General features: G+C 31.2%; 27 protein-coding genes and 2 long non-coding RNA genes across 71 annotated transcripts; 12 read left to right on the top strand and 17 right to left on the bottom strand.

The window, feature by feature from the left end:
• Positions 1–99,622: 99,622 nt before the first annotated feature.
• LOC130676468 (calcium/calmodulin-dependent protein kinase type II alpha chain) lies at positions 99,623–152,505 on the bottom strand. Of its 25 annotated transcripts, none has more exons than XM_057482699.1 (19): positions 151,332–152,491; positions 139,493–139,587; positions 132,850–132,909; positions 126,113–126,167; positions 124,992–125,130; positions 124,760–124,862; positions 124,427–124,605; positions 124,210–124,332; positions 124,016–124,099; positions 122,472–122,532; positions 117,555–117,644; positions 110,026–110,082; positions 106,703–106,849; positions 104,366–104,515; positions 102,948–103,010; positions 101,929–102,004; positions 101,728–101,822; positions 101,221–101,341; positions 99,623–100,599 (listed from the first exon to the last, which is right to left on the bottom strand). In XM_057482699.1, the coding sequence occupies exons 1-19, from the start codon at positions 151,394–151,396 to the stop codon at positions 100,467–100,469; spliced, it is 1,896 nt and encodes a 631-aa protein (XP_057338682.1). In that variant the 5' UTR covers positions 151,397–152,491; the 3' UTR covers positions 99,623–100,466. The 25 variants fall into 25 exon arrangements, with proteins under 25 accessions (XP_057338682.1, XP_057338680.1, XP_057338683.1 ...); XM_057482697.1 differs by having other exon boundaries at positions 101,221–101,344; positions 151,332–152,478; XM_057482700.1 differs by having other exon boundaries at positions 101,221–101,344; positions 122,490–122,532; positions 151,332–152,468.
• An 824-nt stretch (positions 152,506–153,329) lies between these two features.
• Positions 153,330–160,700, bottom strand: LOC130676467 (glutamine--fructose-6-phosphate aminotransferase [isomerizing] 2). 3 transcript variants are annotated; one of them, XM_057482694.1, is made up of 14 exons: positions 160,346–160,700; positions 158,801–158,908; positions 158,293–158,382; positions 158,081–158,224; positions 157,758–157,924; positions 157,554–157,695; positions 156,675–156,698; positions 155,823–155,843; positions 155,194–155,351; positions 154,883–155,122; positions 154,357–154,800; positions 154,119–154,274; positions 153,915–154,043; positions 153,330–153,847 (listed from the first exon to the last, which is right to left on the bottom strand). In XM_057482694.1, the coding sequence occupies exons 1-14, from the start codon at positions 160,350–160,352 to the stop codon at positions 153,602–153,604; spliced, it is 2,076 nt and encodes a 691-aa protein (XP_057338677.1). In that variant the 5' UTR covers positions 160,353–160,700; the 3' UTR covers positions 153,330–153,601. The 3 variants fall into 3 exon arrangements, with proteins under 3 accessions (XP_057338677.1, XP_057338678.1, XP_057338679.1); XM_057482695.1 differs by lacking the exon at positions 156,675–156,698; XM_057482696.1 differs by lacking the exons at positions 155,823–155,843; positions 156,675–156,698 and having other exon boundaries at positions 160,346–160,699.
• Positions 160,701–161,880: 1,180 nt separating this feature from the next.
• LOC130675274 (NAD-dependent protein deacetylase sirtuin-1) lies at positions 161,881–167,323 on the bottom strand. Of its 2 annotated transcripts, XR_008991263.1 has the most exons (5): positions 167,125–167,323; positions 166,397–166,529; positions 164,248–166,315; positions 163,877–164,175; positions 161,881–163,741 (listed from the first exon to the last, which is right to left on the bottom strand). XR_008991263.1 is itself a non-coding variant. In XM_057480824.1 (4 exons), the coding sequence occupies exons 1-4, from the start codon at positions 167,270–167,272 to the stop codon at positions 164,131–164,133; spliced, it is 2,394 nt and encodes a 797-aa protein (XP_057336807.1). In that variant the 5' UTR covers positions 167,273–167,323; the 3' UTR covers positions 161,881–164,130. The 2 variants fall into 2 exon arrangements, 1 of the variants encoding a protein (XP_057336807.1); XM_057480824.1 differs by having other exon boundaries at positions 161,881–164,175.
• Positions 167,324–167,943: 620 nt separating this feature from the next.
• On the top strand, positions 167,944–169,746 carry LOC130675277 (40S ribosomal protein S24). Of its 2 annotated transcripts, none has more exons than XM_057480828.1 (4): positions 167,944–168,033; positions 168,299–168,367; positions 168,445–168,768; positions 169,613–169,746. In XM_057480828.1, the coding sequence occupies exons 1-4, from the start codon at positions 168,031–168,033 to the stop codon at positions 169,613–169,615; spliced, it is 399 nt and encodes a 132-aa protein (XP_057336811.1). In that variant the 5' UTR covers positions 167,944–168,030; the 3' UTR covers positions 169,616–169,746. The 2 variants fall into 2 exon arrangements, with proteins under 2 accessions (XP_057336811.1, XP_057336810.1); XM_057480827.1 differs by lacking the exon at positions 169,613–169,746 and adding an exon at positions 169,124–169,286.
• Positions 169,547–172,696, bottom strand: LOC130675275 (ATP-dependent RNA helicase abstrakt). The gene is made up of 3 exons (XM_057480825.1): positions 172,539–172,696; positions 170,202–172,475; positions 169,547–170,146 (listed from the first exon to the last, which is right to left on the bottom strand). The coding sequence occupies exons 1-2, from the start codon at positions 172,551–172,553 to the stop codon at positions 170,634–170,636; spliced, it is 1,857 nt and encodes a 618-aa protein (XP_057336808.1). The 5' UTR covers positions 172,554–172,696; the 3' UTR covers positions 169,547–170,146; positions 170,202–170,633.
• Positions 172,697–172,751: 55 nt separating this feature from the next.
• LOC130675276 (phosphatidylinositol-glycan biosynthesis class F protein) lies at positions 172,752–174,314 on the top strand. Its single transcript, XM_057480826.1, has 3 exons — positions 172,752–172,905; positions 172,972–173,022; positions 173,117–174,314. The coding sequence occupies exon 3, from the start codon at positions 173,139–173,141 to the stop codon at positions 173,826–173,828; it is 690 nt and encodes a 229-aa protein (XP_057336809.1). The 5' UTR covers positions 172,752–172,905; positions 172,972–173,022; positions 173,117–173,138; the 3' UTR covers positions 173,829–174,314.
• A 772-nt stretch (positions 174,315–175,086) lies between these two features.
• Positions 175,087–177,151, top strand: LOC130676054 (alcohol dehydrogenase class-3). Its single transcript, XM_057482024.1, has 7 exons — positions 175,087–175,325; positions 175,471–175,714; positions 175,807–176,027; positions 176,138–176,354; positions 176,437–176,567; positions 176,631–176,905; positions 176,990–177,151. The coding sequence occupies exons 1-7, from the start codon at positions 175,305–175,307 to the stop codon at positions 177,012–177,014; spliced, it is 1,134 nt and encodes a 377-aa protein (XP_057338007.1). The 5' UTR covers positions 175,087–175,304; the 3' UTR covers positions 177,015–177,151.
• A 1,315-nt stretch (positions 177,152–178,466) lies between these two features.
• LOC130676627 (proteoglycan Cow) lies at positions 178,467–213,871 on the bottom strand. Of its 2 annotated transcripts, none has more exons than XM_057482976.1 (10): positions 212,942–213,871; positions 191,857–191,914; positions 188,915–189,017; positions 188,325–188,456; positions 184,520–184,665; positions 183,735–183,898; positions 181,107–181,344; positions 180,790–180,949; positions 180,490–180,716; positions 178,467–180,398 (listed from the first exon to the last, which is right to left on the bottom strand). In XM_057482976.1, the coding sequence occupies exons 1-10, from the start codon at positions 213,047–213,049 to the stop codon at positions 180,250–180,252; spliced, it is 1,485 nt and encodes a 494-aa protein (XP_057338959.1). In that variant the 5' UTR covers positions 213,050–213,871; the 3' UTR covers positions 178,467–180,249. The 2 variants fall into 2 exon arrangements, with proteins under 2 accessions (XP_057338959.1, XP_057338958.1); XM_057482975.1 differs by having other exon boundaries at positions 180,484–180,716; positions 212,942–213,869.
• Positions 196,937–199,520, top strand: LOC130676631 (uncharacterized). The gene is made up of 3 exons (XR_008991458.1): positions 196,937–197,082; positions 198,978–199,127; positions 199,199–199,520. It is a non-coding gene; the product is annotated as an uncharacterized LOC130676631 (long non-coding RNA).
• A 1,120-nt stretch (positions 213,872–214,991) lies between the features above and the next one.
• LOC130676630 (inorganic pyrophosphatase) lies at positions 214,992–217,399 on the bottom strand. Its single transcript, XM_057482979.1, has 8 exons — positions 217,177–217,399; positions 216,525–216,757; positions 216,358–216,444; positions 216,220–216,283; positions 216,035–216,097; positions 215,732–215,945; positions 215,554–215,663; positions 214,992–215,319 (listed from the first exon to the last, which is right to left on the bottom strand). Exons 1-8 carry the CDS (start codon positions 217,382–217,384, stop codon positions 215,288–215,290), a joined length of 1,011 nt encoding a protein of 336 aa, XP_057338962.1. The 5' UTR covers positions 217,385–217,399; the 3' UTR covers positions 214,992–215,287.
• Positions 217,400–217,821: 422 nt separating this feature from the next.
• On the bottom strand, positions 217,822–223,260 carry LOC130676628 (venom protease-like). The gene is made up of 6 exons (XM_057482978.1): positions 223,119–223,260; positions 221,394–221,469; positions 220,163–220,489; positions 218,881–219,186; positions 218,535–218,788; positions 217,822–218,445 (listed from the first exon to the last, which is right to left on the bottom strand). The coding sequence occupies exons 2-6, from the start codon at positions 221,464–221,466 to the stop codon at positions 218,290–218,292; spliced, it is 1,116 nt and encodes a 371-aa protein (XP_057338961.1). The 5' UTR covers positions 221,467–221,469; positions 223,119–223,260; the 3' UTR covers positions 217,822–218,289.
• A 2,418-nt stretch (positions 223,261–225,678) lies between these two features.
• On the bottom strand, positions 225,679–230,937 carry LOC130676626 (E3 ubiquitin-protein ligase arkadia). 2 transcript variants are annotated; one of them, XM_057482974.1, is made up of 12 exons: positions 230,619–230,937; positions 229,727–229,908; positions 229,235–229,670; positions 228,714–228,862; positions 228,531–228,649; positions 228,180–228,319; positions 228,019–228,122; positions 227,788–227,917; positions 227,464–227,701; positions 227,214–227,378; positions 226,940–227,134; positions 225,679–226,586 (listed from the first exon to the last, which is right to left on the bottom strand). In XM_057482974.1, the coding sequence occupies exons 2-12, from the start codon at positions 229,905–229,907 to the stop codon at positions 226,374–226,376; spliced, it is 2,070 nt and encodes a 689-aa protein (XP_057338957.1). In that variant the 5' UTR covers position 229,908; positions 230,619–230,937; the 3' UTR covers positions 225,679–226,373. The 2 variants fall into 2 exon arrangements, with proteins under 2 accessions (XP_057338957.1, XP_057338956.1); XM_057482973.1 differs by lacking the exon at positions 230,619–230,937 and adding an exon at positions 230,107–230,180.
• Positions 230,938–232,015: 1,078 nt separating this feature from the next.
• On the top strand, positions 232,016–234,954 carry LOC130676644 (protein phosphatase 1 regulatory subunit 21). The gene is made up of 5 exons (XM_057483004.1): positions 232,016–232,648; positions 233,133–233,993; positions 234,065–234,211; positions 234,372–234,605; positions 234,679–234,954. Exons 1-5 carry the CDS (start codon positions 232,586–232,588, stop codon positions 234,703–234,705), a joined length of 1,332 nt encoding a protein of 443 aa, XP_057338987.1. The 5' UTR covers positions 232,016–232,585; the 3' UTR covers positions 234,706–234,954.
• Positions 234,931–236,538, bottom strand: LOC130676645 (iron-sulfur cluster assembly 2 homolog, mitochondrial). Its single transcript, XM_057483006.1, has 4 exons — positions 236,392–236,538; positions 236,075–236,310; positions 235,691–235,915; positions 234,931–235,233 (listed from the first exon to the last, which is right to left on the bottom strand). Exons 2-4 carry the CDS (start codon positions 236,152–236,154, stop codon positions 235,056–235,058), a joined length of 483 nt encoding a protein of 160 aa, XP_057338989.1. The 5' UTR covers positions 236,155–236,310; positions 236,392–236,538; the 3' UTR covers positions 234,931–235,055.
• Positions 236,539–236,839: 301 nt separating this feature from the next.
• LOC130676642 (protein kinase C) lies at positions 236,840–252,012 on the top strand. 4 transcript variants are annotated; one of them, XM_057483001.1, is made up of 11 exons: positions 236,841–237,016; positions 237,075–237,703; positions 237,786–238,135; positions 238,552–238,612; positions 238,688–238,922; positions 240,471–240,502; positions 240,840–240,910; positions 241,123–241,285; positions 241,366–241,926; positions 242,010–242,602; positions 242,676–252,012. In XM_057483001.1, exons 3-11 carry the CDS (start codon positions 237,803–237,805, stop codon positions 242,838–242,840), a joined length of 2,214 nt encoding a protein of 737 aa, XP_057338984.1. In that variant the 5' UTR covers positions 236,841–237,016; positions 237,075–237,703; positions 237,786–237,802; the 3' UTR covers positions 242,841–252,012. The 4 variants fall into 4 exon arrangements, with proteins under 4 accessions (XP_057338986.1, XP_057338984.1, XP_057338985.1 ...); XM_057483002.1 differs by having other exon boundaries at positions 237,069–237,703; XM_057483003.1 differs by having other exon boundaries at positions 236,840–237,703; positions 241,144–241,285.
• Positions 252,013–254,724: 2,712 nt separating this feature from the next.
• On the bottom strand, positions 254,725–258,801 carry LOC130676745 (prohormone-4). Its single transcript, XM_057483224.1, has 4 exons — positions 258,423–258,801; positions 257,278–257,409; positions 257,046–257,198; positions 254,725–256,706 (listed from the first exon to the last, which is right to left on the bottom strand). The coding sequence occupies exons 1-4, from the start codon at positions 258,544–258,546 to the stop codon at positions 256,513–256,515; spliced, it is 603 nt and encodes a 200-aa protein (XP_057339207.1). The 5' UTR covers positions 258,547–258,801; the 3' UTR covers positions 254,725–256,512.
• A 6,454-nt stretch (positions 258,802–265,255) lies between these two features.
• On the bottom strand, positions 265,256–306,647 carry LOC130676743 (uncharacterized). Its single transcript, XM_057483222.1, has 20 exons — positions 306,179–306,647; positions 305,194–305,458; positions 291,508–291,682; positions 290,799–291,069; positions 289,983–290,284; positions 288,014–289,725; positions 286,730–287,807; positions 275,210–275,318; positions 274,756–274,886; positions 274,119–274,541; positions 273,171–273,273; positions 272,895–273,080; positions 272,384–272,595; positions 270,927–271,027; positions 267,101–267,444; positions 266,664–267,035; positions 266,227–266,589; positions 265,954–266,167; positions 265,645–265,890; positions 265,256–265,569 (listed from the first exon to the last, which is right to left on the bottom strand). The coding sequence occupies exons 3-20, from the start codon at positions 291,642–291,644 to the stop codon at positions 265,436–265,438; spliced, it is 6,438 nt and encodes a 2,145-aa protein (XP_057339205.1). The 5' UTR covers positions 291,645–291,682; positions 305,194–305,458; positions 306,179–306,647; the 3' UTR covers positions 265,256–265,435.
• Positions 279,436–281,747, top strand: LOC130676746 (uncharacterized). Its single transcript, XR_008991473.1, has 3 exons — positions 279,436–279,781; positions 280,745–280,800; positions 280,890–281,747. It is a non-coding gene; the product is annotated as an uncharacterized LOC130676746 (long non-coding RNA).
• On the top strand, positions 292,806–299,653 carry LOC130676744 (serpin B3-like). The gene is made up of 8 exons (XM_057483223.1): positions 292,806–292,913; positions 292,982–293,060; positions 294,072–294,145; positions 294,233–294,415; positions 294,825–295,035; positions 297,248–297,465; positions 297,548–297,860; positions 297,953–299,653. The coding sequence occupies exons 1-8, from the start codon at positions 292,845–292,847 to the stop codon at positions 298,087–298,089; spliced, it is 1,284 nt and encodes a 427-aa protein (XP_057339206.1). The 5' UTR covers positions 292,806–292,844; the 3' UTR covers positions 298,090–299,653.
• An 8,764-nt stretch (positions 306,648–315,411) lies between the features above and the next one.
• On the top strand, positions 315,412–319,706 carry LOC130675404 (venom acid phosphatase Acph-1-like). Its single transcript, XM_057481068.1, has 7 exons — positions 315,412–315,721; positions 316,263–316,370; positions 317,078–317,343; positions 317,469–317,625; positions 317,719–317,842; positions 318,027–318,241; positions 318,321–319,706. The coding sequence occupies exons 1-7, from the start codon at positions 315,626–315,628 to the stop codon at positions 318,588–318,590; spliced, it is 1,236 nt and encodes a 411-aa protein (XP_057337051.1). The 5' UTR covers positions 315,412–315,625; the 3' UTR covers positions 318,591–319,706.
• Positions 319,707–324,190: 4,484 nt separating this feature from the next.
• On the top strand, positions 324,191–328,712 carry LOC130675403 (RNA-binding protein 34-like). The gene is made up of 4 exons (XM_057481067.1): positions 324,191–324,329; positions 324,582–325,967; positions 327,638–327,939; positions 328,021–328,712. Exons 2-4 carry the CDS (start codon positions 324,617–324,619, stop codon positions 328,225–328,227), a joined length of 1,860 nt encoding a protein of 619 aa, XP_057337050.1. The 5' UTR covers positions 324,191–324,329; positions 324,582–324,616; the 3' UTR covers positions 328,228–328,712.
• A 381-nt stretch (positions 328,713–329,093) lies between these two features.
• LOC130675405 (putative transferase CAF17 homolog, mitochondrial) lies at positions 329,094–330,819 on the bottom strand. Its single transcript, XM_057481069.1, has 2 exons — positions 330,482–330,819; positions 329,094–330,393 (listed from the first exon to the last, which is right to left on the bottom strand). The coding sequence occupies exon 2, from the start codon at positions 330,342–330,344 to the stop codon at positions 329,238–329,240; it is 1,107 nt and encodes a 368-aa protein (XP_057337052.1). The 5' UTR covers positions 330,345–330,393; positions 330,482–330,819; the 3' UTR covers positions 329,094–329,237.
• A 279-nt stretch (positions 330,820–331,098) lies between these two features.
• Positions 331,099–333,472, bottom strand: LOC130676398 (putative ankyrin repeat protein RF_0381). The gene is made up of 2 exons (XM_057482550.1): positions 331,699–333,472; positions 331,099–331,106 (listed from the first exon to the last, which is right to left on the bottom strand). Exons 1-2 carry the CDS (start codon positions 333,470–333,472, stop codon positions 331,099–331,101), a joined length of 1,782 nt encoding a protein of 593 aa, XP_057338533.1.
• Positions 333,473–334,269: 797 nt separating this feature from the next.
• LOC130675535 (ras-related protein Rab-28-like) lies at positions 334,270–354,038 on the bottom strand. Of its 2 annotated transcripts, XM_057481283.1 has the most exons (4): positions 353,781–354,038; positions 353,470–353,655; positions 334,698–334,934; positions 334,270–334,622 (listed from the first exon to the last, which is right to left on the bottom strand). In XM_057481283.1, the coding sequence occupies exons 1-4, from the start codon at positions 353,853–353,855 to the stop codon at positions 334,398–334,400; spliced, it is 723 nt and encodes a 240-aa protein (XP_057337266.1). In that variant the 5' UTR covers positions 353,856–354,038; the 3' UTR covers positions 334,270–334,397. The 2 variants fall into 2 exon arrangements, with proteins under 2 accessions (XP_057337266.1, XP_057337267.1); XM_057481284.1 differs by lacking the exons at positions 334,270–334,622; positions 334,698–334,934 and adding an exon at positions 337,210–337,653 and having other exon boundaries at positions 353,781–354,035.
• On the top strand, positions 339,550–350,691 carry LOC130675532 (uncharacterized). 2 transcript variants are annotated; one of them, XM_057481274.1, is made up of 2 exons: positions 339,550–340,000; positions 340,178–350,691. In XM_057481274.1, the coding sequence occupies exons 1-2, from the start codon at positions 339,808–339,810 to the stop codon at positions 344,158–344,160; spliced, it is 4,176 nt and encodes a 1,391-aa protein (XP_057337257.1). In that variant the 5' UTR covers positions 339,550–339,807; the 3' UTR covers positions 344,161–350,691. The 2 variants fall into 2 exon arrangements, 1 of the variants encoding a protein (XP_057337257.1); XR_008991306.1 differs by having other exon boundaries at positions 339,865–340,117; positions 340,178–340,315.
• Positions 354,039–354,221: 183 nt separating the features above from the next.
• Positions 354,222–363,581, bottom strand: LOC130675533 (F-box/LRR-repeat protein 7). 8 transcript variants are annotated; one of them, XM_057481279.1, is made up of 8 exons: positions 362,082–362,459; positions 360,838–361,041; positions 358,657–358,856; positions 356,926–357,206; positions 356,588–356,854; positions 356,133–356,502; positions 354,568–354,771; positions 354,223–354,493 (listed from the first exon to the last, which is right to left on the bottom strand). In XM_057481279.1, the coding sequence occupies exons 2-8, from the start codon at positions 360,931–360,933 to the stop codon at positions 354,358–354,360; spliced, it is 1,554 nt and encodes a 517-aa protein (XP_057337262.1). In that variant the 5' UTR covers positions 360,934–361,041; positions 362,082–362,459; the 3' UTR covers positions 354,223–354,357. The 8 variants fall into 8 exon arrangements, with proteins under 8 accessions (XP_057337258.1, XP_057337262.1, XP_057337263.1 ...); XM_057481280.1 differs by having other exon boundaries at positions 360,838–360,974; XM_057481281.1 differs by having other exon boundaries at positions 362,302–362,455.
• Positions 363,582–416,307: 52,726 nt separating this feature from the next.
• On the bottom strand, positions 416,308–423,164 carry LOC130675491 (uncharacterized). The gene is made up of 5 exons (XM_057481226.1): positions 421,918–423,164; positions 421,615–421,710; positions 420,897–421,013; positions 417,853–420,258; positions 416,308–417,762 (listed from the first exon to the last, which is right to left on the bottom strand). Exon 1 carries the CDS (start codon positions 423,154–423,156, stop codon positions 421,921–421,923), a length of 1,236 nt encoding a protein of 411 aa, XP_057337209.1. The 5' UTR covers positions 423,157–423,164; the 3' UTR covers positions 416,308–417,762; positions 417,853–420,258; positions 420,897–421,013; positions 421,615–421,710; positions 421,918–421,920.
• Positions 423,165–423,188: 24 nt separating this feature from the next.
• Positions 423,189–474,310, bottom strand: LOC130676397 (uncharacterized). The gene is made up of 5 exons (XM_057482549.1): positions 473,376–474,310; positions 469,492–469,824; positions 467,389–467,599; positions 423,241–423,333; positions 423,189–423,194 (listed from the first exon to the last, which is right to left on the bottom strand). The coding sequence occupies exons 2-5, from the start codon at positions 469,815–469,817 to the stop codon at positions 423,189–423,191; spliced, it is 636 nt and encodes a 211-aa protein (XP_057338532.1). The 5' UTR covers positions 469,818–469,824; positions 473,376–474,310.
• On the top strand, positions 471,357–481,060 carry LOC130675916 (transmembrane protein 245-like). Its single transcript, XM_057481817.1, is given in 12 exon segments — positions 471,357–471,627; positions 476,245–476,368; positions 476,441–476,559; positions 476,623–477,257; positions 478,036–478,691; positions 478,693–478,834; positions 479,118–479,349; positions 479,352–479,480; positions 479,538–479,722; positions 479,784–479,884; positions 479,985–480,287; positions 480,361–481,060. Coding segments are annotated over 9 exon segments (2,472 nt in total). The 5' UTR covers positions 471,357–471,627; positions 476,245–476,368; positions 476,441–476,559; positions 476,623–476,741; the 3' UTR covers positions 480,569–481,060.
• The last annotated feature ends 6,433 nt before the right edge of the window (positions 481,061–487,493 follow it).

Here is a 487,493-nt window from a genome sequence, read left to right as displayed (position 1 = left end):
TAATAACTTTAACATTCCAGTCGGTAAACATTTTACATGCAGTCGGCAAAACAGGGTAAGGTAATTACTGGCAGACGGTAAAGTAGGGTAGGGTAATTACTGGCAGTCGGTAAAGTAGGGGTACTACAGGAGCACTGCCTAAACTATAGCGCTGTTCGCCCCCTAGCATGGGGCCTTCGGCCCCATGCGTATTTTAAGACACTAAAAAAATTTTCGTGGAAACTTTGTAGTTCAGCCGGCCTATATAGGGGCGAGTACTAAAGAAGCACTGCCTCAACTAAGCGCTGTCCGCCCCCTAGCACGGGGCCTTCGGCCCCATGCGTATTTTAAGACACTAGGAAAATTATTAAGGAAACTTACCAACTGATGGTAAAACAGAGTCGGCGGGTTACTGGCAGTCGGTAAAACAGGGCAAGAGTTATGGGCTACTCTTCAAAAAAAATACATTTTGGCATCTCCACCCATCTCCACTCATGTCCACCCATCCTTATATGAGTCGAAACTCAAAAAATAAATTTTTTTCAGGACTTTTTGTGGTCTTTCCTACTAGAGGACATCATAAGGAACAGAATACGTTTGTATTGTGTTGGGTTATTCCCATCCATTCTAGTAAGAGCAGTTTTGACCTTTGTTACCGATAAAGATGAATTTATATTACGGCTAAAATGCAGATACTGGTGACAGTCGGCTTGACACAGGAATAACTCTTAACTCACTTAAAGTTTCAGAATAGGCGAGTTACCGGCAGTCAGTAAAACAGGGTAGGTAGTAATTTACTAGCAGTCGGTTAAACAAGACATGAGGTAAAAACGGATAAAGATGCCAAAATGTATTTTTTCGAAGAGTGGCCCGTAACTTTTGCCCTGTTGGAAATAACCCATCACAATAGTAACGTTTTTTGTTCCTTATGGTGTCCTGTAGTAGGAAAGACCACAAAAAGTCCTGAGAAAAATTTATTTTTAGAGTTTCGACCAGTAGAAGGATGGATCGACATGGGTGGAGATGCCACTATGTATTTTTTTGAAGAGTAGCCCGTAACTTTTGCCCTGTAGGAAATTATAACAGGGCTAAGCTGCTACTCTGGTCGTCCTTTTTAAGGGCGCCACTGGAAGTAATAACGGCCTCCCAGAGCGGATCTTAGATCATCAGGGTCGTTGTAAATTAATTAATTTGTAAGAGAAGGAAGAGGAAGGATAATTTATAATTATTAACACTTTATTTAAATAATAATTTTAACCTCTATTTATACGACTTCATCAACCTTCCGTCCTTGTAACACTTATAAACCTTATTAACCCTTATTAACTACCGTCAACTACCTTTGACGTTTTTAAAACTTATTCTCGTCAACTACCTTTGACGATTTCCTAAACCTTTATTAAGACAACTACCTTTGGCATCATACACACACTCACACTGAGTCCCCTGGACTTGTTATACACACACACGCGGCTAAACTAAACCTTATCACTTAATCCTCCACGCGGTCACCAAGACCCTCTACGTGGCTAAAACTTTATTTTTATTCCCGCGTGGTCCCCTGGACCCTCTACGCAACTTTTACCTTAACAATTAATTCATTCACGCGGTCCCCTGGACCCTTTACGTGATATAAAACCTTTACAACAATTTCAATATCACTAACACTATTTTCACTTTTAACTCACACATTCTTTTAACAATTTTCCTTTTACCAATATTAAAATCCTCCAATTCAATTCACCGTTTAAAATTATATACAACCAATTAACCGTCCTTCATTAACGATAAAATTAATTAATTAAAATTTAGTTTAAAGATATTATTAGTAATTAATTAATTTTCAATCAACTGTCTCACTATTACTTTTATTTCCATTTTAGTAATTATCTGTAACCACAATAAATTTACGTCAGAAATCCCAATACCACGTTCACCCGATTCTCACTCGATTCTTCAAAGTATGCGTCACTGACTACTTTCGACTATCCTTGATTATTTACTTTTCTGTTCAGACACTTAATTTTCTTTTATTGTTATAAACTTTAATTTATTATTTACTATTATTTAATAATTTTAATTATTGATTAATTAAATTTTATCGCAGACTTTTCGCCTCTGTTAACTGTCTTATTTAGTTATTTAACGGTCTCTTTATAAATTTCAATTTATTTATTCAATTAATTTTATTTATTTATTTAATTAATTACTTTTATTGAACGCGGACTCGACCATGAAATTTCTGGCTTGTGTTGTCACACAATAGGCCTAGAATTTTCTACGACGCAATAATTCCGGCAATGGCCTGGAATTATGAACGACGCGCTGGATCCGGCTGAAGGGACTGGATCTGGTTAGACAAACGTCTGGCTTAAATTAAATTTAACAAAATTTACACTAATTAATCTATTACGGGCCTAGACGCGGATTACCCCAACGAACGACTGAGTATTTACGTGAATTAGATTAATATCCTGGCTTGGGCCTAGAACAGTTTATTTAATTAATACTTGATGTAATTTCTGATGTTTTCCGGCGGCTTTGTCTCCGTCTGGTGGTTCGTCTCGTCAGGTTCCTTCGGTTCTCCGTCTCGTTCGTCAAAGTTCCAAATTTACTTGTACTCTACTGCGTTAATTCAGCGTCTCAATCCTCGGTGGTCTGTCCGGTTGTATGTGTAGGTCTTGATGGCTACCCGGCCCTGCCGGTTCTGTCCGTCCTCTGCTGCTGTCTTACATTTTTAATAATTTCGCTCGAGTGTCTTCGGTTGTTATCGGAAAACCACTCCTCTACTAATTTATGATTGGGCCTAACGTAAGAGTATTTTCAATCAGCGCGCCCGGCGACAAGTCGAAAAACTCATTAAATTGCTCGTTTGGGGTTGCGGGTAGGGTAAATGACCATCAGCGAAAAATCGCGATTTTTGTCGATAAAATAACTTATTTTTCCCTGTTACAAAATATCCCATCACTATACTAACGTTTTTTGTTCTTGATGGTGTCCTGTAGTAGGAAAGACCACAAACAGTCCTGAGAAAAATTTAATTTTTGAGTTTCGACCCATATAAGGATGGGTGGACATGGGTGGAGATGGGTGGAGATGCCACTATGTATTTTTTTGAAGAGTAGCCCGTAACTTTTGCCCTGTTGGAAATATGCCATCACAATATTAACGTTTTTTGTTCTTTATGGTGTCCTGTAGTAGGAAAGACCACAAAAAGTCCTGAGAAAAATTTATTTTCTGAGTTTCGACCCATATAAGGATGGGTGGACATGGGTGGAGATGGGTGGAGATGCCACTATGTAATTTTTTGGAGAGTAGCCCGTAACTTTTGCCCTGTTGGAAATATCCCATCACAATATTAACGTTTTTTGTTCCTTATGGTGTCCTGTAGTAGGAAAGACCACAAAAAGTCCTAAGACAAATTTATTTTTTGAGTTTCGACCCATATAAGGATGGGTGGACATGGGTAACGATGGGTGGAGATGCCACTATGTATTTTTTTGAAGAGTAACCCGTAACTATTGCCCTGTTGGAAATATCCCATCACAATATTAACGTTTTTTGTTCCTTATGGTGTCCTGTAGTAGGAAAGACCACAAAAAGTCCGGAGAAAAATTTAATTTTTGAGTTTCGACCCATATAAGGATGGGTGGACATGGGTAGAGATGGGTGGAGATGCTACTATGGATTCTGATGAAGAGTAGCCCGTAACTTTTGCCCTGTTGGAAATATCCCATCACAATACTAACGTTTTTTATTCCTTATGGTGTCCTGTAGTAGGAAAGACTACAAAAGTCCTGAGAAAAATTTAATTTTTGAGTTTCAACCCATATAAGGATGGGTGGGCATGGGTGGAGATGGGTGGAGATGCCACTATGTATTTTTTTGAAGAGTAGCCCGTAACTTTTGGCCTGTTGGAAATAACCCATCACAATATTAACGTTTTTTGTTCCTTATGGTGTCCTGTAGTAGGAAAGACCACAAAAAGTCCTGAGAAACATTTATTTTTTAAGTTTCGACCCATATAAGGATGGGTGGACATGGGTGGAGATGGGTGGAGATGCTACTATGTATTCTGATGAAGAGTAGCCCGTAACTTTTGCCCTGTTGGAAATAACCCATCACAATATTAACGTTTTTTGTTCCTTATGGTGTCCTGTAGTAGGGCAGACCACAAAAACTCCTGAGAAAAATTTAATTTTTAAGTTTCTACCCATATAAGGATGGGTGCAAATGGGTGGACATAAGTGGAGATGCTACTATGTATTCTGATGAAGAGTAGCCCGTAACTTTTGCCGTGTTGGAAATAACCCATCACAATATTAACGTTTTTTGTTCCTTATGGTGTCCTGTAGTAGGAAAGACCACAAAAACTCCTGAGAAAAATTTAATTTTTAAGTTTCGACCCATATAAGGATGGGTGGACATGGGTGGAGATGGGTGGAGATGCCACTATGTATTTTTTTGAAGAGTAGCCCGTAACTTTTGCCCTGTTGGAAATAACCCATCACAATATTAACGTTTTTTGTTCCTTATGGTGTCCTGTAGTAGGAAAGACCACAAAAAGTCCTGAGAAAAATTTATTTTTTGAGTTTCGACCCATATAAGGATGGGTGGACATGGGTGGAGATGGGTGGAGATGCCACTATGTATTTTTTTGAAGAGTAGCCCGTAACTTTTGCCCTGTTGGAAATAACCCATCACAATATTAACGTTTTTTGTTCCTTATGGTGTCCTATAGTAGTAAAGACCACAAAAAGTCCTGAGAAAAATTTAATTTTTGAGTTTCGACCCATATAAGGATGGGTGGACATGGGTGGAGATGGGTGGAGATGCCACTATGTATTTTTTTGAAAAGTAGCCCGTAACTTTTGGCCTGTTGGAAATATTCCATCACAATAATAACGTTTTTCGTTCCTTATGGTGTCCTGTAGTAGAAAAGACCACAAAAAGTCCTGAGAAAAATTTAAATTTTGAGTTTCGACCCATATAAGAATGGGTGGACATGGGTGGAGATGCCACTATGTATTTTTTTGAAGAGTAGCCCGTAACTTTTGCCCTGTTGGAAATAACCCATCACAATATTAACGTTTTTTGTTCCTTATGGTGTCCTATAGTAGGAAAGACCACGAAAAGTCCTGAGAAAAATTTAATTTTTGAGTTTCGACCCATATAAGGATGGGTGGACATGGGTGGAGATGGGTGGAGATGCCACTATGTATTCTTATGAAGAGTAGCCCGTAACTTTTGCCCTGTTGGAAATAACCCATCACAATATTAACGTTTTTTGTTCCTTATGGTGTCCTGTAGTAGGACAGACCACAAAAACTCCTGAGAAAAATTTAATTTTTAAGTTCGACCCATATAAGGATGGGTGGACATGGGTGGACATAAGTGGAGATGCTACTATGTATTCTGATGAAGAGTAGCCCGTAACTTTTGCCCTGTTGGAAATAACCCATCACAATATAAACGTTTTTTGTTCCTTATGGTGTCCTGTAGTAGGAAAGACCACGAAAACTCCTGAGAAAATTTAATTTTTAAGTTTCGACCCATATAAGGATGGGTGGACATGGGTGGACATGGGTGGAGATGCTACTATGTATTCTGATGAAGAGTAGCCCGTAACTTTTGGCCTGTTGGAAATATTCCATCACAATAATAACGTTTTTTGTTCCTTATGGTGTCCTGTAGTAGGACAGACCACAAAAACTCCTGAGAAAAATTTAATTTTTAAGTTTCGACCCATATAAGGATGGGTGGACATGGGTAGAGATGGGTGGAGATGCTACTATGGATTCTGATGAAGAGTAGCCCGTAACTTTTGCCCTGTTGGAAATATCCCATCACAATATTAACGTTTTTTGTTCCTTATGGTGTCCTGTAGTAGGAAAGACCACAAAATGTCCTGAGAAAAATTTATTTTTAGAGTTTCGACCAGTAGAAGGATGGGTCGACATGGGTGGAGATGGGTGGAGATGCCACTATGTATTTTTTTGAAGAGTAGCCCGTAATTTTTGCCCTGTTGGGAATAACTCATTACAATATAAACGTTTTTTGTTCCATACAGTGTCCTGTAGTAGGAAAGACCACAAAAAGTCCTGAGAAAAATTTATTTTCTGAGTTTCGACCCATATAAGGATGGGTGGACATGGGTGGAGATGGGTGGAGATGCCAAAATGGATTTTTTTGAAGAGTAGCCCGTAACTTTTGCCCTGTTGGAAATAACCCATCACAATAATAACGTTTTTTGTTCCATATAGTGTCCTGTAGTAGGAAAGACCACAAAAAGTCCTGAAAAAATTTATTTTTTGAGTTTCGACCCATATAAGGTTGGGTGGACATGGGTGGAGATAGGTGGAGATGCCAAAATGTATTTTTTTGAAGAGTAGCCCGTAACTTTTGCCCTGTTGGAAATAACCCATCACAATATAAACGTTTTTTGTTCCATACAGTGTCCTGTAGTAGGAAAGACCACAAAATGTCCTGAGAAAAATTTATTTTCTGAGCTTCGACCCATATAAGGTTGGGTGGACATGGGTGGAGATGGGTGGAGATGCCAGAATGTATTTTTTGAAGAGTAGCCCGTAACTTTTGCCCTGTTGGAAATAACCCATCACAATATAAACGTTTTTTGTTCCATACAGTGTCCTGTAGTAGGAAAGACCACAAAAAGTCCTGAGAAAAATTTATTTTCTGAGTTTCGAACCATATAAGGATGGGTGGACATGGGTGGAGATGGGTGGAGATGCTACTATGTATTCTGATGAAGAGTACCCCGTAACTTTTGCCCTGTTGGAAATAACCCATCAGAATATTAACGTTTTTTGTTCTTTATGGTGTCCTGTAGTAGGACAGACCACAAAAACTCCTGAGAAAAATTCAATTTTTAAGTTTCGACCCATATAAGGATGGGTGGACATGGGTGGAGATGGGTGGAGATGCCACTATGTATTTTTTTGAAGAGTAGCCCGTAACTTTTGCCCTGTTGGAAATATCCCATCACAATAATAACGTTTTTTGTTCCTTATGGTGTCCTGTAGTAGGACAGACCACAAAAACTCCTGAGAAAAATTTAATTTTTAAGTTTCGACCCATATAAGGATGGGTGGACATGGGTGGACATGGGTGGAGATGCTACTATGTATTCTGATGAAGAGTAGCCCGTAACTTTTGCCCTGTTGGAAATAACCCATCAGAATATTAACGTTTTTTGTTCCTTATGGTGTCCTGTAGTAGGGAAGACCACAAAAAGTCCTGAGAAAAATTTATTTTTTGAGTTTCGACCCATATAAGGATGGGTGGACATGGGTGGAGATGGGTGGAGATGCCACTATGTATTTTTTTGAAGAGTAGCCCGTAACTTTTGCCCTGTTGGAAATATCCCATCACAATAATAACGTTTTTTGTTCCTTATGGTGTCCTGTAGTAGGACAGACCACAAAAACTCCTGAGAAAAATTTAATTTTTAAGTTTCGACCCATATAAGGATGGGTGGACATGGGTAGACATGGGTGGAGATGCTACTATGTATTCTGATGAAGAGTAGCCCGTAACTTTTGCCCTGTTGGAAATAACCCATCAGAATATTAACGTTTTTTGTTCCTTATGGTGTCCTGTAGTAGGGAAGACCACAAAAAGTCCTGAGAAAAATTTATTTTTTGAGTTTCGACCCATATAAGGATGGGTGGACATGGGTGGAGATGGGTGGAGATGCCACTATGTATTTTTTTGAAGAGTAGCCCGTAACTTTTGCCCTGTTGGAAATAACCCATCAGAATATTAACGTTTTTTGTTCCTTATGGTGTCCTGTAGTAGGGAAGACCACAAAAAGTCCTGAGAAAAATTTATTTTTTGAGTTTCGACCCATATAAGGATGGGTGGACATGGGTGGAGATGGGTGGAGATGCCACTATGTATTTTTTTTAAGAGTAGCCCGTAACTTTTGGCCTGTTGAAAATAACCCATCACAATATTAACGTTTTTTGTTTCTTATGGTGTCCTGTAGTAGGAAAGACCACAAAAAGTCCTGAGAAAAATTTATTTTTTGAGTTTCGACCCATATAAGGATGGGTGGACATGGGTGGACATGGGTGGAGATGCTACTATGTATTCTGATGAAGAGTAGCCCGTAACTTTTGCCCTGTTGGAAATATCCCATCACAATATTAACGTTTTTTGTTCCATATAGTGTCCTGTAGTAGGATGGACCACAACAAGTCCTGAGAAAAATTTATTTTTAGAGTTTCGACCCATATAAGGATGGGTGGACATGGGTGGACATGGGTCGAGATGCCACTATGTATTTTTTTGAAGAGTAGCCCGTAATTTTTGCCCTGTTGGGAATAACTCATTACAATATAAACGTTTTTTGTTCCATATAGCGTCCTGTAGTAGGATAGACCACAACAAGTCCTGAGAAAAATTTATTTTTTGAGTTTCGACCCATATAAGGTTGGGTGGACATGGGTGGAGATGGGTGGAGATGCCAAAATGTATTTTTTTGAAGAGTAGCCCGTAACTTTTGCCCTGTTGGAAATAACCCATCACAATAATAACGTTTTTTGTTCCATATAGTGTCCTGTAGTAGGAAAGACCACAAAAAGTCCTGAAAAAAATTTATTTTTTGAGTTTCGACCAATATAAGGTTGGGTGGACATGGGTGGAGATGCCAAAATGTATTTTTTTGAAGAGTAGCCCGTAACTTTTGCCCTGTTGGAAATAACCCATCACAATAATAACGTTTTTTGTTCCATATAGTGTCCTGTAGTAGGAATGACCACAAAAAGTCCTGAGAAAAATTTATTTTTTGAATTTCGACCCATATAAGGATGGATGGACATTGGTGGAGATGGGTGGAGATGCCACTATGCATTTTTTTGAAGAGTAGCCCGTAACTTTTGCCCTGTTGGAAATAACTCATCACAATATAAACGTTTTTTGTTCCATATAGTGTCTTGTAGGAAGAAAGACCACAAAAAGTCCTGAGAAAAATTTATCTTTCGAGTTTCGACCCATATAAGGATGGGTGGACATGGGTGGAGATGGGTGGATATGCCACTATGTATTTTTTCGAAGAGTAGCCCGTAACTTTTGCCCTGTTGGAAATATCCCATCACGATAATAACGTTTTTTGTTCCTTATGGTGTCCTGTAGTAGGACCGACCACAAAAACTCCTGAGAAAAATTTAATTTTTAAGTTTCGACCCATATAAGGATGGGTGGACATGGGTGGACATGGGTGGAGATGCTACTATGTATTCTGATGAAGAGTAGCCCGTAACTTTTGCCCTGTTGTAAATAACGGATCACAATATAAACGTTTTACGTTCCTTATGGTGTCCTGTAGTAGGAAAGACCACAAAAAGTCCTGAGAATAATTTATTTTTTGAGTTTCGACCCATATAAGGATGGGTGGACATGAGTGGAGATGGGTGGAGATGCCACTATGTATTTTTTTGAAGAGTAGCCCGTAACTTTTGCCCTGTTGGAAATATCCTATCACAATAATAACGTTTTTTGTTCCTTATGGTGTCCTGTAGTAGGACAGACCACAAAAACTCCTGAGAAAAATTTAATTTTTGAGTTTCGACCCATATAAGGATGGGTGGACATGGGTGGACATGGGTGAAGATGCTACTATGTATTCTGATGAAGAGTAGCCCGTAACTTTTGCCCTGTTGGAAATAACCCATCACAATATTAACGTTTTTTGTTTCTTATGGTGTCCTGTAGTAGGAAAGACCACAAAAAGTCCTGAGAAAAATTTATTTTTTGAGTTTCGACCCATATAAGGATGGGTGGACATGGGTGGAGATGAGTGGAGATGCCACTATGTATTTTTTTGAAGAGTAGCCCGTAACTTTTGGCCTGTTGGAAATAACCCATCACAATGTTAACGTTTTTTGTTTCTTATGGTGTCCTGTTGTAGGAAAGACCACAAAAAGTCCTGAGAAAAATTTATTTTTTGAGTTTCGACCCATATAAGGATGGGTGGACATGGGTGGACATGGGTGGAGATGCTACTATGTATTCTGATGAAGAGTAGCCCGTAACTTTTGGCCTGTTGGAAATAACCCATCACAATGTTAACGTTTTTTGTTTCTTATGGTGTCCTGTTGTAGGAAAGACCACAAAAAGTCCTGAGAAAAATTTATCTTTCGAGTTTCGACCCATATAAGGATGGGTGGACATGGGTGGAGATGGGTGGATATGCCACTATGTATTTTTTCGAAGAGTAGCCCGTAACTTTTGCCCTGTTGGAAATATCCCATCACGATAATAACGTTTTTTGTTCCTTATGGTGTCCTGTAGTAGGACCGACCACAAAAACTCCTGAGAAAAATTTAATTTTTAAGTTTCGACCCATATAAGGATGGGTGGACATGGGTGGACATGGGTGGAGATGCTACTATGTATTCTGATGAAGAGTAGCCCGTAACTTTTGCCCTGTTGTAAATAACGGATCACAATATAAACGTTTTACGTTCCTTATGGTGTCCTGTAGTAGGAAAGACCACAAAAAGTCCTGAGAATAATTTATTTTTTGAGTTTCGACCCATATAAGGATGGGTGGACATGGGTGGAGATGGGTGGAGATGCCACTATGTATTTTTTTGAAGAGTAGCCCGTAACTTTTGCCCTGTTGGAAATATCCTATCACAATAATAACGTTTTTTGTTCCTTATGGTGTCCTGTAGTAGGACAGACCACAAAAACTCCTGAGAAAAATTTAATTTTTGAGTTTCGACCCATATAAGGATGGGTGGACATGGGTGGACATGGGTGAAGATGCTACTATGTATTCTGATGAAGAGTAGCCCGTAACTTTTGCCCTGTTGGAAATAACCCATCACAATATTAACGTTTTTTGTTTCTTATGGTGTCCTGTAGTAGGAAAGACCACAAAAAGTCCTGAGAAAAATTTATTTTTTGAGTTTCGACCCATATAAGGATGGGTGGACATGGGTGGAGATGAGTGGAGATGCCACTATGTATTTTTTTGAAGAGTAGCCCGTAACTTTTGGCCTGTTGGAAATAACCCATCACAATGTTAACGTTTTTTGTTTCTTATGGTGTCCTGTTGTAGGAAAGACCACAAAAAGTCCTGAGAAAAATTTATTTTTTGAGTTTCGACCCATATAAGGATGGGTGGACATGGGTGGACATGGGTGGAGATGCTACTATGTATTCTGATGAAGAGTAGCCCGTAACTTTTGCCCTGTTGGAAATAACCCATCACAATATTAACGTTTTTTGTTTCTTATGGTGTCCTGTAGTAGGAAAGACCACAAAAAGTCCTGAGAAAAATTTATTTTTTGAGTTTCGACCCATATAAGGATGGGTGGACATGGGTGGAGATGAGTGGAGATGCCACTATGTATTTTTTTGAAGAGTAGCCCGTAACTTTTGGCCTGTTGGAAATAACCCATCACAATATTAACGTTTTTTGTTTCTTATGGTGTCCTGTTGTAGGAAAGACCACAAAAAGTCCTGAGAAAAATTTATTTTTTGAGTTTCGACCCATATAAGGATGGGTGGACATGGGTGGAGATGGGTGGAGATGCCAAAATGGATTTTTTTGAAGAGTAGCCCGTAACTTTTGCCCTGTTGGAAATAACCCATCACAATAATAACGTTTTTTGTTCCATATAGTGTCCTGTAGTAGGAAAGACCACAAAAAGTCCTGAAAAAAATTTATTTTTTGAGTTTCGACCCATATAAGGTTGGGTGGACATGGGTGGAGATGCCAAAATGTATTTTTTTGAAGAGTAGCCCGTAACTTTTGCCCTGTTGGAAATAACCCATCACAATAATAACGTTTTTTGTTCCATATAGTGTCCTGTAGTAGGAAAGACCACAAAAAGTCCTGAAAAAAAATTATGTTTTGAGTTTCGACCCATATAAGGTTGGGTGGACATGGGTGGAGATGGGTGGAGATGGCAAAATGTATTTTTTTGAAGAGTAGCCCGTAACTTTTGCCCTGTTGGAAATAACCCATCACAATATAAACGCTTTTTGTTCCATACAGTGTCCTGTAGTAGGAAAGACCACAAAATGTCCTGAAAAAAATTTATTTTTTGAGTTTCGACCCATATAAGTTTGGGTGGACATGGGTGGAGATGGGTGGAGATGCCAAAATGTATTTTTTTGAAGAGTAGCCCGTAACTTTTGCCCTGTTGAAAATAACCCATCACAATATGAACGTTTTTTGTTCCATACAGTGTCCTGTAGTAGGAAAGACCACAAAATGTCCTGAAAAAAATTTATTTTTTGAGTGTCCACCCATATCAGTTTGGGTGGACATGGGTGGAGATGGGTGGAGATGCCAAAATGTATTTTTTTGAAGAGTAGCCCGTAACTTTTGCCCTGTTGGAAATAACCCATCACAATAATAACGTTTTTTGTTCCATATAGTGTCCTGTAGTAGGAAAGACCACAAAATGTCCTGAAAAAAATTTATTTTTTGCGTTTCGACCCATATAAGGTTGGGTGGACATGGGTGGAGATGGGTGGAGATGCCAGAATGTATTTTTTTGAAGAGTAGCCCGTAACTTTTGCCCTGTTGGAAATAACCCATCACAATATAAACGTTTTTTGTTCCATACAGTGTCCTGTAGTAGGAAAGAACACAAAAAGTCCTGAAAAAAATTTATTTTCTGAGTTTCGACCCATATAAGGATGGGTGGACATGGGTGGAGATGCCAAAATGTATTTTTTTGAAGAGTAGCCCGTAACTTTTGCCCTGTTGGAAATAACCCATCACAATATTAACGTTTTTTGTTCCATATAGTGTCCTGTAGTAGGAAAGACCACAAAAAGTCCTGAGAAAAATTTATTTTTTGAGTTTCGACCCATATAAGGTTGGGTGGACATGGGTGGAGATGGGTGGAGATGCCAGAATGTATTTTTTTGAAGAGTAGCCCGTATTTTTTGCCCTGTTGGAAATAACCCATCACAATATAAACGTTTTTTGTTCCATACAGTGTCCTGTAGTAGGAAAGACCACAAAAAGTCCTGAGAAAAATTTATTTTCTGAGTTTCGAACCATATAAGGATGGGTGGACATGGGTGGAGATGGGTGGAGATGCCAAAATGTATTTTTTTGAAGAGTAGCCCTTAACTTTTGCCCTGTTGGAAATAACCCATCACAATAATAACGTTTTTTGTTCCATATAGTGTCCTGTAGTAGGAAAGACCACAAAAAGTCCTGAGAATAATTTATTTTTTGAGTTTCGACCCATATAAGGATGGGTGGACATGGGTGGAGATGGGTGGAGATGCCAAAATGTATTTTTTTGAAGAGTAGCCCTTAACTTTTGCCCTGTTGGAAATCACCCATCACAATAATAACGTTTTTTGTTCCATATAGTGTCCTGTAGTAGGAAAGACCACAAAAAGTCCTGAGAAAAATTTATTTTCTGAGTTTCGACCCATATAAGGATAGGTGGACATGGGTGGAGATTGGTGGAGATGCCAAAATGTATTTTTTTGAAGAGTAGCCCTTAACTTTTGCCCTGTTGGAAATAACCCATCACAATAATAACGTTTTTTGTTCCATATAGTGTCCTGTAGTAGGAAGACCACAAAAAGTCCTGAGAAAAATTTATTTTTTGAGTTTCGACCCATATAAGGATGGGTGGACATGGGTGGAGATGGGTGGAGATGCCAAAATGTATTTTTGTGAAGAGTAGCCCTTAACTTTTGCCCTGTTGGAAATAACCCATTACAATAATAACGTTTTCTGTTCCATATAGTGTCCTGTAGTAGGAAAGACCACAAAAAGTCCTGAGAAAAATTTATTTTTTGAGTTTCGACCCATATAACGATGGGTGGACATGGGTGGAGATGGGTGGAGATGCCAAAATGTATTTTTTTGAAGAGTAGCCCGTAACTTTCGCCCTGTTGGAAATAACCCATCACAATATAAACGTTTTTAGTTCTATTCAGTGTCCTGTAGTAGGAAAGACCACAAAATGTCCTGAGAAAACTTTATTTTCTGAGTTTCGACCCATATAAGGTTGGGTGGACATGGGTGGAGATGGGTGGAGATGCCAAAATGTATTTTTTTGAAGAGTAGCCCGTAACTTTTGCCCTGTTGGAAATAACCCATCACAATAATAACGTTTTTTGTTCTATTCAGTGTCCTGTAGTAGGATAGACCACAAAATGTCCTGAGAAAACTTTATTTTCTGAGTTTCGACCCGTATAAGGATGGGTGGACATGGGTGGAGATGGGTGGAGATGCCAAAATGGAGTTTTTTGAAGAGTAGCCCGTAACTTTTGCCCTGTTGGAAATAACCCATCACAATATAAACGTTTTTTGTTCCATACAGTGTCCTGTAGTAGGAAAGACCACAAAAAGTCCTGAGAAAAATTTATTTTTTGAGTTTTGACCCATATAAGGTTGGGTGGACATGGGTGGAGATGGGTGGAGATGCCAAAATGTATTTTTTTGAAGAGTAGCCCGTAACTTTTGCCCTGTTGGAAATAACCCATCACAATAATAACGTTTTTTGTTCCATATAGTGTCCTGTAGTAGGAAAGACCACAAAATGTCCTGAAAAAAATTTATTTTTTGAGTTTCGACCCATATAAGTTTGGGTGGACATGGGTGGAGATGGGTGGAGATGCCAAAATGTATTTTTTTGAAGAGTAGCCCGTAACTTTTGCCCTGTTGGAAATAACCCATCACAATAATAACGTTTTTTGTTTCATATAGTGTCCTGTAGTAGGAAAGACCACAAAAAGTCCTGAGAAAAATTTATTTTCTGAGTTTCGACCCATATAAGGATGGGTGGACATGGGTGGAGATGGGTGGAGATGCCAAAATGTATGTTTTTGAAGAGTAGCCCGTAACTTTTGCCCTGTTGGAAATAACCCATCACAATAATAACGTTTTTTGTTCCATATAGTGTCCTGTAGTAGGAAAGACCACAAAAAGTCCTGAAAAAAATTTATTTTTTGAGTTTCGACCCATATAAGGTTGGGTGGACATGGGTGGAGATGCCAAAATGTATTTTTTTGAAGAGTAGCCCGTAACTTTTGCCCTGTTGGAAATAACCCATCACAATAATAACGTTTTTTGTTCCATATAGTGTCCTGTAGTAGGAAAGACCACAAAAAGTCCTGAGAAAAATTTATTTTCTGAGTTTCGACCCATATAAGGATAGGTGGACATGGGTGGAGATTGGTGGAGATGCCAAAATGTATTTTTTTGAAGAGTAGCCCTTAACTTTTGCCCTGTTGGAAATAACCCATCACAATAATAACGTTTTTTGTTCCATATAGTGTCCTGTAGTAGGAAGACCACAAAAAGTCCTGAGAAAAATTTATTTTTTGAGTTTCGACCCATATAAGGATGGGTGGACATGGGTGGAGATGGGTGGAGATGCCAAAATGTATTTTTGTGAAGAGTAGCCCTTAACTTTTGCCCTGTTGGAAATAACCCATCACAATAATAACGTTTTTTGTTCCATATAGTGTCCTGTAGTAGGAAAGACCACAAAAAGTCCTGAGAAAAATTTATTTTTTGAGTTTCGACCCATATAACGATGGGTGGACATGGGTGGAGATGGGTGGAGATGCCAAAATGTATTTTTTTGAAGAGTAGCCCGTAACTTTCGCCCTGTTGGAAATAACCCATCACAATATAAACGTTTTTAGTTCTATTCAGTGTCCTGTAGTAGGAAAGACCACAAAATGTCCTGAGAAAACTTTATTTTCTGAGTTTCGACCCATATAAGGTTGGGTGGACATGGGTGGAGATGGGTGGAGATGCCAAAATGTATTTTTTTGAAGAGTAGCCCGTAACTTTTGCCCTGTTGGAAATAACCCATCACAATAATAACGTTTTTTGTTCTATTCAGTGTCCTGTAGTAGGATAGACCACAAAATGTCCTGAGAAAACTTTATTTTCTGAGTTTCGACCCGTATAAGGATGGGTGGACATGGGTGGAGATGGGTGGAGATGCCAAAATGGAGTTTTTTGAAGAGTAGCCCGTAACTTTTGCCCTGTTGGAAATAACCCATCACAATATAAACGTTTTTTGTTCCATACAGTGTCCTGTAGTAGGAAAGACCACAAAAAGTCCTGAGAAAAATTTATTTTTTGAGTTTCGACCCATATAAGGTTGGGTGGACATGGGTGGAGATGGGTGGAGATGCCAAAATGTATTTTTTTGAAGAGTAGCCCGTAACTTTTGCCCTGTTGGAAATAACCCATCACAATAATAACGTTTTTTGTTTCATATAGTGTCCTGTAGTAGGAAAGACCACAAAAAGTCCTGAGAAAAATTTATTTTCTGAGTTTCGACCCATATAAGGATGGGTGGACATGGGTGGAGATGGGTGGAGATGCCAAAATGTATGTTTTTGAAGAGTAGCCCGTAACTTTTGCCCTGTTGGAAATAACCCAACACAATAATAACGTTTTTTGTTCCATATAGTGTCCTGTAGTAGGAAAGACCACAAAAAGTCCTGAAAAAAATTTATTTTTTGAGTTTCGACCCATATAAGGTTGGGTGGACATGGGTGGAGATGCCAAAATGTATTTTTTTGAAGAGTAGCCCGTAACTTTTGCCCTGTTGGAAATAACCCATCACAATAATAACGTTTTTTGTTCCATATAGTGTCCTGTAGTAGGAAAGACCACAAAAAGTCCTGAAAAAAAATTATGTTTTGAGTTTCGACCCATATAAGGTTGGGTGGACATGGGTGGAGATGGGTGGAGATGGCAAAATGTATTTTTTTGAAGAGTAGCCCGTAACTTTTGCCCTGTTGGAAATAACCCATCACAATATAAACGCTTTTTGTTCCATACAATGTCCTGTAGTAGGAAAGACCACAAAATGTCCTGAAAAAAATTTATTTTTTGAGTTTCGACCCATATAAGTTTGGGTGGACATGGGTGGAGATGCCAAAATGTATTTTTTTGAAGAGTAGCCCGTAACTTTTGCCCTGTTGAAAATAACCCATCACAATATAAACGTTTTTTGTTCCATACAGTGTCCTGTAGTAGGAAAGACCACAAAATGTCCTGAAAAAAATTTATTTTTTGAGTGTCCACCCATATCAGTTTGGGTGGACATGGGTGGAGATGGGTGGAGATGAGAAGATGTATTTTTTTGAAGAGTAGCCCGTAACTTTTGCCCTGTTGGAAATAACCCATCACAATAATAACGTTTTTTGTTCCATATAGTGTCCTGTAGTAGGAAAGACCACAAAATGTCCTGAAAAAAATTTATTTTTTGAGTTTCGACCCATATAAGGTTGGGTGGACATGGGTGGAGATGGGTGGAGATGCCAGAATGTATTTTTTTGAAGAGTAGCCCGTAACTTTTGCCCTGTTGGAAATAACCCATCACAATATAAACGTTTTTTGTTCCATACAGTGTCCTGTAGTAGGAAAGAACACAAAAAGTCCTGAAAAAAATTTATTTTCTGAGTTTCGACCCATATAAGGATGGGTGGACATGGGTGGAGATGCCAAAATGTATTTTTTTGAAGAGTAGCCCGTAACTTTTGCCCTGTTGGAAATAACCCATCACAATAATAACGTTTTTTGTTCCATATAGTGTCCTGTAGTAGGAAAGACCACAAAAAGTCCTGAGAAAAATTTATTTTTTGAGTTTCGACCCATATAAGGTTGGGTGGACATGGGTGGAGATGCCAAAATGTATTTTTTTGAAGAGTAGCCCGTAACTTTTGCCCTGTTGGAAATAACCCATCACAATAATAACGTTTTTTGTTCCATATAGTGTCCTGTAGTAGGAAAGACCACAAAAAGTCCTGAAAAAAAATTATGTTTTGAGTTTCGACCCATATAAGGTTGGGTGGACATGGGTGGAGATGGGTGGAGATGGCAAAATGTATTTTTTTGAAGAGTAGCCCGTAACTTTTGCCCTGTTGGAAATAACCCATCACAAAATAAACGCTTTTTGTTCCATACAATGTCCTGTAGTAGGAAAGACCACAAAATGTCCTGAAAAAAATTTATTTTTTGAGTTTCGACCCATATAAGTTTGGGTGGACATGGGTGGAGATGCCAAAATGTATTTTTCTGAAGAGTAGCCCGTAACTTTTGCCCTGTTGAAAATAACCCATCACAATATAAACGTTTTTTGTTCCATACAGTGTCCTGTAGTAGGAAAGACCACAAAATGTCCTGAAAAAAATTTATTTTTTGAGTGTCCACCCATATCAGTTTGGGTGGACATGGGTGGAGATGGGTGGAGATGCCAAAATGTATTTTTTTGAAGAGTAGCCCGTAACTTTTGCCCTGTTGGAAATAACCCATCACAATAATAACGTTTTTTGTTCCATATAGTGTCCTGTAGTAGGAAAGACCACAAAATGTCCTGAAAAAAATTTATTTTTTGAGTTTCGACCCATATAAGGTTGGGTGGACATGGGTGGAGATGGGTGGAGATGCCAGAATGTATTTTTTTGAAGAGTAGCCCGTAACTTTTGCCCTGTTGGAAATAACCCATCACAATATAAACGTTTTTTGTTCCATACAGTGTCCTGTAGTAGGAAAGAACACAAAAAGTCCTGAAAAAAATTTATTTTCTGAGTTTCGACCCATATAAGGATGGGTGGACATGGGTGGAGATGCCAAAATGTATTTTTTTGAAGAGTAGCCCGTAACTTTTGCCCTGTTGGAAATAACCCATCACAATAATAACGTTTTTTGTTCCATATAGTGTCCTGTAGTAGGAAAGACCACAAAAAGTCCTGAAAAAAAATTATGTTTTGAGTTTCGACCCATATAAGGTTGGGTGGACATGGGTGGAGATGGGTGGAGATGGCAAAATGTATTTTTTTGAAGAGTAGCCCGTAACTTTTGCCCTGTTGGAAATAACCCATCACAATATAAACGCTTTTTGTTCCATACAGTGTCCTGTAGTAGGAAAGACCACAAAATGTCCTGAAAAAAATTTATTTTTTGAGTTTCGACCCATATAAGTTTGGGTGGACATGGGTGGAGATGGGTGGAGATGCCAAAATGTATTTTTTTGAAGAGTAGCCCGTAACTTTTGCCCTGTTGGAAATAACCCATCACAATAATAACGTTTTTTGTTCCATATAGTGTCCTGTAGTAGGAAAGACCACAAAAAGTCCTGAGAAAAATTTATTTTTTGAGTTTCGACCCATATAAGGTTGGGTGGACATGGGTGGAGATGGGTGGAGATGCCAGAATGTATTTTTTTGAAGAGTAGCCCGTATTTTTTGCCCTGTTGGAAATAACCCATCACAATATAAACGTTTTTTGTTCCATACAGTGTCCTGTAGTAGGAAAGACCACAAAAAGTCCTGAGAAAAATTTATTTTCTGAGTTTCGAACCATATAAGGATGGGTGGACATGGGTGGAGATGGGTGGAGATGCCAAAAGGTATTTTTTTGAAGAGTAGCCCGTAACTTTTGCCCTGTTGGAAATAACCCATCACAATATAAACGTTTTTTGTTCCATACAGTGTCCTGTAGTAGGAAAGACCACAAAATGTCCTGAGAAAAATTTATTTTCTGAGCTTCGACCCATATAAGGATGGGTGGACATGGGTGGAGATGGGTGGAGATGCCAAAATGTATTTTTTTGAAGAGTAGCCCGTAATTTTTGCTCTGTTGGAAATATCCCATCACAATATTAACGTTTTTTGTTCCATACAGTGTCCTGTAGTAGGAAAGACCACAAAAAGTCCTAAGAAAAATTTATTTTCTGAGTTTCGAACCATATAAGGATGGGTGGACATGGGTGGAGATGGGTGGAGATGCCAGAATGTATTTTTTTGAAGAGTAGCCCGTAACTTTTGCCCTGTTGGAAATAACCCATCACAATATAAACGTTTTTTGTTCCATACAGTGTCCTGTAGTAGGAAAGAACACAAAAAGTCCTGAAAAAAATTTATTTTCTGAGTTTCGACCCATATAAGGATGGGTGGACATGGGTGGAGATGGGTGGAGATGCCAAAATGGATTTTTTTGAAGAGTAGCCCGTAACTTTTGCCCTGTTGGAAATAACCCATCACAATATAAACGTTTTTTGTTCCATACAGTGTCCTGTAGTAGGAAAGACCACAAAAAGTCCTGAGAAAAATTTATTTTCTGAGTTTCGAACCATATAAGGATGGGTGGACATGGGTGGAGATGGGTGGAGATGCCAGAATGTATTTTTTTGAAGAGTAGCCCGTAACTTTTGCCCTGTTGGAAATAACCCATCACAATATAAACGTTTTTTGTTCCATACAGTGTCCTGTAGTATGAAAGACCACAAAATGTCCTGAAAAAAATTGATTTTTTGAGTTTCGACCCATATAAGTTTGGGTGGACATGGGTGGAGATGGGTGGAGAAGCCAAAATGTATTTTTTCGAAGAGTAGCCCTTAACTTTTGCCCTGTTGGAAATAACCCATCACAATAATAACGTTTTTTGTTCCATATAGTGTCCTGTAGTAGGAAAGACCACAAAAAGTCCTGAGAATAATTTATTTATTGAGTTTCGACCCATATAAGGATGGGTGGACATGGGTGGAGATGGGTGGAGATGCCAAAATGTATTTTTTTGAAGAGTAGCCCTTAACTTTTGCCCTGTTGGAAATAACCCATCACAATAATAACGTTTTTTGTTCCATATAGTGTCCTGTAGTAGGAAAGACCACAAAAAGTCCTGAGAAAAATTTATTTTCTGAGTTTCGACCCATATAAGGATAGGTGGACATGGGTGGAGATTGGTGGAGATGCCAAAATGTATTTTTTTGAAGAGTAGCCCTTAACTTTTGCCCTGTTGGAAATAACCCATCACAATAATAACGTTTTTTGTTCCATATAGTGTCCTGTAGTAGGAAGACCACAAAAAGTCCTGAGAAAAATTTATTTTTTGAGTTTCGACCCATATAAGGATGGGTGGACATGGGTGGAGATGGGTGGAGATGCCAAAATGTATTTTTTTGAAGAGTAGCCCTTAACTTTTGCCCTGTTGGAAATAACCCATCACAATAACAACGTTTTTTGTTCCATATAGTGTCCTGTAGTAGGAAAGACCACAAAAAGTCCTGAGAAAAATTTATTTTTTGAGTTTCGACCCATATAACGATGGGTGGACATGGGTGGAGATGGGTGGAGATGCCAAAATGTATTTTTTTGAAGAGTAGCCCGTAACTTTCGCCCTGTTGGAAATAACCCATCACAATATAAACGTTTTTAGTTCTATTCAGTGTCCTGTAGTAGGAAAGACCACAAAATGTCCTGAGAAAACTTTATTTTCTGAGTTTCGACCCATATAAGGTTGGGTGGACATGGGTGGAGACGGGTGGAGATGCCAAAATGTATTTTTTTGAAGAGTAGCCCGTAACTTTTGCCCTGTTGGAAATAACCCATCACAATAATAACGTTTTTTGTTCTATTCAGTGTCCTGTAGTAGGATAGACCACAAAATGTCCTGAGAAAACTTTATTTTCTGAGTTTCGACCCGTATAAGGATGGGTGGACATGGGTGGAGATGGGTGGAGATGCCAAAATGGAGTTTTTTGAAGAGTAGCCCGTAACTTTTGCCCTGTTGGAAATAACCCATCACAATATAAACGTTTTTTGTTCCATACAGTGTCCTGTAGTAGGAAAGACCACAAAAAGTCCTGAGAAAAATTTATTTTTTGAGTTTCGACCCATATAAGGTTGGGTGGACATGGGTGGAGATGGGTGGAGATGCCAAAATGTATTTTTTTGAAGAGTAGCCCGTAACTTTTGCCCTGTTGGAAATAACCCATCACAATAATAACGTTTTTTGTTCCATATAGTGTCCTGTAGTAGGAAAGACCACAAAAAGTCCTGAGAAAAATTTATTTTTTGAGTTTCGACCCATATAACGATGGGTGGACATGGGTGGAGATGGGTGGAGATGCCAAAATGTATTTTTTTGAAGAGTAGCCCGTAACTTTCGCCCTGTTGGAAATAACCCATCACAATATAAACGTTTTTAGTTCTATTCAGTGTCCTGTAGTAGGAAAGACCACAAAATGTCCTGAGAAAACTTTATTTTCTGAGTTTCGACCCATATAAGGTTGGGTGGACATGGGTGGAGACGGGTGGAGATGCAAAAATGTATTTTTTTGAAGAGTAGCCCGTAACTTTTGCCCTGTTGGAAATAACCCATCACAATAATAACGTTTTTTGTTCTATTCAGTGTCCTGTAGTAGGATAGACCACAAAATGTCCTGAGAAAACTTTATTTTCTGAGTTTCGACCCGTATAAGGATGGGTGGACATGGGTGGAGATGGGTGGAGATGCCAAAATGGAGTTTTTTGAAGAGTAGCCCGTAACTTTTGCCCTGTTGGAAATAACCCATCACAATATAAACGTTTTTTGTTCCATACAGTGTCCTGTAGTAGGAAAGACCACAAAAAGTCCTGAGAAAAATTTATTTTTTGAGTTTCGACCCATATAAGGTTGGGTGGACATGGGTGGAGATGGGTGGAGATGCCAAAATGTATTTTTTTGAAGAGTAGCCCGTAACTTTTGCCCTGTTGGAAATAACCCATCACAATAATAACGTTTTTTGTTCCATATAGTGTCCTGTAGTAGGAAAGACCACAAAATGTCCTGAAAAAAATTTATTTTTTGAGTTTCGACCCATATAAGTTTGGGTGGACATGGGTGGAGATGGGTGGAGATGCCAAAATGTATTTTTTTGAAGAGTAGCCCGTAACTTTTGCCCTGTTGGAAATAACCCATCACAATAATAACGTTTTTTGTTCCATATAGTGTCCTGTAGTAGGAAAGACCACAAAAAGTCCTGAGAAAAATTTATTTTCTGAGTTTCGACCCATATAAGGATGGGTGGACATGGGTGGAGATGGGTGGAGATGCCAAAATGTATTTTTTTGAAGAGTAGCCCGTAACTTTTGCCCTGTTGGAAATAACCCATCACAATAATAACGTTTTTTGTTCCATATAGTGTCCTGTAGTAGGAAAGATCACAAAAAGTCCTGAAAAAAATTTATTTTTTGAGTTTCGACCCATATAAGGTTGGGTGGACATGGGTGGAGATGCCAAAATGTATTTTTTTGAAGAGTAGCCCGTAACTTTTGCCCTGTTGGAAATAACCCATCACAATAATAACGTTTTTTGTTCCATATAGTGTCCTGTAGTAGGAAAGACCACAAAAAGTCCTGAAAAAAAATTATGTTTTGAGTTTCGACCCATATAAGGTTGGGTGGACATGGGTGGAGATGGGTGGAGATGCCAAAATGTATTTTTTTGAAGAGTAGCCCGTAACTTTCGCCCTGTTGGAAATAACCCATCACAATAATAACGTTTTTTGTTCCATATAGTGTCCTGTAGTAGGAAAGACCACAAAATGTCCTGAAAAAAATTTATTTTTTGAGTTTCGACCCATATAAGGTTGGGTGGACATGGGTGGAGATGGGTGGAGATGCCAGAATGTATTTTTTTGAAGAGTAGCCCGTAACTTTTGCCCTGTTGGAAATAACCCATCACAATATAAACGTTTTTTGTTCCATACAGTGTCCTGTAGTAGGAAAGAACACAAAAAGTCCTGAAAAAAATTTATTTTCTGAGTTTCGACCCATATAAGGATGGGTGGACATGGGTGGAGATGCCAAAATGTATTTTTTTGAAGAGTAGCCCGTATTTTTTGCCCTGTTGGAAATAACCCATCACAATATAAACGTTTTTTGTTCCATACAGTGTCCTGTAGTAGAAAAGACCACAAAATGTCCTGAAAAAAATTTATTTTTTGAGTTTCGACCCATATAAGTTTGGGTGGACATGGGTGGAGATGGGTGGAGATGCCAAAATGGATTTTTTTGAAGAGTAGCCCGTAACTTTTGCCCTGTTGGAAATAACCCATCACAATATAAACGTTTTTTGTTCCATACAGTGTCCTGTAGTAGGAAAGACCACAAAAAGTCCTGAGAAAAATTTATTTTCTGAGTTTCGACCCATATAAGGATGGGTGGACATGGGTGGAGATGGGTGGAGATGCCAAAATGTATTTTTTTGAAGAGTAGCCCGTAACTTTTGCCCTGTTGGAAATAACCCATCACAATAATAACGTTTTTTGTTCCATACAGTGTCCTGTAGTAGGAAAGACCACAAAATGTCCTGAGAAAAATTTATTTTCTGAGCTTCGACCCATATAAGGATGGGTGGACATGGGTGGAGATGGGTGGAGATGCCAAAATGTATTTTTTTGAAGAGTAGCCCGTAATTTTTGCTCTGTTGGAAATATCCCATCACAATATTAACGTTTTTGTTCCATACAGTGTCCTGTAGTAGGAAAGACCACAAAAAGTCCTAAGAAAAATTTATTTTCTGAGTTTCGAACCATATAAGGATGGGTGGACATGGGTGGAGATGGGTGGAGATGCCAGAATGTATTTTTTTGAAGAGTAGCCCGTAACTTTTGCCCTGTTGGAAATAACCCATCACAATATAAACGTTTTTTGTTCCATACAGTGTCCTGTAGTAGGAAAGACCCCAAAATGTCCTGAGAAAAATTTATTTTCTGAGCTTCGACCCATATAAGGATGGGTGGACATGGGTGGAGATGGGTGGAGATGCCAAAATGTATTTTTTTGAAGAGTAGCCCGTAACTTTTGCCCTGTTGAAAATAACCCATCACAATATAAACGTTTTTTGTTCCATACAGTGTCCTGTAGTAGGAAAGACCACAAAAAGTCCTGAGAAAAATTTATATTTGAGTTTCGACCCATATAAGGTTGGGTGGACATGGGTGGAGATGGGTGGAGATGCCAGAATGTATTTTTTTGAAGAGTAGCCCGTAACTTTTGCCCTGTTGGAAATAACCCATCACAATATAAACGTTTTTTGTTCCATACAGTGTCCTGTAGTAGGAAAGAACACAAAAAGTCCTGAAAAAAATTTATTTTCTGAGTTTCGACCCATATAAGGATGGGTGGACATGGGTGGAGATGGGTGGAGATGCCAAAATGGATTTTTTTGAAGAGTAGCCCGTAACTTTTGCCCTGTTGGAAATAACCCATCACAATAATAACGTTTTTTGTTCCATATAGTGTCCTGTAGTAGGAAAGAACACAAAAAGTCCTGAGAAAAATTTATTTTTTGAGTTTCGACCCATATAAGGTTGGGTGGACATGGGTGGAGATGGGTGGAGATGCCGGAATGTATTTTTTTGAAGAGTAGCCCGTAACTTTTGCCCTGTTGGAAATAACCCATCACAATATATACGTTTTTTGTTCCATACAGTGTCCTGTAGTAGGAAAGAACACAAAAAGTCCTGAAAAAAATTTATTTTCTGAGTTTCGACCCATATAAGGATGGGTGGACATGGGTGGAGATGCCAAAATGTATTTTTTTGAAGAGTAGCCCGTAACTTTTGCCCTGTTGGAAATAACCCATCACAATAATAACGTTTTTTGTTCCATATAGTGTGCTGTAGTAGGAAAGAACACAAAAAGTCCTGAAAAAAATTTATTTTCTGAGTTTCGACCCATATAAGGATGGGTGGACATGGGTGGAGATGGGTGGAGATGCCAAAATGTATTTTTTTGAAGAGTAGCCCGTAACTTTTGCCCTGTTGGAAATAACCCATCACAATAATAACGTTTTTTGTTCCATATAGTGTCCTGTAGTAGGAAAGACCACAAAAAGTCCTGAGAAAAATTTAGTTTTTGAGTTTCGACCCATATAAGGATGGGTGGACATGGGTGGAGATGGGTGGAGATGCCAAAATGTATTTTTTTGAAGAGTAGCCCGTAACTTTTGCCCTGTTGGAAATAACCCATCACAATAATAACGTTTTTTGTTCCATATAGTGTCCTGTAGTAGGAAAGACCACAAAAAGTCCTGAGAAAAATTTATTTTTTGAGTTTCGACCCATATAAGGATGGGTGGACATGGGTGGAGATGGGTGGAGATGCCAAAATGTATTTTTTTGAAGAGTAGCCCTTAACTTTTGCCCTGTTGGAAATAACCCATCACAATAATAACGTTTTTTGTTCCATATAGTGTCCTGTAGTAGGAAAGACCACAAAAAGTCCTGAGAAAAATTTATTTTCTGAGTTTCGACCCATATAAGGATAGGTGGACATGGGTGGAGATTGGTGGAGATGCCAAAATGTATTTTTTTGAAGAGTAGCCCTTAACTTTTGCCCTGTTGGAAATAACCCATCACAATAATAACGTTTTTTGTTCCATATAGTGTCCTGTAGTAGGAAGACCACAAAAAGTCCTGAGAAAAATTTATTTTTTGAGTTTCGACCCATATAAGGATGGGTGGACATGGGTGGAGATGGGTGGAGATGCCAAAATGTATTTTTTTGAAGAGTAGCCCTTAACTTTTGCCCTGTTGGAAATAACCCATCACAATAATAACGTTTTTTGTTCCATATAGTGTCCTGTAGTAGGAAAGACCACAAAAAGTCCTGAGAAAAATTTATTTTTTGAGTTTCGACCCATATAACGATGGGTGGACATGGGTGGAGATGGGTGGAGATGCCAAAATGTATTTTTTTGAAGAGTAGCCCGTAACTTTCGCCCTGTTGGAAATAACCCATCACAATATTAACGTTTTTTGTTCCATACAGTGTCCTGTAGTAGGAAAGACCACAAAAAGTCCTAAGAAAAATTTATTTTCTGAGTTTCGAACCATATAAGGATGGGTGGACATGGGTGGAGATGGGTGGAGATGCCAGAATGTATTTTTTTGAAGAGTAGCCCGTAACTTTTGCCCTGTTGGAAATAACCCATCACAATATAAACGTTTTTTGTTCCATACAGTGTCCTGTAGTAGGAAAGACCACAAAAAGTCCTGAGAAAAATTTATTTTCTGAGTTTCGAACCATATAAGGATGGGTGGACATGGGTGGAGATGGGTGGAGATGCCAGAATGTATTTTTTTGAAGAGTAGCCCGTAACTTTTGCCCTGTTGGAAATAACCCATCACAATATAAACGTTTTTTGTTCCATACAGTGTCCTGTAGTATGAAAGACCACAAAATGTCCTGAAAAAAATTGATTTTTTGAGTTTCGACCCATATAAGTTTGGGTGGACATGGGTGGAGATGGGTGGAGAAGCCAAAATGTATTTTTTTGAAGAGTAGCCCTTAACTTTTGCCCTGTTGGAAATAACCCATCACAATACTAACGTTTTTTGTTCCATATAGTGTCCTGTAGTAGGAAAGACCACAAAAAGTCCTGAGAAAAATTTATTTTTTGAGTTTCGACCCATATAAGGATGGGTGGACATGGGTGGAGATGGGTGGAGATGCCAAAATGTATTTTTTTGAAGAGTAGCCCTTAACTTTTGCCCTGTTGGAAATAACCCATCACAATAATAACGTTTTTTGTTCCATATAGTGTCCTGTAGTAGGAAAGACCACAAAAAGTCCTGAGAAAAATTTATTTTCTGAGTTTCGACCCATATAAGGATAGGTGGACATGGGTGGAGATTGGTGGAGATGCCAAAATGTATTTTTTTGAAGAGTAGCCCTTAACTTTTGCCCTGTTGGAAATAACCCATCACAATAATAACGTTTTTTGTTCCATATAGTGCCCTGTAGTAGGAAGACCACAAAAAGTCCTGAGAAAAATTTATTTTTTGAGTTTCGACCCATATAAGGATGGGTGGACATGGGTGGAGATGGGTGGAGATGCCAAAATGTATTTTTTTGAAGAGTAGCCCTTAACTTTTGCCCTGTTGGAAATAACCCATCACAATAATAACGTTTTTCGTTCCATATAGTGTCCTGTAGTAGGAAAGACCACAAAAAGTCCTGAGAAAAATTTATTTTTTGAGTTTCGACCCATATAACGATGGGTGGACATGGGTGGAGAAGGGTGGAGATGCCAAAATGTATTTTTTTGAAGAGTAGCCCGTAACTTTCGCCCTGTTGGAAATAACCCATCACAATATAAACGTTTTTAGTTCTATTCAGTGTCCTGTAGTAGGAAAGACCACAAAATGTCCTGAGAAAACTTTATTTTCTGAGTTTCGACCCATATAAGGTTGGGTGGACATAGGTGGAGATGGGTGGAGATGCCAAAATGTATTTTTTTGAAGAGTAGCCCGTAACTTTTGCCCTGTTGGAAATAACCCATCACAATAATAACGTTTTTTGTTCTATTCAGTGTCCTGTAGTAGGAAAGACCACAAAATGTCCTGAGAAAACTTTATTTTCTGAGTTTCGACCCGTATAAGGATGGGTGGACATGGGTGGAGATGGGTGGAGATGCCAAAATGGAGTTTTTTGAAGAGTAGCCCGTAACTTTTGCCCTGTTGGAAATAACCCATCACAATATAAACGTTTTTTGTTCCATACAGTGTCCTGTAGTAGGAAAGACCACAAAAAGTCCTGAGAAAAATTTATTTTTTGAGTTTCGACCCATATAAGGTTGGGTGGACATGGGTGGAGATGGGTGGAGATGCCAAAATGTATTTTTTTGAAGAGTAGCCCGTAACTTTTGCCCTGTTGGAAATAACCCATCACAATAATAACGTTTTTTGTTCCATATAGTGTCCTGTAGTAGGAAAGACCACAAAATGTCCTGAAAAAAATTTATTTTTTGAGTTTCGACCCATATAAGTTTGGGTGGACATGGGTGGAGATGGGTGGAGATGCCAAAATGTATTTTTTTGAAGAGTAGCCCGTAACTTTTGCCCTGTTGGAAATAACCCATCACAATAATAACGTTTTTTGTTCCATATAGTGTCCTGTAGTAGGAAAGACCACAAAAAGTCCTGAGAAAAATTTATTTTCTGAGTTTCGACCCATATAAGGATGGGTGGACATGGGTGGAGATGGGTGGAGATGCCAAAATGTATTTTTTTGAAGAGTAGCCCGTAACTTTTGCCCTGTTGGAAATAACCCATCACAATAATAACGTTTTTTGTTCCATATAGTGTCCTGTAGTAGGAAAGACCACAAAAAGTCCTGAAAAAAATTTATTTTTTGAGTTTTGACCCATATAAGGTTGGGTGGACATGGGTGGAGATGCCAAAATGTATTTTTTTGAAGAGTAGCCCGTAACTTTTGCCCTGTTGAAAATAACCCATCACAATATAAACGTTTTTTGTTCCATACAGTGTCCTGTAGTAGGAAAGACCACAAAATGTCCTGAAAAAAATTTATTTTTTGAGTGTCCACCCATATCAGTTTGGGTGGACATGGGTGGAGATGGGTGGAGATGCCAAAATGTATTTTTTTGAAGAGTAGCCCGCAACTTTTGCCCTGTTGGAAATAACCCATCACAATAATAACGTTTTTTGTTCCATATAGTGTCCTGTAGTAGGAAAGACCACAAAATGTCCTGAAAAAAATTTATTTTTTGAGTTTCGACCCATATAAGGTTGGGTGGACATGGGTGGAGATGGGTGGAGATGCCAGAATGTATTTTTTTGAAGAGTAGCCCGTAACTTTTGCCCTGTTGGAAATAACCCATCACAATATGAACGTTTTTTGTTCCATACAGTGTCCTGTAGTAGGAAAGAACACAAAAAGTCCTGAAAAAAATTTATTTTCTGAGTTTCGACCCATATAAGGATGGGTGGACATGGGTGGAGATGCCAAAATGTATTTTTTTGAAGAGTAGCCCGTAACTTTTGCCCTGTTGGAAATAACCCATCACAATATAAACGTTTTTTGTTCCATACAGTGTCCTGTAGTAGGAAAGACCACAAAATGTCCTGAAAAAAATTTATTTTTTGAGTTTCGACCCATATAAGTTTGGGTGGACATGGGTGGAGATGGGTGGAGATGCCAAAATGTATTTTTTTGAAGAGTAGCCCGTAACTTTTGCCCTGTTGGAAATAACCCATCACAATATAAACGTTTTTTGTTCCATACAGTGTCCTGTAGTAGGAAAGACCACAAAAAGTCCTGAGAAAAATTTATTTTCTGAGTTTCGAACCATATAAGGATGGGTGGACATGGGTGGAGATGGGTGGAGATGCCAAAATTTATTTTTTTGAAGAGTAGCCCTTAACTTTTGCCCTGTTGGAAATAACCCATCACAATAATAACGTTTTTTGTTCCATATAGTGTCCTGTAGTAGGAAAGACCACAAAAAGTCCTGAGAAAAATTTATTTTTTGAGTTTCGACCCATATAAGGTTGGGTGGACATGGGTGGAGATGGGTGGAGATGCCAGAATGTATTTTTTTGAAGAGTAGCCCGTAACTTTTGCCCTGTTGGAAATAACCCATCACAATATAAACGTTTTTTGTTCCATACAGTGTCCTGTAGTATGAAAGACCACAAAATGTCCTGAAAAAAATTGATTTTTTGAGTTTCGACCCATATAAGTTTGGGTGGACATGGGTGGAGATGGGTGGAGATGCCAAAATGTATTTTTTTGAAGAGTAGCCCTTAACTTTTGCCCTGTTGGAAATAACCCATCACAGTTATAACGTTTTTTGTTCCATATAGTGTCCTGTAGTAGGAAAGACCACAAAAAGTCCTGAGAAAAATTTATTTTCTGAGTTTCGACCCATATAAGGATGGGTGGACATGGGTGGAGATTGGTGGAGATGCCAAAATGTATTTTTTTGAAGAGTAGCCCTTAACTTTTGCCCTGTTGGAAATAACCCATCACAATAATAACGTTTTTTGTTCCATATAGTGTCCTGTAGTAGGAAGACCACAAAAAGTCCTGAGAAAAATTTATTTTTTGAGTTTCGACCCATATAAGGTTGGGTGGACATGGGTGGAGATGGGTGGAGATGCCAGAATGTATTTTTTTGAAGAGTAGCCCGTAACTTTTGCCCTGTTGGAAATAACCCATCACAATATAAACGTTTTTTGTTCCATACAGTGTCCTGTAGTATGAAAGACCACAAAATGTCCTGAAAAAAATTGATTTTTTGAGTTTCGACCCATATAAGTTTGGGTGGACATGGGTGGAGATGGGTGGAGAAGCCAAAATGTATTTTTTTGAAGAGTAGCCCTTAACTTTTGCCCTGTTGGAAATAACCCATCACAATACTAACGTTTTTTGTTCCATATAGTGTCCTGTAGTAGGAAAGACCACAAAAAGTCCTGAGAAAAATTTATTTTTTGAGTTTCGACCCATATAAGGATGGGTGGACATGGGTGGAGATGGGTGGAGATGCCAAAATGTATTTTTTTGAAGAGTAGCCCTTAACTTTTGCCCTGTTGGAAATAACCCATCACAATAATAACGTTTTTTGTTCCATATAGTGTCCTGTAGTAGGAAAGACCACAAAAAGTCCTGAGAAAAATTTATTTTCTGAGTTTCGACCCATATAAGGATAGGTGGACATGGGTGGAGATTGGTGGAGATGCCAAAATGTATTTTTTTGAAGAGTAGCCCTTAACTTTTGCCCTGTTGGAAATAACCCATCACAATAATAACGTTTTTTGTTCCATATAGTGTCCTGTAGTAGGAAGACCACAAAAAGTCCTGAGAAAAATTTATTTTTTGAGTTTCGACCCATATAAGGATGGGTGGACATGGGTGGAGATGGGTGGAGATGCCAAAATGTATTTTTTTGAAGAGTAGCCCTTAACTTTTGCCCTGTTGGAAATAACCCATCACAATAATAACGTTTTTCGTTCCATATAGTGTCCTGTAGTAGGAAAGACCACAAAAAGTCCTGAGAAAAATTTATTTTTTGAGTTTCGACCCATATAACGATGGGTGGACATGGGTGGAGAAGGGTGGAGATGCCAAAATGTATTTTTTTGAAGAGTAGCCCGTAACTTTCGCCCTGTTGGAAATAACCCATCACAATATAAACGTTTTTAGTTCTATTCAGTGTCCTGTAGTAGGAAAGACCACAAAATGTCCTGAGAAAACTTTATTTTCTGAGTTTCGACCCATATAAGGTTGGGTGGACATAGGTGGAGATGGGTGGAGATGCCAAAATGTATTTTTTTGAAGAGTAGCCCGTAACTTTTGCCCTGTTGGAAATAACCCATCACAATAATAACGTTTTTTGTTCCATATAGTGTCCTGTAGTAGGAAAGACCACAAAAAGTCCTGAGAAAAATTTATTTTCTGAGTTTCGACCCGTATAAGGATGGGTGGACATGGGTGGAGATGGGTGGAGATGCCAAAATGGAGTTTTTTGAAGAGTAGCCCGTAACTTTTGCCCTGTTGGAAATAACCCATCACAATATAAACGTTTTTTGTTCCATACAGTGTCCTGTAGTAGGAAAGACCACAAAAAGTCCTGAGAAAAATTTATTTTTTGAGTTTCGACCCATATAAGGTTGGGTGGACATGGGTGGAGATGGGTGGAGATGCCAAAATGTATTTTTTTGAAGAGTAGCCCGTAACTTTTGCCCTGTTGGAAATAACCCATCACAATAATAACGTTTTTTGTTCCATATAGTGTCCTGTAGTAGGAAAGACCACAAAATGTCCTGAAAAAAATTTATTTTTTGAGTTTCGACCCATATAAGTTTGGGTGGACATGGGTGGAGATGGGTGGAGATGCCAAAATGTATTTTTTTGAAGAGTAGCCCGTAACTTTTGCCCTGTTGGAAATAACCCATCACAATAATAACGTTTTTTGTTCCATATAGTGTCCTGTAGTAGGAAAGACCACAAAAAGTCCTGAGAAAAATTTATTTTCTGAGTTTCGACCCATATAAGGATGGGTGGACATGGGTGGAGATGGGTGGAGATGCCAAAATGTATTTTTTTGAAGAGTAGCCCGTAACTTTTGCCCTGTTGGAAATAACCCATCACAATAATAACGTTTTTTGTTCCATATAGTGTCCTGTAGTAGGAAAGACCACAAAAAGTCCTGAAAAAAATTTATTTTTTGAGTTTCGACCCATATAAGGTTGGGTGGACATAGGTGGAGATGCCAAAATGTATTTTTTTGAAGAGTAGCCCGTAACTTTTGCCCTGTTGGAAATAACCCATCACAATAATAACGTTTTTTGTTCCATATAGTGTCCTGTAGTAGGAAAGACCACAAAAAGTCCTGAAAAAAAATTATGTTTTGAGTTTCGACCCATATAAGGTTGGGTGGACATGGGTGGAGATGGGTGGAGATGGCAAAATGTATTTTTTTGAAGAGTAGCCCGTAACTTTTGCCCTGTTGGAAATAACCCATCACAATATAAACGCTTTTTGTTCCATACAGTGTCCTGTAGTAGGAAAGACCACAAAATGTCCTGAAAAAAATTTATTTTTTGAGTTTCGACCCATATAAGTTTGGGTGGACATGGGTGGAGATGGGTGGAGATGCCAAAATGTATTTTTTTGAAGAGTAGCCCGTAACTTTTGCCCTGTTGAAAATAACCCATCACAATATAAACGTTTTTTGTTCCATACAGTGTCCTGTAGTAGGAAAGACCACAAAATGTCCTGAAAAAAATTTATTTTTTGAGTGTCCACCCATATCAGTTTGGGTGGACATGGGTGGAGATGGGTGGAGATGCCAAAATGTATTTTTTTGAAGAGTAGCCCGCAACTTTTGCCCTGTTGGAAATAACCCATCACAATAATAACGTTTTTTGTTCCATATAGTGTCCTGTAGTAGGAAAGACCACAAAATGTCCTGAAAAAAATTTATTTTTTGAGTTTCGACCCATATAAGGTTGGGTGGACATGGGTGGAGATGGGTGGAGATGCCAGAATGTATTTTTTTGAAGAGTAGCCCGTAACTTTTGCCCTGTTGGAAATAACCCATCACAATATAAACGTTTTTTGTTCCATACAGTGTCCTGTAGTAGGAAAGACCACAAAATGTCCTGAAAAAAATTTATTTTTTGAGTTTCGACCCATATAAGGATGGGTGGACATGGGTGGAGATGGGTGGAGATGCCAAAATGTATTTTTTTGAAGAGTAGCCCGTAACTTTTGCCCTGTTGGAAATAACCCATCACAATATAAACGTTTTTTGTTCCATACAGTGTCCTGTAGTAGGAAAGACCACAAAAAGTCCTGAGAAAAATTTATTTTCTGAGTTTCGAACCATATAAGGATGGGTGGACATGGGTGGAGATGGGTGGAGATGCCAAAAGGTATTTTTTTGAAGAGTAGCCCGTAACTTTTGCCCTGTTGGAAATAACCCATCACAATATAAACGTTTTTTGTTCCATACAGTGTCCTGTAGTAGGAAAGACCACAAAATGTCCTGAAAAAAATTTATTTTTTGAGTTTCGACCCATATAAGTTTGGGTGGACATGGGTGGAGATGGGTGGAGATGCCAAAATGTATTTTTTTGAAGAGTAGCCCGTAACTTTTGCCCTGTTGGAAATAACCCATCACAATATAAACGTTTTTTGTTCCATACAGTGTCCTGTAGTAGGAAAGACCACAAAAAGTCCTGAGAAAAATTTATTTTCTGAGTTTCGACCCATATAAGGATGGGTGGACATGGGTGGAGATGGGTGGAGATGCCAGAATGTATTTTTTTGAAGAGTAGCCCGTAACTTTTGCCCTGTTGGAAATAACCCATCACAATATAAACGTTTTTTGTTCCATACAGTGTCCTGTAGTATGAAAGACCACAAAATGTCCTGAAAAAAATTGATTTTTTGAGTTTCGACCCATATAAGTTTGGGTGGACATGGGTGGAGATGGGTGGAGAAGCCAAAATGTATTTTTTTGAAGAGTAGCCCTTAACTTTTGCCCTGTTGGAAATAACCCATCACAATAATAACGTTTTTTGTTCCATATAGTGTCCTGTAGTAGGAAAGACCACAAAAAGTCCTGAGAAAAATTTATTTTTTGAGTTTCGACCCATATAAGGATGGGTGGACATGGGTGGAGATGGGTGGAGATGCCAAAATGTATTTTTTTGAAGAGTAGCCCTTAACTTTTGCCCTGTTGAAAATAACCCATCACAATAATAACGTTTTTTGTTCCATATAGTGTCCTGTAGTATGAAAGACCACAAAAAGTCCTGAGAAAAATTTATTTTCTGAGTTTCGACCCATATAAGGATAGGTGGACATGGGTGGAGATTGGTGGAGATGCCAAAATGTATTTTTTTGAAGAGTAGCCCTTAACTTTTGCCCTGTTGGAAATAACCCATCACAATAATAACGTTTTTTGTTCCATATAGTGTCCTGTAGTAGGAAGACCACAAAAAGTCCTGAGAAAAATTTATTTTTTGAGTTTCGACCCATATAAGGATGGGTGGACATGGGTGGAGATGGGTGGAGATGCCAAAATGTATTTTTTTGAAGAGTAGCCCTTAACTTTTGCCCTGTTGGAAATAACCCATCACAATAATAACGTTTTTTGTTCCATATAGTGTCCTGTAGTAGGAAAGACCACAAAAAGTCCTGAGAAAAATTTATTTTTTGAGTTTCGACCCATATAACGATGGGTGGACATGGGTGGAGATGGGTGGAGATGCCAAAATGTATTTTTTTGAAGAGTCGCCCGTAACTTTCGCCCTGTTGGAAATAACCCATCACAATATAAACGTTTTTAGTTCTATTCAGTGTCCTGTAGTAGGAAAGACCACAAAATGTCCTGAGAAAACTTTATTTTCTGAGTTTCGACCCATATAAGGTTGGGTGGACATGGGTGGAGATGGGTGGAGATGCCAAAATGTATTTTTTTGAAGAGTAGCCCGTAACTTTTGCCCTGTTGGAAATAACCCATCACAATAATAACGTTTTTTGTTCTATTCAGTGTCCTGTAGTAGGAAAGACCACAAAATGTCCTGAGAAAACTTTATTTTCTGAGTTTCGACCCGTATAAGGATGGGTGGACATGGGTGGAGATGGGTGGAGATGCCAAAATGGAGTTTTTTGAAGAGTAGCCCGTAACTTTTGCCCTGTTGGAAATAACCCATCACAATAATAACGTTTTTTGTTCCATATAGTGTCCTGTAGTAGGAAAGACCACAAAAAGTCCTGAGAAAAATTTATTTTCTGAGTTTCGACCCATATAAGGATGGGTGGACATGGGTGGAGATGGGTGGAGATGCCAAAATGTATTTTTTTGAAGAGTAGCCCTTAACTTTTGCCCTGTTGGAAATAACCCATCACAATAATAACGTTTTTTGTTCCATACAGTGTCCTGTAGTAGGAAAGACCACAAAATGTCCTGAAAAAATTTTATTTTTTGAGTTTCGACCCATATAAGTTTGGGTGGACATGGGTGGAGATGGGTGGAGATGCCAAAATGTATTTTTTTGAAGAGTAGCCCGTAACTTTTGCCCTGTTGGAAATAACCCATCACAATAATAACGTTTTTTGTTCCATACAGTGTCCTGTAGTAGGAAAGACCACAAAAAGTCCTAAAAAAAATTTATTTTTTGAGTTTCGACCCATATAAGGTTGGGTGGACATGGGTGGAGATGGGTGGAGATGCCAGAATGTATTTTTTTGAAGAGTAGCCCGTAACTTTTGCCCTGTTGGAAATAACCCATCACAATATAAACGTTTTTTGTTCCATACAGTGTCCTGTAGTAGGAAAGAACACAAAAAGTCCTGAAAAAAATTTATTTTCTGAGTTTCGACCCATATAAGGATGGGTGGACATGGGTGGAGATGCCAAAATGTATTTTTTTGAAGAGTAGCCCGTAACTTTTGCCCTGTTGGAAATAACCCATCACAATAATAACGTTTTTTGTTCCATATAGTGTCCTGTAGTAGGAAAGACCACAAAAAGTCCTGAGAAAAATTTAATTTTTGAGTTTCGACCCATATAAGGTTGGGTGGACATGGGTGGAGATGGGTGGAGATGCCAGAATGTATTTTTTTGAAGAGTAGCCCGTATTTTTTGCCCTGTTGGAAATAACCCATCACAATATAAACGTTTTTTGTTCCATACAGTGTCCTGTAGTAGGAATGACCACAAAAAGTCCTGAGAAAAATTTATTTTCTGAGTTTCGAACCATATAAGGATGGGTGGACATGGGTGGAGATGGGTGGAGATGCCAAAAGGTATTTTTTTGAAGAGTAGCCCGTAACTTTTGCCCTGTTGGAAATAACCCATCACAATATAAACGTTTTTTGTTCCATACAGTGTCCTGTAGTAGGAAAGACCACAAAATGTCCTGAAAAAAATTTATTTTTTGAGTTTCGACCCATATAAGTTTTGGTGGACATGGGTGGAGATGGGTGGAGATGCCAAAATGTATTTTTTTGAAGAGTAGCCCGTAACTTTTGCCCTGTTGGAAATAACCCATCACAATATAAACGTTTTTTGTTCCATACAGTGTCCTGTAGTAGGAAAGACCACAAAAAGTCCTGAGAAAAATTTATTTTCTGAGTTTCGACCCATATAAGGATGGGTGGACATGGGTGGAGATGGGTGGAGATGCCAAAATGTATTTTTTTGAAGAGTAGCCCGTAACTTTTGCCCTGTTGGAAATAACCCATCACAATAATAACGTTTTTTGTTCCATACAGTGTCCTGTAGTAGGAAAGACCACAAAATGTCCTGAGAAAAATTTATTTTCTGAGCTTCGACCCATATAAGGATGGGTGGACATGGGTGGAGATGGGTGGAGATGCCAGAATGTATTTTTTTGAAGAGTAGCCCGTAACTTTTGCCCTGTTGGAAATAACCCATCACAATATAAACGTTTTTTGTTCCATACAGTGTCCTGTAGTAGGAAAGAACACAAAAAGTCCTGAAAAAAATTTATTTTCTGAGTTTCGACCCATATAAGGATGGGTGGACATGGGTGGAGATGGGTGGAGATGCCAAAATGGATTATTTTGAAGAGTAGCCCGTAACTTTTGCCCTGTTGGAAATAACCCATCACAACATAAACGTTTTTTGTTCCATACAGTGTCCTGTAGTAGGAAAGACCACAAAAAGTCCTGAGAAAAATTTATTTTCTGAGTTTCGAACCATATAAGGATGGGTGGACATGGGTGGAGATGGGTGGAGATGCCAGAATGTATTTTTTTGAAGAGTAGCCCGTAACTTTTGCCCTGTTGGAAATAACCCATCACAATATAAACGTTTTTTGTTCCATACAGTGTCCTGTAGTATGAAAGACCACAAAATGTCCTGAAAAAAATTGATTTTTTGAGTTTCGACCCATATAAGTTTGGGTGGACATGGGTGGAGATGGGTGGAGATGCCAAAATGTATTTTTTTGAAGAGTAGCCCTTAACTTTTGCCCTGTTGGAAATAACCCATCACAATAATAACGTTTTTTGTTCCATATAGTGTCCTGTAGTAGGAAAGACCACAAAAAGTCCTGAGAAAAATTTATTTTTTGAGTTTCGACCCATATAAGGTTGGGTGGACATGGGTGGAGATGGGTGGAGATGCCAGAATGTATTTTTTTGAAGAGTAGCCCGTAACTTTTGCCCTGTTGGAAATAACCCATCACAATATAAACGTTTTTTGTTCCATACAGTGTCCTGTAGTATGAAAGACCACAAAATGTCCTGAAAAAAATTGATTTTTTGAGTTTCGACCCATATAAGTTCGGGTGGACATGGGTGGAGATGGGTGGAGATGCCAAAATGTATTTTTTTGAAGAGTAGCCCTTAACTTTTGCCCTGTTGGAAATAACCCATCACAATAATAACGTTTTTTGTTCCATATAGTGTCCTGTAGTAGGAAAGACCACAAAAAGTCCTGAGAAAAATTTATTTTTTGAGTTTCGACCCATATAAGGTTGGGTGGACATGGGTGGAGATGGGTGGAGATGCCAGAATGTATTTTTTTGAAGAGTAGCCCGTAACTTTTGCCCTGTTGGAAATAACCCATCACAATATAAACGTTTTTTGTTCCATACAGTGTCCTGTAGTAGGAAAGAACACAAAAAGTCCTGAAAAAAATTTATTTTCTGAGTTTCGACCCATATAAGGATGGGTGGACATGGGTGGAGATGGGTGGAGATGCCAAAATGGATTTTTTTGAAGAGTAGCCCGTAACTTTTGCCCTGTTGGAAATAACCCATCACAATATAAACGTTTTTTGTTCCATACAGTGTCCTGTAGTAGGAAAGACCACAAAAAGTCCTGAGAAAAATTTATTTTCTGAGTTTCGAACCATATAAGGATGGGTGGACATGGGTGGAGATGGGTGGAGATGCCAGAATGTATTTTTTTGAAGAGTAGCCCGTAACTTTTGCCCTGTTGGAAATAACCCATCACAATATAAACGTTTTTTGTTCCATACAGTGTCCTGTAGTATGAAAGACCACAAAATGTCCTGAAAAAAATTGATTTTTTGAGTTTCGACCCATATAAGTTTGGGTGGACATGGGTGGAGATGGGTGGAGATGCCAAAATGTATTTTTTTGAAGAGTAGCCCTTAACTTTTGCCCTGTTGGAAATAACCCATCACAATAATAACGTTTTTTGTTCCATATAGTGTCCTGTAGTAGGAAAGACCACAAAAAGTCCTGAGAAAAATTTATTTTTTGAGTTTCGACCCATATAAGGTTGGGTGGACATGGGTGGAGATGGGTGGAGATGCCAGAATGTATTTTTTTGAAGAGTAGCCCGTAACTTTTGCCCTGTTGGAAATAACCCATCACAATATAAACGTTTTTTGTTCCATACAGTGTCCTGTAGTATGAAAGACCACAAAATGTCCTGAAAAAAATTGATTTTTTGAGTTTCGACCCATATAAGTTTGGGTGGACATGGGTGGAGATGGGTGGAGATGCCAAAATGTATTTTTTTGAAGAGTAGCCCTTAACTTTTGCCCTGTTGGAAATAACCCATCACAGTTATAACGTTTTTTGTTCCATATAGTGTCCTGTAGTAGGAAAGACCACAAAAAGTCCTGAGAAAAATTTATTTTTTGAGTTTCGACCCATATAAGGATGGGTGGACATGGGTGGAGATGGGTGGAGATGCCAAAATGTATTTTTTTGAAGAGTAGCCCTTAACTTTTGCCCTGTTGGAAATAACCCATCACAATAATAACGTTTTTTGTTCCATATAGTGTCCTGTAGTAGGAAAGACCACAAAAAGTCCTGAGAAAAATTTATTTTCTGAGTTTCGACCCATATAAGGATGGGTGGACATGGGTGGAGATTGGTGGAGATGCCAAAATGTATTTTTTTGAAGAGTAGCCCTTAACTTTTGCCCTGTTGGAAATAACCCATCACAATAATAACGTTTTTTGTTCCATATAGTGTCCTGTAGTAGGAAGACCACAAAAAGTCCTGAGAAAAATTTATTTTTTGAGTTTCGACCCATATAAGGATGGGTGGACATGGGTGGAGATGGGTGGAGATGCCAAAATGTATTTTTTTGAAGAGTAGCCCGTAACTTTCGCCCTGTTGGAAATAACCCATCACAATATAAACGTTTTTTGTTCTATTCAGTGTCCTGTAGTAGGAAAGACCACAAAATGTCCTGAGAAAACTTTATTTTCTGAGTTTCGACCCATATAAGGTTGGGTGGACATGGGTGGAGATGGGTGGAGATGCCAAAATGGATTTTTTTGAAGAGTAGCCCGTAACTTTTGCCCTGTTGGAAATAACCCATCACAATATAAACGTTTTTTGTTCCATACAGTGTCCTGTAGTAGGAAAGACCACAAAATGTCCTGAGAAAACTTTATTTTCTGAGTTTCGACCCGTATAAGGATGGGTGGACATGGGTGGAGATGGGTGGAGATGCCAAAATGGATTTTTTTGAAGAGTAGCCCGTAACTTTTGCCCTGTTGGAAATAACCCATCACAATATAAACGTTTTTTGTTCCATACAGTGTCCTGTAGTAGGAAAGACCACAAAAAGTCCTGAGAAAAATTTATTTTTTGAGTTTCGACCCATATAAGGTTGGGTGGACATGGGTGGAGATGGGTGGAGATGCCAAAATGTATTTTTTTGAAGAGTAGCCCTTAACTTTTGCCCTGTTGGAAATAACCCATCACAATAATAACGTTTTTTGTTTCATATAGTGTCCTGTAGTAGGAAAGACCACAAAAAGTCCTGAGAAAAATTTATTTTCTGAGTTTCGACCCATATAAGGATGGGTGGACATGGGTGGAGATGGGTGGAGATGCCAAAATGTATTTTTTTGAAGAGTAGCCCTTAACTTTTGCCCTGTTGGAAATAACCCATCACAATAATAACGTTTTTTGTTCCATATAGTGTCCTGTAGTAGGAAAGACCACAAAAAGTCCTGAGAAAAATTTATTTTCTGAGTTTCGACCCATATAAGGATGGGTGGACATGGGTGGAGATGGGTGGAGATGCCAAAATGTATTTTTTTGAAGAGTAGCCCTTAACTTTTGCCCTGTTGGAAATAACCCATCACAATAATAACGTTTGTTGTTCCATATAGTGTCCTGTAGTAGGAAAGACCACAAAAAGTCCTGAGAAAAATTTATTTTTTGAGTTTCGACCCATATAAGGATGGGTGGACATGGGTGGAGATGGGTGGAGATGCCAAAATGTATTTTTTTGAAGAGTAGCCCGTAACTTTTGCCCTGTTGGAAATAACCCATCACAATAATAACGTTTTTTGTTCCATATAGTGTCCTGTAGTAGGAAAGACCACAAAAAGTCCTAAGAAAAATTTATTTTCTGAGTTTCGACCCATATAAGGATGGGTGGACATGGGTGGAGATTGGTGGAGATGCCAAAATGTATTTTTTTGAAGAGTAGCCCTTAACTTTTGCCCTGTTGGAAATAACCCATCACAATAATAACGTTTTTTGTTCCATATAGTGTCCTGTAGTAGGAAAGACCACAAAAAGTCCTAAGAAAAATTTATTTTCTGAGTTTCGACCCATATAAGGATGGGTGGACATGGGTGGAGATGGGTGGAGATGCCAAAATGTATTTTTTTGAAGAGTAGCCCTTAACTTTTGCCCTGTTGGAAATAACCCATCACAATAATAACGTTTGTTGTTCCATATAGTGTCCTGTAGTAGGAAAGACCACAAAAAGTCCTGAGAAAAATTTATTTTCTGAGTTTCGACCCATATAAGGATGGGTGGACATGGGTGGAGATGGGTGGAGATGCCAAAATGTATTTTTTTGAAGAGTAGCCCTTAACTTTTGCCCTGTTGGAAATAACCCATCACAATAATAACGTTTTTTGTTCCATATAGTGTCCTGTCGTAGGAAAGACCACAAAAAGTCCTGAGAAAAATTTATTTTCTGAGTTTTGACCCATATAAGGATGGGTGGAGATGGGTGGAGATGCCAAAATGTATTTTTTTGAAGAGTAGCCCTTAACTTTTGCCCTGTTGGAAATAACCCATCACAATAATAACGTTTTTTGTTCCATATAGTGTCCTGTAGTAGGAAAGACCACAAAAAGTCCTGAGAAAAATTTATTTTCTGAGTATCGACCCATATAAGGATGGGTGGACATGGGTGGAGATGGGTGGAGATGCCAAAATGTATTTTTTTGAAGAGTAGCCCTTAACTTTTGCCCTGTTGGAAATAACCCATCACAATAATAACGTTTTTTGTTCCATATAGTGTCCTGTAGTAGGAAAGACCACAAAAAGTCCTGAAAAAAATTTATTTTTTGAGTTTCGACCCATATAAGGATGGGTGGACATGGGTGGAGATGGGTGGAGATGCCAAAATGTATTTTTTGGAAGAGTAGCCCTTAACTTTTGCCCTGTTGGAAATAACCCATCACAATAATAACGTTTTTTGTTCCATATAGTGTCCTGTAGTAGAAAAGACCACAAAAAGTCCTGAGAAAAATTCATTTTTTGAGTTTCGACCCATATAACGATGGGTGGACATGGGTGGAGATGGGTGGAGATGCCAAAATGTATTTTTTTGAAGAGTAGCCCTTAACTTTTGCCCTGTTGGAAATAACCTATCACAATAATAACGTTTTTTGTTCCATATAGTGTCCTGTAGTAGGAAAGACCACAAAAAGTCCTGAGAAAAATTTATTTTTTGAGTTTCGACCCATATAAGGATGGGTGGACATGGGTGGAGATGGGTGGAGATGCCAAAATGTATTTTTTTGAAGAGTAGCCCTTAACTTTTGCCCTGTTGGAAATAACCCATCACAATAATAACGTTTTTTGTTCCATATAGTGTCCTGTAGTAGGAAAGACCACAAAAAGTCCTGAGAAAAATTTATTTTTTGAGTTTCGACCCATATAAGTTTGGGTGGACATGGGTGGAGATGGGTGGAGATGCCAAAATGTATTTTTTTGAAGAGTAGCCCGTAACTTTTGCCCTGTTGAAAATAACCCATCACAATATAAACGTTTTTTGTTCCATACAGTGTCCTGTAGTAGGAAAGACCACAAAATGTCCTGAAAAAAATTTATTTTTTGAGTGTCCACCCATATCAGTTTGGGTGGACATGGGTGGAGATGGGTGGAGATGCCAAAATGTATTTTTTTGAAGAGTAGCCCGTAACTTTTGCCCTGTTGGAAATAACCCATCACAATAATAACGTTTTTTTTCCATATAGTTTCCTGTAGTAGGAAAGACCACAAAAAGTCCTGAGAAAAATTTATTTTCTGAGTTTCGAACCATATAAGGATGGGTGGACATGGGTGGAGATGGGTGGAGATGCCAGAATGTATTTTTTTGAAGAGTAGCCCGTAACTTTTGCCCTGTTGGAAATAACCCATCACAATATAAACGTTTTTTGTTCCATACAGTGTCCTGTAGTAGGAAAGAACACAAAAAGTCCTGAAAAAAATTTATTTTCTGAGTTTCGACCCATATAAGGATGGGTGGACATGGGTGGAGATGCCAAAATGTATTTTTTTGAAGAGTAGCCCGTAACTTTTGCCCTGTTGGAAATAACCCATCACAATAATAACGTTTTTTGTTCCATATAGTGTCCTGTAGTAGGAAAGACCACAAAAAGTCCTGAGAAAAATTTATTTTTTGAGTTTCGACCCATATAAGGTTGGGTGGACATGGGTGGAGATGGGTGGAGATGCCAGAATGTATTTTTTTGAAGAGTAGCCCGTAACTTTTGCCCTGTTGGAAATAACCCATCACAATAATAACGTTTTTTGTTCCATATAGTGTCCTGTAGTAGGAAAGACCACAAAAAGTCCTGAGAAAAATTTATTTTTTGAGTTTCGACCCATATAAGGATGGGTGGACATGGGTGGAGATTCGTGGAGATGCCAAAATGTATTTTTTTGAAGAGTAGCCCGTAACTTTTGCCCTGTTGGAAATAACCCATCACAATAATAACGTTTTTTGTTCTATTCAGTGTCCTGTAGTAGGAAAGACCACAAAAAGTCCTGAGAAAAATTTATTTTTTGAGTTTCGACCCATATAAGGTTGGGTGGACATGGGTGGAGATGGGTGGAGATGCCAAAATGTATTTTTTTGAAGAGTAGCCCTTAACTTTTGCCCTGTTGGAAATAACCCATCACAATAATAACGTTTGTTGTTCCATATAGTGTTCTGTAGTAGGAAAGACCACAAAAAGTCCTGAGAAAAATTTATTTTCTGAGTTTCGACCCATATAAGGATGGGTGGACATGGGTGGAGATGGGTGGAGATGCCAAAATGTATTTTTTTGAAGAGTAGCCCTTAACTTTTGCCCTGTTGGAAATAACCCATCACAATAATAACGTTTGTTGTTCCATATAGTGTTCTGTAGTAGGAAAGACCACAAAAAGTCCTGAGAAAAATTTATTTTCTGAGTTTCGACCCATATAAGGATGGGTGGACATGGGTGGAGATTGGTGGAGATGCCAAAATGTATTTTTTTGAAGAGTAGCCCTTAACTTTTGCCCTGTTGGAAATAACCCATCACAATAATAACGTTTTTTGTTCCATATAGTGTCCTGTAGTAGGAAAGACCACAAAAAGTCCTGAGAAAAATTTATTTTCTGAGTTTTGACCCATATAAGGATGGGTGGACATGGGTGGAAATTGGTGGAGACGCCAAAATGTATTTTTTTGAAGAGTAGCCCTTAACTTTTGCCCTGTTGGAAATAACCCATCACAATAATAACGTTTTTTGTTCCATATAGTGTCCTGTAGTAGGAAAGACCACAAAAAGTCCTGAGAAAAATTTATTTTCTGAGTTTCGACCCATATAAGGATGGGTGGACATGGGTGGAGATTGGTGGAGATGCAAAATGTATTTTTTTGAAGAGTAGCCCTTAACTTTTGCCCTGTTGGAAATAACCCATCACAATAATAACGTTTTTTGTTCCATATAGTGTCCTGTAGTAGGAAAGACCACAAAAAGTCCTGAGAAAAATTTATTTTCTGAGTATCGACCCATATAAGGATGGGTGGACATGGGTGGAAATGGGTGGAGATGCCAAAATGTATTTTTTTGAAGAGTAGCCCTTAACTTTTGCCCTGTTGGAAATAACCCATCACAATAATAACGTTTTTTGTTCCATATAGTGTCCTGTAGTAGGAAAGACCACAAAAAGTCCTGAGAAAAATTTATTTTTTGAGTTTCGACCCATATAAGGATGGGTGGACATGGGTGGAGATGGGTGGAGATGCCAAAATGTATTTTTTTGAAGAGTAGCCCTTAACTTTTGCCCTGTTGGAAATAACCCATCACAATAATAACGTTTTTTGTTCCATATAGTGTCCTGTAGTAGGAAAGACCACAAAAAGTCCTGAGAAAAATTCATTTTTTGAGTTTCGACCCATATAACGATGGGTGGACATGGGTGGAGATGGGTGGAGATGCCAAAATGTATTTTTTTGAAGAGTAGCCCTTAACTTTTGCCCTGTTGAAAATAACCTATCACAATAATAACGTTTTTTGTTCCATATAGTGTCCTGTAGTAGGAAAGACCACAAAAAGTCCTGAGAAAAATTTATTTTTTGAGTTTCGACCCATATAAGGATGGGTGGACATGCGTGGAGATGGGTGGAGATGCCAAAATGTATTTTTTTGAAGAGTAGCCCTTAACTTTTGCCCTGTTGGAAATAACCCATCACAATAATAACGTTTTTTGTTCCATATAGTGTCCTGTAGTAGGAAAGACCACAAAAAGTCCTGAGAAAAATTTATTTTCTGAGTATCGACCCATATAAGGATGGGTGGACATGGGTGGAGATGGGTGGAGATGCCAAAGTGTATTTTTTTGAAGAGTAGCCCTTAACTTTTGCCCTGTTGGAAATAACCCATCACAATAATAACGTTTTTTGTTCCATATAGTGTCCTGTAGTAGGAAAGACCACAAAAAGTCCTGAGAAAAATTTATTTTCTGAGTATCGACCCATATAAGGATGGGTGGACATGGGTGGAGATGGGTGGAGATGCCAAAATGTATTTTTATGAAGAGTAGCCCGTAACTTTTGCCCTGTTGGAAATAACCCATCACAATAATAACGTTTTTTGTTCCATACAGTGTCCTGTAGTAGGAAAGACCACAAAATGTCCTGAGGAAAATTTATTTTCTGAGCTTCGACCCATATAAGGATGGGTGGACATGGGTGGAGATGGGTGGAGATGCCAGAATGTATTTTTTTGAAGAGTAGCCCGTAACTTTTGCCCTGTTGGAAATAACCCATCACAATATAAACGTTTTTTGTTCCATACAGTGTCCTGTAGTAGGAAAGACCCCAAAATGTCCTGAGAAAAATTTATTTTCTGAGCTTCGACCCATATAAGGATGGGTGGACATGGGTGGAGATGGGTGGAGATGCCAAAATGTATTTTTTTGAAGAGTAGTTCGTAACTTTTGCCCTGTTGGAAATAACCCATCACAATATAAACGTTTTTTGTTCCATACAGTGTCCTGTAGTAGGAAAGACCACAAAGAGTCCTGAGAAAAATTTATTTTTTGAGTTTCGACCCATATAAGGTTGGGTGGACATGGGTGGAGATGGGTGGAGATGCCAGAATGTATTTTTTTGAAGAGTAGCCCGTAACTTTTGCCCTGTTGGAAATAACCCATCACAATATAAACGTTTTTTGTTCCATACAGTGTCCTGTAGTAGGAAAGAACACAAAAAGTCCTGAAAAAAATTTATTTTCTGAGTTTCGACCCATATAAGGATGGGTGGACATGGGTGGAGATGGGTGGAGATGCCAGAATGTATTTTTTTGAAGAGTAGCCCGTAACTTTTGCCCTGTTGGAAATAACCCATCACAATATAAACGTTTTTTGTTCCATACAGTGTCCTGTAGTAGGAAAGACCACAAAAAGTCCTGAGAAAAATTTATTTTCTGAGTTTCGAACCATATAAGGATGGGTGGACATGGGTGGAGATGGGTGGAGATGCCAGAATGTATTTTTTTGAAGAGTAGCCCGTATTTTTTGCCCTGTTGGAAATAACCCATCACAATATAAACGTTTTTTGTTCCATACAGTGTCCTGTAGTAGGAAAGACCACAAAAAGTCCTGAGAAAAATTTATTTTCTGAGTTTCGAACCATATAAGGATGGGTAGACATGGGTGGAGATGGGTGGAGATGCCAAAATGTATTTTTTTGAAGAGTAGCCCGTAACTTTTGCCCTGTTGGAAATAACCCATCACAATATAAACGTTTTTTGTTCCATACAGTGTCCTGTAGTAGGAAAGACCACAAAATGTCCTGAGAAAAATTTATTTTCTGAGTTTCGACCCATATAAGGATGGGTAGACATGGGTGGAGATGGGTGGAGATGCCAAAATGTATTTTTTTGAAGAGTAGCCCGTAACTTTTGCCCTGTTGGAAATAACCCATCACAATAATAACGTTTTTTGTTCCATACAGTGTCCTGTAGTAGGAAAGACCACAAAAACTCCTGAGAAAAATTTATTTTCTGAGTTTCGACCCATATAAGGATGGGTAGACATGGGTGGAGATGGGTGGAGATGCCAAAATGTATTTTTTTGAAGAGTAGCCCGTAACTTTTGCCCTGTTGGAAATAACCCATCACAATAATAACGTTTTTTGTTCCATACAGTGTCCTGTAGTAGGAAAGACCACAAAAACTCCTGAGAAAAATTTATTTTCTGAGTTTCGACCCATATAAGGATGGGTAGACATGGGTGGAGATGGGTGGAGATGCCAAAATGTATTTTTTTGAAGAGTAGCCCGTAACTTTTGCCCTGTTGGAAATAACCCATCACAATAATAACGTTTTTTGTTCCATACAGTGTCCTGTAGTAGGAAAGACCACAAAATGTCCTGAGAAAAATTTATTTTCTGAGCTTCGACCCATATAAGGATGGGTGGACATGGGTGGAGATGGGTGGAGATGCCAGAATGTATTTTTTTGAAGAGTAGCCCGTAACTTTTGCCCTGTTGGAAATAACCCATCACAATATAAACGTTTTTTGTTCCATACAGTGTCCTGTAGTAGGAAAGACCACAAAAAGTCCTGAGAAAAATTTATTTTTTGAGTTTCGACCCATATAAGGTTGGGTGGACATGGGTGGAGATGGGTGGAGATGCCAGAATGTATTTTTTTGAAGAGTAGCCCGTAACTTTTGCCCTGTTGGAAATAACCCATCACAATAATAACGTTTTTTGTTCCATACAGTGTCCTGTAGTAGGAAAGACCACAAAATGTCCTGAGAAAAATTTATTTTTTGAGTTTCGACCCATATAAGGATGGGTGGACATGGGTGGAGATGGGTGGAGGTGCCAAAATGTATTTTTTTGAAGAGTAGCCCTTAACTTTTGCCCTGTTGGAAATAACCCATCACAATAATAACGTTTGTTGTTCCATATAGTGTCCTGTAGTAGGAAAGACCACAAAAAGTCCTGAGAAAAATTTATTTCTTGAGTTTCGACCCATATAAGGATGGGTGGACATGGGTGGAGATGGGTGGAGATGCCAAAATGTATTTTTTTGAAGAGTAGCCCTTAACTTTTGCCCTGTTGGAAATAACCCATCACAATAATAACGTTTTTTGTTCCATACAGTGTCCTGTAGTATGAAAGACCACAAAATGTCCTGAAAAAAATTGATTTTTTGAGTTTCGACCCATATAAGTTTGGGTGGACATGGGTGGAGATGGGTGGAGATGCCAAAATGTATTTTTTTGAAGAGTAGCCCTTAACTTTTGCCCTGTTGGAAATAACCCATCACAATAATAACGTTTTTTGTTCCATATAGTGTCCTGTAGTAGGAAAGACCACAAAAAGTCCTGAGAAAAATTTATTTTCTGAGTTTCGACCCATATAAGGATGGGTGGACATGGGTGGAGATTGGTGGAGATGCCAAAATGTATTTTTTTGAAGAGTAGCCCTTAACTTTTGCCCTGTTGGAAATAACCCATCACAATAATAACGTTTTTTGTTCTATTCAGTGTCCTGTAGTAGGAAAGACCACAAAATGTCCTGAGAAAACTTTATTTTCTGAGTTTCGACCCATATAAGGTTGGGTGGACATGGGTGGAGATGGGTGGAGATGCCAAAATGTATTTTTTTGAAGAGTAGCCCGTAACTTTTGCCCTGTTGGAAATAACCCATCACAATAATAACGTTTTTTGTTCTATTCAGTGTCCTGTAGTAGGAAAGACCACAAAATGTCCTGAGAAAACTTTATTTTCTGAGTTTCGACCCGTATAAGGATGGGTGGACATGGGTGGAGATGGGTGGAGATGCCAAAATGGATTTTTTTGAAGAGTAGCCCGTAACTTTTGCCCTGTTGGAAATAACCCATCACAATAATAACGTTTTTTGTTCTATTCAGTGTCCTGTAGTAGGAAAGACCACAAAATGTCCTGAGAAAACTTTATTTTCTGAGTTTCGACCCGTATAAGGATGGGTGGACATGGGTGGAGATGGGTGGAGATGCCAAAATGGATTTTTTTGAAGAGTAGCCCGTAACTTTTGCCCTGTTGGAAATAACCCATCACAATATAAACGTTTTTTGTTCCATACAGTGTCCTGTAGTAGGAAAGACCACAAAAAGTCCTGAGAAAAATTTATTTTTTGAGTTTCGACCCATATAAGGTTGGGTGGACATGGGTGGAGATGGGTGGAGATGCCAAAATGTATTTTTTTGAAGAGTAGCCCTTAACTTTTGCCCTGTTGGAAATAACCCATCACAATAATAACGTTTGTTGTTCCATATAGTGTCCTGTAGTAGGAAAGACCACAAAAAGTCCTGAGAAAAATTTATTTCTTGAGTTTCGACCCATATAAGGATGGGTGGACATGGGTGGAGATGGGTGGAGATGCCAAAATGTATTTTTTTGAAGAGTAGCCCTTAACTTTTGCCCTGTTGGAAATAACCCATCACAATAAGAACGTTTTTTGTTCCATATAGTGTCCTGTCGTAGGAAAGACCACAAAAAGTCCTGAGAAAAATTCATTTTCTGAGTTTCGACCCATATAAGGATGGGTGGACATGGGTGGAGATTGGTGGAGACGCCAAAATGTATTTTTTTGAAGAGTAGCCCTTAACTTTTGCCCTGTTGGAAATAACCCATCACAATAATAACGTTTTTTGTTCCATATAGTGTCCTGTAGTAGGAAAGACCACAAAAAGTCCTGAGAAAAATTTATTTTCTGAGTTTCGACCCATATAAGGATGGGTGGACATGGGTGGAGATTGGTGGAGATGCCAAAATGTATTTTTTTGAAGAGTAGCCCTTAACTTTTGCCCTGTTGGAAATAACCCATCACAATAATAACGTTTTTTGTTCCATATAGTGTCCTGTAGTAGGAAAGACCACAAAAAGTCCTGAGAAAAATTTATTTTTTGAGTTTCGACCCATATAAGGATGGGTGGACATGGGTGGAGATGGGTGGAGATGCCAAAATGTATTTTTTTGAAGAGTAGCCCTTAACTTTTGCCCTGTTGGAAATAACCCATCACAATAATAACGTTTTTTGTTCCATATAGTGTCCTGTAGTAGGAAAGACCACAAAAAGTCCTGAGAAAAATTTATTTTCTGAGTTTCGACCCATATAAGGATGGGTGGACATGGGTGGAGATTGGTGGAGATGCCAAAATGTATTTTTTTGAAGAGTAGCCCTTAACTTTTGCCCTGTTGGAAATAACCCATCACAATAATAACGTTTTTTGTTCCATATAGTGTCCTGTAGTAGGAAAGACCACAAAAAGTCCTGAGAAAAATTTATTTTTTGAGTTTCGACCCATATAAGGAGGGGTGGACATGGGTGGAGATGGGTGGAGATGCCAAAATGTATTTTTTTGAAGAGTAGCCCTTAACTTTTGCCCTGTTGGAAATAACCCATCACAATAATAACGTTTTTTGTTCCATATAGTGTCCTGTAGTAGGAAAGACCACAAAAAGTCCTGAGAAAAATTTATTTTCTGAGTATCGACCCATATAAGGATGGGTGGACATGGGTGGAGATGGGTGGAGATGCCAAAATGTATTTTTTTGAAGAGTAGCCCTTAACTTTTGCCCTGTTGGAAATAACCCATCACAATAATAACGTTTTTTGTTCCATATAGTGTCCTGTAGTAGGAAAGACCACAAAAAGTCCTGAGAAAAATTTATTTTTTGAGTTTCGACCCATATAAGGATGGGTGGACATGGGTGGAGATGGGTGGAGATGCCAAAATGTATTTTTTTGAAGAGTAGCCCTTAACTTTTGCCCTGTTGGAAATAACCCATCACAATAATAACGTTTTTTGTTCCATATAGTGTCCTGTAGTAGGAAAGACCACAAAAAGTCCTGAGAAAAATTTATTTTCTGAGTTTCGACCCATATAAGGATGGGTGGACATGGGTGGAGATTGGTGGAGATGCCAAAATGTATTTTTTTGAAGAGTAGCCCTTAACTTTTGCCCTGTTGGAAATAACCCATCACAATAATAACGTTTTTTGTTCCATATAGTGTCCTGTAGTAGGAAAGACCACAAAAAGTCCTGAGAAAAATTTATTTTTTGAGTTTCGACCCATATAAGGATGGGTGGACATGGGTGGAGATGGGTGGAGATGCCAAAATGTATTTTTTTGAAGAGTAGCCCTTAACTTTTGCCCTGTTGGAAATAACCCATCACAATAATAACGTTTTTTGTTCCATATAGTGTCCTGTCGTAGGAAAGACCACAAAAAGTCCTGAGAAAAATTTATTTTCTGAGTTTCGACCCATATAAGGATGGGTGGACATGGGTGGAGATTGGTGGAGACGCCAAAATGTATTTTTTTGAAGAGTAGCCCTTAACTTTTGCCCTGTTGGAAATAACCCATCACAATAATAACGTTTTTTGTTCCATATAGTGTCCTGTAGTAGGAAAGACCACAAAAAGTCCTGAGAAAAATTTATTTTTTGAGTTTCGACCCATATAAGGATGGGTGGACATGGGTGGAGATGGGTGGAGATGCCAAAATGTATTTTTTTGAAGAGTAGCCCTTAACTTTTGCCCTGTTGGAAATAACCCATCACAATAATAACGTTTTTTGTTCCATATAGTGTCCTGTAGTAGGAAAGACCACAAAAAGTCCTGAGAAAAATTTATTTTCTGAGTTTCGACCATATAAGGATGGGTGGACATGGGTGGAGATTGGTGGAAATGCCAAAATGTATTTTTTTGAAGAGTAGCCCTTAACTTTTGCCCTGTTGGAAATAACCCATCACAATAATAACGTTTTTTGTTCCATATAGTGTCCTGTAGTAGGAAAGACCACAAAAAGTCCTGAGAAAAATTTATTTTTTGAGTTTCAACCCATATAAGGATGGGTGGACATGGGTGGAGATGGGTGGAGATGCCAAAATGTATTTTTTTGAAGAGTAGCCCTTAACTTTTGCCCTGTTGGAAATAACCCATCACAATAATAACGTTTTTTGTTCCATATAGTGTCCTGTAGTAGGAAAGACCACAAAAAGTCCTGAGAAAAATTTATTTTCTGAGTTTCGACCCATATAAGGATGGGTGGACATGGGTGGAGATTGGTGGAGATGCCAAAATGTATTTTTTTGAAGAGTAGCCCTTAACTTTTGCCCTGTTGGAAATAACCCATCACAATAATAACGTTTTTTGTTCCATATAGTGTCCTGTAGTAGGAAAGACCACAAAAAGTCCTGAGAAAAATTTATTTTCTGAGTATCGACCCATATAAGGATGGGTGGACATGGGTGGAGATGGGTGGAGATGCCAAAATGGATTTTTTTGAAGAGTAGCCCGTAACTTTTGCCCTGTTGGAAATAACCCATCACAATAATAACGTTTTTTGTTCTATTCAGTGTCCTGTAGTAGGAAAGACCACAAAATGTCCTGAGAAAACTTTATTTTCTGAGTTTCGACCCGTATAAGGATGGGTGGACATGGGTGGAGATGGGTGGAGATGCCAAAATGGATTTTTTTGAAGAGTAGCCCGTAACTTTTGCCCTGTTGGAAATAACCCATCACAATATAAACGTTTTTTGTTCCATACAGTGTCCTGTAGTAGGAAAGACCACAAAAAGTCCTGAGAAAAATTTATTTTTTGAGTTTCGACCCATATAAGGTTGGGTGGACATGGGTGGAGATGGGTGGAGATGCCAAAATGTATTTTTTTGAAGAGTAGCCCTTAACTTTTGCCCTGTTGGAAATAACCCATCACAATAATAACGTTTGTTGTTCCATATAGTGTCCTGTAGTAGGAAAGACCACAAAAAGTCCTGAGAAAAATTTATTTCTTGAGTTTCGACCCATATAAGGATGGGTGGACATGGGTGGAGATGGGTGGAGATGCCAAAATGTATTTTTTTGAAGAGTAGCCCTTAACTTTTGCCCTGTTGGAAATAACCCATCACAATAAGAACGTTTTTTGTTCCATATAGTGTCCTGTCGTAGGAAAGACCACAAAAAGTCCTGAGAAAAATTCATTTTCTGAGTTTCGACCCATATAAGGATGGGTGGACATGGGTGGAGATTGGTGGAGACGCCAAAATGTATTTTTTTGAAGAGTAGCCCTTAACTTTTGCCCTGTTGGAAATAACCCATCACAATAATAACGTTTTTTGTTCCATATAGTGTCCTGTAGTAGGAAAGACCACAAAAAGTCCTGAGAAAAATTTATTTTCTGAGTTTCGACCCATATAAGGATGGGTGGACATGGGTGGAGATTGGTGGAGATGCCAAAATGTATTTTTTTGAAGAGTAGCCCTTAACTTTTGCCCTGTTGGAAATAACCCATCACAATAATAACGTTTTTTGTTCCATATAGTGTCCTGTAGTAGGAAAGACCACAAAAAGTCCTGAGAAAAATTTATTTTTTGAGTTTCGACCCATATAAGGATGGGTGGACATGGGTGGAGATGGGTGGAGATGCCAAAATGTATTTTTTTGAAGAGTAGCCCTTAACTTTTGCCCTGTTGGAAATAACCCATCACAATAATAACGTTTTTTGTTCCATATAGTGTCCTGTAGTAGGAAAGACCACAAAAAGTCCTGAGAAAAATTTATTTTCTGAGTTTCGACCCATATAAGGATGGGTGGACATGGGTGGAGATTGGTGGAGATGCCAAAATGTATTTTTTTGAAGAGTAGCCCTTAACTTTTGCCCTGTTGGAAATAACCCATCACAATAATAACGTTTTTTGTTCCATATAGTGTCCTGTAGTAGGAAAGACCACAAAAAGTCCTGAGAAAAATTTATTTTTTGAGTTTCGACCCATATAAGGATGGGTGGACATGGGTGGAGATGGGTGGAGATGCCAAAATGTATTTTTTTGAAGAGTAGCCCTTAACTTTTGCCCTGTTGGAAATAACCCATCACAATAATAACGTTTTTTGTTCCATATAGTGTCCTGTAGTAGGAAAGACCACAAAAAGTCCTGAGAAAAATTTATTTTCTGAGTATCGACCCATATAAGGATGGGTGGACATGGGTGGAGATGGGTGGAGATGCCAAAATGTATTTTTTTGAAGAGTAGCCCTTAACTTTTGCCCTGTTGGAAATAACCCATCACAATAATAACGTTTTTTGTTCCATATAGTGTCCTGTAGTAGGAAAGACCACAAAAAGTCCTGAGAAAAATTTATTTTTTGAGTTTCGACCCATATAAGGATGGGTGGACATGGGTGGAGATGGGTGGAGATGCCAAAATGTATTTTTTTGAAGAGTAGCCCTTAACTTTTGCCCTGTTGGAAATAACCCATCACAATAATAACGTTTTTTGTTCCATATAGTGTCCTGTAGTAGGAAAGACCACAAAAAGTCCTGAGAAAAATTTATTTTCTGAGTTTCGACCCATATAAGGATGGGTGGACATGGGTGGAGATTGGTGGAGATGCCAAAATGTATTTTTTTGAAGAGTAGCCCTTAACTTTTGCCCTGTTGGAAATAACCCATCACAATAATAACGTTTTTTGTTCCATATAGTGTCCTGTAGTAGGAAAGACCACAAAAAGTCCTGAGAAAAATTTATTTTTTGAGTTTCGACCCATATAAGGATGGGTGGACATGGGTGGAGATGGGTGGAGATGCCAAAATGTATTTTTTTGAAGAGTAGCCCTTAACTTTTGCCCTGTTGGAAATAACCCATCACAATAATAACGTTTTTTGTTCCATATAGTGTCCTGTCGTAGGAAAGACCACAAAAAGTCCTGAGAAAAATTTATTTTCTGAGTTTCGACCCATATAAGGATGGGTGGACATGGGTGGAGATTGGTGGAGACGCCAAAATGTATTTTTTTGAAGAGTAGCCCTTAACTTTTGCCCTGTTGGAAATAACCCATCACAATAATAACGTTTTTTGTTCCATATAGTGTCCTGTAGTAGGAAAGACCACAAAAAGTCCTGAGAAAAATTTATTTTTTGAGTTTCGACCCATATAAGGATGGGTGGACATGGGTGGAGATGGGTGGAGATGCCAAAATGTATTTTTTTGAAGAGTAGCCCTTAACTTTTGCCCTGTTGGAAATAACCCATCACAATAATAACGTTTTTTGTTCCATATAGTGTCCTGTAGTAGGAAAGACCACAAAAAGTCCTGAGAAAAATTTATTTTCTGAGTTTCGACCATATAAGGATGGGTGGACATGGGTGGAGATTGGTGGAAATGCCAAAATGTATTTTTTTGAAGAGTAGCCCTTAACTTTTGCCCTGTTGGAAATAACCCATCACAATAATAACGTTTTTTGTTCCATATAGTGTCCTGTAGTAGGAAAGACCACAAAAAGTCCTGAGAAAAATTTATTTTTTGAGTTTCAACCCATATAAGGATGGGTGGACATGGGTGGAGATGGGTGGAGATGCCAAAATGTATTTTTTTGAAGAGTAGCCCTTAACTTTTGCCCTGTTGGAAATAACCCATCACAATAATAACGTTTTTTGTTCCATATAGTGTCCTGTAGTAGGAAAGACCACAAAAAGTCCTGAGAAAAATTTATTTTCTGAGTTTCGACCCATATAAGGATGGGTGGACATGGGTGGAGATTGGTGGAGATGCCAAAATGTATTTTTTTGAAGAGTAGCCCTTAACTTTTGCCCTGTTGGAAATAACCCATCACAATAATAACGTTTTTTGTTCCATATAGTGTCCTGTAGTAGGAAAGACCACAAAAAGTCCTGAGAAAAATTTATTTTCTGAGTATCGACCCATATAAGGATGGGTGGACATGGGTGGAGATGGGTGGAGATGCCAAAATGTATTTTTTTGAAGAGTAGCCCTTAACTTTTGCCCTGTTGGAAATAACCCATCACAATAATAACGTTTTTTGTTCCATATAGTGTCCTGTAGTAGGAAAGACCACAAAAAGTCCTGAGAAAAATTTATTTTTTGAGTTTCGACCCATATAAGGATGGGTGGACATGGGTGGAGATGGGTGGAGATGCCAAAATGTATTTTTTTGAAGAGTAGCCCTTAACTTTTGCCCTGTTGGAAATAACCCATCACAATAATAACGTTTTTTGTTCCATATAGTGTCCTGTAGTAGGAAAGACCACAAAAAGTCCTGAGAAAAATTTATTTTTTGAGTTTCGACCCATATAACGATGGGTGGACATGGGTGGAGATGGGTGGAGATGCCAAAATGTATTTTTTTGAAGAGTAGCCCTTAACTTTTGCCCTGTTGGAAATAACCTATCACAATAATAACGTTTTTTGTTCCATATAGTGTCCTGTAGTAGGAAAGACCACAAAAAGTCCTGAAAAAAATTTATTTTTTGAGTTTCGACCCATATAAGGATGGGTGGACATGGGTGGAGATGGGTGGAGATGCCAAAATGTATTTTTTTGAAGAGTAGCCCTTAACTTTTGCCCTGTTGGAAATAACCCATCACAATAATAACGTTTTTTGTTCCATATAGTGTCCTGTAGTAGGAAAGACCACAAAAAGTCCTGAGAAAAATTTATTTTTTGAGTTTCGACCCATATAAGGATGGGTGGACATGGGTGGAGATGGGTGGAGATGCCAAAATGTATTTTTTTGAAGAGTAGCCCTTAACTTTTGCCCTGTTGGAAATAACCCATCACAATAATAACGTTTTTTGTTCCATATAGTGTCCTGTAGTAGGAAAGACCACAAAAAGTCCTGAGAAAAATTTATTTTTTGAGTTTCGACCCATATAACGATGGGTGGACATGGGTGGAGATGGGTGGAGATGCCAAAATGTATTTTTTTGAAGAGTAGCCCTTAACTTTTGCCCTGTTGGAAATAACCCATCACAATAATAACGTTTTTTGTTCCATATAGTGTCCTGTAGTAGGAAAGACCACAAAAAGTCCTGAGAAAAATTTATTTTTTGAGTTTCGACCCATATAAGGATGGGTGGACATGGGTGGAGATGGGTGGAGATGCCAAAATGTATTTTTTTGAAGAGTAGCCCTTAACTTTTGCCCTGTTGGAAATAACCCATCACAATAATAACGTTTTTTGTTCCATATAGTGTCCTGTAGTAGGAAAGACCACAAAAAGTCCTGAGAAAAATTTATTTTTTGAGTTTCGACCCATATAACGATGGGTGGACATGGGTGGAGATGGGTGGAGATGCCAAAATGTATTTTTTTGAAGAGTAGCCCTTAACTTTTGCCCTGTTGGAAATAACCCATCACAATAATAACGTTTTTTGTTCCATATAGTGTCCTGTAGTAGGAAAGACCACAAAAAGTCCTGAGAAAAATTTATTTTCTGAGTTTCGACCCATATAAGGATGGGTGGACATGGGTGGAGATGGGTGGAGATGCCAAAATGTATTTTTTTGAAGAGTAGCCCTTAACTTTTGCCCTGTTGGAAATAACCCATCACAATAATAACGTTTTTTGTTCCATATAGTGTCCTGTCGTAGGAAAGACCACAAAAAGTCCTGAGAAAAATTTATTTTCTGAGTTTTGACCCATATAAGGATGGGTGGACATGGGTGGAGATTGGTGGAGACGCCAAAATGAATTTTTTTGAAGAGTAGCCCTTAACTTTTGCCCTGTTGGAAATAACCCATCACAATAATAACGTTTTTTGTTCCATATAGTGTCCTGTAGTAGGAAAGACCACAAAAAGTCCTGAGAAAAATTTATTTTTTGAGTTTCAACCCATATAAGGATGGGTGGACATGGGTGGAGATGGGTGGAGATGCCGAAATGTATTTTTTTGAAGAGTAGCCCTTAACTTTTGCCCTGTTGGAAATAACCCATCACAATAATAACGTTTTTTGTTCCATCTAGTGTCCTGTAGTAGGAAAGACCACAAAAAGTCCTGAGAAAAATTTATTTTCTGAGTTTCGACCCATATAAGGATGGGTGGACATGGGTGGAGATTGGTGGAGATGCCAAAATGTATTTTTTTGAAGAGTAGCCCTTAACTTTTGCCCTGTTGGAAATAACCCATCACAATAATAACGTTTTTTGTTCCATATAGTGTCCTGTAGTAGGAAAGACCACAAAAAGTCCTGAGAAAAATTTATTTTTTGAGTTTCGACCCATATAAGGATGGGTGGACATGGGTGGAGATGGGTGGAGATGCCAAAATGTATTTTTTAGAAGAGTAGCCCTTAACTTTTGCCCTGTTGGAAATAACCCATCACAATAATAACGTTTTTTGTTCCATATAGTGTCCTGTCGTAGGAAAGACCACAAAAAGTCCTGAGAAAAATTTATTTTCTGAGTTTCGACCCATATAAGGATGGGTGGACATGGGTGGAGATTGGTGGAGACGCCAAAATGTATTTTTTTGAAGAGTAGCCCTTAACTTTTTTCCTGTTGGAAATAACCCATCACAATAATAACGTTTTTTGTTCCATATAGTGTCCTGTAGTAGGAAAGACCACAAAAAGTCCTGAGAAAAATTCATTTTCTGAGTTTCGACCCATATAAGGATGGGTGGACATGGGTGGAGATTGGTGGAGATGCCAAAATGTATTTTTTTGAAGAGTAGCCCTTAACTTTTGCCCTGTTGGAAATAACCCATCACAATAATAACGTTTTTTGTTCCATATAGTGTCCTGTAGTAGGAAAGACCACAAAAAGTCCTGCGAAAAATTTATTTTTTGAGTTTCGACCCATATAAGGATGGGTGGACATGGGTGGAGATGGGTGGAGATGCCAAAATGTATTTTTTTGAAGAGTAGCCCTTAACTTTTGCCCTGTTGGAAATAACCCATCACAATAATAACGTTTTTTGTTCCATATAGTGTCCTGTAGTAGGAAAGACCACAAAAAGTCCTGAGAAAAATTTATTTTCTGAGTATCGACCCATATAAGGATGGGTGGACATGGGTGGAGATGGGTGGAGATGCCAAAATGTATTTTTTTGAAGAGTAGCCCTTAACTTTTGCCCTGTTGGAAATAACCCATCACAATAATAACGTTTTTTGTTCCATATAGTGTCCTGTAGTAGGAAAGACCACAAAAAGTCCTGAGAAAAATTTATTTTTTGAGTTTCGACCCATATAAGGATGGGTGGACATGGGTGGAGATGGGTGGAGATGCCAAAATGTATTTTTTTGAAGAGTAGCCCTTAACTTTTGCCCTGTTGGAAATAACCCATCACAATAATAACGTTTTTTGTTCCATATAGTGTCCTGTAGTAGGAAAGACCACAAAAAGTCCTGAGAAAAATTTATTTTTTGAGTTTCGACCCATATAACGATGGGTGGACATGGGTGGAGATGGGTGGAGATGCCAAAATGTATTTTTTTGAAGAGTAGCCCTTAACTTTTGCCCTGTTGGAAATAACCTATCACAATAATAACGTTTTTTGTTCCATATAGTGTCCTGTAGTAGGAAAGACCACAAAAAGTCCTGAAAAAAATTTATTTTTTGAGTTTCGACCCATATAAGGATGGGTGGACATGGGTGGAGATGGGTGGAGATGCCAAAATGTATTTTTTTGAAGAGTAGCCCTTAACTTTTGCCCTGTTGGAAATAACCCATCACAATAATAACGTTTTTTGTTCCATATAGTGTCCTGTAGTAGGAAAGACCACAAAAAGTCCTAAGAAAAATTTATTTTTTGAGTTTCGACCCATATAAGGATGGGTGGACATGGGTGGAGATGGGTGGAGATGCCAAAATGTATTTTTTTGAAGAGTAGCCCTTAACTTTTGCCCTGTTGGAAATAACCCATCACAATAATAACGTTTTTTGTTCCATGTAGTGTCCTGTAGTAGGAAAGACCACAAAAAGTCCTGAGAAAAATTTATTTTTTGAGTTTCGACCCATATAACGATGGGTGGACATGGGTGGAGATGGGTGGAGATGCCAAAATGTATTTTTTCGAAGAGTAGCCCTTAACTTTTGCCCTGTTGGAAATAACCTATCACAATAATAACGTTTTTTGTTCCATATAGTGTCCTGTAGTAGGAAAGACCACAAAAAGTCCTGAGAAAAATTTATTTTTTGAGTTTCGACCCATATAACGATGGGTGGACATGGGTGGAGATGGGTGGAGATGCCAAAATGTATTTTTTTGAAGAGTAGCCCTTAACTTTTGCCCTGTTGGAAATAACCCATCACAATAATAACGTTTTTTGTTCCATATAGTGTCCTGTAGTAGGAAAGACCACAAAAAGTCCTGAGAAAAATTTATTTTCTGAGTTTCGACCCATATAAGGATGGGTGGACATGGGTGGAGATGGGTGGAGATGCCAAAATGTATTTTTTTGAAGAGTAGCCCTTAACTTTTGCCCTGTTGGAAATAACCCATCACAATAATAACGTTTTTTGTTCCATATAGTGTCCTGTCGTAGGAAAGACCACAAAAAGTCCTGAGAAAAATTTATTTTCTGAGTTTTGACCCATATAAGGATGGGTGGACATGGGTGGAGATTGGTGGAGACGCCAAAATGAATTTTTTTGAAGAGTAGCCCTTAACTTTTGCCCTGTTGGAAATAACCCATCACAATAATAACGTTTTTTGTTCCATATAGTGTCCTGTAGTAGGAAAGACCACAAAAAGTCCTGAGAAAAATTTATTTTCTGAGTTTCGACCCATATAAGGATGGGTGGACATGGGTGGAGATGGGTGGAGATGCCAAAATGTATTTTTTTGAAGCGTAGCCCTTAACTTTTGCCCTGTTGGAAATAACCCATCACAATAATAACGTTTTTTGTTCCATATAGTGTCCTGTAGTAGGAAAGACCACAAAAAGTCCTGAGAAAAATTTATTTTCTGAGTATCGACCCATATAAGGATGGGTGGACATGGGTGGAGATGGGTGGAGATGCCAAAATGTATTTTTTTGAAGAGTAGCCCTTAACTTTTGCCCTGTTGGAAATAACCCATCACAATAATAACGTTTTTTGTTCCATATAGTGTCCTGTAGTAGGAAAGACCACAAAAAGTCCTGAGAAAAATTTATTTTTTGAGTTTCGACCCATATAAGGATGGGTGGACATGGGTGGAGATGGGTGGAGATGCCAAAATGTATTTTTTTGAAGAGTAGCCCTTAACTTTTGCCCTGTTGGAAATAACCCATCACAATAATAACGTTTTTTGTTCCATATAGTGTCCTGTAGTAGGAAAGACCACAAAAAGTCCTGAGAAAAATTTATTTTCTGAGTTTCGACCCATATAAGGATGGGTGGACATGGGTGGAGATTGGTGGAGATGCCAAAATGTATTTTTTTGAAGAGTAGCCCTTAACTTTTGCCCTGTTGGAAATAACCCATCACAATAATAACGTTTTTTGTTCCATATAGTGTCCTGTAGTAGGAAAGACCACAAAAAGTCCTGAGAAAAATTTATTTTTTGAGTTTCGACCCATATAAGGATGGGTGGACATGGGTGGAGATGGGTGGAGATGCCAAAATGTATTTTTTTGAAGAGTAGCCCTTAACTTTTGCCCTGTTGGAAATAACCCATCACAATAATAACGTTTTTTGTTCCATATAGTGTCCTGTCGTAGGAAAGACCACAAAAAGTCCTGAGAAAAATTTATTTTCTGAGTTTCGACCCATATAAGGATGGGTGGACATGGGTGGAGATTGGTGGAGATGCCAAAATGTATTTTTTTGAAGAGTAGCCCTTAACTTTTGCCCTGTTGGAAATAACCCATCACAATAATAACGTTTTTTGTTCCATATAGTGTCCTGTAGTAGGAAAGACCACAAAAAGTCCTGAGAAAAATTTATTTTTTGAGTTTCGACCCATATAAGGATGGGTGGACATGGGTGGAGATGCCAAAATGTATTTTTTTGAAGAGTAGCCCTTAACTTTTGCCCTGTTGGAAATAACCCATCACAATAATAACGTTTTTTGTTCCATATAGTGTCCTGTAGTAGGAAAGACCACAAAAAGTCCTGAGAAAAATTTATTTTCTGAGTTTCGACCCATATAAGGATGGGTGGACATGGGTGGAGATTGGTGGAGATGCTAAAATGTATTTTTTTGAAGAGTAGCCCTTAACTTTTGCCCTGTTGGAAATAACCCATCACAATAATAACGTTTTTTGTTCCATATAGTGTCCTGTAGTAGGAAAGACCACAAAAAGTCCTGAGAAAAATTTATTTTTTGAGTTTCGACCCATATAAGGATGGGTGGACATGGGTGGAGATGGGTGGAGATGCCAAAATGTATTTTTTTGAAGAGTAGCCCTTAACTTTTGCCCTGTTGGAAATAACCCATCACAATAATAACGTTTTTTGTTCCATATAGTGTCCTGTCGTAGGAAAGACCACAAAAAGTCCTGAGAAAAATTTATTTTCTGAGTTTCGACCCATATAAGGATGGGTGGACATGGGTGGAGATTGGTGGAGATGCCAAAATGTATTTTTTTGAAGAGTAGCCCTTAACTTTTGCCCTGTTGGAAATAACCCATCACAATAATAACGTTTTTTGTTCCATATAGTGTCCTGTAGTAGGAAAGACCACAAAAAGTCCTGAGAAAAATTTATTTTTTGAGTTTCGACCCATATAAGGATGGGTGGACATGGGTGGAGATGCCAAAATGTATTTTTTTGAAGAGTAGCCCTTAACTTTTGCCCTGTTGGAAATAACCCATCACAATAATAACGTTTTTTGTTCCATATAGTGTCCTGTAGTAGGAAAGACCACAAAAAGTCCTGAGAAAAATTTATTTTCTGAGTTTCGACCCATATAAGGATGGGTGGACATGGGTGGAGATTGGTGGAGATGCCAAAATGTATTTTTTTGAAGAGTAGCCCTTAACTTTTGCCCTGTTGGAAATAACCCATCACAATAATAACGTTTTTTGTTCCATATAGTGTCCTGTAGTAGGAAAGACCACAAAAAGTCCTGAGAAAAATTTATTTTCTGAGTTTCGACCCATATAAGGATGGGTGGACATGGGTGGAGATTGGTGGAGATGCTAAAATGTATTTTTTTGAAGAGTAGCCCTTAACTTTTGCCCTGTTGGAAATAACCCATCACAATAATAACGTTTTTTGTTCCATATAGTGTCCTGTAGTAGGAAAGACCACAAAAAGTCCTGAGAAAAATTTATTTTTTGAGTTTCGACCCATATAAGGATAAGTGGACATGGGTGGAGATGGGTGGAGATGCCAAAATGTATTTTTTTGAAGAGTAGCCCTTAAATTTTGCCCTGTTGGAAATAACCCATCACAATAATAACGTTTTTTGTTCCATATAGTGTCCTGTAGTAGGAAAGACCACAAAAAGTCCTGAGAAAAATTTATTTTTTGAGTTTCGACCCATATAAGGATGGGTGGACATGGGTGGAGATGCCAAAATGTATTTTTTTGAAGAGTAGCCCTTAACTTTTGCCCTGTTGGAAATAACCCATCACAATAATAACGTTTTTTGTTCCATATAGTGTCCTGTAGTAGGAAAGACCACAAAAAGTCCTGAGAAAAATTTATTTTTTGAGTTTCGACCCATATAAGGATGGGTGGACATGGGTGGAGATTGGTGGAGATGCCAAAATGTATTTTTTTGAAGAGTAGCCCTTAACTTTTGCCCTGTTGGAAATAACCCATCACAATAATAACGTTTTTTGTTCCATATAGTGTCCTGTAGTAGGAAAGACCACAAAAAGTCCTGAGAAAAATTTATTTTTTGAGTTTCGACCCATATAAGGATGGGTGGACATGGGTGGAGATGGGTGGAGATGCCAAAATGTATTTTTTTGAAGAGTAGCCCTTAACTTTTGCCCTGTTGGAAATAACCCATCACAATAATAACGTTTTTTGTTCCATATAGTGTCCTGTCGTAGGAAAGACCACAAAAAGTTCTGAGAAAAATTTATTTTCTGAGTTTCGACCCATATAAGGATGGGTGGACATGGGTGGAGATTGGTGGAGACGCCAAAATGTATTTTTTTGAAGAGTAGCCCTTAACTTTTGCCCTGTTGGAAATAACCCATCACAATAATAACGTTTTTTGTTCCATATAGTGTCCTGTAGTAGGAAAGACCACAAAAAGTCCTGAGAAAAATTTATTTTTTGAGTTTCGACCCATATAAGGATGGGTGGACATGGGTGGAGATGCCAAAATGTATTTTTTTGAAGAGTAGCCCTTAACTTTTGCCCTGTTGGAAATAACCCATCACAATAATAACGTTTTTTGTTCCATATAGTGTCCTGTAGTAGGAAAGACCACAAAAAGTCCTGAGAAAAATTTATTTTCTGAGTTTCGACCCATATAACGATGGGTGGACATGGGTGGAGATGGGTGGAGATGCCAAAATGTATTTTTTTGAAGAGTAGCCCTTAACTTTTGCCCTGTTGGAAATAACCCATCACAATAATAACGTTTTTTGTTCCATATAGTGTCCTGTAGTAGGAAAGACCACAAAAAGTCCTGAGAAAAATTTATTTTCTGAGTTTCGACCCATATAAGGATGGGTGGACATGGGTGGAGATTGGTGGAGATGCCAAAATGTATTTTTTTGAAGAGTAGCCCTTAACTTTTGCCCTGTTGGAAATAACCCATCACAATAATAACGTTTTTTGTTCCATATAGTGTCCTGTAGTAGGAAAGACCACAAAAAGTCCTGAGAAAAATTTATTTTCTGAGTTTCGACCCATATAAGGATGGGTGGACATGGGTGGAGATTGGTGGAGATGCCAAAATGTATTTTTTTGAAGAGTAGCCCTTAACTTTTGCCCTGTTGGAAATAACCCATCACAATAATAACGTTTTTTGTTCCATATAGTGTCCTGTAGTAGGAAAGACCACAAAAAGTCCTGAGAAAAATTTTTTTTTTGAGTTTCGACCCATATAACGATGGGTGGACATGGGTGGAGATGGGTGGAGATGCCAAAATGTATTTTTTTGAAGAGTAGCCCTTAACTTTTGCCCTGTTGGAAATAACCCATCACAATGATAACGTTTTTTGTTCCATATAGTGTCCTGTAGTAGGAAAGACCACAAAAAGTCCTGAGAAAAATTTATTTTTTGAGTTTCGACCCATATAAGGATGGGTGGACATGGGTGGAGATGGGTGGAGATGCCAAAATGTATTTTTTTGAAGAGTAGCCCTTAACTTTTGCCCTGTTGGCAATAACCCATCACAATAATAACGTTTTTTGTTCCATATAGTGTCCTGTAGTAGGAAAGACCACAAAAAGTCCTGAGAAAAATTTATTTTTTGAGTTTCGACCCATATAACGATGGGTGGACATGGGTGGAGATGGGTGGAGATGCCAAAATGTATTTTTTTGAAGAGTAGCCCTTAACTTTTGCCCTGTTGGAAATAACCCATCACAATAATAACGTTTTTTGTTCCATATAGTGTCCTGTAGTAGGAAAGACCACAAAAAGTCCTGTGAAAAATTTATTTTCTGAGTTTCGACCCATATAAGGATGGGTGGACATGGGTGGAGATTGGTGGAGATGCCAAAATGTATTTTTTTGAAGAGTAGCCCTTAACTTTTGCCCTGTTCGAAATAACCCATCACAATAATAACGTTTTTTGTTCCATATAGTGTCCTGTAGTAGGAAAGACCACAAAAAAGTCCTGAGAAAAATTTATTTTTTGAGTTTCGACCCATATAACGATGGGTGGACATGGGTGGAGATGGGTGGAGATGCCAAAATGTATTTTTTTGAAGAGTAGCCCTTAACTTTTGCCCTGTTGGAAATAACCCATCACAATAATAACGTTTTTTGTTCCATATAGTGTCCTGTAGTAGGAAAGACCACAAAAAGTCCTGAGAAAAATTTATTTTCTGAGTATCGACCCATATAAGGATGGGTGGACATGGGTGGAGATTGGTGGAGATGCCAAAATGTATTTTTTTGAAGAGTAGCCCTTAACTTTTGCCCTGTTGGAAATAACCCATCACAATAATAACGTTTTTTGTTCCATATAGTGTCCTGTAGTAGGAAAGACCACAAAAAGTCCTGAGAAAAATTTATTTTTTGAGTTTCGACCCATATAACGATGGGTGGACATGGGTGGAGATGCCAAAATGTATTTTTTTGAAGAGTAGCCCTTAACTTTTGCCCTGTTGGAAATAACCCATCACAATAATAACGTTTTTTGTTCCATATAGTGTCCTGTAGTAGGAAAGACCACAAAAAGTCCTGAGAAAAATTTATTTTCTGAGTATCGACCCATATAAGGATGGGTGGACATGGGTGGAGATGGGTGGAGATGCCAAAATGTATTTTTTTGAAGAGTAGCCCTTAACTTTTGCCCTGTTGGAAATAACCCATCACAATAATAACGTTTTTTGTTCCATATAGTGTCCTGTAGTAGGAAAGACCACAAAAAGTCCTGAGAAAAATTTATTTTCTGAGTTTCGACCCATATAAGGATGGGTGGACATGGGTGGAGATTGGTGGAGATGCCAAAATGTATTTTTTTGAAGAGTAGCCCTTAACTTTTGCCCTGTTGGAAATAACCCATCACAATAATAACGTTTTTTGTTCCATATAGTGTCCTGTAGTAGGAAAGACCACAAAAAGTCCTGAGAAAAATTTATTTTCTGAGTTTCGACCCATATAAGGATGGGTGGACATGGGTGGAGATTGGTGGAGATGCCAAAATGTATTTTTTTGAAGAGTAGCCCTTAACTTTTGCCCTGTTGGAAATAACCCATCACAATAATAACGTTTTTTGTTCCATATAGTGTCCTGTAGTAGGAAAGACCACAAAAAGTCCTGAGAAAAATTTATTTTCTGAGTATCGACCCATATAAGGATGGGTGGACATGGGTGGAGATGGGTGGAGATGCCAAAATGTATTTTTTTGAAGAGTAGCCCTTAACTTTTGCCCTGTTGGAAATAACCCATCACAATAATAACGTTTTTTGTTCCATATAGTGTCCTGTAGTAGGAAAGACCACAAAAAGTCCTGAGAAAAATTTATTTTCTGAGTTTCGACCCATATAAGGATGGGTGGACATGGGTGGAGATTGGTGGAGATGCCAAAATGTATTTTTTTGAAGAGTAGCCCTTAACTTTTGCCCTGTTGGAAATAACCCATCACAATAATAACGTTTTTTGTTCCATATAGTGTCCTGTAGTAGGAAAGACCACAAAAAGTCCTGAGAAAAATTTATTTTCTGAGTTTCGACCCATATAAGGATGGGTGGACATGGGTGGAGATTGGTGGAGATGCCAAAATGTATTTTTTTGAAGAGTAGCCCTTAACTTTTGCCCTGTTGGAAATAACCCATCACAATAATAACGTTTTTTGTTCCATATAGTGTCCTGTAGTAGGAAAGACCACAAAAAGTCCTGAGAAAAATTTATTTTCTGAGTTTCGACCCATATAAGGATGGGTGGACATGGGTGGAGATTGGTGGAGATGCCAAAATGTATTTTTTTGAAGAGTAGCCCTTAACTTTTGCCCTGTTGGAAATAACCCATCACAATAATAACGTTTTTTGTTCCATATAGTGTCCTGTAGTAGGAAAGACCACAAAAAGTCCTGAGAAAAATTTATTTTCTGAGTTTCGACCCATATAAGGATGGGTGGACATGGGTGGAGATTGGTGGAGATGCCAAAATGTATTTTTTTGAAGAGTAGCCCTTAACTTTTGCCCTGTTGGAAATAACCCATCACAATAATAACGTTTTTTGTTCCATATAGTGTCCTGTAGTAGGAAAGACCACAAAAAGTCCTGAGAAAAATTTATTTTTTGAGTTTCGACCCATATAAGGATGGGTGGACATGGGTGGAGATGGGTGGAGATGCCAAAATGTATTTTTTTGAAGAGTAGCCCTTAACTTTTGCCCTGTTGGAAATAACCCATCACAATAATAACGTTTTTTGTTCCATATAGTGTCCTGTAGTAGGAAAGACCACAAAAAGTCCTGAGAAAAATTTATTTTTGAGTTTCGACCCATATAACGATGGGTGGACATGGGTGGAGATGGGTGGAGATGCCAAAATGTATTTTTTTGAAGAGTAGCCCTTAACTTTTGCCCTGTTGGAAATAACCCATCACAATAATAACGTTTTTTGTTCCATATAGTGTCCTGTAGTAGGAAAGACCACAAAAAGTCCTGAGAAAAATTTATTTTTTGAGTTTCGACCCATATAAGGATGGGTGGACATGGGTGGAGATGGGTGGAGATGCCAAAATGTATTTTTTTGAAGAGTAGCCCTTAACTTTTGCCCTGTTGGAAATAACCCATCACAATAATAACGTTTTTTGTTCCATATAGTGTCCTGTAGTAGGAAAGACCACAAAAAGTCCTGAGAAAAATTTATTTTCTGAGTTTCGACCCATATAAGGATGGGTGGACATGGGTGGAGATTGGTGGAGATGCCAAAATGTATTTTTTTGAAGAGTAGCCCTTAACTTTTGCCCTGTTGGAAATAACCCATCACAATAATAACGTTTTTTGTTCCATATAGTGTCCTGTAGTAGGAAAGACCACAAAAAGTCCTGAGAAAAATTTATTTTCTGAGTTTCGACCCATATAAGGATGGGTGGACATGGGTGGAGATTGGTGGAGATGCCAAAATGTATTTTTTTGAAGAGTAGCCCTTAACTTTTGCCCTGTTGGAAATAACCCATCACAATAATAACGTTTTTTGTTCCATATAGTGTCCTGTAGTAGGAAAGACCACAAAAAGTCCTGAGAAAAATTTATTTTTTGAGTTTCGACCCATATAACGATGGGTGGACATGGGTGGAGATGGGTGGAGATGCCAAAATGTATTTTTTTGAAGAGTAGCCCTTAACTTTTGCCCTGTTGGAAATAACCCATCACAATAATAACGTTTTTTGTTCCATATAGTGTCCTGTAGTAGGAAAGACCACAAAAAGTCCTGAGAAAAATTTATTTTTTGAGTTTCGACCCATATAACGATGGGTGGACATGGGTGGAGATGGGTGGAGATGCCAAAATGTATTTTTTTGAAGAGTAGCCCTTAACTTTTGCCCTGTTGGAAATAACCCATCACAATAATAACGTTTTTTGTTCCATATAGTGTCCTGTAGTAGGAAAGACCACAAAAAGTCCTGAGAAAAATTTATTTTTTGAGTTTCGACCCATATAAGGATGGGTGGACATGGGTGGAGATGGGTGGAGATGCCAAAATGTATTTTTTTGAAGAGTAGCCCTTAACTTTTGCCCTGTTGGAAATAACCCATCACAATAATAACGTTTTTTGTTCCATATAGTGTCCTGTAGTAGGAAAGACCACAAAAAGTCCTGAGAAAAATTTATTTTCTGAGTTTCGACCCATATAAGGATGGGTGGACATGGGTGGAGATTGGTGGAGATGCCAAAATGTATTTTTTTGAAGAGTAGCCCTTAACTTTTGCCCTGTTGGAAATAACCCATCACAATAATAACGTTTTTTGTTCCATATAGTGTCCTGTAGTAGGAAAGACCACAAAAAGTCCTGAGAAAAATTTATTTTTTGAGTTTCGACCCATATAAGGATGGGTGGACATGGGTGGAGATTGGTGGAGATGCCAAAATGTATTTTTTTGAAGAGTAGCCCTTAACTTTTGCCCTGTTGGAAATAACCCATCACAATAATAACGTTTTTTGTTCCATATAGTGTCCTGTAGTAGGAAAGACCACAAAAAGTCCTGAGAAAAATTTATTTTCTGAGTTTCGACCCATATAAGGATGGGTGGACATGGGTGGAGATTGGTGGAGATGCCAAAATGTATTTTTTTGAAGAGTAGCCCTTAACTTTTGCCCTGTTGGAAATAACCCATCACAATAATAACGTTTTTTGTTCCATATAGTGTCCTGTAGTAGGAAAGACCACAAAAAGTCCTGAGAAAAATTTATTTTCTGAGTTTCGACCCATATAAGGATGGGTGGACATGGGTGGAGATTGGTGGAGATGCCAAAATGTATTTTTTTGAAGAGTAGCCCTTAACTTTTGCCCTGTTGGAAATAACCCATCACAATAATAACGTTTTTTGTTCCATATAGTGTCCTGTAGTAGGAAAGACCACAAAAAGTCCTGAGAAAAATTTATTTTTTGAGTTTCGACCCATATAACGATGGGTGGACATGGGTGGAGATGGGTGGAGATGCCAAAATGTATTTTTTTGAAGAGTAGCCCTTAACTTTTGCCCTGTTGGAAATAACCCATCACAATAATAACGTTTTTTGTTCCATATAGTGTCCTGTAGTAGGAAAGACCACAAAAAGTCCTGAGAAAAATTTATTTTTTGAGTTTCGACCCATATAACGATGGGTGGACATGGGTGGAGATGGGTGGAGATGCCAAAATGTATTTTTTTGAAGAGTAGCCCTTAACTTTTGCCCTGTTGGAAATAACCCATCACAATAATAACGTTTTTTGTTCCATATAGTGTCCTGTAGTAGGAAAGACCACAAAAAGTCCTGAGAAAAATTTATTTTTTGAGTTTCGACCCATATAAGGATGGGTGGACATGGGTGGAGATGGGTGGAGATGCCAAAATGTATTTTTTTGAAGAGTAGCCCTTAACTTTTGCCCTGTTGGAAATAACCCATCACAATAATAACGTTTTTTGTTCCATATAGTGTCCTGTAGTAGGAAAGACCACAAAAAGTCCTGAGAAAAATTTATTTTCTGAGTTTCGACCCATATAAGGATGGGTGGACATGGGTGGAGATTGGTGGAGATGCCAAAATGTATTTTTTTGAAGAGTAGCCCTTAACTTTTGCCCTGTTGGAAATAACCCATCACAATAATAACGTTTTTTGTTCCATATAGTGTCCTGTAGTAGGAAAGACCACAAAAAGTCCTGAGAAAAATTTATTTTCTGAGTTTCGACCCATATAAGGATGGGTGGACATGGGTGGAGATTGGTGGAGATGCCAAAATGTATTTTTTTGAAGAGTAGCCCTTAACTTTTGCCCTGTTGGAAATAACCCATCACAATAATAACGTTTTTTGTTCCATATAGTGTCCTGTAGTAGGAAAGACCACAAAAAGTCCTGAGAAAAATTTATTTTTTGAGTTTCGACCCATATAAGGATGGGTGGACATGGGTGGAGATTGGTGGAGATGCCAAAATGTATTTTTTTGAAGAGTAGCCCTTAACTTTTGCCCTGTTGGAAATAACCCATCACAATAATAACGTTTTTTGTTCCATATAGTGTCCTGTAGTAGGAAAGACCACAAAAAGTCCTGAGAAAAATTTATTTTCTGAGTTTCGACCCATATAAGGATGGGTGGACATGGGTGGAGATTGGTGGAGATGCCAAAATGTATTTTTTTGAAGAGTAGCCCTTAACTTTTGCCCTGTTGGAAATAACCCATCACAATAATAACGTTTTTTGTTCCATATAGTGTCCTGTAGTAGGAAAGACCACAAAAAGTCCTGAGAAAAATTTATTTTTTGAGTTTCGACCCATATAAGGATGGGTGGACATGGGTGGAGATGGGTGGAGATGCCAAAATGTATTTTTTTGAAGAGTAGCCCTTAACTTTTGCCCTGTTGGAAATAACCCATCACAATAATAACGTTTTTTGTTCCATATAGTGTCCTGTAGTAGGAAAGACCACAAAAAGTCCTGAGAAAAATTTATTTTCTGAGTTTCGACCCATATAAGGATGGGTGGACATGGGTGGAGATTGGTGGAGATGCCAAAATGTATTTTTTTGAAGAGTAGCCCTTAACTTTTGCCCTGTTGGAAATAACCCATCACAATAATAACGTTTTTTGTTCCATATAGTGTCCTGTAGTAGGAAAGACCACAAAAAGTCCTGAGAAAAATTTATTTTTTGAGTTTCGACCCATATAAGGATGGGTGGACATGGGTGGAGATGGGTGGAGATGCCAAAATGTATTTTTTTGAAGAGTAGCCCTTAACTTTTGCCCTGTTGGAAATAACCCATCACAATAATAACGTTTTTTGTTCCATATAGTGTCCTGTAGTAGGAAAGACCACAAAAAGTCCTGAGAAAAATTTATTTTCTGAGTATCGACCCATATAAGGATGGGTGGACATGGGTGGAGATGGGTGGAGATGCCAAAATGTATTTTTTTGAAGAGTAGCCCTTAACTTTTGCCCTGTTGGAAATAACCCATCACAATAATAACGTTTTTTGTTCCATATAGTGTCCTGTAGTAGGAAAGACCACAAAAAGTCCTGAGAAAAATTTATTTTTTGAGTTTCGACCCATATAAGGATGGGTGGACATGGGTGGAGATGGGTGGAGATGCCAAAATGTATTTTTTTGAAGAGTAGCCCTTAACTTTTGCCCTGTTGGAAATAACCCATCACAATAATAACGTTTTTTGTTCCATATAGTGTCCTGTAGTAGGAAAGACCACAAAAAGTCCTGAGAAAAATTTATTTTCTGAGTTTCGACCCATATAAGGATGGGTGGACATGGGTGGAGATTGGTGGAGATGCCAAAATGTATTTTTTTGAAGAGTAGCCCTTAACTTTTGCCCTGTTGGAAATAACCCATCACAATAATAACGTTTTTTGTTCCATATAGTGTCCTGTAGTAGGAAAGACCACAAAAAGTCCTGAGAAAAATTTATTTTTTGAGTTTCGACCCATATAAGGATGGGTGGACATGGGTGGAGATGGGTGGAGATGCCAAAATGTATTTTTTTGAAGAGTAGCCCTTAACTTTTGCCCTGTTGGAAATAACCCATCACAATAATAACGTTTTTTGTTCCATATAGTGTCCTGTCGTAGGAAAGACCACAAAAAGTCCTGAGAAAAATTTATTTTCTGAGTTTCGACCCATATAAGGATGGGTGGACATGGGTGGAGATTGGTGGAGACGCCAAAATGTATTTTTTTGAAGAGTAGCCCTTAACTTTTGCCCTGTTGGAAATAACCCATCACAATAATAACGTTTTTTGTTCCATATAGTGTCCTGTAGTAGGAAAGACCACAAAAAGTCCTGAGAAAAATTTATTTTTTGAGTTTCGACCCATATAAGGATGGGTGGACATGGGTGGAGATGGGTGGAGATGCCAAAATGTATTTTTTTGAAGAGTAGCCCTTAACTTTTGCCCTGTTGGAAATAACCCATCACAATAATAACGTTTTTTGTTCCATATAGTGTCCTGTAGTAGGAAAGACCACAAAAAGTCCTGAGAAAAATTTATTTTCTGAGTTTCGACCATATAAGGATGGGTGGACATGGGTGGAGATTGGTGGAAATGCCAAAATGTATTTTTTTGAAGAGTAGCCCTTAACTTTTGCCCTGTTGGAAATAACCCATCACAATAATAACGTTTTTTGTTCCATATAGTGTCCTGTAGTAGGAAAGACCACAAAAAGTCCTGAGAAAAATTTATTTTTTGAGTTTCAACCCATATAAGGATGGGTGGACATGGGTGGAGATGGGTGGAGATGCCAAAATGTATTTTTTTGAAGAGTAGCCCTTAACTTTTGCCCTGTTGGAAATAACCCATCACAATAATAACGTTTTTTGTTCCATATAGTGTCCTGTAGTAGGAAAGACCACAAAAAGTCCTGAGAAAAATTTATTTTCTGAGTTTCGACCCATATAAGGATGGGTGGACATGGGTGGAGATTGGTGGAGATGCCAAAATGTATTTTTTTGAAGAGTAGCCCTTAACTTTTGCCCTGTTGGAAATAACCCATCACAATAATAACGTTTTTTGTTCCATATAGTGTCCTGTAGTAGGAAAGACCACAAAAAGTCCTGAGAAAAATTTATTTTCTGAGTATCGACCCATATAAGGATGGGTGGACATGGGTGGAGATGGGTGGAGATGCCAAAATGTATTTTTTTGAAGAGTAGCCCTTAACTTTTGCCCTGTTGGAAATAACCCATCACAATAATAACGTTTTTTGTTCCATATAGTGTCCTGTAGTAGGAAAGACCACAAAAAGTCCTGAGAAAAATTTATTTTTTGAGTTTCGACCCATATAAGGATGGGTGGACATGGGTGGAGATGGGTGGAGATGCCAAAATGTATTTTTTTGAAGAGTAGCCCTTAACTTTTGCCCTGTTGGAAATAACCTATCACAATAATAACGTTTTTTGTTCCATATAGTGTCCTGTAGTAGGAAAGACCACAAAAAGTCCTGAAAAAAATTTATTTTTTGAGTTTCGACCCATATAAGGATGGGTGGACATGGGTGGAGATGGGTGGAGATGCCAAAATGTATTTTTTTGAAGAGTAGCCCTTAACTTTTGCCCTGTTGGAAATAACCCATCACAATAATAACGTTTTTTGATCCATATAGTGTCCTGTAGTAGGAAAGACCACAAAAAGTCCTGAGAAAAATTTATTTTTTGAGTTTCGACCCATATAAGGATGGGTGGACATGGGTGGAGATGGGTGGAGATGCCAAAATGTATTTTTTTGAAGAGTAGCCCTTAACTTTTGCCCTGTTGGAAATAACCCATCACAATAATAACGTTTTTTGTTCCATATAGTGTCCTGTAGTAGGAAAGACCACAAAAAGTCCTGAGAAAAATTTATTTTTTGAGTTTCGACCCATATAAGGATGGGTGGACATGGGTGGAGATGGGTGGAGATGCCAAAATGTATTTTTTTGAAGAGTAGCCCTTAACTTTTGCCCTGTTGGAAATAACCCATCACAATAATAACGTTTTTTGTTCCATATAGTGTCCTGTAGTAGGAAAGACCACAAAAAGTCCTGAGAAAAATTTATTTTTTGAGTTTCGACCCATATAACGATGGGTGGACATGGGTGGAGATGGGTGGAGATGCCAAAATGTATTTTTTTGAAGAGTAGCCCTTAACTTTTGCCCTGTTGGAAATAACCCATCACAATAATAACGTTTTTTGTTCCATATAGTGTCCTGTAGTAGGAAAGACCACAAAAAGTCCTGAGAAAAATTTATTTTCTGAGTTTCGACCCATATAAGGATGGGTGGACATGGGTGGAGATGGGTGGAGATGCCAAAATGTATTTTTTTGAAGAGTAGCCCTTAACTTTTGCCCTGTTGGAAATAACCCATCACAATAATAACGTTTTTTGTTCCATATAGTGTCCTGTCGTAGGAAAGACCACAAAAAGTCCTGAGAAAAATTTATTTTCTGAGTTTTGACCCATATAAGGATGGGTGGACATGGGTGGAGATTGGTGGAGACGCCAAAATGAATTTTTTTGAAGAGTAGCCCTTAACTTTTGCCCTGTTGGAAATAACCCATCACAATAATAACGTTTTTTGTTCCATATAGTGTCCTGTAGTAGGAAAGACCACAAAAAGTCCTGAGAAAAATTTATTTTTTGAGTTTCAACCCATATAAGGATGGGTGGACATGGGTGGAGATGGGTGGAGATGCCAAAATGTATTTTTTTGAAGAGTAGCCCTTAACTTTTGCCCTGTTGGAAATAACCCATCACAATAATAACGTTTTTTGTTCCATCTAGTGTCCTGTAGTAGGAAAGACCACAAAAAGTCCTGAGAAAAATTTATTTTCTGAGTTTCGACCCATATAAGGATGGGTGGACATGGGTGGAGATTGGTGGAGATGCCAAAATGTATTTTTTTGAAGAGTAGCCCTTAACTTTTGCCCTGTTGGAAATAACCCATCACAATAATAACGTTTTTTGTTCCATATAGTGTCCTGTAGTAGGAAAGACCACAAAAAGTCCTGAGAAAAATTTATTTTTTGAGTTTCGACCCATATAAGGATGGGTGGACATGGGTGGAGATGGGTGGAGATGCCAAAATGTATTTTTTAGAAGAGTAGCCCTTAACTTTTGCCCTGTTGGAAATAACCCATCACAATAATAACGTTTTTTGTTCCATATAGTGTCCTGTCGTAGGAAAGACCACAAAAAGTCCTGAGAAAAATTTATTTTCTGAGTTTCGACCCATATAAGGATGGGTGGACATGGGTGGAGATTGGTGGAGACGCCAAAATGTATTTTTTTGAAGAGTAGCCCTTAACTTTTTTCCTGTTGGAAATAACCCATCACAATAATAACGTTTTTTGTTCCATATAGTGTCCTGTAGTAGGAAAGACCACAAAAAGTCCTGAGAAAAATTCATTTTCTGAGTTTCGACCCATATAAGGATGGGTGGACATGGGTGGAGATTGGTGGAGATGCCAAAATGTATTTTTTTGAAGAGTAGCCCTTAACTTTTGCCCTGTTGGAAATAACCCATCACAATAATAACGTTTTTTGTTCCATATAGTGTCCTGTAGTAGGAAAGACCACAAAAAGTCCTGAGAAAAATTTATTTTTTGAGTTTCGACCCATATAAGGATGGGTGGACATGGGTGGAGATGGGTGGAGATGCCAAAATGTATTTTTTTGAAGAGTAGCCCTTAACTTTTGCCCTGTTGGAAATAACCCATCACAATAATAACGTTTTTTGTTCCATATAGTGTCCTGTAGTAGGAAAGACCACAAAAAGTCCTGAGAAAAATTTATTTTCTGAGTATCGACCCATATAAGGATGGGTGGACATGGGTGGAGATGGGTGGAGATGCCAAAATGTATTTTTTTGAAGAGTAGCCCTTAACTTTTGCCCTGTTGGAAATAACCCATCACAATAATAACGTTTTTTGTTCCATATAGTGTCCTGTAGTAGGAAAGACCACAAAAAGTCCTGAGAAAAATTTATTTTTTGAGTTTCGACCCATATAAGGATGGGTGGACATGGGTGGAGATGGGTGGAGATGCCAAAATGTATTTTTTTGAAGAGTAGCCCTTAACTTTTGCCCTGTTGGAAATAACCCATCACAATAATAACGTTTTTTGTTCCATATAGTGTCCTGTAGTAGGAAAGACCACAAAAAGTCCTGAGAAAAATTTATTTTTTGAGTTTCGACCCATATAACGATGGGTGGACATGGGTGGAGATGGGTGGAGATGCCAAAATGTATTTTTTTGAAGAGTAGCCCTTAACTTTTGCCCTGTTGGAAATAACCTATCACAATAATAACGTTTTTTGTTCCATATAGTGTCCTGTAGTAGGAAAGACCACAAAAAGTCCTGAAAAAAATTTATTTTTTGAGTTTCGACCCATATAAGGATGGGTGGACATGGGTGGAGATGGGTGGAGATGCCAAAATGTATTTTTTTGAAGAGTAGCCCTTAACTTTTGCCCTGTTGGAAATAACCCATCACAATAATAACGTTTTTTGTTCCATATAGTGTCCTGTAGTAGGAAAGACCACAAAAAGTCCTGAGAAAAATTTATTTTTTGAGTTTCGACCCATATAAGGATGGGTGGACATGGGTGGAGATGGGTGGAGATGCCAAAATGTATTTTTTTGAAGAGTAGCCCTTAACTTTTGCCCTGTTGGAAATAACCCATCACAATAATAACGTTTTTTGTTCCATGTAGTGTCCTGTAGTAGGAAAGACCACAAAAAGTCCTGAGAAAAATTTATTTTTTGAGTTTCGACCCATATAACGATGGGTGGACATGGGTGGAGATGGGTGGAGATGCCAAAATGTATTTTTTCGAAGAGTAGCCCTTAACTTTTGCCCTGTTGGAAATAACCTATCACAATAATAACGTTTTTTGTTCCATATAGTGTCCTGTAGTAGGAAAGACCACAAAAAGTCCTGAGAAAAATTTATTTTTTGAGTTTCGACCCATATAACGATGGGTGGACATGGGTGGAGATGGGTGGAGATGCCAAAATGTATTTTTTTGAAGAGTAGCCCTTAACTTTTGCCCTGTTGGAAATAACCCATCACAATAATAACGTTTTTTGTTCCATATAGTGTCCTGTAGTAGGAAAGACCACAAAAAGTCCTGAGAAAAATTTATTTTCTGAGTTTCGACCCATATAAGGATGGGTGGACATGGGTGGAGATGGGTGGAGATGCCAAAATGTATTTTTTTGAAGAGTAGCCCTTAACTTTTGCCCTGTTGGAAATAACCCATCACAATAATAACGTTTTTTGTTCCATATAGTGTCCTGTCGTAGGAAAGACCACAAAAAGTCCTGAGAAAAATTTATTTTCTGAGTTTTGACCCATATAAGGATGGGTGGACATGGGTGGAGATTGGTGGAGACGCCAAAATGAATTTTTTTGAAGAGTAGCCCTTAACTTTTGCCCTGTTGGAAATAACCCATCACAATAATAACGTTTTTTGTTCCATATAGTGTCCTGTAGTAGGGAAGACCACAAAAAGTCCTGAGAAAAATTTATTTTCTGAGTTTCGACCCATATAAGGATGGGTGGACATGGGTGGAGATTGGTGGAGATGCTAAAATGTATTTTTTTGAAGAGTAGCCCTTAACTTTTGCCCTGTTGGAAATAACCCATCACACTAATAACGTTTTTTGTTCCATATAGTGTCCTGTAGTAGGAAAGACCACAAAAAGTCCTGAGAAAAATTTATTTTTTGAGTTTCGACCCATATAAGGATGGGTGGACATGGGTGGAGATGGGTGGAGATGCCAAAATGTATTTTTTTGAAGAGTAGCCCTTAACGTTTGCCCTGTTGGAAATAACCCATCACAATAATAACGTTTTTTGTTCCATATAGTGTCCTGTAGTAGGAAAGACCACAAAAAGTCCTGAGAAAAATTTATTTTTTGAGTTTCGACCCATATAAGGATGGGTGGACATGGGTGGAGATGGGTGGAGATGCCAAAATGTATTTTTTTGAAGAGTAGCCCTTAACTTTTGCCCTGTTGGAAATAACCCATCACAATAATAACGTTTTTTGTTCCATATAGTGTCCTGTAGTAGGAAAGACCACAAAAAGTCCTGAGAAAAATTTATTTTCTGAGTTTCGACCCATATAAGGATGGGTGGACATGGGTGGAGATTGGTGGAGATGCCAAAATGTATTTTTTTGAAGAGTAGCCCTTAACTTTTGCCCTGTTGGAAATAACCCATCACAATAATAACGTTTTTTGTTCCATATAGTGTCCTGTAGTAGGAAAGACCACAAAAAGTCCTGAGAAAAATTTATTTTCTGAGTTTCAACCCATATAAGGATGGGTGGACATGGGTGGAGATTGGTGGAGATGCTAAAATGTATTTTTTTGAAGAGTAGCCCTTAACTTTTGCCCTGTTGGAAATAACCCATCACAATAATAACGTTTTTTGTTCCATATAGTGTCCTGTAGTAGGAAAGACCACAAAAAGTCCTGAGAAAAATTTATTTTCTGAGTTTCGACCCATATAAGGATGGGTGGACATGGGTGGAGATTGGTGGAGATGCCAAAATGTATTTTTTTGAAGAGTAGCCCTTAACTTTTGCCCTGTTGGAAATAACCCATCACAATAATAACGTTTTTTGTTCCATATAGTGTCCTGTAGTAGGAAAGACCACAAAAAGTCCTGAGAAAAATTTATTTTTTGAGTTTCGACCCATATAACGATGGGTGGACATGGGTGGAGATGGGTGGAGATGCCAAAATGTATTTTTTTGAAGAGTAGCCCTTAACTTTTGCCCTGTTGGAAATAACCCATCACAATAATAACGTTTTTTGTTCCATATAGTGTCCTGTAGTAGGAAAGACCACAAAAAGTCCTGAGAAAAATTTATTTTTTGAGTTTCGACCCATATAACGATGGGTGGACATGGGTGAAGATGGGTGGAGATGCCAAAATGTATTTTTTTGAAGAGTAGCCCTTAACTTTTGCCCTGTTGGAAATAACCCATCACAATAATAACGTTTTTTGTTCCATATAGTGTCCTGTAGTAGGAAAGACCACAAAAAGTCCTGAGAAAAATTTATTTTCTGAGTATCGACCCATATAAGGATGGGTGGACATGGGTGGAGATGGGTGGAGATGCCAAAATGTATTTTTTTGAAGAGTAGCCCTTAACTTTTGCCCTGTTGGAAATAACCCATCACAATAATAACGTTTTTTGTTCCATATAGTGTCCTGTAGTAGGAAAGACCACAAAAAGTCCTGAGAAAAATTTATTTTCTGAGTTTCGACCCATATAAGGATGGGTGGACATGGGTGGAGATTGGTGGAGATGCCAAAATGTATTTTTTTGAAGAGTAGCCCTTAACTTTTGCCCTGTTGGAAATAACCCATCACAATAATAACGTTTTTTGTTCCATATAGTGTCCTGTAGTAGGAAAGACCACAAAAAGTCCTGAGAAAAATTTATTTTTTGAGTTTCGACCCATATAACGATGGGTGGACATGGGTGGAGATGGGTGGAGATGCCAAAATGTATTTTTTTGAAGAGTAGCCCTTAACTTTTGCCCTGTTGGAAATAACCCATCACAATAATAACGTTTTTTGTTCCATATAGTGTCCTGTAGTAGGAAAGACCACAAAAAGTCCTGAGAAAAATTTACTTTCTGAGTTTCGACCCATATAAGGATGGGTGGACATGGGTGGAGATGGGTGGAGATGCCAAAATGTATTTTTTTTAAGAGTAGCCCTTAACTTTTGCCCTGTTGGAAATAACCCATCACAATAATAACGTTTTTTGTTCCATATAGTGTCCTGTAGTAGGAAAGACCACAAAAAGTCCTGAGAAAAATTTATTTTTTGAGTTTCGACCCATATAACGATGGGTGGACATGGGTGGAGATGGGTGGAGATGCCAAAATGTATTTTTTTGAAGAGTAGCCCTTAACTTTTGCCCTGTTGGAAATAACCCATCACAATAATAACGTTTTTTGTTCCATATAGTGTCCTGTAGTAGGAAAGACCACAAAAAGTCCTGAGAAAAATTTATTTTTTGAGTTTCGACCCATATAACGATGGGTGGACATGGGTGGAGATGGGTGGAGATGCCAAAATGTATTTTTTTGAAGAGTAGCCCTTAACTTTTGCCCTGTTGGAAATAACCCATCACAATAATAACGTTTTTTGTTCCATATAGTGTCCTGTAGTAGGAAAGACCACAAAAAGTCCTGAGAAAAATTTATTTTTTGAGTTTCGACCCATATAACGATGGGTGGACATGGGTGGAGATGGGTGGAGATGCCAAAATGTATTTTTTTGAAAAGTAGCCCTTAACTTTTGCCCTGTTGGAAATAACCCATCACAATAATAACGTTTTTTGTTCCATATAGTGTCCTGTAGTAGGAAAGACCACAAAAAGTCCTGAGACAAATTTATTTTCTGAGTTTCGACCCATATAAGGATGGGTGGACATGGGTGGAGATGGGTGGAGATGCCAAAATGTATTTTTTTTAAGAGTAGCCCTTAACTTTTGCCCTGTTGGAAATAACCCATCACAATAATAACGTTTTTTGTTCCATATAGTGTCCTGTAGTAGGAAAGACCACAAAAAGTCCTGAGAAAAATTTATTTTTTGAGTTTCGACCCATATAACGATGGGTGGACATGGGTGGAGATGGGTGGAGATGCCAAAATGTATTTTTTTGAAGCGTAGCCCTTAACTTTTGCCCTGTTGGAAATAACCCATCACAATAATAACGTTTTTTGTTCCATATAGTGTCCTGTAGTAGGAAAGACCACAAAAAGTCCTGAGAAAAATTTATTTTCTGAGTATCGACCCATATAAGGATGGGTGGACATGGGTGGAGATGGGTGGAGATGCCAAAATGTATTTTTTTGAAGAGTAGCCCTTAACTTTTGCCCTGTTGGAAATAACCCATCACAATAATAACGTTTTTTGTTCCATATAGTGTCCTGTAGTAGGAAAGACCACAAAAAGTCCTGAGAAAAATTTATTTTTTGAGTTTCGACCCATATAAGGATGGGTGGACATGGGTGGAGATTGGTGGAGATGCCAAAATGTATTTTTTTGAAGAGTAGCCCTTAACTTTTGCCCTGTTGGAAATAACCCATCACAATAATAACGTTTTTTGTTCCATATAGTGTCCTGTAGTAGGAAAGACCACAAAAAGTCCTGAGAAAAATTTATTTTTTGAGTTTCGACCCATATAAGGATGGGTGGACATGGGTGGAGATGCCAAAATGTATTTTTTTGAAGAGTAGCCCTTAACTTTTGCCCTGTTGGAAATAACCCATCACAATAATAACGTTTTTTGTTCCATATAGTGTCCTGTAGTAGGAAAGACCACAAAAAGTCCTGAGAAAAATTTATTTTCTGAGTTTCGACCCATATAAGGATGGGTGGACATGGGTGGAGATTGGTGGAGATGCTAAAATGTATTTTTTTGAAGAGTAGCCCTTAACTTTTGCCCTGTTGGAAATAACCCATCACAATAATAACGTTTTTTGTTCCATATAGTGTCCTGTAGTAGGAAAGACCACAAAAAGTCCTGAGAAAAATTTATTTTTTGAGTTTCGACCCATATAAGGATGGGTGGACATGGGTGGAGATGGGTGGAGATGCCAAAATGTATTTTTTTGAAGAGTAGCCCTTAACTTTTGCCCTGTTGGAAATAACCCATCACAATAATAACGTTTTTTGTTCCATATAGTGTCCTGTCGTAGGAAAGACCACAAAAAGTCCTGAGAAAAATTTATTTTCTGAGTTTCGACCCATATAAGGATGGGTGGACATGGGTGGAGATTGGTGGAGATGCCAAAATGTATTTTTTTGAAGAGTAGCCCTTAACTTTTGCCCTGTTGGAAATAACCCATCACAATAATAACGTTTTTTGTTCCATATAGTGTCCTGTAGTAGGAAAGACCACAAAAAGTCCTGAGAAAAATTTATTTTTTGAGTTTCGACCCATATAAGGATGGGTGGACATGGGTGGAGATGCCAAAATGTATTTTTTTGAAGAGTAGCCCTTAACTTTTGCCCTGTTGGAAATAACCCATCACAATAATAACGTTTTTTGTTCCATATAGTGTCCTGTAGTAGGAAAGACCACAAAAAGTCCTGAGAAAAATTTATTTTCTGAGTTTCGACCCATATAAGGATGGGTGGACATGGGTGGAGATTGGTGGAGATGCCAAAATGTATTTTTTTGAAGAGTAGCCCTTAACTTTTGCCCTGTTGGAAATAACCCATCACAATAATAACGTTTTTTGTTCCATATAGTGTCCTGTAGTAGGAAAGACCACAAAAAGTCCTGAGAAAAATTTATTTTCTGAGTTTCGACCCATATAAGGATGGGTGGACATGGGTGGAGATTGGTGGAGATGCTAAAATGTATTTTTTTGAAGAGTAGCCCTTAACTTTTGCCCTGTTGGAAATAACCCATCACAATAATAACGTTTTTTGTTCCATATAGTGTCCTGTAGTAGGAAAGACCACAAAAAGTCCTGAGAAAAATTTATTTTTTGAGTTTCGACCCATATAAGGATGGGTGGACATGGGTGGAGATGGGTGGAGATGCCAAAATGTATTTTTTTGAAGAGTAGCCCTTAAATTTTGCCCTGTTGGAAATAACCCATCACAATAATAACGTTTTTTGTTCCATATAGTGTCCTGTAGTAGGAAAGACCACAAAAAGTCCTGAGAAAAATTTATTTTTTGAGTTTCGACCCATATAAGGATGGGTGGACATGGGTGGAGATGCCAAAATGTATTTTTTTGAAGAGTAGCCCTTAACTTTTGCCCTGTTGGAAATAACCCATCACAATAATAACGTTTTTTGTTCCATATAGTGTCCTGTAGTAGGAAAGACCACAAAAAGTCCTGAGAAAAATTTATTTTTTGAGTTTCGACCCATATAAGGATGGGTGGACATGGGTGGAGATTGGTGGAGATGCCAAAATGTATTTTTTTGAAGAGTAGCCCTTAACTTTTGCCCTGTTGGAAATAACCCATCACAATAATAACGTTTTTTGTTCCATATAGTGTCCTGTAGTAGGAAAGACCACAAAAAGTCCTGAGAAAAATTTATTTTCTGAGTTTCGACCCATATAAGGATGGGTGGACATGGGTGGAGATGGGTGGAGATGCCAAAATGTATTTTTTTGAAGAGTAGCCCTTAACTTTTGCCCTGTTGGAAATAACCCATCACAATAATAACGTTTTTTGTTCCATATAGTGTCCTGTAGTAGGAAAGACCACAAAAAGTCCTGAGAAAAATTTATTTTCTGAGTTTCGACCCATATAAGGATGGGTGGACATGGGTGGAGATTGGTGGAGATGCCAAAATGTATTTTTTTGAAGAGTAGCCCTTAACTTTTGCCCTGTTGGAAATAACCCATCACAATAATAACGTTTTTTGTTCCATATAGTGTCCTGTAGTAGGAAAGACCACAAAAAGTCCTGAGAAAAATTTATTTTTTGAGTTTCGACCCATATAAGGATGGGTGGACATGGGTGGAGATTGGTGGAGATGCCAAAATGTATTTTTTTGAAGAGTAGCCCTTAACTTTTGCCCTGTTGGAAATAACCCATCACAATAATAACGTTTTTTGTTCCATATAGTGTCCTGTAGTAGGAAAGACCACAAAAAGTCCTGAGAAAAATTTATTTTCTGAGTTTCGACCCATATAAGGATGGGTGGACATGGGTGGAGATTGGTGGAGATGCCAAAATGTATTTTTTTGAAGAGTAGCCCTTAACTTTTGCCCTGTTGGAAATAACCCATCACAATAATAACGTTTTTTGTTCCATATAGTGTCCTGTAGTAGGAAAGACCACAAAAAGTCCTGAGAAAAATTTATTTTTTGAGTTTCGACCCATATAAGGATGGGTGGACATGGGTGGAGATTGGTGGAGATGCCAAAATGTATTTTTTTGAAGAGTAGCCCTTAACTTTTGCCCTGTTGGAAATAACCCATCACAATAATAACGTTTTTTGTTCCATATAGTGTCCTGTAGTAGGAAAGACCACAAAAAGTCCTGAGAAAAATTTATTTTCTGAGTTTCGACCCATATAAGGATGGGTGGACATGGGTGGAGATTGGTGGAGATGCCAAAATGTATTTTTTTGAAGAGTAGCCCTTAACTTTTGCCCTGTTGGAAATAACCCATCACAATAATAACGTTTTTTGTTCCATATAGTGTCCTGTAGTAGGAAAGACCACAAAAAGTCCTGAGAAAAATTTATTTTCTGAGTTTCGACCCATATAAGGATGGGTGGACATGGGTGGAGATTGGTGGAGATGCCAAAATGTATTTTTTTGAAGAGTAGCCCTTAACTTTTGCCCTGTTGGAAATAACCCATCACAATAATAACGTTTTTTGTTCCATATAGTGTCCTGTAGTAGGAAAGACCACAAAAAGTCCTGAGAAAAATTTATTTTTTGAGTTTCGACCCATATAACGATGGGTGGACATGGGTGGAGATGGGTGGAGATGCCAAAATGTATTTTTTTGAAGAGTAGCCCTTAACTTTTGCCCTGTTGGAAATAACCCATCACAATAATAACGTTTTTTGTTCCATATAGTGTCCTGTAGTAGGAAAGACCACAAAAAGTCCTGAGAAAAATTTATTTTTTGAGTTTCGACCCATATAACGATGGGTGGACATGGGTGGAGATGGGTGGAGATGCCAAAATGTATTTTTTTGAAGAGTAGCCCTTAACTTTTGCCCTGTTGGAAATAACCCATCACAATAATAACGTTTTTTGTTCCATATAGTGTCCTGTAGTAGGAAAGACCACAAAAAGTCCTGAGAAAAATTTATTTTTTGAGTTTCGACCCATATAAGGATGGGTGGACATGGGTGGAGATGGGTGGAGATGCCAAAATGTATTTTTTTGAAGAGTAGCCCTTAACTTTTGCCCTGTTGGAAATAACCCATCACAATAATAACGTTTTTTGTTCCATATAGTGTCCTGTAGTAGGAAAGACCACAAAAAGTCCTGAGAAAAATTTATTTTCTGAGTTTCGACCCATATAAGGATGGGTGGACATGGGTGGAGATTGGTGGAGATGCCAAAATGTATTTTTTTGAAGAGTAGCCCTTAACTTTTGCCCTGTTGGAAATAACCCATCACAATAATAACGTTTTTTGTTCCATATAGTGTCCTGTAGTAGGAAAGACCACAAAAAGTCCTGAGAAAAATTTATTTTCTGAGTTTCGACCCATATAAGGATGGGTGGACATGGGTGGAGATTGGTGGAGATGCCAAAATGTATTTTTTTGAAGAGTAGCCCTTAACTTTTGCCCTGTTGGAAATAACCCATCACAATAATAACGTTTTTTGTTCCATATAGTGTCCTGTAGTAGGAAAGACCACAAAAAGTCCTGAGAAAAATTTATTTTTTGAGTTTCGACCCATATAAGGATGGGTGGACATGGGTGGAGATGGGTGGAGATGCCAAAATGTATTTTTTTGAAGAGTAGCCCTTAACTTTTGCCCTGTTGGAAATAACCCATCACAATAATAACGTTTTTTGTTCCATATAGTGTCCTGTAGTAGGAAAGACCACAAAAAGTCCTGAGAAAAATTTATTTTTTGAGTTTCGACCCATATAACGATGGGTGGACATGGGTGGAGATGGGTGGAGTTGCCAAAATGTATTTTTTTGAAGAGTAGCCCTTAACTTTTGCCCTGTTGGAAATAACCCATCACAATAATAACGTTTTTTGTTCCATATAGTGTCCTGTAGTAGGAAAGACCACAAAAAGTCCTGAGAAAAATTTATTTTCTGAGTTTCGACCCATATAAGGATGGGTGGACATGGGTGGAGATTGGTGGAGATGCCAACATGTATTTTTTTGAAGAGTAGCCCTTAACTTTTGCCCTGTTGGAAATAACCCATCACAATAATAACGTTTTTTGTTCCATATAGTGTCCTGTAGTAGGAAAGACCACAAAAAGTCCTGAGAAAAATTTATTTTTTGAGTTTCGACCCATATAAGGATGGGTGGACATGGGTGGAGATGGGTGGAGATGCCAAAATGTATTTTTTTGAAGAGTAGCCCTTAACTTTTGCCCTGTTGGAAATAACCCATCACAATAATAACGTTTTTTGTTCCATATAGTGTCCTGTAGTAGGAAAGACCACAAAAAGTCCTGAGAAAAATTTATTTTCTGAGTTTCGACCCATATAAGGATGGGTGGACATGGGTGGAGATTGGTGGAGATGCCAACATGTATTTTTTTGAAGAGTAGCCCTTAACTTTTGCCCTGTTGGAAATAACCCATCACAATAATAACGTTTTTTGTTCCATATAGTGTCCTGTAGTAGGAAAGACCACAAAAAGTCCTGAGAAAAATTTATTTTCTGAGTTTCGACCCATATAAGGATGGGTGGACATGGGTGGAGATTGGTGGAGATGCCAAAATGTATTTTTTTGAAGAGTAGCCCTTAACTTTTGCCCTGTTGGAAATAACCCATCACAATAATAACGTTTTTTGTTCCATATAGTGTCCTGTAGTAGGAAAGACCACAAAAAGTCCTGAGAAAAATTTATTTTTTGAGTTTCGACCCATATAACGATGGGTGGACATGGGTGGAGATGGGTGGAGATGCCAAAATGTATTTTTTTGAAGAGTAGCCCTTAACTTTTGCCCTGTTGGAAATAACCCATCACAATAATAACGTTTTTTGTTCCATATAGTGTCCTGTAGTAGGAAAGACCACAAAAAGTCCTGAGAAAAATTTATTTTTTGAGTTTCGACCCATATAACGATGGGTGGACATGGGTGGAGATGGGTGGAGATGCCAAAATGTATTTTGTTGAAGAGTAGCCCTTAACTTTTGCCCTGTTGGAAATAACCCATCACAATAATAACGTTTTTTGTTCCATATAGTGTCCTGTAGTAGGAAAGACCACAAAAAGTCCTGAGAAAAATTTATTTTTTGAGTTTCGACCCATATAAGGATGGGTGGACATGGGTGGAGATGGGTGGAGATGCCAAAATGTATTTTTTTGAAGAGTAGCCCTTAACTTTTGCCCTGTTGGAAATAACCCATCACAATAATAACGTTTTTTGTTCCATATAGTGTCCTGTAGTAGGAAAGACCACAAAAAGTCCTGAGAAAAATTTATTTTCTGAGTTTCGACCCATATAAGGATGGGTGGACATGGGTGGAGATTGGTGGAGATGCCAAAATGTATTTTTTTGAAGAGTAGCCCTTAACTTTTGCCCTGTTGGAAATAACCCATCACAATAATAACGTTTTTTGTTCCATATAGTGTCCTGTAGTAGGAAAGACCACAAAAAGTCCTGAGAAAAATTTATTTTCTGAGTTTCGACCCATATAAGGATGGGTGGACATGGGTGGAGATTGGTGGAGATGCCAAAATGTATTTTTTTGAAGAGTAGCCCTTAACTTTTGCCCTGTTGGAAATAACCCATCACAATAATAACGTTTTTTGTTCCATATAGTGTCCTGTAGTAGGAAAGACCACAAAAAGTCCTGAGAAAAATTTATTTTTTGAGTTTCGACCCATATAAGGATGGGTGGACATGGGTGGAGATTGGTGGAGATGCCAAAATGTATTTTTTTGAAGAGTAGCCCTTAACTTTTGCCCTGTTGGAAATAACCCATCACAATAATAACGTTTTTTGTTCCATATAGTGTCCTGTAGTAGGAAAGACCACAAAAAGTCCTGAGAAAAATTTATTTTCTGAGTTTCGACCCATATAAGGATGGGTGGACATGGGTGGAGATTGGTGGAGATGCCAAAATGTATTTTTTTGAAGAGTAGCCCTTAACTTTTGCCCTGTTGGAAATAACCCATCACAATAATAACGTTTTTTGTTCCATATAGTGTCCTGTAGTAGGAAAGACCACAAAAAGTCCTGAGAAAAATTTATTTTCTGAGTTTCGACCCATATAAGGATGGGTGGACATGGGTGGAGATTGGTGGAGATGCCAAAATGTATTTTTTTGAAGAGTAGCCCTTAACTTTTGCCCTGTTGGAAATAACCCATCACAATAATAACGTTTTTTGTTCCATATAGTGTCCTGTAGTAGGAAAGACCACAAAAAGTCCTGAGAAAAATTTATTTTTTGAGTTTCGACCCATATAACGATGGGTGGACATGGGTGGAGATGGGTGGAGATGCCAAAATGTATTTTTTTGAAGAGTAGCCCTTAACTTTTGCCCTGTTGGAAATAACCCATCACAATAATAACGTTTTTTGTTCCATATAGTGTCCTGTAGTAGGAAAGACCACAAAAAGTCCTGAGAAAAATTTATTTTTTGAGTTTCGACCCATATAAGGATGGGTGGACATGGGTGGAGATGGGTGGAGATGCCAAAATGTATTTTTTTGAAGAGTAGCCCTTAACTTTTGCCCTGTTGGAAATAACCCATCACAATAATAACGTTTTTTGTTCCATATAGTGTCCTGTAGTAGGAAAGACCACAAAAAGTCCTGAGAAAAATTTATTTTCTGAGTTTCGACCCATATAAGGATGGGTGGACATGGGTGGAGATTGGTGGAGATGCCAAAATGTATTTTTTTGAAGAGTAGCCCTTAACTTTTGCCCTGTTGGAAATAACCCATCACAATAATAACGTTTTTTGTTCCATATAGTGTCCTGTAGTAGGAAAGACCACAAAAAGTCCTGAGAAAAATTTATTTTCTGAGTTTCGACCCATATAAGGATGGGTGGACATGGGTGGAGATTGGTGGAGATGCCAAAATGTATTTTTTTGAAGAGTAGCCCTTAACTTTTGCCCTGTTGGAAATAACCCATCACAATAATAACGTTTTTTGTTCCATATAGTGTCCTGTAGTAGGAAAGACCACAAAAAGTCCTGAGAAAAATTTATTTTTTGAGTTTCGACCCATATAAGGATGGGTGGACATGGGTGGAGATTGGTGGAGATGCCAAAATGTATTTTTTTGAAGAGTAGCCCTTAACTTTTGCCCTGTTGGAAATAACCCATCACAATAATAACGTTTTTTGTTCCATATAGTGTCCTGTAGTAGGAAAGACCACAAAAAGTCCTGAGAAAAATTTATTTTCTGAGTTTCGACCCATATAAGGATGGGTGGACATGGGTGGAGATTGGTGGAGATGCCAAAATGTATTTTTTTGAAGAGTAGCCCTTAACTTTTGCCCTGTTGGAAATAACCCATCACAATAATAACGTTTTTTGTTCCATATAGTGTCCTGTAGTAGGAAAGACCACAAAAAGTCCTGAGAAAAATTTATTTTCTGAGTTTCGACCCATATAAGGATGGGTGGACATGGGTGGAGATTGGTGGAGATGCCAAAATGTATTTTTTTGAAGAGTAGCCCTTAACTTTTGCCCTGTTGGAAATAACCCATCACAATAATAACGTTTTTTGTTCCATATAGTGTCCTGTAGTAGGAAAGACCACAAAAAGTCCTGAGAAAAATTTATTTTTTGAGTTTCGACCCATATAACGATGGGTGGACATGGGTGGAGATGGGTGGAGATGCCAAAATGTATTTTTTTGAAGAGTAGCCCTTAACTTTTGCCCTGTTGGAAATAACCCATCACAATAATAACGTTTTTTGTTCCATATAGTGTCCTGTAGTAGGAAAGACCACAAAAAGTCCTGAGAAAAATTTATTTTTTGAGTTTCGACCCATATAACGATGGGTGGACATGGGTGGAGATGGGTGGAGATGCCAAAATGTATTTTTTTGAAGAGTAGCCCTTAACTTTTGCCCTGTTGGAAATAACCCATCACAATAATAACGTTTTTTGTTCCATATAGTGTCCTGTAGTAGGAAAGACCACAAAAAGTCCTGAGAAAAATTTATTTTTTGAGTTTCGACCCATATAACGATGGGTGGACATGGGTGGAGATGGGTGGAGATGCCAAAATGTATTTTTTTGAAGAGTAGCCCTTAACTTTTGCCCTGTTGGAAATAACCCATCACAATAATAACGTTTTTTGTTCCATATAGTGTCCTGTAGTAGGAAAGACCACAAAAAGTCCTGAGAAAAATTTATTTTCTGAGTTTCGACCCATATAAGGATGGGTGGACATGGGTGGAGATGGGTGGAGATGCCAAAATGTATTTTTTTGAAGAGTAGCCCTTAACTTTTGCCCTGTTGGAAATAACCCATCACAATAATAACGTTTTTTGTTCCATATAGTGTCCTGTAGTAGGAAAGACCACAAAAAGTCCTGAGAAAAATTTATTTTCTGAGTTTCGACCCATATAAGGATGGGTGGACATGGGTGGAGATTGGTGGAGATGCCAAAATGTATTTTTTTGAAGAGTAGCCCTTAACTTTTGCCCTGTTGGAAATAACCCATCACAATAATAACGTTTTTTGTTCCATATAGTGTCCTGTAGTAGGAAAGACCACAAAAAGTCCTGAGAAAAATTTATTTTTTGAGTTTCGACCCATATAAGGATGGGTGGACATGGGTGGAGATTGGTGGAGATGCCAAAATGTATTTTTTTGAAGAGTAGCCCTTAACTTTTGCCCTGTTGGAAATAACCCATCACAATAATAACGTTTTTTGTTCCATATAGTGTCCTGTAGTAGGAAAGACCACAAAAAGTCCTGAGAAAAATTTATTTTCTGAGTTTCGACCCATATAAGGATGGGTGGACATGGGTGGAGATTGGTGGAGATGCCAAAATGTATTTTTTTGAAGAGTAGCCCTTAACTTTTGCCCTGTTGGAAATAACCCATCACAATAATAACGTTTTTTGTTCCATATAGTGTCCTGTAGTAGGAAAGACCACAAAAAGTCCTGAGAAAAATTTATTTTTTGAGTTTCGACCCATATAAGGATGGGTGGACATGGGTGGAGATTGGTGGAGATGCCAAAATGTATTTTTTTGAAGAGTAGCCCTTAACTTTTGCCCTGTTGGAAATAACCCATCACAATAATAACGTTTTTTGTTCCATATAGTGTCCTGTAGTAGGAAAGACCACAAAAAGTCCTGAGAAAAATTTATTTTCTGAGTTTCGACCCATATAAGGATGGGTGGACATGGGTGGAGATTGGTGGAGATGCCAAAATGTATTTTTTTGAAGAGTAGCCCTTAACTTTTGCCCTGTTGGAAATAACCCATCACAATAATAACGTTTTTTGTTCCATATAGTGTCCTGTAGTAGGAAAGACCACAAAAAGTCCTGAGAAAAATTTATTTTCTGAGTTTCGACCCATATAAGGATGGGTGGACATGGGTGGAGATTGGTGGAGATGCCAAAATGTATTTTTTTGAAGAGTAGCCCTTAACTTTTGCCCTGTTGGAAATAACCCATCACAATAATAACGTTTTTTGTTCCATATAGTGTCCTGTAGTAGGAAAGACCACAAAAAGTCCTGAGAAAAATTTATTTTTTGAGTTTCGACCCATATAACGATGGGTGGACATGGGTGGAGATGGGTGGAGATGCCAAAATGTATTTTTTTGAAGAGTAGCCCTTAACTTTTGCCCTGTTGGAAATAACCCATCACAATAATAACGTTTTTTGTTCCATATAGTGTCCTGTAGTAGGAAAGACCACAAAAAGTCCTGAGAAAAATTTATTTTTTGAGTTTCGACCCATATAACGATGGGTGGACATGGGTGGAGATGGGTGGAGATGCCAAAATGTATTTTTTTGAAGAGTAGCCCTTAACTTTTGCCCTGTTGGAAATAACCCATCACAATAATAACGTTTTTTGTTCCATATAGTGTCCTGTAGTAGGAAAGACCACAAAAAGTCCTGAGAAAAATTTATTTTTTGAGTTTCGACCCATATAAGGATGGGTGGACATGGGTGGAGATGGGTGGAGATGCCAAAATGTATTTTTTTGAAGAGTAGCCCTTAACTTTTGCCCTGTTGGAAATAACCCATCACAATAATAACGTTTTTTGTTCCATATAGTGTCCTGTAGTAGGAAAGACCACAAAAAGTCCTGAGAAAAATTTATTTTCTGAGTTTCGACCCATATAAGGATGGGTGGACATGGGTGGAGATTGGTGGAGATGCCAAAATGTATTTTTTTGAAGAGTAGCCCTTAACTTTTGCCCTGTTGGAAATAACCCATCACAATAATAACGTTTTTTGTTCCATATAGTGTCCTGTAGTAGGAAAGACCACAAAAAGTCCTGAGAAAAATTTATTTTCTGAGTTTCGACCCATATAAGGATGGGTGGACATGGGTGGAGATTGGTGGAGATGCCAAAATGTATTTTTTTGAAGAGTAGCCCTTAACTTTTGCCCTGTTGGAAATAACCCATCACAATAATAACGTTTTTTGTTCCATATAGTGTCCTGTAGTAGGAAAGACCACAAAAAGTCCTGAGAAAAATTTATTTTTTGAGTTTCGACCCATATAAGGATGGGTGGACATGGGTGGAGATTGGTGGAGATGCCAAAATGTATTTTTTTGAAGAGTAGCCCTTAACTTTTGCCCTGTTGGAAATAACCCATCACAATAATAACGTTTTTTGTTCCATATAGTGTCCTGTAGTAGGAAAGACCACAAAAAGTCCTGAGAAAAATTTATTTTCTGAGTTTCGACCCATATAAGGATGGGTGGACATGGGTGGAGATTGGTGGAGATGCCAAAATGTATTTTTTTGAAGAGTAGCCCTTAACTTTTGCCCTGTTGGAAATAACCCATCACAATAATAACGTTTTTTGTTCCATATAGAGTCCTGTAGTAGGAAAGACCACAAAAAGTCCTGAGAAAAATTTATTTTTTGAGTTTCGACCCATATAAGGATGGGTGGACATTGGTGGAGATGCCAAAACGTATTCTTATGCAGAGTAGCCCGAATCTCTTGCCCTGTTGGGAATAACCCATTACAATATATACGTTTTTTGTTCCTTATAGTGTCCTTAAATTGATTTTTCTATTTGTAATAAAAATGTCTTGTCAAATAATAACCTACCAAAATATAAACGGTTTTTGTCTATAATAATGTTCTCTAATAGGAGCAACCCTAAAAAGTCCTGAGTAAAATTTATTTTTAGAGTTCTGACCCTTATTAGGATAACTTATGATAAATGAAGATAAATGACGATGACACTTCATGGCTTCCTATGAAGAGTAGTCCGTGACTCGGCTCCTATTGGGAATAACTTATCACAATATCAATGTTTGTTTCATTTTGATTAATGTTTTTATATTTTTATCGCTTATATTTAATACAACTTGATCGGTCATGAATTGATAAATTATTTCGTTTAGGGAGAAGAGGCAGTTTAGAGGCTCGATCATAAATTGAAGACAGTACAATAGGTACTTTATAATTTATGTAAGGTACTTGATACTCTTGGAAGTATAACAATGTTAATGAATAGCCATTATCCTTTTTGAAATATTCAAGAGGATGTAATGCACCCATACAATCTTTGTATTGTTCTCGATCTAATTGGATTGCCTTTGAAAAAAAAAAATTTCATTTGTAAACTAAATTCTAATTTTTAAGTGAAAAATTTCGCATTGCAGTTATAAATGTATCATAAAATTTAAATATTAATGATTATTAAAATACTTGATAAAAGTTGTCAATTTGTCGTATACGTCCAGTGTCAAGAGTTGATATTTTTATTGGTGACGATATAGAGAATTTCGTATATTTCCAAATTCTGTTTCTTTGTGAACACATTTTATGATCATACGATGACATATTTTCACGGCTTGATTAATTATTTATTATTCTTTTTTAATTGAACCAATAATTTTTTTTTCTCAAATAAATACATAAATGGAAACAGTTGAAAACCGATAAATATGAAGTTGTCAAAATATTTACTTATCAAATTTTATTATAATTTACGGCTATTCTTCAAGGGTGCCCTCCACTTTTTTCAAAAAAATAGCTTTTCTAAAAAAAGTTCTAGAGCTGAAAAATATTAGAACTGAATTAAAATTATTCAAAATAAGCAGATTCAAAAAATATGAATTTTTGAATGAAGCAACAAATTAAGTTTATTTTTTAAAATCATTAGTTAGTTTAAGAGAAATCTAAAACCGGAAATTGGAAAATAATATTTTTGTTAACCTTGAACTGTCAACCATGTTTATTGTATATGGCAGGTATACGACTCAGCCATAAGCGACCCTACCAAAAATACATAAATCTCTACCCAATTGAAGTCAGCTGCATCATACCTACCGAGAGAATTCCTGATCCAATAAAATATCTACCATCTCAAAATCTCTACCAATGAAAAAATCTACCATGATATAATCACTATCAGAAAGAAAATACTACCTAGTTGCGTTTTTGAATAATATCAACTCTTATATTAACTGTAATTAATATTAACTCTTTCAAAAATAGGTAGGGATTTGAAAACGGTAGAGAGTTTATTCATAAACGCAACTTGGTAGTGTTTACTTTCTGTTAATGATTTCATCATGGTAGATTTTTTCATTAGCAATCCTTGGTTTTTAAAACAAGTAATTTTATTATTGGACCAAGTATGAAATATGTATTGGCTTAAGAATTTTTTTTCTTAATTGAAGATTTAAAATTCAAGAAATTATTTCACTTCGTTCAAGAAATTCCCGGTTTTCATTCCACTCGCTGAAAAATTTCTTGGTTGACGAAAAATTTTCTTGAGTCCAGATTTTTTTTTCTGTGTGCAATCTGTAGATACACTTGGTAAAAAATTATTAAACTATATAATATTATAAATAAGGAATGGAAATTGTTAAAATTGTACAGATTAAGTTAATAATTTTTTTATTATAATAGAGAATGATTTTTTTTGAACACATAGTAAATGTAACTTTTACAAAAGCTATTATTTTTTTCAAATTTAACAATATACAACTCAATTACTTAACAAAACAATTTAAAATATTACATAATGCTTAAAAGTAACGCTTGTATGTGGGATAAGAAACTTTGAGGGACAAAAATAATATATTTTGTTTATTTTTTATAATAGTTTAATGAAGAAACATTGAATTAGAAATTGATTTTAATACAATTAAAACAGTGCTCTGAAATGAATATTCGATATATCACTTGAGTAAATTCAAAATGATAATGTATATCTTTGAAAAATCAATTTGTTTGCTTAAACTAAAATACATAATCAACAAATTTATATAATTATTGATCAAGTTATAAGTATTAGTTATAATATTTGTAAAATACCATATTTTTTTATCTTTTTATTTTGACAATATTAACAACATGGTCTGATTTTATAAGATAATGTTATTATATAAGTTGTAGTAAGAAATAACTACGAGTAAAAAAAAGACAATGTTTAAATATGCCTCTTGTTGGCCATGAAATTTATTTAAAATTTATTAAATACTTCAATATTGGTACTAAATGTATTTTCATATTATTTTTCTAAACACTGTAATTCGTGCGGCCATAGTATATATATATATTATATATATATGTAATAGGAATAAAAAATAATGGAAGTAATTATTTATATAATTCCTATTATAAATATTTTTTATTTATTTATATAATTTTTCTTTATGTAGCATGTAGATAACATGTAAATGAATTATTTTTAAACAGTAAGAAAACAATAATTATAATAAATTTTATACAACAATCACACTTTAGAAGCAATATAATATAGAATTATTGTAGAAATAACTATATTTTTGTTTATTTATTAATTTATATTTCTTTTATTAATATATAGTATATCTGTAAGATGATAAATTATATGTTTATCTTTAGTAACTCTTCGAATTATATTTATATGTATATAGATGGCAAAAGTGATTAAATTTTTTTTAGATTGCGACTGAATTCGTGACAACTATGGAGAATGTACGAACGTGTAGAAATGCTTAGTGTTATTATAGTTAATATTATATCAATAACGAAGTAAATTCGATAAAAATTTAGTAATTATTAATTTTCGTTTTTTTTTTTTTATTTATTTAGTTTATTTTTTGTAGATTTAATTCTATATTCACTTTTATATTAATTGTAGATTCATTTTTTAATTTTAATAATTTTTTATTTTTACTTTTTAAATATAATATTTATATATGCATGTAGTATTAATCATATGAAAGAGAGATTTGACAGAGAGTGTAAATTAAATGCTCATTTTCAAATATATAAATATATATATGTATAGTTTTTTTCAGTAGTTTATATCAAAGCTGATGAATATGTATTGGATTGTATAAAATAAAATCGATAATGTTTTTACTGATTAGATACAACTGAAAAGTATTAATGTGATGTTAAAAAAAGACATATCGAAAAAGATAAGTACTAAATTTGAGGATTCAAGGGTATCTTATTTATTTATTATTTATTTTTTTTTATTTTTTCAAAAATTAATAATAAACTTTCGATCAATTATATTAGTATACAACAACTTTTTTCGTGAGAAATTTAATTCTCTAAAAAATTATGTTAGAATGATATCCTGAGATCGTCGGTTACGACAATACGGCAAAAAATATACTAAAAAATTTTTTTTATATCAACTCGAATATTTTTAGTAGTATTTAATAATAATAATAAAAAAAAATCAATTCATCGATTTTATATTTATATCAATATAGATAAAAAAAATCTGAGAAATAAATTAATTTAAGTAGCCATAATCATTTTCTTTTTTCTTAATTATTAATTTAAATTTAAAGACTTACTTACAACTCTCATCAGAATTCATCTAAAGATAATGTCAAGATACGCCATACTATTACAATAAAATTCCATCATTTATCGTTTGTTTTTATTTAAGACCAAGCACGGATTGAAGAGCATTTATTTTTTTATTTTGTTTAAATTTTAAATTACGATCGGACATGTATAGTTGATATATAACGCAATAAATATAATCACAATAATAATAATAATAATAATTATCATAACAACAATAATAATTAAAATAATTGAAAAAACTACAGCTCTTTAAATTACAATAATTGTAATGAAAAAGTCATATTTTCCTATTATAATCAACTATTTAATAAATTAAATAAGAAATATAATAATAATAATTAAGAAATAACAAATTATTTAAAAAAAAAAAAAAATTAAAAATAAATATATGGAAGAAAGTTCTGTACAACTATATGTTTTTAAATAACTTTGCCTCGCCTTACAATAATTAATAACTACAATATCATTAGCAATACTTATTATCATCGTTAACTAAAATAAAATTAATATATTTAGTTTATTAGTTGAATTAATTAAAAAATTCGTTATTTTAATTAATTGATTTGATAATAAATTGCATCACGGACCAGTGTATTATTAGCTCAGACGGGCAAAGGTGGACAGATCTAACAAGCCTGAACCTCTCTGGAAGGAACAGCGATATGAGAAAAAAAGGATAAGGTTAATTATATTAAATAATGAGCCAACCCAACCAGTGCAGCCAGATCGCGGACGAAAAGTTCCCCTTCTTTCGCACCATTTTAGCATCACTCACAGCTTAAACGGTGCTTGGGAAGGGGAACTTTTCGTCCGCGATCTGGCTGCACTGAACCCAACAGACAATAAAGACTTGGTAGTAAAAGATTAAGTCATGTCTATAACAATCAATCGTGCATTATATCATTTCTTTTCTTTTTTTTTTTTTTTTTTTTTTTTTTTTTATACTTCTTTTGCTTATATATAATTAATTAATTTCAATTTTAATTTTCTCTAGTAATAATATTCAATGTTAATGAGATTAATTTTAGTTACTTAACATTATGATAAAAGACTTGGGCGCCGTTTAATACTAATATTTATTTCATATAAATAACATGTATAATATTTAAAAAATGTTTTTTAATTGATTTAGAAAGACGTGCGCACATGAGTGATAATATATAATTATGAGTTTTAAACGATTAATAACAAGCTTAGAAGTATATATATATTATTTTATTTTTTTTTAAATGTACTCAAGTTTCATAAATGAAAAGAAAAAAAAAAAAAAAGAAAAAAAAATGCTGATATTTATTTGAGTAAGATTATTGGGAGTCGATCAGGCATTCGATTAGTTTAAAAGTCGATATGTTCGACTAATTTAAATACAAATAATAAATAATATTTTATCGCACATTTTACTTAGGTCCCGGTCCACGTGATTGTTTCGCTCTATATATTAATTTATCGAATTCAATTACGCCATCTTACTCTATACGCTATCAAAGTACCTACACAATCTTTAAAACTCAAGGCGTGTTATTGATGTATACAATAAATGTAAATTTAATTATCCCAAAATTACAATCACACCACAAAGATGTTGCTGTTAATATGCATCTATACATTTTACAATCACACTGCGATGTGTAAGTATTTTACTAGCGTATAATAAAGATCTATAAGGCTTCAATATTTCCATATTATATATTCGAGTAGTTTTTTATTTAGTTTTTTTTTTTTTTTTTTTTTTTTTTTTCTTTTATTCTTCCGTCATTTATTGTATTGATTACAGTCTTGGCGAGAGTTACTTATCAAGTATAAGACTCTGGGCAAAGTTTTTCAGGTTTTAATATCTCATTTTGTTTTATTTATGTATTTACTTTTTTTTTTATTTTTCGTTTTATATATTTATATAAGAGTCGTAACTACATGGCACGTTGGTCGATATCAAGGCTCGATCGGGCCAAAAGTTTTTCTATTGCGACTCCCTAATTAAATTTGTTACTCTAACTAATAAAAAATATTAAGCAGACTTCGTTAATACTCGAGTCTTATCGACGATAATGCATATTGTTATAATAAAAGTCAAAGATTAGTACAGATAAGGTATTGGTGCATTGTTATTATTGAGCTATTAAGATTTTTTTTTAGAGAGTATACTTTTTTCAATGTACAAAAAAAAATGTACTTTCGAAAAAATTTTAATTTTATACCGTTTCTGAACTAATCTATGTCTATAAATATGCTTCATATTTTTCTCTTTAGTATACTCACTCTACCTCTTTTTTTTCTTTTTATTTTTATTTCTTGCTCTCTGTTTTTTACATTCATTATTTATAGTTGGCTTTGGTAGTTATAGAGACTTGTTAAGAAGATTATCGTCATATTGAAAACATTCATAGAGTTGAGCTTCAATGTGCTCACGATTAAAAATAATACAGAAGAAAAATTGTGACACACTGTCGTTAAAATTTTTTTATTATTTTTATTAATTATTCATTCAAAAATTTCTTTTTTTCTCTCTTTCTCTCTTTATTTCTCTTTCATTCTCTCTTTCTCTCTCTTTCTTTCTTCATCCTTTTTTTTCTTTTTTTTTTTTTTTTTCTAGAAGTTTATAATATCATCGGCATAAATGACACAGCACACTAATTATTTTTAAGTACTCATCGAGATCTAATTTTAGTGAATGCTTTATCAATAAAAAGTATATATTATGCATATTATTAAGTTTAATAACTTATACCAGATTTTTTATTTATGATTGCAAGAGAAAGGCGATGGCCCAGTCACTGCACTTCGATGAAAGTGCACATTCTGCCATTTGTTATCCTTTTTCTGCCACACACGACTCTCTTCACTTTGCTGGGTATGCGCTACACCTTGTCTAAAATTCATAATTTTTTTATAATTTGTAACGATAAATTAAAAAATATGTGTAAATTTCTGTGATTATTTCTGTCTAATCAAAATTTAATTTTCGAATTAATTATTTTGAAATATTTATAATTTTGCTAATTATTTTAAAAATTAAAATTATTCGTAATAGTATTATATTACACACCAAGGGAAAAAATAAGGGCATTTTAATCCGCATGTGTAATTGCTTGCAAACACACGGATTGTAACGTCCAAGACCTTCCTTTGTAGTATGTATACAATTTTTCATCAGACCAAATGATAATAAAAATTAACGTATTATACATACAAACTACGGAGGTAATTAAGTAGGATATCCCAATCTCCGTGTTTGCTGCTTTTCTTCCTTCGTGTCTAATATACTATTATAATTTAACACAAGAAAATAAAAATGTTCATGTTTTAAGTTAAAACCGAATATTCGAATTACAATGGCATAATGTGAAAATTTAAAAACAATTCGAAAACTAACATATAATATTAATTTAAAAAATTATTAAATTTGAATTTTGAATGAAATAGCAATATTTAATTGAAACACTATTCGCACATACACATATAAAAAGATAAATATAAGTATACAACTTACTTGTCTACAAATTGAGTAAGTCTGACATAGGCAATACAAGCAGCATCTTCACCAAGTAAATGCACATGAGGATTGAGAATTGTCGTATTGACGGCCTTGCAACTAGAATTCTTCCCCAGGACTGCTTGAGTATTAAATTTTAATGTTACACGATAGTTACAGATATATATGAATACATAAGAGTTGAAAACCCCCTTATTTAAACTTTTATTAACATATAGCCAAAAATTATTATTTTTTTAATGTATTCAATAATTTACAATAATAACAACTGAATAATTTATAATGTTAATTTTTTAAAAAAAGAAGCAATAAAATGTTTAAAAAACCGAAAATTTATTTTTAAAAAATAAATAATAATGATTATAATAATATTTTATAAAGCTTGAGTTTAATAAAATATAATAAAAGGATTGAAAAAAATAAATAAGTAAATAATAAACAAAACAATATTAGTGCAGAATAAATTTTTTTAACTAAATAGTGACGCAAACTAGGCATAATTACCATTATCAAAGTAAAATTTGTGAAAGTCCATTCCTTCGACTAAATTACCTAAAGCCTCTGGTTCAAATGCAGTTAGATGTGGATCACAGATTTTCCTATACAAATTGTTGGCATAAAAATATTTTTTATTTATATAATTATTATTATAATTAAAAATATTTAATCAACGTTGTTACTGATGTTAAGTCTTGATGGACTTACGTGTAACCCTCGAAGTCACCGGTGTTAATACTTTCTATGAGCTGCTCAGTCATCTTGATAATCTCCTGCCGGCGAGCTGCAATCGTCAATATTTTACAGTCAATAACAACAACATGTGCTTTTCAAATTCTAAACTCTTTTCGGTAAATTGCACAGCACAACAGCCACATGCATGAATCTTTAATACCTACGTCCTATCCACGCCATTACGAGTTTTCGTCGATTTCGTTTTTATTTTTTTATTTTTATTAATCAATTATAGTGAGAATAATAATTATTTATTATTAATATTTTATTATTTTTATTTTTCTTTTAATAAAAGCAGGGCTTTGTATGATTATAGTGATTCTTAATTACCTCAAGTACTATGTTATTTAATAAAAATAATTAAAAAAAAAAAAAAACAACTATATTTATATAATAATTATTATCATTGTGCCAAATATATTCAATTGACGCGTGTGAGTTAAACCTATAGATAGTGTAAATATACGAAAGTGAAGTCGCGATGTGATTTAATTATAAGCTTATACTATACATCTAATACTATAGCTTATATATATCTAATTGAAATAAAAAAAATAATTATCTAGTTAAAAACGCGATTTTTTTTTTTTTTTTTTTATTAAATTTTTTTTAACTATACCTATAAAAAATAAAACTTATTGCTTGTAAGACGCGTAATAATACAAACCCCTCATCGATTTGTCGACCAAGTCAGAAATAAAATAAAAAATTTATAGCTCAATATATTCATTGGAAAATTTTCTACTTTTATTCAAGTGATTTGACGATAATTTTAATTTTCTAAATTTTTAAATCAGGGCCCGACTGATTAAAAAATGTCTCGACAGTTGCATCCAAACATACTTGCAATTAAATTTTTTTACGAAAGAATTATTTTTTTTTTCAATAAAATAACTCAATTTTTTTGTTTTTTATTTATTAAATTTCGGATTACGCCGACAATCAACAAACGGTTCGAATAAAAATTCTCATCTACGATTAGTGCGCGTTACCTGAGCACTGCGAGTTCGTTGAGAGCTGGCTGCAGGTCTTGACGGGACACATGATTCTTATTTCTACAAGCATATACCTTCCTCATTAAAAGACACATTTTTAAGTCTCATTACTTTTTTTTATTGCTTTGTTTTTAATTATCATGTTTTTTTTTTCTTTAATTGTGTACAAGCGATGGCACTTATCTAAATATACGTATGGTCGAATTTTATGAAACAATTTTGTTTTATTAAATGTAAATTTTTAATTGATAATTCACATATGTATTTAAAAATAACTTTTTTTTTTAATTGTTATTTTCGACCATGACGTTACTTAAAAAATTAATAATAAGCAGGAGTTTGTCATGATTGTCTCCCCACTTTTTTTGAGGCAATAAATATTTTATTTATTTATTTGTCTTTCTGCATTTATACTTAAGCTACTAAATAAATAATTTAATTTATTTAAATCATTATTTTACCAAGATTATTAAACGAAAGATTTTAATGGGTAATTAATCCATAACCTTTTTAATTTAATATCGATTTATAACGATTATTAATAATACATAATTATTCTTTTTCATAAATTGTCGGCACATTTATTTAATTTTCATTTATCTTTTAATCTAAAATTCACTATAATGTATAATACTTATAAATTTTCATAAATATTAATAATAACATTATCATTTTATACTAAAGTAAATACTTATTTTAAATAATTTTCCCTATATTAATAAAATAAATTTATTTCATCGATAATAATAATTCGGACGATGCTTCGAGTGAATAAATTTAAATTAAGCTACATTTTTTACGAGACAAATTATTTTGTTGTTGTTGTTGTTGTTGTTGTAGTTGTTGTTGTGGTTTGTTTGTATTTGGTAAGACACCACCCGATAAACCATCCTTCTTACCGTCTTCCACCTCATTAGAAACATTGCTTGCTCGACGATTGTTATCCATAGGATCTTCTATTCTTGATAAAGTATGTAGTGCCACATTACAATCATGACCCATGTGTTAGTCACGATAACAAGAAATTGTTAATAGTAGTAGTGTAGAAGAATTAGAAGCAGTAGAAGAAGCAGAAGAAGAATAAAATAGAAGAGATGTATAGCGTAGTCATGCGTGTTGGTTACATACAAAGAGATTAATAAAAATAGTGAAATGCATTATAGCAAATTTATGCAGAAATAAAATATGAGAAATAAATAAATAAATAAATTAATTAATTAATTAAATTATTAGTGCAACAAAATAGTAAACATAAGTTTTTAGTGGAATTTATCTTTGTTTAGTTAATAAGAAAAAGCAAATTTATAAATATTTGTAGAACGCAATTACAAAGTTATTTTTATGTAAGAACAGGGATACAATTATACAATGAAATTCTAAAAAAAAAAATGCATGGTGATATGAAAATTACAGACCCGTAGCTGATGAGTTGCGTTGTCGTGGGGGACTGTTGACGCTCATTATTGATGGAAGTGATGACATTATACCCGTTTGACTATTTTGACTGTTTGTACTAGTACTTCCTCCACTGCTACTGCCATTACTGTTGCCATTTCCATTGTCAGCTAATCATGCAAACAACCACATACCGAATATCATAGGAAAATCAGCTAACATTGCGAAAACTGATTTTAGAAAAAAAATGTCTTACATTATATTAATTTAAACATTTTGCTTTTGATTCTAATGGAGAATTAAATCAGTACATTATACACCAAGAGAAGAAAGTAGGAAATTCCAACCATCGTGTGTAATATACTGATTACACAAATCAAATACAAGGGTGACAACACACATATGGAATGCGACGTCTTAACTTTCTCCATGATGTCTATATTATTTTTCATCAGATTTGCACCTGACAGTTTAAAGTTTTGTACCTTTGTTTGCGGGGAAAATAGAGCATGCGCTAACTGTTATTATCTTTGTTCTCATATAAGAGAAAAAGATAAGTACATACGTCATTTATTTTCGCTAAACAGAGGCAACAATTTAAAACTTTCAGATGCAGATCTGATTAAAAATAGTATACACACTACGGAGACAAGTAAAACGTCCCATTCCATGTGTTTGCCACCCTTGTAATTGGCTTTTGTAGGCAATTACGCATACGGGTTAGAAAGTCGTATTTTCTTTCCTAATTGCGTAATGTATTTACTAAAAATTATTTATTGTAAGACATTTGTCATTAAATTGTTTCTTATGTCATGCTCAGAGTACACTTGGGATTATTGTGAATTAATCTTTAAAAATTTTACTTTCTTGTATTTTCATGATAACAAATTTACGTACACAGTTTGTATATTTATTGTTTGTCACTATACCTTACCGTCTATTCTCGATTAGTTTATCAGCTCTATTTCTAAATAAACATTAACAATCTACGTATTAAAGGATAATAAAAAAATAGTAAATAGCTTGTATACTAAGCGTGAAAAAAAAAAACATTTTTAACAAGATAAACAATCTTGATTGAAAAATTTACTTTATTGAAGCTGGTTATTAGTAAAAAATTGCATATTTATTATTCAAAAAACTGTCTTTAAACTAAAAATTATTAATTCTTTATTTATGTGAATTATTAAAAAATAGATGTTAACATTATTCTCTCGAGAAATTTAATTTCTAATTTAAAGTATATTTCAGAGATTATATACTACTCAATGGTTTTTTTTTATTCAATGTATGAGAAACTTAATTTCATTATTATATAATATGATGTTAAATGAGTGACTTTGTTTTTGCACTTGCATATACTTTATTACTCGAAATTTTTAAATAATAAATTTTTTTTTATTTTTTTTTATAATTATATAGCAATGAGTAACTCAAATAATTTATTGTAGACTTTAAGTGATTATTTTAACTTTTTACGACAATAATTTAATTACATAGTAATATTGATATTTGTTAAATTAATTCAACTTTATCAAGAAAAAATAGATAAACAACATGAAAGAAAAAAAAAACTAAAGTTTAATTGTATTATTATTTAGGTAAAAATTAAACAATATTAAGCAGTTAAAAATAATATAATAAATAAGTCGTGAAATAGAATTGTATGTGATTAATAATATTCATATACATATAATGAATAACATGCCTGGTGTGATTATTAAAAGTGAATGTCGAACAATGCTAAAACAATTTTATACTGACTTTCGATGAGAATATTGTTAAGAAAAATATTTCAGTAGCTTTTTTTTACCTTATTGATATCAGCTTAATTTCGAAGCATCGTCAGATTGATCGATGATCAATATAATGCCGGTTAAGTTTAGAATTTAGTTAAAAATAATATATATATAACATTTTCTACCTTATTTAAAATAAATATTTTACGTTCAATATAAAGCAAATGTTAATTTCCTATAAAACTTGTACATCTAGCTCCTAAAATACTCTTAACTCCTAACGAATTGTCGCACTTAATTATAACGCTCTAAAAAAATTTTTAATTAATCCTATAGCAAACAATCATTTTTATCAATTAATGGAAAAAATAAATAAATAAATAAATAAATAAATTATAAAATTGTAGAAATAAGTTTCCAAATTTGTTTGATTTATAATTTTTAATTATTATTATCTATAACAATAATATTTTAGCATTAAAAATAAAAAAAAATTTCAATTTTCAAGCATTAAAAATTTCGTATTGTTAATTTGCAAAACAATCAAAAGAACTCAATATTAGTAGTACCCAATAAATTAATATATTTTTTTTTTCGTTGAAATAACCGATAAATTACCTTGTGCTCCGTGAAGGAGTACTGCGGCAATTCCTAATGAGTTTCCTGGTCCCTGAATTTGTTTATTTCCTGCAGCGGCACCCATAACTTTTGAAAATATGGACACAGCTGCAGGACTGCTCGGCGGTGTGCCCTGAGACGCGTAGCCTGTTTCACGGTTTTAAGGAATATCAATAATTTAAATAAATAATAAATAATAACACTGAAGGCTCAATTTCAATCAGCTTAAAATAACATTTAATCAAATGACTTTGTATTGAATTGAAATTTCAAGTTTAGTTTCAATATTTATATTAAACATAGATTTAGAAAACAGTAAAATGAAAGTTTATTGTTTTTATAATATTAAATTGATTGAAATTATTTATTTTATTTATTATTTAATTGAAAATTAAATTTATCTAATCATTTGATTAGTAAAAATGCAATATTATATATTAATTAATTTATTAAATAAAAAAAAATGATTAGCTACAATTTTTTTTAGTAAATAAACGCATCAGGTATTAGAATAGATGTATTTTAAAGCCTTAATAAATATTTGTAAGTTATATAAGTTCTCAGGAGAGCAATTGCAAGTAGCTTTTTTCGTAATAATTGGTAATTTATTAATAAAGTAAAGACATTAAGGTTATTGCTAATAATAGAAGTATTGAAAATAAAAAGGATTGAAACGAAGAAAATCGATCGAAAATGTGCTACGATGGTCTCAGCGCATTATATAAAAACAGAAAATACATTTTACGTCGATTCTACATTAATATATATATATATATATATATATATACACGAGCAATAAAATGGTCTACAAAAATAGAAATTATGACCATGGCCTACCTTGTTGTAAAATTCAACAAATCGTAAAAACTATATTAACATGTTAAGTTTATTAACAGGCAAGTTATTGGTTTTTGGCTGATTTTCGAAAACCGAGTTTTGAAAAAAATTTCGACGTTTTAATTTCCTAAGAAGCTATCCTGATTATTCTCAAAATAATGCCCGAATGTATGTAAATATTCTATAACTTTTGAATGGATTAGCCGATTTGGATCTCTGATGCAGCATTCGAAGCAATTTATCAATTCCTAGATTTTCTGAGAAATTGAGCTTGATCGGTAAAGTACGTTTCAAGCTATTCCAAAAATAAAATTTATGAAAAAAGTTTTTTATTCGGATAACTTGTATCATATTGTAAATGGAATGATTCGATATCTAATCAGCTCTAAGACTAAAATTCGCATTGAATGCCGACTGAAACATTAAAATAGTATGATTTCTTCTAGAGATATCATTAACTAAACAAATTATTTAAAAATTTTTCTTGTTTTAATAACATCAAAACTGTTAAACTGATTGATTATAAATTTTTTTATCGTTCGAGACTGAAAAACTGGGTTGAATATCCCACATTGGACATGAACATCTGTTGATGAGTTGAAAAAATATCGGTAACGAAAAGAATTCAAAAAATAACAATTAACATAATTTTTTAAATTTTCGTAGCTGGAAATTTTGGGGCTGGCCAACAACAGCAGGGTCAACTGTTTTCTATATTTATTTTTTATAGGAACAATAACATGTTAACTCACTATTATCAGATTGTTTAGATGTTCCTGGAGTACTTGAAGTCATAATAGACATGATGAAAATTTTAAATTTACACTTATTAAAAAATATTAAGAAAATTATCAAATAAATAATTTACAATTAATTTAAAAAATAAAAAAAAAATACTAAGTATAGATTTATGATTGACAGATAATTTTATAACTACATTTTTAATGTAACATTATCGTAACGTTAATGAATATACACTGTGTTATTCGAGTAAATGAATGAACAAATTCTTAAAACCGTCACGTCCCGTTTCAGAATACTAAAAGGCCGGCCAGGTCAGGTAGGATATTTTTGCCAGTCTGTACAGTAGTACAGCTTGAAATTGTGATAGAGTGAAGACTAGTCAAAGATAAAACATAGTCTTCTTAAATTTATCTCTCTCTAGCTCTAGCTCTAGCTTTAGATCAATCTGTCTCTTTTTTTATCATCTTTATTCATCAACTCGTATGTATACCGTGTAATCATCGTCATTCTTTTTTTTTTTCTTTTTTTTTTTTGTAAAAATAGGTGCATACAAATATTTAGGATTGTATGCGTTAAATTTATTTTTGTTATGACGATAACTAAAAATAATATATTTGATGACGAGATTCAGTATATTTTTTATGGATTATGTAAGACCATCGATAAACATATTTTCTTACTTAACTTAATTTTTAGTTGAGATAACTTTTGTTGATAATATTATTAGTTTGAAATTTTTTGGTTTAATTAATAAACAAGGCACACCGCAGATTATTTTTTAGTTAGTAAATTTTTTTATACTCGTGCAGACAATTTATGATTTTTTTATTTTAAATTAATAATAAAACAATGGCTTTATTTTTTTAAAGGTTTCTATCATCACACGTTAATTTGAAAATTATATTCTCAATAATTAATTATTTTAAAAGGTTCAAAAAAAGTGGTAGACAGTCATTTTAAGATTGACTAAAATTTTAATAAGCTTACAAAAATGCTAATATTATAAAAGCTATTGGAATAAGAACGCTTTCATAAGAAGCTCTTATTAACTAATTAGCAAATGTGTAGTCTTTCATCACTTTTTTTTCTTCTTTATATAAATATGTGATAAAATGTGTATTTTATAACATTGTTTTATTTATTTTTTAATTACTTTATTTAAAAAGCTTTTTAAATCTAAGTCAATCAGGGCTTCGAGCGTTGTTACCATAAAAAGCAAAAGAATAATAAAATTAATCTAGTAGGAATAAATTAAATTAAAAAGTGAATAATTGAAGCTAAAAATTCATATATGAAGCGTTGAAAATATAAAAAAGCACAACGAAAATTTATGCTCTGTTATATTTAATTTATATTTATATAATTATAAACGTAAAATGGACTGTTTAGAGACTTTAGTTATTCCTTCAACGCTTTATATTAACTTTATTTTGTTATTTAAGTTTAACTGTCAATTATAATTCACTGAAAATAAAAAAACTCTTAATAAAATTTTGCAAAAAAATTAAACATCCATTAAAAAAGAAAAAAAAAAAAACATTAAGCAAGTAATTTTTAGGTTCTTTTTTCATTAGTATTTCAACTAAACATTTATGTATATATATATATATATATATATAAATGTGTTAGTATAAATGTGCGTAAGTAATGGAATTTATATTTTGTGTAAATGTATGTAGATATTGTTATTTTTTTTTTTCTAATTTTTGTTGATTTTGTGAATTGTTCAATATCTGGGTTACCTTCAGGTTCTTTGGCAATGACCGTGCTGCTCCGGTCGACACCTCCCTTCTTATCCTCTGTACAACATATACACATATACATCACGTACGCATATACATTTCACGTTTTAACACTAACTTCTATTTACAACTAATATGCGTTTCAATAATACTTAAACATATAAAATAAGTTTTTTTTTTTTTTCTTTATTTATTTAGATTTTTTCACCAAATTAAATAAATAATTATATTATTTATTTATTTATTGAAGAAAAAATTAGTTAAACATTTTTTCCAATTTTTTAAATTTATATTAATGAAAATTGTTATTTTCTAGACTACTTTTTATTATTATAATTATCAATTAATGTAATTAAACATTTTATGATTAATTTTTTGATTAATTATATTTTAAATGATCATTAAATTAAATAGTAGAAGGAAAAATAGAGGATTATAACGAACAAACATGCAAGGCACAGGGGACACATGCGCTAAGCGTTTGGATATGAATCAACTTTTTAATATATATATATATATGTGAATGATACTTTAGGGATTCCTAATTAGTAATTACTATCATTAGAACTAATAATTGTAATTTATTTAAACTTTCATCACTTAAATTGTTATTTTATTTTTTATTGAATAATTTTAAAATTAATTAATTGTATCAAAGGATATAGTTTGATTTGATAGCTTTATTGTTGTGATTTTAATGCAAATAAAAAGAATTTAACAATAACAACAATAAAAGTGGTATATTTTTTTTCATCCGGATATATATGAATAAAATAAATTACTTTTAATAATAGTATATTGTACAACTAGTGCGGTAATCGACAACACCGCACGAATTGAACATAGTTTTTTTTATCATTAATGCAATATAAGTACTATCTTAGTGCTCGCTATTTTATTCTCCAAGTAGTTTTTTGTTGATTCAACTGTTGCCGCGACATATTTGTGGGTTAAACGATAATCTGCATGCGACAAGTTTACTTAATCGTTTAACGCACACAAATGTCGTGGAAACAGTTGAATGGGCAAACAGCTATTTGGCGAACCAAAGAGCGTGCGCTAAGATAGCACTTATATTGCATTAATGATAAAAATAATATTGTCTATAGTATCCAATTTTATGATTATATATTTTTATTTGGACAGTACAATTGAACAATAATTATTTTTCATACAGATAATCATGTTTGTTAGAATATTTAAATATTTTAGGGCTGTGATTCAGTACATTTTACTTTCATTCATAAAATCCATTTTTAGTCATTTTTTATGTAATAAGTAGTTATCTATATTACATAACTCTTATTTTAATTACTGTGTTCTTAGGTAATTTCAAAGTTTAATTGAAAAATTTTTTGACTAAAATGATTTAGCGGTGCATTTTTCTACAGACAGTGCACTTTAAATATGAAATGTGAAAAGAATAATACATAGAGAAGAATTAGACAGATAAAAAATATGAGTTGTCAGAAAATAAAACCTGCTCACTATTTTAGTGATAAATTAAAATACCAGTTTAAAATAAATTTGAATAAAAATAAATAATAAAAATCGATTTTAAGCTGTATCTACTTTTACAGTTAGATAGATTTTTTTTTTTTTATGTTTTTTGCTGATGCATATTTTTATTTACATAACTAGTGATTGTTAATTTTTTTAAAACATTACATTAAGGTGTGCAAGAAGTAAAAAAAAATTTATTTTCTATTTTCTAATCATGTCATTTCATGTCGAATCGTTTAAAGGCTGATCTAGAGACCATTTTTAGTTTTAATGAAATTTGAAATAAATTTATTATTTTATTAAGAAATTAAATTTTATCACAGGACTTTCAAAAAGATAAATTTTCCCGTTCAACAAATTTTTATATATTTTTTAAAGTTACGTCCACTTGATATTTAAATATCTAAAAAATAAACATTACTCTCAGGTTAGTTTAAAAGTAAAATTATTACAAAAAAAAAGTCTAAAATCATAAAAACACCAAGTAACTGAGATTTTTAAAAATTTTAAAATTTAAAAAAAAACACTTGATCGTATTTGGTGTAAGCTGTTAAAATCAATTTAAGAGATTATTTAAACGTGAGACATTCAAGATCATCATAACATTCAATTTTACATTGACTTGACATGGAATGACAATACAATACCATTATTTTTCATGATACCACCATCGAAACTTGAAGTTTCAGTGTCTCTGAAGCCCGTCGAAACAAACTAATTTCAAGCCGATGCTACAAACAACTACTAGCGAATTCGTAATTCAAAAATACCTTCATACAGCCGGCAGAAACATGCATATTTCTTCCCTTGGGAAGAAACACAATTGTTTCTGCCCGGTGTCAGTTATATTTAATGTTTTTTTGCAGCCTTATGATTCTCATTTGTTTACTTGTCACTTAAGTTTACTCATTTCATTTTTTAAGTGACAGTTTCAATTAACCAAATAAAATTATTAAAAAATGAGTGAAAATAATATTTTTGTCTTATTTACTATTTAATAAATGACTGTATAAATCACATATTTGTCATTCTCTAACAGTTCTCCGCATCATCATCGGCTTGAAATTAACTTGTGTCTTACTGGTTGCTGACACTGAATCTCGAAGTTCCGATGCAGGTATTCATGAAAAATATATTGTGTGTGGCTCAGGATAAAAAACGATTTCAGACTGCGGGTGATGTCAGCCAACGTCACTCTGGTCTGAAATCGTCTCGTTTCATTCCTTGTCACACAATATACTATTAATCTTTACTGGTGTTAAATAATGTTGTTAAATTAAGTGCATTACATAAGTTTAAGTGGTTGTTTTATTAAATTAATCATATATAATTGTATAATAAGTATGTTATATTTTAATTAAGATTTTCAATTTTTATCTATTTTGATTTTGTATAATTAGTGTAGTTTTGTAATTAAAAAAAAAAACTTGTAATTTATTTGTAGTATATTTTTAATGAAAGCCTAATATAAAAAATATCACGAACTAACTCTAAATTATTAATTTTCAATAATTTAAAATTAATTCCTCCTTTTTATAAATAATGTTTAAAAAATCATTGAAAGTTGAAAAAAATAGTTAAAAGTAATTAATATTAAATAGAATGAAAAAATATCTAATCGATTAAACTTATGAAGCTAAATGATTTTAAATTAGCAATTATTGGGGTGTAATAAATTTTTCCACAAATTATATTAAACTAAGAAATGTAATAAAGTGATAAAAACTGATTCAATATTAAAGTAATATTATATAAAAAAATTACAGCATTTTATAATAAAGTTGTAATTATTTTAAATGAAAATATTTCTTGTTTTTTTTTTTTTTTTGTTTCATTTATTTATGAACAATTTTTAAATCTTCGTTGGATAACATTTGTAAAAAAAAGCAATAAAAAAATTATGTTTAAGCAATGAAGAAGTAAAATTCAACATGTTAAACAATGTTAATAAAATTATGAAATTAATGAAGAAGGTATGTGACATAATGAAATATTTTTGCTGCATTTAATTGATTATAGTGTCACGTGTGTTTACATGATAAACATGATATCAAACAATAAATATAATTGCTAAAACGACGTGAAAATAACGATGTGTCTTTTATGAGAATGGATTGTGACCTGGCTTAATCCTATAAAATCCTATAAAATCATGCACTCTAAAACCAAGTGTCTAGTCTAAATTAACACACTTGCAAAATAACATTAAAATGCCATAAGCAAACTGTAAATATTGAACACACCGTAAAATGTGTTTTAAGTGACTACAAAAAACTATGACTTTGCTTATGGTCTTAAACATGAAACACATTTAATGTGTTTTAAAATAATACACTTGTAACACACTTAGTTTTAGAGTGTAATTCATAATTACACAAGTGTAAAAATTTACAGCTTTTTTTTTTTTTTTTTTTCTGTAAATTAATCAAAATTTGATTATATTTTTTACGTTAAATAAGTATTTATTTGCATATCAAGCGAAAAAAGTAATTTTTTTTATGCCAAAAGATGGTCCTATAATATAATAAATACAGTCGATGTTGTAATTGAATTAGTATATAAATTTTGTAGTTCTTATTATATAATAAAAATAAAATAGAAAAAAATAAAATTTGAGTTGACAAGGTTAGAGATGAAAATTATTTTTGACAGAAATAGTTCAAGTTAAAAGGTGTAGAAAACTTTTTTTATTTTTATTATCTGTCTAAGCTTGTTCAATTCATGAAATTATTATTATTATTTTTTGTTATTATGAAAATCCATACAAAAAATATTGAATATTACGTTAGAATAGGTAAATATGCAGAAGTAAAGCTCCACCTATTTCAGCCTGTAAAATAACACCCAAGTTTTGATAATTTACAATTTTCTTGGCGGGAAGTTAAAAAATTTCATCTTGACTTTAAGGGGTTAATTATATTTTCAATATCTCGTTTCATTCGGTGAATTAAATTAATAAAATAAAAAAAAAATTAAAAGAAAAAAAACGTAGTAGTATAATGTGTAATAAAGAATGAAACAAGATAATTTCAGACAAGGGTGATGTTGACCACTTCAGTCAAACGTGAGAACTGGCAAACTGTGTTTTTCATAATTATCTAACATTGAAATTTTAAGTTTTAATATTATCTGAATCCGGGTCAAAAAAATAACTTGATTTTAACTTTTCTAACTTATTTGACTTGCTTTTGACTTAATTAACTTTATTTTGACTGCTATGATTCTTTTGACTTGAATATGACTTTTTTAACTTCAGAAATTTAAGTCAACTAAGTCAAATCCAAGACAACGAGACTTTAATTTGACTTAGTTGGCGTAAATAGATACTAAGTAATACAACTAAGTCAAAAGAAAGGCAAAACCGAATGAATTTTTGTATCTTAAAATATGAAAAGACATTTGGTTTTGACCTGCTTTTGACTAAGTTGTCTTACTTAGTATACTCATTTACGCCAACCAAGTCAAATTAAAGTCTCGTTGTCTTGGATTTGACTTAGTTGACTTAAATTTCTGAGTTAAAAAAGTCATATTCAAGTCAAAAGAATCATAGCAGTCAAAATAAATTTAATTAAATCAAAAGCAAGTCGAATAAGTCAAAAAAGTCAAAATCAAGTTATTTTTTGACCCGGGAAGAATGACTTGAAACAAAAATATTAAATACCAATAGCACATAGTGCAAATCAATCATCAAGTTGGTAAGTCAGAATGCCATCCGATAATTTTGAGGTTTACAATAAACAATTGTGATTCTGACAAGGCCGTAATGAAGACAGACACTAATTTAATAGGTAACTCACAATTTTAATAGAATTTGTATGAATAAATTAATATATTAATAATCCGTAAAAAAATGAAGCCTTGCCTCTGCTAATATATATATTTTTTATTTATATGGATTTATTCAGAAGAATTATTTTTCTAAAATTACGTGGTAATCATTGAATACTCAATGTAATAATTAATACTAAGTTTATAAATCTATATTTATTATTGATTTGCCCAACTCTACCTATTTTTTTTTTTCTTTCTTTCTCTTTTTTTTTTTTTCTTATTTATTTTTTAATTAAATTATCATCAACACTAATGAATAATATTAGTAATTTATGTATTTAATGCGGTACTGTATAAGATGCGAGTTGTTATATATACAACCGGTTGACATAGGAGCCAGAGATGTGAGCTTGTTGTCTACACAACGAACATCTTATATGGCATTGTAATAGATCTATACATTAATTGTATATTGTAAAAAATACTCGAATAGAAAGCCGATGAGTTTCTATAGATGGCAATTATGAATAGTATAGAACGCTTGTAAATATGATGAAAAGTTTTGTCATTAGATGACTGAATGAGTTGATTTGATATTTTTTTACGCAAACTATTGTACATACTGATAGAAGAATTTCTTAGTATTGAAGAAATTATTTCTTAACTATTAAGAAACCATTTCTTTAATAGTAAGAAACCATTTCTTTAATAGTAAGAAATATTTGTTAAATACAAAGAAATGATGTTTAAGAAATGATTTCTTCAATACTAAGAAATATTTTTAAATGCTAAGAAATCCTTCTATCAGTGCATACAACTAAAAAATAATACTTTTTAAACGGTTGATGATGTGACTTTAACGATTAAGTATCTTTATTATTCGCTATACACACTAAATGTTGTATATTTCGAGTATGTGTTAAAAATAAATATATTATCAAATATTAAATAAATTAGATTGCTAATGAAATTAAATATCATATGATGTGAGTAGGAAAATTACTATTTAATAGACATATTAGAATAAATTATGTGTTATTACTATTTAATTGATAAATAAATACAGACCAAGTAAAGTGTTGCAAAACACTTGGTTGCCATTAATTATCGGTAATAAATATATATATTTCATAGTATGATTGAAATAAATATCAAATACCATGATCAATATAATACGTCATTCACCATACCTAATACAAAAAAGACTGTTGCTCTAAAGTCTTTTTAAAAACATGAGAATTCGAAACTGCTAGATGCTAGTACAGCTTATTTCCACACTTATAAATAAATAAGTAATTAATGGTATTAGAAGCTATATTATGAAAGGGATTTTAGAAACATAAAAATATTTTTGTTGCTGCATTTTGCTTTTCAATAAAGTTATTTGTTTTTTTTTTCTTTGTTCAACAGAAAAATAATATCCAATCAGAAAATTAGATGAAAAAGTTTAAATAAAAAAAAATATATAAATTTTTAGCTAACATATATTTAAATTTCTAACAGCATTCTAAGTGGGTAATCGAATTGTTTCTACTAAAAAGAGTATAAAACACTTGTACAGTTTATTGATAGTATTAATTTCACTTTTTGTGATATTAGCATATACTTAAATTTTTATAAATTATTAACATTCGATACTACTTTACGATAACTCGTGGCGGATAGGCATAATATAAGTGAAAAAAAAAAAAGAAAAAATAAACAGAAAAAAAAAAAAAAATAGGTCATCTAAATTATATTTATAAAAATAAAAAAAATAAAAATCTGATGATTATTCATTAAAATATTATTAAGTATATGGAAATAAATTTATATGGAGACTACGTGGAAATACTATGACCTAAAATTTTACTACTAAATTTCTATAAGTTTATGGCGCATAAAGCATTAAAGAAATGGATATTTATAGATAATATGTTACGTAATTTTTTTTTCAATCATTAACATATTTTCAGGATACTCATAAATTTTAATGTCTACTCACATCTTCTAAAATATTATATATCTTTTTTTTATTATCCAACTTTTTTACTGTTATATGTTTCATACAACTAAAATCGATAAAAAAAAAGGACCTTTGTAATAAAATTATGAATAATAAATAAGTAAATACAATACTTGAAAGTGTTAAATATTTATAAATGAAACAAGGGTCCTTTTAGTTTTGTCAACAATTGTTTTGTATAATAGCAGGATCAAAAGGCCAATGCGGACGGGAAAAGGGGAATAAGAACAATTATAATTTAATCTCATACCTTTGACGTCGTCATCTTCAATAGTAGTGCTGCTGTCGGTTGATTCCTTCACTTGAGAGCCATCACCCTTCTTCGTAATGATGCTTCGAGCTGGAGTACACAAATATATTGGATCAATGATAAATCTAAGTGATGAATTTTATATAATATTAATGAGACAAAATGACATAAAAAAAAAGACTGATGATGATATTAAATTATCATTTTTTGTAAAAACTAAAGTATTAAAATTTTTTCAGTATATGTTTAACTCTAATTATTTTAATAATTTTTATTTCAGTAGATGCTATTGTTTGTTAAGTTTATGAAAAAAAAAAATAAAAAATTATATAAATTATATAAAAAGAAATTGTATATAAAGGTATCCCAAGTAAAAAGGATAGTTGATAGTTACTGAGATAAAAAAATCATTTGTAGACAGCTTTATGTCAAAATATTTTACTTGGGATGTATTATTTCATCGAATTATAATCGAAAGTTATTAAAAGCTAACAGTAAAGTTAGATTGTATAGTAAAAGAAAAATTAAATCATAGCTGTTATATTTTGTACGACTATTAGTATGAAGAAAAATTATCAGTATAATTTATCGAGTGTGAATGTCGAGATACTAAGTAGATTACATCAGTTACAGTCAGACGTAACGTAAATAAATTCGTATATTAGAAATAGTTTTTGGTTTATATCGACTAATAAATTTTACTTTAATTATAATAATATTTATATTTTTAACAGAACTGAGATAAAATTATAAATAATTTTCTCACTAAAAATTATTACTAATAAATTTTAAAAATCAGAAAAAAAAAAAAACATATTTTATTACTTAAAAAATAAAAAAAAAGTCGATGAAGAAATAAAATAAAATATGAATGAATAGCTTAAACGTAAATATAGCGTGCATAAAATAGAGCGTGGTTGCATGCTAAAAATCTTTATGATTCAACTATATTATAAATTAAGGACGCTATTTGTTCATTTAATTAATTTTCATTCGATTTAAATAGAGACGATATCAATTGAAGGGTTTTCTTACATGCACATTTAATAATAATGAATTGAAATAATCTTAAACTTTGATTACAATAAGAAATGAAATTTATCTCATTAAAAAATAATTAATAGCAATTATGAATAAATTATCATAAAAACAAGAGTTTAATAAATAAGTCTTTAAATATAATGGCATTCCACGAATGTATATACAACTATTTTAATGACACGTATTAATATCAAAGTTTAGCATGCATAATATTTTTTTAATCTTTAATAAACTTGATTTTTATTTGCAGCAACTATTAGATTGTTAAGTTTAAATAATTTTATGCCCAAAGAATACGTCGTTAATGTATAAAAATTTGATTGTCAAATATTATTATAAATTTAACACAATAAAAACTATTTGTTTGTTATAACAAAATAATAATTATATTTTGGTACTAAAAATAAATCATTAAAATAAAAACTCGAACAACTATAAAATTTCATAGAAAATATATTATGTTTTTAGGTCATCAGCATTTTAAATTCAATTTATGTTAAAAACAATTCTGGATGCATTGTTATTACAGTTTTTTAATTGATTTATCGAGCTAAAAACTTTTAAGTGGAAATGAATTTAATAAAAAAATATATAAATAAAATATGAAAAAAATAGTACATATATTGTTTATTATAAAAATGAATTATAAATAAATAGCCCAGCATTCACAACAGAAATTGTGTAACTAGGGCAATTTCAATTTAATTCTAGAACAAGTTGGATAACCCACTTTTTCTTTGCTCTACTAATTTAAGTCATTTTAGTATACGTAAATTACGCTATATTTCTTTACTACTATCATTCATTTTTTTATATCAAAAACAATTATTATTTTTTTTTATTATTAAATGTTTTAATTCTACACAAAGGATTATAAAAATTATCATGTATTAAAAAATAATAACAACGAAAATATAAAACTATAAAAGAATACGTAAATAAACGGCGTTTGTTGCCTATAAAAATATAAATAATATTAATATTGCAATAAAAGTTAGTTAAAGCGATTAACTATTAACTAAATAATAAAAATCTATATTAGTCTATTCAATATTATTCATATTATTTCTTTTCATAATATTGTTATTAAAAATAATTCGACATATTTGTTTTCAAACCATCTAGTGTCAAAAACTAAAACATTAAAAACTTAATAATGATTTTGTTTTTGTATGATTTTATCATGAAATAATAAAAATTATATAACTTAAAAAAGTACCTCCGACCCAATTTACGCTCAAAGCTTTAATTTTCATTTAAAATAATAAAAAATCAGGATCATGGTAATGGTGAATATTTAATTAAAAAAATTTTTAATGAAGATGATGATTATGACTTATCTATTTTTTTAACTTTTTAAGGTCACATAGATTATTAGTTTATAAATCTACAATACTCATAGATGATCTAGTCGTATATCAATAATAAATTACCCTATAAATTTGACTTTTTTTAAAATTACACTATTTTTAATGGATATTTAAATAAAAATTATTATACACTATAAGTCTGTAAAAAAAATTAATTCTAAAATTTGTATTGTCGTCATTATATAGTTTGTAATGTTGTCATTAAAATAATATTAGAGAGATTCATGTGATATTTGTAATTTATTGTCTCATAAAAACATCTGACAATAATCTCTGAAATATATATTAAAAACTCATTCATGAAATATTGCATATTTCCTATTCTGCTTGCTTAGAAACATTTTACCTGTACAAGTGTACTTACTCTAAATGGTATATGAAAATACGTTTTTTCTGTTATGTGCTCTGTGTAAAAATAAAATTTAATTTAATGAATATGATCGGAAAAAAACAGGGCGAATGTGGCGGGTAGTATATGGCAAAGATTTAAACTATCGGCAATATATACTAACATTTCGATATACCATAATTTTTTTCCAAATCAAAGCTACGTTCGTTATTATACTATAGAAATTACTAACCCCTGTACAGTTAGTTTTTTTTTTTTTTTTTTTTTTACCTTGGAATATCAACCAACTATACCTCTTTTTTCCCTATTGTTATATCAATCAAGCATGTAATACGATATAATGGTCACTGTCATTGACGATGTTATTTAAGTAAAGTAACTAGAATTTACTAAGCTAGTGATAAAAAAATGACCTCGATAATTCCCGGTTAATTGCAAATCAACTGCGACCTTATCTCATTAGAATACAAGGTTAATTATAACGTCATACTAATAAAATTAATACAGTCACACTATCTTTTTATCGAAATATTAAGTTATTTTTATCTAATTATACTACTTAAAATTTTGATTAATTTTTAAACATGTTACTTTGTTTAAATTTAAAGAATTAAAATTATTAGTAGATCTTACTATCGCCGATTGTGTTTAACTTTGTGTAAAAATTATAAATTCTGTATTTTTCATAAGAATTTACGAGACATTTTTAGTGAAATTTATTTAAATATTTCTCAGCAATAGACTGACATAAATACAATTTTATATATTTGTTATCGTTTGATTAAGTTAGAATGAAAAAACTTGGCACTTAATGCTGAATAACTTTTTTTTCTACTTTAAACTAAAGTGAGAACTTGTCTTTGATTTAAAAAATACTGTTTTTTTTTAGTGGAATTTATTTTTATACAATCGGAAATTTTGATAAATTTAAACAAGATCAACCTCGATAAGATCAAAAAATAATAATGTATGTACATACGGCATTACATATATTAAAAGTAATAACTTAGACTTATTGAACATACAACACATATGTAAACAAAAACAATACTGATTCAGAATTTAAATGGTAGTACCAACTTTATGGTTACTAACTAAAATATATCAGTTTCAAAATTAAAGATTGATAACGTATCATAAATATTGTCAAGTGTAACAACACACAATCTCTATGTAAAAAGTAAAATACCAGATACCAGGTACCGTGTTTAATATGTAATTGGTTAAAATTTATATATTTGGTAATTTAAAAAATTTTAAATTTGACTTTAGACACATCTTAACTATCCTAAACAAATTCAACATTTTTATTCCAGATAGATATAACTATCGCAAAATTTTACGACATAAAAATGATATATTTGTCATTCATCAAATAGAATAATAAAAGCATTGCTAAAACAAAAAGTTTGTTAAATATTCTGTTGATGTTTTAATAAATCAAATTTTTCTTCATTAAAAGCTTTACAAAAATTATTTTAACCGTTCCTGTTTCCTTAACTATTCTACAAGGATTTATATAAACTAATAATCATCAGACTATTTTGATAATAAAATAAAAAGAGAAATTATTTTATATCTTAAAAGTTAAAACCAATTTGGTAAATATTAATTTCTCTTGAGAACAAAAATATACACATAAAAAAAATTATGTGCTGCGAAATAAATTTAATTTACTCAAGCGAGCCGTCTTTCGTTTAAATCTTCGGCGTCTTGGATCCAACAGCGGTCAAGATGATGAGTAAAATAAATTTAGCTTACAGTAAATATTTTTTTTTCTATCTCATTGTAATAAATAAAAAGAAATGTATATACATATAGTGCGACAATAATGGTTTGGGACAAAGTGCAATCAACGATTTGCAGTAAGAAGACTGTGTTAAAGTAAACTTTGTCATATAGAGATTATATATCAATAAAATAATAACACATTACTATTGATGTGTAGATAAATAAACTAATATCACAAGTGACATGAAATTAAACCTACCAGTGTAATATGTACATGAATATGAATTTGTATTTTTTAAATAATACACAGTTATAAGGAGTGAAATTAATAACTAATGTGAAATTAATATACAACAAAAAAGGAATAAATTAAATACAGGGGTTAACGAGCTTGATGTAGCGCTGAAGAGGGCCGGAGATACTCACCCTGTGCATCATACTTACTGGAAAAATTCCTCGTCGCTATCATGGTTGTTAATATTGCGCCCTGTTAACATAATTAATAAAAATTATCATTAACTCTATATAGATAAAATAAAAAATAACAATAACAGAGTTTCAAATACTAACGCGGTGCTTCGAATAGAAAACTCAAAGCATTCAAAAAATTATAAAACAATTACACTTTCAAATAACAGCTTTAAAATTTTTTTTTAAATTTAGTTAAAAGGACATTTGAAACTATAAAAATTAACAATCAGAATTCGTTTTTTACTAATTTTGTACACGATTTTTACAAAATTTTGCATTCTTCAAGCGTGAAAGTACAGACGATGTTTTACGAACATTTCTACAATCTTTTAAATGAACCAAAATGGGTTTAATTGTATACTAGCATATTTAATATAGTAATTTAGTAAGGAACTATTAAAACCTCTTGCTAGGTAAACTGATTAAAAATAAATTAACAAAAACATTAATAAAAAACAAAAAAAAAAATAATATTAATCATTAGCGATTGAGGAGTGGAATTTTTGATTTACAAAAATTTTTCAAATGTTTCATATTCAAAGTACGCCGTTACTATGTGATGAAAAAAAAACTATAATGTTTATAAAAACATTTTTCAACCTCTGTTGGTGTGTGTTTAATATTAAATTTACATTTTTCTTCAACTGTCACAGTACAATCATTATTTTTACACTCACAGCAAGATTTAAATAAATAACAACAACAGTATTTACAAAATATATTCGTATTAAAAAAAAAACTAGAAGAATTTAAAGACATTCGTTAAAATAAATAATTAATATCAAGTCGAAAATAATTATGTGTTTTGTAAAAATTAAATTGAAATTTAAGACAAGTTTTTTTCGCTAGATTTTGTTATAATTAAATTATAATGAATTGAATTGTTAATAATCCGTTTTGTAATGACAATCACTATTTGTATTAAGTTGAATAATTTTAATCAATAAAGTTAATGAAAATTATAACATCACTATATTCACTAAATGTAACAACTTATTATTCTTCAATTAGTAGTTATAGATTATAAAATATATGTTATTACGTCCAGCAATTGGAAATAATAATAACATATGTTTCATGTTTCAAAGTTTCAAATACATATACTTAATAAGTGTTTATCATATGTGCGCAAAATGTCTAGATAATTTAGGTGAAGGCTTTATAATTACCAAAACGATAACGTTAACTTTTCAAAAGATTAATTATTATTCATTATAATTAGTAGAAATTTAAATAAATAGTAAAATGTTAATAATTATAATAATAAACAAATTTTATGTAACTTTTCAATCAAGAGCATTTAAAAATTTATTCATTTAAATTGGATTATTTGACCTATGCATTTATTACGTTATCGGTATTACATAATAAATGTAACGTAACAGGTTTAATATTTATATCAATTTATTCCTGTTTGATTCCAATTTATATATTAATTGTAGAATATTTTTTTTTAAGGATTACTGATATGATTAAGTAATAGTAAAAAATGAACTTACTTTTAATTTGCGCCTTGCATTGAATTTCTTCAAGCAATCCACAGTTTCTTGCCTGTGTACCACTGATGCAACACGTTCACGTTGCTAAAAAATAATAATTATAATTAATCTGTGATTAACTCAAGTCATTACTGATACAGCAGCAGATTTGTAAAGATCAATAGCTAAAGCAATGACTAAATTAAAATACGTACACAAATCCAAGGGTGTCTGAGCGCTTCGCTGGCAGTTATGCGCCTCGTTGGATTTACCGTTAACATCTGATTGATGAGGTTTCTCGCTTCGGGCGTTACAGTATCCCATTCAGGGCTTGGATACTACAAAATTCATTAGTCAATCATAAATATAAATACCAATGATAATTCCTTGACTATATGCAGTTAATTATTAAAATACTATGAAAAAACTTGCATCATATGCTCCAGCTTTAATTTGTCCATACAATCGATGTTGATCTTCATCCCAAAATGGAGGGTAGCCAACAAGAAGAATGTAAAGAATAACTCCACATGCCCAAATATCTACAGGTTTTCCATATGGTTCTTTTTTAAGTACTTCTGGACTCAAGTAACCAGGCGTACCAGCGAAACCTTTTTTATAAAATTAAATATTTAAGAAACAATTAAAAAATAATATATATAAAACTGTATTAAAATTATGGTGTTTATAAAATATAGTAAAGATTATTAACTTTTTTTTAAAGATTAAAATATTATTAATCGAATATGAATGTAGTTTACATACCATACCACGCCTGTGCATCACCCTGTAATTCAATGGCTAATCCAAAATCTGCTAATTTCACAGCTGCACCCTTCGCTTTGCTAGCGAGGAGAAGGTTCTCAGGCTATTGTTGTTGTTTTTGTTGTTGTTATTAGGTTGAATACAAGTTAGAGTATAATACAGTTAATAAAGTTTAAAACAAAACATATTTTTATGAAACTATATAATTATAATATTAAATAAAAAGATCTACCTTTAGATCTCTGTGCACAATTCCATTGTGGTGACAATGATGGACGCTTTCTAGAATTTGTTGTATACAGTGAGAAGCATCAGCCTCGCTGTAAAATTCACGAGCAACTATATCCTCAAAAAGTTCACCTCCAGTTACTCTGAAAATAGAAAATAATTTTTTACAAATAATTTTTGTAAGGCAACGAATTTTAAAAATTTTAAATTTACTTTAACATAAGTGTAATATATATCAAAAGTATAAGTGGATATTTTAACTCATTTATCAACACTGTGATAGATATATTAAAAAATTTATTTATTTATACTATTGATTTGGATAAATACTATTTATTTGCATGCCAATATTTATTTATCCAGTGAAAATAAGCCAATTTAAAACCAATACGAATAAGAAGATCTAAACAAAAATAAGTTTTTTCTATAGAGCGAAAATGTCTTGTTTTAATTAGTTAAGTTATTTCTCGTCTTGATTTCAGTCATACTAGAATAATATTTGTTTTCCATAAACATCAAAATAGCTACATCCTATTGTAACCAAAAACAGTTGGCAGTTGCATTTTTACATACATGCTATTGATTTTTATTATAATAAATTAGCTGATCATTTTTACTAGATTCAAATATTCAAACTCAACACTTTGATGATTATTATTATTATTACTAAAACAAAAAAATCTAAAAATTTAAACACATCTTTTTTGCCGCGTTAACTAAAAGATTTAGACTCTTTTTAACCAGTAAAGTCTGACCTCCACTATAGATACTAAAACTTGACAATTCAAATTGGTTATTTTTTTTTTTCTTTTCAAGCGATCTCTATTTTAAATTTAGTCTCTTAAACGTCTTATAATTCATCTTTTACCTTCAAGACAAAACCCCAATAAAGTAATTTATACTATTAACCCGTCACGTACGGGGTCGGTATATATCTACTGACCTCAAAAACCGTCCCACAGGCCGGGTTTAGTATACGTCTACTGACCCAAATAAAAGCATTGTATTTCTATTAAGTTACGTGGTATATATGGTAAGTCATCTGGCCTGTAGGATGACTTTTATTTAGCTAGCTGCTGTACTTGAGGGGTTAATTTCACTTATAGATTATTAAATTTTACTTACAAATCAAAGACAAGGTAGTGGCAATGTTCTTCTTGTATACTTTCATGTAATCTCACTGTAATTATAAAAAATAGGTACATTAAAAAATTTATTAATTTGTCAAAAACCATAAAAATTTTTAATATTATTTTTAATAAACTTATAAAACATAAATCATGATCAGAGTAATCCTGATACAATTAGCTCTATCTTTTTTTATATTAGCATTAATTCTGTAGTATTTAAAACTTTGATTCCTGAAGTGACTAAAATGAGTAACACACCAAAACTTACGGTAACGTACTTTATATGGTTCAATAATATCAGATCAGAATTGAGGTTAAAAGGAGAGCAAAAAAAAAAAAGTATAATAGAACAAAATCTAAATTTCATTTGGAACAATATAAAAGTTTAAAAGCTGACATTAAGCGTAGCTCAAAGAAAAACTCCGCTTGGTTATTTAAGATTAATTATCAAAACAATAGTGATCTTAAAATTGTTGCAGACAGACTCGCTGTAATTATTTTAGCTCTAATATGTTTATTCCAGTTTCATAAAATATACGACAGATAGACTATATTATGACGCTCTATGGAATTGCCGTTTTTTTGTGTTAAATTTAAGTATGGGTCCGTAGCCAAAAAAATATTTCTGTATTTGTTTACTAAAAAATTTACGTGATTGTTAAAATTCTAACAATGACTCGAATTATCATAATTTGTGTAGCAGGTTCCAAGTATCTCTGCATTATCAGTGATAATGCGCTTGCGCAATATGCTTTTAACGCAAATCATAAAAGGTCAAATTGATTGCCCGAGGCTGCTTGAAACTATTGCATTTAAAACTTGACTGTCTGATAGTAGAAATGGTGTTTCATTTCATATAATCTTCCAGTTGTGAGTTATAACTTTTCTATCACCACCGTCCCTATATGTACCTTTCGATTAATGTTATTCCGCTAACTCTCTTTATGATATCAACAACGATTAAAACTTTATTATTATTAATCTCATTGCTCATTCTAGTAAACTATCAATGATACTCATGAGCCTCGTTATCACATTATTTTTCTATCGATTATAACTTTTTATATTAACCATATGAATAACTAAAAAATATAACAATAAATCTCTCTAAAAATAAATTAGTGAAATTAACTGCATAAGTATACAACTGGTTGAATTAGTCGTATAATGGCTGGATAAATAGTGACTATCCACTGATTCACAGTGAATTTTACAAATTCATTATTAGAGAGCATGTAAGTTATCGTGTATAGATTTAGTATTGGCTAAAAATTACTTATGCTAGTCACTTGTATTATTGTTAGTACCAAAAATTTATAATTAAAAATTATATTTAATCATTCACTAACCTAGAATATTATTATTATTATTATTATTATAAGTTTTACTGAAATATATATTTTCACAAGAAAGTCACGTAGTGTGTTAATAAATGAGATCTGATTTATGTTACAAATTTATACATATATACAATGAATAATAAATTAGAGTGTAGATGAAATGTATCTCTGCGTAGAATATACATCACCACTGTATTCTATGTACAAAGAACAATAGTCGTATTAAATCTCAATTAGATTAGTGTAATAAACTAACCAGCTGTGAAATTAAATTTCAATTCGTTAGAAATTTGTGTACTGAATACTTGAGAAAAAATAATTTACACATACAGTGACCACTTTATAATTTCAATAAAAATAAAATTAGATTTACAGTCAAAATTTTATGGTATTAGATAAAAATAAAATAGAAAATAAAATTATTTTCTTAAAAGTTTAGAGATAAAAAAAAAACATTTTTAAACGAACTAAAAAAAAATTAATTCTATTCGTGTTAGTTAATTCGTCATATTTCATAATGAAAAAAATATATAAAATTGTTGAACTGATAGGCTAGCTTAAAAAAAATTAAAAAAATCAAAATTAATTGACGGAATGATGAATGCTGAAATTATTAATTTACGATTATTGTAGACCAAACGAATGGCTTTGACAGAAATCAATAAAGATTGTTTAGATTAAAAGTTAAATAAATTTTATGCTAAATTTGGCTATTAAATTATCAAATATCTGAGAAAAAGTTTTAAAAACGGTAATTTTTTAAATTTTTGTCAATGAACTAATTTTAATGCTCGTTGCGGAATTCGACGCAGATATAAGGACTTTGGAGTTGATGATTCTAAATAAAAACTCGATTTTTAAAAATTGGATAGAAAACAATAACTTGTTAATTTTTGAAAAATTTTCAAGATTATCTAAAATCATAACAATTAGTTAATGAGAGTTAAAAAATAAGACATGAAATAATTTTACACAGGTTGTAAAAAAAACCTAATCCTTCTAGATTTAAATAAAAACAATTTTTTAATCGTCACCTGCAAAGAGTAATTACTTCCCCTTTTGTATATGGAAATGAAAGTATAAGGTTATTATTTTTCTTTTTAACTCTTGCTGGTATGGTATGATATGGTATAGTATGGGTAAACTTTAAGAAAAGTCTGATGTCATTTAAAAGTTTTACAACGTTAGTTTTGTGAGCAGAAAATTGAACACAACCGTTGTAAAACGACATTACTGAGAGAAACGATGGCGTCCCGACTCTACTCCAAGAGAGTACACCTACACTACATTCACCTCAAGTTGGAGCATCGTATTTATCGATCCTCTCAGCCACACCTCGATGTCATAGAGAGTAAAGCCACACAACATAATAAATTGATCGCTTATCCCCCTCTGTACTTAAGTTTATGCTACGGTTTTATCAAAAATTTTAAAAAGAAAAGTTATTGATTCTAGTCGGATTTTTTAAACTAGGGTTTCTATCAGAACTAGGCAGTTCGAGATCAAAATCATCTTTAATGATTTTTAATTTGTCTGTTGTATAAGTAATCAATATCTCACAAAGAATTAACTGATTCTGAAATTATTATTGTGGCAATAAAAAAGTAAATATCGTTAAGTTTTAATTAATTTTTAAACTATTGCTAGATTTATTTCAGATAAAATAATTCATTGAAAAGAGAAATCGTGACCGAAAAATTAAAAAAAAAAAATTATAATATTTTGGTTTCTCTTAAGTAAAAATTATCTTAGCAGTTTTGTACTACAAGATTATTTAGTGAGCATTAAAATTTTTATCTTGGATGAGGTAAAGTATAATATTAAACAAAATGGGCATGTATATATAGATGAAATTTTTACTAAGTACACATTTACTACAGAAGATATTTACATGCTTGCTAGATAATACTATAATTTTTAGATGATGTTGAGATAATTTTTTTTTTTTTTTTAAATATTGTTAGCGCCGTGCATTTCTACCTCGAAGAACTCAAACTTGTGGCTAATAATCTCGTCTTGTCTCGAAGAGCTAGTTAACAAAAACAAAATTCCGGAAGTATAGCCAACATGGTTAATAAATTTTCTCTTTTTCTTTATTTAGATAACCATTTATAAGTGAATAAATCATTGTGTGCAATGAAAAAAGCGTATAGGTTTAAAATAAACTAATAATACGTATAACATATTTAAGTAATATCTTATTAATGAATGATTGTTTAATTATCCTATAATATATAAGGATACAGTGCATGTTAAGTATACAATGATAACTATATCATCAATTCAAGAATAATAAAAAAATTACAGCTTATAGTTTCCGATATTTAAATTACTTATGTAAAAATTTGAAACGAGAAGAATAAAATTTAGATGTGGGAAAAGTTATGGTAACAAAAGAAATATATACTGAGCAATTGAATGCGATTGTCAATAGAATAGAACTAGACACGTTTTCTAAAGACTGACGATTCAAGTAGAAAACACGATGTGCTATAAAGGCGAAACGATCCTACGATTATTATTATTATTATTGATGTGCAAGTGCTGGAGGTTCAATTGAACATCGGCATGCGATGAATAAAAAAATAAATAAAGATATATATATATATTTTAGTATGGCTATAGTCACATAAGTGCGCACATATATTATGTATATACCTATAATGTGTCTTTAGATATGTAACTTATGATAAGAACAAATGATTCTAGAAGCAACTATACTAGAATTGTTAATATATATTAACTTTGTTCTATCCATTGTGCCTATACTCTCTTAAATTTGAAATAGTGAAAATAGTGACTATTCGCTGTTTACTAGTGAAAAGTATACCACTATTTGAATTAGTGATATACTTTTTACTGACAATAAGTGACTATTCACTGCTAAATAGTGAATGTCACGTGATTTTCACTAATTCGTTTTTACAGAGTAGATTATTTATTTATAATTTTTTTAAATTAATAAAATAGAAATTTAAAAATAAAAAAAATTTTAATTACCCAAAGATAAATATTTTTTAAAATAAAAATGCATTATTTAATTTATACAGACGTTTAATGAAGTTAAGAATAATTTTTTAATTTATATTTGACTTTACGGTTATACTTGAATATATATTAACTTTTCAACAACTTAGGAAAGTGTCTTTTTTTTTTTTAGTCAATATTTAACAATTGACTAAATTTTATAATTAAAATGGAAAAAGTCTAGTGTGAACTCAGGTGATATAGATACTAGCTATTTGAGTTGATTGTCATTCTACTCATGACTAAACAGGCTCAAATCAGCCTCTATAGTAAAGTCTAAATATATATTCAAAAGTATCAACTATTGTATAGGTCTAATGACAATACATATATTTTTCATATTATAATTAACTCTCTAACTAATTAAAAAAATTATTACTTGATTTTTATATTAATAATTCATTTTTTAAATTAAATAATAAAATATATATACAAGATTCGCATTAACGCGGCTCTTGAAAATTCCTCCCACTTTTATTCAAAAGGCATTCCGCATTGCAGAAGTTGAAAGAGCTATTTCGTCACCTCCCAACTTTACCTATTTACGAGACATTTGTGTCCTCGTTTTGTTCTTCGTCAATCCAATGCTTTTACAATACATATAACAAGTACTTGTATTTTTTTCCGGGTTTTTTTTTTTTTTCATTGTTATCATTACATCCGCATATGGATTTACAAGCAGAAATTAATTTAAGTAACTAATTTCACGATTTACGAAAAAAAAAAAAATTTTTATTAAATAGTATATGATTAAATATCTGGTCTATTGACAAGACTAATTTAAAATCTGATTAGCACTGGTTATTTAAATGTAGTACACTAACTGTAGTGATACTCATTACATTGAATAGTTAAAACTACAAGTAACTACCACTATCACATGAAATAATAATTATAACACATGATTCATATATTGAAACTATACTGCAGCACACCATAACAAACATATACATAACTAATTCATAGAGATAAATATCAATAAATAATAAATACTGTCATTGAATTGGCTATATTAGTTATATATTACGTGAACATTATATAATTTAACCATGACTAGTATAGTGTGGTAACTGTAACTTGTTTTTATAGATGGGTTTCTAGTTATACTACACAGAAAAAAAGAATTTTTTGGCGCAAGAAATATTTTGTATTATGAATTGAAGACAAAAATTTTTCTTGGCTCAAGAATTTTTTTTTCGCCTAAAAAATTTTTTTCTTGTTCCAAGAAAATTTTATCTTACCCCAAGAAAAGTTTTGTTTTCACTTTATAATACAAAAAATTTCTTGGGTCAAGTAAAAATTTTCTTAGAACAAGAAAAAATTTTTTGCGCCAAGAAATCCTTTTTTTCTGTGTAGAATTCATATTTTACGCACTTGTCGCAATTTATATATTTATTTAAATGTATATTGTTGGTTTAATTGTGGATACATTTCATTTTTAACCATCACATAAATTTTAGTCTGATTATTTTATTAATATGTATTTTATTATAATATTAATTGATTTATTTGCCGGTTTAATATTCCATAATAAAATATTGTGATAAATATTAATCAGAATTAATTAATGTTGAATTTCAACGATGTCAATTGTATAAACGACTACTCTGGAAAATTAACAACCATCTATTGTCAGAACAACATGTGGTTATCGTATCCATACGTCGACGTCAAGTTTTAATTTGAATTTATCGACACTTTGACGAATCAGGATTGAGCTATTGTTTGTCTCATAGTCTCTTCTCAGTTGTCATACGATAATGTACACTGACGATGAAATGCTTACCAATATACATATGGAATTAGCTGTTAGCCTGTGATAACTCATTGATATTCTCCAGAGTTGTACATTTATATAATATAACATATATACATATATGCGTATTTATGATTTATCAAATGCATAATACTCCCCAGCTTTACTAATTCGTTATTATAACATTAATTAGTTCAATTAATAGTTAATTTCCCTTCGAAAATTTAACAAACAAAAATTAAGTGCAAGTTACATGATAACTTAAAATTTTTTTATAGTTTTTCAATAGCTCATTGAATCCATGCATCTAACAATTTTTAAATTCATAGTTTGTTAATTACTATCAATTTCAATAATTTCACATTCAAAATATTCATTATTATTGTAGAAAAGTACTTAAAATTAATAAGAAAAAAAAAAAAGCCCCTCTTGAAGATTTTTTTATTGCTATAACTTAACGTAACTCTTTTAAGTAACAATTCATTAATATTTGAGGAATCATTAAACTTTCCGAAATATTTACGAATAACCAATTTTAAAAAAGCATTATTCTGAAGTAAACTGCACAAAAACGTGACGATCTGTGTGAGTATAGTTAACAAAACTTACCAATATTTGGATGCTGTAATTTCCTACATATCCGGGCTTCACGTTCAAGTTTTTGAAAATCTGTAATAAAGACAAGTATTCGTTATTATTTTGATTATAAATAGTATCAGATAAAGTAATATATTGTTCTACAAGGAAAGACAGCTTTAGATGAGAATTTTCTGATTGGTAAATTATTTTACGCTATATTTAAACGCCTCAAACACTCATGTCAATTGAAACATTTTGATTAACCAATCTACTTTTATAAATTATCGGAGCTGTTAAAGAAAAATTTTATCAGTTTAATTAACACAAAATGTTTTTTGACGATACGATGTCGACGAGATTCTCAATTGAAAACATTAAAGAGGTACTTCATGAGGATTATATAGACAAATTTGCCATCGGTCATCGATTTCAATCAATTATAGATAAAAAAAAAGAACAATAAGAACTACACGAGTGAAAATCTAGAAGGTTCAGCCAGACGAAATTCTGAAAGGAATAAAAGAAAATAAAACCAATTCATTGAGCGATTCGCGAGATATATCGTGTTTATGTAATTATACCCCAACGTACAAATTCTAATAAAAGTTATTATTCGAGGAGTGCAAAAAAAAAAAAAAAAAAAAAACAATCATAAATAATTGAAGCGAATTTGAATACTCTTATTTAAGTTAAATTAGTATAACGCTCTTTTATAAGGTGACAATGATGGAATATCTATAGTGAGAAGTATATCTCTTAGAGAAATACATATCGCTCACTCAACCATATAATACAAAACATTGCTATATGTAATGATATCAAGTATAATTATAAACAGCAACCTGGGTAGTTATAATAGGTCTAATGTATACGTATAATTCTTGTGAGAACGATATTAAGCGATAACTATTCTTGAGATATAGCTAGATATGCAATATTTTTTTTTCTCTGCGTGTTTGCCAATATTGTCCAAAAAGTTGATAATGACATATTATATATTATCGTATTTGGTCAATAACATATTCAATTATTTTCTATTTAGATTTTAGGCATAATTATTAACTTATAATATTGGTAGCTTAAAACGGCTACTTTACCGTATTAGAATGCAGAACAACATTAATTAACTAAAAATCGTATATTCTGTTATTGATATTTTTAGTATTAATATTTAGCTCACAATATCGAATTTTCGGTGAAAAAATTTAGACTAGTATTTCTGATAGTTTTTATTTGTCAGTTAAAAATTTTAATATTTTCGTTTTACAATATTTTAAAAATAGTATATGTTAAAGCTTCTGTTATAACTTTTCCAAAATATAGATTTCACGAGTATGTATTACATCACCCAGCGAACATATTAAATACAAGTTAATAAAAATATCGACAAACAGTAAAGTATTTTTGGTGGAACGGTCTAATTTAATAAGTGCACCAATAATAAATAATATTTAATTATTAAGCGATTGTCGCAATTCAATTAAAATTATTTTTATTATTGCGCTTGGGATAAATTTTACTCCAGAGAGACACGTTTATTGTATACAATAATAAATATTATTTTTCAATTCTTGTTAAAAATTAAAAAATCTCAATTGTACTCCTAAATTTTAATATTTTTTAATTTTTCGATTCCAGATTAATTTATTATTTGGGATTTAATATTATATAATTCTCGTTATTATTACTTGAATGCTATAAAATAAACGCCAAGACATTACTGTTAAATATAATTACAATTTAATTGTAGTTTATACATCTAGTACAAACGAATATAAAACACAGAGTACAAAGATTGACTTATGAACTGTTGACAGGTGTGTTAACATTTAATCGTCTTATACCCATTTGTACTAAGTATTATACAAAGTAGTTTTTGTTAAAAAAAGAAAAAAAGATGCTTAAAAATAAACTATAATATATAAACTAATAAATTGTAGCGTTTTTTAATTAAAATTGATAGACTTTAGTGACCGAGTTTAGTAACAGTTTGATGAAAACTTTAATCCGATGGTGAGTCGCTAACAGACAGTTGATTTATTTTATCTATATCAGGTTGTACATTTTTACATATGTATATATGGCATTAATTACATTTTTTGTAACACATATTCGAAATATACGACATTTAATGCCTATAGTCGACATGATGATAAAGATACTGAATCTTTTGGGCTGTGACATCAGCGTGCGTAAAAATATACAAGTAAATCATTGAGCCAATGCATCTTATGACAAAATTCATCTTTTTTATCGGGGTCTGATGTGTATTAAATAGGATAATGGCACAATATCAGCATGACAATTATTACTATAAAATTAATTAAAACAGAAACACGTGTAGATTATAATAAAAATATATTAGACCACAATGATCAATCAGTATATTATCAATATATTTTGTCCTTTTGGATTGAATTGACAAAACTCGTCTAGACTATGTTAGATTCTCAACGAGAACTCATATTATATGTTCACTCGGTTCACTCGTACTTGCCTGCCGCTCGTTTATTTATTTATTTACATACAGCAGTATTATATCTCGCTACACCGAAAATACATCTATTGACCGAAAATATCTATTATGTGTATGCGGCGTCACTACATTCAGACGATTAGATATCTTTTTTACCATCTGTACAAACATATTTTCAGGTTTTTTAAAAGTATATGTGTTACAAAAAAGGTATTGAATTAGCTTTATAGTTACATAAAATTGTCAATTAATAAACTAAAAATTATTCAAAATTATTAACTTTTCAAGCAATTTGATGAAAAAAAAAAAAAAAAAACTTTAAGCCGTCACATACTTAATGTTAGTAATTTATTTTCGTATAATTGGTACTTGAATAAATATTTAATACTCAATAAATGCCAAACATCAATTGATATTTTTTCATCGTTTGCTATAAATATAAGATCTTTAGTTCGATATATCAAGTTTAATATAAAAAAAAAAAAAAAAAATGTCGTTAACTAATGATATTAGTGTAGGAGCAATCGTGGAACCCGAGATACCGTCCAAAAATATCACGAGCAAGCGTACAAGTAAAGCATAGCTCAGCCTCGGCACACGGCGACTACGTAGATGATACGTAGATAATCTTTTCGAGGATTGCAATGGCCATTGACGAACCGAAATAACGTGAGAACCAGCAGCTCGCGTGACCAATAGTACCTTATTCTTTGATATCGCTTTACATGTGAAGATGCTCAAGCATTGGTTCAATGAACGTTAATAGAAAATTATTTTATTTTTTACTATCAATACTTCTGTCCTATGATTATTTATAAATACAATATATTTTATATATCAACTATTCAAAATAATAAGAAAAAAAAAACAATGCAAAATTGATTCTTTGCGACATGCAAATAATATTAATTTTTTTGTTAAATATTTTATACCAAACAAATACATATTTGTATATGTTATCCCCACCAACTTTTAATTTTATTTATACATAGTAGAGTTTACTATACAGATAGTAAAAAAATATAATCGTGTTAGCAAAAAATACATTGCGTATAGTAATTTTTAATATTTTGTATAGTAACTATTACTAACTAGTAAATTTTACTAAAAGTTTAGTAATAATTACAATACAGAATGTATTTTTTAATATCTGTTAGTAAATTTTACTATACTATTGTAATTTTTACTATACTTTTTTCTCCGTTTACTATTTCAATTTATATTAGTTGAAAACTCATCAAGAAAATTCTCTCTCCGAAATTTCTAAAAAAAGAAAGATGTGTAAAAATAGTAAAAAAGTATCTTAAAACAATGAAACGTTTTTAAAACGAAATTTCGTGATACATACACAATTGAAAAAAATTAAATTATTCACCGCGACAATAATATTGTTAAACTTTTTTTATTTCGGATAAAATAATGAAATTTGACTTTTAATCCAACTATTAAAACTTTCAGAAATTATACTAAATATATATAAATATTATTATATTTATTAAAGTAATCATAAACTTGAGGAAATAATGTTTGTATCATCAATTTATAATTTATTTATGCTGGAATAAAAAGTATATCAGTTAAGTCAGCTAGATTAGAAAATTGAATCAAATAGATCATTTAGAAAAATTCGTAAGAGTATGAAAAGTGGTTTGAGAAAATAAAAATAAAACGCAACATAAAAAAGTGCTCTCACAATATTTTGTTTGTCTTCTCATGCTATAAATATTACACATACATATATTTATGACGAGATTGAGATAGAATAGAGTTAAAAAAGCGTACTTGTAATTAGATTTGGTACATATTTATAAATTTATCATCTATTGAAAAATTATCTCAAGATTCAGTTTTTATGAAAAAAAAAAAAAAAAAAAAAAAAAAAAAAAACGGTGTATGACAATGTTAAAATTATGAGGTTGATGTTGGATTATCTTAATTGAATACATACAAGTAAAAGCGTAAAGAGTAATGTGGGTGTAGTAGACATTTAAAAGCCTCAAATAGAATATTCATTCGTATGCGAGAAACCGATACAACACGTTGAGGAATTGAGAGGTGAGGGAACCGTGTCAGCGTCGGCCACACGGTATGACAGTACAGTCGCCTACAGTCGCCTAGCCGGTGAACGGGTCGAGCGGGCACTGGGGCAAGGTCGTAACGTCCCGAGAACTCAAGAGCCGCTGCACCCTGCACCCTGCACCTTTCAACTTGCACTCTGCACCCCTCTCTATCTCACTGTTCATTGTCTCGTTTTGCTACTCTTTTACAAACTAACAGTTTCTTCTTTCAAATATTTCATTTCCTCATATAATTTTCCTTCATACCAAATTTATAAAATTCAAAGTACTCAATTTCAAAACAACAAAATTTAACTAAATCAAAGTATAAATAAACTAAAAGACTGTTTAACACTTTATACACAAAATAATCATTTTTTAATGTAAATCAAGGCTTTTATGAATAAAATTAATAAATAACGGACTATATAGGGCATATGCCCTGTACTCTTTAGAATCTATTTTGTTATGAAATTTTTTCTTTTTCAAAGAATTTTTTTTTTTTTATGACTGTAAAACAATAAAAAATATAGTTTTGCAACGCCTGTTTTGCCAGTCTGAACAATCCAATTTCAGATCAATACGATTTAGGTTTTATTTTTATTAAATTCGAAAAAAAATAACGAATGGATTAAGTTATTAAATGTTTTGTTTCGAAATGCTATGGTGTCATAGTAAAGCCGAACCATGTTGGCCAACTGGCGGAAATTAAAATAAACATATTGAAAAAATTACTATGGCCATAGAAAAATTGACTATGATTATATCACAAATTACTGTAACCATCGTAAATTTTGCTATGGCCAGACGGACAGATGGAAAAAATTGGTAAAACTGAGATCAGTAGGTCATAAAATGAATATTTAACAAAAAATTTTAGAAATGTATCAAATGTACAGACAAAGCCTGCAGACTCATACATATAGTAATATAAATTTGTAAAATTTAATAATTCAAAAATGTTTTTGAATTTTATTAACTATTTATAGTCATAAATTAAATGAAATTCTATGAGTTAAAACATAAAACGAAGAAAATTGTTTAAAATTTTTTTCTTATGCTTTTGGTTTTCATATTTATATTACTAATTTATTTAGTTCTCAAAATATTTAATTTTCGTTTAACCAATAAAATATAATATTCTTGAAACTTTAAAGACTATTGTTTCTTACACATAGTTCATAATTAGATTAATATAATATTATAATACGGTATTTATCGGATAAACCATTTTGCCTCGTTGATTGATCTGATTACAACGCAAGTTTGGCTTCACAATTTTATATTATCTATACATTTTAAATCACATGGATCATCTCACTTTTAAAAATAGCTTTTCGATTAGATTCGACAGGTGTATACAAAAAAAAAAGAGCAAAATAATGACATTAGATAAAATATTATAATCTTAATCCAAAATTGATTGTTAAACATTTAATAGTATACCACAAAGTCATGAGACGGTTAATAGTGTTCCCTTTCCCGTTGCGTACAACTAATACTAAACGGAATTTTGGCAACGGCACAGCATTGCTTGTCGCTTTTAGACACCATACATTGCAAGTACCCGAAAAACCAATATCAATTTTCAATAATTATTCATGTTTTGCTATCAACAACTTTTATTTTTGTTTAAGAATATAAAAAATTTTTATTATTTATTTATTGTATATCCAACAACCAAATGATATGAATAGCCAATGATAGGGTAAAGATTATGAATTTTACAAAATAATGGTATAACATCACAAAGTAAACATAATAATACAACAAAATATTAAAAATTAACCATCTTTAATTAAACTAATGAGACCAACTAATAGTTTACAAAAATTATGTATATACATATACTTATATCACTACGGAATAACAAACTATTATGGATGCTAAGGCGCTAGTTGGAAATAACTATAATCATGATTAAAGAGATAAATAAGAGAGACTGTGATTTATCACAAATATTTAAGTAGATATTACATATGGTATTATCGAAAATGAATAAAAAAAAAAAAAAAAAAAGTAAGAATTAGTAATTAAAAATTCCGTAGTGATATAATATTATCATGTATTTACTAAAAAGAATCAGATTTTATTAAGCAACAATAAAAAATTATTAATATTTGTTTATTTAAAAACTTACCTCTTTGCGATAGCTTTTTTGTATTAATAACCTTTGCCGCAAATTCAAGTCCAGTGCTTTTTTGTACACATCGACGTACCACTGAGAATGCACCCCTAAAAAATAAAAAATAAACAAATAAAAATTAGCTAATTTCGAATAACATTATTCATATTTTAATATTTGTATATTCAGATATTTAAAAAAAAAAAGAGCCATCCGGCCTTACTCGGAATGGAAAGGTAGATTTCTTATGTATAAATACAATAACGCTACAATAGTGTAATTGATGTCTTAAACATGAATGTCAAGGAAATGAGTTATGCCTTATCATTTAGGAGTTATGAGAAGACTAAGCTGCAAAATAAGCTTTTTTTTTGCAATCGTCTAATAAATAAGTGTATAAAATTTCATTATGATCCGTTAAGAATTGCGGGCGATATCGTGATGACAAGGCGCGTTATATTCTATGTTTATACATATATAAACTTTTGAGTGGATGGTATTTTTTGACTCTACTAGGTAAAATAAGAAATATGGTGGCAAAATTATTTGATAATTTGATCATGGGACCCATTGCAATAGTCCGATTTCTAAAGAAATCTATCTAAAAAAAAAAAATATATAAAGAATATTATAACTGCAAGGCAATTTCCCTCAACAATAATGGATATCGTAAAAAATAGTCAATGGAACATTTCTATGTTATGTCAGTACCCAAAACTAACAAGATTTACTGCTGCTTATATTACGCTATAGCAGACTAACAAAAAAGTAAAACTTCCAGACTATTTCCTTAATACTCTTCTGAATGGTATATTGTGCTTTGAAATTTCAGTTGAGCTTTTTTAGAATGAAAAAGTTTTAAAAATACAAATGTGTACCACGACAAACCTACATATATATTATACGATAAAATATGGTATAAAAAACTATACCGCAACGCATGTATGTACACAAAAGAATGAGGATACAGCCCCACGTAAAAAAGGATGGGCATTTGAAAGTAACTAGTCTCCTATTTTCTCCGTTATATTAATTAATTAACAAAAGGTAACCATAAGCCTAAGATTTTTCAACACCTGATTATCTGAGCAAGTATTAATAAAACAAAAATTTTAAACCATTTAATTAATTATAAATGTCAATATGTATTACTATATAAAATATGAAACAAGTTAAGAATAATGTCACTAGGGAAATTTAGTGAACGAGTTAACAAGGAAGCTTGATAACTAGGCCACAGAAAGATGATATACTGAGAGACATAAAGAAATAAGAAGGGAGATACCTTCAAAGGCCATCAACTACACTACTTTACAACATTTAGATCTATCTAATAACAAACTACAATTACTATATATAAATAACCTTTTGAAACTTGTTTGTTTTACACGTGGATTCTATTCTCATATAATTCTGATCAATAATATCTGATGCATAAATAACATTTTTTTTATATTCTAATTATTATAAAACCTCAAGACTAACATATTATAAATGGTTAAACATCAATTCAGAGCACATATTGATCAAAGCATGTATTCTCCCTAAGCAAAAACGTCCTTCGACATCTCGACCTATTTTTCAGATTCTACATCACTGATGTGATAAAAATATATAAGAACATCAGGTCTCCCTTTTACTTTGTTTTTTCTCACATGTTTGCATTGTTCCCTTATTATAGGTCAGATATATATATATATATATATATTTACGTTATTGATATTATTCAAAATTTTTAAATACTAAATTTATTACACAAATTTTGTAAAAAGTTTAAGTATTTTCTTCAAGTATGATTTGTATAATAAAAATAAATATAATAATCCTATCCAAAAGTTCCTATTTGAGTAAATTCTAGGGGAACTTTTGGATAGGAAATACATTTCGTAGGAATAATAAATAAAATCAACAAAATTCTAATCAGTTCAACTATTCGGCACAATGTGTCACGGGTCAACGTCCTCGAGACTTGAGTCCCCTTGACCTACGGGGGGGGGGGGATTAAGTCCTTTATCCCGTCATGGGGATACGACTGACGTCATAGCCAAGCTATCCAGCAGCCTGGTTGCCTGAGGTTAAATGACCGTTGCTTTCGTGTATATTTAATGCATGCGCATACATGTAATAAGAAGCCCAAATTAAAGGACTGAAAAAACGTTGTTTAACAATATGTACAACTCTATATGAAAAAATTAGTTACAAAGAATCCGAGTAACTGCGCAAAATCGCATTTTCATGCTCTGTGAACCATGTTATATTTCTACCACTTTATTTATTTATTTATTATTATTTACGCCTTCGGCAGTTTTACAATATACACTAATGCAAAAAATTAAAGGAGCAGAAAAATTTTATAAATTTTTTAGTGATTTTTGGAAGGCTGTAACTTGGTGAAAAATGATCGTATCGAGATTTAAAAAAAAGCATTTTACAGCTTGAAATCTCTAGTTTTGGTGCATTTTTTTCAAAATTTTTTAAAAGCTCTGGTTATTGCGCAAACATGAGAAATACTGCGAGACAAAAAATTTCTAAATTTTTTTTTTTTTTCCGAAGAGCCTACGGACCGCGAAAAAATTCTTTCAACTAAACGAATGCATACATCGTTTAGCAAATTTATTCAGCTTCAATTTGGTTTTTTTTTTTAACCTCGTAGGACGATTTGTCGCAGAACTATCAGCCTTCAAACGGAAAACGATCCTTTTGGCTTTGGTCATCGATATTTCAGGTACCAATGATCGCACAGAAAGTTGAAGGGCGGCGGTGAAAACTTGAATAAATTCCCTACAAGACCCTGTCATCATTTTGTGGAAAAAAATTTTTTTTTTAATTTTAACATCCATTAGAAGTAAGTACTAAAAAATGACTTTTTTTGGTTTTTTAGTAAATCAACCGCTACTCTGCAAATATCGATAAAAAAAATAATGTTGCCAGGGACTTTTTTAGCTTAATGTACCCCCAAGACCCCTGTAAATTTTTAAATTGATTTATCGAACCGTTTTTTGGGAATCATCGGTCAAAGTTTTGCTAAACAATTAAAGGAGCAAGTTTTGTTCCTTTAATGGTGTAATCATAATCAAAATGAAAAAATTATTTTTTTTTTTACTTTTTTCAAATTTTTGCGTTGGTGACTCAGCAAATGCAAGGAAATGACAAAATAAATAAAAAATTTTCAAAAAATGTCAAAAAAAAAATTTAGAACACAAAAAAAAAGTTTCAATTTTTTTTTTTCTTCAATTCTAAAAATGTCAACGCAATAGATATCAGTACTTTTTTACAAGAGTTTATAATAATTTGTAAAAAACATCATTTATTATTTCAAAAGCTATAATGTCAAGTAAGTTTCATTGTTTAAGGAACGAATTCGTAAAAACAAACACTCAGTGCTTTTTTAATTTTTTTTAAGTCTGAATTGTTTAAAACTTATTATCACTTATATATATATATATATATATATATATATATATTTTTTTTCTGACTAAAGTACATTCTAGTTCAATGTAAATAAATTATCAATGCGCTAGACATTATAAAGAGTTTTTTTTCGACGACACTCTACTCTGGAAATTATTATAATAATAAAATTAAAGCAAGTTAATATGTATATATATTTAGTTATAAGCCTATAAATACTAACAAGTTCTATGAGTCTTTAAACCTAACCCTCCGTTGGTCGCGCTTTTTTTAGTATCTCACTTGCACTTTGATGACTTCCAATGAGTTGACTAGTGTTGTGTGAGAGAATCCCTCATAGCATATGACCAACAGAAGGTTAAATGTTAGCTATAATTACAAAATAAATTCAAAGACCAATAGGGAGCAATAAATTAATTAACTTACATTATAAATAAATTCTCAAATCTTAATGTATATATACATATATAAATAAACAAAAAAATATATGATCAATAAGAAGTTATAAATACACCAGAACAAAGAAAATTATTCACCGTTGGTACTTGTGCAAGACAATAACAACGAAAATTAATTTCCAGACTAGATTCCTCCCTATTACCCACTTCCCGCCAAAGCTAACTCGGAAAGTGGCTTCTTTTACGGTATGCATTATATATAACACACCACCCTTGAGAATTATAGTACGACATTAAGAAAAGTCAAGGACTGTAAGAGACCACCGAACTATCCTCTGTATAAAAAAAAAAACTAAAAAGCTACGCTTTCAAAAAATAAAATAAGAAAGTAGGACATTGAAATAATAATTTTATTTTGAAGAACAATAAGTAATATTAAGTAAGTTTAAATAGATTTATCAGATTGTTAGAGTTGTCACACGTATAGTAGTATAGTAGTATAGCGTTTAATAGAAAGAGAAAGCGGGGAAACGATGAGGAAGCCGCCGCGAGAGAATACGAGCGAATGACAGTCAGTGTATAAATTTCTCAAGGCAGTGGAAATTAAGCGTAGTTATGCAATCAGGCCAAAACGATAAACTTGACAAGTAAAGTTGTGAGAGAGTATACGGAAAAGGAGACAGGGGTCAGTTATACCATTGTCTTTGTTTATCTCCTGTTAATTTGTTTAATATATATATATAACTTCTTGCTTTACTTCTGTTTGTTTCTATTTCTTCGTTGACCCTGCTAGTCACCTTTTAACTGAGTGATGTATTTTTTGGTCGTTTTTGCAGGGATCGATGAGTCGCGCGCACGTCTAGTCGCTTTTATCCCAGGCATCGTAGGTACTACGCGCAAGTTAATGTAATATAAGTGGGAGCAACAGAAAAGTAGAAAGGATATGAGCACACTTACACACGATATATAAATATGTATGTATGTATAGATTTAAAAAGCTTGACACTCTAAATTCATCATCCAGTCAATCGATAAGGCTTTTCTTCCACTGGCTTTCCACTGGCTTTCCACTGGCTTTCCACGTGCGAATCTTCAACGTAGTAGTAGGAATGACCTTTACGCTGTTTGGCTTTATGCCGGTAAAATATAACAAAATCTATCAGTTCAGCTATAAGTACAAGTGAATATGACACACCCACAAATTATTTTAATATTTAGTCAATAATTTACAACCAAGTAAAAAAAGCTCAACAGGAACGAATGCACACGCGCTATAATGTTAATATATATATAAATATATATTGTACGAATCAAATTGCCTGCAGGTTTCTAAACTATACGCATTGTTACTTTAATTCATTTCTGTATAGAACCAATCTCCTACTCTATAAAAAATTCCCATCAAAATGAACACGGATTAAATTCAGAGTGAATGTGGATCAGCTAATTTTTTATTTATTTTAATAGTACCTAAATATTTTTTAAATATCATTAAGATAATTATCAGTGGATAATTCACTACTGTTCTTTTCTTAATATACTATAAGTAAAAACTTATAACACGTGTTTTTCATAGATTTTATGAAAATCTAGCTTTTGTATTCGTCCTTATGGTAAAATTAGCATATAATTTTATAATACAATATTATCTTATTATAGTCGAGTAAATTCCGAAAATAGAGTTGGAGGAAAAAGTTTATATATAATATTATACCTTGGTGGCATCGATAGCGTCCACAATTCTAATTGGAACTTAATGAAACTTGTCAAGCTTATTCTGTGAATAATTACGTTAACCGAGTTCGAAGATAAGTAAAATTGGTCAACTAGTTGTTAAAAGTTGATAAAAATTAAAAAATTTACATTCGTATTTTAAAATTCGAGACAATTAAAAATTTTTGAAATAACAAAAACTTATATTTTTATGGCTGTTTTTCTTTATAATCTAATTTTTAAATATAAAAACCTAGCTTACTTTGTTTTTTTACTTTTTTTTTCATTATTATTTTTACCGATTATATTAGAGTTTAAAGTTTTTTTCATGATACCACCATCGAAACTTGAAGTTTCAGTGTCTCTGAAGCCCGTCGAAACAAACTAATTTCAAGCCGATGCTGTAAACAACTGCTAGCGAATTCGTAATTCAAAAATACCTTCATACAGCCGGCAGAAACATGCATATTTCTTCCCTTGGGAAGAAACACAATTGTTTCTGCCCGGTGTCAGTTATATTTAATGTTCATTTGAAGCCTTATTACTCTCATTTGTTTACTTGTCACTTAAGTTTACTCATTTCATTTTTTAAGTGACAGTTTCAATTAACCAAATAAAATTATTAAAAAATGAGTGAAAATAATATTTTTTTCTTATTTACTATTGAATAAATGACTGTATAAATCACATATTTGTCATTCTCTAACAGTTCTCCGCATCATCATCGGCTTGAAATTAACTTGTTTCTTACTGGCTGCTGACACTGAATCTTGAAGTTCACTATAAAAATATAGTGTGTAACTCAGGATAAAACACGATTTCAGACTGCGGGTGATGTCAGTAAACGTCACTCTGGTCTGAAATCGTTTAGTTTCATCTCTGGTCACACAATATACTATTTTGTCTTTTGTTTTTAAATGAGTATATTTAAAATAATTTTTTAAGTAAAGCACATTCAATGATTTTGTATTATATTAATGTACCTGAAGATCGTAACGTTTTTTGCCCTACGAAAAAAAATTTGGAAAGTAAAAAATCTACTGGATGACTAGATTTCTAAAATGTTTCGCACGTAGATGCTAATATGTCAGTCGAAAATCTTAAGCCAACCTTTACCTCCGAAACTACGCCTTAAGCAGTCAAATTTCATCAATTTTTTTCATTTTCGTTGTTCGAAAAACGTTTCGATCTTTAGGTACATTTATATTAGTTATGCAAAAAATAAAACTAAAATATGAAATAAATGATAAAAAGTGAATTTAATTAAAAAGGAGTATTATAATATTATTATCTATGGTAAACTAAGAATGCACTCGAAAGTTTAAAAGATGATAAATTATTTATTTGAATTATCGGGCGGTGTGTAGCTGTAGATGATCAGTATCGGCAGTAAAACTAAATGCCAAAGAGCAGTACAAGGCAAGACACCACAACGTTTCCCTTGAGTAGAAGACTAAATAGGGTAGCAAAAAAGTAAATAGGGACGAAAGCAAAAGCTTTTCCTAGAAAGGGAGTATAATAGTGTAATAGTATAATAGTATAATAGCAGAAGAGCTAAAGAGCGAGACGGTGGAGAAATGAGCTTTCACTACGAATCCCGATCGATATTACTTTGCTAACTCGAACATGAAGCCTATGTCGAAATTCAGTGTAACCATCATGATGTACTCAATGATCTTAGCTATTATCGGAAAATACGACGCACAAAAAAAAAAGTCTGAACAAACAGTTGATCTTAAGAACCAGCCCCAAAACTTTCCACTGCAGCCTTAAGCGACTAGGGCTTATGTACAAATGTTTTTGAGCTTTTCGAGTTGAAAATACTCTGAAGAAGCTGTAAAATATATATATATATATATATATATATAGAAAGGCTCGGTGGTTAACGTGACTGAATTAATAAGAAAGATGGATAATTATGGTCATTAAATTCTTTGTATTAATGGAAAAAACTAAACTAACGTAAAATTAGCGTTATGTTATTAATAGATATCTTTAATATTATAAAAACCTTTGGGATATTTCGAAGTAATCATGATATCCGACCCTTCAGAGACTGATCTCTATGCTACTCTCGCTGATCATAACTACTATAGTTGCCACTCCCATGGGGATGAATATAACATCGATCCAATAGCTATAACGTAACCTTATGGTTGTTAATTTGATCGCGTGTAAAAAGATTATTGAAATAAAGAAAAAAAAACTATCATATATCACGAAAAATGTTATCTGTATTGATGATTAATAATCATGTAATTACTAACTTGATGCTTTTGATAAAATCGACTCACAAAATAGACGTATAGTTAATGTTAGATATGACGATGATAAATTTAAGGATATTTATATTTGTTTTTTTCAGTGTAATTAAAATTATGTAACCTTAAATGTAAAAAACTAGTTGGATTTATTAGCTTAATTTTAGTGAAATTTAGAAAAATTAAGAAAAATTTTGTCTCGACCTTTTTCTTATGATTTCTCAAAAATCGTGGCTCAAAAAAATATTTTGCTGGATGATCTTTAAACTAGAGATTTCAAGCTTCAATTTGCTTTTTTTGTTATTTCGATCCGATCATTTTTCACGAAAATACAGCCTTCCAAAAATCACTAAAAAATTTATAAAATTTTTTTGTTCCTTTAATTTTTTGGATAAGTGTATTATGAATAAGTGGTGAATGTTGCATAAAATTTACATTTTCGATTTTTTAAAATCGAGGTGAAAACAATAACTTGCCGAATTTTAAAAAATTTACAATTTTCTTAGCGGCAAGTTAAAAAAAATAAGCATTTAATTATTTTAATGGATTTCGAAATTTACAAATAATAATTAAAGTTAAAGAAACAACACATAGAAATTATACAGTAAACAAACATAAAAGTTAGTATAGAGTAATCGATTCTCTAGTAAGGGAATCCCTCAAGCCACGTACTTCCGGCCTATACTCAGATCGTACTATTTTTAACCCAATCACGCAAGGAACATTGTTAAATACCTTCAGGCCGTCTTTCAACTATAACTATTTGTCAACAGCAGTAGCAACTATGTATCTTTATGTGGCAACTTGGAAAACAAAAAAAAAATATTTAATAAGTTAAATGATTTACTACTTTCTTTTGTCAATGTTTACTCTCTATTAAAAACAAACAAAGCCAATCATCAGAGCGAGAGAGTTATTACGATTGTTTTAATATTTAATAATATTATCTACAAAACCTGATTGAACATAAGTTAATTACGTACCGCAATAATACTATTTTAATACCGACAATAATATAGTATATATATATATAGTCATCATGTTCCGATAATAACTTTGAGCTCGTACCCACCACCAAGTTTAGATTATTATTATGATATAGATTTCAATTAAGAATACGGATGTAAGTTGTAAATATGCAAAAAGAAAAAAATAAATATTTATTCATAAAAATTTATTATATTTAAAGTTTTATAGTTAAACTTTTTTTTTCTTAATCATTAAAGTGATTGTTTTTGAGATCAATTTACTAAACGATCTAACTTTAAGATTGATGTAAAGCTGTTATTATTAGTTTAAAGATAAAAACCATGTAATTTTTAATTTTAAAGTTATAAAAATATAAATTTATGTATCATTTATTTTACCTCATTAAAATAAATTTTTTGTTAAAAGAGTAATAGTATGAATATTAATTTTTTTGTTCTTGTATTAAAACTTAATATAGTGTTTTATATAAACAGCCAACTGTTAAATGTAAAAATATGTATACAAGTTTTAAGATTATTCGTTACTCTAATATTATATTTTAATAGAATTTACAAGCCCAATATTTATTATTTATGAAAAACTAGCATCCTTTGTGTATAGTAATAATTTATTCAAATCCATTGTTATAATTTTAATATTTATACTGTTATATTATTAAACTTATCGATTTTCTATGCATCTATAAAAGAAAAAAAAAAAGAAATCAATCAAATGTAGAATAACATTATAGCTATTATTTACATTTTATTGAATCAACAGTTCAACGTCCATACTAGACCAGTAGTTAATAAACTAAAATAGTCTTTGGATCAAAAAAGTAGTGACATAAAAAATGATATATCCACTACTACAAGTGTAAATAAAAAATATTTTTATATAACAGAGAGTTTGGCTATAAAATAGTAAAAAACACCTTAACAATATTAATAAACAATTAAATAGTTGATAAAATTTAAAAAAAATGAGTATCTGTCTTGTTCTTCTTATTTTTTTTTTTCTTTCATTAAAAAAATATATACAGTTCTCAATTAATCATAACAATCGATTAATAACGGTTAAGGGTTGACAACTTAGCTCCAAGTGACAACTGATTTATAAAAATCTACTCTATTTTTTTTTTAAGTCCAAGTATAAAAAAAATATCTGTTTTATAAAATGTAACAAAATAAAGTATCTTGGAAACAAAAAAGTCCCCGAAAATTCCACAAAAAGAAGAGGAATAAAATTGTAAACGATTAGCGAAAAAATAAATCAGGTTTAATTGAGTACATATATTTTTAGGTATCAATCTTCCACTAATGTATCGATACATTAAAGCTAAATAAATTATCGTTATATAAAACTTGTTTGCAACAATATTATCTTGAAAACAGTGTGTCTGTTTACGTCTTACACAATATAAGTGTAACACATACATAAATTATAAATCTGATTTAACTTAAATGGATCTGTGAAAAATTTTGAAGCGAGTATAAAAAGCTAGTAAAATACAAGTTTATTAAGAATGTCGAGTAAAATAATTAGTCTTGTAGTTTCCTCGTTAATACTAACATGTTCCAGGTTCCACTATCATGTTTCTAGAGACTACAAGTAGATGAGTTTACTTAAAACTTTAAGGAGACCTAATACGATGAACAAGTTAATCATTGTTTACGATCAGTTTCAATGGAAAAAAAATACCAATAAAACTTCGAATATTGTTTATTGGTACATCCTAGATTGTTTGTTTCTCAAATTTGTTCTATGCATATAAAAACAACAATATCTAGATAGGAAAAAAAAAATACCTTGGCTTAAAAATCATTTTCTTGACTGAATAATATTTATTTTCAATCGAGATGGAAAACCTGAACTATGAAAATTTTGAAAACTAAATTAATTTTAAAAGAAAATGAAATCGTATGGAATTACATTGGAGTCGGAGTATGCGACATTTTTTGTATTTTAGGAAGGAGGTGTGGTCATAGTTTTAAATTAATCTGACTGGAAAGCTCGCTGGAATATTAAGTTTTCTGCTTATTCATTGGTATGTACCCAATAATTTACACAAATACACTAACTAACAAAGATAAAATGTAAATTTATATTTCCATAAATTCCTATTGTTTGAAAGATATTTTATTTTAATATTTTTTTTTTATTCTATTCCAGTGACACACTATAACCACCTGCCGTCGGTCGTCGCGCGAGCTGCTTATCGGGACCCGGCGTATCGATTCTGCGACAGGCGACAGGCGACAGTCGACAGCCGACAGGTTCCAAGAGTGAGAGGAAAGTGACGATATCACTGCGATTAAATAATTAAGTATTTCTCTATTTTCCGAATTCACAGTATATACTACAAAGCTATTATTATTGTGATAAATATTATACGAAAAAATAAAAAAAATGATAATAAAACAACAATGACTCGATAAAATGAGTATTCATTATTATTATTGTAAGAAAACATGGCTATAAATAAATAATGGTAAAAATAGAGAAAAGATAAATAAAAAATAAACACGGTTGGTAACATACAAAATGCGTGTTCAAACAACATTATAAACATCACGGTTGCTTCATAAATTTTAAGTGAATGGGATCTAATCCAATTTATTAAACATATTAAATATAATGAATGTCAGTCTGGACATCTTTTGATCATCAATAATACATAATAGCCATTTGTATTTTAAATTTAGCTTTTCTAATACATTACAACAATATAATAAATAATTTATAATGGGCATGCACTTTTATTATTTTACGCTTTATAAATAAATATTTATTTTTAAATTAAATAACTCGTGTGATTTTGAATTTATTTATAAAAAATCCGAGCGGATACAAACTGCAGATGCTGATGAGAAGAAAACTAGTTATGGCAATCGCGGGAAAAATTAAAAGTACTCGAGCAATAACGAAAGACGAAAGACGAAAGACGAAAGACAGTGGTTTAGTAAAAAGAGAGAGTGGGGATCATCATATATGGGTATGTATGTATATATGTAGGATGATGTACACTGTGCAGTACACGCGGTTGTAACTTGTAATCTAATAAACATAAATCGGAGCATATATATATAGACATATACTTACTTGCCAAGTTCCTCCTTGAGATCATAGTTATCACTAAACCGCGTGCTAGCCACTGGGGCAGCCATATCGAATAATAATTACACCGTTTTTTAATTTATTACACTGAAGAAACAATAGTTATTACCAGTATTATCAGAATTATCAGTACCGTCACTATGCTAAAGGAAACAGTAATTTAGCCCGGTCAAATCCGATCGATAATCCGTGCGTGCTGATAGCTAGAGAGTCAAATACTCTATTCTTACCAATTTATCAATTTACAAACTTACAAATATATAAACACGGTGATTAATTGTTTAAAAATAGTGTAGATTGCAAGCACTGTTTACCCTATTTATTGGTGGGTTTAATCACGACTGTGCCAGTGATTATTTTAGTGTCACACCAACTAAAGACTAATAAATATTTAAGACTGGTATACTGGTTATCCGAGCACTCTAGTGCACTCTGGTGACTCTGGTGACTCTGGTGTCTGCTCACCGCCGGCAGACTGTTGACTGACTCGCGTAGTAATTATTGTTGCGTTGCCGGCTGAAACGCGCGCAGCCAACCTTCGCTGAATAACCCGAGGGGATCCCTGTCCCTGTCTCTGTCCCTGTCTCTGTCCCTGTCCCTGTCCCTGTCCCTGTCCCTGTCCCTGCTCTGCTACTTTTACAGTACTGCAATCTTACTTTATATTATATATTATTATTATTATTATTACTATTATTATTTTAGTTGTTTCTTTGATACTCTAGTTCTACTAATAACACACACCACTAGCGTTTTTCCTTGTCTCTGTCGTCGTCGTCGTCGTCTTCGTATCGTTGTCGTTAATGTTAGATGTTTAAATTTAGATACTAAACCCAAAACGGTTGAGTTGCTGCTGGTTTTGCTGTTGCTTCTTCGCTTCTACTACTGATGCCGTCCGATTTCGTACCCATCAGCGATTAATAAACAACCATTTGTTTTTAATACTTAATAAATTGTCATTATTTAAATAAAGCACACGCACTTTTATTTTATTATACTTTGAGAAAAATAAATTAAACGATATCTGTTTTCGTTCTTTTTTTTTTCTGTAGGTTCTCGCGAGTCAAAGTCTGTTCGAGCTTTGTACGGTCGATCTCTACTTATCTCTGCCCCTAGTTTTTTTAAATATTTTTCTCTCTTCTTCTTGTATAAATACACGACAGGTCTCTTTTCTACGCGTTACACTGCATTTGCCGTTGCTAACGAATAAAATGCGCAGTCGCAAGCTCATGACACCCCTTCATATGTATATATATATATATATATATATATTTTTTGTGTATCTAATGCGCATGTACGTGACCGCCTGACCAATATCCTGCCTTTACTACTTAATCTAATGCTTATTCTCCAATCGATCCAACACACTTCTGTTGTCAGATTTTTATTCCTTTATTAATATTATTCAATTTTTTCTTTTTTTATTTATTTATATGATTTGCGTGTGAAAACAAACAAAATTTATTCTTCTCTAATTAAATTTTTTTTTTGATTTATACACAGGTTACTCAATACTTACAGAACATGTATTTATATATTTTTATGACATATTTTCTTACGCTATTTACAAATAATATGTAAATTGAAAAAAAAAGGACAAACTGAATTATAGTTTTCGAAAAAATGAAAAAAATTAACAGTAACAATTATTAATATTGAAGCAGAAAATTAATTCAAGTATAAATATCGTAATACTAGACAATTATTGATACTTGAATTTATAAGAAAAGCAAAGATTTACTATAAAAAAATATATGTTGTACATGTTACAGGTGATTACTTTTTAAAATACAATGAATCACCATAAAATATTAAATTTTTTAAAAATATTAACACACAACGAAAGGCATCAACTTTATAAAATTTTTTTTTACTAAACGATTTTTAATAAACAAAAGTTGTCATCTTTATAATTTTAATAAAAATATCGTCAATCAACTAATATAAATGTCACTCACAATAATTGAGCACAAATTTATGAGTGCGTTTTACTTTCGGTTGAAAATATTTAAAAATTAATTATTATGATACTGAAATATTTTCAACTAATAAATGCTTATTCCATTATATAAATTGTGTCTTTGATTTAATTGATTATGAAATTTATTACTGATGTTATCTAAGATCTTATTATTATGGCATCATTAATTTGAATTTTTTCCCTTGTTATTTTTTTATCTGTAGAAATAATTGATGCTTATTTCCATCAGAAATAAATAATTGCACTGATAATAAATTCAAGTTTAAATTTGTTAGAGTTATTCTACTGTGACAGACTTTGCTAGATTTCTTGGGCAGTCAACATTACAGCCTCGAAGTACTGCGATATGGAATGATAATAATTGCATTGGAATAACCGTAAGAATACCTTGAAGACAATCAACTGTTTTTGGTATTTCTAGTACACGTGATGCAAATGATTTAGTCTCTTCATCACCATCATGACAAATAACAATAGGTTTACCATCACGTGCTGTCACTTGTTGCAGTGCATTCATACATTTCTATTTTTAAATATATTTATTATTTTCTATTTAATATTTATTATTTATTATTTATAATTAAACTTACATTATATACTGGATCTCTCATTACAATCATAATAATAGGCATTGAATCATCTACAAGAGCTAAAGGTCCATGTTTCAATTCACCAGCCATTATTCCTTCACTATGCATATACGTCAACTCTTTGACTTTCTGTATTGATAAAAATAAATACATTATCAATTGTAAAATTATTTTAATTTTTTTATAAATAAACAAAAATTTTACCAATGCGCCTTCCATACATGTTGCGAAATTGTATCCTCTTCCCATTATAAGTAATGATTTAAATTTATATAGAGACTTGGCCAACTCTTTAACTTTATTATCAAGTGTTAATACTTCTCGAATTTGATTATCTAAATTTTTCAATCCTTCAATAATCTAAATAATTTATAAATATAATAATATTAATATAAAAAAAATTTCTTTTTTCTTTTTTAGTAAAATAAAAATAAAAAGTAACCTCTAGACGCCGAGGACGCAATGAATTTCTATCTTCACTCATAACAAGTGCAAACATAACAAGAGAAATAAATTGTGATGTATAAGCTTTTGTACTGGCTACACCAATTTCCGGTCCAGCATTAATGTGAACACCACAATGAGATTCACGAGAAATACTACTACCAACTGTATTAGTTATTCCAACAATTAAAGCACCACGTCCTTTACAGTATCGTAATGCCATTAATGTATCTGCTGTTTCACCCGACTGTGAGATAAAGAAACAGACATCGTCACGAAATACTGGAGTATTTCTATCTAAAAAGTCGGAGGCTAGTTCAACCATTACTGGTAATTCTGTCAATTCCTCCAAAAGCTGTCGAGTTGCTATTGCAGAATGATAACTTGTTCCACATCCAATTAACATTAAACGACGACATCTTTTAATTTCGGGGATATAATCCTAATTTTAATCATTATCATTGATTATCAAATGTAAGATAAATTATTTATAATATAATACCGTATATGTATATAATAATTACCGTAATTCCACCGAGAGTGACTGAATTATTTTGGAAATTTAAACGACCTCTCATAGTATTAACAACAGATTCTGGTTGTTCAAATATCTCTTTTTGCATAAAGTATTCATAATTTCCCTTCATAATTTGTTGAATTTCCATCTTAAGGGTTGTTATTTCACGAGCATGAGGATCATCCATGCATCGACGTAAACGGTGAATGCTTAATGTACCTTCTTTAACTGCTGCAACATCGTCATCCTGTAATTATTTTTATTATTATAAATATAATCATCTCACTTTAATTTTTATATTTTTAAATAAAAAAAAACCTCAAGAAAGATAACACGATCCGTATGCTCAATAACAGCACTCGCGTCGGATGCGAAAAAATATTCCACTTCTCTGTCTACTGATGGTTGAAATTCAGCCGTACTATCGCTTCGAGCAATTACTGGAACCTCTGCAGTACGTCCGTGTGGTCTATGATCTAATAGGTAAACTTTTACTTATTAATAATGTATTTAATATTTTGTTATTTGTTAATTATTATTAATGTTATTAAATAAATTAAATTATTTATAAGTAAAACTACACTGCACTATTACAATTTACGTTAAATAAAGTCATTTTTTAACATAATTTAGTAAATATATTAATTTATTAAAAGAGTATATAATTTTTAAACTTTTAAATAAAATAAAATGAATTTTAATGAATAGTTTGTTTATTATTTTTTAGAGTAAATAATCTTACCCATCACCTTTTATTTAAAATAGGTAGCTGATGATGACACATGACACACAGTAGATAACAATTTCAGACGAAAACAATATAGCCCACGTAAAAAATTATAATTACAAGTAATAATAATAATAATAATAATAAAAAAGCACAAGTACAATTTATTAATTTATTTCCACCATCAAGCAAGTGAAACAATTTTAATATTCAACAATACCTTGTGTTGTTGCTTCACCCTCTTCGATGTTTCGAAAGGTCATCAAAATAAAAACGAAAAAAAAAAAAAATATATAAAATTAATAAAATAATTTATGCAATTAAAGTTTATAAATACGATAAATTATAAAAAATAAACTGACTGCTATACAATAATGGCTGGAAAAATTATAAAATGAGCTAAAGCTAAATAACAATTGCTAGAAGCATAATTTATATATAATATCTGTTAAACACAAAAGCAAAATGTTTAAAAATAACGCAAAGATTTTTCATCATATTCAATTTTTCTCGTAGCTATTGGATTTATTTATTAGACAAAATGTTGATTGAAAAAAAAAAAATCCGACTACCGACTAATTCTATAGACCAGTCCTAAAACTTTCCGCTGTATCAACAAACTCGAAGACATAATTTTAATCTCCTTGCCTTCCAAAATAAAATTAATTATTTTGAGTTTACGATAATTAACATACAAACTGTTAAATTTTAATAGTTGTTACGACGGTAATCAAAAGAATTGATCAAGGCTTAGATTTGATTAAATTACAGTATATAATGGTCAAGTAGTTTATAAATGTTTTTAAATCTTATTTTTTTAAATGATTAATAAGCTATTTTATCAATTGATTAGAAACTAATTACCGTTGAGTGTTAATTAACTTGCATACGCATATATTTATAGATATGACGTCCACTTAAAAATAATTATAAGTTATTTTCTTAAAACCAATAACTTTAATTTTTTTCGAAAAAATTTAAAATTATTAAAATTATTTCTGGTTATTATTATTTATAGAAAATCCATTTGCGTTAAAGGAAATGAAAATCTGTTATTTTTATGGGTATATACCTTTAGTCATGCGTGGAAGATCATCTGTTCAGGTAGAAGAACGAAGAATCAATCAGAAGAAGATCATGCAAAAGAAACATTGTGACATCGCTTCATAATAATTTTTTGATATTTAAAAACATATGTAAGTAAATTTAATATAAATTAAACCAACTAAATCAACAAATTTATTTAAATGTCGAAATTTAATTTATATTTATGATTTATTTGTTTAACTTTTTTATTAATCAGAAAATAAATTCGAAAAATATTTTGACTTTTAAAAAAAGTGAACTTGCATTAAAAAATACTAACTCTTGATACTTATAGATTTTAGATTTTTGTAATTTTATAAGTTTATGAGCTAAAAATAAATTACTGATAACTTCAACTCATGATCAATTATAGATCATATACTTTACGTATCTCAGTTGATTTAACCGATATGTTTATAATTATCTTTAATTCGATTTATATGCGAGTTTCGTTGGTCTTAATATTTATAAAGCATATTTAAAATTATGAAAACGTAATGAAATTTCTTATCTTAATTATTAAACAAAAAAAAAAAAAAAAAAGATTTTTTTTTTATGAAAATTCACATTTTTTAAAACTAACAAAACGAAAAAAAAAACAGTTGGTAAAATTTTTATCAGCCTGAAAAATTATATTGTATGTTAGTTACAAAAAAAATAAAAATTTGTAAGATAAATTACTCCCTTTTAAAGTGAATGAATCCAAAGTCTTTGAAGAAATGTATGTTGTTTTTTTTTTTGTTTATAGTAAATTACCACGACTTAAATTATGAAAAATGTTATTTAGTATGATATGAGTTTTTCTTGCATGCCGTTATCTACATCCTCATTCATATTAAATAAATTTAAAATTATAAAATCTCACCTTTTCCATATAAAATCGGTACGTGATCTGTAATCAAACGAGTTTTTGTCTTGATTCCAACCAACAAAGGTGATCCTCTTCTTGTTGCCACACATTCTCCAGGAAAAAATTTACTTTTAAAACACAAAGCAAAGGCACCCTCCTAGAAAAAAATATTAATTTAATTAAATTTAGTTTAATAGTTTAAATAAATATAATACATACCAATTGTTGAATAACTTGTTCAACAAGTTCTCTAAACGAATAAGAAGGATGTTGAGTCCAGAGATGATGAATTAGTTTAGCAATTACTTCCGTATCTGTCTCACTTTCAAAGACATATCCTCTCTGTTGAAGAAGAGTCTTTACTTCCTTATAATTAGTCACGATACCTTGAAATTTGATAATATCCGGTAAGAGATTATTTTACAGATTAAACTATTTAATCTGATAATAATAAAATTAAATTCAAGTACATTTTAAAAATAAAACTTATCAACAATAATCTTAGATAATCAAACTAATACATTTATATTAAATATATTTACCATTATGTACTACAACAAAACCATGATCTACGTCTGATCTTTGAGGGTGAGAATTAACTTCGGAGGGCGCACCATGTGTTGCCCAACGTGTATGAGCGATACCAACGTGACTTTCAGCAACGCCACTGAACTCAAGATTTGTACCTATTAATTTAAATATTTATAGATTAATAAAATCGTACTTTAATCGACATTTTTTATAATAAACTTACGTTTAAAAATTTCATCTTCTAGAGCTTGAACCTTTCCTTGTTTTTTTATTACAGCAATATCATGCCCGTTGGCTTCATCCAGTGCTACACCTATATTTATATTTATATATATATAAAAAACTAATTTAAAAACAGGATAAACGAGAAAAACTACCAAACACACAATATAAATGAAATTGTTTATTTTTTTATTTTAAAAGTTAGAAATATTTATAGTTAGTATGTTTAAGTGTTTAAAAAACAAGTTTGAGATGAGATAGCAAAAAAATGTTACTTAAATTAGACATGAATACGTAGATGCATTCTTTAATCGGGAATATAAATTTCTCTTTCAATTTAAAAATACAAGTTGGATCCTTTTATTCATTTTTATTTTCTTTTACCTTAATATTTTCACCTTGAGAATATTGTGGTATTGACATAAAAATCCTTTCTCTTTTATTCATTATTTAAATTCTTTAATTCTGTGATATATGTCTATAGTAATAAATGATATTAAGTTAATTACCAGCAGAATCATATCCTCGGTACTCTAATCTCTTCAGTCCTCCAACAAGAAGCTTTAAAATTTCTTGCCTCGATTTCGGCGTCAAGTAGTTCAAGTAAGCAAAAATTCCTACAAAATTTTGAGAATTAAGTACAATTTTATGTTTTCGTTGATCCATAAAAATAAAAATTTTATATTAAAGTTAATTTAAATGATAAAAAAATTAAAAATATTTTTCAGATTTATTATAAAACGATACTTAAAAAATAATTTATAATTTATAGTGCAGACATAAATTAATAATGTTAATAACTGTCATTCTTATAATATATGAAAAAACATTTGTTCTTGCAAAGGTGTATTAAAATATATTTTATTCAATTTAGGCCTAACTTGAAACCTATTGTTTTTTTTTTAATAATATCAACTAATTATATGAGTAATTAGTGAGTTTTATCTCTATTATTTAATAATTTTTACCCATTTTGTTATATTAAAATTTATATTAATGACAGAGTAAAATCAAAATAGAGCGTACTGAGTTATCATACATTTATGTCTTATCGAGTGTTTTTATAAAAATGCTTCAACTTAAAGTTTTAAAAAGATATATATTTTTCACCGTTATCATCAATAGTAATACCTATGTATATTTTTTGATTGATGAAAAAAAAACCTACTTCCGCTTGAAATTTTTTTTTTTTCAGGCGGTAAATAAATTTAAAAAATTACAAGGGAATAAAATATTTTGATTTTATTATTATTTCAAAAAAAATAAATAAGAAACGATTTTGGATTATCGTTTTAAATGTTTCTAGTAGAGCTAAGAGCAAGTTTAAAAATAAAAAATAATATTACATACATTCACTGTTATACAAAACAATTTAAAGGTGGAACGAGTAAATGTCAGCAACCGATAACTTTTTTATTTAGTAAATCTTGCATCGGTATTATATCTCGCTTCTACGTGCAAGACGAGAAAACTTTCACCCGCTGGAGAAGTATGTTTCGCAATGCTTTTAAACTCGACAGATTATAATCATGTAGCTAAGAATGTAATATAAAAGTCAAAAATTAACATACATCTAACTTTAAAACTTTTTACTTTTTTTTATGATGCAACAAAATTTTATCTATCTATTTTTTTCTCTTATTCAATAATAATAATAATAATAACAACTGTTTACTAAAATTGTAAATAACAACAATTAAATTAAAACCGTTTTATATTTAGACAGAATCAACATTTTTAAAATCAGAAAACCCGAATTATTATTATTATTATTAAAATAAAACAAAAATGAAGTATGTTTATGTAGAAAAAATTGAAAATAAAATTTAAAAAATAAAAATTTTATAATTTTGAAAATAATATTACAATATTGTATAATTAAAAAAATAATTTTATCTACTAAAAACTATGAAACGTCATCAAATTTGACAACTAGATAATTTATATATGTATATAAAAAATAAATTTAAAACCAAGTCACTTGTCGTGGTACTGTTATTGATACGTGATAAAATTTTAAGTAATTGATAAAATAAAATATATATAAAACTTACCACACATATTTATTTGAAATTGTCAACAAAGGTGATTATTGTTTAAGTAAATATAATGAAAAAAAAAAAAAGAATAACAATATTTTTGATTACAACTGTTGACACTCAATGACACATTCAGCAATTCAGTCGGATCTGTGTACGAACAGCACGAGAGCCTGGAGAAGTATGCTTTCAGGTGAGAAAGTGTTTTCACGATTTATATCATACTACATGGCTACAATCAACCAATAGAATTTCACTAACTACTTCACATACTGTCCTTTTTAATCGAATAAATTTTATAATAATTTAACACCAATGATAGCTGTTGTTAAAAGTCATTTGACAAGTAGACAAGTCGACAATAGGTTATTTCGTCATCTATATATATAATTTATATATCTGATAAATTTACATAAAATGGATATATACTTGATTCAGTATATCCACGTTTTATTTTTATAAATGGCGCGTATTTTAAATTATATCACTCAATATTTTAATTTTGTTTCATCATTAATTTAAAAATATTTTATATCAATAATTAATAGTTAGATTTATAGTATTAAAAATAAATATTTTTAAGCAGTAATGAATAAAATTGCTGTTATATTTATTTATTGCTGAAGAAAATATACATATTTATTGCACTTTACAACAAGTTTATGCAATAAGTTACAAATAATTATTTATATTTATAAATTTTAATTTTTTACATATTATTAGCGTAAAAAGTACAAAATAACTTGGAAATTTATAATTTAATGATAAGGCATTAAATAAAAATAAAACTATTTTAATTATTTTTTAAAGTTCAAGTGATTGCTTAATATAATGGCATACTATTGAGTTATAATTTATGAAAAAAAAAAGTCATTATTAATTAATTTAACAATAAAACTCGTAAAGCCGTATATATCGTAGGCCGGTGGAGTAATTTATAAATAATAAAAAGCTATTATTGAGAGATTAAGTAAATTAAATTGAATTAAAAATCAATAAAGAACAAATACTTATCAATTAATCACAGGAATTATTAAATAAATGAACAGCTATAATTATTATTTACTAGATAATGAATTTAATTAATTTATGGTTATGCATTGATACCGAAAGAAACAAAATTATTACAACTTCTGTAATAAGAAAATCTTTATATTACTCATTACATTAAATAACAAATTATAAAAAACTGTAAATTATTTAAAAATTAATTTTGCTATGATAGCTCGAAAAAAAAAAATATATTATCAACGATAATATTATTACAGGGTAAAACTTATCGGCTTATTTTATTTTTTTGAGCTATTGTAACAAAATTTTAAATATTTTATTATGGAGTAAAAATAATAAATAATTACGTACAATAGATTATAGTTTAAAAATGTCAGTGCTGGTAAAAAAAAAAAAAAAAGTTGGTTTGATATGACCATTAAAAATTTTCTATTTTACAATAAATTTTATAAACTGTTGTTCACTTTATCATAAAGTTCGTCAATTAATTCGATAGTATCTAAATAAAAGGTTGTTAGAATACAAAATTAAAAAATTCATTTTCTTTAAGATAGTATTTATTTAAAAAACCAACTTTTTTTTTCTTTTATACTCATTTCATGATTTTCTTTTATAACATGTACTTATTGTATAAATCTTTATAACAAATATAAATATGTGCTTTTTGTACAAAGCGAAAATAATTGATAATCTAATAGTATAAAAAAAAACTTTAAAATTAATTCAATCAATTATTTTACGTCTGCACCAAGTTAATAATTTAATTTAATTTATTATTATTTTTTAATAAATTATTGACATTGCATTACGAGTATATAAATGGATATTTTTTGTTTATTTATAATAATGATTTTATGGGAACATTAAAACAAATTTTTTTTAACTTTGTGCACTCTACAAAAGTCTATTTAATTTTTCAATTTTTATTATTATTTATTCTAATAATATCGCATTCTTATCGTTTATATCTTCATTTTTTATTTACTAATTTTCTCTTTTGAATAGATGTTATGTATTTTTTAAATTTATCTAAATCGAACTATTATATTAGATTGTTTATTTTTAATAAACATTCACACAACCATATTAGTTCGTACAGATAAACTAGCAAACCAAAAAAATGAATTTTTATTATTTATAAATAATTTATAAAGATGCATTCTTTTTTTTTTTTCTTTTACATATTCATATTAAATCTAATACCTTCCCATCATATAAAAATAACACGCAATGCAAAGTTATCCAGCATTGCTTTGTACATTCTCCTGTGCTCCAATATAAACTGAGATAGATGATACCAATTAATCATATTTTAACTCAATTGATTATTTTAAATTATTTTCGTTTTACATATAAGCCTCATTGTGTATTTTTACACATTAATTTATTCTTTAAATTATTATAATATCTGCAGTTTATTTATTTCTTTTTCTTTTATTTTTTTAAATAACTTGTGTTGATTATAAAATATTGACCAAGATAATTTATATTTATAAGTATTTAGTCCTTTTTTTTTTTTTTTTTATCTATCATATTAATTTATAATTTTTTTAAATATTTTAAATAATAATGGAATTGAGATCGAAAAATTCGGCGCGAGATCGGTTGATTGAATTTATAATTTTGTTAATTTTTCTATGTTAGATAAATAATTGGATTCAATTTTATATAAAATTGTTAATTAAAACTGACATTATTTATTTATTTCTTTTTCTAATGTACAAATTGATTTTTTAAAACAATTATTTATCATTGCAAATTAAAAAACGACTTTAAATACATTATAACCCCATACAATGATTTTTAAAGAATTAAAATTTGTTCATGTATAGATAGCACTTTTCAAGTAATTAATATATTAAAAATTTATAATTAAATCATGATAAATAATTAATTCAAATAAGTAGCGTCAATACATTAATTCAAAATAGTAATTGAATAATAAAAACTTTAAATAATTTCAACCGATCAAACGCCACGACAGATATTTTTTCTGTCAGTATTTACATTCATTCAACTAAAATTTTCATAAAAATTATCCATATCTTATTAAATATACTTATAAATAGTCGATTAAAGAATTATTACAAAATTTTTATGTACAAGAATATGGATAAATGAATAGTGAGCGATTATTAGTATTATTATTAGCTATTTTTTTTTCTTTTTTTGTTTCTTTTCTTGTTTTTTTTTTTTCTTTTTTATTTTATATATATAAACTCACTTCTCACATCCAACGATAAAATATTTATTATTAATTATTTCCTTCTTCCTTTGATCTATAAATCCTGAATATTTAATCAGGTATGTTATAATTTAATTTGAAATAGAAACTAAGTGAAATGGTATACATATTATTCATTGGAAGACATCACATAAAAGAAAAGTTTTAAATGTTTCCTATAATAACAATATTATTGTTAATTTTGAAATATTTTCATTATGACAGCTGAACGAGAATATAAAATTTGACTCAATGAATAACTACATAACTTATGGAAAAACACGTTTTTTAAATGAACAAAAAAAACTTACCAATAATGAGAAAATATCAGACCAACAAAAAAATAATTGAAGCTACGATTAAAATAATTAATGTCTTCCAAACTCTGTCTTTTATGTTAATGGTTGAATTTAATCTGCAATACCTTTTCACGAGCTTCATAGGGTTTAATTGCACAATTTTTTAACCTTTAGTTACTTAATGTCATTATCATCATTATCAGCTTCAGGATAATTTTATAAATGATAATTAATGTACTAAAGTTTTTCATAAGCTATAACTTATTTTATGTTGTATTATATTCTGTTGCTGGGCGTATCATTGTTGACATCTGTAAAATAATAATAATAAAATGTTTAAATAAATATTTTTATAAAATTAAGAAATAAAAAAAATAAATTACCGATGGAGATCTTGATGACGATGATGATAATTGTTCATAATCATCTGGTTCAATATAAATCTCAGCTCCAGTGAAAATGTATTTTCCCGGTGAAACTTGATAATATGTATTTTCTGGTAGTCGGCTGGCTAAACTTTCTTTTACTTCAGGCTGCCAACAGTGTCTTTGCAAGTTGTGTCTCTTTGAGTCTCCCTGTTCGATTGTACTTTTATCGTCAGAACTGTCAACGCTATTACAACTATCACCTAATCCCGAATCAATTGCAGAATCAATTGAAATATGTCGGGACTTGGCATTTGATTTATCAGAATCCAATAATTCTTCAGAATCATTTGAAGAATCAACATCTAAAGGTGTATTAGAATTATTAGATTGAATTAAATCATCTAAAATGGATATTGAATCTTTTTGTGTTGAATCATCTATTATTCTTGGTACTACATGACACTCTTCAAGATTATAAATATGACCATTATTTTCAGAAGTTGATTCTACTGAAATAACTCGATTATATCGTGATGCTGTATAACTAATATCTTGAGAATCATCTAAAGATCTTGATGTTGATCCAGAAGATGATGGTGGTGAGGCTTTTACTTCCAAATTTATTCTTTTAGGACTACTTTCTAAACTGGAATCGCCTAATGGCCTTTTGGGACTTTCGCCAAGTAATGAAAAACTTTCTTCAGTAGCTTCCATATGACCCGCGTGAAATGGTGATATGCAAATATCTGTATTTTCTAGTCTCTTCGGGGTGGTATTTGAATTAATCATCAAACTGTCTTGACTTTCTGTCGACACATTGTGATGATATGTCTTGAGAACAACCTCTGTACTGTCTTGTGACAATTCTTGATTAATTGTTGAATCTTGACTACGTTCCCATGAATCATCGGTAATAAATCTTGGTGGTAGTAAATGAGGTGTTTCTTCTAAAATATCTTTTTTCCAACAGATTTCACCAAATTCTTCACCAATTAAATGACATAATTGATTTATAATAATATCGCCATCTCCAAGAAGTTCAATGTCAAATTTTAAATGTGGTAAAGATTCACGATTTATTAGTATTTGTGGAACGTGTGACGGAATAGAGGACGGAATTAATGCAACTGGTCTAACTTTTAAAGAGGATCCAATTACAATTAAAAGATCGCATTCATCTTTATCATTAGCAATTGCATCGTGAAAAGCATCCGGTAAACCTTCACCAAAAAATACAATATCTGGTTTCATTATTCCTTGAGAAACAAAATTAGCATAATTATCATTTGTGTTGGTACTTGAAAGTGATGGTAAAGAATTAGTATAACACTTTGGACATAATGGAATTCTTTGGGCAAAAATATCTTCTCTGATATCTTCAGCAGTCACTTGATATTTGCATTTAGTACACGAGGCTGTAGCAAAAGATCCATGACATTCAATAACATTTTCAATTCCAGCAACTTGTTCTAATGTATCAATATTTTGTGAATAATTTCTTAATAATTTATTTTTTTTATCAAGCATTTTTATAAATCGATGACATGGACTTGGTTTAAATTGTCCTGGATATATTTCACGGGCAAATTTGAAGAATGGTCGTGGATCTTGACCAAAATAATTAATATCAAACATTGCTTGTGGATCTGGTAAATCGGGAAAATCCTGAGCAAGTCTTGAATAAATTCCATCTCTACTTCGAAAATCTGGAATTCCACAGCTCACGCTCACACCAGCACCAGTTAATACAATTATTTTTTTACTATTTCTAATTAATCTTACAACATCTGCCAATGTATTAATATGGTCAAGTTTATGTCTTCTTGGTGGATCTGACATAATATTTAATACAAGTTTCCATAGTGTTATATCATCAACTTGTTCTGGAATTTGTGTAGGATCCATTAATAAATGCTGAAGTAGTTCACGTGGATTAGCTCCAGTAATCATTTGTTTTTGCACCCATGAGGATGCATTTCGCCATAAATGACCAGAGTCTTCAGAGAGTTCAGATAATCCAGACAAATCTGACAAATTCGAAACAGTTGATGATACTTCATCTTTTTCATCTGCTGTATCGAGTCTAAAATTATAATTAATTGTCCATTAATAAATAAATTTAATTTTTAAAAAACTAACGGGTAAAATATATATTCAAACATACGGGCATCCAGTATCGTCACTCGTCGAATCGGTTCTAGACGGTGTTGACGATAAGTGCATTAAATCTGGGGTGGTAGACATTGATTTTGATCCGTCACTCAACTCAGTAAATCCACTATCTCCACTAAGTGGTTCTAAATTATTATAAAAAAAAAAAAGTTATCGTGTTAAAAATTTTATAAAATGTTAAACATATTTTTTATTTCATATAAAATAAAATAAAATAAAATAATTAATTTACTGTATAATTATGATATAACATAAAAACATGTGACAGTGAAATTCGCGCTTTATTAAATGTCATAACAAGTATATTTTTTTTCTTTTTTTGAATATTTTATCTTTCGAAATTTAGCGACATCTACAAGAGTCAACACAAACGTAAATTGACTTTCTCTACTACTTACTCTTATAATTCCCGCGTTAAAATTTTCAACTAGATATATTGATATAAAAATCTATTTTTATATCAATATAATTTTATGAATAAATAAAAAAAAAAATATAGATAACATTATTTTAGGTCTAAACGGAGACAGAACCTCTATAATAATTATTAAATGATGTTAAAATTACGACGCATTAAGTGAACAACAATGGCGGCTTTCCCCTCTTTTAGAGAGATCCTAAAGGAAAGACGCGTCACGTAATGGGCGTATACCGTTTTTGACGCCATCTTGAAATATTGGTAATTATTAATTAAAATAATGTATAATTAATAAGAAATACCTTCTAAATCACTACTAGACGATTGACGTGGTGGTTTTGATTCGGAAAAATCAAGATCTAAGGGCTCAGAAACTCGGTAAACTTGACCCTCGATTTTCCGACGCTTCACCGAGGACGAATATTCTGGCAGCTCCGAACCAGACGCCATTTTCGACAGCAATGCAATTCAGAACTTGTAGTTCTAATGACGGCCGCTCGTCGGCTCGTGTCTCCAAGAAGTCGCCGACAGGGCCGACAGTTACCCCACTCCGCATGTTTATCTACCAATCAAATTCTCCCGCTATTTCTCCCCTCAATATCACTCACTCACTACATCTATTGGATCTATTGTAGGTACAACTTTGATGATGCTGTCATATTTTAATACCATCAATATATCAAATAATAATTAAGAATTGTTGGTTACTGTCAATTAAATATTTTTACATATTTTATTATTAATCCTATGGAATACATATAATTACTCATGTAAAATATTTTTTATGAAAAAAAAAAAAAAAATTCACGTCTAAAAATTGACAAAATTTTTTATTCAATGTTTGAAAGTAAATTGATTAAAATTGTATAAGAGTTTTTCAATAATAATATATTTAACAGCAATTAAACTTGTAATAATATTTTGTTCGTAACATAGAAGTAAATTTTTAATAAAGCTGCCATATAAAAAAAAAAACAACGAACACCATAAAGTTGGTAACTCTACAGTAGATATCTTCTGTCTCATTTTTATTGAACTTACAGGACCTGAAAAATATGTAAGAGCAAGTAGAGCGTCCGAAATTTTTCTACCCAGATGCTAGATACTGTACTATTTTAAATTTGGTACATAATTTGTGGTGGCGCCACGCGCATCCGATAAAGTTTTCGGTGAAAAGGCCTTTTCAAGTTAACAATCATCCGGGCAAGATGGTATGTATTTTAAATCTATTAAATATTTAACAATCACCGTTTTTAATTAATAATTTTGTTGATTCAAAAATTAAAAAAATTTAACTGATTTGTGTAATGTATTTATCGCGTCTAATAAGTCTCATTGTTACTGATTAAAAAATAGTCTATAACGGTGGCTTATAGGTTATGAGCATGGACAATTGCTGTTGTCAATAATGATTACAATCATTGCTAAAAACAATACTATAATTATTTATAAAACTTTTTTTAAATTTAATTTCAGGCGGAAGGCACTGCTACTATCAGAACCAGAAAATTTGTGACGAACCGGTTATTATGCCGAAAACAAATGGTAAAATTTTAATTAAATTTTAAATAAAAAGAAAAAAAAGTGTTTGAATTGTTGATAAATAAATTTTTATACGATAGGTTGTGGATGTACTTCATCCTGGTCAACCGTCAGTACGTAAAACTGACATCAGAGAGAAGCTTGCCAAGATGTACAAAGTTACTCCGGATGTTGTATTTGTGTTTGGTTTCCAAACTAGCTTTGGTGGTGGCAGATCAACTGGTTTTGGTTTAATCTACGAAACTCTTGATTTTGCCAAGAAATTCGAGCCCAAACACAGACTCCAAAGGCACGGACTCTTTGAGAAACAAAAACAAACCAGAAAACAAAGAAAAGAACGTAAGAATAGGATGAAGAAAGTTAGAGGTACCGGAAAGAGCAAGGTTGGAGCTGCATCTAAGAAGGTACGTTTATTATCATTATTTTTATACTCTTTCTCATTCAATCTCTATAAATTTTATATTATATTTAATTTATCAAAAACTCATCTGTGCATGTTAAGTAAAAAATTTTCTTATTGGCTTTTTATTGAAATATGCTTTATTATTAATTTAATTATTTTTATGCTATTATTCAAAATTTTATTTAATTATTGGTGGTGGACAAAATTTATTTAGGACACGTATACAAAATTTATGGCATTAAAATATAATAATGAATTTATTTCAAAGTTAAAAGGATTCGATACTATTATTGAGGATGGTTATATTTATTATTAGTGCATGTATTATCTCATTATATGTTTTATTTACATTCTAGGCAAGGAAATAAACGACTAAATACGTATAACGTACTACACCCTTCGAAAGAAGATGGTTTCTTGATTAAAGATATTTTTAAAATGGTCACAGCATGTCATTCATATCATTGGGATCTTCAGTTACAGCTGCTGTATTTCATAGCTTTCATCAATTATTTACATTTCTTCAAATATTCATATCATTATTTTAAATCTAAACTTTTTTCATTTGTGGTGGTCTATTCAATTTAATTTACTGTAATTTTAATGATAATTCACGCTTCTTATTTTAATGTGCCATCAAATTCGCTTATTGCATGCTTTATTAGTCAAAAATTTCATGGTGATGGATATCATTTCAAATTATTATTACTCTAAAAAAAAATATTAAGTAGTGCATGAAAACAAAAAAATGCTAAAGATAATAATATAATTTTTCAAAATTTAAATTTTATTCAAAATTATAACAATGTATTTATTTGGACAAAAATTATTTTCTTTTATTACAGTAATTCTTCGATTCCATCATATGGAGACTTCAATTTATACAAGACCAGCGTGAAAATTATTATAAACGTATTATTATTATTTGTATTGTACAATTATGAAAAATTCACGCAATAAAAATTGAAATCCTTGATAATTTTGTATAATTTTATTCAGTAAACTGTATTTTTAAATAACAAATTTTTATACTTATTATTTATTTTATGGTACGAGTACTTCAGCAGATTGTGAATTTTTTACAGGAGTTATATTATTTTTTTCAATTGATTTGTCACTTGACGGGTCTGTTATAAATTCAGTAGTCGCAAATGTTGTTAGTTTTTCTACCTCATATTCAAGCGATTTATCATCAGATAACTGAGATTTTGCCGTAGCCATAGGATTATTTAAATTTGATTCATCATCCCAAGAAGTGTCATCATTTTTCGGACCAGAGAACCAATTTATTGAACGATTCCAAAATTCAACAATTCGATTTTTCAAATTTTTAAACCAATTACGAACGTTATCGATAAATGTTGGTTGTCTTTGCTCATCTGTAATTAAATTAACTAATTATATTTACTTAAATTTATTAATATAAATAGTTACCTTCAATAGGATTTGCAGTAGAATATTCATCGGAAATTAATAAAAAATAAATAATTAATTTTATAGTCCAGAAGTACATTTTGGTCTTGTTGTTGCAACGCAAACTCAAAGTAGACTGAATATCTGATAAGTTGATTTTTTTTTTTTTATTTTCATTAAAACGGAAATGCATGCTATGGTCATTGTTAAAATAATTTATTGAAAAGATAAGTTGCTCTGAATTATGTCATGGAACATTTTAACCTTGATGGACAGATAAGTTGTATTGAAGGAAAATTTTTTAAATTATAGTAATAAAAAATATTTTTTTAATTAGATTTAATTATTATTTTTATTTAAAAAAACAAATATATGTTTTTTTCATAATAATTTATATACATAAATATATACAAAATAAAAAAAAGTGCATAATTGTATTTTAAAAGAGTAATCTTAATAATCAGCAGCATTGCTTGCCAAATAATCACGACGACCAATATTTGATGCCTGTTTATTTTGAATAGCTTCCAGTTTGGGACATTCAGTGATTCTGTGACCAAGACCACCACAGTAACTACATCCTCTTTCATCTCCAAGATTAAGGTATTTTTCATTTTCAGAGCAAAGCTCAAGTAGAAATGGTGGTACTTTTTGTTTAGCTTCCATCAACAAATGTTTAAGATCAAGCAAAACAGACTCATCATTTGATTTATTAATAAAAGTTGTAGCAATTCCCGTTTTACCAGATCGTCCAGTTCTTCCAATTCGATGGACATAATTTTCTACATCATCAGGCATATCGTAGTTGATAACATGTTGAACGTCAGCAAAATCTAAACCTTTAGAAGCAACATCAGTAGCAACAAGAACATCTTTACGTCCAGCTCGAAATGCTTCAACTGATCTTGATCGTTCTTCTTGATCTTTACCACCATGAATAGCGACTGCTTCAACGCCTTTTAATAAAAGATACTCGTGAATAGCGTCAACATCTTGTTTTTTTTCAGCAAAAATTAATACAGGTGGTGTTGTTTTCTGAAGACATTCTAATAAATAAACAATTTTAGCCTCTTGTTTAACATACTCAACTTCTTGAATTACATTCATCGATGCTGCACCAGCACGTCCAACATTTATTGTCACTGGTTTTACCAGAGCAGATCGGGCAAAATTTTGAATTTTTTTCGGCATAGTAGCTGAGAACAAAAGAGTCTGACGTTGACCTCGAAAAAATGAAAATATCGTTCTAACATCTTCTTCAAAACCCATATCAATCATTCGATCAGCCTCATCCATACAAAGATAACGGCATGAATTTAATTTAACCATTTTTTTATCTAACATATCCATCAACCGTCCGGGTGTTGCAACCATTATATGAACTCCTTTGTTTATTATTTCAAGAGACTCTGAAACAGGAACTCCACCAATAGCAAGACAACTTCGAATTTCAGGACAATTTTCAGATCTTAAACTATTTGTATAATACTGTATAATATCGTATGTTTGTTTTGCCAATTCTCGTGAAGGACAAATAATTAATCCATAAGGACCTTCGTTACGTATAAATGGCATTCCAACTTCTTGCTCAAGACAAAACATTATCAGAGGTAAAACAAATACTAAAGTTTTACCACTACCAGTAAAAGCAATTCCAATCATGTCACGACCAGATAAAACTGTCGGAATACCTTGTACTTGAATTGGAGTAGGTTTTATAATACCTTTATGTTCTAAACCACGAATTATACCACGATGAAATTTCATTTCTTTAAAACTACATAATGGTGGTGGAACATCTGTTCCTTCAACTAAAATTCTCATTTTTCTTCTTATTCTTTCATGTCGAGCTTCACCGAGACTAATAATTCCTCTTGGTGGACGCCAACTTGTTTTTATTGGCTCCTCATATTGGATTCCTTTAGCCAATTCAGCTACACCCATCAAAGCTTTGTTTTCAGCAACACTTTCAAGAATTTTCTCTTCCTCTTTTAATTGTTTTTCCAGTGCACTTTCTTTTTTAGCTTCTGCTAATTTTTTTAATTCAGTATGTTGATCTAAAAGAGAAATATTTGATTTTCTTCCCCATACTTGTCCATCATCTTCGTCATCTCCATCGTCTTTTTCATTTTCACTGCTGCTTTTTCCAACAGTACCAATAACACCCTCTTCTCTTAATTGTCCTAATCGTCCTAATTTCATTAATTGTTGCTTTTTACGTTCTTTAACTGGAACATACGGAACATAACCGTCCTCGGAATCTGAATCACTTTTATCATTATTTGAAATATATCTCTGTAAAATAATATATTGAGAGTTAGTATTTATTTTAAATTGTATTTTATAAAAATTACTTACTCTTTTTGATGACATTTTCTTGTATTTACTGGTTTGTAATTAAAATTATAATTTCTAACCTAATTATAAAAATATTTAAATCAAATTTATAAATAAACGTTTATCAAGTTTGATATACTTATAAAAATATTGAACGTTTGTTTTTTTCTCCAATTGACATAAAAAATAAAAATAATTTACTACAAAAATATTATAAATATTTATAGTAAATACAATTTATCAGCTGATCCAAGTCAACGTATAGCCGAATTATAAAATAAGTGGGAATTCGGGTATTTTCGGTTTTAGTATTTCATTTACTTTGTGTTAACCCGACACCCGACTACGAATCTTTTATTAAGTCAACTGTAACCCGGCATATTGTATGGTAACGTTAAGATAAATGATGGTGGTTATTTATTGACAAAAATTTATAAATATAAACATTTTTTAGTTGATAGCTAAATGTATATGATGCTCAAGTAAAAATTAATAAACTCTATTGGTGAGTGTTGATTTATTTATTAAATATAAATCCAAAAACTAAAATATAAAAATTATTATTATTATTGTTGTTATTATATTTTTATTTTTTATAGATCTACGAATAAAATAATCAGGATGTTAACCAGAAGATTATTGCTATATAACTGTTTATTTACAAGCATTTATTTTTCATCTATTTTAATTATACTAAAGTACAATGACATTTTATACAATGTTGATACTTACAAATTTATTCCAACATTTATTATATTGTCTTGTGAATTAATTAAATTTACATTTTCAAAATTTTATAATAGACGTTACAGTTTTGATAGAATTGATTCAAAAGTATCAAATTCAAAATACAAAAAAATATGGCCGAAAGTCTTTAAAGATACTATTAAATTTATAATAATTATTGTTATGTTATTTATTGTATATTATAGTGCAATTGTATTATTTGGAGCACCATTGACAACACATCAAGAAGAAACAACAATGCTTGCTGTTATTTTATCAGAATTAACTTTTATTCCATCAAGTATACAGCTCGGTATTGATGATGCGTTGACTCTTTTAACTGGATTTCCATTACCCAGTAATAATATTATAGCAGAAGCTATGGATCGTAATATTAAATCTACAGTGTTAGGTACCTGGTTAGGGGCTATTGTAATTCCCTTAGATTGGGATAGACCATGGCAAGAATGGCCAATACCTTGTGCTATTGGTGCACTTGTTGGATACATTGTCGCTAATTTTATATGTTTCATTAAATTACTGCCAATTTACAAATTTTGGCGATCGAAAAAACTTGATAGATAATTTAATAATCTGTTATAATTTTTACTTGCTAGAAATTTTATGATAATGAAAGCAACCGACACCAGATAATTTTTATATTCTTCGATAAATAAACAATTTAAATATTGGTTGAACAAAAATTTGTTAAATTAATACGAAGGATTTTTGAGTTCTTAATGGGCATTTTTTTGTTAATTGGTCGGAGATAACTAGAAAATTGTCTGATGTATCTGTGACATTCAGAGTCATTAAATTTTTTGATACAACTTTTGAAAAATTATGCAACTAATCATTTGTACAGAAAAAAAAAAGTTAGAGACTTAGTAAGATATTATTTATAATATTTATATATAATTAATTCAATAAGAAAGACAAAACTTTAAACATTCGATTATTTGTGTAGAAAATTTCAAAAGAAATTATGCCATTTATCTTGTAAGCTTATCTACAATTTTATAATGTATCTAATTGTAATTATATTCACCAATACTGATTACTTTTTAAGATGAATGTTATAATATTTTTTATATTTGATAAATGTAAAAATAATAAAAATAATCTGAATTAAGTTTTATAAATTAAAAAATTAATATCATAGTGCGTGTTAAGTTATTTGCGATCCAAACAACAAAATCCCTAAAAACTGCATGAGGATCACAGAAACAGCTCTAAAAACCTGAAAGTCAACCGATTTTTCAGAACATTGTACATTTATATAATTTAAATGATAAATGATGATATATTTTTTTACCATTACGTGGAAAGATAAGGAAAAATAATCTTATTCGTTAATAATTTTTCACAATAAAATAATTCATAATTTTTAAATTGACAATCGGATTCTTTCGGAATTAATCGGATCTACTATGAGAAATCCGAACACGACATAAATGTTTTTTAGAATAAAATTATATTGGCCTATTTAAAAAAAAGAATCGAGAATTATTTAATTATTAATTTTAAAATAATATATGTTTTTTTTTTTTTTTATTGATTGATAGATACATTGAAAGAAACAATTGATTATTGTTACGTAACAATGTTACAATAATGAGTATGAATGTAGCTGACAATTGTCAATTTTTTAAATTTTATAATAAATAAATAAAATGTATTTAGAGTAAAAATTAAAAAACGATGCGTATTCAAATAATTAAAAAATCAATACGCCTATTTTTTTTTTTAATTTATTTATTGAAAATATATAAATTATTTCATATCTCTGCTACATTCACACTCATCTGCAATGATGTAATATCTGATTATCCTATATATATATATATACATATATCACGATCCGGCTGAAATTTTAATCAGTCAAAGATTATTGTCAATACTCTATTATTCTATTTAATTGAAGAACTCTTGTTGTTGAATAATTGAATACACACAATATCGAAGCATTGTTTCGAGTTTTATATTATACTTCAGATCTAATTTATCTATTTGTACTGAGTTATAATCAAGAGAAATAATATTTAGAGCTAAAACAACACTATGGCTGATACCGCTGGAAAAGTAAATAAAATTGTTTTTTTAATTTAATTTTATTTGATTAAAAAATTTTTTAATTTATTTAGTATTACTTTAGTATATAAGTTTTGATGGAATAATTATAATTTTTTAAGTTATTTGAATTAAAAATAATGTTACGTGTTAATAGGTTATCAAGTGCCGTGCTGCGGTTGCATGGAAAGAAAAAGAATCATTATCAATTGAAGAGATCGAGGTTGCTCCACCAAAAGCTCATGAAGTTCGTATTAAAGTAATAGCAATTGCATTGTGTCATACTGATGCATATACATTATCTGGTGCAGATCCAGAAGGAATTTTTCCAAGTATACTTGGCCATGAAGGAAGTGGTATAGTTGAAAGTATTGGTGAAGGTGTTACTGAATTTAAACCAGGTTAAATATATTTATTTATTTTTATAAATATTTTATTCATTTAATTATTTATAATATATTTAAAATTTTGAATTTAAATGAAATGTTTAAAGGTGATCATGTTGTACCATTGTACATTCCTCAATGCAGAGACTGCAAATTTTGTAAGTCTCCAAAGACAAATTTATGCAGTGTTATACGTGTGACACAGGGTAAAGGATTAATGCCTGATGGTACTTCGAGATTTACTTGTAAAGGTAAAACTTTAGCTCATTTTATGGGCTGTTCAACATTTTCAGAGTATACTGTCGTTGCCGATATCTCCTTGGCAAAGGTAATTTATAAATTAATATACAAGACTTATTTATATAATTATTTATCAAACAACCCAAAAATATTATTTCATATAATATAAATACAACTATTTTATAAAATAATTTTCAGGTCGATCCTGCAGCACCATTAGAGAAAGTTTGTTTGCTTGGCTGTGGAGTTCCTACTGGTTATGGAGCTGCTTTAAATACTGCAAAAGTTGAACCAGGAAGTACTTGTGCCATTTGGGGTCTTGGCGCAGTAGGTTTAGCTGCTGCTTTTGGATGCAAAGTTGCTGGTGCTTCTCGCATTATTGGCATTGATATTGATGAGTCTAAATTTGAAAAAGGTTTCATATTTATATTTTTTTTTTAAATTAAAAAAATAAAAACACGTTACAAAAAATAATAAACTTTTTAATATGTATGTAGGAAAAATATTTGGATGTACAGAATTCTTGAATCCTAATAAACATGATCGTCCTTTGCAAGAAGTACTCATTGAATTAACTGATGGAGGATTGGATTATACTTTTGAATGTGTTGGAAATGTTAAGACAATGGTAATAATTTTGAAATAATAGTATACTTAATAAAGGGGCATTAATTTAATTGTTTGTTTTTAGCGCCAAGCACTAGAATCTTGTCACAAAGGCTGGGGAACTTCAGTTATTGTTGGTGTGGCAGCTTCTGGACAAGAAATAAGTACTCGGCCATTTCAATTAGTAACAGGACGTGTGTGGAAAGGTACAGCATTCGGAGGATGGAAGTCTAAAGATAGTGTGCCAAAGCTTGTTGATGAATATATGAAAAAAAAACTTATACTCGATGAATTTATTACTCACGAAATGCCGTTCGATAAAATTAACGAAGGTTTTCAATTGCTTCATTCGGGAAAATGGTAAGTAACAATAAATTATTTTAGAAAAATTGTTAGATAATTATTTTAATGATAATAAAAATTGTTTTTTTGTTTCTTTGATAGTTTGAGAGCTGTTTTGAAGTTCTGAACATCGAATATAATCCAAAATTTGTGGTTCTATATGCACAATTTAATTATCCATATAAAAATATTTTTATAAAAACGTCTGTATTTTTTATTATACAAAAATTTCAAAACGTAATAAAAATCATATTTCCATACAAATATTATTTATATTCAAATTTATTTAAAAAATTTATGTATCAACAAATATAGTAAATATTAAAATTTTAATAATTAATTCGACATTGAAATATTAATGTATCTGATAATATATTTCATGCTTCATGGGGTGCATTCGGAAATGCTCTAGCTCTAGCTCTAGCCAACCGTTGCCATGTAATGAGAACTAGAGCTAGAGCATTTCCGAATGCACCCTAATTAATATAATTATTGACATAAATAATTATTAATAAAATTATTAAATTTGAATTTTTGAATTTCGCGCCAAGCTGGAGCTACTACGCGTCACTGTAGTCGACGTTCAAATTTTTGCTAAAGTGGGGGCGATCGATGAATCGAAAATCGATTGGTTTGTATCAACTGGCGGTCCAATAGCGGCAGTCAGTATCATCGACAACGGCAGTACTAGTCTAGATCCTTCCTTACGTTCGAATTGAAACACAGTATTGCATTTACGTCGTGTAATTTATCCATAAAATTTTTTATTCATAGTTATTGTTTAATTGAATTATGCAGTGTTTGTAAAAATTAAATTGTGCAAAGTGTCTGTGGGGCAGTTAAGTGTTAAGTGTTGCTGATGGCTGATGCTGACATCTTCCTAGTTCCTGAGCAAAATCATCTGGCATCGTCTGGCGGGAAATAGCAGTTAAGTGACGTTTTTTTAGCTGCAATACACTTGGAGCAATTTAAATTAAATCTCCAAGTGTATAAGGACACCCTTTTGCATATTATTTCCCCGCCAAGGTTTGTTCAAACACTTAAGTGTTTTTTTTTTTAATATTTTAAATATTTCTATCATCTTCTGCCGCCATTTTATTGTGACTTACGATTTTTAATTTTTCTCCAGTTTCTAATAATTTATTCTTCAAATATTCAAATTTACCGCGTAAGTAATGAGAATAATTAATAAATATAAAAAATTTCGAGTATTGTTTTAAAATCTGGGTGTATTCAGAAATGCTCTAGCTCTAGCTCTAGCCAAGCGTTATCTTATAGCGAGAGCTAGAGCTAGAGCATTTCTGAATGCACTCATGTTCGTTAGCTCTTGGTTTCGAATTCCGGCGCCAGCAGATTATTTTAAAAATTTTTCGGCAGTTTATATTTTCTAGTACTTATATTTACTATTCACATAAAACAATAAATTATTAATAATATAATAATATACCAATAAGTAAACGATTTGAATTCTTTTTTTTTTTATTTTGACTAGAGATATTTAATAAAATTTAATCGGGAAATAAATGATCAGGTATTTATAGATATAGTTTTTTATATTTAAAAAAAGAAATTTCTACAACAATCTTTATTAAATAATGGATTCTTACAGCCGTATTTGTAATATATCAATTATATATATGGTATCTACGGTAGCTTCAAAAATTAAGTAAAAATTTTATTTTTTTTTTCATCCAGCACATTTTTTTATCATTATTCACTAATAATAATAATAGAAATATGACGTACAAGATAATTTGTCAAGTTACCTATTTATTGTATATAGTTATATACAATGCGTAGTATGTTATATTTAATATGAATACTATATATTTTGCAATCGAATTAATTAGGTTATTAGTCATTGAACTAAATAATTAATTATTGCAGAATATTATGGCAAGATGCTTAATTGGGACTTAACAATTATATTTGATTCAGCTTTTACAAATACTGATTCATTATATAAAATAATGAGCTTCATTAATATAAATTAAATTAATTAAGAGACAAGTATGGAAGGAATCAACATTAAAGTTAATTGAATAATAAATAAACAAAATAATTATTAAGCTTCCTTATTTAAATAAAATATTCGATTGTCTAAATTACTTGCATGCATTATTAACGGTACTACAAAAAATTACATTAAAAATAATTAATTAAAATTTATATGGGGACGGAAGAGCTTAACGCGATGACATTAGCTGTACTTTTATATACTCATTGCTTCTAAAATTATTTTCTATTCACATTGTTCACACCAATTTTTATTTTTTTTTTTTTTTCTCTACTATATATATTTATATATATTATTCTTATTCTATATTCATCTAAAATATTAACACAATACTTGCATTGAGTACAAGTTATAAGTAAAAATGGATATTCTTACACAGGAATAAATAAAATGTCAACATCCCTTCTTAATATTTTCGGTAAAATTAATTTTATGTCTCAAGATCAATCATTTAATTATAAATTTAATGACAAAAATAATTCATAATTCTATAAAATTATTCCAATCGGAAATTTTTATAAAAATTCAATTGATATTACAGATTTAATAATCGAAAATATTAAGGAGTGATTTTTACAAGTTCCATTTATAATATTATTATTATAATTATTATTATTATTATTTACGGTATAGCTACGGTAAATTTATAAATAAAAAGACCTTTATCTTTAAAGATAAAATTTAAAAAATGATTTATGAATGTGAGCATTTATGCGACATTGATTAAGCGATTTTGATATTTTTAATTTTTAATAGCTAAGATGGTCGCAGTTTTAAGATAATAATAATTATTATTATTATTTTAAGGCTGTAGATTAAGTATTGGATTTTGATATCTTGTTCAATATTTATAGAATCTGCAGCGCTGTTAATCTAATGATTATAAATTATATTAAAAAAATGTATCATCGATTTTTATTATTCTTATTGACACTTTTTAAGTGATCAACTTTAAATTACGTTTTTTTTTCTTCATTACATCATTAAATAAATATGAATGTTTATACGTGAAGGTCGTGCGAATAATATTTAGTGTACAAGTTTATGTTAAATTCTAAACATATAAGAATCTGATTTTTAATATTAGAACCGACCGCTATTGTAATTGTATATTAGCGAAGGACGGCAGGGTGGATTTATTATTAAGTTTAATGAGAATTAAATTCGACGTTTTTTTTTTTTTTAATAGGCTCATTTCTATTGATAAGATCGATATTTTATATTATCGAGAAATTTATTATTATGTTTATTTTCCTTGTCAGTTCTTGAAGAAAACAAAAGAAAAAAAAAAATATATTTTCAAGGTGCTTAATAATAGATTTTGAGAAAAAAAAAAAAATCAAGTTTAAAAATCAAGTGGTTGATCCGCTGAACCTTCAAGATCATTTCCAGAATCTATACCATCATCTTCATCATCGTCGTCACTAATTTCATTTTCAAGATTTACGCTGTTTGTCTTCAAAGCCTCATTACTTATCTTGCTGATAATAGCATCTGTATAATTAATATTTAATTAAGTAACATATAAAATGTATTCAACAGAAAAAAAAAATATATTAATAATCAAAGTAATACGTACACTTACCGCAATCTGGTTTAGAACCACGAGTACGAGTACCAGCAAATTCAATACCATGAGGATCAACACACCAACATAAACCTAATCCACGATGACATTGAATACTGCGATAATATCCTCGTGAATCACAAGCTGGTGCGACATCAGGAGAAGATCGCCTGCGAACTGCAGCACAAGGTCTTTCTGCTTTTGAAAAGCATCCACACCATTCTGGACCGCTTACAAAAATATCTCTGAAGAAAATAATTTTAATTATTGTTTTAAAAATTAAATAATTAATTGATAAATAATAATTAAATTACTGACCCATCCGTATCACATGCATCAAGGAATGGTTTGAGACATGGCTCATTTTGATCATGTTCAAGGCTATACAGCTCTGCAAGAGAGATTCGACGATCTTCATCATTATCCAAATGTCCAAACATCCACCTGACTTCTGGTTGGCATCCGATGGGGAAATGACCTATTTTTAAATAAAAACTACTACAGTAAGACGCAACCTTTCATTTACCCGTTTAATTACTTGAATCTAATTAAGGGTAAGAATGATTTATGGTTCGGTCGATACTTTTGTTGAAAACGATTAGTTACAGAGTTTGAGAAGAGTAATAATATCTTACCCTTAGACTTAACATGTTGACGACGATATTTGGAATCAGCCATTACTACTGAGAACCAGTCTAACAATCGATTAGCCATAGCTGGTCGGGAGGAGGGTGGACAATCAGTGTTTCGTAATCGATTGAACTTGGCTTCAGGGGAATCGAAAGTAGGCTTCAAGGTTGCTAAATTTTTACCGATTTCATTACTCATTGAATGCTTTATGTCTTCTTCGTATTTGCTGTTGAATCCCAATCCCTGCCAATTTTAATATTTAAACATTACATATTTTATAAGCTTTGTGTCTAAAGAAAATTTAGTGGCTATCACTTTAGACGAGTAATTTCTGGACACTATAGATTTTTTGTTCCGACGTTGTAAAATAAACTTGAGTACATTTAAGTCTTAAGTACAAGTGTCGTATTTTACTTTTTGTTGTTACGAAACTGTATAAAAAAAAAACAGCATATTTATTTTTATTTTTAAAACATTGCTGTGTATAGTTTATAACAATGGTGCTGCATTGTTATAAACGAATGACCTAGTTATAACAACCTATTATCACAAAATACATGAAAATAATTAGGAGTATATACGGATTTTATTCACTCCGCTCCAGAGTTTTAGCACTTAAATAAATTTATATTCTGTAAAAATAACTTTTTCATGAGGAATATAATTTGTACTCGGTATAAATGTTAAAAGATAGTAGAAAATCTAACGTCAATAAGTATCAGTAATTTACTCCGCGAGTTTTTATACTACAATTTCACTCTGCAGAGTTTTTTAATAAATAATATTTTCTAAAACTCCCTTTCAGAGTGAAAACATAAAAAATCATTAATTCCGCTAATTTTTTACAGTGTAACTTCTAATGAAATAACGTTTTCTTGATTAAAAAGTTTATAAAATTGTGTTTAGAGAAAAATTAACAAATCATTATTAGGTAGGTAACATTAATCAATCATTAGTTTACCCGCGAAAATATTTAAACGTTAAATGTCTTTTGGTTAAAAATAGTTTATTTTATACTTGTAATGTTTCAGTTCAGGCATACTCAGCAAAATTTTATTGCCAATTATTTCAACAGTCATTTTTCTTTTAAAGTCAAGAAGGGTTTCACCCGCCCCCTCTCTTTCATTTCCTTGTTGAAACTTGTCCTTTGAACCTCATAAGGTACACCGATAAATTCAAACTAAAACTATTATTATATAGATGATCTACTAACACTTAATAGTTGACTTATATTCAAATAATAATTATAGGATTGATAATTTAATACTTTTTATGTTAAAATAAAATAAAGCTTAAAAAAAGCTTTCATGGTTGATATAAAGCAGATCTAACTTTGCACTTAAAATTTCTTTGGATATAAAACATCTCACGTAATTATATCAACGAATATTCACAGTTGTTGAGAGAAGAATAAAAGAATTCATTTATTCAATACGTCATTGTCAGACAGTTGATACGGATATACATTTTTTTAACACTAAAAATTTATTTAAATATTATCGTATAGATAAAATATAAAAGCTTACGATAATTATCTTTATTTATTAAAATTATTTTAGTTCCGTTTTATATTTATTTCATCATAAGAAAAATCGAAATGTAAATAAATCATCGTGTGGGCGACATCAAGAAATTTACACTGGTTTAAATATTTAAACATGCAGGACATTGAAATATTGAAAACATTAAATCATTTATAAGGTTTACCTCAGCAAAATTCAATATTAAAGTTGAGTTATGAAAGTTTCAAATAACATAGTATACAACGTTTGCCCAACTTTTTTATACTCTCACGTTATTTCCCAGGTTATTAATAATATTATAATCCAACTTAAAAAAAAACTATGCTATAGTAAAAAATTATATTTCAATGGAAAAAGATATTTTTTATTTCCTAAACTGACCGATCCAATAGTTTTGGTGCTTAACTCTATATATGGTACTTGACTTGTTAATTAAAAAGTGTATATTATTGAGCAAAAACTCGTATGTAAATAATATCCATGCGCTTATATCTCATATATATGGAAATAGTTTCGACAACTGAAAAAGAATTTGAATTTTTTTCAATATGGTTTCTTATACTATTCATTTTATTTTAAATTGAAACGGATAGAGAAAAATACTGTTATTGGACTACAAATGGATTGAGTCGGAATAGAAGCAATAAATGTTTTATTTTTAATAAAAGTTATAATAATATTTTACAAAATTTCTGGATTATAATGGCATAAAAATTATAAGAAATAAAACAATACTAAAGTTTTTTTTTGTAGAATACAATCTAATTACTTTAGATTAATTTACAGTAAGACCTGATCTGTATTATGATTTACTTGACTGAATCTGAATGAGTACTAAAAGTTAAAACGAACAGAAATGGCCATTTGTTTTAATTCGAATTGGAAATCACTGGAGCGTATAAAAGAACATTATTTTCTGACAAATTAATCGGGATGGATTATATTAAATGTATTAGTGAGAGTTAAAATGGATGGAAACATTATTTTAGTCATACCTAATCTTTGCGTATAAATTTAGTAGTACTAGTATAATGTCTATACGAATTTGCTAGGGTGTGGCCAGAATAAAATTCAAGAATTGCCATAAACAAATAGACTTTTTTTATGTACCTTTGGACGTTTGCTGTATTTGAGATACTGATAATGGTGATTATCGTAATTAAAATCACGTGGAGTGAGTGTGATGTCACGATTTCGACCAGATTTCCCCAAAAAATTTTTTTCAAGTTTTGCTTGAGGTATTTTTTTTGTATGGACTTTAAGATCTGATCCTCCTGAAACAATAAAAAAATAAAAAAAGTTAAAAGTGTAAACGATTTTTTTTTTACTGTTTTTATGTCAACACTCATTTACAAAACATATTTTTAATACTGTAATATTTATGGTGAAAAATTTTATACGGATTCGATCGGTAGTGGAACAATTTTGCGTAAACATTTGTTTCATTGGAACAAATTCAATTAGTGTGATAACTCCCAGTAGAAATTGCTGTGTCAGAGGGTGATAGTACGAATGTTCATGCGTGGATACTCGGAAAATTTAAATGGTTTTTAATAATAAAAAAACCTCCTCGTTTATAAATTTCCCAATGATTATTTTCCCAATGTGTTGTATAACTTATGCACATATATGAATTTTAAAATAATATTATACGTTAATAAAATTTATACATTACTCTTGAAAATTACGGTTCCGTTACAAGTTATGTTTATTTAATTAATATATAAATGGATTATTTATAATACGTTTCTGTATGTTAATATTAAAATTATTATTATTTCAATGAAACTGTTTTAAATCAGATAAAAAATTAATTCCACAGCAATGTATTAAGAAAGTAATAAAACAGTAATGAAATATCTGTGATAAGCTTAATCACGCTTTGACGCAGTTACCTTTGCACGGACAGAATCCTTTACACGCGATGTGAACTGAGGTATGATGAATGCAATTGTGGTACTCGAGACGGCATGGTGAACTGTATGTGCGATTGTCAATTCCGCAGAGGAAGTTTGGTTTAACTACTGGGCATTCTTGACACCTGAAAATTAGTTAATGTTTTAATCATTTACTCATCTAATGATTACTGTTTATAGTAATTCATTCAATAGTCGGCTATATAAAATTTTATAGAAAGCTTTTTAATGGTTTAAGAATAGAATTTCGTGCATTTCTAGCAGGAAAAACTCGGATCAAGTCCGGAGGAAGAAATTTATTTTCGGGCGGAATTGAAACTTAGAGTTTCATCCTATTTTGTCCAGTTTCGTCCTCTTGACACTGTGTGACCGTTTTACCCACAGTAGTCCATAACTCTGCCCCTTTTGGGAATAACTACTCTACTTATTGCATTTCTGTCTCTTGTAGGAAAAAAAATTTTTACAATGGGACCTGTCTTGGCAGAATATTGGGCTGCAGGAAGTTATCATCCCGATACTCAAACAAGCTTAGACTAGGCTTTAATTTTTATCATTTCTGCCTCAGAATAACTAAGTATTGGGCTAAGTTAATTTTATTAGGAAATATAATCTGTGCATTTTGTGATTGAGAAACTTTCATTTTTCATCCAGTCACTGTCTGATTTAATTTTTTATTTAAGAAATGAGATGTAAAAAATATTATAGCAAGACAACAAAATTATTTTTTAAAGAATTTTGCTTTAACCCTCCAGGCCTTCTGGTATCTAACCAGCTACAAATATCCATTCTTTTGTATCGCTTCGTTTTTCTGATTTCAACAATATCATTATTCATACAGACGTTTTCATTAGGTTTTTTTTTTTTTGTTAGTATAAAATTTATGCTTTCATATATATTCAACTGTATACATCTAAACACATATACGATTTCAATGACTGAAACACTTTGATTCACTTGAACCGATAGGATTCTATGAATGTGAAATGTATATATATGATTCCCTACGGCATTATATAAAAACTTTATATTTTTCAATTACGTTTTTATTTCTGTAAAAAGAACTTTAGTTTTCCGCAAATTGAAAAATATATATATTTTTCAAGTATAAAAAAGTTTTTTATATTTTTAGATAAAAATTTTAGCTGTAAAGCACATGATATAGAAATTTTTATTTTCAACAGGTTTTAATAGTAATCATAATCATTATTAAAGTTGATATGCTACAAAATATAAACAAAAAATGGTAACTTTCGCTATAAACAGAAAAAAAATTTTTAATTTTTCAAAACTTTGTTATTAGGTTTTATTTACTATGGTAGGATCAAAAGGCTTTAATACACTTAATTAAAAGTAAGAAAAACAAAAATAGATACCTTATAAATTGTTATTTAACTACTTATTCAACTGAATAAAATTACTATCGTTAAATTCACAAATTACAATAAAAATTAATGATATTTTATTTTCACAAAGAAAATTTGAAATGTCCGCTTTTATTTTCCGATTAGAGAGAGCGAGTACACAATTACAAGGGTATAAAGTAAAATTCATCTGAGACGATACTGAACAACTTGTATATACGAATTAAATTCTCAAAAGAATTTAATTAATTTTGTTAAATTTTTGTTTCAACATGGTCTTTTTTTACGTTTTACCTCAAAGAGTTTAAATAAAATCGCTCTTGATCTCTTCATGTTTTTGATCAAATTGTTTGAGGCGTTTCTTAAGAAAATTCAAGTAGTATAATGACTTAATGCATTCTAATAAATTAATTCCTGTGAAAATTTAATTGGTCTATAAAGGAAATAAAATAAAAAATTTTGTATAGCTGGAAAATCGACAGAGACAAAATGTTGGAAAAAATAAGAAATACGCATCTACATTATTAATGTAAAACAATATATTATCCGCTCGATATGGGTCAGAGTTTTAGGATTAAAATTTAACGTAAAATATATCACATTGAGTTTGGATAGGCAATAAACGTCAATATCTCAAACCATTATCTCAAATTCTGACGTTATACCGTTTTAAGATTCACTAAATTATCAGATCACATATTATTTTTATTTATGTAGTTTGAATTTCATCTAAGACAAGTTAGATTTATGATCATATTGTATTGATAAATTTTTCTTATTTGATAATATTTTCAAGTTTTTATTATGTATTCGTATTAAAAGTCAATAACAAATTAAATAAAATTAATAGTATATTACGTAACTAGTGGACTAAGTCAGCCATTATTCGTCAAACGCAATGGTTTTATCACTAGTCGGAGGCGTACACCCACAGTAGTTAAAGACATTGCGTTTTACAGATAATGGTTCAGTCCACATGTTACGCACTATCAGTTATTCAACGCATGTCTGGTAATTCTGTTTTATAAAACCTGTAAATCTATTTAAGTCTTGGTAAAATTGCTAAAAATGTTAGTGTATGTCATTGTAAAACTATTTGACATCAACGGCCAGTTAGGGTTCCCTTTACAGCTGCAACCGTGTATTCGTCGAATAAAAATTTTAAAAGTTTTTAATCTCTATGTAACTAATTACAAAAAAAAAATGAAGTATCATAAATAATACATAAATGCGTTTTTAAATTTTGGGTAAACAGCTTCCTTGAGTCTGTGCAACTATAGAGAGAACAATGAGACTAAGCAAAGGATTCATAAAAAAGTTAAGTAAGATGAGATAAAGAAGTAAAAGAAGTTTCTTCTCTCTTCTAGTCATATATGCTAGTATACCTGCCGTAGTATAGTTCTTTCGCTTTTATAATGTACGAGGGTAGTCGCCTCTTTTATTGCCGAGTAAGCTTACGTCGACTATGAGTATATACCCTATATACTCACGCTCCTTTGGCCGTTATTTTTACTCGTCTCGTTTCTTTAAAAATTGTAGCCACACTGGGATAAAATCCTGACATTTTCTACTACCTTTAAACCGATCTCTTCACTTATGTATATTTATTATTTCCGTGTATAGTAATATTTATGACATTACTTTATTATTTTTACCAATGTATTGTTAATTATTTTCATTACTATTTTATTCTCTTTCAATTTTTTAAGTAATTTATTTTTTTTATTTTTCATTATTAAAAGCTTTATCTAAGCGGATGAAAGTTTTTTTTCTTTGCAATATTTAATTTAGTTATAGTCATTTTCATGATGATAAAGTAAAATTTCAGGAAAAACAAATTGAAAAAAAATATCTTTCAAGTACACAAAATTGTTTTTTTTTATTTTTGTCGAAAACTTTTTCACATGTTTAAATATATCAAAAAATACCAAAAACAGATAAGATAAAAAACCATTTTTTTTTTTTTTTAACTGAAAAAATGATAATTTATTTTGATATGTCTTAACTTATAATGTAAACTGAGAAAATCGAATTCGTTTTCGATTCGATTGCTCTTCCAGTTGAGTTACCCGAGCCTATCTGCACATGATGTATATTTTGGTCGATGGGGGGTTAAAAATTTCTACAATTGTTTTTCTGCTTACTTTAAAGAAAAAAAAGTGCCAAATTAAAACAAGCCTTTCTTTTGTTTCTGAAACTACAACGTAGAACTTGTGAAAAACTTGAAAGAGAATATAAAGAAACATGCACTTGGGTCGATAACTGGATGTAGCACTTGTATTTCACATATTGCCTCGGGTTGGGACAGTTTTAGGTCAACTCACTAGTTATTTTTCATTAAAAAATAAGAAAAAACGTGCAAAGAATGAAATTTCAAATTAGTTTTTTTAAAATTTAACTTTATTGTTGTCAATGGCACTTACTTAGTTTCATCTTGATCTTCATCTTCATCATCTTCAGAATCAAAGAAAGCATCGTCATCTTCACTGTCAACTGAGGTATCTGTTCGCATTCTCCTTTGTTGCATGGCTCGTGATTTAGGGATTACAATATCACTGAAATAAATAAAATTTAAAACTATAACTATAAATAAACCCGAGCTCTAGTAGATGTCAATAAAATAAAAATTGGCAAATAAAACTATTTGAATTAGAGAAAGCTGTATAATTAATCCGGTTAAATACCCCTGAGGCTTATAGAGATGATTCTGCAATGTAGTTCGGTTATGCCAACAGTTTGGCAGTTCATTACGGTATTTGAGACTAATACAGCCGTTAATTGTGGTTAATAAATGTAACGGTAGTTATAAGTACGCTATGTGACTACTTTGTGATTTACATTTAATATCATCGAGAATTTAATTATTAATTACTTTTAAAAACAATTTATTTACTTGTAGATTTATTTGCGTGAAACTATAATGGTTATTTTTTAATGAAATTTCAAGTCAATGCAATTATAACAAAAAAATTATATAAGATTAAACACAATAATTGATTAAAATCACAATTACCCTGATTTGTGAAGTTCTTTTTTTGAAACACAGACTGCAGTAAACGTATCTTCCAATAGACATAACTCTTTCTTTTTGCAATTTAATGGCCGACACAGTTCACCTGTAAATAAAAAATACAACTTAAAAAATCTCGGGTTTTCGATGAATGTGAATGTTTTTAAATTTCAAAGAAATTTTTCATTATTTGTCTGTGTAAAATTTCGACTATGTAACAGAATAACATCATAAAATATACATCTAAATATCTCAATAATTAAATATTACCAGTCATCACTGTCTCAAAACCTAGACAAACTTTTAGTTTGCTGCCATTAAAGTTTAAACCCAAGTTACAAAATATTTGAACGGCAAAATTTTGAATACCTACAACAAGCGCAAATTAGAGCCGTATCACTAAATGACTTTTGTGACTTTTCAATTGACAGGTTTGATAAATCAGGATAACTAGACAACCGTTGAATAAAGTATAATGTGTCGTAACACGTGGACTAAACTATTATCCGTAAAATACAATGTCTTTAGATTCTAACTCGTGCTAAAGCCATTGCGATTGAGGAATAATAGCTGACTTAGTCCACTCGTTATGTAATGTACTATTATTATCCTCTTTCGTACGGCCAATTTGAAACCACTCGACACCTATTATTTAGTAATAGTAAGAAAAAGTGTAATTTACAGTTTAATCTAAAATCCTGTCATGTTTTGATTTAACATCATTATATAAGTAAAAACTTTGTAAGTGAATGTAGAGCATGTTATGTTTGATTCGTGCGATATATAATTTAGTATGAAAATAAGCTTTCAACAGCCGTAAAGACACTAGGGTAATCGGAAATAATACTTAAAAATTTAATTTCAGTTTTTCTCACTTTTTTAAATTTTAGATTTCACTTAAAGTGTAGGTCACTAATAGAATTAACTTAATTAAAATTTTTAAATGCTTCTGAGTTTTTATTGAGAAAAAAAATGGAGAATTCTATTAATTATAATAAGAGCTATAATTATGAAAAAAATTAATCTTTATAAGAAAGTTTTAAAGGATAAAGGATTTAATGTACGAACAAAGAGTGATGAATTTCCGTAAGAATAATATAAGATATAAGAGAGAACGAAGAGAGTTAGAAAGAGAAAAAAAATAACTTCTAGATTGGCCATAAGAACAGAAAATCGAATTGTGAAATATAGCATAGTTGAGAGTGCGCAAAGTTCGAGACGTGTGAATTCTCCAATGTAGATAGATGGAAAAATTTGTCAGGATGAATTTATTTATTACATAAACTCGAGAGAAGTCTAGTGTAAGTTTACCTGGTATTTCTCAAGTTACGAATAGATATTTATGAAAATATATATATTTCCGAACATTACATCGTAATATTTTTTATCTTATCAACTAACATTTTTAATAAAAGAAAAACCTCAAAATTTTAATATTATTTACTAGAATCGATTACTTGGTCATATCTGTAGAGACGACTGGGCAATTTTTAGCCTGCATGCAATCAAGTAAAAAATACATTTAAATTAGCACGAAAATTTTATCAAATGACGAGATAAAAAATATTTTTTTGTAATAACGTAGACTCATGTAGGCTAGAATTTTGATTCGTGTATGCAAAAGATGTATTTGAATACAATAAAGGTTAAGAAGCGCAAGTGATAGCCTACAGAATTGAAGAGAGTGTAGGGGAAACCTGCACATTGAATGTGGCGGTTACCATGGAAATAGGGGAGAATTTTCCCTTGAACATTTTCAAGGCGCCGATGGGACTCGAATTTACCGAGACACGTCAGCACCATGATTATATAATATCATTTATTTTTTTAACATTATGTTGGTAAATAATTGCATTTTACGTAATAAATTAAAAAAAATATAAATTAAGTGATGTTAAAAAAATAATTAATAAATCAGAGCTATATATTTTTATAGTTATGACAAGATATATCAAGTTATTTTATGATGATAATAATAGAAGGATCAAACGTTGATTGCGAGATCGTCAAGTGTATACTCTTAGCTCAATGTGGTTACGGAATCCCCTGATGATAGATTTAGCCATGCTAATGACATGAGAATGACATACGTGAGGAGCTCCAACTGTATGAACATGAAGGAGGGTTTGATATCCAGCATGTGCAAGAGAGAATAGGAAAGGTAAAGGAACAGATAGGAACAGAGAGGCTCGAGCAGCTTGAGACAAGTCAATTGGGATCACAAATCTGTATAGATCAGATCAAGACGATGCGACAACTATTCAATAGTGTAAATGCTAAACTAGAGGGATTTGCCATCTTCATATATATTATATATTATGCACTCTAGGGAAATTATATGAAAAGGAAATTTCTAAACGCGACAAAGGATAGTACTCGGATCTTTGTTATTATGGATTATATTCAACAAAGAGATTTACTGAGATTATTATAAGCTTATGTGACTTATTATATTTATTTTAGGATTTCTGTGTTGGACACTTTTATACTTTTAGTATTTAATTACTTTATTTCTCAATACTCTCTTAAAATAAATCAGAGAAAAGTGTATACTTGAATCAGTGAATATTTATTGATAATAGTATTCTTCACTGATTTATTTTAAGAGAATACGGTCTAAAGATAAAATTTCTAGTCTTTTAAAAAAAAAAAGTTTATCTTTCAGAACAATCTATGAATATAACTTGTAATGAATATAAGTCACATAGATTGAATACAGCTATAAGGACTTTCAAATAAAATGTATTAAATACGTGACTTGACTCATCGTACCTTTTATATCTTTTTGCGCTTCAATGCACGATCGTTAATTTTCTCCAGTTACTATTGATGACAATTTTTGAAAATCATATTGACTATTTTATGTTTACTTACTCACAGTACTTAAAACTACTATATATTATCATAAATAAATAGAAAATTTAAAATGAGAAACTATAACTTACTATTTGGATCATGAATCCATTTTTTTTTGTCACCAACTTTCATGATTCTTGTATCATCCTGGAACATAAAAATTTAAAAAAATACGTTAATACAAATATTAGTTTTGTTTAATTCTGGTAAAGTTAATTATCTATTGTGCAGTCAAGTGTATAAGATAAATATTTGGTTTTACAATTTATAAGTAGAGCGAAACCAAAAATCGAATTTTGTTTTAAAAGTAAACCAAAGCAATTTTATATTTTACTAAGATGTCTTAACTTTAATTTCCACAGGGGCTCATTTAATTTTGCGATAATGAACGAGCTTAAGAACTAAATCCTAAAGACTCAGTTGAGAATACCTTGTTTTAGAGTCACGATAAATATTATAAGGTTTTCAAAACTATATTTCTCTGTATAACATTTTTTATGTCCAACTCAAATAAAAAGTTCCCATACTAATATGGTAACCGTTACCAAATATTATGATAACGGTTTTCATAATTTATGGTAAGAAATACCATAACATTTTCAAGTTCTTCATGTTATGGGAATCATTACTCTAATAAATGGTAAAGTTTACCATAGTAGTTTGGGTCACAAATACCATAATATTATAGGAATATTTCACATATATTATGGAAACGGTTACCATGACAGTAACAGTTCCAATGTAAATACTAGATTTTACCATAGATCATGTACGACATAGGAACTATTAGCATACAGGAGTTATGGAAACTTTTTTCAAAAGTTACGGGCGTATATCCCATAATTTCAAGTAATTATTACCATGACATTATGGATTGATATTTGATAAATGTACTAGAAACGTTTACCATAATTTCCTTTCCATGTACTTGAAAAATTAAAGAAATAATAAGAATTTTAAATTTTCTTTTGAAATAAAAGAGGTAAAAAGTAATTAAGTATTTTTATTTTTATTTAATCTTTTAAAGAAAACATAGAATTTTAATTAATGTTCTAAAAGTTTTAAGATAATGAGAGACAATGAGGTACTTTTAATTCATCGAGAAATTTAATTTATAGCTATTCACTTCTCTTTTCTTTTTATGTGTCCACCATCTAAGTTATCTCCAACTAATTGTTCGGGCGGGTGAACTTTACCAATTAACCACTCTTATGATCCCGTTTGGTTTCATCGAGCTCAAGGCATACTATCGTGGTCTAAAACTTTCAAAATAGTTAATGGAGCAGAGGTATAGTTCATGTGTTTCGCATTCTTAACAATAAATTCAATTGTTTAATTGATTACCAATTGCTTACTATATATTAATTCAATTAATTTTTGGTAAATTTGGTCAAAAGTTCTATTTATGTTTCAATGAAAAAAAAAAAAATAACAATAGTATCATTTGAATATTCCCAGAAAACAGTTCACTTAAAAAATTAACTTTTTTTTTTCTATTCAAAAAATTTTTCTCTCATGTTCTGCAATTTTTTTTAGATAATTTCGTAATTACACCGTGATAATATAGAGTACAGCAGAAAAATCAATTGATAAAATACGTGGAATAAATGTAAAAGTATATATAAAATTGAAAAGACTAGGTAAAATCGTATTACATGAATTGCAGTCAAAGAGGTCAGCAGTTTTTCGTTTAACTTTTTTATCTCGATCCGCTATTACAATATCTACTTTACCATTTATTATGGCTTTGCCCTAACATTGAACTTTGCTTGGATAATATGTCTCATCGGCGAGGGTTTATGAACCACTTGTATCATTTCCCCGTTATTAACGATTTAATTTAATAATAATTAATATTTTGTAATGAAAGATCAATCTACTTCATTGCTATTTACTCAAACTTTAAAGGTTTTTATTGATGCATTGATATATATTCAAATCGAATTATTTCTACAATTTATATATACTATATTTATTGCACTTTTGACTTTAGAAAGCTGTTATTAATATTTTGTCATCGTTTTTAGCTGGTAAAAATTTCTAAAATAGTAATATATCATGACATTCTCAGAGTGTCGTATTTATAATTAATTTAAATTGGTCGCAAAACAGAAAAAATAAAAATTTTCAACAGAATAAAATTGCAGTTTAAATTTAAATGAATGAGTAAGGATAACTTGGAGGAAACAAGTGTAAGACAAATGGTAGGGTTGAGAGCAGGAAATATTTGTTCTTGTTGTATTTTAGTATAGACTCTATAGACTCTTGGGCTTTTCAGTTCTTGTAGACCAGGAACACCATCAGGAACACCAGGAAACACACTACTGCAGTGTACAATATCAGATGAACGTTTAAATACTAAAAGTACGCGTGTGTATGGATTGTATAAAAGCGATTACGTTGCACACAAATGAAAATGGTGATATAGTGAGTATATAGGATTTTAGTGGGCTTGCACCCAGTAAAACGGATTATATGTGTATGTACTTACATATACACATCACATCTCTGTGTACTATTTTATGAACGGATGTCTGTACGGTCTGTACGACTTTCATATACTACCAACGCTACCAACATTCCTATTTCCTATATATTCATATGCTCCAACTGTGGCCTAAATGTAATTATGCTTACTAAATGTATATGAAATTGCAATAGGTTAGAATGCTTTATTTCAATTTTATCACGTCTGAAATTAAGTATTTCATTATAACATTATAAACAATGTCTCATATGTATAATATAATAATTATTTTTTTAAATTCATAAATATATCGTTAAAACTTTTTTTTTATAAAATATGTTTACGGAATATTCTGTGACATGACACCAGATGGCGCCTTAAAATATTGTACTTTTCATACAAAGGGTAATAAAGATGAAATCTTATCATTTCTGAATATAGTGACGTCGCAAGCATATAAATATATTTTATGTCATATCAGTAGTAACGAAAGAGCCCATAAAATACATACATCAACTGCGAGTTACGAACTAATAATTTGATGAAATTTTTTTTAATCTAGATGATTGTCAAAGTTAATTAGCAAATCACAACAAAGCGTTGACGCAAAATAGTTTTAGAATGGCACAAGATAATTTAGCAATTTAAAATTATAATCCAATCGTTACGTAATGTACTATTAATTGTTTCTTATGTAAATAAAATGCATATAGATTAGTAAGTATATAAACATGAAAGGTCAAATATTTCACAATTAGCATAATTATTGATACTTACGAAAAAAGTGTATAAATGAATAATGTTGTTTATTCAGTTTTTTAAATACTTTGGAGGAATATTTAACTGTAATTATGGGAAAATTGAGTTTTAACTGAGCTTAAAAATATATGGTATGGCAAAACTATTAGAATACACTGTTATAATATGTAAAGTACGTAGGTACTGTGGATTTAAAGTTCACGACTTGTATATGTTAATCGAGGTGTATTATAGCTTATCGCATATAAAGCTTATGAAAACTTTTAATTCATTTGAGTAATTATAATAACACTGGCCTTTTAGAGTTACGAAACCTGCGATTGTTTATTTATAGTTTAAGAAATTTATGTAAAGCACGTTTTAACGTTTTAGTGATTAAATTAATTTAAAATAGCTTACTACTAGTTTCTATATTTTTGTTAGCTTTATTGTCTAATTAACAGATTAATTTGATTTTATTATCTATATCATCTATTTTCATGCTGATCATAGACACTTTAATTTGTCTACGACTTTCGAAAAATCCTTATCAGCGATGTTTTCGCTCAAACGGATTAAAATTAATTTATTGCAAATTAATATTATATAAATTATAGTTATTTTATTAATAAATATTACAGGAACGTAATAATTTTAAACGGACCGTAATGAATTTCTGTACGCTCATAATTTGATTGAAAAACTTCAACAAATTTGAAGATGAGCAAGATCTGTCGTTTTGTATCGAAAAGATAGCCATTTAAATTTATAAATATATTAAAACACTAACTTTCATCGATTTTATGTCGAAAAATGTAACATTAGAATGACATCCCTAGTCAAACAATAGAACCTCGTTTGAACCTCTATAGTGCAAAAACGGAAATAAGCGCAACATAGAGGTTCAGATGAGGTTCTAGAATACGTTTATTTGCAGCCGCAATTCGAGGTTAAAATTGAAGTTCATTTTTTTGACCCGGGGCAGCTTATTTCATAAAAGAAAAATGTTTTAAGCTTACATAAAATTAGCTTTAATTAACTTTTTATTAACGTGATACGATAATCTCTTTTTCAAATTTTAGACGGGTTTAATGTTAATTATATTATTCTCGATAGCTCTTGTGGTTCTCAATGGGTTGTAACAAAATTTTATATTCCTATTGTTCTTTAGATACTTTCTTACCAATTTCGAAGAGCGAAACCGATTAATTCCTTTTGAAATGGTAGCCTAACATTTTTCTTATTACACAAAAATTAACTTCCTTCCATACGAATATTGGTCTTACATCAGTAATTAAAAAATGGAGAAATAAAACTTGATCAGTAAAAAAAAAAAATTTGAATATCGAAAAATATGTTTCGCTTTATTTGTTTTTCCATTTTGCTTTTTTGATCATTATTTACGATGATATGTTATTTTAACATCCCACTCGTTGCGCTGTAAGGTATTCCCTAAACCAACACTATTCAACCAATAATAAGTTGCTGCAATTCAATTGAGAATCTAAAAAAAAGATGCAAACAACGGGAGGTTAATTTCGAGTTACGGGAAAAATTCTAATGAAAATATTATAAATTAATTTCAGTTTTTAATGATTTAAAAGATTATTATTTGTACATTTGTTACATATTATATATCTTTTCTGATGGTTATTATTTTCCTTTGGTTTAAAGATTAATCGAATTCAAGTGATAGACATTTGTAAAAACTTTGATGTAAAAAAAAAAAAAAATGAAAATAACCGTTAAATTAATTAACAAAGTTTTGAGTACAGTCAGGATAAAATGAGGCGTGTCAAGTCTTACCTGTAGTTATTGACAGCTGGGATTATTGATAGTATGTCAGGTATCGAAGAAATATTGACCTTTTAAACTTTAAATAAAAATAGCTAGTAGATTGTTTTCCGTGAATATTTTTAATTTTTATTTTCTTTTATTTAGAGATACCGACGAAGAAGTTTAACGGTAAAAATAAAGTATACAAGTGACATGATGACGTTAAATTTACTATTTATTTTTAAGTCTGTCACGTTTTCGATAACATCATTATACTTTCATGCTCATTTATAATTTACAATAAGTCAAGGGTGAAAAAAAAATCACGAAAGAGGTAAGACTTTTTGTGTATAGTATTTTAACAGTACATTACGTAACGAGTTGACTAAGACAGCTATTATTCGTCAAGCGCAATGAATATAGCACGAGTCGAATGCGTACACACACGAGCCGTATCCGAGTTATGTTTTACTATACTTTATTTAACGCTTGTCTGGTTATCTTCAAGTCACAGGTCGGTTACCGATACGATCCTAATTTACGCGCTTGTTAGGTATTCAAAATTTTGCCGTTCAAATATTTTGTGACAATTATCAACTTATGTAATTGAAAGTTGTTAACTATTTGGCGTCAACGCTTTGTAACAGTAAAGTCAATAATAAATGTAAGAGAGTGTCATTATGAGCTCATTATGTCTCTTTGGTGGAAATTCTATAAATCGGTATTGATTGTCATTTATTAGAGTAAACCGGTTAATAAACAACCAGTTAGAGTTTGCTTTGCAGCTATGATAAAACAGGATAACCGTCCATGCGTTGAATAAATGTATAAATGTTGTAGGTTGTAGGTTGTAGAAGCATCGAGTAATGGTATACACGTGTAACGTGGTCTTTTATTTGTTTGGTATAGAATTGATGCAGCCAAACAGTTGTATTTGTTTATATAACGAGAGTACGGACAGTTTTCTATCAAATAACGAAGCGGGGCGAGTATTTTTTTAGCGGATTTAAATTTACATATTTATGCCAAACATGCAATAAGAAGTTATTATAATTACAGTTACTACGTTATTAAAATTTTTGGTCGGAACTATTAGGTTCGATAGGTCACCAGAATTTCCTGTGACCTCTGTAAAATTTTAAACGATCGATTTTAGTCAAGCGCAATGCGTCGAGTAAAATGTAACGATGTAGTTTTTTTTTTTATTGCATTTTCAGGGTTAAATAAAGAAAATAAAAAATTAAAATGACTTAAATTTATATTAATTGAGCATTTTCTGTTTCCATAATAGATTACTCTGTTAAATATGTATTTATGTAAAACTCGAGTATACATAAACTATAATATTATAAGGTAATCTCACGAAGAGCTATACTTGTCATCCTATTTCTATCTTTATGCCTGTACGTCAGTTTCAGTGATAGTATTTCGTATTCGTGGACATTTATAATGTATAAATGTATAGATATATCTTAAGCACTATTTCTCAGTTGCAACTCCTAGATCAAGTAATTATGAATTTAGATAGTAGAGAAACATGGAAACTTGTCTCAAAAGACCGACCTAACGTAGACCATTTTCACTTGGTGGCCGCTTCAATTATGTAACGCTACGCGCATTTGCTTTTGCACTCAACCTGTTAAGGATAGCTTTTGGTAATAATAGACAAATTCTACTGTATTATTTACTCATTTTACATTATTCAAATCTTATTCACCTAAGTTATTTTTTATTATTTTTTTTTATAATTAAGATTAATTCATTAGAATAAATATTTTCGAATACAATCAATTATTGAGTATTCGATAAATTATTTTTTTATAAAAATAATGTAAAATATTTACTTTGCGTTTAGAGTGTGTAAAATTCATAAGTGAATATAGTAAACGATTTTCCAATAAGATAAGTTTTGCTATCGACATGAGCGTAATTTGAGACTCTTGATGAATTTTACTTCCTACTTATTTTGACGATGCAAAACGATAATTTTCATTTGCACGTTATATATATATTTATATAACTAGAGCCCTGTAACTTTTTTTTAGATTTTATTAAAAAATATTTTTTGCCTAAATCAAATATTTATATGAATTTTGCACAAAAAAAAATATATTTTATTTTATTTTTTTTTCATTTATGAAAAAAATATATAGCAAGGTAAATAATGGTATTTGTGTTTTAATTATTGTGCGTACATGTTTATTTTTGTTTTACTAAATGCACCAAAAGGAATCAAAGTGACTGCATTTGACAGGTATTTCTACATCTGCCGGGTGTGTGTTGAGAACAGAGTAAACAGGCGCGGCTTTATATGGAAACTGGTGCGCAGTTATATTTATGTCTTATTTGGTATATGTATATGGATATATAAACATAAATGTACGTGTATATCTAATAAACACGAACATATACTAGAACAAGAGAAAGAACTATATACTACTATTTCCTAGGTAGACAAGAATTAAGAGAACACGGAGCGCCACTGTACCTTAGAGGGTTCCTAAATATACCAGACGATGCAGAGAGAAAACAAGGACATGGGACGAAAAAAAAAAAAAAAAAAGAAAAAGAAAAATTAACTGAAAATACCGTCTACGGCTTTTACTCAAGAGATTTATTATGAGAATTAATCATTTATGGTGATACTGAGATATAACTATATTCTTATTGTGCTTGCACGGTAAATGGAAACGTTGTCCACGTTTTTCTTCGAAACAAATGAACATTTTTTAAAAATAAAAACGCAAATCGCCAGATTATAGAATAATGCATCAAGCCTCGTTCATTATTTTGCGTTTAGAGTTTTTGTTTGAGAGAAAAGCTTGGAAAAAAAAACAACTACCGACTCTCCTTAACGGTATATATAATATAACGAATATTGATAATACATTTTCACAAGTAACAAAAAGTTAAATAGACTTAATTTATAAAAATTCCATAAAGGAATAAATTTTTCAATCAATACGAAACACTTCAATTGAGTATCAATTCATATTTCAATATTTTTTTTTAATTGTTCGTAAATGACGACTATCAATTAGTTACTTGCTTAAAAGATACTAAATATTTATGAGCGCAAACACTCAAACAGAATCCTAAAACTGAAAATAGTCAGAAATGTTTTCTAAAACTTAAAAATGTCGACTATTGTTGGAATCTCTTCAGTAAATTGGACAGTAGTAATAATCAATAGCTTTTCTGTTTCCATGATTTTATATTTTCAAAAACTCATCAATTATACTGTTAATGACTTGGTTTTTAATTGAGTTAAACTGGTATTATCGAAGTGAAAGTTATATATAATTAATAAGCTAAACCAATCTCACAGTATATATTCTTCGTGTCGATTTAAAAATTTATAGAAAGATGATTTTCAAATTAATTTATTAAAACTCATAAAACTTTTCCTTCTGTCAATGAAAGCAATGTTTTGATAAAAAATTTCCAAATAAAAGTGGAACACACTTAAATAATATTGAAACTTTCGCGTTGGGATGATTTGGTGAAGCTGAAATAGTTAAATAACTTCAAGTATTTAAATAAATGGATTCGGGTTGTAGACATTCGAGCAGTATTTGAGTAATCGAATAGTTGGTTATATACTACTGGCACGGAAATGACACCAAGTACTAGCACGAATTCGATTTAAAATTTCAAGTTTAGTATACTTATGACATTAATTCATTGCGTAGAATAAACTAAAAAGTTCGATAACTGTATAAACATATATATAATACACTATGAAAAATAGCAAGTGAATACAGATTTTATTTAAATTCGAATTCACCCGGAGTTTAAAAAAAAAATAATTCTGCATATGGAGTGAATATGAATTTTTTTAAGCGGAGCAATTTTCCCAAACTCCCCTTCAGATGTCCTCAGTGTTCACTCGGTTAATTTTTACAGTGTAATTGATAGTTATTTTATCCAATTCGTGAAATACATATAATTTACCATAGATGTTAGATAAGTAAAGTATAAGACAAATCAAAGCAACGTCGAATTGAAAAGCTGTACATAAATTATATTACCTAACTAGAAACCTAACGTTATAGAAAAGAAGCTTTCACTAAAACTTTTCTGATTCAGCATTACTATATGCAAAAGTCATTCACCTCGTATGTTTAAAAAGGCTTCACTCAGGTCACCCCTTTTGCTTTTTGCTTTTCACGAGATAGAATGAGTAATGGTGAGAAAGAGTACGAAATAAAGTACACGGATTATCCTCGAGGTTTATGGTCTCAGTATATTCGTTCAGTTTTTCTTTTCACTCTCATCTACCATCTTTACTATTGAATTTTTTAATATTCAAAATTATATTTACAACCTATTCTACTTGATATAATTCAACTTATAAATAAAACATATTTCAAGAAATGGAAAATTGAAAATTTCAAAATCAGTCCGGAAAAATTATTATGTATAATGTTTATAAATTCGTCCTATTGAGAAATCCAATTTTTAAAACACGGAAAAAAAATACTAGTAAATATTAGTGAGATTCTCGTCAACAGCGCGCCTAGACCGAATCTCAGCAAATATTATGGAGTAGAACGTAAAAAATTAATAACAGATTAATTTTTTTGACAAGTGTCTTGTAGTATTTTAAGGTTCAAGAAGTAATTTTAAATAATCAAGCAGTATATTTCAACGGTTTACTGTTAATTATAGAAGTTTAAATATTAAAATCATAATTTTACTGATTGAAATGACATTAGTTATTGAACATAACATAAATAATTACAAATTGAACTACAATTATTGTCAATCATTTTTTTACGTGAACTTATCAGCTTTAAATTCAAAATTCTGCCTTCCAGGACTTAAAAAATATTTCACAAATCAACCGCAGTGTGAAATGTTATAGTAATACGAAAGTATAGAAAACAATTTGTTATTCATTTATTTATATATTATTCCCATTAGAATATAGCGTTACCCACATTTAATTGCGTTTGCACTTTATTTGTTATGCATATATTCTGTTGTGGTGGGTATACAGAATATCATATTAAGATGACGAATGTCTCAAACGGAGTGAGAACAGTTGCATTGAAGATGATACAGAGATACATTGTATACTAAGCTTCAATGATTACATGTACATGTATTCCTCTGTATAATTTCCTCACTTACTATGTTAGTAAATGTGTTTACAGACATGTCAGTGGCATATCTTTGAGTTATTTCACTTATTATAAAATCGTACTATTCAATGAAATTTTACAATTAAAAATATAATCCCTTAACTTTAGAGGATTCTGTATGAAAATTTCAAATATTTAGTATCAATTTCGAAAATTGTTTTTATAATAACAATAGTCTAATGCAACAGCATTTGAACCATTTGAACAATTGGCCGCGATACAATACAGCGATCCTTTAAAGCGAATTGTTATTACCAATGTTCTATAAATATTTTTTAAAGTTTGAAAGCCTTAAAATAATAAGCATCAGCTAGAAGTTATAAGGTCGAGGCGAAGTTTCAATCGATTTTGTTGTATTTTATTTTTGTTATCATGTACGATAGATGCACACATAAATTTAAATGAAAAATGATAATAATATAGAATTGCGAGTTAGTACAGAAGGTAAGCCATGTGCATAAATAAATTGGGAAAACACATTTAAAAAAAAAAAATAATAATAATAAATAATATAACAAACGTGTATGTTTGTACATATAAAAGTAGAGAAATGCATGATCATCACTCCTCTTATTGTAACGTACATGTGACTGGGCGTGTGTTAACTGAACCATGAAGTGAGATAGAACAAAAAGGCTAAAATGAGTGTGACTGTAGACGTTATATAATAGAAAAAAAAAAAATAAAAAAAAAAAGGTAAAAACTACTGTCAGAATTGCAGCAAATAGGAACATATCTCTCATCTCGTTATTCAGTGAATATGAACGAGACGGATTTTTTTTTCTTTTTCCCATTTACATACTCTATTCGGTATACAATACCATACAATTGCAGCGTTTGATAAAACTTTTAGGTTATAAAATGCTACAGTAATTAAATTGTTTACTTTATCCATCCCATAAAAATGACGAAAAGTTATTCATTACGACTGAGAGTTACAGTTTACAAAAAAACCAGGAGAAACTTAGGTAAAGATAAATTTCTAAACCACAGATGTTAATATTTTTCCAACGATGTAAATATTATTACAGTCAACTGCCCGTTATAAGCTTGCCTGCAATAAGCTTCTTCCCCAAAATCGGCCATAACTGAGTCCAAACGGCTTCCCCCCATTAAACCCATTAAACCACTCTAAGAAGTTGTAGTTACACAATTTTTAACTTAAATTCAACGATTGACTCCAGATAAATAATTAACATTATAATTTTTTGATTATGTTTCATATCATTATTCAATATAATAATTTGATAGGTACTATCAAAACAATATCGTACATTACATATCAATACTATCACTACACTGTAAAAAATTCGCGGAGTAAATGCGGATTAAATCCGGAGTGAATGCGGAGTGAATGAATTTTTAATTATTCACTTCCCTCGGAGTGAAATTCACTCCGCAGGGGAGTTTTCGCGGAGTAGATAATTTTTTATTAATTTAATCCCTCCGGAGTGAAATTCACAAATTTTCACACATGCACACATTTGCACACACCCAAACACACACATGCACGCAAACACACACACATTGTTTAGCAGTTTCATATAAATTGATATAAATTTATTTAAGTATAAAAACTCCGGACCGGCGTGAATTGGGAGTGAAATAAAATCCGCGTCACTCCGAGATCACTCCGCTAAAAAAAAACTCCCAATTCACTCCGCATGCGGAGTGATTTTTTTAAAACTCCGGAACTCCGAGTGGCGGAGTGAATCCGGAGTGAATTCGGATTTTATTTCACTCCCAATTCACTCCGGATTTTTTACAGTGTATTATAAATTATGAGCAATGGCGCCCAACGAACAAAGACCAGTGAAATAAAATATTTAAATAATCTTGTCTAAAAATTTAACTGTAAATTTTTTGTAAATGTAGGTATCACGGCTTTGTATGAACCGTACGCGGATAAAAATCAATAGAACACTAGCAACGGAGAAGGATTTTCCTCGAAACATCTCTTTTGGCATGGACGCCAGTGTGTAAAATTCAATTATTTACCGATTTATACAATATTTTCAGCATTCTACTTCTCATTAGATTTATTATTGTACCTTGTATACTTTTTCATCCGGTAGATTCTGTTAATTTTTTTACAATGAAAGATGTGTGAAGAAAGTTAAATTTTCTAATATTTTTTTTTCAACTGTAAAAATTTTTTAAGCATATAATTATTTGAATAATCGATGACCTAACAAGATTGTGTACACGTGCAATCTGGCAAATCATCACACGAAGAGCAGAATAATTATAATCACAAATTGAACCCCGATGAAATTGCATTACTGTATCGGTATTGGAAACTATCAATGAGTGTATATACGCATCTTCATATAAAAAACTAGGATTTTTTATTCGATTATCTATAAATTATATTTAATTTTGAAAAATAATATTTGGATTGAAATATTTTGTAAATCTGCTGACAAACGAAAAAAAATCCAGGAAATTAAATATTCTTAGAGGAAGCTCGAGTAACATAGGTATTTAAAAATTTTTTATTATCCAATTTAAATTTATTATTATGACTAATATAATTAATTATGAAAGTTTCGTCTACACATTGTTGACATAATCAGGGCTCTACAACGTTGACAAAACGTTGGCACCAAAACAAAAAAGGCGGCACATATATCGTCCTTTTTTCTCGGCTCTCATAATTACTACTAATTAAAATCAACATTAATAATAATAATTATTACAGTCCAAGCTCGTTATAAGCAACTCTCCCTTGTCGTGCTATTCGTTATGACTTTGAAGCTCTCCCCTTTTTTAGACGCTCGAATAGAGTGAAATTTTTGTAAATACATGATATTTCAATTAAATAACATTTCCATGCATTAACTTTGAATTGTACAAAACATTTCACTGATCCCGAGAACTAAGGTGGAATGAAAACCTAAATTTTGGATTTGTCCGATAATTTTTTCCTTTACAACTCCTGAAAGTTGCTTATAACTGTTTGCATCTTTAACTTTAGTTTAAATACCTAATTTAATAAATTTTATTTAAAATATAAATATAATTTTTTTTTTAAGCAACTTTACGTTTGAATAGAAAAATTTTAATTGAATTTCGATCGATTTGAAATATTTCAAACTAAAAAAATTATAAAGATCTAGTCATCACGTAGTACACAATGCACATTTATAGATTTTTTTATTACCAATAGCATTTTATTGCCACAAGTCTACGATTCAGAAATTATAAAAATTTATCACTGAAGGGATATTGATGGCAGTAAAAAAGTTATGACTATATGGCAATGGTTTTTATTATAGGATTGGTACGTATTGTCCGGAAACTGTCCATAGAGTGTAACAACCATCGAAAACATACAAAATAAAAAAAAATAAATCAATAATAGCGAAAGTAAGAGTAAAACTGTATGAGTGATGAATCACAACATCTATATCTATATATCTATTATGATCTTTGTTTTTAGTTTTTGGTTTTTTTTTATTAAACTATCTTTGCTGAAGTTTTCTACCCTAAAGGATATATGAGATTAAGAACATTGACGCGTCAGTATTTGAAAGATAAACTGTTATGTCATATAAGTTGGCAGTGAGACGGGTAAAATATTGACTAGACAGTCGGGCGCCAGCTAAGATGCGTCTTTCGTATTGTCGCTATGGTATTTGGGGAGAGAACACGGAAAACTGAACCAAAGTAAAATGATATTGAAGAATACTCTTATATATGTATGTACGTTGAGTATTTCGGATGCAACTGAATAAACGTGAGAGACACGACCTGTAACTTTTCATTTTTATTTTTTTTTTTAACAAAAAACTCAGTTCTATCGGAGAGAAGTATGTAATCGCAATCGGCTCAGTAGATTGCTTTTTTATGTAAGTGATATATATACATTTTTTTTTTAAACATAAACAGATAAAATGAATTTTCAATGAATATTTTTTTTTCTATTATCGGCTCAAACGACTAAAATATTTTTTATATTCTGAAAATCATTAAACGAGTTTGAATAACGTATGAATTTATTACGTCTCTTCAACTTAAATATTTATTTGAATTTTATTGCTGTCAATTTATTATTTAAATTTAAGTACTTGATTACAATAAATGTCAGATTATTTATTTATTTAATTAACTGAAATTAAGTAGTGAAGAAATAATTTGTTAACTCGGAAACGGTATTATTGAATTTATTTACAATTTCAATCAGCAATACTGCTACTTCCGTGTTAAGAATCCACAACAAGACAATGGGGTATCCACGTTCAAATTGAAAACTATTTTTACTGCAGGCGACACATCCGTGTCATAGTCCAGCAGTCTCGGTATACTCGAAAGTTCCCAACAAAACTTTTCACGATTTTCTATACTACTTTTATATTTTTCTTGGAAATTTTTTTATACATTTTTTTTTTGATGATCCTCGGCGCAGTCTAACAATAAACTTTCTTTTTTTTTATTTCGCAAGCTCCGCGATAAATTTTTTTATTGTAATAAAATAAAAATAAAATTTGAAGTTTTTAGCTCCTTGTTATAAAATCAACAAACGGTGAAAGATATTTTTTTATTTCATATGAATTATTTTCATTCATAGATAAATAGATTGATAATAGATTTCTTTTTACCATGAGATCAAAATCTCAAAACGTATAAATAGATAATTATAATAAAAAATAAGCTTCAACGTCAAGTACATTTCAATTCTAACTTTCGAAATCTAAAAAATAATTGTACGCAACACCACGAGATTCCCAAAATGTGAGAAGACATACACAGAAAAAACAGATATCTTGAGTCAAGAAAATATTTTTGGAGACAAACGTTTTCGGGAACCAAGTCAAGATTTTCTTGAGCCAAGAGAATTCGTCTTGGTTGGAGAAGATTTCTACTTTATCTGACAAAATTTAGGTCTCCAAAAAAATTTTCTTGAATCAAGAATATTTACCTTCAGTCGAGAATTTTTTTTTTTGTGTGTAGGGCTCGGAGGTACTATATTCCATATACAAGCGTTCTTTAATTGAAAAATTTTCCATAATAGTGTAAGAATTTCAGGGTGAACTTTTGTTTTGGTATTTGACAAAAATGTGCGTAAATGAACGACACATACGTCAATCTTTCGTGCATCACGCACACGTTTTATCAATCTCGTGGGATTTTACTGAACGTTTAGTTCAAGCGGTATTAACGTTTGAGGGAATAACGTCAATCCAGCTGTAAATAGTGGGTGTGCTGAATGTTGTGATTTGAGCGAGCAAGCTCAACTCATTCCACTGTCAATTTTATGTGCCCTCTTATTTGTTGTTTGCGAAATCAAGCCCATGTATGGAATTGTAAACATTACCGTACATAAAGGCAGAGACAAATGTTTAAATAAATGAAAAAATTTTAATTAAAAGTGTAATTTTGACTGCTGAGGATAGCATTTAAGTGCTTAAATGCTATATACATATAAGTCATTTCATATCAAATGAATGATAGCTTTATTTTGTGATTAAAAAGCCCAACTTTAGGTAGATTTAAGATTATGATATTATTTTGGTGCTCTAAATTAATCCTACACTCTAAAAAAATAAAACTATGTATATGACCCTGTGATTTTCGGTGTTAAATATAACTTTGGGTGACGCTCTTAATATTTATTTTCGTGTTAATCGAAGCTTAAAATAAATTTAATCTATTATAATTTACAGAAAAATCGTTATTTGTAAACTTAAGATTATAATATTGCTACACTGAAAAATGCGTTTTATTTTTTTACTATTTACATGTATTCTAAAACAACAAAATAATTAAATGCTTGTTTATTGAAAGTTTAAACTTTTAAAATTTAATGATTGTTTTTTTTACAAGTTTTAATGATGCTCGAGATTTTTATACAAGCTACAAACTTTATACTTGAGAGTATTAAATCAATTTACAGAATTCTCTAGGGATATTATTCTTTTGGTTTATTCTTCTTTTAAGAGTTATACGACAGTAGTGACTGTACTAACTTCTTAACCTTTATATGTATACCTTAGATATATATAACACTATGAAAGCTCGTTCGTAGACTATTACACCATTCACAAATGGTTATATCTTGTATAACAACGGCTATATAAGAAAAATAAAAAAGTTAAAAAGTGAAACAAGGACTCGTAGAAATCAATATTTTGCGGGGGTCGATGTAATGCCGTAACTTTGCAAAAATAGTTATACTGTTATAATACAAGCATTCTTTTTTTTAGCACATGTTATTTTACGCCTTGTAAACATGAAGCTGCATTCACTTCAAATTTTTTCACTATTATACTCACGATAAATCGTATCGGTGCAATAAATTTACATTTACAAAAGTACGTTTTTAAAAACTAGAGGTTTTGATCTACATTATCAATGCCTTTCAAGATTTATTAACTTAAATATACGCACGGAAAAAAGATAACTATTGATGTTACATTTGAGTATTTATCATATTCCCAAATCATAACGTCTTAATTTTTTTTTGCCGAATAGTGGGTTTATTATTTCGTACAGTAATTTCTTTAACTTTGGTAACTAAATGATATAAATTACGGATGAAAGTAAATATCTAAATTTTTTTTCAAAGCTCCATGATAAAAAGTGTTAAAAAGAAAAACGCTTGATGTATTTATATAAGTAGACTAAAAAAATAACTAGGCTGCATTAGCTTTTTATTTATTTAACGACAGAAATGTCTTGAGAATTTCTGGTACAGTATTTTTATAGACAAATTTACAAAATTCATAGCTAACTTAAACTCAGTCAGTTTTTAATTTTTTAGTCGCAACGATCAGCCGTTTATTTAACGACGTTTTTATTTTATTATCTTTCAGAAAAATTCTCCTTTACAAAACGGTCACTAGCCGCTGTTTTTATTACCGATAAAATTTTCTAATTTCTTGCAATATCTTGCATTACATCAAACACACATTTGATGAGTAAAATAAAAATATCTAAATTTTTAACGGTACTATTGTAAAATAAAATAAAATAATTCATTTTTTCTCATGGTTGAATAAACCCCTAAAATAAATAAAATATTATGATACGAATTAAATAAATTCACTAAAGTGAAAATTAATTTTTGTAAAGCATTTTCGAAAATATAAATTTCGAGCTTAGTATGAACTTTTCCATACTTTCTACAAAGTAGGTCACGTTATTTTTTTTGTAAATTATCCATCGATAAATGTATCAAAGACAAATTATATGTTCACGCGTTTGTTACATCACAAAATTAATCTTAATATCATTGAAACCGCATCAGAGAATATTAAAAAAACCATCAAATGACGCAGATGTAGAAAAAAAAAATAAAACTGTTTATTTTAAGTTTTTATATGCATTCAGAGACCTTAGCTATATTCTTATTGAATATTCATTAAGATCTATGTCAATAGAAACTGGTTTTTTTAGAAATATTTTTAAATAACTATTATAATTTCAAGGTTAAGTAAACCGATCTTACTACTATTCAAATCAAAGTATTACTGTATAAAACTTGATCTTAATTTATAAAAACTATTTGGTGTCAACACTTTGTCATACACTGTAAAAAGAGCGGTGTTAAAAATAGACTCATTTTAACTCCGCCCGGTGTTAAAATAAAATTACACCGGTGTAGGAGGAGTAATTCACCGGTGTTAAAAATACCGGTGTTAAATCGGGGTAACCGGTGTAAAAGCGGAGTAAAATCGGTGTAAAAGCGGGGTAACTGGTGTAAAAACGGAATAATATCGGTGTAAAAGCAGGGTAAACTGCGTCCGCTTGGAGTATTAACTTTAAAGATTGTAAAACACCAAAAATTTCAGTTCTTTATGAAAATTAATAAAGAATATCATTTATTAACAAGTATAGTGATCGAGTAAGTAAAAATATTTACAAAGTAAAATATTTTAACACCGGTAAAGAATATCTACACCGGTGGCGGCGTTATTTTCACACCGCTTTCGGTATTGAAATTTAACACCGCCGATTTTAACACCTACACCGCTTGGACTTACCCCGGTGATTTTTTACAGTGTAGTAAGGTATTCGATAATGGGTTCCAAAAAGTGTCATTATGATTTCATTATGTCATGCTGGTGGAAAATCTAGAAATCTGCATTGCCTTGTCACTTATTATAGTAGATCAGTCGATAAACGGCCAGTTAGAGTTTGCTTTACAGTCATGATAAAACAGGATAATCATGCATGTAAAATTTGCTGTACTTGATAATAAAATTTACTGTATAGTAAAAATTTTTAATTTCAATGTCGTTTTTATATAATAACATCTATTCAGTTATTTTAATCGATATTTTTTAGTAAGGTTTCCCCAATATATCTCTGAAAAATAAAAATTAAAAGAGTAAGCTCTCAATTGTTCGAACATATGGATAAATATAATTCTTTTTTATTTTTATACATTTCGGAATATTTGAATAAACATCAATAAAATATTGATATCCCAGTAAAAATAATCTAGTGAACCAGATGCTATCTGATATAAATCAGTGGAATTTTTTTGATATAGAAATTAGGTCAGCCTATGAAACCTAACAATGTCACCCCCCAAGGACTTAGCATGCTTACCTCATTTAAAGTATATATTTTCACATTAATTTAGGAGCTTCCATGTGAAAATATCAGTATAAATATCAATCTGAGACTTTTAATAATATTTAATAAAAAAAAGTTAGTGATTGAATCTATAATATGCATTAAAATGATATAATGCCCTTCAACATTCTAACTGTAAATATACATAATATAATGCGTGACATGCATGGGCGTGTAATATGGAAGATTATGTACATTACATTTATTTACTAGATAGACATTGAAACAACAATAATGCAAGCGACTAACATAATGCATTTATTTTTAGATTTTTATTCACTTTAAAGTATTAAATGAAAAAGTAAAACAATAGGCAGTTAACAAAGGACTTTTTTTAAAAATTAAATCAGTTAGCATTTAACGCTGTAACTTTTTCACGCCTACATATATAATATTGTCATAAATTTTTAATTTTTATAATTATTATAAAAACTTTGGTCTATTAAGTGCAATCAGATTAAAACTGAAATGATGATTAAATATTATTTTATGTATAGAAATAATTAAACTGAACACCTAGATGACCTTAAGGCCATTCTCAGACAGTGCCCCCCACTTTTTAAAAATTTTCAATGAATTTTAACTGTCATGAGCGTATCAAATTTTTATCAATTAATTAAAAAATAATTTAAAAATTAATTAAAAAAAGGACAACGAAGTCGTAATTTCGTCGATATATAGATTTAAAAAAAAAATATTTACACTTGATATCAATTAGGAGTTGAACGAAATTTCTTAAATAAATTTCAGTAAAATTGTCATGTTAATTTTATAATTCGAATTTTTAAATTTTGGCGGCTAAAATTTATTCAATAAATTTCGTTTAACTCCCAATTGATATCAAGTGTAAATATTTTTTTTTAAATCTATATATCGACGAAATTACGACTACGTTGTCCTTTTTTCAATTAAGGTTTTAATTAACAAAATTTAAATATGGTTATGACAGTTGAAAGTCATTATATATTTTTAAAAAGTGGGGGGTACTGTCTGAGAATGCCCTTAATATATTTATCTGGAGCCAATTCACTATTTTTGCTCCTTTTCAATATTAATTTTTCAAATTTAATTTATAAATTCGATTTATTAATTAAATTTCACTTTTTTACTTAAAGTGATACCCTTTGTTTAAAAGTATGGGCTCAAATCAAACAGAAACTATGTATCTGACCGCAAAAAACAGGTTTTTTATGGTCTAAAAGATGCAAGAATGTCCACGTATGTTGTTGCACACTTAAACTTTTTGTTCCTTTTTATAATTCTGATATTCACAAACCGCTGAATAGAATATTGTGAATGTAAAAAAATAATCGGATATAAAAGAATAAATAATAAATGCTTGAAATTTCGTGATAAGAATTTTTTTTCACATTTACACAAAATTTTAAATAATTTTTCTACTTTACTAAAAACGCTCATTATATACAACTTTAGCTCTAAAGATTTCTATCAAAGTTATAAGAAAATTATTTCTACAAGATTAACAAAGAAACTTGGACGCATCCCAAATGTACACGAAAAAAAAAGAGTTAGCCAAGTTACTTTTATTTTCCATTTGGGATGTTAAGGCAGTAAAAAAAAATGAAACAAGAAACAAGAAAATAATTAAAATTGATAATTATGATTAATAATAAAATTAAAAATTTTAAGAGAATCTAATCCAATTAGTACACGATCTGTACAGTAAATTTTGCAGCATCCGGGTCGTGACTTTAATTTCTGCACCCATCTCAATTAAAACTTGGCTCTAATGCGTTTTTTTACGATTCTGAGTATTATACTAAATTTTTTAAATTCTATTCCCAGTTAAGAGAATTGTGTATCTGCGTTAAATTTTTAGAATTAAATCAAAACATTTTTCCGTCAATCAATTTAACAATTAACACTTAAAAAATGTTATCCAGTAGAAAAATCGAAATTATTAACATTTATTAAGTGTTACTTGAAAATTTATGTCGAAAACTCAATCGATAGTCACGGAAAAAATTTATAAATGTCAATTTAACTTTGAAATTTTAATTATTAATATATTAAATTTGCCATTAACTAAAAGCTGGGACATTTATCATATGAATCAAAAATATTTAAATAATATATAGATTATATTTAATGGATTTCCATGATAAGAATAAAATGTAAAAGTAAACAATTATGTTGTATCGTCATTGACATGTAAAAAGTCTTTAATTTGCTCGAATTTTGTGTTTAAATTTTAGCACAAATTTTCTATTAAAATTAAACACAAATAATCTGTGTTAAGAAATAACACAACTATTGTATGGACTAACACATTTGGTTTTAGAATTTTTAAGACAGTATTTTCTACTGTGTAAAGTGTTAAACAAATAAATAAATTAAATATAAAATCGCAGTGATCAATCAGGTAAAATTATATGAAAACAACAACTAATAAATCATACGAGATAATTATCAATAATTAAATTATAAAAAGTGTTATTTTACCTCTTCAGCAAATTCAAAATCGCCGTCGAACTTTCGCTTGCCTTCGGTCCTGGCAATTACAATAAAAAATGCCGTCAAAAGGAACACTCCACGCAGTAACCGCCTCATGTTAATTTTTTATTTTTCACTCAAATAATTTATTTGTTTTTTCACAAATTTAAATTAAATTGTAAAAAAATATTTTATTATGTCCCACTTGTAATACCCACGATATCATACATAAATTGTATTGTATTTAGGAAATCAATTGTACACAGGATAAAATCATTGGATTAGATCAACTGGGATAGGAGTAAATTTTCGTCTTGTTAGCAATATGCCTAGATATACAATAACTATTTAATATTTAAAATTAAAAAATGGGGTAATATATGACAGTAGTGATAAAACCGGAAGAATTAGAGTTGTTATTGATACACACGCGACGATACTACACGCACGACCCGCACGACGTAGTAGAACCGTAGAACGTATAGACGTATATTGTAGAAGCCAGCGACCCCGATTGTGTTTAGTTGTGTTGCTCTGTTACTCTGATACTCTCTGAGAGTTGAGAAAATAATGACTGTACGCTGCTGAGAGAAGGGTACGGTTACATCGCCGATACGAAGCCGAATCGCCGACGCACAGACACACACTTGATGCTATTGGTCGAATTCCAGAGCAGGTAGAAAACGAGACGTCAAGGGTAGGACTGGTAGGAGAATAAGATAAAATGAGACAACTCGAATCGACTGAACGTACTCTAGATAAAGAGAAGAAATGAAAGAGTGCGATCTGCGATGTTGGTTAGTGTACATAGGGACGATCCTCATTTCACCCGTTTCACCCTACGCCATTTCCTCGGTTAGTTTCGCGCGAGCGCGGCAAAGTCCGCGATCCAGTCGATATTCGACACTACTCACATTTTGGAATTTCCTCCTTAAATTTTACCCCTATACATACTATTTAATTACTACAATGGAAGTATACATCAAATTTATGGCTATTTGGAATAATAAAGTCTTTGTTTTTTTTTTTTTTAATTTCCCGCTATGAAAATTAAAAATTTTTAAAAAAAGGTAATTTATTGGCCACGGTACGATTTTCGAAAATCGAGTATCTATCGGGAATAACTCAGCACAATATTAACGTTTTTTGTTTATTATGATGTCCTCTAGTAAAAGAAAACCAAAAGAGTCCTGCAACAAAATTTTTTTTGACTTATGATGCCGCGACTAACCAGGGAGAACGTAGACCCTGTCTTTCTATGATGAGTAGTCCAAAACTTTATTTCTGTCGGGAATAACTCAACACAAAATGTATATTTCAATTAAAAAAATAATTCATATACCCCTATAGATTTTTTTTGTAAATTCTGTTATTGAGTCTTTTAACATTTCTCAACTGTTGGATCAAAAGCAATCGTTTACTTTGCAAAAATGAATTTCAATATCAAACATCAAATAAACTGTCACAGCATCATGTTTGAAATTTTTAGCAGTACATTCATCATACAAAAATGATGACATTATGCTAATTCTCACAGGGACCGCTTTTGTAGATTAATCTATCGCTGATGTTAAGTCTGAACACGAATTAGCTGGCCTATAAATTTGATAATTAGCATATCTCATCGGATGAATAAACTTGATCCTATCGTTATGTAAAATTTCTGTTAATTTGTTCTCGCGATTGACATACATATTTATACATTTGTAAATACTTCAGGTTGCTCTGTGCTACTATCATACTTGAATTTCCATGGCAACGTCACCTTAATTTCTCTCAATATTTTTTTGGTTTTATCTGCTCAGTTTGATAATTCAATTGGAAAAATTATTAATTTAGGTTTCTGTTACTCAACTTGTAGACCGTTGGACCGGTTCATTTAAAAATATAATCAAAGCTAAGACTTAGAAATTCACTTCTTTCCAAGGAAATGGATTGTTTTTTGGCCCAAGCTTTTATTGATTTTGAAGGGCTCAAAAATATTTCTATACTAATATTTTCAAGCTCAAGGAGCTGGAAAACAGCGGAGAGCTTTGGGGTTGGCTTACATAGTCGACCGTTTTTCTCATTTTATTTTTTTATTCTCTTTTTTTTTTTTTACAAATGCATTTCACAACCCCTTACTATTTATACGGAGAAATAGTTTTATAGCTAGTTCTTTTTTCTATAGTGTAATAAATACTAAAATATTTAGGAATAGTGTTGGAATATAAGATAAATTTTTACATTGTAAAAAATTTTTCAGCGCATGTTAAATATATGGTGCATATGAAGGCAATAATTCGCGTTATGCTTCAGCAAATAAACTATCTCCGATGTTATCTTGTCCCGTCCTTCGTGTTTCAATACTAGTGTTCACTTGAGATGCACGTAATGCCACTTATCAACTGTAATATAAACGTTTATTAAATTATTGAATTGATAAAAATCTATAATTAAATACACTCGACTACCAGTCATAAGTTTGGCGTTTTAATTTCTGTTATTTTCACTAAAAGATATGTATTTATATTTATTTATTTAGGGGAATAGACTTATTACGGGCAGGCTTGCAACGGGTAGTCGACTATAAAAAATTTGTTTATCAGCTTAAATTAATTGAATTTTAATCAGTAACTCACCAACAGGTTCTAGATCTGCAGACTCAGATGATTCAGGAGCATTATTTATAATTTCCTCAGCGGTACTTGCATCAATTTTAAAAGGACTGTCTTCTACAGTTACATTTGCACTGTAATTAAATAATTAAATTTAGCAAATGATAATATAAATATTAATTACAATAATGCTATTAATTACCAAGATATTCCTGGAGTTTCAGTGTCACGTTTAATTAAATTTTTCCAATGCTCATGTACCTCTTCAATAATATGTAATGCAAATTCACGAGGTTTTGCTTCACCATTAAAAGCAAATTGATTTTCTGGTTTACCGTCAGGAATTTTATATATTTTAAACCATTCAACAGTTGCTTTTAATAAACCTGGATAAAATTTATCAACATCAGCAACATCTGAAAATAAAAACGTTATTTAAATTTATATAAAATAGTTAATAATTAATTGGTCATTTATAATTTCTGTTATTGAAAATAAAGTTTACCATTCATTTGATCAGCTAGTGGATCATTGACATCAATTACTATGACTTTCCAGTCGGTTTCACCTGAAAAAAAAAAAAAAATATGTATTATATAATTTCATAAATTAATTCACCAAAAAAATGAAATCTTTTCTGTGTAAAAAATAAACTATTGAAAAATTAAATTTACAAAAAATATATTTTACCTTCATCAATAAGAGCTACGATTCCCAAAACTTTAACTTTCAATACTTCACCTCTTTTAGCCACCTTAAAATATAAGAAATTTATTTTTCAACTCTTAAACGTTAAAAAAGATTTGTTTAAAAAAAAAAAATTTTTACCCTGTATCCAATTTCTAGAACATCAATAGGATCATTATCTCCTTTGAGTCCAGTAGCTTCATCCAAAACTTCTGGATTTTCCCAAGTCTGTAATGAGACGAATCATTTAATATTATTCCAGATGTTAATTTCTTTAAATAATATTGTAGTTGGTTTGATTATTTTACTTGAGGTAAAGCTCCATAATTCCAGATATATCCGTGATGGGGAAAGCAATTAGCAACAAAACGAAGTTTACCGTTTTTAACATCTTGTTTAATGGGATTCAGGGGTTCTTTTAAATTTATTTCCATTTTAGCGTTAGTCCATCGTGGTACTTCAACCACCATGTGGAATATTTTATTTGACTCATCTGCATATAGCGGAATGTCATGGAAAGGTGAGATAGGAGTTTCATTTTCTGCAACAACAACAAAAAATAATCTAGTTAATATGAATTTTTTTTTATTTTCGGTATTCTTATAATTTCTAATGTTAATAAAATTATTATTTAATTAGTAATTTAAATTTAAACTTTTACAATAGTAAATAAAAAATGAATATTAATTTTAAAAAGGTATTTTGTGACATAAAATGAGTGATTTAAAAATGAATGTCATAAAATGATGTTATTATGATTTGAAAAATGTTCAAGTTCATGAGATATTGCAGTTATTATCTTATTATAAGATCCTTCACTTGCGGAAATTACAAGCAAAACCGGTAGTAGTGAAGCAATCATTATCACTTGACCTCATGGCTTATAAAAAAATGATTTAACGTAATGCTATTGGTTGATATAATAAAAGGTTATGACCGTGAATAAATGATAATACTTACTAAAGTAAATTTTGAAATCGGTTGTATGCGGAGCACCAGATTCAACAGTAGTGTACGACATTATTAATTTTGATTTTTTATTTGTTTTATTTGTTAATAATTGTCTATTGCAGCTGTTTAGAAGTTGTTTAGCGACTAAACTAAGCGGAAACGCTAATTTCTTCAAACCGTAACTACGAAACGTGTGCAGGCACATCAAGGCGGCCATCCTGACATCTAACGGTCATTAAGTCAATTCAATTTGTGTTTTTTAAATTTATCATAGACATAGATTTTTTTAAAAAGCATTCCGTAAATTTATATTCATTTATAAATTAATAATTAAAATAATGGAATTTTTAAATTATTTAATTACGAATTTTTAAATTTTCATTCTTATGCTTACATTTTATTTATTTATTCAAAAATTTAAAAAATTGCTAATCGTCTGTCACATTTACACTCGTTTGATTTATTACGATTTTGAAAGTACCCGGCAACTGAAAATTTTAGTTTTTTTAAATACCAAGTTAATTGTCATCATGAAAATTTTTTAATGTCTGCTCCATTAGGACAAATAATCTATGGCACTTATATGTTTAATATATACCAAAAATGTAAGAATGTAAAGGGGTAATGTAGTGAAATTTATAAGTGAGTTTTTCAGTCATAATTAATCTTTTATTTACTTAAATAAATTTTAAACATTTTATAGATAAAAAAATTTTTAATAAAAGATTAAAATAAAAATTTAAATAAATTATTAAGTGTATCTAGAACATATTATGTAATTAATACTAAGATACTATAAAATTATTTATAAAAGCATTTTTTTTTTAAGACAGTCATGCAAAAACAAAGCCTATTTATTATTAATAATAAAACTAGCTTTTACAATTATTAAACTTGTTTTTTTTTTTTATCAATAAATTTTGCAATTATATTTTTTCATAAGAAGCATAAATCGTTACAAAAAAATAATAATATAAATATATTAATATATTTATACTTTTAGTCGAACATTAATAACTATATTTTATTATTACTTTCGTGATTTGTTTAATAACACATAGCAATTATATTTGAATATAAATTTTAGTCGTTGAAAAATTTTCTAAGGCTCAATGGTCAGTTTTAATTTAAATTAGATGTTATAAAATCGACAAACGCTCCCACTCTTGTATATACTCCTGGTATTCCGGGCTCAGCACATCGATATCCATAAGACACAATACCGATAATATAAAACGCTCTTCCTACTGGATACATCAGAGGCCCGCCACTGTCTCCCTGAAAATAAATTTAAGTAAATTTTCACTACTTGCAGTCGGGGGTAAAAATAATCAAGTAAATATATTTTAAATATTTTTAAGATTTACCTGACACGCATCTTTGCCACCTTTAGCATAACCAGCACACATAACACGATTATCAATTACTGCAGTTTTAAATCGTTTGAAAGCATTTACGCATCTTTCTGGTTCAATTACGGGCAACTGAAGCTGCTGTAAATCTGAAGCACTTGGCCCTCGGAAATAAACTGATCCCCAACCAGCAATAAAAGGTACACTATAGACAAAGTCTTTGTTGATAAGCTCATTCACAAATGGTAAACATATCGGCTGCAAATTTGCTGTAAATTCATTTATTATTTTTAAATTTTTTTAAAAATCATTTCAATTTATTGATATATTTATTTAAAATAACAAAATTGATAATAGTTACGAGTAAATTGCACGTTTTGTTGTAATTTTATCATGGCAATATCATTGGTATAATGAGTAGGACTATAGTCCGGATGAATAGTAGCTGTATCGATTAAAATATCAACTGGATTAGCTCCATCATCAACGGTATCGTCAAGATTAAGATCACCAAGACGAACGATATATAGGTCTCGACGTTGATAAACGCAATGTGCAGCCGTCAGAACGTGACGTGAGGATATCAAAGTTCCGCCACAAAGCCATGATGGTCGATTTGGATGTTTAGTAGATCGATAGCCCAAAGCAGCTATCCAAGGCCAAGCACCTATTCAAATTATATAATAGACATCATACTTTGAAACAAATGTCACCCGACATCCGAAATACAAGTAGATTTTTCATTATGTATTTTTTAAAAATATTTTTCATGAATTTCAAGGCCAAATGCCGTTAAAAATACGCGGAGAAATTATTCTCGCTTGAAATGATATGGTGTCATAGTAAAACCGGACCATGTTGACCACCTGAAAAAATTATTATTCTAAACAAGAATAATTTCTTCATGTAGAATAAGGTAATTTTTACCATAACACAGAAATCAATCACATAACTTGAAACCCATGAAAATTTGAAAATTATCAACTTCAAACTTAACCGAAATAACTATATATAGAATAAGTGTGGCAAATTTAATAAATTCCGTTTAGAATATTAGGCGTTATAGTCACAACAAAGCGCGTAAATAGTTAGATAGTTCTTCAATAAGGCATTGGGATAAACATCCAGCCGTTACTCCTTGATACTACAGAAGCGCGTAAATATATTAAGTTTTGAACCGATGATTTTTTTTGAATCTAGTCGACGAATTGTGATGAACTATGGCGAAATTGTTTGAAAATTTCACCATGACGACAAATGTAATAGAATTTTATAAAATCTACTAAAAGTAAAACAAAGCTAATTACCAAAATATTTACATTTAAAAGTACTATATTTAAGATTTTTACGAAAATAAAAAAAAATTGAATTAGTTACTATTTATCTAAGATAAGCTCTAATTTATTTTAGCATTAATTATTATAATTATTTTTTTATCCTGTATATGGTTTTTTTTCAGTTGTAAATATTTATAGCAGATACTCTTTTCTATGTGAAGGTCTCAGTGATGACCTCCAACATGGTCAGTGAGCGTTTATAATTATATATCTACTGACCAATTCGATTACTTTACAAAAATCATTACAGTTAAAAATAAAATAATGAAAGAAAAAAAAAAAGAAAAATTTTTCAAAAGACATTACCAAGTGCTGCTGGTACTCCACCAACAACTTTTGGTATCGGACCATTAGAACTTCCACATTGAGGTGCAAGTAGTGGACCATATGATGAGTTTCGTAGTGTGGGTCGTGGTGGTGACGGTGTTGTCGGGAATTCATGATTTACATTGGAATTACTTTCACTTATTGGACAGCATACTTTTGGGTCTCGGCCATCGAAACCACACAGGGAATTCCGTAAGAAATCACTCACAGAAGTACCATAACTTCTGAGTAATTCTAACAGTGGTGAACAACTTCTAATATTCATACATTGTCCTGGTAGATTTATGGGATTTATACAATTCGTTTCTGAAATTATTTTAAATAAATTAAATCATTTATTTATTATTAAAGTCAAGTTGTTTTGTAATTTACAATAAATTTTAATTATGGAACTATCAGCATTATGCAATACTGTTTTATTTTTTTAATAATAATACGCAAAACTTATAATTTTATGTATTCATCATATTTAGTTTGTAAATACCGAGTATATAACTTATTTATATGACTTTTTTTATGTTTACTTATTTCCTTTTACAATAATATAATTATTTATAAAAACATAACTTACGTATTTTAATAGTTTTATATTATAAGTAAATAATTATAGAAAAATTATCGTTAAAAAAAATAATAAAATAAAATTGGGGATTTTCAAGTAATAAATAATGTAAAGATAAAAATAAATTTAATGTAATTTTTATATATCAATCAATATAGATAGTTAATTAGTGACAGGAGTCGATAATCTAAATTATAGATAAAGTAAGATTTAAAAAACGAACATGTTTTTTCAACTAAAAACTATTATCTCGTAACTGTACTCGGAAAATTTTTCCTCATTAATAGAGATATTTTTCATCATTAACAAAATGATAAAAAATACGTCATTGGAGAATTTTTAAATTAAAAGAACAAACCATCAGTTATTTAATAAAATAATCAATAATGGTTATAATTATTTTACAAAATGATTAATGACAAAAATTTTCTTTTAAATTCCGTTATGATAATAATAAAGATATTAAAGTATGAATTAAATAAAATCATCGAGGCTTGAATTTATTTGCTACGTCTTAAGTCGCTTATACGTCACATTATCATTTAATATTGAGCCTGTGCCTTTTGCGTTTAAAAAATCCTTGACCTCGTTAGATCTACATTTGATGACGATATACGATTCTAAGTAATAATTTTTCAGCTTACTTACCCTGAGATTGGGTTGATTCGATGATCAATAGAGTCAGGATCAATTGAATAAGCCATCTAGGATATATGTTCATTTTCTACATCAGAAAACAATAAATCAATAAAATTACAATGATTTAAGTATATGAATATTCAAAGCTTTTTGATAAATTGAAATAAATTTATTTGAAATAATTATAAAAAATAAATGGAAATTTTGAAGGACTTCCGAGTTTCAGGTGTTAATTTAATGCTTGACATCCTCAAAAGAAAAATAATCGTATGTGAAGGCCATATGACCATTGACTGTTTACTGTTGTAATGAACAAATTTTAATTTATACACAAATATTTCTTATTATCTATTAATCATAATGTACACGCTCAGTTGCCTCAACATCCGATTACAAATTATAATAGAGCATTTTAAATTCTATAATTTACATACATCGTTTGGGAATCCCTTTTATTCATTTTATTCTTTTACATAAGAAAATTAAACTAATAAGGAAATAACAAGAAAAAACAGAGTTCAAGGTTCACCGTTCAATATTTTTTTCATCCCGATTTATATTTTTAAAAACCATTAAATTTCATGTATTATCTTGGTATTGTTTTTTCAAATTTTTAATACGTTTTGTATTTATAAATATGTTTTTTTTTTTTTCTTTAATCAAACTAATAATTTTAATATTTTGAAATAATGTCTTATATTAAAAATGTAATTGTAGATAACAATAAGTGATATTGTTATAAAAACAATAGACTAAATTTCTGTAAACTATTCTATAATTTTTGTTTCATTTAAATAAATTTTCTTGATTGGACTGACTCACAAGGATAATTATTATGACAATAAAAATAATTTGTTAAGATTAAAATTTTAAGATCAATTGAGTACTTTTGAATTATTTTATAAAAAAAAACCTTTTCATCGTACGGCACTTTTTGTGGTCAAATTGACCGATTCATATCTATCGGGACAAGTAAAGAATTTACAAGCAATTTCAATAAAAATAAAAAAAATGAATTTGTTTTTTTTTTTTTATATTATTTTTTAAGTTACTTAAAAACTACATGACCGATCGATATTAAATTCTAATCAGATTTAAGAATTGATAGACTCCTTCGATTTCCGCAAGAACTATTCAAATCAGTGGATTCGTTCGCGAGATATCGTACAACAATATTTTTTTCACACTCATAAACATATACTTTGACGTCTGCGAAAAACATTTTTCTAAGCTTTAAAAAATAAGTATTTTTTGAAAAAAAATTAATTTTTTTAAATTAAAATCGTGAGCGTTAATTTTTTTTTGGAAATGGTCATAGCGAAAAGTTAATAGTAAAAAAATCGGGACATTCAGTAAATTGAATATTATATAATCATAAATCAATAGCACGTGTATAAACAATTCTGTCAGTGCAGAAACTTTTTTCTCTTATAACCGCTAACTAGTGATTTCTATATATATATACAGTTTGAATAGTAATATTAATTGAGATGAAGCATGAAAAAATATTATCGGAAACAATTATTTTTTTATTCTACGCGCACAATAAATTAAAAAAAAAAAAACCAATAATTAAAAATTGTATATTTTTTTTTTTTTTAATGAAAGATTTCTATTATAAACTAAATTTGTTTTGAAAATTAGGATCGAATGGTATATTTGATATAGTAATATTTGCACATGATTGAATATGATGATGAGATAAATAAACACGTAATAGAATATACGTAATACCTTTTTATTAATTGATGAATATTGATGGAAGAGTTTCAAAATGTAAGTAAAATAAAGAAATAAACTGCGCGACACAGCCTCGAGATCACCACGACGAAAGAAGACTGTCGATGATCATGCCGACTACATTCTCTTTATATCCAGTAGCGTTTCCACGCCGCACTGGGAATCAGCTCATTAATCGATACTTGATCAATTAATTACACTTACACTTAGACTTTTATTTTTTCGTGGTCCTCAAAAATCTTATTCAATCTCTTGATAATTTTAAATATTCAAGGTCAGTATAACAAAAATTTTATTTTCCTGTGATGCGAAAATATTTAAATTATTACATATATTTATTTTAGTACCTTATTATAATTACCGTGTATCTAATTAACATGATAGAGTATCGATCCTGGAACTTAATGATTTGTAATGAACATGACAACTCGGGTAATTCCATTAGTTTCAAATGAGTCGCCAATGTAATTTCATGCGAGGACAAAAAATGTCATAAATGCAATTTCAGTTATGATTATTATATATGATAAATAATAATAAAAATATAAAACACCGGATGATTAAAATTACTATTAATTATTATAAAAAATAAATTAAAACTATTTTTAGATAAATAATAATTATCATTATAAATAAATTAATAATAACAAAGTTTTAAATAAATAAAACACTACAATATATATTTATGTTTTTATTAATTTTCAATACGTGGATTTTTTTTTTATAACTTTTACGCGGCTATTACACTTTAACAGTAAATATATATAAGTAACATTATGTTACATTATTTACTTAAATATTTACAATTTATAAAGACTTATAAATTATGTAGTTAGAAAATTATTTTATTATTATATTTCATTTATTTTCCTACACTCAGAAAATTTTACGGTATATTTTTTACATTAAAAATTTATAGAAAAATTACTACAGTAATAAATTTATAATTAAAAGAAACTATAATTTAAAAGATTTTCGATAAAATTATCATGCTGCGTAGACAAGGCTTCAAAAAAAAATTTTAATTGATACATTTTCCAACGGATCTAGTTTTTTTGTATTGCAAATATTAAAATAAAGTAATAGATTTTCGATACATCAGAAATACTACTATGTAGTATAGTAAAAATAGTCATCTTCTAGAATATATTTTACTACAAACAGGATCATTTTCAAGAATATCGAGTCGTCCCACCGTCACCTAAAATTTTTTTGTAATTTTTACTGTAAAATTATCTGTGTGTAGATGATTCAACCTTTTAGTCGTAGTACCGAATTAACAAATCTATTATTTACATAGTTTGTAAGAAATGCAGCACCTCGATTAATTGTTCACTATTTAGTATTGTTAATTATTCATTATAAAGCTACATGATATTATTTTACAAAATTTTATATATTAAGAAAATTAATGTCAATAATTTAAAAAAAAAAATCTATTTTTGGAGGACTTTATGATTATATTAATTGTCAATTAATTTTTAAAACTAATTGATATAATAAAGTGTCGGGTAAATCCAAATTTTAATTATCACACAAATTTACTTGGCAGTTAATTTAATAAATAAAAATAAGTTTTTAAAGGTTTTTATAAAGCTATTAATCGATATAATCAACTAATTAATATAATAAACTGTTGTTTTAATTCAAATTTTTATTATCACACAAATTTACGTGGCAGTTAAATGAATAAATAAAAAATATTCATTTCCTTTTTAATTAAAAATGATGTGATGTATATTGCATTATTATTTAATTTACTGAAAAAATAAATAAATAAAATATTCAAAATTAATTCTAAAGCTTCATGATAAATTTGAGCCGCTATATTTATTAAATCAATATTTCAAATTATTAACATCTTAAAAAATTAATTTTAAATAAAATGACAATTATTGCTTTTAAAGTTACAAAATTTATAGTACAGTCAACTGCCCTCAATCACAAGTTACTGAATCCAAAAGTTTTGTACCAGACACTCTGTTATAAGCCACCGTTAAAATTTTTAAAACTATAAACTGACAATAGAAAAAAATAGAAAAAATAATGATGGAAATTTCGCGGACAAAAATTTAATCAATATCAAATAAAATATAATTTCTTGAGCATTATGTTCATCAATAAAATTATTATTGTAATCAATACCGTTATCATCATAATTTTTTGCATTATAATTATTATTAGTGTAATAAGCACAAAAAAAATCGGCAGTGGCGTTTTTAATAAATCGTCAATATGACGTTTAAAATAATATAAAATAAAACAGGCTTATAGCGAGTAGTTGAAAACAAAACTAAACGCACGATAAGGGAGAGACTGAAATTCCAAAAAAAATTTCCCCTGCGTCTCCTAGACTTACGTCGGGTAGTCGACTGAACTTAATCGCAAAGCTTCCAACAAAATAAGTTTCACTTACTTTAACATTACCGCTATTGTTTAGTAATATAAATACTAAAAAAAAAATTAAATGACAAGTTTGTTCACAAAAAAATAAAAAAAATACTAATTTATAGTACGATTTTTACAATAATTCCCATTATTATTTTTTTAATAATTACTATTATAATTGTTATTATTATTATTACTATTACATATTTATTTCGAGATAATGTTACGTACTTTATATAATTTTTATAGCAATATCGCTATAGATATTAATCATAGCACCATCGGCGAAATCAACAAATTGATGTGCAAAAATTTTTTCATAAGCTTGTAGGAAATGGTAGTATAATTTTATTAAGATATGATATAATTCTAATTATACACATTCATTATATATTATTTTAAACACCTACTGTTATAATCTAATAATAAATTTATAATGATTCATTATAAATTTATGTCTAGATTTTAAATAAATAAATCAAATTGCAGTCTTCGCTTATAATTTTATTTTTAACGCTAAATCATGATGCATTTTTTTTTTTTTTCGACAATTATTACTGCATTTATTAATTGCTCATTATGAATTTTAGCTAAATAATTATATACAATATATTATTTACAAAATATTATTTCTGAGCTTATTTTAATGAATATCTCATAAAATAATTATTTTAAATTTTACTGTTTCGTATGTTTTGATTTAATACGATTTTGTTCTCAACATAAAACTCTTAATTATTGCATTAAGTTTTATAAATCCATGGAAATGTAAGGCCGTCGATAATAAATGTATATTGATAAACAATAAATAAACAAGATATTAATATACGATAGTTATTGATAAACATTACCGACCTTAAGCTATACAGCTGCTGCAAGTTCTTTATGAAGAAACGTTTCAATATCGACTCGACAAATTGGACATCGTTTGTTAGTACATAGCCATTGATCCACGCAGTCTATGTGGAATAAATGCATGCACGGAAGTCTTCGGACACTTTCAAAATCCTCAAATTCTGACAAACATATTGTACACTTTTCCATGGCATCTTCTCCATTTTCAACTTTTTTAACCTATCAATTATATTCAAAAAAAAAAAATAATAATAATAACATAAATAAAATGGGAAATCAAACCCCACCCCAATCGCTCATGTGATAGTAAATTCCCGTTATTTGAATTTTTTATTGATTTACGGTATGACAACTTTTGCGCCTCATTAATATTATTGTTTAGCAAAATAATTATTTGGGCAAAATCACGTTGGCGCGGAAACCGGCATTAAATTTAAAAAATTGATAAATTTTTCGCTGATAAATTGACGTCAATCGTCTGACAATTGTCCAGACAATGTATTTGTCTTACATCACTAGTTGAAATAATTATTGTAATTAAATTTAACATGATAATCGTTAAATATACTTACGCGTTTGTATTTATGAGGGAATGTGTGGTTTTCGATAGACTCTTGTGTTGCACCACAACTTATATGAGACATTCGTCGCAAATCAACAATACGCATATAATTTTCTAAGTTTGTATTCATATGCCTTGTTTGAAAAACAAAGTCAGACAATGGTACTGGATATGTTGGTATCATATCAGGTGGTACATTATTTTGCTAAAAAAGATAATAAATAAAATAGTTGTAATTAGGTAATTAATTAATTATTAAATAATTAGTTCTCTAGTTATCTTACTATATGTGGTGATATAATATGTACGTGTGGCATACGAGCAAGATGTGGTCTTCCCATCGGCGGGGGCCAATGATACATATGATGATGCACATGTTGATGAACAGGCATTGGATGCATAGCCTCAGGTGTAGGGGCTTCTACTTCTGGATTACGAACTGAATTCAACTGCAAGAAAAAAAAAAAAATTACAATTAATTAAAAATGAAATAAAAATTCTAAAAAAAATTAATAAATTATTAAATAAACTGACCAATGAAGATGGAAATATAGAAGAACTTGTTACATAAGATTCAGGTCCACTAGCTTCTGGGTGGCTGTATACTGTAGGTTGTTGTGGAGGCGGTAGGACAGGATGTTGAGGATAATTATCTACATGATTTCCACTATCGTTGGCTGCACAACACATTCTGGGAAGACTGCTTGGGCTAGAATTTTCGTCCGTTACAAATCGAGCCGGTTGATACATATGAGCATTTGGTGGTGTACAACTAAAATTTAAGAAAAAAACAACAAAATATTTTAATTATGTTGCAAATTAGATTTTTGTTTTCTTTATTTAATAATTAAGTATTACGTGTGTACTGCTGGTGAACGTTGATAAAGTCGACGCCGATGAATTTCTTGTATGCGTTGCTGAAGAACCCACATGCGTTGATACACCGGATGCATTCTTGTGCCTGATAAACCAATTGTTCCAGGCGCATCTGTAGAAATTATACAGAAAAAAAAAGTATAATAATCAATAAACTATATAATCTAATTATTAGAAAATAAGATTGAGAACGATTAAAATATCAATCAATACCTTGATATGGAGGTCGATGATGATGATCTTGATGTACATGAGGAACTCCGTGAGGAATTATGCGAGGATGTTCCGGTGGTCGATGAACGCAGTAAGAACTATTTCTACAGGAATTAAAACTTATATTATCTGTTAAAAATATTTAAAAATAAATACATTACCTAAGAGCTGTATTTTCTTGAACTTGTGATGGTACAGGATTTGTTGCAGTTGAATGAGCATGATTTTCATCATCAGATTCAGCAGTTAAATCTACTATAGTCACAGTACGATCACTCTGTTCATTATCTTGATTTGTATTCTTAAAAAAAAAAAAACATATTTATAATTATGATTATTTTGTAACTGAGACATTTATCAAGACAATTAAAAATACTTGATGCACAATATAATTATTTTGTTAGATATTAGTCACATGAAAAATGACTTCTCAGGGTACCCAGAGCTATTATAATTATTGTTATATATATCAAAATGAATATTTAAATTTATAAGTTGGTTAATTAACATACTTGTTTATTGCTGTAATTAACAGTCTCAAGAACTTGAATTGATCCATCTTCATCATCGCTTTCACTACTCGAAGACCAATCTAATTGCAAATCCGGTGCTGAAGGAATATCATCGTGATCTATAAAATTTTTCAAGTTTAATAAAATAATTAAATAATTTAATAATTAATATTTTATCCTCACTAGTCGTTTGATGAGAAGCCCCTGGTGATATTTGAGCAGAAGCAGCACTAGACTGGATTGAAGACCTATCATTGGTTACTTGTCTTGTTAGATTGTTGTTGGAGTTGTCGTCTATTGTATCGGTGACGTGGTTGGCTGACCCGGTTATGCTACGAATATTTAAGAGATATCGGTTTAAAGTCTTATGTAGTCTTATGTGTGTTATCTTTTTTGAAGCACCGCGATTATGCTGAAAATATTAAACATATAGCAGTAGCAATGTTTTCACTACTACATCCTTTCAATAAAAATAAAGTTTTAAATAACTTGGGGTCTTTTAAAAAAAAAAAAATTGATACTTTTTTTTTTATTATTTAAGCTATACAAGTGCAGTCGACTACTCGTTATAAGCCTTTTTTATTTTATATAATGAAAAAAGTTTTTAGTTAAAGTAGAAGAAGTTGTTTGGACTCAGTGACTGCCGATTGAGAGGAGAGACATATGACGGATAGTCGACTGTAATTAAATAAAACTATTAGTACCTGTAATCAACAGGAGTATCAATAAGTCTTGATGGTCCAGCAACACTTAAATTATTGGCTTGTTGATTATTATTATCTAATTTATGAGGTTCATTTTTCTTTGTTTTATGCTTTGTTGGTAATTCTCTGTCATACAATATTCTTTTACGACGATAGTGAGCACAAGCTCTTTCGTCGCATAAATTATCCAATGGCTGTGTTACTTGATCTCTTCGTGATCTTGTTCGACACATGTTACAATTATTAATACGAACCCCACGCCAATATCGTGGATCAGCTATTGGAGCTGATGGTGATCTATATGATGAAAAGACAAGATTATTAGATGCTGTCGAGTGTTGTGCCGGTTGATTTGTGAATGAGTCAACGCGATTTTGTGAATCAGCCTCTTCAATATCACTCTCCGCAAATAAATGTTCATATTCCATCTCCGTACCTACAATTTTATTTTTTTAAAATCTCAATATAATCTAAATATGTTTTAGTTTTTACCAGCAGGACATCTTTGAGGTGTAGGATCAACCGTTGAGGAAAAAGCCGTATCAAATATATCAGCTAAAGATGTAGAATTTGAATCAACTGAACTTGTCGCAGTATCAGCATTGAAAAGTCCATTTCTATCTTCTGTCTTAGATTTTCTCCAAGCTTCATCAGTATTCTTACCTTCAGCCATTCTAATTTTATAAATTTAAATATTTTAATCACTTTTTTTTATAAAAGTATTACAGAAATCAAATGTATTTTTTTTTTATGTCTACGTGAAAAAATATGATACTGAAAGTAAGAGACATAAAAAAATTTATTTCTTTTAAATAAAAAAATAATTAAGAAACAATTTTTTTATCATGTTATAAAATTTTTATTTTACTTACGAGTTGTAGTTTTTATAAAAATTAAAAAATTGTCTGATGTCTGGTACTTTCAGTATCATAAAAAAAATTAAGATTCATAAACTAAAAAACAAAAAGTTTATACTTGTGGTCATTATAAATTTTATCAATTATTTTTTCTCTCTAGCATTATCACAATTGTAATGAGTGTATAATTTAATCAAGATAAATCTTCGATCGTGTAATGAACTACCGACACATGAAATATTGAGGTCGAACTTAAATGACCGTCGATATAAAATTCATTAAATTAATAAATTCTTATCAAATTAATTAAAAAAAAATTAAACTTAAATTTTAAAATTTTAAATTATTAAATTTATTTAAAAAATGAAATTAAATAAAAAAAATAATCAAGGTCATGGTTCCGAATTTTTATTAACAGCAACACCAAAGTCGACTAGAGTCCCGGCGAACAAATCAATCGAGTTATTACTTTTTTAAATCTATTTAATATTTAATTATAATAATTATTAATTTAAGTAAATAAAAACCTTTAACTGTAGCGGCCAAGTGTTGAACAAAAGTGATTTATATATTTTTTCACCACGTCATTTTAGGAACTGTAATTTTTTTCACATCAATATTAATGTCATTAAGAATAATAATGTCGCAACACATCGATACTATTTTAAAACTCATTATTTACAAACTCAAAAACATTTAATTGTTTATAATAATAAATATGTACCGAGGAAATTCATGGTAGTAACAATAATAAAATTAAGTAGGACCCACAGATTGTCATGGCAAACTTGTAGATCAGAAGGAATGATATATGATATATGACAATATATAGCCTCTATACGGCCCATAAGTACAAACAAGGCTAAAAATTTACTATAGATTGGAAAATCGAGTATATTAGAAATTTTATATACAATTCGTACCGTCATCTGACATCGAAATCACGAAAAACCAAAAATTTTCATTGTAAAAAATACACAGCAGCTGTTGATTTTAAACTGATAAAAAAGATTTCGATATTTACTACTGTCGAAAATTTAGATTTTACAAACCAAATATTTTTTTTTTATACAAAATTTTGTTTTGAACGGAAGTTGACGGCAATCTAAAACTGAAATAAGATGTCAAGTTCAATACATAAACTTGATAGAATAGTTGTCACTTGAAATTAAATTTTGATCATTCAAATTTTTTCGCGCAATTTTCTGTCAGATTGAAATTTAAGTTTGCGCTTGAAATTTTTTTCCACAACTTTCTGATTCAACTTGAATTACTATTATGTAACTTATAGTTGATTCTATACTCATATTACAGACAAAATTTGAAACATCACAACTTGACGTCAGTTGATTGGAAACACTTAACAGCAAGTTTCTTAATAAAAAATTCTTAGTAAAATTGACTCAGTTTTTGAAATAGAAAATTAATAGAAACGATTTTTTTTTTTTCGAACCCTCACAGTTTCTCTTTAAAAACTTGCTCTTCACTGTTTCCAATTAATTGACGTCAAGTTTTTACTACACAGATGCACCGAATCACAATTTGATGTAAATTTGTACCCACTTTTAAAAAGCAAAAGTCAACCAAAAACTTTGCTTGAAAGTTGCGGGAAAAAATCTCTCAAGAGTTTATTTTCAAATTGACAAATTAGCGTCAACTATTTGTACAGTAAACTTGAAGTAAAGTTTGGGCCGTAGACTTGTATCAATTTGCGATCAACTTGACTACTATTGAAAATTTTAGAGCTAAAACTCTGGTTATCTGGGCTATTTTATAAAATAAGAATAAAAAATTTATACGCGAGTATATTTATCAACAAGATTATAAATTTATCACATCTTTATCAACAGTAATGATAATTATTCATGAGGTTTCGTTTTTATTACACAGTTTCAAGCGCCACTAAATCTGTATGTAGTCCAAGTTCCCAGTGGACACTAAATTGTTGTATTTTACATTAGAAAATATTATTTTTTTTTGTATCAAGTATTTATAAGTATTCATTAATAATTTTTTATTAGTATCATACATTGACATCCCATAATTTAAATAAAACAAAAAATTTTGAAAATTAAATTTAACTGAAGTTGAATAGTTTTTAATTTTAAAGATACAAAAATATTAATAACAAGTGATATACTTATAATTATTAAATGAACTGTTGATATATGAAATAATATAAAAAATTTAATTTATAAATAAAAATTTTTTATTAGCAAACCGGTATCTTCAATATAAATAATTACTGATGTACAGGGGGGCGTTTTAAATCTAGATGTATTGAGGTCCTCTTGCGATATGAGTTTATAATCGTCGATTTCACACTTATTAAATAAATCAAATAATATTTACGATAATTTATAATTTAAAAAAAATATTACCATGAATTTTTTAAAAATTATAGAAAAGTGTTGCACTTACAGTTATTGTGAATTTTATCAATAATTAATATTCTCTTTTAATACCTATTTCCTCTATTAAATAAATTATTAAAATGGAAGGAGTTAATGGACAACTGCAGACTAAGTATCAAAAAGTTGTTGCTGAATATTCAAAGGTAATTTGTTTGTAGCCCTAGTAGGTCTTACGTAAATCTGTATTTTCTTCAGCAAGTTTGCAACATGAGTTTTGGATGAGTCTCAGGCAAGATATCAAGTAAATCTGTAGCAGGACTTGCTTAAGATCCATTAGCTTCTTGCTGCAAAATTGCTTAAAATACCTGGACATGACTGCCCTCTTCATTACTTTAAATTTAAATGACCACTGGGTTTGCTAAAGGTACTGAGTTTAAGATTGGAGTGATTCGGAGATAAAGAAACCCGATATCTTAAGCAATTCTGACCAGAAATTATTATATCAGTTAAAAATTGCTGCAGATTTGATGGAATCTGCAGCAAGTATCCTTGAGAAATCCATTTTTTTTTCAAGTCTTGTTTAAATCTTCCATAAGAAACTTGCTAAAGGACATTTATCAAGTAACTTCCTGAAGACAATCCTACTAGATTAGATAAATAATAAATTTATATTTGGTATTATTTCAGATACGTGCTCAAGCTAGTGTTCTAAAAAAGGCTGTGATTGATGAACAGACACGAAATAGTGAATTAAAAGAACAATTAAAGGAAAAAGATGTATCGTTAAGACGCGCAGAACAAGAATTAGATAGTTTAATTTTTCGTAATCAACAATTAACTAAGAGAGTTACTGTTTTACAAGACGAACTTGATAAATCGCAAAATAAATCGAAAAAAGGTAAAAGTAAATCATCTGAAAATAAAGATCAACCACCGCCACCACCACCCAATCATGTTTATGTAGAAGAATTTAAAAAAAAAATTGTTGAAAATGCACAGCTTCAATCAGTTATTTCTGATAAAGATAACGAAATTGACGAGCTCAGTGATAGAATAAAACATCTTGAGTATAAACTTGATTTGTCGGAAAAATCTCGAATTGAATTAGACAGTAAATATCAAGATAAAATAGACAAATTAGAACGAGATAAAAATGAATTAATTAAAAAATTAAATGATCGTCAAAAACACGATGAAACAGTTTCGTGGTCTAGTATTGAGGGGAAATGGAGTTATGATTGTGATTTAAAAACAACAATAACAAATCATCGTCAAGTTGATCATTCACCTTTTTCATCACCTTCTGTTTCTCGTCGATCATCTAAATCAATTGGTGATATAAGATTACAAAAAACACCAGATTATCAAGATGATACCAACAATGAATTTGAATACTCGAAAATTTATGACTTAGAAAAAGAATTAAGTCAATATAAAAGTGATTATTATATATTGAAAAATAAATATGATGAATTACAGGAAAAAAATAATTATATTTTACAGCAAACTGATTCTAATAATTTAGAGTCTGTAGAAATTAATAATATGGTACTTTTTTTTACATTACTATTTATTTTAATATAATTTATTGTAAGACATAAAGTATTTTTTTTTTACAGATTGGAAGTTTGAAAGCTCCATTTGCATTACCAGATGAAATTGAAGCACGTGAAGCTAAAATAAAAGATTATTTCCAACGAGAAATTGATAAATTGATAACAGAAAAACAAATTTATCATGCGAAAAATCTTGCCATTGCTGCCAGTGTAAATATTAATAATTATTTATATACTGAAGTGGGACTCGATTATATATTGATTTAATTCAATAAATAATTGCAGAAAAAGTGATAAAAAATTATTTTTCTGAAGCCCTACTTTTGCATATTTATATTATTATTTATATCTAAATCAATAATAATTTCAGAATCAAGTGATGAGTGTTCATTTAGATACTAGTGAGGAAAAACGTAAAAAATGTGAAACTGCTTTATTGGAAGCTTTGTCGAATTGGACAAGTTCACAAGAAGATAAAGAAGTTCAAGAAGGAAGTTACACAAGTCAACTCAGCACAATGACTGAACATCTTGCGAATATGAATGAGAAGCTCATTCAGCAAACTGAAGAAATACAACAATTGAAATATGAACTCAGCAATAAAGTAATTTAATATAATAATTATTATACTGTTATATTATTAATAATTATATTAATATATTTTTTTCTGATTATAGAATGAAAAAAAAGGAAAGCAAAAATAATTATAATTATCACTATTATAAAAGGATGACATTCCATTAATAAAATTATTTAATAATTAATGTAAATATATATGAAAATGCATAACAAAAAATGGAAAAAATAATCAAATAACTGGGTATTAATTTTGTTAATACGTTTTTTTAATTGATCGTTAATTTAGTATATACATTTTTATTTTTATTCTTACTAAATAAAGGATAAATTGAATTATCAATTAAATAATAAAGTAATATCAACAATAAATTATATATATCTATACATTTTATTTCCTTGTTTAAAAGACAAGAAATTTAATTTATTTTTATCTACTTGTACATATTTATAAATAATTGCGGATAATTTATTATCATTAATCAACTTTAATGGCAAAACTAGCACCACAACTACAACCTTGCTCTGCCAACGGATTATTTATTATTCTAAAAGCAGATCTTATTAATTCTGAATGAAAATCAATGGTTGCACCTTTAACGTACTCCAGTGACGTTGAATCAATTACAACTTTAGCTCCGTCTTTTTGAAATACTCTGACAAATAAACCAATATATTATTAATAACTTTATTAAATTATATATTAAGGGCATTCTCACACAATACCCCCCCTCCCCATTTTAAAAAAATTATCAATTACCTTTAACTTCACAACCGTACCAAAATATTTTCAATTAATTAAAAAAGAAGTTCAAGTACTAATTAAAAAAAGGAAAATTTTGCTGATATAAATTTAAAAAAAAATTACTTGCAGTTGCTGTTAATTGGGAGTTATTAAATAAATTCCAGTAAAATCTTCATAGCAATATTATAATTCTGTAAAATTATTTAGGGCGACTACGTTGTCGTTTTTTCAATTAAGGCTTCTACTTTTTTTAAAATTTATTAATAAAATTTCAATATGGTCATGACAGTTGGAAGTAATTGAATATCTTTAAAAAGTAGGGGATATTGTCTGAGAATATCCCTAATGTGTATTGTGAAATACCATACTTGTCATCATCATTTATATTTGAATCTAAATCAAATTTGTACTGAAAACCTGAACATCCTCCCCCTTCAACTGTCAGCCTTAAACATGTACCGTCGTCAGTTATATCTTTTAATCGTTTTGCGCAACTTTCACTAATAATTAAGTCATCTTCTGTAATATTTGTATCAGCCTTCGTTGTTAAATTTCTATTCGTTTGTTGCTCTGAAGTTTGACACCATGGAGATCTAAATTGAATAAAAAAGAACGTACATAAATAAACTAAATCAATAAAAATTATAAATAGATTTAAAATAAAAAATAATAATAATAATAAAAATCTACAAATACCTAAATTAAACTTTGTATTTATTAAAAATGAAATAGTTATAAATAGTAAAACTTACGATAATAATTTTGAGAAATATCGATTAGATGAAAAATTAGATGACAGTTCCCATACTGAAGATAGACGAAATTTCGACATTTTTTAAATGTTTTAATGTCAAATAAAAAATAAAATATAATATTGTATATGTGCATTCATCAGCTGATCATGACAGGTCAATTGATATTATCAATGGAGTTGTAAAAAAATAAATTAGAACATGAAAGATGTCACCACTTGTACAGGAATAGTCGCCTGAACAAATTTATTGTTAAATATAAAATATATATATTTGATATTTATATAAATGACATCAGAATTATAGATAACTATTACCTGTTTACATTCAATATCATCAGCAATTATTTCTATAATAAATAAAAAATAATGAATGTAAATATAGAACAGTAAAGAAAAAGATGAGTGTGAATGTAGCTGACAGTTGTCAATTTCAAATTTTGTAATAAATAAATAAAATTAGTAAGTAAAATAACAATTTTTAAATTCGTATTTCGATAATTGGAAAATTAGTACGCGCGTTTTTTTAAATTTAATTATTTAAAATTTATCAATTGTCTGATATCTGGTACATTTATACTGTTGGAAAAAAAGTGAGGGTCGAAATAGAGAAAGAGAGAGAAAAAGTTAAAAAAGGAGGGAGAGAAAAAAAAAAGACCCGAATAGAATCGAAGCTGAACAAGCAGAGAATCTGAGAGCGAGCGCTGAGAGCCGATACGAACTCCGAACTCAATATTAAGTAGAGTCGGCACTCGGCCGCAGTCGGCCGTATCCGTTCGTGGTATCTGGTAGTGTCCGTATGATCGTATATACATTTAATGTCGTGGATGTCGTGTACAGTCGTGTACAGTCGTGTAAGGTGTAAGCTTGTAAGCTCCTCCATGTATTATTTAAGTATATACTGAACTGGAAACTGGAATCAACTAGAATGGATGATCGCATAGTAATCAAGTAAAGCTTACTAGTATACGATAGTTAAATTTATAAATTTAAAGTTTCAGGTGGATATTTATCGAATGAGGAGTGACTGAATAAAGAATAAAAAAGTGATCAGTGGTGATATGAATCATCTGAGCATCTGAGGGAGAAACTTAAATTAATGGCTGTCAGTGATCGGTCTATCGCGACGAGGAGTTTTTATCGAAAACTTAACGTGAGGAAAAATAACAGTAAGCTTCTGCGTGATAATATCATCATCCACCCTTGCGTAGTATTGGCCCTATCGGCGCTTCCGTTTCCTTTTATGCCTTTTCTGTAATGTACCAACGCAGCAGCAAGGCCGCACAAGTAAACACACGACGTTTATAATAATGCCAGGGCGGTTGCGTTGACTTGCGTTGACACTCGGGTGGACTAACAGCTAACAGGGTGCTTGTACTTTTTAATTTATTTAATAATACACGACATTTTTTAATTATTTATATTCTCATCGTAATTGTCATCGTCATTGTTGTCATTGTCAACATTTTCCCGCAATTCCAGTGCCAAGTGTCAACTATAATATAATATAATAATACAGAACAAGTAAAGGCTACATTGTTATTTGTCATCTCAATATATCTATATAGATTTTTCGATAGTTGGATATTTTTAACGTAATTTCACCTCGACAATAGTGACAACAGATAAAGTAAGAGATACATTTTTTTGACAGATGACTGTCATCTTAAATTGATAAATATTTAATTATTTAAAATTGTCTCTGTCTTTAGATTAAAATTTAAAAAAAATGTTTACTGGAACAGTTAAAGTTAAAATATGCGAAGCTACTGGGTTACGTGCCACAGATAAACATCGAAAGTTTTGGCAGGACGCACCACCTATAATAGATCCTTACGTCCTTCTTGATGTCGACCAAAATCGTCTTAATCGTACGTCTATAAAAGCTAAAACATATGATCCAGTTTGGAATGAAACTTTCACCCATGATGTCCAAGCTGCAGTTATGTTGGGACTCACTGTCTTCCATGATGCTGCTTTACCACCTGACGACTTTGTTGCTAATTGTAGAATTCCTTTTGAAGAACTTGTACGCCGTGAAGATGAGACTGCTGATTTTTGGGTTTGTTGTTATTTTATTTAATTGTCAAAGTCATCAGTTTAAATTTACTCTATGACATAATTGATAATTCTGAAGGTACATGTTGATAACACCCACCACATGCTCGTTGATAAATATGAGTCAATAATGATAGCATGCAGATATAAATAAAATTATATAATTAGTTTTATTGTTGTCGTATGAAAATAATTAAAAATATTTTTTACAAATTTAAATTTTGTTATCAATTGAAGACTAAAATTTCTAGATGCAATAAATTTTTTTTTTCTTAAATGTTACTATATATTTATAGAGATTCTAACTGTGAAACGATCAGAAAATAATAATTTTCTATGACATTGGGATTGAATTTAAAAAAAATTTTATAAATTTGTGTTATTAAATAAAATAATTGATAAGGTTTTAAATAATTTTAGGTTGATCTTGAGCCTCATGGAAAATTACGCGTAAAAATTGATCTAAAATGGAGTAATCAAGGTATATAATCCGCTATTTATATCTCATTTTGAGTAAATAAAACTCTAACTGTGGTGTTATTATAAATTAATTTAGATCAACAACCAGGATGTAGTAGTGGAGAAGGAGATACTATTGGATTACTAAGTGGAAATAGTGGAAGTAGTGTTGTCACAGGAAACATGGAACCACGTGGATTCACAGAACGGCAAGGATTTAATAGACGAAGAGGGGCCATGCGTCGTAGAGTACATCAAGTTAATGGACATAAATTTATGGCAACATTCTTGAGACAACCAACATTTTGTTCTCACTGTCGTGATTTTATTTGGTATGTAAACACTCAATACCACATACACAAGGTCATATCTATATCTATATCTCTACCTATTTCTATATAATTCCAAGGGATTAATTTGGGTACACTTAAAACTGGTCACGATATAATTTTAACTGCACAGCTTATGAGGACTTTTAAATTAAATTCACGCATGTCATTCGTTATATATCTTTAAAAACTATTGATTTTTTATATTACATGGAGTATAACAAATTAATCTTCGAGTAAATACAGTCGACTACCCGTCATAAGCCTGCCCGTAATAAGTCTCTTCCCCTCAATCGCCAGTTACTGAGCCCAACACACGTTCCCCCACTTCATCAATCTAACAAGTTTCATACCAGAGATTCGTTATAAGTCTCGGTTAAAATTATCTAAACTATAAACTAACAATAGGAAAAAATTACCGATTCCCTTTATTAAGAAAAGACCAAATTACTAAAGTCACCCACTTGACACCCACTCGTGTCTGATCTCTAAAAATTTTAGAATATGTGAAATTTAAAAAAATTGGAAAAAATACACAAATTAATAATGGAAATTTATTATCAGTTTCGCGGAGAATAATTCAATCAGTATTAACTCTTCGTTTTTTTTCTAAAAATTGCTTGAATTAGAAGCTTTGAAAAAAATTTAATTCCTTTGAACTATTTTGAAAATTTTAACGCTATTTACAAGCACAAAAACACTCGGAAAATATTTCTAAATTTTAATACCCGAGACCGAGTATGAGAAAGCGGCACTCCGCCGCCCGGTTTTGTTTAATAAATTTTTTTATTAAACAAAACAATTTTTTAATACTGGGAAAACGCATAAAAGTCACGGTTCGATCTTTGGCAACAGCGCGTTCAAATTAACACGGCGGCACGACTCTCACCATGCGACCTAACTTGGCTGGAAAATACACGCGACCAACCAAGAGTTGAGTAAAATATAATTTATTGTTCATAATTGTAATCATTAATTAAATTGAAAGCTTCTACTACAATTGAAAAGTTTTATTGAGCATTATGTTCATCAATAAAATTATTATTATTACTGTAAATTACTATACCATTATCATAATTTTTTTGCTTATAACGGTAGTTGAGAATAAAACAAAACGCACGGTAGTGAAGAGACTCAAGTTACAAGAAACATTTATCCTGCATCCCCTAGTCCAGGCTTATGACGGGTAGTCGACTGTACTTTTAAGATTCAATAGGGAAACAATAGGTATTATTCTAATACATGAATAAGTTACGGGAAATCGGAAAGCAATTGCTTTTGATAGACTTAATTCATATATTATTCTGGGATAATTTGCTAATGCTTATCAATAGACTGTTATTTATTAACTACAGGTGAGAATTAAAAAATGATTAATTATAAATTTTATTTTCAATTAGTATGGGAATTTTTTTTATGACAGTAAGTGATCTTTCGGTACCCTTTTGTCTACACTAAAACTTATATTTTATTTTAAAAAGAAGCAATATTGTGTGTTTTTGATGGGTTATCACGGAGATAATGTCAAGTGCTTTGTCTGTTGAATTTCAGGGGCGTCGGAAAGCAAGGCTATCAGTGTCAAGGTGAGAAAGACACAAGTCATGTTAAGAACCGATTCTTGATGCTTTTTGTTGATGATATTTTTTTTTATTTTCATTAATGTTATGGTTTTCTTTTTTTTTTCATCAAAAATTGCTTTATTACTTTCACTATTAATGCTATTAAAATAATAAAACTTTAATTACTTTTGCTTTTTGTGTGTATTAATTTAATAATACATTCTTTTTCTTTTAAATTTTACTTTATCAGCTTTATTGGTTTCAATTTATTTTAATTTATATTTATAATTATTTAATAAAATATTTATATTTTAAATAAAATTCAGAGTTAAAAAAAAAACTAAATATTATTTTGTTACAGTATGTACGTGTGTTGTTCATAAAAGATGTCACAAATTGGTTGTTACAAAATGTCCTGGAATGAGAGACGAGGTGTGTATTTTACTAAAATAAAATAATATTTTTGTCGTATATTTTTTTTATGTTTTCCTTTTTTTTTGTGTTACTGCTGTTTTGCCATAATTTATAATTTAATCGCTAAAAAAAAAAAAAATGTAAAATATATTTTGTTGCTTTGCATTTTTTATTTTATACGCTTTGTTTGTTTCGTTGTTTGTTTTTATCCGGAATATCCGGACGTTTAGGAAATGGAAACTGTGTTGCAGTCTAATGAAAGTATACAAGGGCAACGGTTCAGCGTCAATGTACCTCATCGCTTTGAAGTACATACATTTAAACGTTTTACATTCTGCGATCACTGTGGGTCACTTCTTTATGGTTTAATCAAACAAGGTCTTCAATGTCAAGGTACTTGATAGTAAATCTGCTGTAGTAAATTTTATAAATATTATTTCCAAAAATAATTATTTAAAATTTATTTGAATTAGTATGTGACCTAAATGTACACAAACGATGTCAAAAAAATGTCGCTAATAATTGCGGTATCGATACAAAGGCGATGGCTGAAATTTTGAGTACTTTGAATATTTCACCGGACCAGCAATCAAAAACTCGAATTAATTACAAGACTTCAAGTTCAGCCAGTGGGTCATCTCAAAGTCCATCCGGAAATGGTAAACATCAACGACCAACGGATAATACTGAGCCGCGAGATCAACTACAAGACCAGTCTGCATCTGAAAATAGTTCACAAGATGAAGAGAGTGAAATGCAAAAAGTAACTCTTGAAGATTTCAATTTTATTAAAGTACTTGGTAAAGGAAGTTTTGGGAAAGTTATGCTTGCTGAACGAAAGGGAAATCCTGATGAAATATATGCCGTTAAAGTATTGAAGAAAGACGTCATTATTCAAGATGATGATGTTGATTGTACTATGACAGAAAAACGAATACTTGCTTTGGCAGCAAGGCATCCATTTTTAACTGCTCTTCATAGTTGTTTCCAAACACCCGAACGTCTTTTCTTCGTAATGGAATACGTTAATGGAGGTATTAAATTCATCCAAAACAATAAAAAATTATTAATCTGATTTCTATATCTACATGAATTAATAATAATTAAAATATTTTAGGTGATCTCATGTTTCAAATTCAAAAAGCTCGTAAATTTGATGAAACTCGAGCCCGTTTTTATGCTGCAGAGGTAACTTTAGCACTGCAGTTTCTACATCAGCATGGCGTAATTTATCGTGATCTTAAACTGGACAATATCTTATTGGATCGCGAAGGCCACTGTAAACTCGCAGACTTTGGTATGTGTAAAGAAGGAATTGTTGAAGGTAAAACAACAACAACCTTTTGTGGTACACCAGATTATATTGCGCCAGAAATACTTCAAGAGTTAGAATACGGTGCGAGTGTAGATTGGTGGGCATTGGGAGTATTAATGTACGAGATGATGGCCGGACAGCCGCCTTTTGAAGCAGATAATGAAGACGATCTTTTCGAATCGATTTTACATGACGATGTTCTCTATCCTGTTTGGCTGAGCAAAACAGCGGTGTCTATTCTAAAAGGTTTCATGACCAAAAATCCAGCAAGACGTTTAGGATGTGTCGTATCCAATGGTGGCGAATATGCCATCAAATCACATCCTTTCTTCCAATCAATGGATTGGAGAGCACTCGAAGCACGAAAACTTAAGCCTCCTTTCACGCCAAAAATTGTAAACATTTTTTTTTTTTTATTATATCAAATTATTATTATCCTTTTAATGTAATTCAATTTTTTTTTTATAGAACAATGAAAAAGATGCTATGAATTTTGATACTGAATTTACAAAAGAGGAGCCTGTACTTACGCCAGTTCATCAATCAGTCCTGCAATCAGTAAATCAAGATGAATTCAGAGGATTTTCATTCGTCAACAAAGACTTTAACACAGGCAAATTAGGAACATCTTAATGAGAATAATTAAATTTTATTATTCAAATGTTATATTTATAATAAACATTTGAATTATTGGGAATTGGTCGGCAACTAGTGTGCTGCAGTTGCATTGGAATTGTTAAAAAACTGGATGAGGCTGCATCAAACATCATTGGTAACTGTAAAAAAAAATATATATATATTATTACGTATCGTACTGCTTATCAAACAGGTTGAATCTGGAATATTGTTGAAAATAATTTCGTTTCTGTATTTATTTTTTTTATGTTTAAAATTTTTAGTATGTAAAAAAAAGTTATAATTTTGTTTTTGTTCACCAAAGAATTATAAATCGAACAAAAATAAAATTATAAGGTCTATAATTGATTAAGTGTTTCTTTAGAGAAGAGTAAATTTTACTGTTGCTACAGTTTGTAATCGAGACTTGTCAACTGGAGCAAGTACAGACAGCGATTGTACGAAAACTTTGCGCGTTTCATTTGATTTAAGTTCAAGGTGTCAAATGTCATATATTTGAATCGTTTGCTATAAACATCTCGGTTATAGTGAAAGTTATGTGTAAAAATTGACTTATAAGCACAATGTCTACACAGAAAAAAAAGATTTTTAGGGGCAAAAAATTTTTTTTTCTGTGTACACAATTTTTAGTAAAAGATTTAAGTAACAAAGGAATTGTAATCATAATTAACACCGATAATTTATAATTAATTTTCCTGAGTAATGTCTTTTTTTTCAACTAAACAATTACATTAAATATTATCATTATTGTATTTTTACGATAGATAAATTGCATGTAATCGTGAGTTTAAAAATTATAGATATTACAGGCCACCGGTGGTCTAGTTTAGAGAATCTATGTATACATATATGTATATAAAAGTTATTTTAGTATATGTCTAACTGAGAGAATAGCGGAGATGGTTCGATTGATTTTAGCAAATGAAACGTACGACGTCATATACGAGATTGAAAGTTTAAAATTACCTGATACTTCATAACTACCAAATATATATTTCCCTGTCTTTTTTTTTCTTTTTTTATGACATCGAGCTTTCTTAAATATTTTTAAGTTTAAATGTTTAACTAATTAATTATTATTTTGTTCTTTAAACCCATCGATCTCTTTGTCTATAAAAATAAATAAGTCATTGTCGATATTTTTTTTTTAAATAATTTTTTTCGTTGTATCGGAGTTATAACGTGTACATGTTAATTATTTAAACTGAGAGTAATCGATTTACTTGCTTAATAAGTATAATAATTAATAATATTTAAAATAATTAATTTGTAATCGCGTATTACGTAATAAAATATTTAATAAATAAAAGAAAATTTTATCGTGTTGATCACGACATACAATCGCTATAAATAAATTAAAAAAGAAAAGAATATTATTTAAAATTAATGAATATCTGGCAAAAATAAATATCAAAAAAATAATATTCATAATTAATATATTCTTGTTTATTAAATATTAATTATCGTTAACGCTAGAAAAATATTAAATAGTTTAATAATATGTGTAATGCAAAAAGTACTTTTAGCATTGAAAAATAATTTTTAGTATAAAAATACTTATATTGATCTGATGATGGTTCAAGTAATTTAAATTCCAACGTTTTCAAGTAGTACAATTTACGTTTTTTTTTTTTTTTAAGTATAAATTTATGATCGTCAAAAGCTTGGATTGATATATTATTTAATAATATTAAATAATGGTTATCATAAACTGTAAAAAATTTCCGGAGTGAATTCGGTGTAGATAATTTTTTATTTATTAAATCCCAGAGTGAATTTCCCGAAGGGAAAATATTATAAAAAAAATTCCTTAGAGTGAAATCGTAGTAAATAAAATCCGTATTCATTCCCGATTTTTTACAGCGTATAGTAAAAACTAAAAGCGTAAAGTTTTTTTTTCATACACCTATAAATCTATAAATCTATATTGTCACAAAAGTTAAAATATCAAAATGGGGACCCGCAAAATAATTATTGTCGTGATAGTATCATTGTCGTACTATATAACACTATAGCAATGAGATATAAAACTACGTAATTGATATTTTTTTTAATAATAGTTTAGCTATATTTATCAAGATAGTTGTTAGGATTATGTGCCATGAGTTTATAAATAACTCACATCTCCAATAGAATAAATTTAAAAGTTATTTATTTTATTTTTTTTAATGCATTTTATTATTAACTTACTTTATATATTTATTTATTTTTTAACCACTAATGGTTGTATTTATTTTATTTTGATATTTAAATCACGACGATTTAATTATTTTTTTTCACCATTTTAAATCTCCGTAAAAGTATATAAAGAAATAAATATTTTAATAATAAACTTATGAAAATTACACAAGCGTGAAAACGTCGCGTTAGAAGTGAAACAAACGGAGCGAAGATAATCAAGGCTACAATTATAAAATAATAATAATTAATAAATTTAAAAAAGTATAGAATTTTAATTGTGAAATTCATGTCTACTTGTATTGAACGGTGACATAAAGATTGAAAAGAAACGGTTAGTCCGGCCTACGTTTAGCATACAAGAAATAAGTAATGTGTAATTTTTAACAAAATAATTAATAATAATAATTCAAATGACGCTAACAGTAAAATACATTTATATTACGGTGGTTAAAAAAAAAAGTATCATAAAAGATGAGCTCTCTTCTCCAAGTCTAACATGTCACTCTTTTATATTTTTATTTCATATTTGAAAAAATATTTATGTGTAATCATGACAATTCTGCTTTATAACAAGAATTTAAAACACAAAGAATTAGATTCAACGAAAAAATATTTGACATTTTACGTGAATTTAAACTTTTAATGGAGAGCGAAATTTTTCCATGTTATTTAAGTAGGAAATAAAAATTTAAAAAGCGACAAGTTTGACTAGAGCTAGAGAGCTCATTTTATCAAGATTTTTTTTTTCTATCAAGCGAATAACAGCTAAAAAATTTTTTGAACCACTTTAATATACATGCATTGAAATAAATAAAAAATTGGATTTAGATAGGATATTCCTCTTAAATTAAAACTTATACGTAATTATTGGAATGCAATACGGACATGTCAAAAGAAATGTTTATCAATAAAAAAGTAAAAGTCCTAGTCTATTAGTCACAAATCAAAATTTTTATTTATATCTAATAAATTATATTATTAAAGTTATTTAGTTTAAATTATATATTTAAATTGATATCACATATTAGTGTGTTAATTATTATGATGAATTTAAAAAAATTGATTAATTTTTGCATCAGTAGTCCTGCAAAAATATTTATATTGAATTATTGCCGTCCTATACACATCGATTCGATGAAAACAAATAAATAAACTTTAAACAATTCGCACAAGTCTACATACGTTCAGTACTCAATTAATTTTTTTTATTGATTTATTATTTTTCATTCGGCTGTCGTATAAATTCACTTAAATTCCAATACACGTAACAAACTGATAGAAGGAATTGTTAATATTTTATAACATCGACTTTTTTGGACGTTACATTAATTTTTGTAGGCTCGACATCATTTTTTAAATTTACTTAAAAATTTTTTTGATGAGTCTTCGACAAACTTTAATGATAAGATAATTTTATGTCCTTTTTTAGATCAAAATTTAAGCATTCTCGTAAATTCAAAAAATAAATTTACAAAGTTTTTATATAATTCACCGGGATACTATGAATTTAATTAATAATAAAGTCTTCTATCAGTGAAGTAAATTTATAATTATTCACAATACTACTCAAAGACAGTACGAGGTTTATTTTTTAAAAATTATTTATTTGTATTTTGTTGGAAAGGGTACGGAAAACAAGAATATAGTGGACCCTGCTCTGCAATCGTGTGTTAATTAATATATATATATAATAGAGATAAATAAAACCTAAATGTTTGTGAGCGTATATAAAAATATTATTTAAAAAAAAAATGTGATTGATTTTTTTTGTCTTATACGGTTGATTGTTTTCTTGATTACATAAGAAAAACTTTACAATATTTATGTAACATAAAAATAATAACCGTCGAAAGCTGAGCTTTCGAAATATATACACGTTAATTTTATTAAATCGTGTAATATTTATAATAATAATAATAACAATAATTATAATTATAATAATAATAATAATAATGATAAATGTTATAGTGAATTCAGGTCCTTAATTAAAAAATCGCTATTCGACGATATTTTTTATTGATAATTTATATTATTATTAAAGAGTAAAAGAAAAAAAAATATGCATTACGTGAAAGAAAGAAATTATTGTCGAATAAAGTATTATGATAAATGTCAATATGTCTATTACGTGCTTATATTTAGAGGGTCGTAAAATAGAAAAAAAATATTTTTATCGTTCGAAAAAAAAAAATCCATTTATTTAATTCAGTATAACAGATATAATATTAGAAATTAATAAGTCACAAACTATCTTTATACTTACAATATGTGTAAGCAATCCAATAAGTACTTTTCAATTTCACTGATTACACCGGCACACAAAAAAAAATAAGTTCTCTGTACTTTTGACGGGACCGATTTATTCCCATGTATTTTGACCCGCTGAATCCGAATCCGAAGTCCGTTTAACCCGTACACCCTCAGATTTTTAGAAAACTTAAAAAAACCTCAAAAATACACAAAAATCGACCGTTTTTTAAATTTATAAATTTTTTTAACCCTAACTAAGCATGATTTTTATGTATTTCGGTCCTCCACATACTAACCTGAAGTTTATTTAAAACATTAGCCATTTAAAGTCTGAGTGAATTCCAAAAAACCCCAAAAAATTGCAAAAAAGCAAAAAAATTCTTAGTGTTGTGATGAAAAAAATTTTTTGAAGCATATTAAAATTTTTTTATGTATTAGGCTAAAATATTTTATATATATATATATCACAGATCGAACAATATGATTTCTTTTATTTATTTCGATTTAAAAAATGATTTTTGTTATACCAAATTTTATTTTTTTCGATTTTTTGGGAATTTTTGCCATTTATTTAAAATTTTAGAGATATCTGAGCCATGGATGTTCGAGAATTATATGTGACAGATAAACATACATGAAAATAATTATTTATTTAGCCCTATAAAATTTTTTTCATCACAATACTAAGAATTTTTTTGCTTTTTTGCAATTTTTTGGGGTTTTTTGGAATTTACTCAGACTTTAAATGGCTAATGTTTTAAATAAACTTCAGGTTAGTATGTGGAGGACCGAAATACATAAAAATCATGCTTAGTTAGGGTTAAAAAAATTTATAAATTTAAAAAACGGTCGATTTTTGTGTATTTTTGAGGTTTTTTAAAGTTTTCTAAAAATCTGAGGGTGTACGGGTTAAACGGACCTCGGATTCGGATTCAGCGGGTCAAAATACATGGGAATAAATCGGTCCCGTCAAAAGTACAGAGAACTTATTTTTTTTTGTATGCCGGTGTTATTACAGATTCATTTTTTTTTATTTACTTTGACACTTTAATAAAATTTAATAGAACAATTCGTGTTGTAGATCGTCGTTATTGGATTAGCTGAATAAACACGTACAAATTTATTTATGCTTTGCTTTCAAAGCTATATATATATAAATAAATAATTGAAAAAAAAAAAAATATATGTATAGACAGAATTATAATTAATGGAATGTCTTAAAGTTTTGTAATGCAGTGCAATGCCTACTAAAAAAATTCAAACATAAGTTTATTTATTTTTTTTTTATTTACAAGAATAATTATACCGTTGAACGGATTGTTTTTATTGATAATAATTTTTGAGATTACGTGTAACCAAAGATCTCGTACATTATTAACACACTGAGTATTATATTTATTATTATTTTTTGTATATACAGTATAATTGTGCGCATTTTGCCGAAATTGTTAACATAATTCGCTTGCCAAAGATTACTATTTTGTTATTTATTTTTTTTTTTAATTATAGCTTTACTTATAAAGTCGAAAGATAATGAAACTATTGCCCGACATTATAAATTTACTACTTAATCAATTATTTAAACAAATAAAAAAAAATTTTAATTGACACAAAATTATTGTCAATTAAAATTTTATTAGTTAAGAAAACCAAAGGATTTGAATTATTTTTATGTTTATTGTTTACTGTAAGTTATAATACACGTCAGTGTCAATAATTTATTTACAAGGATAAGATTTTCCAATACGTTGATCTTAAATTATTGACGTTTGATATTAAATAAAATTATTTCGAGTATAATAAAAATAGCGGGAATTGAAACAATATTTAATTATACTATTGATTTAAATGTGTAATTATGCTAATTGAAATTGTCAAGCTATAATAATATATACTCTAAGTAATTGCCAATATCTGATATATATTTAATGTAATTTAAATATAAACCTTTTACTTCTATTGAAAAAAAAAATTGTTCTTGCCAATAGTTATTACGTATCTTTGCTTATTATTTATTGTTGAATATGTTAAGCTGTATAAAAAAAAAACTTGAGAAAATGATATTTAAATGTTCTTTTAGAAAGGGACGCCAAGTAAAACTTAATAGTACATTGCGCAACAAGTGGACTAAGTCAGCTATGATTCGTCGATCGCAATGACTCTGGCACTAGTCCGAAGCGTATACGCACAGAAGCTAAAGACATTGCGTTTTACAGATAATGATTTAGTCCACGTGTTATAACGCACATACTTTATTCAATGCAAAGCTGGTTATCCTAATTTATTAAATCTGTAAATCGAAGTCACAGTTATCGTTTAGCGTTACGGTTATAATTTGCACTTATTGCACGGAGAAATTATTCTTGTTTGAAATGCTATGACCATGTTGGCCACCTGACGGAAATTTAAATGAATACATGCAACATTACTATGACTATAGTAAAATTTACAATGGTCACAGTAATTTGCGACATAATTGTTGTAAATTTTACGATGGAAATAGTAATTTTTGCTGGTGGCCAACATGGTCCGACTTTACTATGATACTATATCGTGTGCCAAATGCCAAAAGGGCGTATTACAGCAGTTAGATAGGGTTCCATGCCAAAAGGGCGTATAAAAAAATTTTTTTTGTCATTCTTTTTAGAATCGCTCGAAACGTAAAGATCTGCAGAAAAAAAATTTTTGACGTACTATCGCCAAAAGGGCGTATATCTTTAGATCTTTGTATATTTGTATCTAAAGATATACGCCCTTTTGGCTTTGAAAATTTTTTTTTTTATTTTGAGGCTTAGAATATGTTTACAAAACGATTGGCACCAAAAACAAAAAAATTATACGCCCTTTTGGTTCTTCAAAGCCAAAAGGGCGTATAACTTTTATACGCCCTTTTGGCATTTGGCACGCGATATCTCTTCATAGTAGAATACATGCAAGAAAAGTATTCAATAATGGATTGAAGAGAATGTTATTATAAGCTCATTATGTCACGCTGGTGGAAAATGTAGAAATCTGAATTACCTTGTCATTTATTACAGTATAAAACAGGATAACAGTGAATGCGTTGGATAAAATAAAATGAACTAATGATAGATGTTTATTGTAGTATTTGTAGATTTAAAAATATACTTATTAACTTTTTTGCTCTTTAAAAATATCTATTTGTGCTTTTTAAGTAAAAATATATTATTGCAGGTGGAATTAAACTAAATTGCCTTAAAATACTATTTTAAGTATCTTAATTAAAAAAAAAAAAAAAGAAAATAATAAATAAATAATGAATAAAAACAAAATTTTTTCGCGCAAATGAAATAAAACATGTACCTTTTCTTTATAAGCAAATATTTATAAATCATTGATAAATTTATTATTATTATTACTTTTATTATTATTATTATTATTCTTATTGTTACTGTATTTTAATAGATATATATGGCATTTTTTGTGTTTGTTGTGGAATGGATGAAAAATACTTTTAAATATATAATTATTAATAGAGTAAATAATATATTAAAATATTAATGCTTTTGATGTTTTTAAATATATAAAATTTATTAACTAATATAATGAAAAAATATATTATATATATATTATGTCCTGAAACGTGTATAATTTAAATTGAAACTCAGTACATCTAATCACATACAAAGTGTAGATATATAATTAATAATAAAAGAGAGATTAAAAAAATAAATAATTGATGCTGTGAGTAAAAAAAATAGTAAACAAAAAACCAAATTAAGTTTTAAAATCACAAATATAATTGAAAAAAAAAAAATATACGATCCCATACTCTAGTGTTATCCATTTTTTATAAATAAAAAAAAACTAGCCATATTAATGCGCAAGCTAGAAATTGTAAATTACGAGAACATTGTATCTATTACTTATAGTTTTATTGATTGATGTTTAATTTCTTTCATTTGAAAACTTAATTATCGACGGATCTGAAAATTTATTATTCAGTAAATGTTTTCTATAAAATGATACCATTAAATATTTAATTTTTTCGTGCCAAAAATAGGTATAAATAAATTTTATTTTCATTCACTTATACAATGTTCTCAAAATGCTACATGGAAAAAAATATTGCTCCTGGAATTATCTTAAGTAGATCGTTACTTAACAATACGTATACTTATAGGGCTCATAATACCGATACTTTATTACTCCTGTAACCATCTATCGTATAGCTGTGAGACCTATACGACTTTTTATATTCGCCAGCTCAAATGACGGTGTCTAACTTCAAATTTATTTTTGCGCCAGTTGTCGCTAGACATTTAAAAAAAAAAAAATTTCTGTCTTATTAAAATCATTTATTTATTAATGATGAACATTACCAAGTATGGGATATAATTTGCAATACGCAAAATTACAGAAAGGTCTCAGAACTACCGTATAGCTCTCAGAGCTATTTAACGTACTGTCGTCAGAACGTCATAGAAGATCGTTACAGTACTAATTTAGTGTAAAAAATACGTATTGTTACTGTAACTGTACAATGTACTTATGAAAGCTATATTGTTTTTCCGTGTAGTCTTCATCAATAAATCTATGAAATAAAAAAATCGTCAACACATATTGTATACATGATACTTTTTCCATTATTCTAACTCTTTAAAATTAATTAATTAATATACAGAATGCTTCGAGAGATGATTGATCGATCAAAAAAAAAAAAAAATGCAGCAAAAAAATATAAGATTATATATTATAAAAATAATGTAAAATTAAATAATATATATGTTACATAATTTGAGGTAAATATGTAGTTATATGAGTGAATATATGAGTTAACCATGATCGTAGCGGTTAAATAGATAGTATAACTATTACACGTTTACCTGAATGGTTGTCCGTGAATACGCATTTTTATTATGATTTTTTTCTGGAGCCTGTATGGGCCCAAATTACAAATTGCATTAGAACTTGATAAAGTTCTGTAATAGATTAAAGAAAAATAAAAGTTATTCTCAGAGCGGCATCGTCATGTACAAAAATGTTTTAACACGGACAATTGTTTGACGGTTGCGCTACACTGTTATTTGTCTGATTATTGTATAATGAATCATAAATAAATAAATATATAAATATATATATACATATATTAATCAATGTATGTATATATACATATATTATATATAAAAATTCTTTTTTTTTTATTTCAAAAATGTATTTAGAATTCCTATCATGATGATCAAATGATGGTATAAAAAAATTAATTGAACCAAAAATTGAATACAATTTAATTGGATTCTGGTACGTGAAATTTGATGAGATAGATCAGCCTAGCTGGCAGTGAACGAGCTTCAAAATAGACTCTGCAGCGGACTCGAACCTCGAAAAAATGGAAAAACCCGTTGACTTGAATGGGTCGAAAAAATCAAAAAATCAATGGATCGGTTTGAAAATTAGCAGGGGTGTAGATTTTGATCTGCTGCGTCGAAAAAAAAATTATTGTGGGATTTAAATTGCGTAGGATTACGACGGTCGAGGTTTCGAGCCCCATCGCGGCAAAAATTTTGAATGTATTTTTCTAATAGTAAACACGAACTATGGAACAATGTCGTCATTGTACGCCAATTCAAACTTGAAGTATTTTTCCTCTAGTCTTGAGTTAAAACTCAGACCTTTCGCTACAATTTTTACTGATATTCTGTCACTTTTTGAGCAGATCTGACGCAAGACACGCGTTAGTATCTGCAAGCAATTTCTGATGCAAGATTAGCCAGAAAAATTTACTGGGAAATAATTTACACATGAATAAGTTTCAAATTGATTTTATTAAATAAATAAATGATAACATTAAAGAAATACAAGTTATATAGAAATATGTCAAATCAATTGACTTATTAACTTCTAAAATCTATTATTTTATATATTTTAAACTTATTATAACTAATTTTTGTACCAGACAAGAGATAATGAAAAATTCTTTATTTATTCTTAATAATAATCCAGGGAAGTAATAAATTTAATTAAAATTAATTAAAACGGATTTAAATAATCGTCTAAGGAATTATATTAATCACTTAGATGTTATATTAAACGTGACAACTAAATTACATATTACATTTATACTTTCATTAGTCATGCCCAGATGCTAAGGAGACAATTTTTATTTTTTTTCCAGCAAAATATTACAACTTGAATCTTTAGCATCAATGGATAGATTTATTTTTCTAAAAATTCTGCTACGATTTAGGCCCTATTTAAATCATAGCAGCAATTAATAGATACCTAATCTTTTTCGCCCAGTATATTTTTAAATCTTTTGAAGTTATAATTATAAACACAGCAAAAATAATTGGCTTGCAAAAAAATTAGTGAAAGATTTTACAATATAATAATAATGATTTACATAAATTTGTTCAATCATACAATCGATTACTCGTCATAAGCCTTGTCTAAGTGCCGTAGGGGAAATTTTGCTTGTAATTTCGGTCTCTCCACTACTGTGCGTTTAATTTTATTTATTATGAACAATAAATTATATTTTTCTGAAGATTGATTCAATTTTTCTCTGCGAAACAAATAAAGTAAATTTTCATGATTAATTTGACTATTTTTCCTACTATTAGTTTATAATTTAGACAATTTTTATGGAGACTTATAACGGGCTCAAAAGAGCCGTTAAGTGGGGGAAGCTGTTTGGATTCAAAAAATTCTGATTGAGAAGAAGCTTATGACGGGTAGTCGATATATTTTACACAATTTTATATATTTTTGTTTAAAATTTTCGATTGATTCTTAATAAATTTCTATCAGAACGACTCAAAATTTAGCTGTTCTTAAAAAGTTTAAAATGAAGATCAACTTGATATTACTATTTATGAGTGTAATATTCCAATCTTGTCTAATACAGTATTAATTTTCTAGCAATCACTAACAACTATAATTACGATTTTAGAACTAGACAAGAAAAATAAGGGTATGAAATACTTATATTATCGTACGGAGTTGTCTTAATCTACGATATAATTAATTTGATTTATCATTATTATTATTAGTTAATTCTATTGATATGTATGTATTGCATACAGCAACATGATATGTTTATTATTTTTCCTTATTTTAGGCTAATAATCATATATTTATATATTCACTTTTCTTACTAGCCAGTTAATTCACAATTTATTTAACAAATAAATTTTTCTCAAGCTTTTTATATAGATATCAAATATAATTTCTGTCATATGAGTCACGCACGACCTGGAATGATATGTTTAGTACCGTAAAGTATTTAGAAGATTATTTAATTACTGGAAGAATTAAATGAAAAAACATTTTTTATTATTAAATAGTACCATCTGGCTATAGATGAAATGCAAGTAGATTTCTTATTTTATTATAAAAATCATCTAAAATGAATTCAAAAACTGTAAGAATTATTAGTTGGGCATAATTTCGATAATAATAACAAATTTTATATAGCAAAGTTTTCTGAAAATTTCGTCATAAGACCCGAGTCCGTTGCAATAGACGTAATTCAATAAGAAATCTACTTAAAAAAAAAAAAAAAATGCATATTTAAATTTTTGCCATATACGTGGTAAAATTTGATTTTGGAAAATACACTTCTTATTTCATTCCTTTGTGTTTTCAAGGCTGGTCTCGCAAAATTAACCGTCAACCAAAAAGAAATATATATTTAAATGTAACTTTTACTGAGAGTCCATGGCAAAAATTTATGATTGATTTAATAGATAAATATATCTTTGGTTTTGTAATATAATTTTTCCATAAATTAATTGATCTTTTGACAAGGGTTTAAAATAATAAAATTTTTTGAAAAAGTGCATACAGTGCACTGACAGGTACAATGATGCTTATATAGTTGACATTTAATTTAAAAGTCAAATGTCTTTGGTTAAAAAATATATAACTACAATAAGCGTACACACTTGAGATTATATATTAGTCAATTGTATTGTGCAGCTGATATGTCCACGCAAGTTTTTATATTAATTGAAAAATAAATATTTTTTTTGCTTCGTTAAATTTCTTCTTTTTTTCTTGTTCAGTTTACAATCTCTGTACCCAGACAAAGAATTGAGAAAAGCCATAATGTGACTGAGTGCATTCGAAAGTTCACTGCATTTACAAATAATTAAAAATTTTAAAACATGTTACCCCTATGTGCGGGTAAAGATCGATTTTTTGTCAGTGTAATCAGTTAATGTTTACCCTGACAGCGAGATTGTCTGATCAGAAAGTTGATGTCAATTAGTTGTGATTAAGTTGACGACAACTTCAGGCTTTTCAACTGTTGACTACAAGTTGTCGCAAACTTTTTGTGAAAATTCAAGGCAACGTTCCGTCAACTTATGGAATGACAACTTTTGCCTTTATTTTATTCATAAAGTTGGCGCCCAGTTGTCGCAAACTTTCCGTCAGCTTGACTATCAGAAACCATTTCATTTAATCTTTCATTATAATGATTATATTATTCCTTTACTTATACATGTATAATTAGGAAGAAATCTAATTCAACGGAAGAAGTTACTGACAAAAAAAAAATCATTACAATAAAGTTAAAAAAATGATTTTCATCACTTAATTCAATTTTTTGTAATGAATATATCATATATATTTTATAATAGAGTGTGCTACCGATAATAATCTCAGTAGGCCATCCATATTTATATTATTACTATAATTATCATGATGTAATGATAATCATACCGACTTCAAGGTAGATATAAATTTTAAATGCTTCATTTTCCCACTCTCCCTCTCCCCGTAAATAAATAAACAGTAATATTAATGAATTACATTATTTTTGGATTCATTATACGCAAAGCTAGTGTAGATAAGCTCGAATAGGAAAGTTGTAAAGATTGTATAGCAAGACATTATTTATAAAGAGAATATGAGTTATAGTAATGAATTCCCCAGTTTAAGATAACCGTAGATTCAAAATGTATATGTTCAAAAAATTTTTTTTTAAATTACGACAAAAAGTTTTTTGTGTTACATAAAAATAAAAAAAAAAATAAACACGAGTCCTTTTTTTATGTTCCTATAAAATTAAATTGCAAGGCAAAAAAATTCAATATTTATTTTTATACTTGAACTTTTTTTTTTAATTATAATATACGATCGATTATTTTTAACATCTCGCAATATTCAAAGATATGTATATTAATATTTTTAACCGCGCAAAATATAGCAGTGACGATATTATTTCATTAAGAGACACTGCTTTTTAAAATTTTCTTTAGTCTTAATCACTCTAGTCAAGGAAGCCTGTGTTTACAAGCTTTTCAAGGAAGAATTTAACGTCACCAAGTTCTGAATCTTTGATTCCCAGTGATTTTAACATTCCCAAATCACCATTTTCAACTGCCATAAATACTGAACGCAAATGCTCAAGATCTGAACGCATCAAATGTAATGCAGCTCCAAAATCTTCAATCGTTTGAGATTCTGAAATAATAAAAATTTTTTTATATCTGTAATAAAAAGGACTTTTTATTATCTCTTTTACTTTTATGAATAACACTTTGCATAAGTAAATAATAAAATAAAATAAAGTAAACTTGACAAAGTCGTAAAAAAACAAGATTATAATATAAAAGTAATCCAATTTTTAACAGACGTATTTATGTGATTTTTTGAATAATAGTTGAAATAATATTATTAAAAAAAAAAAAAAATTAGATTAGTAAACTTTTGAAATTTTCGATACTTGAAAGATTTTTCGAGAATTTTTTTTGGTATAAAAGTTGAAATTTATTTAAAATTAAAACTACAGTTAATTCTTACCAGACAGTGCAATTGCCACCATGTTAACGCCACCCAAGGGTGCTAATGCATCTCTCGCCTTACTACCAAACAATTTTTCGAGGTAATTCGGACCATGACTAGCTAAAAGAGATTGCAAAAAACTAGCAGTTTCTTCAACGGGTGGTCTTCTTGCTAAAAAATAAAATTAAAATAAATATTGACTTTAAATTTAAACGAGTAATTATTAAAAATTATTAAAGCTTAGACTCACCAGCTGTACAAAGCCGAGGATCCTCGTCATATCCGTCTTGACAATCTGGGGCTCCATCGCATAAATACTGTATAGAAATACATGTTCCTTCTCCGGGGCATTTGAATGGCTCGTAAGGGTGGCAAGCATCCCCTAATACAATTTAATAAAATTTACTCTAATTATTTCTTAAGCTCAATTCATGCCAAAGACAAAACAACTCTAAATAAATAACAATTTATTATGTACATTAAAAAAAAAATCTGAAAAACGGTTGACCCTGCGGGAAAACCCCAAAACTTCCCACTGTTTTCGAACTCAGGGAGCTGAGTTTAGATTATCTGTAAAATTTCTATAAAATTTCGTAGACTTATTTTATTTTTTAAAATATTCTTCGGTCTTTTTTTTGTTCATGTACAGAATATTTTTTAAAGCTAATGAGTAAAATTTAACAAAAGGATGTTTAATGGAAACTGAGCGAACCCATAAATTATCAAGAAAGACCTTGTTGAGACATTAATTTTAACTGCCGGCAAAATTGATGACCTTGAGAATTTACGTCGTTAGACTCGGTCGGATCGACAGTACCTGACCTAATTTTAAAAAGCTCTTTTAAAGTTAAAAGAATATTAAGGATACTTAAACTCTTTTAACTCAAAATAATAAATTATTCATAAATAAATTTAATTTAATTTATAAAAGTTTTTATATTAAGCCGATGTAACCCGACTGTTATATATATTTCCCTTAAAGCAGCAACTGTTGCTCGACAGTTATCACGGTGTATCGATCGAAGAAGAGCATATATAATAACTAGCATGCAGGAAAGGCACTCCCACTTAATTAAAAAAAAAAGTTCAAGTATACAATGTCACATGATATATTTTTATCAATCGATTAATTTTTAACTAAGCGGTAATGACTAATTATTTTCTGCAATTCAATTCACTACGAAAGGCTTAAAACCGTAAATTTACGATTTTTCATTCTTTTAAAAACTAAATAATTTATTTTTTGAAAAATTTCAATTTGTCTTTGAGAAAAATTATTTTAAATGTCCATTCATTGAGGAAACATTACAAAGACTTTCATTTATGTGTATGAGTATCAGATAAGGGATGAGCTTTTTCTGCTTAAATGAAAATAAAAAATGATCAAAGACTTACCTGAACGTTTAGAATGAACATGTCCATAAAATCGGCTGAGATCAATAGTTACAGCTGGTCGGAAGTAAGTACAGACAATGAAAGCGAGGCTGATGATCAGATTAGTGGACAATGTTCGAATCATTATTGAAATATTTAATAAGCTCTTTTGTCAATGATCAGTATTCCAGAAGATTATTTATTTATTTATGAAAATTGGAAATTTTTAATTTAATAATCAACGTGTATATTAAACGTTAGAGAAACGTATTTGACAATTTAACGATAGGTGACTAATAAAATGTTAGAAAATATTCCGACAACTACCGCGAGCTCGTGCGCGGTTACTGATGTCAATCGTGCAATGCCGCTTTGAGCTTTTTCCCTTTTTCCATATTCTTGGAACAGGCGCCAAGTCATGAAAGTGATAGCCAGATATGTGATAGCGAAGAGAGAGGGCGACCAATGAAAAACGCTACGAGTAGAGCTTGACGTATCCTATAACCGAACGACTTCAGAGCTTACCCCTTTGTCGCTTCTGTTCGCAGTTTTACTTTATTTCGATTTATTTTTTTCATTCTGTCTAAAAGCGCTGACATATCAAATCAACCCACGTAGAAAATAAAAATAGAATAGTGCAGTACATTAATGCATCGCGTTACTTTACTTATTATCTTAATGGCTAATCACTATTAATAATTAATTGCGTAATGTACAATTGACATTTGAAGTTTTCAGAAAAATCGATATTTCATTAGTGTGGATTTTGTTTTAATTATTTATTTCACATGCAGAGAACTATGGTAAAAATTACTCCAATAGTAAATAGTAGGAGAGGGGGGGGCAAAAGGGGGTAGGGTAGGCAAAACGGGGTACCCCCAAAATTTGATAAAAAAAATTTTATATTTTAAATGGTTTTTAAACATTCCAAAATCACTTCTGTAAATATAATTAAGCGTTACTTTGAATTTTTTTGGTAAACTTTTTCAAAAATCAATTGTCAGTTGAAAAATATTAATGACGTTTGTTTTATGATGAAAACTATTAAAAATTTTTTTTTCTATTTTTGTATCCAATAAACATGTAAAATATAATTTTTTTTCATGTAAATTACTTATAAAAAAATTCAACTTAATCAAATTCGTTTAAAATCCAGAAATTTTTTTTTTTACATTTTTTAGGGGGTACCCCACTTTGCCCGCAGAAATGAAAAATTTTTTTGTTCAACGGTAACTGAAAATTTCTTCTATTTACTTTGAATATCATTAAAAAAAAAAGATTTGGCGTATTTGAGTCCTCGAAAACTTGGTATTTCCTTAAGTACCCCCTTTTGCCCCTCCCTCCCCTACTCGGAAAAGTAAAATTTTTAAATTGATTGAAATAAGAAATATACTTTTCCATGGCCGGGTGGCACTTTTTTAAAATTAAGGCAGTATATGGTAATAATAATTGGTACTACATTTATTTTCAATTATAAAATGTTTATTTATATAGGTTTAACTAAATATGTTGACATAACTATCAACAAACTTCAACAATAACGAAAATATACAATAAATTAAAGTATATATACACTTATATCGAAAATAATTTAAATATAAGAGGACATGTGGCCAGTTAAGACAAAAAAAATAATAATAAAAAATTACAATAAAAGTCGAAAAAAGGGGGTGGCTTATAAATTTTAAATATTTTCAACAATTTTATTTATCGGAGTTTTAAGTACTTCATGTTATCACATTTTATGATATTTTAGGCTTCGCAGACATTTGTTATTTAATTAATATTTGTTTACTTAAGAAAAAACAACAATTAATTTCATTGAAAATCTTTGTATCAAGAATTTCAACAACGTTTGTTTAGCACAAGTGTCTCCATTTTCTTTTATGCTTTTTTTCTCTAATTGACAAATTATTTTTATTTTTTTTTGTTACAACCCTAGTAGCAGCGGTTTCATGCAAATTGCCAGAGCAAAGTACTTGATGCAAAAGATATCAAATCTTGCTCTAGTATAGTCGCTCAAAGTTTTTGATGAAAAATTGAAAAAGACTTGAACGAGTATTCTCTGCAAAACATTCAGCAAAACTTGTCAGAGTCGATGCAACAGAATGTTGCCATAAACTTGCTCAGGAACTTCTCCAGAGCAGATTTTTACTCTCCGTCATGTCTTTTTTTACAGAATGGTAAAAAGTATCTAGATATATACTCTTTTGTGAAGTAAAAAAAGATAGAGGGGAGCTCAAAAGTTCTTGCGATACTTTGGCGCAATAAATTTTCAATGCTTGTGCAAAAAATCTGTTTCAAGTCTTTTGTACAAAAGTTGAATCAATTTTTTACACCGTAATGTTCAATATTTCTACTAGGGAAGTTCAATAAAATAATAGCAACAAAGTCAAAAAAAAAAATGTATCTTTTGTTAATGTCCTCAACAATTTAAAATGTTATACTAATTATTTAAATTTAATCATATTGTTATTTACATCTAATAATAGTAATATTATTAATATTAATAATCTAATAAGTAATCCCCTTGGTATTGTTACCAGCCTTTAACCTCACCCATTATTTTACCCCTTTCTTTTTTCCCATCTCTTCATTTCCCTCAGGTATTTATATATTTTTCTAATTAATTTTTCTTATTTTTCGTTATCAATCGGTTGTAATATTTACTAAATTTAAATTATTTACATTTATGATATTTATTTAAGTCTATACGTGTATATACAATATCAAGAAATAGTTATTGTATATTAAACACAACCTATTTATATAAATTATATTCATGTATTTATATAACTATTGATAGAATCCATTTGATACGATATGCATAAGAAAAAAATTATCTTTAAATTTTAGATATTGTTGACATTGTCATTAATATTCATGTATAGTAACCTGAATACACAAATAATATTGCTCCATATTAATACATATATAATATACGGACACTTTTGTATCCTTGGAAGAATATATCGATCATACATTAATAGTACATTGCGTAACTAGTGGACTAAATCAGACATTTTCCGTCAAGCGCAATGGCGGCGTACACGTACAGAAGCTAAAGACATTGCGTTTTACGGATAATGCTTTAGTCCATGTATTACCCATTACATGTTATTCAACGCATGTCTGCTGATCCTGATTTATAAAACCTGTAAATCCAAGTCACAGTGGTCGTTTAACGACACGGTCCTAATTCGCGCTTATTAGGTATTCAAAATTTTGCCGTGAAAATATTTCATCAGAACTATAAATTGATGTAATTCAAAATTGTTAAATATGTTAGTGGATGTCATTGAAAAACTATTTGGCGTCACGACTTTGTAATAGTAGAGTACATCTAAGAAAGATGTATTCAATTATAAGTGCAAGAGAGTGTCATTATGAGCTCATTATGTCACTCCTCTAACGGACCCAAATTACGGTAATCCCACCGTATATTACAGTAATCCACCGTAAAATACCGATTTACCGTAATTTACGGTGGATTTACCGTAAAATACGGAAATACGGTAATCCACCCGAATTTTTTTAGGGTAGATTTATCGTATTCGACGGTAAATTTACGGTATACCCGCCGTACTTTACGGTAATCCACCGTAAAGTACCGATTTACCGTAAATTACGGTGGATTTACCGCAATTTACGGTATTCTACGGTAGATTTACGGTAAAAATACCGTGAATTTACGGTAAATCAGGTCTGCTTCCCTAGCGGATCCGAATTACGGTAAATACAGTGATTTACCGTAATTTACCGTAATTTACGGTGCCTAGCAGAATTACCGTAAATTACGGTAAATCACTGTATTTACCGTAATTCGGATCCGCTAGGGTAGGGTCTGGTGATAAATCTCCCTAGTGGATCCGAACCACGGTAAATTACTGCACTTATACCATAAAATACCGCAGTATCGCCGCTAATTTTATGCAGGATTGCCGAAATTTGACGGTAATTATGCCGTAAAAATGCAGTGTTTTTACCGCAAATTATCGTATTTTGCGGTGAATTGCGACAATTTACCGTAATTCGGATCTGCTAGGGCTAGAAATCTGCATTGGCTTGTCATTTATTACAGTAGACTGGTCAATAAACGGCCAGTCAGAGTTCGCTTTACAGTTATGATAAAACAGGATAACCGTGCACGCGTCGAATAAAATATCATTATAAGATTGTCTATAAAAATAACACTTTTATGCAGAGCAACAAATATTATTAATTATTACAATATATAATGGTAATTTCATCTACTTTCTATACTACTTATATTTACGTAACATATATATCAATAAGTTGCTTCTTTATAGAGTTATTATTAAATGAGAAACATTTAATATTCATATTCATTATATTGTCATCGTTTATACGTATTAAAACCTCCATGGAAACAGTATACGTGTGCACTTAGTGTCTGTCATCAAAGATAATTTATATATAAATTATCGTCATAATCATCGTTGCATTTGGAGATAATAACTTTTAAAAAAGCTTACAAGCTTATGCTAATTAGTTTCTACTTGACTAAAAAAGAAAGAAAAAGTAACAATAATGTGCGTCTCGAGCAAGATAATTATCATGCAAATATACTACGATAATTATTTACCTAATATTATAATTGTTATTTTATTTTATCAGTTTTCTATGTCAAAGTTTATATAAAATATGTTTATTTGAATTGTTCTACATAAAAAGTCGAAAAGACGTTTATTAACTCCACTTTATTTCTCCGATTTTAAAATCGACAAATTCGTCCACAATTTATTATTAGGGCAGTGGCAAATCACTTTCTTCCGGCTTTGTTTAAAAAGTTATAACTAAATAATATACTTTTAGAGTTATAGTTTTTTCGATTACTTGTTTGCTTTATCTAGAGAAAAATTGGCTATCATGAGCCTCAGTGCTACCTTGCATTTGATAAGCAATAAGTTATAGAATTGACCTTCAAAATTTATAATTAATTTTTTTCATCAGTTGCGTGCATTATTAATTAGTTAAACAACTGCGTACTATTTTTTCTGTAATTAGTTTTTAAGTGCAAATTAATAACAAGCATTCACTTTCAGTCTTTTAGAAATGACTTTAATTTTAAACTGTGAATTTAAGTGAAATAACAATAATTTAAAAACTTTATGCACGGAAAGAAATTAATGGTAATAATTACTATATGTTATGGAAATGATTCCCATATCGTATGGTAACAGGTTTTTTCCAAATATTGATTATAGAAATGGCACCCATACTATTCCTATATGATATAGGAATAGTTTCTTCAAATTTATAGTAATAATTCCTATACTATTGTGATAATGGTTACCATAATATATGATAACTATTACCATAATATAAGGTAACGATTACTATAATATTGAGTAATTATTACCATAACGATATTGATTGATATTTTATAAATGTACTAGGAACGGTTACCATAATTTTCTCTCCGTGTAGTTTTTAATAAATTCGAATTTTACGTTGTTTGTACGAATCATCTAGGAGTTTTTTTTTTTTATTTTTATTTGTCATATTGCACATACCAAGAAGAAAATGTAAGTGTGCTCAATAACATTTGAAAATAAAAGAATAAATTGAATTTACAAATTCACGGAAATTTCATCTGTTCTTCCGAGCTTCTCACCGATACTCAGTTATATAACAAAAAAGATTACATGTAGGAAATAAAATTGTAAATTTCATTTAGAACAATAAAATTTACCTTTAATACAACGAAATTAAATAATCGAAAATTTAAATGCAACATTTAAAAATTACAATGCAAAAAGTCTGCGTCAGTAAAAGTATAAACTGCATTTTTAAAAATTATCAACCAATAAATAATTTTATCTCGTTAATTTGAAATTTATATAACAATTTAATAGTCACACTTAAGCAGACACGTAGTGCCTGCAGTTTTCTGGTAGTAGTGATTATAATAATCATAATTCCTAGCATAATTAACAATTAAGTAATACATTATCGTATTTGTGCTTAGTCTATTTAAACAAGTATATTATAATCTAGGCTTATAATTTATCAATGTATCTAAATATAATTTTTTATTTTTTTTATGTATAATCTATTTTTAAAATGAGTATTTTAAAAAAAATTATTTTACACTTTTTTTTTATAATGTAACTTTGGCATTCGATGTCATAATATATAATTATATATATTTCGTCGTCGATAAATGTTTCATAGTATCAATATGCAGTTCTGATATAATGTCCCAAGAGTATACCCATCTAACAATTCCCATGACAAGGCACTGATCACAACAATCTTTTGACAGATACTTGGATTTGCTCAAGATGTCGTATACAAGACAATCCTGTGTAGTCTTGTACTATTTTTATAAAAGCATCTTGCAGAAGACCTCTCGGTGTCTAAGTCTTTATATCTATCAATCTGTCACAAGATATTAATTCAAGATTCTAAAACAAGATTGTTGCAGGACTTGCGCATGTTATTGTACAAAAAAATATTGAAGATGTCTTGCTCAAGATTTGTTAGCAAAGTTACTTGCGGGTATCTTGAGCTTTGAACCAGAAATTACCTGCAGATACTAACGCATATCTTGTACCAGATCCGCGCAAGAAGTCTCATATTTTACTACCTATCTCACTTCTGTCTCTATCATTTTACCCCAGAACCCTGTCTCGGATGCGGACAGAAGGGGTATAGTGAAATATGTGACTTTTTGAACAGATCTGGCGTCCGAATGGATTTTGAATGTACCAGTGTCTGCGACCAGATCCATAGTCATATAAAGACGCAAACAACTAGTGTACTGTGACCAGGCTTGGGCAAGATTGCTATGATTGTTATATGGGTACTTTCTGATAAAAATAATCAAAACGAAGTATGTTTTCTATTATTTGGCAATATTGGAAAGTATACAAACCTTCGTGCCATACATAAAGTTTTAACTTTATAAAAATTACAATAGCTTGTAACAAATAAACTTTGTCATTATAAAGATCAAAGTTTTTTTTTATTCATCATAAGTCAATGTATGGTACGAAGGTAGGCCTGGCTCAAGATGGCCGCAATCGGATTCCTTTTTTCCCGCTGCCGAAAGTAAACCACGTTCCGACTTTACGGCCCAATGAATTTGATGTATTAGATTGGAATGCAGGCATCTCGTATGTTTCCCTCTTATATGTTTTATCTAATAAAAAAAAAAATATATTATCAATTAAATCGCGGAGAAAAATTGTTATTTGTAATTATGGATTGAACATACTGCGAGGTTTCATTGGTGGTCTACGGTGTTGCTGTCTTGTTGCAGCTAATCGAGCAAGTTGTCTTGCAGCGGTAGGAAACTCTAATCCTTCATTGCGATCTTTTTCAACGAGCCTTCGTTCTTCTGCCATGGCAGCAAGCCATTTGCGTTTATCTTCAGCTGTTCTGCAGCAAAAGAGTAGCCATTTATCCCGCACACAACTATATATTTTGAGGCAGTGTCTTACAGTGACACCAAGTTGATGGTCTGTAATAAAAATTTATTTTAAAATAAAAAGCTGAAAAATTTGAGGCTCTTATAAAAACAAACCTTTGCCATCAGGAACATCAATCACCTCACTAGTATCTAAATAAATCCGACCTTTATATATATACGTATCACGTTTCAGAATGTCTTTCTTACAATAGACAAGTTGATGATCAAATAAAAAGAGAGTGATGTTATTAGTCCACATTCCAGTGGTTACTCTCACAGCATCACCTTGAAAAATTAGCTGAGATGACACTTCTATGAGATCCTCACCCTAAAAAAGGTAAACTTGTTATTGATCAATCGCAATATTTTCATAGCAAATTTAGTTACCTCCCATCCTTCAACTCTCAGTTGCCAGGCTGCGAGCTTCTCTAAGCTTTCCATCCGTCTTTTCCGTTCATTTATGAGAACTGCAACGGCACGCATTGCATCCAACGCTTCCCGTATTTTATGATAATCCGGATGATCGACTTTGGTATACTTAAGCAACTCAGCAAGCTGCAGTGGATACTTGCAAATTCTTTGAACAGGCGTGAGAAGATAACCGTCAAGAGGAATTTCGATGAGACCGCGCATCAATCTACAGGCTTCAAAAAATTTGCTGTATCGATTGTGACGATAAAGTTCTTGAAGCGTTACAATTGCCATTGGATGACTGTTGCAATATTCCGAGTACATTCTAAACCCGTTACGCTAGATATCATAATATAATTTTTAATAATAATATTTTATAAATAAATATTGCTTTTTAAAAAAATGAAACATACATGAATAAGAAAACATTCGGCAACGCAGCTTTTGTGTGCTGCATTCCAATCTATGCGTGCCTCGAGATCTTTAAGAAATTCTGTTTGAAATTCTAGAAGATCTTCGATATTTATAAAAATAGTTTCTATTTGATCCTCAGTAAACATATCAATACGCCGGCGACACTCAGCGATGTAACCTTCCGTAACATCACGTAACACTTTAACGAAATCACGTTCAGTTTGTACAAGTTCACGTACTACGCTACTTCGTACTTGTTCATTTGAGAGTAGGGATATACTAGTCCTTCGTCTAGACTGAGAGCTCGATGATGCACCAGAAGCCATCGCTGCCAGACAATCTTCTACAGTCTCTTCTTGACTTACTCGCAACTATTTAAATAATTAACATTCATTTTTAAATTTAATATTATGATTAATTATTACAGTGAACGTACCCTGACAAATGCCGCGGGAAACCAGCCATGTTCTCCTCTACAACAACCCCACCACCAATCTTTATCTAATGTATCAAGTACGTCAATGAGTTCTCCAGCTCTAAATGCAAGTTCTTCAGGTTCAATTGCTACATGATCCCAAACAGCTTCAGCAAGTATTGCGATTTCTTCATCCATCGGGTGTTCAAATGATTTTTTTATCTCTGAGAATGAAGCAATCGACGACTCTGAGTCAGACATCATATCATCATCGGATGTTCCAATAACGCCAGTACCACCGCTACCCCCTGATTTTAAATCCTGCTCATCTTCTGACAGGACGTTACCACCGGGAAATTTTGCACCTGATATTTGAAAAATGAAAAAAAAAAGAAACATTACTTTCACGTGATTTATTTATTTGAAGTTTTGAATTTATCAAATACATTTTTTTACCGATTCTCATGGGAAATCTTGTTGACGAAAGCATTGATTAAATAATCTAGTCTCATTTTATTTATCGATGCACTAATTATATATTTAGTAAAGCCTATAATATATTCAATAATCATTGAGCTAAATCGTGCAGTCTACCTTTACAATAAGTACACGGAAAGAAAAACATGGGAATTTTTCCAATTTTACTTAGGAGAAATTCCCTTGTTGACATGGCAAATTTTACTTTATCAACATGGGAAATTTTACTAGGGAAAAATGGGAATATAACCATATTTTATAGGAATTTTACCAATATATTATAGGAATATCTTCCATGTTGCTATTGGAAAAATTTCCATGTAGACATGGAAAAATTCCTCTGTTAACATTGCTAAAATTCCTTAATTGACATGGGTATTTTTACCATGTCAACATAGGAATTTTTCCCATGTTTACGGAGTAATTTCTTCTATATTGACATGGGAATTTTCCCCATGTTGACAAGGAAAAAATTCCGTTGTTAACATAGTAAATATTCCCATGAAAACATAGTATAAATATCCATGTTGGCATGGGAAAAATTTCCATGTCAACATAGGAAAAATTGCTATGTTGCATGGAAAAAATCTACAAGAAGCTAAAATCACTAAAATACCAAATATTTTGGTCATTTGTATCATTTAGGCTTTAAAGCGATAAAATAGGGATGTGTGAAGGTTTTTAGATTTACGAAAATAGAATTTCAAAGTTTTCGAAAAAATTTTGTGTAATTTAAATAAAATTTTTTGTAGCACCTACGAATGAACAAATGTTTTTATAAATTCGATTAATATAAACGAGTACGTAAAAATCAATTAGGGGAGTCTGAGGCACGAAGGCCTCCTTAAGCCGGTTTTTTCTTTTTGTGGCTTCTAACCATCAAATTCATGTATTTTTCGTCTATTTCGGAAGAATCAATTAAAATTTTGTAAAAAATCGAAAAGAAATTTTTTTTTTCTGAGGCACGAAGGTCCCCCCCCCCCCCAAAAAAAATTATAAGAAATAATTTTTTTTTTAATTTTCCGTCAAGTTATGACCTCTATAATGATTTCATCATATTTTAGGCCAATATGTGATATGTGGGGTAAAATAGACCACTAAAAAAAAAAAATTGTAACGAAAAAATTAACTTGACGGAAAAAAAAAAATTTTTTCGTCACAATTTTTTTTTTCGAGTGGTCCATTTTGCCCCACATATTACATATTGACCTGAAATATAATAAAAAAATTGTAGCGGTCATAACTTGACGGAAAACGAAAAAAAAAATTTTTACCTAATTTTTGAGGGGGGCCTTCGTACCCCAGGGGGACCTTTGTGCCCCAGGCTCCCCTACATCGTGTTTCCGACAGTATATAATCATCAATTCAATTGAATTATTTTGATTTACTTCATAAATTACGTTAAAAAAACATCAGTTTACAAATATTTCTCTTTTATATACATGGGAATTTATACTTTGTTAACATGGGAATTTTTCCCATCTTAACATGGGAAATTTTCCCATGTTGACATTGGAGAATTTCCCATGGCATTAGAGGAATTCCAACAATGTTAATATAGGAATTTTTTCAATGTTGATATGGGAATTTTTCCCATCTAAACATGGTAAAAATTCCCATGTTACATTGGAATTGTTCCTATATTACATAGTTATTTTTCCAATGTTGACATAGGAAAATTTACCTTGTCAATATAGGAATAATTCCAATGTAACAAAGCAAAATTTACCATGTGACATTGTTACAATTCACATGTTGACATGGTAAAATTTACAATGCCAACAAAGGCATTTTCCCCAAGTAAAATTGGGAAAATTCCCATTTTTTTCTTTCCGTGTATGATTGAGCGATTGATTTAATATAAGTACACTAATGGAAAGATTAATTAAATGATGATAAAAATATTTACTTGAAATTTATTTTTTAATTTTTCAAATATGAATGAGTTCATTTACCTATCGAAGTAAAAATGGGTGAAAATGCCGATTCTGGCAACATAGTCGGGGAAAAAAAATATCAAAAAAAAAAAGTTATAGGGCGACAAGTGCTCAGACGCGTTCCTGACGAACTCCTGCATAAGGAAAATGATGATAGTATTTAAGGGAAGCCGTGGAGTCTCAGCAGGAGAGCTGTAACCCTCGACATTGAGGAGAGGTGCTAATTTGTTACCCTAAGTAATTTTAGTTTATGAGTACAAAAATTTTGTCAGTGCTATGTAACATAATCGTTTTTTCGCAGCTACAAATCATTGTTACGTGCAATAAACAATTCGCTAGAGTTGCAAAAACATCGTTACCACAACGAATCATTCGTTATCCGTTTTTTAAGGCAGAAGTTTGTTACCGTAGGTTCTTTTATCTTCTAATTACAACAAGTTATTTTTTCGTGTAACAGACTAGGATTTATTACTGCCTCATAAAATTTATAGAAAATCAAGACGTCAACGTACAAGAAAATTTTGAATTCAAAATTTGAATTCAGCATTTTCTTTGTGAGTTAAGATGTACGGTACGTAGGTAAGAAAGTCAATCTCTGTCATCGGTATCTGGGTGATAGATTATCTGTATAATCGGAAATCTGTTAAATGAGAATCTGGATATTTGGATCTCCGTAATAGAGTTCTGCTTAAATTTTTTAATTACTTGCGTTCAAAACAAATGGATGCAGAAACATTGCGGATCTACATCTTTTAATCTACGAAAATTTTTTTTTTCAAACAAAGCGACTAATATATCGTCTGACGAAGTCGATGTTACTTTTCGTCGTAATTTAATTTAGTTGATATCTATTCAAGATTAATTTATAATTCTTTTTATGTTCTAATATTTCCGTATGTTGGGTTAAAACAAACTAAAGATTTTTAGATAATCAAGCTTAATTATATTTATTAATAGTATTGATATTTCTGTACGGTATGAAATAAATAACTTTGTTAAAAAAGACTCAATTCTACATCAAAGCGAAGGTCGAAATATAAATTCATGACATGATTTTGAATTCTATTATTTATTTAAATTATGAGATTATAAAAAGCGCCAAAGTAGATTTTCGGCATTCACTTTTTACTTCGAAATAAATATTCATTAAATCATATCAGTTAAAAAATCCTTCTATCAGTGTATTATAGATTATAGATAAAAGAAATAACTACATCGATGAGTCGAGGGTATATATTATTAAAATATAATACTATATAGTTTAGTTAGGGATCAACTCGGTGTTTAATTACGCGTGCATTATTATAACTCATTATCTTTAATAAAAGCGTGCAAATAATATAGCAGGATATACTTTAAAGCAAACAAATACTCGTCTCATCGATTGTATTATATTATATATATAATGAAAGTATGTATATATGAAATTTCACCTGGAGTTTTGGTGCGCATCAACGGAGATAATTGATTTATCCCGAGTGGTTGACTCAATGATCGTCTTAAATTTGTCCGAGAGTTTCTCCCTCTTGCGTTACTGCGATTAAATTTATTGTTAATAATAATGTTTTTAAATAATATTTATTAAAAAATACCAGTCCAAAGGGTTAAGTGAAAAGAGCACTGTAACTTCGATGATTCATCAAGGGGTTTTAAAAAAAAAAGGTGATAATCAACTGGGGATTTATAGTTCATTTGAAGGATTTCATAAGCGTGTTAATAAATTACTTAAGCTTGATCAATTACATTACATTCAGCAACAATATTACGGTTAGGCGTAAAATACGACAAATAATACGGTGATGTTATGACAGATTCAGATAGAATGATAATACCAGGGATTAATTATTAGTATTGGTAGTAGTATTAGTTATTAGTAGTATTATTAGTATAGTTTGGTGCCCGTTTTTTTTACCTACCACTATTGTCCTTCGATTTACTGGAAAGTGTCGAACAAATAACTTTTAATTTAAACCGAGGTAAAATTTTAAATAGTTAATTATAAAGGGATATTGGCAGTGAATTTTATGTATAATGATTTGATTTTATAACATTATTATTTCATCAATTGTATGTTAGATACTAAAAATTATTATTGCATGATTTAGAAAGCATTAACATTTAACATTTAATTAGGAATGGATAAAAAAATCTGTGTGGATATTAGGGTGTGTCATAAAAAAAAAATCTTTTTTTTCTTCTAGGTCTCGTAGTCTCAAAAGTTACTTGAGACTAAAAAAAAAAATCAGCTCAACATCTTGAAAACTGCTGACGCTGGACAAGTTCATTTTCCCATTTCGATTCGTTAAAAATAAATTATCCATTAAAAATTTTTTTATTTTTTTATACTACAAAGCCGAGTAACTTTTGCTCTATTCACTTTACGAACAACAGGAATTAATTCATTTTTGTAGAAAATTAAATTTCCTACAAGATCTCACTAGTCAGAATAAAAAATTTTTCATTGATTTGATGGAGAAGAAAAAAAGAAATGGGATAGGAGATTTTTTTTATCTCGAAGTAACTTTTGAGACTATGAGACCTAAAAAAAAGTATTTTCATATTATGACACACCCTAGTGGACATATTTATACTATAATAATGCAACCAAGTATCGCAATAAGCCACTTTTATTTTTCAGATACAATTTAACTACATTATAACGTACTTTTATTTAAGCTTACAGATACTTAATTAGATTTTTTTTTTAATTCTGTAACAAACATCAGAGACCGGAGTATGAATTTAACACGATGTTTTTTTTTATTAACTGGTAAATAGATGAAATTTAAATTAAGCCTGATAAAATTAAAACATGGAAAAGCCACGTTAAATTGATGATGATGAAAAGAGGATAAGTGAAACAACTGGGTAAATTAATTAAAGTGTGTACCTTCTTAGTGTAACGATGTCATGAGAGGAGTGTCTCGGACTCAGCCTTGGAGGTCGTGACTTAATGGGCGACGGTGTTGACAACATTCTTCTGTAATATAATTGACCACCGTAGGATCTGTTGTCCCATTGGAATAGCCTTTGTCCACCAAGATCACTGTTTGTTCTTCTTACGTTGTATTGCCGCGATGAACGATTTTGTTGAATATCCGTCTGCGATATTAATTTGCTTAATTTGTAATACTTTGAATGATTTAAAGTATCTCTTGGGAATTCCATTTAAATTTTGTTTAAAAAAAATCACAGTAGCAATGTAATTAAACTTATGAACTGGATGTAAACTAAAATGAAATGTGTTATGTTTCCTGTTTTAAAGTTTGAGGATGCGGTCGCGATAGACACATAAAACTGATACAACGACGCATGTCTGATAAATTACTTACAATCTAAATTTATTTATCTTAAATTAAAAACTGTGAAAATTAAAATTAATTAAAAATAATAAAAGTTACCTTGAATTTATCGATAAGTATTTGGTTAATGAGCTCAGACTGTGGCCGAGATTTTTCATTAACTCGGCGACGGAGAGCTGGAGGACTATCGGTTTCATCTGGTACATCAGTGTCGTGTGATTCAGAACTATCACCAGCACCATGATTTCCGGCACTACTGCCTTCAGTGGACGGTCCTCCAGTTATCTATACAATACCAGTAATAATATTTTTAATATTCTGTGAGCATCAAAAGCTTAAAAGCTCGCAACATATTAAGTTTTTTAATATTTTTACCTCAATTTGAATCCCACTGTCACCACTATTGCATTTAGCATTGCGAGCGGCTTTATTGCTTTTTTTTCTCTCTTTACTTGTTCGCCAGACGAGCGGCCCAAATCTATATTATTCATATATTTATTAAGTTCAGGTTCTGATCTTATTAATATAATTAAAACACGCAACTTTATATAGGGGAGGGTGGGGCAGAGCGGCCCCCCTAAGCCAATTATTATTTTTTGTGGCTTTCAACCATAAGATCACTTTACTTTTGTCTTATTTCGAACAAATTTATGGACATTTTGCCAAAATTCTGAAAAATTTTTTTTTTTTTGTGGGGCAGAGCGGCCCCCTTCAAAAAGTGATAAAAAAATTTTTTTTTTCGTTTTTTTTTTTTTTATATTGTTTTCATCATTAAGAATGTATTTCTTTCTCTTGACAACTATTTTTGGTTTTATATTACTCGAAAAAAATTTTTTAAAGCGTAAAAAATCGTTCACTCTCGATTACCTTAATTACTAATTGTTATTTAATAAAAAAAAAAATCAATTCTATAATTTTACTTTATTTCAAAAATTTATCAACTAAAAAAAAAAATTTAATTTTTATAAATTTTTAGTGACCAAATTTGCCTCTTACGTAGAGAAACGGCCGAAAAATATGAAAAAATAATTTTTTCGGAAGTTTCGGCTGGTCCATTTTGCCCCAGGTGTTATGCGTAGGGCTAGAAATGTGGAATTATAATAATTTTTTTTTAATTTGACGATAAAAATATGAAAAAATCACTTTTTCCAAATTTTGGGCTTGTCCATTTTACCCCAAATGTCATGCGTAGGGGTAAAAATGCGCAAACATATCGGATTTATAGTAATTAGTCGAAAAACAAAAAATTTTTTTTTTGGTCAAAATTTCAGGGGGGCCGCTCTGCCCCACCCTTCCCTATAATGAATAAAATATATTACCAACCGAAATTTTTGATCGGAATAATCTTCTTTATGTTGTTCGATTGTTGGAACAGATTCTCTATGATCTTCTACATTGATGCATGTTATTGAAGATGAATCTCTATCATTTTCAGGAGGCATAAGAACATTAGGATGCCCATCAACTTCAGTACTTCCTTCTTTACTTCCACGTTTATGAAATCTCAATGAAAAACTTTTTCGAAATTTTTGAATTACACTTTCGTGCTGATTCTGGGATAAACCATCTTTAGAAGAATATGATTGAGCTTCATTGTGTGTGCTACTATTGCTAGATTCTTTCTGAAGCCGTGGGTGTTGTATGAGTGGAATTGAAGCTTCTACTAACGGATGCTCTGTATTTAAATCTCGTCTTCGAGGTGCGTCGTCATTGGCGTACTGATTTACATTACTTGACCATAATTGACTGTATATAATAACAATAAAAAATAAATTTTTAGAGACCAGTGGAATTTATTAGTAAATGATTACTGAGGATAGCAATTCTATTCCGACAGCTCAGTCGGAGCTCAGTTGAGAATTTTATTGTTTTGTTCATCTAAAGTTTCACCGTATTTACTGTTTATTAAATTTAACAGAAAAAATGAAAGATAAAAAACAAACGATTTAGAAATTTTTACCTTTCGTCTCGGTCAAGAAGAGCCGGAGTACTGGAAGCTTTAATACGTCTTTGATTACGACTTATTCCGAGAGTTTTCCGTCTTCTTTCTGTCGATGTCTCTCGAGAAATCGAATGATGACCGTGAGATGGCTGAAGAGACATATAAATACATTGGTTATATTCACTAGAGATACTTTACTCTTACAAATGATTCTCTACAATAAATATTACAGATATTATTACAGTTTCTACCCGTTAAATCGTATTAGTTTGCTTCAACTCGATAGACTTTTTGTAATAAATATTTATTTCTGTTTTTTGAACAGTTAAAATTTTATAAAATTTGAAGCGACCTTTCAAAACTAAAACTAAGGGTTGTAATGATGCATTGTTGAGGATAAGAGATAAAGTAACGTGAAACACACATAATTATTATCTAGTTTTCCTTGAAGGTAACAAAGAATCAAACTTACTGAACCAGGAGCTGTATGAGGGAAAGACAAGTCATCAGGTTTTAACCGAGGACTTGGCGTTGATCGTTTTGAGCCTTCGGTACAGTGTTTAGCTGAGGACAACTCATCTCTATAAATACACAAATCATAAAACGTGTAAATAAAAATTCATTAGGACGAATGTTGATTTGATTATTCATTCATTTTTTCGAGGTTTCGAAGCTGAGCCTAAGGATCCTCAATTAAAATCCCGACATAATTTTTTTTTTCGACGCAGCAGATTGAATTCTACGACCCAGCCAATTTTAAAACCAATCCATCCCTTGTAAAAAAAATTCGTTCCAAAAAGATTCCAAAAAAGTTCTGCATGTGGAACTTCTAAACATGAGACAGATTAGAACTTCGAATGGAACTTTTTTGGAACATTAGTAATTTTGATGGTAAAAAAAATTTATAATGAGCAAATTTAGGGTCAAAAAAATACGTTTTTGGAACTTTTTTGGGATTTTATATAAGCATTCCAAAAAAGTTCCAGAACCACCAATTTCGACTTCTTTATGGACTAAAAAAGGCATTCCAAACATTCTAAAATCACTACTTTTGCATCTTTTGTAGACTAAAGCCGTTCCAGGAACATGCCAAAATAGTTCAAAAATCACTACTTTTAAATTTTTTATAAAACAAAAAAAACGTTCATAAAACATTTCAAAAAAGTTCCGAGAACGTCCATTTTTGACTCTAAATTTGCTCATAAAAACTTTTTTTTTACCATAAAAATTACTAACGTTCCAAAAAAGTTCCATTCGAAGTTCTAATCTGTCTCATTTTTAGAAGTTCCACATGCGGAACTTTGTTGGAATCTTTTTGGAACAAATTTTTTTTACACGGGATCGGTTTCTGGATTTTTTAGACCCATTTAAGTCGCAAGACTAGTGATTTTATTCGATTTTTCGCGGTTTTGAGGCCTTGTATATATTTGAAAATTTTTTATTTTATTGGTAATTTGTACGTATGCTACTATTACTATTTTTTATATAAAAAATACCGTAAAATTTATTGAGTTGATATTTATTTTATTACTCTTTTACTGGCATTTTTCACGGAATATATTCCGAGTATTTTTATGTCAGACATAACTTTTCTTTTTTAATAAAAATTTTTGATAACTTGCCAATTGACAAATTCAATTTATTTAATGTAGAATATAAACGAGATTAGATGTTTAAAGATTACTGATTCGAGAGACATTAAATTTAATTGACCTACGTCATATTTTGTTCAGAAAGATTTCTCGAACTCATACTTCGAGCAGTAGAGATATTTAATGATGTGTTAAACGCCCCTTTCTCTACAACGTTACTCTAGTAATGTCAAGAATGACTGAGTACATCTTTAACCTCATTGTCAACTGTATTCACAGCTATAGAAATTGCAAAAATTTTTCGAGTGAAATCGTTACGAGGCCGATAACTGAAACAACCCGATAACTAAGACAGTAAATAGATTCCATTCAGTTTTGTTTCGAGTGTTGAAAAATATCTTTTCTTGTTGGTTTGCATGTTAAACTAAATCTTTTTAATACAAAAGATACAAAAGTAATAAACAAGACTATTTTTTTTTAACCTTTTATCAATCAATGGCATTATTTTTTCAATTGATTTGTATTCTATGCTAATAGTTGTCCTAAAAGCCTCATGACTTAATTCCCACATTCCTACTCTCAAGTTTGAGGTGTAGTTGTAAAACAGAAAGTTTGAGATAATAAAAACATCAGTAAAATATATATTGGCAGTGAATAAAAAAAATTTTTAAATTCGATTTTATCCTGGATTTTTTTTTACTGTCAATTCTCAAATTTAATCGAAAACTGAGAAGTTTATAACTTTCTTCAAACAGTTCAATATAAATGTATAGATATACAGATGGAATTGATGCAATCAATTGTTTGGTGGCACGAAAACCACTCTACCTTTTATATATAAACACACGAGGTCATAAAATTTATTCTACAGGACATTTCGAGTTTGCTATAAGGATATTTCATCAAGTGTCGATTTATCTTTCTGTTCAAAGATGTATACATATGTATAAACAATCTAATCCTATAGGATAAATCGACTGGAGGTCGAACAAGTGCTTCGCTTGGTAGTTCGTACACGTCACGGAATGATATCGATCCAAGGAATAATAATAGACATGCACTTGACTACATGCATGACGATCAGGCTGTCACAGTTCAATAATAAAATATCACAAGATAAATAGAAATTTTCCTATTAACTTAGTTTTCCACTTGTCATTGTAAGAAAATCGAATATTTTTACCAAAAAGAATTAACTTACAATTAAAAAAAAGGGGTCATTGCTTTCGACCGATTTTTGGAGATCGAATTTTATTAAGATATCAATGTTCTGAGATCCTTGGGAATATTCAGACTATTTCTAGAATGCTAGGTCTGAGAGTATATATTTATGTAATCTATGTCTTAGCCGTTGAAAATATGGCAACCCTTCAGAATGTCTTACTTTATATGTCAATGCTGACATTATTGTGGTGCATCGATTTTAGCCACTTGTAATCTGCTCTTATTCGGTTTACCTGACAAGTTTACATCATATTCTGGCCCATATTTTTATGTATATTAGACTGATTCAAAAAAATCGACTAATTTTTTATTTTTTTATTATATCGAAAATATTGTTGATTCAATATAATTAATTTTGAGCAACAAAATTTAGATTATTTAAGAAAATTTTCAGTTAATTGCAAATAACATACGACTTAAGTGAAATATCGAAAATTTTCTCTGAGATAAGTTGTAGGAAATAAAATGCTCTACAAAAAAGGTCCTCTGAAATTTTTGGATAAAGTTGATGGTTGCGTCAAAAAATTTAAATAATGTGAAAATTTATCGTCAATCTAACTTCAACTTCGAATTACTTTTGAAGAAATAAAAATATCGAAAAATTATAGGAGACCTTTTTTGTAGAGCGTCAAATTTCCCATAAGAATATGTCTTGAACATTCAAAAGTATTGGTCCCACCAAGAGCTACGAAATTCCAGAGCTTAAGAAATAAATTTTCCCATGTTATTTAAACGGGAAATAGAAAATTGCGATGCGGCAGTTGTTAATATTAATATTAAGAGCTCAAACGTTCACAGTATTTTTTTTTCGTCATTTCCAACAATATTTTCGATATAATGAGGAAAAAAAAAATTAGTCGATTTTTTTGGATCAGTCTAATGTATATCGCATATATATACCATTTTACTCTGATATATATATATTTTTCGTATGGGGGTTTAACAATATAACTGAAAAAATCTAAAATATGATCACTCATAATTATAAAGTGATTGTTTGTAACCAAATACTATAAACAAAGAGTAAGACATTAATTTGCTTGAGCTATCAGATTTTCATGTATAATTTTCGGAGGATTATAGAAATAATTTAACTCGAGCCTGAAAAATTGATAAATAAATATACGAAATAATGTGTTTCTGTTGCAGAAAAATCCTCAGGACTTGTTCTACATTTTTTACGATAAACTTGTATTAAAGTATAGATCAATGACCTTGTCTAACTTGCTGGTTACGTGCCCGCTATCGATTTCGTGAACCAGAAAGCTCAAATGCTACATGAATTACGTAAGTCGGTATCCAAAGATAGGTTGAATATTTTCCTTTTTACAAGCATCAATGTCCATAATTATATTGTTTTCCATAATTAGATATGCATTACTACAGCATCCTTTGCTTTGATCGATTTTCAGTTAAATTTGTTACATCAAAAAGGGTCAAATACATATACAGCAGAAATTCACTTATCTATAACTATATTCAATAGACTTAGTGACCTCAAATTTCACGTAGTTACCTACGTAACTTAAGGTCACTAGGTTTTTTTCTATAGATATGTTTATAATTAAACAACTAGTGTATAAAAATTTGCTATTTTTTTATCGAAGATAGTGAAATATTTCCACTGTCAAAAATTGAGAGTGAATAGGATTTTATTTGAATCGAAATTTACTCCGCTCCGAAATAGTGTTTTAGTTAAAATTTTTGTCTATTGTAATTATCAGAAACTTCTCTGATATTGACAGAAGTAATATGTTTAAAAAATATATATTACATTAGATTTTGGAATTTTATGCGTTCTGCCGTTTCTTATATAAATTGCATTAAAAATAGTAATTGTTAAAGGAGGGCTGGAGAATGTACTAACGTTTTTTTTGTATTGACTGTAACAGGAAGTACTTGCCCAAAAGCATTGGTCTATTGCTCAAACAAAGGGCCATTTCCCTCTCTACACTAGTACGTAGTGTACAAAGGTGCAAGCAGACCGGTAAAACGTTTAGGACGAGACCACCAACTAGTTTTCAAGTACAGCAACTCTGGTGCGTGACTGCTTCTCTTTCCCTTTACTTTCATCTGCTATTCCGAGAATACAATACCACACAACCGGATGCCGGTTCCAATTTCATTGATAACTTGTGTTTTTATAATATTTTTTCCTTCTATTCCTGTTATACGTCAGCGAATAAAAAATTAATATTTGATGACAATATTAATCACACCGCCTTATTGTAAGTATTCTTCATGGTTTTTTTTATTACTTGACCATTCTTTGTTGCACCTTCGGATTATTTTTTGTTAAATCAACAAATTTCGCTGTGATACTTCAAAATTTTTAATTGATTTACTATTTACAGCCGGTATTAAATATTACGTCTCTTTAAATCTTGACTCTAATAAAAATATTGTTTACTGTCAAATCGAAAGGTTTTCCTCATTCGAGTGACATGATTCAAGACGTAATTAGAAAAGTAATATTCGAAAATTCGGTACTGCCCGCCCTTTATACGTCAATTATAAAAAATTAGAAAATAAACTCAAAATTATGTAAAAACCAAAACTGTTTTCTACCTGATATCATTACTATTGTTAAATGGCTGCATATTGTTAAAGTTATAAGTTTATAACTAATAACTTAGAGGTCTTTCAACTCGATGTATAGCAGGTGGGCGCAGGTGGCTGTGCCAATTATGTTTGAGAGATAAATTCCGTTGAGTCGTTTTTACAGTAAAAAAACTATCACTACCGTCACACATCGTCTCAACCACGTTAATAAAATTTAATTCATACTAAACCACACATTGTTATGTTTATTTCACTCATATAACACATGTCAACTTTTATTTTTTTCCAACACGAGTGTAATCATTATAATAAAATATCATCAGAATTTATCGATGCAATCATTAATGAAATTTCCACAAACATAATTATGATTCCACCTGAATATAATTTTTTAATATTCAAAAATTTCAAACGTTTGCAATTGATTATAAACCGTTTTTCGAGTGTGAAATATGAATAAATAATCGCGTTAAAATTATTGTTTTTAATTGTAATAATAAAGTTAATTGAACGCACTTTTAAAAATAATGAAATATTAAAAAGTTATGTATTTTAAAAATTAAAAAATTTAATATAATGTTGACGATTCAGCGGTGGCCGACTGACTACACTTTCAATTCTGATTGCAGCGCCACGCTGAGCCGTTACCACCGGTGTACTTGGTGTATCATCTTTTTCTTTACAGGTAGGTAGGAATGTCATCAATATAAATAAGTCTTTTATTATTTACTTGGGAGTATCATGGATGGGAATCATTATTTGTTTATTTTTTAGATCTGCGATCAATACCACGTGTGCCGGGACTATCCAATTAAATTAATTCACTTATTATTCTGATACATAGATACATAGATAGAGATATAAAATAACTGACAAGGATAATCTCTACCTGACGTGATATTGGTTACCTTTATTTTTTTTTCCTTTTTATTTAGGAATGAATTTAACGTGAAACCATCCGCTAATTAGAGGTTTCGAAAAATAGATGAGTTATGAAAATATGATGGAAGGCAATATAACGATCAGACGGTTTAATTAGTATACTGCTTATATAAGTTATGCTTTTTTTGTGTTTTATGAAAATTTTTCAAATACAGCCGAGAGGCTTGCGAATAACTCGATTATTATTTTACTATATTAACTTTTTATTGTTTTTTTTTGCAAAATAAATGATAGTCACTATTGATTAATATAAATTTAGATATTATAAAAAATATGTAGATGGATAAATATATAGTTATTTAAAAAACTTAAAAGTCCTTTCAATCATAACTGATTTTTCCAAATTTATTGAGCCGATCAGTTAAAATCGCACAGTGAAAAATATTGTGTTAAAATGAACATAATCTGTGTGTAGTGTTATATTTTAACACGGACTATTTGTATTGAATTTCAACTCTAAATTTGTGCTAAAAGTTCAACACGAAATTCGGGTAATACGAGGAGTAAATTTAAGACTTTTTAAATGTCAGTGGTGACACAAAAAAGTGTTAACTTTTACATTTTATTTTTGTACTATGGATATTCATTGAATTTAATTTATATATTATTTTGAGAATATCAAAAGTGACAACAATCACTACTCAAAATTAAACTATTTTTAAATTTAAAAAACAAAAATGCACTTTTATTAAGCGAAAAAATAATTTTTTACTACATAAAATAAGTCGAAATTATAACTAAATCTTTTTGATTAGTATGATATGTATTCCAACTTTTAGTAAAAGGTATACTTAAAATATTAACAATTAAAGTTTTCAAGTTAAATTGACATTGAAAAATGTCGATTTTCACTTAAAATCGATTCACTTTTCAACATAAATTTTGTGTTAATTTTAAAGTAACTCTTCATAAATGTTGATTATTTCGATTTATGTAGTAGGCGATACTTTCAAAGTGTTAAACAGTAGATTGATTTAAAATTTTTAAGTATCACAGTGAAATGTGTTGATTTATCAAAAAATAATCAACACGAAAAATTAAATACAGATACAAAATATTTTTCACTGTGTAATAACATGATTGTAATTACGTTCTACTACAACATTTGTTAATTCCATTAAAATATTATTAATTTTAGTTTATCCGCTGGAGGGTATACATAATGAAATATTGGTAATTTCGTTAAAATATATTATATTGGTTGGAAAATGCCGTATTACATGTGTATTTTATCGCAAGTGATGAAATTCATGCTGATCGACATCGAAAATTTATTTTACATCGGGGCCATCTATTAACAGACATGTGAACAACCTAGCCGGTATATTCATCTCCTCTTATTATATAAATGTTGACCTTATTGCAAGAAATTCAATATTCGGTTTAAAACAACTTTTCACGTAATACATAAATTTTAATTGCCATATCAACATATGAATTTTTTAATTCAAATTCCTTAACAATATTGATCCTTTATAATTTTAACTGAACCGAAAGTTAAATGGATATTAAATTGTGACATTTCAAAATGATCAATGTTTCAATTATAATACATAATAATGCATCGCAGCAGCTGTGTCATAGACACATACTTAGACAATAAATCTCGTACTAATGAGATGCAAACAGGCGTCTGTGATTCTGTCGCTTGACATTATATGAAATATATTAGTTGTATCGTTCTAAATATATTTTATGACAATGACTTAATATGAATTTTAATGAATCTTTTTTTTAAAAATATAACACGTATCCAGTATTATACTTTTCTAATTAACACAATTGTTTTCATACATAAAACTTGCATTAAAAATAATCTTTAAATAAACAGAAATAAAGATTGTCTTAATAGACGTAACTTTAAAATCCATTATTGAGAAAGCGATTTGAAACTTTCAGGGATTATGAAAAAAGATAACGTTTTCTAAGACTCCTGTCAGTAATCGAAAGTCATTCCAAGTATGCGTATACTGATAAAAATCGTGTTTTCTACCGAAATACGCCGCGTGTTTGGCGTATCGGCACTTGAGTCAACCGAATTTCAATTGATTTAAAAACGTGGAAATTGAAACAAGTTCACATGGAGGTTTGAATAAAAGTTTTAGCTCAAACCAAGTTGACTCAAAGGTTTCCTTTTATCAGTATGTGTACACGGAAAAAAAAGTATAGTAAAAATTACAATACTATAGTAAAATTTACTAACAGATGAAAAAATACATTCTGTATTGTAATTATTACTAAACGTTTAGTAAAATTTACTAGTTAGTAATAATTACATAATAAAATATTAAAAACTACTATACGTAATGTATTTTTTGCTAAGACGATTATATTTTTTACTATTTGTATAGTAAATTTTACTATCAAGTACTATTAATAAATACAAATTTAAGAAAGTTAATTTTCTAATACAATATAGGATTTGTTACTATACAAAATATTAAAAATTACTATACGCAATGTATTTTTTGCTAACACGATTATATTTTTTACTATTTGTATAGTAAATTCTACTATGTATAGATAAAATTGAAAGTTGGTGGGTATAGCATATACAAAGATGTATTACAAGTTCTGAAACTTTTGTTCAAAGGGCACATCGGGCCGTCAGACATAGGAAAGGACTCGCGCGCGGGAGATCAGGGTTCGAATCTCGGTTGAATCAAGTGATTTTTTAAAAAACAAAAATCCACACCAACACCAATACAGATGACAGAAATAATAATAATAATAATAATAATAATAATAATAATAATAAAAAGTTGAAAAATTATTAAAAATTTAATTTAATTTTTTTCCATTCTAATATAGTAAAATTTACTAAACGGGATAGTAAAATTTACTAAATGGGATAGTAAAATTTACTAAACTGGGATAGTAAAATTTACTAAACGACTTGTAAAATATGCTAATCTGTTTATGAATTTTTCATATAAATCATAAGCGTTTCAAGATTACTATCCAAATTTAGTAATTATTCTCATATTTTTTAGTAAAATTTACTGTATTTTTACGTGTACCTAGGGTGTAAAGAGAATTTTGTATCTAACTTGAATTGTAAAGTTTATGTCTTGGATTATCGTGTTTATTTTTTAATATCACAAACATCTTATAATACTAATATGATATTAAAGCCAGAATTGGTACAGGATAGCGCTAACTCAACCGATTCTACCAATGCGCGTATGTCCAATCCGCGTGGGACGCTTTTAAGAGAGAATACATCATATCCTTACACGGAACGAATAAAGTTCAACGGTCGTTTTATTACGCGCGTGATCTCCACATACTGTTTTGTCACGTATAACTCGATCGTCCACTCATTTTTACTTATAGCAAAATGCAAGCTTAAAACTTTTTTCTATACTTCTCATGACATGACAAAGCGTTTTATAAACCGGTTATATATTTGATTCTTCTATATCGATCTGTGAGTTAAAATAGTATTTAATTATCAGGTCAAAAATAATATTTGTCTTATTTTTTTTTCCTTTGTTACTTCTTTTTATTGATTTTCTTGTAATCATCTTACACTTTGCAAGTTCAATTAAGCTAATTTCTGTTGATCCAAAGACTAACAAAGAGAAAGCAAATGAAAATAGTTCGTTATTCCGAATCCGTTGATCTCAATTTGATTTTTTGTAATCATCATTAGTTCGTTATAACATTTCCTTTAATGAAGCTGCATTTAAAATGTATACTTCGTTAGGGAAATAATAAAATTTTCATCATTTAATCATTTTAATAGAGGCCTTTGCTAGAAGTAAAAATAAAATTTATCCGTTCTGACATTTATTATAAAACTTTAGTTCTCTTACGCGCCAAATGTGGAGGTTTCAAGGATTATTCCAGAGATATATGCCTTGATGAATAAATTTAAAAATACGATACGTTCATAACAAGTCTACTGGCACTAAATTATAAAACCGTTATCCTAGTTATTACGTAAAGATATTTAATAGCTTTTCAGTTCTCATTAGATTTAAAAATATTAAAATTTTGAATAATTGAAAATAATTATTTAAAATTTTAAATTAATTACAAATTTACTTCCATGTTTAATTCAATAGTATATGAAATCAAATATTTATAATGGATTACTAATATTCAAATATTTGTCTGCTTCAAATAAATAATATATAACCGAATAATATATAGATTTGATAAATATATATTTCAGTTACTGTAGGGTGAGTCTATACTGTGATCGGGGAAAAACATTGAAGCAAACTCGACTTTCTGTGATGTGAATTGTACAAGTTCTAGCCGAACAGGCATAGCTCGCTATGAGAGCAAGCTTTTGTTATTACGTCATTATTTTCCGACGTCATATTCACCGTCTCGCTTGAACGAAATGTATTGACATACTATATGTTATAAAATGAAATTGCTATTTAAGTATCACTAGAATTTTCATCAATTTTTTACAACTTTTTTTAACTAACTGCAAAGTGAATGAACTTGAAGAGAAATGGATTTAGATGTTTGTTTGTTCCATTACTCAACAACATTTTATTTTAATATTTTTAATAAGTTGAATGTACCCACTGAACATAAAGATATATAGAGACCATACATTGTACTTTTTGTACTTAACAGCATGAAATATGTCCGAGAGTCTGGATATTTTTTATTCTATTTCATTCGTACACTAATCATTGGGCGTGACGTTTTAGTAACAGTACGATTAGTTACTCGACAATTTAGTGTGATGTACTGCTTTATATTATGATGATAACCAATAATTCATTCTTAGTTTCAACAATTATAAATTATCTAATTTTCATTTCAACTTTTTATATCATATTTTATATTTAAAAATTAAGGGATGAACCTTAAAATTAAATTTTAAATCTTTAAAGATAAGTTTAAAATGTTTGTAACCAATTAAACGATCTGAATTTTGTAATAATATAGGGGAGGGAGAGGCAAAAGGGGGTACTTAAGGAAGTACCAAGTTTTCGAGGATTCAAATACGCTAAATATTTTTTTTTTAATGATATTCAAAGTAAATAGAAGAAATTTTCAGTTACCGTTGAAAAAAAAAATTTTTTATTTCTGCGGGCAAAGTCGGATACCCCCTAAAAAAGGTAAAAAAAAAAATTCTGGATTTTAAATGAATTTGATTAAGTTTAATTTTTTTTTTTAAGTAATTTACATGAAGAAAAATTATATTTTAGATGTTTATTGGATACAAAAGAAGAAACAAAATTTTTAATAGTTTTTATCATAAAACAAACGTCTTTAATATTTTTCAACTGACAATTGATTTTTGAAAAAGTTTACCAAAAAAAATTCAAAGTAACGCTTAATTATATTTACAGAAGTGATTTTGGAATCTTTAAAAACCATTTAAATTATAAAATTTTTTTTTATCAAATTTTGGGGGTACCCCGTTTTGCCCCCCCCCCCCCCCTTCCCCTATATATTAACATGAAATTGAAAAATGATTTATTTAAAACAAAAAATACCTATTCACTCCCTAAAAGTATTTCTTAGCCCCCGGTCTATTGGTTGAAAGACTGGGGTCGAAAAAAAATAATTTAAGCTGATATTTGAATTTGAATTTAGCTAGGGCCTGTATTTATCTAGAAATGTCTTAATTGTCATCTCCGCATAGATCTAAACTATTTTTTTATGGATAATTTTATTTTAAGAAGATATGTACTCACCCATCAGCGCTTGATTCATGTGTTAAAAAGGATTTCGGCAAAGAAGATGATCTTTGATGAGGCTCAAGATGTTTTACTTCTTCAGGGGAATTTTCTCTTTTTGCTGGTGCACTTCCAGGTCTTGATAAATCGGGTTGAGGATCTAAAAGAGTTTTCAATGATCCTGTTATTCCATCATCTATAGGAGTTGATCCTCCACTGCTCTTAGGATTCTTTGGACTCTTCGTCACTGTTCTGTCAGAGGTTGTCACCCAGATGTCACTGCTTGAGGATGATGAATTAGTGACAGATGAATTACCTCCACCGTTAGGTGATCTTCTAATTGTTTTTGATTGTATTGGTGACACACGTCGGCTTATATTATCACCATGAGTATTTCGATATTCCCATCGTGTAATTTGATCTAATTCATTGGGTGAGCCTACAGGAGACTTTCGAGTTTGTTTCAAAACACTTTTAGGTCCACGTTCTTCGTGTTTCGACAGTGGAGGATAATATTCTCCTCGTTGACGAGATTTCCTCATGTCTCGATCCTCGACTACATCTAGAGCTGCTGGAGAAGAACAAGCACTGTCACGATCTCGGCTAGTATGATTGATAATATTGTCAGTAGATACTCGACGATGGGATGGATAGCTTTGAGATAATTTCATACTAGTTTGACTCAGATTAGGTGAGTAGAGAGTCTCCCGCTGGGTACAGTGAGGCCAAAAGTTACAAGTGCTCGTATTACATCGTATCTTGGACTCCGAAGGTATGACTGATGAATTTGTATTTGGAGTTGTTACCCCTCGTTGAAGTATTCTTGATGGTCTGTTAGATGACTTTTGCTGCTGCTGCTGCTGACTGTAATTTACTACTGGCTGTTTTTGACGTGGCTGTTTTGCTGAAATAAAATACACGTCGCATGCGCCTGTTGTGCTTCGCCGATCAATTTTGTCTTCCCGATTATCGTAACGTCCTGATTGAATATTTCTTGTCATTGGTCTGCTTCTTGTACCGTAAAGATATTCTGTGACTGTTTCTGGTTCACGATGAATTTCAACGTTTACCGTTTCTTCTGTTGACTGAGTTTTGCCTGAACAGAAAGAAAAAACATCAGCGATGAATTAATAATATTTCATCGTTTGGTTTAAAAGACCCAGTAACCGATCAAGAGCCAGTGCCCGGTAATTGCATGGATTTCTAATAGAAATACACAAATAAATGGAGTGATCGGAACTGGTCTCTGATCGGCCATTTGGTCTTTTAACTCACAAGATAAAAAAATTTATAATTACTTACGATTTGGCATTGAATGTTTTTTAGTTCTTTCCACACTTTTGTCGTTGATCATTTTTACAACGACTCTATTGGAATCGTTTGCTTCGTGATAATGCTCTCTTGATGATTGTTGCTGATGATTGGTAGATCCTGGGGATCGTTTTTCGGGTAATTGAAGACTTTTAGAACGCCGAACTCTGGAAGCTTGCAGTGAGTCTGGAGATAGTGCAAGAGTACCCCGAAATCCTTGATGCTGTTGTCGGGATTGATTCGAGCGTTTGAAGTTATTAGGTGTTGGAGATCTTTCTGTCCGTTCAATACTATTTATAGATGATGAAGACGATGAATAAGAATCAAAAGATAATTTACCCCCATCAGAAGAACCTGGTGACCTCCGTGATGTTTGCTGACTGCGCCCTAAGCGCGATTGCCGTCCAGATGGTGATAATCTTTCATGGTTTATTATTATCCCATCCGGGGAAAAGTCTAAAATGGTTCCCGGAGAAGAAATCCTATTTAACAATGAATCCGGATTATCGTCTTCATCTCCATCTTCATAACCTTCAATTGAAGAATCTGTGTTCTCTGTTAAGCACGGCATTGTAATTCTGTTGACACAACTGTCAAGACTTCGAAATCCCATAGAAGATGAAGAAGATGACGAAGACTCAAAATATCTTTGAGCAAATTGTGATCTTCGAGTACTTGACTGATCTTCCAAAGATTTGGCTGATGCAAGTCGAGATTGTTTACTGTCTTGCTTTGATTGTAAGACGACAGCGGAATTTCCGGATACTTGGGACGTCGTCTGACATCTCGATCGAGATTTACTGGATATGTTAGATGTTTTTTTTGATGTCGATGATGTTGATGAACACCAGTTCTTATTAACCAGCGGTGAAGGTGGTGGACTTATGAGATCACTGTCAATAATAGCATTAGATCGCGGAAGAAAAGGGGCCTTCCCAAATGCAGTACTGAATCGTGAAGAACGTGTTGCTCTTTTCTGAAGAGCGTCTTGAAAGGCTGGCGGTGGTGATATGATTGGTGTTATTGAGGGTGGTGAGAAAGACTCAGGAATACTGCGAGGTGAAGCACATCCACTCGGGGATTCATATTCGGTACTATGAAGCTTCAGGAAATCTGGCCGGTGGGAATCTAAAGTATGACTTCTTAAATATTCTGAACGTTTTCCTGGTTCACTGTTGCTACAGTGATAGTCTATAAGTTTTACAGTTGCTCGTCGTGGGAGTGGAATAGTACCCGTCACTCCGCTGCTATTTCCGCTACATTTCGCTTGGGGATTGCTTTCGTATTTGATCTTACGATTCTCATCGAGGGACCGTTGCTGAACTTGAACCCACCCAGATCTCCCGAGATACACTCCATCTACATCGTGGTCACACCAGCGCACCGGAGATAATTCTCTGCTACAATTCCCGCTGACAAATAGTTCACCTGACGTACTGCGACCTCCCGAGAGAAATGAATTCGTTGCTTCACGTCGCCGTTGATTTTGCGGTTCTTGACATCGATTATGATTTCTCGATGAAGACGTATTCCCAATAGTTACACTACTTGCCGTAGGTGTTTCGTGTCTTTTTAAAGCTGGTATTGAACTTGCACGGTTGTAGCTCTTCGACCTGTTTCCCGAAAAATTCGACGTTTGTCGACTTTCCCAGGATTCCACTGAAGAAGTACCGCGAAGATGAACAATTGAAACACTTGTCGTCCTGAAATTTTATTGTTATTATTTTTGCTAGAGTTAGATTACAATATCATTTAATTAATTACTATCATTATTATTATTTTTATTACGGTCACCTTTTACTTGGCATCTTTGAAATTTTTAAGATTCATTAAAACTCACTTTGAATTTAAATAGAAATATCCAAACAATATAAATAGAATGTTCAATAAATGAGAACTTATATCGCAATAATTGAATCCTGGCTGATTATGAAGAATTAATAATTCCGGTATTTTATACCTCTCTGTTTTTTCCCTGGTTCCAATTGAAATTGTTGATGAAGAATTGATTTCTTTTGGGTCTGACGCGGGACTAACCCGACGAGGTTGTTGGACTGATGTCGTACTTCCAGAAACGCCCACAGAGCCCACGTGGCTTCCCCCATCTTCTATCGAATGTTGTTTTGACGACTGTGAACCTTGAGACGGCTGCGAAACCCATCGACGGTGTTTGAAATTTGCAGATGCTGATCCCGAATTTGGTTGTTGGCTGGATGATGTAATCACCGTAGCTTCTCCTGCTCTACCGTTTAATGAGACAACCTGAAATCAATTTCTTATTGTCAAATCGAAAAAAAAAATTTTTCCATGAAAATTATTCATTTTTCGGGTAAAAAATTATTAAAGATTCAAGTGAAGCGAACTATTAAAGAAAATTTAAATTTCTCTTAACGTTGACAAACTTTAGACCTACGTCATAATATTCATTACTGTTTCAGAAGTTAAATTTTACTTATATATATAGATATAGGCACAAGATAAATAGTCTTTAAAAATTGCCATGTTGAGAAAGATAAATTTGAATAAAGGAATTGAATTTTACTAATTTTAAAAGTCAAACTCTCAGCGGATTATTGAAAGTTAACTGCGGCGTGTCATAAAAAGCTAAACCACAAAATAAAATTTTATCATGAAATCGAAATCACAATTTATTTCTCTCAATTGTTCTTACTAAAAGTTTCTGTTTGTTTTCTGTTCCTATCAGTAGTTTTCATTTACATTGTGGATGGAAATTAGAAAAAAAAAAGTATTATAGTCAGTATAGTAATTTACTTACGTTAAAAGGTTTTTTCTTTGTCGTAATCGAATCCTCTGATAATCCTCGAATATAAGGATGAGCGATTACTTCAACGAGTTTTGTTTTAGTCGTCGAAGCATTATTAGAATTTCCAGGATTGTTTGATTTAGCTTTAGAAGATAAAGGTCCACTGTGACTAGCTAAATTCGGATTACTACCCTTACGATTCGGAAAAACAAGATGTTCAATGTTAGCCGTGTATCCTGGATCGTTCCTGACGATATCTTGAAGCGTGGTCCGGGCATTGATGCTGCAAAAAGTAAACTCTGTTTACAAATTCAATAAACTTTTAGTATAATGATTATTAATACTAAAACAAGAAGGATTATGTAATCCGTACTCGTTGTCATGTATCCAGTGGGTGCTTAAATCCACTGATTGAAGGGTAGCTATAAATATTTGTAAACCATATCGCAGATCTATTATACTCAAATCGATAAACCAGTTAGAACACACGTTGAAAAAAGAGCCCACATACGAAAAAATATATGTCCAGAGTATGTGAGACATACATTTTTATATATGTTGCATATATAAAGTGACACGATTTGCACTATGAATTAGTAAATATTCACTATATTTGTTAGTGAATTTAACTAATTTATTATTAGAGAGTATCGTTACTTATGTAAGTTATAAAATCTATCGCGTCATATTTAGCTTTATATTTATTCAAACAAGTGTTTACCTTGAACTGAATCCGTGGGACGATCTTTGGCCTCGTCTTTTGCTACTTCCATGTCCAGGTTTGATGTTAGTTGTTTCGGCAAGTTGGAGTAGACGATTACAATGCTGCCGAAGCAGTGGATCTTCTCGCCGATTCATTTTACACCTTTTTTTTTCATGTCAGAGAGAACACCGATCTAAAAAAAAAAAATAATTTTATCTCAAAGTCCTGAAAGAATAATTTCAATGAAATGCTCTAATAAATTCTTTTTAAATATAATTTTTATAAATATGTCCACACATATGACTCCATTTATATGGCATTTACTTATAATATATGTTCGATATATTTTTAAATTTATAAAAACATTCATGCTTTCATCTATGGATACATTTATCTGAAAATTTAGTCAATATAATTTTTTTTAGCGCACTCTCTAAACATGAATAAGTGAAATAAGCGAATATTCACTAATTCTAAGTGCCAACCGAACCACTTTTTGTAATAAGTGGTTCGGTTTGCACTTGGAATTAGTGGATATTCACTTATTTCACTTATTCATGTTTACAGAGCACATATGTGTTATAAATGTGACACATAGGGGAGGGGGGGAGGGTGGTACCCCCCAAATTTAATAAAAATAGTTTGTTTTCTAACTTTGAATATCATTGAAAAAAAAAATTGAACGTATTTGAGTCTCCGAAAACTTAGTATCTCCTTAAGAAACCCCCCCCCCCCACGCTCTTATGTTGCATATGATTTTGCATATATATTTTTCCATTAGGATGCAAGCCTAGAAAAAATGTTTACATTTGATTGTATATACCTAGTTATCTCTGAATGGTTAGAAATAACTATACATATATATTTGCATACATTTCCGCATGTATACATTTTCATGTAGATATCGTGAACAATAATCGTTATCAAAAATAAAAAAAATGCTTCCTTGTTAATTATTTTCTATTCCTTTTAAATTTTTTCCTTAAAAAGCACGTAAATATCACTGTGATAACTTTTTTTATTAACATGAAAATAAAAATTTGATGGATTAAACTATCAAAATCGTGACCAGAAATATGTTTATTGTTTTGTTTTACAAATGATAAGCGTACGAATAAATAAATAATATGATAAATCTTTCGAACCTGCTTTGAAACAATCAAGTGCTATCATGATTTAAACTGAATTCGTATTGTATGGAGAAAAGAATTTTATCACATGTAGATAAGTTATTATTTTTTTTTACCACGTTCGTCATTAACAATCATGAATATAAATTCAATGGAATACCCAAATACTTTGCATTCAATTGCATAATTTATTTGAGAGTAGTTAAGTCTAAAACGATTCGTAAAATGAAAGTATTCAGTTTCTTAATAATTTTAATTCTTTCGATAATTCTGTCATCAAAAAGTGAGTCTGAAGTAAGTATATAATCATTTTTTAAATGCCAAGTTTTATTGTATCAAAATATTTGTGTTTTTTAACTAAGGCATGTGTATGGAGGAATTGGTTTTGTGATTGGATCACAGGCAAAAATAATAATGAAGAACCTACTGCACCTTCATTTAGTAAGTTTTTTATTGAATATTACGACAAATTTATCTTATAGATACACATAATAAATTTACAAAGATATCTTGAATTTCCCGCGTATAAATTCAAGAACCGATTTGATCATGAAAGTTTCTAATTTCTTTGATGGTTGATTTATGGCCTCAACAGCAGACGCCTGCTTTGCCCATACAAGATAGAACGTAAGAGCCCTCGCAGATTTGAATCACGGTGGAAACACGGTGGGTTTGTTCCATTTTCCCACTGTGATTACGCGGTGTATCCACCGTGATTCCACGGTGGCTTGACCACTGTGTATACACGGTGTTTTCACTGTGATTACGCGTTGGATACACCGTGGAATCACGGTGGATACATCGCGTAATCACAGTGGATACACTGTGTGTACCCGGTGGTAAAATGGAACAAACCCACCGTGTAACCACGGTGGATCCACGGTGTTTACACTTCCACGGTGTTTCCACCGTGATTCAAATCTGCGAGGGAGTAAATACGTTAAAACCAGCCACAAAATAACAATAATATTAATGATAATATTAGAATTATGCTTAAAAATCCTTAGCATGCATCAGTGCAAATGGCGATAAGATTGTTTCTTTTAAATTTTTTTTTTGATTTTATAATATTCTATAAAAAAAAAATGATTTTTTAAAATTCTTTAAATTTTGTGCAGTGTTATTAATTTTTATTGATTTTTACAAATATTTATGACATAATACAAAAATTGATAGTATTTTTTATTAGTTTTTTGTTTTTTTTTTTCTCTAAACGTTTATGACATTTTTTTCCTAACGATTTCAACTATACATTTAATGCGTAAAATTTAATCAATTTTCAAAATACTCCCTTAAATTTTTGAAAATTTTTAATGGTTGCTCTGTGTGGCATAATACATGACAGAACAACATTATTTTTTGGCTAAAAATTTTTTATCATTTATTGTAATTTATTTTATTGTTATTACCACTATTGATATCGCTAATGATATATATATTCTTCCGATTTAGCGGAAGATGAAAAAATGCAGGGAATTCGTAATATTTCATCCAGTATTAATAAATTTTCCATTAAATTACATCAGGTAAAAAAATGATTCCGTAAACAAGATTATGTAATATCTCATAAAAATAACAAACTAAATAATTTAAATAATATTTATTCAAAAAAGGCTATGGCAAAAAAAACAAACGGAAGTTTTATCTCATCGCCATTAAGTGCAGCAATGGTACTTATGATGGCAGCTTATGGTGCACGTGATGAAAATGCCAACAAAATGAATGAAATGTTACATTTCGATACCAATAATAATACGTATAAAACAGGCATATATTCATTGATTAAAATGTTTGATGTAAGTTATTAAATGAAACCAAGTATCACATGGAGAAAAATTTATGGTAATCCTTCTTAGTACGTTTATGAAATATCATCCCATACCGTTATGGTTATGATTACTTGGAATTATGGAATATAGGCCCATACTTTCTGGTAAAAGTTCCCATAAGTATGGTAACAATTCCCATCATTATGGTAACAGTTCCTATATCGCATGTGAAAGAATTATGGTAACGATTACTATAATATTATAGTAATGGTAACTATAATATATATGGATGCCGTTTCTATAATCAACATTTTCAAAGAAACCGGTTACCATGCATTATGGGAACCATTCCCATAATATATTGTAATTGTTACCATAAATTTTTCTCCGTTCACAATGAAAACTAGCTTGTAATATTAAATGTTTATTTACTCAGGCACTCAATCCAATAGGATTTAAATTAGCAAATAAAATATACGCTGGAAAAAGTACTAAAATCGAATCAGATTTTATAAACTTAGTAAATACGATATTTCAATCGTCATTTGAAAATGTTGATTTTGGACATTCTGAAGATACAACGACGAAAATAAATAATTGGCGTGCAGAAAAAAATTATCAGCGTATTAGAAATGTTATTGAATCAAGTAAGTTTTTTCGAAATGTATACAAATCTGTAAGTACAATTATATTATAAATTATAAACAATTTGCTATGCATAAGTTATTATCAATTATTTGAAAGAAATAATGAATACACTGTAAAAAAGTGGTGTTTAAATGAACTCATACTGGTATAGCGGTGTTATCCAACTGGCTAAAATAGTGTACATGCGGAGTAAATTAACTCCGATCGGAATATGAGGGTGTGAGTATATAAGTATTCTGAGATCTACAAAACAGAAAAAAAATAAAAAAATGTCATTATTAATTGAACATTTAGGAACAATATTGTCATTATTACTATTACAACTCTGATGTTTTCCAAAAAGTATTAACTGATTTAAAGATGATAATTTAATCATTGATAATTTTATTTTATTCTTCTCGCTGATTTTGTTGGAAAAAAGAGACCTAATCATAAAAATCTGTGTCCTACATTTTATATTATAAACCTTGGACAAGTAATTGTGGATAAATAATCTTTGGGTTTCTCCATAAATTAATAAGTTTGTCGATACGTATCATTAATTTTTGAAACAATAAAAAAATTTTCGAAATTAATGTTTTCACCCCGATCTTCAAAATTTGAGTTTTCATCAGATATTGATGTTTTGAGGTCCTAGAAAGCTATCCTGTCATTCTCACAGAGATATGTGTTAGTGTGTGTCAGCTCTTCAATCTCGAGAAACCCGATGCATTAAAAAATATTTTTGAGCCAGAAAAGCTCAAAATTTTATTCACAATAATGTCTTGGGCTCCTTGATCTCGAAAACAGGAGAAAGTAGTGGGGCTGGTCTGCAGAGTCAACCGTTTTCCAGATTTTTTTGTATTGAAATTTTTCGTAGAAAACCAATTCAACTTCTGATACTTGAACAATAAAACTACTTTTTTTTTAACACGACTTAATACCGTGTAACCGTGCAGCAGGGATTTAAGACGTGAGAGTGTGGCTCTCTCGCTTCAATTACTTTCTCCCCCTCTCTCTCTTCTTGCTCTAAGAGTCAAGTGTAGTAGTCTAGTCTCTGCGTTAGAATTTGGGGGATGATTTAGCGCAGCATGGGACCGCAAATTAGTCCCTGCGCATAATTAGGTGGGGTCAACAGAGGTTGGTGGCCCAGAGAACTGACCCGAGATGGACACTTGAGTTCGGTCAGCGAAAACGCACCGACGCATAATTATTTCTGCTCAAGTAATTAATTATTAGAACTTGTCTTTGATATATTAAACTAAATTTATTCAATCTATTAGAAGTGATACGAAACCTTCCGCTTGAGTCTTTCATAATTTATTTGAATTAAAAGTTAATTTGTTAATTGAGATACGTGGTGTTGCTTTGATACACCAAATTGAATATTACACCTGAAGTTCGTTTATCTGGTCAAATAAATAAAACCAAAGTGTATAAAGTGAGTGGTGTGGTTTTTCTTCGTGTGCGACAACCTGCCGACGCGGATCCCAGGAGCCAGAGGAAACCTATTGGACACCAACATTACCAGGACCAAGCCAAGAAGAATCGTCGACCAGCATCATCAATAAATCGACCCGAATTCCGATAAGTTCTCAACGAATTACAAGTATATCAATATATAGATTTTCATTCTTTCTCTCTCTCTTCAACGCGGTTAATATTTGTTAATTTATTCCCGCTCACCATAAATTAATTCACGCCTCGAGTCGATCAAATTACATTCGAACGCTTTGTAAATATATATAAAATTATCAAAATTTTAAGTCAAAAGGGGAAACTGTATATAAATTGGGATCTTGGTTAAATAAAGTATAAGTTTGATTGTTATTTCTTGATTAAATTTAATTATCACCAGCGTCACATAGCATAAAGATTTTCTTTCAGCCGCGTGTCCGGTCAGGACGAGTACCTGCTTACTGAGAGCATTTCCCGTCTTTTGGAACCAGAATTTTAGAATAAAATAAGTATAATTAATGATAGTAAATTTAAGTAAATCAGTAATTTCGGGAAATTTAATTAACTGTGGTTCTTGGCTATCTGGACACGCAGTAGCCAGGGCCCACCGTTATAACCGGAAAAAATCGTAACACCGCTACCCGTGTTATTTTAACAATGTTTTCGGAGTTAAATTTAACACCGATAGCCTTAATACCGGGATAGCGTGGACTTATACCGGTATTTTTTTGCAGTGCATATTGAATTTAAAAAAAAATTGTATATTGTTTACAGATGAACTTAATGCCGATACTGAACTCATTCTCATTAATTCGTTATATTTTTCGGCATTATGGAAATATCCCTTTAACCGAACAAATAACATACTAAAAAAGTTTAATATCAATGACAACGAAGCCATAGAACAAACGATTATGTATAATTATGGATTGGTATCATATTACACTAAATTTGAAGCATTAAAAATTAATGCTGCAACATTTGAATTCAAGGTATTATAATAAAAAATCTATTATATTTATTGAATAATTTACTTGATTATTATTTTCTTATTTTATTTTCAATTGTTAAAAGAGTGATCCCAATAATGATGAACAACTGAGATTCATTATCTTGATGCCACGTTATGGTTATTACACCAATGATGTTGAACAAAATTTACATAAATTACAACTCTCTGATCTTTATAATCGAACATCTACTCTTAATTTATGGCTTCCAAAATTCAGAATTGAGAGTACAATGAATTTGGAGGATATGCTTAATCAATTAGGAACTAATTTTTCCGGTATCTCAAAACAAGGTTCTGGACTAAAAATGAACAGAGTAGTTCAAAAATTGACATTAGAAATCAATGAATTGGGTATTGAAGCTGCAGTTCATAGTGGTAAAAAATTATACATTCATTTAAAATACATCGTCTACAATTATGCTACGGTAATAATTATTAATTTGCATGTAATAAAACTATCTTTACAGAAGCTTCTTTCAACAACAAAATAGGAAATAGTGCTCCACCATTAAAACAAGATCTTATTTTTGATGAATTCTCGTTCGACTTCCTTATTATCTATAATGACATTATTCTTCTTACTGGACGTTTTCTCGGAAAATAATTTTTAAACAAGTTAAAGGTCATTTCGAAAAATTTTTATTTTTTGTTCAATATGTCAATAACATATCAAGAAATTAAAGATTTATTAGAATTATTATTTCATAATTATTTACATCAAAATATTTTATTCAAGCTTTTAAAATATGCTTACGATGACTATATGTAGCCGTAAAGAATCTTTTTATAAGATTTTATGAAATTTTCTTAAATGATATTTTATAAAATCTTATACCGAAAATGGCCTAGTGAAAATATATAAAGTTGCATAAAAATTCATGAAATTTTACAGACAGTAATTATTTTTTATTAAATTATAAATAAAAAAAAATTCCAATTAGATTCGGTATATTGATCTAACAGATCTCTAATTAATTGGTCTTAGCTGTTGTCCACTGCGCTAACGGACGTACGTGACCGCATATAAATACATACTATGTTTATCGAGATATCAAGTTTTAAACTTTCATAATAAATTTTATAAGATTTCATGGAGTTTTATATAATTTGAAAGAATTGATAATTTTATAAATTGAGTAAATAAAATGAAATAAATAAAATTTTATGAAATTTCATACGTATTTAAGGATTTTATAAAATTTTACAGAACTTTGTACTAATTCACAAATCTTCAGTATCATGTGTATTGTAATTTTTACCATAAATTTTTCTCCGTCTAAGACTTGATTGTAAAATATAAGATTTAAAATTTAGACATAAAATATTGTTTGCTCAGAGAATTATAATTTTTTTATCCATAAAACGGAGTCAGAAACAAAACGGACAGTATGCGTGCTCGACTAATGACAATGAATGAATCAATAAATAATCAATGTTAAAAATTCACGCGATTTTATGCAACGATGCAAAGCTTTCATGCTGTCATAAATTTGTGAAGTAGTTTTAAATGTGGCTGATAGCTCTTTCGATTACTTTTTTTTATTTCTGCTGATATTTGGATACAAGTATATACATAAAAATAAATTTTACGCTGTCGATAAGTCATGTAACGTTTCAATAATTACTGTATGTTGTATAAATTTCCCCAATAATTCTCTAATTAAAATATGAAAATTATTGTAATTTTTTAATGAATCATTGAACTTGACGCATGAAAAAAACGAAAAATTACAGTTTAAATATAAAATATATCCATCCGAGCCCAAATATAAAAAAAAACCCAGGAAAGAATGAAACGCTATATTTTTCATGGTTATTTAGTCAAAATAAGACCATTTTTTAGGAAAATTTTCCTGAATAGTGTAATGCAAAATTATAAATTGAAAATATTTTATAAAAAATAAATGTAAAATATTATAATCTGAGTTAAATAGTTAAATAATAAGATAATTAATAATATGATTTTCTGTAATTATATCAATAAAAAACTTTAAACCTGAAAACTAAAACTAGAGTAAGGCAATAAGCCCCTGGATTTAGTAAAAGCAAATGTATATACTCTAATACTACACAGAGGAATTATTCTTGTTTGAAATTCTATTGTTTCATAGTAACACCGAACTATGTGAGCCCCGAAACGGAAATTGAAATATATGAAAAAAATGAGATTCTAAAATACAGACATGTTGTCATAAAAATTCGTTCAAGTATTTTATTCTTTTAAATATTCTTCGGATGATTTTTCTACGTGTCCAGTAATTTGTGATATAATTATTGTAAATTTTATTATGATCATTCCGAATGAGAATGATTCCTCGTGCACAAATCCATATTCAATGACTCCCGTACTTATTTATAAAATTAAAAAAAAAATTTCTTTATTGTTTGGTATGCATACATGTAGATCGAAATGAATCAAATAGAAGACAGAAAAAACGTAGAGACGAAAACCATCCGCTTTTCTGTTCTGTCAGTGAAGAGGAAAAGGAAAGAATGGTTGGTATTGGCTTCATCCAACAGCAAGTAACACATCAATATTAAAAGTAGGGCGATGTAAACAGTTTTTATATATGCATATACGTTTATATTATATAATATACCGGGACAAGATAGAAGCCCAAAAAATATTTATTGCAGATTTTTTTTTCATGCAGTATTTTTTTAAATTATTTCATTGTTATTGTTCATTTAATTGGATAAATGATATCGAAAAAACGAAGCAATGTTAGTGATAAATTTAGTAGGTATAGCTGGTACGAAGATGAACAACAGATGTAAACGACCTTCTACAAAAATAAAAAATTTTTAAAATAAATATTTTTGTATTGATTACTCGTAGAATGGGTAATTTTATTGGTTTAAAATATGGACGATATAAAAAATTTATGGAGTAAACGCGGAGTGGATGCAGATTTAAATAGAATCCGCGTGCTCCGAAATCACTCTGCTTGAAAAAAAATTCTTATTCACTCACAATGCGTATACGCATTATTAGAGTAATATTAGTAATATAGAATTTGTATGGTATTACTATGGGTATAAATTTTATATAGAATTTGTATGGTATTACTATGGGTATAAATTTTATATAGAATTTGTATGGTATTACTATGGGTATAAATTTTATATAGAATTTGTATGGTATTACTATGGGTATAAATTTTATATAGAATTTGTATGGTATTACTATGGGTATAAATTTTATATAGAATTTGTATGGTATTACTATGGGTATAAATTTTATATAGAATTTGTATGGTATTACTATGGGTATAAATTTTATATAGAATTTGTATGGTATTACTATGGGTATAAATTTTATATAGAATTTGTATGGTATTACTATGGGTATAAATTTTATATAGAATTTGTATGGTATTACTATGGGTATAAATTTTATATAGAATTTGTATGGTATTACTATGGGTATAAATTTTATATAGAATTTGTATGGTATTACTATGGGTATAAATTTTATATAGAATTTGTATGGTATTACTATGGGTATAAATTTTATATAGAATTTGTATGGTATTACTATGGGTATAAATTTTATATAGAATTTGTATGGTATTACTATGGGTATAAATTTTATATAGAATTTGTATGAGATTTCCCTGCGTAAAAAAATTTTATTCATAATTAATTTATATCTGAATTTCATCCCGAAACTTAGATCGTGACACAAATATGAGTTTCATCATGATTTTGTATCAACAACTTTAATCACGACAAAATTGTGACTCAGTCTAATTTTTATCCAAGTGATCCAAAGTTTATTCACTAAATTAATTTTACAATCGAAACTGATTTACGTAAATCAAATACTTTATAGGAGAAATTTATTGGCGATTTTTGAATCGATAAATTTAACAAAAGGTAAAAATTCAGTCAAGTTTCTATCTAAATCATCCCAAGTCCAATTCGAAAACAGAATAAATTAATGTAGAATTGATTCGGGTTTACTAGACGAAAATTTGGAGTAAATTCATGATGAAAGTCATATTTGTGTCACGATCTGAGTTTCGTTATGAAATTCAAATCGAAATTCATTATGAACAAAAAATTTTTTTACACGGGTAGTGATTTTTTTTTACTCCGGAATTCCAAGTGACCTAAAATCCGTATTCACTCCCGATTTCTTCATTGTAAAAAATCACCGGGGTAAGTCCAAGCGGTGTAGGTGTTAAAATTGGCGGTGTTAAATTTCAACACCGAAAGCGGTGTGAAAATAACGCCGCCGCCGGTGTAAATATTCTGTACCGATGTTAAAAAAAAAATCTCCGGTGTTAAAATAACACCGCTGCCGGTGTAAATATTCTAGACCGGTGTTAAAATATTTTACTTTATCAATATTTTAACTTACTCGATCACTATACTTGTTAATAAATAATATTCTTTATTAATTTTCATAAAGAACTGACATTTTTTGTGTTTTATAATCTTTAAAGTTAATACTCCAAGCGAACGCAATTTACCCTGCTTTTACACCGATATTACTCCGTTTTTACACCGATTACCCCGCTTTTACACCGGTTACCCTGCTTTAACACCGGTATCTTTAACACCGGTGAATTACTCCTCCTACACCGGTGTAATTTTATTTTAACACAGGGCGGAGTTAAAATGAGTCCATTTTGAACACCGCTCCTTTTACAGTGTTACAGTGTAAACAAATTAGACATTTTTTTTTCAATGAATCTTCTAACTATTACTCGATTTTTTACTTTTATAATCACAAGAGTTAATTTGAAATAGCAGTCAATAAGAAAAAAGTGAATGTAATTATAATAGTTGATAATTGTGTTTTATATACCACCTGTTCTGTGGTATACTTTATAAGCATGCAAAAAATTATGCTCTCATATATGTTTATTATCATCCGTTGTTTGACTTTTGTAAAAAAATAAAAATCACAGTTGTGTATACTAACTTATTTTACAAATAATTATTTTTACTTAAACAAATAACCAGACGTTTATATATAGTTTATGGTAGAAAACGCTAACCGCGTCGACGTTCAATAATGGACTTGCGGCTTTTGGTTTTCATTTATTATCTGCACATTTCATTTTCAATTCATACATTAATTAAGTTAACTTAATTAATCTGCTGGAATATTTTCACAGATTGAATTAAATTTGCTCAAAATTTAATAGACGAAAAAATAATACTTTTGTAATACTTAAATATAGAAAATAAAAACTTTTATAATTACGAAATAGATAAAAAATTAGTTATTCAAAAATTGAGATTTCCCGCGAACACATTCACTATGAAAATTAAAATGATAATAATAGTGGAAAGATTGAAAAGTCTATTGCAAGAAACGTCTTAAAATCGCAAGCTATTAATCAAAAGTTGCGTCTCGTTCTGATTTTAAACAAAACAAAAAAAAAAAAAAACTGATGAAAGTACAACATTCAAGATGAAAGTTTTCGGTGTATGAACCTTCAAATGTTTGTTTACTAATAGAAAAACGTAAACCTTATCAACATGGCTGTGAAAAACGATATTGGTTTGAAAAGTACAATGTGAAATTACTTGGTTGCTTGTACTTCGTAACGAAATAGTACACAGTATCTGGCACATCGCCCGTAAGGGACCTACATCCCCATGATATGAATTAATCTACTGTTGAGCTATCAATCGTTATTAATCTCTTAATTAAAATTAAACGAGATTGATTACAATAATAATATTCAATAGGGTTACGTTTAACGAAGAAATTTAATGCTAATGTACAAACCAGGTCAAAGAATGTCACCTTTCGAAGGAATTCATGTGTATATGTAGAATATATTGCACAAACAAACAGACCAATCGACGTCAAGAAAATTTGAATTTTTTTCTAGTACCTCTTTTCTTAACAACGATAATTGAAACTACCCGTGTAAAAAAAAAATTTCCAGTGGAATTCATAAGTTGTTCTGCATCATGAACATTCCGCTCGTAAGCTATTCAGGGACATTGACTATAGTCTTTTTGAGGAACATGTTAATTATAGAGAAAAAAAAAGCCATAAGTATACAGAGAGAAATTTTCGGTAACGATTACAATATATTTTCTCTGGTTAGAAGACCTCATGGAATCCGATAAATTCTCATAAATTCTCGTAGAGGTTTTATGAGAACGAATGAGTTCTATGAGAAAGTGCTGTGGTTAAGTATAGGCCTCATACAGCTATAAGAATGTATGGTTTTTTTGAAGCAGGAATGAGAATGGTTCCCATGATGTATAGGGTTTATTTTCATACTCATCTAGTAATCGTTACTATATGAATATATGATCTATTTCTATATAATAATGGGGAATATGTCCATGAGTATGGTAATGATTTTCATAATTCAGTTATCGTAGGATATAGGAACTATTACTATAATTATAAAAATTGTTCCCATAATTATGGAAACTTTTCGCAGAAATCATTATCAGATCGGTATGAGTCGCTATTTCATAAACAGCCTAGGAACGGTTACCATGATTTTCTCTGTGTAAAGATTAATATTTAATTTATTGTTAAAATTCCAATAAAATAACTGACCATCGCTAAATAATTCACATTACATAATAAAAATGAATAATTATTTTGGAGAGAATCTATTGACTCATTTATAACGAAAAGTTTGAAAGGAACCAATAATGTAGAAATTTCAATAATTTTAGGTATTTCTACAATATATGATATTAAAACCATAAATAAATATATTTAGCTATGTTAAAAATTCTATTCTCTTCTATATAATATCGAATAAGTCAGGAGAATTTTTTAAAGTTATAAAATATAACAATAAATAGAAAAAAAAATGTCTCTCATTTTTCAAATGACAAAAGCTATAAAATTCTTAGTACACCGAAAAAAAAAATAACTTTCAAGTTTTTTTACCGCAACTTGAAGGCGAATTTTTGAGTTAACTTGCAGTTAAAGCAGAAATTGACGTTAACCTGACCGAAAATACTAAACAGGAAAATTTTGAAGAAAAGTGTGACTATTAGGTTAGGGTTCGTTTTGCAGCTCTGATAAAACAGGATCACCGTGGATGCGGTGAATAAAAAATTTTATTTTTCACACGATTGTTTTTTTAGCTCACGTCGTAAAGTTCAACCATCTAAAAGTTACAGCCATTTAAAACTCAACGTTGCCATCCATCACTAGTTACTTTTTAAATATTAACTTTAAAATTTTATGCATAAAAACTTTAATAAAATTTCATTTCATTTCGCAAACATCAATTACGATGTCTGAAATAAATATTTTAAATGTTACAGGCTCTAAAACTATATTTTATTTCATTTTACATTTTATATAAATTAAATCAAAGGTAAAGTTAATCCTATAGCTTCAGCAATTTGCAGTTCGTAGATAAATTAAATTTTTTTTTAATTTATCATCAAATTATAGAAACGCTTTAGCAGAATTTTTATGTAGTTAGTACTTTTTAAAAATTATTTTAAACTCTTTTCATTTTTATTTTACAAGAAATAGAATAATTGAATTTAAAATTTATCAACTTGGTTTTTATATCAAAAGCTTAAGGAAAGTTAGTTTGTCATTGAATTGTAAAGTATACTGGTGAATTACATTAAAATAAAATTACAGTATACTAAAAACTAAAAGTTTCTAAAATATCCTAGAAAAATTACCATTTCAACTAAATAATAATAACAAAAAAATATATATACGTAGACATATCTTATTGTTAATTACCTTAATAAACCGACTGTGGAACCGATGCTCCCACTGCTCAACGATACGTTCTCTCAATTCGTCCATTTCCTTTAAAAGTAGCCGTGTTCTAAAATTGCTTGAGGCTTCTATCATCGTGTTTAAGGTGTCGTTAAGTGTCTTTTCAATATTTTTCATCCCTCGAGGTCATTCGAACGATTCAACTCACACCGCTGGTGATAAAATTTCGTAAATGCTTCTAGGGTCACTCAACGGTTTTTCTTCATCTCTTTATTCTTTTTATCGTCTACACAGAATCGCGTTTAAAATTTTTATACTTAAATTTAAATGGTTATTAAATTTATTTTATTTTCAATCATAAAATTTTTTTAAATTTTAAAATTTTGATATCATGTAGAAAAAAAGTTTTCTATAATTAAAAAATTATTGAATTCGAAAAGTCACGAATCATTAAAAAACTTTTGAATAGTTAGAAAATTGATGAATAATTCGAAAATTTTCGTATTATTCAAATTTTTAAAATTATTTTAAAATTCGATCCGAATACAATTCGCACACCTCTAAAAACAATGTGAACTCAGAAGCAACACGATAGTGGAAGGTCGTCGACCTGTAAGAGGAGAGGGTCTGGGATTGTGACGGCGAGTTCCTACATGATTTCCTCGTGCGCGCAAAATTTTCGATCGATTTATCTCTAGTCTTTTATCACTCTTATAACGGCGATTCATAGAAATTGTATCACTTCTCATTACTAATAAGCCTCGATTACTAGTAAATCAATTTTTATTATCTATTCGATTCCTAAATTAGTTAAAATAATATCCAATCATGCGACTAGTAATCTTTTTTAATCACTCAACAAAATACTAAATACTATTAGTTCAATGATTTCTTGAATAAATTTATGAGATACCAGTAAAGGCTAAAAAATATAAATTACATGAAAAGTAAAAAAAATAAGCTCTAATATAAAAGGTTTTGTTGAAATAATGATTCAATAAGTCACCTTTAATGTTAGGGGACGAAATGCCCAAAATCATCAAGATAAATATCTCCAAGCTTCTTATATTTATCACAGTAAATATATATATATATATAATATATAATAACAGCTTAATGAACTTGAGATAAATTACATTTTACACTTTTCTAAAAATATTATCTCAAATAAAATGATAATTTTTTGTTAAGAGCAGAAATTTTTTCCCGACGATTAGGAATCGATCTATTTGTGTAAAATCGAACATTAGTCACAGACGACATTACTTAGTCTTTATTATTTTGATATCATAACGTTTTCTTGTTTTGCAGCATTGCATCGAACTCCACATTGCCTATAGCGTCTGTCCTCTGAGATTTTATGGACAGCAAACCACGTGGTTCGATGATATTTACGGGACTTTAAATTATAGAGTGATAATTAGAATAATATTTCTAATCGTCGTGATAATAATGAAATTTATGTTATAAAAGTTGTAATTGATAATAGTAAAAAATAAAATAATTTTAGTATTATCAACGGTCGCGTATCCTTTGGCCCGCCGGTTCGACGATGACTGCGTCGTTTGCGCTGTCTCGCGTTCCTCGCCGGCTCGTCTATCGATTTTTCCGCGCAGCCTCCACAACTCTGAGGAAGAATAAAATCGACGGAGAGAGAAAAGTAAAGTCCTCCGGCTTTCTTCGTCTGCTGGTTCTTGTTCATCTAAATCCTGGTGAGTGAGTCCTTGCACCTGTGGACTTTCGTAGAGCTTGCGTATGTATTAAGGAATGTCTAAATAAAATAAATAAATAGGATCAGCAAGTTAGAGCTGAGATTCATATGATTCATTATTTGTACATCAGAAGCTTTAATATTTTCATTAAATATAAATTAAACTTTTTCATGGTAAAGTATTTATTTTAAATACTTATGAGAGCTTGGTCATTTTTTCATTCATCTTTATTCCACGCGTGAAAAAATCTTTTTATTAAATTTCCCTAATGAAATTTTCTAAAATTTTATATCGAAAATGGTAAAAATTTATAAACTCTTACAGACAGTAATTATTTGAAAAAAAATATTAAATAATAAATATTCATCTAATGAATGAGAGCGTAACTGAGACAGATTAAATATTATTTTTAATGACGAAAATAATCCCGGCGACTGCTGGGCTCGAACCTGGATCCTACCGATTTCAAGTCCTTACTGCTATCTATTGCGCTGGTCCATATACGTAATTTATTTCTAAGTGATATATTTATTGTACAATTATGAGCAATAATTTTCAACAAGTTTCAACTATTCTTCGCGAAACATAGAGAGTGAATTGTCATCATTAATATGTCTATTTTTTCCTATTGTTAGTTTATAAGTTAGACGGTTTTGACGGATGCTTATAACGGGTTGTCTGGTACGAAACTCCTAAGAGTGTTTAAGAGGGGAAAGTAACAGCCAATTGAGGGGAAGAAGCTTATTACAGACAGGCTTATGACGGGTAGTCGACTGTATTTCAATAGTATCTATCAATCCTGATATATATACATATCCTTAAAGCATATAAGATTTACTAAGAATATCAATGTTCCAAAAGGTATTACGTTTTATCCAGTCAAAGGATTTCAGAGAAATATATTTATATCTCTTAACATTTTATCTTGTATCTTTGAGAAAGATGAATAATAAAATTTTTTCTCGCCCGAAAATTGGCTGGTATAGAGTACAGCGATAGTGAATAAATGGGCAAAATCCTTATAGACCTAAAACGAGCAAAATTTGACCGGCCAGACCTAAAAGTTGCTCAAATTTGGTCGATAATTAGGCCTAAAAATAGCCGGAATCTAACTGACCTTAAGGGACAAGTAATTTAACTAATTAGATTAGTAAATAAATTTTTTTAGTCATTTTCAAATAACTCATGCTTTTAAATACATTCACTGTGAAATATTCACTTTATCTATCTAGCTAAAAATACTTTTGAAACACGGTGAGAAAAAAAGTACCACAGACAAACATACGAGCTGTTGCCACAGAGCTTAACTCCTGTGTCTACGGTCGGTTGGATGGATAAAAAACATCACGTCGATTTCTTATTTCCTTCCACTCATCAGTAGTTCTGCTCAGTTTTTGGTCAGACTGAACAAAAGTGATTGATCGGATTTCTTTGATAGAAAATTTTATTAATTTACAAAAAATAATAATACTGTACATTCAACTGTGCACTAAAAAATTAGCGGAGTCAATTTCACTATAAAATCTAAAGAATTTTCAAAATCACAAATAAAAAACTAGACATTTTCTTTTTTGACCTTTAATTTTTTTAATATTAAACAAATTTATTATCTATCAGAAATCTAGATAAACTAATCGAAGAATCAGCGGAAAACTCACTGACGAATTTTTGCGAAATCGCAGTTTTATTGTTAGATAAAATTTTGCAGCTGATTGCAGATTAAAAAAAATGTTTTTTTTTTATTTTATATAGATTTATATCTCTATATATACAATTCCATGACTGAGTTTTGGAAAACAACAAATTACATTATTAATAATTGGAATTAAAAAAAAAAATAAAAACACAAAACTTTTTCGGTGAAATATAAGCACTTTCCTTAGATTAATAATAATTTTTGAGAATTTCTATTTAAAAGTATTGAACTGCAGTAGGAATATTCGGTAGTTTTCAAATATTTATTTTAAAACTAAATTTAATTAACATTCTAATCCAATAATCCTGAAATAAATTTTTATCGTTTTACTGTAAGGATATTTCGTGTGGGTTTATAACTGCATGGTTATTAATGGGAAGTTGTCATTTTTTTTCTTATATTATTTGAAAGAATTGGGGATTACAATAATAAAATAAATTTCAGAATGTCAACTAACTTGGGAAAATAAAAAAGAGATAAATTTATAACTGTGTTCTTTGATAGAATAAATAAAGTTTTGAATGTCTCTGCAAAGTCTTTAATATAAAGTTAGTCCATCTCAGCGGGATAGACTAAAGTGATTGAATCAACAAATGGCAGGAAACCCCACAGGCAATATATCACATCTCTAATAAAGAAATCTATAAAAAGTAACACACTGAGATAATTAATTAATGATTTGATATATCATTTAGATTTGATGTATATCGTAAAAATAATACACGAAAAAATGAAGACAAGAACTACACAGAAAAAGAGGGTTTCTTGCCCCGAAAAATTTTCTTGAAGCAAGAAAAAATTTCTTGCGCCCAAAATATTGTAATAGTTTTTCATGCAGTGACAATGCTGTAATTGTTACAGTTTTAATTGCGAAGCGACGCGGTACTATTCAAAAATATAATAAATGTTCAAATGTATCAATAGTTGCTGACTTCTTTTTCCCGCGCATGTTGAAATTAAATGAGCATTACTAATTATAAGTCCACTACAGTATTTATATTTTAATTAAATGCAATTAACAGTAGAGAAAACAAACAAGAAATATAATATATCCATAATCCTGGCAGGCTTTCCAAAAGTCGATAGAGCCCTAACTAGTAAGTTAGGTCAGTAGGGGAATATGATCGGCCAAGGTCGACGTTTCCCTCATGTGGGGTTTGCGCATTATTTTCCAAGTCCTGATTCGTTCACCATTTTAGCCAAAGTTCAATGTTAAAAGTATTACATTACATGTGAAGCTCGGATGTCGAGGCCGGGTCGACATCAAAGGTTAAACAAATATAAAATAAACAATTTTACTGATCAAAAGACCAAAGCTAATAGCTTTTTGATGGATAAAATTATTTTTATTTTTAGATTTTGGATAAAAGTCTATTCGCTGTAAACAATGTGCAAATAAGTTCAAACGAACTTTGTACTGTATATTGTTTTCAAGCTTTTTTTTTATTTAACTCAACTTCATTCACCTAATAATCAAGTTATATCTCTATTACAATCTGAGTTTGAAACTCATCAGTAACTTCACAGAAGGAATTACTTCAATCAAACTACAAAATTTGAATTAACAAAGTTAAAAAATTTAAAAATCAACTCTCGATCAAATTAAATAATCCCTATACGATATCCGAATAGTTCCTATAAAATTATAGTAATTGTTACTATACATTATGGTAATGATTTCCATAATTTATGGTATAGTTGCCACAATCTAATGGTAACCATTACTATATGTAACGAACATTTATCATAACTTCCTCTCAGTGTTGATATTTTACAACAAATTAACACACTGGTATTAACAATTGAATATGTTTTTCTTCACATAAAAATTATAAAAGTGAAACGATGTAATGTTACATCAGTTTTGAGAATGTTGACGAAAACTGATCAAATAAAAATGGAGCACGCGAAACTTTTAACGTTTGAGGTGTGTAAAAAGAATAAAGAAATTTAAATGTTTTGTTGAATCACGTTCAAAAGACATTAAAAAGTCATCGAGTGTGGATAAAAAACGTATAAGAGGATAATCTATACGGTTATTTTTTTCTTGTTTAAAAATTCTTTAAAGAAACTGAAGGAAAGGAAAATAAAAAAATTGGATGTGTCAAACTGGGTTAAACATAAGCGAGTTTATGTACACTTGGTACATCGCAACACATGCTTTTTTACTGAGCATTGTCTTCTTTATACATGATGTAAGATGGCCCTCGATAGAGTCTCGATGATACGTGACCTGAAATATTGCTAAAATTTTTATATCGTGCCAATATGAACAGAATTTTCCTAACAAGGGATTTTACAAATTAATATTTATTTAAATTTAAATTTAAAGTAGGAAAATTTTCTCATTGCTCCGAAATTAAGCCGAAAATTTTCAATAACAATTTAAAAAAAAAAAAATTGCTCATTTGAACGGCTGTTAAAAGGTTGATGACATGTGTCTGAGGAGGAAAAGTCTGTGCGCTCATGCGCCGCTTAGTGGTGACTCCTGAAATTATTTGGCGTAGTTTTAGAAGTTGAGGATTTATCTATCGAGGGCGAATAGGAGTGCGTATTTTACTGCTGTAATACTAATGTATTAACGGAACATAAAAATATCTCATACAACTGAAATTAATCGTAATTTTGTAACTTTAATTAAAGTATATATAATTTACATAAATCAAAGTACTTTGATAACAATCCGATATTCCGTTAAGCATCGGAATTTATAGTAAAGTCATTTATTCGACACCTGCCGATACATTTATTCAATTCCATTTTATATCAGATCTTAGTCACTGTCTGCTTCTTTTTCTTTATCATGTCATTTTCTATTATGTGTCACTTTCTTACTTGTTTGTCAAATGCTTAGAGTGCAACGTTCTAAAGAAAATGTCTATTGAGATAACCACTACTATATTCCATTGTAAGTCACAACTCTACAAATGCGACAGTTCACTATACTACTATAGTTGTAGACTGCTTTGGGAGTTCGTTACCCTGTCAACTTACAGAATATATATATATATAGAGAAGTATGATAATAGGAAATAATAGAAAAAGGGAGAGTATGATTTGGTTGAAGTGATAAAACACTTCTTAATGAAAATAAATAATATGTCGAGGAGAAAGATAATATTCAATTAATTTGACGAACTTAAAAATGCTTCTGTATGATGAACGGTGTGGCTCAATGGATAGATAAATTGGACGGGATATGGCATAGGCTCGGGTAGCTAATCGGGAAGAACACTCGGTGCGTAACCGACATGATCTGGGTTCGACTCCCAGTTCAGACTATCCAAATTTTTCTCAGTTTATCTATAAACTTTTCATTGAGACTTCGAATGGAAGAAAATTTGGTAGTGAGTTTTTTTATAAAGTAACAAAAGCCATAAATGACTCGTGTGAATACCACCTTCATAAATATCGGGAAATAAGTGTCGATTTTGCATATGATTATGTAACTAATAAATTCATATATGATTATATATTAATTAATAACAATATTTAAGGATTCATTTATTCATGACTTTTATTTAAATTTCTTGCTTTGCAGAATAATCTTGACTATACAAAGCTATTACCAACAGTTGAGTTAATAAAACTTTTTATTTATAATTATCTTTATTTATATTTAATCGAATAAATGTAATAATCCAAGATAAAGGCGATAATTCAGTCATTTGTTGTTTTATAAACCTTGAATGTATAATTATATAAATATATATAGACTCGGATGTCTACTATACGTAAAATAATAAAAATTATCTTTCATTTTATATAATGCATTAATTATTCATGTGAACAAGAATGAATGAAATTTATCGAATTAATTATACGGCATGAGCGCACCTTTAGTAAAATGGCAAATAATAATAATTAATTTTAAATAAAATGGATGGATCTCATAATGAACAGACGAAGCGATTAAAATGAACATTCTTCAAAGATAACGTAATAATTACCTGAAATTATGCGATATACGCCCATAATTTCGGAAACAATCATCATAAGTTTATAGGAATTATTCCTTTATTGTATAGGAATTTAACTTATATAAATAGGAATAGTTACCATAATTAATATGGATGCCATTCCCATGTTATATTGTAATTGTGATCATAAATTTTTTTTCGTGTATAATAATTTTGAGTCATTAATCTTAAAGATTTGAAATTGTTGTCAATTTAATGAAAATTAAAAATTGCTAAGTAGTAAACTTTATATTAAAAGAGTTTCTCGATATCATTTATATCGACTATTTCTTATTCACTTCAACAATCAATTGGAACAAATTGGCTCAATATGCGGTAACAACTTAGTCCCGCACAGGGGTTTCAAGTTCTGTTTAAATTTAATATAGAAAGTATTATTTATTGAAAAACATGTTGTTAAAATTTTAAATTGATCTCGAAACCATAATAAAGTAAATTTATTATTTTAATTCATTATTCATACAACAAATAATTATTTTTCCCATAAATATTTGCTATTTTTTTAAAATCGAAACTTTTAGCCCCGTTCTTCCCTACGGGCATCAACAATGGGCATAAAACTAATTAAACGCTCTTATTGCTCCAAGGTATCATGCAAGAGCGTGTAGCACTTTTCAATTTTACCAATTGATATTTTTATAAAAGGTTAGAAAAAAATTGTTATTTATTAATTTAATGTTCATATAAATTTTATTGTATCAGGATTCTCAGAGAAGTTTTCTGATATAACGCTAGCACATAAAAGTGAAGGAAAAAAATTTATACTTAAAAAACTGCGTCCGTGGTCTAGGATTTCTCTACTCTCTTAAAATGAACCAGTGAAATTTCACTGATTCTCCAGTGGAATACACTGATTCACCAGTGAATAAAAGTTTACTGGTGGAATCAGTGGAATTTTACTGGTTCATTTTAAGAGAGTACGCTGTTAGTACGGTAACTTTTTTGTCTACAGGAATATTTTTTAAGTTCGGAAATATTTTTAATATCCCGCCATGAAAATTGATTACGGTCTGAGTTTCTGAACTTGAATTTTCAATGAAATTTCAAGATCTAACCGTTCTAAAGAGATAAAAAATAGACTATGAGACTTTTTTAACAAAAAGACGAAAATTTAACATCTACAAATAGGGGAAGGGGGGGCAAAACGGGATACTTAACGAAAAATTTAGTTTTTAGGGACATAAATATCGTAAATTGGCTTCATTTTGATTCTATTTGAAATAAATATAACGAATTTTAGACTGCCATCAGAAAAAAAATTTTTATTTTCTGCGGGCAAAATGGGATACCCCAAAAAAAAGTAAATTTTTTTTTTTTTTTTTTCAAGTGAATAAAATTGATGTAATAATGTCTTTCTAAATTGATGTAAGTAATAAAATTTACTCTCAACATATTTTTAAAAAAGTTCTTCCTTGTTATTTCTTTTCAAAATTTGAAATTGGCGCCAATATTATACTTTTCGCAAAAAATATAAAAATGTTTTTTTTTAGCTTTTAATAGTGTAAAATGATACTAGATGTCATTTTTGACCATTTTCGAAAGTTTTTCGAGAAAAAAAAATTTTGACGAAATTTTGAGGGTATCCCATTTTGCCAGCCTATCCCGTTTTGCCCCACCCCCCTTCCCCTAAAGAGAAATTTATGGCAGTGATTAAAATATACTATGGGAATGGTAACAATAAAAATTTTCACCCTTATGAAGTTAAAGAAGTTGACTTTTCATTTTCCATCATTAATATAATTCCGTTGAGCCACAAACTGTCATATGACTGACATCATCTATACCGCGATCGTATTCAAATCCGCAATCGGATATTTTTTTACTCTTTTTAAAAATAAATAACTTTTTAAAATACATAAACAGTACCAAATATTAGTAGATGAAACTGCAAATATTTGCTTGGAGTATTTGGTTTTAATTAATACTATACATTTATATTCATATTTTAGCTCAATACGCTTTCAATTTATCAAATGACGTCGTTCGAAAGAATTTATACTGTATCGATAATTTAATTACTATTTTGCGAGAATGTTGACTGACCTGTGTAAAATAAGCATTGTTTAAGTTATTAATAACAAATTTATAAATTAATAAGAGAAATAAAAATACTAATTAAATTTGAAAAAAAATCATACATTTATTTACTACGATTCAATGTGTAATGAACCATGAGCAGTAATAATTTTATACGTTTCCATAGTTATAGCCATTTATTTAAAAACCCACATTAAATAAGCAAGCGCATCGATAGGTTACACTGTAAATAATTGGGAGTGAATACGGATTTTATTTAAATTCGAAATCATTCCGTGACAGCTGCTTAGAATTTTTTAAAATTATTTCGCGTGAATTTATGTAAAAGGGGCTCGTAATTACTTCCGTACTCAATATAAATGTCGAAATATAAAAGACCTGACCTCACTATGTATTATAGTAATTTACTGTTCGCGTTTTTACTGCGATTTCACTTTGCGGAGTTTTTTTTCTGATTAATATATTTTCCAAAACTCCCTTTCGGAGTGAAATTCACTCCGAGGGGATTAAATATGTAAAAAATCATCGACTCTGGATTAACTCCGTTAACTGGATAAATTTTTACAGTGTATTAGATAAATTAATATATGTCAGATTTCTAAATAAATTGTAATTCACTAATGCTATTAATGATCAATTAGTAGTCATTTCCTATATTTTCTTATTCATCTGTCTTACATATCACACTACATAATACATACTAATAAACTTTGTTATCTAATTTATAATTGTTAATCTGCATTTCATCATCAGTCATGAAGAGAACCAATGAAGTAAACAGTTCTCGTATAAACCTGTATTATTCTTTAGAATCCCCACTCGGGATTTACCTTCTCATCGAGACTGAGTCGGATATAGCTATAATATCATATCGCTCTAAACACTTGTAATGTAACGACGTAACAACTTTTTTTTTACGTATTTACGAAAAAAAATTAATTAACAAACCGTTTTGTTTCTAGTCTAACTTTTTATTTTTAAGTGTGAGTTTTGAGTAAATATTACTTGTTCATAATTATTAATATATCATGTCTCTTTGGTGGATTAAATTTTTCAAGATTATCATCATCCAAGGACTCATTGGAATTGTCAGATCTGACGCAGAAATAAAACTATTGCACGTGGTAATTTTAAATTAAAAATTAACATTTTTTTTATTTTACTGCAGTAACATATTTCTTAATAAATTTTTATCTATTAACAATAATTTATTTCAATACAAAAATTATAATTCTTCCTAAATAACTTGTTATCAATAGAAATCTCATATTTTTATTACACGTCTGCAATAAAGTGACGTTTAAATATGACATTATTTGTACTTTGTAAATTTTCCTTAATAAAATTTATGAAAACTTTATTAATATAAAATATATCTTCACAAAACATGACTGGAAAATACAATGAAATTAGAAAAATTTTTAGCAATTTAATTTTATAAACAAAATTCAAATTTAATCGTTTTTTTGATAAAATTTGTGAAATAGTAAAAATAAACAGTATATATTGTACAGGCTTTTTCGTTAGTAATAAACTATTTTATATAAAAGAATATGATATAAAACTTAAATAAATAAAAATAAACGCTTCGGTCATAAAGTGTGATAAGAATAAAATTAATTGTTAGGCTGTTGATGATATATATATATATATATACTTTTTTAGCTTTTTCGACATGGTGATAAAGTGCCTCATAAAGAGTTTCAAAACTACCCAACAGACCCACATGGAAATCATTCATATTACCCCATGGATAGCGGAGACCTAACAAACGTAAGTAATTACCTTATGGTTATATAAATATTTTTACTTCGTACACGCAGATAATTTTGTAGTGAAAATTACCCAAAAATTTAAAGTAGCAGTAGGACAACTCGATATTTTTGAAAAGTATACTATTTGTTTCTGTAATTTGTAGTAAAATTTCACTACAATAGGAGAAGGGGGCAAAATGAGCTTACATTTCTATTAAGAAACTTACTCTCGTAAATTTGAAATAGTGACAATTTACTGTATGCTAGTGAAAAGTACGTCACTAATTCAAATAATGGTATACTTTTCACTAGCAATAAGTGACTATTCACTGCCAAATAATGATTTTCACTAATTTGTTTTTAAAGAGTATCAATTTGAATTTGAAAATTCCCATTATTTTGATACTTTATCTCTGGCGATATTCATATATCTTTTGACGATCAAATTATAAAACATACAGAATATGTTAAAAACATATTTTATGAGCTAATTAAAAATATTTTTTTTCTGCATTTAATTGGGCTACAAACAGCATATATTTTATATTTTTATTTTTCATGGCTATCGTCCCTGAGTGATTAACGTACCAATTTAAACATTTAACAAGCTTATCAATTAAAATATAAATATTTTTGTGCTCATGTTTAATTATTGTCGTAACTAATCAGTAATCACTGTCTCAATCGGAACTTTTTAAAAACTTGTGTTATTAAATTTATAATTAGGAAGGAAAATTACGAGAATATAAAATCGGGGAAGTTCTGCGAGAAAAATATGGCAGGTTTTTAGGGCCATATTACCAGCCTAGTTTGATTTTTGGCCGTTCGACGGACGTTCCTAGAACTCAGATGTCCTTAGAACTTGTTCTCGCAGGATTATTTCCTCCAACTGGTGAACAAATTTGGAATCCACATTTGCCCTGGATTCCCGTGTCAACCGTTTCTGTACCAAATGAACAAGACAGTTTGCTTTTCCCACATCACTGCCCGGAGTAAGTGTACATAGAACTGAGAACATGACTATTATCCTTTTAATTATTTTAGCTCTCCTCTATAAATTATAATAAAAATAAATAAATATTCAAATCTTGGCGATAAAATTTTTTTTAATCTCAAGGTACGTCAAAGAGTACAAAAATTTTTTGGAACAAGACATTACGAAAAATATGATAAACAAACATAAAGAAGTGATGAAATATTTAACTGATAATACTGGCAAACAGGTTGACCAAACTTCTGCGGTTTACTATTTGTATAATTTATTTAATGAACAGGTATTCATTTATTCAATTATACAAGAATTTAATATTTGTAAATATATATAATTAATTTATTTGTTTATTAATTTAAATAACTGATATATTTAGATTGCACAAAATTTAACGTTACCAGAATGGACAAAAAATGTATATCCAAATTCTATGAAAGAAATAACAGAATTGGATTTTAATCTCAGATCATATACAAATAAATTAAAGCGTTTAAATGGAGGTATGTTTTTTTTATATGAGTGATTTTTTTTCTAAACTCTGGAAAATTCGTATTCTCTCCCGATTTTTTTGCGGTGTATTATATTGATGACTCTTAAAATCTCAAATTTTTTTTTATTCATTTGACTTTACAACCCATAAATTTATTTGTATCTAGAATTATTTTTTGTTTTGTTTATTTTCAGGCATTTTACTGCACGAGATAACAGAAGGAATGAAAGCATTGAGAGATGGAGTATTACAACCACATGAGAGAAAAGCTTTTTTTTATTCAGCTCATGAGTTGAATGTAGCTGCTGCAGCCAGAGCGCTCGGTACTAATGATCCAATATTACCATTGTATGGTTCCACTATCATATTTGAGACTCTCAAAGATGAGCATAACAATTATTTTATTAAAGTAAATTTTCACAAATTTTTAATGAACAGTTTTATTTTTTTTGACTTCTTCTTTTATACATTTAATTCAACAAATTCAGGTACAATTATGGACTGGAGTAACGGAACAATTTATTACGCAAACGATACCAGGATGCACTGAACTTTGTCCACTTGATCAGTTTTTGGAACTTCTCCGTGATGTTATCGCTACAGATGAAGAAGCAGATTGTTATGGTTTGAAAAAAAATGAAAAAAAAAATCTCAAAGAATCCAAAGCTTCATCGAGCAGCAGATGTAATTTTAACGCAACTAATATATTTATTTTCCTGGTTTCGTTCTCGTTAAAATTCTTTAATATTTTAATTTAAAACTACAAATAAACATTTTTAATCAAAGGATGTATAGTCGACCCGTTATAAGCTTCTTCCCCTAAATCAGTAGTTACTGAGTCCGAAAACTGGAAGTTTTTTCAGTCCTAATAAAATTTTTGTCTTCAATTTATAGTGCAAAATATTTCTTGGTCCAAGAAAAATTTTTTTTTTTGTCCAGGTTCAAAATTTCTGATACAATTAAAAAGTTTTATTGAGCATTATGTTCGTCAATAAAATTATTATCATTAGTGTAATTAAACAGCAGAAAAATCAGCAGTCGCGTCTGTAATAAAACGTCGATATGACGTTCAAAATCATGGAAAATAAAAGCGGCTTATAACGGGTAGTCGATAACAAAACTAAGCGCACGTTAGTGGGGAACCTGAAATTACAAGCGAAAATTTCCCCTACATTCCCTAGAACAAGCTTATGACGGATAGTCGACGGTAGTAAAAATATTCGAGTGGGATGAACAGATAAATGAAATTATTGAACGTCAGAGTTAAGTAGCAAAGCATATATTTAAAGCTAATCGATAAGTCTATTCCTCTTGAGGCGAAAGGTTCAAACACCTTGTTTAACCTGATAATATCGAACTTTAAATTACCTTGTTATATAAATGTAAAATAAGAAAAAAGTCATTTCTTTATCAATTTAATTATTAAAAAATAATTTTTATTTTTATAAGCTGATAAAAAATTAAACGAAGACCGTAAATTTACAATCAACAGGTGAGGAAAACATTTAGGCACCAGTTGTTTTGAAACAATGAATTATTTTTCGCGGCTGGTGAATGCTGACATTATGTGCTCTATGTCTTTTGGGCTTGGCCAGGCGACAAAAGTCAAGAGTAGAAAACCAAGCCTTGTTCTTGTACTGGTGAATGCTTAGTTCCCTTAAGAATAGACCAGCTTGCATCAGCGAGTGTGAAAAGGCATATTCCAATTCATGAATGTCTGAAGTAGCTAAAAATAAAAAACAAATATTATATATATATTTTTTAAGTCTTTTTATTTTAATCCATAAATTTTATGTTAAAAATTACTATTTTTTTTTGTAAAGCTTTTGTATCGAAGAGTTAAATAAAATACATTAATATATTCATAACTAGCTAATAAATAATTAAATTTATAATACTTAACATGTTTATTGATACATTTATTCTTTTATAAGTATTTATAATTATTCATTTAAAGTGTAACAGGATTTCATTTGAATTTAGTATAATAATAATAATATGGTAGAATGTCATATTGATTTTTAAAAAACAGTGTGACATAAATATTAGCAATGAAGTAACGTTATAAGGAAGTTCATAACAATACTGGATACATTCTCAATCGTTGATATGAAAGGATCGACGAACAAGGACATTGCTTACATTTTATATGGCCTCGAGTACACGGCCGATCTACATCTACTTATACTCTCTTTACTCTTTAATTATATTTTTTTCTCTCGCAGTGCAACGTGCCAAGATCCGGATAAATTTATATGTATATAAACTCGTAAACCAAATTCCTGCAGAAATTTAAAGACATTACAGGCTCTATAGAAGATATGGGTGAGTTGGTCACTCCACAGTGTACGACCGGTTATTTGTTTACCTCATAATTTTTCTAAAGACTGTAGATTAACATTGAGAAGAAAAAATTGCCCTAGCCACCCCTAATTTTAAAGCAATTAGTAATAATATGAATGTTTTCCTCTATGCTAATATATACGTCAATGTCACCGAAGTGACAGTAAAAAGCTTCGGAATAATTAGATAAGTATTTAGTAGCTTAGTCTATGATCATAGTAATGACCTCTTCAATACGAAAAAGGCTAAATTTGGCCAAAATCTCACAGAAACTGTAGAATTTTATAAGAATACGCCGAAAAATCTCTGAAAATACGCCTAAATCTCATTATTCCCTAACAGACCCAAATTACGGTAAATTACGGTAAATCCACCGTAAATTACGGTAATCCACCGTAAAATACCGATTTACCGTAAATTACGGTGGTTTTACCGTAATTTACGGTGGATTTACCGTAAAATACGGAAATACGGTAATCCACCGTAAATTACGGTAATTCGGTAATCCACCCGAATTTTTTTACGGTAGATTTATCGTATTCGACGGTAAATTTACGGTATACCCGCCGTAATTTACGGTTATCCACCGTAAAGTACCGATTTACCGTAAATTACGGTGGATTTACCGCAATTTACGGTAAATCTACTCGAATTTTACGGTATTCTACGGTAGATTTACGGTAAAAATACCGTGAATTTACGGTAACTCAGGTCTGCTAGGGTTACTAATAAACAAGCCAGAAATTGACCAAAATTTGGCCAATAAATTGAGTCGGCCTATTTTCGACAGTCATCGGCTAAATTTCGACGATTTTCAGACCTAATTATCGGCCGGAAAAAAATTATTACTACTTTTTTTGGCTTGACATTTTTCTACCCGGGTAACACATCAATGTTTCTACCCTCTTATTAATGTTTCTATTAATATTCGTTTCAATGATGTGTCAAATAACTTAAAAAAACATTTATATCACTTAAATTGATTTTTTTGAAAAAACATTACGTAATTGTCCATAAAATGAACAATTCTAGACACAAATGAAAATTTTTCAGTATTTACATTGAAAATGATGTAATATACAATAATAAATTTTTATGAATTATTTAATACACCACCACCATGTTAATTTGAATATGGAAATTATAAATATATATGTGTCTGTGTTACATGATATTAAAAAATAAGTTTATCAATAAAAAATGTATACATTATTTTCATCATTGCATAATATCTTATAATAATACAAGCAAGTTATTTTTAAATTATTTTTTGAGTGACAAACGATTGATTATTTTTTGTCTTCAAGTGCATAAAATGCATTAGAATAATATTTTTAAATAATTATAATTATTTATATATAAATTACAAGAATTTTTTTTTAATACTAAAATAATATTTCATTAAACTATTTTTTTTTTTTTTAATGCTGTACTTGAATTTATTTCTTTTCCAATAATAGTAAATAACTTTATAGAATGTTTTATTATCAATTAAAATTATTTTTAAATATTTGTTAGATAATATTTACTATACATAAAAAAAAGAACTTGTTTTTAAATCCAAATTAATTTCTCAAAAAAAAAAAATAAGAATAGTATACAATGTTTGTATACATTTATAATCAGTAAAATCTCATATAAACTAAATTCTCCGTCGAATTCGTAGAAAAAAAAGAGAAAATCCAACTATATCACTTAGGAATGAAATGAAGATTTGATAAATCGACAAGTTATTGACACTTAGATACCCACTGGATACCTCTCACTCTTATTAACGTCTCGACTCTCCGTGTATGATAAGATCTACTCTCTGTAAATTCAATTTCCTAAATTTCAACCCCGCAAGAGTTGATTTTATCATTAAAAATAAAATTTTGACAGAGATAGCGTAGAAGCACCTGCCAGTGTAAAATGATCTTTGTTGAAGTGAATTTAGATCTAAACTTGAGCGCGAAATTCAGATCGTGATACAAATATGACTTTATCATGAATTTGCTACAACTTTTGCCTAGTAAATCCATATCGATACTGAAATTAATTTATGTGTTTGAATTGAACTTGAAATTACTTTGATAGAAAATCGGCTGAATTTTTAATGATATTAAACCTTTTTTCAAATTTTTAAATTCAAAAACTTTAAATAACGAATCACTTTGATAGAAATTTTGTCGTGATTAAAGTTGTTGGGGCAAATTCATAATGAAAGTCATATTTGTGTCACGATCTGAGTTTCAGGATGAAATATAGATCTAAGTTCATTGTATAATTCACCATTCGCGGACACTACATCATTTTATTTTCATATATAAATAATCCAAAAAATTTTGTGACTAAATAAGTTTATGTAAAGTTTTTTTGAATATACAGTATAAAGATCGATCATGTCTTTGCAAATTGTATAAATCGCCTTATAAAAATTCTTAAAGTGTTCAAAGCCGGTAGTCATACTCTGTATGCATCGTACTTGAGTAGAATAGTTTAAAATCTCAATAAGTCCAAATAAATCGAATATAAGCTTTGCATAAAAAAACTCATTATTATTTTTATTTTTTACGTAGAAAAAAACATGTACCAATTTTACTAAATTTGAATCAAATTTAAAAAACAAAAAATTTTTTTGCTAAATTCTCAATTTACATTTCGAATTTTTTTAAATGGAAAAGTATAAGTAGCGCGACTATTAATTTTTTTTAAAATCTGTCGATTTTTTCAAATCTTCAATACTTATTTTAATCAGAAATATGTAAAATCGAATAGTGGACGTTTCATATTGAAAACCTAAATATCCTTTTTAAAATAATGGGTGCATTCGGAAGTGCTCTAGCTCTAGCTCTCGCTATAAGGCAACGCTTGGCTAGAGCTAGAGCATTTCTGAATACATCCAGACTAAAAAATATAATCGAAATTTTTTATTTTTATTAATAATTCAATAATTAATCTTATTTTGTGCGGTAAATTTAAATATTTAAAGAACAAATTATTAGAAACTAGAGAAAAAGAAAAAATCGCAAGTCAAAATAAAGTGGTGGCAAAATATAATAGAAAAAAATGAGGGAAAACCGTCAGTGATTCACCCTCGGTGCTTTCGCGCTTGAGGTGTGCAATATACAAAATATTAGAAAAAAAAAAACACTTAAGTGTTTGAACAAACCTTGGCGGCGAAATAATATGCAGAAGGGTGTCCTAACACACTTGGAGATTTAATTTAAATTGCTCCAAGTGTATTGCAGCTAAAAAAACGTCACTTAACTGCTATTTCCCACCAGACGATGCCAGATGATTTTGCTCAGGAACTAGGAAGTTGTCAGCATCAGCCATCAGCAACACTTTACACTACCACTGAACACTTAACTGCACCACAGACACTTTGCACAATTTAAATTAATAAAAGATGAATTTTACAATCACTGCACAATTTTGCACGATTTAATTAATACTGTATTTTATTTCAAACGTAAAAGAAGGATCTGGACTACTACTGCCATTGTTGATGATACTGACTGCCGCTATCGAACCGTCAGCTGATACAAAGCAATCGATTTTGCGATTCATCGACCGCCCCCACTCGAGCAAAAATTTGAACGTCGAATACAGCGACGCGCAGTAGCGTCAGCTTAGCGCGAAATTTCAAAATTTAAATTTGATAATTTTATTAATAATTATTTGTGTCAATAATTATGTTAATTGGCATTTCCAAATGCGCCCAATAATATAAATGACAACTGATAGATTTCGAATTTTAAAGTTGACATCAGTTTGCAGTCAAAGTACCAGGAATGTATTTTTAACGTGCATGCGCAGACTAAAGTAAGCAACTTCCGGTTTAAATATTTGTATTTTGATGATATCGATCATAAATTAATAAAGTAAATAATTATGCGACACCACAATAACTAATAATTATTTTTTTTTTAATTTTGAAAATTATTCTAACCAGAAATTTTTGTAATTGATAATAAAAAATTTTATTTATTGAACAGTAAGAAATTTAAATAGAGGTCGCTGCGATCTCTCAACTAAATTATCTCTCAATGGCCGTCACACATTTTCCGGCTTCTGTTCCAACGAGTTTTGCGGCATTTATCACTTACAGTAATTACTTGTAGTAAAACGTTTCTCAATTTCCACCGATTATTTTAATTTATTAAAAAAAGGTATTTATTTAATTTATAACACTATTATATATATTAATTAATTAATTATTATCTCATTATTTAAATTAATTAAATTATTTATTCTATCGTATTTTGTACTTGGGTTGAAAATCGATGGCGTGCTACACGTGGTCAAGAAAATATTTAATATTTTGAATATTAATTCAATTTTATTTAAATAAATAAAGTCATATAATTAAATTATTTAAATATCGAAATAATATTTTTAACAAATCAATTTCTTTGTTACAGTTTACGGTCTTTGAGTAATAAACAGAAAAAAAAACATGGCGATTCCTAAAGGCGCACAAAAAGCGGGTAAAGTGCAACCGGCAAAGTCGATTCAGGAGGGTCAGATTAAAAAAAATAAAAAACAAAAATTCAAGCAAACGCCCAAAGGAAAAGTTCAGCTGATCCATAATAAAAAAAATGGCAACGCTAATTCTCAAAAAATAGTCGATAATAATTCACCTAAAAAATTAATCAAAACTGAGGTTAACAATTCGAACAAAAAACAAGTCGACAATAAAAATTCTGCGAATAACTCAAATAAGAAACAAGTCCAGAAGAAAAAAAATGAAGCTTCAAAAAAAGCAAAAGAAGAGGAAGAAGATTCTGACGATGACATCAATGAAGGAGTTTCAATCCCTGAAGAAATGAGTGGCTTGGAAGAAGACGATGACGATGACGACGATGATGATGCGTCGTCTGATGATCAAAAAGTAAACCTTTTAGGCGAGAGCTTAGCTGAGGACTCTGATGACGACGATGATGATTTCGAAGCAGACAGTGATGCTGAAGAATCACCTAAAGCTAAAAAAGGAGTAAAAATGTTCAAAGGACTGAAGGCTGAGGTTAAAAAAGAATCTGAGGAAGAGGATGATGACGACGACGATGATGATGACGACGACGACGATGACGATGATGAAGATGAAGAAATGGATCAGAGTGAAACGTCTATGAATGTGTCTATGAGTACAGATGGTGACGAGGATGATGACGATGACGATGACGACGACGATGATGATGACGACGACGATGATGATGATGATGATAGCGAAGATGATGCACCAGGATTGAAAGATCTTCTTGGTAACAGTTTAGTTGATGAAGACGATGATGAAGATTTCGAAGGCAACGACGACGATGATGATGAGGATGAAGACATTGATGAAAGTGAAGACGAAGAAGATGAGCCACAGAACACCAGTACACAAAGTAACAACTCATCATCCCTCTCTACAGGATCCACTGACGACGCAAATCGGTTGAGTGCCGAAGAAAAAGCAGATCAAGACAAAAGATCTATCTACGTCGGAAACGTCCCCAATGACATCAAAGAATCGCGTCTGAAGGCCGAATTCAATAAGTTTGGTCCCATCCAAAGTCTTCGTGTGAGAGGCGTCGTTCCAGAATCTCCGAAGATGTCTTTAAAAGTAGCAGCTATCAAGAAGAAGTTCCACAAAAAATGCAAGACTATCTGTGTATACATCATATACAAGTCCGAAGAGTCTGCTGTTAAAGCTCTGTCGATGAATGGAAAACAGCTTGAAGGAAATTATTTGAGAGTTGACCGAGTTAAGCAAGAGAAAAAAAGAGACCCAAAAAAATCAGTATTCGTGGGCAATTTACCTTTTGGTAAGTAAAATATCTGTCTACCCGTTATAAGCCTCTTTCCCTCAATCAGTAGTTACTCAGTCCAATGCACCCCACACTTCACTCTAAGGAGTTTTGCATCAGACAACTTTCAAGCCTCCATTAAAATTCTGTAAATTATTTATTTAAAAAAAATACAATTAAATATTGAATAAAAATTAATAAAGTTTTTCAGACAAATTATAAACATTAGTGAACATTTAGACATTCACTCACATACAATTACTGCATAAAAAAAAAGAATAACTTGGCTCCAAAAATTTAAATTCGCTTCAAGAAATTTTTTACATTATAAATTTAAAACAGAAATTATCTAAGGGCTAAAAAAAATTTTCAAGGAAATTTTTCTAGTTCTAATAAAATATTTGTCTTCAATTTACAGTGCAAAATATTTCTTGGCTCAGGAAATCCTTTTTCTCTGCGTAGATATTTTACCTTAAGTAAAATATAATATGATACTGAAGTTAGCAGATGTCTAATAATTTTTGGATTTTTTTTTAGACGATAAACCATAAAAAAAAAATCGGTCTGTCAGTTGACCCTGCGGGCCAGCCCCAAAACTTCCCGCTGTTTTCGAGCTCGCTGAGCTCGAAAACATTATTGTGAATATATTTTCGAGCTCTTCGAGCTCGCAAATACTTTTGTATGCCATTGTTTTGTAAAAAACCATTTTTTAGCATTTCTTTCTTCCACGATATCTCGCGAACGAATCAACCGATTTTGATGGTTGAGGTGGCAATCGACGCGTTTTATCAAGTTCTAAAGCTGGTCGAATTTTGAAATTGATTTACTCAGCCGTTTTTGAGAAATTTCAAAAAAACCAAGGAAAAAATTTTTTTTGAATTCTTTCGTCAACGGTTTCTCTTGAACGAATGAACCGATTTTGATGGTTGAGGTGGCATTCGACGCGGCTTATAGAGTTTTAGAGCTGATTAGATTTTGGAATCAATCCATCGAGCAAATTGGAAGTTATCCAAATAAAACATTTTTGAAAAAATTTTATTTTTGAAATATCTCTGAACGCACCCTACCGATTAAGTTCAAATTTCTACGGCCTCAAGACATTAACAAGCCGCGTCGAATGACACCTCAACGATCAAAATCGGTTCATCCGTTCAAGAGTTATGAATATTTACATACATACATACGTACGTACGTACGTACGTACGTACGTACGTACACACATACATACACTCGGACATCATCGTGAAATTAGTCAGGATAGCTTCCTAGGACCTCGAAACGTCGACATCTGATGGAAATTCGATTTTCGTAAATCGGACCGAAACCAATAACTTCCCGAATTTTTGAAAATTTACAATTTTCTTAGCGGGAAGTTAAAAATATTTGAAAAAATTGCACCTGTAGTTTTTAAAATTTTCTACATGTGCATTTTTTTATTTTATTTTTTTGCAATTGATTTGGTGAAGAACAAAAATTCAAAAATTTTTAAATGTCTGCTAACTTCAGGATCATAATATAATTCATTGTTCATAATTGTAATCATTAATTACATTTAAATTTTCTTAGACAATTTAAAAATTTATCTTATGTCTCCTAGACCAGACTTATGGCGAGTAGTCGACTGTAAAGCAGAAAATAAATATGTTAAAGTTGAAGATTAATTGAAAATTTAAATATTTTTATTATAGATACTGAAGACAATGAACTCTGGGAAATGTTCCTCAAGTGTGGAAAAATCGAAGATGTCAGAACAGTAAGAGACCGTATGACAGGTGCTTGCCGAGGAATTGCCTACATAAACTTTAAATCCGAAGACGCTGCAACTTTGGCCCTTGATATCAATGGTACAGAATTACGTACTCGTGAAATCCGGGTGCAACGCTACCAGCCACAGAGTCCTACTAATTCAAATAAGAAAACCGGCCAAAAACGGAGCTTTAAACAAAGACACCGAGATAATTCTCCTAAAAAAGCCAAAACTAATGAAAACGTAAGTATTTAAATATATGTTTTGTAGTAATTGAATTTGTTAATGTAATTGTAAGATTAATTATTGACTAATTTATTGTAGGCTGGAAATGAGGAGTCAGGAAAACCTAAGGGAATGAAAAAAGAAAAAAAACCCCGGGATTCGAGCGAAGTAGCTTCCAACGATGATTCATTCCAGGGCCAAACGGCAGATGCAAAAAAGAAGGGAAAGAAATTTAACAAATTTGAAAAGAAGAAGAAGAACATGGCTGGAAAATTAATGTCCAAGCCGAAAAAACCTATTTCTTAGTAAGATAGTTTTTAGAGTTGCGTTTTATATTTTAACATTTTAATTTTCAAATTTAATTATATGGATAGAAAAAGGTTTTCGTCTCAATTAAAAAAAAAACTTGAGTGGACTGTATATAATTTTATTGTGAATTATTTTCCATTTTATAATAACGATAAAAAATTGAGATGATAAATATCATGAATCTGTAATTTCATTTGATAGTTTTTTTTTAATTTTTAATTGTTGTGGCAAGTTCATGTAATTATATGTAGCACATTCCTGACAAAATCTTTTACTATAAAAAATACTGCAACCTAAACACACAGATTTATTACATACCGAACAATCACCACCAATTATTAATATTTCACCTCTGTTAGGTAAGGAAAACGGATCTTTCATAATATAACATTCTTCTTTATAAGTTATATCTCGTGCAAAAGGTGGTTTGCTACCTTTGTAATTATATTTTTCAGTTAATAAACATAAACAACATTTAAATATACCGCCCAAGTTTTGTTTTGTCTCGTTAATTTTACAACTCACTGAATTACTTTCAGATTTAGTAACATTTGATGATGAATCAGCTTCTGGATCCATTCTAAAGAACAGGCAAATTAATTTATTCATTTAGATAAAAATAAAAATAAAATATTAGGTAAATAAATTTAAAAATACACAGCAAAAATTATTGTGTTAAAATTTTTTAACGCCGACTATTTGTGATTAATTTCAATTTTAAATTTGTGTTGAAACTTCAATATAAAAAGTTAATTTAACACTTTTTGCATGTCAGTGATGACAAAAAATTTATTTTTTCTAAGTAACACTGAAATATGTTAATTTTAGACAATTTAACGGACCATTTTTAACATACAATATTTTTTACTGCGTACGTGAAACAAAAATTTAAAATTGTTCGTTTATTATTATAAATTAACAGATGTATACATCAAGTATTAATTGTTTATTTAAATTAAAAAAAATTAATAATTAAATCACAATTATTTTCCATTTAAATGGTATCTTTATTTTCCCTCATCAACTTTCAATTTATCTTTCTGACTATCTTTCGGCCACCAAAAAGGTTTACATATATTCAATGATTTATTTAAAATACTCAAACTACTAGCACTTTTGGCTTCAATAATTCTCATTAATCCCAACCCATATTTATTTACAACTCCACGAAATTTACCAACAGATTTTCCATTATCATCAACAATATTTTCGTCATAATTAATATTATCTACAACTGGCTCGCTAAATATCAAAGGCATCAGCCGTTTTCTTACTACTCCTGTATGATGTGTCCGAGCGGTCAACTCTTGGCCAATATAACATCCTTTGTGGAAACTTATTCCATGCAAATAATCCCCATTTATTTCTAAAGGAAACGCTTTACCAGGTGGTAAATCTATCGTGCCCTCAGCTATTCCTAATCTATATCTCATTTCTCTATAACTCAGTGAATTTTTGTCTATTGAAATACCGGGAATTAAATTTTTTATAATCTCATCTTTAGTTACATTTTTATCACTTAAAATTCTGTACCCTAGTTTAGATATTCTCGGGTCTGTGTACATGATGATGTTATCAATTGATTTACTTGTCTTACTATTCAATGATCCACATGGAATTATCTCGCCCTCCAAGACGTTCCTTTTATTCGGCGACTTTATTTCTGTATCAGTTAAATTTAAATTTGTGTCAAACAAAACCCAAACTTTCATCTTATCGACCATCGACTCTACATCTATTTTACGACGGACTCTAAACATAATTAGATGTCTTTGCAATGCATCTATTACATCTGAATCACATTCAATAAAATAAGTTTCCTCATCAAATCCTTTGTAGACAATAGTGTCATACAGTACTCTGCCTTTGGTGTTTAAAAATAGGGCATAAATATTTGTAACCCCATCATCAAAATGCTTCATGTCATTTGTTATTAATCCTTGTAAAAAATAAGATACTTCTTTACCTTTTACTTTAAGTAAATTCCGGTTACTTAAATCCTCCAATGCATGTAATTTTTGTGACGTGCTATTTAATCGTATATTATTTTTAATTACATATTTACTTAATAATAATTTTTTTTGTCTTATCCCGATTAATGGTATCCTGGACATTTTTATTATTTTATTAGCACATTTTTTCAACTTTCCTTTTTCGCGGTTACTAAATATTTCACAAAAATATTTTATTAATGATAAATAAATTATTTAATTAAATGATAAGACAAAAATATATTTGAAAAATTACTTACATAATAATTTAAAAATTTATTTCAAGTAAAATTGTTCATTGATCAATCTAATATTTTTTGAATTATATTTTGTTATAACCAATAATACATAAATTACTTTTCATTTGCAGACTAGATCAAAGTAATTTGAAAAATAATTGAATTTTATTGGTTATGTTGATTTATCAACTAAAATTCTTAAACACGACCAGTGCTGCCAGACCACGATCTGTGATGCTCTCTTCCACGCTCTGAAATCTAACAAAGTTACTATTCGGTTTAATGGACATCATGGGAAGGATCCATTGATGAAAGGACCTGTCGATTTTAGTAGTCGTTCCTTGGTTTGGAGACGCCAAGGTCGGCCTTCCGACACGATATAACATCTTTTTTTTTTTTTTTTTTTACCAAACTTTTTATTAAAAAAATAAGAAAAACTAATAATATCAATAATTGTGTAGACTTTAATTAAAATATTGAACATTTTTTATTTAAATCACTGAATAATTATTATCACAAATATTAACAAATTAATAGAATCTTATTTTTTAGTATCACATTTAATTGTCAAGGTACTAGTTTGTTTTTCTTTTTTTTAATACTTTGTTTTAATTTTAATTGATATCATTATTTAGTTACTAGTAATCTGCATTAAAAACATAAATTCGTAATAAATATATAAATATAAAAGACTTAATTATAACTGTCGCTAAATTTTATCAGTACAATTTTTTTATTTATAAATTTTCTAATCTAAAGAAATAAGAAAAAGTGATTTAAATTTATTATAATTATATAAGTCAGTACTTTAAACCATCAAGGCCCTAATTTTTTTTTGGTAAAACTTTTCTTGCTAATACTTTTTAAAATTTTAATTAATAGAATCATTTGACTAATGGATTATTTAAATTAAAATTATATAATTGACAATAATTATTAAATATTAATTAATTAATATAAAAGAAACATAAATTCGTAATCAATAATGAGTATAATAAAAAATAATCGTTGCCAGCAACAATTATAACAAAAAATAAATTTCAACTGTATAAAGTCTATATAAATAAAATAAAAATTAATTTACAGAGCATCAATAAGATTTTTAAAATCCTTATTATCGAGAAATTTAAAAATGTGATCTGAGCAATCGATTGGAATTTCCGGGAAGACACGATAGACATCAAGTTCATTGGCTTTTTTAATTAACTTAGCCCTAATTGAAGCATCGAATAAATTACGTTTAATTAAACCCCCGTAATAAAAATAATTTTCCAAAATATCAACAGATTCAATAGCTTTAATTATCGCTGGGTTTTTTTTGTAGACAGCCAACTCTTGGACGCTTTTAGTAAGCAGATCATGAAATGTTATTTTGCAAGTGATGTAACTACTCCTTAAATTTTTCAGCTCATTTTTCAGCTCATCAGTAAAATTGCAAGCATAATCAAGCCTCTCGTTGCAGCATGAGCATTTGAAGACATCTATTTCGTAATATTTTTGACTAACAGGCAGACCCGCCGTCCTCAGAAGAGCAGCGTGCTTATAAATAAAATTCATAATTTCCCATGAAGCTATTATATTCACATCTTCATTTTCTACTTCGTAAAAAAATTTCAATTCGCACCAATGAATAGGTAAATAATTATTATTGCACAGTGCATTGATATCAGCGCCAAAGAAAAGAAGAACCTGAACTTGAAAAACGCATTGATATTTGCGAGCAACATCAAGTGGAGTTCTGCCTTTCAAATCCTTGACATTTACATCAGCACCAGCATCCAGAAGTAACATCACTGCAGATATTTGAGCATGTAAGTTCTTTCTTACTGAATAAAATATCGGCGTAACTCCAGTGGAATTAACAGCATCTAGATCAGCGCCATTATAAATTAAAAAATCAATCAAATCAACTCTGCTATGCTTGACCGCTTTATGGAGTAACGATTGTTTTTTCTCTGCTGTCGATTCATCTAATGCGTTAACGTCAGCTCCATGATTTACAAGAACCTTCCATATTTTTAACGATGTATAACAGTCATATGCAAAATTCAAAATATTGCGACCTTCTTTATCTTTGACACTGATGTCAGCTCCATGGTTTAGTAGCAATTTAACTAGAGTTGTTTTTTTGTGAGTGACAGCGCAGTGGAGTGCTGTAAGTTTGTTTTTCGTTATAGCATTGACATTGGCCCCATTTTTCAGCAAAACTTTGACAATTTGGTCATTGTTGCAATTTTTTATTGCACAGCAAAGTGGCGATAATTTATTACGGGTTCCATTGACACGAGCGCCATTTTTTATGAGAAGCTTGACAACTTTAGCATTACAACCGTATATCGCAAAATGAAGAACTGAGTATCCAAGATAACTTTTATTAGTTGATACAGCATTGACATCCGCTTTGTTATTTATAAGACAATTGACAACCGGCAAGCAGCCACTCTGAGCCGCGCGATGAAGGGGAGTCATTCCGTCTCTGACCAAATCAACATCAAGACCTTTAGCTAATAATTTCTTAACGATAATTACGCTAGATTTAGCAGCGATATGTAACAATTTATGATCTTCCAGCTTAGAAAATGTAAGTGACAGATCATCATTTACATTTTTATGAATAATCAATTCAATTATTGATAAGTATTTTTTGTCAACGGCAAGATCAAGTGGAGTTTTACCTTGTGAGTTTACGACGTTTATGTCAGCATCTCGTTCCAGCAATTCCTTGACGATGCTTCTGTACCCATTGGCAACTGCTAAATGCAGCGGAGTATCAGTCGCTAGCTTGTTATGATGGTTTACTCTTGGGTTTTTTGATAACAGGAATTTAACTACTGCTATATTTTTATTTATCAAAGCTTCCCGCAATAAAACATAACCTTGTAACCATGAAGGCGAGTACTGTAGACCATGTTCTCTTATTTGTTCTATTACTTTATTAGTTTTACCACGACGGATGTCACAAATAATGTCATAGCTCTTATTATGACATTCTTTCTTCACTTTACTTGACATTTTTGCACTTAATTATTTACTGATTACTTTGAAAACCCTTTCAATTATTTATAAAATCGCTCAGAATACGCCATAGAATATTTTAACGAACTTTTAATTCAAATTCTACGGGTGCGACCGAAGCAGCTCGATGACAAACGAACTTGATCCGGATTTTAAAATTTGAGCGGGAAAAATTTATATTCTGTTAGAATAAAATTAAAAAAAACAAGGAAATTTATTTTAATAAACTGATTTAAAAAGTTATATTTTTATGCATAATTACACTTTTTTTTAAAATTTAAATTATAAAAAAATTAATTAAAAATTTGAATGTAAACAGAGAGGTCGCATTATTTTTAAAAAAATTTAAGCGACTGTTCTTTATTTTATTAAATTTAAACTGAGTAATTATTTATATTATTAGAACAAAGTATACTACGAAGTAAATAAAAATATAAATGCGTCATTCAGAAATTTTCATCAGAAAGTTATATTTTTCTCAGCTCTATAAACCTAGAAAATTAAAAAAACTACAAGTGCAATTTTCTTTTTTATAATTTATCGTTTTGAAAAATAATCAAAACATTATTAGACGTCGATTAATTTCAGTATCATAAAATATTTCATATTATAGAATTTAAAAAATTAATTATAACAAAAAATAAACCAAGATTCACTTGTATAGTAGATAAAAACTCCAGACTTCATATATATTTATCGTGACATTCTAATATAAACTATAACTATTTAAAAACTTGATAAAATATAAACGAAAATAAAAAAATTAATAAATGTACTTTTTTTATTCACAATTTTTATAAATTAAATATATTTGCAGAAATATTTGTTTATTTTTATATTTTATACACATAAAAAATTTAATTAATCCGTCAAGTATTAAATTTACAAGGCACTGTGATATCATTATATATAAATATATATGTTATTGTATCGAACATACTGTTGATTTAGATAATGGAAGAGTTGGGTAATTATTATTGAGAATGGATTTTTTAGTAGGATGTCTTTTTACAATTCTTTGTACCATTGGCATATCAACAGTATCACCTATTTCAGCTGTAATAATTGGTTTATGAAAATCTTGGTCCACTCTCGTTAATTGTACACCCAATACTTTGGCGGCAAGATTTGCAATTGACAAAGCTACCTGAAACAAAGCCAATATCATTCATAAAATAAAGTAATCAATAAAGGATTGGCAAAAAAGATAAGAAGTAAATACCGCTTCACCCGTTCGTGCAGACATGTCATAATAAATGAAACCTTTATCGGCTGCATATCGATGAGATTTATCTCGTTTAACAGTCCTTTGATGTTCCATATCACATTTATTTCCAACAATTACCATTAATGGTTTATTTTCTTCTTGCTTATCATTTATTTCATTTATCGCAGTAATCCAATCTTCGAGAATATCAAAGCTCGAACTGTTTGTGACGTCGTAAACTAAAAGAATAATCTAAAATATTCAATTACATAAACTTTTTAGCAAATAATATTTAAATTATAATAGATGTATATAAATATATCCTTAGTAGTATTCTTCAGGAAGTCTTACAATCTGTATCTTCAGTCTTAGGCAAGTCTGAGGCAAGATATTTCCATAAGATATCGGCAGTGTTACAATTTTTTTCACAATATCTCTACTCAAGAGGTGGCTACAAGTCTACTCACTGACAACTTTACGCAGCCTCAACTCTACTCACAGTATTTTTTACTCAGGTTTAACTCTACTCAGTTATATCTTTACTCAGCTACGACTCTATTCATGTATTTCAGCCTATCGATAAAATAACAATTGTTTATGAGTAGAGTTAAACCTGAGTAAAAAAAACTGTAAGCAGAATTGAGGCTGAGTAAAATTGTGAGCGAGTAGAATTGTAACACTACCAGTAGTAGTATTGCCACTATAGCGGACCCCACTCCAAAGTGGAGGGGGATATCGAGCGGTGGTGGGGGATAGAGCGGTGAGAGCTGAGCCGGCTCTGGCTGATTTAAATTTAAATAATAATAATAATAATAATAATAATAATAATAATAATAATAATAATAATAATAATAATAATAATAATAATAATAATAATAATAATAATAATAATAATAATAATAATAATAATAATAATAATAATAATAATAATAATAATAATAATAATAATAATAATAATAATAATAATAATAATAATAATAATAATAATAATAATAATAATAATAATAATAATAATAATAATAATAATAATAATAATAATAATAATAATAATAATAATAATAATAATAATAATAATAATAATAATAATAATAATAATAATAATAATAATAATAATAATAATAATAATAATAATAATAATAATAATAATAATAATAATAATAATAATAATAATAATAATAATAATAATAATAATAATAATAATAATAATAATAATAATAATAATAATAATAATAATAATAATAATAATAATAATAATAATAATAATAATAATAATAATAATAATAATAATAATAATAATAATAATAATAATAATAATAATAATAATAATAATAATAATAATAATAATAATAATAATAATAATAATAATAATAATAATAATAATAATAATAATAATAATAATAATAATAATAATAATAATAATAATAATAATAATAATAATAATAATAATAATAATAATAATAATAATAATAATAATAATAATAATAATAATAATAATAATAATAATAATAATAATAATAATAATAATAATAATAATAATAATAATAATAATAATAATAATAATAATAATAATAATAATAATAATAATAATAATAATAATAATAATAATAATAATAATAATAATAATAATAATAATAATAATAATAATAATAATAATAATAATAATAATAATAATAATAATAATAATAATAATAATAATAATAATAATAATAATAATAATAATAATAATAATAATAATAATAATAATAATAATAATAATAATAATAATAATAATAATAATAATAATAATAATAATAATAATAATAATAATAATAATAATAATAATAATAATAATAATAATAATAATAATAATAATAATAATAATAATAATAATAATAATAATAATAATAATAATAATAATAATAATAATAATAATAATAATAATAATAATAATAATAATAATAATAATAATAATAATAATAATAATAATAATAATAATAATAATAATAATAATAATAATAATAATAATAATAATAATAATAATAATAATAATAATAATAATAATAATAATAATAATAATAATAATAATAATAATAATAATAATAATAATAATAATAATAATAATAATAATAATAATAATAATAATAATAATAATAATAATAATAATAATAATAATAATAATAATAATAATAATAATAATAATAATAATAATAATAATAATAATAATAATAATAATAATAATAATAATAATAATAATAATAATAATAATAATAATAATAATAATAATAATAATAATAATAATAATAATAATAATAATAATAATAATAATAATAATAATAATAATAATAATAATAATAATAATAATAATAATAATAATAATAATAATAATAATAATAATAATAATAATAATAATAATAATAATAATAATAATAATAATAATAATAATAATAATAATAATAATAATAATAATAATAATAATAATAATAATAATAATAATAATAATAATAATAATAATAATAATAATAATAATAATAATAATAATAATAACGTATTTAGGGTATTTTTAAATAACTTATGAAATACATTTTATTATGTTTATTATTTATCAACTAATAAATAATAATTATTACAGCAATTACTACAATATAATATTAAGCAATAATATTATTTAAGAAGATTCTTTTGATATAAATTCAAATTTACAGTATTGCGTACCAATGTAAAATATGTATAGTTTATTGGCCATAGCAGCGGTGTTCATTAACTCAATCTGCTCAGGGTTTTCCATCAAAATTTTGGCTGTTCTTGTAGGTAGGAAAATGTTGTTTTCGTCGTTTAAAGAAGCCACCACGGTTTTACATTTAGCGTTGTCCACCAAGCGAATTGATGAAACCTTGTATTCCTTGTTTTCCTCTAAATCAGTCATTTTTATGGTTGGTAAAATGTGATTCAAACGGCTAACGGCATTGATTCTTGATAGATCCATTGTAAATATCTGAAAAGTATTAATTACGACCCCCATAAATTATGGTATTTTTAAAAATAACACAAATAATTGATGTTTGCAGTCATACAAACCTTTGTAGTTCAACGTAATTAAACAATTATTATTATACTAGTTTATGATAAACAGTGTTAAGACTCTTTTAGTAATACAGTAGTGCGGTAACAGATGCGTCTTTATATACAGACCCAAGCCCCCACAAAACTGTCAGATTTTATCTGATCAACATTTAGAAATATGTAATTATGCTATACAAGCGTTTTTATTTTGTTATAAATAATATAATTTTTATTATTATTAACTTATTTTGCTTAGCTACTATTTTTCAGTAACAAAAACACTGAAATTGCTAGACAGCCTAAAATATTGAATAAAAACAACGTTAAATAACATTTAAGATATCCAATTTCCTTGTACGCTTTTAAAACACTCACAATGAACTATACACGTAGATAACACAATTTCACGTGTTTTGTGTAATATTAATATTTTATTTCGCTACAACAACGTTTTCATTTTGTTATAAAAAATATAATTTTATATAATTAACTTATTTTGCTCACCTTATATTTTCCAGTAACAAAAACACTGAAAATGCTAGACAGCCAAAAATATTGAATAAAACAATGTTAATCAACATTTAAGCTATCCAATTTCATTATACGCTTTTAAAATGCTCACCATGAACTTTACACTTAGATAACTTATTTTCACGTGTTTTGTCTAACACTAATATTTAATTCCGCTACAATAACGTTTTCATTTTGTTATAAATAATATAATTTTATATTATTATTAACTTATTTTGTTTAGATAGTATTTTTTCAGTAACAAAAACATTAATAATAGGACTAGGCTAAAAAGTATTAAATAAAAACATTGTTAATTAATATTTAAAATATCCAAATTACACTTATGCTCTTGGTCATCTTATATTTACCGAATGAAAGTTTCAGTGTATTATTTACTAAAACTAAAAACAGTATGCATGCACCAATTAATGTTAAAATATGTAAATAAATCATAAATTAAAATAGGTTTCCACGCTGCTCATTTAATAATATAATTTTTAAATAAAAAACGTATATATATATATATATATATACACATACAAGTATATCATAGCTATTGCACTATGGTAGTCTGCAAAGCGAAGCATCAGCAGAAAATATGTTGTTTAACTTATGTTTGTACTATCTTGTCATTTTACATTCGTACATGACAGAGTAAACTAAGGTCTAAAGAACTATTAATAACAACGTAAACGTGTGATTAATTTTAAAATGACATCAATCAATAAATACCTCTATGATGAGCTTATACAATTAGTGGTGTTTATACGTAATAATAAGCCTGAATTAACAGTGGCGTTTCCGGACGACCGTTTAAAAGTATGGCAATATCTTTCAGAAGAAACAGTGTTATTGTTATTAAAACGTATCATTTTATTTACGCCTGCCGGTATAATAAGTGATGCTTATGAAAATGGTTTGATTTTTTCAAGTGCTAAAATTATGCATACTGTGTGTGGTTGTTTAAGAAATAGTAAAAGAAAGGGGGCTAAAAGGCTTTCTAAATTGATGACTGCTTATGGTATGTACGGCTATACATTTGAATATCACAAATTTTAATAATTAGTTTAGCTGTTTTAAAAACTATTGTGTTGAATGTTTATCTTTATATTATAGACCAACATTGTAAAGAAGATGTTTTAGCTGCTCTTTCTAATAATGACAACAACGCCATAAATAATGATGATGACGATGCAAAAGCTGCTGAATCGTCTACCGCTGCATCCTGTACTGCTCCTTCTTCTTTCAACATAGAGGTGCGTTAGAATGGTATTTTAACATGCCCGAATGATTTAAATTATTTTACAACAAATTTTTATAGCCTCAACCCTCCACTTCTTACCAACAACGCGAAGATGACGGTAATTGGCTCGAGTGTTCGAAAAAAACCTTTTCAGTAATACTACCCCACGAAATAAAGGATCAGGCTGGTCGGGTACACGTTGACCGAGGAAACCACATATCTGTTGAATATATTCCGGAGATAATAGACAGCGATAATGATGGTAATGATGACAATGACACTCTTTCTGTTTTATCATGCGATACATGCAATGCTGAAAATGAAAATGAAATGGAAAATGAGGATATTGACTCTCTTGCACAATTAATACCTGAAGAAGATGAATTTTATATGAAAAATTTCGGTATTGGTGAACAAACAAGCCACGAAGAGCAAGAATATAGACTTCGCGTAATAGCTGAAGCCCGTATGGATGTCTCTTCTGATTCTGAAACGGAGAATAGTGAACCTCAATCCTTAATAGGTAAATTAAATTTTTAAACTGATACCCTATTTCATTAGACCAATATCTATTATTTCCGTAGATTTTGTTAACGCATACCTTAACGCCGATCATGTAGAAGAATAAATTTTAAAACAAGTAAGCCAAACAGGTATTTTGATTTTTATAGTTAAAGATGTATTTATAATATTTTTACAGGCGATCAACGAGGCGGTGTTTTAACCAGAAGGGCACGTTTGAAAATCCAAGCAGCTAATCAACAAGCACTCTCACAACGTTCTGAAGAGAATAATTTTTGGAGTGTTGAGCCACCAGGCCAGCGTTTTATTATTGAAAAAGAACACTCTAAACATTTTAAAAAATTCGGCGCAAAAGGGGTGGAGAGCGTTATTCGTATCTTACAACCACCTACAAATACCAATAAAGTTCAATGGCTTGAAGGTGGTTTGAGAGACATTATAACGCATATTACCTCGAAATGTAGAGGTCATGATTATGTGGGGTTTACAATCAACAGCGATAAATTCACGTCAGGACCCGTATGGTCTCGTTTTAAGCAAGCTAACGCATATACGCCTGACGATCTAGGCTTATTACTAAGTAACGTAGCACAAAGTGCCGGTACTATCACAACAGACGATCAATTAGTCATTACAGTCTCTACTGTAGATGGTATTGAAGGCACAGGTCGAAAACTTTTAACGCATCAATATATTTACAAAAAATCTATAATTCCTATCAATAATAACGATAATTTATGTTTACCGCGGTCATTAGTAGTTGGTCGGGCCTACGTTGAAAGAGGTGAAATACGTACAGGTACGTTACATCGGAAATGGAAATCAATCACCGATAATAGATGTACCCTACAAAAAAAGGAAGCGTTGTCTTTGGTTCATAAAGCGGGTGTTAAAATTTCTAGTAAGGGTTGTGGTATCGAACACGTCTTTACTTTTCAAAAATATTTTGAGCGGTTGGGTATAGCTATTGTAATTTATGAATTTTTAACTCTAGGTAAAGGTGACAAACCTATATTTGACGGGCGCGAAACTGTTCAATTAACTTTTGGCTGTATACAACATGTTATATATATATTATACTACGAAGATTCACAACATTTTCAACCAATTGTAAATTTAACAGGGGCTATAGGTAGTAAAATGTTTTGTAATTTATGTAATATAGGTTATACAAGGGGTTCAGAACATAGATGTTCTAAAAGATGCCCTCGTTGTAAACAAATACCTGTTTGTAATTATGTATGTAAACGCATTTGTACATTATGCAATAGGTGGTTTTCAAATAACAAATGTTTTGAAAACCACCTTGTTAAGGGTTCTAGTAATTTACGAGGGAAAAGTAAAGATACCAGCGTCTGTGAAACAGTAAAAATCTGTACTGTATGCTGCCGTCTAACACGTTTGGGCAGTGCAAATCCTCACGAATGTAATATCGTATTTTGTAGAGTATGTAACAGTAAAAGACCTATTAATCACTATTGTTATATGTCACCATTAATGGTAAAAAAGTTACCAAAAGTTGTGTTTTTATTTTATGATTTTGAGACACAGCAGCATAACCTCGTTAAAGGCTCTCGTGATACATATCTTCACATTCCTAATTTATGTGTCGTACAAAAAACATGTTCTTATTGTTGTGATGATAAAGATGTTTCAGATATTTGCAATTTTTGTGGTCAACGTGAATTCCTTTTTGATAAAAATCCTGTTGAAGAACTTATTAAGTTATCATTACAAACTTATAACGGTTTTACAAAAGTAATTTGTATTGCACACAATGCTGGTAGCTTCGACGGACAGTTTATTTTACGGTGTATGTTAGAACGTAACAAAGCTCGTTTACCTAAATTAATACTAAACGGTACTAAAATTATCGTGATGACTCTGGGGAATACTATATTTTTAGATAGCTTAAATTATTTGCACATGCCCTTACGTAACTTACCTAAAACTTTCGGATTTGCTGGAGAAATAGAAAAAGGGTTTTTTCCACACTTTTTTAATACACCTGAAAATGTAAATTATATAGGCCCTATGCCTGATATAAAATATTATGCGCCGGATACAATGCTCAACACCGAGCGTGATTGTTTCGTGGCATGGTATAATGAAAAAAAACAAGCAAATTATATTTTCAATTTCCAACAAGAGTTCAAGTTTTACTGCCAAACAGACGTTACGGTTTTACGCCGAGCTTGTATGTCGTTTCGGGAATTGTTTATAAAATGCGGTAATGTTTGCCCGTTTGCTGAATGCACCACAATAGCATCAACAGTTTCAAAAATATTTAGACGAAATTTTCTTAAGCCTGATACGATAGCTATTTTACCGCCTAATGGGTGTTATAGGTGGCGGTCAACACAATCTATTAAAGCTATTTCATGGCTGATATTAAAAGAATACGAACTAGGTTGTCAAATTATCAATGCCGCACGTTGCAAAGAATATCGTTTAGAAGGGGGTATAGCTGTTGACGGTTATTATGTAGATAGTAAAACTAATGAGCGCATCGTCTTACAGTTTCATGGATGTTTTTGGCATGGATGTTTATCGTGTTATCGGGTGAATCGTGATAAAGAATTAGGTAAAGGCGATACTATGGATGAGCGATACGAGAATACTTTAGCAACTTCCGAAAAAATCAGTCGTTTAGGTTATAAATTAATAGAAATATGGGAGTGTGAATATGATAAACTTTTGTTGAGAGATCCAGAAAAAGCTAGCTTTTTACGGTCACACCCTTTGCTTGATAAACACCCTTTGAATCCTCGTGATGCTTTTTTCGGGGGTCGCACTGAAAATTTTATACAGTTATACGATGCCGAAGAAGGAGAAAAAATAAAATATGTTGATGTTTGCTCACTTTATCCGTATATTTGTAAGACAGGTAAATTTCCTATAGGTCACCCTAAAATTTTTACGGGTGATGAATGCTTGCAACTTATTAAAGAGAATAAGGATCTATCTGATATCGAGGGTCTTGTAAAATGCACAATTTTGGCTCCACGCGACCTTTATCATCCCGTATTACCATGTAAACTTCATAATAGGCTTATCTTTGCCTTGTGTTATACATGCGCTTTATCTTTAAATCAACATGATTGTGATCACGATGAGGATAGCCTTAGAGCGTTTACAGGCACATGGGTAGTTGATGAAATACGTAAAGCAATAAGTAAAGGATATATTATCATTAAAGTACATGAGATATGGCAGTATGAAATAGCGCAACATAATCCGGAAAAGGGGTCAGAGGGTTTATTTACTGATGATATAAATATGTTTTTGAAAATTAAAACAGAATCAAGCGGGTACCCTAAAGATTGTATTACTGAGCAAGAAAAAGATGCTTATATTGCTGAATATGAAAAAGCTGAAGGTGTAAAACTAGACAAAGAAAAAATTACGAAAAATGAGGGCTTACGAGCTGTAGCTAAATTGAGTTTGAATTCATTATGGGGAAAATTTGGACAACGGGAAAATTTACCGCAAACTGAAATTATCACTACTAGAGCCCGATTAATGGAGATGTTAACAGATAGTCAGATTGAAATCACGGGGTTTCTACCGGTAAATGATAAAACAATATATCTAAATTATATAAATTGCGCGGATAGTGTAACAGCTTCACCTACAACGAATGTTGTTATAGCTGCGTATACAACAGCCCAAGCTCGCCTAAAGTTATATAGTTATTTAGAAAACTTGGGTGAACGTGTATTATATTGCGATACAGATTCTTGTATTTACATTTCTAAAGATAATCAATACGAACCCCCAACAGGTAAATTCTTAGGCGATTTAACCGATGAGCTAGAATCTTATGGACCTGGTAGTTATATATCATCATTCGTAACAGGCGGTCCTAAATTTTATGCATACATCGTCCGTAAAACAGATGACAGTACTAGCGAGGTGTGCAAAGTTAAAGGGATAACGTTAAATTTTGAAAACAGTCAAAAAATCAATTATAATACAATCAGGTCTTTTATATTAGGTGATAATACTGAACCTATTATAGTTAAGTTTGACGCTATAAGACGTACGCTTTTTCATGATGTAGTAACGCGTAAAGAATCAAAGACAACAAAGCTACAATATAAAAAGCGTAGGCTTACTAATGAACATCGGTCTTTACCATTTGGTTATTTAACGTTATAAGCAATATGATAAAATAATTATAAATATATATAGTCTGTTTGAAATTTGATATATTATTTCTATATTAAGTATTATGTATGTATATGTATATGAAAATGTATTAGTTTTGTATATTTTATAAATAAACGTATATAAAAATGTGTTGAAGTTTTCGTATACTTTATGAATAAATAAATGTGTGGCATCAGCAGTAAAATATTTTTATAATTTACTTTGTATTGGTAATTATGGTTCAACCTATATAAGTTTTTAGATCAAAAAATATTTTACTCAGTTGTGTTTCATGATTACTCGTTATTCAGTATTTATAAAGACAATAGTTAAAAGTATAATAACTTTATAAAGTAATGGATATTGTTATTGATGTTCAAGGACTATTTGATAATTATGACAACTTTTGTGTAAAGGAAATTAGTGTGGTTAGTATTGACACAGTTATACAGGATCACTGGGTAATAAAATCACCTTTTCCGTATAATAAACTAACAATAGAGGCTAAACGGAAAAATGATTTTATCACGCGTAATGTACACGGCATAAAATGGTGTAACGGCTCCGTTATTTTTTCGAAAATCGTGTCTATTTTAACCTGTTACTCTGAAAAAGCGCGGTTTATTTATGTACGTGGACAAATCAAAACAAAATATCTCGAGCAGATATTAAAAAGAGAAATAATAAATTTAGAAGAGGATGCTGCTGAATGTCCAAACTTTAATTTTTTAAAAAAAAATACTAAAACACAGTGTTCTCTACATCATTCTCTAAAGCAGTGTTGTACAGCTAAAAATTGGAACTGTTCTTTAAATCAAGCTGTAAGTTTACGTAATTGGATTATCGAAGAGCGCTCAAAACCCTTCATATAAATTTTAAATATCACTACCACAACATCCCAGCCATAATCTGTGTAATGGACCCTTGCTGGAAACATCCATGGACTTCAATTATTTGCGGTCCAACCGGTTGTGGCAAAACAGTTTTCGTAAAAAAATTTATGCAATACTTACAACAAATGAGTGATACTAAATTTTCAAGAATAATATTTTACTATGCTGAGTGGCAACCAACATATAAAGAATATCCTAACTTTGAAAAAATTGAATTTCGTGAAGGTTTACCTAATAATAACGATTATAGTTCTGATAATAATGCTAAATTAATTATTATTGATGATCTGATGCGTGAAGCCGGAAATAATACCGTTGTTGATCTTTTTACGAAAGGTAGTCATCATAAAAATATTAGTGTAATATTTATTACGCAAAATATATTCCATCAAGGCCGTGGTCAGAGAGATATTTCATTAAATTCAAACTATTTAGTGATTTTTAAAAATCCTAGAGATCGGTCACAAATACAACATTTAGCACGACAAGTGTGTCCAGAAAATCCTCTTTTTTTGCAAGAAATATATTATGATGCTACAGTTAAACCGCACGGCTATCTTCTATTTGATTTGAAACAGGCAACACCTGAAAATTTTCGTTTCCGAACGTGTATTTTTCCTGATGATAAATATCAGATTGTATATGTTCCTAAAAAAACTAAATAAGTAATAATTTGTATAATGGCTTTAACTACTCTGTATAACAGCATTGGTTATCGTTCAGAAGCGTTAAGAATACAAAGTTATTCGCAATGGCCTGACCCAACGGTATCTCCAGAAAAACTAGCAAACGCCGGTTTCTATTATACGGGAGAAGGTGATAGTGTTAAATGTTTTGAGTGTGGTATAGTAATATGTCATTGGCTTCAAACCGACAACCCCGTGAGCGATCATAGGCGCTGGCAATCAAATTGTCGTTTTATTCGCAACGTGCCTTGTGGTAATGTGCCAAAAGACGTGGATCTCAGTACAGTGTCGCCCGTAGAGCAAAACACATATCGGCCACGTTACGGTGATGAGTTTAGACCTGGAGCCGTACCGCATTCAAGTGGCTAAAGCAATATACACCGTAATATTACAAACAATAGTCGAATCGTAATGGCAAAGAAGTTACCTCTCGGGAAAAAAAAATTAGTTGTATTACAGGCTATATGCTCTATGCCTAAAGAACAGAGACAAGCGGTTTTACGTAAGGCCGATACTGCGTTAATAAGGTGTATTTGTGAGTGTGCTTTAAACATCTTACAAGGTACTGTTGATTTGAAACAACAAGAAAAACAAAAATTAAAACGTCACGCGCAAGTTTTGAGAAAATTAGCTTCACCTAACAGTAATCTGCAACAGAAAAAGAAAATAATTGTTCAAAAAGGTGGTTTTTTACCACTTTTTTTAGCACCTATACTCGGCACCTTATTATCCAATCTTATATCTAATTAAAATGGAGTATGCACGTAAAATGGTACTGGTTCCTGAAAAAACAGTTATTACCGCCGATACTGTAACAAGTGCGAGTGAAAATTTAGCGGATGTGTCTACACCGAAAAAGCAAAGTATACAAACTACAGGAACAACTTTATCGAGGCTGGATAGTGAAATGTATCGGATACTATACTCTGATACATATCCAGACGATCGCGCAAAATGGTCTGCTTATTCACAAGTGTTAGAAAAGTATTTAAGACTAATAGACGCTGACAAATTTGAACCGATCAGTGAAAATAGTTTATATCATCATAGTAAAAGACCCCTTATTGAAAAAACCGGTGATAAGGATTTTTCAGCTATTAATAGTACAATTATTGAAAGTGTGCCGTCTAAATTTCAAAATAAAGCGAAATTATTGCTAAAGAAGTTACAAAAGCTACCTGATGATGTTATATCATGGGATTCTAATGGTTTAGTAACTATCAATAATGAGCCAATAATAGGGTCAAATATTATTGATCTTATAAATCACGCTATGCGACACAGGAAAAATACCCACGCTATTGGTCAACGTCAGTTTTCCAGGATTCTTCGTACAACACATGTACCTCGTGAATACATAGGAAATCATAATTTATTTCATTCCCGTGATATATCTGCATCAACCCCAAGGAATTCATTACGACAGTCCTCTAATAATAAAATTACGGAAGAAAGTAGCTCCAGCATTGAAGATAATATCAACAACACAATATTAAATAAAACTCAGTTACGTTTAGACACGTCTTCTGAATACACACCAGACTCGGATAATCAACACGGGAAAGGTGTTTCACAATGCAAGAAAATAAAATGGGTGAAGTTCAAATATTTAAAAAATTAGAAAAAACTTACTATAACCCCGCCCATTTTGCTGGTTTTATTGGTAGTGTTAATTCTTTAAAAAAGAGTATTGAATCGGATCATACATCGGAATCATTTAAAAAAAGGAGTGTTCAAAAATGGTTGGAAAAACAAGAAACTTACAATACACACCGCATGAACAGACACAGGTTTGAAAGAAGATGTTATAATGTGTCAAGAATCGACGATGTGTGGGAGGCCGATTTAATTGATGTTCGCAATATTTCATCATACAATAATAATATTGGTTATTTATTGGTTGTTATTGATGTACTGAGTAAGTTCGTTTGGGTAGAACCGGTAATTAATAAATCAAATATTTGTGTTGTACAAGGTTTTAAAAAAATTTTGAAACGGGCAGGTTCACGTAAACCACGATTATTACAGACAGACAGGGGTAAAGAATTTTTGGGTAGCTTATTCCAAGAACTTTTAAAAAAACAGAGTATAATATTTAGAACAGTTAGAAACCCTGATGTTAAAGCGGCTGTTGTTGAGCGTTTCAACAGAACTCTTAAAGAGAGACTATGGCGGTATTTCACACACGCGCGTTCAAAGAGATACGTTGAAGTTCTACAAAAAATTGTTCACAGCTACAATCATGCGAAACATAGTGGCATAAAAATGGCTCCATACGAGGTTAACAAAGAAAATGCTGAGGAGGCATTTCATAATTTACAAAAACGGTATGTTAAAAGAGCTGTACGACAACCTAAATATAATGCTGGTGAATTGGTACGCATCAGTAAAGCGAAAGCACCGTTCGTGAAAGGATATGAAAGCGGCTGGTCAAAAGAAATTTTTAAGATTGCGTCTGTCTCTGCATACAGGCAACCTATAGTGTATTTATTAAAAGATTTAAATAACGAGGCGATAGACGGTATTTTTTATACTGAAGAATTATCCCGTGTCCAGTAAAAATGGCGAATGTGCGTGATAATTTTTACGTTGTTCTACCTAGTAACAGTAGTATGCTATATTTTCCTGAAAACACAACCACAAGATTTGTTACAAGGTTATCACATACTATAACACTACCTGGTGAATGGGAAGTTGGTTTAACAGAAATGCAAACACCTATGACTTTTCTTCATATTACACAGGATAATGAAGACAGTTATTTAGGTATAATTAATTATATAAGTCCTACAGAGGAAAGACTTCCCGAAGATTGGGAATCCAAAGTAATTTTAGGTAATGCACCTTATGGCGTGTATAAATCTATCGAAGCATTATTAGAGGCTATTCATAAACAAAAAGAGTTCTCTGATCATATCAAATTCGAATACGATTTAAGTGGATATATTACGGCGTATAAAGTATGTACAGGTGAGGATGTAGTACACGGTCTAGAAATTAGTGAGAGGCTGCAGGTTATTTTAGGGTTCAATCCACAAGACTCGTCGCCAAAAATAGTAGAAAAAAATAAACCATACAGAGCCACCAAACCTGCTACTCTGAGTGCTGCATTACCAGGTACTATTTACGTATATTCGGATATTTGTGAAAATTATATAACCGGTGACGTTCAGACACCGCTGCTAAGACCAGTACCTCTTGATATTGACCATTACAATTACGGCAGCGTAAAAATAAGCAATTTCTCACCACCCCGCTATATACCCGTTTCACGCACACAATTTACAACGATTGAAATTGATCTGAGAAACGAATTTGGTAAACCTATACCATTTGAAAGTGGGACATCGTCAGTAACGTTACACTTCCGCAGAGTTAGTTAACCTAAAATAATGACGCATTACGAGCTGATACAATACGGGTGTGGTAGCCGTGACTACGATAGTATTCATCAGTTTTATATAGGCACACCTTATCAAAAAGGTCATGGTATTGGTAGTTTTCTTGGTGGGCTGTTTAGGAAAGTACTACCGTTTTTAAAAAGTGGTGCCAAAGCTGTGGGGAAAGAGGCTGCGCGGTCGGGTGTGAACATAGTTTACGATATTTTAAATCATGACGTACCTATTAAAGAATCTTTTCAAACACGTGTCCGTGAATCGGGTAATAATTTAAAACGCAAAGCTCAGCAAAAACTTGATAGTCTTATGACAGGATCGGGGTATGTGCCGAACCAGTTGTTAAATAGCGGCAGTATAGACTTGTTACCAGTTAAAAGAGGTCGTGTAGTGAAAAAGAAACGTAGTAAAAAAGGTTCTAAACCGCAGTTAAAAAATAATAAGAAGAGAAAATCTCACAAGAAAGCAACCCTGAAGAAGAAGACGGGACAGAAGAAAAAACGGAAAAACACGGTCAAGAATACTAAAACAAAACAACGTAGTGTGTATGATATATTTCAATAACTGTTTATAATGGCTTTTTTACATATACATTCATGTGAATGCGCAAAATCCGAGTTGGAGTTGTTTTCATTACCGCCTACACAGACAGCGATTGAAAGTTCTCAGTGGGTTTATTACAAACCAATTTCATCATTAACAGATAATTCACCAATTGAGTTTGTTGTTCAAGGGCAAGGTGATGAATACATCGATCTTGCTCATACAATGCTCAGCGTTCGTGTAGCTATAAAACAAAATGCACCAACAACAGCAGCAGCAGCAACAGCATCAACACCGACACCAAAAGTAGGTCCTGTAAATAATTTATTGCACTCCATGTTCAATCAAGTCGATGTATTATTCAATCAAAAGCCCGTGTCAACGCCTAATAATTTATATGCGTACAGAGCGTACATAGAAACGTTATTAAACTACGGTTATGATGCTAAAGAATCACACTTAACGACTGTGGGATGGGCTGAAGATACACCTGGTGAATTCGATGATATAGCCGATGCTAACGCTGGGCTTAAAAATCGCCGTTCTTTCTTAACTTGTGGTAAAACTTTAGATTTTATTGGCCATTTACATTGCGATGTCTATAACCAGGAAAGGTTTCTTATAAACGGTGTGGAGATGCGCTTACGTCTAACAAGATCTCGTGATTCGTTTTGTCTTATGGGTGGTGCTGATAGTCAAAACTGTACTCTTCATATTCAAGAAGCTAGCTTAGTTGTGAGACGAGCTAAAATTTCGCCGAGTTTTTTACTTGCACACGCAAGAGCTCTAACTAAAACAACAGCAAAATATCCTATAACGCGTGTAGAGGTAAAAGCCGTTTCAATTCATACAGGCGTTCATGGTGAAACAATTGATAATGTGATATTAGGTCAAATACCTAAAAGAGTTATTCTAGGATTCGTAAATAACAAAGCCTTTAACGGTGATAAAAGTTTGAATCCTTTTAATTTTCAACATTTCAATATTAACTATTTATCACTTTATGTCGATGGGCGCCAAATACCTACAAAACCATTACAACCAGATTTTTCAGCCGGTGGTCAATATATAGATGCTTACCACACTGTTTTTTCTGGAACAGGTGTGCATTTCCTAAATGATGGTAATACGATAGATCGCTTCGATTACCCAAAAGGGCATTGTTTATTCGCTTTTGATTTGACAGCCGATTTGTCCGCAAACAGTAATTCACACTGGAATTTGATACGTCATGGTAGCGTTAGAATAGAAGTGCGCTTTGCTGAAGCTTTAGAAGCAACGATCAACTGTATAGTATATGCTGAGTATGATAGTGTTATAGAAATAGATGCTTCCAGGCAAATATCTGTTGATTTTACCGGTTAAAATGCTGAATTAGCAGTAAAAAGAGTATAAAGGCAGGCTGCGAAAATTTTTAAGTTAGTACCCAAGTAAATTTACTTCTGAGCAGTTGTGTCTAGAAACATGATGAATGTTGTAGTGGACATTAACGGCTTTTTCAACAATAATTGTGAATTTTTACCTAAAGAGATCGCTTGTTTAAGTTTGGAAGCAAGCGTCATTGGACACTGGATACTGTCTTCAGAATTTGATTTTTCACTATTGAATATAAAACGGCAGAAAGAAAATAATTTAATTACAAAAAGAAGCGGTGTGCATTGGTATGATGGTGAATCTGTTGTAAGATACGTATACGGTAATTTACGAGCGTTTACCAGAGACGCTTCAAACGTGTACACTAAAGGTGCCGTATCTAAAAAGTTTTTAGAGACTCTCCTGTGTCGTGTTGTAATAGATATAGACAGCATTCAAAGCGCTATATCCTTTGAGAGCCAACCACAGGCCGATATTGTATGTATGTTGCATAGCACTCGCGTATCAGCGGGTACGTTAAAAAATAACCAGTGTGCCTTATCACGTGCCTACATTCTGAAAAAGTCGTTACTCGGCGAAATAAACAGTGATAAAGCCGGTGAACGAGGGTCCTATTTAATTGAAATACCTATTGATCAAAACATTTTTCAAGAATGCACAACAGACAGTACGCATGATCAGCAAAATTGTTTTCTATGTAATGAACACTGTACAGATATTCAAGGCTCTTCAGTACATTCCGGACCATACAGTAGGTGTATATCCCGCGGACAAGATTCCAAAAGTATTGACGAAACCGATCGCTCTAGTTATTAATACAGATGGCTACAAACAACCAGGGCAACACTGGGTTGCCGTCTACATTAATCGACACGGCCAGGGATGGTACTTCGATAGCTATGGATTACCTCCAATCATTCCAGAACACATTAGATGGCTCAGAAGAAACTGTACCCAGTTCACTTATAACAATCAACGACTCCAACAGGAAAATTCTCAAGTTTGCGGCCAATATTGTATCATGTATTTGCATAATATGTCTACTCATTCTACACTCTCTGAATTTTTATCAATCTTTGACGCGCAGTTCCGAAAAAATGATGAAATTGTAGAAGATTATTATAACGCCTTTATGAATATTAAAAGACAACGTAGAAATAACGGGTTTATTGGTGGAAATATTTCAATACATTATAATCAATCATGTAATCGTAATATTCTATAAAAATTATATATGTAATCATGTAAACAACTAAATATTCAATAAATATTATGCTTAATAAATATATCCAAGAGTATAAATTATTTTAAACCATGCCCAAATACTATTATTATTTTGACTTTTGTTATTATTACGATTATTATTATGGTTATTATTATTATTATTATTATTATTATTATTATTATTATTATTATTATTATTATTATTATTATTATTATTATTATGCTTATTATTATAGTCATTATTATTATTATTATTATTATTATTATTATTATTATCATTATTATTATTGTTATTATCGTTATTATTATTATTATTATTATTATTATTATTATTGCTTAAATTTAAATTTAAATCTGAGCGAGCGGACACAGCACATACCGCTCTATCCCCCACCACCGCTCGATATCCCCCTCCACTTTGGAGTGGGGTCCGCTATAGTGGCAATACTACTACTACTACCGATATCTTAACCCTTTAGAGTCAGAGGATCTCGAAACGTCTCCGTGTGAGACTAGTGGGGAGAGCGCGAATCGTAGAGTCCCGTGAGCATGTATGAGTGACATGTGAGAGTAGTAGTGTGCCTGTGAGTACCCTTCCACTCGTTTGAATCTCGCGCTGCGTTCATCGACAGTGCCGTAGTTAGTATTGTTGACGTGAGGAAATAGTCTCCGAAAGTAAGGTTAGAAAAATTAAAAAAATTTTATACATTGCTATGTAATTGCAATATTACTTAACTATATTTATAATGAAACCAAATGTTGTTCTTACTTTGAATTTAAGTCCTTTGATAGTTATTATTTAATAAATAAAAAATAAAAAATAAAATGATTTTTAATTCCCGCTTAGGTGAAATTTTTTCTCTTATAATACGGCCCTGTCACATTTGCTTCGCGCTCTTTCTAATTCTATCGGGCTCCGCCAGTTCGAAGAGTGGGGTTTCAAGGTCAGACTCTAAAGGGTTAAGCAATCATGCAGCAACTCTGACCAGAGATTGTTATATAGTCCATTGGTTAAGAATTGCTGCAGTTTCTACAGATTTTCGTAAGTCTTTAAGAAGAATCTTAAGCAAGACTTGATGGAATCTTTGGTGTACATATGAAATGCATCTTTTTCAAGTCTTGTTTAAATCTTCCGTAAGAAACTTGCTAGAGACATTCGTCAATTAACTTGCTTAAAACAATACTACTAGGGTATTTAATTACCTCTGCACAGTATACATATTTATCTAACATAGCTCCTCGTAATGAAAGACCACCAACATCCCATACATAAATATTAACATTTTTATATGGACCCAAAGAAAGATTTTTCATAAAAAAATCAATTCCAGCCGTTGGAGTATACTGTCTTGTAAATTCATCATTGCAAAACCTTGTTGCTATACTTGTCTGAACAATAAAATCTATAATTTAAATTCTTTATATTTTTTTAAACATTATTTTAATTAACTTGTATGGTAAAATTTAAATGACCAAAATAAAATAAAACTTTTTAAATAAAAATGTAAACTTACTTTACCGGCACCAGAATCTCCAACCAAAACAACTTTCAATTCTTTTATTCGTAAATCATCATCCAATTCATTCATTTTTACGCGAAAAAAGTTATGATATTTGAAATTAAACGTAGTACACTCAATGCAACATAAAACTCTACTGGCTGAATCGACCACTCAACAAATACTTTTTTCATCGCTCTGCATGAATAAATTACCATACAATCGATATTAGCATTACTCGCGTGACGATTTGTGTCAATCTAGTAGGGAGTATATGTGGCTAAGAACACAACCCTGTTCGTACATCGCAATATATATAAAACAATAAATGCGCTTGCGCTTTATTCAAACACCGCGTATGTAGATAATTGAAAATATGATGATATACTTACACACCACTTTTAAAATATACTCTAAATATGTTGTAATGAAAAAATATTAAGTAGTAGATAATTAGTTATTGAAATATAATATTTTTATTAATTACTTTTATAATGATTTCAAAATAAACCGAAAATTATTGTCGAAATTAAACATGTATAGGCAATAATTATTTAAAAGCAAATTTATATAAAGTTTATAAAAACTTAAATCAATTAAAGATCAAGTCTTTATAATTCTGCAACAGGTAGTAGTTAGTAACTCTGGAGCATGTTGTCGTACGAACAACAGTAGTTCTGTCTGCACGCTCAAAGTTTGCTTTTACGACTTCGTAATATCTTCCATCGCTGCAATTAATTAATCAATACAAGGAACATCAATATAATTCATTGATATTATTATTTTTATTATATATTTTTACCTGAGTACAAGGCACTTTAGTTTAATGCATTTAACCCGTAGAACATCAATTGCTTTCTGACTTTTATCTGAAAAACGAAGATTCTCCGGATCCCAACGTAATTCCAATCGTTCTAAATTTGGACAATTATTTGCAATACCGTCCATTAATTGATCTACGTGAATATTGACGCCGAGTCTTTCTTGTGTTCCCATAACAAGAATTCTATTTGAAATAATGTTTTTATTAAAATAGAAAATAGATATATGTATTGGGGTGGGCCAAAAATCCGCTTTTTTTAAATTTTCATTATTAATACCAAAAATATTTTTCCTTGTACAAAAAAAAAATTTTTCGGAAATCACAAAAAATTTTAGGTCGATATCTTAAAGTCGGAAGTTGTTTAAAATTTTTTTTCCAACACATTTTGATCGGAAATTTAATAATTCTCTACAAAAAAGGTCCTATAATAAAATTACGCAAAGTTGATAGTTACTCAGATAATCGCAATTTTGCTTTAAAAAATGAAATTTTTCAAGATATTATTACTTTTTCAGGGTAACAAATAAATTTTATCATAAAAATTTTGTAGGAAATTCAATTTTCTACAAAACAGACCTAATAAAAATTTATTCAAAGTTGATAGTTACCAAAATAATAGCAATTCTTGGTGAAAACCACCAAATAACGAGAAATGTGACTATCTAAACATAAAACTGCCAGTTTCTGAATAGCTGTAAATTTCAAGTTTTTACCAGAAGACCGATTTTGTAAGAAATTTGATTTTCCATGAAATTAATATCGCGTGCCAAATGCCAAAAGGGCGTATAATTTTTTTGTTTTTGGTGCCAATCGTTTTGTAAACATGTTCTAAGCCTAAAAATAAAAAAAAAATTTCCAAAGCCAAAAGGGCGTATATCTTTAGATACAAAGATCTAAAGATATACGCCCTTTTGGCGATAGTACGTCAAAATTTTTTTTTCTGCAGATCTTTACGTTTAGAGCGATTCTAAAAAGAATGACAAAAAAAATTTTTTTATACGCCCTTTTGGCATGGAACCCTATCTAACTGCTGTAATACGCCCTTTTGGCATTTGGCACGCGATATGATAAAATTCATATTTTACCCCGAAAAAGTGATAATATCTTGAAAAATTATATTTTTTAGAACAAAATTGCAATTATTTCAGTAACTATCAACTTTACGTAATTTTATTATGAGACTTTATGAGTAGAGAATTAAATTTCCGATCAAAATAAGTTGGAAAAAAATTTTTAAACAACTTCTAATTTTAACGGGATTTGGCGAGCCTGACATCGACCTAAAATTTTTTTTGTTTTCCGAAATTTTTTTTTTTGTACAAAGAAAAATATTTTTGGTATTAATAATGAAAATTCAAAAAAAGCGGATTTTCGGCCCACCCTAATATGTATGCGCTGCAAAAAATCGGAAATAAATACGGATTTTATTTAAATCTGAAATCATTCCGTCACTCGGAATTTCGGAGTCGGTATAAAAAATCATCCGTTTCGCTTTCACTCTACAAATTTTTTACATATATGTATAAGAATATGTTGAAACTTACTTGGCATTTGTCAGTATTGGCAATACGCTTTGCCAAAGTTGATCAGTAATATGTGGCATACCAGACAGTGCAATACCCCATAATTGATGCCCATATCGTGAAAGAAATTTATGCAAAGCATCATCTGTAAGATTGTCGGAACTATCAAGATCAAGTGCTATTAAATTTCGCGGATTTCCTGCATCCGCCCAAGCTTTCAGAACACTGTCATTGAAGCCATTCAATTGTCCAGCGCTTAAAAATCTCAGACCCGGAATTCTCGTTAACATGTCAATCAAGCATTCAGTTGATAAATCCGTTGCTGTAATATCTAATTCTTGGACACTTGATTTTTCCCATTCAACCTGCATGACGTATTCACTTTGAAGGTCTGAAAGTTACACCTCCAAGTCCTTAATGATTGTATTTAAATGTTTATAAATTTTTTTAGTGATTAATGTATTATTATTTCTTACTAGTTCCCTGCATAAGAAGGCATTTTAATCGTCTACTCCTTTGGAATAATGTTTTCATAGTTGATCCAGTGACTTTTGAACAAAAATTAACCGCCAAACATTCAAGTTGGATACAATTTGATGAAAATGCATCAATATGTGAATCATCCACAAAATTTATTCCATACAAATTAATTACACGAAGATTTGGAGTTGCTGATTTTAATTTATGGACGTTTATTACTTCATAAATTTCTTCTTCTTCTTCTTCAATTTTCTCATATGTACCTAAATTTATTTTTTTAGATATATTTCCATAAAGATTATTGATCTGTCAATTTATTTATTCATTAACATACTATTACCAATTAAATGAAGAATTTCAAGGCCATTGATAAAATTGTATATTTTCCTCATGAAACCTTCCATAAATATAACTTCGGATAAACATATACACATGTATTTAAGTTTAGTTGGAAAAGCTTGCATTTCAGAAAAATCATGAAGCTGCATTGCAGTTGAAAAATCCAAAAGCATGGCAGTTAAGTTTGGACACTTATTGGCTAATTCATGCAGTACCGTATGAGTAATAAGTTCAATTGGCAATTCGATGTATCGTAGTGAAGCTCCGAAACGTACACTAGTTACAAAAAAATATTTGGATATGTATAATATTACAATTCTATTAACTTATGTAACAATTGATACTTATTCACTTTATTTAAACACCCGTACACTGTCAAAACATCGGGAGTGAATTCGAAATAAATTTGGATTTTAATTAAATCTGCACTGAGAAAAAATTTATCTTCGGACAATCAAATTGGTTTTGTTAAATTCTGTTAAACTAAAATTTATTTGGGACAACTAAATTTTATTACGTCAATATAATCTATTTTGTCATTTTTAACAAATGATTTAATAGACTCTATTTGGTTGACATTAATATTTCTCTCTCTAAGATAATAAAATCGTTTGGTAAAGTTAAAAAAATATTTATTTAATGGACAACTAAACTATTTAATAGTGCCAACAAATCCAAATCTTAAAGCAAAATATTATTATATTAACTTTAATAAATATTACGTAGTCACAAAAAAATGTATTCATTTAGAATAAATATATATATTTGTTCAAAGATAATAAATATATATTTGAATCTAATGATTATTGATTTAAAAGTTATGGTGTTAGGCAGCAGCAGCTGGAGTAGTTCGGTGCTCGCCACTAGATCGCGCCCACCATTTGTGGTGTCCTTGGTAAGATACTTATTTCAGAGTTTGTATATTCGCCAGCTTGAAGCCTTCATGGGATGGTTTGACCGCTGGATATTTTTGATAATAATATACGGATATCCTGTATCACACTGACATTATTGTTTAATAAAAATGTTTTATCTGAAAAATTTTTTTCATAGTACGAATAAAGTACATGTGAGGAAAATAAATTATTTTTCTAATTATGCATTTATTTAACTGTTAATAAATAGTCTGTCATTTTAAAATAATATTTAATTATTATTAATAAGTAATTCTCTAAGGCTCACGAATATATTTCATTATGACTTCTTTATAAGTTCTACAGATAATCAATTTGATTTTATGCTTGCTACATAACGCATAATTATCTTTACTAAATATTTTATAGTTTCTAATAAATTGTTTTGTTGGTGGATTATAAAAAATTTAGTTGAAACAACCAAATATATGATTGGCAATGGGCAATCAAATCATTTTCTTGTCATAACTAAAATTTAGTTGTCAGAAGAAAATTTTTTTCTCAGTGTGAATTCACTCTGATCCGCATTCACTCCGAAATTAATCCGAAAATTTTTTTCGGTATTGATGCGAAATTCAATTTTATATGAGAACATATAGATCTAAAAATTAAGAAAATGATTTTTTGAAAAAAATCACACATTGTAAAAAACTTCCGGTGTGAACCCGGATGAGGGAATTCAGAGTGAAATAAAATCCACAATCACTTGAAATTCTTTCCCGATTTTTTACAGTGTACTCCATGCATTAATTCATTAAATAAATTATATAAAATTATTTTTGCTCATAATTATCATAAGTTTTTATCGATACCTTATAAGTTGCAGAAGCATTTCAAGTGAATTGACATGAAGTCCACTGACTTCAGGTCTCAATGAAACATGTGTCCATAATCTTGTATCGTAAGCTATTTGACGCCAACGTTTACAAACACGAGCTAGTCGACAAATTTCACGATGAGACAAGTATGCAAAAATATTGAGAATTACTTTATCAGGTAATTTTTCGATAGTCTGAAATTTTTTAAGTCAATGATAATAATTTTTCCAATTAATGTTTCAATGAAATTTTTAAAAATTGATTATTATTATTTTTTTTTTAAAATAATGATAGGATCTAAGTGAACTTACAGTACTTGCAAATCTACTTTTAATAACACCACCTTCTTCAACATACATTTGCGATGTCTCCAACGCAATTTGCCCCCAAACATCAACACCTCCCAGATCCATTTTTTAATAAATTTTATTTTTACAATTAACAAAAAAAATTTTTTATCAAATAGTAATATTTGTTATAAATTTTGAAAGAAACGCCCACACACAAAAATTAAATTACGATAAACTAAATTAACAAACACTAGAGATTTCAAGGGAACGTGCACCCGCTGCAATATTCGAAGGAATCCGACAAGTTTCTATTTAATTGCGCAAGCGTGAGTACTAAATATATACAAAGACGTTGGTTAAACTTAATTTTAAACCTCAACGGGATTTATCTAGGTACACTTATAATTCACATCATCGTGCTATTTTCTTTTTCAGTAAAACTCATTAATTTTTCCTACTGTATTTCTCATAATGACCATGGGTTTACCTTCACTGAGAAAAAATTTATCTTCGGACAATCAAATTGGTTTTGCTAAATTCTGTTAAACTAAAATTTATTTGGGACAACTAAATTTTATTACGTCAATATAATCTATTTTGTCATTTTTAACAAATGATTTAATAGACTCTATTTGGTTGACATTAATATTTCTCTCTCTAAGATAATAAAATCGTTTGGTAAAGTTAAAAATATATTTATTTAATGGACAGCTAAACTATTTAATAGTGCCAACAAATCCAAATATTAAAGCAAAATATTATTATATTAACTTTAATAAATATTACGTAGTCACAAAAAAATGTATTCATTTAGAATAAATATATATATTTGTTCAAAGATAATAAATATATATTTGAATCTAATGATTATTGATTTAAAAGTTATGGTGTTAGGCAGCAGCAGCTGGAGTAGTTCGGTGCTTGCCACTAGATCGCGCCCACCATTTGTGGTGTTCCTGGTACGATACTTATTTTAGAGTTAGTATATTCGCCAGCTTGAAGCCTTCATGGGATGGTTTGTCCGCTGAATATTTTTGATAATAATATACGGATATTCTGTATCACATTCTGACATTATTGTTTAATAAAAATGTTTTATCTGAAAAATTTTTTTCATAGTACGAATAAAGTACATGTGAGGAAAATAAATTATTTTTCTAATTATGCATTTATTTAACTGTTAATAAATAGTCTGTCATTTTAAAATAATATTTAATTATTATTAATAAGTAATTCTCTAAGGCTCACGAATATATTTCATTATGACTACTTTATAAGTTCTACAGATAATCAATTTGATTTTATGCTTGCCACATAACGCATAATTATCTTTACTAAATACTTTATAGTTTCTAATAATTTGTTTTGTTGGTGGATTATAAAAAATTTAGTTGAAACCACCAAATATATGATTGGCAATGGGCAATCAAATCATTTTCTTGTCATAACTAAAATTTAGTTGTCAGGAGAAAATTTTTTTCTCAGTGTTCAATTGGGTTTTCGTTTCCAATACTTGATCAAATGTATCAATAATTAATATTATCATAACATTTTTTTTAAATTCAAAAAAAGAAAAAAAAAAAAAAAAAAGAATAAAAATTTGAAATTATTTAAAAAAATTTACTATTGTATATTTTCTCTGTAATACTAGACACATTAAATTAAATAAATTATTTTCTAGACATATAGCTAGAGATGTCAAGATGCCAAAATGATGAATCATGAAAAGTGCCCATTCATTGCGGTGAATGAATTTATTGTAAGTGTAATGATAGAGGATTTTACTTTAATCAGGAAAAAACTTTATTGTCATAAATAGAAAAGATTTTTCAACAACATGCAGGAGATTTAAAAATAGTAACACAATTATAAAAATTAAAATTACCGCTAAATTTCTTCGGCGAGTACTATTTCTAAGGTCATCTCTTGATATCGCGGAAGTGGCATGTTCTAATACATTTAATTGATTCCAAACGCTCATTATGAAAGAACGAAGAGATCACAGCAGTCATAAATTATTAACTATATAATTTTATAGATTAATAAACTACCGTGGAAATGATAATTTAATACTTTTATACCTAATGCACTACAAAATATTTTATTTTTTAGCAAATTTTTTTTGTGCAAGTTAATAAAGTAATAGTTTTGAATAAAAAAAAAATTTGTTGAAAGTTGAAGTTGTTCGAATAAAATTGAAGATTTTTCAAATGCAAAGTCACTCAAAGTTTTTTCCACAAATAAATTTAATTTAATATTTTTGACATTTACACATTTTGAAGTTTTAATGAAGCAGTTTTTATTCTTCATTTATTAACTCGATTATTTTTATTTGAATATCTGAACTTACTTCAGAATCATATAATGACAAATAAGTTGTTCTAATAAATACCAGAGGTATTACGATAACAGAAATTCAAAAATTAAAAAAAATTCAAAAATACTACCCGTGTAAAAAAAAATTATTAAAATAGTGTTGACTATTCTGAACTTTAAAACGTGACACAACGACGAACATTTTTTGAACGTCTTTTAAACTTTTGAAAATTCAAGGGAAAAATCAATAAATGTCCTAATATTATTAAGATATGCTAAAACGAAAAATGATCAGAAATAGTTCGAAATCCGTTTTTTTCTGAACGTATTTTGCACTGAAAAATGTTAATTTGTAGTATTAGGTCAATTGTTTTTTTCTATGCATTTTTAGAAGTTTGAAAATAGTTTAAAAAAAGTTCGTCATTGTGTCAAGTTTTGAAGTTTAGAATAGTCAACACTTTTTTGACCTTTTTTCCAACAATTTTTTTTTACACTGGTATTTGTGTAAAAAATTTACACATGTGTATTCACTCTAAGAACTGCTTTCTAGAGAATTTTGTGTTCTACAAGAGTATCGTTTATTTTTCTTAAAAATTTTTTTTTTAATGTTACTCAAACGGGAAATCGAATTTTCCGATGGGCTATGTCTGTGATTGTCTTAGATTTTTTTTTCCCCACCGGGAAAATATTTTTTTTTTATTGTAAACTGTTACTTTTTTAACTTGCACAAAAAAAAAGAGTTACTCCAAAATAAGAAACTCTAATATACACAAGTACGTTTTTATATATTCGATAGAAAATTTTAAAAGATACTTTAACTCATTTCACGTTTGTCACTCTTCTGGGCCCAGATGGTTTATTTTTGAATATTCAAATACTTGATAAAGCACCAATATTTATATTTTTTTATTACTAATGTAATTTCCTTAATTTGAAATAAATTTATATTTTATTCTATTTATTGTTTAATATTCACTCATTGTCTTCAGACCTTGTGATTTGTAATTAAAATAATTAAGCAATAATTAATTACCATAAAAATAGTATAAAAAAAGTTTTAGTTGCAGAAAAATTGAAAAAAAATTTCTCGATTATTAGTAATAAAATGAATACTGAAAATTAATTTTTTGAAATATTGGTCTTTGTTCTTTGAGTTAATTGACCGATGGTTAACGAACGATGTTTGCGACTGACTTGTTTCTCATTAGTTATAAATACGTAATTGGCAAGTTTCCAGAACGGGACGTCTTCTTCGACGTTTTTTGAAGGATTGATTATTACCGGGCTTTTATGGAAGAAAAATATATAATTTAGTTCTCTGCTGTAAGCTCTTACAAGACCCAACTCTCATACTATTTATACACCTCGCTGACAAAATGATTCTAAGGCGGGAAGTCATTTATTTAATAAAAAATTCAAATTATTGTTCCTCAAACCAGATAATTTTTTACAATTATCATTATAATGGACAAAGAAACAAATAAATGTAAATATTGGTTTTTATTTGAAAATTTAATTATTTTTGTCCAATATTATTTTTTATGAGTTGAGTAACTCGACCAATAAATGGATGACCCCCAATAATTAGACGAAAAATATATTGATGAATTTATATAGAAGAACTGAATTTCTGATTCTTATTTCCGATGAATTCTGATATGAAAATTTTTATAAGAATTCATTAGAATGTTTCAACAGCGCGTCTACTGGTAGAGCCTCCAGCTGGGATGTTTCGTTTATTTATAGGAAATATCAGTATTTTTAACAGTTCTTTCTTTTTTTTTATATACTGCTACTTTTATACAAATTAAAAATTTTTTTTTTAATTTCCTTATGAATTTTTATTCAAATATCACATCACATTGGAAAATTTATCAATACTTTAGTATAATATTGATAAAATGAAATTTAATTTTGTAAAAATTTATCTAAATATTTTTTACTGCTTTTTAAAAACTTATTAACAATAACTCTTACCGTAGTACTACGTGGTACTATTATTACAAATCCATCATTCTCTTTCTCTTGATAATTTAACTGTTGAAGTGCAGCTTCAACATTTAATACATTCCAATTAGACATTCTTCGTAAATCCATGATAACTAAATTATAGTGAACTTCGTATTGTATACAAATAAAAAAGTTTGAACAAAATATAATGGAAATATTCAAAGTTAGAACATTTCCTTTTTATCAGTAATTTTTCTTCCTTTCTTTTAAATCGTAATGAGTATCAAAAAAATTTCAGTAAAGAACAACTACTAGTAACCACAATTTTGTTAATTAAATGGTAGTATAACTTAAAATAAAAAAAAAAATCTACTCTTAATGTCAAATCTCGAGGAATTCTTACTGTTACCAAAGCAAAAAATACACTGAAATCAGTTTTCAAGCGATCCAGAAATAGAATCACTGGATAGCTGCTACTTTTATGATCGGAAGGTTTTTTTTGTTCAGTCGTAGGTGGGAATTGTTTTTAAAAACTAAGAATAATTTCATTAACATTCTTTCAACTATTTTTTAAAATTTTGGTAGCGTCGTGCTCAAAGTATTATTGCTATTGATTATAACACAAAATTGGTTAAAACAGTTTTATTTTTGTGTCAATTATGAAAAAAAAAAAAAAACGATTTAATCAATACTCTGAATATGAAAAAAATAAAATTGTTCCCATGCCAAAAATGATAGATATAAATCTTGGCAATAAGCAATTTTATTAATCAAGTTATTCTGCATTTTTTTAAGCGAATTTATGACCCATCATCAAATAAACGTTTTTTCTTGTGTCAACTAATTTTTTAAACAAATGGATTTTTCTAGCGATTTCATGATGAAAAAAAATTTTGATCAAGTAAAAAATTAATTTTATTAATTTCTTCAATACTTAACATTTTATTGTGCCCCATTTTATATAGTAACCAATTTTGGTGTTATAAATCGATTTCAATTTATTCACCACGCTATAAAATTACAACATAATAATACGAATTATTTTTAACGAATGTGAAACTGATTTTTTAAAACATTGGAATGACTAGAACATAAATGCCTTCTTTTATTGTTTTATAGAAATGTGACTAGAGTGAGTCAGTTATATATTGATAACTAAATAGCGAACATCTTGTATCTTAATACATTATCTTTCTTTGTGTTTCTCGGGAGTAGTTCGATGCTCGCCACGAGATCGCGCCTACCATTTGTAGTGTCCCTGGTAAGAAACTTACATCAGATGTGTTAAGTTCGATTATCTTTTGACAAAGATATGAAAATGTAATTCGTGATGGACAAGTTTTTTATCAACTTATCAACTTTGTTCATAAGTTTGTTCATGAACAAACTTATTCCCGAAGCTATATTCCTATACGATCAATTTATCTAGCAGTCAATTTAAAGTGATAGAAGATATTAACAAATAATTTTTAATTTTTTAATTTTATTTTGATTACTACTTAATTTGAAAAAAAAAAAAAAATATCGCGCCCTGGATTTGAACCAGGAACCTCCGAGTGAACTAGGTGGGAAATTTCCCATGATAGATGAACCTTTAACTCCTCCGTTCATCTTAGAGTTTTAAATAAATTATATATTATTATTATTGAAAATGAATCTATATTTATCATATATATGATTCCGATACTAATCGAAAGTGACAAAGCCACACAATATGATTTTAAACATCATGAGAGACTGCCAAGTCCCATAGCCTCGGCGCCTTACCAATTCGGCAACCGCGACTCTTGACAAAATCAATTTTCAAACGTCTATATAATGTAAATTTCAGTAGTAATAGAAGGAAATCATAAATGTCAGCACTCCTTCGTTGAACTTAGAAGGCAACGGAACCGGTTTTTTTTTTTTTGGTTTTGAAAAAGGTTTATTTATTTTTTTGTAATATTCTCAGTAACAGTACATAAGTAATATAGTACCTTAGAACTAACTTAATCCATAATAAAAATATTAATTATATTGCCATCACATGATGGATCTTAATAATTATACATAAACTTAAATATAATATAAATAATTAATTTATCAGTTGTTATTTAAATATAGACCAATTAGTCTTCTAATTCTTCTTGATTAATGTATTGCTATGGTAAAAAAAAATTGATATAAAAACCATTGCTTCCGTTATTTGCCAGGTTCGGCATGTGACTGTGGGGTGAGGTGGGAATGGGGTTGAGGATAAGGAATTAAAGTTATTTACAATATATACAATATATACAGTGAGTTTGGGTATAAAGAACCTTTCTGAATACTAATGTTAGCGACTATGGGTGGGTCAAATTGTGCTTATTTAACGTAGATGCTGTTGTTTTCTCCTGGCTCTTCTTCTTATTTCGTCGAGGTATTTGGCATCGCCCTGCAGCCACCAATATTTTTCTGAAAGTCTGTCCAGACTCTCTGAGTCTCGCTTTGGCAGATCCCTTGAGTATACCCATTTTTCTGGGGGAACATTCTCCGTATCGGTACAAATGACCTTTTTTGCACAATGTCTCTTTATGTGGTAAATAACTGGTAGGTTGTTACTGTCCTGGATGCATCCCAGCTTGTCCAGATTCATAAATAGTTCCGGGGGCGAGTAATTACTCCTCGCCATCCTTAAAACCTGGGCTTGATCCTCAACTTTCAGTTTGTTGATGAGATTATGCAACGGGACCGGTGACCATGGCCGAGCGGTCTAAGGCGTAAGACCTAGGCCTCTCGAACTTGATCACTGGCCAGGCGTGGGTTCGAATTCCAGCGGTTGCCGAAAGAATTTTTCACACAAAGAGTGTGAGGTCTTTCGGCCCTGAGGTTCGTCCCGTCGCCGATGATGAATTTGATCTGGTTTAAATATTGAATTTGATTTGATGGAGATGTGAATTTGATTCGAATTCGACTCGATTGGCTGGATTGGAAATGCCCAAGGCCTTTAATATACATATATATACTGAAAAAAAAAAACAAAAAAAAAAAAGAAGGCAACGGGCACAAGGGAAATAATGAGTGCGAAAGAGATAAAACGAAAAGCGACGCCGAAGGTCAAAGTGAGACAACTAATTTTTAAAATACTTTAAAGGCTCGAGCTGTTTTGTCTTTATCACACCCAAGTCGACGAACGGTACTGTCCTTATTACACTTGCGCAGCAAACGGAAACTTTGTTTTTCTCTTAAACAATTGAATACATTTAAAAATAAAGACGTGGATTGCTAAATTGTAGAGTAATCCATCGAGTCTCGTTTTTTAACTCGGACTAAACAAATTTTTGCGTCACTATTATTGCTTACAAATTATCTCACGTGGTTTTAATAACCAGCCCTACTTTTTAAACTTCTTATCGGCTTATCACGATTATTTCACCTTTCAGCAAACGCGTTAAAGCATCGTAAAATATTTGACAAACTTTAGAGTCAGGATTTTTAAACCGGATTTATTTTTATCCGGGTTTAAATTAATAATGCTATAGTCTATATACATTAATAATATATAGATTAGGGTGCTTCGTATCCGGCGAAAGTATGTTTTCGTTGCTCATCAAGCAAAATATTGTTTTTTATGCTGCAACAAAAATTTCTGCCAAGTTTGAGCTCTTAATTACAATTTCAAGTACATTCCATTTGATTTCAAAGATTTCCCATTTAAAATACATGTAAATTAAATTACTTTTTTTTTAACTTTCTAATACTCAGCTGCATTTTATGATATCGACGCGGTTTTGGTCGCAAATTGTAGGGCATTTGGTGTTCTTCAAAAGTGCCCATAGTTACTTAGCTGTAATTCCAGCTGTTTTACTTGTGTCCGTTGCGGAAGTTATTTTTCTATGGAATTGAACTTTATTGGCTTGCAGAACGTAAACCAATGAAAGTATACTAAAAATGCTAATGGAGATTTTATAGGAAATTTTATTCCCTTCAAAAAAAGTCCTATCAGTCAAGTCGCTTAAGTTCATAGTTTCCGAGTTATAGTAATTTTAATAATTTGAAAAATAAAATATAAAAAAAAACTATTATAATTGATATTATATTTTTCAAATTATTAAAATTACTATAACTCGGAAACTATGGACTTTAGTGACTTGACTCATAGGACTTTTTTTGAAGGGAATAAAATTTCCTATGAAATCTCTATTAGCATTTTTAGTGTACTTTCATTGGTTTACGTTCCGCAAGTCTATAAAGGTCAATTTCATAGAAAAAATAACTTCCGCAATGGACACTAGTAAAACAGCTGGAATTACAGCTAAGTAACTATGGGCACTTTTGAAGAACACCAAATGCCCTACAATTTGCTACAGAAACCGCGTCGATATCATAAAATGCAGCTGAGTATTAAAAAGTTAAAAAAAAGTAATTTAATTTACATGTATTTTAAATGGGAAATCTTTGAAATCAAATGGAATGTACTTGAAATTGTAATTAAGAGCTCAAACTTGGCAGGAATTTTTGTTTCAGCATAAAAAACAAAATTTTGCTTGATGAGCATCGAAAAAAATACTTTCACCGGAAACGAAGCACCCTAATATAGATATACCAATAATAATGATTAAAACGCGGATTAAAAATATATTTGTAACGAATGTGAAAGTGATTTTTTAAAACATTAGAATAGCTAGAAAACAAATGCCTTCTTTTCTTGTTTTATAGAAATGCAACTAGAGTCAGTCAGTCATATGACAATATACACTAATGCAAAAAATTAAAGGAGCAGAAAAATTTGATAAATTTTTTAGTGATTTTTGGAAGGCTGTAACTTGGTGAAAAATGATCGTATCGAGATTTTAGAAAAAGCATTTTGTAGCTTAAAATCTCTAATTTTGGTGCATTTTTTTCAAAATTTTTCAAAAGCTTCGGTTATTGCGCAAACATGAGAAATACCGTGAGACAAAAAATTTCTAAATTTTTTTTTTTTTTTTTCCGAAGAGCCCACAGACCGCGGAAAAATTCTTTAAACTAAACAAATACATAGCTCGTTTAGCAAATTCATTCAGCTTCAATTTGGTTGTTTGTTTAACCTCGTAGGACGTTTTGTCGCAGAGATATCAGCCTTCAAATAGAAAATTATTCTTTTGGCTTTGATCATCGATATTTCAGGTACCAATGATCACACAGAAAGTTAAAGGGCGGCGTTTAAAATTTGAATAAAATCCCTACAGGACCCTGTCATCAATGTCATCTTTTTTTGGAAAAAAAAATTTTTTTTATTTTTAACATCCATTAGAAGTAAGTACAAAAAAATGACTTGTTTTGGTTTTTTAGTAAATCAAACGCTACTCTGCAAATATCGATAAAAAAAATAATGTGGCCAAGGACTTTTTTAGCTTAATGTACCCCCAAGACCCCTGTAAATTTTTAAATTGATCCATCGAACCGTTTTTTGGGAATCATCGATCAAAGTTTTGCTAAACAATTAAAAGGAGCAAGTTTTGTTCCTTTAATTGTGTAATCATAATCAAAATGAAGAAATTATTTTTTTTTTACTTTTCTCAGATTTTTGCATTGGTGACTCAGCAAATGCAAAGAAATGACAAAAAAAAATAAAAAGTTTCTAAAAAATGCCAAAAAAAAAAATTGAAACTTTTTTTTTGTGTTAATTTTTTTTGTCTAAATTTTTTTTTTTTACATTTTTTAGAAATTATTAATTGTAATTTTTATTCTAAGTCACTATAAATTTTATAAAGTGAATCATCAATTTTTTATCATAAACTTTTTTTTACATAATTATTTTATTGAGGATTTTCTCAAATGTCTATGTTAGGAAAAAAAATCCACGAAGAAGAAAGTTTTTCTTCTTGATATTCCTGGGTTAGAAAAGCTAGAATGTGCGAGTTTCCTGATATCGTCAAAAACCAATTGGATTTCAACGATCATGACATCGTTCATGAAACACTTGAGAGGTGGAAATCCAGGTGGTTCAACCTGACACAGTATTGGTGCAGTTTTGCTAAAAGAGAAGATTTCTTTTCTTTTGGCGTGTATAAAGCGCCCGTACATCACCAACAATGTGTTCTCGACGATACAATGTTTTCACCAGCTTGAAAACTTGCGGACAATGAGTAAACGTCTTCGTGAGCCGAATGAAAATTTTAATTCCGTGGATTTTTGATTATCAAAATAGAACGTTATATTCAAAAATGAAAATATATATTTAATATTATGATTTCTCAAATAAATCTGAGAAAGACTGGCAAAACCAGAAGAAGGAGTAAACTGAAATATACGATGTCACGAAAAATTTATATGTTTATCATTGCAAGAATCCGTATAATTAGAATATACTGTATTAGTATCAAAAAAGGTTCTTGACATTCTGTCGAACGATAAAAGAGAACTCGTAACATAATGGTTCAAGATTCAAATTAAGTTCAATAATTAAAAATTAAGTTTAATGAATTACAATTCTAAGTATTTATTAGTGGCCATTTCAAAAACTTATATAGAAAAGCAATTTATTTTATATTGTACGGATCACAACAATCAAAGACAATCGAACTTAACACATCTGATGTAAGTTTCTTAACAGGGACACTACAAATGGTAGGCGCGATCTCGTGGCGAGCATCGAACTACTCCCGCAGCTGCTGTTTATAGCACCGGTGACTTCTCTTTCCGACGTATCGTAGTATATCAGAACTTATAAATTAATATCTCTTATACTACAATGATAACACACTTAAACTATATAAATAATAACACCGCAATTAACAGCGGTAAGAGAAACACAAAGAAAGATAATTTATTAAGATACAAAATGTTCGCTGTTTAGTTTTCAATATATATACACTAATGGAAAAAATTAAAGGATCAAAAAAAAATTCTAAATTTTTAGGCGATTTTCAACAGGCCCTAACTTTGAGAGAAATGGTCGTACAAGAAATAAAAAAAAAAAGGAAATTGTAGCTCCAAGTGTCTACTTTTTGGATTAGAACTTTAAAATTTTTTAGCGTCACCAGTTTTTGAGTAATCTTAGAAAAACCAGCGACAAAAAAAATTTTCAAATTTTTTTATTTTTTTTTTTTTTGGTCTCCGGGCGCGGAAAAAATTATTTTTGCTTAACCACCATGAGGATCGGATACCTTCATTATTCAGCTTTAATTTCTTTTTTTATGGACCTTGATACGTCCACTTCTCGCCGAGATATCGGTCTTCAAATGGGAAAGGATCCTTTTGTCTTTGATTATCGATATCTCAGAAACCAATGATCGCACAGAAAGTTAATAGTGGGTTTTAAAAACTTGAATAAATTCCCTTCAACGATTAGCCATTGCTTTTTCGAAAAAAAATTTTTTTCCGATCGTCACATGAATTTAAAATTGCCACAAAAAAGGGCTTTTTGTGGTTTTTTGGAAAATTAAGCGCTGAAACGAAAATATTGTGGAAATCGATAATGTTGACTGTGCATTTTACAGTTCAATATGTCCACAAAAACCCTGCAGAGAGCCAGATTAATCCAACCAGCCGTTCTTTTGTTTCACGCGATCAAATTTTTGAAAAAATTAAAGGATCACGTTTTTTGCTCTGAAAAGCTCATAATCTTTAACAAGATGAAAACAAACATTTTTTCTGAGCTTTGTCCACAATTTTATTGCAGACAGTGCTTAAATTTCCAAAAATGAAAAGAGTTTTTTTTCGAAACAATATTTTCAAAAAAAAAATTTTTTCAAAAAAAAGAAATTAAAGCTGAATAATGAAGGTATCCGATCCTCATGGTGGTTAAGCAAAAATTATTTTTTCGGCGCCCGGAGACCAAAAAAAAAAAAAAAAATAAAAAAATTTGAAAATTTTTTTTGTCGCTGGTTTTTCTAAGATTACTCAAAAACTGGTGACGCTAAAAAATTTTAAAGTTCTAATCCAAAAAGTAGACACTTGGAGCTACAATTTCCTTTTTTTTTTATTTCTTGTACGACCATTTCTCTCAAAGTTAGGGCCTGTTGAAAATCGCCTAAAAATTTAGAATTTTTTTTTGATCCTTTAATTTTTTCCATTAGTGTATATATATTGACAACTAAACAGCGAACATTTTGTATCTTAATAAATTATCTTTCTTTGTGTTTCTCTTACCGCTGTTAATTGCGGTGTTATTATTTATGGGTCATTCCACCAAATAAAATTTTTTTTACGGAGCGACCCTCGTCGATTTGGTTCAAACTTTGTGGAGTCGTTCTATATATTAAAAAAAAAATTCTCTGAAAATTTGAGCCTTTTATATGCAGCTGTTTCAAAGTTATGATGTTTTGAAGTTTTTAAAAATTTTTGTTTTCAACTTTTTCATTAATTTTTTTAAAGGAAAAATATTTTTTTTAAAAATGAGCACATAACAGTTTTTCGTAGGAAAAATTCTCAGCTTTCCAATCAAAATATCTATTTTTCATTTTATGTTACAAAAGACCTTTTAAAATTCGATTCAAGACGAAAAAACGATTTTTATGACTGTGCGGCGCTTGATACATCTAATTTGATATTTTTTTCAGAAAGCTGAGACTTTTTCCCACACTATATGTGATTTTCACGATGTGCATATTTTTTGTTTGAACAAAATCAATAATTATTTAAATACAAATCATTGATGTTATAGTTTTAACAAACTGTAATAGTTCATTGTGTGGCAAGAGATGAAACAAAACAATGTCAGAAGAAAGTAAAGTAGGCTGCCCGAGCCGTAGGCAAAAGCTGACAATAACTGCAATCTGAAGTCGTGTATCATCTAGTGTTACACACTATTTTTTTCATGATTACCTGCATTGAAAATTATTATCAGTGTCAGCAGCTAATTAGAATCAAGTTATATTAAGACCAATGGTGCGATCAACCATTAGTGTACGCCTAACTTATACTTTGCAATTTATAGTTAAACAGAAACCATAATTACTATTTATTATGCACACAAATTTTTATAAAACTTGATTACAAAGTCAGAACTGTCATTAACGCAGATGACATCAATAGTCTGAAATCACTATTGAACAAAACACAAGAATCAAAGTTCAAATTACTAATTCCTAGACTTGAACCATTGATGCTGGTATCATGAAAAATAGTTTTATAATTTTTGTTTTTAGAGCTTTACTGCAGATACATACCCGAAAACATATCCTCACACCGCAAAATTTATACATCCGGGCTATTCAAAATTTTGCCAGCGTTGATTTCACTGTCATAATCATCCCTTATTCAAAGAAACGACTTAAAACGATTGGAAAAAAATTTTAAATACTTTTTGAGGCTTTTGAATACTTTGAATACTTTTGAATCACCCTTTTTATGGGCATTTAACATGACAAACCGTTTCGAATCGTTTGGTTTAATCAGGGAATGATGACTTTTTTTAGAAAATAAATGTTTCGGACGTACAATACTTTGAGTCATAAACGGTGAAAGAAACACAAGCAGTGCACCCTATCTCACTTATTGTTGATAGCTAAGGATATATATGTGGTAAAAATGTATCAACATTCTCAAAAAAAAATAAGAATTAACGTTTTTTAATCATAGAGAGTTTATATTTTATTTAATTTTATTCAAACAAAAAATATGCACATCGTGAAAATCACATATTTTGTGGAAAAAAGTCTCAGCTTTCTGAAAAAAATATCAAATTAGATGTATCAAGCGCCGCACAGTCATAAAAATCGTTTTTTCGTCTTGAATCGAATTTTAAAAGGTCTTTTGTAACATAAAATGAAAAATAGATATTCTTATTGGAAAGCTGAGAATTTTTCCTACGAAAAACTGTTATGTGCTCATTTTTAAAAAAAAAATTTTTCCTTTAAAAAAATTAATGAAAAAGTTGAAAACAAAAATTTTTAAAAACTTCAAAACATCATAACTTTGAAACAGCTGCATATAAAAGGCTCAAATTTTCAGATAATTTTTTTTTTAATATATTGAACGACTCCACAAAGTTTGAAACAAATCGACGAGGGTCGCCCCGTGAAAATAATTTTATTTGGTGGAATGACCCTTATATAGTTTAAGTGTGTTATCATTGTAGTATAAGAGATATTAATTTATAAGTTCTGATATACTACGATACGTCGGAAAGAGAAGTCACCGGTGCTATAAACTGCAGCTGCGGGAGTAGTTCGATGCTCGCCACGAGATCGCGCCTACCATTTGTAGTGTCCCTGTTAAGAAACTTACATCAGATGTGTTAAGTTCGATTGTCTTTGATTGTTGTGATCCGTACAATATAAAATAAATTGCTTTTCTATATAAGTTTTTGAAATGGCCACTAATAAATACTTAGAATTGTAATTCATTAAACTTAATTTTTAATTATTGAACTTAATTTGAATCTTGAACCATTATGTTACGAGTTCTCTTTTATCGTTCGACAGAATGTCAAGAACCTTTTTTGATACTAATACAGTATATTCTAATTATACGGATTCTTGCAATGATAAACATATAAATTTTTCGTGACATCGTATATTTCAGTTTACTCCTTCTTCTGGTTTTGCCAGTCTTTCTCAGATTTATTTGAGAAATCATAATATTAAATATATATTTTCATTTTTGAATATAACGTTCTATTTTGATAATCAAAAATCCACGGAATTAAAATTTTCATTCGGCTCACGAAGACGTTTACTCATTGTCCGCAAGTTTTCAAGCTGGTGAAAACATTGTATCGTCGAGAACACATTGTTGGTGATGTACGGGCGCTTTATACACGCCAAAAGAAAAGAAATCTTCTCTTTTGGCAAAACTGCACCAATACTGTGTCGGGTTGAACCACCTGGATTTCCACCTCTCAAGTGTTTCATGAACGATGTCATGATCGTTGAAATCCAATTGGTTTTTGACGATATCAGGAAACTCGCACATTCTAGCTTTTCTAACCCAGGAATATCAAGAAGAAAAACTTTCTTCTTCGTGGATTTTTTTTCCTAACATAGACATTTGAGAAAATCCTCAATAAAATAATTATGTAAAAAAAAGTTTATGATAAAAAATTGATGATTCACTTTATAAAATTTATAGTGACTTAGAATAAAAATTACAATTAATAGGTTGAAATTTCAATAAAAATCTAAAACTATCTAATCGCATTAGAATATGACTTAAAATAAATATTTTGAGAAAAAAAATAAATTTTACTCGTATTGTGATGAAAATTATAAGATACGAAATTTTTCTTAATTTTAATATACAGTCCGCGTCACTTGGATAGCCTCACCTATTTTTTTTCAATATCTGATTCTTAATCAAAATTTTTTAATCCTTCCGCAAAACATAAAAGTAATAGTTATATCCATCAGGCCCATCTAAATTGAATTTTATTTCCTCTAAAAAAATAACTTATAGCCATTCATCTATCCAAGTCATATGTTCTTTTGCACATAAAAATCGTGCTGATATGTGTTTTTGATTCAAAGCCGATTTTTTATTCAATTTCATTCTCTGTACATGCTTTGCCCATCTTATCACTCTTGTTACAGTTGAAATAGATGCTGCTGTTCCAACTTCTACCGCTATTTGCCTCTCAGTCTTAATCGGATTAGATGCGGCGCGAATTATCATTAGACGTTCCCTTGACGTTGTTGCGAATTTCGTTCAACCTTTATAATTTTTTCCGTAGTTATCATTGTTTTCCACGAAATTATTAATAACTTTAACACTTCTATTCACTCTTCTAGCGATTTCATGATGAAAAAAAAATTTGACTAAGTACCCGGGAAAAAATGATTTTGCCTAATCATATATGATCATGCATAATTGTCTATATATGATCAGATCCAAAAATTGGCCAGGTCTGATCATACATTACTTGATCTGTTTATACATGATCATATATGATTATATATAATCATGCATGAACGAATATAATCATTTTTAGAATCTCATTTAGAATATCTGTAAATTATTAATTAAGTAGTTTAATTAGGATTTATTGTCTTCATCAATATCAATGTCGGTTAAAATTAAATAAAAAAAAAAAAAAAAAAAAAATTATTAACCATCGACAATTGTTTTACTACGAGGTCACCCATCCAATTAATGTCCAATGCCGATGCTGCTTAACTTTGGTTATCGATGGTTTGTAGTCTGATCCTCTAGTCTGTTATACACTTACAATTAAGAAACGTTTATGGCATTACTTAACTCAAATAATCAAATTAATACTTTATACTTTTAAATTACTGCCGAAACCTTTGAACATTTTTTAAGTATTGGGGATTTAAGTTTGATTGATAGTTGACAGAATAAAAATTTAATAACATTGATATTAAAAAATTGTCATATTATTTAATATATATATTTAAATATTTATAGGTTTCATATCAATGAAATCTGATCAGATTTAATCATAGACATATATAACTACATATAGGTTTATATCAGTCAAGTCTGATCAGATCTAATTATATATAGGCCTATATCTAATTATATATGGGTTTGTATCAATCATGTCTGATCAGATCTCATCATGTATAGACTTATATATGATCATATATGGGGTTATAACAGCTAGGTATAATTATATCTAATTATTCATAGACTTATAGATGATCAGATCTGATCATATATAGACTCATATATGGTTATATATGGAGTTATAACAGCCAGGTATGATTATATCTAATTATATATAGACTCATATATGATCAGACCTGATCATATATAGACTTGTACATGATTATATATGGGGTCATAACAGCCAGGTATGATCAGATCTAACTATATATAGACTTATATATAAATAGATCTGATCATATATAGACTTATGTATGATTATATATGGGGTCATAACAGCCAGGTATGATCATATCTAATTATACATAGACTTATATATAATCAGATCTGATCAGATCTAATTATATATAGACTTATATATAATCAGATCTGATTATTTATAGACTTATATATGGGCTTATAACAGCCAGGTATGATCAGATCTAATTATGTATGGGGTCATATATAATTATATATAACTTCATATATGATTATATATAATCATATATGATCATATATATGAACATATATAATCATATATGATTAGGCAAAATCATTTTTTTCCGGGTAAAAAATTAATTTTATTAATTTCTTCAATACTTAACATTTTATTGTGCCCCATTTTATATAGTTACCAACTTTGGTGTTATAAATCGATTTCAATTTATTCACCACGCTATAAAATTACAACATAATAATACGAATTATTTTTAACGAATGTGAAACTGATTTTTTAAAACATTGGAATAACTAGAAAATAAAGGCCTTCTTTTATTGTTTCATAGAAATGCGACTAGAGTGAGTCAGTCATATATTGATAACTAAATAGCGAACATCTTGTATCTTAATACATTATCTTTCTTTGTGTTTCTCTTACCGCTGTTCATTGTGTTGTTATTATTTCTGGTTTAAGTGTGTTATCATTGTAGCCCGTATGAAAAAGCAATATATGAGCTTCAGTATAATTTGAAATATATGATAAATTATATGGAATTATAAGAAGTCATATATGGAGCCATATACAAAATTTTGCCGAAATATTATATGATTTTATAATTTGCAACATATATATCGGTAATATATTTATTTTACATGCTAACTTATAAATGTTGCTTATAATATTTTATACTATATTTTAAGTTATATGATAGGATATATGATTTAATTATATGACTGACATATAATATTTATACATGTAAATATATAATTATATAAATATATGTTCACATATATTTGTATAAATGTATGTAAATATGTATTTATATAGATATATGTTTATATATATTTGCACAAATATAAAACTAGAGATTTTAAGCTATAAAATGCTTTTTTTAAAATCTCGATACGATTATTTTTCATGAAGTTACAGTCTTGCAAGAATCACTAAAAAATTTCTAAAATTTTTTTGTTCCTTTAATTTTTGGTATGAGTGTATTTTTTAAATTATTTATGTATAATAATATCGAAATTATTATAATATTGAAATTATAAGTTTATATATAAAACGAGAATATAATTTGAGATATAATATCATATGTATACAATTACATATATTATAAATTATATGGATTATAATAATATTGAAATTATAAATTAATTTATAAGATGAAACATATATTTTACGTTATAAATTAATACATAAAGCAGATATGAAATTTTTGATACAATATCACATGTATATAATCACATATATTATAAATAATATGGATTATTATAATATTAAACGTATAAATTATTATATATGATAAATCATATATTAATCAATATTAATAATTTTGCCACCATATATGTTCAGTTATTTACCATATATTTTTTTATATATTATCGACAGTATATGGTTTTTTCATACGGGAGTATAAGTGATATTAATTTATAAGTTCTGATATACGACGATACGTCGGAGAGAGAAGTCACCGGTGCTATAAACAGCAGCTGCGAGAGTAGTTCGATGCTCGCCACGAGATCGCGCCTACCATTTGTAGTGTCCCTGGTAAGAAACTTACATCAGATGTGTTAAGTTCGATTATCTTTTGACAAAGTTTATTCAATATCATTCACAACAGACTTCTGCGATATAAATATTCTTTGAAAGGAAACTAATAAATGCTTAAAATCGTATTATATTGTAAAGAATAATGAAACATTTAAAGAAAATTGATAAACTTAGTTGGAATTCTCTCACTAGGTCTCCTCTATCGTTCGACGGAGAGACAAGTACCTTTTTTCATGCTAATACAGATAATTCTGATTATACGGATTCTCGCCATGGTAAATATATAAGATCTCCATGACATCATATTTTTTGCTTTATTCTTCCTTCTGGTTTTGCCAGTCTTTCTCAGATTTATTCGAAAAATCATAATATTAAGTCAATATTCTATTTTACAATTTTATGAATATATCTCACAATTTCAATTACCAACACTCCGGCGGGAGAATTAATATTTACGCGGTTTGGCTGAATACAGCGATTGTCTATGGATCTTTTTAGTTTGTCGAACTCCATCCACGTCAATTTGTTTCAAGCAATACATAATTTTTTCCACTTAGAAATCCGGCAAGAAGATAAATTTCTAAAATGGTGAAAAAAACCTTGTTTTTTAGGAGATGGCTTCTCAAATGACCACTCTTGTACTCTGTGAAGTACCGAAAATAAAAATCAAATAAAATTCAAAATCCTCAACGTAGGAATCCACGGTTATATTGAAACTCGAATGAATCAATTGATTTCCTCTGATAGTCAGATCAGAATCTTCATGAACAGCAGGATTCTTCTGCCAACTTTGAACTATCACACGCATCTTTTATCTATCAATATACATCAGAAAAAATTGAACATTCTGAGCATGAGCAATTAGTGGACATTACAGATATATATGTCTATTAGGGTGTTTAAAAAAAAATATATTTTTTCCCGGTCAGAAAATAATTAATTTAATGTGTGCATCCGTTGACTTTTTTTCCTTCCGTAAATTTGAATAGTCAAACAACCGATGTTTTGATTCGATTATCGATATTTTTAATTGACAGCAAAGAATTTTTGAATGATCCTGAATTTAACAGACAATTAAAAATTTTTGGATTCTAATTTCAACTAATCATTCACAAAAATTAAAAAACTAAAAATATACACATGTTGAAAATTTTAAAAACTATACTGTTAAAATTTTTTGTAAAATTACAAATATTTTACAAAACAAAATATGAGTAAAATTACAAATCAGTGTGTTGTCAATACAATATACAATACAATTCGAGTAATCTACCAAAACGTGTTAGGAAACCTACCAAGATTTGTAATTTGATTTAATATGATTTTTTGTAACTTTACGAAAAAAAATTGTAACTGAAATTACAATAAAGACATTAAAAGTTTACAAATATTTTCAGTATTTTTACAACTCTGACTTGTAAATTACAGAACCCATTGTAATTTCGCCAAAAATTTTTATTCTTCTCACGCGTCTTGTAATTTTACCGAGCTGTTGACTAGTTACCAATAAAAAGTTTTTAAAATTGACAAACATTATTTGTAATTCGATTTACTGTATTCTTAATACAGTATACTGAATTACAAAAAATTTTCAATATAAATTGTTAAATAAAATTACAACACTTGTACACGGAAAAAAGAGCAGTTGATAAATTACCGTTTCTACAGTAAAAATAGGCTTTCCGGGCAAAAATCTTTATACATTAAAGCTTAAACTGTCCGGAAAAAAGAAAACTAGAATAGTTATCACTGAGAGAAAAAAAAATTTTTTTCAAATATTTTTTTTACTTATTTCTGTGAATACTTAAAACAAGAAATTTTTCCTAAATTGAAGTATAATATTTCTTATTTTTAGCAACTATTGCTTTGATCTAGTAATATATTACTAGATACATGAGTTACTTGTAACATGCAATTATTTCTTGAATTAAGTTGACATATTTTTATATTCAAAAAAGCAATTACGTAAGCCAAGAAAAATCTTTCTTTTACAAAGCAATTTTTTTCCAAGTTCGAGAATATTTTTTCTCAAGTCAAGAAACTTTATTCTTGGCTAAAGACATTTTTTGTAGTAAGTCAACAAAAAAAGTTCTTGAACTAAAACAAAAAAAAAATTTTAAACTAAGTAATAAAATTTCTCAGCCCAAGTGATTTTTTTTCCAGTTCGAGAATATTTTTTTCTCAACTTAAGGAATTTTTTATCATGGTGTGACGAGTCACAATATTTTCATATATGAAAATAAAAAATTATTGAAAGAAAAAAAAATAAACGCAAAAAAATATAATGCGGGTAAAAAAAAAATAAATAAATTTAAATAAATAAAGAGATAGAAAAAAAATAAGGCGAGTGAAAAAAACAAAGTGTGCAGACGCAGAGTGCGAAAGAAAAAATTAGTACCAGGAGTCGCCGCTAGGCGCAGAAGAGCGCTGCAACATTTTCCTAGATGGACAATTAGAATAGAAGTAATAAGTTCCGTTTGAAGGAGTAAAAAGGTCACTCTGCCAACTACTTGCAAGAGGAAAATATCCTAGTAGAAGAGTACAAGTACCCTTGAGGTAAATACTTGTGAGTAGATTTTTGGAATGCTTTTCAGTCATAACTATAACAGCGCAGGGGAATCCGAATAAGCATCCATACGGATCAAATTTAAATACTAAATGTAATATTCAATTATTGGATTGATCATATCATATACTAAATAAGAAGATTTGATTAGTAAACTTAAGTATTTTAATTATTGAATACAAATTTTTAAATACTGGACTTAAGTCGTTCAAATACTGAATGAAAATTTGTAATTATTATACTTTAGTGTATTAAGTAGTAAATGAAAACTTATTTATATTAAATTAAAGTATTTTGAATGCTAAATTAAAATATTTCAATATTGATCACGAGTATTTTAACTACTAATCTTTAATTTTTAATTATTGAACTCAAGTATTTCAACTACTAGATGTGACTTTTTATTATTTAATTGAAGTATCTTAATTACTAAATTAAATTTTTTTCATCATTTATTTCAAGTATTTTAAATATTAAATTTTAATTTTCTATGATTTAACATTAGTATTTTTTTATTGAACCTAAGTTTTTAGTATTAATAGATTTCACAAGTATTTTTACTAGAATTAAGAAATTATTTACTTGGCACTATTTAAGTATCTAAAATACTTGAATCAAGTATTTTTACTTGAAAATATGCACTTTTTTCTCTCAGTGTACAGAATAAAATGTAAAAACAAGACTGTTATGTTAAAATTACAAAAGTTAAAATGTATACGGTGATTTTTTGATTTTAACCTGTAAAAAATTAGTTGCAAATTAAGCAGTAATATTTACAGTTTGAAAATGTGAATCGAACACAACAAAATGTAAAATAATTATTATCTTTTGCTCACAGAAAGTTCTTTTCTTTAAAAATCATTTATTCCTTTTCGAAACTGTAAAAATTACAGTTAAGCAGTTGTGTCAAAATTAAAGTATCAAATAAAAAACTTTGATAAGTGGTTCGAAAAGATTTACAGCGCGGGCATTCAATTATAAACCTTGATGTAGAAAATAGAACTATTACATCTCACACTGTAATTTTTAAAATTTCTGTATCAAAAGAAAGGTGTAGATGATATTTATAAATAGTGACCCGTAACTTTTCTCCTGTTGGAAATAACTCAAAACAATATAAATGTTTTGTGTTCGTTATGATGTCCTCTAGTAGGAAAACCAAAAAAAATCCTAAGAAAAATTTTTTTATTCAATTCAGACCCATATGAAGGTGGGTGGACATGAGTGGACATGGGTGGAGATGGGTGGAGATGACATTTTTTAATAGTGACCCGTAACTTTTCCTCTGTTGGAAATAACTCAACACAATGCAAATGTTTTTGCACGACTCATGATGCGAAGCATCTGAGATGTGCTTTATGATCGAAAAATTTAATTCGCCTCACTTCGGCAACTATTTCAATTATTATACCCTTGTTAGTTTACGGAATTGAGATATGTTGCATACTATTTTGAAGAGAATTTAATGGAGATTAGTTCCATACTTTTCAAAAATTTATTTAGTTTAATAAAAAAGAAAAAAACATCAAAATAGTCTAAAAAAATTTCCTGTCCGTCAAGTATGAAACCCGTAGACACAATAACTTACAAAAAAATGCAGTAATTGAATCAAATTTTTTTTTTTTAATTCTTTGAAAGATTTGTAGATCCCCTATTGCTACTGGCTAGGTAATTCAGTGTCGTTTAATAACAATTAATAAAAGAATAAAAAGGCTGTATAACTATATCTATATATATCGATGTAAAATTAACATGGATGCCGATACATCTATACCTATACATTATACGTACATTTATCCCAGCAGGGGCGCTTGCGAATTACCATCCTAGTGTAGCTGTTTTTTTTTTTTTGCTAATTGGTAAGCCTAAATTGTTTCAGTTCAATTTTTTGTTGTTTACATAAATTTTTTTTGCTTTTGTTATTAATCGAGATATTTTGAGTAGGTTCTTTCATAATTATATAAAAAATAGTAATATAATTTAAAAAAAAAAAAAAAAAAAAAAAAAATATTTAAGGAAAGAAAATTATATATATTTTAAATTTATTCGTGCTTCCCGCCATTTTTTTATGATTATTTTATTATTTCATAATAAATGAGCATTATGAGTCGCGCACTTTTGGATTTTCCAAATTTTTAACACTAGTTTCCCATCGGAAATTTCCCGAGGAACACGATCATGAAAGTTGTTTAGCTGAGCAGTCCCTAGATTCGTCAGAATCAATCAAAATGCCCCGGAAGATAGAAATAATTCAGGTCTTGCCTTTTCACTTCGTCTTTTAATTCTGATTTTTTTCGAAAATTAGCTATTTGACAATAGTTTCCCATCGGAAATTTCCCGAGGAACACGATCGTGAAAGTAGTTTAGCTGAGCAGTACCTAGATTCATCGGAATCAATCAAAAAGCCCCGAAAGATAGAAATAATTCAGGTCTTGCCGTTTTACTGCATCTTTTGATCTGATTTTTTTCGAAAATTAGCTATTTGACAGGAGTTTCCCATCGGAAATTTCCCGAGGTACACGATCGTGAAAGAAGTTTAGCTGAACAGTCCCTAGATTCGTTAGAATCAATCAAACTGCCCCGGAAGATAGAAATAATTCAGGTCTTGCCATTTCACTTCGTCTTTTGATTCTGATTTTTTTCGAAAATTAGCAATTTGACACTAGTTTCCCATCGGAAATTTCCCGAGGAACACGATCGTGAAAGTTGTTTAGCTGAGCAGTCCCTAGATTCGTCAGAATCAATCAAAAAGCCCCGGAAGATAGAAATAATTCAGGTCTTGCCATTTCACTTCGTCTTTTGATTCTGATTTTTTTCGAAAATTAGCTATTTGACACTAGTTTCCCATCGGAAATTTCCCGAGGAACACGATCGTGAAAGTACTTTAGCTAAGCAGTCCCTAGATTCGTCAGAATCAATCAAAAAGCCCCGAAAGATAGAAATAATTCAGGTCTTGCCGTTTCACTTCGTCTTTTGATTCTGATTTTTTTCGAAAATTAACTATTTGACACTAGTTTCCCATCGGAAATTTCCCGAGGAACACGATCGTGAAATTACTTTAGCTGAGCAGTCGCTAGGTTCGTCAGAAATAATCAAAATGCCCCGGAAAATAGAAATAATTCAGGTCTTGCCGTTGCAGTTCATTTTTTGATTCTGATTTCTTTCGAAAATTAGCTATTCTACACTAGTTTCCCATCGGAAATTTCCCGAGGAACACGATCGTTAAAGTTGTTTAGCTGAGCAGTACCTAGATTCATCGGAATCAATAAAAAAGCCCCGAAAGACAGAAATAATTCAGGTCTTGCCGTTTTACTGCATCTTTTGATCTGATTTTTTTCGAAAATTAGCTATTTGACACGAGTTTCACATCGGAAATTTCCCGAGGAACACGATCGTGAAAGTAGTTTAGCTGAGCAGTACCTAGATTCATCGAAATCAATCAAAAAGCCCCGAGAGATAGAAATAATTCAGGTCTTGCCGTTTCACTTCATCTTTTGATTCTGATTTTTCTCGAATATTAGCTATTTGACACTAGATTCCTATCGGAAATTTCCCGAGGAACACGATCGTGAAAGTACTTTAGCTGAGCAGTCGCTAGGTTCGTCAGAAATAATCAAAATGCCCCAGAAAATAGAAATAATTCAGGTCTTGCCGTTTCACTTCATCTTTTGATTCTGATTTTTCTCGAATATTAGCTATTTGACACTAGATTCCTATCGGAAATTTCCCGAGGAACACGATCGTGAAAGTACTTTAGCTGAACAGTCCCTAGATTCGTTAGAATCAATCAAAATGCCCCGGAAGACAGAAATAATTCAGGTCTTGCCATTTCACTTCGTCTTTTGATTCTGATTTTTTTCGAAAATTAACTATTTGACACTAGTTTCCCATCGGGAATTTCCCGAGGAACACGATCGTGAAAGTACTTTAGCTGAGCAGTCGCTAGGTTCGTCAGAAATAATCAAAATGCCCCGGAAAATAGAAATAATTCAGGTCTTGCCGTTTCAGTTCATTTTTTGATTCTGATTTCTTTCGAAAATTAGCTATTCTACACTAGTTTCCCATCGGAAATTTCCCGAGGAACACGATCGTTAAAGTTGTTTAGCTGAGCAGTACCTAGATTCATCGGAATCAATCAAAAAGCCCCGAAAGACAGAAATAATTCAGGTCGTGCCGTTTTACTGCATCTTTTGATCTGATTTTTTTCGAAAATTAGCTATTTGACACGAGTTTCACATCGGAAATTTCCCGAGGAACACGATCGTGAAAGTAGTTTAGCTGAGCAGTACCTAGATTCATCGAAATCAATCAAAAAGCCCCGAGAGATAGAAATAATTCAGGTCTTGCCGTTTCACTTCATCTTTTGATTCTGATTTTTCTCGAATATTAGCTATTTGACACTAGATTCCTATCGGAAATTTCCCGAGGAACACGATCGTGAAAGTACTTTAGCTGAGCAGTCGCTAGGTTCGTCAGAAATAATCAAAATGCCCCAGAAAATAGAAATAATTCAGGTCTTGCCGTTTCACTTCATCTTTTGATTCTGATTTTTCTCGAATATTAGCTATTTGACACTAGATTCCTATCGGAAATTTTTCGAGGAACACGATCGTGAAAGTACTTTAGCTGAACAGTCCCTAGATTCGTTAGAATCAATCAAAATGCCCCGGAAGACAGAAATAATTCAGGTCTTGCCATTTCACTTCGTCTTTTGATTCTGATTTTTTTCGAAAATTAACTATTTGACACTAGTTTCCCATCGGGAATTTCCCGAGGAACACGATCGTGAAAGTACTTTAGCTGAGCAGTCGCTAGGTTCGTCAGAAATAATCAAAATGCCCCGGAAAATAGAAATAATTCAGGTCTTGCCGTTTCAGTTCATTTTTTGATTCTGATTTCTTTCGAAAATTAGCTATTCTACACTAGTTTCCCATCGGAAATTTCCCGAGGAACACGATCGTTAAAGTTGTTTAGCTGAGCAGTACCTAGATTCATCGGAATCAATCAAAAAGCCCCGAAAGACAGAAATAATTCAGGTCGTGCCGTTTTACTGCATCTTTTGATCTGATTTTTTTCGAAAATTAGCTATTTGACACGAGTTTCACATCGGAAATTTCCCGAGGAACACGATCGTGAAAGTAGTTTAGCTGAACAGTCCCTAGATTCGTTAGAATCAATCAAAATGCCCCGGAAGACAGAAATAATTCAGGTCTTGCCATTTCACTTCGTCTTTTGATTCTGATTATTTTCGAAAATTGACTATTTGACACTAGATTCCCATCGGAAATTTCCCGAGGAACACGATCGTGAAAGTAGTTTAGCTGAACAGTCCCTAGATTCGTTAGAATCAATCAAAATGCCCCGGAAGATAGAAATAATTCAGGTCTTGCCATTTCACTTCGTCTTTTAATTCTGATTTTTTTCGAAAATTAGCTATTTGACACTAGTTTCCCATCGGAAATTTCCCGAGGAACACGATCGTGAAAGTACTTTAGCTGAGCAGTCCCTAGATTCGTCAGAATCAATCAAAAAGCCCCGGGAGATCGAAATAATTCAGGTCTTGCCATTTAACTTCGTCTTTTGATTCTGATTTTTTTGAAAATTAGCTATTTGACACTAGTTTCCCATCGGAAATTTCCCGAGGAACACGATCGTGAAAGTACTTTAGCTGAGCAGTCGCTAGATTCGTCAGAATCAATCAAAAAGCCCCGGGAGATCGAAATAATTCAGGTCTTGCCATTTCACTTCGTCTTTTGATTCTGATTTCTTTCGAAAATTAGCTATTCTACACTAGTTTCACATCGGAAATTTCCCGAGGAACACGATCGTGAAAGGAGTTTAGCTGAGCAGTACCTAGATTCATCGAAATCAATCAAAAAGCCCCGAGAGATAGAAATAATTCAGGTCTTGCCGTTTCACTTCATCTTGTGATTCTGATTTTTCTCGAATATTAGCCATTTGACACTAGATTCCTATCAGAAATTTCCCGAGGAACACGATCGTGAAAGTAGTTTAGCTGAACAGTCCCTAGATTCGTTAGAATCAATCAAAATGCCCCGGAAGACAGAAATAATTCAGGTCTTGCCATTTCACTTCGTCTTTTGATTCTGATTTTTTTCGAAAATTGACTATTTGACACTAGATTCCCATCGGAAATTTCCCGAGGAACACGATCGTGAAAGTAGTTTAGCTGAACAGTCCCTAGATTCGTTAGAATCAATCAAAATGCCCCGGAAGATAGAAATAATTCAGGTCTTGCCATTTCACTTCGTCTTTTGATTCTGATTTTTTTCGAAAATTGACTATTTGACACTAGATTCCCATCGGAAATTTCCCGAGGAACACGATCGTGAAAGTAGTTTAGCTGAACAGTCCCTAGATTCGTTAGAATCAATCAAAATGCCCCGGAAGATAGAAATAATTCAGGTCTTGCCATTTCACTTCGTCTTTTAATTCTGATTTTTTTCGAAAATTAGCTATTTGACACTAGTTTCCCATCGGAAATTTCCCGAGGAACACGATCGTGAAAGTACTTTAGCTGAGCAGTCGCTAGATTCGTCAGAATCAATCAAAAAGCCCCGGGAGATCGAAATAATTCAGGTCTTGCCATTTAACTATGTCTTTTGATTCTGATTTTTTTGAAAATTAGCTATTTGACACTAGTTTCCCATCGGAAATTTCCCGAGGAACACGATCGTGAAAGGAGTTTAGCTGAGCAGTTGCTAGATTCGTCAGAATCAATCAAAAAGCCCCGGGAGATCGAAATAATTCAGGTCTTGCCATTTCACTTCGTCTTTTGATTCTGATTTTTTTCGAAAATTAGCTATTTGACACTAGTTTCCCATCGGAAATTTCCCGAGGAACACGATCGTGAAAGTACTTTAGCTGAGCAGTCGCTAGATTCGTCAGAATCAATCAAAAAGCCCCGGGAGATCGAAATAATTCAGGTCTTGCCATTTCACTTCGTCTTTTGATTCTGATTTCTTTCGAAAATTAGCTAGTCTACACTAGTTTCACATCGGAAATTTCCCGAGGAACACGATCGTGAAAGGAGTTTAGCTGAGCAGTACCTAGATTCATCGGAATCAATCAAAAAGCCCCGAAAGACAGAAATAATTCAGGTCTTGCCGTTTTACTGCATCTTTTGATCTGATTTTTTTCGAAAATTAGCTATTTGACACGAGTTTCACATCGGAAATTTCCCGAGGAACACGATCGTGAAAGTAGTTTAGCTGAGCAGTACCTAGATTCATCGAAATCAATCAAAAAGCCCCGAAAGATAGAAATAATTCAGGTCTTGCCGATTCACTTCGTCTTTTGATTCTGATTTTTCTCGAATATTAGCTATTTGACACTAGATTCCCATCGGAAATTTCCCGAGGAACACGATCGTGAAAGTAGTTTAGCTGAACAGTCCCTAGATTCGTTAGAATCAATCAAAATGCCCCGGAAGACAGAAATAATTCAGGTCTTGCCATTTCACTTCGTCTTTTGATTCTGATTTTTTTCGAAAATTGACTATTTGACACTAGATTCCCATCGAAAATTTCCCGAGGAACACGATCGTGAAAGTAGTTTAGCTGAACAGTCCCTAGATTCGTTAGAATCAATCAAAATGCCCCGGAAGATAGAAATAATTCAGGTCTTGCCATTTCACTTCGTCTTTTGATTCTGATTTTTTTCGAAAATTAGCTATTTGACACTAGTTTCCCATCGGAAATTTCCCGAGGAACACGATTGTGAAAGTACTTTAGCTGAGCAGTCGCTAGGTTCGTCAGAAATAATCAAAATGCCCCGGAAGATAGAAATAATTCAGGTCTTGCCATTTCACTTCGTCTTTTAATTCTGATTTTATTCGAAAATTAGCTATTTGACACTAGTTTCCCATCGGAAATTTCCCGAGGAACACGATCGTAAAAGTACTTTAGCTGAGCAGTCGCTAGGTTCGTCAGAAATAATCAAAATGCCCCGGAAGATAGAAATAATTCAGGTCTTGCCATTTAACTTCGTCTTTTGATTCTGATTTTTTTGAAAATTAGCTATTTGACACTAGTTTGCCATCGGGAATTTCCCGAGGAACACGATCGTGAAAGTACTTTAGCTGAGCAGTCCCTAGATTCGTCAGAATCAATCAAAAAGCCCCGAAAGATAGAAATAGGTCAGGTCTTGCCGTTTCACTTCGTCTTTTGATTCGGATTTTTTTCGAAAATTAACTATTTGACACTAGTTTGCCATCGGGAATTTCCCGAGGAACACGATCGTAAAAGTTGCTTAGCTGAACAGTCCCTAGATTCGTTAGAATCAATCAAAATGCCCCGGAAGATAGAAATAATTCAGGTCTTGCCATTTCACTTCGTCTTTTGATTCTGATTTTTTCCGAAAATTAGCTATTTGACACTAATTTCCCATCGGAAATTTCCCGAGGAACACGATCGTGAAAGTACTTTAGCTGAGCAGTCCCTAGATTCGTCAGAATCAATCAAAAAGCCCCGAAAGATAGAAATAGGTCAGGTCTTGCCGTTTCACTTCGTCTTTTGATTCTGATTTTTTTCGAAAATTAGCTAATTGACACTAGTTTCCCATCGGAAATTTCCCGAAGAACACGATCGTGAAAGTTATGTAGCTGAGCAGTCCCTAGATTCGTCAGAATCAATCAAAAAGCCCTGAAAGATAGAAATAATGCTGGTCTTGCCATTTCACTTCGTCTTTTGATTCTGATTTTTTTCGAAAATTAACTATTTGACACTAGTTTCCTATCGGAAATTTCCCGAGGAACACGATCGTGAAAGTACTTTAGCTGAGCAGTCGCTAGGTTCGTCAGAAATAATCAAAATGCCCCGGAAGATAGAAATAATTCAGGTCTTGCCGTTTCACTTCATCTTTTGATTCTGATTTTTTCCGAAAATTAGCTATTTGACACAAGTTTCCCATCGAAAATTTCCCGAGGAACACGATCGTGAAAGTTGTTTAGCTGAGCAGTCGCTAGATTCGTCAGAAATAATCAGAATGCCACGGAAGATCGAAATAATTCAGGTCTTGCCGTTTCACTTCGTCTTTTGATTCTGATTTTTCTCGAAAATTAACTATTTGACACTAGTTTTCCATCGGAAATTTCCCGAGGAACACGATCGTGAGAGTACTTTAGCTGAGCAGTCGCTAGATTCGTCAAAAATAATCAAAATGCCCCGGAAAATAGAAATAATTCAGGTCTTGCCGTTTCACTTTGTCTTTTGATTCTGATTTTTCTCGAAAATTAGCTATTTGACACTAGTTTTCCATCGGAAATTTCCCGAGGAACACGATCGTGAAAGTACTTTAGCTGAGCAGTCGCTAGGTTCGTCAGAAATAATCAAAATGCCCCGGAAGATAGAAATAATTCAGGTCTTGCCGTTTCACTTCATCTTTTGATTCTGATTTTTCTCGAAAATTAGCTATTTGACACTAGTTTTCCATCGGAAATTTCCCGAGGAACACGATCGTGAAAGTACTTTAGCTGAGCAGTCGCTAGATTCGTCAAAAATAATCAAAATGCCCCGGAAAATAGAAATAATTCAGGTCTTGCCGTTTCACTTTGTCTTTTGATTCTGATTTTTCTCGAAAATTAGCTATTTGACACTAGATTCCCATCGAGAATTTCCCGAAGAACACGATCGTGAAAGTAGTTTAGCTGAGCAGTCTCTAGATTTGCCAGAATCAATCAAAATGCCTCGGAAGATAGAAATAATTCAGGTCTTGCCGTTTCACTTCGTCTTTTGATTCTGATTTTTTTCGAAAATTAGCTATTTGACACGAGTTTCCCATCGGAAATTCCCCATGGAACACGATCGTAAACGTTGTTTAGCTGAGCAGTCCCTAGATTTGCCAGAATCAATCAAAATGCCTCGGAAGATAGAAATAGTTCAGGTCTTGCCGTTTCACTTCGTCTTTTAATTCTGATTTTTTCCGAAAATTAGCTATTTGACACTAGGTTCCCATCGGAAATTTCCCCAGGAACACGATCGTAAACGTTGTTTAGCTGAGCAGTCCCTAGATTCGCCAGAATCAATCAAAATGCTCCGGAAGATAGAAATAATTCAGGTCTTGCCATTTCACTTCGTCTTTTGATTCTGATTTTTTCCGAAAATTAGCTATTTGACACTAGTTTCCCATCGGAAATTTACCGAGGAACACGATCGTGAAAGTACTTTAGCTGAGCAGTCGCAAGGTTCGTCAGAAATAATCAAAATGCCCCGGAAAATAGAAATAATTCAGGTCTTGCCATTTCACTTCGTCTTTTGATTCTGATTTTTTTCGAAAATTAGCTATTTGACACTAGGTTCCCATCGGAAATTTCCCCAGGAACACGATCGTAAACGTTGTTTAGCTGAGCAGTCCCTAGATTCGCCAGAATCAATCAAAATGCTCCGGAAGATAGAAATAATTCAGGTCTTGCCATTTCACTTCGTCTTTTGATCCTGATTTTTTCCGAAAATTAGCTATTTGACACTAGTTTCCCATCGGGAATTTCCCGAAGAACACGATCGTGAAAGTAGTTTAGCTGAGCAGTCTCTAGATTCGTCAGAATCAATCAAAATGCTCCGGAAGATAGAAATAATTCAGGTCTTGCCATTTCACTTCGTCTTTTGATTCTGATTTTTTCCGAAAATTCGCTATTTGACACTAGTTTCCCATCGGAAATTTACCGAGGAACACGATCGTGAAAGTACTTTAGCTGAGCAGTCTCTAGATTCGTCAGAATCAATCAAAATGCTCCGGAAGATAGAAATAATTCAGGTCTTGCCATTTCACTTCGTCTTTTGATTCTGATTTTTTCCGAAAATTAGCTATTTGACACTAGTTTCCCATCGGAAATTTACCGAGGAACACGATCGTGAAAGTACTTTAGCTGAGCAGTCGCAAGGTTCGTCAGAAATAATCAAAATGCCCCGGAAAATAGAAATAATTCAGGTCTTGCCATTTCACTTCGTCTTTTGATTCTGATTTTTTTCGAAAATTAGCTATTTGACACTAGTTTCCCATTGGAAATTTCCCCAGGAACACGATCGTGAGAGTAGTTTAGCTGAGCAGTCCCTAGATTCGCCAGAATTAATCAAAATGCCCCGGAGGATAGAAATAATTCAGGTCTTGCCGTTTCACTTCATCTTTTAATTCTGATTTTTCTCGAAAATTAGCTATTTGACACTAGTTTCCTATCGGAAATTTCCCGAGGAACACGATCGTGAAAGTACTTTAGCTGAGCAGTCTCTAGATTTGCCAGAATCAATCAAAATGCCTCGGAAGATAGAAATAATTCAGGTCTTGCCGTTTCACTTCGTCTTTTGATTCTGATTTTTTTCGAAAATTAGCTATTTGACACGAGTTTCCCATCGGAAATTCCCCATGGAACACGATCGTAAACGTTGTTTAGCTGAGCAGTCCCTAGATTTGCCAGAATCAATCAAAATGCCTCGGAAGATAGAAATAGTTCAGGTCTTGCCGTTTCACTTCGTCTTTTGATTCCGATTTTTTTCGAAAATTAGCTATTTGACACTAGGTTCCCATCGGAAATTTCCCCAGGAACACGATCGTGATAGTAGTTTAGCTGAGCAGTCCCTAGATTCGCCAGAATCAATCAAAATGCTCCGGAAGATAGAAATAATTCAGGTCTTGCCATTTCACTTCGTCTTTTGATTCTGATTTTTTTCGAAAATTAGCAATTTGACACTAGTTTCCCATCGGGAATTTCCCGAAGAACACGATCGTGAAAGTAGTTTAGCTGAGCAGTCTCTAGATTCGTCAGAATCAATCAATATGCTCCGGAAGATAGAAATAATTCAGGTCTTGCCATTTCACTTCGTCTTTTGATTCTGATTTTTTTCGAAAATTAGCAATTTGACACTAGTTTCCCATCGGGAATTTCCCGAAGAACACGATCGTGAAAGTAGTTTAGCTGAGCAGTCTCTAGATTCGTCAGAATCAATCAAAATGCTACGGAAGATAGAAATAATTCAGGTCTTGCCATTTCACTTCGTCTTTTGATTCTGATTTTTTCCGAAAATTAGCTATTTGACACTAGTTTCCCATCGGAAATTTACCGAGGAACACGATCGTGAAAGTACTTTAGCTGAGCAGTCTCTAGATTCGTCAGAATCAATCAAAATGCTCCGGAAGATAGAAATAATTCAGGTCTTGCCATTTCACTTCGTCTTTTGATTCTGATTTTTTCCGAAAATTAGCTATTTGACACTAGTTTCCCATCGGAAATTTACCGAGGAACACGATCGTGAAAGTACTTTAGCTGAGCAGTCGCAAGGTTCGTCAGAAATAATCAAAATGCCCCGGAAAATAGAAATAATTCAGGTCTTGCCATTTCACTTCGTCTTTTGATTCTGATTTTTTTCGAAAATTAGCTATTTGACACTAGTTTCCCATTGGAAATTTCCCCAGGAACACGATCGTGAGAGTAGTTTAGCTGAGCAGTCCCTAGATTCGCCAGAATTAATCAAAATGCCCCGGAGGATAGAAATAATTCAGGTCTTGCCATTTCACTTCGTCTTTTGATTCTGATTTTTTTCGAAAATTAGCTATTTGACACTAGTTTCCCATCGGAAATTTCCCCAGGAACACGATCGTGAGAGTAGTTTAGCTGAGCAGTCCCTAGATTCGTCAGAAATAATTAAAATGCCCCGAAAGATAGAAATAATTCAGGTCTTGCCGTTTCACTTCGTCTTTTGATTCTGATTTTTTCCGAAAATTAGCTATTTGACACTAGTTTCCCATCGGAAATTTCCCCAGGAACACGATCGTGAAAGTACTTTAGCTGCGCAGTCCTTAGATTCGTCAGAAATAATCAAAATGCCCCGAAAGATAGAAATAATTCAGGTCTTGCCGTTTCACTTCGTCTTTTGATTCTGATTTTTTCCGAAAATTAGCTATTTGACACTAGTTTCCCATCGGAAATTTCCCCAGGAACACGATCGTGAAAGTACTTTAGCTGAGCAGTCCCTAGATTCGTCAGAAATAATCAAAATGCCCCGTAAGATAGAAATAATTCAGGTCTTGCCGTTTCACTTCGTCCATTGATTCTGATTTTTTCCGAAAATTAGCTATTTGACACTAGTTTCCCATCGAAAATTTCCCGAGAAACACGATCGTGAAAGTTGTTTAGCTGAGCATTCGCTAGATTCGTCAGAAATAATCAAAATGCCCCGGAAGATCGAAATAATTCAGGTCTTGCCGTTTCACTTCGTCTTTTGATTCTGATTTTTTTCGAAAATTAGCTATTTGACACGAGTTTCCCATCGGAAATTCCCCATGGAACACGATCGTAAACGTTGTTTAGCTGAGCAGTCCCTAGATTTGCCAGAATCAATCAAAATGCCTCGGAAGATAGAAATAGTTCAGGTCTTGCCATTTCACTTCGTCTTTTGATTCTGATTTTTTCCGAAAATTAGCTATTTGACACTAGTTTCCCATCGGAAATTTCCCGAGGAACACGATCGTGAAAGTACTTTAGCTGAGCAGTCCCTAGATTCGTCAGAGTCAATCAAAAAGCCCCGAAAGATAGAAATAGGTCAGGTCTTGCCGTTTCACTTCGTCTTTTGATTCTGATTTTTTTCGAAAATTAACTATTTGACACTAGTTTCCTATCGGAAATTTCCCGAGGAACACGATCGTGAAAGTACTTTAGCTGAGCAGTCGCTAGGTTCGTCAGAAATAATCAAAATGCCCCGAAAGATAGAAATAATGCTGGTCTTGCCATTTCACTTCGTCTTTTGATTCTGATTTTTTTCGAAAATTAGCTAATTGACACTAGTTTCCCATCGGAAATTTCCCGAAGAACACGATCGTGAAAGTTATGTAGCTGAGCAGTCCCTAGATTCGTCAGAATCAATCAAAAAGCCCTGAAAGATAGAAATAATGCTGGTCTTGCCATTTCACTTCGTCTTTTGATTCTGATTTTTTTCGAAAATTAACTATTTGACACTAGTTTCCTATCGGAAATTTCCCGAGGAACACGATCGTGAAAGTACTTTAGCTGAGCAGTCGCTAGGTTCGTCAGAAATAATCAAAATGCCCCGGAAGATAGAAATAATTCAGGTCTTGCCGTTTCACTTCATCTTTTGATTCTGATTTTTTTCGAAAATTAGCTATTTGACACGAATTTCCCATTGGAAATTTCCCGAGGAACACGATCGTGAGAGTTGTTTAGCTGAGCAGTCGCTAGATTCGTCAGAAATAATCAGAATGCCACGGAAGATCGAAATAATTCAGGTCTTGCCGTTTCACTTCGTCTTTTGATTCTGATTTTTCTCGAAAATTAGCTATTTGACACTAGTTTTCCATCGGAAATTTCCCGAGGAACACGATCGTGAAAGTACTTTAGCTGAGCAGTCCCTAGATTCGTCAGAATCAATCAAAAAGCCCCGAAAGATAGAAATAATGCTGGTCTTGCCATTTCACTTCGTCTTTTGATTCTGATTTTTTTCGAAAATTAACTATTTGACACTAGTTTCCTATCGGAAATTTCCCGAGGAACACGATCGTGAAAGTACTTTAGCTGAGCAGTCGCTAGGTTCGTCAGAAATAATCAAAATGCCCCGGAAGATAGAAATAATTCAGGTCTTGCCGTTTCACTTCATCTTTTGATTCTGATTTTTTCCGAAAATTAGCTATTTGACACTAGTTTCCCATCGAAAATTTCCCGAGGAACACGATCGTGAAAGTTGTTTAGCTGAGCAGTCGCTAGATTCGTCAGAAATAATCAGAATGCCACGGAAGATCGAAATAATTCAGGTCTTGCCGTTTCACTTCGTCTTTTGATTCTGATTTTTCTCGAAAATTAGCTATTTGACACTAGTTTTCCATCGGAAATTTCCCGAGGAACACGATCGTGAAAGTACTTTAGCTGAGCAGTCGCTAGATTCGTCAAAAATAATCAAAATGCCCCGGAAAATAGAAATAATTCAGGTCTTGCCGTTTCACTTTGTCTTTTGATTCTGATTTTTCTCGAAAATTAGCTATTTGACACTAGATTCCCATCGAGAATTTCCCGAAGAACACGATCGTGAAAGTAGTTTAGCTGAGCAGTCTCTAGATTTGCCAGAATCAATCAAAATGCCTCGGAAGATAGAAATAATTCAGGTCTTGCCGTTTCACTTCGTCTTTTGATTCTGATTTTTTTCGAAAATTAGCTATTTGACACGAGTTTCCCATCGGAAATTCCCCATGGAACACGATCGTAAACGTTGTTTAGCTGAGCAGTCCCTAGATTTGCCAGAATCAATCAAAATGCCTCGGAAGATAGAAATAGTTCAGGTCTTGCCGTTTCACTTCGTCTTTTGATTCTGATTTTTTTCGAAAATTAGCTATTTGACACTAGGTTCCCATCGGAAATTTCCCCAGGAACACGATCGTAAACGTTGTTTAGCTGAGCAGTCCCTAGATTCGCCAGAATCAATCAAAATGCTCCGGAAGATAGAAATAATTCAGGTCTTGCCATTTCACTTCGTCTTTTGATTCTGATTTTTTCCGAAAATTCGCTATTTGACACTAGTTTCCCATCGGAAATTTACCGAGGAACACGATCGTGAAAGTACTTTAGCTGAGCAGTCTCTAGATTCGTCAGAATCAATCAAAATGCTCCGGAAGATAGAAATAATTCAGGTCTTGCCATTTCACTTCGTCTTTTGATTCTGATTTTTTCCGAAAATTAGCTATTTGACACTAGTTTCCCATCGGAAATTTACCGAGGAACACGATCGTGAAAGTACTTTAGCTGAGCAGTCGCAAGGTTCGTCAGAATCAATCAAAATGCTCCGGAAGATAGAAATAATTCAGGTCTTGCCATTTCACTTCGTCTTTTGATTCTGATTTTTTTCGAAAATTAGCTATTTGACACTAGGTTCCCATCGGAAATTTCCCCAGGAACACGATCGTAAACGTTGTTTAGCTGAGCAGTCCCTAGATTCGCCAGAATCAATCAAAATGCTCCGGAAGATAGAAATAATTCAGGTCTTGCCATTTCACTTCGTCTTTTGATTCTGATTTTTTCCGAAAATTCGCTATTTGACACTAGTTTCCCATCGGAAATTTACCGAGGAACACGATCGTGAAAGTACTTTAGCTGAGCAGTCTCTAGATTCGTCAGAATCAATCAAAATGCTCCGGAAGATAGAAATAATTCAGGTCTTGCCATTTCACTTCGTCTTTTGATTCTGATTTTTTCCGAAAATTAGCTATTTGACACTAGTTTCCCATCGGGAATTTCCCGAAGAACACGATCGTGAAAGTAGTTTAGCTGAGCAGTCTCTAGATTCGTCAGAATCAATCAAAATGCTCCGGAAGATAGAAATAATTCAGGTCTTGCCATTTCACTTCGTCTTTTGATTCTGATTTTTTCCGAAAATTCGCTATTTGACACTGGTTTCCCATCGGAAATTTACCGAGGAACACGATCGTGAAAGTACTTTAGCTGAGCAGTCTCTAGATTCGTCAGAATCAATCAAAATGCTCCGGAAGATAGAAATAATTCAGGTCTTGCCATTTCACTTCGTCTTTTGATTCTGATTTTTTCCGAAAATTAGCTATTTGACACTAGTTTCCCATCGGAAATTTACCGAGGAACACGATCGTGAAAGTACTTTAGCTGAGCAGTCGCAAGGTTCGTCAGAAATAATCAAAATGCCCCGGAAAATAGAAATAATTCAGGTCTTGCCATTTCACTTCGTCTTTTGATTCTGATTTTTTTCGAAAATTAGCTATTTGACACTAGTTTCCCATTGGAAATTTCCCCAGGAACACGATCGTGAGAGTAGTTTAGCTGAGCAGTCCCTAGATTCGCCAGAATTAATCAAAATGCCCCGGAGGATAGAAATAATTCAGGTCTTGCCGTTTCACTTCATCTTTTAATTCTGATTTTTCTCGAAAATTAGCTATTTGACACTAGTTTCCTATCGGAAATTTCCCGAGGAACACGATCGTGAAAGTACTTTAGCTGAGCAGTCTCTAGATTTGCCAGAATCAATCAAAATGCCTCGGAAGATAGAAATAATTCAGGTCTTGCCGTTTCACTTCGTCTTTTGATTCTGATTTTTTTCGAAAATTAGCATTTGACACGAGTTTCCCATCGGAAATTCCCCATGGAACACGATCGTAAACGTTGTTTAGCTGAGCAGTCCCTAGATTTGCCAGAATCAATCAAAATGCCTCGGAAGATAGAAATAGTTCAGGTCTTGCCGTTTCACTTCGTCTTTTGATTCTGATTTTTTTCGAAAATTAGCTATTTGACACTAGGTTCCCATCGGAAATTTCCCCAGGAACACGATCGTGAGAGTAGTTTAGCTGAGCAGTCCCTAGATTCGCCAGAATCAATCAAAATGCTCCGGAAGATAGAAATAATTCAGGTCTTGCCATTTCACTTCGTCTTTTGATTCTGATTTTTTTCGAAAATTAGCAATTTGACACTAGTTTCCCATCGGGAATTTCCCGAAGAACACGATCGTGAAAGTAGTTTAGCTGAGCAGTCTCTAGATTCGTCAGAATCAATCAAAATGCTCCGGAAGATAGAAATAATTCAGGTCTTGCCATTTCACTTCGTCTTTTGATTCTGATTTTTTTCGAAAATTAGCAATTTGACACTAGTTTCCCATCGGGAATTTCCCGAAGAACACGATCGTGAAAGTAGTTTAGCTGAGCAGTCTCTAGATTCGTCAGAATCAATCAAAATGCTCCGGAAGATAGAAATAATTCAGGTCTTGCCATTTCACTTCGTCTTTTGATTCTGATTTTTTCCGAAAATTAGCTATTTGACACTAGTTTCCCATCGGAAATTTACCGAGGAACACGATCGTGAAAGTACTTTAGCTGAGCAGTCTCTAGATTCGTCAGAATCAATCAAAATGCTCCGGAAGATAGAAATAATTCAGGTCTTGCCATTTCACTTCGTCTTTTGATTCTGATTTTTTCCGAAAATTAGCTATTTGACACTAGTTTCCCATCGGAAATTTACCGAGGAACACGATCGTGAAAGTACTTTAGCTGAGCAGTCGCAAGGTTCGTCAGAAATAATCAAAATGCCCCGGAAAATAGAAATAATTCAGGTCTTGCCATTTCACTTCGTCTTTTGATTCTGATTTTTTTCGAAAATTAGCTATTTGACACTAGTTTCCCATTGGAAATTTCCCCAGGAACACGATCGTGAGAGTAGTTTAGCTGAGCAGTCCCTAGATTCGCCAGAATTAATCAAAATGCCCCGGAGGATAGAAATAATTCAGGTCTTGCCGTTTCACTTCATCTTTTAATTCTGATTTTTCTCGAAAATTAGCTATTTGACACTAGTTTCCTATCGGAAATTTCCCGAGGAACACGATCGTGAAAGTACTTTAGCTGAGCAGTCTCTAGATTTGCCAGAATCAATCAAAATGCCTCGGAAGATAGAAATAATTCAGGTCTTGCCGTTTCACTTCGTCTTTTGATTCTGATTTTTTTCGAAAATTAGCATTTGACACGAGTTTCCCATCGGAAATTCCCCATGGAACACGATCGTAAACGTTGTTTAGCTGAGCAGTCCCTAGATTTGCCAGAATCAATCAAAATGCCTCGGAAGATAGAAATAGTTCAGGTCTTGCCGTTTCACTTCGTCTTTTGATTCTGATTTTTTTCGAAAATTAGCTATTTGACACTAGGTTCCCATCGGAAATTTCCCCAGGAACACGATCGTGAGAGTAGTTTAGCTGAGCAGTCCCTAGATTCGCCAGAATCAATCAAAATGCTCCGGAAGATAGAAATAATTCAGGTCTTGCCATTTCACTTCGTCTTTTGATTCTGATTTTTTTCGAAAATTAGCAATTTGACACTAGTTTCCCATCGGGAATTTCCCGAAGAACACGATCGTGAAAGTAGTTTAGCTGAGCAGTCTCTAGATTCGTCAGAATCAATCAAAATGCTCCGGAAGATAGAAATAATTCAGGTCTTGCCATTTCACTTCGTCTTTTGATTCTGATTTTTTTCGAAAATTAGCAATTTGACACTAGTTTCCCATCGGGAATTTCCCGAAGAACACGATCGTGAAAGTAGTTTAGCTGAGCAGTCTCTAGATTCGTCAGAATCAATCAAAATGCTCCGGAAGATAGAAATAATTCAGGTCTTGCCATTTCACTTCGTCTTTTGATTCTGATTTTTTCCGAAAATTAGCTATTTGACACTAGTTTCCCATCGGAAATTTACCGAGGAACACGATCGTGAAAGTACTTTAGCTGAGCAGTCTCTAGATTCGTCAGAATCAATCAAAATGCTCCGGAAGATAGAAATAATTCAGGTCTTGCCATTTCACTTCGTCTTTTGATTCTGATTTTTTCCGAAAATTAGCTATTTGACACTAGTTTCCCATCGGAAATTTACCGAGGAACACGATCGTGAAAGTACTTTAGCTGAGCAGTCGCAAGGTTCGTCAGAAATAATCAAAATGCCCCGGAAAATAGAAATAATTCAGGTCTTGCCATTTCACTTCGTCTTTTGATTCTGATTTTTTTCGAAAATTAGCTATTTGACACTAGTTTCCCATTGGAAATTTCCCCAGGAACACGATCGTGAGAGTAGTTTAGCTGAGCAGTCCCTAGATTCGCCAGAATTAATCAAAATGCCCCGGAGGATAGAAATAATTCAGGTCTTGCCATTTCACTTCGTCTTTTGATTCTGATTTTTTTCGAAAATTAGCTATTTGACACTAGTTTCCCATCGGAAATTTCCCCAGGAACACGATCGTGAGAGTAGTTTAGCTGAGCAGTCCCTAGATTCGTCAGAAATAATCAAAATGCCCCGAAAGATAGAAATAATTCAGGTCTTGCCGTTTCACTTCGTCTTTTGATTCTGATTTTTTCCGAAAATTAGCTATTTGACACTAGTTTCCCATCGGAAATTTCCCCAGGAACACGATCGTGAAAGTACTTTAGCTGCGCAGTCCTTAGATTCGTCAGAAATAATCAAAATGCCCCGAAAGATAGAAATAATTCAGGTCTTGCCGTTTCACTTCGTCTTTTGATTCTGATTTTTTCCGAAAATTAGCTATTTGACACTAGTTTCCCATCGGAAATTTCCCCAGGAACACGATCGTGAAAGTACTTTAGCTGAGCAGTCCCTAGATTCGTCAGAAATAATCAAAATGCCCCGTAAGATAGAAATAATTCAGGTCTTGCCGTTTCACTTCGTCTATTGATTCTGATTTTTTCCGAAAATTAGCTATTTGACACTAGTTTCCCATCGAAAATTTCCCGAGAAACACGATCGTGAAAGTTGTTTAGCTGAGCATTCGCTAGATTCGTCAGAAATAATCAAAATGCCCCGGAAGATCGAAATAATTCAGGTCTTGCCATTTCACTTCGTCTTTTGATTCTGATTTTTTTCGAAAATTAGCTATTTGACACGAATTTCCCATTGGAAATTTCCCGAGGAACACGATCGTCGAAGTAGTTTAGCTGAGCAGTCCCTAGATTCGTCAGAAATAATCAAAATGCCCCGGAAGATAGAAATAGTTCAGGTCTTGCCGTTTCACTTCGTCTTTTGATTCTGATTTTTTTCGAAAATTAGCTATTTGACACTAGGTTCCCATCGGAAATTTCCCCAGGAACACGATCGTGAGAGTAGTTTAGCTGAGCAGTCCCTAGATTCGCCAGAATCAATCAAAATGCTCCGGAAGATAGAAATAATTCAGGTCTTGCCATTTCACTTCGTCTCTTGATTCTGATTTTTTTCGAAAATTAGCAATTTGACACTAGTTTCCCATCGGGAATTTCCCGAAGAACACGATCGTGAAAGTAGTTTAGCTGAGCAGTCTCTAGATTCGTCAGAATCAATCAAAATGCTCCGGAAGATAGAAATAATTCAGGTCTTGCCATTTCACTTCGTCTTTTGATTCTGATTTTTTTCGAAAATTAGCAATTTGACACTAGTTTCCCATCGGGAATTTCCCGAAGAACACGATCGTGAAAGTAGTTTAGCTGAGCAGTCTCTAGATTCGTCAGAATCAATCAAAATGCTCCGGAAGATAGAAATAATTCAGGTCTTGCCATTTCACTTCGTCTTTTGATTCTGATTTTTTCCGAAAATTAGCTATTTGACACTAGTTTCCCATCGGAAATTTACCGAGGAACACGATCGTGAAAGTACTTTAGCTGAGCAGTCGCAAGGTTCGTCAGAAATAATCAAAATGCCCCGGAAAATAGAAATAATTCAGGTCTTGCCATTTCACTTCGTCTTTTAATTCTGATTTTTTTCGAAAATTAGCTATTTGACACTAGTTTCCCATTGGAAATTTCCCCAGGAACACGATCGTGAGAGTAGTTTAGCTGAGCAGTCCCTAGATTCGCCAGAATTAATCAAAATGCCCCGGAGGATAGAAATAATTCAGGTCTTGCCATTTCACTTCGTCTTTTGATTCTGATTTTTTTCGAAAATTAGCTATTTGACACTAGTTTCCCATCGGAAATTTCCCCAGGAACACGATCGTGAAAGTACTTTAGCTGCGCAGTCCTTAGATTCGTCAGAAATAATCAAAATGCCCCGAAAGATAGAAATAATTCAGGTCTTGCCGTTTTACTTCGTCTTTTGATTCTGATTTTTTCCGAAAATTAGCTATTTGACACTAGTTTCCCATCGGAAATTTCCCCAGGAACACGATCGTGAAAGTACTTTAGCTGAGCAGTCCCTAGATTCGTCAGAAATAATCAAAATGCCCCGTAAGATAGAAATAATTCAGGTCTTGCCGTTTCACTTCGTCTATTGATTCTGATTTTTTCCGAAAATTAGCTATTTGACACTAGTTTCCCATCGAAAATTTCCCGAGAAACACGATCGTGAAAGTTGTTTAGCTGAGCATTCGCTAGATTCGTCAGAAATAATCAAAATGCCCCGGAAGATCGAAATAATTCAGTTCTTGCCATTTCACTTCGTCTTTTGATTCTGATTTTTTTCGAAAATTAGCTATTTGACACGAATTTCCCATTGGAAATTTCCCGAGGAACACGATCGTCAAAGTAGTTTAGCTGAGCAGTCCCTAGATTCGTCAGAAATAATCAAAATGCCCCGGAAAATAGAAATAATTCAGGTCTTGCCGTTTCACTTCGTCTTTTGATTCTGATTTTTTTCGAAAATTAGCTATTTGACACTAGTTTCCCATCGGAAATTTCCCCAGGAACACGATCGTGAAAGTACTTTAGCTGAGCAGTCCCTAGATTCGTCAGAAATAATCAAAATGCCCCGTAAGATAGAAATAATTCAGGTCTTGCCGTTTCACTTCGTCTTTTGATTCTGATTTTTTCCGAAAATTAGCTATTTGACACTAGTTTCCCATCGAAAATTTCCCGAGAAACACGATCGTGAAAGTTGTTTAGCTGAGCATTCGCTAGATTCGTCAGAAATAATCAAAATGCCCCGGAAGATCGAAATAATTCAGGTCTTGCCATTTCACTTCGTCTTTTGATTCTGATTTTTTTCGAAAATTAGCTATTTGACACGAATTTCCCATTGGAAATTTCCCGAGGAACACGATCGTCAAAGTAGTTTAGCTGAGCAGTCCCTAGATTCGTCAGAAATAATCAAAATGCCCCGGAAAATAGAAATAATTCAGGTCTTGCCGTTTCACTTCGTCTTTTGATTCTGATTTTTTTTCGAAAATTAGCTATTGCACGACTCATGATGCGAAGCATCTGAGATGTGCTTTATGATCGAAAAATTTAATTCGCCTCACTTCAGCAAGTATTTCAATTATTATACCCTTGTTAGTTTACGGAATTGAGATATGTTGCATACTATTTTGAAGATAATTTAATGGAGATTAGTTCCATACTTTTCGAAAATTTATCCAGTTCAATAAAAAAAGAAAAAACATCAAAATAGTCTAAAATAATTTCCTGTCCGTCAAGTATGAAGCCCGTAGACACAATAACTTACGAAAAAATGCAGTAATTGAATCAAATTTTTTTTTTTTAATTCTTTGAAAGATTTGTAGATCCCCTATTGCTACTGGCTAGGTAATTCAGTGTCATTTAATAACAATTAATAAAAGAATAAAAAGGCTGTATAACTATATCTATATATATCGATGTAAAATTAACATGGATGCCGATATATCTATACCTATACATTATACGTACATTTATCCCACCAGGGGCGCTTGCGAATTACCATCCTAGTGTAGCTGTTTTTTTTTTGGTGCTAATTGGTAATGTTGGATTGTTTCAGTTCAATTTTTTTTTATTTACATTTTTTTTTTTTTGCTTTTGTTATTAATCGAGATATTTTGAGTAGGTTCTTTCATAATTATAAAAAAAATACTAATATAATTTAAAAAAAAAAAAAAAAAAATATTTAAGGAAAGAAAATTTTATATATTTTAAATTTATTCGTGCTTCCCGCCATTTTTTCATGATTATTTTATTATTTCATAATAAATGAGCATTATGAGTCGCGCACTTTTGGATTATCCAAATTTTTTGTTCATTATGATGTCCTCTAGTAGGAAAACCAAAAAAAAATCCTAAGAAAAATTTTTTTATTCAATTCAGACCCATATGAAGGTGGGTGGACATGGGTGGACATGGGTAGAGATGGGTGTAGATGATATTTATAATTAGTGACCCGTAACTGTTCCTCTGTTGGAAATAACTCAACACAATGCAAATGTTTTTTGTTCATTATGATGTCCTCTAGTCGGAAAACCAAAAAAAAATCCTAAGAAAATTTTTTCATTCAATTCAGACCCATATGAAGGTGAGTGGACATGGGTGGACATGGGTGGAGATGGGTGGAGATGATATTTTTAAATAGTGACCCGTAACTTTTCCTCTGTTGGAAATAACTCAACACAATGCAAATGTTTTTTGTTCATTATGATGTCCTCTAGTCGAAAAACCAAAAAAAAATCCTAAGAAAATTTTTTTTTTTCAATTCAGACCCATATGAAGGTGAGTAGACATGGGTGGACATGGGTGGAGATGGGTGGAGACGATATTTTTAAATAGTGACCCGTAACTTTTCCTCTGTTGGAAATAACTCAACACAATGCAAATGTTTTTTGTTCATTATGATGTCCTTTAGTAGGAAAACCAAAAAAAAATCCTAAGAAAAATTTTTTCATTCAATTCAGACCCATATGAAGGTGAGTGGACATGGGTGGACATGGGTGGAGATGGGTGGAGATGATATTTTTAAATAGTGACCCGTAACTTTCCCTCTGTTGGAAATGACTCAACACAATGCAAATTTTTTTTGTTCATTATGATGTCCTCTAGTAGAAAAACCAAAAAAAATCTTAAGAAAAATTTTTTTATTTAATTCGGACCCTTATGAAGGTGGGTGGACATGGGTGGACATGGGTGTAGATGATATTTATAATTAGTGACCCGTAACTGTTCCTCTGTCTTGAAATAACTCAACACAATATAAATGTTTTTCGTTCATTATGATGTCCTCTAGTAGGAAAACCAAAAAAAAATCCTAAGAAAAATTTTTTCATTCAATTCAGACCCATATGAAGGTGAGTGGACATGGGTGGACATGGGTGGAGATGGGTGGAGATGATATTTTTAAATAGTGACCCGTAACTTTCCCTCTGTTGGAAATGACTCAACACAATGCAAATTTTTTTTGTTCATTATGATGTCCTCTAGTAGGAAAACCAAAAAAAAATCCTAAGAAAATTTTTTTTTTTCAATTCAGACCCATATGAAGGTGAGTAGACATGGGTGGACATGGGTGGAGATGGGTGGAGATGATATTTTTAAATAGTGACCCGTAACTTTTCCTCTGTTGGAAATAACTCAACACAATGCAAATGTTTTTTGTTCATTATGATGTCCTTTAGTAGGAAAACCAAAAAAAAATCCTAAGAAAAATTTTTTTATTCAATTCAGACCCATATGAAGGTGGGTGGACATGGGTGGAGATGGTTGTAGATGATATTTATAATTAGTGACCTGTCACTTTTCCTCTGTTGGAAATAACTCAACACAATGCAAATGTTTTTTGTTCATTATGATGTCCTTTAGTAGGAAAACCAAAAAAAAATCCTAAGAAAATTTTTTTTTTCAATTCAGACCCATATGAAGGTGAGTGGACATGGGTGGACATGGGTGGAGATGGGTGGAAATGATATTTTTAAATAGTGACCCGTAACTTTTCCTCTGTTGGAAATAACTCAACACAATGCAAATGTTTTTTGTTCATTATGATGTCCTTTAGTAGGAAAACCAAAAAAAAATCCTAAGAAAATTTTTTTTTTCAATTCAGACCCATATGAAGGTGAGTGGACATGGGTGGACATGGGTGGAGATGGGTGGAGATGATATTTTTAAATAGTGACCCGTAACTTTTCCTCTGTTGGAAATGACTCAACACAATGCAAATGTTTTTTGTTCATTATGATGTCCTTTAGTAGGAAAACCAAAAAAAAATCCTAAGAAAATTTTTTTTTTCAATTCAGACCCATATGAAGGTGAGTGGACATGGGTGGACATGGGTGGAGATGGGTGGAAATGATATTTTTAAATAGTGACCCGTAACTTTTCCTCTGTTGGAAATGACTCAACACAATGCAAATGTTTTTTGTTCATTATGATGTCCTCTAGTAGGAAAACCAAAAAAAAATCCTAAGAAAATTTTTTTTTTCAATTCAGACCCATATGAAGGTGAGTGGACATGGGTGGACATGGGTGGAGATGGGTGGAGATGATATTTTTAAATAGTGACCCGTAACTTTTCCTCTGTTGGAAATAACTCAACACAATGCAAATGTTTTTTGTTCATTATGATGTCCTTTAGTAGGAAAACCAACAAAAAATCCTAAGAAAAATTTTTTCATTCAATTCAGACCCATATGAAGGTGAGTGGACATGGGTGGACATGGGTGGAGATGGGTGGAAATGATATTTTTAAATAGTGACCCGTAACTTTTCCTCTGTTGGAAATGACTCAACACAATGCAAATGTTTTTTGTTCATTATGATGTCCTCTAGTAGGAAAACCAAAAAAAAATCCTAAGAAAATTTTTTTTTTCAATTCAGACCCATATGAAGGTGAGTGGACATGGGTGGACATGGGTGGAGATGGGTGGAGATGATATTTTTAAATAGTGACCCGTAACTTTTCCTCTGTTGGAAATAACTCAACACAATGCAAATGTTTTTTGTTCATTATGATGTCCTTTAGTAGGAAAACCAAAAAAAAATCCTAAGAAAAATTTTTTTATTTAATTCAGACCCTTATGAAGGTGGGTGGACATGTGTGGACATGGGTGGAGATGGGTGGAGATGATATTTTTAAATAGTGACCCGTAACTTTTCCTCTGTTGGAAATAACTTAACACAATGCAAATGTTTTTTGTTCATTATGATGTCCTTTAGTAGGAAAACCAAAAAAAAATCCTAAGAAAATTTTTTTTTTTCAATTCAGACCCATATGAAGCTGAGTGGACATGGGTGGACATGGGTGGAGATGGGTGGAGATGATATTTTTAAATAGTGACCCGTAACTTTTCCTCTGTTGGAAATAACTCAACACAATGCAAATGTTTTTTGTTCATTATGATGTCCTCTAGTAGGAAAACCAAAAAAAAATCCTAAGAAAATTTTTTTTTTCAATTCAGACCCATATGAAGGTGAGTGGACATGGGTGGACATGGGTGGAGATGGGTGGAGATGATATTTTTAAATAGTGACCCGTAACTTTTCCTCTGTTGGAAATAACTCAACACAATGCAAATGTTTTTTGTTCATTATGATGTCCTTTAGTAGGAAAACCAAAAAAAAATCCTAAGAAAAATTTTTTTATTTAATTCAGACCCTTATGAAGGTGGGTGGACATGGGTGGACATGGGTGGAGATGGGTGGAGATGATATTTTTAAATAGTGACCCGTAACTTTTCCTCTGTTGGAAATAACTTAACACAATGCAAATGTTTTTTGTTCATTATGATGTCCTTTAGTAGGAAAACCAAAAAAAAATCCTAAGAAAATTTTTTTTTTTCAATTCAGACCCATATGAAGCTGAGTGGACATGGGTGGACATGGGTGGAGATGGGTGGAGATGATATTTTTAAATAGTGACCCGTAACTTTTCCTCTGTTGGAAATAACTCAACACAATGCAAATGTTTTTTGTTCATTATGATGTCCTCTAGTAGGAAAACCAAAAAAAAATCCTAAGAAAATTTTTTTTTTCAATTCAGACCCATATGAAGGTGAGTGGACATGGGTGGACATGGGTGGAGATGGGTGGAGATGATATTTTTAAATAGTGACCCGTAACTTTTCCTCTGTTGGAAATGACTCAACACAATGCAAATGTTTTTTGTTCATTATGATGTCCTCTAGTAGGAAAACCAAAAAAAAATCCTAAGAAAATTTTTTTTTTCAATTCAGACCCATATGAAGGTGAGTGGACATGGGTGGACATGGGTGGAGATGGGTGGAGATGATATTTTCAAATAGTGACCCGTAACTTTTCCTCTGTTGGAAATAACTCAACACAATATAAATGTTTTTCGTTCATTATGATGTCCTTTAGTAGGAAAACCAAAAAAAAATCCTAAGAAAAATTTTTTCATTCAATTCAGACCCATATGAAGGTGAGTGGACATGGGTGGACATGGGTGGAGATGGGTGGAAATGATATTTTTAAATAGTGACCCGTAACTTTTCCTTTGTTGGAAATGACTCAACACACTGCAAATGTTTTTTGTTCATTATGATGTCCTCTAGTAGGAAAACCAAAAAAAAATCCTAAGAAAATTTTTTTTTTCAATTCAGACCCATATGAAGGTGAGTGGACATGGGTGGACATGGGTGGAGATGGGTGGAGATGATATTTTCAAATAGTGACCCGTAACTTTTCCTCTGTTGGAAATAACTCAACACAATGCAAATGTTTTTTGTTCATTATGATGTCCTTTAGTAGGAAAACCAAAAAAAAATCCTAAGAAAAATTTTTTTATTTAATTCAGACCCTTATGAAGGTGGGTGGACATGGGTGGACATGGGTGGAGATGGGTGGAGATGATATTTTTAAATAGTGACCCGTAACTTTTCCTCTGTTGGAAATAACTTAACACAATGCAAATGTTTTTTGTTCATTATGATGTCCTTTAGTAGGAAAACCAAAAAAAAATCCTAAGAAAATTTTTTTTTTCAATTCAGACCCATATGAAGGTGAGTGGACATGGGTGGACATGGGTGGAGATGGGTGGAGATGATATTTTTAAATAGTGACCCGTAACTTTTCCTCTGTTGGAAATGACTCAACACAATGCAAATGTTTTTTGTTCATTATGATGTCCTCTAGTAGGAAAACCAAAAAAAAATCCTAAGAAAATTTTTTTTTTCAATTCAGACCCATATGAAGGTGAGTGGACATGGGTGGACATGGGTGGAGATGGGTGGAGATGATATTTTTAAATAGTGACCCGTAACTTTTCCTCTGTTGGAAATAACTCAACACAATGCAAATGTTTTTTGTTCATTATGATGTCCTTTAGTAGGAAAACCAAAAAAAAATCCTAAGAAAAATTTTTTTATTCAATTCAGACCCATATGAAGGTGGGTGGACATGGGTGGAGATGGTTGTAGATGATATTTATAATTAGTGACCTGTCACTTTTCCTCTGTTGGAAATAACTCAACACAATGCAAATGTTTTTTGTTCATTATGATGTCCTTTAGTAGGAAAACCAAAAAAAAATCCTAAGAAAAATTTTTTTATTCAATTCAGACCCATATGAAGGTGGGTGGACATGGGTGGAGATGGTTGTAGATGATATTTATAATTAGTGACCCGTAACTTTTCCTCTGTTGGAAATAACTCAACACAATGCAAATGTTTTTTGTTCATTATGATGTCCTTTAGTAGGAAAACCAAAAAAAAATCCTAAGAAAAATTTTTTTATTCAATTCAGACCCATATGAAGGTGGGTGGACATGGGTGGAGATGGTTGTAGATGATATTTATAATTAGTGACCTGTCACTTTTCCTCTGTTGGAAATAACTCAACACAATGCAAATGTTTTTTGTTCATTATGATGTCCTTTAGTAGGAAAACCAAAAAAAAATCCTAAGAAAAATTTTTTCATTCAATTCAGACCCATATGAAGGTGAGTGGACATGGGTGGACATGGGTGGAGATGGGTGGAAATGATATTTTTAAATAGTGACCCGTAACTTTTCCTCTGTTGGAAATGACTCAACACAATGCAAATGTTTTTTGTTCATTATGATGTCCTCTAGTAGGAAAACCAAAAAAAAATCCTAAGAAAATTTTTTTTTTCAATTCAGACCCATATGAAGGTGAGTGGACATGGGTGGACATGGGTGGAGATGGGTGGAGATGATATTTTTAAATAGTGACCCGTAACTTTTCCTCTGTTGGAAATAACTCAACACAATGCAAATGTTTTTTGTTCATTATGATGTCCTTTAGTAGGAAAACCAAAAAAAAATCCTAAGAAAAATTTTTTCATTCAATTCAGACCCATATGAAGGTGAGTGGACATGGGTGGACATGGGTGGAGATGGGTGGAAATGATATTTTTAAATAGTGACCCGTAACTTTTCCTCTGTTGGAAATGACTCAACACAATGCAAATGTTTTTTGTTCATTATGATGTCCTCTAGTAGGAAAACCAAAAAAAAATCCTAAGAAAATTTTTTTTTTCAATTCAGACCCATATGAAGGTGAGTGGACATGGGTGGACATGGGTGGAGATGGGTGGAGATGATATTTTTAAATAGTGACCCGTAACTTTTCCTCTGTTGGAAATAACTCAACACAATGCAAATGTTTTTTGTTCATTATGATGTCCTTTAGTAGGAAAACCAAAAAAAAATCCTAAGAAAAATTTTTTTATTTAATTCAGACCCTTATGAAGGTGGGTGGACATGGGTGGACATGGGTGGAGATGGGTGGAGATGATATTTTTAAATAGTGACCCGTAACTTTTCCTCTGTTGGAAATAACTTAACACAATGCAAATGTTTTTTGTTCATTATGATGTCCTTTAGTAGGAAAACCAAAAAAAAATCCTAAGAAAATTTTTTTTTTTCAATTCAGACCCATATGAAGCTGAGTGGACATGGGTGGACATGGGTGGAGATGGGTGGAGATGATATTTTTAAATAGTGACCCGTAACTTTTCCTCTGTTGGAAATAACTCAACACAATGCAAATGTTTTTTGTTCATTATGATGTCCTCTAGTAGGAAAACCAAAAAAAAATCCTAAGAAAATTTTTTTTTTCAATTCAGACCCATATGAAGGTGAGTGGACATGGGTGGACATGGGTGGAGATGGGTGGAGATGATATTTTTAAATAGTGACCCGTAACTTTTCCTCTGTTGGAAATGACTCAACACAATGCAAATGTTTTTTGTTCATTATGATGTCCTCTAGTAGGAAAACCAAAAAAAAATCCTAAGAAAATTTTTTTTTTCAATTCAGACCCATATGAAGGTGAGTGGACATGGGTGGACATGGGTGGAGATGGGTGGAGATGATATTTTCAAATAGTGACCCGTAACTTTTCCTCTGTTGGAAATAACTCAACACAATATAAATGTTTTTCGTTCATTATGATGTCCTTTAGTAGGAAAACCAAAAAAAAATCCTAAGAAAAATTTTTTCATTCAATTCAGACCCATATGAAGGTGAGTGGACATGGGTGGACATGGGTGGAGATGGGTGGAAATGATATTTTTAAATAGTGACCCGTAACTTTTCCTTTGTTGGAAATGACTCAACACACTGCAAATGTTTTTTGTTCATTATGATGTCCTCTAGTAGGAAAACCAAAAAAAAATCCTAAGAAAATTTTTTTTTTCAATTCAGACCCATATGAAGGTGAGTGGACATGGGTGGACATGGGTGGAGATGGGTGGAGATGATATTTTTAAATAGTGACCCGTAACTTTTCCTCTGTTGGAAATAACTTAACACAATGCAAATGTTTTTTGTTCATTATGATGTCCTTTAGTAGGAAAACCAAAAAAAAATCCTAAGAAAATTTTTTTTTTCAATTCAGACCCATATGAAGGTGAGTGGACATGGGTGGACATGGGTGGAGATGGGTGGAGATGATATTTTTAAATAGTGACCCGTAACTTTTCCTCTGTTGGAAATGACTCAACACAATGCAAATGTTTTTTGTTCATTATGATGTCCTCTAGTAGGAAAACCAAAAAAAAATCCTAAGAAAATTTTTTTTTTCAATTCAGACCCATATGAAGGTGAGTGGACATGGGTGGACATGGGTGGAGATGGGTGGAGATGATATTTTCAAATAGTGACCCGTAACTTTTCCTCTGTTGGAAATAACTCAACACAATGCAAATGTTTTTTGTTCATTATGATGTCCTTTAGTAGGAAAACGAAAAAAAAATCCTAAGAAAAATTTTTTTATTCAATTCAGACCCATATGAAGGTGGGTGGACATGGGTGGAGATGGGTGTAGATGATATTTATAATTAGTGACCTGTCACTTTTCCTCTGTTGGAAATAACTCAACACAATGCAAATGTTTTTTGTTCATTATGATGTCCTTTAGTAGGAAAACCAAAAAAAAATCCTAAGAAAATTTTTTTTTTTCAATTCAGACCCATATGAAGGTGAGTGGACATGGGTGGACATGGGTGGAGATGGGTGGAGATGATATTTTTAAATAGTGACCCGTAACTTTTCCTCTGTTGGAAATAACTTAACACAATGCAAATGTTTTTTGTTCATTATGATGTCCTTTAGTAGGAAAACCAAAAAAAAATCCTAAGAAAATTTTTTTTTTCAATTCAGACCCATATGAAGGTGAGTGGACATGGGTGGACATGGGTGGAGATGGGTGGAGATGATATTTTTAAATAGTGACCCGTAACTTTTCCTCTGTTGGAAATAACTCAACACAATATAAATGTTTTTCGTTCATTATGATGTCCTTTAGTAGGAAAACCAAAAAAAAATCCTAAGAAAAATTTTTTCATTCAATTCAGACCCATATGAAGGTGGGTGGACATGGGTGGACATGGGTGGAGATGGGTGGAGATGATATTTTCAAATAGTGACCCGTAACTTTTCCTCTGTTGGAAATAACTCAACACAATATAAATGTTTTTCGCTCATTATGATGTCCTTTAGTAGGAAAACCAAAAAAAAATCCTAAGAAAATTTTTTTTTTCAATTCAGACCCATATGAAGGTGAGTGGACATGGGTGGACATGGGTGGAGATGGGTGGAGATGATATTTTTAAATAGTGACCCGTAACTTTTCCTCTGTTGGAAATAACTCAACACAATGCAAATGTTTTTTGTTCATTATGATGTCCTTTAGTAGGAAAACCAAAAAAAAATCCTAAGAAAAATTTTTTCATTCAATTCAGACCCATATGAAGGTGAGTGGACATGGGTGGACATGGGTGGAGATGGGTGGAGATGATATTTTTAAATAGTGACCCGTAACTTTTCCTCTGTTGGAAATAACTCAACACAATGCAAATGTTTTTTGTTCATTATGATGTCCTTTAGTAGGAAAACCAAAAAAAAATCCTAAGAAAAATTTTTTTATTCAATTCAGACCCATATGAAGGTGGGTGGACATGGGTGGAGATGGGTGTAGATGATATTTATAATTAGTGACCTGTCACTTTTCCTCTGTTGGAAATAACTCAACACAATATAAATGTTTTTTGTTCATTATGATGTCCTTTAGTAGGAAAACCAAAAAAAAATCCTAAGAAAAATTTTTTCATTCAATTCAGACCCATATGAAGGTGGGTGGACATGGGTGGACATGGGTGGAGATGGGTGGAGATGATATTTTCAAATAGTGACCCGTAACTTTTCCTCTGTTGGAAATAACTCAACACAATATAAATGTTTTTCGTTCATTATGATGTCCTTTAGTAGGAAAACCAAAAAAAAATCCTAAGAAAAATTTTTTCATTCAATTCAGACCCATATGAAGGTAGGTGGACATGGGTGGACATGGGTGGAGATGGGTGGAGATGATATTTTCAAATAGTGACCCGTAACTTTTCCTCTGTTGGAAATAACTCAACACAATGCAAATGTTTTTTGATCATTATGATGTCCTCTAGTAGGAAAACCAAAAAAAAATCCTAAGAAAAATTTTTTCATTCAATTCAGACCCATATGAAGGTGAGTGGACATGGGTGGACATGGGTGGAGATGGGTGGAGATGATATTTTTAAATAGTGACCCGTAACTTTTCCTCTGTTGGAAATAACTTAACACAATGCAAATGTTTTTTGTTCATTATGATGTCCTTTAGTAGGAAAACCAAAAAAAAATCCTAAGAAAATTTTTTTTTTCAATTCAGACCCATATGAAGGTGAGTGGACATGGGTGGACATGGGTGGAGATGGGTGGAGATGATATTTTTAAATAGTGACCCGTAACTTTTCCTCTGTTGGAAATAACTCAACACAATGCAAATGTTTTTTGTTCATTATGATGTCCTTTAGTAGGAAAACCAAAAAAAAATCCTAAGAAAAATTTTTTCATTCAATTCAGACCCATATGAAGGTGAGTGGACATGGGTGGACATGGGTGGAGATGGGTGGAGATGATATTTTTAAATAGTGACCCGTAACTTTTCCTCTGTTGGAAATAACTCAACACAATGCAAATGTTTTTTGTTCATTATGATGTCCTTTAGTAGGAAAACCAAAAAAAAATCCTAAGAAAAATTTTTTTATTCAATTCAGACCCATATGAAGGTGGGTGGACATGGGTGGAGATGGGTGTAGATGATATTTATAATTAGTGACCTGTCACTTTTCCTCTGTTGGAAATAACTCAACACAATATAAATGTTTTTTGTTCATTATGATGTCCTTTAGTAGGAAAACCAAAAAAAAATCCTAAGAAAAATTTTTTCATTCAATTCAGACCCATATGAAGGTGGGTGGACATGGGTGGACATGGGTGGAGATGGGTGGAGATGATATTTTCAAATAGTGACCCGTAACTTTTCCTCTGTTGGAAATAACTCAACACAATATAAATGTTTTTCGTTCATTATGATGTCCTTTAGTAGGAAAACCAAAAAAAAATCCTAAGAAAAATTTTTTCATTCAATTCAGACCCATATGAAGGTGGGTGGACATGGGTGGACATGGGTGGAGATGGGTGGAGATGATATTTTCAAATAGTGACCCGTAACTTTTCCTCTGTTGGAAATAACTCAACACAATGCAAATGTTTTTTGATCATTATGATGTCCTCTAGTAGGAAAACCAAAAAAAAATCCTAAGAAAAATTTTTTCATTCAATTCAGACCCATATGAAGGTGAGTGGACATGGGTGGACATGGGTGGAGATGGGTGGAGATGATATTTTTAAATAGTGACCCGTAACTTTTCCTCTGTTGGAAATAACTTAACACAATGCAAATGTTTTTTGTTCATTATGATGTCCTTTAGTAGGAAAACCAAAAAAAAATCCTAAGAAAATTTTTTTTTTCAATTCAGACCCATATGAAGGTGAGTGGACATGGGTGGACATGGGTGGAGATGGGTGGAGATGATATTTTTAAATAGTGACCCGTAACTTTTCCTCTGTTGGAAATAACTCAACACAATGCAAATGTTTTTTGTTCATTATGATGTCCTTTAGTAGGAAAACCAAAAAAAAATCCTAAGAAAAATTTTTTCATTCAATTCAGACCCATATGAAGGTGAGTGGACATGGGTGGACATGGGTGGAGATGGGTGGAGATGATATTTTTAAATAGTGACCCGTAACTTTTCCTCTGTTGGAAATAACTCAACACAATGCAAATGTTTTTTGTTCATTATGATGTCCTTTAGTAGGAAAACCAAAAAAAAATCCTAAGAAAAATTTTTTTATTCAATTCAGACCCATATGAAGGTGGGTGGACATGGGTGGAGATGGGTGTAGATGATATTTATAATTAGTGACCTGTCACTTTTCCTCTGTTGGAAATAACTCAACACAATATAAATGTTTTTTGTTCATTATGATGTCCTTTAGTAGGAAAACCAAAAAAAAATCCTAAGAAAAATTTTTTCATTCAATTCAGACCCATATGAAGGTGGGTGGACATGGGTGGACATGGGTGGAGATGGGTGGAGATGATATTTTCAAATAGTGACCCGTAACTTTTCCTCTGTTGGAAATAACTCAACACAATATAAATGTTTTTCGTTCATTATGATGTCCTTTAGTAGGAAAACCAAAAAAAAATCCTAAGAAAAATTTTTTCATTCAATTCAGACCCATATGAAGGTAGGTGGACATGGGTGGACATGGGTGGAGATGGGTGGAGATGATATTTTCAAATAGTGACCCGTAACTTTTCCTCTGTTGGAAATAACTCAACACAATGCAAATGTTTTTTGATCATTATGATGTCCTCTAGTAGGAAAACCAAAAAAAAATCCTAAGAAAAATTTTTTCATTCAATTCAGACCCATATGAAGGTGAGTGGACATGGGTGGACATGGGTGGAGATGGGTGGAGATGATATTTTTAAATAGTGACCCGTAACTTTTCCTCTGTTGGAAATAACTTAACACAATGCAAATGTTTTTTGTTCATTATGATGTCCTCTAGTAGGAAAACCAAAAAAAAATCCTAAGAAAATTTTTTTTTTTCAATTCAGACCCATATGAGGGTGGGTGAAGATGGGTATTGATGATATCTATTAATAATTGCTCGTGGCTCAAAGAGTTCGAAAATGTATTTACAATAATGTTTCCGAGGTTTTTGAGCTTGAAAACAGCCGGAAGTTTTAGGGTTGGCCCGCAGGCTCAACTGATAGACCGTTTTTTTTTTGTAATTATTATTTTTCTTAAGAATATGAAAACAACCTACTTTACCCCGAAAATCAACGTTTGTAGAACTGGACAATGATACCAGATATTATCCAGATAATTTCATTCCAGAGAGCTCGTTATATAGAGAATAGATCTATAAATATTAAGTAAAATCGAATTAGTTACTCATATTTATAATTATTAATCAATGGAAATTAATGGATACATTCAAAACTTCTGCTACAATTGAAAAATTTATTGACCATCAATTTCATGTTCATCAATAAAATTATCATTATTGTCACTGTAATTAATACCACAGTCACGATAAATTTTTGCATTATAATTATTATAAGCCTAGAATAAGTATTTTTTTTTTAGTACTAGAAAAATCGGACAAGTAGCGTACGGTGCAAAACGTAAATATCCCGCAGATAAATTTATATTAAAAATTACTCAATAATGTTACGCACCGGTGTAATAAATCGATGTTCTCCAGAATTATTCAATTTGATCCCGTAATTTTTTACAAAATATTATTCAACTATACTTTTAAACATGTCTTTTTATACAATGCCACATGGTCACATTCCTGACGTATTAAATAATCGATTACTATATTTTAATAATAACAATAAAAATAACTTAAAAAACTAGGTGCGATAACACAATTATCATTACATATTTATATTATAATCTTACAAATTTTACCAATCGCTATATGAATGATTAATTTTAGCAAAATTTATATGAACTTTATCAAGTTCTCGAGTCATGAGTAACTTTTCTGTTGCATTAAAAAAAAAATCACTATCAATTTTACACTAATATTTTTCATTTCATTTACAAAATTAGAATAAAAAAAAAAAAATAATAAAAATAAATTTTATGGTAAATTATTTTAAATAAGCTGTAATATTCAAATTCTTCTCTCATAAATGTCCATCGGAAATTGTGATATTATCCAAGAGATTTTTACCAAATTATCGTCGTAGATCAATTATTTGCTTTTACAATCCTCTATTTAATTATTACTAATACGTATTATAATTTTTATTTTAATCTTTTCAAATTACTTTTTTTAATCGGACGCATTCGATAAATTTTTTTTCTTAATTTTTTTTTCAATAGTACAAGAATATTTTTTATTCTAGTACTTTTCTAAACAATCAAAAAAATTTTTTTTTATATCCATAAATATTTTCTAACATAAGTTACAATATTAACAATTTTAGTAAGTATTTTACTTCTCAAGTTACATCATTTTTTTTGACTTGATAATACTTTCTCAGGTTTTAAAAGAAAATGGAATTTACAAGCCTTTTGCAGGATATTTTTAACAAATATTTTAATATGTTTCAGAGGAAAAATGTCACTAATGTTTGACTTAAAAAATTGTTTAAAGTTTTTCATGAGAAAGCAAATTTTTTTTTAATTTTTTAGTGGGATACTTTTTAAAACTAAAACTGTTCAGTTTACTCTAGGTAAGAAATTAAGATAATGAATTTATTTATTTATATCAATATCAGCTTCAAGACAATCTGTTTCATAAGTATCATCCTATCAAAATATATATTGCTGTAGCAACTTCAATTTGTTGAATGATACTGCCAAGTCAATTGAACTCTTGTTATTATATCCCACATTAGTTATCTTCATCGCTTTCTCGTCCAAATCCATCAAAATATTTGAATATCTAGAAAAAAACATAATAATTAATTATAAGTTACTAGTTATATAACATTATATAAAAATATATATATATTTTAATTTTTTCAATGCTTACTTTTGTTTTCTTAACTGATTTTATAAATGGCAGTTGCAAGTCTCTACTTCACTGACAGTTGATTTGAAATTTTGAAATTACGCCTTCGTAAGTCTTCTGCTTTTCAATCTCAACCTTGTTTTCAAGAAGGGAAGTCATATGATAGTTTGGCTTCACGCTGCGAAATTGTATTACACAGTTTGCGCCTACCGCAGTGACTTGTCTATATGCCTGATTCTATTTATGACAGTTCCAATATGTACTTCCCAATACGACGATTTAGATGAGATACGATAGACAGACTTAACTGAGCAACATCAACTGTCGTATACTTAGACGAAACGCCTTTCACTCCTTGAAATTATTTTTCCATTTCTATTCTCATTATAGTTCACAAAATTTACTCTTTCGTATTTGGCGATTTCGACAGTGATTATTTTAATCTAGTCCTAAAAGTTCGTCGCTGAATATGTATATATATACATATATGTATATATATGTGTGTGTATTTATATTTTCATTCATAATGGAATATCAATAAGTGTACAATTTCTTCTGTTTTATATTGATAGTATCAAAATGCATGTGATAGTTCAGGGACGGGAGAGCATTTTCCCTAATGAAGCATCTGGTGTAACCATTCAAGAAAATCGGTTACGTCATTCTAATTTTGATATTACGGTGGATGCCTTCGTTGAGAAGATTTCTTCTACCATAAGATCTTTATCATAAATTATTAATGCAGCCAATGCCGAACGTCCTACCGAGGTAATGCCAGTTGTCTACTCGATCGGACAGACTGAGTCTGGGAAATCGTTCACTTTGATCATCGGCGACCGTGGAAAAATAATTCCAGGCTTGGCGAATTATATGTTCCAAGGTGTAGCTACAAACGATCTTCATTTCCGGTAAGTAGTACAAGAATGGCCATCTCATGGCTCCTAAACAATACCGTTTCCAGGATATAGTTGCTACCCAGGACCCTGCTGTATGGAAAAATCATTCGTCTCTTGGGACACATTGACGAGGGAGTTCAGCAAATTTCGTTCGACCATGAAGAAACGTCTTGTAGAGCGAACTGCAGTCCATAACAATTCATTATGAATATACTCCATTTCCATAAATATATAAGTTTCCATGAGCACATAGGACAAGAGAGCATTCTTCATCGATATTCCCGGCTTCGATCGCGAAGAAAATGCTGGTCAAGCATCGTCCAAAAGCCGGGCGGTTGACTATGTTAGCAAGAGTTTCATAGTCAATATGAGGAAAGAACTCACAAACCTTCCGATCTGGCAAGATATCGATGCAATGTTGCCGCACGAGAAGGTCGAATTTCTTTTGACGTGCATTAGAAGCCCGTACGTCGAAGAAAATATAAATCTGACCTTCCAATACCTCAACCAAATTAAAAGCTTGCGAACCAAGCGATATCAATTACGGGGCTTAAGGAGGCCGATTTCTCCGGCACCGCAAACAGCACAGCAGCCAGATCAAGCAGCTGATCAAGAAAGATCTCATGTGACTCTCGATGACATCATGGCTGAGTTAGGAGGGATAAAAGTCACTATGAGATCGGACAAAAACGAATTTAGTAACACAGTCGGCCAACTCAGTAACACAGTTGCCCACCTCAGCATTGAATCAATTCAAACCAATGCTAAGTTACAAACTTTACAAGCCAGCTTCGAGAAGCACCTAAGGATATCATCTCCACCTCAAGATTCACTAATCGGTGCAGCTCCAGCCATACAATTGCCTGAAGAAGACAATCGACGATCAGAATCAGCTCGAGAATCTACTGGTACGGATCAGTCATCTAATTCACCTCGAGTTTCATCACAAGATGATTTTCCTGATGTCACGTTCACTTCTTCTTCAGCCTCACCCAAAATTGAAATTCCTAATTCTGATGAGTCGTCTAGCGCAGCTCCAGCTTTACCAGCGCCTCGTGACTCGTCGGAATCGTCGGCTAATACTCAGCGTTCTAGGTACGGCCTGAGGTTTCGAATTAACCTATCGGCTAATGTTATCAGGAAATTGCCCAAAGACATCTAAGTGGGTGGCAGTAAGCGCGCTGTCTTATCATCAGAAAGTTCAAGTGATGACGATGACAACGACGCAAGAAAAACAAGACAGATGCTGAGTATATTAAAGTAAGATGATCCCCAACAACCAAGGATAATCATTTCATCAACGTTATCCTTTACCGTCGATGACGCAAATCTGTACGCGAACACCCATTTCGCGGCGTACATCGATTGGATCGGTAAATCGATATCGAACTAGCAGTGCATGGATTGCAACAGGTCGTTCGAAAAATATACAATTCCTTTTTATATCTGGTTGGTTTATGTCGAGGGATCATTCAAATGCGAGATAGGATGCAACGTCGTTTGCAATAGCGTCTTTACAATGAGAGACCATCTGAAAGAACATTAAAAAGTAAGTTACCGTATAGGGATTGGGGGGTCGGAGTACTTAAGGAAATACTAAATTATCAGAAACTCAACTGCGATAAATTTATTTTTTTTTTTTTATGTTATTTAAAGGAATAAAAAAAATTTTTAGTTGTAAAAAAATAAAAATTATGTTAGGAGGCGAAATAGGGTATCCCTATAAAAAGTGAAAAAAAAAGTATTTATGGATATAATTATATGAATTTAATTGAATTGAATTTTCTTGTAACGAATTGAAATAAAGACAAATCGTATTTCACGTAAGTATTGAATACAAAGGACGAAAAAATGTTTATTAGTTCTTACCGTAAAAAAAAGTCATGTTAACATTTTACGACTGACACTCGATTTTCACAAATATTAAAAAAAAAAAAAAAAATTCAAAATAATGCTCAGTTAAATTTACAAAAGTGATTTTGAAATATTTAAAAAATATTTAAAAAAAAAAAATTTATTTTGTAAAATTGTGAAGGTACCCCGTTTTGCCCACTCTTGCCTGTATGTAATATAGTAAATAAATAGTTTTATGTTTTTTATTTCAAAAGAATTTAACCATTTCCATAGAAAAACATAATTTTTCGTCAATTTATACAGCGAGAAATTTACCTGGTCAATGGATCCTCTGAGCTTAAGTGCCTGATAATGTGTTGACGTTGATACTGGTACAGTTGACCTATAGTGAAAGCTCCCGGTTCGGTCCTGATCAGTGCGATGTGAATACACCTAGGAGAACATTAATAGATGATTTACTACACAATTGTACCACGTTAATCTATTCGAATAATTCGGTAAATTTAACTTATTCGTATCTTTAAGAATTAGTCACTGCAAATCCGAAAAATTTCAGCTTTCGAATATTTATTCTTATTAACTTTTTGAATATTTACATTTAACATTAATTTTGTGATCAGCTAATTTTTTTAAAGCAACCGAAAGGAGTTATTATCACGTAAATGTATCTGAGTTCTATTTCAAGAATTATTGGAAAAAAAATCATCATTTTTTAGCCGTTCAAACGAAAATGTTTGAATTTTGTTGTAAAATTTTTAATGATCCGGAAAATTTTAATTATCGGATAAGAAAAACAAATCAAATAGTTCAATACGAGTAATTTTTAAGCTTCAACTATTCCCCAAACCCGAAAAAATATATTTATAATTCAAATTATTTGAAAACTTTTCAGTTGACAATAAAATAAATTTAAAAAAACAAGTTTAATATCCTAGTACTTTTGTTTTTGCAAACTTATTTCCGAAGCACTTGTCTTCGAGACGCGCATACTCAAGCGATCCCTCAATTTCTGTAATAAAAAAAAAGTAGTTACCTAAGTCATAACACCGTAACCGGTGTTTCGTAAGCATATAATAAGTCCAACTGTCCTGACATATGAGGCTTCCATCAGGTCCCTCAGTGGGCTGACCTTGAACATAATAAAAATTTTTTCATAAGCAATTGAAAACAGATTTGAATATTTATAAAATTTTCGTATGATCAGAAAAATATATAAATTGTGCGAAATTGAAAATATATTTTTTCTTTTTTTTTTACGAAAATATGTTAATAAATTTTTTTCATTTGAAAGAACAAAATGATATATTAAATATATTATTTTTATGTAGTAACTAACCAGTTAATGTCTCTTCAAGTGGCCTCTCATTGTAGAGACGCTATGGCCAACGAAGTTGCATCCTTCTGCCTCGCATTTGAATGATCCCCTGATATGAACCAACCAGACATGAGCAGGAATTGCATATGTTTCAAACGTCTTATTGCATACCGTGCACTGCCATTTCGATGTCAATTTACCGACCCAAGCGATGTACTCCGCGAAATTGGTGTTCGCGTACAGATCTGCGTCATCGACGGCAAAGGATAACGTTGATGAAATGATTATCCTTGGTTGTTGGGGATCATTTAGCTTTAAAATACTCAGCATCTTTCTTATTTTACTTGCGTCGTGGTCGTCGTCACCACTTGAACTTCCTGAAGATATAACAGCAGGTCTACTGCCACCCACTTGGATGTCTTTGGGAAATTTCTTGACAACATCATCCGATACGTTACATCGAGACCTCAGGATGTACATAGAACGCCGAGTATTAGCCGACGATTCCGATGAGTCACGGGGCGCTGGTGAAGCTGGAGCTGCGCTAGACGACTCATCAGAATCGGGAATTTCAATTTCAGGTGAGGCTGATGAAGAAGCGAACGTGACATCAGGAAAGTCATCTTGTGACGAAACTCGAGGTGAATTAGATGACTGATCCGTACCAGTAGATTCTCGAGCTGATTCTGATCGTCGATTGTCTTCTTCAGGCAGTTGTATGGCTGGAGCTGCACCGATTGGTGAATCTTGAGGTGGAGGTGATATCCTAGGTGGCGTAACGGCCATCGGTTGACGGTGCTCCTCCCTTAGGTGCTTCTCGAAGTTGGCTTGTAAAGTTTGTAACTTAGCATTGGTTTGAATTGATTCAATGCTGAGATGGGCAACTGTGGCACTGAGTTGGCCGATTGAGACACTGAGTTGGCCGACTGTGTTACTGAGTTGGCCGACTGTGTTACTGAGTTGGCCAACTGTGTTACTGAATTCGGTTCTGTCCGATCCCATAGTGACTTTTATCCCTCCTAGCTCAGCCATGATGTCATCGAGCGTCACACGGGATCTTTCTCGATCAGCTGCTTGATCTGGCTGCTGTGCGGTTTGCGCTGCCGGAGAAATCGGCCTCCTTAACCCTCGTAATTGATACCGCTTGGTTCGCAAGCTTTTAATTTGGTTGAGGTATTCGAAGGTCAGATTTATGTTTTCTTCGACGTACGGGCTTCTAATGCACGTCAAAAGAAATTCGACCTTCTCGTGCGGCAACATTGCATCGATATCTTGCCAGATCGGAAGGTTTGTTAACTCTTTCCTCATATTGACTATGAAACTCTTGCTAACATAGTCAACTGCCCGGCTTTTGGACGATGCTTGACCAGCATTTTCTTCGCGATCGAAGCCGGGAATATCGATGAAGAATGCTCTCTTCTGGGTGGATTTTCTTTCCTATCAAAAACATTCAAGAGAAACCTCAATAAAATAATTTGGTAAAAACAATGTAGTTGTGGGAAAATAAAAATAGTCCTTATCAAATTTCTTGTGAATTTGAATGACAAGGGATTTAACGAGCATTCGTAATACTTTACTTGCAACGTATAAAATCGCAATATGAATATCATAAAACATATGGCGGTAAACATAAAAAGTAATGCATAATTCCACATTAATCTATATACTTATATCAAAATAACGTATGTCAAATCTATACACACAAAAAAAAAAATTCTCGACTGAAGGTAAATATTCTTGATTCAAGAAAATTTTTTTGGAGACCTAAATTTTCTCAGATAAAGTAGAAATCTTCTTCAACAAAGACGAATTCTCTTGGCTCAAGAAAATCTTGACTTGGTTCCCGAAAACGTTTGTCTTCAAAAATATTTTCTTGACTCAAGATATCTGTTTTTTCTGTGTAACTTTTAGGCATAGCTTGATATATTTTTTATGACATAAATTACACTTCAAAAAAATTATATATTTTTATTATTATTACAGTTAATTAAAGTTGGAAATGCACACTTTTTTCAATTTTGGGATATTTTATTATTAAAGAAAAAAAATTCGATCATCGAAACGTGTTTATCCACATCTCTTTTATTAATATAGTAAATATATATATACATATATATATATAGGGGAGGGGGGGGCAAAAGGGGGTACCTAAGGAAATACTAAGTTTTCGAGGACTAAAATACGCTAAATCTTTTTGTTTTTAGTGATATTCGAGGTAAATAGACAAAATTTTTAGCTGCCGTTGCAAAATAAAATTTTTATTTTTGGCGGGCAAAACGGAGTACCCTTAAAAAAAGTTGAAAAAAAAAAATTTCTGAAAATCGATCAAATTTTATTACTTGAATCTTTTATATGTAATATACATAAAGAAAAATTACATTTCACATTATTGGTGGACACGAAGGCAAAAAATAAAATTTTTGTAGGGCAGAGAGGCCTCCCTCCAAAAAATGATATTTTTTTTTTTTTTTTTAAATTGTTTTCATTATTAAGAATGTATTTCTTTCTCTTGACAACTATTTTTGGTTTTATAATACTCAAGAAAAATTTTTTTAAGTGTAATAAATCGTTTCCCCTCGACTAGCTTAATTACTAATTGCTATTTAATAAAAAAAAACAATTCTGTATTTCTTATTTGTCATTATTTTGAACACAAAAAACGTGTTTTTTGATTTTTTAGAGTGCAGATTATTTTGCATTATGTAAAATATTTTATCAATAAAAAAATAAAATATTATTTTCGAATATTTTTAGTGGCCAAATTTGCCCCAGCTATAACAAATCAGTCGAAAAATGGATTAATGTATTATATTTTTTTCAATTTGACGATAAAAATATGAAAGAATCATTTTTTAAAAATTGTCGGCTGGTCCATTTTGCCCTAGGTGTTATCGGTAGGGCTAAAAATGCGGAAATATATCAAATTTCTTTTAATTTAACGATAAAAATTTGAAAGAATCATTTTTTCAGGATTCACGGCTGGTCCATTTTGCCCCAGGTGTCATGCGTAGGGCTAAAAGTGCGCAAATATATCAAATTTATACTAATTAGACGAAAAAAAAAAATTTTTTTTTTTATAAAATTTTTGGGTTACCCCGTTTTGCCCACCCTACCTCCTTTTGCCCCCCCTTCCCCTATATATATATTAGGGTGGCCCAAAAAAACCGACTATTTTTTTTTTTCGATCTCGCATGAAAATTTGTTGGTTTACGATGTTTTAAGAAGCCTCTCAAAAAATCAGCTCGATAAAAAATTTTTAAGAGGTCGCTCACGAATGTTGAAAATATCAAAAATAATCGAAATTCGGATTTTTGTTTCTAAATTTTTTTTTTTCTCGTGGCAGCAATAGTTTATATTTGTGAAATCATGACTACGCTGAGAATTTCAGCCCAAAATTTGAATATTTAAACCTCGCTCAAGAATTTTGAATATTAACTGATAATATGTAACTAATAGTTTGAATTAGTTTTTATAACTAAATTATTGTCATTTCACTCAAATATAACTTTTGCATAACCAAAAATATACAGGACAGTCTTAAACAATAAAATTTTGTAAGTTTTGAATAAGCGAAAAAACCTACAAATTGGATTAAAAAATAAAAAAGTATGTAAATAACTTATTATTTCTATTTCTCGGGTTATATTTTCATTCATTGTCATGCAAATTGATGGTGAAAAAATCGAGAAGCATTATTATTAATATTTAAGGGTCGCTCAAAAACGTCCAAAAGACAGCACTCGGAAACATTCAAAATTCTTGAGCGAGGTTTAAAGATTTAAATTTTGGGCTGAAATTTTCAGCGTACTCATGATTTTACAAATATAAACTATTGCTGCCACGAGAAAGAAAAAAATTTAGAAATAAAAATCCGAATTTCGATTATTTTTGATATTTTCAACATTCGTGAGCGACCTCTTAAAAATTTTTTATCGAGCTGATTTTTTGAGAGGCTTCTTAAAACATCGTAAACCAACAAATTTTCATGCGAGATCGAAAAAAAAAAAATAGTTGGTTTTTTTGGGCCACCCTAATATATATATATATATTAGGGTGCTTCGTTTGAAACGACTATTTTTTTCTTTTTGCTCCCATCCCGAAATTTTGTTGGAAGTACTCCAAAAAAAATTTCCTGAGATTTTGAGCCCTTAAAATTGATATTAAGTACTCGACCACAGCTTGTGAAGATTTCCCATTTAAAATACACGTAAACTTAGGTTTTTATTTTTTAAACTTCTATACACTGTAAAAAATCCGGAGTGAATTCGGAGTGAAATTAAATCCGAATTCACTCCGCATTCACTCCGCCACTCGGAGTTCCGGAGTTTTGAAAAAAATCACTCCGCATGCGGAGTGAATTGGGAGTTTTTTTTTAGCGGAGTGATCTCGGAGTGGCGCGGATTTTATTTTACTCCCAATTCACTCCGGTCCGGAGTTTTAATACTTAAATAAAATTATATTCATTTATATTAAACTGCTAAACAATGTGTGTGTGTGTGTGTGTGTGTGTGTGTGTGTGTGTGTGTGTGTGTGTGTGTGTGTGTGTGTGTGTGTGTGTGTGTGTGTGTGTGTGTGTGCGTGCAAATGTGTGCGTGTGTGCAAATGTGTGCGTGTGTGCAAATTTGTTCGTGTGTGCAAATGTGTTCGTGTGTGCAAATGTGTGCGTGTGTGCAAATTTGTGCGTGTGTGAAAATTTGTGCGTGTGTGCAAATGTGTGCATGTGTGCAAATTTGTGCGTGTGTGAAAATGTGTGCGGGTGTGTGCCTAAATATGTATGTGCGTATGTGTGTGCATATCAGCTGATCAATAATTTAATACGCGAATTTTTACTTCGATTTTATTGAGTGGAGTTATATTTTATTAATAATATTTTCAAAACTCCGCTCCCGCGTGAATTTCACTCCGGAGGGATTAAATTAATAAAAAATTATTCACTCCGCGAAAACTCCCCTGCGGAGTGAATTTCACTCCGAGGGGAGTGAATAATTAACAATTCATTCACTCCGCATTCACTCCGGATTTAATCCGCATTCACTCCGCGAATTTTTTACAGTGTAACTCCGCGGCATTTTATGAATTCTTGTTTTTTTCTCTCATTATCTCATAAACAACAAGACCTACAGAAAAAATGCAAACGACAATTTTATAAGAAAATTCAATTTCCTACAAAAAAGGTCCTTAGCACCGAATCACTCAGATTGATATTTTCTGAGATATTACTCGAATAAAAAATCAATATTTTCGAAGATTTGATTTGACATTTTATGGGAATTCAATGCTACTTAAACTTAAATAAAATAATTAATATCTCAGAAAATATCAATCTGAGTGATTCGGTGCTAAGGACCTTTTTTGTAGGAAAATAAATTTCCTATAAAATCATTTTTCACAATTTTTCTGTAGATCTTGTTGTTTATGAGATAATAAGAAAAAAACAAGAATTCTATGAAAGAGTTTGGTTAAGCGGTCCGTACTACCCCACCTGTATGAGTTACGACTTCGCGACACTGGGCACTTTTGTAGTACATTTAATTCTGAGAAAATCCCGACTTTGAGCGAGATGATGTCATAAAATGCCGCGGAATTATAGAAGTTTAAAAAATAAAAACCAAAGTTTACGTGTATTTTAAATGGGAAATCTTCACACGCTGTGTTGGAGTACTTAATATTAACGTTGCTGCTATTGGCACCATCCACGGAAGAAATCCGTGTCTCTAAGCGGCAATACGGAAATAGTTAGAAATACGGATAAAATTTCCGTGGATGTAATGGAGATACGGATAAAATTTCCGGGGATGTATTGGAGATACGGATGCATTTTCCTTCAATCGGAAAATTTCCGTGACTTTAAAAATATCCCTAGATATTTCCGTAAATAAATCCGTGCTGCTTTTGGCACCATCCACGGAAGGAATCCGTGTCTCTAAACGGCAATAGTTAGAAATACGGATAAAATTTCCGTGGATGTAATAGAGATACGGATAAAATTTCCGTGGATGTAATGGAGATACGATTATTTTTTTCTTTTTCAATTATAATTTATCTTTTTTGATTATAATCATAATTAATTCTGTTTTATTGTAAATTTTGTTTTGTTATTAATTCGAAATAATGTTGAATTCAAAAATTTTTGATGAATTATGAAGTATATTGAGTTAATTAATTGATAAGTTCAAATAATCAATTTTTTTCTGTTATTAATTCATTAATTATTTTATTCCTCCTATTCGGCCCACTGTAACTTCGTTTCTGTCGAGTTTAGAATAAAAATGGACATGGACAATTTCGTAGAGAATTAAATTTCCTCTAAGATAGTCGAGAGCAAAATTTAAAAAAAATTTCTTTGTGTAGTTATTTTGAAAATAAAAAATTTTACAGTTATTTAAATGGGAAAGGAAAGCCCCCATTGCGCCAGCTCAATTTATGAGATATTGAGCTCAAACTTTAGGAGAATTTTTTTTTTTATATTGAAGAAACTTTTAAGATACGTTTAATTGAAAAAAAAAAAAAAATTATTTTGACATGGTCTAATGGTCTAATATATATATATTCCGTATCTCCATTACATCCACGAAAATTTTATCAGTATTTCTAACTATTTCCGTATTGCCGCTTAGAGACACGGATTTCTTCCGTGGATGGTGCCGATAGCAGCACCGAACCCAAAAAGCCATATTGAATTCGTATTCTTGGATGTTTGGGACCGTGGGACAGTCGAGACGGCCCTATACGCGTCGATAACTCTAGAGACGTTAAATCGGACCCTAAATTAAAAGATCGACATCCTTAACATCGTCACTTAACAATAGAAATTGATTTATGACTTTTAAAAACCGAAAAACCCATATTATTTTCGTATTCTTGGATGTTTGAGTCCGTGGAACAGTCGAGACGGCCCTATACGCGTCGATAACTCTAGAGACGTTAATCCGGACCCTAAATTAAAAGATCGACCACCTTAACATCGTAACTTAGCAATAGAAATTTATTTATGACTTTTAAGAACCCGAAAATCCAAGTAATTTTCGAATTTTTGGATGTTTGGGTCAGTGCAACAGTCGAGACAGCCCTATACGCGTCGATAACTCTAGAGACGTTGAATCTGACCCGAAATTAAAATATCAAAAACCTTAACATCATCACTTAACAATAGAAATTTATTGATGACTTTTAAGAACCCGAAAATCCAAGTAATTTTCGAATTTTTGGATGTTTGGGTCAGTGGAACAGTCGAGACGGCCCTATACGCGTCGATAACTCTAGAGACGTTAAATCGGACCCTAATTCAAAAGATCGACCACCTTAACATCGTCACTTAACAATAGAAATTTATTAATGACTTTCAAGAACCCGAAAATCCAAGTAATTTTCGAATTTTTAGATGTTTGGGTCAGTGGAACAGTCGAGACGGCCCTATACGCGTCGATAACTCTAGAGACGTTAAATCGGACCCTAATTCAAAAGATCGACCACCTTAACATCGTCACTTAACAATATAAATTTATTAATGACTTTTGAGGACCCAAAAACCCATTTTATTTTCGTATTCTTGGATGTTTTGGTCCGTGGGACAGTCGAGACGGCCCTATACGCGTCGATAACTCTAGAGACGTTAAATCTGACCCTAAATTAAAATATCGACAACCTTAACATCGTCACTTAACAAAAGAAATTTATTTATGACTTTTAAGAACCCGAAAATCCAAGTAATTTTCGAATTTTTGGATGTTTAGGTCAGTGGAACAGTCGAAACGGCCCTATACGCGTCGATAACTCTAGAGACGTTAATCTGGACCCTAAATTAAAAGATCGACCAACTTAACATCGTCACTTAACAATAGAAATTTATTTATGACTTTTAAGAACCCGAAAATCCAAGTAATTTTCGAATTTTTGGATGTTTGGGTCAGTGGAACAGTCGAGACGGCCCTATACGCGTCGATAACTCTAGAGACGTTAAATCTGACCCTAAATTGAAAGATCGACAACCTTAACATCGTCACTTAACAATAGAAATTAATTTATAACTTTTGAGAACCCAAAAATCCAAGTTATTTTCGTATTTTTGGATGTTTGGGTCCGTGAAACAGTCGAGACGGCCCTATACGCGTCGATAACTTTAGAGACGTTAAATCGGACCCTGAATGAAAAGATCGACCACCTTATCATCGTCACTTAACAATAGAAATTAATTTATAACTTTTGAGAACCCAAAAATCCAAGTTATTTTCGTATTTTTGGATGTTTGGGTCCGTGAAACAGTCGAGACGGCCCTATACGCGTCGATAACTTTAGAGACGTTAAATCGGACCCTGAATGAAAAGATCGACCACCTTATCATCGTCACTTAACAATAGAAATTTATTTATGACTTTTAAGAACCCAAAAACCCATATTATTTTTGTATTCTTGGATGTTTTGGTCCGTGGAACAGTCGAGACGGCCCTATACGCGTCGATACTTCTAGAGACGTTAATCTGGACCCTATGTTAAAATATCGACAACCTTAACATCGTCACTTAACAATAGAAATTTATTTATGACTTTTAAGAACCCGAAAATCCAAGTAATTTTCGAATTTCTGGATGTTTGGGTCAGTGCAACAGTCGAGACGGCCCTATACGCGTCGATAACTCTAGAGACGTTAATCTGGACCCTAAATTAAAATATCGACAACCTTTACATCGTCACTTAACAATATAAATTTATTTACGACTTTTAAGAACCCGAAAATCCACATTATTTTCGTATTCTTGAATGTTTTGGTCCGTGGAACAGTCGAGACGGGCCTATAAGCGTCGATAACTCTAGAGACGTTAATCTGGACCCTAAATTAAAATATCGACAACCTTAACATCGTCAGTTAACAATAGAAATTTGTTTATGACTTTTAAGAACCCGAAAATCCAAGTAATTTTCGAATTTTTGGATGTTTGGGTCAGTGGAACAGTCGAGACGGCCCTATACGCGTCGATACTTCTAGAGACGTTAATCTGGACCCTATGTTAAAATATCGACAACCTTAACATCGTCACTTAACAATAGAAATTAATTTATAACTTTTGAGAACCCAAAAATCCAAGTTATTTTCGTATTTTTGGATGTTTGGGTCCGTGAAACAGTCGAGACGGCCCTATACGCGTCGATAACTTTAGAGACGTTAAATCGGACCCTGAATGAAAAGATCGACCACCTTATCATCGTCACTTAACAATAGAAATTTATTTATGACTTTTAAGAACCCAAAAACCCATATTATTTTTGTATTCTTGGATGTTTTGGTCCGTGGAACAGTCGAGACGGCCCTATACGCGTCGATACTTCTAGAGACGTTAATCTGGACCCTATGTTAAAATATCGACAACCTTAACATCGTCACTTAACAATAGAAATTTATTTATGACTTTTAAGAACCCGAAAATCCAAGTAATTTTCGAATTTCTGGATGTTTGGGTCAGTGCAACAGTCGAGACGGCCCTATACGCGTCGATAACTCTAGAGACGTTAATCTGGACCCTAAATTAAAATATCGACAACCTTTACATCGTCACTTAACAATATAAATTTATTTACGACTTTTAAGAACCCGAATATCCATATTATTTTCGTATTCTTGAATGTTTTGGTCCGTGGAACAGTCGAGACGGGCCTATAAGCGTCGATAACTCTAGAGACGTTAATCTGGACCCTAAATTAAAATATCGACAACCTTAACATCGTCAGTTAACAATAGAAATTTGTTTATGACTTTTAAGAACCCGAAAATCCAAGTAATTTTCGAATTTTTGGATGTTTGGGTCAGTGGAACAGTCGAGACGGCCCTATACGCGTCGATAACTCTAGAGACGTTAATCTGGACCCTAAATTAGAAGATCGACCACCTTAACATCGTCACTTAACAATAGAAATTTATTTATGACTTTTAAGAACCCGAAAATCCAAGTAATTTTCGGATTTTTGGATGTTTGGGTCAGTGGAACAGTCGAGACGGCCCTATACGCGTCGATACTTCTAGAGACGTTAATCTGGACCCTATGTTAAAATATCGACAACCTTAACATCGTCACTTAACAATAGAAATTTATTTATGACTTTTAAGAACCCGAAAATCCAAGTAATTTTCGAATTTTTGGATGTTTGGGTCAGTGCAACAGTCGAGACGGCCCTATACGCGTCGATGACTCTAGAGACGTTAATCTGGACCCTAAATTAAAATATCGACAACCTTTACATCGTCACTTAACAATATAAATTTATTTACGACTTTTAAGAACCCGAAAATCCATATTATTTTCGTATTCTTGAATGTTTTGGTCCGTGGAACAGTCGAGACGGCCCTATACGCGTCGATAACTCTAGAGACGTTAATCTGGACCCTAAATTAAAATATCGACCACCTTAACATCGTCAGTTAACAATAGAAATTTATTTATGACTTTTAAGAACCCGAAAATCCAAGTAATTTTAGGATTTTTGGATGTTTGGGTCAGTGGAACAGTCGAGACGGCCCTATACGCGTCGATACTTCTAGAGACGTTAATCTGGACCCTAAATTAAAATATCGACAACCTTAGCATCGTCAGTTAACAATAGAAATTTATTTATGACTTTTAAGAACCCGAAAATCCAAGTAATTTTCGGATTTTTGGATGTTTGGGTCAGTGGAACAGTAGAGACGGCCCTATACGCGTTGATACTTCTAGAGACGTTAATCTGGACCCTAAATTAAAATATCGACAACCTTAACATCGTCAGTCAACAATAGAAATTTATTTATGACTTTTAAGAACCCGAAAATCCAAGTAATTTTCGGATTTTTGGATGTTTGGGTCAGTGGAACAGTCGAGACGGCCCTATCCACGTCGATACTTCTAGAGACGTTAATCTGGACCCTAAATTAAAATATCGACAACCTTAACATCGTCAGTTAACAATAGAAATTTATTTATGACTTTTAAGAACCCGAAAATCCAAGTAATTTTCGAATTTTTGGATGTTTGGGTCAGTGGAACAGTCGAGACGGCCCCATACGCGTCGATAACTCTACAGACGTTAAATCTGACCCTAAATTAAAAGATCGACAACCTTAACATCGTCACTTAACAATAGAAATTTATTTATGACTTTTAAGAACCCGAAAATCCAAGTAATTTTCGAATTTTTGGATGTTTGGGTCAGTGGAACAGTCGAGACGGCCCCATACGCGTCGATAACTCTACAGACGTTAAATCTGACCCTAAATTAAAAGATCGACAACCTTAACATCGTCACTTAACAATAGAAATTTATTTATGACTTTTAAGAACCCGAAAATCCAAGTAATTTTCGAATTTTTGGATGTTTGGGTCAGTGGAACAGTCGAGACGGCCCCATACGCGTCGATAACTCTACAGACGTTGAATCTGACCCTAAATTAAAAGATCGACAACCTTAACATCGTCACTTAACAATAGAAATTTATTTATGACTTTTAAGAACACGAAAATCCAAGTAATTTTCGAATTTTTGGATGTTTGGGTCAGTGGAACAGTCGAGACGGCCCCATACGCGTCGATAACTCTACAGACGTTAAATCTGACCCTAAATTAAAAGATCGACAACCTTAACATCGTCACTTAACAATAGAAATTTATTTATGACTTTTAAGAACCCGAAAATCCAAGTAATTTCGAATTTTTGGATGTTTGGGTCAGTGGAACAGTCGAGACGGCCCCATACGCGTCGATAACTCTACAGACGTTAAATCTGACCCTAAATTAAAAGATCGAAAACCTTAACATCGTCACTTAACAATAGAAATTTATTTATGACTTTTAAGAACCCGAAAATCCAAGTAATTTTCGAATTTTTGGATGTTTGGGTCAGTGGAACAGTCGAGACGGCCCCATACGCGTCGATAACTCTACAGACGTTAAATCTGACCCTAAATTAAAAGATCGACAACCTTAACATCGTCACTTAACAATAGAAATTTATTTATGACTTTTAAGAACCCGAAAATCCAAGTAATTTTCGAATTTTTGAATGTTTGGGTCAGTGGAACAGTCGAGACGGCCCTATACGCGTCGATAACTCTAGAGACGTTAAATCGGACCCTAATTCAAAAGATCGACCACCTTACCATCGTCACTTAACAATAGAAATTTATTTATGACTTTGAAGAACCCAAAAATCCAAGTAATTTTCGAATTTTTGGATGTTTGGGTCAGTGGAACAGTCGAGACGGCCCTATACGCGTCGATAACTTTAGAGACGTTAAATCGGACCCTAATTCAAAAGATCGACCACCTTAACATCGTCACTTAACAATAGAAATTTATTTATGACTTTTAAGAACCCAAAAATCCAAGTAATTTTCGAATTTTTGGATGTTTGGGTCAGTGGAACAGTCGAGACGGCCCTATACGCGTCGATAACATTAGAGACGTTAAATCGGACCCTAATTCAAAAGATCGACCACCTTATCATCGTCACTTAACAATAGAAATTTATTTATGACTTTTGAGAACCCGAAAACCCATATTATTACCGTATTCTTGGATGTTTTGGTCCGTGGAACAGTCGAGACGGCCCTATACGCGTCGATAACTCTAGAGACGTTAAATCTGACCCTAAATTAAAAGATCGACAACCTTAACATCGTCACTTAACAATAGAAATTTATTTATGACTTTTAAGAACCCGAAAATCCAAGTAATTTTCGAATTTTTGGATGTTTGGGTCAGTGGAACAGTCAAGACGGCCCCATACGCGTCGATAACTCTACAGACGTTAAATCTGACCCTAAATTAAAAGATCGACAACCTTACCATCGTCACTTAACAATAGAAATTTATAAATGACTTTTGAGAACCCAAAAATCCAAGTAATTTTCGAATTTTTGGATGTTTGGGTCAGTGGAACAGTCGAGACGGCCCCATACGCGTCGATAACTCTACAGACGTTAAATCTGACCCTAAATTAAAAGATCGACAACCTTACCATCGTCACTTAACAATAGAAATTCATAAATGACTTTTGAGAACCCAAAAATCCAAGTAATTTTCGAATTTTTGGATGTTTGGGTCAGTGGAACAGTCGAGACGGCCCCATACGCGTCGATAACTCTACAGACGTTAAATCTGACCCTAAATTAAAAGATCGACAACCTTAACATCGTCACTTAACAATAGAAATTTATTTATGACTTTTAAGAACCCGAAAATCCAAGTAATTTTCGAATTTTCGGATGTTTAGGTCAGTGGAACAGTCGAGACGGCCCCATACGCGTCGATAACTCTACAGACGTTAAATCTGACCCTAAATTAAAAGATCGACAACCTTAACATCGTCACTTAACAATAGAAATTTATTTATGACTTTTAAGAACCCGAAAATCCAAGTAATTTTCGAATTTTTGGATGTTTGGGTCAGTGGAACAGTCGAGACGGCCCTATACGCGTCGATAACTTTAGAGACGTTAAATCGGACCCTAATTCAAAAGATCGACCACCTTATCATCGTCACTTAACAATAGAAATTTATTTATGACTTTTGAGAACCCAAAAACCCATATTATTACCGTATTCTTGAATTTTGGTCCGTTGAACAGTCGAGACGGCCCTATACGCGTCGATAACTCTAGAGACGTTAAATCTGACCCTAAATTAAAAGATCGAGAACCTTAACATCGTCACTTAACAATAGAAATTTATTTATGACTTTTAAGAACCCGAAAATCCAAGTAATTTTCGAATTTTTGGATGTTTGGGTTAGTGGAACAGTCGAGACGGCCCCATACGCGTCGATAACTCTACAGACGTTAAATCTGACCCTAAATTAAAAGATCGACAACCTCACCATCGTCACTTAACAATAGAAATTTATGAATGACTTTTGAGAACCCAAAAATCCAAGTAATTTTCGAATTTTTGGATGTTTGGGTCAGTGGAACAGTCGAGACGGCCCCATACGCGTCGATAACTCTACAGACGTTAAATCTGACCCTAAATTAAAAGATCGACAACCTTAACATCGTCACTTAACAATAGATAATTATTTATGACTTTTAAGAACCCGAAAATCCAAGTAATTTTCGAATTTTTGGATGTTTGGGTCAGTGGAACAGTCGAGACGGCCCTATACGCGTCGATAACTCTAGAGACGTTAAATCGGACCCTAATTCAAAAGATCGACCACCTTACCATCGTCACTTAACAATAGAAATTTATAAATGACTTTTGAGAACCCAAAAATCCAAGTAATTTTCGAATTTTTGGATGTTTGGGTCAGTGGAACAGTCGAGACGGCCCTATACGCGTCGATAACTTTAGAGACGTTAAATCGGACCCTAATTCAAAAGATCGACCACCTTATCATCGTCACTTAACAATAGAAATTTATTTATGACTTTTGAGAACCCAAAAACCCATATTATTACCGTATTCTTGGATGTTTTGGTCCGTGGAACAGTCGAGACGGCCCTATACGCGTCGATAACTCTAGAGACGTTAAATCTGACCCTAAATTAAAAGATCGACAACCTTAACATCGTCACTTAACAATAGAAATTTATTTATGACTTTCAAGGACCCGAAAATCCAAGTAATTTTCGAATTTTTGGATGTTTGGGTCAGTGGAACAGTCGAGACGGCCCCATACGCGTCGATAACTCTACAGACGTTAAATCTGACCCTAAATTAAAAGATCGACAACCTTAACATCGTCACTTAACAATAGAAAATTATTTATGACTTTTAAGAACCCGAAAATCCAAGTAATTTTCGAATTTTTGGATGTTTGGGTCAGTGGAACAGTCGAGACGGCCCTATACGCGTCGATAACTCTAGAGACGTTAAATCGGACCCTAATTCAAAAGATCGACCACCTTACCATCGTCACTTAACAATAGAAATTTATAAATGACTCTTGAGAACCCAAAAATCCAAGTAATTTTCGAATTTTTGGATGTTTGGGTCAGTGGAACAGTCGAGACGGCCCTATACGCGTCGATAACTTTAGAGACGTTAAATCGGACCCTAATTCAAAAGATCGACCACCTTATCATCGTCACTTAACAATAGAAATTTATTTATGACTTTTGAGAACCCAAAAACCCATATTATTACCGTATTCTTGGATGTTTTGGTCCGTGGAACAGTCGAGACGGCCCTATACGCGTCGATAACTCTAGAGACGTTAAATCTGACCCTAAATTAAAAGATCGACAACCTTAACATCGTCACTTAACAATAGAAATTTATTTATGACTTTCAAGGACCCGAAAATCCAAGTAATTTTCGAATTTTTGGATGTTTGGGTCAGTGGAACAGTCGAGACGGCCCCATACGCGTCGATAACTCTACAGACGTTAAATCTGACCCTAAATTAGAAGATCGACGACCTTACCATCGTCACTTAACAATAGAAATTTATAAATGACTTTTGAGAACCCAAAAATCCAAGTAATTTTCGAATTTTTGGATGTTTGGGTCAGTGGAACAGTCGAGACGGCCCCATACGCGTCGATAACTCTACAGACGTTAAATCTGACCCTAAATTAAAAGATCGACAACCTTACCATCGTCACTTAACAATAGAAATTTATAAATGACTTTTGAGAACCCGAAAATCAAAGTAATTTTCGAATTTTTGGATGTTTGGGTCAGTGGAACAGTCAAGACGGCCCTATACGCGTCGATCACTCTAGAGACGTTAATCTAGACCCTAAATTAAAAGATCGACCACCTTAACATCGTCACTTAACAATAGAAATTTATTTATGACTTTTAAGAACCCGAAAATCCAAGTAATTTTCGAATTTTTGGATGTTTGGGGCAGTGGAACAGTCGAGACGGCCCTATACGCGTCGATAACTCTAGAGACGTTAATCTGGACCCTAAATTAAAAGATCGACAACCTTAACATCGTCACTTAACAATAGAAATTTATTTATGACTTTTAAGAACCCAAAAATCCAAGTAATTTTCGAATTTTTGGATGTTTGGGTCAGTGGAACAGTCAAGACGGCCCTATACGCGTCGATAACTCTAGAGACGTTAATCTAGACCCTAAATTAAAAGATCGACCACCTTAACATCGTCACTTAACAATAGAAATTTATTTATGACTTTTAAGAACCCGAAAATCCAAGTAATTTTCGAATTTTTGGATGTTTGGGGCAGTGGAACAGTCGAGACGGCCCCATACGCGTCGATAACTCTACAGACGTTAAATCTGACCCTAAATTAAAAGATCGACAACCTCACCATCGTCACTTAACAATAGAAATTTATGAATGACTTTTGAGAACCCAAAAATCCAAGTAATTTTCGAATTTTTGGATGTTTGGGTCAGTGGAACAGTCGAGACGGCCCCATACGCGTCGATAACTCTACAGACGTTAAATCTGACCCTAAATTAAAAGATCGACAACCTTAACATCGTCACTTAACAATAGAAATTTATTTATGACTTTTAAGAACACGAAAATCCAAGTAATTTTCGAATTTTTGGATGTTTGGGTCAGTGGAACAGTCGAGACGGCCCCATACGCGTCGATAACTCTACAGACGTTAAATCTGACCCTAAATTAAAAGATCGACAACCTTAACATCGTCACTTAACAATAGAAATTTATTTATGACTTTTAAGAACCCGAAAATCCAAGTAATTTCGAATTTTTGGATGTTTGGGTCAGTGGAACAGTCGAGACGGCCCCATACGCGTCGATAACTCTACAGACGTTAAATCTGACCCTAAATTAAAAGATCGACAACCTTAACATCGTCACTTAACAATAGAAATTTATTTATGACTTTTAAGAACCCGAAAATCCAAGTAATTTTCGAATTTTTGGATGTTTGGGTCAGTGGAACAGTCGAGACGGCCCCATACGCGTCGATAACTCTACAGACGTTAAATCTGACCCTAAATTAAAAGATCGACAACCTTAACATCGTCACTTAACAATAGAAATTTATTTATGACTTTTAAGAACCCGAAAATCCAAGTAATTTTCGAATTTTTGGATGTTTGGGTCAGTGGAACAGTCGAGACGGCCCTATACGCGTCGATAACTCTAGAGACGTTAAATCGGACCCTAATTCAAAAGATCGACCGCCTTACCATCGTCACTTAACAATAGAAATTTATTTATGACTTTGAAGAACCCGAAAATCCAAGTAATTTTCGAATTTTTGGATGTTTGGGTCAGTGGAACAGTCGAGACGGCCCTATACGCGTCGATAACTTTAGAGACGTTAAATCGGACCCTAATTCAAAAGATCGACCACCTTAACATCGTCACTTAACAATAGAAATTTATTTATGACTTTTAAGAACCCAAAAATCCAAGTAATTTTCGAATTTTTGGATGTTTGGGTCAGTGGAACAGTCGAGACGGCCCTATACGCGTCGATAACTTTAGAGACGTTAAATCGGACCCTAATTCAAAAGATCGACCACCTTATCATCGTCACTTAACAATAGAAATTTATTTATGACTTTTGAGAACCCAAAAACCCATATTATTACCGTATTCTTGGATGTTTTGGTCCGTGGAACAGTCGAGACGGCCCTATACGCGTCGATAACTCTAGAGACGTTAAATCTGACCCTAAATTAAAAGATCGACAACCTTAACATCGTCACTTAACAATAGAAATTTATTTATGACTTTTAAGAACCCGAAAATCCAAGTAATTTTCGAATTTTTGGATGTTTGGGTCAGTGGAACAGTCAAGACGGCCCCATACGCGTCGATAACTCTACAGACGTTAAATCTGACCCTAAATTAAAAGATCGACAACCTTACCATCGTCACTTAACAATAGAAATTTATAAATGACTTTTGAGAACCCGAAAATCCAAGTAATTTTCGAATTTTTGGATGTTTGGGTCAGTGGAACAGTCGAGACGGCCCCATACGCGTCGATAACTCTACAGACGTTAAATCTGACCCTAAATTAAAAGATCGACAACCTTACCATCGTCACTTAACAATAGAAATTTATAAATGACTTTTGAGAACCCAAAAATCCAAGTAATTTTCGAATTTTTGGATGTTTGGGTCAGTGGAACAGTCGAGACGGCCCCATACGCGTCGATAACTCTACAGACGTTAAATCTGACCCTAAATTAAAAGATCGACAACCTTAACATCGTCACTTAACAATAGAAATTTATTTATGACTTTTAAGAACCCGAAAATCCAAGTAATTTTCGAATTTTCGGATGTTTAGGTCAGTGGAACAGTCGAGACGGCCCCATACGCGTCGATAACTCTACAGACGTTAAATCTGACCCTAAATTAAAAGATCGACAACCTTAACATCGTCACTTAACAATAGAAATTTATTTATGACTTTTAAGAACCCGAAAATCCAAGTAATTTTCGAATTTTTGGATGTTTGGGTCAGTGGAACAGTCGAGACGGCCCTATACGCGTCGATAACTTTAGAGACGTTAAATCGGACCCTAATTCAAAAGATCGACCACCTTATCATCGTCACTTAACAATAGAAATTTATTTATGACTTTTGAGAACCCAAAAACCCATATTATTACCGTATTCTTGAATTTTGGTCCGTTGAACAGTCGAGACGGCCCTATACGCGTCGATAACTCTAGAGACGTTAAATCTGACCCTAAATTAAAAGATCGAGAACCTTAACATCATCACTTAACAATAGAAATTTATTTATGACTTTTAAGAACCCGAAAATCCAAGTAATTTTCGAATTTTTGGATGTTTGGGTCAGTGGAACAGTCGAGACGGCCCTATACGCGTCGATAACTCTAGAGACGTTAAATCGGACCCTAATTCAAAAGATCGACCACCTTACCATCGTCACTTAACAATAGAAATTTATAAATGACTTTTGAGAACCCAAAAATCGAGTAATTTTCGAATTTTTGGATGTTTGGGTCAGTGGAACAGTCGAGACGGCCCTATACGCGTCGATAACTTTAGAGACGTTAAATCGGACCCTAATTCAAAAGATCGACCACCTTATCATCGTCACTTAACAATAGAAATTTATTTATGACTTTTGAGAACCCAAAAACCCATATTATTACCGTATTCTTGGATGTTTTGGTCCGTGGAACAGTCGAGACGGCCCTATACGCGTCGATAACTCTAGAGACGTTAAATCTGACCCTAAATTAAAAGATCGACAACCTTAACATCGTCACTTAACAATAGAAAATTATTTATGACTTTCAAGGACCCGAAAATCCAAGTAATTTTCGAATTTTTGGATGTTTGGGTCAGTGGAACAGTCGAGACGGCCCCATACGCGTCGATAACTCTACAGACGTTAAATCTGACCCTAAATTAAAAGATCGACAACCGTACCATCGTCACTTAACAATAGAAATTTATAAATGACTTTTGAGAACCCAAAAATCCAAGTAATTTTCGAATTTTTGGATGTTTGGGTCAGTGGAACAGTCGAGACGGCCCCATACGCGTCGATAACTCTACAGACGTTAAATCTGACCCTAAATTAAAAGATCGACAACCTTACCATCGTCACTTAACAATAGAAATTTATAAATGACTTTTGAGAACCCGAAAATCCAAGTAATTTTCGAATTTTTGGATGTTTGGGTCAGTGGAACAGTCAAGACGGCCCTATACGCGTCGATCACTCTAGAGACGTTAATCTAGACCCTAAATTAAAAGATCGACAACCTTACCATCGTCACTTAACAATAGAAATTTATTTATGACTTTTAAGAACCCGAAAATCCAAGTAATTTTCGAATTTTTGGATGTTTGGGGCAGTGGAACAGTCGAGACGGCCCTATACGCGTCGATAACTCTAGAGACGTTAATCTGGACCCTAAATTAAAAGATCGACAACCTTAACATCGTCACTTAACAATAGAAATTTATTTATGACTTTTAAGAACCCAAAAATCCAAGTAATTTTCGAATTTTTGGATGTTTGGGTCAGTGGAACAGTCAAGACGGCCCTATACGCGTCGATAACTCTAGAGACGTTAATCTAGACCCTAAATTAAAAGATCGACCACCTTAACATCGTCACTTAACAATAGAAATTTATTTATGACTTTTAAGAACCCGAAAATCCAAGTAATTTTCGAATTTTTGGATGTTTGGGGCAGTAGAACAGTCGAGACGGCCCCATACGCGTTGATAACTCTAGAGACGTTGAATCGGACCCTAATTCAAAAGATCGACCACCTTACCATCGTCACTTAACAATAGAAATTTATAAATGACTTTTGAGAACCCAAAAATCCAAGTAATTTTCGAATTTTTGGATGTTTGGGTCCATGAAACAGTCGAGACGGCCCTATACGCGTCGATAACTTTAGAGACGATAAATCGGACCCTGAATGAAAAGATCGACCACCTTATCATCGTCACTTAACAATAGAAATTTATTTATGACTTTTAAGAACCCAAAAACCCATATTATTTTCGTAATCTTGGATGTTTTGGTCCGTGGAACAGTCGAGACGGCCCCATACGCGTCGATAACTCTAGAGACGTTAAATCGGACCCTAATTCAAAAGATCGACAACCTTAACATCGTCACTTAACATAAGAAATTTATTTATGACTTTTAAGAACCCGAAAATCCAAGTAATTTTCGAATTTTTGGATGTTTGGGTCAGTGGAACAGTCGAGACGGCCCTATACGCGTCGATAACTCCAGAGACGGTAATCTGGACCCTAAATTAAAATATCGACAACCTTAACATCGTCACTTAACAATAGAAATTTATTTATGACTTTTAAGAACCCGAAAATCCAAGTAATTTTCGAATTTTTGGATGTTTGGGTCAGTGGAACAGTCGAGACGGCCCTATACGCGTCGATAACTCTAGAGACGTTAAATCTGACCCTAAATTAAAATATCGACAACCTTAACATCGTCACTTAACAATAGAAATTTATTTATGACTTTTAAGAACCCGAAAATCCAAGTAATTTTCGAATTTTTGGATGTTTGGGTCAGTGGAACAGTCGAGACGGCCCTATACGCGTCGATAACTCTAGAGACGTTAAATCTGACCCTAAATCAAAATATCGACAACCTTCACATCGTCACTTAACAATAGAAATTTATTTATGACTTTTAAGAACCCGAAAATCCAAGTAATTTTCGAATTTTTGGATGTTTGGGTCAGTGGAACAGTCGAGACGGCCCTATACGCGTCGATAACTCTAGAGACGGTAATCTGGACCCTAAACTAAAATATCGACAACCTTAACATCCTCACTTAACGATAGAAATTTATTTATGACTTTTAAGAACCCGAAAATCCAAGTAATTTTCGAATTTTTGGATGTTTAGGTCAGTGGAACAGTCGAGACGGCCCTATACGCGTCGATAACTCTAGAGACGTTAATCTGGACCCTAAATTAAAAGATCGACAACCTTAACATCGTCACTTTACAATAGAAATTTATTTATGACTTTTAAGAACCCGAAAATTCAAGTAATTTTCGAATTTTTGGATGTTTAGGTCAGTGGAACAGTCAAGACGGCCCTATACGCGTCGATAACTCTAGAGACGTTAAATCTGACCCTAAATCAAAATATCGACAACCTTCACATCGTCACTTAACAATAGAAATTTATTTATGACTTTTAAGAACCCGAAAATCCAAGTAATTTTCGAATTTTTGGATGTTTGGGTCAGTGGAACAGTCGAGACGGCCCTATATGCGTCGATAACTCTAGAGACGGTAATCTGGACCCTAAATTAAAATATCGACAACCTTAACATCGTCACTTAACAATAGAAATTTATTTATGACTTTTAAGAACCCGAAAATCCAAGTAATTTTCGAATTTTTGGATGTTTGGGTCCGTGAAACAGTCGAGACGGCCCTATACGCGTCGATAACTTTAGAGACGTTAAATCGGACCCTAATTCAAAAGATCGACCACCTTATTATCGTCACTTAACAATAGAAATTTATTTATGACTTTTAAGAACCCAAAAACCCATATTATTTTCGTATTCTTGGATGTTTTGGTCAGTGGAACAGTCGAGACGGCCCCATACGCGTCGATAACTCTACAGACGTTAAATCTGACCCTAAATTAAAAGATCGACAACCTTAACATCGTCACTTAACAATAGAAATTTATTTATGACTTTTAAGAACCCGAAAATCCAAGTAATTTCGAATTTTTGGATGTTTGGGTCAGTGGAACAGTCGAGATGGCCCAATACGCGTCGATAACTCTAGAGACGTTAAATCTGACCCTAAATTAAAAGATCGACAACCTTAACATCGTCACTTAACAATAGAAATTTATTTATGACTTTTAAGAACCCGAAAATCCAAGTAATTTTCGAATTTTTGGATGTTTGGGTCAGTGGAACAGTCGAGACGGCCCCATACGCGTCGATAACTCAACAGACGTTAAATCTGACCCTAAATGGAAAGATCGACAACCTTAACATCGTCTCTTAACAATAGAAATTTATTTATGACTTTTAAGAACCCGAAAATCCAAGTAATTTTCGAATTTTTGGATGTTTGGGTCAGTGGAACAGTCGAGACGGCCCTATACGCGTCGATAACTCTAGAGACGTTAAATCTGACCCTAAATTAAAAGATCGACAACCTTAACATCGTCACTTAACAATAGAAATTTATTTATGACTTTTAAGAACCCGAAAATCCAAGTAATTTTCGAATTTTTGGATGTTTGGGTCAGTGGAACAGTCGAGACGGCCCTATACGCGTCGATAACTTTAGAGACGTTAAATCTGACCCTAAATTAAAAGATCGACCACCTTAACATCGTCACTTAACAAAAGAAATTTATTTATGACTTTTAAGAACCCGAAAATCCAAATAATTTTCGAATTTTTGGATGTTTGGGTCAGTGGAACAGTCGAGACGGTCCTATACGCGTCGATAACTTTAGAGACGATAAATCGGACCCTGAATGAAAAGATCGACCACCTTATCATCGTCACTTAACAATAGAAATTTATTTATGACTTTTAAGAACCCGAAAATCCAAATAATTTTCGAATTTTTGGATGTTTGGGTCAGTGGAACAGTCGAGACGGCCCCATACGCGTCGATTACTCTACAGACGTTAAATCTGACCCTAAATTAAAAGATCGACAACCTTAACATCGTCACTTAACAATAGAAATTTATTTATGACTTTTAAGAACCCGAAAATCCAAGTAATTTCGAATTTTTGGATGTTTGGGTCAGTGGAACAGTCGAGATGGCCCTATACGCGTCGATAACTCTAGAGACGTCAAATCTGACCCTAAATTAAAAGATCGACAACCTTAACATCGTCACTTAACAATAGAAATTTATTTATGACTTTTAAGAACCCGAAAATCCAAATAATTTTCGAATTTTTGGATGTTTGGGTCAGTGGAACAGTCGAGACGGCCCCATACGCGTCGATAACTCTACAGACGTTAAATCTGACCCTAAATTAAAAGATCGACAACCTTAACATCGTCACTTAACAATAGAAATTTATTTATGACTTTTAAGAACCCGAAAATCCAAGTAATTTTCGAATTTTTGGATGTTTGGGTCAGTGGAACAGTCGAGACGGCCCCATACGCGTCGATAACTCTACAGACGTTAAATCTGACCCTAAATTAAAAGATCGACAACCTTAACATCGTCACTTAACAATAGAAATTTATTTATGACTTTTAAGAACCCGAAAATCCAAGTAATTTTCGAATTTTTGGATGTTTGGGTCAGTGGAACAGTCGAGACGGCCCTATACGCGTCGATAACTCTAGAGACGTTAAATCGAACCCTAATTCAAAAGATCGACCACCTTATCATCGTCACTTAACAATAGAAATTTATTTATGACTTTTGAGAACCCAAAAACCCATATTATTACCGTATTCTTGAATTTTGGTCCGTTGAACAGTCGAGACGGCCCTATACGCGTCGATAACTCTAGAGACGTTAAATCTGACCCTAAATTAAAAGATCGAGAACCTTAACATCGTCACTTAACAATAGAAATTGATTTATGACTTTTAAGAACCCGAAAATCCAAGTAATTTTCGAATTTTTGGATGTTTGGGTCAGTGGAACAGTCGAGACGGCCCTATACGCGTCGATAACTCTAGAGACGTTAAATCGGACCCTAATTCAAAAGATCGACCACCTTACCATCGTCACTTAACAACAGAAATTTATAAATGACTTTTGAGAACCTAAAAATCCAAGTAATTTTCGAATCTTTGGATGTTTGGGTCAGTGGAACAGTCGAGACGGCCCTATACGCGTCGATAACTTTAGAGACGTTAAATCGGACCCTAATTCAAAAGATCAACCACCTTATCATCGTCACTTAACAATAGAAATTTATTTATGACTTTTGAGAACCCAAAAACCCATATTATTACCGTATTCTTGAATTTTGGTCCGTTGAACAGTCGAGACGGCCCTATACGCGTCGATAACTCTAGAGACGTTAAATCTGACCCTAAATTAGAAGATCGAGAACCTTAACATCGTCACTTAACAATAGAAATTTATTTATGACTTTTAAGAACCCGAAAATCCAAGTAATTTTCGAATTTTTGGATGTTTGGGTCAGTGGAACAGTCGAGACGGCCCCATACGCGTCGATAACTCTACAGACGTTAAATCTGACCCTAAATTAAAAGATCGATAACCTCACCATCGTCACTTAACAATAGAAATTTATAAATGACTTTTGAGAACCCAAAAATCCAAGTAATTTTCGGATTTTTGGATGTTTGGGTCAGTGGAACAGTCGAGACGGCCCCATACGCGTCGATAACTCTACAGACGTTAAATCTGACCCTAAATTAAAAGATCGACAACCTTAACATCGTCACTTAACAATAGAAATTTATTTATGACTTTTAAGAACCCGAAAATCCAAGTAATTTTCGAATTTTTGGATGTTTGGGTCAGTGGAACAGTCGAGACGGCCCTATACGCGTCGATAACTCTAGAGACGTTAAATCGGACCCTAATTCAAAAGATCGACCACCTTACCATCGTCACTTAACAATAGAAATTTATAAATGACTTTTGAGAACCCAAAAATCCAAGTAATTTTCGAATTTTTGGATGTTTGGGTCAGTGGAACAGTCGAGACGGCCCTATACGCGTCGATAACTTTAGAGACGTTAAATCGGACCCTAATTCAAAAGATCGACCACCTTATCATCGTCACTTAACAATAGAAATTTATTTATGACTTTTGAGAACCCAAAAACCCATATTATTACCGTATTCTTGGATGTTTTGGTCCGTGGAACAGTCGAGACGGCCCTATACGCGTCGATAACTCTAGAGACGTTGAATCTGACCCTAAATTAAAAGATCGACAACCTTAACATCGTCACTTAACAATAGAAATTTATTTATGACTTTTAAGAACCCGAAAATCCAAGTAATTTTCGAATTTTTGGATGTTTGGGTCAGTGGAACAGTCGAGACGGCCCCATACGCGTCGATAACTCTACAGACGTTAAATCTGACCCTAAATTAAAAGATCGACAACCTTAACATCGTCACTTAACAATAGAAATTTATTTATGACTTTTAAGAACCCGAAAATCCAAGTAATTTTCGAATTTTTGGATGTTTGGGTCAGTGGAACAGTCGAGACGGCCCTATACGCGTCGATAACTCTAGAGACGTTAAATCGGACCCTAATTCAAAAGATCGACCACCTTACCATCGTCACTTAACAATAGAAATTTATAAATGACTTTTGAGAACCCAAAAACCCATATTATTACCGTATTCTTGAATTTTGGTCCGTTGAACAGTCGAGACGGCCCTATACGCGTCGATAACTCTAGAGACGTTAAATCTGACCCTAAATTAGAAGATCGAGAACCTTAACATCGTCACTTAACAATAGAAATTTATTTATGACGTTTAAGAACCCGAAAATCCAAGTAATTTCGAATTTTTGGATGTTTGGGTCAGTGGAACAGTCGAGACGGCCCCATACGCGTCGATAACTCTACAGACGTTAAATCTGACCCTAAATTAAAAGATCGATAACCTCACCATCGTCACTTAACAATAGAAATTTATAAATGACTTTTGAGAACCCAACAATCCAAGTAATTTTCGGATTTTTGGATGTTTGGGTCAGTGGAACAGTTGAGACGGCCCTATACGCGTCGATACTTCTAGAGACGTTAATCTGGACCCTATGTTAAAATATCGACAACCTTAACATCGTCACTTAACAATAGAAATTTATTTATGACTTTTAAGAACCCGAAAATCCAAGTAATTTTCGAATTTTTGGATGTTTGGGTCAGTGGAACAGTCGAGACGGCCCCATACGCGTCGATAACTCTACAGACGTTAAATCTGACCCTAAATTAAAAGATCGACAACCTTAACATCGTCACTTAACAATAGAAATTTATTTATGACTTTTAAGAACCCGAAAATCCAAGTAATTTTCGAATTTTTGGATGTTTGGGTCAGTGGAACAGTCGAGACGGCCCTATACGCGTCGATAACTCTAGAGACGTTAAATCGGACCCTAATTCAAAAGATCGACCACCTTACCATCGTCACTTAACAATAGAAATTTATAAATGACTTTTGAGAACCCAAAAATCCAAGTAATTTTCGAATTTTTGGATGTTTGGGTCAGTGGAACAGTCGAGACGGCCCTATACGCGTCGATAACTTTAGAGACGTTAAATCGGACCCTAATTCAAAAGATCGACCACCTTATCATCGTCACTTAACAATAGAAATTTATTTATGACTTTTGAGAACCCAAAAACCCATATTATTACCGTATTCTTGGATGTTTTGGTCCGTGGAACAGTCGAGACGGCCCTATACGCGTCGATAACTCTAGAGACGTTGAATCTGACCCTAAATTAAAAGATCGACAACCTTAACATCGTCACTTAACAATAGAAATTTATTTATGACTTTTAAGAACCCGAAAATCCAAGTAATTTTCGAATTTTTGGATGTTTGGGTCAGTGGAACAGTCGAGACGGCCCCATACGCGTCGATAACTCTACAGACGTTAAATCTGACCCTAAATTAAAAGATCGACAACCTTAACATCGTCACTTAACAATAGAAATTTATTTATGACTTTTAAGAACCCGAAAATCCAAGTAATTTTCGAATTTTTGGATGTTTGGGTCAGTGGAACAGTCGAGACGGCCCTATACGCGTCGATAACTCTAGAGACGTTAAATCGGACCCTAATTCAAAAGATCGACCACCTTACCATCGTCACTTAACAATAGAAATTTATAAATGACTTTTGAGAACCCAAAAATCCAAGTAATTTTCGAATTTTTGGATGTTTGGGTCAGTGGAACAGTCGAGACGGCCCTATACGCGTCGATAACTTTAGAGACGTTAAATCGGACCCTAATTCAAAAGATCGACCACCTTATCATCGTCACTTAACAATAGAAATTTATTTATGACTTTTGAGAACCCAAAAACCCATATTATTACCGTATTCTTGGATGTTTTGGTCCGTGGAACAGTCGAGACGGCCCTATACGCGTCGATAACTCTAGAGACGTTGAATCTGACCCTAAATTAAAAGATCGACAACCTTAACATCGTCACTTAACAATAGAAATTTATTTATGACTTTTAAGAACCCGAAAATCCAAGTAATTTTCGAATTTTTGGATGTTTGGGTCAGTGGAACAGTCGAGACGGCCCCATACGCGTCGATAACTCTACAGACGTTAAATCTGACCCTAAATTAAAAGATCGACAACCTTAACATCGTCACTTAACAATAGAAATTTATTTATGACTTTTAAGAACCCGAAAATCCAAGTAATTTTCGAATTTTTGGATGTTTGGGTCAGTGGAACAGTCGAGATGGCCCTATACGCGTCGATAACTCTAGAGACGTCAAATCTGACCCTAAATTAAAAGATCGACAACCTTAACATCGTCACTTAACAATAGAAATTTATTTATGACTTTTAAGAACCCGAAAATCCAAGTAATTTTCGAATTTTTGGATGTTTGGGTCAGTGGAACAGTCGAGACGGCCCCATACGCGTCGATAACTCTACAGACGTTAAATCTGACCCTAAATTAAAAGATCGACAACCTTAACATCGTCACTTAACAATAGAAATTTATTTATGACTTTTAAGAACCCGAAAATCCAAGTAATTTTCGAATTTTTGGATGTTTGGGTCAGTGGAACAGTCGAGATGGCCCTATACGCGTCGATAACTCTAGAGACGTCAAATCTGACCCTAAATTAAAAGATCGACAACCTTAACATCGTCACTTAACAATAGAAATTTATTTATGACTTTTAAGAACCCGAAAATCCAAGTAATTTTCGAATTTTTGGATGTTTGGGTCAGTGGAACAGTCGAGATGGCCCTATACGCGTCGATAACTCTAGAGACGTCAAATCTGACCCTAAATTAAAAGATCGACAACCTTAACATCGTCACTTAACAATAGAAATTTATTTATGACTTTTAAGAACCCGAAAATCCAAGTAATTTTCGAATTTTTGGATGTTTGGGTCAGTGGAACAGTCGAGACGGCCCCATACGCGTCGATAACTCTACAGACGTTAAATCTGACCCTAAATTAAAAGATCGACAACCTTAACATCGTCACTTAACAATAGAAATTTATTTATGACTTTTAAGAACCCGAAAATCCAAGTAATTTTCGAATTTTTGATTGTTTGGGTCAGTGGAACAGTCGAGACGGCCCCATACGCGTCGATAACTCTACAGACGTTAAATCTGACCCTAAATTAAAAGATCGACAACCTTAACATCGTCACTTAACAATAGAAATTTATTTATGACTTTTAAGAACCCGAAAATCCAAGTAATTTTCGAATTTTTGGATGTTTGGGTCAGTGGAACAGTCGAGACGGCCCTATACGCGTCGATAACTCTAGAGACGTTAAATCGAACCCTAATTCAAAAGATCGACCACCTTATCATCGTCACTTAACAATAGAAATTTATTTATGACTTTTGAGAACCCAAAAACCCATATTATTACCGTATTCTTGAATTTTGGTCCGTTGAACAGTCGAGACGGCCCTATACGCGTCGATAACTCTAGAGACGTTAAATCTGACCCTAAATTAGAAGATCGAGAACCTTAACATCGTCACTTAACAATAGAAATTTATTTATGACTTTTAAGAACCCGAAAATCCAAGTAATTTTCGAATTTTTGGATGTTTGGGTCAGTGGAACAGTCGAGACGGCCCCATACGCGTCGATAACTCTACAGACGTTAAATCTGACCCTAAATTAAAAGATCGATAACCTCACCATCGTCACTTAACAATAGAAATTTATAAATGACTTTTGAGAACCCAAAAATCCAAGTAATTTTCGGATTTTTGGATGTTTGGGTCAGTGGAACAGTCGAGACGGCCCTATACGCGTCGATACTTCTAGAGACGTTAATCTGGACCCTATGTTAAAATATCGACAACCTTAACATCGTCACTTAACAATAGAAATTTATTTATGACTTTTAAGAACCCGAAAATCCAAGTAATTTTCGAATTTTTGGATGTTTGGGTCAGTGGAACAGTCGAGACGGCCCCATACGCGTCGATAACTCTACAGACGTTAAATCTGACCCTAAATTAAAAGATCGACAACCTTAACATCGTCACTTAACAATAGAAATTTATTTATGACTTTTAAGAACCCGAAAATCCAAGTAATTTTCGAATTTTTGGATGTTTGGGTCAGTGGAACAGTCGAGACGGCCCTATACGCGTCGATAACTCTAGAGACGTTAAATCGGACCCTAATTCAAAAGATCGACCACCTTACCATCGTCACTTAACAATAGAAATTTATAAATGACTTTTGAGAACCCAAAAATCCAAGTAATTTTCGAATTTTTGGATGTTTGGGTCAGTGGAACAGTCGAGACGGCCCTATACGCGTCGATAACTTTAGAGACGTTAAATCGGACCCTAATTCAAAAGATCGACCACCTTATCATCGTCACTTAACAATAGAAATTTATTTATGACTTTTGAGAACCCAAAAACCCATATTATTACCGTATTCTTGGATGTTTTGGTCCGTGGAACAGTCGAGACGGCCCTATACGCGTCGATAACTCTAGAGACGTTGAATCTGACCCTAAATTAAAAGATCGACAACCTTAACATCGTCACTTAACAATAGAAATTTATTTATGACTTTTAAGAACCCGAAAATCCAAGTAATTTTCGAATTTTTGGATGTTTGGGTCAGTGGAACAGTCGAGACGGCCCTATACGCGTCGATAACTCTAGAGACGTTAAATCGAACCCTAATTCAAAAGATCGACCACCTTATCATCGTCACTTAACAATAGAAATTTATTTATGACTTTTGAGAACCCAAAAACCCATATTATTACCGTATTTTTGAATTTTGGTCCGTTGAACAGTCGAGACGGCCCTATACGCGTCGATAACTCTAGAGACGTTAAATCTGACCCTAAATTAAAAGATCGAGAACCTTAACATCGTCACTTAACAATAGAAATTGATTTATGACTTTTAAGAACCCGAAAATCCAAGTAATTTTCGAATTTTTGGATGTTTGGGTCAGTGGAACAGTCGAGACGGCCCTATACGCGTCGATAACTCTAGAGACGTTAAATCGGACCCTAATTCAAAAGATCGACCACCTTACCATCGTCACTTAACAACAGAAATTTATAAATGACTTTTGAGAACCTAAAAATCCAAGTAATTTTCGAATTTTTGGATGTTTGGGTCAGTGGAACAGTCGAGACGGCCCTATACGCGTCGATAACTTTAGAGACGTTAAATCGGACCCTAATTCAAAAGATCAACCACCTTATCATCGTCACTTAACAATAGAAATTTATTTATGACTTTTGAGAACCCAAAAACCCATATTATTACCGTATTCTTGAATTTTGGTCCGTTGAACAGTCGAGACGGCCCTATACGCGTCGATAACTCTAGAGACGTTAAATCTGACCCTAAATTAGAAGATCGAGAACCTTAACATCGTCACTTAACAATAGAAATTTATTTATGACTTTTAAGAACCCGAAAATCCAAGTAATTTTCGAATTTTTGGATGTTTGGGTCAGTGGAACAGTCGAGACGGCCCCATACGCGTCGATAACTCTACAGACGTTAAATCTGACCCTAAATTAAAAGATCGATAACCTCACCATCGTCACTTAACAATAGAAATTTATAAATGACTTTTGAGAACCCAAAAATCCAAGTAATTTTCGGATTTTTGGATGTTTGGGTCAGTGGAACAGTCGAGACGGCCCCATACGCGTCGATAACTCTACAGACGTTAAATCTGACCCTAAATTAAAAGATCGACAACCTTAACATCGTCACTTAACAATAGAAATTTATTTATGACTTTTAAGAACCCGAAAATCCAAGTAATTTTCGAATTTTTGGATGTTTGGGTCAGTGGAACAGTCGAGACGGCCCTATACGCGTCGATAACTCTAGAGACGTTAAATCGGACCCTAATTCAAAAGATCGACCACCTTACCATCGTCACTTAACAATAGAAATTTATAAATGACTTTTGAGAACCCAAAAATCCAAGTAATTTTCGAATTTTTGGATGTTTGGGTCAGTGGAACAGTCGAGACGGCCCTATACGCGTCGATAACTTTAGAGACGTTAAATCGGACCCTAATTCAAAAGATCGACCACCTTATCATCGTCACTTAACAATAGAAATTTATTTATGACTTTTGAGAACCCAAAAACCCATATTATTACCGTATTCTTGGATGTTTTGGTCCGTGGAACAGTCGAGACGGCCCTATACGCGTCGATAACTCTAGAGACGTTGAATCTGACCCTAAATTAAAAGATCGACAACCTTAACATCGTCACTTAACAATAGAAATTTATTTATGACTTTTAAGAACCCGAAAATCCAAGTAATTTTCGAATTTTTGGATGTTTGGGTCAGTGGAACAGTCGAGACGGCCCCATACGCGTCGATAACTCTACAGACGTTAAATCTGACCCTAAATTAAAAGATCGACAACCTTAACATCGTCACTTAACAATAGAAATTTATTTATGACTTTTAAGAACCCGAAAATCCAAGTAATTTTCGAATTTTTGGATGTTTGGGTCAGTGGAACAGTCGAGACGGCCCTATACGCGTCGATAACTCTAGAGACGTTAAATCGGACCCTAATTCAAAAGATCGACCACCTTACCATCGTCACTTAACAATAGAAATTTATAAATGACTTTTGAGAACCCAAAAATCCAAGTAATTTTCGAATTTTTGGATGTTTGGGTCAGTGGAACAGTCGAGACGGCCCTATACGCGTCGATAACTTTAGAGACGTTAAATCGGACCCTAATTCAAAAGATCGACCACCTTATCATCGTCACTTAACAATAGAAATTTATTTATGACTTTTGAGAACCCAAAAACCCATATTATTACCGTATTCTTGGATGTTTTGGTCCGTGGAACAGTCGAGACGGCCCTATACGCGTCGATAACTCTAGAGACGTTGAATCTGACCCTAAATTAAAAGATCGACAACCTTAACATCGTCACTTAACAATAGAAATTTATTTATGACTTTTAAGAACCCGAAAATCCAAGTAATTTTCGAATTTTTGGATGTTTGGGTCAGTGGAACAGTCGAGACGGCCCCATACGCGTCGATAACTCTACAGACGTTAAATCTGACCCTAAATTAAAAGATCGACAACCTTAACATCGTCACTTAACAATAGAAATTTATTTATGACTTTTAAGAACCCGAAAATCCAAGTAATTTTCGAATTTTTGGATGTTTGGGTCAGTGGAACAGTCGAGACGGCCCTATACGCGTCGATAACTCTAGAGACGTTAAATCGGACCCTAATTCAAAAGATCGACCACCTTACCATCGTCACTTAACAATAGAAATTTATAAATGACTTTTGAGAACCCAAAAATCCAAGTAATTTTCGAATTTTTGGATGTTTGGGTCAGTGGAACAGTCGAGACGGCCCTATACGCGTCGATAACTTTAGAGACGTTAAATCGGACCCTAATTCAAAAGATCGACCACCTTATCATCGTCACTTAACAATAGAAATTTATTTATGACTTTTGAGAACCCAAAAACCCATATTATTACCGTATTCTTGGATGTTTTGGTCCGTGGAACAGTCGAGACGGCCCTATACGCGTCGATAACTCTAGAGACGTTGAATCTGACCCTAAATTAAAAGATCGACAACCTTAACATCGTCACTTAACAATAGAAATTTATTTATGACTTTTAAGAACCCGAAAATCCAAGTAATTTTCGAATTTTTGGATGTTTGGGTCAGTGGAACAGTCGAGACGGCCCCATACGCGTCGATAACTCTACAGACGTTAAATCTGACCCTAAATTAAAAGATCGACAACCTTAACATCGTCACTTAACAATAGAAATTTATTTATGACTTTTAAGAACCCGAAAATCCAAGTAATTTTCGAATTTTTGGATGTTTGGGTCAGTGGAACAGTCGAGATGGCCCTATACGCGTCGATAACTCTAGAGACGTCAAATCTGACCCTAAATTAAAAGATCGACAACCTTAACATCGTCACTTAACAATAGAAATTTATTTATGACTTTTAAGAACCCGAAAATCCAAGTAATTTTCGAATTTTTGGATGTTTGGGTCAGTGGAACAGTCGAGATGGCCCTATACGCGTCGATAACTCTAGAGACGTCAAATCTGACCCTAAATTAAAAGATCGACAACCTTAACATCGTCACTTAACAATAGAAATTTATTTATGACTTTTAAGAACCCGAAAATCCAAGTAATTTTCGAATTTTTGGATGTTTGGGTCAGTGGAACAGTCGAGATGGCCCTATACGCGTCGATAACTCTAGAGACGTCAAATCTGACCCTAAATTAAAAGATCAACAACCTTAACATCGTCACTTAACAATAGAAATTTATTTATGACTTTTAAGAACCCGAAAATCCAAGTAATTTTCGAATTTTTGGATGTTTGGGTCAGTGGAACAGTCGAGACGGCCCCATACGCGTCGATAACTCTACAGACGTTAAATCTGACCCTAAATTAAAAGATCGACAACCTTAACATCGTCACTTAACAATAGAAATTTATTTATGACTTTTAAGAACCCGAAAATCCAAGTAATTTTCGAATTTTTGGATGTTTGGGTCAGTGGAACAGTCGAGACGGCCCCATACGCGTCGATAACTCTACAGACGTTAAATCTGACCCTAAATTAAAAGATCGACAACCTTAACATCGTCACTTAACAATAGAAATTTATTTATGACTTTTAAGAACCCGAAAATCCAAGTAATTTTCGAATTTTTGGATGTTTGGGTCAGTGGAACAGTCGAGACGGCCCTATACGCGTCGATAACTCTAGAGACGTTAAATCGAACCCTAATTCAAAAGATCGACCACCTTATCATCGTCACTTAACAATAGAAATTTATTTATGACTTTTGAGAACCCAAAAACCCATATTATTACCGTATTCTTGAATTTTGGTCCGTTGAACAGTCGAGACGGCCCTATACGCGTCGATAACTCTAGAGACGTTAAATCTGACCCTAAATTAAAAGATCGAGAACCTTAACATCGTCACTTAACAATAGAAATTTATTTATGACTTTTAAGAACCCGAAAATCCAAGTAATTTTCGAATTTTTGGATGTTTGGGTCAGTGGAACAGTCGAGACGGCCCTATACGCGTCGATAACTCTAGAGACGTTAAATCGGACCCTAATTCAAAAGATCGACCACCTTACCATCGTCACTTAACAACAGAAATTTATAAATGACTTTTGAGAACCCAAAAATCCAAGTAATTTTCGAATTTTTGGATGTTTGGGTCAGTGGAACAGTCGAGACGGCCCTATACGCGTCGATAACTTTAGAGACGTTAAATCGGACCCTAATTCAAAAGATCAACCACCTTATCATCGTCACTTAACAATAGAAATTTATTTATGACTTTTGAGAACCCAAAAACCCATATTATTACCGTATTCTTGAATTTTGGTCCGTTGAACAGTCGAGACGGCCCTATACGCGTCGATAACTCTAGAGACGTTAAATCTGACCCTAAATTAGAAGATCGAGAACCTTAACATCGTCACTTAACAATAGAAATTTATTTATGACTTTTAAGAACCCGAAAATCCAAGTAATTTTCGAATTTTTGGATGTTTGGGTCAGTGGAACAGTCGAGACGGCCCCATACGCGTCGATAACTCTACAGACGTTAAATCTGACCCTAAATTAAAAGATCGATAACCTCACCATCGTCACTTAACAATAGAAATTTATAAATGACTTTTGAGAACCCAAAAATCCAAGTAATTTTCGGATTTTTGGATGTTTGGGTCAGTGGAACAGTCGAGACGGCCCTATACGCGTCGATACTTCTAGAGACGTTAATCTGGACCCTATGTTAAAATATCGACAACCTTAACATCGTCACTTAACAATAGAAATTTATTTATGACTTTTAAGAACCCGAAAATCCAAGTAATTTTCGAATTTTTGGATGTTTGGGTCAGTGGAACAGTCGAGACGGCCCCATACGCGTCGATAACTCTACAGACGTTAAATCTGACCCTAAATTAAAAGATCGACAACCTTAACATCGTCACTTAACAATAGAAATTTATTTATGACTTTTAAGAACCCGAAAATCCAAGTAATTTTCGAATTTTTGGATGTTTGGGTCAGTGGAACAGTCGAGACGGCCCTATACGCGTCGATAACTCTAGAGACGTTAAATCGGACCCTAATTCAAAAGATCGACCACCTTACCATCGTCACTTAACAATAGAAATTTATAAATGACTTTTGAGAACCCAAAAATCCAAGTAATTTTCGAATTTTTGGATGTTTGGGTCAGTGGAACAGTCGAGACGGCCCTATACGCGTCGATAACTTTAGAGACGTTAAATCGGACCCTAATTCAAAAGATCGACCACCTTATCATCGTCACTTAACAATAGAAATTTATTTATGACTTTTGAGAACCCAAAAACCCATATTATTACCGTATTCTTGGATGTTTTGGTCCGTGGAACAGTCGAGACGGCCCTATACGCGTCGATAACTCTAGAGACGTTGAATCTGACCCTAAATTAAAAGATCGACAACCTTAACATCGTCACTTAACAATAGAAATTTATTTATGACTTTTAAGAACCCGAAAATCCAAGTAATTTTCGAATTTTTGGATGTTTGGGTCAGTGGAACAGTCGAGATGGCCCCATACGCGTCGATAACTCTACAGACGTTAAATCTGACCCTAAATTAAAAGATCGACAACCTTAACATCGTCACTTAACAATAGAAATTTATTTATGACTTTTAAGAACCCGAAAATCCAAGTAATTTTCGAATTTTTGGATGTTTGGGTCAGTGGAACAGTCGAGACGGCCCTATACGCGTCGATAACTCTAGAGACGTTAAATCGGACCCTAATTCAAAAGATCGACCACCTTACCATCGTCACTTAACAATAGAAATTTATAAATGACTTTTGAGAACCCAAAAATCCAAGTAATTTTCGAATTTTTGGATGTTTGGGTCAGTGGAACAGTCGAGACGGCCCTATACGCGTCGATAACTTTAGAGACGTTAAATCGGACCCTAATTCAAAAGATCGACCACCTTATCATCGTCACTTAACAATAGAAATTTATTTATGACTTTTGAGAACCCAAAAACCCATATTATTACCGTATTCTTGGATGTTTTGGTCCGTGGAACAGTCGAGACGGCCCTATACGCGTCGATAACTCTAGAGACGTTGAATCTGACCCTAAATTAAAAGATCGACAACCTTAACATCGTCACTTAACAATAGAAATTTATTTATGACTTTTAAGAACCCGAAAATCCAAGTAATTTTCGAATTTTTGGATGTTTGGGTCAGTGGAACAGTCGAGACGGCCCCATACGCGTCGATAACTCTACAGACGTTAAATCTGACCCTAAATTAAAAGATCGACAACCTTAACATCGTCACTTAACAATAGAAATTTATTTATGACTTTTAAGAACCCGAAAATCCAAGTAATTTTCGAATTTTTGGATGTTTGGGTCAGTGGAAGAGTCGAGACGGCCCTATACGCGTCGATTACTCTGGAGACGTTAATCTGGACCCTAAATTAAAATATCGACAACCTTAACATCGTCACTTAACAATAGAAATTTATTTATGACTTTGAAGAACCCGAAAATCCAAGTAATTTTCGAATTTTTGGATGTTTGGGTCAGTGGAACAGTCGAGACGGCCGAATACGCGTCGATAACTCTAGAGACGTTAAATCCGACCCTAAATTAGAAGATCGACAACCTTAACATCGTCAATTAACAATAGAAATTTATTTATGATTTTTGAGAACCCAAAACGAAGTGTCTATTGGCACCATACACGGATCAGTTCCGTATACGGTATAAAATCCACGGAAATATATACAGATACAAATGTCAAATTTTTCATATCCGTAGATGAAATCAACGGAAGAAAGAAAATTTCCATCTAGTGTGAAAAATTTCCGTGTCTTTAAAACTATCCCTAGATCAATCCGTGAATAACTAAATTAACCACTGCTTGATGTTCTGAATAAAGAAATCAAAGTGCAGATATTCCTCTCAAATATTTAATGAAAAAAATCTATAAAAAACAAAATATGTTAAAATATGACAAAAATATATTCTTCATATAAAAAATATATAAATATATATGGGTCATTCCACCAAATAAAATTATTTTTACGGGGCGACCCTCGTCGATTTGGTTCAAACTTTGTAGAGTCGTTCTATATATTAAAAAAAAAATTCTCTGAAAATTTGAGTCTTTTATATGCAGCTGTTTCAAAGTTATGATTTTTTGAATTTTTTAAAAATTTTTGTTTTCAACTTTTTCATTAATTTTTTTAAAGGAAAAAATTTTTTTTTAAAAATGAGCACATAACAGTTTTTCGTAGGAAAAATTCTCAGCTTTCCAATAAAAATATCTATTTTTCATTTTATGTTACAAAAGACCTTTTAAAATTCGATTAAAGACGAAAAAACGATTTTTATGACTGTGCGGCGCTTGATACATCTAATTTGATATTTTTTTCTGAAAGCTGAGACTTTTTCTCACAAAATATGTGATTTTCACGATGTGCATATTTTTTGTTTGAACAAAATTAAATAAAATATAAACTCTCTATGATTAAAAAACGTTAATTCTTATTTTTTTTGAGGATGTTGATACATTTTTACCATATATATATCCTAAGCTATCAACAATAAGTGAGATAGGGTGCACTGCTTGTGTTTCTTTCACCGTTTATGACTCAAAGTATTGTACGTTCAAAACATTTATTTTCTAAAAAAAGTCATCATTCCCTGATTAAATCAAACGATTCGAAACGGTTTGTAACGTTAAATGCCCATAAAAAGGGTGATTCAAAAGTATTCAAAGTATTCAAAAGCCTTAAAAAGTATTTAAAATTTTTTTTCCAACCGTTTTAAGTCGTTTCTTTTAATAAGGGATGGTTATAACAGTGAAATCAACGCTGGCAAAATTTTGAATAGCCCGGATGTATAAATTTTGCGGTGTGAGGATATGTTTTCGGGTATGTATCTGCAGTAAAGCTCTGAAAACAAAAATTATAAAACTATTTTTCATGATACCAGCATCAATGGTTCAAGTCTAGGAATTAGTAATTTGAACTTTGATTCTTGTGTTTTGTTCAATAGTGATTTCAGACTATTGATGTCATCTGCGTTAATGACAGTTCTGACTTTGTAATCAAGTTTTATAAAAATTTGTGTGCATAATAAATAGTATTTATGGTTTCTGTTTAACTATAAATTTATAGTTTATATTTTATTTAATTTTGTTCAAACAAAAAATATGCACATCGTGAAAATCACATATTTTGTGAGAAAAAGTCTCAGCTTTCAGAAAAAAATATCAAATTAGATGTATCAAGCGCCGCACAGTCATAAAAATCGTTTTTTCGTCTTTAATCGAATTTTAAAAGGTCTTTTGTAACATAAAATGAAAAATAGATATTTTTATTGGAAAGCTGAGAATTTTTCCTACGAAAAACTGTTATGTGCTCATTTTTAAAAAAAAATTTTTTCCTTTAAAAAAATTAATGAAAAAGTTGAAAACAAAAATTTTTAAAAAATTCAAAAAATCATAACTTTGAAACAGCTGCATATAAAAGACTCAAATTTTCAGAGAATTTTTTTTTTAATATATAGAACGACTCTACAAAGTTTGAACCAAATCGACGAGGGTCGCCCCGTAAAAATAATTTTATTTGGTGGAATGACCCATATATAAAATATGTATAAAAAATATATTTCAAATAGCCAACTTTTAGCCGATTTTCGTATATATATTTTAGATATTTTAAATGGTATTTAAATATATTAAAAATATATCTTGGAGAACAAAAAACATATAAAAAATATATTTTTTTTCTAAACTTTATATATTTTTGTCCTAAGTTATTAGTTTAAATAAAATTATTTTTTTTATGTTTTTATACATATATTTTTTATATGTTCTAAGATATATTTTTAATATATTTAAAATACATTTAAAATATGGGTCATTCCATCTCAATTCAACGACATTGCGACGGTGAACCTTTTCGATTTTGTTGATTTTTTAATATGTTTTCATACATGTAGAAAGAAGTCTTGAGCTAAATTTTTAGCTCTTTATCTCCAGAAGTTATAATTTTTGCTTAAAAAGGATATAACTTTGACTATAGTTGTGATAATATCTCACGTCATGGGGGGTCATTTTGTTTGATTTTTAACGCTCTTTCTGAAAAATAATTCAAAATCAGAAACAAAAAATTTTGTAAGGTTTTTTTAGCCATTTTTAGTTAAAAAATCAGTTTTTCGTACAATGGGACACTTAATTTGTTTCAAAAAAATTCCTGAAATTCTATGTTGAAAAACAAAATTTTCGAGTCATAACCCAAGATAGGCATCAAATAACTTCTAGTAAAATAAATTAGAAACCAATTTTTTTTTAAGTTACTTTGATTGATTTTTCTTATCAGATCACAGAATATTTTCAGATAGTCTCACAATACACAACAATACTTTTTTCTGAGTATTCTCAGTGGAAAATATAATATTTCACACGAAAATGTATAATTTAAGTACTTTTTTTGTAATTTATTGTATCTTTTTAAATTTAAATTTAAATATATCAACCGTACGTACGTATGATGTACATCATATTATTCACATTTATTACTCTCAAATCTACTACGATATTATTGGTAGTACTTATCTGATATTAGTTTGAGATAACATTTTGAGACTATTTCGAGAAATTATGTGATTTTAGAAAAAAAATAAATTAAAATTACAGAATAACAATTGTTTTTTAATTTTTCTTACTAGAAGTTATTTGATGCCCATCTTGGGTTATGGCTCAAAAATTTTGTTTTTCAACATAGAGTTTTTGAAATTTTTTTGAAAACAATTAAAAGTGTCCCATTGAACGAAAAACTAATTTTTTAACTAAAAATAGCTAAAAAAGCATTACAAAATTTTATGTTTCTGATTTTGAATTTTTTTTCAGAAAGAGCGTTAAAAATCCGACAAAATGACCCCCCATGACGTGAGATTATCATAACTATAGTCAAAGTTATATCCTTTTTAAGCAAAAATTATAACTTCTGGAGATAAAGAGCTACAAATTTAGCTCAAGACTTCTTTCTACATGTATGAAAACATATTAAAAAATCAAAAAAATCGAAAAGGTTCACCGTCGCAATGTCGTTGAATTGAGATGGAATGACCCATATTTTAAATGTATTTTAAATATATTAAAAATATATCTTAGAACATATAAAAAATATATGTATAAAAACATAAAAAAAATATATTTCAAATATATAAAAAAAATAATTTTATTTAAACTAATAACTTAGGACAAAAATATATCAAGTTTAGAAAAAAAATATATTTTTTATATGTTTTTTGTTCTCCAAGATATATTTTTAATATATTTAAATACCATTTAAAATATCTAAAATATATATACGAAAATCGGCCAAAAGTTAGATATTTAAAATATATTTTTTATACATATTTTATATATATATTTATATATTTTTTATATAAAAAATATTTTTTTTTTATATTTTAACATATTTTGTTTTTTATAGATTTTTTTCATTAAATATTTGAAAGGAATATCTGCACTTTGATTTCTTTATTCAGAACATCAAGCAGTGGTTAATTTAGTTATTCACGGATTGATCTAGGGATAGTTTTAATGACACGGAAATTTTTCACACCAGATGGAAATTTTCTTTCTTCCGTTGATTTTATCTACGGATATGAAAAATTTGACATTTGTATCTGTATATATTACCGTGGATTTTATACCGTATACGGAACTGATCCGTGTATGGTGCCAATAGACACTTCGTAATATTAATTTTAAGGGCTCAAACTCTCAGGGAATTTTTTTTGGCGTACTTCCAACAAAATTTCGGGATAGGAGCGAAAAAAAAAATAGTCGGTTCAAACGAAGCACCCTAATATATATATATATATATATATATATATATATATATATATATATATATATATATATATATATATATATTAGACTGGGCCAAAAAAATTAACTATTTTTTTTTTTCATAGCTATATCGAAAATATTATTCAGGATGACAAAAAAAAAATTTCATGAAAGTTTGAGCCCTTAAAATTAATTTTAAGAGGTCTATCATCGCAATTTTTAATTTTAATTCATAATTTGATGTTTTACGTCAGAACTGCTAAAACATTCGAGTAAAAAAAATTCATTTCCACTTTTTCTTATGTAAAATTAAATTCCCTACAAAAAAGGTCTGATTGAAAATTTTCGTCAGACAAGCCGTTTCCGATTAATTGAGCTTAATAAATTGATATATTTTTTCGATTTAACATTTTTACTTTTGAATTTTGTAACTGACAAATCAAGAAATATCAAGATATATATATATATATATCGGAGAGAAATGTAGAACTGGGTTGTTCCGGAGAGTCTGGAAAGTCCTAACGACAATTACACTGATAGAAGGATTTCTTAGCATTTAAAAAATATTTATTAGTATTTAAGAAATCATTTCTTAAACATCATTTTTTTGTATTTAACAAATATTTTTTACTATTTAAGAAATGATTTCTTAATAGTTAAGAAATCATTTCTTAAGGCATGATTTCTTAACTATTAAGAACCCATTTCTTAAAGAGTAAGAAATATTTGTTAAATACAAAGAAATGATGTTTAAGAAATGGTTTCTTAGATACTAAGAAATCCTTCTATCAGTGTAGTTTAAATTTTATTTGAGCAAAGATACTTAACAATATCATTTTTACAAGTTAATTTGATTGGAATCCGGGCAAAAAGTTCATATCTGGCTATATATAATTAGATATAACCATATAAGATCATATATGAATCATATATGTTTATATATGAGTAAACATGTTCATATATGACCATATATGTAGGCAAAGAAATTTCTTCTAGCTTACACAAATCATATAAGATTATATATGGTCATGTATGATCATATGTGATATAACATAAAGTACTTTTACTCGATATTCAGTCCATATAAGATCATGAACATGTTTTACCCGACGTTTAATGCATATAAAATAAGATATGGTCAGGTATGAACATATATGATAAAACAAAATTTTTTTACATAATGTTCAGCTTATGTAAGATCAGATATGTTCAAATATGAACATATATGAAGAGACATAAAAATTTTTTGAAAATGAAAAAAACCTTTTCTCTGCATTAGAAAACTTAAACTTCTCAAATACCATGTAAAACATCAATATAAACGTAATGATTATTGAGATTTCTAAGATCAATATACACTGGTCACAGAAATTAAGGGATAGAAAAAAAATCCGAAATTTTTAGGTGATTTTCAACATGCTGTAACTCGGTGAAAAATGGTCGTATAAAAAATCTAAAAAAAGCAAACTGTAGCCTCAAGTTTCTAGTTTTCAGATCTAGACCTCAAAATTTTTTATCATGTACGATTCCGGAGTAATCATAAGAAAACCAACGAAAAAAAAATTTTCAAAATTTTTGCTGGTCTTTCAATACCTCTATGGGCGACAATAAATTTTTTTGAATAATCCGACTGTCTGACTTTTCTCGGATATTTTATGCCCTTTAATTTGGTGGCCTTAAAAAGTCTCTACGACGATTTGGCGCCGAGTTATCATTGATCAAAGCAAAAAAGTCCATTTTGGCTTTGATAATCAATAACTCCGGATGTATTGGTCGTACAGAGAATAAAAGCAGGGTTTGGAAAACTGGAAAACATTCTCTATAAGGCAAAATTAGTGGCATTTGATAAAAAAATTTGTTTTAAAGCGATATTGTTTAGTAAAAAACAGGTCAAAATTCACAAATTTAAGGATATTCGGAAATCTTGCTATAACTTTGGATATCAAGGATGAACAAAGGATATCTTCGACTTTTTTTCAACCTCAAAGTGTCCTGAAAAAACCCTGAAAATTTCAAATCGCTGCAATTTTTCTTTCTTAGTGCCCCGAATCTTTAAATTTATCGATTTTGTCAAAAATCACCATAATTGGTAGTTTCTCGGTTTTTGTTCATTTTTTCGATTTGAAAATGGTTTTTTTCACCGATAATCTTCATTGCTTCGATCAAAAAGATCGATTATCGAAAAAAATTGAAAAAAAAAAAATTTTGAAAAAAAATTTTTTTTTTCAAAATTTAAAAAAAAAAAATTTTTTTTTAAAAAAAATTTTTTTTTTGTTGTATCTGATATGATTTATCATTGTCAAAAAAAATTCCTAAAATTTTTTTTCCTGCCGGCATTAGAGTTATCCAAAGGGTATGTTTGTTAAGTTGACATTTGAAGCAGATGCAGTTACAGCGGTAAAAAAAATTTTAGGAATTTTTTTTTGACAATGATAAATCATTTCAGATACAACAAAAAAAAAAATTTTGAAAAAAAAAAATTTTTGAGAAAAAAAATTTTGAAAAAAAAAAAATTTTTTTCAAATTTTTTTTTTTTTTTCAATTTTGTTCATCCTTTATATCCAAAGTTATAGCAAGATTTCCGAATATCCTTAAATTTGTGAATTTTGACCTGTTTTTTACTAAACAATATCGCTTTAAAACAAATTTTTTTATCAAATGCCACTAATTTTGCCTTATAGAGAATGTTTTCCAGTTTTCTAAACCCTGCTTTTATTCTCTGTACGACCAATACATCCGGAGTTATTGATTATCAAAGCCAAAATGGACTTTTTTGCTTTGATCAATGATAACTCGGCACCAAATCGTCGTAGAGACTTTTTAAGGCCACCAAATTAAAGGGCATAAAATTTCTGAGAAAAGTCAGACAGTCGGATTATTCAAAAAAATTTATTGTTGCCCATAGAGGTATTGAAAGACCAGCAAAAATTTTGAAAATTTTTTTTTCGTTGGTTTTCTTATGATTACTCCGGAACCGTACATGATAAAAAATTTTGAGGTCTAGATCTGAAAACTAGAAACTTGAGGCTACAATTTGCTTTTTTTTGAGTTACAGCATGTTGAAAATCACCTAAAAATTTCGGATTTTTTTTCTATCCCTTAATTTCTGTGACCAGTGTATAAACCTATTGAATAGTCCCGACTAGTAAGTCCATGGTTTAGCAGAGTGGTACAAGCTTCAACTGGTACGCAGAAGGATCCAAGTTCGAATCCCAGAAAAATACCGAATACGTTTTTAATCGATAGAAATATTAATAATGAGTAAACAATAGCTACATGTAAATAAATTTCAATGAATGTTAATGAACAATAAAAATAAAACATTTTTTAGTTTGAATAATTTTTGTCAGACCCATATGTATATCATATATGATCATATATAATCATATCTAATCAGGCATTGCCAATGTTTATATATGATCATATATGACCTTATATGAATGCTCATATATGGTCAGACATGTACTTTATTTTCCCGGGGAAAATTGTTAAGCTTGTTGTAACATATTTTTATAACGGTTAGTATACGAAATATCAAGTTTACAAATTCGACTCCCAGGACTTTTTTTAAAAAAATTTTATGCCATACAAGAATATTTTAGAGCCGAATTTTTATCTCACACGGTTTAAAAGTTGTAATATTTTTAATCAAAAAAAATTTTTTTGCATGTCATTTGAATGGGAAATTTCAGAAGGCTACCGACACCTTTTAAAATTGAGCTAAAAATTTTGCCCAACGGGAGAATTTTTTTCTCGATATATCGGTTCTTTTTAAGATATGAATACGATAGTTTGGTTATTTTGGCTCACCCTAATATATATATATAGATCGAAGTAGATAAACACGGAATTCAATTTATTTAAAAAATTATAATTGTAAGTAAATATTTTATTTTTTAATCATAACTTACAATTTCCATTATTAAAACTCCACGGAATGAAAACTTTACGCCACTCTTCTCACCAAGACGTTTCTTCATAATTGGCCAAAATTGATTAAACTCCCCCCACGTCAATGTGTCCCAGGAGATTAAGGACCCTTTCCATACAGAAGGATCCTGCGCGGAAACTATGTCCCGAAAACGGAATTTTTGGGAACCCAGCAGCAACCATTCTTGTGCCCTGTGAAGTCAAGCAGAGAAAAATAAAATTTAAGAGATTAAATGAATAATATTTAATTATTTAAGTCCGTAAGATAGACGGTGGCGTTTAAAGGTTCATCTAAAGCTTATAATATATAAGTTCAATTATATTTATGCTTGTCAATTGAAAAAAAAAACAAGTGACCTTGAAGGGTCTGTTATAAAGCACAACCTTGCCGCTTCGCTTTCGAGGCGTGTAATACTTTATATATAGTTTGATGTTGAGATTTTAAAAATGTTACCCGGCAGTAATCTGAATTGGAGCAGTTCCATAAATTTATTAATAAGTGGGAGAACGAATGCAACAGCTAAATTTTAGTAAATAAATAGTCAATTTTTGTTGAATATAGAAAAATAGTACTGAAATATGAGGCTCATTTGATAAGCTACATAAAACTATTAACAAGATTCAACTATTATGTATTACTTAAAATTTATTAAATGAGAAAGCGAAAAAAAATATATTTTTCTATTTTTCTGAAAATTTTGAAATTCATCAAAGTATAAAAAAAAATTATCGAAAGAGTAAGCAACGTAGCTTAAATTAAAGCTAATCGAATGAACTTAAAGATTCAATCACCAAAAATAGATTATTTCTTTAGGATCAAAATTTATTTACAGATAAATCAAGAAAACTCAAATTTTTTTTAAAATTAGAAAATCTCTAAACGACTATAACTTCTAAACTTTCTGGCTGATTGAGCTCATCTTCGAACTGAACTGAGCTTTTAAGCTAACCCTGCACTCTAAAACCAAGTGTGTTACAAGTATATTATTTTAACATATTAAATGTGTTCTATGTTTAAGGCCATAAGCAAAACTATAGTTTTTTGTAGTCATTTAAAACACGTTTCACGGTGTATTAAATATCTATAGATTGCTTATGACGTTTCAATGTTATTTGGGAAGTGTGTTAATTTTGACTACACACTTGGGTTTAGAGTGTGGTGGAAATTTTTCGGAATTTCCTCTGAAAAACTCAGTTCTAAAGTTCTAAAGACCTTTTCAGAGTTATTCCGAGAAAATTCCGAAAAATTTCCACCAGGGAAAGTATATTTTTAAAAAATTTCATCAAGATCGGTGTAGAATTGTGGACGCTATCGTGGGAAAACCGCGCGTTATATCGTATATATATATAAATACATATATAAATTTTTTCACCAATATTATTTTTGGGACCTACTTGACTAAATGAGATAAAAAATTTCAAAATTTTTGTAAAGTTGCGTCATGTGGACAAAAATACAATAGTTAGATTTTAATAAAATCGATTAGTAGATCTACTTATAAAATCCATGAAAAAAATTATGATGACTAGCGGGAAATTAATTTTTTATTTCAATTATTGCTATCTAGATTGCAATTTTTTCTTATCATAATAATTACAATCCGAAGTAGAGATAATTACTTAAAAAATTCAGGGTGTTAAGAAACAGTGAGGACCGGGTTCGATCCCAACGTCAGCCAAACAAATTTATGTCCAAACGAATTATTATTATTTTAGGAGTGGGGACGAAATTACTATCTGGATTGTAAAAATGAATCGCCAGAATGCATCTTTCACAAAGCACGTTACATAATATTTACTAAGTACAATAGTAAAAATAATTGGTACATTGTAATTTTTATTTCGTGGCTACTAAATTTGATCTTGAATGCAGTAATTTTTATAATCAACAGAAATTATTATTCTAAATAATATATGTTGTAATTTTTACTTTGACTAATGTGAAAATTTTAATTTTTTTTACATTTTGAGATTATTATCTCAGATTGTAATTTTCATTTTTTCAAATTTATTAAAAATTTTTTAATTTTTTTCTCAGTGTGTGCAAACTAACTGACAATTAGAAGATAACGCTTGCGACTTACCGGAAACGAAGATCGGCTGCATCAACACCAGGGAACAAACACTTCCCCAAGCCTGGAATTCTTTTTTCACGGTTGCCGAACATAGTGGTGGATTTCCCAGACCCAGCCTGGCCGAATGAGTAAATTACAGGCGTCATTTCGGTAGGACTTTCGGCATTGGCAGCATTAATTGTTTTTAATAAAAATCTTACGGTGGAAGAAAACTTCTCAACGAAGGCATCGACCGTAATGCTGATGCCGGAATGACGTAAACAATTTCCAATGATGGTTAAATCAGATGCTTCATTGGGGAAAATGCTCTCCCGTCCCTGAATTATCACGTGCATTTTGATACTATCAATATAAAACAGAGAAAATTGTATATATATGAACATGAGTAATCTATGAAAATATACAGAAATACATAGGGGAGGGAGGAGCAAAATGGGGTACTTAAGGAAATACCAAGTTTTCGAGAACTCAAATACGATAAATCTTTTTTTAAAGTAATTTTTTTTAAATTCTATATCGCAACGAAATTACGACTACGTTGTCCTTTTTTAATTAATTAATGAAATTTTAATACGGTTACACGGAAAGAAAATTATGGGAAGTTTTGCTATGCATTATGGGAATAGTTCCCATAATGATATGGGAATTGTAACCATACTACTATAGAAATGGTTCCCATATATTATGGGAACCACCCATATAATAGTATAGGTATAATTCCTATACCATTATGGGAATCATTCCCATAATATATAGGAACTATTCCTATAAATTATAGGAACCATTCCTATAAATTATAGGAACCATTCCCATAACATTATAGGAATGGTTCCTATAATAGTATGAGAACTATTCCTATAAAATTATAGGAATGGGTCCCATAATAGTAAAGCAATAGTTTCTATACCATTATGGGAATCATTCCCATAATATTATGAGAATAGTTCCCATACTATTATAGGGACTGTTCCTATAATTTTATGGGAATGGTTCCGATAACATTGTAGGAATGGTTCCCATAATATTATGGGATTGGTTCCCATATTGGTATAGGAACTATTCCCATAATGCATAGCAAAACTTCCCATAATTTTCTTTCCGTGTAACCGTACACACAAAAAAAAAAAATTCTCGACTGAAGGTAAATATTCTTGATTCAAGAAAATTTTTTTGGAGACCTAAATTTTGTCAGATAAAGTAGAAATCTTCTCCAACCAAGACGAATTCTCTTGGCTCAAGAAAATCTTGACTTGGTTCCCGAAAACGTTTGTCTTCAAAAATATTTTCTTGACTCAAGATATCTGTTTTTTCTGTGTATTAAAATTTAATTAATTAATTAAAAAAAAATTAAAACCTTAATTATAAAAGGACAACGTAGTCGTAATTTCGTTCCGATATAGAATTTTAAAAAAATTATTTACAATTGGGAGTTAAACGAAATTTTTTGAATAAATGTTAGCCAACAAAATTTAAAAATTCTAATTATAAAATTGACATGACGATTTTACGGAAATTTATTCAACAAATTTTGTTTAACTCCTAATTGATATTAAGTGTTACTAATTTTTTTTTAAATCAATATATCGGCGAAATTACGACTACGTGGTCCTTTTTTAAATTAATGCTTTCATTTTTTGTAATTAAGTGATCAAAATTCGATACGCTTATGACAGTTGAAATGAAAATTTTTAAAAAGTGGGGGAGCACTGTCCGAGAATAGCCTTAATAAAAAATAATTAAGTACTAATCGAACAAAATGCAATGTGGTTGCAATTTTATAAAAAAGTAGGCTAATTTTAATTTAACCTTCTTCACAAATTCATTATTTTTCTATGTACAGCACTGGCATGCCAGGTTTGTACAATGTATTGCCTTTTTTACATTAATGATTCGGATATCTTCGATCCTTATTCAATGTCCCCTACATATAGCAGCCCCGGCGAAAAAGTCGTCCTAGAAGGGATAGTGAAGGTATAGAAAATACGTGCTAACTAATGGTAGTGGGAGGACGACTTTTTCACTACTATATAAAAGAGGAACCGTTAAAAAACAAAATGTCGGATATTGAACTAAAGCTACTAAAGCTCGGAGTCTGGCCATAATATATATTGGACAAACTTAAGAATAAAAATCAAAATTACATTGGTAAGTAACTAAAATTATAGTATTCAAGTGTCTCAAACTATTGAAACATAGAATTAAGTTCACAATAAAAAACATTGTGTTAAAATCAATACAATATGTGTGTTAGAAACAGTCCACACAATATTTGTCTTATTTTTTAACACAGGCTTTTTGTGTTGAGATTTTGATACGAAATTAGTATTCAAACCTCAACGCATAATTCGGACAATACGAGAAGAGAATTCAATACTTTTTAAATATCAGTGGCGAAACTAAAAAATATTAACTTTTACATTTTATTTTTGTACCATAAATATTAAATTAATATATTACTTTGGGGTTACCAGTAGTAGTAATTATTATCGAACTTTAAACTATTTTTTGATGGTAAGCAGGGTTTTTATCAGAGTAGAAATTTTTAAAAAATCACGTAATGATTTATACCAGTATTAAATAGTAAATTAATTAAATTAAAAAAAAAATACATTTTCATTTTGCGAAAAAAAATTTTAACATTACATGAAATTATAACTAAATGTTTTTTATTAAATTGACTTTCATAAAATGTCGATTTTATAAAATTTTTAATGAATTAGTAAAAAGTAGAATAAAAAATTTTAAAATGCGTACTTAGATAATTAAAACATCAGTACGTGCATTTTTTAAAATTTGATTATTTTATTTAAAATTTATAATTTGTCTCATGGGTGATACATTCATACTCATAAAAATATCTATTAAAATACAAGTTAAATTATGTAACAATCAAGTCTTACATTGATTATGTTTTATGAACGTGAATGTAGCAGACATCCGACAAATTTAAAACTATGAATAAATAGAGTAAATAATTAATAAAATGAAATTTTTAAAAATTGCACATTAAAAAAAATTTCAAATTAATAAGTGCATTTTGTAAATATTTATTTTTAAATTATTTCCTCTATATTAAGGCAATTCTCAGAGTGCTCTCCCCCCAGTTTTTAAAAATATTCAATAACGTTCAATTGTAATTAGTGGATTAAAATTTTGATAATTAATTACAAAAAAAGTTTAAGCATCAATTGAGTTGAAGGCAACGCAGTTACAATTTCGCTTAGGTATAGATTTAAAATACATTTATTGACAATTGACATCAAATAGGACTTAGACGAAATTTGAAAAATAAATTTCAGTAAAATTTTCATGTCAATTTTATAATTCGAATTTTCAAATTTATCAGGTTAAAATTCACCAAATTTTTTTTTTAATCTAATTGATAACAACTGAGTAATTTTTTTTGAAAATTTATCTGTGTTGTCCTTTTTTTAAACTAATGCTTAAATTTTTCTTAAATTAATTATTAAAATTTTAATTCTCTTAAAAAAATTGTTAATCTATTAATATTTGTAATTTATGTTTCAATATTTTTGACTAAACAATAAATATAAACAAAAAAAATCGAGATTTAATTTTAATTTTATAAATTTTTAGTTGCTGAATATCATCAACCGTAGTGCTCATATTATGAGTGTGAATGTAGCAGACATCAGACGAATTTAAAATTATAAGTAAATAGAGTACATAATTTAAAAAACAATATTTACAAAAATTGCACTTATTAATTTGAAAATTTTTTAAATGCGCATTTTTTAAAAATTAAATTTTATTAATTATTTATTCAAAAACCTAAAGTTACCAGACAATTGATTTTTTTTCAATTGTGAATTAATCTATTGATAAGGTTAAGTTTCTTTTCCTTCTATTTTTAATAATAAATTTGTACTCACCTAGTGATTATGTGATAATGACTGACGAATTTGAAAAACTAATTTTTTAATTTTCTTGAAAAGTTTTAAATAAAAAAAATTTATGTTCTAATTATTATATGACTATAAAGTTAGCAGACAGCTCACAAATAAAATATTTGACCAAGCATATCTTGGTTATATGTCATATTATTGAAAATTTAAAAATGGAAAATGGCGCGTAATTTGAAAACGTCAATATCCATGAAAAAAACTTTTTTTTTTTTAGTACAGTTGTCCAGCAATTTAAAAAATAAAAATTTACGAAGGTCTTACGACTTTAAATTTAGATAAAATTCGATGAAATTAACACATTATGATTAGCTAGTTACAATCTAAAGGCCCATTTTACAATTTTTTAAATTTTTGGCTTAGAATCTTTAGAACGTTATAACTTATGAAATAATCATCCAATCTGATACAAAAAAAACTCAAATTGTTTATTTTTAAATTCTCTAAAGGTCCATTTTTTTTTTTTTGTTGTTTTCATTTTTTATTTATTGTTATTAATAAAAATAAATTTTAAAACATTCCAAAACGAACATATCAAACTCAAAATAAATAAAATTCACAAAATAAAAAATAGGGCATTTATATTTTTGAAAAATTTAAATGTCCATTTTTTTTTTTTTTCACTTTTAAGCTTTGTTCACTAATTAGCAACCAAAATAAATTTAAAAGAAAGTAAAAATAAGCATATTAATTTGAAAATTGATCCGAATTATAAAATTAAAAAAAAAACTTTTGTAACTTTAAAAAATCTAAGTATCCATTTTTTTTTTTTTATTCCTCAGTTTTATTTTCTAAATAATAAAAAAAAAAACAAATTCCAAAAAAATTTGAAAATAGAATATCTCGGTCAAAATTAATAAAATTTATAAAATAAAAAACTGAATATTTAGAATTGACAAAAAACTAAAGATCCATTTTTTTTCTTAAATTCCAAATTCATTTTTAAGTTGGTAAAAAAAAAAAAATGATTTTACTAAAGAAAAAGAATCTAGACTTTTATGTCTTTAAGAGGTCCCAAGACTAATTTTAATTTTTTTTTATTTTAAAATTTATTTTTCAAACGTTTAAAAAAAAATATCTGAAAGTAGAAAAAAAAGTAAGTAAGAAGACAAGATAGAATTAGTTATGGTATATGAATCGAAAAGAGAGTAATTTATTTTAAAAAAATGAAAATTTAGGTAAAAGTCTAGATTCTTTTTCTTTAGTAAAATCAATTTTTTTTTTTTACCAACTTAAAAATGAATTTGGAATTTAAGAAAAAAAATGGATCTTTAGTTTTTTGTCAATTCTAAATATTCAGTTTTTTATTTTATAAATTTTATTAATTTTGACCGAGATATTCTATTTTCAAATTTTTTTGGAATTTGTTTTTTTTTTTATTATTTAGAAAATAAAACTGAGGAATAAAAAAAAAAAAATGGATACTTAGATTTTTTAAAGTTACAAAAGTTTTTTTTTTAATTTTATAATTCGGATCAATTTTCAAATTAATATGCTTATTTTTACTTTCTTTTAAATTTATTTTGGTTGCTAATTAGTGAACAAAGCTTAAAAGTGAAAAAAAAAAAAAATGGACATTTAAATTTTTCAAAAATATAAATGCCCTATTTTTTATTTTGTGAATTTTATTTATTTTGAGTTTGATATGTTCGTTTTGGAATGTTTTAAAATTTATTTTTATTAATAACAATAAATAAAAAATGAAAACAACAAAAAAAAAAAAATGGACCTTTAGAGAATTTAAAAATAAACAATTTGAGTTTTTTTTGTATCAGATTGGATGATTATTTCATAAGTTATAACGTTCTAAAGATTCTAAGCCAAAAATTTAAAAAATTGTAAAATGGGCCTTTAGATTGTAACTAGCTAATCATAATGTGTTAATTTCATCGAATTTTATCTAAATTTAAAGTCGTAAGACCTTCGTAAATTTTTATTTTTTAAATTGCTGGACAACTGTACTAAAAAAAAAAAAGTTTTTTTCATGGATATTGACGTTTTCAAATTACGCGCCATTTTCCATTTTTAAATTTTCAATAATATGACATATAACCAAGATATGCTTGGTCAAATATTTTATTTGTGAGCTGTCTGCTAACTTTATAGTCATAATTATTATTTATTTTATTTTTTATTCTATTTGACGATTTCGCAACACACAATACTAATGTAGTTTACATTGATTTGTCAAACAGCTGACGTTTTGTTTCGATTATCGATATTTTTAATCGATGGCAAAGAATTTTTAAATGATCCTGAATTTAACAGACAATTAAAAATTTTTGGATTCTATTTTCAACTAATCATTTTCAAAAATTAAAAAACTAAAAATATGCACATGTTGAAAATTTAAAAAACTACAAGTGTAATTTTTTTAAATATTTTTTTTTCATAATTTATTATTTTGAAAAGTTTACAAATTATTAGAAGTCAGTTTACTTCAGTATCATATTTTTAACTGGGATACCGTAAATATTTTTATAAGGTACATTTGTTATTATTATTAGATTTATAAATATTTATTTATATACCATAACACTGAGAAATAAATATATTAAACATTGATAAAAACACTTATTTTAAAACTCCAGAATATCCATACTTGTATTAAATATTACATATTTATTTACAGCAATTGCTTGATCATCAATTTATAATAAATATATATTTGTTAAAAGTAAATTTATAATTTATTAATATTATTTTATAAAATACAGATTAAATATACTTGACTAGAATTATCATCTAATACATTTCTTATTTACTATAAATTAATTTTATTTGTATTTTGTAAATTGGTCTCTCGATAAATATTTCAAATTTCGCGCCTACAATCAAGCCATCATTTTTACTCTCAACAAGTTGTCAACTCGATTACAACTTTTTGACCAAAACGTCTTACTGTCAAGAATAATTAAAGTTGCAGAATTGGAATAAATTATTTGACATCTCAATGACGTATAGTATAGAAAATATTTTACTTAAACTTTTTGGTCTAGACGTAATTCGGAAATGTCGAATAATTACTTTTTTAGATTTCAAATTCTGGCGCGCAATTCGCAGTCAAAATGGCTAATGGGAAAGTAAAAGACAAAAAACGCCGGTAGAGCCTAGAGTAAATCTAGCTCCGTGCCATCTATGTTAAAAATTTGAGGTATGCATTGACCGAACATAACCCACCCATGCACACACGTTCATTTATATGTTTTATATTTAGTTATCACCTATGTCGAAATAATTTTTCATGTTTCTCAATGTTTTTGGTATTACTTAATTCATCAAGTGAAGTTTTTAATTTAAAAAAAAAAACTGGTGTAAAAAAAAAATTTTTCAAGAATGGAGCCACCCCGAGCTCCCATTGATAATCTTTTAAATGTATTATCGGGCTTCAGTATTGGTCATGAAAAAGCATTAAAGCAGAGTATTTACAATACAGTTGCATTATTTCTTCTATGCTTAGTTTGCACTGCCAGTTATGGACTTTACATAATTCTCCAGCCGTTTGTCAAGCCACTAATATGGGCTCTACTTTGTGGCTCAGTTCTTTTTCCATTCAAATTATACATCACAAATGCAGTCAAGTCTTGGTTTGCTGAAGCAGATCATTTTTACGAGCCACTACTCATAAATCTTGCTATGATGCCTATCAGACTGATGGACAAAATTTCAGAATGTGTTGGATCATTTCTTTGCAGCCGTATAAAATATGTTAAAATAATTATACTTACATCCAGTTTACTTGTTACAATCTATTGGTACACGCCCAATATATTGACATGTCTTACTTGGCGGCTCATTCAGTTCAGCAATTCATTTTTATTCTTATCTGTCACCAACTGCAATATTTACATGGTATAATTGCTTATTAAATTTTTATTGTATAGGAAAGGGGCAAAATGAGGGAAAGGAGTCTGAGATACAAAAATAAGAGGATATTTTTGTGATTTTTTTTTTAGAGTACCTTTGTTATTAAAATTTTTAAAATTTGTGACACTATTGAGCTTCATTCCAAGAATATTCTGTGAAATTTTCAAAAAAATATATGGAAAAATAAGCCAGTGGTAGTGGGGAGAGACGTCACCTCAAAAAAAGTTTCCATGCCATAGGCAAGATAATTCATGACTGCTTCATCTGAAATCGAAAAACCAAAAAGATTTTTTTAGTACATAAGTTCATCTTAGATCTGAACGAAAGATTTTTTTTTTTTTTTTCAATAACTATTTATTTTTTAATTAAACAAAAAGAGCAATTTTTGGCCAAAATTAGAGTTTTTTGGTTGCACCTTTACCAAAAATTCAAAAATTAATATTTCGTTTAGTCCTTCGTTCAAATCCAAGATAAACTTAAACACTAAAGAAATCTTCTTCGTTTTTTTATTTCAGATGAAGCAGTAATGAGTTATCCTGTCTACGACATGGAGACTTTTGTTTTTGAGGTGAATCGGCTCTCCCCAGTACCACTGGTTTATTTTTAAATATTTTTTTTTTTTAATGATATTTAAAGGGAATAGAAAAAATTTTCAGCTGTTTAAAAAATAAACTTTTTCTATAAAATTTTGAGGATATCCCATTTTGCCCCTCTCCCCTTCAATGCAATATAACTGTTATTAACAAAACCTATTTAATTTTAGATTAGTACAGTAATGATAAGTTACGTATTGATATTGTGTTTTTTCTGGACCGAAGAAAATGCAACTTTATTCAACTACGCATCTTTTGTAATTTGGTTGTCATTCAGTTTATATGTATCGAACATACTAGGAGTTTATCAAAACATAATATTTTGTATTTTACAAATATTGTTCATCGTCGGTTTTATCTATGAAATCGTACTCATTTTGGATAGCAAAGAAATTCAAGGAACACCATTAACTTTTACTGAAGCTGTACAGCTAGCATTGACCGGTAAAAAAGTATCAAGTCCTGCCGTAAAAGTAGATGAGAATGTGAAACAGGACGAAGAAATTACTTTCATTGAAGGAACATCTACTCTTTTAAATGCTGATCAGAAACAAGACTCTGTTGTAAATAGTAGCAAAAAGCCTTCGCTGAAATTCATCAAACGGGCGATGTCTTTAGATACTGATGCTAGACAAGACTCTCTGACAAAATTGAGATCAGATGATGATAAATCTTCGAGTTCTCCAAGCTTTCAAACGTCATTTCACGAACGTTATTTCTTGCGAAAGTTCCGAAACGAATCTAAGATGTTGGAAGATGAAAAAAATAAAACTGATACCGATATGTATATGTATGGGGCGTTTTATTCGTGCATAGGAATGTTAATGTGAATTATATAAAATTTATACGATAATTGATAAGGAAATAAGGGAAATATTAAAACGATCTGTTGATGCAGTTGCGACTACTGCTGTCATTTTCTTTTTATTAGTATTTTCTCTTTGCGCGTCACTATTCATAGTGATACAGGTAATTTACAACATAAATATATTTTATAATATACATTGGGGTGGTTCATTTGAAACTACTTTTTTTTCACTCCCACTTTAAAATATTGCACACCTCGGACGCGAAGCGGAAAAGTTCAACTCTGCTGTTTAATTTTTTTTATTATATGCATTGAAAAAAAAATTAAACAGTAGAGCCCAACTTCGCGTTCGAGGTGTGCAATATTTTGAAGTGGGAGTGAAAAAAAAATAATCGTTCTCTCTAATATGTATAAAGATTAATTATAGTTAATTTATTATGAAAGATTTATGCAGAAGGAATACATCTGATTCAAGTAACAGGAGGAATTATTAATTCAACGTTAGTTCATAATCCAGATGTTGATTGGGTACCGGAACAGTGGGAAAATTCAGTTAATAGCGTTTTAGATAATGCTTATACATACGGCAGAAGTGTTATTGCTGATGGTGTTAAGAATTTAGCCAAAGAATTGGAGCCGTCTAAAGCTGAAATACTAGAGAAAAAAGTTTTAGAACTGGGGATCGACTTTACCAGGCCTGGATGATGTCAAATGAAAGCTCGGAGTCAATAGGCCCGACAGTGGACATCGATGCTGCTTATTCAGTGTGGAAAAGTTTGAAAGATAGTTTCGGGAAAATACCAACTCGTAAGTCCCTTCAGTTTAAAAAATCTATTCGTCTTAATACATCTTATATTTTTACAGAAATTTTTAATATGAGCAGCATCCAAAATTTCGGCAAAGACAATGTGGGCATTTTAATGTCCGTTCTTGACTCAGTATGGGGAATTGTCAAAGGAAACTTATCAATAGTTTTGAGTGTTTTAACAGAATTACTTTACGTTGTTCTCATGAGTGGATCTGCTGTTCTTAGTTTTACTTTGAGTACCGTAAGTATAATATTGCTTTGTATTAATTAATCATCAAGTATACAATGAATTCTTTTTCCAGGTGGTATTTTTCACTACGTTATTTTATCTGCTAAGTTCTAGCGGATATACTTATAAACCTATTGAGCTGATTGCAGTTTTTAGTCCCATCAGCTTTTATCGGTAAGTTTTTGAATATCACACCTCAATGTATTAATATTGATGAGTAATTAATAAGAGTTTTAGATATCTGATTAAATGATTGATTTTAAAATTATTTAAGATTTGCAGTAGCAGTTCAAGAAGCGGTGATGGAAGTTTTTGCCGCAACTTTCAAGCTCGCGTCATTCTTTGGCATGTGGACGTGGCTTATACATAATTTATTTTATGTGAAAATTATTTATTTGCCGTCAGCATTTGCCGCTATATTAGCAGCCGTACCATTTTTAGACGCATACTTTGCGTGCATTCCTGCTGCGATTGAACTTTGGTTTACTCGAGGTCCGATGATTGCGATTCTCTTCTTTGTATTCCATTTTCTACCCTACAATATTGTGATGACCGATTTTTACAAAGAAATTAAGGGGTACTAAAAATTGTTTATTTTAAAAAATTTGATTTTTCCAAACATTTAAAATATTAATTGTTTTGTTTTACAGTGCGGGCCATCCTTATTTAACAGGCTTATCAATAGCTGGAGGAATTTTTTGTTTAAGAGTCGAGGGAGCGATTTTCGGTCCCCTTTTGCTTTGTTGCATTATGGTAGCTATTAATCTCAGTCGCCGATACGTCCATTCTCTTTCTGAAGAGACGTTGGATTCATTGAAAAAACAAATGAATCAAACTAATGAGCAATGCTCACCTTAGAAGTTAAAAAATTAACAAGCTATAGTCTAACGAGCGTACAAGTCACTCATAAAATTATTTATTTTTATTAAAAAAAAAATATTGCATATAAAATAATATTTTTAATACTCTAATTTAAAACCTTTAAGGACGTGAGCTAGATTTTCAGGATGTTTATTCGATCATAGTCGATGTAAATCTATGCATGTTACGATGCTGTAATTTCTATAATTAAAAGCTGCATGCCATTGTCTTACAAGTCAATTTTGTTAATAAAACAATTTAATGTTAGTGAGATAAAATGTAATTTTAAGAATAATATATATCAACGCTTCCTAATTTTCGAAGAAACTCAAATGTTTCAAAATAAAAATTATAAGATGTTAATAATTCAGAGTTGATTTTATTTACATACTAATCAGTTTTTTAGAGCAAACTTTTTCAGAGCGGTACAACTTACGTTGTAATGAAGATTTTTATTTGAAATTTGTTTTACATACTCTTGAAATATTAATAAATAAATAATAAAAAACTCAAAGTTCTATTTTTTTATTGGTCGTCAAAAAAAATTCCCAAAAAATGCTTAAAAAACAGACCCTCACACGGGGAACCCCAAGATCTACTGTACGGGAGGTTTTGTACAAGACTGGGAAATGAATAAAAAAAAAATGACTAGTAGCTGGTAGATGCATAATAAATAAAGACAGATTTAAATAATATTGTTTATTAAACTTAAATAAACTATCAACATAATATGTTATATGTAGACACTTGTAATTTAAAGAACTTTTCGATTTTCATTCAGATAAAATAGTCGCAAGTTGTACACACATTATAACACAAATTTGGTTAAAACAGTTTTATTTTTGAGTTGATTATGAAAAAAAAAAAAAAAAAAAAAAAAAAAAAAACCGATTTAATCAATACTCTGAATATAAAAAAAATAAAATTGTTCCCTTGCCAAAAATGATAGATATAAATCTTGGCAATAAGCAATTTAATTAATCACGTTATTCTACATTTTTTTAAGCGAATTTATGACCCATCATCAAGTAAACGTTTTTTCTTTTGTCAACTAATTTTTTAAACAAATGGATTGACTGTATTCTTGGTAAAAAAATTTTCCACTACTCAAGCATATGTAAATGTAATTCGTGATGGACAAGTTCTTTATCAACTTATGAACAAACTCATAGCGAACATCTTGTATCTTAATACATTATCTTTGTTTGTGTTTCTCGGGAGTAGTTCGATGCTCGCCACGAGATCGCGCCTACCATTTGTAGTGTCCCTGGTAAGAAACTTACATCAGATGTGTTAAGTTCGATTATCTTTTGACAAAGATATGAAAATGTAATTCGTGATGGACAAGTTTTCTATCAACTGATCAACTTTGTTCATAACTTTGTTCATGAACAAACTTATTCCCGAAGCTATATTCCTATACGATCAACTTATCTAGCAGTCAATTTAAAGTGATAAAAGATATTAACAAATAATTTTTAATTATTAAATTATATTTTAGTTGCTACTTAATTTATGAATATAATTCACTATCTCCATGATCATGACTCCGGTGAATGAATGGATATTCGCTGTATTTGCCGTTTGTTGAGTCTCCGGAAGTTTGCTGAATTCCGTCCACGATAAAAATTTAAAATAATTTGTGCGATTTTTCAAAATATTATTTATTTTTATGATTTATCGGTCTAAAGTCCGAAATTATTAGATGTCTGCTAAATTTTTTTTTAGATCACTCTCCATCGATCTATTGATAAGGAGTTTAAGTTTATCTTTTAATCTTTAATGATAAATTTGTACTCACCTGGTTATGATGTTATTCTGGATGAATTTTTAAAAATTAATTTTCAAACTAATTTTTGATTTTTCAACTAAAAGTTTAAATGAACAAAATTTATTTTATAGAATAGAATAGAATAGAATTTTATTTGTATCACTACATTTGTGTTTTACAAAACTGTTTCCTTACACATGTACAAAACAATATTTTATTAATTATATACACTTATATTTATTATTTGGTTTCTTTCTTATTTATGTTACTTCCACTTTCTGCTTTTGCCCCTTATTTCTGCTGCAATCTCCTATTTTTCTTTGGACTATCTCCCTCTTTCCAACCTTTATAACAAATATAACTTTTATACAAAACAAAACCACTTGGTTTGTAATTCTGCACAACTCTTCTTCGTAGCTCTGTCTTTTCCCGTATACATTACATGTCCGCAGCGCACTGACAATTTTTGTTATGAATTTCTTTCTCCTTGAACATTTTTTCAACCTCCCTTATAAATACACATAAGTCTTTTTTTACCTCTCCTTTTAATACTTCTATGATTGTGTCGTTGCTCAGTTCTCTATTTTCTTCCTCTATCCACTTGTTTTTTGCTTGTTTCCCCACCTTATTTATTTTCTCGTATATATCCTTGCAGTTCAATATGTGCATCAACGTTTCCGGTTCTCTTTCACATATTCTACATCCCCACTCTTGCTGTCCTTTTTTTCCATTTCTCCATAAATTTCCACATCTTAATCTGGCCCATGTTTCTTTGTCTTCACTTTTTACACTGATCACAGAAATTAAGGGATAGAAAAAAAATCCGAAATTTTTAGGTGATTTTCAACATGCTGTATCTCGGTGAAAAATGGTCGTATAAAAAAACTAAAAAAGCAAATTGTAGCCTCAAGTTTCTAGTTTTCAGATCTGGACCTCAAATTTTTTTATCATGTATGGTTCCGGAGTAATCATAAGAAAACCAACGAAAAAAAAAATTTTCAAAATTTTTGCTGGTCTTTCAATACCTCTATGGGCGACAATAAATTTTTTTGAATAATCCGACTGTCTGACTTTTCTCGGAAATTTTATGCCCTTTAATTTGGTGGCCTTAAAAAGACTCTACGACGATTTGGCGCCGAGTTATCATTGATCAAAGCAAAAAAGTCCATTTTGGCTTTGATAATCAATAACTCCGGATGTATTGGTCGTACAGAGAATAGAAGCAGGGTTCTGAAAACTGGAAAACATTCTCTATAAGGCAAAATTAGTGGCATTTAATAATTCAGAGAGTTGATTTTATTTACATACTAATCAGTTTTTTAGAGCAAACTTTTTCAGAGCGGTACTTACGTTGTAATGAAGATTTATATTCGAAATTTGTTTTACATACTCTTGAAATATCAATAAATGAATGATAAAAAACTCTAAGTTCTATCTGTTCATTGGTCGTAAAAAAAAATTCCCAATAAACGCTTAAAAAACAGACCCTCACACAGGGAACCCCAAGAACTACTGTACGGAAGGTTTTGTACAAGACTGGGAAATGAATAGAAAAAAATGACTAGTAGTTAGTAGATGCATAATAAATAAAGACAGATTTAAATAATATTGTTTATTAAACTTAAATAAACTATCAACATAATATGTTATATGTAGACACTTGTAATTTAAAGAACTTTTCGATTTTCATTCAGATAAAATAGTCGCAAGTTGTACACACATTATAACACAAATTTGGTTAAAACAGTTTTATTTTTGAGTTGATTATGAAAAAAAAAAAAAAAAAACGATTTAATCAATACTCTGAATATAAAAAAAATAAAATTGTTCCCTTGCCAAAAATGATAGATATAAATCTTGGCAATAAGCAATTTAATTAATCAAGTTATTCTACATTTTTTTAAGCGAATTTATGACCCATTATCAAGTAAACGTTTTTTCTTTTGTCAACTAATTTTTTAAACAAATGGATTGACTGTATTCTTGGTAAAAAAATTTTCCACTACTCAAGCATATGTAAATGTAATTCGTGATGGACAAGTTCTTTATCAACTTATGAACAAACTCATAGCGAACATCTTGTATCTTAATACATTATCTTTCTTTGTGTTTCTCGGGAGTAGTTCGATGCTCGCCACGAGATCGCGCCTACCATTTGTAGTGTCCCTGGTAAGAAACTTACATCAGATGTGTTAAGTTCGATTATCTTTTGACAAAGATATGAAAATGTAATTCGTGATGGACAAGTTTTTTATCAACTTGTCAACTTTGTTCATAAGTTTGTTCATGAACAAACTTATTTCCGAAGCTATATTCCTATACGATCAATTTATCTAGCAGTCAATTTAAAGTGATAGAAGATATTAACAAACAATTTTTAATTTTTAAAGTTTATTTTGATTACTACTTAATTTGAAAAAAAAAAAAAAATATCGCGGCCTGGATTTGAACCAGGAACCTACCTCCGAGTGAACTAGGTAGGCAATTTCCCATGATAGATGAACCTTTAACTCCACCGTCCATCTTACGGTTTTAAATAAATCATGTATTATTATTATTGAAAATGAATCTTTATTTATCATATATATGATTCCGATACTAATCGAAAGTGACAAAGCCACACAATATGATTTTAAACATCATGAGAGATTGCCAAATCCCGTAGTCTCAGCGCCTTACCAATTCGGCCACCGCGACTCTTGACAAAATTAAAGGCGACGCCGAAGGTCGAAGTGAGACAACTAATTTTTAAAATACTTTAAAGGCTCGAGCTGTTTTGTCTTCATTACACCCAAGTCGACGAACGGTACTGTCCTTATTACACTTGCGCAGCAAACGGAAACTTTGTTTTCCTCTTAAACAATTAAATACATTTAAAAATGAAGACGTGGATTGTTAAATTATAGAGTGATCCATCGAGTCTCGTTTTTAATCTCGGACTAAACTAATTTTTGCGTCATTATTATTGCTTACAAATTATTTCATGTGGTTTTAATAACCAGCCATACTTTTTAAACTTCTTATCGGCCTATCACAATTATTTCACCTTTCAGCAGCCGCGTTAGAGCATCGTAAAATATTTGACAAACTTTAGAGTCAGGTTTTTTGAACTGGGTTTATTTTTATCTAGGTTTAAATTAATATTGTTATAGTCTATATACTTTAAAAATATATAGATAAACCAATAAAATGATTAAAATGCGGATTAAAAAATTATTTGTAACGAATGTGAAACTGATTTTTTAAAACATTGGAATAACTAGAAAATAAAGGCCTTCTTTTATTGTTTAATAGAAATGCGACTAGAGTCAGTCGGTCATATATTGATAACTAAATAGCGAACATCTTGTATCTTAATACATTATCTTTCGTTGTGATTCTTTTACCGCTGTTAATTGCGGTGTTATTATTTCTAGTTTAAGTGTGTTATCATTGTAGTATAAGTGATATTAATTTATAAGTTCTGATATACTACAATACGTTGGAGGGGGAAGTCACCGGTGCTATAAACAGCAGCTGCGAGAGTAGTTCGATGCTCGCCACGAGATCGCGCCTACCATTTGTAGTGTCCCTGGTAAGAAACTTACATCAGATGTGTTAAGTCCGATTATCTCTTAGGAAATTTTGTGACAAACCATGTTCAACAGATAGTCTCTAAATGGAATCTAATAAATACTTAAATTTGTATACATTGTAGAAATAAATTGTAACATCTAAAAAAATTAATATACTTAATTTGAAACTTGACACAATTATGTCACGAGTTCTCTTCTATCATACGAGAGAGTGACAAGTACCTTTATTGATGATAACACAGTGAATTCTTATTATACGGATTTTCACCATCGTAAGTATATAAATTTTCCGTGACGTCGTATTTTTGATTTTATTCTTTCTTCAAGTTTTGACAGTCTTACTTAAATTTATTTGAAAAATCATAAATTATGTCAATTTGTTAATTTATGAATATAATTCACTATCTCCATGATCATGACTCCGGCGAATGAATGGATATTCGCTGTATTTGCCGTTTGTTGAGTCTCCGGAAGTTTGCTGAATTCCGTCCACGGAATAAAATTCAATATTAAAACAAAAGTTTTAAATAAACAAAATTTATTTTGCAATTATAATTTATTTATTTTTTTTACGTAAATTTCACGATTTTATAATACTTATGTAGTGGATGTAGTGTACATTGATTTGTCAAACAGCTGACGTTTTGTTTCGATTATCGATATTTTTGATCGATGGCAAAGAATTTTTAAATGATCCTGAATTTAAAAGACAATTAAACATTTTTGGATTCTATTTTCAACTAAGGTACATTTATTATTATTATTAGATTTATAAATATTTATTTGTATATCATTACACTGAGAAATAAATATATTAAACATTGATAAAAATACTTATTTTAAAACTCCAGAATATCCATACTTGTATTAAATATTACATATTTATTTACAGCAATTGCTTGATCATCAATTTATGATAAATATATATTTGTTAAAAGTAAATTTATAATTTATAAATATTATTTTATAAAATACATCCCTGTGGAAAAGCTCTCAGAAATTCTGATAAGATATTGAATATTTTTTATGAGAATCTATGAGCTTCGAAAATATCTATGAGATTTAAAAAAATTCTCATATGAATTTTTATGAGAATCTATGAGTCAAAGCTTTTGATGTTTTCCTATCATGATTTCCGTACTAGATTTTTAAAAGAATGAGTAAGATTTTTTAATTTATGAGATTTTGTGACTCGAATTCCGCCAACGATTATGAGATTGAATAAGTACTTTCACTTCTATAAGATTGTTACAGTTTATTCTAATGTATTTTCAATAAGAATTGATCAGACGAATTCCGATGTTATAATACTTACAAAATCTCAATAAGATTATTTTTTTATACGAAATTTTCAGAATTTATAAGTTTTAGTAAGAGTTATCCTAGGAGATAATATCTTATTGAATATCAAAAAATATTTGTCATATTTTATGAGAAAATATTTAACATGTATTTCTTCGAAATTTTATGACACTGAATCAGGAATCACATGGACAAATGCAGACCTTTTTCTCATAAAAATTTTATGAGAATTAGTAAGAAAATCTACAATCGAATTAACTTGTAAAAACTTAAA

Source organism: Microplitis mediator, chromosome 10 (assembly GCF_029852145.1).
Source record: "Microplitis mediator isolate UGA2020A chromosome 10, iyMicMedi2.1, whole genome shotgun sequence".
Lineage (NCBI taxonomy): Eukaryota > Metazoa > Arthropoda > Insecta > Hymenoptera > Braconidae > Microplitis > Microplitis mediator.
The sequence above is the reverse complement of the archived record's forward strand: the minus strand, read 5'-3'. Positions and strand labels throughout refer to the sequence as shown.

Coding starts and splice junctions, on each gene's coding strand:
- LOC130676627 (XM_057482975.1), bottom strand. CDS start 213,049: ATGAGGCGGTTACTGCGTGGAGTGTTCCTTTTGACGGCATTTTTTATT. Junction 188,457..188,914: donor AAAGAACTTCACAAATCAGG/GTAATTGTGATT, acceptor TATTTATTTCAG/TGATATTGTAATCCCTAAAT. Junction 181,345..183,734: donor AATACAGCAAACGTCCAAAG/GTACATAAAAAA, acceptor TAAAATTGGCAG/GGATTGGGATTCAACAGCAA.
- LOC130675276 (XM_057480826.1), top strand. CDS start 173,139: ATGTTAACCAGAAGATTATTGCTATATAACTGTTTATTTACAAGCATT.
- LOC130676644 (XM_057483004.1), top strand. CDS start 232,586: ATGGAAGGAGTTAATGGACAACTGCAGACTAAGTATCAAAAAGTTGTT. Junction 232,649..233,132: donor TTGTTGCTGAATATTCAAAG/GTAATTTGTTTG, acceptor GTATTATTTCAG/ATACGTGCTCAAGCTAGTGT. Junction 234,212..234,371: donor ATCTTGCCATTGCTGCCAGT/GTAAATATTAAT, acceptor TAATAATTTCAG/AATCAAGTGATGAGTGTTCA.
- LOC130675535 (XM_057481283.1), bottom strand. CDS start 353,855: ATGAATGAATTGGATGATGATTTACGAATAAAAGAATTGAAAGTTGTT. Junction 334,935..353,469: donor AATATGTATACTGTGCAGAG/GTAATTAAATAC, acceptor TGAATATTTTAG/ATTATTCTTTTAGTTTACGA. Junction 334,623..334,697: donor CTGCACGAACGGGTGAAGCG/GTATTTACTTCT, acceptor GCTTTGTTTCAG/GTAGCTTTGTCAATTGCAAA.
- LOC130676743 (XM_057483222.1), bottom strand. CDS start 291,644: ATGAATCGGCGAGAAGATCCACTGCTTCGGCAGCATTGTAATCGTCTA. Junction 271,028..272,383: donor GACATCGTTACACTAAGAAG/GTACACACTTTA, acceptor ATTTAATCGCAG/TAACGCAAGAGGGAGAAACT. Junction 266,590..266,663: donor CCGAATGTTTTCTTATTCAT/GTATGTTTCATT, acceptor TATGATATCTAG/CGTAACGGGTTTAGAATGTA.
- LOC130676745 (XM_057483224.1), bottom strand. CDS start 258,546: ATGATTCGAACATTGTCCACTAATCTGATCATCAGCCTCGCTTTCATT. Junction 257,410..258,422: donor TGTTCATTCTAAACGTTCAG/GTAAGTCTTTGA, acceptor AAATTGTATTAG/GGGATGCTTGCCACCCTTAC. Junction 257,199..257,277: donor TCCTCGGCTTTGTACAGCTG/GTGAGTCTAAGC, acceptor TTTATTTTTTAG/CAAGAAGACCACCCGTTGAA.
- LOC130676626 (XM_057482973.1), bottom strand. CDS start 230,165: ATGATACTGAAAGTACCAGACATCAGACAATTTTTTAATTTTTATAAA. Junction 227,135..227,213: donor ATATTATATCACCACATATA/GTAAGATAACTA, acceptor TATCTTTTTTAG/CAAAATAATGTACCACCTGA. Junction 226,587..226,939: donor TCCCTCATAAATACAAACGC/GTAAGTATATTT, acceptor TATAATTGATAG/GTTAAAAAAGTTGAAAATGG.
- LOC130676467 (XM_057482694.1), bottom strand. Junction 154,275..154,356: donor TGCGTCCTCGGCGTCTAGAG/GTTACTTTTTAT, acceptor TAAATTATTTAG/ATTATTGAAGGATTGAAAAA. Junction 153,848..153,914: donor TGAGAGATCCAGTATATAAT/GTAAGTTTAATT, acceptor ATTTAAAAATAG/AAATGTATGAATGCACTGCA.
- LOC130676628 (XM_057482978.1), bottom strand. CDS start 221,466: ATGAACATATATCCTAGATGGCTTATTCAATTGATCCTGACTCTATTG. Junction 219,187..220,162: donor TGGAGTACCAGCAGCACTTG/GTAATGTCTTTT, acceptor TAATTTGAATAG/GTGCTTGGCCTTGGATAGCT. Junction 218,446..218,534: donor GTGGCAAAGATGCGTGTCAG/GTAAATCTTAAA, acceptor ATTTATTTTCAG/GGAGACAGTGGCGGGCCTCT.
- LOC130675404 (XM_057481068.1), top strand. CDS start 315,626: ATGTCTCTTTGGTGGATTAAATTTTTCAAGATTATCATCATCCAAGGA. Junction 317,626..317,718: donor ATAATTTATTTAATGAACAG/GTATTCATTTAT, acceptor TGATATATTTAG/ATTGCACAAAATTTAACGTT. Junction 318,242..318,320: donor ATAACAATTATTTTATTAAA/GTAAATTTTCAC, acceptor CAACAAATTCAG/GTACAATTATGGACTGGAGT.
- LOC130675405 (XM_057481069.1), bottom strand. CDS start 330,344: ATGTCCAGGATACCATTAATCGGGATAAGACAAAAAAAATTATTATTA.
- LOC130676642 (XM_057483001.1), top strand. CDS start 237,803: ATGTTTACTGGAACAGTTAAAGTTAAAATATGCGAAGCTACTGGGTTA. Junction 238,613..238,687: donor TCTAAAATGGAGTAATCAAG/GTATATAATCCG, acceptor AAATTAATTTAG/ATCAACAACCAGGATGTAGT. Junction 241,286..241,365: donor ACAAGGTCTTCAATGTCAAG/GTACTTGATAGT, acceptor TATTTGAATTAG/TATGTGACCTAAATGTACAC.
- LOC130675274 (XM_057480824.1), bottom strand. CDS start 167,272: ATGGCGTCTGGTTCGGAGCTGCCAGAATATTCGTCCTCGGTGAAGCGT. Junction 166,530..167,124: donor GTCTAGTAGTGATTTAGAAG/GTATTTCTTATT, acceptor ATAATAATTTAG/AACCACTTAGTGGAGATAGT. Junction 166,316..166,396: donor AGTGACGATACTGGATGCCC/GTATGTTTGAAT, acceptor TTATAATTTTAG/ACTCGATACAGCAGATGAAA.
- LOC130676054 (XM_057482024.1), top strand. CDS start 175,305: ATGGCTGATACCGCTGGAAAA. Junction 176,355..176,436: donor TGAGTCTAAATTTGAAAAAG/GTTTCATATTTA, acceptor ATATGTATGTAG/GAAAAATATTTGGATGTACA. Junction 176,906..176,989: donor TTGCTTCATTCGGGAAAATG/GTAAGTAACAAT, acceptor TTTCTTTGATAG/TTTGAGAGCTGTTTTGAAGT.
- LOC130676630 (XM_057482979.1), bottom strand. CDS start 217,384: ATGGCCGCCTTGATGTGCCTGCACACGTTTCGTAGTTACGGTTTGAAG. Junction 216,445..216,524: donor ATTATGGAGCTTTACCTCAA/GTAAAATAATCA, acceptor GTCTCATTACAG/ACTTGGGAAAATCCAGAAGT. Junction 215,664..215,731: donor GAAACTCCAGGAATATCTTG/GTAATTAATAGC, acceptor ATTTAATTACAG/TGCAAATGTAACTGTAGAAG.
- LOC130676397 (XM_057482549.1), bottom strand. CDS start 469,817: ATGCACGTGATAATTCAGGGACGGGAGAGCATTTTCCCCAATGAAGCA. Junction 467,600..469,491: donor GCAGCCGATCTTCGTTTCCG/GTAAGTCGCAAG, acceptor TTGACTTCACAG/GGCACAAGAATGGTTGCTGC. Junction 423,334..467,388: donor GAGTTTTAATAATGGAAATT/GTAAGTTATGAT, acceptor TGTTTTTGATAG/GAAAGAAAATCCACCCAGAA.
- LOC130675532 (XM_057481274.1), top strand. CDS start 339,808: ATGGAAAATGAGGATATTGACTCTCTTGCACAATTAATACCTGAAGAA. Junction 340,001..340,177: donor TGAACCTCAATCCTTAATAG/GTAAATTAAATT, acceptor ATATTTTTACAG/GCGATCAACGAGGCGGTGTT.
- LOC130676398 (XM_057482550.1), bottom strand. CDS start 333,472: ATGTCAAGTAAAGTGAAGAAAGAATGTCATAATAAGAGCTATGACATT.
- LOC130676744 (XM_057483223.1), top strand. CDS start 292,845: ATGAAAGTATTCAGTTTCTTAATAATTTTAATTCTTTCGATAATTCTG. Junction 293,061..294,071: donor ACCTACTGCACCTTCATTTA/GTAAGTTTTTTA, acceptor CTTCCGATTTAG/CGGAAGATGAAAAAATGCAG. Junction 297,861..297,952: donor TGAAGCTGCAGTTCATAGTG/GTAAAAAATTAT, acceptor CTATCTTTACAG/AAGCTTCTTTCAACAACAAA.
- LOC130675491 (XM_057481226.1), bottom strand. CDS start 423,156: ATGTTGCCGCACGAGAAGGTCGAATTTCTTTTGACGTGCATTAGAAGC.
- LOC130675403 (XM_057481067.1), top strand. CDS start 324,617: ATGGCGATTCCTAAAGGCGCACAAAAAGCGGGTAAAGTGCAACCGGCA. Junction 325,968..327,637: donor CGTGGGCAATTTACCTTTTG/GTAAGTAAAATA, acceptor TTTTTATTATAG/ATACTGAAGACAATGAACTC. Junction 327,940..328,020: donor AAGCCAAAACTAATGAAAAC/GTAAGTATTTAA, acceptor AATTTATTGTAG/GCTGGAAATGAGGAGTCAGG.
- LOC130676468 (XM_057482697.1), bottom strand. CDS start 151,396: ATGGCTGCCCCAGTGGCTAGCACGCGGTTTAGTGATAACTATGATCTC. Junction 126,168..132,849: donor ATTACAGCATCCAAATATTG/GTAAGTTTTGTT, acceptor TTATAATTACAG/TGAGATTACATGAAAGTATA. Junction 101,345..101,727: donor CAAATTTTACTTTGATAATG/GTAATTATGCCT, acceptor TTAATACTCAAG/CAGTCCTGGGGAAGAATTCT.
- LOC130675533 (XM_057481275.1), bottom strand. CDS start 363,365: ATGGATTTACGAAGAATGTCTAATTGGAATGTATTAAATGTTGAAGCT. Junction 356,855..356,925: donor TCTTCATTTAATTGGTAATA/GTATGTTAATGA, acceptor AAATAAATTTAG/GTACATATGAGAAAATTGAA. Junction 354,494..354,567: donor CTAAAGTGCCTTGTACTCAG/GTAAAAATATAT, acceptor AATTAATTGCAG/CGATGGAAGATATTACGAAG.
- LOC130676645 (XM_057483006.1), bottom strand. CDS start 236,154: ATGTCGAAATTTCGTCTATCTTCAGTATGGGAACTGTCATCTAATTTT. Junction 235,916..236,074: donor TATTTCTCAAAATTATTATC/GTAAGTTTTACT, acceptor TATTCAATTTAG/ATCTCCATGGTGTCAAACTT. Junction 235,234..235,690: donor AATATAAATGATGATGACAA/GTATGGTATTTC, acceptor TTTATTTGTCAG/AGTATTTCAAAAAGACGGAG.
- LOC130675277 (XM_057480827.1), top strand. Junction 168,368..168,444: donor TATTATGCCGAAAACAAATG/GTAAAATTTTAA, acceptor TTTATACGATAG/GTTGTGGATGTACTTCATCC.